The sequence below is a fragment of the Callithrix jacchus genome, chromosome 15 (assembly GCF_049354715.1).
Source record: "Callithrix jacchus isolate 240 chromosome 15, calJac240_pri, whole genome shotgun sequence".
Lineage (NCBI taxonomy): Eukaryota > Metazoa > Chordata > Mammalia > Primates > Cebidae > Callithrix > Callithrix jacchus.
This window is the reverse complement of record NC_133516.1, coordinates 102,765,656-103,242,970: the sequence shown is the minus strand read 5'-3', so window position 1 is coordinate 103,242,970 and position 477,315 is coordinate 102,765,656. Positions and strand designations below refer to the sequence as shown.

Here is a 477,315-nt window from a genome sequence, read left to right as displayed (position 1 = left end):
AACGTAATAGTAAATGTTAGAAATCCTGTACTTGAAAGAAGCCTCATTTGTTAGTGGCTTTTTGAAACAAAGTTTAAAACAAACACGGAAATTGTAAAAATATCTGTGTTTGTTTTGTCTGAATAGCTTGCTGCTAATTAAGTTCTCCTTAGGTGTGTGAAACTTATTTGATGTTTTGTCATCTTACATCTTGGTAAATAGCCATCACTTTTGAAAATCAAAGGGTATCTTCGTTTAAGAATTGTGTCAACATTTTTTCAACAATTTATATTATTTGCATAGTATAACAAATTAACTAGAGTACCACCTCGATTAGTCTGAATGCCTTCAGGCTTTGAAATAAATCTTGACCAAGTGATACAAAACCAAAGATAGAAAGAAATGATCTACTCTAAGTGGGCAGCTACATGATAAAGCAAGCAGAGCAAACTGTGAATGGTAGAATCTAGGCGTGGGTATCTGCATTTACACTATAAAGGTATTTCAACTGCTTGTTTGAAGTTTTTGTTAATAAAATGTTGAGGGGAAAATGATCATCTCAGAGTCAAATACACTAGATAAGTCACTGGTTTTGAGTGATGGTGGCGAAGAAAGCTGGGATTTAAGGTAAGTGAGCTTGCAAGAAGCTCGGGGAACGAGTGTGTATGGCTCTCCTTGTTGCTTTTCCTGCTATGGAAGTTCTGGGACAGAGTCCCTTCAATCCCAGGGCATGTGACCAAAGACAATTGCAATGGCCAGGAACATGTTGACGTTTTCTATCATAAGCAGTTCAGAAGGCAGTGGAGAGATTTCTATTTCTTCCCAGGAGCAAGAAGAAGGGAAGTAGGGTAGGTGTCTGAAAGCTGGCCTTCCAAGAAGACCGTGTACAGTGATCTAGATCAAAGCAGAAATATTTCCCCATTGCGTTTAGCAGTGATTATTGGGAGCAAACGCATAATCGATTCATGAATTCAACACACGAAAACACTTTAGACGTTTCAGCCTTCCATTCCTGTGCTGAGACTGGCACATTGCGAAGACAGGATGTAGGTCCAAATCATCCATCTGATTGTGAACAAGGTTCTGCACTCCTGGCGTGGAAGGCACTTAGCAGCAGAGGTGACACTTTCATCTTTGCCTGACCAGAGGAGAGGTCAGCTCTTCAGAAACTGATAAATGTCTTTCTGCTACTTAGGACCCACTTCTCCCTATTATGATAAGTGGCTGTGTGCAAAGCTGCCATCTGATCACCACTCTCCACCAAGCTATCTGCAGAGGGGGAGTAAATCCTGAGGAATTTCAAGGTTGCGCAGGATGCCGGGACGTCAGGCAGCCACTTAACATGATTACCCTCAGTGTCTGTAATAGGCTTGTATGACAACGATCCTGGCTTCCTCTCCCTGAGGACTTGCAGGGAGCATGAGTCTAATCTTTGGGGTCACATCACGTGGATCTTTTTTAAAAGTGAAATTATAGTGTGGCATCTCAAATCTGGGCTACTGCACGGTCCCCTTAGCCGCTTTTCCTTAAGCTCATCTGTGACACTCTGACCCGTGAGTACATCACTGCTGATAAATCCTCCTAAAGTGACACTTAATGTCCCTCCCACTTTAACAAATGGCAGCCCTTTTGTGCAGTTTCTGTAGCCTGGCATTCAAGGTTTCCTCAGCATGGCACCAGGCTGCCTTTCTAACTGTGTACTCCTGTCACATATACTAACCCTGCTCTGCCACATCATGCATTTTCCATCCTTATTCCTCCATTTATTCACCCCTGTTAACTCAATATTTATTTCATGCCTACTATATGAAATATCAAATTTTTCTAAAAACTGAATACAATGTATCACTGCTCTTAAAAAGCTCTCATCGCAGGGGGCGGATATGCAAATGACTGATTATAATATTACTTAATAAATATTATAACAGAAATGAGAACAAATGCCCTAGAAACATAGAGGAAGCTGATATTAACAGCCCTCTTCCCTGAATGTCATGCCCCAGCACATGCTGCAATTCAAATCCTACCCACTTCCCACACCCCACCTGTAGCTGTCCTACAGGTAGGTGTGATTTTCACCCCACCCCATGACACTCTCTTCTTCCTAACTCAAAACCTTTATGATACATACTAACTAGTTCTTTAGACTTTAAATAATGTAATAATTCATCAAACACTACTTTGTAGCATCTATCATCAGTCTTGATGGCTATTTAATTTGTCATATGGATATCCTGCCTCCAGCTAAACTCCAAGCCCCTTGAGGATAAGGTCTCTGCATTATATCCTTCAATGTAGTAACCTTGGGAAGGGGCGATGGCCGATGGCTCCTTCAGGAATTAGTTGGGCCTGGGATTTGTTTGCACCTTATTTACAAGCCAATAAGTTAGCATGTTAACTATTTTATGGATGGTAGCAAAAGATACAAGATTCATGGCTCAGCAAACAGCATGAGCGTCAGTGGGTGTCCCAGAAGGGTGACACAATATGGTCCAGATGGATGCTGCACACGCAGTGGGTTTCCTCTGCTGCTGAGGAGTGCAGAGTGGGCAAATTCACCGTTTTTACAGCAAACAATAAGCAACCCTGCTCATTGTTCAGGATGGAGATATTACCTCCTCCCACAGGGCCTGAAAGCACCCTGAGAAACGGCCAGGATGGAGAGCAGTCTGAGCCTTGTATTCTTGGCACACACAGCGTATTCGTTTCCCAGGGCTGCCACAAATTGGAAGGCTAAAATCGCAGAACTTTATCGTCTCACAGTTTTAGAGGCTTAAAGTCCAAAATCAAGGTGTTGTCAGGGCCGTGTGCCCTCTGAGAACTGTAGAATTTCTCCTTCTGTTTTCCTAGCTTCCTGGGGTTTGCCAGCAACCCTTGGTGCCCCTTGGTTCGTAGCTGCTGCCCTTCAGTCTCTGTGTTTGTCATAACATGGCATTCTCCCCTTGTGTGCCCCTGTGTCTCTTTTAAGGACCCCAACCCTGTTGGATGAAGGGTCCATTCTACTCTGCCATAACCTCATCTTAACCAGTTACATCTGGAACAACCTTACTTCCAAATAAGATTACATTCTAAGGTAGCGGGAGTTAGAGTTCAACATGTGTTTTTTTGGGAGACATATTCAATTCGTAACACCCAATAAGACCTATAGGATATTGAGAGACTTGGAGAGTGAACTTGCTCCTAAGAGACAGCACTGCAAGCATTCTGGAGCCAGGTCGTATTCTGAAACACCTGCAGGTGGCATTCTCACCATTTCCTCCAGACGTTATCCTGGAACCTACTCTACTCTTCTGACTCTCCCTCTATGGTGGAGAGAGGGAGGATGGTGCAGTGTGATTTATTTATTGTCAGGAAGCAATCATGATCCATTGGTACATGATCCATGGTCAGCCATATTCAAAGAAGTGTATGTTCAGACAAGATTGTGTAGGGTCCAGCCCTACAGGGTTCTGTGGCCTCCTCCAGGCTGGTGCAGAGACGAGAAACTGCAGAAATAAAAGGCACAAGACACGGAAATCAAGAAAAGAGAATTTGGGCTCAGGGTTCCACTGCTTCCCAAATCGTGGAGACCAGCAGTGGCCCCGAAAGCTTGGACGCTCTCACTTTTATTGAGTTGCAAATCGGGGAGGCAGAGTGGGTAGGACGTGGTCTCGGTGGTCAGAGACTGGGGGCGGGGTAGATAGGGCATGGCAGTGATAGGGTTAAGTACATCACGGGTCATCAGGTAGGGGCTCAGGAATTTCTGGCACCCGAAGTAAGGTAAGGAGCATGATACATCAGCACTTTTTTCATACTTATCAGGAAAGAACAAAAGCATGAAGATTTATGTTACTATTACTGATTATCTTTTCTAAGAAAAAAGGAACCGGGTGCAGAAGCACAGCATGAGAGTAGACGTGGAACGTGACCAGTGAAGCACAGCATCACACAGAGACAGGTAAGCCCCCAGATGTCTGCGGGCCTCCTGACAGCCGTCAGGCCTACCACAAGAGCTTGGAGAAGCGGAGTTTTCTCCTAACTCCTCGGGGAAGGAGACGTGTCAGCTCTTTTGGACGGCTCCTTCCCTAGCTGGCTAAACAGCGGGCACTTTCCCAGTGCTTGGCACGGCTGCACAGCCAAGGTGCCTCCAGCAGCCTTTGTGAGGGCGTGACAGAGGCTTGGAGCACCTTGCCTTAGTGTCATTCATTTCGCAATGTCACCCCAGGTTCACACTTCCAACCCGAGAGGCGTTAGTAAAAGAATTAAGATCGCCTGTGAATAACTAAGATCACATGTGAATAACGAATAACGACCACAGGTATATTTCTAGTTACTTTCCTCTTCATTCTTTCTATGGAAATAGTCTGAGGCTTTTTGCTCCCGCCTCGGCGCTTATGGGATCTCCCCGCTACAAGATTGTCAAATAGACAAGTGAGGGAGAGTTCGTGCCTGAAAAGCCTCTTTTCCTTGCGGTTCAACGGGTCCCCAGAAAAGATCTCTTTTCCTTTTGACTGCCTACCGCGAGAAGTGCTTAACTTAGTATGAGCATGCAACCGGGCTAAGGGACACTGAGGTAAAGGAGTCCAGCAGCCATTCTGCCTCACATACCTGACCAGACAAACCCTAGGAGGCCCGCATCGGTCCCAGTGGTAGACAGCACTCTCACAGAAAGCCGCCATCTCACTGAGACAGTGTAGCATCTGGCCCGCAGCAGGAGCTGAATCTGATTTATGTTTGATGAAGGAATGAGCCTTCTGTACTAAAAAGTACTGACTTTGGAAATAATACAAAGGTCATTAGATCAAAAAGGGATACTTAAAAAAACTACCAATTAGAATAACAGGATAGGATTGGGAAATGGACAAAATGATGGAAAATGAGAAAAATTATGATGGAAATAAATGAAACAAATAAATCAACATGAATGTGGTATAAAGACGTGTGGAGAAAAAATGAGGAGTAAAAATAAGTGGAGGAGAAAACAAAGGGAGCAGAACAACCGAATCATTTAACATGTGTGTTCCCTGGAGCTTGGCCTGGAGAACACCTCACGTCTTGGCATCCGAGGGTTGAGTTTTGCACTGCTGTCCGGAGTTAGCTTCTCCACTAGCTTCACCTCAGTAATGCCGTTCAGAGCTCCCAGGTTCTCCGCTGTTGAGCACTGGGTCATATCAACTTTTTCATAAACTACGCACACTCTGGAATCTGAAACAACACCACTCAACTATTTGCTCATTACTCTAAATCATTCCCAATTAGAGGCCCCGATGGCCTTGATATAATGTAACAATGGCAAATAAGAGAAATGACTGAGTGTAAGCTCAGGTGCTCAAAAGCACAGTTAAATCTAAATAAAAACAGTGGTTCCACCTGCCTCAACCTCCCAAGGTGCTGGGATTATAGGCGTGAGAAAAACAAAACAAAACAGTGCTGATGTGATAAAACAAAAATCCTATGTCCCCTGCCCGGAAAAAAGAAGTATTTAAGAATTAAATTAGATGGTACATTAGGCCATTTTGTGCCGCTTTAAAGAAACTGAGACTGGGTAATTTATGAGGAAAAGAGGTTTAATTGGTTCGTGGGTTTGTAGGCAGCACAGCAAGCACGGTGCCAGCATCTGCTTCGTGAGAACCTCAGGGAATGTATAATCGTGGTATATTAGTTCATTCTCACACTGCCATAAAGAACTGCCTGACACTGGGTAATTTATAAAGGAAAGAGGTTTGACTGACTCACAGTTCTGCATGGCTGGAAAGGCCTCAGGAAACTTACAGTTATGGCAGAAGGCAAAGGAGAAGCAAGGTACATCTTCACAAGGCAGCAGGAAGGAGGGCGAGCGTGAAGGAGGAACTGTCAGACACTTATAAACCATCAGATCTGTGAGAACTCACTCACTCTCACAAGAACAGCATGGGGGAAACTGTCCCCATGATTCAGTGACCTCCCACCAGGGCCCTCCCTCAATACCTGGAGATTATAAGGACTACAATTCGAGATGAGATTTGGATGGAGACACAGCCAAACCGTATCACATGGTGAAAGACACAGGGGAATCAGCACATCATGTGGCGAGAGGGAGTGGGAAAGAGAGAGTAGGAATATAGGTACCACACGCTTTCAAACAACCAGATCTTCCAAGAACTCACTCCTCATCACCAAGGGGATAGCACAAAGATACGCTCCCATGATCAAACACCTCCCACCGGGCCCCACCTCCAACTCCAATACTGGGGATTACATTTCAACATGAGATTTGTGGGGGATACAAATTCAAACCACATCATTCTGCCCCTGGCCGCACAAATTTCATGTTCATCTCACATCACAAAATACAGTCATCCCCTACCAATAATCCCCCAAAGTCTTAACTCATTCTAGCCCTAACTCAAAAGTCCCAAGTCCCAAATCCCAAGTCTCATCTGCAGATAAGTTCCTGATACCCATGAGCCTGCAAAATCAAAGTCAGTTAGGTAATTCCAAGATGCAGCAGTGGTCCAGGCATGGAATAAACATTTCCTTTCCAAAAGGGAGAGATCAGCCAAAATAAAGGGCTACAGGTTTCAAGTAAGTCCGAAACCCAGTAGGGTAGTCATTAAATCTTAAAGCTCAAAAATAATCTCCTTTGACTCCATGTCCCACATCCAAAGCACACTGAGATGAGGGGTGGGCTTCCAAGACCTTAGGCAGCTTCTTTCCTTCGGCTTTGCAGGGGACAGCCCCTGTGGCTGCTCTCATGAGCTAATGTTGAGTGTCTATCCTATCGCTTTTCCAGATGCAGGGCATAAGCTGACAATCATTCTGGGGTCTGGAGGACAGTGGCCCCTTCCCACAGCTCCACTAGGAAGTGCCTGGTGGGGACTTTGCCAAGGAAGCTTGGCAGTTTTCTTCACTCTTGAACTCTGTGCACATTCAGGCTTAACACCATGTGGAAGCCACCAAGACTTAAAGACTGCACTCTCTAGAATGTACTTTGACCCCTTTGAGCCGTGGCTAGAGCTAAAGAGGAAGGGGTGCAGTGAGCAGTGTCCTGAGGCTGCTCAGGGCAACGGGGACCCAGGGCCTGGCCCACCAGAACCATTCTTTCCTCCTAGGCTTCTGGGCCTGTCATGGAAGGGACTGCCACAGAGATCTCAGAAGTGCCTTGAACTTTCTCTTATTCTCTTGGCTATTAGTATGTGGCTCTTTTTTAGTAGCAGAAATCTCTTTAGCAAGTGAGTTGCTCTGAAGCACTCCTGGATTCCTCTCCCCAAAAAGCTTTTCCTTTCTCTGCCACATGGTCAGGCTGTAAATTTTCTAAACTTTTACACTCTGCTTCCCTTTTAAATATAAGTTCCAGCTCTGGTCATTTCTTTGCTCCCATATCAGAGTGTAGGTCGTTAGAAGCAACCACATCACTTTCTGAACACTTTGCTGCTTAAAAACTTCCTCCATCTTGGCCGGGCACGGTGGCTCATGCCTGTAACCCCAGCACTTTGGGAGGCCGAGGTGGGTGGGTCACGAAGTCAAGAGATCAAGACCGACCATTCTGGTCAACAAGGTGAAACTCCGTCTCTACTAAAAATACAAAAAATTAGCTGGGCATGGTGGCACGTGCCTGTGATCCCAGCTACTCAGGAGGCTGAGGCAGGAGAATTGCCTGAACCCAGGAGGCGGAGGTTGCGGTGAGCAGAGATGGCGCCATTGCACTCCAGCCTGGGTAACAAGAGTGAAACTCCGTCTCAAAAAAAAAAAAATTTCTCCGTCTGAGACCCTAGGTTGTCGCTCTTAAGTTCAAACTTCCACAGATCCCTAGGGCATAAACACAATACAGCCAAGTTCTTTGCAAAGTCGCAGCAAGGGTGACCTTTCCTCCAGTTCCCAGTAAGTTCCTCATTTCCACTGGAGACCTCATCATTCTAGATGATGTCCATATCACTATCGGCATTTCGGTCACAACCATTTAACCAGTCTCTAAGAAGTTCCAAACTTTTCCTCGTCCTCCTGCCTTCTTCTAAACCTCCAAACTCTTCCAATCTCTGCCCCTTACCCAGTTCCGAAGTATCTTTATAGCAACACCCCACTCCTTGGCACCAATTTATATGTTAGGCCATTTTTGTGTTGCTATGAAGAAATACCTGAAACTGGGTAATTTATAAGGAAAAGAGGGTTAATTGACTGCCGGATCTGCAGGCGGTACAGAAAGCACAGCGCCAGCATCTGCTTCTGGCGAGGGCCTCAGGAATATTACAGTCATGGCGGAAGGCAATAGAGAGCTAGTGCATGACATGGCAGAGGGAGCGGGAGGAAGAGACGCTGCACACTTCCAAACAACTAGGTCTTGTGAGAATTCACCACTCATCGCCCAGGGGATGGCACTAAGCCAGTCATGAAGAATACGTTCCCACGATCCAAATGCCTCCCAGCAGGTCCAGCCTCCAACTTTAACACTAGGGATTACATTTCAGCATGGGATTTGGGGGGGGACAAACATCCAAACCGTATCAGACCGTTTCTACTAAGGATGGCTTTGGCTTCCCAACCTTTCCTACCCTACCTGAGGAGCCATGTAGCGCTGGAGCAGTTGTTTTTTTGTTTTTGTGTTTTCCACTTTTTTTTTGTTTTGTTTTCAGTTTACAACCATAGGTTCAGTTTGTTCCAGGCAACATATGCAATGTTTTGTGTCTGTCTGTGTAACACTAGCCACTAAATTGACTTTTACTCATTTCCACCAACGTCTCTATTTGATTAGGCTTACCTAAAACCTCAGGTATCTGATACAGGTGTTTATTTAGCGGAGGGTCCCCTGGCTGTTGCATTCTAACGGATCTCCTTGGAGAATTCTAAAATATGGTTGATTAAGTTCCTGGACCTAGCAACAGGGTACAGGAGCCTCCAGTGGAATTTTACTACTTCCCCAGCAGGCTAAGCGCCTCTGACTTACTGAGGGTACTTGCTGGCAGCCTCTCACGGTCTCCTCAAGCATAAAGGACAGACGAGTGGTTGTCTCTGCCACATACTATTCAGCACATCAGTTTGCTCCAATGGGCTGGAAATAGTTTTATCTTACATGATATTTATTCACTTCTTTCATAAGTTTAATTCCACTAGAAGTCCTTGACAGCATTCGCCTACAGTTAGCCACAGCTGCCAAATCCCCCTACTCAGAGCCGCTGGCTCTTCAGATTCACTGATAAAATGCCTCAGTGTTCCGGCAATTCAGTGGAGGATGCAATCTGGCTACAGGGCTGGCATCACACTGTGAGAATCACTGTCCTCCACAGTGATCCAAAGTCGTGAGCCAGGACTTCACAGTTAGAAGGGCTGCGCTTCTGACTCTTCTTATTTTTATTTTTATTTGAGACAGTGGCTCACTCTTCTGTTGCACAGGCTGGAGTGCTGTGATCTCAGCTCACTGCAATCTCTGCCTCCCAGAGTCAAGAGATTCTCCTGCCTCAGCCTCCCGAGTAGCTGGGAGTACAGGCACCCAGCACCATGCCAGGTTAGTTTTTGTATTTTTAGTAGAGACAGGCTTTTACCACGTTGGCCAGGCTGGTCTCAAACTCGAACTCCTGGCCTCAAGTGATCCACTTGCCTCGGCCTCCCAAAGTGCTGGGATTACAGGTGTGAGTCACTGCGCCCAGCTCTGACTTTTCTTATGAGCGACCTACATGAGCTGAGGAAGAGTCTGTTCCTTAAATATGCTGACATATAGCAGGTGCTCAGTAAGTCTTGGCTGTTGTATTAATTAAATTCATAACATCTATTAATTAGATTAAGAAATAACATCTATTAATTACTATGAAGTAATGAATACAACATTACCAAAGACCTAGTTTTACCATCTTTATTCGTTTTACTACGGAGAGGAGTGTTGTGACTCTTCTCCTTTTCAAAATTAAATTTTGTGTCTAAGGAGAATAACTCACTCATTTTACCCTCATCCTGGCCCTAATTAAAAGATTCTAAAGAACACAGTTACATAACATCTGCACAGCTATGCAAGAATCATTCCGATCAAGAAACATGTTAAACTCTCAAACGTAAAACAAGTTATTTGAATATTGGTTATTTATATACACAAGGCTGCTCTGAACTCAGGAAAGAAATACATCCTTTGAATTCAGTCCAGAGAGCCGCACATCTGTGCTTTCCTGATTTATAGACTGGTAAGCTCTTCCCTACTGGGGAAAGAGCAGGTGTGAATTAAGTGCGGGGACCATGTCTTCATTCGTGTATCCACTAGAGCCCAGCACTGTGTCTCGCATGAGGAAGGGGGCACAGTCGAGCAGAACTCGGAAGGCTTTGGAATCAATGCTCAGAGTTCAAATCTCAGTTCTTCCTTTTACTATCTGTGGAACCGTGGACAATTCCTCAGCATCCCTACACCTCACTTTCCTTATGTGGGAAATTATGTAAATACTCATCGTACAGTGCGGTTGTCAGTATTAAAGGGTATGAATTTTACAGAGTGCCTGACACTCAGTACGTGTTAAATAAATACCTGCTATAGTTTGAATGCACATGTTCCTCCAAAATGTATGTGTTGGAACTCAAATCCCCAAAGTGATGGCATTAAAATATGGGCATGTGGGGTGATCAGGCCATGAGGGTTCTGTGCTCATCGGGGGGATTAATGCCCTTATAAAAGGGGCTTCCAAGGGCTGCTGGGCCTTTCATTTCTTCTGCCACGTGAGGACACATCCTTTGTCCCCACTGAAGGACACAGCAACACCGTGTCATCTTGCACAACTACTGGAAATACATTTAAAAAAATTTTTTAGCTTTTTTTTTAATTGTTCTTTAGGTTCTGGGGTACATGTGCGGATCATGCAGGGTTGTTGCATAAACTTACATGGCAAGGTGGTTTGCTGCCTTCATCCTTTAGCATTTATAAATTACCCAGCCTAAGGTATTTGTTACAGTAGCCCCTATGGACTAAGACAATTTCTATCAAGTGAAATTCCCATAGGTCATTATTTTTTTTCCCTTTAGTTTGTTCTGAAATGGAATTTCTTCCCAGGCAGAGTTCCTTATTTTGCAATCTATGTGTGCGAAACTCATCCCATCACAACAATGTTCTCCCAGAGAATTATTGATTCAAGAATGTGGAACCAGGTGGGGCAAGGTGGCTCACTCCTGTAATCCCAACACTCTGGGAGGAAGAGGCAGGCGGATCACTGAAGGTTAGGGGTTTAAGACCAGCCTGGCCAACATGGTGAAACCCTGTCTCTACTAAAAATACAAAAAATCAGTTGGGTGTGGTGGTGCGTGCCTGTGGTCCCAGCTACTTGGGAGGCTGAGGCAGGAGAATCACTTGAGCCCAGAAGGTGGAGGTTGCAGTGAGTTGAGATTGTGCCACAGCACTCCAGCCTGGGTAACAGAGTGAGTGAGACACTATCTCAAAAAAAAAAAGAACGTGGAACCAGAATGGACTTTTAACTTTATCCTCCATAAGGCCATTCAATAGCTGTCTCATTAAAATAAAGGTCAGTAGGATAGTATTGACCCTCAACTCACTTTAACCATAGTGAGATTTATTCTTGCCCTTCAACATAGCTTTGCCTTTTCGACTCAGGGCTATAAAAGTTGACGTGTTTATTCTGAGAATATATTATAGACTCACAGCCACATCAGGTCTTTGACTTCACTGAGTAGTAAATCCACTAATTACGTTTCCCATTAGCTTTCTGGTCTAAGACATTCACATTGAATTCTGGAAACAATAGTTTCTGTTCTGGTATCCTATTTCTCGGTAATTTGTTACCAGCCAACCCTTCTGTTTTTAGCAATCCTACTTACTTCATACAGTCATTAACAAGCATGGGTCTGGGCGCAGTGGCTCATGCTTGTAATCCCAGCACTTTGGGAGGTCGAGGTGGGAGATCACCTGAGGTCAGGGGTTCGGGACCAGCCTGACCAACATGGGGAAACCCCGTCTGTACTAAAAAATACAAAATTAGCCAGGAGTGGTAGCACGTGCCTGTAATCCCAGCTACTCGGGAGGCTGAGGCAGGAGAATCGCTTGAACCCAGGAGGCGGAGGTTGCGGTGAGCCGAGATCGCGCCATTGCACTCCAGCCTGGGTAACAAGAGCGAAACTCGGTCTCAAAAATAAATAAAAATAAAACAAGCATGAATTGCTCACAGATTCAATGTGCTCTGTGGCAGAAATATAAAACGCTGAAATCTGTGGCCAGGTATCCAGCCATCATGAAATTTCTCTGCAGCTGCCCAGGAAAGACACAAAATTCCACTAATGTCCTAGCATTCAGATGGTGTCTTTCAAATTCGTCACGGTTTTTAAAAAGTGTTAGTCCTGATGAGAGTACATGAAAATGGCCACATATACTTTGCAGGTGAAGCTCTAAGCTGGTAGTGTGGATGGTAACTCGACAATATTAATAAAAAATGGATATTTATCACTAGGAAATCATCCCAAGGTAATTATTACAAATATATTCTGGTACCATATTTTTCAATAATTTTCTTTACCAGCCAACTCTTCTATTTTTAGCAAATCTATTTACTTCATACAGTTTTACTTCATACAGTCATTAACGAGCACGTGGCTGGGCGTGGTGGCTCACGCCTATAATCCCAGCCCTTTGGGAGGCCGAGGTGGGCGGTGGCCGTGAACCGAGATCAGGCCACACTGTGATGCAGCTATAAACATGTTTCTTAGAGCATTAATTTTACTGATGAAATTTGAGAACATTCTAAAATCCAACAATAAAGGGTTAATTAAATAAAATAAGATTCATCTGTTCAACAGGTTTTCAAGGAAAAATTATTGTCATTTCCATGTAGAACCTTCCATGTAGAAAGGACCAGCTTCCTCGTCTCATCTCGTTGGGACACCCCCTTGAGTCAGAGCTTCCTATTTCCTGAGATGATATCTGCCATCCTCTTTTATCTGGTAGGTTGTAGCTGTGAGAAACTGGTTTGTTACCCAAGGGTTACAGAGGTGAAGATATTCTCAGTATGTTATGTGGATTACGTGTGCATTTTATCTTTATTTTTGTTTTTTTTCTGAGACGGAGTTTCGCTCTTGTTACCCAGGCTGGAGTGCAATGGCGCGATCTCGGCTCACCGCAACCTCCGCCTCCTGGGTTCAGGCAATTCTCCTGCCTCAGCCTCCTGAGTAGCTGGGATTACAGACACACGCCACCATGCCCAGCTAATTTTTTGTATTTTTAGTAGAGACGGGGTTTCACCATGTTGACCAGGATGGTCTCGATCTCTTGACCTCGGGATCCACCCGCCTCGGCCTCCCAAAGTGCTGGGATTACATGCTTGAGCCACCGCGCCCGGCTACGTGGCATTTTCACATGCTGGGATGAGATGCACTGAATCGTGGATTGAGGTTGTCCTGGGGGATGGAATTAAAGCAGGTCTCTACATTCCCTGAGTTGTTTGAATATTTTACAAAGTTTTACCAAGGGAAAAATCTATTTTGAAATTTGATAAAAGGCAATAATTATCTTACTGGTCCATTGTACAAATACCTGGAAGCTATAGTGACTGTGAATAAAATTAATTAACATCTGTGTTGTTGATACAGCAGTAGCTAAATAATAAAGCAGGTACAAACTAACATCTAGAATCACCCTATCGGCCAAGGAGCTTTGCCTCAGAGACCCATCTGCTACGGATTACGTCACAACCGTTTACGCAATACAAAGCAACTTTGACTTAATATAGTGAAGAAAGAATTACTGTTTAAAAATACACAATTATCTTTCTTTTGTTTGCTGGGTGCCCATTTGGCAAACAACTGTTTTGGCATGAAAATTCCCATTTCTAGGTATAAGCTGAGAGGAATGAAAAAAAAAGAAAATTTTTATTTCTACAATTTGCAGCATGTTATCGTCACAGGGAGAAAAACTGAGTGCCAGAGGCCCAGAAGACTCCTACACATTTGGCCCCCTAGCCTGCGGTTTTAACAGCACAGTACGGTGCTACGTTACTAACACAGGGTTTGTGTAATGACTATTCAGAGTTTACTCTCACTCAGTCACCACTGCCTGCAATTAGAAAAAAGTACATAGCATGCTAAGTGCGTCTATCAATTAGGAAAGATTGCTCTTTTAGGGCCGGGCGTGGTGGCTCACGCCTGTAATCCCAGCACTTTGGGAGGCCGAGGCGGGTGGATCACGAGGTCAAGAGATCGAGACCATCCTGGTCAACATGGTGAAACCCCGTCTCTACTAAAAATACAAAAATTATCTGGGCATGGTGGCACGTGCCTGTAATCCCAGCTACTCAGGAGGCTGAGGCAGGAGAATTGCCTGAACCCAGGAGGCGGAGGTTGCGGTGAGCCGAGATCGCGCCATTGCACTCCAGCCTGGGTAACAAGAGCGAGACTCTGTCTCAAAAAGAAAGAAAGAAAGAAAGATTGCTCTTTTAAAAAATGGACTTGACTATACTTTGGATCCAATCAAACGATTGCATTATTTCCTGTAGCTGAAATGCATAAACAAACTATCAAGAATTGGTACCTACCATTTGAAATGGTTCTCAAACAATGCTTGGGAGCAGAGATTCTGATCTTACCAGTCGGGGCGGGGTGTGGTGACCTTAAGCTGGTTTATCATATGCACAGTGTGAGGGCATTACCAAGCCCATGTGAAAGATAGCTGGAGTCTACATTATTCAAGAAGCTGACCTTGGCCTGTTTAATGTGGAAAGTTCACTTTTAAAATGTCCAAGGGAAATGGGCTTTGAAAGCACTCACAAGAAAGATGCACTCTTTTCTGCCAATGAAGCTACTACAATTCAAAATGTTATCTCTGTGCTTTACGTTACCACAGCAGTGAGAGATTCACAGTCAACAGAATTATTTCAATTATGATTCAACTAGCAGTTTTGCCCATTTGAGGCCATGCCAATTAAATTTATTATCTACAATAGTGCTTCAGTCTATTATTCCATTAAAGCTTTCTGCGGGTAACTAAAATGGCAGGATGCCGCAGGTGAAAAAAAGAACAAGCTCCTACTACCTGACTGCAAATGCAAAGTGGGAAAGAGGGAGAAACAATCTCAGCCTTTAGCTTCGTTCGCTTCTGGTGACTTTTGGGAAAATAAAATGAAACAGATATTCTTTGGAAGTACACACTAGGCTCTCATCTCTGCCGTAATCACCACCACTCAGGCTAAACCTCTGCCCTAGGGCTTCACATTTTTTCAAGAGCCTCATCTCTAGGTTGCAGTTATTAGATACGACTGAAGGGATGGGCGTGTCCATGGGTGGGTGGCATCGTATTGGGAGGAGAAAAATGCCCAGGTGCTGTCAATCTACCAGCGATTTTTTTCTGTTTGTTTTTGATGGAGTCTCGCTCTGTCACCCAGGCTGGAGCCTAGTGGTGCGATCTCAGCTCACTGCAACCTCCGCCTCCTGGGTTCAAGTGATTATTCGATTCTACTGCCTCGGCCTCCTGAGTAGCTGGGACTATAGGTGCACGCCACCAGGCCTGGCTACGTTTTGTGTGTGTGTATTTTTAGTAGAGACAGGGTTTCACCATATTGGTCAGGCTGGTCTCAAACTCCTGACCTTGTCATCCACCCACCTTGGCCTCCCAAAGTGCTGGGATTACAGGCGTGAGGCACCGTACCCGACCTACTGGTGCTCTTTTTACCTGCTCTTCACTCCAGCTGTGCTCCAGCACACCCCTGAACTTAACAAGCTGCTTCCTGCTGGCTCTGAACTAATTTTGCTGTTTTCTTGCCTCTCTGTGTCACTGGTACAGCTAGGGCAATGTGGAAGCCAGAATGCTGCACCTCCCATCCCCTTCCTGATGGAGGCTGTTTCCCCAGGCACCTTTCTCCAATCCCCAACGGGAATCTGGACATCTTCTGTTTGCCCAGACTTGCCTTCCATCGACCTCCCTCTCTTGCTTTTGTGGCAACTCCTAGGTAAGGTTTTAGGAAATAACTCAGCTGCCATGTCTGGGAGACATTTTTCCGGGAACAGGCAGTTCACAGTGGCTGTCGAAGGATCACGGGAACTTCTAGCAGGTACAGTAAACTGTTTAGGTGCCCCACATGCCAATTTTCTTTAGCATAATGGTTTTTCCTTTTTTCTTTTACATTGAAGTTCTTTTAAAAATATTACATTGAATCCTAATATGTAAAATAGATATATCGGAGGTGCTGTGGTTGCAGCAGGAGCAGAGGCCCAGGGTTCTGCCTCCTTAGCAGCCCTGCCCCCAGGCAGATCCCAAAGGAACCTCTGGGAAAACCTAGAACTGCAGAGAACACAGTCCAAAAAACTACCACCCAGACATTGAGAGTGTGGCAGTGTCTATCATTTCATCTATTTTACCTTTTCTTTGTTACCCATTACATGTATAAAATACCTTCTTTCTTTCCTTACTAGATGTATCACCTGCCTTTTTTTCTTCTTGTTTCTACAGGTAAGAAAGAATAAGATGAATGGATAATCTTCAGGCTTTTTTTGCCCTTTTAATGTTTTCAACCCATGGGAAAATAAAATCTCAAAAACTTATTCATCTTAGGCAAATCCCAATCTCAGGAAATATCCTCGGGTTTTAGGGGTTTAGACCCTTTAAGTGACTTTGGGAGAACAAGCTACATTGTCTACACCTGCTGGATGGTGAAAAAGCTGCATAAATGTCAGCATCAGACCTAGGGTGTGAGATGAATGCCGGAGAAGTGAAAACTGCTCATTCATTCAGCCACCAATCCACCTCCACTCCGCAAAACCATCCACCCATTCATTCTTCCTTCCATCCACTCGACAGATACTTCCTGGGACTGACACAAGAGCTTCTCAAGAACCAGCGCTTCGTCTCACTCTTTCCTGCGCCCTCTGCAGTCTAGCACAGCAAGCACAAAGTACACCCTCAAAAACCTGTGGGGGTCAAAGACTTTTGTTCTAGGCTCTCAGAGTGGGCGAAATGACTCCTAAACTTTCTACTCCGATTGCCAAGATAGACGCAATAATCGTGCAAGAGCGTCCTCCTAGCTAACCTATACTTCTCAGTGGCAGCTTAAGCCTGGCTCCATCTTTCGGGCCTTTCAATGGAGGAGAAGCCAGTCTGGACTGCGGAGTCCCTAAGACAAAGAATGAACTTTACACTGTAAGACACAAGACTAATTGCTTTATTAGGTGCATTCTATAAGTTGAAGATGAGAATTTTTGGCAAATAAATAAATAAATAATCAAACAGAGACTTTGGGGCCGAGGAGCTCGGGAAAAGGGAAGCGGAGTCTTTGCATAGTTCTAAATGAACAGGAGGTGGCAGCGGTAGGCAACGTGGATTCTCGGCAGAAATGCAGCACTTGCAAAAACCAGGGGCAGGAGGCTTTGAGAAAGAGGAGAAGGTCAGAAGGTGGCTAACTATTTCTTTTTCACAGCGACCGTGGTGGGGAACATCCGTCCTCTCCAGCGGGGGCAGGATGCGGCGTCCTACATGATCTGCCTGGGCATCCCGTACCCTGTCATGCCCGCTTGGGAGGCTCCCTTGTTGCTGCCCATCTGCAGGCCTATGACGTTCTGTCCCTGGCGAAGCTGCTCCTCGGAAAAGCCTCTCCGGTTCTGCTGAGCTTTCCTGAACAAGGAAAGTGAGAGGGAATAACGTTATGATGACAGCTGTCCAATCCTTTTCAAGACATGCAATTAGACAGGCTCTGCTGGGGGTTCCCAAGCAGGTCAGCAGGCCCTACCCTGAGCGGTGGTTATGCGCTGTGGCCCTACTCTGAGCTATCTCTGGCCTTACCCTAGCCTGAGCCGTGGCCCTATTCTGAGCTATCTCTGGCCCTAGCCTGAGCCGTGGCCCTACTCTGAGCTATCTCTGGCCCTACCCTGAGCCGTGGCCCTATTCTGAGCTATCTCTGGCCCTACCCTGAGCCGTGGTCCTATTCTATCTCTGGCCCTAGCCTGAGCCGTGGCCCTATTCTGAGCTATCTCTGGCCCTACCCTGAGCCGTGGCCCTATTCTGAGCTATCTCTGGCCCTAGCCTGAGCCGTGGTCCTATTCTATCTCTGGCCCTAGCCTGAGCCGTGGCCCTATTCTGAGCTATCTCTGGCCCTACCCTGAGCCGTGGCCCTATTCTGAGCTATCTCTGGCCCTAGCCTGAGCCGTGGTCCTATTCTATCTCTGGCCCTAGCCTGAGCCGTGGCCCTATTCTGAGCTATCTCTGGCCCTACCCTGAGCCGTGGCCCTATTCTGAGCTATCTCTGGCCCTAGCCTGAGCCGTGGTCCTATTCTATCTCTGGCCCTAGCCTGAGCCGTGGCCCTATTCTGAGCTATCTCTGGCCCTACCCTGAGCCGTGGCCCTATTCTGAGCTATCTCTGGCCCTACCCTGAGCCGTGGTCCTATTCTATCTCTGGCCCTAGCCTGAGCCGTGGCCCTATTCTGAGCTATCTCTGGCCCTACCCTGAGCCGTGGCCCTATTCTGAGCTATCTCTGGCCCTACCCTGACCTGTGGCCCTAGCATGATGCATGAGCTCCCTATCTTTTAGAAGCCCAGGTATTTTCCAGAATTTCCAGCAAAGAGGAGGGAGACTCAGTGGCTACCTCTCTGGGGAATTCACTCTCAGCTTTTCTTGTTTCCCTTTCTCCCCCCTCTCCCTTCTTCCCCCACCACTTTAGGCCATCTCAGCCTTCTGAGAAGTCTGCTTCTTCTTACCCTTTCTCTCACAGCTACCTCAAGCCTTTGTGAAAATTAAAATCAGCTCTTCTTTTTTTTTTTTTTTGAGATAGAGTCTGGCTCTGTCGCCCAGGCTGAAGTGCAGTGGTGCGATCTCAGGTCCCTGCAACCTCTGCTTCCCGGGTTCAGGTGATTCTCCTGCCTTAGCCTCCTGAGTAGCTGGGACTGCAGGCACATACCACCACACCCAGCTAATTTTTGTATTTTTAGTAAAGACAGCATTTCACCATATTGACCAGGCTGGTCTTGAACTCCTGATCTTGTGATCCGCCCGCCTTGGCCTCCCAAAGTGCTGGGATTATAGGCGTGAGGCACTTCGCCCAGCCAAAATCAGCTCTTCTCACAAAGCATGTCATTAATCCTATTCCCCCTTTCCCTGTATAGGGCCAAGATGAATCTACCACTTTAGAGCTGAGGGACTAAGTGTTAATGAGGGGAAATGTCTCACTCTAGATTAGAGGTCTGCAAACTTTGGTTAAGAGCCAGATAGTACATGATTGTGGTTGTGTAGCCACATGGAACATGGTAGTTTACCAATAATACAGGTACTAAAACCAGGGTTTCAAATGGCCAATATCTCAGAGGTTTCAGGGCAAGCATTCTTTAAAATGACATAAGCTGGTAACTTTTTAAAATACCTGTCAAGGAGAAGAAAAGAGGATCATGGAAATGAATCACCAATTATTTGCCACAGAGCTCTCTTCTACAATAAGTTATCCAGTTTAAGCTTCCTGCCCACCCACCCCCTGAAGAAAAAACTGCTTTAAGAAAAGGCCCGAGAGATAACCATATAATTTATTAACCAGACTAGGACATTGTTGAGAGTGAAAGAAGCTTCTATTAATAAATATACTGGGACAGCATAGATATTAACCATGATGGTGCCGCACAGACAGGACATATTACCCCTTCATTAGGTACACAAACAAAAAGGGAGGGAAGGAAGGAAGGAGGGAGGGAGGGAGGGAAGGAAGGGAAGGAAGGAGGGAGGGAGGGAGGGAAGGAAGGAAGGAAGGGAAGGAGGGAGGGAGGAAGGAAGGAAGGGAAGGAGGGAGGGAGGGAGGGAGGGAAGGAAGGAAGGGAAGGAGGGAGGGAGGAAAGGGAAGGAAGGAGGGAGGGAGGAAGGAAGGAAGGGAAGGAGGGAGGGAGGGAGGGAGGGAAGGAAGGAAGGGAAGGAGGGAGGGAGGAAAGGGAAGGAAGGAGGGAGGGAAGGAAAGGAAGGAAGGAAGGGAAGGAGGGAGGGAGGGAGGGAAGGAAAGGAAGGAAGGGAAGGAGGGAAGGAAGGGAAGGGAAGGAGGGAGGGAGGGATGGAAAGGAAGGAAGGGAAGGAGGGAGGGAGGGAAGGAAGGAAAGGAAGGAAGGGAAGGAGGGAAGGAAGGGAAGGGAAGGAGGGAGGGAAGGACGGAGGGAAGGAAAGGAAGGGAAGGAGGGAGGAAGGGAAGGAGGGAGGAAGAGAAGGAGGGAGGGAGGGAAGGAAGGAAAGGAAAGAAGGGAAGGAGGGAGGGAGGGAAAGGAAGGAAGGAAGGGAAGGAGGGAGGGAGGGAAGGAAAGGAAGGAAGGGAAGGAGGGAGGGAGGGAAAGAAAGGAAGGAAGGGAAGGAGGGAGGGAGGGAAGGAAAGGAAGGTAGGGAAGGAGGGAGGGAGGAAGGGAAGGGAAGGAGGGAGGGATGGAGGGAGGGAAGGAAGGAGGGGAGGAGGCAAGCAAGAAGGCTCAGAGCTGGCTTAAGTCATAATAAAACCAAGTTCAGACGTGAAGGCACCTTCAAGAAAGGCCATCCAGTCCTGCTGAGCCTCAGAAGAGGCGGAACCTGGTGGAGATGGAGGATGCAGGTGTCTGGTAGAAAAGGCCCAGCCACTTCTGCTCTGGATAGGTTATTGGCCTGGACGGCAGCATCGGTCTTTCACTGCTTTGGAGAACTCAGCTGTGGCGCCAGCAGTGCTGGGTCCTGAGGGCTTTGTACATAAACCTTCTGTGGGGTTCCAAGGCTTCAGACCCTCCCTCTCGTTCAAATCACTTTGTGGTCCAGGGCACAAGGAAGAGACTTTTACCTGTGAAACCAGGAAGGCTCTCCCCGATAGCAGCCATCATCCTTGGTGACTGCGACACTGCCTAAAGCCATCAGGGTCCTCTGCACAGCCGCCATGTCCTTCCCTGGAAGCCAACGAAGAGATTAAAGCCAAGGAATGCCGCAGGGTGCGGCTGGGCACCCAGGAGGGAAGTTCTGGTGGAAGGCTGCGGATGACCATATTCAAGGGCGAAGTGCTATCAAACACCTCCCAAAGTGGCCCTAAGACAACCATACCCAAACTTCTCTGAGAAGAACAAGAGATAACCTGGTTAACTATTCTCTAGACGGTACATAGCGGAGATACCAAGTTTCTAATCCATTCACAGTGGCTGTATCAATAAAACATTCCAAACATTTGGCAGCTGAGACATAAAGGACTTGGCCCTGGCGGGTTCTGTAGTTTGTGGTAAGGGGAGGTTATGGGGGTGGGCTCGTGTCTCGGTCTGCAGAAGAGAGAAAAGGATACTGGAGAGAAGTTGGTTGGATGGAATAATTCTGGGCCAAACCCCAGGTAGCTTCTCCCTTTCACTCTATCTGGGTTAAAGAGGCTAAAATCATCCATGTGCCTCAAACTGAGCGTTCGCTTTGCTCTTTGGGCCAGAGGCCGGGCAAACGAGCGGCAGAGCAACACAGAAAGCACTCAATACGACACAGCGATAGGCCCTTTCTTTTGTGCTGCTTGAAAAGAGCAAAATGGAGACAGCAAATGACTGGCTTGTGTGTGACAGAGAGGAGAGCACGGGAGAGGGGTGTGTGGTGCGGCCCCTGCACAGCGGGATGGGGGCACCGTTACCTAAGAAGCCCAGTGACCGTTAACGCGTGGAGAAAGCAGCTGTTCCTCCCATCCTTTCTCCTTTCTTCCCTTCCAGTTGACTGCCACGTCCTGGACTGAGCAGACGCTGCTGTGGGTGCAGCCTACAATTTAGGGTCATATCGAAAGTCCAGGCAAGGCACCAGGGTGGAAAACAAAAGCTGGAAAGCAGAGGGTTAACAGACAAGGCGGCATCTAACCTGGCGGGAACTGTGAGGGTTAAGGGCAAGTATTAAGGCTCTCTTTAGACCCGGGGAACCATCTGCGGCTTTCTGGCCCGGCTGCCGCTGCGGAGTCTCTGGGGAATACAGAATTACAGGGGAAAGGCAGATGGAGAGTGAGAACCAGCACGAACTGCAGTAAGATCAACAATGAGGCCTTCAGAGGAAGTCCAGGCCGGGATCTGCGTCTACTCCAAGAGGAGAGAGAGAAGCTGTCCTCGCTCCCCTCCACCCCCACCTCACTCATGAACCGCAGGGTGATTGCCTGGATCCTGAGGCCCTGTGGGACTGATCGGTGAACACGAGGATAAACTGCTGGCAATGGATAGTCCCCCAGACTCTAGGAGTATCTGGGGTGGTGGAGAATGAAGTACTGGAGCAGCAGACAGAAGGGAGAGGGCACAAGGAATTTTAAGAACTAAGGGCCGGGCGCGGTGGCTCAGGCCTGTAATCCCAACACTTTGGGAGGCTGAGGTGGGCGGATCACGAGGTCAAGAGATCGAGACCATCCTGGCCAACATGGTGAAACCCCATCTCTACTAAAAAATACAAAAATTAGCTGGGCGTGGTGGCGCATGCCTGTAGTCCCAGCTATTCGGGAAGCTGAGGTGGAGGAAGAATCGCTTGAACCCGGGAGGCGGAGGTTGCAGTGAGCTGAGACTGCGCGACTGCGCGACTGCACTCCAGCCTGGCGACAGAGCAAGACTCCGTCTCAAAAAAAGAAGAAACAGGGAGATGGTTGTTAGAATGACTCCTCCACAGGTGAAAGCATTTCTGTAATTGTCACCATGTAACAGGATACTTTTTAAAAGATATTAGTGTAGTAATGATATTCTGAAGGCTCATTCTGTGACGAGATAAAGAGGGCTTGTCCTTAAGCAGTGAGTTATTAAAGGGAACCTAGAGAAATGATTGAGCACAGGAAGGCTTAGGTTAGGGTCTATCACTCATCTCTACTCTGCAAAGAGCACCCTGGATACCTGTTTCTGGTAGTTGGAAAGAGCTGTTCTGGTATGTCCAGGATCTGGGAAAACGTGGGGCCGGACACCCAACAGCTCAGCCACAGATACTACCCTGGAGCAAGGGGTGAAGAAGCAAAGTTTGTTGAATCATAGACCCAGACTCCGTCACAAGCAGCTCGCTCATCCCTGCTATCCCTGCGCCTAGAAGATTCCCAACACTTAGTGGTCCTTCTTGTATAGACTACCCCATGAACCCAGAAAGGACAAGGGAACGAAGCTGCAGGCTCGGATACGATATCCAGGAAGCTCGAACTGTCAGCACAACTCCACCGTCATCCAGGAGAGTGGGAAAGGAAGCAACTCCGCTGGAGGAAGAAGCCCCTAGGGAAGAAGGCATTATTTGACAGGAAGAAATTGGAATGTTTTCTTTAAGAAACTTTCCAAAGCGAGATATTGGATATAAATTATAGGATAGACACTGTATATGTCATCTCAACCTCATGGAACTGGGGTTATTCCTCCTCATACGTGGATGAGAAAACTAATTCAAAGAGGTTAATTATCATGCCCAGAGTCACCAAATCAGTTAACAGAGCCCAGCTCTAGATCAGACCTGTCCGAATCCAAAGCCCTTGAACAATCCACCATGCCACACTGCCATGTCCCATGGCGACTCGCTGTGGGCTGGATGGGGAAGCACGTTCTTCAGCAGGAGCCAGTGACCAGGGATGATGGGAAAGGCTCACAGTGGTTGTTTTGTGCCAGGCCAGAGGGGACCCACTGAGGGGGACAAACCTGGAGCACAGATTTTGGGCCCTGTAGAATCAAGGGCACCAACTCCAATGTCCATAAACCTTGGAGTGTTTTTGTCTGGAATAATCTCTCCATGTCTTCATCCAAACAAGAATGAAGCAAAGAAAAGCAGTTAGGGCCTCACTACTGATGTTCTGACCAAGTGACATCATTTGGATGTTTTGTCCCCACCATATCACGTGTTGAAACGTGACCTCCAGTGTGGGAGGTGGGTTCAGTAGGAGGTGTTTGGGTCATGAGGGCAGATCCCCCATGAATGGCTTGGTGCTGACCTCGTGGCACTGAGCGAGTTCTTACGGATGCATTCACACACGGTCTGGCTGTTTAAGAGCCTGGCACCTTTACCTTCTGTCCCTGGCTCCCTGTCTCCCCACGTGACATGCTGGCTTCACTTTCCACCGTGATTATAAGCAAGTGCCAGCACCACACTTCCTGTACAGTCTGCAGAACCATGAGCCAAAAAAAAACCTCTTATAAATTGCCCAGCCTCTCAAACATGATTTTAAAGCAACAAAAATGGACTAGTACATAAAGTTAATGATTGCCAAGATTCTAAATGATGTTATGAGCAGAAATCTGCCTCATGTAACCAGTTCACATCTGGCTTGTTTTCTGGTTATGTTTCCTAATAGAGGTTTTTTTGTGAGGAATTCCAGCACTCTTGCACTGACAAGATGGGAAGACGGCCTTTTTCCAGCCTTCCCTCTCTTGCCTTGCCGCTTCAGAAGCCCAGATCAAGTGCCATTGGATGAGAGCCGCACACGGAAGGAGTAAGGGCCACTTGTGGAAGCTGATTTCTGCACCTGGGGGTCAAACATTTCAGTGCATAAAGGAGCACTTTTTTTTTTTTTTAATTGAGACGGAGTTTCGCTCTTGTTACCCAGCCTGGAGTGCAATGGTGCGATCTCGGCTCACCGCAACCTCCGCCTCCTGGGTTCAGGCAATTCTCCTGCCTCAGCCTCCTGAGTAGCTGGGATTACAGGCACGCGCCTCCGTGCCCAGCTAATTTTTTGTATTTTTAGTAGAGACGGGGTTTCACCATGTTGACCATGATGGTCTCGATCTCTTGACCTCGTGATCCACCCGCCTCGGCCTCCCAAAGTGCTGGGATTACAGGCGTGAGCCACCGCGCCCGGCCAAAGGAGCACTTTTTTAAAAGCTGTGATGTGCACTGAGTCTCAAGCAACAAAAGGGTGGGCACAGCGGCTCACAGCCGTCATTTCAACGTTTTGGGAGGCTGAGGCAAGAGGACTGCTTGAACTCAGTAATTTCAGACTGCAGTGACCCGTGATTGCACCACGGCATTCCAGCCTGAGCAACAGAGGGAACCGCTGTCTCTAAAGAACAATAGGATAAATGAAATAAATTTAAAGATCAGAAAGCTAAACTAGTCATATCACTACCCAGCATCATATCTGCCTGGTGAGGAAGCCTTCAAAATTGTGCAAGTATAAAAAATAGCCATGCATAGCCTGCTTCGGAGTAGGGTTTCCCAAGCTTCTTGGATTATTTATGGGAGTTGGGAGTATCTCTTTTAAAATATGCATTTTGAGGTCATTCTCCTGAGAGAATGATTTGGCAAGTTCTGGGAGTCCATATTTTTAATAAGCTTCCCAGGTGATTCATATCTTCAGGCAAGTTTGAGAGGCATGGGCGTCGCCTGGTGATTTGCAAACTAAACTGATCCTAAGAATTACCCAAGAATCTTAATATTCAGATTCTGGGGCAGTCTCCTGAGACAATTCTGAGGCAGCCCGATGGACAGTTAGGTCCTACTCTGAAGCTCTGGTTTTCAGTGTTTAAAAACATCCCCATGTCTGCCGTGTGGTAAGTACTAAATGATATTTGTTAAGTAATAACTCCTTTCGTCAGCGATATCTTCCACAGAGTCAGAAGTAAAACCAGTAATTAGAAGAGCTCTGCTCCAAGTTGGAAGTCAGCCCAGAGCCCTGCAGCTTGGAATGGCCTTGCTCCCTGACAGCCACCCTGATGCTTTGGGAGATTGCGGGGCTCCTCAAGTGAGCTTGAAAGCCACTGCTCCAGGCCATTCTTCCAAGAAAGAAAAACGTTCCTCAAAGAACCATCAAGTAAATGTCTGGAATTTTCTGGATGCAGGGACAGCAGAAATGAGACAGAGTCTGGTGATCTAAGAGCTGGTGGATTCCGAAAAGCACACATACTGTAGGATTCCCACTTTATGACATACTGGAAAAGGCAAAACTCTTGAGACAGTGAAAGATCAGTGGTTGCCAGGGAGGAATGAAAAGGCAAAGCACAGAGGATTTTCAGGAAAATACTTGATGTGATACTGCCGTGATGAATATGTGTCATTATACCTTTGCCCAAATGCATAGAATGTGTAACAGCAAGAGTGAACTGTGGACTTTGGGTGATAATGATGTGCCAATATCGGTTCATTACCTGCAACATGAACCACTCTCGTAGGGGACGCTGACAATAGGGAAGGCATGGCCGGGCGCGGTGGCTCAAGCCTCTAATCCCAGCACTTTGGGAGGCCGAGGCAGGTGGATCATGAGGTCAAGAGATCGAGACCATCCTGGTCAACATGGTGAAACCTGTCTCCACTAAAAATACAAAAAATTAGCTGGGCACGGTGGTGCGTGCCTGTAATCCCAGCTACTCAGGAGGCTGAGGCAGGAGAATTGCCTGAACCCAGGAGGCGGAGGTTGCAATGAGCCGAGATCGTGCCATTGCACTCCAGCCTGGTAACAAGAGTGAAAACTCCGTCTCAAAATAAATAAGTAAATAAATAAACAAATTCGGAAGGCTGTGCATTTGTGGGGAGAGAGAGCGGGCATATGGAAAATATCTGCACCTTCCTCTCAATTTTGCTATGGCCCTGAAACTGCTTGAAAATATTCGTCTTAAACAAAAAGAGAGCTGATGGCGGCTTCCTGTCTCACCTGGCCATCCTTTTCAGCCAGAGTCTCAACTAGCAACCGGCAGCTGTACTTGACAAAACAGCAATCCCGATTTCCTGCATTACCACAAAGCAATGTGATCCCAAGTGTGATCCTGCACCCCACATTCCTAAGTTACAACTCCTGGGGGTGGGACTGGAGGTTCTGCACGGCGGAAGGCCCCAACCCAGGAATTTTTAATGCTAACAAAGTTTAAGTGCTATTACCACAAAGATACTTTAACAAGGATTTTGTTCTCTTAAATTCTTCATTACTTCCAGGATATCTTATGTATGTCTTTGCAAAGAAAAAAATAAATGAAAAAAATGAAGAGAAAGACAAAACGGTAAAAGAGAAGTCATCTGGGTGTGTGAACTTGGACTGGACAATCTACCTTCTATTTCCACTTTTAATACAAAAAATCAGTCTTGCAGTCAGTTCCCGGTCTCAGAGCTATTATAGTTCTATTGTAAGTATATATAATATGTATACTTGTAATATGTAGGTACATATATATACTTAGGCATATAATATATGTAAGTCAAGTCTTGCCTCAGCCTTGTAACTCGTGGAGCACTGGCTTTTCCCGTCTTTCTTGGACTTACAGAGAAAGTAAGTATGAAGCCATGTCTTACTTCCTTGAATAGTAACTTGGGCCTAGCTTCCAATTCTGCACTGAAGGTAGATGAAAATATTGAGAAGTATCAGATCAGAGGGGAGGCCGAGTTTGCTCCGTGGATTTTATAACTGTTGGTTGCGTGCCTCCCTGGCTCCCACTGCTGTGGGTGTTGATTCTTAAAGTGGGGTTCCCAGACCAGCAAAATTAGTATGGCCTGTGAACTGGTAAGAAATACAAATTCTTGGCCTCTCCTCACACCTAATACCTCAGGAACTCTGCTGCTGGGGCCTAGCAGTGCGCGCTTTAATGAGCCTACCTAGTGATTCTGATGCGTGCTGGCGTTGGAGAGCCATTGCTAAGGAAAAACCCACCAAATACGATCGTCAGCAGCCACTTGAGATAAATGCAGTGAAGGCTGTTCTGGTAGGAAATGAGGCTTCAAGCAGCAGACATTGGTGACGTCTCAAGTCATCACAGCCGCCTGACTTATCCCAAGATACCGCTCGTGCTGTGTGAAATCTCTCTTCACTCTTGCTGCTGAGGAATGGCACATAAAGTGACGCCTTCCCAGAGAATATACGTGAACCTCCAGGCATTTTCGGTGTAAACCACACCTCCCTAACTCCCAGTCATCAAGAGAGGGGAACAGGCACGTCATCACCATGTGTGTCACCGGGATCCTTATCAGTAGGATTACTAAGGACAGCAGTGAGACTGATCAATCTGTGAGCCTTGCCTGCTCCGGCATTCTAGAATTCTACAGGTTTCATGCTCATCAAGTGCTTGTACGAATGAACCAAAAAGATCAGTCGCTGAATGACTAACAGTGTGGGGGAAAAGCCAACATGTATTAGTTGTCTAGGCACTGTGCTAGCTTCTTAGTTAATCCTTACAAAAATTCTACAAAAGAGAGGCATTAGAATTTTTTACCAAGAAGGGAGCTGAGGCTCCGAGAAACTAAGCCACGTAAACAAGGTCACACAGTGTGTAGCGAAAGAGATTCCAGCCCATCTACCTGACTCCAAAACTCACGCTCTTTCCAGTGCAGCAGGGTCTTCTGGGCCTGGAACTGGCAAAGCAATAAATTCTGGGGAACGACAAGAGGTGAGGACCACAAAGGGGAGAAAAGTCAATGAAGTGACCCCTAAGGCCTGGCCGCTCCTATCAGAGAACAGCTGACGTGGTAAAGCTCCTGGGCTGTCAGGGAGGGCAAAGGTCATCCAGGCACCCTTACCAGCTCCTACATGCGGCCACTAAGTCCATCTGTTCCAAGACAGAATGTGTGTCTTCCCAGACTTACTTCCCCTCCCTCATTTTCTGTTAACCTTAGAAAAGATAAGCCAATGGCAATAATAATTTCCACATTTCCAACTTTTATCATCCTCTACCACTGTCGTGAACCATGCTAAGCACTTCCAATGAACCATCTCATATACCCCCCACATCAACCCTAGGAGATAAATATGATTATCCCCACTTCACAACCCAGAATACCGAGGCTTAGGGAAGCGAGCTGATGAGGGGTGGAGCACGGGTCTGGCCAGGCAGTGTAACTTCTGCCTCGGGAGCCTGAGCTCCACGGTGTCTCGCAACACCGCCCAGGACACGCTTGCCTGGCAGTCTTTCTGCCCGATACCAGATCAGCATGCACACTTGCTGTGACGTGTCCCCTCTCACGCGTGCACACTTGCCGTGATGTGTCCCCTCTCACGCGTGCACACTTGCCGTGACATGTCCCCTCTCACGCGTGCACACTTGCCGTGACGTGTCCCCTCTCACGCGTGCACACTTGCCGTGACGTGTCCCCTCTCACGCGTGCACACTTGCCGTGACGTGTCCCCTCTCACGCGTGCACACTTGCCGTGACGTGTCCCCTCTCACGCGTGCACACTTGCCGTGACGTGTTCCCTCTCACGCGTGCACACTTGCTGTGACGTGTTCTCTCTCACGCGTACACACACCCCTCCCTTTCTTGCTCCACCTTTTCTTCCCTTCCCACTTTCTTTCCACAGAAAAGGTGCTGAAGTCCCACCTGCAGTGTCTTTTCTCCCCACCCACAAACAGGGAGATGGCCTCACCCTGCCCTTTCCGGGGCACCCAGGGCAAATCCAAAAGCATCTGCCAGGCCATTCACCTTCTGTTATCCAAAAGGGACTTCCCAGGTCCCTTCCATTCCTCTAAGCCACCCTACTTCTTCCCTGTCACTGAAAGCAAGTGGTGACCCCAGCTCCGCTCTATGGGGCCTTCGGTAGCTTTGTCTACAGTGTCCCTGTGATTGTTTTTCTGGCCCATTTAGCTTTGAGTGACGCCTTCCCAGAGAATATACTTGAACTTCCAGGCACTTCCAGTGTAAACCGCCCCTCCCTAACTCCCAGTGTGACTGAGTTTCTTTTTAACACCTTGAATCTTGTATTCCAATTACCCTGAAGTCTATCTGGAGTATTTCACCTAGAGGGGGTTAAGGATAATGCTACAGCTGGGGCCCAGTCTATTGATGTGATTGAAGCCGAAACAAGAAGCCATTTGGCAAGCCTGGGCTCCCTCAGATTTATTGGTCTGCAGCTGGAAGCCTGGAAAGCCACAGCAGCTGTGGGCAAGCAGAGCCCCACCTGGGAGAAGACACTGAGGGGGGAAACTGAGAGCGTAAAGTATCTGCAGAGGAGGAAAAGAAGCTCCCAGATAAAGAGGAGCCACAGTGGCCACAGACGCCACAGCCAAGCTGCAGAGAGTCTGGAATTAATCTAAGTTGATATGTGAGGACAGCATTGAAACCGCAGTCGAGGTGGAGAATAGTAGGGTGAATGTGAGATGAAGCGAAGCAAGCAGCTGGTCCGATAGCTGTGTGCACAGACATGTACCCCGTCACGTGCACACAGACACAAAAACACGAGCCAACCCTGCCCCGCAGCCTCCCTTTGAGTCCGGCTTATTTATGCCAAAACACACGAACGACAACCAGCTCTTGCAGAAAGGAGCCCAGCCGCGCTTGCTCAGACTGCTCTGCAATGCCGCCAGCCTTCCCCTCCCTCTTCCTGCTTCTCTGCTCAAAGCAACCCACGTTTCCACCTCCTGCCCTGTTGTATGCCGGCCAGAACTGGCTTAAGCCTCAGTGATCCTAGGGAATATGAGATGTCGCCTCCAACCTGTAACAAATCTCCCTGGGCTTCAGTCCTCAGTTGGAGGGGGCCACCAGGCCCTGGGGCCTCTAGGGGGCATTTGGAAACTCCTAAGCACCTGCTTTCCTGTGGGCAGCCCTCCTGCTCATCCCTTCCTATTTCATAGCCGACCTACAGTTCTTCCTGCCTGCTACCTGTCAGTCCCAGTGCTCTTGGAGTGGACCTCCTTCCTGATTTCCTTTAAAGCCCCGTTTCTGTACCCTAGGGTTGGGGCTCTCAGAGTCTGTCTTGTTCCCCTGGAGCTGAGTGGTCCATGGCCCTGGCTTAGGTGACTGCAGTCACACTCATCCCTCCAGGCCTCCCTCTTCCTTTCGAGGAGTCTAACACACACGTCTGGGGCAGGTGGTGTAGACCTCCTCCCACTCTGTACAACAGGGAACATTTCTCCCTGCACTCCTCCACACTTGCTGTGAGCACCTCTGAGGAGTAAGGTTTACCTTTGTATTCTTTATAAAAAGAGGGAGAGGCAAGTAAAGCATCTCAGTAGCACAAAGACAGGAAAGCTCAGAATCCTCACCTCCCACAGACCTCCTGGCTGCTTCCTCCTCCTACATACTTCCTGCACTTAGTGGGGTGGGGAGAGTCACCCAGGTCCCTTCCATTCACACTGACTCTCCTATCCCTCTGTGCCACACAGCCCTGAATCATCCTCCTCCTCCTCCTCACCTCCTCCCCACCTCCTCTTCATCCTCACCAGCTAGTCACCATCATGACTCAACAGCACACTCACGGTGCAGGTGAAGGAAACTAAGCGTTTTGGCCCAAGAACGGGTTGGCAAACAAGTGAAGGCGCTATTCTTTGCGGTCAGAGAGCCCAGGTTTGAGTTCTAGCTCTGCCATCTCATGGACACAAGTAACCATGGGCGAGCTTCAATGTCATCATCTGTGAAACGGGGAAATTAAAAAACATTTACCTCATAGGACTGTTAGCAGAATTGATTGCATAAAGCAGGAAGGCATTTGTACAGTGCCTAGTGCGTAGGAAAGCATCAATAAGCAGTAGCTACGAGTATTAGCCAGAGAAAATCATCACAGTTCTGATCCAGGAAGCAGGGATCAAATCTCAACTGTGAAATTACATTAGAATTTGGAGGGTCAGCAGCAAGTTCCATAGCCTGGCCTGGAATACCTGAGTTTCTAAATAATGGCAAACCACCACGAAACTCACTGGCATCTCAGGATTTTAACTCACCTATGAGGGAGGCATGCAATGCCAGCTCTTTGCACGACGCGGAGCATTCAGGAGGCAACTGTTTCTTTATAAATCATAGTGTGGTGAGTAGTAGAATGGGTCTCTGCTAGAAATCTATTTCAGCCATCATCTGAATACCCATTAAAATACCATGTCTCTTCATTGGGGGAAGCTATCCCTCTCTCACTGTCAGCAGAGCCATTTGGGTCACTGCCCTGGGGATCCTGTTGGTTGGGCCGCTAATGACATCCAGTGACAAAGGGCTTGTGAGAGCAGAGTCAATCTGACAGTCCTGCTCTGACTAGTTGGTGCCTCAGGCAGGCCTAGTGGAGAAGGAACACAGTCACATGGTTGGGTATGCACATTTTCGCTAAAGGGGACACTAACTGCACCATGACCATAGGTCCCAAATTCCCTCCATTCACATCATCTCCCCCATAACGGCGGATTATTAAATAAGTCCAGGAGTGTGATTTGATTTTTATGCTTTTGTAAGATTTCCTCACCAAGTCAATTCACAAATGTGAAGAAAAAAAGCACCTATCGCACTGTGAGCAGAACGCATATCCAGAAGGCACAGTCACCAAGCACCCAGACACTGGGTTAATAAAAGGTTGGAGTGCTGTCTGCTTCTCAGATTGACAAAATAGATGGCTTTGTCTATAAGCCGCAGTTGAGTGAGAAGCACCCTGGCCCCTGCCTCCCTCCTCTTCCGGTAGCTAGGGCATTAACAGGAATAAAAGGCGTGTATGTCACCATTAGCTTCCTCTGGCTTGAGGCTTCTGTTTGCATTAGTTTGCTGAGATCCCTGGTGTGTCCTCAGGGTGTGTGTTCCCTGAGAAGAGAGTACCTCCGTTTACTAGGACATAACAATGGGGAAGGCTAACGTGCCGCCAGGAAAACAGCTGAGAACATCTTACACACGCATCAGCAGGCACACGGAAGAACACGGCGAGCGGTTTTTACCAGGAGATGGGGCAAAGGAGAGAAGAAGAAAAGAACAATCCCAAAGGCAGGGGGGCTGTTTACCTTCCCATAGATCCACCGTCTGAAAAATGTCAGTGGTTCGGACACCATAGGTCTCTGCAGCTTTTAGAAACTGGGAGATTTGCTCCATCTGCTTAAAAGCCATCTTTGACTCTGAGATCTTGGGTATGGGCTCTTGTCCTGGTGGGTATAAACTGTTTATCAGCTTGCACAGGACCTGAAGCGGGAGGGGAGAGACAATCAATGTTTCCCTTTATATTTACAAGCCAAGAATGAGACGTGAACCCTGCTCAAACGCCGCACTGCTCATCCAGTTTGGGCAGGAGCAAGCCCCAAAGACCCAGATGACCCCATTCCTAGGGCTGCCCCTTACCACAGAGATTCCTGTAGCCCAGGAACTCCCTTCCTTCCCTGTTCCTCCCTTCCCTTTTCGGAGTGAGGGAAAGAATGTTTACAGATAGGGATGGGGTGACCTGAGGAGGACAGGATTCCGGACGTTCAAAGGAGGAATGACTTGGTAGCTCCTGAGGGTGGCACAGCTCAATGATGGAGTCTATTATCTCTTCTATCGAAAGGCAAATCAGAAGCAGGCTTCAATTTACTCATCCCATATATTTTAATAATGTGAAAATAAGTGAACGTGGTACCTTTTCCCTAGGCATACATAACCCAAGCTCTGGGCAACCCAGCAGCAGCACTGGATAGCAGTTATGTAACAGTAAGTCACAGGCTGCAGGAGAGGACGGGCTTGTTTGAATCAGCAGAGCCTGTGGCCCTCAAACCCTCAAACATACATGAGCATCAGTTATCAAATAAGAACTCACTTCAGTTTCGGGAGAGCCCATCCATTGAATAAACAGACACTGAGCACCTCCACGGTGCAAGGCTCCCACAAGAATGTGAAGGTGGCTAGTCCCCCTCCTCCCTCCTTTGTTTTACTGTGTAACCAAGCCGCTCCCCTGAGGAAGGAAATGGACCCAGAAGGGCTGATGCACCAGGAAGGCTGGGGAAATCACAGGGACGTATTTATCTCTATTCTCATTAGAAAAATCGAAAAGGCTTCGAATTTGCCGACAACTCAGAGAGGAGATGTGGTGTTGGGGGGTGTTGGGGTGGATGGAGAACCCTCAAGCTAGCTAGGGAATTGTGCCTGGAGCCCAAATCTTCCGGCCCTGAAGAAATGAAGGCATTCCCATCCCCTCCCGGTGAGGCACAGAGCTCGGCAACAGCGGCTCTTCCCGCAGCCTTACGTTAAAGCATCCTCAGTAGCGCGAAGGAAAGAAAGGCCCCTTGGAGGGTCTCCCTGCTCACCACCCCAGCCACCGAGACCGCTGCCGGCCTTACCGTCCCGTCCATCAACCATTTCTGAAAATGGGCCCTGCCGGGGGGCGGGTGCTCGATGTCCTCGGCGCACTGCAGGATGATCCAGTCCACCAGCTTGTTCTCCAGGTCCGCATCGTACTTCTGCTCGATCTTCTCCTGCACCTCTCGGCTTAAGCCGTAGCTAGGGCCCCTGTTAGCCATCTCTGGAAAGAAGAGAGGACACGCGCGGCATCCACACAATAGCAGCAGCAGCCTCCGGCTCCCTGCAGACGGGGCTGGGATGTGGCTGGGGAGCCTGGCCCAGCAGCAGCAAAGCCGGCAGAAAGCCGGGCGTGGTTTAAATCAAGGAGCCAATGAAGCCAATGGGGTTTCACCTACAAACGGGAAAGAAAAGCGCAGCCACGCGCCAGTAACTCTAGAATAAAGCTCCGACCGGTCCCGGGGGGCTGGAATCCACCCCTCCTCGCCCCGATCCCGCCTGTCAATAAGACGAGATGATATAACACGGACTCACAATCAAGTCTGGACCCCCAGGCTGCAAGGGGGGTGGGTGAAGGTGGTTTCCTCCCCCTTCTCGGTGGCACTTTGCAAGGGCAGAAACCGGGAGATCGGGAAGAGCAGGTAATGAGCAGGCAGGGAGGAAGCCTCCTCTCACGTTCAGCGGCCTGGGAAGACGGGCACACTGATTTGATTTTCTCATGGCCGACGTGGGTCAAACCAGGGCCGTTGCTAAGAGCCCTCCAAAAAGCCAGCCCTCTCCGGTGTCAGTCAAGCCCGCCTGCCTCCCTCCCGCTGAGAGCCTCTTTCTAGTCCGCACAATTCTCTCCCCCCTCTGGGGAGACAGCTGATTGTCTTCGAGGCCAGCAGCTGCACCAGGGGATGAGGGCCCGTGGGAGGGTCCGTTCCACCGACTGTCCATCTGTCGGGAATAGCCAAGCCACTTTCCCCCTGCCCTGAGGTGACAACTGGCTGGCAGGACGGGAGGGGAGGGACTGAGAGCTGCTGTCAATTACCTGTTCAGCTGCCCCCACTACTTCACCCAGAAACTTACATCCTAGCGGGAAACTGTTATGCCTCAGTTTGACTTACTCAAGGGAGGTATTTTTTTTTTTTCATGCTACTCTTAACCAAAAGTCATTACGAGCAAGTTTTATAAAATAGTATTATAATTATTACGATTTTTTTTTTTTTTTTTTTTTTTTTAGATAGTCTTGCTCTGTTGCCCAGGCTGGAGTGCAGCAGCGCGATGTCGGCTCCCTGCAACCTCCACCTCCCTGCGACCTCCGCCTCCCGAGTTCAAGAGATTCTCCTGCCTCAGCCCCCCGAGTAGCTGGGGTCATAGGCACGCACCACCACGCCTGGCTAATTTTTGTACCTTTAGTAGAGACGTGGTTTTGCTGTGTTGGTCAAGCTGGTCTTGAACTCCGGACCTCAGGTGATCCACCAAAGTTTTGGGATTACAGGCGTGAGCCACCGCGACGGCAAGTTTTATAAACTAGACAAAACTCAATGACTAAGACTTCTTAGAGTAAAAGGTTTTGATAGAATGTAGACTTCGTCTGAAGTTAGGACCCCAAAGGCACAACGGGCATATTGTCAGCGGTAACTGAATATCTCCCATGAGCAAACAAGCACTCGGGAGAAATCATTAGATGTAAGTTGGACCCAAATTCTTATAACAGCTAAAGGGCTTGGCAGTTTGTCCCCTAAACTGTAAGCCACTTTTGGGTAAAGGTCGAGTGTCCTTGTTGTGTAAGTCTCTGGGTGTTTTTCATGAGAAAAATCCCACATTTTTTTTTCCTTTGGTTCCTTTCTTCATTCAACAGATTTTACGGAGTGTTTATGCCAACTACTGGACTGAGGAGGAATAAAATACAATTTTTGCATTGAAAACACATTGATAAGTTGCCTGCAGCATATTAAATAAAGCAATTCTGGGTACATGGGATGGTGAAATTTGTCCTTGCGGGAAATTGATTAGAAGCTATACAGGAAATGACTCCTCAAATAATACACGTATTGAGAAAGAGCTCTTACCGGCTGGTGCCTGGACTAAAGAAAATTTAATTACTTAGGAGATATGTGGGTGGTTTGCCTGAATAAGACGTAGCTGTCAGTCATTGAAGGCCTGGGAGAGAGTACTCAGAAAGACAGAAAACCAGGAGCTTCAGGAGCGCAGTAGGTTGAAGACAAGGGAAGGGCTAAGGCAGGTCTTGTTGCTGCGTGGAATTATCAGGTCTGAAGAAGCCCAGAAGACAGCAGCACAATCCTCAGACCCCTGGAGCTTAGGGGAAGAGTTTAGAGCTGCAAAACTGACAGCAGAACTGTGGAAGTCACCATTTGCATCTAGAGGAGCAGCCACAAGGCTAGTTCTAACCTTAGTCTAAGGGAACAGAGGCGCAAATAGAAAGCATGTAACTTTTTCCGTGGCCAGAAACGCTCTAAGGAAGATGTTGGTTTGATATACAAAGGTTGAAACAATTCTAAAGATGTGCCATTGCCTGTCTTTTTTAAAACACTGTGTTTTACAGATTTTTCATACCCAAAGATTGCCTCATATTATAGCAGAGTAACTGGTATGCTTTAAGTGAATAATAGGGCCCATGGTTCTAGAGAGGATACAATGGCAAAGAGAGGGGCCACAGCAGGTTATAGAAGTGTCCAGAAATCCAGAGGAAGTCTTCAGAGAAAAAAATGCTTGATCCCCTCAGGGGTGACAGTGGAAATCAGCTCAACCCTGCATTTACTAAGTGCCTGCTAGTATTGCAGTGAATTCTTTCAACAACTTTTTAAGAGCCTATGTGTGTACCTGAGACACAAAAATAAATGATACATGGCAATTTGGTTTAGTAACAAAGTTAAACTCGTAAACAATAAATGTCAGATGCCATGCTAAAATTATCCACAAAGTCCTCAGGTTGGTACAATAATATCTGGAGGAGGGTGTCAAGAAATCAGGGGAAAGGTTTATAAACGAGATTATTTTATGTCTTAAAAGATGAGTAGGTAGGGCCGGGCACGGTGGCTCACGCCTGTAATCCCAGCACTTTGGGAGGCCGAGGCGGGTGGATCACGAGGTCAAGAGATCGAGACCATCCTGGTCAACATGGTGAAACCCCGTCTCTACTAAAAATACAAAAAATTAGCTGGGCATGGTGGCGCATGCCTGTAGTCCCAGCTACTCGGGAGGCTGAGGCAGGAGAACTGCCTGAACCCAGGAGGCGGAGTTGCCGTGAGCCGAGATCACGCCATTGCACTCCAGCCTGGGTAAAAGAGTGAAAAACTCTGTCTCAAAAAAAAAAAAAAAAAAAGATGAGTAGGTGTTTGCCAGGTGGATGTAGTGAGGCAAGACTGGTAAGGAATGCTGCTGTTAAAAGAAGTGTATTTAAGGTAAAAATCTTCCAGTATTAATAAAACACAGGGTTAAAGAGAAGAGAAACATAGAAAGAAAAGTGAGGCTGGCATGTCAGGCAGGCTCCAGATCATAAAACGGTGCGTTTGCAAGTGCCCCTGGTTAAATTTTCAGGAACTTCAAGAGGCAGATATTAAACTCAGTCATTCTTAGCAAGTAGGTTATGTTAACTTACTCTTAAATAAACTAGTACAAAGAAAGCTTACTCCATGTGGACCACTTCCTGACTTATTTTGCTGCATTTACTGTTACCGATGTTGAGAATAGTTGCTGTATTGTGTCTATGGCATAAATACTATGCGATGGTGTGTTACTGGGCATTTCCTCCCAGCTTTGCATTCAGAGATGTCGTGAAGTGGCATAAAACCAGCCAGGGCAGGAATATTTATGCTGTGAATCTTAGCAAACGCCACAAGTCAGGGCTCCACCTTACCACCAAAAGCCCATTTTTAAACTGGCTTTCTGAACTGGCTTTTGATTGTGAAACCAGCGTTGCATGAACTCATGTAAGATTTTCGGCTTTTTCATAAAAAGAATGACCAATCTGATTTGGGTGAAGGAAAAGGAGACAGAATGACTCACAAGTTTGACCTGGATAACAGAAGCAATGGTGGCGCCATTTATTTTAAGAGGACTCGAAGGTGGGAAGATACATAAAGTGGAGAAGATAATAAGGTTTGGATTTACTGCATTTGGGAAGCCCATGTTCCATCCCAGTTCATTAGGCAGTTGGTTTTATGGGTCTTGAGCTCGAGAGTCTAGACTGTATGTACGTACTTGAGTCACCTGCATGCAGGTCGTAGTTTAAACCACGGACATGCTGATGCTGCTCAAGGTGCATAAGCAGCAAGTGAAGACTGCCAAGGCCAGAACTCAAGGACTATTCACAAGGTGGGCAAGGAGAATGAGCCAGCCAAGGAGTTGATAGAGCATGTCAGAGATGTCTGAGGGCAAACAATCTCACAATACAGCTCCTGAGCTCAGTCGTCCTTTGAGAGAAGGAAGCTAGGATATGAACTGAGAACTTCAAAGCAGTAAGTAGTACCAAAACGGCATGCATAGATTACTGTTCACAAGAGTCCAGGGGACCTGGCAACAAGCTTCCTCAGAAAGAGAGATGGGGATGAGTAAGGAAAGGCTTCAAGGAGAAGCTGACCTTTGAGCTTCTTCTTCGGTAGATGTTTATCTAGCTGCAAAACCCTGAAAGCCCAGGAAGAAGGGAAGACAAAATGGGAAAGTATATTTTCCCCAAAGGATACATTGGTTAAAAAAAAATTGCCTGAAATTTTGTAGATATATTCTCCAAATACACCAAAGCATTACGTTTTTTTATCCGACCATTACACGTACTACACGATTGTTTCTAAACTAAAAATTTACTGGAGATCTGCATTCAGAGAGGATCTTAAAAAGGTATATGGAATTCCGCCCACTTTTTCCTCAACCCCAGAACATAAGAATGCTTTAGATTTTTTTTTTAACTATTCCATATTTAATGAGTATTTGACATATTTGCTTTGGGGACTATCCTGGGAATAGTTACATGGCAAGTAACTCAGCTTCCTACCTCCGTACTTTATAAACTCAGCATTGCCCAGAGCGTTTTTCTTCTACTCCTCCAGATATTTTTCTGTTGGCTGTTTGGAGAATGGTATACTGTTTAGATTTGTATCTGGAAATGCCTCGAATCTCAACAGATGTAGCAAAAGCAAAATATATTATATGGCTTCACTTAGACTTCCTTTCAAATGGTATTTGCCTCATCCCTTTCTGTTGTGGATGCTGAGATTTAGAGGGGTCTATTGTCACTTTTTAAATAATGACCGAGTTCCAGAGGCTAAGGCACTGAAGGGCTGCCAGCTATTCATGCATTTTACCCATCACTGAATACATGGCGTGAAATGGTTTCAGAAAGGAGCTTTGGGAAAAACTAGAAAAAACAATAGTGCACTAAAAGACACTAAATCTCATGGATGCAAACTCATTTGGAATTTGTGATGTTAACTTCTGCAAAGCTAGATTAACTCTTAAAAGATTTTCCTATCTTTGGATCACAAAGCTTCCCTCTTTGTTTTCAACTATTAGCATTTGAAAGAACACCATCCAACATTCCTATTTAAGATCTTGAGGTCAGGATGGTCAAATCCAGAGTTACCCACTTCCCTTCCTGTGCCTTGATGGATTGTGTCCTTGTCTCTGGGCCGTGTGCAAAAAGATAGTTCCTCCTGTGTCATTGCTCCCAACGTGTTGTGCTTATTTAGACCTTACACCCTATTATCTAGGTTTACATCATTTTACAGAAGAGACTAAGACTCAGTGAAGTCAGTTGCTTCAGTCACAGAACTAGTAAATGGTGAGCCAGAATTATGCCATACTGCCTCTACACAGGCATTATGAATCTCTAATCCCATTTATTACATTTTATGTTTAAATGCAGACAACCATCATCGGCAAGGACCCCTGCCTTCATGTTCATAACAGGCCTCACACGTAGCGACATCTAGGCAAAATAAGTCCTTGAAAAGCCAGTGCCATCTTCGATCAACCCACTCCAGCACCAGGCACTGCGGCACAGAGATGGTTTATCTTTGTGGTTTGCGATTTTTGTCCAGTGTAAAAGATAACCCATGGATTGTAGTTTAATTGCTCTGTGGAACATAAACCAGTTTTCTATCTGTGGAGAGCCCTCAACATCGTCCCCAAATTCGAAGATTTGCTAGGAAGACTCATAAGACTGCATACAGTTCTGCTCATTGCCATGATTTATTACAGTGACAAGATACAAAACAGAATCAGCAAAGGAAAAAAGACACATGGGGTGAAGTCAGGGGAAGCTAAGTGCAAGCTTCCAAGAATCCTCTGCCAGTGGAGTCACAGAGGATGAGCTTAATTCTCCCAGCAACCAGTGGTAACCGCACTTGTGAAACGTTGTCAACCAGAAAAGCTTGTTAGAGACTGAGTGCCAGGGGTTTTCACTGGGAGCTAGTCATAAAGGGCAGTCTCTGCCTGGCACATACCAAACTTCCAGACTCCCAGAAGGAAAGCAGGTGTTCAGCAGAAACTACATTGTTCTACAGTTTAGCTATAGTAAGGAACTCTGATCTGTTCTGGGAACGGTGGAAGCCCCCTGAACTCCAAGTTCCCAGAAGCCAAGCAAGGGCCAACCTTGCAAATCAGGTCTCTAAGGATAAGTAATCAGGTCTGCTTCATTAACACTTTTTTCTGCACAGCAATTTTATCTCAACATTCTTCTTCAATGCCAATAAATACTCAGTTTCTTGAATTGTACTTGGAACCAGCTTTACTATCTGCTGGGCTCCTCATTAATGAGCTGAGTAAGTCTCTGACACATGCTCATTTCATATACATGTATATATGAGTCACGTCAACTTAATAAAAGGTTTGACAGATAATGACCTAATCAAGCTAAATAAAGTCCAGCCGAAATTAATGGTTAAAAAACATTAACTTAGCAATGTCCAAATTCACTCTGTACCTCGTGTTAGTTATTTAGGGGAAAAACAACCTTCATCCTTGCATTTCACACTTTCCTACTGACTTTAGCAAGCCGCCTGATTTAGGTGGCAATCACCTGCCTAGTTGTACTTAGGGCAGTATTAATGAAATAATCAATGTCACTGCAAGTAAGCAATAATATATAAAGATCAATTTCCTCTTTAGTTTTACCAATCAGTATTAAAATGCTACATCATTTCAGATGAAATTCCCTATTTAAATATACGACACATAAGCCAAAATTTAGAAATAGCTCCTTTTGTCACTGTAGTTTTTGAGTCTTTAAAAGCCTTAATTTTGGTCGGGCGCGGCGGCTCACGCCTGTAATCCCAGCACTGTGGGAGGCCGAGGAGGGTGGACCATGAGGTCAAGAGATCGAGACCATCCTGGTCAACATGGTGAAACCCCGTCTCTACTAAAGATACAGAAAATTAGCTGGGCACGGTGGCGCGTGCCTGTAATCCCAGCTACTCGGGAGGCTGAGGCAGGAGAATTGCCTGGACCCAGGAGGCGGAGGTTGCGGTGAGCCGAGATTGTGCCATTGCACTCCAGCCTTGGTAACAAGAGCGAAACTCCGTCTCAAAAAAAAAAAAAAAAAAAAGCCTTAATTTCAAGTTTAAATATAATGTGCAGCTTATATAACCTATATATATAATACTTTATGTATTATAAAGTAACATCCTTATTGTGAACTTTATTATGCTTCTGAAATTTTTCCAATCATTTCAAATTTACTTCAATAAAAATTTCCCTATATTTTGTGAATTGCATTTTAAAATCAGAATGTTACAAATTTCCATCTATAATAAAAACAAAATATTCATGCTTTATTAATAATCCTAATTAGAAAAGGATGCAATTAAGAGCTGACATAGCTAACAGAAACATAAGAAAGGTAAACTTTTCTTGAATAAAAAAATAGGAAATACTTTAATGAAAAAAAAAATCAAGGACAAAAGGAAGGAGAAATTTTTCTACACAGTACCTGGTCCTTCTTCACAATTTGCATTACTTGTGCAAATACATCATTAAATAAATACTCATCTGCTATTTACAAAAGAGAGGTAAGAGAAAAACCTAACGCATCAGGATCTTTCATTGGCTATCCCTCTTCCAAGCTTCTGGATACATGACGTACCAACTCAACATGTGATACTAGTTAACTATACTTGAAAGCTTATCAATTAAATCATCAATAGTGTAAACAAGAAGCTGAATGTCTGCTTTCTCCTTCATTCGGTGGTCACTATGTTTTCGGAGGATGACATCCACGTCTGTGCTGAGCACTCGGTCGGCCACCTGCATCGATGTATGCCAGGGTACAACATCATCCTTCATGCCGTGGAGCAATCTCACAGGGCAGCTCACGGGAATCGGGCTGTGTAACAGGCAGTGGTGCTCAGCCTCTTTAATGAAACTGTACTGAATATGATAAACTCCTTCTTCATGGTATTTTGACGGCATGCTCCACACACCTTTCGTTTCGACTTCCTTTTTTACCTATTGAAAAAAGAAAAATAAAAGTATTTGTGACTTTATGCAACACTAACACATGCGATAGCTTTAAGTAATCTAACGAAGGCAGTTCTTGAATGAGAAGACAGAAATAACAAAAGCATAATAATCATTTTCAATAATTAATTACTATATGCAAGGTACTATGATGGGTATTATATACATATTATTCATAAAATTCTGATAATTCTGTTATTATCCCATTTTTATAAAGAGGACATTAAGGTTTAGATGAAGGAAATATTGTGCTGGCTACTAACTGCTATGACTGAGACTCAAACTTGAATTTAAATTTATCTAACTTTATCATACACTATGTTAAATCAGGTGTTGCTTCAACCCAACTGAAAAGAAAAATGAAGTGGGAGAAAAGTATTACAATTTCTTGTAATCAGTCCAGGTATCATTCATATTTATATAAAATCAAATCATACACATAGTTATGTAATTTTAGGCTGAATATAAACAAATAGTTTTCCTTCCAAAGTCCTAAAAAAGAAAAGTAATCTGATTTTTGTTTTGGATGACAAAGAAGACTTCCACATACTTCCTGAAAATCAAACAATAATATGTGTACATTTTTTCCCATAAAATGAAACATGCATGTCCTTGACTTTCTGAGAACTTATTTTTTATATTATAATTTATCTTAATTTTTCTAATTAAAAAATTAGAATTTTGTATGAGTAACATACAGAAATTATAGAAAACATAATAATAATTTTTAAAAAAGAAATAAACCACCCGTAATTCTATCTTATGGATAGAAAAACCATTAATATTCTAGCTTATTTCTTTCCAGTATTTGTCTATATGTGTTTTGGTTTTTATATAAGTATAATGCAAAATACATACATATTACATACTCATATACAGCTTTCTATGCTGCTTTATTTAATACATATATTTCTGGGTTTAAAAAATTCTATGAAACGGTTTTAAATGCCGCACTTAATTAGCTTGACCATCCCATACTGTTGGATACTTTCATCTACACTTCTGAGCATAAAAGTTTATTTATATATAATATATTCTTAGACACTCAGAGCTTAAAACTAAAAAAAAAAAAAAAAAAGCTATGAATAGTTTTAAGACTTTTGCAATTATATGATATGAAGGGCATTTCTAGAAAAATGGAATGGACATCTTATTAAAAATTTTTTAAAAATAAGGAAAGAAAAGCTATATGTAACATATTTGAAAAATTTAAAGTTTCACAAATATACTATGATTTTTCCATGTTTAAAACTGTTTATTGCAAATGTAAAAAGGAAAACAAATACTTAAAATATATAATATAATCTACATGTACTTTATAGTCTTTTAATGTATTTTTTTGATTCCAGAAAGATTTGATAATTCAGTTAAAAAAAACCATACTTCTAAATATGTCTTCAAATGATTTAAAATTAAGGAAATTCTATAAAATTATAAAATGCATAAATCTATATTAATATCATGGCGTTTTCTGTATTAAAACAACATATGAACCGAATATTTAAAGTAAAGATGACATTCAGTTATCCTCAAGTTACTCAGGATTGTTCCTGAAATTTGTCAATATTTCAGTAGCTAAACTTAGTTCCACTGGCTATTAGCTGAAGTGGAGGCTTTGCTAATTAATGGGACACTCAATTAATAATAGTTTCATTTTAAGCATCCCTAGCCCCCAACTAGCTCTGTTACCAGCCACTGAATTGAATGAAAATGGTCTATTTGAAGAACAAAGTTAACTTTATAAAATGTTTTATGTCTCAAATTCTCAAGAAGAAAAAGTGTGGAAACAGCAAAAACATTACCCAAAGAAAATGTACAATATATTAGGCTCTACACTAAGGAAACTTATCAAAGCAATACGGTTCAGAAGCTTACATTCCAAACAGCTGTGCATCATGTCTGAGGCCCTCTAGTGTCCAAAGAAGGAAATAATGATTAGAGTCAGTTAAAGAGGAAGGTAACTGAGAAGGGCGGGGCTTAATATTCGCTGGCTCATGAGAGATGGCAAGAATCTCCGCATCTGCTCTGTTGACATTGGTTAGGGCTAGCTGTTTATGTGGAGAAGAGACAGTGGGCTTAGTGTTCCTGCTCTTTCTTTATACATGATTTTAAGTTAACCAAGGGCTCAACATGCTTCTGTTAACAACTGCTTACCTGATCAAGTATTAGCAAAACTATACCGATTTGCAGATTATAAATCTTCTCAGTCACTTAGAAGTATCTACTCTATCCTCACTCTGAATGATGTGAACACAGACACACACACACACACACACACACAGACACACACACAGACACACACACACAGAAATGTACATGGCTGAGCACAGTGGCTCATGTCTGTTTTCTCAGCACTTTAGGGGGCCACGGCAGGAGAATCCCTCGAGCCTATGAGTTCAAGATCAGCCTGAACAACACAGCGAGACCCCGTTTCTGAAAAAAAAAAAAAAACCACAAAAATTAGCCAGGCATAGTGGTGTGCACCTGTGGCCCCTGCTACTCAGGAGGCTGAGGTGGGAGGATCTCTTGACTCTGGGAGTTCAAGGCTGTAGTAAGTGACGATTGCACCACTGCACTCCGGCCTTAGCAATAGAGAGATACCCTGTCTTAAACCCCCCCAAAATAAAAACAAAACCAAAACAAATGTAGTGAGGTTTTGTCATTTACCAATAATGAAAAAATACAATCAACTCCTTTTCAATCTGCCATGTCCTTGAGATAATTTCCTACCCCAGGAACTGCTGAATTATTGAGTTAAGAGGATGGAGCAAGGAGTCCACGTTTAGATCCACAAAATGGCAATGGTGGGAAACATGAAGACACTGAGCAACTATGTATGAGAAACCACCAAGAAAGTGAATACAATTCAGAAACAGGAGATAAGTTCAAGGAAGACCAGCTTTATAATTTTAGCCCTGATAGGAAATAATATGAGAAATCTGAATACACACACAATGCTGTTTCTTAAGGAGCTGAGAAGAACATGAACTAGGAAAGAACTCAAATACATGGCACAGGTATTAATGCAGAACTTGAGGTAAATCAATGACATTCTACTATTCAACACTAAATAGGTTTTTCTTTCTTTCTTTCTTTTTTTTTTCTGAACTTCCTTCACCTCTTCCTCCATTTTCTAAAGCATTGTTCTCAAACTTTATAGGAGATTTATTAAAACATAGACTGCTGGGCCGTATCCCTAGTTTTTGATTCAGGGTAAAACCCAAGAATTCGGGTTTCTAACAAGTTCTCAGGTGCTACTGCTGCTGGCCTAGAAATCATATTTTTTAAACTACTGCTCTGTTTTAATATCTGTGTCTCTGTGACTCTGACTGACAATATCTGTCTGGAGAGTTCTGTTGAGAGGATCTGAGGCTGCTTTTAGGCTAAAACAGAGAGCCAGCTCTTCATATTCATGGTTTCTGCATCCATGTACTCAACTAATTTTGGATCAAAAATATCCAGAAAAGAAGATTACATCTGTATTGAACATGTACAGACTTTTTTTCTTGTCCCTATTCCCTAAACAATATAGTATAACAATTTACATAGCACTTATGTTGTACTAGGTATTTTAAGTAATCTAGAGATGATTGAGATTATACAAGATTTTGTGCAAATACTACACCATTGCTTTAATGAGAGACTTGGCCATCTATGGATTCTGGTATCATGGGAGGTCTTGGGAGCAATCCCCTTCAGATACTAAGCGATGACTAGTTTCAGTTGATGAGCCCAATCTAACAGTCGTAAGAACGGGCACCACTTCCCAGATGCCACAAAGTAAGAGGAACAAAAGGAGTTCACGACGTATGATCCAAATAAATAAATGTAATTAATAAAGAAAATGTTGCTAAAAAAATAAACTTCAAAGTGAGATTTTGTTAATGTCTCGAATATTTGACAGAATGATTTGAAGCGACTGTGAAGAAAGGAAATCTTAAAGAAAACAATGCCAAATAATTAGAGGCAGAAAAGAGGCAGCTAAGACAAACGACGGGCCAGCAGAGTAAGTCAAAGGACTCACTATGCTCCTGTCCCTCCTTCCTTCAAAGACAGAGGGAGCAGCATAGGAGGTAAACAAATTGAGGTGGCCAAGTGACTTCTGACTTACCTCAACAGGAAGCTGATTAAACCGTGTCACTAAGCCATCTGCAGCTGCAGCTACACCAATAAGGGCCATGACCTTTTCTGGCCGTGCAATTGCAGCATGAAGCATAAGCCACCCCCCGAGGCTAGATCCAACAAGAATCTAAAAATAAAAAATAAAGTATTAGGTCTTTAGGATAGTATAGGGTATACATATAAAATAAAATATGTACAATAAAAAGTAAAATAATATATACTATTGGAAAGTAAAAATAATAGAATCATTTTAAATCAAATATCAAAACTGATTAAACATTCAAATTAAATTTAAGACAGAATTTCCCTCTTTTTGCCCAGGCTGGAGTGCAATGGCACAATCTCAGCTCACTGCAACCTCTGCCTCCTGGGTTCAAGCAATTCTTCTGCCTCAGCCTCTTGAGTATCTGCGATTATAGGCGCACACCACCACACCTGGCTAAATTCTGTATTTTTAGTAGAGATGGGGTTTCACATGTTGGTCAGGATGGTCTTGAACTCCTGACCTCCAGTAATCCACTTGCCTCAGCCTCCCAAAGTGCTGGGATTCCAGGCATGAACCACCACGCCCAACCAAATATTTTCATATCTAAAGAAAGACCTTAAATATGAGGTTATAGTCAGTAACTATCATCATACTTAACAAAAAGTCACCTGTGGCCCTTCAGCTAAGTCATCAATTATAGAAAGAACATCTTTTCTCCATTTCCCCACTGTGCTTTCCTCAAGGTTACCATCTGAACTTCCAACTCCTGAGTAATCAAACCTGGAAAAGAAGAAAAAAAATTATATTTGCTTCTTTAATTTTTAAGAAAGACAGCACCTTCCTCATTACTATAATGCTTATAGTAAAACATCACAGTCGGTATGTATTTTAGCAAATTCTATTGGCTTATTAACTTTCAAATATCTCCTATGTCCAATCGCTTTTCTCACCTTCTCCACTGCTACCAGCCTGCTCCAAGTCACACTGCCTCTCCACTGAACTAATCCAACAGTCTCCTAAAGTCTCCTGTTCGCATTTTCACACTCACAGTCTTCTATGTAGTAGAGTGAACCCTTCCAAACAAAACCATGTCTTGCACACCCTCCAAAGGCTAGCTATGATCTTTAAATCTGGAGTCCTTATCATACTTTGGTGCCTGATCACCTCTCTGATCCCATTTCTCATTGTCCCCCCCCCACCACTGCCAACTGAAGCCTCACTTTCCTTCTTGAAGTTTGTTTCATCACCTTTTCCTTCCACATGGCACACTCTCCTCCAGATATCCATGCAGATTGTTCCCTCACTTCACTCAGGCCTTCGGCTCAAATATTTCATCCTCAGCACAGCCTCCCATGACCACTCAACTATGAAAGCTGTGCTTCTTTCATCTCTGATTCTTCACTCTGCTTCCTTTTCCTCATAGCACTTATTATTGCTTGGGATACGTTTGATTATGTATGGTCTGTCTCCCACATTCGAATGAAAGCGCCGCATGGGCACAAGCTTAGTTTCAATGTATTCCTAGTGTCTACATCAGTTCCTTGCAATGGCAGGTGCTTGGTGTATATTTACTGTATTAACGGATGGGAAGGAGACCAGAATAAAATTCATCATCACCAACCCATCCATTTCTCCTTCCAACTTCCTGGTTATCTAGGCTCAAAGTCTTCCTGGTCTATGAATTTTACCTCTCCTTAAGGGTATCAAATCAATAAAAAATCACAGTGATATAAAGTATCACACCACACCCACAGGTTACCTAAACCCTAGTCAAACTGAACTACTCCTAATTCCCAATGACCCCTTTCGTAACTTAGAGCCTTGGCATGCGGTTCTGCTGCCAAGAATGGCTTCCTCCCCAACCCAAATTCGTAGTCATCCTTTGAGGAACCTTACTTGACATTTATGCCCCATTTAGTACCAGTTTCTTTGTATGTACTCAACACTTTTCATATTGTATTAAAGTCAAGTCTGTTTTTAGACATTCATCTCCCTCTGACTAGAATGTCAGTTCATTGAGGGCAGACTTGTTCCATTCAAGTTTGTTTTCCCAGGCTCCAGAATACTGCCTGCCCTACACCATCACCATTCATTCTCCTTTCTTCTTATGTTCGTCCCTTTCTTTGCACTTTGGTTAAGTCCGGAATCTTGGGGCAGGTGTTTGTCATCTTAGACCTAGACTATCGCAGTAACCTTCTATCTCGTGTCTCTATGACCCTGTCTTTAAACAGAATCACTATATACATGTCAGGTTTTTTCTTTAACATTATATTGATGGAGCATGACCTTCAGTGCTCCCTGCAACATACAACATAGTGCTAGAGAACCTATTTCCAATCTTCAGAATAAGAACAGATTTTCAAAGGGTTTTGAGCATGAAAATAAAATCCAGTTAATTTGGTAAAAGAAATGATTAAATCCATATAATTGACCAAATTTCTGCTAATATACAGGTAGTCCAGAAGTTTTATATATAGTTGTATTTTCTAGAATTACTGAATGAACGTTAGTGAGTCACTCTTCTAAAAATTTAGATGGATAGAGTTTTAGGCTGTTAGTGCTAGAAAATAACTCAGAAGTTATCTCTAGACCAAGCTCCTTCTTTTGATGACAAACTTAGGTCCAATGTTTATTAACTTACTTGTCTTGTAATAGAAATTGCTGGAATTTATTGTAGAACCCATGCTTCTTGAATTCCAGGCTAATCTTTTTATGAAATCATACCATCTCTTCTGGAAAGTAGATACTGAATATATGACTGTTATAGGTAGACCTTATAAAAATATAAAGTTATTTACTAAAATAACTGTATGAAAAATTAGGAATTATAAAATCAAGCTTTAGTGAAATACCACCTATCCCTATTTATGCTTATACAAAATCAAATTACAGGAGAGGGAAGAGAAAATTCAGCAGAAATTTGTGTTATATAATTCTTTTAAACACATGGATTACTTTTAGATAAACAGTGATCAAATAAGTCCTTAAGTCCCCCGTGGAAAATGATAATATAAGAGACTGTATGAAAGCAACTAGTGTACCTGTTTGTCGTGAGCTTAGTTACCACTACTTCTCTTAAGACGTCCCTTCGTGCCAGGGTTGTCAGCGTGGCACAAAGGCCTTTAGAAAAAGGTCTATTAAAGGTTGTTTTAAAAATTACTCTAAATCACAAGATGCAAGTTTACAGGCCATTAAAATAATGTATAAAAATGCTGGCATCTACTTCAACTGGTTAGAACAGAAGTGATTCTCCACGGTTGTGCTAACGGTAGCAATTATTTTCTCAGTAATGTGTTGTTCCTACCTTATGTAGGCGTGACCTAGAGATTTGCAAAACTCCTCAATCGCCAATGCTTTTGTACCATTCATATTAGAAATATAGCCAGGGATGAAGATAATTCCTGGACTTTTGCCTTTTAGCCTCTTATAAGCCAGTTTTGGAAGATCTGGTCGATTAAGGAAAGAGAGTGACGTCTTTTGTCTGCAAGCTAAACAAAGTACACAAAACGTAAACTATGGTTTGCAAATTCGGTCGTTGAAAAACCATATATATTTTCAATCCTAACTTTCTTATCTTAATGAATTGATGTAAAATGCTATTTCCATTTAATAGGAAAAACAAAAAGTCAAAGTACTAAAGTAATAAGTCTATGCATGAGATTTCTAGTTTTAAAATCGCGCCACATCAGTACCTTCTTTGAGCAAGATCCAACCTTGATTCTTCCAAAATACACAATGAGGTAGCAATTTCAAGGCAACAAAAGACAGAGACTAATCAGAAAACATCCTGTCACTACTTTATCATCTATCCTAAACAGCAGCAATCAACATTCAGATTTATCCGCAATAGTTTCAGCCCTCTCTTGTGAGATTTTTGGCCTCATTTTAAAATTTATTTTTTGTTTGATTAGTTTCACATCCCCTATTTTCTTTTCTTTTCTTTTCTTTTTTTTTTTTTGAGCAGAGTCTCACCTTGTCACTCAGGCTGGAGTGTGATGCAATCCTACCTTATGGCAGCCTGGACCGCCTCGACTTCCCGGCTCAAGCCATCTTCCTGCCTCAGCCTCCCCAGTAGCTGCACTACATGCATGTACCAGCGCACCTGGCTAATTTTTATATTTTTTTGTAGAGACAAGGTCTCTCTATGTTGCCCAGGATGATCTCAAACTTCTGGGCTCAAGTGATCCTCCCACCTTGGCCTCTTAGTGCTGAAATTACAGGTGTGAGTCACTATGCCTAGCCTTGCATCCCCGACTTTCTTGGGGATCAGGGAAGATACAGGTTTGGTCCGCCCTTGGAAAATTGTTTCAAAGGAAGAGGTGCTGTGCCCTTTTTATTACTGACTCCCATCCACCCACCTCAACCGAGAAATCATGAGCCATAGTAAGAACTCATAATTTCATAACAGCTGAGGTGGGATCAATGAGCAGTTTCTTTAAAAATAACATATTAATAGTACATTTTTGGAAAGAGATTTCTTATAGGCCTATGCAATCACTTTGCATTTTATTTGTTGGTTTGGTTTTCTGTAAATGGAACACACAGACTTTAGTGTAATTTAAGTATAACAGTACAACTGATGAACTTTATGAGTATTCCATTTCATCATTTTTCAAATTTCCCCCATTATAAAATCCATACTTGCTCTTAAGAAACAAGAAGATTTTTTTTTTTAAAGGGTCGTTTATAATCCCACCTCTTTTTTCCAAAGACACTAGGTTTGTATACTACCTTAGGGTCTTTGGACTAACAAATTTTCTTTTTTTATATTAAATGAAGCCGTTGTCCACTTGAAAACTTCTGTCTTGAGAAGAGACTCTATGTGTGCTGCTAAAGTTTTCCCCATTTTGTAATTAAGAAGCTGATTTTTAAAAAACTTAACTGAAGGCCTTAAAGCTAACCTTTTTACATGTAAGCTTGTTTCAAAGTATAGAGAAAAACGCCAAACTTAACTTTCGGTAAGGGCGAGTTATGTTGACCCACTGATTGTGTCAGCAAAATTGTTCATTTCCCATCATCTCACCTGAGCACGAAAAAAAATCCTTACTATTCTTTTCCAGAAATCACCTCCCAAAACAGTAATTTCCCCAAGATAATTATAATTTATTTAATGTACGTTCTAAGTAGGCAGATTCATATAATTATATCCATAAATCATCTTTGAGCATAAGCATTAGTTCACAGCCTGGTGCATGGGTGCTCAATGAATGTTTGCTAAATAGATGAAATAATATTATACTCTGGTTAATGAACTGACATACTATGCTTTGCAGGAGTATGTGCATGTGTAACATGCCCTGTGGTTGTGTACAATTAAATGCAAGTTAAACTGATTATACAAGTTTAAACATTGTAACTCCACACAAAACATCTCTGCCATGACATTAATTACCACTCCAAGCACCATGCATCTGACAGCTGCGTGGCAACGGCGTGAACAACACACAAAGCCAAAAAACAAAAGCGTGTAATTTAAGTACTATATATACATATACGAGGCTCTCTGATTTTTGGCCCAAATTCTAGTATCCTCTGTGCAGTAATGTTTACGGTTCTGTCACCGAGTGGGTGCAGCAAGAAGGCTGCACTAGAAACTGAAGTTACGGGGCGTCTACACTTTTTACAAAGGACACGCCTCACATCGTTAGGTTCCTCGACTCAAAGGAGAGTCTAAGCATTCGAGGAGTCGCCATCTACAGACTCCTCGAAGTAACTAAGAATCAAGTGCATTAAACGCTCATTTTAATTTTTCCTAGTGTTGGCGTTTAATGCAGGGGAGGCAGGCAGGGAGCAGGAGTTCTTTCTTTCTTTATTTATTTTTTGAGACGGGAGTTTCGCTCTTGTTACCCAGGCTGGAGTGCAATGGCGCGATCTCGGCTCACCGCAACCTCCGCCTCCTGGGTTCAGGCAATTCTCCTGCCTCAGCCTCCCGAGTAGCTGGGATTACAGGCATGCGCCACCGTGCCCAGCTAATTTTTGTATTTTTAGTAGAGACGGGGTTTCACCATGTTGACCAGGATGGTCTCGATCTCTTGACCTCGTGATCCACCCGCCTCGGCCTCCCAAAGTGCTGGGACTACAGGCGTGAGCCACCGCGCCCGGCCAGGAGTTCTTTAAACTGCACGGCGTCCAATGCCAGCGAGGGCCCGGGATGCCCAGAACGCCGCAGGGCGCGGGAGCGCTCCCCCCACAGCCTGCGCTGGAACTGTACACCGCGCCTAGAACTGGGGTGCCGAGAAACGGGGAAGAGCGTTTTTGAACCGGGCGCCAAAGACGCACTGCACAGATACAGGAACTGACGGAACCCGGGGCGTTCGGAGGTACGTATCCTCCTCCCGCCTTTCGGACACTGACCTGGGAGCCACCGTGGCGCCCGCCGAGGCATCGGTGCAAGCAGCGTGTTGAGGCCACGGTGGGGACCGAAGGCGACAGCTGCCCAGCCCCAGCTCCGACAGGGTACCCAGGCTGCCACAGCGGCCGTGCGCGCAACCGCCATCTTCCCAGCTGTCCCGGCGAGCCGCAGTGTCCCACAGAAGCGACCCCTACGCACCGGAACTGAGACTGCGCATGTGCCGAAGGCTGGAAGGCGGAACTTCCTGACGAGCGCCCCGCACGGGTTTCAGCTGGCGAAGAGCGCGCATGCGCAGAGCGTCGTGGCGCGTGCCCTTCCTTTGGACTGTTGGTTCCACCTGCGGCAAGGTTTGGCTTAGGGCCTTTGGGACGTTTCGAGTGGCGCCGGGAGGCTGCCCTATCAGCGGGCTGATAGATTATAATAAAGAGCTGCAAGCTTGGAAAGGAACCCCATCCAGCGGTCCTAGATCGGAAGCCGCAGTCCCGCGACCGGATGGCAGTTTTAGCCAGTACCAGAAATGCTCCCGGTATCTGACATTAATCTCACCTGTATTACCTGGAATGGAATCGGACACTCCCTGCTCCAGACCCGTATGACTGATTAATGAAATACTGAATTATCTCGGTCCCTTCTTTGTGCTATATGCAAAAGTAAATTTCAGTTAAAAAAAATGATTTCAACGGAAGAATACAACTGAGAGGGTTAAATAAATTTTAGGAGAATATTTTATAGTCCGGAGATAGAAGGGACTTTCTTAACCAAGATTTCAAACCCCAAGAGCATAAATAAAAAAAAAATTTGTATACGAATTTAAACGTTTTGAATGGCAAAAGACACCTTAAGAGCCCAGAAAAATGGATTTTGTAGCATAGCTACATTAATATTTCTAGTTCAGCCTGCTCCTAGAAATAAAAAATATAATTCCAATAAAACTGGCCAACAACTATGAATAGGCTCCTCATACAAGGAAACATGATGCTCAAACTCACTAAGTGAAAAACTAGAATTTAAAAAAGAAAACCATTTTCCCCCATTCAGCTGGCAAAAAAGAAAAAGAATTGGTAATGAGACACAGACACTTAGGTACGATTGCTAAGAAGGCGAATTGCAAAACTCTGTTGTCAAGTAATATGGCCACATCTATTACAATTTTAAAATGTGCATCATTTCCAATGCCTTTTAACACAGTGGCACGAGTTTGTGACTATCCTATAGAAAACAACACTAGTTCTTAAGACTGCATATTATCTACTATAGCGCCATTTTTAGAGGCAGAGAGAAGAAAAAAAAACTGGGAATGGCTCACAGTAGAAAAATAGTGGAATAAATATGTAGTGACAGGGTTTCCAGACTCCAGCTTTCAAACAAATTCCTGGGGCCTCAAGCATTAACCAGGAAGGTTTTATTTAGTGTTTCCTATTTAAAAGTTATGATGGCTTGTGTAATGCTTTGAGTAAATGTAAGATAGTAAAGTAACTTTTACTATCCTGGTTATAAATTTGTGGGGCAGTAATTGGTACCAGAGTTAAAGGCAAAGTTTCGATATAGTGAATCCAGCATGTGTTTGCCATCTGGAGAACCTGGACTGTTGGAACAGTCTGGAACAGTTAGAGAAATAAAGACTGAATAGATCTCTCTTGAGAGGTGGGATGCCTCTCATCTACTAATGACATTAGTAAGGACAGCAACAGCCGGGCGCGGTGGCTCAAGCCTGTAATCCCAGCACTTTGGGAGGCCGAGACGGGTGGATCATGAGGTCGAGAGATCGAGACCATCCTGGTCAACATGGGGAAACCCCGTCTCTACTGAAAATACAAAAAAATTAGTTGGGCACGGTGGTGCATGCCTGTGATCCCAGCTACTCAGGAGGCTGAGGCAGGAGAATTGCCTGAATCCAGGAGGCGGAGGTTGCGGTGAGCCGAGATCGCGCCATTGCACTCCAGCCTGGGTAACAAGAGGGAAACTCCGTCTCAAAAAAAAAAAAAAAAAAGTAAGGACAGCAACTTAAATTCAGGACATACTCCAAAAGATGCTGAGCTATGTTGCCCATTCTCCATTACACCTGTTGTAGACTCTAAGGGACAAAATCACTATGGTGATGCCTGATGCATGTCATTTTATCATCCCTTACATCTTCTTTCTTTTTTTCCGAGGTGGAGTCTCATTCTTGTTGCACAGACTGGAATGCAATGGTGTGATCTCAGCTCACTGCAACCTCCACAGCAGCCTCCTGCCTCAGCCTCCTGAATAGCTGGGATTACAGGCACCCTTCACCATGCCAGGCTAAGTTTTGTATTTTTAGTACAGACGGAAGTTTCACCATGTTAGCCAGGCTGTTCTTGAACTTGTAATCTCAGGTGATCCACCCACCTTGACCTCCCCTGTGCTGGAATTACAGATGTGAGCCACCATGCCTGGCCCATCCCTTTAAGAAAACAGGATAAGTAAACAGTCCTAGCAATCCCCAGCAATAAATGTTATCTGTGTAAACAGACAACAATAAGACATCAGATTTTTTCAGGGTTCATTTCATTTTGAAAGCAATCAGATGTAACCAGGGATACTTCTATTGAAATTCTTCAATTTATAGACGACAAACCCTAACGTTAGCACACAACCATTTTTACGTAGTTCCTACGACTGTCGTCTGCAATTAATTCATACTCCATCATACCACAGATGGGTAACTTCAAAATAAGAGATGAGTTGATTTTCAAATGTGAAATCAGGTCAACATTTTAATCTAAACTCAATGTATTTAACACACACATTTAAGAGGCCTACTACATCATGCAATTTGATTAGAACACCTTTGCCGTCCTATGAAGAGATTACAGGGCAGGGATTACATTAACCAACAAAATCTTAACAATTACAGTCTTATATCACTACAGGGTTTCAAAGTGATCACTGCAAAATCAGATTTTAGAAATGTCTTCCACAGTTACGATTTTTGTCCTTCACTGTTCAAGTAAAACACTGTGTCATCCAGTTGCAAAATATTATTGACAACATGTATATGTGTATACGAACCACACTGCAAATTAACAAAAGAATTGTACCCAAAGTTTAATGAAGAGACACTTCTATCTAATCATTTAATCTTGTAAGTAGTATCACTATTCTCTACATCTATTTATTTGCGGTGTTTTAGGAAAGAGCACATTCGTACTTTCAAACATGCCAAACATGATGAACTAGAATAAATGCGCTTGAAAAACCATTATGAAAGAGACTTGCCTGAAGTCATTTCATCTGACAAAAATCGACTCAAATAAAACAAAGGCTAATTGTAAAAAAATACATAATATAATAATGCATTCTAGAGAATGTTAAGTTGAACTTCATTTGCCGTTTTGTAGAACTCACCACTTCTGCAGATAAGTATTTTAATTGGTCTGTTCTTTGGTGAAAACAGAGCTGTGATTTCATACTTATGTCAAGGGAGCAGTTAGCAGGTGTGCCCCACAACGAAAAGAAATCAGACAATCTAAAGGACACTGGCTACTGGTTGCCCTTATCCTCAGCACCAGGAATGGAGAAATCTTCAGCAAAACAAGCTCCTAACATCAGATATTCTCTTTATTTAAAGTTGTTCAACATGACAGAATGCCTGTTGCATAACATGGCTTTTTTTTCTAAAACAAACAGCTTTTTGCTTTCTTCTACAAAAAGTGGTTTACTAAATACATAGTAGCTTATACCAGTGGTGACAGTGCAAAGTCAATTTCCTGGGCATTTGATGGCACTGACATACCACTGTGAGATATTTGGAGCAATACTAAATGCACTTCCTGACTTGCAGTCAGCCCAGGTCTTTGGTTTTGGTGCAGTACTTAAAAATTAAGGCAAAACTCCTCCCAAAATATATTTCCCTCCAAGCCCTTATTTGCTTGCTTACAAAATAACTGTCAGCAAAATGCTACCTTTTTTGAAAAGCCAGTTGATTACCAATAATGTCAATGCCAGTGGTTTGGGTGCTAAAGGTATTCCGTATTTCCAAGTACATATAGATATTTTCTAACCTGTTTAGTTTATTTCACTGAAACCAAAAGTTGATTAAGAACAGTTGATATGAAATGCTCGTTTATCAAAATGGTGTTTTCTTTCTCATGGGAGCTTCAATTCTTTTGCTATTTATTGTCAAGGTTTGTATTAAAACCCTTTCTTTGTTACAAACAACTTCTCTTGATATGTAAGGAGTTCTGAGTATATACAGCTCAAGCGCTGGATCTGTTGGGTTTTCTCTTCTGGGATTGAATATGGCTTCATTCTTGTAGGAGATTATTGCAGTCTGCCCTGAAGTGGACCGTCGCCTCAGTTCACTACAACAAGAAGTGAGTGTAACCTTCTGCCCCGGTAACTATGACATCCATCCAGATCCGCATGGCTTCCGGCGATGGAGCTACCATGTAATAGATTCTGTCATGAGTCTTGACGCTAAAGGTGAGTAACGGATTTGGACTCTAAAATTCAAAAAAGAAAAAAAGAATATAAAACAAACATCTTAAAATACAACATTAAATAACACAGACATGTGCAGTCTTCTTCAAAATTTCCAATTTATTCAATTTACAAAGGCATTACTTTTGCTCTAATATAACTTGCACCCCCACCCCAGAGCCTTTTTCAGGACTGACCATTTTTCTGGCCTTTCTGCACAAGAAATCTCAGACAGAGCTCATGAATTATTTCAGCAGCTGATTTGTACAGCTCTAGCAGGGTACCCAGCTGAGAGTAGGGGCTTAATAAATAGTAGCTGTTATTCTTAGCCCTACTAGGCCCCCTCTTAACTATATGGTAGCTTCTTTTTAGAACCCTGGCAGAGTAACTCTTCAGGGCTTCCCAAGCCATTCCGTCCAGGATATTTCCTCAATTTGCTATGACATTTTTTTCCCTTAAAAAGATCAGCCACCCACTTACTTCACGTTTACCTTTCCAGCACCATCCTGATCATATCTGTCTGTTAAATCAGAACATCAACTTCAAACTGCTTAGACTCCAAAAATATTTTTTCCTTCTTAATTATGCATTCAAATTGTAGGAATTTAGCAAACTGATATTTACCTTATTAGCATTCTTGAGGTGATCATAATACACTTCTTCAATGGCTTGAAAGTATATGACTCCTTTCAATTTAGTTTCATGCTTGTCTGCAAAGACAGATGAGTGTTAAATACTTTATCACCACTGAGGAACAGAAAAAATAATCTCATTACAATTATAATCATTAAAATATTTACAAAGTATTTAATTATCTAAGATTAACTCAGAGAACTTGGGCTAGTGCCTTAGGCCTCTTCTGTCTATATTGGAAAAATTAAAAAAGCAATAAAATTACTAGCTGCAAACCAAAGAGACTAGATGACTTTGCCCAAGGCTGTCCAGCAGATCAGCAGTCAAAAGAAAACCTAACATGCTGACTCTCAAGTTGGCACGGAAAGTATAACCACGAATGGCACCAAGACAAATGACTTCTCCACATTTTCCAAGACTATCTTTGTCATGAAAATATTAATATGCAGATCTGTTGTAATAAAACTTTTACAAAGTGCTTTTTGACTTGTTATTCAAAATAATTTTCTACCTATATTTATTTCCTATCAAATTTCTTATTCAGGGTGCTTGATTTTTCCTCATTTTCAGCAAAGCTTTAGGCAAATAATTTATTGTCCTTTCCATGTAACAATTTCCAAACTGTTTTCAAAGACTTCATCAGATTTACCATAAAAACAAAGAAAACCAAAAACAACGAGAACATGAATCAAACATATAGCACCACTCCGTGATAGTTCTTGACATATTTTGTAATTTAAACTCTGCAAGGATCACAGTTCATGTCAGCATAGTAAAGAATTTTAACAGCATGAATGAGGAGGCAGGGAAAGAGACTCTATTATACCCTAGCAGTGGAAGTGCACATAGCCTCTTTTGGAAGACAGTTGGTGAAGCAAACACAATTTAAAATGCAAAAATCCTCTTACTAAGCAATTGCACTTCCAAAACGTTACTGTATGTAAGATCTCACGCATGTGCAAATAAATGTACATGGATGTGTGTTTGTTGCGACACAAGGTTGCAGAAGATCTGCTTGAGCTCTAATAGAAGACTGACTCAATTACAGACCAGCCATACAGTAAAATCTACAAAGCTACTGAAATGATGGAGGCAGATATGTATCTGCTCCTAAGAAAAAAACCCTTGAAATACTATTATATGAAATAGGATATGACTAGAATGAATAATTCCGTCCCAAGTATATAAAAGAAAAAATATATATACATTTTAAACATATATAAAAATGAATAGAGAAAATCTGAAACAGTATTTCAGGCTTAACTGTGAGAGATCAGAACTTTTATGATGGTAAAGAGATTAATTTCATCATAAAAATGTTTTGTTATATTTTGTATTTTTTACCAGTTTAATGTCCCTTTTTCTAAAAACAACTACAAAATGCTAGTCTAAAAAATAATGGCCCTGAAAAATTCAGCAGGGAGTAAAACTATTTAATTGCATTTCATCCGGAATATCCTAACCTATTTGCCAATGGAGCATATTTTTTGTTTTTCCTCTTCCTTGGGAAACGCTGTTCTAACTGATACCATGTTCAGTAAGTCTCAGTCAGTTTCTGTGAAAGAACAAGGTCAACGTGTCTCTCAAACATTTGCTGGAAATGATACTGTAGTAATTCATGAGAATACAGTAATACTTTGTTTTCTGAAAGCAAATGTAAAACAAAATCTGGAGATAAAAGTAAATCTTGTCAGTGTTTCAAGCAAGCAGAAGGAAACTTTAGTTTGTAGGGCACTTCATAGGAGAAAGAACTCTGAAAAATATAAGCCTCACAGCCACTTTATGAGCTAAGAGAAGCAATAACACTATTGTAAATCAATGAGATGACTCTACCCATTCTGCCTCTCTCGGTATTATCCCACCAGTTTGCAGACATATTTTCTTGGACTCAGTTTTCTTTAGAGACTCTCCTAAAGATCCCAGTGAATAAGCAGGAGGCCAAGGACAGAGGCCAGGGCCATGAACAACAGAGTCTTGGGACTTTACCACTCAGTGTTCACATTTGCAGCTCCTGCACAAGCACATGGCCTTTTCCCTCGCTGACAAGCAGAAGGGACGCGGCTCCTGTGGGGTCAAGTCCAGCCTGAACTGCAGTCTGGATGACTGCCTCGGGACTGATCTATTCCTGTGCCTGTTGTGTATGGGAAAGGCGGGGTGGGGTGGGAGGGGACAAAGCTGATGGGTGATAGCTATAAACAGAGTTGAATGGCAGCATTTGCCCAACTAGGTCTCACTAGCCAGTTATGTCATAAATACATATTAAAAAGCTGAATGAAATATAATTTCCGTCTTTTTTTAAAAATTAGGGTTCTGGGTAATTTTTCATATACCAAGAAGGTTTTGGTATTTTTTAAAAAATCGAAAATCAGTCACCAGAAGTTTCGATTTGGAAAGACACATTTACATGGGTCTGAAGCTTGGAGCTCAGGTTTGAAGCAGTTGGCCAGGACATTCAACCACTCACCTGGCTGATAGATAAGGGAATGAAATAAGGCTCACAGAGAACAGGAGCACGGAAGAGTGAAACAGTTTTGTCTGAAGTTCTTTTAAAGCTGTATTTTTGGAACATTCTGGGTGAGGTTTTCTGAAGGGACTACCACATCGTACAGTTTTGTTTATGCAGGGTGCAGACACCAAATTATATTAACTGAAGAAAGTTGCTCTAGATGTTTATAAAACCCAAGGTCAAAAAGTCGTAGAGAGGCAAATCAGGGGACCTGGGAGGGCCGGCCATGAGCTTCAGGCACTGACTTCTGCCGTAACTGGAAGCTCACTCAAAGAGCTCCTCAGTGAAAGGCAGGCATTCCCCTACTGGCTCCTCACCCAAATCCTGGGGCTCCTGAGCCACGCTTTCCTTTCCTCCACAGGCTGCTTGGTTTCTCACACTTCCCCTTATAAATAAACTGACCTCACTGGATCGATTAAATGATTAGACTATTATTCATAGTTATTACATAGATACATTTTATAACTCCTGGTGATGCTCATGAATACCGACAGTCACCCCAAAGCAGGTTTTTCCCGTAACATTTTGTACAGCACCACTTTTTTAGCAGCTGAAAAGAAAGCAGAGCTTATACTGCACTAAAAATGGACATGTTTCATGTGTGATCCAAGAGGAAATAGGTTCTTAATAAGTATGCCAGTTACATTCATAGTCCTGCATTTGTTTAAGATCCAGTAGGGTATGTTTCTTGTCAGCCAGTATTTAAGAATCCAAAAATATTTCAGGCACTTAATAAATACTACTGATCACTAGTTTGCCAATGAGCTTTACTCTCTGTGCTTAAAAGATCATTCTAGTTTATGAATTATAGTTGACTGATGTTTACGGCTACGTGTGTGTGACTAAAATGGGACACATGACAATCCATCACTCAGAAACCCCTTTTCTTTTCCTGTACGGTGGTTTAAAAGGTACTATCTTTTCTGATCCCACCCTATAGTGATAGTACTTCCAGTATAATATTGTGATGTCTCATAAAATGCAGGGAACATAAGCAACCGGTTACCCAAAGAACTGATAAAAAACAGAAAATAGCAAATAAAAGGCAATATTTTGATCTAAAGAATAAATTTTACTTAACATTTATTGAGACCTAAGTTTACTTCAGAAGTAACATAGACTTCATGCTTTTTAAAGTAACATGTAATGTGTATCATTTCTAGAAAGGAAATTCATATCATATGAACTACACAATCTAAATATAAGATAATGTATACACATCCGATATTGCCACTAATTCTGCTACGTATCAGCCTACCTATTTACACTGCATTCCAATTGCCTCCACTCTTTAACAGAGGGTTCCTCATTTGAGTACATGGCCTACATTTTTTTTATCACCCACCTGCATAATAAGAGAATGTTCGCTTGTTCCGATCAAAAACAAACCAGCGTTTCTTCCACGTTTTAATTTTCCCTCCCATTTTGATGAGGAATCCTCGGCAAGCCTTCTCTGTGATTGACACGTGGTAACAGGTGTCGATGTTGTGACCGGCAGTCTCCACATGGCTCCGCAAGTCGAAGTCTTCCTTCCGGACAGGCAGGTAGCGTGTCAAAGGGCGAGCCTGGGAAGTGCAAAACCCACTGCATCTATAGCTGATCATTGGTTTTGTTTTAGGTCACACACGTTGAGAAGCAGAAATTAACTGTGAAAGCTAAGCTTTAAAATATCCACATAGTTAAAAGAGCTTAAGACAAAGCACTTATCATTTGGAGTCTAAAAAGTGGATAGTATTTTCAGAAAGATGCTGTACTATGTAGGGGAAGAGACAGATACACCCAGGACCATCGGTTCTGTCCCTTAAGATGGGCATTTATCTTAGCTTAGAAGACGTAGTGCAATCTTAACAAACACAGAGTAAGGTCTGTGCTGCTCCCTGCAGATGAGGGACCCTCCACTGTAAAGTTTCCGGAAGTCATCCCTGCCACAACATAACGATCATTCTCCGTAAGTGATCTCCAGCACGACATGATCGACTGAACACTATTTAGTCAGTACAGCCCCACATGATCCCCCAAAACCATACTTGTCAGTTTACATACAGAAACTGACAACAGAAATTGTCTAAATAGACATTGAAGGCAGAGATCTATGTTTTGAAAAGTCAAGCTAAAATAAAGAAAGGAGAATCAGAACTGGACCTAATGTAATGAACTGTCTGGGACCAGATGCCAAAGGGAAGTAGTTAGGTGTCTTTTTTGTAATGTTGCTCAGGTTGGCTGTGAACTCATGGCCTCACCTCCTCAAGCGCCAGGACACTGGCCGGAGCCACCTTGGCCCCCCGAGGTGTCTTTTTTGTTACTGACGGCCGGTATATAAGTTCGTCCGATTTGGAAGCATCTATCACCGTGGGTGATGGTTCTAAAACCGTGTCTTATTTTACGCTGTTAAATAATCCCACCTCTTTGCCTTGGGAAATGACCTAATCATAAACTTAGAGGCAAAACTTACATCAGGATTAAAATAGAATTGTGTTTTTTCGTTTGGCTTCAGATAGTAAACAAGCATGGATGACTTTCGCTGCAAGTCAAAATTTGGTAGAACGTTGGGCACAATGAAATAAAATAGACAAATTTTACTTTCTACTTTTCCTTCAATACTTAACCTTTGATTGTGTGATACTTTGGTTGTGACAGACGCTACAGGCTTACTGATTCCTCAAAACACACAAAGTCTTAAAGACAGTCTGCTGCGGTGGCTCACGCCTGTAATCCCAGCACTTTGGGAGGCCGAGGCAGGTGGATCACGAGGTCAGGAGATTGAGACCATCCTGGTCAACACGGTGAAACCCCGTCTCTACTAAAAATACAAAAAGTTAGCTGGGCATGGTGGCACGTGCCTGTAATCCCAGCTACTCGGGAGGCTGAGGCAGGAGAATTGCCTGAACCCAGGATGTGGAGGTTGCGGTGAGCTGAGATCGCACCATTGCATTCCAGCCTGGGTAAGAAGAGCGAAACTCTGTCTCAAAAAAAAAAAAAAGACAGTTCTAACTGCTATGCCATCAAACTGCCAGCAACCACAAAGAATAACGATATTTTTTGCCTTTGAGTCCAGTGAGCCTTGATAAAATGGATTTGAGCTTTAAATTACATAGTACTTAACAAAACTTTATGTTAGTTCCTCAGAAAACATATTGTGTAAGCAGCTATAGTGACAAGAACAGAGATTCAAATGCTGTGATGACCAAGATAAGACATTAAACAAAATGTGTGGTTTCTCCAAATTTTGCTTGAGTACAACAAGCTTGTGCACAGGAGTTGAGGACTAGCGTAGCAAAGGGAACACACGTGGCGATACAGTGTTTAGAAGCAAACCACCACCACCACCACCAAGACACTGGGCTTAGTGAAAAACTACCCTGCTCCAGAGTATTTGCTTGTAAAGATGGCTTAATAGAACCTCTTCCCTTCCCCAAGCAAAGGTTTCAGTTCAGATATTGTATTTGTTTTCCCCAACAAATCCAGCTGCATTTTTAAAAGCTGCTCAAAAAAGATTCTGTTTGTAAAATGTGCTCCAAAGGACGGGTGGAAGAAGAGTTGCTGCTCCTGGAAAAATATTCCATGCATGACTAAAGAAAAGTGTCATTTGCTTGGTGCTTCCCTAAGAGTTTTGAAATGAACTCAAATTTTTTTTTTTGCACAGAAACACACACTCTTCTCTCCTTTTTTGAGACAGAGTCATGCTCTGTCACCCAGGCTGGAGTGCAATGGCACGGTCTCGGCTCACTGCAACCTCCGCCTCCCGGTTTCAAATGATTCTCCTGCCTCAGTCTCCTGAGTAGCTGGGACTACAGGCACGTGCCACCGTAGCAGGCTAAGTTTTATATTTTTAGTAGAGATGGGTTTCACTGTGTTGGCTAGGCTGATCTTGAACTCCTGACCTCGTGATCTGCACACCTCGGCCTCCCAAAGTGCTAGGATTACAGGCATGAGCCACTGCACTTCGCCGCACACTCTTCTCTTAAACCTTAAGTGTCAAGTGCTAAATGCTCAGTGCCCAGGAAAGCATCCTGACGCAGGATAGCTGTCTCCTAGGAACTGCCACCAGGGGGCAACCTGCCCTTATCCATTCAGATCGACCGACCAACCTGCGCCCTTTGTTTCTCCCTTATTTTTACTTCCTTTTCTATTAACTTCTGCCTCTGGCTAGTTTCTTCCAGTAATCGTTTTTCCAGGATTTCTCGGCGTCGTTTTTCTTCTTCCAGGGCTCGTTTTTTGGCTTCCATTTCCCGTTCCTAAACGTTATGCATAAGAATGATTATTTTAATATATACTAGACAATTCTTGGTTTGTAGACTAGTCTCTTATAATATGTAACTTACAAGAAAACAACTCATAATCATGCCTGGTATAGCTTCCAAAATCATCGTCTCCAGAAGTGCAACTACTAAATTTAATTAACAATTAGATTTTGGTCTTCAGTGAAAATCCAGCTTGTGAATATATTCAGTCATTTCATCATTTCATATTAACCAGCAACTCTCCCATTTTAAATAAAAAGCCTCACAAGCTGTCCTCGGCACTTAGCACGTGACTTAGCCTGTCTTTCACCTGCTGTCTCCTAACCGAAGGCCATGCTCCCTCTAATTCCTGTTGTTGTGCTGAGGTTCCCGGCTGAAGGTCACAGAGGAAGCACATGGGGGAGTGTGTTCTTTAGGGCAGGATGCAAAGGCATTTTGGGGGGATTCCTAAGGAAGTGAGACTCTGGCTTGAAATACAGTCATAGTAATGTGGGATTTTAAATATTACAATAGTGCGGTTAGCACAAGCTGGGAAGGAAGAAATAATGCATAAAGACGTAGCATTCCTCCCTGCTCCTTGGCAGGAACATAAAGCAGCCATCAAAAAGAAAAAAAATACAACACAAAGTGTTCATTTTGGTCTATGTCAATATATATATTTCAAGTTATGGAAAATCCACTCCAGCAGAGAGCCTTAGAAATTCTCTCCCTAACATTTTATTTTTCAGATAAGAAAATGAAAGGCTGAATGATTATTCCAAGATCACACAGCCCCTTGAGGAGTATTGTCTGATGCCACATGCAGGGCTCCTGCACCAGCATATCACAGACCCCCGGCATGAAAAGATGAAGCTTACCCTGGATTCAAGCAGCCGCGTCTTTTCTGCATGAGCCTGCTTCAAAAGTCTCTCCATTTCTTCTATTCTAGCAATATTTGAAGTGCTGGCACTGAATCAAACACCAAAGCCTTTTAAGAATATTGGTTTAGACTAAGAAGTCTCACTGATACACACACACGCACGCGCGCGCACACACACACACACACACACACGGTCAAGGGAGGTGCATGACAAAATCCAAGCATTTATAATTTAAAGAATGTTACTTACAGGTCATTGGACTGGAGAGGCAAATCAACTCAACTCTGAAAACTGTAGGTGACACTGACTTACCTCCGGTTCAGGAGACAAAATATAGGCAAGCAAAATAATGCTAACGCTTTACTCATAGGTATATGAACCAAAACCAAATCTTACATAAGTGTGACTTCTAAACGCTTCCTCCAAAGTCTAAAAATAATGGCCCCATGAGAGTCCTTGCCATTAGTTTAATGACTTAAAGGAATCAGACCACCAAGACTATCACCAATGTTCTATATAAATGACACCTAATGTTGGGAGTCATTTTATTCCGCTGGGGAATATGTATTACGAGCTGCTTTGCTGCTTTTTGTTGTCCCTTTATATGGGTGGACACTTTATTTCTTAAATCATGATGCCAATTAAAACATGACTTCTCCTAGAGGTGCGATGGATGGATGGCAGCCAGTTTTGGAAAGAGTACCCCTCATGAACCAATGAGAAAACTGTATAAAGAGATTTGAGAGCTTCAAAAGAAATGATGGGAAAGAGTGTCGCTCAAGTGGTAAAAGGATGAAACCAAAGGGTGTGAAAGATGCAAGGACAGTCCGGGTAAGAAAAAGAAGAGGGAAAACTTGAAAGTGTTTAACGCAAAACAGGAACTCTTATTTTTCCCTTGCTTACATTCTATTTGACTGTTCTGGAAAAGAGAGACTGTAGCTCAGATCAAAGTGTATTTACTCTGCTGATTCCGCTGTGGGGACCATATGCTGTTTCTAATGCATGTGTCCCTGTATACTCATCTAAGTGCCTGTCTTCTTTACAAGACTCCTGTGAGGACAGACAGACTTTTGTGCCTGTGTCTCTGTAGCATAAAACCTGGCACAGAGTAGGGATACATGTTTGTTAGACACGTTCATATAAAAATAAATTCATTAAAAATTCACATAAAAATGAAGAACCAGAGCCCTCTTGGTTATAGATAATTATTAATATAGTATTCTCAAATTACATTTTGGAAATCAAACCTAGGACAGTTTAAACCTAGGGCTAAGAGTTCTACTGAAGAGAACACAGGGCGTACAGTTTATCCTAAAATCAGTACCGACAGCCCCATTACAAATCATATTGACTGAGGAGAGAACTGTCCTAGGAATATCAGATCCTTGGCTGGACACAGTGGCTCACACCTGTAATCCCAGCACTTTGGGAGGCTGAGGCGGGCAGACCATGAGGTCAGGAGATCGAGACCATCCTGGCTAACATAGTAAAACCCCTCTTCACTAAAAATATAAAAAATTAGCCAGGCGTGGTGGCACGCACCCATAGTCCTAGCTACTCTGGAGGCTGAGGCTGGAGAATTGCTTGAACCCAGGAGGTGCAGGTTGCAGTGAGCCATGATTGTGCCACTGCACTCGAGACTATGTCTCCAAAAAAAAAAAAAGCAACACCGGATCCTTACAAGCTTAACAATTAGGTTGCACTTTGCAGAGTATCCCCGAACCACTTTTTAGCCAGGATGGTCTCCTATGAAAGAGAAGAACATAACAGTGTCTTCTCATTATTTCCATTAGCCAGTTGGGAGATCCCAAAGAGTAAGTGTTGTTTCCTTCAGCAAGAATCCAAGGGAACAGAATCTTTCGCTTTTGTACATGAATTCTTATTCTCCTTCATTGTGAATACCTGACTTCATGGATGGAAAGGGACAAACTGCATTGGCCCAACTGAGAAAGCCAGAGACACAAATGTAGGACACGTAGGGGCACAAAACTGTATTTATATTCCATAGTGCTGTTTGTGACATCAAATATGTATGTTTCATATCTCCCATTAATTTGAAAATAATTTGAATTTCACTAAGTTTCAGATCTTGAAAACTCACCAGTTAGTAAAAACAAACTCACCGGTAGCCTAATCCCCATTTATCCCTTTGTTCAGATAGTCAACGTTTATTTAGATTTCACTGTTTACCATTTTCTTTGCTTAAATGTCTTCCCTTCTCCCCCCACCACGAGCTTTACTGAGCATACATATAATGGATAAATAAAAACTGTATATATTTACAGTATATAACATGATGTTTTGGCATGTGTACACTGTGAAACAATGACTACAATCAAGCTAATTACCGTGGCTGATGCCTGTAATCCCAGCACTTTGAGAGGCCGAGGCAGGCAGATCACCTGAGGTCAGGAGTTCAAGACCAGCCTGGCCAACATGGTGTAACCCTGTCTCTACTAAAACAAAACAAAAACTAACCTGTGTGTAGTGGTAGGCGCGTGTCATCTTAGCTATTTGGGAGGCTGAGACTAAAGAATTGCTTGAACCCGTGAGCCAGAGGTTGCAGTGAGCCAAGATTGCGCCACTGCACTCCAGCCTGGGAAACACCAGAGCGAGACTCTGTCTCAAAAAAAATAACAATACATTTATCACCTCACTTGGTTACCTTTTGTGTATGTGTGTGCTTGTGTGTGGTGCGACACATCTGTCCCTTAATTCTTTCCATGACAGCACTACTGCAGACTGGTAATTCCTGGCGAATAGTTATGTGTGGCCATGATCCTTTTCCATAGCTGTTTTACATAAGACTGACTCAGTGGTGTGGCAACTGCAGATAACTAATCCCCACGGTCAGAAACTACTAAGAGTATTTAATGTCATTGTCTTACGAGATTTTCTGAATGTCAAAAAATTGAAGCCAAAATAGAAGAGGTTAGAAGGTCACGTGCAAAGGGGAGATAAAAACAGGCATTTCTCTTCTGTACCACCATCAACTTAAAAAAAAAATCATGATCCTGTAAGAGAAGCTCTTACCCATTGTTATGACAGAACATCAGTGATAAACAGCAGGGAAGCAGGTGATGAGAAAGTCATGTTTGGAATGTGTATTCTGATAAATTTCCTTAACTGGAAATTTTTTGAGGATTGGTGGAAGGAAGAGTAAAAAAGTAAAAAATCTTCTCTGCTTAAGACTTTTTTTAACCTACCACTAAAATATCCCTAAATTATAAGCCAATTAAGGAGGTAATTCCATGCTGAAATTCTGGCTGGACAAACTTGGTCTTGTGGTTTATTAAGTCACAAAAAGCATTTGCAGAATGACAGCGTCACTCAGAGATGTGGGCGTGTTGGCCCTTCACTCTTTGTTGAGGTATCACTTTGTAACTACCAGAAAGTTACATGAGTCAGACAATGTTTCTGCTTTTTCCTTATCATTATTTACAGTGTGAACAAACATACTGCTCAGAAAATAGGCCCTGGGTCATAAAGAAGAGACAATTGTCTAATGGAGAGTCAATTCTGCATAAAATCTCCATTCTGCTAAAATCATTAAACTGGCTTATTGAAGAATATTCTGAATACTACCTACACTGATACTTATTATTAACTTACTAAGCCCTGATTTTGTGCTTATCCTTTGAGAAAATGTTCAGAACGAATACAGATCAAAGGCACAGAGATCTGAAAGGTCTTGATCCTCTCACTCATTAAGCTCTGTGAGGTGTATTGGGAGAATGAATGGGAGTTGGGCTGGACCTAGAGTGCCCATTCATTGGGACCTAGGATCCCAAATCCTAGGTTTTGGGATCGGCCAGTAGGTAGTGGGACATCAAAGCTTTAGAAAAGGGGGAGTACCATGGCCAGATTTATGTTTTTTTTTTTTGAGACAGAGTCTCACTCCGTCACCAGGCGCCAGGCTGGATGAAGTGCAATGGCGGGACATCAGCTCACTGCTCCTCCGCCTCCCAGGTTCAAGCAATTCTTGTGCCTCAGCCTCCCGAGTAGCTGGGACTACAGGCACATGCCACCACACCCAGCTAATTTTTTGTATTTTTAGTACAGACAGTGTTTCACCATGTTGGCCAGGATGGTCTCAATCTCTTGACCTCGTGATCCACCCACCTCAGCCTCCCAAAGTGCTGGGATTACAGGTGTGAGCCACTGCGCCAGGCCCAGATTTATATGTTAAGACCACCTTTGCTTGCCTCAAAGTATAAATACAAATGTGAACACTTAAATCCTTACAAAAATTTTAACATACAGAATAGCAAAAAGCTTCCTTTTAACAAATATAGGAGTAAGAAATCCTTCAAAGTTTTGACTATTGTTGGAAATTATTTATTTTTTTAATCAAAAGCAGTGTAAGTGATGCTTAGAGCTAACCAGCAGAGGCAAATCCATTTTGAGGCAAATCCATTTTAAAGCACAGTGGAGAAAGACAGGGTAAGGGCAGAAACAGACTATATGATGGCTGACTAGGTAAGTCACACAAGACAAGAGAAACTACTTCCAAAGGCCATCGCGATAGCAGCCTCTTCTGCATTACAGACCCTTTATGTCTCAAACATTTGGGTTTGTGCATATACAGTGTCCCAAATTGATGGCTTTACTTTTGTAACCAGTTGGTTCTTTTCCAAACCAGAAGGCTTTCCCAAAACTGAATCTTACCTGGAGATGTTGTCAGGTGAGCAAGCAGAGATGCTGGTCTCCATGCTGTCCGAGCTGTCCAGGCTCAGCGTGTCACAGGCCTGGTCCTTGTAGCTGTGATCTGGGTAATGGAAACTATGCAAGTAGACATTTGACTCCGACGCTGTGCGGTTGTAAAATTCTTGTTTCTGCCTGTGTCCTTCACTCATCTGTTGGTGGTTATAGCCTAAGGAAAGAGCCATAAATATATTAGCGGGCCTCATTTTTCAGTCTTTGAATCTTAAACGTCTACAGACACAAGCCGGCAACCAGAAACATCTGCCTATGAAGCTTGGGCCTTGGTCTAATTTGTCTCGAAGACCAAAGAAAGAGCACCAGGCTCAGTGCAGGCGACAGTCTCAAAGACTGGCACTTTCCTATGGCATTCCTACATCTCAGCACAACCCAGCGTAATAAAGTGACACAGAAACACAAAAGAAACCAAACAGAAACACAGTCAAAGGCCCCGACTCCGCTAGAAATAGCGTGTTCGAATGAAAGTAAGATGCCTCCTAATGACAAGCAACACCAGGATTTAGGGCAGGTGCTTCTTCAACAATATTCAATTTAAGGAGCACTCAGTCTGGTCATCAAACAGCAGAATCTTTCATGTGCAGGATTTGAGAAACCCATGTCTCATATCATCGCTGACACTTTTAGTCTGGTTAAGATTCAAACTACACATTTTTCTTACTTTCTCTTTCTCTCTTTCTCAATTGTTCTTGCCTGTCAATTACTTATTTAATTCAGAGTCAACAATCCTTCCAATGATTGTGGTCCTCCTAATTACCTTAGCTCTCTTCCTTTCCCACCATAACAATCAGCCTTCCACAAGCTGCGGATAACAACCATTTGAAAATGTGGGCATCAGTAGGACAAAAAGCACCATAAATAAGAAGGCTTTTCTTTACCTTGGCGCTCGGTCGGCTGGCACATTAGGTTACTGCTTTACCTTGTGTTATTGCTATGGCTTGCTCTCTGATTGGTGATTTAGGGAACTACAAATTTTCTTCTTCTCAATTCTCTATTTATTATATACTCAGGAGCAGGCATCATATTGATTAAAATTTCCTCAATACATTAAAAAACCTTTCTTTAGCCAGAACTAGTGTTTGTAATCTCTCTATCTCTGGTAAGAGAAATGTCTACTCGAATAGTTTCCGTTACCTAGGGAGGTATTACCAGAGCTTTTAAGAGTTCACAGCTGGACCCTTGGAATTTCCTTTCTTTTTTCGTGCTCTACCTACCTTTCAATAAAAGCTTTAGTAGTAAAGAAATGGTCAGTAGTAGACAAGAGGATGAAAGAAGGGAAGTCATTCTCAATGGCTTTCTCAGTGATTGATTAAACATTTCCATTTAAAAATAGAAGCCACATCCATGATGCCTTAAGAGAGCATTATATGTCAAAATTTCTGCAAAATAGTTTTAGTTTCATGCAGAGTGTTCATGCCATTAGTATTCGGAGTGGTTTTAGATATTTAAGTGAAAATAGTTTATTTTGGATTAAGACATTTCTGGGAAAATAAATTACCTTAATATAATCTGCCATTATAAATTATAAATACATACATGTTTTTGAAAGCCACATAGCATTTTGCTAAGGGAAGATGAAAGCATAAAAGCACACCACAGACTGCATAGAATATCATGAATGGCAATGACCCATGCACACAGCATTAAATGAAGCTGTGCCTTTCTTTAAGGAAGGCAAAATAATTCATTACTCAAATATTTACCTTTGATACTTGAACTTTTGGAATTACTAATTGCTCCTTTTGTTTCCAATTATTATGCAAATGACAAAAAAACAGAAATTAGTTGAAAGGTCACACATGTATATTTTCTTATGATTTCAAAAAAAAGGCTTGTGGCATAGAAAACTTTCACACTGGCACCAACTACATGGAAGATATTTCCTTGTAGTATGAAAAACAAATCCCTAAATGACAGCCATGTGATTGAAAACATACAAGAATTATCTCTCTGGCAATGAATAACATTGGCACAACCTCTTCCTCTCCTTGAGTTTTCCATATCGAGGCGAAACCAACCCATATGGAGCAACTCCCACTCTCTTGGGAAAGCAGGAAAGAAGGTGAGCCCTCTCCTCACAGCAACTATATGCCTTGCTCCTCAGATCTTCCAGGGTTGTGTTTTTTCTCTTTGTTTTTTAGTTGCTTCTCCAAAAGCATCATAGAATAACAAAATAGAACTTATGAGTGAAGGAGAGAGTAAGCCAGAATGACTCAAATGTTTCAGGTGAACGTGGAAGGGGCAGCGACATTGCCATTTGTACTGTGCTAGGGCTGCGAACATTAATTCCCCAGACCGACTCACAGGTTGTTGAGGTTTGACTCTGGGACTGAATCTCCCAGTCATTCTGGAGGTAGGATAGGCATTTTACATTTTCATGGCAACTTAAATGAAAAAGCATGAGGTCAACAATAAACATCTCTTTCCCAACCCAGGATTTTTATTCCCCATGAATCCAATGTGAGTGGAGAAGTTCACCTCATGGAGCTACTCATTTGTGCCTACAGGCAACACTTTACTGAGGACAGTGAACCCCACTGTGACCTGACCTAGCTTCCTCCCTGCTGAACAAATCCCCCCAAAACAGGTTACTCCTCCAATGATCAATAAGGGCATGGGCCCCTCTCCTGTGATCCTGTAGTTGAATGAGTGCGATTCCAAAGAGCTCATTTTAAGATTCAGGCTCTGGCCTGGCCATCCAAAGGCGCAGATATTTTCAACACACAAAACATGATGGAAAGTCCGGGGATGGGGCTGGGTAACCTGGTAGGAGACCCAAGAAGAGACGCCGTCTCGGTGAATGAACACCAAAACGGTGGTAAACTGGCCGGGCCTCCACTCCCACGGAAGCTGTATGAGGAAGGGGGACACACATCCTGTGTACCACAGTTTACCCCCTTTTATTTAGCATGTGGATTTCATAAAATAAACAGTCACTGAATAAGTTTATCTTTTCATCTGTAGATTCCAACTATATCAATGGTCAAATAAAAAAGTGGACCTCATCTGCTTTTTGAGAAGGAGCAAAGAAACGAGATTGGGAAAAATGAGACTTTCCCAACCCCTGAGACTATTTGGTTTCTGTTTTTTAATTATGTAACAAGAATAACATTCAGCAGTAGGAAAGCAACTAAAAAAGTAAAAGCATCCTAGAAAATGCCCTAAATCCTTCCTATCCAGACAGAAATAGCAGTTTGAAGGGGTGGTTTAGCAGGTGCATAAAGCAAGGCCTAACTGAGGCTTGCTGCTAATCACAGCCACCCAAGGAGCCCAGCCCAGCCCAGCTCTCACTGCCTGGGTGAGCCAAGAGACCAAACGTGCAAGGCCCATCATCATCATCATCATCATCATTTTTAAGCTGGATTCTGGCTAACTGGACCTAAAACATCTTCTGTGAGTTAATGATTACAGAATGTGTAGAGTCCTGCCAGTACACTCCCAATATGTGGTGTACACCTTTACGTGGCTCTCCGGGCTGTAATATAGAAAGTAAGATGACTACAAGTACACCCTGGGGCGAAGAGGGTAAAATGAACCAGTACTTCTGTCAATTCAGCCGGTCATAGCTCACCTGCTGAGGAATTCATTCTTCCTAACCACAGTCCACAGCCAGAAGAAGAGGGCACAGGACAAGTCAGGAATGAAGGCGAGTGATGGAGAAAGGGAAAAAGACACAAGATCAAAAAGGATGACAAGGAGGCAGAACAAAGCATACAGCACTTCTGACATGCACTCGCTGACGGTGTTAGTTACGACACCAAATTAGCAAGGCATGATGCTCACAGCCTCAGACTAAATCTAAGTTGACAGAGAAAAACTCAAGAAAATTAAAAAAAAAAAAAACTTGTTACATGCATAGTCAAATGCTACAAGAAAAAAAAACCTTTCACGCAAATTCATCAACCAGAAAACAGGAAGAATAAAACAGGTTACAACTATCAAACAATTCTTTTTCCAAACAGACGGTAGCAAATAGTTTTTAGGAGCTCAGGTTTGTAAAACGCCATTCAGTTATTTGAAGCAGAGTCCATTAAATTTTATAACACATCATCTAACATCCGAATCTCCACCATCTCACCACAGGAAACAGCTATCGTACTTATTCAAGCCAATCACTTAAACTACTTCACTCTCCACTAAGCCTTTCTTAGAAAACAGGCTCCAATGGAATGAGTAAGTAGGAGCTTCCTAAATCCTTTCATCCTTTCACTGTAGCCTGCCTTACTTATACCTGTCCTTGATAAAGCAGAGTCATGGTTTATACTTAGCTCATATACATCACAATGCCCACTATTCTCTTTATACCGATCCTGAATCCTACAGGACCACGCTTCCACAGCACTCATGTTTCCTGCAGGAAATGCAAAACAAAGAGGGTCGCCCAGCTGCCTGTGAATGACGAGCAGCTGCACCCAGCATTGTGATGCCTGCAAATGTACAATTTTTCTCTATTGTGTAAAAGAAAGGATCACTAGACTTAACATCCACCATAGTACAGTGTTAAATGTGATCATGTCTTAAACACGACTCGACAATGACCTTTTAACATGTGCTGGAAACAAAAACACCACACAAGGAGGTTGTTGTACCTTTCTTGGACTTTCCTGCATTTAACAAAAACAAAAGGACAAAGATTTCATTCATTCTAAAGCTGACAAAGGAATAGTTCACAAGTTGTTCAAACGCCAATAACCACTCCAACTTCAGAAGCTGGTTCTCCGCTCTCTGTTTTAAACTCCCCCCTCGTTCTGTTTGCCCGACTCACGCTGTCAGTTCCATTAACAGTGCTGACTGAGTAAGGCTTATACTTACACCATCATCCTTGATGTATCCGTTACGAATAGCAGCAAAAAAAAGGCATATTTAAGTTAATCCTGTAACTCTAAAAGATGATTAAGTTTACTAAAGGTGAGTTAATGAGCATATGCTAGGTATAATTTTTTCAAAACCATGGAATTTTACTTGTATTTGCTATTTTAATGAAGTTAACAAGTACTAGTCAAACGATTCTAAATGAAACTATGATCCGTCCCTCCTGGTTTTTGTGAGCCACTGGTCTGGGCTGTGTAGAAAATCCTGCCAATTTTACAGTCTGCTGAGAACTATAGTCCCTAACTTCTCCTCTGGGTAGGGGAGCCAAAGGCAGTAGGCTGCCCTTACACGGCACATGTCCTTAGACCAACAGGCATGTGATGGTTCTCTGTTTCCTCAGAAGATGCCCCATCAGCGTTATATGAAACTCTTCCAGAGGAACAGCACTTTGCAGTTGCAGCAGAGAAGGACTGAGGCTGCAGTCTTCTCAGCTGCATAAAGGACGTATCAATGAAGAACAAGAGCACAAAAGAAAAATCAAAGACAGGTTTGATTTTGCAGCAGAAAAACAGTAATGTGGCCTAAGGGGATTAGCTCAGCTTTCCTGTATGAGACTGGCGTGGGATTCCCATTACTTGAGGGAAAAGTGGATTAGAATGATTGAGATCAAACCTTCCCTCTGTTTCACCGTATTCTCACAAGAATCCTCTAAAACGATAATGGCTCTTGACTTTTGTAAATCTATTCATTTATTATAAAGGTCTAATTTTTCTTAGTCTTGTTTGTTTCTTTGGTTTTTTTGAGATGGAGTCTCACTCTGTCGCCCAGGCTGGATCTCCGCTGACTACGAGCTCTACCTACTGGGTTCAAGCAATTCTCCTGCCTCAGCTTCCTAAGTAGCTGGGATTACAGGCCCCTGCCGCCATGCCCGGCTAATTTTTGTATATTTAGTAGAGACAGGATTTCACCATGTTGGCCAGGCTGGTCTCAAACTCTTGACTTTGTGATCCGCGTGCCTCAGCCTCCCAAAGTGCTGGGATTACAGGCATTGAGCCACCACGCCCGGCCTTCTTACTCTTTGAGAAAATACTTTTATTTATTAATTTATTTTTTGAGACAGGGTCTTGCTCTGTTGCCTAGGCTACAGTGCGGTGGCATGATCACAGCTCATTGCAGCCTTGATTCCCAGGTTCAAGCGACCCTCCCACCTCAGCCTCCTGAGTGGTTAGGACCACAGGTGCAGGCCACCTCGCCTGGCTAATTTTTAAATTACTTGTAGAGATGGGATCTCACTGTGTGGCCCAGGCTGCTCAAACTCAAGCAATCCTCCCTCCTCAGCCTCCCAAAGTGCTGAGATTACAGGTGTGAGCCACCAAACCTGGCAAGAAAATACTTTTAACATGGAGTATAATAACTTGTGATCCTACCCTCTTTCCCAAATGCTTGCTCTTTCTCTTAAACACCTGAAGTACATGAAAATGCTTAATGGTCCTCGTTGGTATTGTGGCCAAGCTAAGTTTTGACGTCTTCCGTCTGTGGGAAAAACATATTTGAAAAGAAGTCTAATACACACTTGTAATCCCAGCACTTTGGGAGGCCAAGGTGGGAGGTCACCGGAGCCCAGGAGGTCGAGACCAGGTTGGGTAACATGACAAAGCCCTATCTCTGCCAAAAAAAAGTACAAAAATTAGCCAGGTGTGATAGCACATGCCTATAGTCCCAGCTTACTCAGGAGGCTGAGGTGGGAGGATCACTTGAACCCAGGAGGCAGAGGTTGCAGTGAGCTATGATCACACACATTCCAGCCTGGACAAGAGTGAGACCTGCTCTCAGATATAGTATGTGTGCGTGTATATACATGTATTTACATGTAAATATTACAGAAAAACATTTAAACAGCAAACAGACTTGACCCACAACTTAATAGTGATAAGTGAGAGCCAAAATAGACCAATTGATGTTTATTATTTATAAATATTAAAAGAATATTTTGAGCTTAAGAAATTATGGCAAAGAAAATAAAGTTCAGTGTATTTGATTCAAATATCACCATTGCAAGTCTTTTCCACACTATAAACCTATTATGAATACTGCTATATCCTCTACTTTTTGTAATGATTTGAAAACCTCACTCCAGTTGCTATATCATATATACATATGCATACACATTATGTACACATATATAAACTTATATATGTATATGTAGTACATATGTATTGTGTGTGTGTGTGTGTGTGTGTATATATATATACACACATATATATATTCCCTCTCCCAAGGGAAAACCAGTGTTATCTCTCAGCACCACTGGCAGAGAGGCCAGACAGCTAGATTTAAATTCCAGCCTGCTTAGAGGGTTTCAATCCCATCAATGCATAAATGTATTTGGAGGCCAAATGCCTGTCATCCCCAAAGCATTTCCATTTATATCCTGGGCACACCACCATTATTTCATTTACCACATTTTATTGAAATCATCTGTTCTGTGTCTTGCTTCCTCACTGATTATAAGTATTTGAAAGGCAAGCTTCCTGTCATTCATTTGCATTGTTGGTACCTAGCATCATGCTGCTCAAAAGTTAGGGCAATGTAACTTGCTGACTTAAAACTATTGTGTAAACATGAGAAATCTAATCCTCTAAGTGAGAAGCTCAGCCCTGGAACTCCGTTACAGTAATTTCTTCTAGCCCTAAGAAGACTATCTGAGATCCCCATTATACACGCAATGCATTATTACCAAAAAAATGCTGACAGTCAAAGTCCACATGAAACATAAAAACTGTGAAGTAGAAAAGCTCAAATCTGCATTAAAAGGCCTACAGAATTCGAAAAGAGAACACATTAAGAGTAAAATTCTCTCCTCTAACCATCCCCACCCTTGCTCTCACTTCCCTCCCCTGAAGAATACTAATGCTTAACAAAAGACAGTGGTATTTGATTTAAAAGGTACGTACCTCTGAGCATCCTCCGGGATTCTGAGTCTTTGGCCATGGCTGCCAGTGAGGGAGGGAGCACACTCCCACAGCTGTTACTCTGTCCTAGGGGCAGGTGAGCCTGCGGGAAGCAGGAGGGAGTACTTCAGGCAAGCTACAGGCTGAATGGACCTTTAGGGAACGGCCATATCCCTGTTTCCAAAGCTCTTATCTAAGTGTACAGGGCAGAGAAAGTAGGTCTTTGCGTTTCATTTGTTGATGCCAGGTTGTACAGGCCAGTCACTGGCCCTCCCAAGAAGCTCCAGGGTAGTCGCAATATCACAGCACTCCCTCCAGCAGCAGCAATTCCAATAGTGAAGACGGCTGGGGAACACACTGTGCAAAACCACCTGGAAGAATGGCTGAAAGTCCTTCATGCATAAGGAGCAGAGGGCAGAGGCAGGGCCAAGAATGCATGCGCACCATGCAAAAGAACAGGGATCAGCTACTCTTGCTATAAACGCATCCACTCTTACCTACCCTCAGTTTTGTGAGAGGCTGAAACTGAAGAAACCTGTTGACACCCTAATGGTTTTAGCATTTTCAAAAAATAGCAAAATTCTTCATGTAGATAAAATACATTACTAAGTAAATACAAAGTTACTCTGACTAAGTGCTGGGGAAGCACAAAAGCCGGTCTCATTCAGAACCTCCTTTACACCTGCCTCTTCTCTGTCCCCAGTGATCCCCTCAGGCATGTCAGCAGACCGGGAGGGAGAGCTGCTGGGCTCAGATCACATGGGTTCACATTCCACTCCACTCCACAGCAGCTGAGGGCACCTCGGTTACTCACTTAGCCTCATGACACCTCAGTTTATCCATACATACAACTGGGATGATAATCGATACTCTACTGCATAATGCTGCAGGGTTTTCAAATAAGGCAATCCATATAAAAGGCTCAACCCAGAGTCAGCCACATGGAAATGTCTGAATAAATACTCATTGCTGTCATTCCTGGAACAGAGAGGCTACATTCTATCTCATCTCCAGATGTGGGACGCAGCCACGAGGAGTCTGTCATGTAAGCGAATTCCATTCATCGCCTGGGTCCTGCTGGTAGAAAATACCCTGAAGTATGTTCTTTGGCCCCAGAGCATACAATTTCAGGTGTCCTCTGAACAGGTAGAAAATGCAATTTAGTCCTGATGTCTAACAAGTACATTTAATGAGTTATTATTTAGCACTTTTCTTAAAAGGCCTTTGCACGTCAATGAATATAATGACAAGAAGACTCATGGAATGGGAAGCCCGTGGTTTCTCCCGTGTCCTACCTTTGGGGTGATGCTTCTCCCCATAGTAGCACTGTTGAAATGTGGGGAGATGGAAGATGTGGTTTTCTTTCGAGGCAAAGTATCACTCAGATAGAGGCCTTCTTTATGCTGTTTTTTCCTTTCTTCCAGACTTCTAAAGTGCTTTAAATGCAAATGTAAGGCAAAATAGCAAAACTTGACTAGCTGTAATAGGTGACTAAAGAAATGAAGAATTATGCATTTACGAAAAAAAATTTGGAATTTTAACAGAATTTTTCTTATTCAACACTGTTTGCTGTTAGACTTGAGCTAGTATGTGATTAGATAACTAAACACTGTAAAAATTTAGAGTGAACCTAGAAATCTTTAAAATTCCACCTTTCACGTCTGTAGAGCCTGCCGCCTTGGGGCCTCAGGGCAGCTTACAACTTATTATGATGGTTGCCATGTGGATGGCAGAACAGCCCGTGGACAAAGCACATAAGCACCTTCTCCCCTTCTCTGTCTGGGCAGTTCTGTGTGATGGCACAGATACCAGTGTGAGGAGGACAAGAAAGGGGAGGAAGGAGAAGATGAAGAGAAAAAGCCAGTAAACAGGGAGGTTGTTTGAAAGCTGTGATAATATTTCAGTCACATAAACACACTCAAAATCCACAGAAAGTTTCCACAAAAGGTATCTTTTTAGGTTATTTTTGATGTAAAAAGACCTTGGCTAAGGAGCCCTACAGTTCCCTAATGGATTATTTATTTTATTTTTCAGATTTTTAAGGCAAGATTTTGTCCACTTGAAACTTACTCAAATTTTTCTTGGCCTCCACCTAGAAATGTCTTTAATAGTGAGATGATTTCTTGTTTGAGTGATGGGTGTACCAAAATCCCAGAAAACATTACTAAAGAACTTATCCATGTAACCAAACACTACCTGTTCTCCCTAGAACTATGCAAATAAAAAAAAAAAGAAAGAAAAAACACAAAAATGAGCTCAAAAAATTGCTGAAATATATTTGAAACATATAGATAGGAATAGAGGATAATTCAAGAAATATTCATATTCCCACCACTCAGCTTCACTAAATCTTAACATTGCTTTATTTTTTAAAGAAATACAACATATATACATATATATATATCAAAGTGATTTCTAAATTAAAGGTTCTTCAGGTCTGATCCTTTTAAAGTCATTTTGAAAGCTCATGCTTTTGAAATGCACAAAAATTAATGCAAATTTGAGTTACCAAACTTATAAACAGTCTTCAAATATGCCAATCATAAAAAATCTGCATTTTAACTTTGTAATTAGCTGTTTATACTAGTTAATACATTTATTAAGAGCTATGTGCCAGGTATGATGCTTTATATATATTATCTCATTAAATTTTTATAATAATCCTGTGAGGTAGGAACTATTACTATCTCTATATTATAGATGAGGAATCTGGGTGGCCAGGATCATTCAGCTGGAATTCATGGCCAGGTAGTCCATACTAAAATGATAATAATACTTAACAGTTTGGCTGATTAATGCTCTTTATAGATAGAAAAATGACATCAGAACACTTCAATCTAGCTCCCACTATGACCAAATATTACAAATTCTGAAATTTATAACTTTCCAACCTTCCAAAATGGCAGCTTAATAAAATAGAAAAGAACCCCAAGGAAAACACAATCTAACTGAAATTTGGCAGAAAACAGCGGGTTTGTCGACTGTGATTGTTTTGTTACTAGAGATTTCTCGAATGAAGTTGGTAAAGAGATATAGCTAACATCAAAACTGAAGACATTTAGGTCTCCCATTCTCCTTGTTCCTTCCTTGTATACATAACTTAATTCATCCTCCTTTCACCAATATCCTTTCATGTCAGCCCAGAGGGCAGTAACCTCAGGCAGCAAGAGACAGAGTCCTTTAACAAATGGTAATTGATGGTACAGGTACCCTCAGGCAACACAGAGCTAAGCATGACCAACCAGAGCTCACCTCCATGGGGGCAATGACTCTTTAGGATCTTTTGGCACCAAATTCCTGTAGGTATCTGATTATTGTTGAAAGGAAGCCTCAAAACAGATTTTATTTTCGAATACCTGAGCATTAATGTATACTGTGTGCTCTAAAAGGAAGGCAACATTTAGAGTAAAAAAAAAAATTTATTTAAAAATCTGGTGAAGAAAAAGTGGATTGATGGACGAAATGCACTACTTGTGGTGTGACCTTCGACAAGCTACTTAACCTCACTGAACCTCAGTTCCCGAAACTTCAATATACAGATGGTTTTTACTTCATAGGACTGTTAGAAGAATATAGAGAGATACTTGTAAAGTGTTTAGCAAATTCTGACACAGTAACACGGAATGATGTCTATTATGGTTTCAATCATGTATAATAGAAATATTTCATGTTGATGTCATAGCTCTTTATAACATAGATTTTATGGAAACGCTCATGAGTATGTTGAGACATATCTGAGAGAAGTTGCAATGTTTTGGTTGAAAGGTAACTGAAGCATGAGGGTATAAAAAGTGTTCAAGAATATATATCAAAGCCAGTAAGGGACACTCAAGCTATCAAAACTTTACAACGACTTTAACACCCTTAGAACACACTAAACGTTCTTAAGAGAAAAGAAAATCAGGGAAGTATGCAACTTGCCTTTTTAAAAATGCCTTTGGAAAAGAAGAAGCAAAGAGTCCACATAAGTAACTCTGGTGTGAAGATAACATTCCCAAATTCTAAATACCAGCTCCCAATTACCTGTTGCTCCTGCTGCTGCGCCTGCTGCCTTCTGTGTTTCTTAGCTGGTAGAGGAGGAGGTGTGTCATTTAAAGGTAAAGGATCGACAGATGCAGCCATGAATTCAGGCCATGGGGCTGATGTATGTTGAGTGATAGGATGAGGAGAAAGGGTGGAAGAAAACACAAATCCAGAATAGACAGATGATCTTTGCTTTATAGGAGAAAGAAAAGGTATATATGTGTCCACACGAAATGAAAGAATAAGACATAGAAATGAAATTGACAGTTTGTTTTGTTTGATTTTACTTTAAGAAGTCACAAGTGATAAGTGAAGTACCTTTCAACTTAGTCTCTTATTAAAATCCCACGCGGTAAGCGATTTGGATCACCAAAGGTATTTAATATACCATTGTTGGCCCCTCCTCAAGAAGGCTTTTAAAAGGCCTTATATTTAAAAGCATCCATGTTACAAAACAAAATAGAAAACAAAGTCAAACTGAAAAGTCAATTCAAATCGACAATTTTAGAAAGGCTTTTTAATTTATAAGAAAACTGAGTTAGAGTGCTAAGACACAGAACTCATTTCTTTGAACTTACTTCCCTAGAACTCCACTCTGTAGCATAAATTTCATGGTTTCTAGGATTTTTATTAGTTGACCTATATCCCCAAGTTGGTATGCTTTATAAACTCAGCCTTACCCTGCTCCCCTGGCCAAAGAGAAACGTGTCACGCACACTCTCATGGACCTCATTTTCAGCTGGCTGTGGGTTAATTTCTGACACGAAGAAAAGCAGTGAACGAATGAAACGTCATGCCTACACACCTCTTTACTCTGTGGCTGGCTCGCCAGCACAGCTGTGGCAGGCTCAGTGGCGACAGCATCAGCAGGAAACTGAGTGGAAGGGGATAGGTGCGTGGAATTGCCACATGGCTCATTAATCTCATGTACACTGATATAGCCCTAAAAGAGGAATTCAGAAATTAACACGAAGAAAGCAAAAGCTGAGGCATGCGAGAGCATTAATGTTCCCAGGACGATGGCGTTAGCTTGGAGCGGCACAGCCAGATATCTGTGGTATTATCAGATGTTTCATTAAGAGAATAATCAGCAATTAAAATGGATTTACATTGCTTGATCTTGAAAATTGGCATTCTAAATATTAAACATAATTCTTCTGATGAAATCAAGATAATTGTATTATAAATAACTCAACACCTTCTATTTTAAAATATCCAGAAGTATCAGCATTCATTCTGTTGATGGATTAAGGTTGTCACAACATATATATTTAAAGTAATAGCACATCAAAAAATCCAAAATGTAAAATTGACAAGGCAATCACTTACTCCCTAATTCAAGAGCCTTTTCCACAAATCTTCATTCTTAAGTTTTCACCTTGTTTGTTTCCTGATGAATTAGAGTGTGGAGAAAAGTGGACTGAGGGCTACTGAGGGTTTTACACCAGGAAAACATTTATAAAACAGTAATTTATTTGTAATGGGTTCTAGCTTTTGGGTATCTCAACCAAATGAGAATAAAAAGAACACCGTCCTCTCATGCAGGTGAGCCTTCCCTAGCAAAACAAATGTGTGCATGCACAGACACACACAGACACACACACAAGGAGTCCTAAGGTGGAGTTGCAACCATGGTATGTCTCAATTAAGGCAGCCTCCCTAACCCCCATCTCTACCCATAGGACAGAGAATTTCCAGTTACTTTTGAACTCAATAATTCAGTTCTGGCTTCAGCTTGGAGAAAATATCCACGGATCAAAATATCTGAGAAACAGAACTCCTGAATATATATCTGTGGAAAAGGCACTTGTCAATTTTCATGGAAAGTCATTATACAGACCATTCATGATTTTCACCACACCAGTAAGACAGTGAGAAAAAATACGTAAAATAACATCTCTCTTTTAAAGGTGAAACTGAGTTAAATTGTACACATAGATTCTTCTGTAAGTCCATCAATCCTTTTACAAATTTCAGGCTGAAATCAAGGTGCTTTTTAGTAAGAATTTTCTAAGTAAGAAAAGCCTTGGTTTTGGTAAAAGCCTTGAGAGGATGGATAACAAAGTCGAGAATGCTAGAGTTGATCGTTTATGAATTGGATGCATCAGAGAGTTGCACTTCAGACAGTGGGACAGATGTCACGTAAAGCTTTGCAAGGCTGAACTGAGGAAAAGTAGTCAACCACGTCAAGTTCCCTGAGTACGTAATACTGAATCAGAAGGAAAATGACAATTTGGGGTTTTTCTTTTGCTCGTTAATAGCAGACTATTTCGAAGCCAAGTTTTCATTATTTATAACAGTCATAAACCATATAACTTAATTAACTGCTTCAAAAACGTAGACTTTTAGTAAAACCTGGGAGCTCTTTAAAACAGGTTATAAATTAATCACCCCTTTAAAAAAGAAAGAGAAGAGAGAATGAAAGAGAGAGCAGAAGAAAAAAATAAGAAACACATCTTGTGAGCCAAGTCTGCTTGGTACATGAAAGTGAACAGATAGCACAAGAACTGCTGCGTGTTCTCATAGAAACTCACTGTTGTGTTTAACAAGCAGAAGAGCTGCAGATACACAGCAACAGTAAAAAAACCAAATGTGCTTTTGACATCAGGATGCCTGCAGGAAATAAAGTACCAGCTCATTAACTGAAAAGGAAAGACTTCATTCTTCTATTAAGAGAGGAAGGAACTTTAGAGCCCGTCTAATTCATCTGGATACCACAAGCTCTTCCAACTCTTTAGTCCAGAGTCAACTCCAAATCTTCCCTCTTAAATGATTCCTTCCCCAGTCTTCCCTATCTCAGGAAAAGGTACTTACCATCTACCTCATTATTCAAACTAGAATAATGGCCTGATTCCAGACATTTTCCTTTATTTCATCCCAACATCCAATGTATCAGCAAGAACTGTCAACTCTACCTCCAAAATACCTCCCAGTCCAGCAAATTCCCTCCGTCTCTCTGCCATCCTCCAATTGAAGCCCCCAGCATCTCTACTGCAACCATCTCCACACTAATTTCCCTGCATCTCCTTCTCTTACTCTTTATGATCCAGTAGTCACAGAGCAGCCCAGAGTGATCTTTAACAAGTGGATAGCAAATGTCACCTCCCTGCTTAAAATCACTTAAAGGCCTCCCATCACGCATCAAGTAGATCACATTTCTTTAACAAGACTCATAAGACCTGCCCCTACCCACCGTGCTAACATTAACTTAGGCCACAACATTCCATTCACAACCAGGCTTTGTTCATTCAACCTGAAAGGTCCATGTTCTGAAAAATGAAAAGAAGCTATGAAACTGAATGATCTAATAAAGCTTTGGAAGAAATATTTCACAAAATGCTTCTGAGGTACATGCAGTCACGCTTATGTGATGAGCATTTCACTTCATACACTTATACACACAAAAATATTTTCTATGTAAGAGTCTTAACTCCACTGTCTAAATGGGTTTTTTTGATTATGCAAACACTTATGCAGAAGCAAGATTTTCTTTTAGCTTTTTAGGAAAATAGTAAATATAAAGAATATAAACTGTTTTTTCTCAGTTATAATTTTCCAAATTAGAGTTAAAATATTCTCCCAATGTAGCAATGAAGCTGCCGAAGACACCTGGGTGTGGGGGAAGTGGTGACGGGAATTGGGGAAAGGCAGGTATTGGGGATAGAGTGTGGACAGTTTTCTGCGAACAGGACTTTCCAGTTCAGAGGTCAAAAAGCAGAAACAACAGTGGGGCGGGGGTGCAGATGGAGAAAAGAAAGAAACCCAACCACATTCTCAAGTGTTTGCAGGAATTTTCATGTTCTACGAGATTTGGGACAAGGAGAAGTAAAATAAGAGAGGGGAGAGAAAAAGGAGACTCAGGAAGGAAAAAGCAGAATTTAAGACTCATCTTAGTCTGGATCTTAAATTTTTTGAAATGCCAAATTAAGCTACGATGTTGCCACCCAGCAAAGTAGACACAAACACACACACACACACACACCACATACACACACACACCACACATACACACCCACACCCACACCACACACACACACACACATACACACATACACACACACACCACACACACACCACACACACAACACCACACACACACACCACACATACACACACACCACACACATACACACACACCACACATACACACACACACCACACACACACACCACATACACACACACCACACACACACACACACACACACACACACACAGTACATCTGCGTTAGATACAAGATAATCTCTGAAATCCTAAAAGCAACATAATGAATGGCAAGAAAACCATGCAGGCATTGGGTGCTTTCAAGGTCCCATGAGTTAATATTTTAATTATTCAGCTAATCACATAAAGCTGAGATACATCTCCTGATTTCTAAGGCAACATAAAGTGACATGTAAAATCATAGCTTACCTCCTTTAAAGTATTGGGGTTAATGGGAAACCCTTTCCCCCCAGAGAGGCTGGAGTATTTCTTTTCCAAATTACAAAGATTCTCCTTTTCCTGAAGGAATACAAAATCTGTTAAACTTAGGCAACCTTGGATACAACCGAGAAGCACAGTGACTTTGCATCAGAGACCAACGTCAGAATCTGACACAGTTCCCCCATTTCTATTTCCTCTCCTCACACTCAGTCAAAACTTCAAATCTGTATACTGGAGGTCATCTTCTGCTCACTGATATGATGCATGAGTTGTTTTCAAATATAATTAGCTCTATAACCTAATAAATGTGGGTCACAGCTTGTTTTTTAAAAAAGAATGAGCTGCTCTATTTGAGGCAAGGATGGAAGAAGAGCCCTTAGAGTCCTTCTCACCCCTGTCTTTCACTTGTTTCTCTTCCTGTCTTTCTAGGTTGTTTCTAGTTTTGTTTTGTTTTATTGCTATTATGGAAGAAGCTACTTTAAACAGTCTTGAACAAGTTTCTTATAAAGACACCTTTTCCTTTATATTGTGTAAATATCTAGAAGTGAAGGTGCTAGGTCACAGATGAATGGATGTTAAAAAATCTTCCACAAAGTTCTCTGAAAGGACTGTACATTTGGCACTAGTTCCTTCAGATTCTTGTCAGTGTCTGAGCTCTTCACTTCTGTAGTCATTTTAGTTTATGAGGTGGAATTACACTGTTGTTTGAATTCCTATTTCCTTGATGACTAATGATGTGTATTTTCCCATATAACTTTTTGGTTCTTCATATATGTTCTTTATACAATGTCTATTCAAGACTTCGGTCTGTTTTTAACATGTTCTGGATACCAGTCTTTTGTCATTTCTTTTAAGAAATTTTTGCTTACTCAAGGTGATAAAAGTGTACTTTCACTCTTATATTTTCTTCTGGAAGCTTTATCATTTTAATTTCTATGTTGAGGTCTCTGATATGTCTTAATGAATTTACGTATATCATATCATGATATTGAGGTTTATTTTTTTTCATGTTGACCCAGTTGATCTAGCCCAATTTCTTTGAAAGACTTGTTTTGGTGCCTCTGTCGAAAATCAAAAGACAGTATAAATGTATGGGCCCCTTTCTGGACTCTCAGTTCAGTTTCATTGATGTATTTAATATATGCCTATTAGTACGGCAGCACCAACCTGTCTTTTTTTTTTTTTGAGATGGAGTTTCGCTGTCGTTACCCAGGCTGGAGTGCAATGGCACGATCTCGGCTCACAGCAACCTCTGCCTCCTGGGTTCAAGCAATTCTCCTGCCTCAGCCTCCCAAGAAGCTGGGACTACAGGCGCGCAGCACCAGGTCCAGCTAATTTTTGTATTTTTAGTAGAGACGGGGTTTCACCATGTTGACCAGGATGGTCTCGATCTCTTGACCTCATGATCCACCCGCCTCGGCCTCCCAAAGTGCTGGGATGACAGGCTTGAGCCACCGCACCCGGCATCAACCTGTCTTAAATGGCTCCAGAGTAAACCTTGAAATAAAAATACAAATTCTCCAACTTTGTTCTTGTTCAAAGTTGTTTTGTCTGTTCTAGGCCCTTTGCATTTTCATATGCAGTTGATTCCTATTATTTGTAGTAGCTACGTTCTACAATGTTACCACAAACACTGAGTTAGTGAATGCTGAACCACTGCTCCAGAAAAAACAGGCTTGGGTTCCTGCAAGCTTCTAGTCACAATATTTTCATCAACTAATCCATATTCAACTTTAACGTGCGCTTCTGTTTGAAGACACCTTACTTAATATTGGACACCGTTATGTCACATATTATGCTACACATTAAGATGGATATTGCTGATTCGTTAACAGTGAATGGACAGTCAGCAACACTGTAACAGCATGAGTGACATTCATCTAACACGGGTAATTTCTCCACTAGGCACATCACGACCTTCTGGAATTTAGGAGCATTTATTCACATGTAATCACCAGGCTTAGGAGGCATTTTACATGGCAAATCACCAACAAAAAATGAAAAAACATGGCATTGAAGAATCCACAAAAATGACACCAGTTTAATTATGAGCAATGAAACAAGAGGGCAGGATGCCGCCTTGCCCAGCCTCAGCTGGGAATGTGCATATTGGCCCGCTCAAACTTTTCACCACTCCGTGCATTTCTGTGAATGTCTACCAACGGGCCACAAATACTGATGTAGGGGTTACAAACACATTTTAGCAAGTAGACATAATCACAAATGCTGAATCCCTGAAGATCAACTGTAAATTTTAGTATCAGCTTGTCAATTTCTAGAAAAGTCTACTGGGATTTTGATTGGGATTAAACAGTATCTGTAGATCAGTTTAGAAAAATAAATATATTAATACTTACAGACTATAATTTTTATAATCAAATTGTATTTTATATATTTTTTCTGGTAAAATATTGTATCTGTGATGTGCTTATCCATTTTATAAAATCTATCACTAAGTGTTTTTCTCTTTTTTTTGGTTAAAATTTTAAATATTAAATACTACATATTATACTACCTAATTTAAGCTGTGCCTTTGAATATGGTGTTCAAAAGGTAAAACGGCAGTGAGGACGCTAATGGAAACAGAGTTCACCCCTGGAACAGGGGATAGATAGAGAGGGAAAATAAAACTCCATTTAAAGCTTTCTAGCTGGGAAAAGGAGGAAGATCGAAGCTGTCAGAAATATGTGCAGAGTGCAGAGGCACCTCAAGTGGGCTCATAATTCTATGCAAAAGACCTATGTCCTCTCTCTTTTTTTTTTTTTTTTGAGACACGGTCTTGCTCTGTTGCCCAGGCTGGAATGCAGTGGTGTGACTGATCTTGGCTTACTGCAACCTCTGCCTCCCATGTTCAAGCAATTCTCCTGCCTCAGCCTTCCGAGTCTACTCAGAAGTAGGGATGACAGGTATGTGCCACCATGCCCAACTAATTTTTTTGTATTTTTAGTAGAGATGGAGTTTCACCACGTTGGCCAGGCTGCTCTTGAACTCCCGACCTCAAGTGATCTGCCCGCCTCAACCTCCCAAAATGCTGGGATTACAGGCGTGAGCCACAGTGTCAGGCCTTCCTCCTTCTTAACCTAAAATAGCTAAGGGAATGAACTCATTTATTTTAGGTGGGACCATGGTACAGCTTCATCCTTTAATACTTTCTTCTGGATTTGGTCCTTCTCTGCATCCCATTCTGAGTCTATCACACCTTTTCCTGATCCCAAGTGTCATATTCCTAATGGAGTTGCTCGAATGCAGGGATCGGATCTGAGACTAGCCCCATCCACTTTACCGTTTGGTGTCTTACTGCTAAAATGAAACTATAGACCATGTCGGAAAGTCAGGCTACAGCTTGTACTCCGCTGTCTTTGGGCGCAGACATCCCTTTACAGGTAGTCGCTTTAGGTGCTGGGCCAGAAGATGACACATTCTCTCTGGTGAGGATAATCTTGCCGTCCCTCTGACCATACCACATGGAGTGTCTACCTACCCAATTAATTCAAACTAAATGCAATGTGACATTTGCTAGAAAGACCCACACACAAATAACTGGATTTCAAAACACCAGATCAGCTGTGCCAAAATATTTGACAGTAGTAAAAAGGACATTTTTCCTTAAGGGCACCTTAAACTGATGTTAGAATGCATTTTAACTGTTCGAAGAATAACTTTTTAAAAGAGGAAAATATTAATTTAAAAATACAGATTTTCCATAGTTTAGATTTTTACGATGTGAAAAAAGCATGAAGAAAACATCCTTGCTTATTCTAAATGGTAGTTAAGAGTTCAAGTATCAGATTATTAATGTGGAGGATTAAAGAAAACAGGATATAAAAATCTCACTTAAACTGCACAGCATTCACGATTAGAAGGTATTCACTTTTTAAAAGGGAAAGGAGGCAGCTTCCCTAAAGTTGGAAGCTACGTTTCACTGCGGTCAGTGCTGAAAGGGAAATACTTACTCTTTGCAACATCATTATTAAATTATTCTTTTCTTTCACAAAATGATCTTGTTCTCTCTGAGCCTGCTGAACAATGTGATTGGCTTGCTTTTTCAATGCAGAAATTTTTTCCTGGAGAAAAAGAGATGATCATAGGAAGACAAATGAGACAAATGTTAAACATTCAAAGGTTTGCCAGTCTGTCCTAGAAAAGGGAGAAAAATATTTTCACAACTGGAATAACGGTGACTACCTTTATTTGCTGGTGGGCAGTGATTATTACCAAGAGACTGTAAGGCATTTCTTTGATCTGTCAGCCTCAATACTCTCTTTACTTAAGGCTAATATATAATATAGTTCAAGTGATTGAAAACCTATCTTGAAGAACGCAGAAGTCAACAGGAAATCTTGTTTTAGACTATCAGTGATTTTTTTACAACTTGGGTATGCCTCATGAGAAAAAACAATGGAATTTCTCATTTAAGCTGAGAGTTTAAGAAAACACTTTCTCTTGTCTTTCCTTTCCTCAGTTTTATTGGTTTAGTACAGAGCCCTGGGTGTGATTCTAAATTCTGGAACAAAGTTGAATTCTGGGCTGGATATCTGAGTGCTAGGGGGTTGGGTGGAGTCAGCAGTCATCTGCAGGACATTCTCCTAATGGTAATAAGCTATCAGCCAGTTTTTTTTTTTTTTTTTTAGATGGAGTTTCGCTCTTGTTACCCAGGCTGGAGTGCAATGGCGCGATCTTGGCTCACCGCAACCTCCGCCTCCCGGGTTCAGGCAATTCTCCTGCCTCAGCCTCCGGAGTAGCTGGGATTACAGGCACACGCCATGCCCAGCTAATTTTTGTATTTTTAATAGAGACGGGGTTTCACCATGTTGACCAGGATGGTCTTGATCTCTTGACCTCGTGATCCACCCACCTCTGCCTCCCAAAGTGCTAGGATTACAGGCGTGAGCCACCGCACCCAGCCCATCCAGTTTTGAGAACTACTGAGCAATGAAAACAGAGGAAACTCCAAAATAGACTTTGTTCATAGAATTATTCTGAACCCAGTTACTATAATTGCGAAAGAAAATAATTTAAAACAAATATCTGAATTCCCGATTTTCTATGCCTTGGATTTCACATGAATGAAAACATTAGGTATTATTCATTAATGCATCTACAGCATTGTGTAACAATGACTCTGATGTGTCCCAAGTTGTCTATTTTTGGAACACCATTTGCCTCATACATAGCAGGCTCCGTCATCTGCCAAATGTGATATTCAGACAGACATATGTCATAGCTACGTTAAACAGAAGGATTTTTTGATTTTTCACATTGAATGACACCTGGCAGAAGTACCTTTCTAGAAACGATGTTCCGCTGATATTCAGCCACTTCACGCAGGAGCTGCTGAGTCAAGTTCTCCTTTTCTTCATCTAGGCGGCTCTCACGTTCTAGCTGCTGGAACTCCAGGTCTTCAAAGTGTTTGCTTTCAACATCCAACAGGTCAGCATCCTTTGGAGAAAAGGAGATGAAAACAAGACACACCGAGATAACTATCGTCTCCTTAATGTGAAGAAGCAGTTATTAAAAGCAGTTGGTACAAGACATCTTTCCAATTACAATACTGACCAGGGTTAGAACATAACACTGTTTTGGAGTTAAGTCCCACAGGGTGGGACTGTTAGAGGGAACTGAAAGGGGTGTGGTGGGGTGGGCAGCATTTATTTCACCCTCAGTTTGAGACTTCTCCGTGGAGGTGAGAATTCTTGCTTTAAACCCAATGGGTGGTTTTAAAATGGAGAGAGAAGTATAAAAACAACTCAGTAAATAACCTAAACATAATCTACAGTCCAAAGGTGTAACACAGTGTCTTAAGAAAATTCTTCTTGTCCAGGTGCAGTGGCTCAAACATGTAATCCGAGCACTTTGGGAGGCTGAGGCAGGTGGATCACCTGAGGTCTGGGGTTTGAGACTAGCCTGGCCAGCATGGTGAAACGCCATCTCTACTGAAAATACAAAAATTAGCCAGGCGTGGTGGTGGCGCCTGTAATCCCAGCTATGCAGGAGGCTGAGGCAGGAGAATCGCTTGAACCTGGGAGGCAGAGGTGGCAGTGAGCTGAGATCGGGCCACTGTACTTCAGGCTGGGTGACAAGAGCGAAATTCTGTCTCAAAAAAATAAAAAGAAAATTTTTCTTTTCCACAATTTTTCGTAGAAAATAAGACTAATGTGGAGATTCAAGAGTCAAAAGTGGTACATGTACAGACCAGAGGAACCTAAGAGGGATACATGTATTCCAGATGGCACACAACACAATCTGCTGGACTGTGCAGAACACAGTTAGATCTCCTTCACACTTGTTTTTAATTATTTCTTTTTCGGTTTCTCAACAAATGCTTTCTAATGTAAACACAAGTAGCAGAGTATGTATACATGATTTTAAATATATACATCCTTTAGGCATGCACTATATATATATATATTTATAATAATATGGATTATAATTTTATTAAAGGGATTGGCAATCAAAAACTTTTGGGCATGGCTCTAGGTGAGGATAATGTGTCGGTGAAGATTTCGCGATTGTAACAGTTGCACTGCTGTGGTGGAGAAGGTTGACAACGACATGCATGTGTGGGGCAGAAGGAATATGGGAAATCTCTGTAACTTCTACTTGGTTTTGCTAAAATTCTAAAACTGCTGTAAAAAAATAAAGTATATATTTTTTAAATCAGAAATTCAGGTTTTAAAGCCACGTATCTATGAACCCATTAAAATTATCTACACACCTTTTTACTGAGGAGTGTACGCAAAGCTTTTATGAGGCACAAAGGGAGACTCAAAAGGTTAAACACCATCACTCTCAGAATAAACTTGAAGACATTTAAGGAAGATCAGACATCACGAAAATCAGATGGTCTAGAAAAGGCATTCTCCAACCTATGAGATACTTCAACATAGGAACAGACTTATGCATCTACGTTAATGCAGGGCTTGACGCATGCTATCCAGATTCTTCTCCAATCTACTTTTTTTATTTTTAAACCCTCTGATTTTTGGAGCCATTAATATTGTTTATAAGTGGGGTATGTTCAGGAGGTCGCTTTTTTGTCGTTCAGGCTGGAGTGCGGTGGCACAACACAGCTCAGCTGCAGCCTTGAACCCCCAAACTCACGCAGTCTTCCTGCCTCGATCTCCCAAGTAGCTGGGACTACAGGTGCAAACCACCATGTCCAGCTAATTTATTTATTTATTTATTTTTGTAGAGGGGGCGGTTTTGCCATATTGCCCAGCCTGGTCTCAAACTCAAGTGATCCACTCACCTCAGCCTCTACTCACCTGGGATTACAGGTATAAGCCACCACACCCAGCCAGATTTTTTATCAATATAAATTTATAAATAACCTATGTCCTAAAGAAGAGGCAGCCGGGCTCTGTGGCTCACAGCTCTACACAGCTAACACAGCCAGAACATTTTTTGGTTGTTTTTCAATCAAATCATCAAAGAGAGCTGAATAAATAATCATACGCTAAGTTATCTCTATATCAATGTCCAACCCCACCCCCACTCTAGGTTTTGTATTAGTGATAAAGCAAACCTTCTGATAAAATGAAACGCATTTCTAACTTCTCCAGTGACTTCTACTCCAGGGATGACCCATAGAGGAGCCAGCGGCTACGGTGTAATTACAACCACATAGAAACAAGACTGTCATGTCAGCACAGGCTGAATTCTCAAAGCTTAAGAGCAGGAGAAACACAATTTGAAAAACATATTCAACATTTCTTTTTTTTTTTGAGACGGAGTTTCGCTCTTGTTACCCAGGCTGGAGTGCAATGGCGCGATCTTGGCTCACCGCTACCTCCACCTCCTGGGTTCAAGCAGTTCTCCTGCCTCAGCCTCTCGAGTAGCTGGGATTACAGGCACGCACCACCATGCCCAGCTAATTTTTTGTATTTTTAGTAGAGACGGGGTTTCACCATGTTGACCAGGATGGTCTCGATCTCTTGACCTCATGATCCACCCACCTCGGCCTCCCAAAGTGCTGGGATTACAGGCTTGAGCCACCGCGCCCGGCCTAACATTTCTTAACACTTCTTTACATTTTATTTGGCCTGAGAAAAATATGTGCTCAATTTCAAGTTTTTGGTTGACATTTCAAGTTTATCAGACATTTCAAATGTATAACTTCTAAAAGAATTAATGAATTAAGAAATAACTCAAGTGTTATGTCTTAAAACAACATCCGAAGTTTTGAAATAATACTCTGGTTGACATACAGGTACATACACTCAAGTTTATAAGGTCTTCCAATTAAGCTTGATTTGTGGCCAAAAATTACTGAGATTTTAAAAAAAGGAATAAGCAAACCCTTTTTCTGGCTTATAAGTCATCTTCAAAGTGGGCATATGTCTCACAACATACACACTTTGCTAGTCAATTGCTTACTCCACAACTGGTTAATTATGCAACATGTGTTATTTTAACCCTGCATGAAAGTCAAAGAATCATTCATTTGTAGTAAACACTTAAACCACTGCATGAACATAATGGCACACTAGGTAAGAAAGCTGAAAATTAGGCTCAGCTCAGCACTCAGACTGTTGATGTAATCATCTGATCAAGTTATCTAAACCATCAAAACGTGTGCATATAAGTGTACATCTTAAATGAAAAACTATTTGGGAGGGGAATAAAAACTTGTACTAGATTTCTGTATGAATAAGAAGTCAGGGAATGGAATTTGGCGGCGGGAATAGTTTAATTGAGCACAGAATAATATATACAGGAAGTCCAAAGTGAAGAACGTATATAACTGATTGAATGAAAATTTTAACTACACTTCACTCACTAAAAGAGCATTACAAGTCTCTAACTGGCTAGCAAGCTCAAAGGCCAGCCTGAAGGAACCTAAGACAGCTGCACTAAAGGAAATTCCGTGCAATTTCTTTTTTCTTTCCAGGAACTTAAAAAATAATGTATATGGCAGAAGTTTACATGCAGTTCTTTATGTTTTCTTTGCCTGATGAAGGGACAGGAAGAAGAGAATACGGCATGACCAGGAGAAATTGCAGTAATAAGAGCTCAAGGCCAACTCCAGAAGCAACTTTAAATGGGGCTCAGGGTTTTCTTAACTTTCACACTTTCTACATACTTTTGGGATATGGAAAAAGAGGGTGGAAATAATCTAGTCCAACCTCCTCGAGGTAGTTAATAGTGTCAACCTGACTGGATTGAAGGAAGCAAAGTACTGATCCTGGGTTTGTCTGTGAGGATTTGCCAAAGAGTCACATTTGGGTCAGTGGGCGAGAAAAAGCAGGCCCACCCTTAATCTGGGCAGGCACCATCTAATCAGCTGCCAGAGCGGTTAGAATATAAAGCAGGCAGAAAATAAAAAAAAAACCACGAAAAGACTAGACTGGCCTAGTCTCCCAGCCTACATCCTTCCCCTGTGCTGGATGCCTCCTGCCCTTAAACATCAGACTCCAGGTTCTTCCGATCTGGGACTTGCACTGGCTCTCCTTGCTCCTCAGCCTGTGGACAACCTGCTGTGGGATCCTGTGATTGTGCGAGTTTACACTTAATACACTCCCCTCTCCATATCTATCTATCTATCTGATCAGTTCTGTCCCTCTAGAGAACACTAATACACTCCTCATTTCATATATGAGGATATTGTGACCCACAGAATGTGAATGACTTGTCCAAACTAATGGATAAACTGATTTTAGAGCCAGTGATAGTAAAAGGTCTTCAAACTGTAGATTGTTGAATAAAATTTAAAAAAAATACCAAGACAGCAAAATCAACCATTCATTTGAGTATCAAAAGCACAAGAAGGGCCAGGCGCGGTGGCTCAAGCCTGTAATCCCAGCACTTTGGGAGGCCAAGGCGGGTCGATCATGGGGTCAAGAGATCGAGACCATCCTGGTCAACATGGGGAAACCCCGTCTCTACTAAAAATACAAAAAATTAGCTGGGCATGGTGGCGCGTGCCTGTAATCCCAGCCACTCGGGAGGCTGAGGCAGGAGAATTGCCTGAACCCAGGAGGTGGAGGTTGCGGTGAGCCGAGATCGCGCCATTGCACTCCAGCCTGCCTCACAAGAGCGAAACTCCGTCTCAAAAAAAAAAAAAAAAGCATAAGAAGACAGTTACCTAGCTGGGACAGTTTTCTTGCGCTTTTGATCTTTACTGAAATAAGTGTTTGATTTTGATCTCAATTTAAAAAAATGATCTCATGGTACCTACAATTAGTAGATCTTTTTTCTATCACTGGCTCTAAAATCATTTTATCCATTAGTCTTGGACAAGTCATTCAAACTTTATGGGCCTGAATATTCTCCTATGTGAAATGAGAAGGTAGGATGAGATTATTTCTATTGTCTTTTTCCATATGAGATGAGTTAAATGACCGATTCTCATTTAACGGCAGCTTTCTTTCTCACACTCTTAGTAGCCCAGGGATTGCCGAGCCCTTATCAGTTTCTAGATTGGTGAGGCCATGTCAACACTATACCAACCAGAGGCCAGAAAACCAGCATCAGATGAAAATTATCCTTGGACTCTAACACAACGACTTAAAGCTAAGAAGGCCGGCCGTAAGTCATCATGCTGCATGCACAGAACCATTCTACAACTTCAGCTTAAGTATTCCAGGCAATGTGCAGGTTCATAAAATGAGCTTCTTCTTTTTCATTTAGCTTTTACTTCGTGCGACTTGCCACCTAATGAAGCTAGTTACAATAAAATAAACTTTATCGAATCTCGTTTAAACATCCAAGGGAAAGCTCTGTAGTGAAGTCATACTCTGCAGTGTTTGAAGTCTAAAGGGAGGTAAGTTGTGATAACACGGAAAGTTCCTAGAGTGAACGGACTTCTCATGAAGTCAGAGAACTTGTTACTGATTAAGCCAAGGCACTGGTGAAGCGTTTATACTGGCCGTCAGTCCTGAAAAATACAATGCGTAGACCTCTTAATATCGAGGGAACAGTAGTCACCACAAGCCAGTCATCTCTCCTAAGGAAAGAGGTTTCATGATAAGAATTTCACACTGTTTGATAGAGGAAACGGAAGAAGTCTCTGCCTTCAATTAATGGAAGACACGGCATCATTTCCTTTCCTCTTCTGTAGTCAAAATCTTTAGAACACATACAAATTCATGAGTTATCCTAAAAAAAAATCTAGATTAGGCTAAACAGTATTTATATTAAGCGTAAGCCAAATTTTGAAAAGAACCTATCAATTTTTATGTGAAGCAATGTTTATGAAGAATACAAACAATAAATGGATAACCAGTGGAAGGGAAGGGCAGAAGACTGCTCAGATGCTGCTGACTGCACGTAAAGAATTACAACAACTGTGTAAAATCCTTAGTGAATTGGGAGGCCGAGGCGGGTGGATCACGAGGTCAAGAGATCGAGACCATCCTGGTCAACATGGGGAAACCCCGTCTCTACTAAAAATACAAAAAATTAGCTGGGCGTGGTGGCACGTGCCTGTAATCCCAGCTACTCGGGAGGCTGAGGCAGGAGAATTGCCTGAACCCAGGAGGCGGAGGTTGCGGTGAGCCGAGATCGTGCCATTGCACTCCAGCCTGGGTAACAAGAGCGAAACTCTGTCTCAAAAAAAACAAACTGTAAGCAAATATGAGAAATAAAGCAGTTTTCCCACCTCTTTTGTTAACTAGCATAAACACCAACAAATTACAAACCAAAATTACTTTACAAATACTAGTTTTCTTCCAATCATTTTTATCACAAAATTTTCAGAGAATTGTGACTAAGAGGCAGGAAGTTTTATCTTCTTACAACAATTTCAGCTTTACACAATAAAAGGAGTGAAGGGGAGAAACACCGTTAAAATGTTCTCTGCTCCAACGTTGCAGGAAGTAAATACTAAAACTGTCATGTTGCAGTTCAAATGGCTGCCCTGGATACTCACTGTTAAGATGCTCTCAGTTTCTGCAATACATTGAAAAGTTTTAACTGTGATTTTTCTTCACCTAGTGATGTTCTCAGAGGTAGCAAATATTTTTGTATTAAAGGTCATCTTAAGAATTGTCAAGGATGTGCTATGTCAATAGCTTTTTCGACCTGCCCATTCCCAAGAAGGTACAGACATAATAACATGGATGAAACTAGCTTGTTATATTCAGGTAGAATCATAAATTGTTACTCACTTAGGACAAATTACTATTATGTGACTCTTTCAGATGTCCAAGACTGTTAATGACTGCTTCCCCAGAGGGAAGCAGTTTATTGGGGCTGCTGTTTAAAGGATATGACCCAGCTGGCAAGAGGCTATGAAATATTAAGCAGCTGTGCCAGTGTTTGTGAAACTATCCACCTAGGAAGTCTTGCTTTCGGAAGATAACCAGCGTGCCTGTGTTAAACACTGCCAACTTTAAGGATCAGGGAATAACTTGACAAAGCTTAACTAGAAAGTCTCTGCTGCCTTAGGTTCTCTAAAATCCTGAAGCTCACACGAGATGCTGAGGGCATCAGTAATATCTTGCAACTTGGGTCTTGGTGTTTAACTGTTGTGATTGGACTAATTAGTTAAATGTCACTAAGCAGCAGGAAGAAAAGGAAAAATAAAACCACACCTGCTGGTGGGGAGCAAATCAGAAAATGGAATAATTTTGGAACAAGGGTATAAAATCAAGCTAAAGAAAAAAATATTCCAGGTAAATAGGACTCATGATGCAGCAGAGAACGCAGGGGAGGATGCCAGTTGATATAAATGCTATGACGTTGATGTTGATCACGTATCAGAAATAGCTTCTTCTGTCACAAAAAAAGACTCCAGAATGGTTTTGCACTACAAATTAGGTGAAGGACTCTAACGAGCAATTGTAAAAACTGATTAGCATAGATTAACATATACTGTTAGCATGCATTTTTCCATTTAAAAGTATCTAATGACTAGAACTTACGCAAACTTACGCTATATGAAGTAGTAAGTCACAGGTAAGTGGCACTTAAGTGAAAAACAAACGAAAAGCAAAATAACTGGTGCATTCCTGTTTGCTACTGACCCTCTTCAGTTGTTGTTGTAACTGTTCCCTCATGGACTCAGGACAATTGTCCAGCTGGGTCTTCTGCTCGGAGTAAAGCTCCTGGAGCCTCTCTAGTTTTTCCCTTTCAGCATCAAGCTTTACCTTCTCCTGAAGTTCAGAAACCAGAAAATAGAATAGAAATTACCTTCACACCCCAAGCAGGTGCTAGTGAACATTTCTCAAGGATAACACAAACAAACATACACAAACCCTGGACATTCTATGAACGTGGAAACGTATCTTGTTAGTGGCTAGGATAAAAGGATGTAAGTGGAAGTGAAGACAAGGGGATTGGGAGTTTCTGCATTCTCCAAACAGAGTCCACTTCATGGCAATGACTCCCGCCTTCCTTCCCTCCCTCCTTCCTGCCACCGTGTTACAAAAGCAGGGAAAGCGACGGTCACATTGAGTGTTGGTCATTGGCTCACAACAAAAGAAATTCCAATCAAGTTCATAAGCAAGCCTTACCAAGAGTCACCCGTCAGAGATCCAGACAAAGGAAAGGGGCATTTATCCCAATTACTGACATAGCCTAACTCGCCCAAGGCATTTGCACAGCAAGTTTTGGAATTTACTGGTTTTGTTCTCAGGTTAGAGGAATTCTAGGTATATTAGTTGACATCCCCAATACCTGCAACAGGTCTAGCTATTTGGAAAATCTCAGAACTTATATAATTAGCCAAATCTTAATCCAGAAAGATTATTCAAGGACTGAGAGAGCTAGGAAAAACGCAACACAGACACAGCAGCAAGCGGGGAGGCATATCAGGCAGCTCAGACACACCAAAAATGTGACGGGGACTGCGGAAATACAGACTGTCCCACAACGACTGACACAAAAACTTGAACACAAACTGCGAAAAAAAGAAAAGAATCAGAGAAGAAAGGAGAAAGAAGATGATCCTCAATCCCTTCCAAGTCACGCGTGCCAGTGAGACCCTGGGCATTCTCTAGGATGTAATAGGCAAATACTCTAACATAGTGATAACGTGGCCTTACAATGCTACCTCTTAAATGAAGAAACAGGCCAGGCATGGTGGCTCATGCCTGTAATCTCAGCACTTCGGGAGGCCCGAGGCGGGCAGATCATGAGGTCAGGAGTTCAAGACCAGCCTGGCCAATGTGGTGAAACCCCGTCTCTACTTAAAATACAAAAATTCGCCAGGTGTGGTGACACACGCCTGTGGTCCTAGCTACTCAGGAGGCTGAGGCAGAAAAATCACTTAAACCCGGGAGGCAGAGGTTGCAGCCAGCCAAGATCGTGCCACTGCACTCCAGTTTGGGCGACAGAGTGAGACTCCTTCTCAAGAACGAAAAAACAAAATTAAGAGACAAAACTTCAGTTTGTTTTGTGCCAGTCTTCCCAATGTGTGTTCTTTTTATGATGCTCTGAACACTTGAAACGCATTTTGGACATGTTTTCTCCTCATTTAGCACGCTTGGCCTAAACGAAAGCACTTTGTGAATGGCCTTGACAACGTGACCTTCAGGAAGCAAAATGACCACCACCTTCCCCTCCTTATATGCCCTCTACATAAACTGGTAGAAACAAAGCTAGCTTCTGAACATATCACAGAAGGACTCTTTTTAAGGATTTTTCTCTGAAATAGTCCTATGAAATTATACTTACTACTTAAAAAAAAAATCAAAATGGCCATGATTTCCTAAGTAAACACACAGATCCCATATAAAAGATGTTATGGTTCACATCTAAAACTACATGACTTCAATACCAGTTCACCCGAGTCTCCAATTTTGACTTAAATCTAGAAAGGTGTATTTGGCTTTAGACAGTTAAAGGCTGCAGTGAGCTGTGATCACACCACTGCACTCCAGCCTGGAGGACAGAGTGAGTCACTGTTTACAATTTTTTTTTAATTCATTTTTTTCCTGAAAGTACATTTATGAATCTTTTTAAAAAAGTTATATTATTTCCCAATTCCATGTTTGGAAAATATTATTATACCCATTGTAGCTAGAATAGATGAGTTTGCCAATTTAAATATTGAGGAAAGGAATAACCTTTTATACCCTTTTTATATGAAAAACTTTTAATTTTCATAAAAGTTTGGAAGTCATAAACCTGAGATCCCTGCTTCATATATCAATATCTAAAATGGTTCCACAACAACTTAAAACTTTAACGGACTACAAAGAAGGTTTCTTCAGTCTTCAGCAGTCAGCTTACTCGCTGTACACACCAACTGTGCCAGGGCTGGAGAAAGCAATGGCATGGCTGACGGAAGAAAGGATGCTCACCCGTGCTAATCCACAGTAAAACTGAATATACTAGTACTGGTTCGTCTTTTGATTCAGAATTGTCTTTTGCTTTAATAAAACCAGCAATAGAGAATACCTGTTGTTCTTTGGCTAAGAAAATGTGTTCTTTCCTATGTGTGTGCATCAAAGGTTGCCCTATTTACACAGCAAAATAATTTTATCCCACAAGAGTTCTATTTCTAGGCACTGCATCACCAGACTCTGCAGCAAGTGTGCCTCCAAATGGAAAGCTAAAAAGTAACTGAAAAAGAAAACTCCTTATTATAATTTAATAGCACATGTATAAAGCCCTAAAATTTAAAGGTACCTTTGATAGAAAACACTGACACAATATTTGATAATACAGAAAGCCACTGGCCTAAAATAGAGTAGTAAATTCAAACCAACAACTAATAATAATTTTTAAAAACCTATGTTTTACTTCTGAGGTGATGAAAATATTTCATGATTCATACAAGAGGGCATTTAGGAGAATTACGGAAGCAGCACCTTAGAACTTCTTGCAGCTTCTCTGTCTATCAGTAACGCTGTGACCACTACCTGGGTCCCAGAGTAAAAGCTCAGAGGGACCAAAGCTACAGCCAAGGAAGTGAAGGGAAAGGATGAAACAAGACCAGTGACAGGTGGGCCCAGCCGTAAATCACAGGGGACCGCAGAGGTGATACCCTCCTGCGAGAGCCAGAATAGACCAACTTTCAGCCAGAAAGAAATTAGTGTTCTTCTATTCTATTTATTGCCCAGAAAGTTTTTAAAGGAAAATTAGCTCCAGGCAAGCAGTTAATCAGAGCTCAAAGTTTCACCTTCTACAGTGAATGTAAACTAGATGGCATTTGAGGGTTTAGGGAATCTTGGTTTTTGAATGTAAAATATTAAAATTGAGGTTATTTCCTTCCTCCATATTTAAATTGGCAAACTCACCTATTCTAGCTACAATGGGTAAAATAATATTTTCCAAACACCAAATTGGGAGAAAATATAACTTTTTAAAAAAGATTCATAAATGTACTTTCAGGAAAAAAATGAATTAAAAAAAGTTTTTAAACAGTGACTGACTCTGTCCTCCAGGCTGGAGCGCAGTGGTGTGATCACAGCTCACTGCAGCCTTTAACTCCCGAGTTCAAGTGATTCTCCCATCTCAGCCTCCCAAGCAGCTGGGACTATAGGTGTGCACAACCATACCAGATTAATTTTTTATTTTTTATTTGTAGAGATGGGGTCTCATTACATCTCCCAGGGTGGTCTTGAACTCCTGGGCCCAAGTGTTTCTCCCACCTCAACCTCCTAAAGTGCTGGGATTATAGGCATGAGCCACCGCACCCAGCCTAAAATGCATCTTTATGAAATTTAACACAATTTCACTTTATTGGGAAAAAAAATAAGATTAGTAGGAATGAAAACACTCCAAGAAAATCCAGATGTACAAGAGGGCATTTATAAAACCACGAACAGAAAAGGACTTTAAGAGACAGCACTGTTCTCACTTTGACTTGCCTTCTCTCGATGTACCAGCCAAATCCAGCCGAGTCACAAATTCATGCCAGTTTTGACCTACTTTGTCTATCAAGACTGACGTGCCTAGAGCTCCACATTCACATCTAGACAAATGTCAGTGATTCATGGGTAAATTAAGGTAGCGATCCGTTTATAAAATCGGGCCTATATTTGCTTCCACAGGGAGTTGTTTGGTCACTTGCCCAATAACGACTGAAAGAGAACTAGAGGAGAGGGCAGAAAAGAGGGAAATACATCCTGTCCTCATGTAGCACAGTCCAGTTAGTCCATTAGAACAATGTGGAGGAGCTTTTAAATATACTGTTTCCTAGGACCCGATTTAGTTACAAATCCAGGGACATAAGGCTTAGTAACAGGCGTTTTAAAATCTCTCCAGGTTTTCTGATATGCAGCCAGGTTGAGACCCACTGACTTAGCCACCCAGGGTTACATGAGAGGCAAAAGCAATCAACTACAATTTGATTTTTCTTTTTTTTTCTTTTGAGACGGAGTTTTGCTCTTGTTGCCCAGGCTGGAGTGCAATGGCGCGATCTCGGCTCACCGCAACCTCCGCCTCCTGGGTTCAGGCAATTCTCCTGCCTCAGCCTCCTGGGTAGCTGGGATTACAGGCACATGCCACCATGCCCAGCTAATTTTTTATATTTTTAGTAGAGACGAGGTTTCACCATGTTGACCAGGATGGTCTGGATCTCTTGACCTCGTGATCCACCCGCCTCTGCCTCCCAAAGTGCTGGGATTACAGGCGTGAACCACAGCGCCGGGCTGATTTTTCTAATGAATACACAGAACATTAATACAGGATCCACCAAAACTAAGTGTTAAAATATGTGGTCCTAGTGCCTTTACTTCATAGTATAAAAGGCCTCTCTTACAAATAATATCCCAATTTTAAGTTTTTTACATTTAAATTAAATGCCTCAAGTAAACCAAACAAAAACTCTGACAGATTCCAATATGCAATATACATATAGACAGGGATGATCATTTCAAATTCAGAGGCAAAATATTTATCATCTAACCATACAAATGATCAGGAGTATTACAAAGCTTACACTAAGAATTTGAACTGGCACACGAGTTACCAATCATCTTGAATGGTCTTAAAAATGCAAGGCTCTCACATTTGTAATCCCAGCACTTTGGGAGGCCGAGGCGGGTGGATCACGAGGTCAAGATATCAAGACCATCCTGGCCAACATGGTGAAATTCCATCTCTACTAAAAATATAAACATTAGCTGGGCATGGTGGCGTGTGCCTGTAGTTCCAGCTACTCGGGAGGCTGATGCAGGAGAATCACTTGAACCCAAGAGGCGGAGGTTGCATTGAGCCAAGATCACACCATTGCACCCTAGCCTGGGCAACAAGAGCAAACTCTGTCTCAAAAAAAAAAAAAAATTTAAGGCTCATCAAAGGACTACTTATTCTGCTAGATCTCAAGGTTAGAAGACAATAACATAAATTGTCTCTCTTCTAAGTTGTATTATTGTAGGAATAAACAAATTTAATTTGCTAATCCTTTGGAGTTTCAATACTACACAGAATATTCCAGAATACCAATTAAAAAATCATTTAATCATGTTTAAGTGTGTAATACTTGATAAACAGATGGCTCAAGGTTATAAATTTATTGATTTGTAAGGCTGCCAGATAAAACAGAAGACATTCACCTGAATTGGAATTTCAGGTGAACAACAAATGAGTTTAATGTTAAGTATGTCCCAATTATTGCATGGGACATAATTACACTACAAAATAATTCTCTGTCTGAAATTCAAATGTACCTGAGGTTCTTGTATTTTTATTTTCTAATTCTGGCAACCTCGTTAGCATGATAAAGATTTTCCTAAAAATTAAAATCTACTTTTGTAATTTCCAAAGTGTTTAACACAGAACCCAGCACAGTCTAGGCACTCAGGCCACATTTCACTAGACATGGGGTCAGGTTTGGAATTGATGCAATGATATGTTAAAAGTTAAAGTCTCTAAGCCTTCATGTATTTATTTATTTATTTATTTGACAGAGATGAGGTCTCACTGTGTTGCCTACACTGGTCTTGAACTCCTGAGCTCAAGTGTTCCTCTTGCCTCAGCCTCCGAAACTGTTGGGATTACAGGTGTGTGCCTCCATGCCTGGCCAGCTGCCACTTTTAAGGGAGGTCCATTCAAAGTCCTATCTGTATATCCTGAACCCCCTTTCCTTCCAGTTCCTAAACCCTGTGGTTTTGTTTGGGAGGCAGGCATTCTTATAGGTTCATAGATTAGGCAACTATTTTAGGCCCATAATCATTTATGTGAAATTCATCTTTCTTTCTTTCTTTTTTTTAATTTTTTTGAGACGGAGTTTCGCTCTTGTTACCCAGGCTGGAGTGCAATGTCGCGATCTCAGATCACCGCAACCTCCGCCTCCTGGGTTCAGGCAATTCTCCTGCCTCAGCCTCCTGAGTAGCTGGGATTACAGGCATGCACCACCATGCCCAGGCTAATTTTTTGTATCTTTAGTAGAGACGGGGTTTCACCATGTTGACCAGGATGGTCTCAATCTCTTGACCTCGTGATCCACCCGCCTCGGCCTCCCAAAGTGCCACCCGCCTCGGCCTCCCAAAGTGTCATCTTTCTTTCAACAGCTTTATTGATGCAGAATTCACATGCAAAAGCATGGCCTGTGTTTAAGTATTCCTTTTGATAAGTGCGGACATATACATCCATCCATGATACTATGTAAGGCGGGAAGTGTTTCAGTATTGGAATATTCTAAAGTTGATAGAGGTAACACAGATTACATAGCATATATTATATGACATTTCCAGTAAGGTTTGGGGCAGTACCCTCTAATGAAACATGTCACCATTTCTGTAGCTACATTTATGAATATCCAACCTTACAAAATGACTTTTCTCTCCCATAAAACTTTTCAGATTTTGGAATTGCAGAGGAAAGGTTCTAGCCCTGTGTCAACAAATAATGATTGTTGAGTACTCGTTCTCTGCCTCTAAAGAGGCACTCCTGTATTTCTTTCTTTCTTAGATTTTCTTCCCTTTGGCTTTGACATTTTGATTATACAACTGATGGATATTTAGTAAAGAAAAAACTGAGAAAATCAGAAACTCAGCACGTAGGTAATCAAACAACTACCAGAAAAAAATAGCCTCAACCTGGAATCCTGTTGACTTAATCCCCAAATCCCATTATACAATTGCACTTCCTCCGGCCAGGGAGCTCACTTTGAAATGGAAGAAAGAGGCACGGGAAGGGCTGGGTCCCTTCTGCACACTGACTGTGACTTGGCACCTGTTCTGCACTCAAGAGGCATTAACACTTTGCTGAAGAATTCTGGGCTAGGCTCAGTTTCTTTCCCTGGCTCCAAAGGAAGGATTGAGAGGAAGTAACAGGTACTTGGGCAAGAAAATCACGGGAAAAAAGATTTAACCATTTAACATACAATGGCATATGCTTACTGTAGAAACACAGGAAGTCAAAGATTTAAGATTTCACTCAGGAACATGTTGTACGGCACAGAGTGCTTTAAGCTTCAAACCTCCAAGTGTGTTTTTTGTGTTGAAGTGTGCAGGCTACAAAATGTAACAATGCATCTGTGTGAAGACACACGATATCTGTCCTCAAACAAAAGGATGGTTCTAGATTTATGATTGCCATCTGGGTCATGGAAAGACCCTTCAGCAAGTCTACTGAATCAGAGCCTGTTTTTAACCATTTTATTTAATTTTGGTACAACGGACTTGATTTTTGTATGCTAAAAAGAAGCAGAGATAGAAACAGATAATCCAGAAATAGAGGAAACTGAAAAACTATTTTTGGTTTCAAGTGTTTAATGTTGCCAGAAATAGACGAAGACAGAAACCTACACAAACAGATGCACACATCCATATCTTTTTAGCCATTGCCTGAAATCAGGCTTTGTCTTGGAATGGGGATGGGGAGTGAAAGGGAAGGAAGCCAGTTCCCCAGTCAGGCCTTTGCCCAAGCTGGGCTTCATGGTGCTAGTGATTCCCCTACTGCCACCAGGCCCATTAAACAAAAACAGTCCACTAGACCACAGGACCCCATCTTCTTCTTTCACTAGACCAGAGGACCCCATCTTCTTCTTTCACTTGCAATCAGAAAATGAGATGGGCGCTTTGCTTACTGCTTCACCAAATAAATATACCCTCCAGGTTTATGTTCGAGTTAGACCCTGGTTTCAGGTTTATCAGTGTTCACAGTGGCTGAGAACACAATGGGCAGGTGGCAGGTATCTCAAGGTCAGATGGAAACAGGCTTATTGATGCTCTTAACAGGAGTACCCCCATGGGTAATAAAAGGCCAGTGCAGGAAACTGTTGCAAAAATGTTCAATAAATACACAGCAGAATAAACTGTCTATATTTTATGTTTTCTATATAAGGATGCCTACAGTTTATATTTTATTTGGTAACATAAATAAATACCAATCATGTATAATACATATTAACTTATACTAAATATGCAAAACAAAATACATTTCTAAATCAGCTAAAAGAAGTACTGTTAAAGACCAATCTTCAGAGCCAAGAAAATAACAGTAATTTCATATCAAGATTTGAATGCTGATGGGCGGGCGTGGTGGCTCACACTTGTAATCCCAGCACTTTGGGAGGCCAAGACAGGCAGATGACCCCTGACATGACACATTCGAGACCAGCCTGGACAACATGACAAATCCCCGTCCCTACTAAAACTATAAAAATTAGCTGGGTCTGCTGGTGGGTGCCTGGAATCCCAACTACTCGGGAGGTTGAGGCAAGAGAATCACTTAAACCTGGGAGGAGGAGGTTGCAATGAGCCAAGATTGTGCCACTGCACTATAGCCTGGGCAACAGAAAGAGATTCCATCCCCCCAAAAAAATGAAAAATAAAAGATCTGAAGGTTGAGGTATTCCGAGGCATTACACATTTTTCCTATGGCTCCGGCCTTGTCTCCAAAATGCTAGAGCCAGGCTTACAGGATGTACTATCCACATCTGATGCGGAGCTTGCCCAACAGAGATATCTTTTCAGGTTTTGCTTTTCTCATTCCAGGGATTATATCTGAGCACAGCAACAGGTGTATGGAAGAGGAAATGCGATCCCTAAGGGCAAAGGCCACTTCCTCCTTCTGTCTTACGCTCTGGCATGATGGGCCATGTGACTACAGGGCTCCTGGCATGTGCACGCGGGCAGCCCAGCCCAGCTGTCCTGAAACTTGGCTGCACATAGCTCTTTGGCTGGTGTTTGCCTCAGTGTTTTGCTAAGGCCCAGTGTGGACCAGCCATTAGCAGGAAAATCCAACAACAATATTCCCAGGCACACTGGTCAGTAACTTGACACATGCTATGGGCTGGATAAACCGTGTATCACAGTGCCCTAGTGCTCTCCTCTATTTCACAGGCTAGAGTGGGAAATAAATGTCTCGTAACCCCCCAAACAAACATAAATTAGAAAATGTTTATCTGTAAAAAGAACAACATGGAAAATCTAATCTGAACTGGAAAGGTCTAGGAGGACTTTCTGAAAAACTAACACTGATCTTGAACCCTGAAAGACAGACCAATGAGGCATGGAATATGGGGAAGAGAATGCCAGGTAGGGGAAAACAGTATCTGCAAAGGACTGGGGTTGGGGGAGGATGAATCTTAACAAACAGAAAGAAAGGAAGGCGACCATGAGAGTGATGTGAAGAATGGGAGGGTGGTGACAGGCTGGTGACAGATCACACTAAGGAATTTGGATGTATAATCAAGCACAGTGTGACACAAACCACAGCAATACGATCTAATTTCTTCTTTTTAATCACATTGGCTGTTGTGAAGAGAATGAACTGAAGGAAAGCAAGTGGAAGTAGACTCAATAAGAGATTTTCATCATAGAGAAGAGAATGCTGTTAGTGGAGATGCAGAGATGTTGAAGTCATTGGAAAATAAGTTGGAAATCAACTGGATGTAGGGGCGATAGGAAAGACGTGTCAAGATCAATTTCCAGATTTCTGCTGAACATTTAGGTGAATAGAGACACAATTTCCTGGTTGGTAAAACTGGAGGATTGAGGGTGGAAGGTGGAAGGCAGGGAACAGATAAGATCAAGAGTTCAGTTATGGGTGTGTCCAGTTGGAAATACTCATGAAATATCTGAGTGGAGATGTCAGGTAGGCTACAGGATATGAGTCAGTGTTCCAAAAATGGTCTAGACTAGCGAAATCCCTATGATAGTCACCAGCATATACAAGTTATTTGAAGCCATAGCAACAGAAGGACATGAGGGTACAAGAGAAATGAGTTCAGATCAGACATAAAGAGTGAGAAAGAAGTCAGAGAAATGGACAGAAAACCAGAAGACTGGTACACAGAGGCAAAGAGGGAGACAGTGAAGAAGGACCAAGAAAAAGAGCTGTCCCCTGTACCGGATGCTGCTCCAGAGTCTGATCATGAGGGGGCTGGAAAGCACCCAGCAGGCTGGGTGGCACTGAGGTCTTTAGTAGTCTCAACAGGAGAAAATCTGATGCAGGAGTAGAGATCTAAGCCAACTGGAGGGAGAAGAATGTTTAACTGGAAAATGAAGAAAAGGAGACACAGTATACTCAGAAAATTGTTTGATAAGTTTAGCTACAATGAAAATAAGAGATAAGGTAGTTGCTTATTGTTAATGAAGAAAGTAGTAACTTATTTTAAAAATAATAATGTTGGTATGCTGACAGCAAAGAGGGAGAAACTGATCCCAGGGGGCGAGGGTGCAGAAAGACTTTAGTCTTTAAGAAGGTGAGATGGGATGACACACAGAGCACATCCAGTGGGACTAGTCTTTGATGGAAGGAGGGAATCCCGGCTTCATTGTGAGAAGATGGGACGCTTTTAATTTCTCTGCAGAGCAGGTGGTAAGATGATCTCTGAGCCAGAGGGATGATGGTGGGCCAGGAGTATGAACAGAGTGTATGAAATAGCTGTGGCGTTAAATGGTGGAATACATTTATTTGAGAAACGTAATAATGTTTTCACCAAGCTGTGCTGAGTCTCTATTTGAGTTTAGTTGTCAAAAATACATAGTAACATCATCTAGACCAGTCTTTGTTTCCACTTCCCTCATCCTCTTCTGGAGTTCCTCACCCAAAGCCAGTTTCTGCCATTTTTCACATGATGTGATGACAGACAATAATCCTACCTTCTAAGACCAACTAATCCCCTCACAGCTGTTGGAGCTGGTCCCATGCGTCAAGTCCCTGGAGTCCCCTCACCGGGGCATAGCCTCTGTCAGGCCATCAAAACAATATTAGGAAGGATGGAGGCGGCTTCCTTGCTTGTTTCTGCCCATGTTCCTAGAATTCTACCTGCACCTCTTGAGAATATAACATAACTTTTCCTGGGAAGTGAGATCTAACATTGGCTCGATTCGCTCCACTTTAGTGTAGAATCTGATACCAATGAGACATAGAGAAATAGGGTTTGTAGGCCATGCCATATGTGAGATACACAAAATAAATAACTACGCAGATTAGGACGGCAGGAGGGTTCACAGGGAACATGATACCCAATTCCTATGTTGAATGAGTTTTCCAGTATGACATGAATAGCAATAAAACTACTGTACTATTACTTAATTAGTATTTACGTGATAGTAAAACATTGGTAAATATCAACACAAGACATCTGGTTCCTCCAATGAAGGCTTCTTGCAGAATCTTTGAGAAGCACAGCCATTAGCTGAATCCTTCTGGACTGCAGACTTGACAGTCAATTCTCTGACTTGCTTTTGGCTTTTTGAGAAAAATACACCCGCTACCCAAATACTGCTTAAATGTTTGGGGGCAGAATGAATACGCATAAAATTTAATATGAAAAGTCTCTGCAGTTTAATTCTGACATGCTGGCCACCAAGAATTGACGGGTAGCATTTAATCTGACTTTTATTTCTGATTGTCATTTTGAGCTCATTCTCTGGCACCAAGATCAAGTGCCCTTATTTATAGGTCTTAAACAAATAAGAGCCTAAAAAGGAAGTCGCATTCAGCAGAAATTCCTTCCACATATTACCACTAGAACTTACTCAAACTAAAAAATTCTTCTTTTTCTCAGCTTAGTGGAGAACATGGTGAGTAAGGAAAAATGTGTTAAAGCTTATTTGCTTTTTTCTTTCTCAAATTGCACTTGGATTTTCAGTTTTATTGGCATGTTTTTAGTTCAGCTCTAACTAATTCAGAATGGGAGAGGAGAGTAATGTACATTTCCCAGAGGAAAAAAACTCATGCACAGACAAATCAAAAACCCAATTACCATACTGAATTCTAAAACCTGTAAGTGATTTTTCATACTTTCCCTAATAGACATCAGCCAACATTCAGGTTGTGATCCAAAATGTAAATGCAGGACCTTTTCCCCACAGATAACTTTCCTTTGGCAGCGTGGGAGGACTCCCCCCGGAAGAAAATATAGAAACTTCATTTGTCAAAAAGCAGTGCACTTGCATTGTGAACAATAGCAAGGCGAAGCAGGTGAGATGAATGAGAAGAATGGTTCTCATTCATCTGTTTAATAAACAGAAAAATAAAAAGAAATGAGGCAACCCTATTTGAATATGCTTAAGCCATCCCTATAGGGCAGCAGTGGTAAAGTAAAGAACTTCAGCATACTAAAAAAATGACTTAAAAAACACAATGGAATCAGGAAAGCAGAAAGGCCAATGGAAAAAAAGCAAACAAACAACTCACTCATGTCAAATAGAATAAAGCCGTCAGGAATATCAGCTCACAAATTATATGAGATCTGCTTTCTCAGCATCAGCTGCCCGGTACCTGGCAGTTCTTAGTTTCTGGCAATGTATGATCTTAGGATTTTTCTCTAGTGCCACTGTCTCCAGGAACATGACACAAAAATCCAAAACCACAGTAATCCATTCAACATTTAAATTCAATCAGCTGGGACCACCACTTTGCCCATAAAAATTGCATCAAAATATAACTTTCTTTTACCTTGGTCTTTTCGCCAACAATGTTCTTTTCCAGTTCAGCTATTTTCCGGTTTAGATGATCCAAAATCTCCTTCTCCTTCATAAGTTCAGTTGTTTCAGACTGCTGTTCTCCATCCAAGAGAGCACATTCCATATCCAACTAAGGACACAGACCAAAGCTCTGAAGTGTTTCACCTTCAGGGGTATTCTCAACTGCCCACCCTAGAGATACATTTGCAACAGCTACAGACTTCCAAAAGTAATACTGTATCAGCCAGACTGGGGGTCTGAGAACACTCCAGAGAGCCCATGTGAAATCAGGATTCCCATATAAGAAAGCTAGAGAGCTTAGAATATATTCACTAAAAAAACTAGTTATCTTATCACGTAACTTTTCTACTCTAAGCCCTCTTCTGCTCACGTCTCAAGGATATTTTGCCTATTTGCTTAGGTTCAAACTCAAGCACAAACCACCATGGGAGCAGCCACGTCTTTCTTTCTTTGTCCCTAGAGCATGGTTACCCGAGCCCAGCATGTGAGCTCTGCATTCCTAGCAATGCCAGCAGGAGGGGCTTCCAGCGTCTCTATACAAGACAACAGGTGAGCAGTCCCCTACCCACTTAAGGGCCTACTGGCATCATCTGTAAGGACAGACACACAGATCTTCCCTGGGCAGAATTACATGCCCCTTCTCATGCGATGGAGATAACATAAAAATTGCCACTGTCTTCTATTATAGTTATGCAGTATGTGTCTGTCTGCTCCCTAGTTTGCAAACCTCTAGAAAGGTGGATCTATTTCTGAGCCGTGTATGAATTTCATCATGGTGCCAATGTGATATCCAACTCACAATAAAGCATGCTCAGAAAACATTTGCTGGATTTGACCTTGAAATCTAAATACAGGGCACCTCAGCTGATAGATCCTATGTTAGGTCAGAAAGCACATAGTGGGTAAGACAAAGTTGGTTGAAGATTCATAAGTACATTAAAGAGAGTGTAGTACATTTATGTCATCTGGTTAAAAAAAAACACAGAAGGCCGGGCACGGTGGCTCAAGCCTGTAATCCCAGCACTTTGGGAGGCCAAGGCGGGTGGATCACGAGGTCAAGAGATCAAGACCATCCTGGTCAACATGGTGAAACCCCGTCTCTGCTAAAAATACAAAAAATTAGCTGGGCACGGTGGTGCGTGCCTGTAATCCCAGCTACTCGGGAGGCTGAGGCAGGAGAATTGCCTGAACCCAGGAGGCGGAGGTTGCGGTGAGCTGAGATCGCGCCATTGCACTCCAGCCTGGGTAACAAGAGCGAAACTCCATCTCAAAAAAAAAAAAAACACAGAAAAAGAAAATGGAGAAAAAGGGCATTTTTACCCTACGCACAGAGCCCCTTGAATAAATGTTTGCTTATGTTGACTTCCATGTATCAGGCCTCCAAAGCCTGTACCTGAATGAGCAGCAATATTTTTAAGCTAAAGGAAAGCAAGAAAAGAGGGGAGAGGGTAAAAAGTTTACCTCTCTGGAAGATTCATCCATCTGATCATTTATGTCTTTGATTTTTTGTTTAAGTTCCTCGAGGTTGTTCAGAACAACTATCCGGGTTTCTTCGATTGCAGCCAACTCCTGAGATCTCTGTTCTTCACTTATATCCTCTGGGGTCTACGATTAATCAATACAGAAATGGATTATTCACACTTCAGTTCGAGAATTTCCCACCTTGACTTGTAAACCATTCACAGGTCTAGCGTCTCCTAGTCTCCATGCCCATGTAGATTTTAAAAGCACCCCTGCGATTGCACGCTTAGAGCTCTGGTGTGTTTTTTCCCCATTATGCCATCCTCACCAATTAGGCTCTCAAGAGACTTCAGACAAAACAACTTCAGTTCACCAATTCATATCCTTTCTAAGCTAAAAGAACTAAGACATTATACAGATAAGAAAGATGTGGAACGTAGAGATTGAGTTGACTTTCCACGGTTATAGAGAAAGTGCAGCACAACAGAGAACGAGAACTGACAGAAGACTTGTGACATCTTCCGCAGGGATCTCTTGAGCATGCTGCTAGGTCATTACAAGCACGATATTCTCTGCCATCTTCAAGGTGAGGACAACTCCTATAAAAGCCTCTTGAACCTCTTAGGCATACTGTTGGATGTCACTGCTAGGGTTATCTGCAAAGGGGCTTATGTATTTCCTTCTCAACACACGTTAGAAGGGCAAAAGCACATCACTCTGGGGAGGCATAAAACGACTTAAAACTACACTCGGTGTTAAGTTAACGGAAGCTACACTTTTGTGTTAGTCCACTATTTCCCGTCTTTGCCCTACAGACCTTGCTATACAGCATCTAAGACGCCCTAAAACAGGACACTGGCCACCATTTGTAAAAATACTTCATGGAAAAACTGGTTCGTTGGCAAGAAATAAGAAAGTCGAGAAACAACTTAAGCAACGGAGTGCACGGTTACACCCCTGAACGGAGCTACTGGCAGATGCCCAGGGAAGAAAGAAATGTCGTAGGTCACACACACAGTCAAAATGGGACTGTTTATTGTTCAAGAGAATGGAGTGAACACAAAGAGCCTCCTCCTTCTAGAATTTCAGGTTAGTTACCTTGGCTATCACCGGGTAGAGACCAATCTTTCTATATATAATATATGTCAGAATAAATATATTGTTTATTCAAATTATCCCTTTTTGAAAAAGAAGTAATTTTTTGAATCAGGAAGTCATAATTGTACTGTCTTACAAATGAAAACTGAAAACAGCAGCCCAGTTGAGTAAATTATTGAATGTATGTCACTAATCGTTAAAAAAAAACCTTGAAATTAAACCCCGAAAAAATCCCTTTAGCATACTTCACTAGGTTCACTTGATTTGACAGTCTGGATAATACCTTTAAGAAGCCATCCATCGTGCCATATTTTATACTCTTTATTCATATTTATATTCTTTATTCTTTACTTTGTAGCTTTTTGTTTTTTTAATTTTGAGACAGAGTCTTGCTCTGCCCCCCAGGCTGTAGTACAATGGTATGATCTCGGCTCACTGTAACCTCCGCCTCCAGGGTTCTAGTGATTTTCCTGCCTCAGCCTCCCCTCCTGAGTGGCTGGGATTACAGGCACCCACCACCACGCCCAGCTAATTTTTGTATTTTTAGTAGAGGCAAGCTTTCAGCATGTTGGTCAGTCTGGTCTCGAACTCTGGACCTCAGGTGATCCCCCTGGCTTCAGCCTCCCAAAGTGCTGGGATTACAGGCCTGAGTCACCAGGTCTGACTACTTTGTAGCCTCTTAAGTGATTCAATTATTCAGAATTTAGTACCGCAGGTTTATTAGGATGAAGGTAAGCAGCTCTTCCAAGCTGTGACATTAAGCTCTTTGTCATCTTACATCCAATATCTTATCAACTAGTAAAACAAGTGTTGACCTTTTTATCACAGACAATAAAGCTCATTGTCCAATGCAAAGGTGCCTGTTTTAAGCCATGAGGAATGCTTGTAACAGTGAAATAGCATTCCAGAATCACTGTGAATAATCCTAGCAGGAAAGCCTCACCAAGGCCAGTATCCTGTCGGGTCAAGACTACATATTAGGTTTCTACTTCCAACATGGCTTAAAAATATCTCTCTCACAGGTGGACGCAAGGCCTTAAGAAAAATACAAAACAACAGAACAATCTGCAAAACTCTAAACTTTAAAGATGGTTAAGAGTGGGAATCATCTGCATAATTCAAAGTTTTTTTTTTTTTTTTTTTTAAATTTCAAGGCACATTTAATTTAATATCAAGAGTGCAATACAAAAGGCCCAAATACAATGAAGGAACACATTCCCCCATTAACACCAATGACAATGCTCTTTTAAACATGTGCCTGTTGAATGGAGTGCAGATTTCATAAAACTCACTAAAAAAATAATGCAGTGAGTCTCATCACAGCTAACACCCTCATACAATCTAGTTGTGAAATGAATGTTTATAATGAAGCAGTTTAAACCTGAAGTCTGATACCACACCTTCACGTTTGTACAGTCCTCAGTAAGATCATGCACAGTTTTTGCAACCATTCAAAGAACAAACCACTGAATAAAACCACATCGATTTAAGGCTCAAGCCAAGTACTACAGAGCCCCACACGAAATGGTTAAATATATGCGCTACTTGTACGGGCATCTACTGATCCTGTCATGACTATTAAAAGTTGGTTCTCAGCAAACAAACCCTTTGAAGGCAAAATTCACCGCATTTGAGTTTTGACCCAGAAGTTCAACAACAGTCATGAAGTCCACAGTCTTATCGGCAAAACGGATACACAGTGTCTCTAAGTCACCGTGCTCAAGGTTAAGAGCGATGCATGTTCCATTTTCACATTTTACTGGAATTTTACGTGTTCAACTCATGACTTAAAATGTCTAGGTTTTCATTCCTTCAAACTGTCTGAAGACACAGTGTGCCGCGGACTTAAGACTTCTGTTCCTCCCTCTCTTTTCTTCAAACAGAAGCACTTCTCAAGTGTCCACATGTTCCAGAAGGGGAATTTTTCGGAGGTGGCCGCTTCTTCGGAAGAGTCCGACGCCATCAGGCCTCTGAAGCGAGGGGAGGGGGAAGAGAACAAGCTGAAACACAGGGTTCATCTGGTAAGTTTTCCATTAAGCATTACAGGCCGGACAGGGTAAGGACGTGGCTTTTTTTTTTGGTAAAAAGTCTGAGTCTTGGTGTGGAAACGAGTACTTGGCTGTCCCACCACAGCTTCCTCGTAGAGGGACTGTCAGGGACGTCTGGACTGGGGAGTGTGACTTTGTTTACCTGCCGCGGCGTGAGTTTCCCTTCACTCTCAGGCCAGTTCCATCGTTAGAGGTAAGGCCCGTGGACTTGCCCTCCGAGGCTTGTCCACATGCCTCATATCGTCCAGCTTAGAATTAACTCATCCCCGGCCATAACGTTGAAGTCTGATTCACTCAGGCGAACCTTGTCGGGCAGAGGTTCCTCGCCGGTCACCCTGACTCCTCTCCCGCGGGCCGCTGCGCTCCTAGTCCCCCCTTCAAAGTTCTTAGAAAGTGTATCACAGTCGATGCGTCTGGGAACAGGCAGCTGAGGATACGTTTACGGCGATACAGTCACAAACGCCGTCTAGGAAACGTTCGTGGGTTTTTCCCCTAAGTTATTTATAAGAAACAAAATCTCCAGGAAGCGTTCTAAAACCGAGCGCTTTATGATAGAATGCGGTGCGGTCACTGTAATCGCATTTATTAAACAAATTAAGAAAACCAATAGAAAGCCAAGGCATGGCAGCCAGTGAGCAGCTTTACATTTTATAGTGACAGAGACATTGTAATTCTAAACATATGCCCTTCATTTTAATTTCTCTGGAATTTTTTTTTTTTTTTTGCAGTAATGGACAAGAATCTACTAACAGTGACACGTTTTAATAAGCACATCACACATGTATGTGCATCCTCTAATATGTTATCTTCAGGGAAACTTGATCCACACAGGAAAGGGGAGAGATGATAGAGGAAAAGACATTCTACCTGACCCCTTTCCACAGATTTCTTCCTAGCACCCTTCTGCAGCCAAAGGAGACAGGGGTGCAAGGGACTCAAAAGGAGAATGATGAGCCAGCTTTCCAGACAACTTTTATCTCAGGAGGTGGTTCACGAAAGCCAACTAAAATTAGCATATTTCCAAGGTCACCTGCATCTGTAAGTGCCACATAAAGCAGGTTCTTGACTGGTAACTCAGGTTTCCTAAATATCATTAAGATCGCTGTTTTGTATAGTTAAGTCCACTTACAGTGTTTTTCACATTCCTCTCATCTCCATTTATCCCTAAATCGAGTATTAACACTGTACTTGGTTAGGCAAATAATCCAGTGTGCAAATTAGTTGAGGAAGAGCATCCAAAACAAATGGTATGAGTTTTTTTTTTCTATCTCCTATCTAAAGGTAATATATTTCTATCTTCAGAAAGTAACAAGTAAAAAAATGTGTTTCTTGAAACCCATCAGCTTCCCTCACTTGCACTCTTTCTACACTGCTGTGTGGTAGCCTGGGTATCCCTGATCTTTCCTGCCTCTAAGGGTGCACAGTCTTACCTCTCTCGTTACAACAGATGCTGCACTAAGCTTCAGAGGCCTCCTATTCCACAGTTACACGCTTGAGCAATTAAAAACATCTGCCAGGATCTGCCCGTGTACATACCAACAGCATTCTTGTCATAGCCCTCTCCAGGGGGAAACCTGTCTCCCAAAAGATAGTCTTTTTTTTTTTTTTGAGACGGAGTTTCGCTGTTGTTACCCAGGCTGGAGTGCAATGGCATGATCTTGGCTCACCGCAACCTCTGCCTCCTGGGTTCAAGCAATTCTCCTGCCTCAGCCTCCCAAGTAGCTTGTACTACAGGCACGCACCACCATGCCCAGCTACTTTTTGTATTTTTAGTAGAGACGGGGTTTCACCTTGTTGACTAGGATGGTCTTGATCTCTTGACCTCATGATCCACCCACCTCGGCCTCCCAAAGTGCTGGGATTATAGGCGTGAGCCACTGCGCCCAGCCAAAGATAGTCTTTAGAGAGAGCACACAGCTTAATGTTTTTAACAAAAAAATCGCAGATCTCCATGAAGGAAGAAATGTGAAAAGATTTAAAATCAAAAGGAAGCCACTGGCTGACGACAAGTCCTTGTCAGCTGATGGGTCATTTACTGTGCCTGAACACAAACAACTTTTGATTCCTCCCTGCGCCAACTTTCTTCCCCATCCTGGTTTCTAATCATTGCGATTCTCTGCCCATAGAAACAGATGTCCTGTTCAGAATTACTCTCCATTGAGAATTAGTAAGGTAAACATGGTCACTAGCAAAAAGAAGGGATGAGTCAGGCGCAGTGGCTCACTTTTGTAATCTCAGCACTATGGGAGGCTGAGGCAGGCGGATCACTTGAGGTCAGGAGTTCCAGACTGGCCTGGCTAACATGGTGAAACCTCGTCTCTACTAAAAATAAAAAAATTAGCCAGGTGTGGTGGCGTGCAACTGCAGTCCCAGCTACTCAGGAGGCTGAGGCAGGAGAATCACTTGAACCCGGGAGGTGGAGGTTGCAGTGAGCTGAGATCGCACCACTGCACTCCAGCCTGGGTGACAGAGCCAGACTGTATGTCAAAGAAAAAAAAAAGAAGAGATTGATGTCCAACATGTATTCAGCAGTCTAAAGTCGTGATGTCTATGATGGAAAATCTCAGAAGGTAGGTAAGGATTTCTGACTAAGAACATTCAGTGCAAAAGCCTTGCTATAGTTAAACAAATGCACAAACCCCCGGATAAATGTGATAAATTACTGCCGGGATTCAGTACCGCGACAACGTCTTTCTCTTAAAGAATCAATGTGTCCTTTTCTTACAACAAAAATTACAGAATCTCACAGTTGAGCTTAATAGTAAGCATTAATTAAGCAAATCAACACATGAACCCTACTTATTCCTAAATAAGTAAACCCACCTTGTGAATACGGTATCTGCTTTTTACTCTTTTTGTTATTCTAATTTTAGTCCAATGTAATTTTTATCTTTTCTTGCAAGCTCCTTCAAATCATTTTTAGAAGAAAAGTAGAGAAACTTAAAAACTAAACTGTGGTAGAAAACAATTATTAACCTGTGTGAAAAACGTCGTAACGAAAGATTTGGGGTTCTCGGTATTGTACAAAAAGAAAGAATATTTTTAAAAAGATTTTTCCTCAAACTCCATTTAACAAACCCTCAAAAGGAGGACATTTTAAACCAACACGTACCCAGAAGACTAAACAGTACTCACGACTACAAATAAACCTTAAGCTGCTATATGTCCAGAAAATACAAAGTCAAAATAAAGGCTACCTTCGATAAAAGGCTAATCCGCTTAACCAGAAACAGCTCTTACTACTCAGTAAAATACAAGACAAATAAAACAATTTAAAAATGGGGGAATAACAAGAATAAGTAAAAAACACAAATTATAACTAAAAATATCAAAAGATCCCCAGCTTTATTCATAATTAAAGAAAAGCAAATTAAAACTTCTATCAATTTGGCTAATTGAAAAATGTCGACAATATGCAAACTTGGCAAGTGTATGGAGAACAAGGTGGTCACATAAACTTAGTGAAAGTGTCACCTGGAAATACAGACTTTTTTTTAATATGGTCTTTTGAAAGTACAATTTGGAAATATTGAGTAAAATACACAGACTCTTTGACCCAGCAATTCCACTTTTAGTAAGTCATATCACAGGCACATTTGCAGAATTGTGCAAATATATATATGCTACAATATTTGCTGCATATGGATTTTATTAGCCAAAAAACCCTGAAAATAAAGGGTAGCTACAAACAAAAGAAAACCAATTGTTCATTTAAAAGAATGACGTAGAGCTGTGTATACTAGTATGTAAAGATCTGAAGGCATTTACTGAGGGGAAAAAAGTGCAGAGTACTGTGTGTGTGTATCTGCCTGTCTATGCCTGTAACAGATAGCCACATATACACAAAAAATGTTACAAAGGCAGAAGACAATTTTAGCACCAGTTTAACGCCTGCTTATCACTCAGGTATATAACTGAAAGGGGGCAGGGAGAAGAGAAGTGTTCTTTCTTTCTACTCTTTTGTGCTGCTACACTTTTACAGTGCAAATTTGTTACTTTAAACACCCGAGTTTGCTGCAGTTTGCTCAGCTAATAACCTTTTAATAATAAGTAGCATAAAAACATCACCAGTTTCCAGGTCAAAGCATATGCACAGCCCTAGACCCTAAATCCTAGTATCTTTGCTCGACCAGCATTACCTTTGGTAGGATACTTAGATAAGAGGACTCGCTGGAAGCCTTCGGAAAGGTGGAGGATGGCGGTGGGGGAGTCCTGGTGAGGTCGCTGAGTACTTCATCATTCCTGCTGCTTCTGGGGGTAAGGAAGCTGGCACTGCTCTGACTGAGAATCCCACAGCTTGCCAAGTCTGCATCGTGGAGGGAATCTTGCCGGTGGCACCTGTATCTTGTGTCTGGGCTGATGAGGGCTTCTTCAAACACAGACTCCTCATCAGAGAGTTGCAGCTTCTCAAGCTCCTTGTTGATTTTCTGCACATCTGCCACGGTGGTCCCAGTGGATAAGCAACTGTCAGGCTTTGTGTATTCAGCACAGAGATTGAGGATGGTCTCCAGACGCTGTCTCTCCTACAGCACAGAGAGGAGGAGAAGGTCAGTGGGTTTGTGAGAATGAACACAACTCCAAATAAAAAGACCAAAAAGGCTGGGATGACTGCTGCTTGCATTCTGCACGTGAACCCAGGAACACGTGGCTGGTGATGATTTTGATAATCTTTTATTGATATATTTAAGGATCCAGGTGAAAGGGGGTTGAACAACACCGAACTTCCTCCCAAACTCGGTTCTGGCTTTTACTCTGTCGCCTTTATTATATCACAGGGCTGGCCCTAGCACACATCAGCACTCAGTAAGCCTTTTCATGACTTAGCAATGCTCCAAGGTTTCTGAAGGGTGGGGTTAGGGAGACAGACAAGGTCTCACTCTGTTCTAAAGGCTGGAGTGCAGTGGTACAATCATAGCTCACTTGAACTCCTGGGCTCAAGTGATCTTCCTACCTCAGCCTCCCAAAAGTCGCTGAGATTATAGGCCATGCCATTGCACCAAACACAGTTATTTTTATTTTTATTTTTTTTTGAGATGGAGTTTCTCTCTTGTTACCCAGGCTGGAGTGCAATGGCGCCATCTCGGCTCACCGCAACCTCCGCCTCCTGGGTTCAGGCAATTCTCCTGCCTCAGCCTCCTGAGTAGCTGGGATTACAGGCATGCGCCACCACGCCCAGGTAATTTTTTGTATTTTTAGTAGAGACGGGGTTTCACCATGTTGACCAGGATGTTCTCCATCTCTTGACCTCGTGATCCACCCGCCTCGGCCTCCTAAAGTGCTGTGATTACAGGCTTGAGCCACCGTGCCCAGCCCAGTTATTTTTTTTTTAAATCTCCATTTCCTATCTCACCTCCTTCCCACCCTTGACTGCTATTCCTTTAACAACATCTAGCCTTTGCATCGCTACTGACCTGTGCTTAAAATTAATTCTCTAACTTCCTAAATATTATCCCACTGTTAGACTGTGCGTTAGACACACAAAGAGAAAAACAGCTACTTACAGAATCTTAATTTAAAAGACCTAGCTATGTCTTTAATTTTTTTTTTCTTGAAATGCTTCAAAATTTTCAAAACTTTTTAATGCCTGGTCACCATATAAAGGTCTTTTTCTACTCATTTCTTGCATAAAGAATTAGAATTATAAAAAAGAATCTTGCAGTAAAAGGGAGAATATTTCACATCAAGTCCAGATAGACACCAATGTAACTTAAATTCGTAGGTCATTAAATGTTTGATTAATTTACCTAGAAAATAAAATTTGTTTTTTAAAAATCAATGTACAGGCCATTGATGTTTCTAACAGTACTGAAATCTTACCAGACTCCCTGTGCAACAGGTAGATATTTAGGATTTTGAACTTTAAGTAAGTTAACTATATAGTTTGTGAGCAATAGGATATAATTTACAAAATGCTTCTCTGCTTCTCATAAGCCTGGACAGCATTCTTTGAGGAAATCTCAACAATTTGTAGGAAATCTCCACATCTTTACCTTTCACATTAATTCGAGGGCCAAAGTGAAAAAAGAACTAAAAACAAAAACCATTTGTTGTGACCACCTTGACCACATGGAGAAGAGACTTCAAACGCTCTACATAGAAAAACATTTCCCAAACTGCTTATGAGCAAAAAAGCAGAAAAATATTAAGCATCCCGGGACTGCTGTTTTCATTTCAATTGCAACTAATTTGTAAAGACAAACTTTAGAAGACAATTAGCTATCAGGTGACACTCTCAACAAGTGGACTTTCAAACAGGACCAGACCAACATAACTCGTTAGGTTCCATCAAATGCATTACTTAAATGACAAGACAGATACTTAAGGCATATCTGACTTATATTTGCCCTCTAAACTAACCCCCCAGCAAAAAGAAATAAAAGAGCAATGGCTTGATCAAAAGGACTCTTGAACTAGTTAGTTCCTACAAGCTCGCACCTCCCTCTCACTGCCTGAACTTCTGGACTCCAGCTGCAGCTCCGTCCTCGTGGCCTCTTCCCACGGCAGGCACTCATAGCTACACATCCTCATCTCGGGCTCTTCTGCACCCTGTCCATCCAGGAGCCCTGGCCCTTATTTATCTCTGCAGTTTCCACCAGCTGCCAAGCCCTGCCCACCTCAGCTTTATGGGGAGGAAGCAGGGGGCACATAGCCTTCACTGCCTTATTTTAAACTTCTCCAACAATCTGGAAAAGTCTACATGGGCATATGCAAAAAGAACCTGCAAGAACATATGTGAGGAGAGGGGGAGGGATCAGATGTTACATTTTACTTCTTAACAGCATCGTATTAGAGGCTAATCTCTAAAGAAAAGTTCTTCTTCTGCTCCTTAGATAATTAAGTTGAAGCATCTAAACTCAGTCTTTCCTAATCTTTGTAGTATAACATGTATATATCAGCTTTGGCATAAATATTTGGGATTATCTGAAAGTTGTCAATTTCCAATTACCTGGGCTTTAAGGTGCGGTCTGCAGAAGCATAACAGATACTTCCATCTAGCCTGGAATACACAGAAAAATTCCTCCCACATGGCCTTCCCAAAATAGTTTCTTTTGCTGCCAGTGGTATTGCTTAATTCCAAAGGGAGTAAATGATCCCAGCGTTGAGATGAATGCTATTTCAGACAGTGAAACGCAGTATTCAAAGCTTGTGCACAGGAAGTTTGGTCTACTGGTATGTGTTTCTCTCTATTCTTATCACCCCATTCACAGCCTATCTGTCCAAGTTTGAATCACAGACACATGCAGCACTGCTGCCCACGAGTTTAAAAGAAATCCAGGCTGCGCTGAGACACACTGGCCGTATAAAAGCTGCACCAAAGAAAAATAAACTGATGTCGAAAGTGCGTCAGAAGAAAGTCTGCAAGGCATTTCAGAAAGCACTACGAGAAGCCTTTTAAGGAAAACTCTGAACAGAAGTTACTCTCATAAGATAATTTTCCCTTCAGCTCTCTGCACTCTGGAGTCTTCTTCCTTCCCATTCATCATAGCCTCCAACTGCATGACCCAAAGCCAGAATGACCATTTCAGACCAGAGCCTTTCAAGAATCAAAGGGGGCACTGTTAATAATTCTGCTGGAACCTCAAATGCAAACTGGCAAACTGTGATGTTTGGCCCCCACTTAAAACTCGATTTTCTTTGAAGCTTCACCCAACAACCTGCTATTTATTAAGTCAAGAGGCTGGCTGCTCTGAGATTTCTAAATCCTACCCACCTTTCCAAACCGGCCATCTACTGTTCATGCTCTGGAAAAGTCACACGTACATTAATTGTCCAGAATATCAGTGCTAAGAATTTAGAAACCAGGTCATCTTGAATCAAATGACTTTACATACATTTTTATTTTTTGCCCGTCCCATTTCTCCTTTTCTTTATCTCTGCCTCCCACATATATCAAAGGAAGTGTTGAAGGAGGCACAAGATCTTAGAAGGTATAGCTGAAGGAAAATGTGTGTAATTTTTCACCTAGAGTTTAAAGGAAAAGAAAAGGTTGTGGGCTAGGGGTATGTTTTTCCATCTCTGAGCTTTTTTCCATCTCAGAGGAATGTGTCTGACATTGCTCCCACTGCAGATTCACAGCCCTCAGGAGCAGGTACCATCCATCTCCTAAACCCATCCAGGCGCTTTGTAACTAACACCAACCGGTCTAGGCCACAGCATGGTACACATACTGCATACATACATACATACATTATGCAGAAAACCAACTGTGGACTCTTAAGCACAGGTGAAACTTTGCTAAAATCCTTCTGTTATAATTAAGTATGTTGGGTCATTTATTACTTAAAAGGTTGACCTTTAATTGCTAGATATAATTTAGTTGAAGTGAATTTTTTCTTTTTAGGAGGACCTGTTATAACTGGTAAATGTGAACTCATTGTCTAGTAATATGCTGGGAATCCATAAATGAGAAAAGAGGGCAAGATGAAATTTTTTTTTCTTTTTTTTTTTGAGACACATTCTGTCAGTGTCATCCAGGCTGGAGCACAGTAGCGCACTCACAGCTCCCTGCAAGCCTCGACCTCCTGGGCTCAAGGGATCCTCCCACCTCAGTCTCCAGAGTAGCTGGGACGACAGGCACACAACCTTGCCCAGCTAATTTTTTAATTTTTTGGAAGAAAGACAGGGTCTTGCTATGTTGCACAGGCTGGTCTCAAGCTCCTGGACTCAAGCAATCCTCATCTCACCTCGGCCTCTAGCATGAGACACCGCACACAGCAAAACACAGCGTTTCTACCCTCAAATCATTAACAGGAGGCACAAATAGGTGACCAGTTATAACAGAAGTTTATAAACAACCTATGAGTTCATAAATGGGGAAACAGCACACAAGATTACAGAAAAACAAATTTGGGTCCTCAAGGATAAATATGAGTTTGTCTGGTCTATTGGGACAGTGGGGTGCGCAGGGCATTTTCCATAAAAGCACCACAGAAGCAAAGGCATAGAGCTGTGGCATATCATGGTATGGTCAGAAATCAGCAACAAGTACATGGCTAGAGAGATGGGGTTCTTTGGAGGAAGAGGGATGAGGTACCTGCATAGAAATGGGCCACATTTCTTCCTCTTATGGATTACAACAGCAACTTCTGGAAAAAGTTCAGAAGTGCACCAACAAGAGTCAGGAACCCTGGTCTAAAAATGAGTGGCAGGATGAGAAAAGTCTGTGCTGACAACAAGTACGCAGAATTTCCAGAATTCCATGTACAAATCCTAATGTCTCAATTAGGTAATGACAGGGGAAAAAAGGGGGAAACAGAAGCAATGTCTCAGTCGGTTATATGGGTCCGTTTGTTTTAGAGATAAATTGTTGAAGGGTAGTAACTGGGCTATTATGATCAATTGACCTCTTTCTGGACACAGGGTAAGATGGCTCCTCTCTTCCTCACCCTCAAACTAGGTACAACCCTCAGACTTCTACCAGCCAGTGAAGTGTGGAAAGCAACGCGTATCACTTCCGCATGAACAGCCAGGGCGTGATTCATCACATGCCTTGATCTAGCATGGCAGAGCGGCTCTCCAGATGGTGTTGGCTCCATCAGGCTGGGCCCCAAGTGAGAAACGTGGAGCAGAGGCCTCTTTTAACCCACACTAGTCCTAGAGCATAGAAAGAAATAGACCTGTGTTTAAGCCTTGGAGATAACTTTTTCTTTTTCTCCAGCTACCTGAGAGGCTGAGGAAGATCACTTGAGCCCAGGAGGTGGAGGTTGCACTGAACCAAGATAGCACCACTGTACTCCAGCCTTAGAGACAGAGGGAGACCCGGTCAAGGAAAAAAAAAAAAATGCCTGACCACAGTGGCTCATGCCTGTAATCCCAGAACTTTGGAAGGTTGAGGCAGGTGGATCACCTGAGGTCAGGAGTTCGAGATCAGCCTGACCACTATGGTTAAACCCTGTCTCTACTAAAAATACAAAAATTAGTTAGGCATGGTGGCAGGCACCTGTAGTCCCAGGTACTTGGGAGGCTGAGATAGGAGAATTGCTTGAACCCAGAAGGTGGCGGTTACAGTGAGCCAAGATCATGCCTGCATTCCAGCTTGGGCAACAGAGCAAGACTCAGTCTCAAAAAACAAACAAACAAACAAACAGAAACGTGTGGGCACTACAGCTTGGGCAAGCCTCCCTGTCATGTGCACACTGTCAGCTACTGATGCTTAATGCTGGTAGAGTAACACATTCTGACCTAGAGGGAAAGGACATGGAAGTGTTGCCTTAGAAACTCTTTGGACTCTGCCCTGTGTATCTGTTTCTTTGGCTAATCTTTATCTGTATCCTCTCCCTATGATGAATCATAACTGTGCTTATGTGTTTGTTTTTTGTTTTTGAGATGGAGTTTCACTCTTGTTGCCCAGGCTGTAGTGCAGTGTTGCAATCTCGGCTCACTGCGACCTCTGCCTCCTGGGTTCAAGTGATTCTCCCACCTCAGCCTCCTGAGTAGCTGGGATTACTGGTGCTCACCACCACACCTGACTAATTTTTGTATTTTTAGTAGAAATGGTGTTTTGCCATGTTGTCCAGGCTGGTCTTGAGCTCCTGACCTCAAGTGGCCTGGCTGCCTTGGCCTCCCCAAAGTGCTGGGCTTGCTGGTGTAGGCCACTATGTCCAGCTGGACTTTAAGAGCAGAATCTGTATTTCAGCTTAAACAGAAAGAACATAAAGTTGGATTTGTAGTTCTGGCACTTACCAGAGGGGTATAATACAGTATTATTATTATTTTAATCAGTCTCAACCTTTCAAGCCTCAATTACATGGTCTGTAAAACAGAGATGAGAAGATGGGTACCTCTTCCCCTGGGATCCTGGAAGAATTCAATAAAGAACTGTGTGTGAGAACATGTTATGTACTATGTGCCATCAAGTCTAAAGGTAGTGCCAGTCTTATAGCAGGTGCTCAGTGTTTGTCATTCTTGGTTAGGATGGTTTCTGTCAAAAGCGTGAAGTAAAATCGATAAGGAACCACCTCTAATACTGATTAACAAGCACACCTAGAAACTAAACCCAATTATTTTCAGGGAAAGGAAATGCAGGCAAAGTACGTTGTTATGCAGCCAGATGTCTCCCTGAAAAATCTATGGGGTTTCTTTGGCTATCTAGAAGGAGAGGGAATTTCCTCAAGGCTGCCAACTCCCTGCCCAGTGATCCACCTGCCTCTGCCTCTGCCCCTGGCAACAGAGAACTGCCCAGTTGCCATCGTAACCTGGGGAGAAAGGCCTCTTGTCATTTGGTCCCCTCCCACACTCACGACTACAGAGCCACATATATTCCCTCCAGCACATTAAGTCCAGTGGAGTAGCTTCTAGAAAGAACTATCCTCCAAAAACTCCATCGTTTTATTCAGTCCAACTACTTCACCCTGGACCTAAAACCCAGGCTTCTATTCACATTGCCCCTGGCCCCACCTTAAACTTCAGAGACATGAGCATCCCTACCTTACTGAGGGCACACATCATTCAAATACCTGAGGAACTTCTCATATCCTGCTTACTCATACTTAGAAAAAGAAATTAGTTCTTTTAATCTTACAAACCAATTCGTCACATGCATTTTTAAAAATTATTATCACAAAAAAATAAGTACAAATAAAAATTATGATTACTCAGAAGCCTTTCTAAACCTAATGTGGTTTGGCAGATTTCCAATTAAAAATTAAAAAAACATTGAATAAATGGACAGGCCTGGTGGCTCACACCTATAATCCCAGCACTTTGGGAGACCAGGAGTTAGAGGCTAGCCCGGGCAACATGGTGAAATGCTACCACTACAGAAAATGAAAAAAAATTAGCTGGGCATGGTGGCTCATGCCTGTAGTCCCAGCTACTCAGGAGGCCGAGACAGGAAGTCCACCTGAGCTGGGGAGGCAAAGGTTGCACTGAACTGTGACCACACCACTGCACTCCAGCCTTGCTGACAGAGGGAGACCCTGCCTTAAAAACAAAAAAAAAAGAAAGAAAGAAAGAAAAGAAAAAAAAAATTGAATAAATGTTTACTCTTACTCACCCGTGTCAACATTTCCCTCAAACACACTTGCCTCTACTGCTATTTCTGGCTATGTACCTATTTTATTTGTACTTTAAAAATAGATATAAAGTAAGTATTTAATTACTAATATATGCTAAAGTAATTTTTTTTTCTTTTTTGAGACAAGGTCTTGCAGTGTCACCCAGGCTCGAGTGCAATGATGTGACCGTGGCTGACTGCAGCCTCAATCTCCTGGGCTCGGGTGATCCTCCCCCCTTGGCCTCCCAAAGTGCTGGGATTACAGGCGTGAGCTACCGTAGCCAGCCTATTTTGATTTTCAGTGACATGAAACATGTTCTGAAGTAATATAACTTGGTTTAATTAGTCCTGTTAACTTTTTGTCCAGTGATGTTTTCTTGAGTTGCTTTTTCCACCTCTACATTTTGTTAGGCAGATACGAACAAACCTCTGACCACAATTACCATTTAGCTAAAATCCTCTACATTTTAGTCCTTTTCCTGATGATTTTTTTGCACAATTTTTCTACTTAAAATAAACCAGCAGATGTGTGGCTTATGAAATGTTTTACCTTTAAAAAATATTAAGGTTGAAGTTTAACTCTTCTTAAAAGACAAAAATATATCATCTGAAAGAAGATGCCCATTATGAATGACAAAAACATTCAAAGGAGAAAAAAAATGTGTTTCTCCCTATTGACTGAAAAAAACTGGCCGTAAGAAAAAGAAATTCATGTAATCGGTATTATCATAATTTCCATACAGCAGCTACGAAAACATGCAGATGTTTTTTCTTACATAGACACTATTCCAGAAGGAAGTCTGAACAGTGCCTGAGCCCATTCTGTTAAGGAAATTATGCTATTGCTCCACACCATTAAAGAAAACACAACAAAAGCTAATCTTACTGCCATCTGTTTACATTTTCAGTTTAGCTGGATCGAGTTCCAGATCTTGTTTGCTTCTTCTGAAAGACTACAGTCTATAAAATACAATCCATTAAACTGTTGTTCAATCAAAATAAGTGTATGAGAGGTATAAAGACCTTTAAATCTTCATGTTTGAAAACATATCCTATCCTTTAAAAAATAGGATTTTTTTTTTCATACATAAAGAAGGCCGCGGGGTAAGAAACTAGGAAAGTCTACATGTAAAAAAAGGGGGGTAGTCTGTAACATATCATCTGAAAGTACTGCAATAAAACTATTTTTGAGACATATCACATAAAAATGTTGTGTGTTAAAATGTTAAAAGCATGCCACAAAGTTTTATCTAGAGAAATGCGAAAGAGGGCTGGGCACAGTGGCTCACGCCTGTGGTCCCAACACATCGAAAGGCTGAGGCAGGATTGCTGGAAGTCAGCCTTGTCAACGTAGTGAGACCCCATCTCTATAAAAAAGAAAGAAAATGCAAAACAAATGATGGCACGTCCTCTTTCTAAATTTGAGAATAATGTTAAGAAAGTAACTACGGGCATATCTCATTTTACTGCATGTTGCTTTATTACCCTCTGCAGATCTTGCATTTTTTACAAATTCATTTGTGGAAACGCTGCAAGTCTATTAGCACATTTTTCCAACAGTATGTGCTCACTTCATGTCTCTGTGTCACATTCTGGTGATTCTTGTTTTTTTTTTTTTGAGATGGATTCTTGCTCTGTCGCCCAGGCTGGAGTGCAGTGGCATGATCTCAGCTCACTGCAGCCTCTGCCTCCTGGGTTCAAGCTATTCTCCTGCCTCTGCCTCCTGGGTAGCTGGGATTACAGGGCACATGCCACCATGCCCAGCTAATTTTTGTCTTTTTAGTAGAGACGAGGTTTCACCATGTTGGCCTGAACTGAGGTGATCCTTTCGCCTTGGGCTCCCAAAGTGCTGGGATTACAGGCGAGAGCCACCACACCCATCCGACATTCTGGTAATTCTTACAGCATTTCACACTTTTTCATTATTACCATATTTGTTATGGTGATCTGATCAGTGATCTTTGTTGTTACTATTGTAAACTTTTTGGACACCACAAACCATGCCCATATAAGACGGCAATTCATTAATAAATGTACACGTTCTCACTGCTCCACAAACAGCCATTTCCCTGTGTCTCTCCTTCTCTTCAGGCCTCCTATTCCCTAAGACACAATATTGAAATTAGGCCAATTAATAACCTTATGAGAGTCTCTAAGTGTTCCACTGACAGAGTTACACATCTCACACTTTAAAGCAAAAGCTAGAAATGATGAAGCTTTGAGGGAAAGGCATGCCAAAAATGAGAGGGGCCAAAAGATGTCTCTTACACCCATTAGCCAAGTTGTAAACGCAAAGGAGAAGTTCTTGAAGGAAATTAAAGGTGACTTTTCAGTGAACACACAAATGATAAGTGAAATAACCTTATCACTGATGTCAAGAAAGTTTTAGTGGTTGAAATAGATCAAACACTTCCTTAAGCCGCAACACAATCCAGAGCAAGGCCCTAAATCTCTTCAATTCTATGAAGGCGAAATGAAGTGAAGAAGCTGCAGAAGAAAAGTTTGTAATAAGCAGAGGTTGGCTCATGAGGTCAAGAAAGACATTGTCTCCATAACGTGAAAGAGCAAGGTGAGACAGAGTGTGCTGATGTAGAAGGCGCAGCAAACCAATTCGGAGGATCTAAGATAACCGAAGAAGGTGCTACATGGAACGACAAGTTTTCAGCTGGACCGGTAGTTCATTCCTGTATTCCCAGCACTCTGGGAGTCCGAGGCAGAAGGATCCCTTGAGGTCAGGAGCTCAAGACCAGCCTGACCCACAATTAATCAATAAACAAACCACAAACAAACAATGTAGGTGAAACAGCCTTATATTGGAAGAAGATGCCATCTGGGACTTTCATAGCTGGAGAGAAGGCAATAGCTGGCTTCAAAGCTTCAAAGGATAGGTTAACTCTGTTTTTAGGGGCCAGTGCAGCTGCCAACCTCAAGTTAAAACCAATGCTCATTGACCATTTCAAAAATGCCAATGCTTTTACAAATTATGCTAAATCTACTTTGCCTGTGCTCTGTAAGTGGAACAACAAAGCCTAGAGGACATCACATCTGTTTATACCATGGTTACTGAATATTTTAAGCCCGCTGTTGAGATCTACTGCTCAGGAAAAAAAAAAATCCTTTAAAAATGTTACTACTTTTTTTAAAGGAGTGGAGAAGTGGGAGAGAACATCAGGAAAAATAGCTAATGCATGCCAGGCTTAATACCTAGGTGATGGGTTGATAGGTGCAGCAAACCACCATGGAATGTCTTTATGTAATAATCCTGCATATCATACACATGTATCCCAGAACTTAAAATACATTTAAAAACATATAAATAAATATTACTGCTCCCTGAAAACACACCTAGTCATCCAAGAGCCCTAATAAAGATGTACAAGGAAATAAATGTTGTTTTCATGCCTGATAACACAATATCCATTCTACATCCCATGGGGTAATTTTGGCTCCCAAGTGTTTATCTTAAACATACACTCTGTAACGCTGTGGATGTCATAGGTAAAGATTCCTCTGATAGACCTGGGCAAAGTCAATCACAAACCCATCTGGAAAGAATTCACCATTTTAGATGTCATTAAGAACATTTTGGTTCAGAGGAGGAGGTACTGATACTTTTATCAACATGAACAAGAGTTTGGAAGAAGTTGATTCCAGTCCTTATGGATGGCTTTGAGGGGTTTAAGACCTCGTGATAGAAACAGCAAGAGAACTATAACTAGAAGTAGAACCTGGAGATGTGAATGAATTGCTGAACTCTCATGATAAAACATAAACTGATGAGGAATGGCCTCCTATGGATAAGCAAAGAAAGTGGTTTCTTGAGACTAAATCTACTCCTGGTAAAGGCGCTGCTAACATTTTTGAAATGACAACGAAGCATTTAGAATATTACATTCAACTTAATTGATGAAGCAGTGGCAGAGTTTGAGAGGACTGACTCCAGTTGTGAAAAAAGTTCTACTGTGGGTAAAACGCAATGAAACAGCATTGCACGCTGTAGAGATATCTTCTGTGAAAGGAAGAGTTGAACTGATGTGGCAGACTTCATTGTTATTTTAAGAAAATGCTGGCTGGACGTGGTGGCTCACACCTGTCATCCCAGCACCCCGAGGTGGGCAGATCACTTGAGGTCAGGAGTTCGAGACCAGCCTGGCCAACATGGTGAAACCCTGTCTCTACCAAAAATATAAAAAATTAGCTGGGTGTGGTGACATCTGCCTGTAATCCCAGCTACTCAGGAGGCTTAGGCAGGAGAATCGCTTGAAGCCGGGAGGCAGAGGTGCAGCAGTGAGCCAAGATCGTGCCACTGCACTCCAGCAAGACTCACAGAAAAAAGAAAAGAAAAAAGAAAAGAAATTGCCACAGCCACCCCAGCCTTCAATAACCAACAGCTCGTTCCATCAGCAGCCAGCAACATCAAGGTAAAACCCTGCACCAGCAAAAAGATGACAACTCATTGAAGGCTCAGATAACTGTTAGCATTTTTTAAAGCCATAAAGTATTTTTAAATTACGGTAGGTACATTTTTATACATAATGCTGTTGCACTCAGTAGCTTACAGTATAGTGTAAACATAACTTTAATATGCACTGGGAAACCAGAAACTTTGCGTCACTTGCTTTATTACGATGTTTGCCTTATTGCGGTGGTCTGGAAGCAAACCCACAATATCTCAGAGGTATGCCTGGATATTCTCCCTCCTCCAAAGACAATTTGTAAATTGCAATCTCTGCCTAAGATGATGGAGGCCTTGGTCTTCATGATCTGATGGAAAAGATGACCGTTCAAAGCTTGAGCTTTGTTCTATAATCAGAATGAAATAATAATCACCATATGAGAAATTTGTTCCTTGTAATTTTGCTCAGCATTTTCTTGAAATTCTGTCTTTTCTCAAAAATCCGAATTGCATTCCCAGAGCGGGGACATGGTCTTAGCAATACTGAATAAGAAACGTCAATTTATCCAAACTAAAATTTTTCAACCTGCAGTCATTAGACTTCACCGGAGCAAAGTTTCTGGCTACTTTCAACTTTAGAAAACTAATCTCACCGACTTCAGCTTCAGGGAAAGACTTGGACATACTTTCCCCTATTTCTCCCACCAAGTATAACTCAGAACCCTGTATATTATATGGAGGAAAAACAGAGAAGGATTCTGAAAGGTGGAAAGAAGGCCGACTGGAGACCCAAGGAAACACGCAGAAGTGTGTGTCTCTGGGATTTCCCTTTGCCTCGTGTATCCTGAGTCTTAGACCTGACGGAGCAGTGACTTCCATTCTCCACAGAACTCTGCTGAGTGGAAAAGCCAAACCCACACGTTACATGCTATATGGTTATATCTTGAAATGACAAAATTATAGAAATGGAGAAGAAATCAGTAGTTGTCAGGGGTTAAGGAGAAGGGAAGCTTGGCGTGGCTGTAAAAGGCCAACGTGAGAGACCCTTGTGGTGTTAGAAGCGTTCTGTATCTTCACTGCACCAACGTCCATATCGTAGCTCTGATTTGGTACTACAGTTTGGCAACATGTTACCATTGGAAGAAACTGAGTAAAGGATACACAGGATCCCTCTGAATTATGTCCTACGACTGCATGTAAATCTCCCAATTATTCAACACAAAGATATTATTTAAGTGACTTCTACTATGCACCTTTATAACTGGCACATTGAGATGGCTGAAACAAAACAGAAAGTGCTGGATGTGCTACTCTTGTAATACTTGTTTCGGATTCTTTTTTTTAAATCAATCTCCAACTTTAAAAATATTCTCTACAGCAAATATTCCCATCATCTTTTCTCAAGCTGGGGAAGAGAAATTCACATTATAACAATTAGCCAGCACAGGACAGGCACGGTGACTTACGCCTGTAATCCTAGCACTTTGGGAGGTCAAGGCAGACAGATCACGAGGTCAGGAGGTTCAGACCAGCCTGGTCAACATGGCGAAAACCCATCTCTACTAAAAATACAAAAATTAGATGGGCATGGTGGCTTGTGCCTGTAATCCCAGCTACTCAGGAGGCTGAGGCAGGAGAATCACCCGAACCCAGGAGGCGGAGGTTGCATTGAACCGAGATCCCGCCACTGCACTCCAGCCTGAGCGATAGAGATGGACTCCGTCTCAGGAAGAAAAAAAAAAAAAGAATTCACCAGCACAATCACTAAACCTATTAGCTGATGACAAATTTTTTTAAATTGTAGCTCTATAAATAGTCAGCTTTTAAATTTAGATATACTAGGCCAAGCATGTTGGCTCATGCCTATAATCCCAATACTTTCAAAGGCCAAAGCGAACAGATCACTTGAGGTCAGAGTTCAAGAACAGTCTGGCCAACATGGCAAAACCCTGTGTCTACTAAAATTACAAAAATTAGCTGGGCATGGTGGCAAGATTCTGCTCAAAAAGAATAGTCCTCCTTCACTTCATATATCTCCACTCATATAGATACATATATATACACACATATATACATACACACACACATACATATATATATATATATTTTTTTTTTTTGGGACAGAGTTTCACTCTTTTGCTCAGGTGGGAGGGCAATGGCTTGATCTCAGATCACTGCAACCTTCACCTCCCGGATTCAAGCGATTCTCCTGCTCAGCCTCTGAAGTAGCTGGGATTACAGGCATGCGCCACCACGCCAGGCTAATTTTGTGATTTTTTTAGTAAAGACAAGATTTCACCATGTTGGCCAGGCTGGTCTCAAACTCCTGATCTCATCTGCCTCAGCCTCCCAAAGTGCCAGGATTACAGGTGTGAGCCACCATACTCGGCCTCCACTCCTATATATTTTTTGGTCTTAATATATTTTTGGTTTTTGTTTAGTTTGTATTTTTCTACAAATTTTATTTATGAGCTTTATTTCTTATTTACAAACAAGTGTTCATATATTTGCCATTTTAAAAAAGAATGAGACTTCTTCTGTAACTGACATAGTGGCATATAGGGCCTCTTTTCAGTCCCAGTTGCTTTCTGTATTTAAGCATTTAGTCTGAGAAAGCTGAACTATGTGAAGAGTCAGAACATAGATCTCTCAAATTCTAAGAATAATTCTTTAATGGATGGCACCATCAAGAGGCAATAGTTTGTACTGCCACTGTAAGAACAGGGTTTGCTCTCAAGAATAGACTACTGCAATACAGAATTTCATGAAGATTTTAGCTGTTTCCCCAATGTGAAGCCATTAGATTTTTGCCAAATGCTAATTTTCCCTTCCCACTCCTTTTCTGCCCATCTGTTTCTCCAAGTGAAGAAGAAAGAAGATATGACAAGTTTTTTTTTTTCGCTCTCATTTAATGAGTACAATTGGCAGCCCAAATTTGCTAATGATTAATAATGATTAATTCTTTCAATATTTAATCAACATACACACACACCTAGGCACACACACACTTGCATACACACATACACCCTAGCATTTTGTAGAAAGTCTTTGCTTTATTCTCTAATGACTCAAGGTGATCTGATGACAGATAACATTATTCTTTATATGACCCAGTGACTAAAAATGTACTTACTTCATTTAGAAATAATGCTGTTTTCTTAGAGAATGGATTGCTTATTTAGGAGTAGGCAGCACTGTTAATCTAATCCTAGGCTGTCAAATACATTATACCTAATTTTACCTGCGGTTTTTTTTTGGCTTAACATAAAAAAATTTTAAATGACATTCACGGTTCACATTTGTGGCTTACATCTTATTTCTGAGCTAAATCCCATAAACCCTCCAAACCAGTTAGGAAACTTAAAAAAAAAAGGCAGAGAATTGATGGCTATTTTAAACATGAGAGAAATTAAGAAAAGGCTCCACAGCCGCAATTCGGTTTAAGCCTTAGGCTGAGTCTGAAGATTAAGCCTCTGTCCCTACCAAACGGCCATTCTAGCAGAATACAGGGAGAGAGCCATTTCCGGCTCTCAAATCTGAAAGGTTTCTCAAGATGCTTTCAGAAGCCCTGAGTCACTGAGTTTCCTGGGTTAGTAAATAAACCTCTTACCCTATCTGCAGTTAAACTGGCTTTTTCCAACGAGTGCAGCCACTTTTTTGAATAAATTAAAATTATACTCAGGATGTAGTAAACGGAAGGGCCACGTCAGGAAGGAGATTCAAGTGAAACTGGAGGACAGAATCAATCTCAAATGCTTAAGCTTGCCTTCACATTTCAGACGATGCTAAAAAATGATTAATACTGTGACTAAGCAACAATAAGCATTCCCTTAACATCGTTCATCCTGCTATCCAAACAAAAAGTATTATCAAACGGCTAATATGGCTCAGCACAGCCAAAATGGTCTGAATGCCCAACTTATTTTGGGGGATCAGGAATCACCAGGAAATTGAGACATCAAGAAGCAAACAGAGAAGCAAAATCTACAGGGAGTCCCTTTCACCTGACGATGTTCACTGGCACTGGGTTCCTGAATAATTTTTTCTAATTACAACATGACATAATACCAACCTGTTTACTTTCTGGTCTTTAAAATAGGGTCTGCATCTGACCAACTTTCAGAGATTAGAGAATACACACATTTATTTTATAAAATACCAAAAGTCCTAAAACAAATATGCTCAATTACTTTGTTATTTAATTTTAGAAACATGAGATCTACGATCCGCTCAGAAGTACACAAGCAAGACTCCTGGATCTATAGCCTTGGTTTCTGTATGACCTTGGAGAGCACCAAGTCTTACAAAGAATGCTGGAAATTTTTCAAAGTAAAGAAAAATAACTCTTTCACATTTCTGTTTTTAATTGGAAGTTGGAAAATAATTTCCCCTTTCTGGAAGTAAAAAAAATGCATTTATACTGAGCTATCTTCATTTTTTTGGTAGAGAGCTTCAATGTTACCTAGAACTAAACGTATATCATCTGGGAACCAGGGATGCGACCTACAGTCACAGATGAAGGAAACCCAGAATGCATGCCATGAATGGATATCGAAAATACTCAAGTACTCTTTTCAAAACATGTAAAGAATGCTTCCTATACTCTAGACATCTGGCTGGGAGGTGCATCTATACTGGTAAGCAAGATAGGTATGGCCCCAGCCTCTTACAAATTAAAATCATTTCGTTATAAAGTGCTTTCGAAGGAGCTATAAGGACAAAACACCTTCAATGGGAGAGAATTGCTGACCCAGACATTTCACCTATTCACATAACTACCATAGAAATATTAATATGTACCTCAGAAGAAAGCCAATCTTATTTTCAAGGAATCCATATGTAATGTAAAAAATTCATATGTATGTAAAAAAATCAGAAAACCTTACTCCATGATGCTTCATGAGACCTGGCATCACATTACAAAATGTTTGAGAAATAAGTATCGGTGTAGCCCTGCATCGTTCTAAACGGTGACAATGCTCCTTACCGAGGCACCACAGATGACCATCACCAGCCAGAAAGAAAATACTGGATGGCTACAATGCAATTCGTGGGAATCCACTGGTTCTCCGCAAAAGAACACAGATGCTTTTGGCAATGCAACCAAATGAATACTCTTAAAAGCAGCAGGGTTTGCTTTCATTCCTTTTCCCCTTTTCTTCTTAAAATGACTTTCACTGCCTTGGACCATAAAAAGCTCTAGATGGCCATCACTACGTCTGGACTATTTAGAGGAAGGCAGGTGTCAAATAGGACAATTACAAGAATATCCTACTAAACCTCTAGAACAGCACTCTGCAAACTTTTTGGCAACAGGGATTGGTTTCATGGAAGACACTTTTTCCATGGATGTGGAGGAAGGATGGTTTCAGGATGATTCAAGCACGTTACATTTATTGTGCACTTTATTTCTATTACGATTACACTGTAATGTGTAATGAAATAATTATATAACTCATCATAATGCAGAACCAGTGGGAGCCCTGAGCTTGTTTTTCTGAAACTAGACAGTCCTATCTAGGGGTGATGGGAGACAGTGACAGATCATCAGGCATTAGATTCGTGAGGAGCACGCAAACTAGATCCTTCGCATGTGCAATTCACTATAGTGTTCACTCTTTTGAAAATCTAATGCCACCACTGATCTGAGAAGAGTTGGAGCTCAGGCAGTAATGTGAGTGATGGGGAGTGGCTGGAAATACAGACGAACCTTTGCTGGCTCACCGCTCACCTCCTGCTGTGCAGCCCCATTCCTAACAGGGCAGAAACTGCCACTGGCCTGGGGGTTGGGGACTCCTGCTCTAGAACATGTAATCTGTCAAAGAATGAGCATCCCAGCCCTCGAGCAACATCTTACTCATTAATGTCCCCTAGTTGAAACACAGCTCAGAGTGAGGAAGTTAAAATGACACCAGCCAGTCCAAACAGATGTCACAAGGTCTATGAACTGAAGTGCACACACTTCGTGTGCTCAGGGACCCCTCGAGACCTCACTTGTCCTTAGTAACTCTTAGTTCAGAACACTTCAAATTAAGACTTGATAACTGGTTTCTAAGATCATGAAAAATGAAAAGGCTGGCAAAATGACCAAAGCATGAATTGGCAGCTGAGAGCAGAAACCAAGAAGAAAGAAAAATTATTTTTAAGAAAACAACAAACTAAACATCTCAAATAGCACAGCAGCTGGAGGTTATTTAATACACACTAGAAGTGGATTGTTTACCTCAGTAATAGGTCCTTGGAGGTACATGATTACCGTTTAATCTTTAATAATAAAATTACCTTGAGTTTTCAAATAAAGACTGAACACATTAAAAGAAATCCAGGTGGAACACTAGTATAATCACAGGTGAGCTAAAAATACCATAGATATTATGCTTGGTGAACCAGCTTTGCCCCACCTGGTTTCCTCATTAATAAGTTAAAGAAATCTTTGGCATCTATTCATTCTTCATTTACATAAAGAGTTGCATTTACTTTTTGAAAATCGTGCTTTGACAATTTGGAGGTCCTAATAAAATGTGCAAGTGACTCACTCTACACAGTCAGTTAAATTGTACAGCCCAGGAACTGTATCTCACGGGCTGCATGCCCAGTCACATGTCTCCTTGGCTTTGGAGGCAAATCCCAAATGGCAACAGAACGTTACCTGAACTGACTAGCTATCCTCTCTAGCTTTTGTTCCTAATCCTTGGCCAAGTTTCACTGGGGTTTGGGTTTGCATACAACTGATAGTTACCTCCCTCGCTGGCAGCCATGACCAGGAATCTGGTTTCACAATCTGACCATGTGGTGATTTGACAGGTACAACTGGAATCCAGTCGGTCAGGTGAGAGGTGACAGACCGTTGCTGTTCACGATTTGTTTTTCTATTTACGTACTCAGATCAGGAATATACTTCGTGCCTGATGGAAAAGCAGCCAGTCTTTTGAGATCTGGAAAAGTGAGATTTTGCAGTCCAGTGTTCACTTTTGATCAGTAATTGGAGCTGTGGGTCTTATGCCATAAACCTTTCATCTGTGCCTCTACCTAAGGAGGAGCAGGGAAAACACTGTGTGTAGGTGAAATATTTTTCTACCTCCCGAGGATAGTAATAAATAATAGAGGAGGCCTGCTATTCTCATTGGTTTATAGACTAACAAATAGATAAATCTAACATTCCCAGAATTTTAAGACTTTATTTTCTTGAAATGAATTTTATGAAATTCTAATGCTTTAAATGTGCTCTTTTTTTAAATGACAGGGTCTCACTCTGCCACCTGGGCTGGCATTCAGTGGTGTGATCATGGCTTACTGTAGCCTCAATCTCCTCGGCCCAGTCAACACTCCCACCTCAGCCTCCCAGGTAGCTGGTAGTACAGGCAGGCACCACCCCACCTGGCTAATTTTTGTATTTTTTGTAGAGACAGAGTTTTGCCATGTTGCCCAGGATGGTCTCAAATTCCTGGGCTCAAGTGATCCTCCCACCTTGGCCTCCCAAAGTGCTGGGATTACAAGTGTAAGCCACCTCACCTGGCCTGACTCTGCTCTCTTAAAAAAAAAAAAAAGACCTGATTTGATAATTTGGTTATAAAAACTGCTTTAGAGACGCATGTTCTCAGGATCTCCTGGGGCTGTGTCTGGATAAATAGAATTTTTAAGAAAACAAACACATTTTAAAATCAACAACAAAACAGCTATATATCTCTTCCTTGTTTTATCAGTGTATAGTATAATACAACCATAATTTTATTTTTTTAAAAATTTGAATTTGTTTTATGATAAAGTGATTAGTTTGCCTGAATTTTTAAATTGTCTCATATCAGTTTGCTAAAAACATAAGCTAATATTATTTCCATAATATGAAAAAAGATAAAAACATTGTACTCACCTAAACTGAATTATAACTGTGACAAATCTGTTCACATTATCAGTAATTATGTTCTGTGATGTGTTAGTGTGAACATAATTTCCAACACCTTTAAGTATTTTTGTCTTAGTGTCTGGTTGTTCCAGAATGTGGGAGAGAATAATGAAGGACAGAAGTTGATGGAAACGGAAAATTGAAGATTTGAGCAAAGGGAGTTTGATTTAACTTGGTTTATAAAACCTGCAAATAAAACGGCTATAAAGAAGGAATAGCATGTTAAGTATGTTTAATGTAATGCATTAAAAAATGTAATATATGACAAGCACCCTGTTAATGGAAAACTAAAATGCAGTTATCTGTATTGAAATGACAGACTCATCTTGGAGAAATCAGCCTACGCTTGCAAAAGGCAATGAAAGGTACTTGTACCTAATCTGCCCCAAAGAGCAGAGACTAGCATCTCACAGGAGCAACCTTCTGAGCTGTGTGCTAACTGGAATATATTCTTCGTATTTAAAATAACAAAAAGGGTTTTCTTCATTTTTGAATGATTTAAGGCTACTTGCTCATCATAAAATAATCTATTGCCAAACCACAAACATTCGCTACTCTCAGGTACACACAATTCTGCTCTACTCAAGTGACAAAAGCTCTGATTTTGCCTTCAAATCAGACAGACCCTAAATAAAGAAAAAAAATAAAATTTCTATGATACCTATTACTGAACTACTTTTAGGATGTCCCAGAGAACCTCCGGGCAATCACAAAGATTTGCTCGTTAGTTTTACAAAAAGCAAGAGGCTAGAAATAATTCGGTTTGTTGACTGGGCCCCTAAAAATTTTTCATATCGAATGAGAAAGTCACCCTTCCTTAAGATAATTTTGTACAGGGAAAATATTATTTTTAATAATAGAGATAAGGTTCAAAGACTGGGTACTTTACAGAAAGGCCTTGATTACATGTCAGTGCCCTCGCTCTCTGTAATATATTCTTACAAAACTGCTTGAAAGGATTTTAACTCTCCTTCATGCTGATATTGTTTGTTAAATTAACCATAACCTAACTATCGCCACTTAACTCTTACATTCACCAAGTGTTCTCTACTTTTCCTGTGAGCTTGCCTACAAAACACAGTACCTCCTTAATGAAGAAAAGACAGCGTTAGAACTGTGGATAAGACGTTACCAGGTATTCTTAACGCCTGATATTCCAAAGAGTTGCACAGGCAAAAATGAGACAGTACTGAGTAGCTAAGTCAGATTTTCAGGACTCTTTTCAGTTCATAAATAGACGACTTCATGAAACCAAATTAACAGCCCAAGATGCAGAGGAATAAGAATTAATTACATAGAACTGACTGACTTGATAATAAAAATCGAATTTCTAAATGTGGATATCTGCTTTGGAATATTATTAGTATTATTTTTAATGATCTACTTTTTCAAGGGGAAAACCCCTCGGCATTCATGCCACTCTGTCGCTCATCCTCCATTCAGCTGACTCTGATTTCGCAAACTAAATGAAACATTATGCTCACGGTGACTTGTTCTCACTGATCTCTCAGAATTCAGGAGGCAACTTTTTTGAGCCACTTTGCTTTTTAATGGCAATACCATCATTTGCACAGGCTGGACAAGAATCCGTCATCCCTTTGACCACCGTGTAGTCAAACAAATAGACTCTGCCACCGAGATCAAGCCTAGAGTGTCAAATTTAAAAATAAGCCTCATTTCAACAGATATGACAAGACCACTGATAATGAAAAATTTACCACTTCATACTTGGAGCGATATCCACAAAGCTCTTTCAAGAGGTGAAAACTGTCTGTGACTTAACGGGCCCAACCTTACAGGCAGTGCAGAAGGTCACGTCCTGGATTGTCAAGATCCATACCAGATTTGGAAAATCTGGAGGAGAGAGAAACTCTCCAGGACTTAACAGGTGTTGAAGATGAAACCTAGCCGAGAAGCGTGGCTTGAGTTTGGTTGTCTATCCTTGGAACAGAAGTGGAAATAGACGTCTGGAGTCATGGAAGCCATGAAAAATGCTCTCCCAGATTCCTTGGTAAGCTATTCAGATATAATAGTCGCTCGGCATGGTTTTGTATGCTAATTAAGTCTTCGGAATTTCTGTCAATGAAGCAAACCCAAACACAAACCCATTTTAGTCCACAAATAGAGATTATTTATGATAATAAAGACATTTCTCTTTATTATCATAAATGATAAAGTCCCGTATAACTGACCCACCCGAGCACTATCTAAATTCTCTAAGGGGATGCACATTTATTCTCATTCGCTAATGTCAGTTAGGATATTTGAAAACTGTGTAAGAACAGACATCAACTTAACAAAAACTATGAGGATTGCAAATGATTCCTGCCCTAAAATGTCCAACATATTTCCTTCTGGACGGATACAAACGGTTTCTGTCCATTATAATCTGAAGATTACAGCGGGGCGTCCAATCTTGAGCCACACATAAAATACACTAAGATAGCTAATAAGCAAAAACAAAGGCAAAAAACAAATTTCATAATGTTTTAAGAAAGCTTAAGTTTGTACTGGGCGTCACTCAAAGTCGTCATGGGCCACACAGCCCACAGGCCCCGTTAGACAAGCCTGGGTTACAATTTTATTCCTACAGGGTATTAACTAGTTTTGGATGTGATTCAAAAATCATACTCTAGTATATTTTGGTAACTAAGTACTTCTGATAATCCTATAGTGTTGTTGTCAGATTTACTACCCTGCGGCTTCTCTCATTTAGGAAATCATGAAATGAAAACGAATCAAAGTAATCTCTGACAGGCAGTCATTCTAAAAGAGAAATACTTGTGTTTAAAAGAGAATGGGAAAATGCAGTTGTCCGTTCTCATTCATTAGTGAGACTTCACGGGATATTTCCTCCCGTCTTGTTATTTTCAGTGTTTCGACAAGAAGTAAAAATTCATTTTAAATGGAAAAAGACAACTCAATAGATCTTGTGAGTATGGATAGTTTGGAGTCACTGTCCAAGCTGAGTCAGAGCTGAAGACAGTAAGGGTGTGCGCGAGCAGTGTGCAAAAACCTGAGCACCACTGAGGCAACTCCAACTTTCTAGACAACCTGCTGTAAAGACAAATTTACTACCTAATTCTCGCTGAGTCACGATTTCACTGACTGCTTCTCTCATAACCACACACATGCAGATTTAATGCTATAATCAAAGTCAGCATTTCCTCATAGTCTTAAAGAGAAGCTTGTAAGATTCGGAAATTTCATAAAAGTCTCAACCCCTCTGTCATGTTTTTCAAGAGTTTATACTTGTGAGGAGTTCACAGATCAACTAAATTAACTGCTGTAGGCCTTCAGGATAGCCAAACATGCCTATGAATAGTGATCTGGGAAGAGGAAGGACAGCAGGAGAGAAGAGAACCATAGCAGCTATGACTAGTGAGCACGAAAATCCTGCATTCCCACGTATCCTGGAGTTGGTCTACAAGGCTGCCCTGTAGATACTGGTTAATGAAACAGTGAGGTCAATCATTGCTGGGGTGAACATTACCAATCGCTCCATCTCCTGCTCCCTGAGTCTTTCCTCCCTCTGCCGCCGGTGATAATCCATCAGGTCCTCACGCCCTGAAATGGAGCTAATGCTGCTTTTCCGTTCCCGAAGGACAGGCTGGGGGGTTCCTAAGGCCTGTCTGAGGCTTTCCAAATCAGCCTCATCAGACTCCACAGATCCACAAGAGAAGTTCCGCCTGGTCACAAACACTCTGTCTGATTCTTCAGCTAAAAGTGAATGACTTGAGTTTGTCCCGGCGTATGAAGCCCGATCAAAGTCATCAGAGACGCAGGAGGAGGTGGAGGCCAGAAGCATCTTCCGAGCTACTCGAGGACTGGCAGGGACACTGAGGGTAGAACTTACATAAGGATTGCCGTCAGAAGCAGAGGTTTTATAGGGTAAAGCCCCTGAGCTCAAAGAAGAAAAATTAAGGTAATTGTCGTTGTCTATTATGCTATGAGGTAGATCCTTTTCCCCAAGTTTTGTTCGTTTGGAATTGCCCAGAGAGTTTCTCGGAGGCAAGCTGAGGGGTGTCAGCTGGTTCTCTGTGGCTTTGTACAACCTGGGAAGTGACCGGCTGTAGGCTCCCATGTGACTCAGGCTGCTGCTGGGGTACTTCCTGGTTCTCAGATTGATGTTTTCAGATGCCAGCTCCTTGTGTCTGGTTAACTTGGGTTGGAGCAGCAGGCTGTCCTGAATGCTCATTTTCCTGCCTTGCTTTGGGCTTGAAGGTGTGCTTGCAGCTCCCGATCTGCTGAGAGGAGGGGGGCCGGCATCACTCAGGGAACTTCCATTCCACATGGCTAGGAGCGAGCCAGATGCCTGCCGACCTTCCAGGCCTCCCAGAAAGCAGACATTGTCATGCGATTTATTCCTGGAGCTATGTTTGGAATAGGGAGGCTTCTCTGAGAGCCTCCAGGCCCTTTCGCTGTCCCGGCCAGAATAAGGGTCAAAGTCTGCTCTTCCAAGTGGATATCCACTGAGGGAGGATGTAATGCTGAGTGAAGGAGTTGGAGGTTTCATGGAAATAGTTTTGTCAGTTCCATCATACGAGAACTGCTTGCTTCCCTGGATTTTGGCTAAGGAGGAGCTGCTTCTGACACTGGTTGCCACAGGAGAAGGGCTTCTCTTTGCAGGCACAGGTTGTGAGAGGGTTAAATAGGAGCCAGAATAGTCCCCATTGGCCTTAAATCTCAGACTGGAAGAGTACTTCTTTGGGCTAAGGCTCTCCATCACGTTTTGGAAATCGTTCTCAGTCGAATGCACCACAGAGTCTCCCTTTAAGCTCCCATTTTGTAAATCTAGCTCCTTTTGGCTATGCTCTTCCATAATCTTGCTGGAATCTGTAAAGAAATAAAAGAGAACACTTTTATTTTATTTCTGTAAAGAAATAAAAGAGAACACTTATTTAAAAAAAGATTTTAAAAGAACTGTTCCCTGTTAGGCCTACATCTCAACAAATAATCTTTCAGTCTGACCTAATGCAACTAACAAGCACATACTCAGTTTTACTAGTAATCCTGTTAAAACTGTACAGCAAATCGAAGAAGAATAAAGACCTTTTTATTGCTGTCCTTTTAAGTTACTTTTCTTTTGTACATAAGATATTCCAGAAGTTTGGGATATCCAGAAGATACCTTCTGGGATATCTTATGTACAAAAGAAAAATAAAAGGACAGCAATGACATTTGAGGGAAACAAATCTCTAACCAAGGAAAGGTGCAGGATTAAGCTGGTACATAAAAAAGACAATTTCTCCTTGATGTTCTGGCTCCTAGTGGAAAACCTGCTTCCCTAGTGACTAGCTAATGCTCAAAGGCATAATGCAATGGACCTTCCTACAGACGTCTCTGCTAGAAACATTAACTGCTCAGAAATAAAGTCTCAAGGAAACAAAATTCACACTTGGGAAGAGAAAGAAAAGTTTATGTTAGACACTGTTCAATAACATGAGGGTTAGAAGACGGTTCTTTAAATGTGGGCTCTGGGAGTTACCTTCTCAACAAGAAGAGTTAAAGGTCCTTTAGTCGTCAGAGGCAGGTGACAACAAAGAAAAAGGTATTCCACAAACTACTGACACGTGGTCAGGACGGTCTATTTAAAAAGCTGACACTGTTATAGCCTTCAAATTTTCTAGTACCCCAAATGCACTCCGCTATTCCTTGCAAATCCTCTCTTCTAGCAGAAACACCTATCAGGACCAACCTACTCTTCCAGGGACAGATCAGGTTTCTACCTTCCAGGATTACAATTTTTAAGAAAATGGGTTTGAACAGCGTTCACTTAAGAAACTAAAGCTTTAGCCTATGGAAATGTCTTTGAGTTACAAACTATTACCGCAAACGGAAAGGCTTATATTTCTAACTGATAAAAAAGGAGTTTCTTAGATTATCAGCAATGGGAAAATACAACTTAAACATTGTCATTGAACCTATGAGCCACTAAAACTGTCCTCCAGGCCTTGGGCACATCAGACACTAACTATGACCTCTCTGGTGATATAGAAACAGTATCACATATGGTTAGTAATGGTTTCACAATGTGGTGGTCTCTGTAACTAAGCCACAAGTTTAAGGAAGAGGTTCTGTCTAGCATTTTTACCTTACTGCCACCCCTCTAGCTCTCGTTGCCCCATAGGTGAGAAACTCAATGAACCCAAGCTTTTTGTTTTTTTTTTGAGACGGAGTTTCGTTCTTGTTACCCAGGCTGGAGTGCAATGGTGCGATCTCAGCTCACCGCAACCTCCGCCTCCTGGGTTCAGGCAATTCTCCTGCCTCAGTCTCCCGAGTAGCTGGGATTACAGGAGAGTGCCACCATGCCCAGCTAATTTTTTGTATTTTTAGTAGAGACGGGGTTTCACCATGTTGACCAGGATGGTCTCGATCTCTTGACCTTGGGATCCACCCGCCTCGGCCTCCCAAAGTGCTGGGATTACAGGCTTGAGCCACCGCGCCCGGCCCCAAGCTTTTCATTTTAACTAAAGCCTTCCTCACTCCCTCCCAGCCATGGACTAATGACCTTCACCCTGCTGCTCAGCTTCATATACTTTCTGAGCAAATTCAGGCAGCCTAGTAAAGACCTGCTTCTTTATCCACAAGGCCAAGAAACAGTCTGGCTGCCTAAATGCTGGTGACGGGCCACTGACTCAGCTGCCCCTAGAGGTGAAGCCTTCCCCAACAAACTCTGCCTCGGGCTCCTTATCCTCTAACCCAAAGCCCTTTCCCGAGACTTACAAACATAATTCATCTTTTTAAATGTACCTCAAAAAAAAATCAAGTTTTCTCATTCTATTTGCCTCCCAGCTGGGATCCAGTCCTGCCATCTAGTTCTCGGGAAGTCTTTCATTCCTGAGGGACAGGGCCCTTTCCGCCCCCAAGACAAACGTTCCTCTCGGCATGTGTCTACCACTATCGGTTCTGGTTTTAAAGGCAACACCAGCCTGGTATGAGGCATATCTCACCCGCTCAGAGGACTGAAACTGAGACTCTTCTATTCTGAACTGGCATCCCCTCTCATTGGTTTGCCATGCTGAAATTCCAGCAAGCTTTGGACAACTGTCTCAAGTTAAACACTCTGGAACTGAAAAAATAAGGAAATAGATGGATCCTGAGGACATTAAGGACAACTTAATAGAGAAAAAATTTCTAAACCACTGCCAGATGATGAAGAAGATGCAGAAGAAGCAGTACGAGAAAACACACCGACATTACGCATCCTGGCAGAAGGGTTCTGATTATTCAAGACTGCTGTTGGCTTCTCTTACAACGCGGACCCTTCCATGATACAGGTACTGAACCACAGCAAACGGCTGAAGGAGGATTGGTCCCATAAAAAACATTTTTAGGGGGTGTAGGGGAGAGACAGCGGGGGATGGGGAGGGATAACATGGGGAGAAATGCCAGATACAGTATGCACCTGAAGTGAAATCAATACATTTTAAAAATTAAAAACAAATAAATAACATTTTTAGAGAAATTTAAAAAGTAAAAAGTTTACTTTTTGTAAAATTACACTTTACAAAAAAGCATAAAGTTACACTGATTGTGCCTACCTGTTCTGCCTCCCCTTTGCTACCCCAGAGGCATCAAAACCAGCTTCTCCGCTTCCTCTGAAGACCTTCAAGATGATCCACTTCCACTTAATAAATAAATATATTTTCTCTTCCTTATGAACAACTTAATAACCTCTTTTCTCTAAATTACTTTATTATGATAGTACAGTAGATCATACATATATTAAAATATGTGTTAATTGGCTTTATTAGCAAGGTTTCCGGTCAATGGCAGGCTAACAGTAGTTAAGCTCTGGGGGAGTAAAAAGCTATCTGCAGATTTCCAATTCAGCGGAGTTGTTCAAGAGTCAGCTGTACATACACACAACCATACACACAGGTGGGGATCAAGCCAAAATCCTGGGAATCAGCACTGGCCTCCTCTGTCACTAGCACCCCCTTCCTCATTTTATCCATCTCTAAATTCTACCAACACTGTCCTTAAAACATTCTGAATGTGATCACTTCTTAGCATTTCCACCGCAGCCTCTCTAGTATGAGGCAGAATCTTCTCTGGGCTCCCCCATGTGCCTGTTCTTCCACAACAATAATAACAATTACAATGGACTGGAAGAAATTACACCAAAAAAAAAATTAGTAGTGGTTTTATTTGGATGGTAGTTTTACCAGCGATTTTTAACACCTCTCTCATACTAGTTTATATTTTCTACATTTTATGTAGTATGTTTGGACTGTTTTGACAACCAGAAAAAAAAAATACTCACTTAGCATAAAATACTAGAATATGTAGCGACACTTCATTTTAAAGTCGTTCAGACTGTTTTTTTGTTTTTTTTTTGAGACCGAGTCTTGCTGTGTTGCCCAGGCTGGAGTGCAGTGGCACAATCTCAACTCACTGCAACCTCCGCCTCCTGGGTTCAAGCGATTCTCCTGCCTCCGCCTCCCACCTAGTTAGGGTTACAGGCGTGCGCCACCACACCTGGCCAGTTTTTGTATTTTTGGTAGAGGCGGTGTTTCACCATGTTGGCCAGGCTGGTCTCGAACTCCTGACATCAAGTGATCTGCCTGCCTCGGCCTCCCAAAGTGCTGGGATTACAGGTGTGAGCCTCCTGCACAATTAGATATTTTAAGTTAATTTTTCCTTACCGCTTGCCAATTTTCAAGTCAGATATTAACTTTTCCAAAAAAGATTTCTTTAAAGAACTTCTTGATCAGACTAATTTAATATATAAATATTGAAGACTGCAACATTTTTTTCAACTCTTCTAAATGACTCTGGCAAAAACATTCATCATGAATTTACCTGTTCCATCCTTTATGCATCTGAAACATTAAAAAAATCAAACATAACACTTCCCTGATATGAATAAAGCCAACAGAATTGTTATTTAAAAAGTCTGTAGATATTGATTGAATAGCTTCGATAATATTAATATTTGTGTTTTTTAGGATGTAGCTACATTACTTCCATGTTTGAGTAGTTCTGTTTATTGTATAGGGAAAAAAATAAAAAAATCTCAATGGGTCGTTTCAGGTACTTCGTTCTTAAATCCATGCCTACTGTTCATCAGACATTTATTTAGCAGGCATTAGTGTTACTCACTAATATTCCAGTTCTGTTCCTTTCAGGAACATAGTGAGGTTGCTCTTCCTCATCTCTGTGAGGTTAGGTGTGGCTCGGTACCGTGCTTTGATCAATGAAATACGAGAGAAAGTAACTTGCCAGTTCCAAGCTGAAGCATCATGAGTCAGAGCATGATTCAGCATTTCCCACTCCCTTGCTAAGAACTAGCCTCCATCCAGGCTTAGGGAGGCTTTGTTAGCCCGCACTCCTGAATGACGGACGACAACATGGAACGAGGTCCTTGTCAACCCAAGATTGTCTACGGCCACTGAGATTTGGGGGTGCTTTGCTAATCTTCATTAAGTGCCAAGTGTAAATCAGGCTCTGAGCTAGGCACCGGGAGACTTGCAGTAAGAGATACCGTTCCCTGCCTTTCCCTAGCTTAGAGTGTAAAGGGGAAAAGGTGCTTAGAAACAAGGAATTGCTATGCATGCCTTAGTAGAAACAATTGGTGGAAGGAAATGGAACATGGAGTGGGGTGAGTCCAGTGAGAATGGTAGTTTTGAGGAGGTTATAGAATAAAGAAATGATGAAGAAGCCCACCAAAGGGAAGGGAATCTGCTAGGTATTACTCAATAGCAGCATAAAGCCACTTGCACACCTAAAATTCTGTGAGTTTAAGGGTGTAAACAAACTTCCAAGCCGAATTAGGTCAGACCACTGGTACCTCCAATGAACATCCTCTCTGTAATAGAATTAAAAACAAAATCCATGTAGGAAAAATCATTTTCTCTAACACTGTTTTTTAAAATCTAGGACTATAAGTCTCCTGGGATGAACTATATTTAATAATCATGTATTTCTCCCTCATAGTTCCCTAAATCTTTTTCTATCTCCACCACCAAGTAAGATACACCCTGCGGGGTCCAAGTAGCATGCCTCCCCTAAAAGTGATTTAACTTGGTCAGTAATCCTTCAAGTGTTTAGGATCTTCTACATTTTGGTAGCTATTTGGAATAGCTACCAAGAAAGAAAAATCTCTGAGATGTTAGAATAGACAAAAATGAGTGCCAGGTAGTAAGAAAGATTTCCCTTTGAAAGTAATATACACGAAATGGGAAACAGAACTAAGAGTCTTCCCATAGTATGCGGACACAGCAACCCAGAAAGCAAGCCACAGCAGATGTCGCTAAGTGTAACACAAAGCTAAGCACTTCCACCCGAACTGCATTTGAAATACTTACTCCAACAGTAAAGAATTGAAGAGTTTAATACCTCACGTCAAAATGAATACTCAGAGGTTTGGCTCTTGACCACTGGACATTCAACAAACATCTTATCTGTAGCATAAGATACTGATGTTATTTTTCAGATGATAAAATATATCAATATACTCCAACCTGTTTGTCGTTGGAAATGCTACTTAATCACGTGACTAAAATATTACCAAGCTCTGTCACCTATTTATTTGGGCTAAAGAAAATAAAGAGTCTTAAACTACAGTACAGATTCCCTACTACCCCAGAAAGTACCACTACTTTTCCCCCTCTCCAACATACACTTTTTCTGAAAATCAAAAACTATGATTACCAAAGCAGACTGGGTGGCCAAACAAAATGTAACAGCAGAATTTTCCAAAGTAGAGTTGGCTGAAAGATCAGCTTTATAAACTCCAGGGAAAAAACAGGCAGGATATTTGCAAATAACAAACCACATGTGAGAAACAGCCACGCACCACTTCTTGGCCATGTGTATCTGTAGAGGAAGTTACGGATGACTGCGATGGCGGGGCATTCCAGAGAAAAGGGATATTCGAGCCTGATACTCCATTGTTTTTTCAGTTCAAGCTTATCGGTCCTGTTTAGGAAGTGTCAAGCGTTGTGCATTTAAAGATTTACCATCAAGTGATACCACAAATGTGGAATCCACTCGTTTTCCTGAAACTTAGTTTATCTGCCACAGCTGGATGCGTAGGTGTATTTGTTTCAACTTGGAATCTCTTGGCCTTACAGATCAATTCAACTCAAAAGGTACAGAATCATTTAGATGGTTGACTTTTCTGACCCCATGAGTGACAACAATGGCTACTGACAGCTCTTGCCTTCTCTTCTTCCAGAGTGCCCTTTTCACTTCAAGGAAACGTGGACCAGTCATCGGTCGCGTACTTTGAATGAGGATTAGAGAGTAGAGGCCGGAGGATGAAAAACACGGTGAAAGAGTTTGGGTTTAATTCCCCAGGCAATGAGAGCGGGAGGGATGTGACTGCAGACACCAGAAACCGCAGCTGAGTTGAGAGGAAGAAAGCAGAGTTAGAATGAGGATAGCGGGAGGTGAAGGAGAGCACACCACAGACACTGCCAAGGTGACGAGAGGAGGGAGGGAAGAGGGGAAGGGAGGTCTGTGTAAACTCGCGTAAGAGAGGAGGCAAGGAAGATGCCAAGGTTTACAGCCTGTCTTCTTGATGTATGCTGATGTGTTTATTATGGGTTTCCTGTATATTTCACATAAAGAAAAAGAGGTCTCAGTGAAACTGTACGATTCCCGCATTATGTTACCTTGGAAGGAAAACAATCCCGAAGGCCTCAGTGGCTACATGCCTTATTACATGCGTATCCACAGAATGGGCTCGGAGAAGCCACTGCATCTGGTGCCCATCGGAGAGAAAAGGCAGCACCCAGAAGTCTAAACAGGAAAGACGTTAATGTGTGTTGAAACGTCTGTGTTTACTTTCCAATCCATAAATGTAATGCCCCCAGTGATCTTGCTATTTATCGCTTGAAACCTACTATACCACCTCATTAGAAAGCGAATTCTCCAGCTCCATTTATATCAGATAGCACCATAACAAAGCCAATCCCCTTCAAACTATGAATCATCAACAGTGAGTTTAGGATACTGTGAACTGTAGGGATCTCAGTTTCAAGATAATGAAAACACACCAAAAAAACAAAGGGTTTTTTTTTGTTTTTGAGACAGGGTCTTTCTCCCAACTGGAGTGCAGTGACAATCTTGCCTCAATGAAACATCTGCCCCTCACACTCACGCTGACCTCCCACCTCAGCACCCCCAGTAGCTGGGGCTACAGGCATGAGCCACCACACCTGGCTAATTTTTAAAAAAAATACTTTTTGTAGAAACAGGTTTTCACCATTTTGCCCAGGTTGGTCTTAAAACTCCTGGGCTCAAGTCATCCACCTGCCTTGGCTCCCCAAAAGTGCCAGGATTACAGGGGTAAGCAACTGCACCCAGCCAAGAGCAAAGCTTTAAAAAGCAAAGAGGTAGATTTAAATGTTGGTTGTGTTGTATTGTGCCGTGTTGTGTTACAGAAGAGGTACTTCAAATCTGGCCTATATAAACGCAATAAGCCAGGTAATTTATACCAAGTGAGTATGGAGAATTCCCGTTACATAACATGTTACTTGTCATTTCACACTGTCATATACAGACACTGCTTAGGATCATCCAATCAGTATTGGAGGAATTAAGCAAAGAGGACCTGACTGTAAGAACAAGTGACAGAACACTGTAAATCATTTCACATTGTTGGGGAAATGCAGAGGGATTTAGATTACAGAAGCAAATTCAGGAAAACCTGTTTCAAAAAAAAAATTAGGGTGTGGGTCAAAATTTCCACTTTATAATAAAGTTTGTGTCTACACCCATGCCCTGCAAGAGCCACAGAGCTGGGACGCTGACTCGGAGTGCACATTAGGGCCACAGAGCTGGGACGCTGACTCGGAGTGCACATTAGGGCCATGGACCTGGGGCGCTGACTCGGAGTGCACACTAGGGCCACGGAGCTGGGACGTTGACTCGGAGTGCACACTAGGGCCATGGAGCTGGGACGCTGACTCGGAGTGCACACTAGGGCCACGGAGCTGGGACGCTGACTCGGAGTGCACACTAGGGCCACGGAGCTGGGACGCTGACTCGGAGTGCACACTAGGGCCACGGAGCTGGGACGCTGACTCTGAGTGCACATTTTGTGGCAGACAGCGGTTGACGCCTGGTGGTCAAAGCTCTTCCCAAACCCTGGTGGTCCACAGGCTGGTCTCTTTCCGCACTGATGTTTACAGTAAGAAGAGGTTATGGATAAAGCATGCGCTGATGACATGTAATTGAATTCAGGCGTCAGCTGAGAGCAGTCCTTCAGAAGCGGTGCCATTCTTTACATGAATTCTGTGGGGGTATTTCTGTGGTGACCAATGGCAGCAGTTGGGGCCTGAGGGGAAGCTTTAGAGGATTGAAAAGAAAAACAAATCTACTTCAACCTGAAACGCCAAGCTTTACGACAGACAACAATGGACACAAAATCTCTTTTTCCACTAATCCCAACATCAAAACACAAGGAAGAGGGAGCTAATTATTAGAAGCTGCAGGCATAACCACTTGCCAGCAATATTCTCACTTCACAAATCCAAAAGCAGCCTATTCTCCTCATCCTCTGCTCTCTAAACACTAAACCCTTAGTCCCTCAATTCCCCCTCTGCAAACAGACCTTCCTACTTCACAAATACTTCCCTTCATTCTTAAATCCTCCTCAACCTCCTCTATCTCTGCAAACAAGCCTCACCTGTCCACACATCCCCAAACCCAACTGCAAACACCCACCTCTAAGCAAACAGCCCAGATCCTCTCTTCTCCCAATACCATTCCCTACCTCCCGTTTCTGCAACTATCTGCAACCCTGCACCTTCCCACTGTCTCAGTATCTGTCTCCTTAGAAGTTCCTCTTCTCGCACTCACTCATCCTGGCTTTCTAACCTCTGTTCCTTTAAACTCTTCCTCCACACACAGGATTTCATATCCCACGGCAGAGAGAGAAAAAAGCCTGTTTGTTAGTGGACATAGTCCCCTTATTGTTCTTTTTTGCAAATAAACACAGCAGCAAATGGATTCTTACTCCTCTTCCTTTGCACAATGTTCTTTGTCACTCAAAGCCCTGCCTGTTTGAACAAAATAATTATTACCTACTAGATACATGTAGGTAGGTGGATAATCTCCAAGGAGGATGTTTACAATTCTCAAAAAGATCCAAGAAAGCAGTTCCATGGGAAGAAATGTATTTTAATAGCAAAATAAGGAGGCTTGTTTATTCTTTCAGATTGAGCCTATTACAGCTGGCAGCTGTAAACCCTAATGTGTATAGACACGCACATGCACACACACACTCACAGAGACAGACCCACATGCTGTCCACATGCCTACAGTGACCTAAAACACACAAAGGCTTTTTGTGACTGCCAATGGGGGCGCTTCAGTATTCAGACAACAAGGCGCATCCTCAGAATTCACCAGGTGTTGGGAGTGATATGTGGCAGGGCTGGAGAGAAAGGTTGTGTTGTGTTTATTGTGCTGTGTCGTGTTAGAGAAGAGGAACTTCAAGTCTGGCCTATATAATTGCAATTATCCAGGTAATTTATCCCAAGTGAGTATGGAGAATTCCCAAATTACACAACACGTTACTTATCATTTCACGCTGTCATATACAGACACTGCTTAGGGTCATCCAGCCAACATAGCAAGAATTAATCGAAGAAGGACTGACTGCAGGAGCAAGTGACAGAACACTGTAAATCATTTCATACTGTTGGGGAAATGCAGAGGGATTTAGATTACAGAAGAGAATTCAGGAAAACCTGTTTCAAAGAAAATTAGGGTGTGGGTCAAAATTTCCACTTTATAATAAAGTTTGAGTCGACACCCATGCCCTGCAAGAGCCATGGGACCAGAATGTGGATGTGACGTGTCAGACAACCAACTACACCGTTGCTTTCTTGGTTTTCTTGTTTTTTTCTCTTGAACTTTTTCTGTATCATATTCTAAAGATATCTAAAAGAAGAAGGAAGGAAGACCATGAAGGAAAGAACAAAAGATTCAAATGGGAAAGGGGGCCCAGGAGGAAGTGGAGAGTGACAGGGGGATAATGAGAACATTAAGTGCAGATGGAAGAAGTGGGGGCACAAAATAAAAGTTCCAGCTTTTTCCTGTCACAATAAAACAGTGTAACCCCAGGCTACCATTCCCTTCTGTTATCCCTAGCTGTACTGAAGTCTGAGCTCTGTCCAAAAAAAAAAAAAAATGCCAGATGGTATTCAAAGGTTCCTAAAGGAATCACAATCAACAGCAACAACCATATTTCAAACAAGGATCTTCATCTCCTGTGAGCAGAGGCTGCTTTTAAATCAGTCTACATTGTTTTATATTAGGAATTCTTACAAATCGTATAGGTCTCTTAGCAAAGAGGGTAAACCATCAATCATAGGGATTTTTTGAAAAGTTTTGTGCTAGTCCCCTGAGTAAGACTAATCTGTAGGAACTTTAAAATATGCTTTAGACTCTGCAAGTAATTTGGCTGCATGTTCCGTGCGATAACTCCCTTCAGCCAGTGAGGAGGACAAGTTTAGGGGAGGACAGAAAGCAGAAGCAACCACAACACACTTCTGCATCATTCGTTTCCTCACACTTGCAAAAGTCCTTACTTTTATATACATCATCAAGATGTGCTTTGTATTCATTAGACTCACGTTTGTGTTAAAGCAGCGTTAGCAATATTTAAAAAAGAGACAATGTCACACACACACACACACACATTTATAAATTCAGCTCAACACAACTTAAAAGTATGCTATCTCTGATTACAAAAAATACAAGGCAGAAAATAATGTTTAAAAAAAAAAACAGATGTAATTACCTAATTCTAAAATATGGGAAAGTCCCCGGGGAGGCAGGGAAGGAAGACCCATGTTTTCAATAAGCAAATGAAACGGGAAAAAAAAACCAAGAGGAAGAGAAAAGTATTCTCAATTAGAGATTGAGGGGACATATCAATTAAATGTAATGCATGAACATGGTTTGGGATCCTGTCTTGAACAATCCATCCATTTTTTTAAATGTATGAAGCTAGGCCAGCTGGCTCAGGCTTGTAATCCCAGCACTTCAGGAGGCCAAGGCATGAGGACTGTTTGAACACGGGAGTTTGGACCAGCCTGACCAACATAGTGAGAACGCCATCTCTACAGAAATTAAAAAAATTAGCCAGGTATGGTGGTGCACACCTATAGTCCCAGCTACTCGGAGGTAGAAGCAGGGGCAGAGGGATCAGTTGCACCCAGGAGGTCAAGGCTGCAGTGAGCCATGATCACGCCACTGCGCCGCACCTGGGTGACACACCAAGACTCTGTCATTTTTTTTTTTTTTTAAGTATGAGCTTGGAGCAGGGAGCAGTAGCTCTGGCCTGTAGTTCCAGAACTTTTCGAGGCCGAGGCGGGCAGATCACTTGAGCCCAGGACTTCGTGACCAGATGGGGCAATATGGTAAGACCCCATCTCTAAAAAATATATAAAAATTACCAAGGTGTGGTGGCATAACCCTGGGGTTATGCCAGCTCCTGGGGAGGCTGAGGTGGGAGGATTGCTTGAGCCCAGGAGGCCAAGGCTGCAGTCAGCCAAGATTGTGCCACTCTACTCTAGCCTGGGTAACACAGTGAAACCCTGTGTCGAAAAAATAAAACTTTAAATTAAAAAAAGATGTATAAGACAATCAGAGAATTTGAGACTGGAAAATAGGTGATAATGCTGCGGTTTTTTAAAAGTGTGATGACGATATATCGTAAAAATACTCTTAGAGTTATACTGTAAATTACTTATGAATGAAACACGCTGATGTTTGGAATTTACTTTATAACAATCTATGTTTTGGGGGAAAGTGAGGTTTACAAATGAAACAAGATCAGCACATGAAAATGATTGTTGAAGCTGGGTGATAGGTACATAAATCTTCGTTTATTATTTTATTATTCTTTTAGTATATGTTTAAATTTTTGTGTAGTTTAATACTTTTATAATATCTTTTTAAAAAACTACATGCATTCTGCAAGTCAACACCAACAAAATCCATATACTGCCTTAAACATTATAGTAGCCGATTTTACAAAGAAGGTTGGAGTCATACCACTGGCTCCTAGCTGATTTTTTTTTTAAAGCATAAAATACTAACCCTTTGTCATACTGAATTAAGTTCCTAAAGGTGATATATATATTTTTAAGTACCTGGAAGAAGTTTGAAAGCAGCCATCACATTTAGGATATTTGCAAGATAACATTAGATGGGGTAGCTAAGTTTCACCACTGTGTGCCCAAATAATGATTTCTTCATAAAGTGGACATGTAAAAGCATTCAAAAAAACTGTCAAACTCTCCACACCAAGAATTTCGGCCTCAATTAAAAAGTTAAAATACACGCATACACATACATATGGACACACAAACATACAAACCCCTTAAAAATTTATGCTAAGGAAGAGACTACGTACTTTGTGGAGTTTACAGCTCTGTTACTGCTTCTCTGCACATGGAGGAGCTCCTTAGGTTAGAAGTTATAAACCCATATTGTAGAGTTCTTCAGAAAATCCTAACCAAGGATCCTGACCAAGTCGACCGTAAAGCTGAAAGGGTCTTCCTTTATTACGTGATCACCCAGTGAAGTGGAGAATCATAAGATCACTAACTTGGAGGTCCTGAATATCTGTGTGTACTGTATTTCAGATACAGCACAGGAATGCTACAGGGAAAAGCACCTTCTGATCTTTTGATCTCAAAGCTAATTTCAAGCAAGATAATTATCAACCTGGGATCACATGTGGATAAAGACGCTCTCTATGGACCCTGAAATCACCTCCGTGGACTTGAATTCAGTGCATGGGAGGGAAACTCTCCAATCTTCCCACCATCCTGCCGTGTCCCACACTACTGATCAAAATACACTCCTTCGAGAGTAATAGTTTATTTTTCCAAAGTAGCATTCCCCAGACCTAAATACTTGCTGGAATTCCCATTCTCCAACCCAAGGTTGATGAACTGGGAATAGTCAGAGTACAAGCAGGCTCACAAGAGGTGGAACGAACACAGGTCATTCATGTCTTCCATGTTTGTAATGCTTTTCTCTTTAAATTAAAAATTGAGTGGGTACAGCTGGGCATGGTGGTCCATGCCTATAATTCCAATACTCTGGGAAGCTGAGGTGGGCAGATCACCTGAGGTCAGGAGTTTTGAGACCAGCCTGGCCAACATGGCAAAACTCCATTGCTACTAAAGGTACAAAAATTAGCTGGGCGTGGTGGCCTCAGCACTACTCAGGAGGCTGAGGCAGGAGAATCACTTGAACCTGGGAGGCAGACATTGCAGTGAGCCAAGATTGTGCCACTGCACTCCAGTCTGGGTGACAGAGCAAGAATCTCTCTCCCCCCACCAAAAAAAATTGAGTGGGTGCATTTCTAAAATGCTGTAAAGTGAAAATAATAATGATATAATATCACATATCATTACTTAGCATCTGATTATGCAGAATGAGTATTACATGACACAGTTTTTCCTTCCTATGCTATCTACCTTTTGACCACTTACTGCTCAGAAGAAGGGAAAGAACTTGAAGAAGTAGAGACAACTAATCAATTAAGTTTAATTTAATTTTAATCAATGCTGTTTTTTTTAATACCTCTGGTCAAAAGATCTAATAAAGGACATGGTTACATTAGGATGTTATTTTTATTATAATAGTAGAAAGAACACTGGATTGGCTGCCTGGGAAGTGAGTCAGAAGATCCACCCTAGCTCTGGTTCTGCTAACAGAACTAAGATCTGGAGAACATCAATTCGCCTATCTTCATCCCGTTTTAGCAGAAGTTTCCCCGCGTTTAAAACGGTGAGGGTGCACTACATGTTCTTTCTGTTCCAACTTTCTAGACTCCCACAGATACTGGTTAAATAACACAGGAGTGCTCATTATATGATGCAGGAAACGGAAATGACCACAGAACAGAAACAGATTTAGTGATACGGTGGCAGCTACCTAATTGGGAAAGATTTCACCGGCACCGTTGCCCATGACGTTCCAAAGGCATGGGAAATTGTGAACATAGTGGGAAAAGGCCTGGTCAGAGGTACGTGAATGCAATATAATACGGGCATTTGATTTAGCACGATGTGTCAGAAAGGTTAACACAATATAATACGGGCATTTGATTCAGCACGATGTGTAAGAAAGGTTGTGTCTGCTTCCCCATGGCTTGTAGTTTCCTTAATAAATCTTAAACTGTTTTTGAAAAGCTACTTCTGCAATGACGTAAGCAGTGAGGCAGCCAGACATCACTTCTCAGTCCCCTCTGAATATCTTTTGGCTGTGAAGCCCTATTCACACTGGGTCTGCACTGGTCAAAAGAATGTAGGAACCGGGTTTCCTCTGCTTTCATCTTTCTTTGTTTTAGCAGCAGGGTGGTCAAGAAAGAAATCTTGGAAAACTCTTGTAATCTTAACCTTTTTGCTGTTCACAGGCTAATTCCATGAGCATACTGCCATCTAGGGCAGTCACATGCAAAGTGCAAACAAAACATTCCAAGACGATCAACACCAATGCCCACTGAATTAGCAGCAAGACTCAGAGAAAGCTGACCTGGCTTAAAGCCAACAATAAATACTGGCATACACAATACTTTTCTTCCTTTTAATTTGTAAAGCAAGGAAAAGTACTTCATCTAATAAAATCGACCTAGCACACTAAAAAAGTATCGCCTGTAAAAATCCTCTCAAAAACTTTCTGACATAACGAACCCCATCCCTCTGTATCTTATTCATCTGTTTCTTTATACAGCAAGTTATCGGCGACCTGTAGCTTTCACACATCAATAAAATGATTTTTACACTTGGGATTCTCTCACTGACCACTAGCTGCTACAGACAACCCTGCCTTTAAAGCAGATAAAGCACAAAGCTTCTTTTCTGCAACGTCTGAGAAACCTCCTCAGACATCACGAAAACAACTGCATGCAAATTAACTCCTGGAAGGCTCAAATTCCTGGATGAACGAGGAGATAAGTCCTGCCTTTACTAAATGTTTACTTTGAAGGGATTTTAAAACCTGAGCTGCAATTTTGGTTTTATTTATTTTCAAAAGACAAGTTACAATAATCAAGTCCCAATAAGTATTTCTAGCCAACAATTATTTTTTTTTAAAGTTATTCATGTCTCCTCTCCCATCATCTGAAAAACAGCAACAAGAATGGCCAGATGAAAGGTGATAATGAAAAGACTGCTACCCCCCTTTCACGTAGTACCTGCAGGAGGGCAGATCCCTTAAAAGGGCCGTCCATCACTCCTGAGTCATTTCTAAATATGTTACTATGTACTTGGCTTTGAGGTGCACCCTTTGGCTGGCTGTCAAAGTGATAAGAAACTATCTTAACACTTTTTAGAGGTTTTACGTCTCCCAGCAAAGGCATACTAAAAACTTCCCTATATGGCCAGAACCTGTCAGATTTGACTATTAGATAAAATGACTACCAGGAGCACTTGGCACACAGAACCAGAACCCATAATGATGAGCGTCATGGCTAACCACAGCAGTGTAATCCGGAGAGTACACGTTTGTAATTAAGCAGGCTATGGCATACGGCTTTTCCGATCATCTCATTGAGATCACTCCTTTCTATAAACAGATCCATTCACAAATACCATGCTTTTTAAACCCTCCCAGGCAATTCACAGTAACTTTCTTTACCATCATTTTCTTTCCCATTAGGTAAACAGACGGAATGGTGGAGACTGTGGGTGCAGGCGAAGGGCAACAGAACAGGTGGTTTGCAGATTCCGCCACTACCTAACCCCGTGAGTTGGCTGGAGGAAAAAGATTCATATAAGACAATTTCTAAGGTGCCTTTTACCTCCAAAATGATTTTGTCCTACCTGCTCAAAGAATAGTTACATCTGAATTGTCTTCTGATTCTTAATCCTCGTTCTATGCAATTGAATTTATATTAGCTATCCCCTCATCAGCTCATTAATTTCTCCCACAATTTCCCCAACACTAGCTCATTTCCACATATGCCAGGTATCTTCTTTTCTTCCATACTCAGGAGGCCTCTCTCCTTCTCCCTTCTGTCCAAGCCAGCCGTATCCATTCATGTACTTACTCTACTCTTAACAGATAAGGCAGGGAGGGACAGAAAATCTCAAACATTCTGTTTTGTACCTGGATTCAAAAGCAACATCTGCTATGTCTGTAGAACCATCTGTTGCCCACTTTGCCATGGAAAGGATGGTGCAGGCATCACAAGTGGGGTGTCACAGTCATATAATGGAATTACCCCTTTCTGGGAGTGGGGCACCCAGGCGTGTGCTCCGCAGTCCCCATGGCTAAGGCCGTCCCTCCCCCATTGAAGTATTCATTTATTTTCTCACAGGGAATGGTGCTTTTAAACTCTCACAAAGGGTCAGGTCCAGTGTTTTTTGTTTTTGGTTCCCATTCTCCTGAATCTCTATTTAAACATGTTAACTTCGGGTTGTACCTAGAACTCTGCCCGCCCTTAGCTCACTTGAGACCTTATGAGTCCTAAAGCTCTGAGCGTCTCCGTTTTTACATTTATACAATGAAGGGGTAGAAATCAGTGATCTCTGAGGCTCCCTTGTGCTCTAATGCTCCAAACTCCCATGACTTTAATCCAACTCAAAGTTGCCGATGAACACAAGTTCCTAGACCTCTATGGTATATTAAGGCTCTTAATATGGCAAGGACAAAAGAATCTGCTGCATACAAAACTGCGTCTGTGATAAAGGCCTCTGGTCTAACACAGTTAAACACGCTTCTTGAGGATCCGAATTAGATTAAGATCCCTGACCTTGTTAACATACTCCCCCAGGCATCATTGTTTTTGTGTCCTGCGTGTGGCAGGACGCTTCACCGCAACCCAGGCCTCTACCCACTCTGTGCCAGTAGCAACCTCCTCCTGCCAGTTGTTACAACAAAAAACACATTACCAAGATCTCCCAGGGGCCAAAATCCCCGCTCCCATTGAGAACCGCAGCGCTAATGTATGTCAGGACTTTCAAGATAAAACACATCACTTAGGTGTTTCTGTTTCAAAAGAGTGACATTTACACAGTTAACAATTAAGTACACCAAGACTTAACAGATTTATATGGTACAGGTACTCCACCTAGAAGATGTACAGAGCCACTGTCACTCTATGCCATCCATAGCCCCATAGCGCTGCCTCCAGGCTGAGGGTTGAAAATTAGCTTATAAAACCATAATCTTAATTACTCTTTTAAAAATATTTAGAAGGAGGACTAGTGTGGTGGCTCACGCCTGTAATTTCAGCACTTTGGGAGACCAAGGCAGGTGGATCACCTGCAGCCAAGAGTTTGAGACCAGCCTGACCAACATGGTGAAACCATACCACTACTAAAAATACAAAAATGAGCCAGGCATGGTGGCAGGCGCCTGTAATCCCAGCTACTCGGGAGGCTGAGGCAGGAGAATGGCTTGAACCAAGGAGGCAGAAGTTGCAGTGAGCTGAGGTACTTTTCCAATACACTCCACAGTCAACGCTTCCTCATACAGCTCAAAATGCAGCTTTGAAGAAAACAGTGAAAACTGGGGGTTGGTCAATCACTTTGGCTTACTTTTCCCTCTCTGGCACACACACAAACACACGCGGCAAGTAAAATGTTTCTGGAAAGGTAGCTAACCAATTTCAGCTTGGTCAAAGTTCTTGAAGATAGGAGTGAGCAAGTTCTGAGTCTAATTTCCTAAGTATCTTTTCCTCCCCATTTCAAACAGGGATCCAGGCGACATCCGTGACAGTCGATCTCTACAGCAGAACAGCAGCAGCTGCCAGCTGCATGAAACACATTGCGGCCTGCAAACTGACTGAAATGATGACTACTCTTAACCAGACATCTCATTTTTCCATTTGTGAGAGGCTGAGATCTGCAAACCTCTGGGTCTCAAGAGGTGAAAGAAGGCTACATTAGCCACTGCATTAGCCAACTAAGAGCAAAAACTCAACTCTTCTTTGCTATTAAAGGATTTGCCGGTTATAAACGGCTAGGAGACTTCACAGAGTTTCTTAAGTGTATGTAATGTTTAAATTTCCCCATTAAGTGTAAGGAGGCAAAAAAAAAAAAAAATCCTTTTAAATAACTAAGCAGAGGGTATGAAAGGGGAGCGAAGAATAGACACAACTGTTACTTTTCAAAGAACTTCAGCTCTTTATTCCAACAAATATTTACACAATTGAAGGCCACAGCAAGAGGGATATAGCCATTCTGTTAAAATAGTGGGCAACTCTAACGGTTTATTTATCCCAAATCCGACTGTCCTGTTGCTATCCTACCAGGAACCAAGAATTCACGTGTTCACAGGGCCAGAGTTTAGCTTTCTGAAACTGTGGACTTCATTTAGACCTCTCGCAGCCGGATTCAGACGTCAGAATCGCAGAGATAACATCTCGAACGCCCGAATTAAACCAAACAAGGAAGCTTAAAATTACACGTCCAATACTTGAAAATCTACATCTGTAACTTACACGTTCATATTACGAAGGAAAATGTGGCTGACAAATATTTACACTGAAAGACTGCACATTTTTACGCCTCGTCTAGTCCACTCCCAGCTGTGCCTGCCCATGACGAGCTGTGCACTCCAGAGCTGTTGAGTTGCTGCGGGATCAAGGTTTCTAGGGAAGAGGGCAGGGCCGGGCGCCCAGAGGATTTCCAGGCACCGGACACTTTACCACCAGAAAAAGCTGCAGGCGTCGCTCCCTCTTTTACATAAGAAAGGTAAACGAGCAACTGCGAAGCGGTTCGACTTCCCAGGCTCTTTCAAACAGGAAACCCCAAGCCTGGGAGGGACAGCCCGTCAGCCTTTTAATTTCCTGGTGGTGGCGGGAGTCAGCCAGGTCCTCGGCACTTTATTAAGCGATGACTGCGAGGGCTTAGTTATTAAATGAACCAGCAAACAGTTCAGCTGCGCCTCCGCCGCCAGGGCGCTTGCGGAACAGGGGGTTAAAATACTCCCCAAGCCTTCCAGCTGCTATGTCTAGGGGTGCCGAGACGGCCACACTATAAAGTTGCGGGGGGGGGCGCGGGGGGGGCGCGGGGGGGGGGTCGGGTCAAAGGCCGAATCGGGATCAGGCTCTTGGCGGGTAAAGCTCGTGGGGTTCACTCTTGAAAGAAAGCGAACTAGAAGCGCAGCTAGGCAGAGATTTGCGGGGAGGGGTCTTGTCTGAATCCCGCGCCCCACACCAGCCAGCAGCGCACCTTCTCTTTCTCGGGGAGCTATGCAAGGGTCCCCATCCCTCTCCCCATGTGCGTTCCAGAGTTGCTGGATCAAGTTGGCCCCAGTTTCCCCCACATCCTGCCTGTTTCCTACAATCACTCTGGAAGCATCTCCCCTGCCCAGACACTCCCTCCCCGGATCCCCTCAACCAGCCCGGCGAGAGTCACGCACAATGGGGTTCGGGCCCCCACACAGCTGCGCAGCCCGGGCACCACCGACCCCAGTCCGGGCTTTTGTCCCTACAGCCGGTAAAGCAGCAAAGAAACTGCCCCCCGGAGCCCACTCACCGTCTCATCTTCCCTCCGAGCCGCCGCTCCCCGCTGGCGCCGCCGCCCCAGCGCCCGGCCCCCGCCCCCGCCCAGCCTTTCTCCTCCCGGCGCCCGCCGGCCACTCCAGGCTCGCGGTGCGCAGTCAGCGCGCCCCTCCTCGGCCCGTGCAGCTACCGCCTCCTCTCCGCCCCCAACCCTCCGCCGCGCAACCGGCGGCGACCAACTCGGCCGCGGGGGAGGCAGCGTCCCTGGGGCGCCCTCCTGGCGCACGGAGTGGGCGCCACCCTCTCCTCCTGGGCGACCGCCGCCGCCTCCTCACCTGGCCATCCGTGCGGCCCGCGTTCGGCGGCGAGAGAAGGCAGGCGCGCTCCTGCGCCGCGCCACACCGTCGGGCCCCCCTCGGGCTGCAGTGGTGGGCTCCGCGCGGCTGGGTCCCGCACCCCGAACCGCTTTGAAACCACCGCGGAGGACACGCAGGGAGTTAGAGCAACGGAGGTGGCGACCTACCCCGCTCCCAGGCGGGTTGCTGTTGCAGCTTTCAGGGCTGCTGGAAGGGCCTGGCTGTTTGCCCCATCACTGGGCACCGCTTCTCAAAGCTACGTTCACAGCCGCGCAGCAGGGACTTCAGTGCCAGGCTTTTTTTTTATGAGCCGAAAGAAGGGCGGGAGGGTTTACGTCCTCGGGTGATGATTTCCTCCCGGGACAGCAGAGCATCTACTGGGAAACTCCAGGTGACCGCACCTCCTTCTGACGGTTCGCCCCGGGCAAGTTTACCAGATGCGTCAGAAAGAAGGTTTCCAGAACCCTTGGAGAACGGCTTCAGCTGAGGACTGGGGTCGGAGGCGTTTTAAACTCGTTTATTCTGATTTCCTTGCAATCATACTCTTGAAAGTTTTGATATTTTTCCACATATTTTTCTGAGTTGCTATAACCAACGAAAACCATGCTGATAAAGACCCCCAGCCAATGCTTTATTGGAAGTCAACGAATGAGACCGAGGGTGGCTCATAATCCATCTCGGCAGGCGGGAATGTGAACCTCTTCCAAGGTCTGGGTGAGTCTCTAGAGTTACAGAGATAAAGGACATTGGCCCTTGAGGATCTCACACCAGCAAAGAAGAGCACCACGAAGTGGAAACTACTTATAATCGTTGTGGCTTCGGGCAAGTTGTTGTAGCTCCCAGCAACAATTTCTTCACCTAGAGTGCAGGAATAAATGATACTGATGCTTCATGGCAGTTATAAGCTTCTGAATAATATATGCAAAGTACCTGGCATCATGAGCAGAACTCAGCAGTCACTGAAGAAATTGCTTAGTTAATGCACTTTTCATATGTGCAAGTAAAAGTTTGACTTCTAATTTTAGGGAGGGAGAGTCTCACCTACGAACGCCCTTTTTAAAAAAAAAAAATTTTTTTTTCATTATACTTTAAGTTGTGGGATACATGTGCAGAACATGCAGGTTAGTTACACAGGTATACATGTGCCATGGTGGTTTGCTGCACCCATCAACCTGTCATCTAGGTTTTAAGCCCCACATGCATTAGGTATTTGTCCTAATGCTCTCTCTTCCTTTGCCCCCCATTCCCTGACGGGCCCCTGTGTATGATGTTCCTCTCCCTGTGTCCATGTGTTCTCATTGTTCAGCTCCCACTTATGAGAGAGAACATGCGGAGTTTGGTTTTCTGTTCCTGTTTAGTTTGCTGAGAATGATGGTTTCCAGCTTCATCCATGTCCCTGCAAAAGACATGAACTCACTCCTTTTTATGGCTGCATAGTATTCCACAGTGTATTTGTAACACATTTTCTTTATCCTGTCAATCATTGATGGGCATTTGGGTTGGTTCCAAGTCTTCGCTCTTGTAAATAGTGCTGCAATAAACATTCATGTGCATGTGTCTTTATAGTAGAATGATTTATAATCCTTCGGGTATATACCCAGTAATGGGATTGTTGGGTCAAATGGTGTTTCTGGTTCTAGGACCTTGAGGAATTGCCACACTGTCTTCCACAATGGTTGGACTAAATTACATTCCCACCAACAGTGTAAAAGCATTCCTGTTTCTCCAGCATCTGTTGTTTCCTGACTTTCTTTTTTTTTAGACGGAGTTTTGCTCCTTACCCAGGCTGGAGTGCAATGGCGCGATCTCGGCTCACCGCAACCTCCGCCTCCTGGGTTCAGGCAATTCTCCTGCCTCAGCCTCCTGAGTAGCTGGGATTACAGGCATGCGCCACCATGCCCAGCTAATTTTTTGTATTTTTAGTAGAGACGGGGTTTCACCATGTTGACCAGGATGGTCTTGATCTCTTGACCTCGCGATCTACCCGCCTCAGCCTCCCAAAGTGCTGGGATTATAGGCGTGAGCCACTGCGCCGGCCGTTTCCTGACTTTTTAATGATCACCATTCTAACTGGCATGAGTGTTTTTCCTACGGAAGTCTACACTGACCAGTCCAACAGTTAAACAGTTACATGATCCAGCAATTTTCTTTTCTCACCCACATCATCCATTTCTTCCTTTTTTTTGGAATATCCCCATGAATATAAAATCATCTTATTTCCTTCACCTTGGAATTTTTTTTTTTTTTTTGAGACAGATCCTCGCTTTGTCACCCAGGCTTGGGTGCAGTGGTGCAATCACAGCTCACTTCAGCCTCGACCTCCTGGGCTCAAGCAATCCTCCCACTTCAGCCTCCTGAATAGCTGGGACTATAGATGCAGACCCATGCCTAGCTAATTTTTACTTTTATTTTTTTGCAGAGGTAGGGTTTCACCACATTGCCCAGACTGTTCTCGAACTCCTGGACTCCAGCCATCTGTCCACCTCAGCCTCCCCAAGTGTTGGAGTGACAGGTGTGAGCTACTGTGCCTGACCTCCTACTTCCCTTTTATCACTCACTTAGCTCCTGCCACAGTGGCCTCCTCAATATTCCTAGACTAGATTCCTGGGTAAATATGTTCTATCTCAGGGCCTTTGTCCTAATTGCCCTCTCTGCCTAGAATTCCCTCCTCCCAAGTATCTGCGTGGCTCACTCTTTCACTTCCTTCAAGACACTGCTCAATGCCACCGGGATGCTCAGGCCTGGTCTGACCACTCTACTTATAAAATGTATTTTCCATACCACTAAAATTTATTTTTTGACAAAGTCACTACATTCTATCATATCGAAAAATGTACTTTTAAAATTGTTTATTGTCTGTCTGTCCTCACTAGAATGTAAATGCCAGGCAGGCAGGCAGAGAATTTTGCCTGTTCTCTCCAGTGCTATATCCCTAGTGTGCCTAGAAGGATGCCTGGCATGTAGTTGGTGCTCAAGAATAAATGATGGCTTTGACCCAAAGCACTGTGGCTGCAAACATCTCCTTGCCTAGAGCAATGCCAGAAATACACTTGAGTATATAGACATCTTAGAGACAAGTGTTCTCCCTTTAGAAGGTCTAGGGAGAATGTGCACTAGCACAGCACATTTAGAATGGCTTAATTAGATTGCTAATATTTATGTCTAAGAAAAAATTCGCTAACATTTATTGAGAGCAACAATTACTATTATATACGTATCTGGCATTCTTCCAAATATAGGACAGTATTAGTTGATGCAACAGCCCTCTGAAATAAGTACTGTTACATCTCCCATTTTATAAGTGAAAAGAAAAGCACAGAGATGTCAGTTGTCACTCAGGTAATAAGTTGGTAGAGGCAGCATTGGAGCACTTGTTCTAGAGTTCATTGTCTTTAATGCTACCTTCTACCTCTTTTCTAAGTATAAATGTTACTAAGGACATTTCTGTATAATGAATAATTCCTAATTACTAGACAAAAAGTAATCCTCACTGGCCTCCCTTCACTGCCCTGTTTTATCTGCTGGCATCTCTGTCTCTTACTGTAGCCAAGCTCCTAGAAGACAAAGGGGGTCATTTTATTTATATCTGTATGAATCATACTCCAAGACTTAATACATGGAAGGAACTCAGAAAGCATTCATTGAATGTGATTTTTCAAGTGGCTAAACCCAGCAAAGCCTCCCACTCCTGATGAGTTAGAGTGGTTTTCAATAGCTTTTGTAGTGCCATAGAAGCCTGAAGATAGACAAGACCACCCTGAGGGTTCAAGCGCTAAGTTAGATCAGTGCAGTCCAGGCTCAGTGGCTCACACCTGTAATCCCAGCACCTTGGGAGGCTGAGATGGCAGGATGGCTTGAGACCAGAAGTTCCAAACCCGCCTGGCCAACATGGCAAAACCCTGTCTCTACTAAAAATACAAAAATATTAGCCTGGTGTGGTGGTGCGCCGTCTGTAGTCCCAGCTACTCAGGAGGCTGAGGTGGGAGAATCACCTGAGAATTCGAGGCTGCAGTGAGCCACGATCACTGCACTCCAGCCTGGGTGACAGAGACCTTGTCTCAAAAAAAAAAAAAAAAAAAAAAGGATAAATGCAGACCCCAACATCTAAAAATATATAGAAGGCCGGCTGGGCGTGGTGGCTCACACCTGTAATCCCAGCACTTTGGGAGGCAGAGGCAGGCGGATCACCTTAGGTGGGGAGTTCAAGACAAGCCTGACCAACATGGAGTAATCCCGTGTCTACTAAAAATACAGAATTAGCTGGTCTTGGTGGGATGAACCTGTAGTCCCAGCTATTTGGGAGGCTGAGGCAGGAGAATCGCTTGAACCCAGGCAGCAGAGGATGCGGTGAGCCAAGAATGCGCCATTGCACTCCTGCCTGGGCAACAAGAGCGAAAGTCCATTTCAAAAAAAAAATGTATATATGTATATCTATCTATCTAAGGCACTTAATAAAGTACAACTGTTAAAAAAATAGAATACAAAGAAACAAAAATAAAAATAAAGTACAACTGTTACCGTTATTATTATTATTACCAGACTTTCTTTTGGTTATGGTGATTTTTTAAAAAATAGAAAGCAAGAAGTCTTTCTGCTTTTTCTATTTCCTGGGTTCTTTACAATGAAGTTTTCTATTTCACAGACCAGAGTCCTGCCTGCCTCTCCGCCTTCCCTCGTTACTGGGGATATTGTGTAAACTAAACAGCAGACCTTTCCTGTTTGCCTCTCCAGTATCTACAGCGGTTACGCTGCCTGGTCTTACTTTTCTATATCCTTCACCCTCTCAGCTGGGGAGCTGTAAAGTGTGGCACAGTATGGAGGCTAAAGCAACTCGGTCTTGGATGCCAATCTGCCATGCTGACTTTTTTTTTTTTTTTCTGTTTACTCTAATTTCATGGAAGATTACATGCTGACTTCTGATTAACCCGAATTCTGGGAATTACTTTAAGATTTGTATTTTATCTACTGTTACCTTAAATCCTGCCCTTGGGTCAAAACAACCTTGACCATAAATCCTGCCCATAGGGAGATTCACATGGCGTCCTTGCCTCTACCTGGGGGGGTCAACTTCAATTCTACACGTTCTTTTCCTTTATGTTTCTTCACGCTGAGGGTGACAGCATGGAGATGCACCATCTTTTCTCCCAGCCACTGGAGACAAGGCTTCTGTTCATAAGTCTCTGTTAAATGTTTCCTTCTGAGAAAGTAGGTTTGTGAGCCTCTTTCTTTGGCCTTTCAGCTTCTGTGATCTCTGTGAGTAGCTTTATTCACACCTGCTCCACTTGAAACATGTGCAGTGATATTTTGAATTATTTCTGTCATTCCATTTGGAATTATTTTTGCTATTGTTCCCTTTTATTAGAAAAGATTGGTTGGATTTGATTAACTTTTTATGTCCTGAATCTGGATGTTTGTTCCTTTTCTCTGCAATGATAGCCTAACAAATCTTTATAGCTATTAACTCATTTCAGTCTCACTGCGGTTTAACTCATGGAACAATTGTTTGTATTGAAGTTCTCTTTAATATTATGATGATTTAATGAATCACGAAGTTTCTACTTGCAGAATGCAGTGGAAAAATCATTGACTGTGAAGTCAGGCAACACTGGGTTTTAAGCCCTGACTGAGTCCCTTTATTAGTTGATATGGTTTGGCTCTGTGTCCTGACCCAGATCTCACCTGGGATTGTAATTTCCATAATACCCAAGTGTTAAGGGTGGGACCAGGTGGAGGTCATTGGATCTTGGGGGCAGTTTCCTTCATGGTGTTCTCGGGATAGTGAGTTCTCACGAGATCTGAGGGTTTTATAAACGCCTGGCCTTTCCCCTGCTTGCTTTCAGTCCATCCTGCTGCCTTGCGAAGGTGTCTGCTTCTCCTTTACCTCTTGCCACGATTCTGTTTCCTGAGGCCTCCCCAGCAATGTGGAACTGTGAGTCAGTCAATTAAATCTCTTTCCTTTGTAAATTACCCAGCCACAGGTATTTCTTTATAACAGTGTGAGAACAGACTAATACACTAGCACATAATTTGAGTGCACTATTTACCTTCATTGAGAAACAAACTTGTATTGTGAAAAGTAAAAACTCATGTATTATGAACCCGTGTGTTAATGTAGGTACCATTCCTTGTACGGGAGAGATAGCACAAAGAAAAGGCTCAGCAGAGTAGTTTCCAACCACATTTGCCCTTCTGGAAATATTGATGATGATGTTGACCGTTGTGTTGTACACTGATTGTCCTATGTAAGTTCAGTTCCACATTGCACACTGTTTTTAGAATTTAGTACCTGGATACATTTTCTCTCTAAAAAAAATGAATGTACTTTCGTTTCTTAGAAAAGCCATCTTCATCTATTTACACGTTGGATTTGCAACTGTTGTTGGGGAAAACTATGTAACCCAGTGTTTCTATCCTCGTTGCGGGAAGCCCAGCATCAAGCTTACCATTAAATTTTTGTACAAGGGTACTAAAGGCTTTGCTTCCCTCTCCCCTTTAAAATGTTGCTGGTGTATTTTTATTCCGATAACCTTTTTGAATATTTAGTTTTTACTATACACTCTCTAATATATATTTAAATATATAAAGTATAAATAATACATTATTCAAGTTAACACTAGAAAATTAAACAAAACTAAAGTGGAAATCATTTTAACCTCCTAGGGGCACAACATGGCAAATACCTCATTTTTGTCTCCTCAGTAAGTTTGATGATCATCCCCATGTGCGCTTTATCTTTAAACAATTGCAAGGTAGGTTCTCTAATTATGAGAAAAATCTAAATCTGTTTGGAACATCTGATTAATTTCTGCATCAAATGTCCTCTTTCTGCTCTCCTCGCCCCTCCCCCCCGCAGGCTTTTCTGTGAGTTTGTATTGTAATCAGGCAGGAAAAGGATGCACTCGTGTGTGTGTGTGTGTGTGTGTGTGTGTGTGTATGTGTGTGTGTGTGTGTGTCTTTCAGATCAGCCTATCCCCACTGTGTTCATCTGGCTCACTTTTCTTATCACTTGAGGACCCTGAATTGGTCTACTTTGCCTGCGTAGTGAGCTTAAAACAGAGTTTCTCTGTATCTTATCTGCTTATCAAGGAAAAGAAATAGGTTGTCAGCAGTACCCTGGATGTTGAGGAGAGCTCAGCTTCTCTTCTCTCTGTTGCTTTTGTTTCTCCTTTGGTCTGACTTTCATTATCCCTGCAGTTATCTCAAACTTTGATTTCAAATTTGTCCTTAATATTATGCATAAAGATTATTATGTATAAGGATAATTATATATAAAGATTATTATAATTATATATAATCTTTACATTTAACATAATTACATATATATATGGAGAGAGAGAGAGAGAGAGAGAGAGAGAGAGAGAGAGAATGCCATGTTGGGCAGGGACAGATGTCCAAATTGATGTGTCAGATATACACAGACTTCAGCACAAGAGAGAATTCTGACAACTCAGAGCAGGGGCCAGGCTTCAGAACGTTTGGAATGTTAGAACAAAGGCAAATGTACCAAGCATTTACTCTGTTCTATACTGCCTAGTATATAACTGTAATGTAATGATGTAATATATACTAAAAAACAATGATACAGAAGAGTTCAGGTGAAGGGGTATCTGTGCTCAGTGAGTCCACCAGGGAAGACAGCATACGTGAGTTTCATACCAGAAAAAAAAGAAGGCTGGGGAGCCTTCTAGGCAAAGGAAAGAGCATGAGCAAGGCAGGAGGACTGTAAAGCCCTGGCAGGTTTGGGAAAGAGCCAGTGATGCAGCCGCCTGGGCTGCGGAGGAGGAGGAGGGGATAAGACATGGGTGCTGGGGCCAGATTTGAAGAAAGGGGAAAGATGAGGCTTCAAATTTTAGACCTCACATCGAATACCATTTTAATTATGTCACTTCCTTGCTCCAAACTGGACCGGCTCCTTGTTGCCGGACAAATACAGGAAGAGCCCGCGGCTGTGTAGGAAGTGGAAGAACATGATGATATAGGGATAGGGTAAAAAAGCAATACGAGCCCCAGCCACGACGTTGAAAGACTCCAATGAAGCCCTCCTCTACTTCCTGTGTGAAAAAGGTGTCAGTCCCAAGTCAAGGCTGCTCGACTGAGTAGTCATTAGGGCCACAGTGAAGGTATTAAACCTCCCCATCCACTCCTGACTGCGCTTTTCCTTTTGCAGAGTTAAGCTAAATCTGTAGCCACGGATCCTAAAGCGTTCACAGAAATAGACATGGACAGGCCCCTCTTGGCTGCTGGGTCACTGATGGACTAGAAATTCAGTGACGATATTCTGATTAACTGACTGTGTCTGCAGGGGCTCAGAGCTAGCTGCCGGCCCATTTTTAATGTTTCACTTGATGGGGCCAATTTGATTGCTTCTCTCAGGAGAATCGCAGAGAACACTAATAAAAACAGGATGATATGGCACTCAGCTCTGGAGACCTGGTGTTAGTGCTCAATAAATTCTAGATGGTTGTTTGAAGCATTTATTCCTGAGATACAGATGGTAATGTTAGGACTAGTATAGTTTCTTTATGTATTTAAAGATGAGATCCTGTACTGTTTCCCGGGCTGGAGTGCAGTGACGTAACCACAGATCATTGTAATTTGAAACCTGGACTCAAGCCATCCTCGTGCCTCAGCTTCCCAAGTAACTAGGACTGCAAGTGCATGTCACCACACCCAGACTTTACAACTTTTTGTAAAAATGGGGTTTTGCTACATTGCCCAGGCTGGTCTTAAGCTCCTGGGCTCAAGCTTCATCTTAGGTTATTTTAGTCTCATTTGAATTTATGACTATCGTCAACCAAGAATTTATTTTAAAATTTTTAAAAATTTCAATAACTTTTTGGGTAGTTTTTTTTTTACATGAATGAATTGTATAGTGCTGAATTCTGATATGCACCCATCATCCGAGCAGTGTACGTTTTACCTAATGTGTAGTTTTTAACCTCTAGCCTCACTCCCACCTTCTCCCTTCGAGTCTCCGAAGTGCATTATGTCGCGCTGTATGCCTTTGTGTACCCATAGCTTAGCTCCTACTTATAAGTGAGAACATACAGCTTTTGGTTTTCCACTCCTGTTATTTCACTTAGAATAGTGAAATAACTCCAGCTCCACCTGAGTTGCTGCAAAAGACGTTATTTCCTGCCTTTTAATGGCTGAATAGTATTCCATGGTGTGTATATGCCATATTTTCTTTATCCACTCATTGGCTGATAGGCACTTCGGTTGGTTTCACGTCTTTGCCATTGTGAATTTCTCTGCAATCAAATACATGTGTGTCTATTTTGTACAATGAGAAGAACCAAGAATTTCTGAGTTATGAGTATTTCTAAAAAAGATAATCAAAATTCATTTGTTGTGCTGTTCAAATGGAAAACGAAAGCAGCTCTATTTAAAAGGCCATTCTCTTATTGATGATTTCCAGAGGTTGATTCCTAAGGTATTAGTATTATGTTTATGGGATTGACATAAAAAATTTTCAGAACTTTGGCCTTGCACAGTGGCTCATGCCTAGAATCCCAGCACTTGGGGAGGTCAAGATGGAAGGATCGTTTGAGACCAGGATAGGCAATATAGCAAAACCCCTTCTCTAAAAAATATGTTTTCAGTTAGCCAGGGATGGTGTCATGGGCCTGTAGTCCTACCTACTCTGGAGACTGAGGCAGGAGGAGCACTTGAGCCCAGGAATTCAAGGCTGCAGTGAGCTATGATTGCATCACTGCATTCCAGCCTAGGCAAAAGAGTGAGACTCTAACTAAAAATAAAAAAAAAAAAAAATCTCCAGAATTTTAACATGGGCATATGGATTCACTGTATCTTTAATGTTAATATTGAAGTTCGCTTTATAAAAGGCTTAGCAACGCATCAGCTCGCAAGAGGAAAGTTTCATACACAGTTGTATATTGCTTGAGGCTAGGGCCATGTTCTGGGAAATGCGTTGTTAGGTGATTTTGTCATTGTGCAAACATCACAGAGTCCACTTACACAAACCTAGGTGGCACAGTCTACTCTACACCCAGGCTACATGGCATAGCCTATTCCTGGACTACACGCCTAAATAGCATGTTACTGGACTGAATACTGTAGGCAACTGTAACATAATGATAAATATTTGTGTATCTAAACTTCTCAACACGGAAAAGGTTGTGCTGCTGTACGGATGTCACCAGATCACAAGATGTTTTCCAGCTCCATTATGATCTTAAAGGGCCACATGTACTGTTGTACATGTGGTCCATCACTGATTGAAGCATTATGTAGCGCGTGACTGTATTGAAATAAGTTTAGTAGTCATTCAACAAATATAAATATGTCTAAGGGGTATATTTTCCTCCCCACATCCCAAGCCTGGTGGCAGAGATTTCTGGGGCTCTTCCTCTGTTTTCTTTTTTTTCCTACAAAAATCCCAGATAAGGTCTGAGACCTCTCAACAATTGGAGTGCTGGTTGTGGGGTAAGAGCACCAGAGCACTTAGCTTTTCACTCCTCTGGTCTGTTGAGCATGGATGAGCAATGTACTCGAGACAAGCTGTCATATGGTTTATTGTTTTCCTGTTGGAAAAGCTACTTTTGTCCTGCAGAAGTTATCAAAGTGACCATCCAGGTGGAAAATTCCCTACACAGGCAATCTGAAGGATCGCTAGTGGCAGGGGGCAACATTACCCTTGATGAATAATTCACTAGTAATTAGTTCTCAAAGAAAGCTTTTATCTCTCATGGGCTGTTAGCATTTCAACATCAATTCTCAGTTACTCTGTTGAATGCTTTGATCCTACTATAAATATCAGTGCCTCGTTTTTCATTCCAGCTTCCACAATCCTCAGTACAGGAAAGAAGGAAGGTTTAGGAATGCACACGGCGGAAGGTGAGGATCACACCCCGTCTACCTAGGTAGGGTTATCCTTTGGGCAAGGCAGACTCAACATGTCCTAATCATTTACATCATTATCACCTTGTCTCATGTGCACCCCTGAGCCCTCCTTCTTAATCCTAGTTACAATTAAGTAAAGGACACCCTCCTAAATCCAGTCATCCAGCTCCCCTATATAGAAAACTGCTTCAGTCCCTCAATGCTTCCTCAAACCCCATTACCAATCCATTGCCAAATCATATAATTTCTACCTCTAAAACAGCTGTCAGTAGAATTCTTCATCCCCTTGCATTCATTTATTACCTGGTGTTTTCCCACTTTAGAGAGGGCCAGGAACAAGTCAAGGGGAGACAGAACCTCATTAGGCCCAGGGCTAAAGGGATACTGGGTGTGCAGGAAATAAGGCTCTCCCAAGGAAATGGAAGATGCCTAAAGAAAAAGCCAAGATCCACATTTTGGAAAGAGAGTCTGGAAGCATCAAATCCAAGACTGCATTTGGCCATGAGAGGAGAATGGGGTATAGGGCAGTCGCTGAGTAATACCCGGTATTTAAAGCTCCCACTTATGGCAGGATATCATGGCCAGGTGAGATGGGACAGGAGGGTATTGGAATTGTAATAATCTCCTAAATCAAGCCTCAACAACAGTACTTACAATTTAAATTCTTTTATTAGTCTTTTCTCCCCTGAACTGCCACACACAATTCTAAGCTGCATGAGGACCGGGATCTTTCTGTTCATTGTCACAGCTCCAGTGCCTCTCACAGAACTTCATATATGACAGGACACTATTAAATATTTATTAAATCATTACGCAGATTCTCTTGAAGCTGAAACTCTAATCTCATCACTCCAATGCTTAGGATTCTTCAAGTAACTTCTCAAAGACTTTAGGATAAAATAAATCTGGAAACCTCAGATTAGCACAAAAACAAATAAAAAAGAGTCATCTGGGCCAGGCGCAGCGGCTCACGCCTGTAATCCCAGCACTTTGGGAGGCCGAGGCGGGTGGATCACGAGGTCAGGAGATCGAGACCATCCTGGTCAACATGGTGAAACCCCGTCTCTACTAAAGACACAAAAAATTAGCTGGGCACGGTGGCGCATGCCTGTAATCCCAGCTACTCAGGAGGCTGAGGCAGGAGAATTGCCTGAACCCAGGAGGCGGAGGTTGCAGTGAGCCGAGATCGCGCCATTGCCCTCCAGCCTGGGTAACAGGAGTGAAACTCAGTCTCAAAAAAAAAAAAGAAAGAGTAATCTGGGTTCTGCAGGTTATTTTCCCACCTAATAGTTTGCCATTTTCTTCCTCCGCTTCCTGCAAGGAGGGAACATTCCAGTCACAGTAAACTGCTTACAGTTATTCACATGTGTCACATTCATTTATCTCTTTCCTCATAACCACAGTTCACGCAGCAATAATCGCTTCAGAAATCACCCTCTCCAGAAAGCTTTCTCCAACTCCATGACGGGTTTTAGTTAGATGTCAAAATATTTCACATCATCATATTGCAATGTTTCAGTTTTATGTTCCATGTCTGCTCAAGATATATACTCGCTACAGATGGTAGAATTGCCAGCCAGTCCCCACATTAGAGCAACTGAGTAAGACTATTTCTTAAAATCTCTGTGTGTGCGTGTGTGTGTGTGCACGTGCATGCATGTGTATATGCGTGTTTTATTGGTTGTTTCTCTGGAGAGCCCTAACACAGGTTTTTCTATTTTAACTCTGTGTCTAGAACTTAGAATAATGAGTAAATGAAAAATTAAATCTGGGTTGGAATTGCCCTCTCTTAATACAAGGGCACTCTGCAGTACAGAGCTGTTGAGCTGTTCAGAAGGAAATACTTATGAGATTGGCTTGAACTAGGTACCCAAGCTTATCCCTCATTCCTCTGGTTACTTGATCACCTGAGGCATAATAAAAAGTAATGAAGAATATGTACATTTTATAAACCTATTTATTCTGTTTGAGTGCCAGGGCAACCCTTTGCAAAGATTTCAACCAGCACCACAAACCCTGTGAATTGGGAGTAGTCCTGTTGGAGCCTCCTCCCTCCTCAGAGATGTCAATATCAGCTACTCCGCTGGAGCCTAATGGCTTGATGTCTTTATGCATACCATCCCACCCTTTCTTGAGTAGCCTTTGATTTCTGAATGACTGATGAGTCACTGGGAAAGACCTCCACACCAGCTGCTTGGGTCTTCCCATCATCCAACATCTGGACTAAATAAAACCTCAACATATGTCTTTAGTGAGGTAAGAATCAGTGATGTGTGAACAAGCAGGTGACCAGAGTTCTGGCCAAGGACTGCCAGCCTCAGGCTCTCTTCCCCAGTGATTGCTGGACTCCTGGGTTTATACTTGAAAATGACAGCTCATTCTCAATATGTATGATGAAAACCTCTGACAATATAGTTCTCACCAAAATGTTGCACATCACCAACTCCATCTTCCTTGGGCATGTCTCTCTGGGCATCATCCTTCTCCATCAAGATCTTCTGCTGAATCTCGAAGGAGAAACTGGGATCAGTGCCAGCCTGCACACAGCAAGGAGAGAGAGGTACCGTGATTGGAAATCTGAACTGACCTCTGAAAACTCAAGGTCAACATAACCTCTGAGTTGAACACAGATGTTTAACATCTGGGGAAACTGCTTCCGAAGTTGAAAAACAGATGTCCAGCCCACGTGGTGGCTCACGCCTGTAATCCCAGCACTTTGGGAGACTGAGGCGTGCAGATCACAAGGTCAAGAGATTGAGGCCATCCTGGCCAACAAGGTGAAACTCCGTTTCTACTAAAAATACAAAAATTAGCTGGGTGTGGTGGCACACACCTGTAGTCCCAGCTATGCAGGAGGCTGAGGCAGGAGAATCACTTGTTCCCAGGAGGCAGAGGTGCAGTGAGCCAAGATTGCACCACTGCACTCCAGCCTGGCAACAGAGCGAGACTCTGTCTCAAAAAAGAAAAAAAGAAAAACAGATGTCTTGGATCACCCTGTTATTCCACTGCTATCTACCCTTTAAAACAACAAAACTTCACCACTACCAGCACCACTAATAACAAAAGCACACTTTTATAAGGAATAAACAGATTCTGGCAAACAAGTAATAGACAATGCTTAGACCGAAAGAGGAACCAGTTTCTTAGCATAGTTATTTCTTGGGCATGTTGCTGCTTATTTTCTATTTTTCATCCCATGCTTATTATTTACCAGCCACCCTGTTAGGTATTTTGTCTTTATTATTTCTTCTAATTTTTACAAATCCCATGTTATATGGAAAGAAACTAGTGTCCTTGTTCTCAAGAGCTTCCCAAAGAGTTCCTGACTTTAAGTCTGGCTTTCTGCAGCTGTCCTATCTAATATTCTCTATAGACACAGGGGAGCCCAGGAGATGACCTCACCCCATTATCATGTAAGTAAGGGCTCCCATTTGTTATAAACCCAGTATGCCAAATATTGTCCTACTTGATCTCACTACGTCTCTAAGACTAAGTGCTGTCATTTTTTATTTAACAAATGAGGGGCCAGAGACTGACAAAGAATAAAGGACTTATCAAAAGTCACATAACCAGTGATGGACATTTTCTAATAAGGTAACAATCAGTATCTCCTATTCAAATGCTGAAACACACCAGGTTTTGCTTATATTGCTCTTGTGTACTGAAGAGAATGAACTTTAATGGTGGCAGAACCGGAGGCAGAAAACAAGTTAGAGACAAGTTATGCAACCATTCAGGGAAAAGATGAGGAGAAACTAAACTAAAGGCATTTGTGTAAGACAGCGAGATGCAGACTCTATGATATATATAGGAAGTAAATTCATCAGGCCAACATGATTTACTGATTGTGAAAGGTGTGTACAAGGGAGAGAGAATTTGATGTGGGAAAGTGATGGAGGATAGCATGTCATCACCTGCACATGGCAGTACTGGAAGTGGAGCAGATGTGGGCGAGGAGAAGAATTTAATTCTGGACATGTTGAATTGAAATACATCTGTAGGGCACCTAAGTGAAGTGCAGGGTGGAGAGCAAGACTAGAGATATATATTTGGAAGATGCAAATCATGACAAGTTTTGTTTTTCCTCAAAATGGGAGGGAGCAAGGCAAACTGTCTCCTAGGCTGAGGGAGATGTTGAAGATCTGGGAAACAGATTAAGTGACAGAGCAATGTCTTGAGAGAAGAGAGAGAGGGTGAGGTCAAGAACCCAGCTGCAGTGTTGGTCTTGACTGGAATGAGCTCTCTCTATCGCAAAAGAACGGGTAGTGAAAGCAGGTAAGAGGAGTTGTCAATATAGGTCGACAGCTATTGGTGGAAGGTTAAAATCAGAGGATTTTTATATACCGAGGGCCTCATTTTTGCCTGTGAAGAACAAGGCAGAGTCTTCCATTAAAAGTCTACCAGCGTGAATATTATTGTAGGAAATAACCGCTGAAATATAAACTTCCATAAGTTACATTTAAAAGAAGCTTTACAAACTTTTGTGCTGTGAGCAGCACCATCAAAAAGGTGAAATGGCAGCCCACAAAGCAGGAGAAAATGTTTGCAAATTATATATCTAATAAGGGACTCTCAGCTAGAGTATGCGTGAAACTCTTAACATTCAAAATACTTGGCAAAGCGTGGTGGCTCACTCCTGTAATCCCAGCACTTTGGGAGGCCGAAGGAGGAGAATCACTTGAGCATAGGATTTCGAGAATAGTCTGGAAAGCAGTAAGCGATCCTGACCCTACCAAAAATTTTAAAAAGTTAGCCAGGCATGGTGCCATATATCTGTGTTTCCAGCTATTTGGAGGCTGAGACAGGAGGATGGCTTGAGCCCCGGAGTTAGGAGCTGCAGTGAGTCATCATCATGCTACTGAGCCCCAGCCTGGGTAACAGAACAAGACACTGCCTCATAAAAAAAAAAAGAAAATACTCCAAGAACTTGAGTAGATATCGCTCCAAAGAAGATATACAAGTGGCTAATAGATATTGAACATCTTCAGCCATCTGGGAAGGGCACATCAATACCACAATATGGCACCATTCCATACCCACTAGGATGGCTGTAATAAAAACGACAGATTGTAGCAAGTATTGAGGAGGATGGAGAAATTGGAACACACATAGGGTGTTTGTGGAAATATAAAATGACTCTCTGGATCACAATCTTCCAGTTCCTCTAAAGGTTAACAGGGCTGCCATAAAACCCAGAAATTCCACTGCTACGGATATACCCCAAAGAATTGAAAACACATTCTCACAAAATCTTGTTTGTAAATGTTCATGGTTTAATTATTTGTAATATCAAAAAATGGAAACAACTCAGATATCTTTCAAAAGGTGGATAAAGTGTGATATATCTATACAATGGAATATTATTCAGCAATACGAATATGTGCTTCAACATGAATGACCTTTGCTAGTCACAAAAAAATCACGTATTACATCATTACATTTATGTAAACTGTCCGGAATAGGCAAATCTATAGAGACAGAAAATAGATTTGTGGTTACCCAGAAGCGAATGTGGGGAAGAGATAAAAGAGGAACAGGGAGTGACCGCTAATGGGTCTGGATTTTCTTTTGAGAGTGAGAAAAATATTGTAAAGTTAGATTGCAAATGACTCTTTGAATGTATTAAAAACCATTGAATTGTAAAGTTTAGGTGAATTATATCATATATGAATTACACCTCAGTAAAAGCTGTTTTTTTAAAGCTTCACAGAAGATTTTTAGGGCAGTGAAAATACTCTAAGATACTGTAATAGTGAATACATATTATTATATATTTGCCTAAACCCATAGAATGTAAACCCATTATGGTCTTTGCATGATGGCAATGCATCAATGTAGGTTCATCAGTTCACTGGTTGTAACACACATACCCCCCTAGTGGGGTTGTTAATAAAAGGAAAGGCCGTGTTTGTGTGAGGATGGGAGTATATGAGAAGTCTGTGTACCTTCCTCTCAATTTTACTGTGAACCAAAAAATAGTCTTTAAACAAAAATATAGTCTTAAACTAAAAAATTTTGCTGTGAACTAAAAAAAAGTCTTTAAATAAAAATAGAGTCTTAAACTAAAAAATTTTGATGGGAGTATATGAGAAATCTGTGTACCTTCCTCTCAATTTTACTGTGAACCAAAAAATAGTCGTTAAATGAAAATATAGTCTTAAACTAAAAAATTTTGCTGTGAACTAAAAAAATATAGTCTTTAAATAAAAATATAGTCTTAAACTAAAAAATTTTGCTGTGAACTAAAAAAAAGTCTTTAAATAAAAATATAGTCTTAAACTAAAAATTTTGCTGTGAACTAAAAAAAAGTCTTTAAATAAAAATATAGTCTTAAACTAAAAAATTTTGCCGTGAACTAAAAAAAAAGTCTTTAAATAAAAATATAGTCTTAAACTAAAAAATTTTGCTGTGAGCTAAAAAAAAGTCTTAAAAAAAAAGCAGAAGCTTAAAGTCTAAGGAAAAGATTGTTTATGGAGGCAAGAAGGGAACACTGCCAAAGACTAGGTAATAATAACGGCCATTATATTTGAGGGCTTATAAGCCAGGCACTGTGCTAAGTGTTTTACCCACATTATCTGCTTGAGCCTCCACCATAACCCCATATATATTCCGTGCTTTTCCCTCAATTTACAGACAATACAATTAAAGCTCAGAAACGCAAAGAACTTGTCGAAAGTCAGCAGTGAGAAAGACAGGAAGACAAAATGCAGACCTCCATCTGTTTGAGCCTGTTCCTTAACACATGTACTGTGCTGTCTCCCTCAAGCTTTGCTCTCAACTCCAACTTTCTAGGTTCCACAGAAATGCCAGCATCTTTAGGCCCCTTCTTTTTCAAGGGCATTCCTACAATGTTCTAGGTCTGTCAGTCTTAGAGTGGTAGATAGCATTTCCACCTCTGCAGTCTTAATAAAGAGTTGCAGGATAAACACATTTATAATACAAATGTTGTGGAATAAATGTCTTGATAAATGATCACTCTACTTAACTCCTCCACATGGAGGAGTCCTAGAAGCCCAGCTGACACCCTGTACAGAGTGATTTCCTGATGTTCAGAGCACTTAGAGCTAGAGTAACTAAGAGCCCAACCCAAAGAAAAAGTATCTCTTTATTCTATTTGAAGGGGATATGAATGAGAAGGAAAGAACAAACGTTGATCTCACCCGTTAGGGAGACAATGCCCGTACCCATTCCCTGCCGAGGTGGTTCTCGAGTTCTACGATCCTGATGCAACCTTCCAGCTTTCCCCACGTGATAACTGCAGATACACCTACATTACTTCCTGGCATGTGGGAGGGCTTCAAGAAGTTTCTTCTTCCTTTTTCATTCCTTTACTGTCCCCCCTCCTCCTCCTACTTGATAACCATGAAGAGCTCACTGTTTCAATTCAAACCTCTGCTGGGCGCAGTGACTCACACCTGTAATCCCAGCACTTTGGGAGACTGGGGCATGCGGATCACCTGAGGTCAGGAGTTTTAGACCAGCCTGGCCAACTTGGCAAAACCCCATCTCTAATAAAAATATGAAAATTAGCTGGGCGTTGTGGTGGGCACCTGTAGTCCCAGCTACTCGGGAGGCTGAAGCAGGAGAATCGCTTTAACCTGGGAGGCGGAGGTTACAATGAGCCAGGATCACACCATTGCACTCCAGCCTGGGCAAAAGAGTGAGACTCCATCTCAAAAATAAATAAAATAAAATAAATTAATTACATAAAATTATGAATTCAAACCTCTAGTCTGGAATGCAGTAACTGTAAAGGAAGAGACAGAAGTCAAACCTAGTTCCCCAGATCACCTGCCTAAACTCCATGGCCTGGTGATTATGACAAAATGGTGTTGGAGACTAACCGCCTCCTGATGAAATGATGACACCTGTCCACATGTGTCTAATCCCACATTATTATGAGGAGAAAAGCAGAAGAAAAATAGTGCCTTCTAATAAAGTGCAGTATTCCAGTGTTTACGTGAGCTTACATTGTGTCAGACATTGTACTAAAGTCTGTACACACATCTTGTCATTTATTCTCACACAGTCTTTTGAGGTGGGTTCTCTAACTGACAGGCAAGAAAACCGAGGGCAGAAGAAGAGGAACAACTTCTCTAAGGTCACTGAGTCTGTAGGTGAGGGGCTGGTAATCTCCTCCTAATCCGTGTGGCCCTAAGTCAGCTCCCCATTTCTGCATTAGATTGTCTCCTTATCCCTTCCACGGAAACTGTTCTCCTAAGAGTGGTATCGTGGAAAATGATTCTAATGTGTGAATAAGATTAAAAGCAATTCTCCAGTATCAACGGAAACATGCTACAGTGAATATCAGAAAACAATCTAATATCGCATTAAGAAAATACACCATGCCCAAGTAGGATTTGTTTCTGGAATGCAAGGATGATTCAATGTGAGGAAATCTATTAATATAAAAACCATATTAGTAAATGTAAGAAGAATAATTATATATTATCCCAGTCAGGGAAAAAGCTTTCTAAAGTTCTTTAAATTTTATTTTATTAAACAGATTTTTTTGGAGACAGGGTCTCACTGTCGCCCAGGCTGGAGTGGTGCAATCACCACTTACTGTAGCCTCACCCTCCTGGGCTCAAGGATTCTTCTGCCTCGGCCTTCTAAGCAGCTAGGACTCCAGGCGTGTATCACTCTATCTGGCTAATACTTTTATTTTTTAGAAATCTTGCCCAGATTGGTTTTAGAGTCCTAGTCTCAAGCGATTCTCCTGCCTCAGCCTCCTGAAGTGCTGGGATTGCAGGCATGAGCCACCACACTTGGCCTCCCCAACCCCCAAAAAAAGGCTTTTAACAAAACTCAATTCCTATTCCTAATAAAAACATGAAGAAAATAGAAATGGGTGCATATTTTCTATACTTGATCTTAGCCATAGGGCCAAGAAATGATGATGCGTGTTTTCCTATATTTTGATCCTAAGGATGTTTACTCTCTGCATCTATTGAATGTTGTTTTTAACCAACGCAATTAAAAAAGAAAAAAAATCAATTCATAGAAAAGGGAAAAGAACAAAGAAAACTATTTACAGATGATATGGTTTACCCAGAGAACCCGAGAAAATCAATGATGGACTCACAGACCACAAAATAAACTTAATCTTTTAAAAACGCTAAAGATAATGTTAATTTTATTCAAATGTCAGAAAAGCTGTAACAATAGCACAAAGAACAGTTTTTTCTGGAACTATTTGAGAGTAAATTGTGAACAGAGCGCCATCACTCTTGAATAATGTGTAACCCTTCAAAGAAGGGCATTTTTCAGATAACCAATACACCAGAATCAAAATCAGGAAATTGTCATTGACACTACCATAAAATTCACAAACTGCATTCAGGCTAGTTAATTATCCCAGTAATAATCTAAGAACATGTGTTATATTTAGCGTTTCTGAGTCTTTAGTTGTTTTTTTCAGTCTGGAAGAGCTCAGTGTGGGTGGCCTCTCACAGGCTAATTTATCCTCAGAGCAAGGGGTAATGGAACAGACAAACAGAGTGACCACAGTAAAAACCCATATAAAATGAATAATTGCTTGAGTATGTAGAGAAATCTGGAAGTGATGCTATACTTTTATCTTATTTTTACTCAAAAAATTTTGAAGCACACTATAAAATAGGAATATGTTAAATGATGAATATTCATTCTGTTGAATTCTTCCTAGACAGAATGTTCACAAGAAAAAAAAATTGTCTTATTTCCGAAATGGTTCTCCTAAATTAGATTTCGCAGTATATCTAGTCTTAGATCAGCATATGCTCAGCTCGAACTGGTCTTCAAGAAAATCTCAGAGTCTGTTCTTAGATTACATTTTAAACAGAGACACTGAGAACACAACTCTCCTCGTTTTGTTAGGTATTACTTCTAAGCAAGTTTTAAAAGATATTCTAATCTGACTCTGCCTGAAAATCCTGCCCAGATTATCATGAATTCTTTGGGCTGTGGTTCAAATTCCTCTACATGTAAAGCCTACAAGCAGTTTTCCTAGTTATATTTTTATGGTGATCGGATCACTGGCTTTCACCCATACTGACTGTCTGAAGGTTTCCGAACGTGTAGTAGGTATAGAAGTCACTTCCATGCTGTGCTTATTGGATGAATTTCTGAAACACCCACACAGATAGGTTACTGGATTTGCTATCATTCTTGTGGAGCTGCTTTTCTGAAAACAGATTGGAAAGGGAAAGAGGGCATTGTGGGTAGGGTCAAATTCCTCTTCTAGGTTGCCAGAGGCAAGAGCATACTGAGGAACTTCTTAAACATACAGACTCCTGGCTAGGAGTGGTAGCACGTGCCTGTAGTCCCAGCTGCTCAGGAGGTAAAGGCGGGAAGATCACTTGTGCCCATGAGTTTGAGACCAGCCTGGGCAACATAGTTAGACCCTGTCTCTAAAACAAACGTGCAAACAAACAAATGAATAAAAACAAAAATGCAGGTACCTTAACCTCACTCCAGACTTTTTGAATCAGAATCTGTATTGGTAGGTTCAGTTATGTGTGTTTTTTTTTTGTTGTTGTTGCTGTTATTTATTTATTTTTGTTTTTGAGACGGAGTTTCGCTCTTGTTACCCAGGCTGGAGTGCGATGGCGCGATCTCGGCTCACCGCAACCTCCGCCTCCTGGGTTCAGGCAATTCTCCTGCCTCAGCCTCCTGAGTAGCTGAGATTACAGGCACGCGCCACCATGCCCAGCTAATTTTTTGTATTTTTAGCAGAGACGGGGTCTCACCATGTTGACCAGGATGGTCTCGATCTCCTGACCTCATTATCCACCTGCCTCGGCCTCCCAAAGTGCTGGGATTACAGGCGTGAGCCACCGCGCCCGGCCTATTGCTGTTATTTTTGAGAGTCTCCCTTTGTCATTCAGGCTGGAGTGCAGTGGGACGATCTCAGCTTACTGCAAGCTCCACCTCCTGGTTCAAGAGATTCTTGTGCCGCAGCTTCCTGAGTAGTTGAGATTACAGGAGTGTATCATCACGCCAGACTAATTTTTTGTATTTGTAATAGAGACGAGATTTTGCCATGTTGACCAGGCTGGTCTTGAGCTCCTGGCTTCAAGTATTGTGACCGCGTTGGCCTTCTGAAGTCCCGAAATTACAGGTGTGAGCTACTGCACCTGGCCAGGTTTGGTAATGAGTGTTTCTAAGAAGATTCCCAGGAGAGTCTTCTGCAGTAAGCTTAACACATACTTCGACTAGCTTTGAGAACTTGTGTTCCACAGAATGTCAGTTTAACAGAATAATCCCATAAACAACCAAGAGGAGTTTTGGAAATGATGCACTCTATAGCCCCTCCTTAGCCAGCCATGGGACATATTAGTATGTGCATTTAGTATAGACTCTAAGGAAATATCTACTTAATTTTGTTTCATCCAGCATTTTCAAATTTATTTGAGTATACCACACACTTTTGTTGAGTCAACACATACTACTGTGCACCCCAACGAGCATGACTTTCAGAGACATTGACACAGAGCACGGTCCTCTCCGTGCCTCTCCTTCTTTTTTTAACAGACCAGCAACTGTCTGATGTCAGTCAGCTCAGCAGCGGACGTAACTTCACACTTTCGTAAGGAATATTGGACAGGTCGCTAAGAACTTCGTGCCTAGCGTTATTCTCCAGCTCTTCCTCGGTTCCTTCCTAAACGTTAGATAGTTTTTAAAAACTGTTAACAGTTATGAAAACTGATGCGCACTGATTTCTTACTCTGTACAGACTGTTTTCTAAGCATGTTGCAGGCATATCACTTAAGACACAGCCCTCTGAGGTAGTCTCATTACTGTAACAATGTTATAACAGGATACTGAGGTACAGAGATATTAAACAACTTGACCTAAGAGAACGCATAGTAGGTGGTGAAGCAGGTATAGACATTAAATCCAGGTTCTCAGGTTCAAAGCCAATAATATTAACCACTTCATTATTCTACCTGAATAGTAGATTTGATATGGTTTGGCTCTGTGTCCCACCTAAATCTCATCTTAAATTGTCATCCCCACATGTCAAGGGAGGGACCTGGTGGAAGGTGATTGTATCACGAGAGTGGTTTCCCCCATGCTGTTCTCCTGAGAGCGAGTGAGTTTTCACAAGATCTGATGGTTTAAAAGTGTTTGGCAGGCTGGGCGCGGTGGCTCAAGCCTGTAATTCCAGCACTTTGGGAGGCAGAGGCGGGTGGATCACGAGGTCAAGAGATCGAGACCATCCTGGTCAACATGGTGAAACCCCATCTCTACTAAAAATACAAAAACTTAGCTGGGTATGTTGGTGCACACCTGTAGTCCCAGCTACTCAGGAGGCTGAGGCAGGAGAATTGCCTGAACCCAGGAGGCGGAGGTTGCGGTGAGCCAAGATCACGCCATTGCACTCCAGCCTGGGTAACAAGAGCGAAACTCAGTCTCAAAAAAAAAAAAAAAGTGTTTGGCAGTCCTCTTCACCTCCTATTGCCATGTAAGACATGCCTTGCTTCCCCTTCACTTTCTGCCATGATTATAAGGTCCCTGAGGCCTCCTCAGCCAAATGGAACTGTGAGTCAATTAAATATTTTTCCTTTATAAATTGCCCAGTCTCCAGTTGTTCTTTACAGTGTGTGAAAATGGACTAATTCGAGATTCTTTGGCAATCTCATTCAAAACTAAAGCTTCCCTTGTCCATGGCTTCCCAAGCCCTGTTCCTAACGCTTGCTATCTCTTCTGAGCTAAGATCAACACCCCTAACTGCTTGATAGACGTCAGTGAGGAGGTATAACTGGATTCTCAAACTCAGCATGTCTCTGTAGAATCTCATCCTCCCTTTCCAATCTTACCCTTCCTTTGGTTTTCTCTCTTTCCAGCGTTCATGAATTTCTTCATATGACAACTGTGAGCTCTTACCATGCATTTGGCACTGTGCTCTGTTGGGAAGTTAAAGGCCAACAGGACTTCTTATTCCTGAATCCTGTTTGCCTCATAACTTCAGTGAACACATGCTTTGTCATGGCCACTTTCTTCTGCTCCTGCATTCTGTCCTTCCAGATTAGTCTCCAGCAGCTGTTTTATTCTCTAAGTTATTCTTAAGTCAGATCACTTGAAAAAGAATTTGGTTGTTCGATTGTCTTTCCCTGAAAGGTCACTGGCATGTCCGTAGGTGCAGGAAGAGTGTATTCCAAAAATGGCCCCACTGACTCACGTGCTCATCCTACCCTGTGACACTGGCAGCCCTCCATCATGAGGTGGGGTCTACATTTCTCCCCTGGGATCTGGATGGGCCTATCAGTACTAGTGGAAGTGATGCTGGGCTATGTGCTTTTCAAAGCTAAGCTCTAAAGGCAAACAGCTTCTTCCTTGCCCTTCAGTGAACCTAGACCCTGAGTCAGGAGGAAGAGGAAAGACTACATGGGGTCACTATCTAAGGTGTTCTTGGTGACAGCCCCTGCTGATGACCCAGCTGACAGCCAGCACCAACCTCCAGACAAGTGAGTAAGATTTCAGGTGAGTCCCAGTCCTAGCCTTTGCGGGTCGTCAGCTGATGCTGAGTGAAGAAGAGACAAGATGTTCTCTCTGAGCCTTACCTAGATTGTAGTGTTGGAGCAGCATAAGTACTGTCATTGCTTTAGGCCACTGAATTTTGGGGTGTGTGTTACACTGCAGTCGACGATGAGAACCAGTGCCTACCTCTGCACCAGCTTTCAGAGGGGCAGAGTCCTAAAGTACAGCTACCTAGAAGGAGCTGCTGCTGGGGAAGCAGGCACCATTATTAAATGTCAACTGTGTGCCATCCTTTTCACATTTTTACTCCTCTGTAGCACTTAATAAAGTACTTTGCATGTAGTATATATTGAATAAATATTTGCTAAATTGAGTTGAAATATGGCGTGATAGTTAAGTACGTGACCTTAGCAGTCGGATACTATACAAACCAGAGCTCTAAATGCTGCAGCTGTGTGATAGGAAGCAAGTGTCCTCCCCAGTCCATCAGTGTCTATATTTTTATGGTAATAAAACTACAACACTCTGAAATTGATGTAAGAATTAAATGTTTAACGCATGTGCAAGTGCCTAAGAATGTGAGACTCATGGTAAATCTCTCTCTCTCATTCTCTCTTAAATTTTAGGGCAAAATGAGGATTGTAGCCTGATTGTGAGGGATCTTGAATGCATAGTTAAGGTTCATTTTTTTAGGCCTTAGGGACCAAGGGAAAATTACAGAGGTGTGATATGCGTAAGGCAGAGTTTGAGATTACTATGGCAATAATGTGTAGAAAGGATATATAAAAACCAGAGCTGAAGTGTCTAAGAATGTTAGGGTTTAAAAAAGACTTAAAAATGTAGCCAGGGGGGTATCAGGTCGGCAGCAAATGGCAAGATAATATTACCAGGGAAATTTCCATAGATTTTCATTGACTGGGGTTGAGTCTACCTCGGAAAAAGTTAAACTAAGAAAAGCGAAGTCCAAAATTGGTTTCAGTAATTTCGTGGCATTTATTAAGAATTGTTCACACAGGATGCCCTATGATTCCACAATTCACCTCTAAAAGTCTATCTTATAAAGAAATGAGGGCAAGACTGCTTGAAGTCGTATATCAGAGATATGTACCGCAGCCTCGTTGGTGATAACAGTGTTGAAAACCTGTAATGTCATCAGTGAGGTCACGGTGAAGTAGACTGCTGTGTGTTCATGCAATCAGGTAACCTAAGAATGAGATAGGGCCGGGCGCGGTGGCTCACGCCTGTGATCCCAGCACTTTGGGAGGCCGAGGCGGGCGGATCACAAGGTCAAGAAATCGAGACCATCCTGGTCAACATGGTGAAACCCCGTCTCTACTAAAAATACAAAAAATTAGCTGGGCATGGTGGCGCATGCCTGTAATCCCAGCTACTCGGGAGGCTGAGGCAGGAGAATTGCCTGAACCCAGGAGGCGGAGGTTGCGGTGAGCTGAGATGGCACCATTGCACTCCAGCCTGGGTAACAAGAGCGAAACTCCATCTCAAAAAAAAAAAAAAAAAAAAAAAAGAATGAGATAAATCTATATAAACTGACCTGAAGAAGTTGTAGGCAAAAAGAGCAAGTTGTAAAGCTATACGTGTACACACGCGGACACACACACGCGGACACACACACGCGGACACACACACGCGGACACACACACGCGGACACACACACGCGGACACACACACGCACACATACACATCAGATGGCTCTGTATATAATGCCATTTGATTTTTGTTAACAGGAAAAAGCTGAAGTGTCAGAAAAGAACATCACTGAAGGATGTGCGAGTGGAGTGGGTCTTACAAGATTTACTTTGATTAATTGGTACAGTTTTGCCTTTCAGTGTTTTTTTTTTATAAAAACATAAGAACATACTATATTTGCAAATCTCATACCATTACAAGCAAACGGTGCCGTTAACAGAAGCGGTAAAGTTGAAAGATTGTTGGATTCCAGAGAAAGTAGCTGAGTAGATAGAGATTAGCTTGCAGAAAGAAAAAAAAGATGCAGATTCACTTGTATCTGGCATGAAGGGGTGCTGTACCAAGGGGTGGATTGTGGTGAGAGTTGTGGTAGTTGTTGGCAGCAGTCAAGGGTGTGTCTGGGCAGGCTTTCCGGGTTGCGGTTCTTGTAGGGCTCAGACAAGCTGTGGTCGATATGACTAGAGCTTGCTGCTAAGACTAGAGGGTCACAGGCAAAATTCATGATCCAGTGTCAGGGGAAGCAGCACCACAGATCATTTTTACTGCTGCTGTCCTTGGATTGGAGAAAATAATTCTCTATGACACAGCCATGTTCACCTAAAGGCTGGCTGGGGAAAACGATCTCACTGACCGATAATTAACTCCGGATCCAACATAAGAGGAGGGTCAGAAGATAGTACAACATCCTCAGTATGAAACGAATCTTCATTAATTTGCCTACCCCCACATTAAACTTATTTACATTTTCAAGTTGGTATGTATCCATATCTATATCATCTGTCTAGATACATACAGATAGATATCCCTGTCTACCTCTTCTCGTATGAAACAATTAGCATTTATTCACATTTGGTCTTGAACAATACTATGTATTGAGACATATTAAATATAAGGTAAGCCCATTATAAAAATGGATCCCACATGGGGGATTACAGTGGTATGCGGTAGGGCCAGTGTTTTATTACAGAATTACTGATTGCTTCTCCAGGTGGGTTAAATTGACGACTCTAAGGACATTTTTGCAAACTCCCTTCTTCTAGCTTACTGTCTCTACAAATGTGCTCATGGGAAGACCCACTTTCTCTTCGTGACTTTAAAATGCTTCGAGCAAAGAAACACTTGGATGTTTTAATAAATAAACGTTATCTCCAAAGCCCAATGATGAATTTTTTTAATACATGAAAGTCTCTTTTTAAATCCTTTTCAATATTTCATACACATTGTATTAGATAAGTATAAATAATATATTTGAAAATTTTAAAACATGCATATGCAAAGTGATTTGAAAAGTCCCTAAAATATTTATGATTTTACTGTCTACAATTTTCTTTTATTTATCCTGTCTCCTGTAGATTCTATTAGATATAGGTAGGGATTTTTAAAAAGTGTCATGCCTTTCTCCCTTCCTTTCTTTCTTTCTCTTTTTTCTTTTATTCTTTTTTCTTTCTCTCTCTCCCTCCCTCCCTCCTTTCCTCTCTCCCTCTCTCCCTCCCTCCCTCCTTCTTTTCTTTCTTTCCCTCCCTCCCTCCCTCCTTCCCTTTCTTTCTTCCTTCCTTCTCTCTTTCCAAACCTAGAAGATAAGCTGTGGAAATAAAGTCAGTTGCCTAAGATCCCACCGCCTCTCATGCTCACAATGATATGCTTAGACTCTGAAATGTGTTGCCTGCTTCTGCCATGTTCCTTATTCATGATATTTCAGAACAAAGGATTTATACATACCCGTGAAGCTACATATATCCTTTTTTTTAAAAAAATACTGTTATCAAGCCATATGATATCTCATAGCTTAATAGGAAAATATTCATGTAAGATAAAGAATGTTAGACTGCTTTAATTTTGTCAGTCTCTTTTATTTCTCAGCAGAAATTCCAGCCTCAGTTTCCCTGCTTATCAAGCAATATATGCTTCCAAGCAATTGAAAAGTAAAAATGGAAGTACTTTTAGAAATTACTTTATGCTCCTGCCACTAATCCGATAGAGACCTGGAAGCAGGAGGAATAAGAGAAGCTGGTTTTCTGGCAGTGAGGAACGATGCAGAGAACGTGGAGGGCTGCTCCAAATTTTAGTAGGTTTATATGCATCATTTAATATAGTTGGTGAGTGCATGGGTGAAACAAAATTACAGATTTCTCTTTAGTGGCTTGGCTAAGAAGTTGAAGTTGGGAGTAGACTCTGACTCTAAATCTTTTAGGAGTTGGATACATATCTAATTCCTAGTTTTTCTGTGTGTGTGTGTGCGTGTGTATGTGTGTGTTGGGGGAGGTTTGAATAGTTCTGTCAGTTTGGTGATAAGAAAATGTAAGGTGATATAAAATTTAAAAAAACAAAAAAAGGTATACTGAGTTTAAAATCGAGTGAAAAACTGGGTCGTCTTCTAGAACCTAGTTAAATAACACACAAAACAGACTTCTTAGAAATATCAATGTTAGGATTTTTTTTTTAACCAAAGAATAATGGAAGAACCAGGAATCCAGGACGGGAGAATTGAGTGAGCAAGAGAAACAATCCACAGGATAGTTTGTTTTTCATTCGTAGTGATGGATTTGAACAGTCCATTCAACCCTTTCACCCGGTGCTTCTCTTACTAATTGCATGCCTTTGCGAGATGGGGCAATATGGGAGCGATGTGGGAAGACAAATGGCCCTTCAGAGGTTTCCATGATCGTTTAGAATTGGTGTGTTGGCTCTACTGAATGCTGTTGATAGAACGGAAATGTCTAAAACTCTGAGTGAACAGTCAATTAGCTACTCAGAAAAATATCCAGAAATTAGGAAAAACATCGTAAGCATTTGTATTTGTTCCTTTTCATCTCACGAGCGACTCTATTCCCTTTTATCTAACAGAGAAGGTCCAGTTGGTTTGGCTGGTTGGCTAACACCACACACCCACTGTGAGGTCTTCATATTTATGCTGTACGGCGTGCAGCATTTGGCAGGGACTCCGCAGAGACTTTCCAGGTTTCAGGATATTGATTGAGTCAAGTGGAAGGTATAATGCTTCTTTTTCTTTGTTTGTTTGTTTTGTTTTGTTTTGGGGACAGATCTCACTCTGTCCCCCAGGCTGGAGTGCTGTGGCGCAATCTTGGCTCACTGCAACCTCTGCCTCCAGCGCTCAAGCGGTTCTTCCACATTCCCCTCCTGAGCAACTGTAACCACGGGCACATGCCACCACACCCAGCTAATTTTTGTAGAGACAGGGTCTCCCTCTGTTGCCCATCTGGTCTCAAACTCCTGGACTCAAGCGATCCGCCAGCCTCAACTTCCCAAAGTGCTGGGGTTACAGGCGTGAACCACTGTGCCTGGCCACTGTCTGTTAGAAACCAAAACTCTTTAAAAATCTTGATAAGATGTTTATTAAGTATGTCATTCAATATGTGTTCATAGATTACCTGAGCAGGGGAAATTAGGGGAAATCGAAAGATAATCCATTGACAGATAGACTGGGAGTAACTGTGATTCAGTTTCCCTGTCACTGGTGGGAAGCATCTCCAGCATCTCAATCAATCAGTGCACGGGAGGATACTGGCAGCCTCAGCTGCCGCTGTGTATATGAAGCAGTTGGACTGCAGTGGCTGTAACTCTTTCGGCCTTTCACCCCCAGCTGGCTCACTCCTCCAGAAGAGAAGGGGCCACCGGGAGCATTTGGGAAATACACTGGTTCTGTGTGGTTGGGAGCTCGCTGGCCTCGGAAGCTCCAGCGGCTGAGCTACTGTGCAGTCTGGCAGCCGCCTGTGGGGAGGTGCGTTGTGGATGGTGGTAAGTCTACCTAATTTTGGAATGCAGCTCCAGGAAGTCCTCTGTTGCACTGCACCTAACTCTGCTCCTTTGTCAGCTTTATAGTAACGAAGGTGACATTTTTATCTCCTTCTGCCAGACTTCCATGTCTATCTTTCCATGGTTTTCAAACTTGGTGGAGAAATGAATGCTATTTTTTGCCCCTGTCCTCAAGCCTCATAAAAGGTACTCGGCTCCATCAGCTCTATGTATCTATGTACTTTGCATCTAGTTATGTGAGATGTATTCATTCATTTAGCCATTCATTTGGATATACAGATCGGGCCCTTAGCCTGTGCTAAATACTCTGGTAAGTCCTGAGACTACTCACGGAAGCTCACGGTATAGAGTATTTATAACGCATTGAACAAGTGGGTGAGCATCAAGCTTCCTGGGAAGAAACACGGTCTGAATGAAGTTGCTCAGTTTTTTTTGGTCTTGCCTTAACGGAGTCTTAGCAGAGTGGGATTTGGCCTGAGGTAGTCCAGGGTGACAGGAGCTCAGGCTGCAGAGGCAGCAGTGGCTCCATTCTGAAAGGCTCTCCTCAAAAGCCATACAAAGGGCCCTGGATGTTGCCTGGTAGGCAACAAACAGCTGGTTAAAAGGTCAGAGGAAGGATGTGGTCGATTTCTGTCTTAAATAAGTCACTTTGATAGTTCGGAGGATCAATTTGAGCAGGACCAGCCTAAATAGACTAGTTTGCGGGTTGTTCTAGGTGAGAAATTATAAGAATGTGATTTAGTAGAACCTCTTTTCTTTTTTTTCTCCTTTTTTCTCTTGGACATTGTGAAATGAGCTAAGGCACAGAACCATTTAACTGCAGTTCATAGCAAGAACTCAATAAACGTCGGCCATCATCATTTTCTTTTCCTAAATCATCATGTCATTTCCATCATCATCATCACCAGAAATGGTAATTTCTTCCTTACTGCTCATCCTAAAAAATGAGCAGCCTCCCAGAGGCAGGCCGCTCCCAGATGAAGAGAGCAGTAGTACCTTCTCTCACAGGGCTCTGGTTCAGCTGATAAAACCACTCCCTGCCCCTACTCCCACCCCACCACCACATGACTACACCTCCCCTGGCAGAATTGCTAAGTAACATGGGATGGCAAAGATGATGCATTCCTACCCTGGCCATGGAGCAAAACTGTGGTATTACTCTTGGGTGTTAAAAATTTCCTCTTTGTTTTACTGTATCATGCTTCCTTCTGGCCAGAACTCTACTTATCTGATAGAAAATATAGTGTTCAATTCTTTGTTTAGCTGCCAAGATTCTTTGGTGCCTTGGCAAAGAAAGGAAATCTGGCACGAGTGTTTAGGATCACCCACTTACCTTAGAAAACTACACTTTCTAGATTGAGAGAGTATGTGGGTGGTCTTCTCCCCAGCGTGCCAGCTTTATCCCTTTGAATTATTGGAAATCTCAGCAAGTACCCTATTGAAGGAATTTTACTTGACTTATATATTTTTGAGGTCTTATTTAAAATTATATTTGATTAAAAAAATTTTTTTGAGACAGAGTCTTGCTGTGTTGCCCAAGCTGGAATACAGTGGCATGCTCTTAGCTCTTTGCAACCTCTGCCTCCCAGGTTCAAGAAATTGTCTTGCCTCAGCTTCCCTAGTAGCTGGGACTACAAGCACCACCACCATGCCCAGCTAATTTATTTTTATTGTTATTTTTAGTAGACATGAGATTTTTCCCATGTTGGCTAGGCAAGTCTCGAACTCCTGACCTCAGGTGATCCTCCCACCTCAGCCTCTCAAAGTGCTGGCATTACAGGTGTGAGCCACCATGCCCAGCCTAATAATAATATTATTAATAATAAATCTAAGAAAAAATGAAAAAAATAATCCAAATTTTTTAACAGAAAACTCAAATTAAACTTTTAAAAATAACCACAGAACAACCAATTGATTTTATTTCAATCTTTTATTTTCTAACTCTCTTATAAAGATCTGTGAACCAAAAATTAAGAAGATTCAAATGAAGAAAACCTTCATAGAAATGCAGCACTTAAAGGGTTATTTAAAAGAGGAAGTGTGGACCAGGCACTATGGATGGGGTGGCTCACACCTGCAATCTCAGCACTTTGGGAGGCCAACATGAGCAGATCACTTGAGACCAGGAGTTCCAGACCAGCCTGGCCAACATGGCAAAATCTCGTCTCTACTAAAAATACAAAAATTAGCTAGGCCTGGTGGTGCACACCTGTAATCCCAGCTACTCAGGAGGCTGAGGCATGAAAATCGCTTGAACCTGGGAGGCAGAGGCTCCCATGAGCCAAGATGGCACACCTGCACTGTAATCTGGGTGACAGAGGGAGATTGTGTCACAAAAAAAGAGGAAGTGTGGTTTGTATGTTCTTTCAATATAGAATGGCTTTTATTTTAACTCTACTGCAAGCATAGTCAATATGATTTTCCTGTACGTCTGTCTTCAAGAAGATGAGAGTCCTTTGAAACGAACAGCATACAGTCTTCCCAAGGACGTCTCTTTCTGATAGTGCAATAATCTTCGTAGACCGCCAAAGCAGAATTGTACTGGCAAAGTTGGGAGTCTGGATCTGGCTTGTCTGAGTCACAGCCTTTTGTATGTTTGTTCATTCGTCCTATGGCGATTTGTACTTGTGACGGTTACCTGGATTTTGCAAATTTGGGGGCTTGAGCAAGTGTTTTTCTTCTCAGTATTTCTGTCTTCTTACCTATCAAGAGCGAGAATGCTAAAAGCTATAAAAGCTTCTTCCCAGGAGTTTACCAAGAAATAGTCATCCTTCAAATGTAGAGAGTAAATTTTAAGTTCTTTATGTGAGCAGATGAGGCCATTAAGAGATAGTATAGAAAGGTAAAGGCTTACAAGAGCAAATATAAGAAACAGTTTTTCCACATTTTCAAGAACACTCAGAGTGAACAGTCTGCGCCTGTAAGTAAACAAGGTAATTATCAGTTGCCTTTCCACATAGTACCTACTTTAAAATGTCCAGCAAAGTTTGCATCTGTTAGAATACTTTCAGCCACAGGTCTGTTAAATTAACTTAAGCCATGTCGAAAACCACTGGCTCGTGTAACTATACGTCGTAGATTCCCGGGGCTTCAGGTTCGTGGACCCAGATGCTTTTCCTCTCCAGACTCCGCTGAACACAGGCTCTGTTTAGTCTAAGGACAGTTTTCCACAGCCGCCAGCTGCAATCAGGGCTACAAGCTTTTACTTCCACTTCTGGTGTAGGAGAAACTTGCTTCCTGAAAGGTCCCTCAAATGTAAGAAGACTTTTCCCCTGGACACCTCTACTTGATTTGGGTCACACGTCCACTGCAGAACCAAAAGTGGGAAAAGTTATGCCGTAACTCTTTGGCCAGTCAGGCTGTTGAGGATATGGGCTGAGTCAGGAAGAAGTGGATACCTGGCCAGAAAGGAGTGGATATCTTCCATTCTGTTGAAGAGGCAGAAAGGGCAATGAGTAACAGCCACTCCAGAGTTCCTGGGAGGAGTAAGCCTGTACAGTAAGGACAGAAGCCACTGTGAACATTAATGCAGAGTAGGATTTGGCAGCCGAAGCTACCTAATGAGGCAGATAAAAATCCTATTTAGAGGGAGAGGACAGAGAGCAAAGAACTGACCGGTGAGTGGGTTGGAAGATCAGAGGCTCTGGCTAAGAATTTTACTGCTTTTCAAGGCATGAAAAGAGGATGGTTTAAATTGCTCTGCAGACAGGGAGGTAGAAGAGCAATGATATGACTGACTGCCCTGCTCTTAAGCATACCTGGTGTCAGACCTTCTTGCTCACTGTTACTAGGGGAAATGAGGCTCTGAAAGACAGCACTTTTGTGAGTAATCCAAGATGAGACTAAATTACCTAACGACACAGCTAGGACAAAATCTGTCATAGTGGTGGGGCATATATTTCTTTGGGTTTCGTCTTGGGAGAATTGCTGAAACTGAATCTCCACCCGCTCCACCATCTCCCCACACATGCACACATACTGCAGCGCTAGGCAGGCAGGGAGGCTGGTGAGGAACATCAGGCCAGTCACAGGGAAAACAAGACACATTTTCTCCATACGTCTCAGTGGTGTGTGAACCTAGCATGTATTTCTTCATTATGTAATGACCAAGTTATTTGAAAGATCAAAAAATGTGACTGTACAACTGTCTGTAATTTAAGTCTGTTGTGAATTTTCCTATACGTAGATGTGAACAGACAAGACTTGGCTCGATTTGTGAAAATCTGGTAAACATTTGGTCAGTGTAGAAACCTACAGACTAGTGAGAGGAACTTTCTGCAGTCTCTCCTCCACAGAGGACACTTGAGATCAGTGATTAGGGGCATTATTTTCCTTAAACACTTGTCATCTACAAATATGAATCCATAATTCAGTGATAAATACCTTTCTACAAGCACCATGGTATGGTGCAACTTGGTTTGAAACCTCTAAGGTGAGTTCATTGAAATGGGATGTTATCGGGAAGTCTCTGAATGTGACAGAATTAGCATTTCCTCAGGCATGCTAGTCTGGGGCATATGTAAATTCTTTAACAGCTACTCCATATCCCAGCTCTCATTAGGGGGAACTGTTGAAATTACAGCTCCATTAAGTCAAGAACTTTGGTTCAAAGTGGAGGAGATGATCAAGGTATTTCCCAACTCCCACTTCTTCCTGGTCCCCTAGGCCCCCAGGCTTGCAGCTCCGGGGAAGCTGCCCTGGCTGAGTCCCCCAGCATCGCCTGGTGGTACCATGTGCTGTTGATGGCACTGCTGCTGCTCCTCTGACCATGTGACGCAGATGTTGTCTCTGAAGTTCCTTCTGGGAAAGCACATGGCCTAGTGCCTCCAATGCCCTTTTTCTGTCCCCATGCTATTGCTGCATAAATCTGTCACTTAATCAGATACGTTATAATTATGCGCATGTTTGTTTGTTTTTTTCCCCAGGGCTAAATCTCTTCCAAGGCAGAGAGTTTCATGATTTATGGTGCTGTATTAATTATACATGTGTGATCAGTAAATAAAGAAAAGTTCTGGTGGCTTTTGGTATCGGTCCCAAGGAGGGAATTTGGGCCAAGGAGGGAAGGTAGGAGGAAGAGAAGAGATCAAATCTTCAGCTTAATTTCCTTCGAAGTCAGGCTTTCTCTTCCTTTCTCTTCTGCAACTTGCCAGTGTCTCCTGGAGCTTGTAGGAAAGTGCTGTACTCTGGCTTTGTTTTTAGACATTGAATTTTCACTGTCATAGAGAAAATTCCCATCCTTTAAAATGGAGCTAGCAAATTCTAGAAATTCGTGCTGGTGTAAAGACTGCTCACGGACATTTTCGATCCTGACAGTTGAGGCTACTTTATATGTTCACTGAAAGTTCCTGAGTTTCCTTGACGTTTCTGGAATTGGGAGGAGTCTAAGAGGTATCTCTTCTACATCTGCCTTTCATTTTTCACAAGGAAAACAGCTTTGTGAGTGTTGGCAGAAAAAGTTGCTCTCAGTGTACCCGTATGTGTATACATACAGACAGATAGATAAGGCAGAGAGACAGAAGGAAACTTTTTTTTTTTTTTGATGCAAAGTACGAAGGAAATAGAGGAGAGCACCATGTACTACCATCGCTTTGCGATGCCAGAAAGGTAATCAGTATAATTGTATGGAACCTGGTCTGCTTTTATTTATGGGGCTTGACATATCACCCGAATTTGCCAAATATAGGTTTCCTGAAAACTGAAATTCAGACTCTTCCTGGAGAAGTGTGGTCGTGCCCGGTAAGGCTGCTGCCCCACAGAGTTTTATATGTTTCCAGTGCTAAACCTTCTTGCCTGCCAGCAGCCTGGAATGAAAATCAAGCCTGAGGTTTCTGACGGTTAGACAGCCTGCTGGGCCTCCCCTAGGTTACTGGTATTTTCCTAGGTAGAGTAGTAAGAGGAACGTGTTTGAATAGATACAAAATGGAACAGCACTTGGCAAGCCGCGGCTTACTTTTAGTAGTGTTACCTGCTGCTGTGTTCAAGAACAGATTAACTGTCGCGGAGCTGGTGATGGTTAAGTCTGTGTATCAGCTTGGCTACACCATGGTACCCAGCTATTAGGTCAAATGCTAGTCTAGATGTGGCTGTGAAGGCATTTTTTTTTAAAGCTGAGATTAATATTTAAATGGGTGCCTTTAAATAAAGCGTATTACCTCCATATCGTGGGTTAGTCTCATCCAATCAGTTGGGGCCTTAAGAGAAAAAAGACTAATTTCTCCTCAAAAAGAAAAGATTTTTATCAGCATATTCCCTTTGGTCCCAAGCTACAGCTTCAGATCTTTCCTGGTATCCAGGCTGCTGGCCTACCCTGCAGATTTTGAGTTTGCTTCTGTAATCATGCGAGCCAGATTCTTAAAATAAGTCTCCCTCTGTCTGTGTCTCCCAGTTCTGTGTCTCATCCATTGGTTGTGCTTCTCTGGAGAACCCTGACTAATACAGACCCATCACATACTCTCCATGGATTCAGACTCCCTGGCACAGTGTCTTGGGTCTTAAAAGAACAATGAGCCTCATCTGACCAGAAAAGACTTTCAGAATCTGTCATGGTGGTGAGACACATATTTCTTTGGGTCTCATCTCGGGGGAATTGCTGAAAGCAGGCCTGATCCAGCTCAGACTCACAGCGGGCGCTCAGAATCACCGGGGACCCTGACATGGAACCCGTGTAAGACCTAAAAGGACACTTCCTGAAGTCTCAGGATAGGAGAACTTCAGGGGCTCTTGGAACTAAACCTTGATTCTGGAATTGTACTCTCCCAACTGGCACATTTTGGTTGTTGAAATCTGAAGGCAAAGTCTTGCTTGACTCTGGAATTTGTTGTAGTGATACGCCGCTATTTTTATTCTCAAGTGTGTTAACATCCTGACAACTCCTGGTGTTGATAAACTATGGTACTGTCCTTATACTTGGGCTAAGGGACCTCTGCCCTGGGTCTCACAGTTTAGAGAGCCCATTCTGGCCGTGGCCCTCTGGCCCTGTCTTCTCTGCTTTTCTCCTCTTTTTCCCCTTCCTTCTTGACTACAAACTTGAGAATCCAGGTCTGGAAATTCCATGGCCAACTCCCCTCTTCAGGGCCTGTGAAGATCTGTTTTCCCAAAGATACATATGTTTAGATCTGAGAGGTGACCATGGGACCACTGGTTGTGATAATGTGGGTTGAACTTACAGGTGTGGGCTAGTGTGAGACACAACAAATATGAGACATATGAGATAAAATAAATACAGAGTGAAATGGATCACAAAAGAGATTGAAAAGAGAGGACGTCCAGACAGAGCCAGGACTAGCTATAGTGGAAACTGCAGTGTTTCCACTACAGTTCATAGCTCCCCTAGAGTAGAATGCCAAGGGGTCTGTGGATTCTAAACTTCAACTTTGTTTTCCAAGAGGTTATCAAGGTATTTTTTAAAATCAAGGTTGGAAGAAAAAATACATCTTTAACCACTTAGTTTTTAACTTTGAAATTTTAGACTCAGAGTGTGTGGACATTCATTCGTGCGCTAGATCATTTCTGTCAATCATTACAACAGTGGAGCAATTCGTGACTCGAATAAAGGTTTAGATTAGCTGACCACCAAGTCCCCTGCCAATGCGTGATTCTACATGTGGGAGTTAGAGGCAGAAGAATTGGTCACACCCTCTCTAGAGAGCTCAAGAAAAACAAAGAGGAACAACCTCAAGCCACTAGGGCAAGGGTGGTTTGACCTTAGTCCAAGTTTCCTTTTGGTTAGACTTTCTATGTGAACACCACTTTTCCTCAAAGCTTCATGACCCCGAAAGCCTGCAAGACATTTCAAACCGTGCCAGATGCGGTCACTAAATGAGGACTTGCCAACCTTGCTTGGTTTCCAGCTCAATATTTTATTTGGTAAATGTGGATGCATCTCGACAATTAAACTCTCAGATTCCATTGGTATTTGTTTGTCTTTGGGGTAAACAGATAAAAGAAAATTAGAATAAGCCATTGTATATTCTAAAGGACAAATAAGTGAGGTATCTTCTGAAGGAGAAACAACACTGGGGTTGAGATAATAGTGGGTTTGTTTTCTGAGAGGAAGCATAGTATATCCATAGAGAATGTACTCATGATATTTCTAGGACACCCACTTTGGTATTTTGGGCATTTTATCCAGCTTCTCAAAATTGTCTGTTGTACAAATTCTCTCAAAAAGAAAAAAATGCCTAGAACTTGAAATGAAGCTCTCCTGTACTCACTGTCCCCCATGTGGAAGCCAATCAGTGTAGTCGGATATCTCTAGCTCTGCCATGCATGAAGAAGTCTTCCATTTCAGATGATTAATATGCATTAATGCATATTATGCATTAGTCTTCCATTTCAGATGATTACACTTGAAAAAGACTAAATGGCATTGAATTCAGATGGGTTATCTACCTTGGGTTTTTATGGATTCCCTTCCCAAAATATCGGTTGTAATTCTACACGTCTGAAGTCTGGAAGATTTGTCACTGTATACTAGGATGGTGCTATGGACTGAATTTTGCACCATAGCCACCCTCCCTCCCCATTTATGTGTGGAAGCCCTAACCCCTACTCACAGGTGGGGCCTTTGGGAGATAAGGAGGTTTAAATGAAGCCACGAGGGTGGACCTCATGATGAAAAGAATGCCTTCATAAGAATAGACACCTGAGAGCTCGCACATATACTCTGTCTCTGCATGTGAGAACACAGTGAAGGCAGCTGTCTACTAGTCAGGAAGAGAGTCCTTACCAGATCCTGACCATGCACATTCTAATCTCAGATTTCTAGGCTCCAGAACTGTGTGAAAATACATTTCTGTTGTTGAAGCCACCCAGTTGATGACATTTTGTTTTGATGACCTAGCCTAAATTGACTAGGACAGATGGACATGAACTTTGGAAGGTACATTGGAAGGGAAAAGCAACGAAATCCATGGAGCGAAACCAACCTTGAGAAAAGGAAGCATCTAGTATAGTGACCATTTAATAAATACATGGCTTCTAAGAGGATTCCACCTCTTTCACCTCAATCAAGGGCCATCATCTCTCCATTTCCAAGGCCTGTACATTTCTTTTTGATACTTTACTAAATGGAAAACATGCAGACACACAGACACACACACACACAGTTTTTTAAAAATTTCTTTTTAAGAAAAACTGCTTTCTCAAAACCTATCCCTGTGAGTCAGCTTATATATAATAGAAACCATAACCTTATATAAAAGGCTTTTTTTCAAAATAGATCAATCTCAGAGATGAACATTACTGTATAAAAATGAGAAAAGCATAAACAAGTAAAAATAAAGCACCATAGCTCATCAAAGAACAAATAAAGACCAAGTGAGCTCCAAATGTTAGCTTATCTTGTACTCACTGACTTAAAAAATGTGTTAATATTACCAGCCTATCCTTTTCCACAAGAGACATATTGCCAGTAAAGTAAACAAAACTCACTTTCGTTTCTATTCAGTCTGAATCTTTGCCTATAACATAGTCAGCTAAACTGTGGTATTATTAGTGTGTTTGCAGAATCAGAGGAGCTGTGGGCCCCGGCACTCTAGATATTCTGAGCCTATTTTCATATGCTGGGCTATGTCCACCTGGGGAACCATGGTCCTAAGTACAATTGGCTATGAGATAAGAGTTTGGAAAGGTATAATAGAAATGCTGGAAAATATGGGAAAATAATTTTGGTTAAGGGATACAAGTTGTCCTTGTGCCCTAATTTGAAGAGTAAAGAATAAAAAGATGGTAGTATAAAGGATTTAAATGTGACATCCTCAGAAAACAACCTTTGTAATGATTTTCTTCTATTACCAAGAAATGATAAAGACCACACTGTGCTATCCTATTTTTTACCCTTTATACTTTTAAGTCAACTGGTATGGATCCTCATTCACATCTTATATCCATAAAACATTAGATAAACTTCTTTTCTTTTCTTTTGAGACGGAGTTTCGCTCTTGTTACCCAGGCTGGAGTGCAATGGCGCAATCTCGGCTCACTGCAACCTCCGCCTCCCGGGTTCAGGCAATTCTCCTGCCTCAGCCTCCTGAGTAGCTGGGATTACAGGCACGCACCACCATGCCCAGCTAATTTTTTGTATTTTTAGTAGAGACGGGGTTTCACCATGTTGACCAGGATGGTCTTGATCTGTTGACCTCGTGATCCACCTGCCTCGGCCTCCCAAAGTGCTGGGATAACAGGCTTGAGCCACCACGCCTGGCCTAGATAAACTTCTTTTCTTGTGCATGAAGAAATACAGGTTGTTGCTATGGGTTTGGATACTGTTTGTTTATTCTCACCAAAGTGCATGTTGAAATTTGATCCCAGAGTGGTGGTATTGGGAGGTGGGGCCTAGTGAGAGGTGTTCGAGTGGATCTCTCATGAATAGCTTGGTGCTGTTTTCCTGGTAGTGGCTTGTATTAGTCTGTTTACATGCTGCTGATAAAGACATACCTGAGACTGGGCAGTTTACAAAAGAAAGAGGTTTGTTGGACTTACAATTCCACAGGGCTGGGGATGCCTCACAATCATGGTGGAAGGTGAAAGACAGGGAGGAGCACATCAGGTCTTACATGGATGGCAGCAGGCAAAGAGAGAGCTTGTGCAGGGAAACTCCCATTTTTAAAACCATCACCTCTCATGAGACTCATTCACTATCACAAGAACAGCACAGGAAAGACTCACCCCCATAATTCAGTCACCTCCCACAACACATGGGAACTGTGGCAATTACAATTCAAGATGAGATTTGGGTGGGGACACAGCCAAATCATATCATTCCACCCCCAGCCCCTCCCACATCTCATGTCCTCACATTTCACAATGAATCCTGCATTCCCAACAGTCCCCCAAAGTCTTAACTCATTTCAACATTAACTCGAAAGTCCACAGTCTGACATCTCATCTGAGACAAGGCAAGGCCCTTCTGCCTATGAGGCTGTAAAATCAAAAGCAAGTTATTTACTTCCTAGATATAATGCAGGTACAGGCATTGGGTAAATGCAGCCATTCCAAATGGGAAAAATTGGCCAAAACTAAGGGGTTTATAGGGTCCATGGAAGTCTGAAATCCAGTGGGGCACTTGAACCTTAAAGCTCCAAAATAATCTCCTTTGACTTAGTGCCTCATGTCCACGTCATGTTGATGCAAGAATTTCCCAGCATTTCTATTATACCTTTCCAAACTCTTATCTCATAGCCAATTGTACTTAGGATGATGGTTCCCCAGGTGGACATAGCCCAGCATATGAAAATAGGCTCAGAATATCTAGAGTGCTGGGGCCCACAGCTCCTCTGATTCTGCAAACACACTAATAATACCACAGTTTAGCTGACTATGTTATAGGCATTGATTCAGACTGAATAGTCTTGGGAAGCTTCCCATAGTCTTGGGAAGCTCCACCTCTATGGCTTTGCAAGGTACAGCCTCCCTCCCAGGTGCCTTCACAGGCTGGTGTTGAGTTCTGTGGCTTTTCCAGGTGAAGGAATCAAACTGCCAGTGGATCTACCATTCTGGGGTCTGGAAGATGGTGGCACTCTTCTCACAGATCCACTAGGCTGTGCCTTAGTAGGGACCCTGTGCAGGGGAGGGGGGCTCTGATCCCAAATTTTCCCTTCTGCACTGCCCTAGTGGAGGTTCTCCATGAGAGCCCCACCCCTGGAGCAAACTTCTGCCTGGGCATCCAGGTGTTTCCATACATCTGATATCTAAGCAGAGGTTCCCAAATCCTAACTCTTGACTTTTGTGCACTAGCAGGCTCAACACCACGTGGAAGCTGCCAAGGCTTGGGGCTTACACCCTCTGAAGTCATGGCCAAGCTCTATGTTGGCCCCTTGCAGGCACAGCTGGAGCAGCTCAGTTGCAGGGTACTAAGTTCCTAGGCTGCACACAGCACGAGGACCCTGGGCTCAACCCACAAAACCACTTTTTTCTCCTAGGTCTTTGGGAGGTTGTTGTAAAGACCTTTGACATGCCCTGGAGACATTGTCCCCATTGTCTTGGGGATTAACCTTGGACTCCTCATTATCTATGCACATTTCTGCAACCGGCCTGAATTTCTTCTCAGAAAATGAGATTTTCTTTTTTATAGTGTTGTCAAGCTGCAGATTTTCTGAACTTTTATGCTATTCTTCTCTTATGAAACTGAATGCCTTAAACAGCACCCAAGTCACCTCTTGAATGCTTTGCTGCTTAGAAATTCCTTCCATCAGATGCCCTAAATCATCTCTCTCAAGTTGAAAGTTTCACAAATCTCTAGGACAGGGGCAAAATGCCATCAGTCTCCTTGTTAAAACATAACAAGAGTCACTTTTGCTCCAGTTCTCTACAAGTTCCTCATCTCCTTCTGAGCCAATCTCCGCCTGGACCTCATTGTCCACATCATTATCAGCATTTTGTCAAAGTGATTCAACAAGTCTCTAGGGAGTTCCAACCTTTCCCACATTTTCCTGTTTTCTTCTGAGCCCTCCAAACTATTCCACTTCTACCTGTTACCCAATTCGAAAATCACTTCTATATTTCCAGGTATCTTAGCAGCAGCACTCCACTGTACTGGTACCAATATACCGTATTAGTTCATTTTTATGCTGCTGAGACTGGGCAATTTTAAAAAGAAAGAGGTTTATTGGACTTACAGGTTTACGTGGCTGGAGAGGCCTCATAATCATGGTGGAAGGTGAAAGGCAAAGAGGACCAAACATGGATGGCAGCAGGCAGAGAAAGCATGTGCAGGGAAACACCCATTTTTAAAAACATCAGCTCTCATGAGACTCATTCACTATCACAAAAGATCTGCCCCCATAATTCAATCACCTCCCACCAGGTTCCTCCCACAACACATGGGAATTGTGGGAGTTACAATTCAAGATGAGATTTGAGTGAGGATACAGCCAAACAGAATCACTGCTTTTGTGAGACTGGACTAGTTCTCTAAAAATGGTTTTGTTTCTGAGATAGTGGGTTATTTTAAAGCCAGGATGCTCCTCAGGTTGCTCCCTGTTTGTGTCTGTAAGCCACCCCTTTTGTTTTCTGCCATGAGGGCAGCCTGAATCCCTCACCAGATACAAATGCCCACTCTTGAACTTTCCAGGCACCAGAATCATGAGGCAACCCTCACCACTTCATTTTTATAAATACCTCATTTAGTTATAACATTAAACGAAGCACACAGATATCTATGTATAAAAGTTAACATCATGGGGTTCAATAAAATCTGTTTTCCAATCATATTTTAAGAACTGCTCATATATAAAGGGGAGTTTATTAATACTAACTTACATGATCACAAGGTCTCACAATAGGCTGTCTGCAAGCTCAGGAGTAAGGAGAACCAGTCTGAGGCCCAAACTGAAGAACCTGGAGTCTGATGTTTGAGGGCAGGAAACAGCATGGGAGAAAGAGGTAGCCTGGGAGGCTAAGTCAGTCTCTCTTTTCCACATTTTTCTGCCTGCTTATATTCTAGCTGCTCTGGCAGCTGATTAGATTGCTCCCACCCACATTAAGGGTGGGTCTGCCTTCCTAGCCCACTGACTCAAATGTTAATCTCTTTTGGCAACACCGCCACAGACACACCCAGGATCAATACTTTGTATCCTTCAGTCCCTCACTATTAACCATCACAGTGGCTTATTCCACATTTTGGACCAAGACCTTGCAGCTCAGCTCCAACTGGGTATTTGAAACACTTATGTTTACCTCAGCCTGGCACATTGTGAGACTTGAAGTAAGATCTCCCTTTGAGCAAATATTGAGCATTTTGAACAAATGACATAGAATAAAAAGAAGCCCTTTAAGTGGATGAAGAGCACAGCAACCACATATCTTGGGTGGTTTGAAACGGGCCTGGTTTAGTGCCCCTTTCACTCACAAAAGCATCTCCAGTTTTTTTTTTTAAATAAAACGACGTGTTCGTTCTAATTAAGTGGCTTAAATATCACACAATGAATCGTGTGCATCAGAATACATTACCTCTTCACGCAGCTCAAGAACGGGTGGCAAAGAAGAGAAAGTCTGAATCAGATTGCGGCCTTAAAAATACTTTGTAGTTTTTCCAATTGGTTTATTATTATTAGCAATTTTTGGCATTATTCCATTTTCCTTTTCTTTTAGTCCTTATTTCCGCTAAGAATTCCAAAGATCTGTATAATTCTGAATTTTGTGTACCATGCTATGTTTTAGACGTTCAGTCTTAACATTTCTGTTCTGATAGAAGGGAAAATTTGTCATAAAAGCCCAAAGCCTGGTAGGCTGCTTTGGCCTTAAGCCATGCCATTTTCAACTCTCAATTATTTTACATATTAAGGGTTAACTAAAGATCAAAAGAGGAGCAAGCTAACTATACTAAAAATATCCTTTCCGTTCCCTTTTCTGAAAATTTCTAAGCCTCCAAAATGCCAAAATATGTCGTACATGGATTGATTTACTTATTTATTTTAACGGACAAATAAAAATGGCGTATGTATTACACGAGAACGCAGTACGTTGCTATTAATCGTAGTGATCACACTGCACACAGACCTGTGGAACTTGCTTCTCCAAGCTGAAACTGTGGATCCTTTTACAGCCGCCCAACTCCGCCTACCGTTTTTTATGCTTGAATGGAAAGCGTCCATTCAGCAGGAGTCCGTTAAGTTAAACATGCTACAAACCTCCATGATGTGCTAAAGCATTCTGCTAGCTTAGGTTATTGAAGCCTTGGTCTCTTCTTCTTCTTCTTTTTTTTTTTTTTGAGACGGAGTTTCGCTCTTGTTACCCAGGCTGGAGTGCAATGGCGCGATCTCAGCTCACGGCAACCTTCGCCTCCTGGGTTCAGGCAATTCTCCTGCCTCAGCCTCCCGAGTAGCTGGGATTACAGGCAAGCGCCACCATGCCCAGCTAATTTTTTGTATATTTTTTTAGTAGAGATGGGGTTTCACCATGTTGACCAGGATGGTCTCGATCTCCTGACCTCGTGATCCACCCCCCTCGGCCTCCCAAGGTGCTGGGGTTACAGGCTTGAGCCACAGCGCCCGGCCTGGTCTCTTCTTTAGGGAAGCTCCTGGTCTGACAAAGGATAGCTATTAGATACCTGGCACAAAGCAATGTGATAAGGCTGTGGGAGAAGCATCCCTCCAGTGTCTGTAATGCTTTCTCCACACTTCCTTTCTAGGCCCACTTTACCTTAACCCTGGATTCTGACTGTGAAAGCCTGATTGTTCTGTCTCCAATCTCGCTACACTTTTGGAACAAGAGTCAAAAATAAACAGAAAAGGTAAAAAATTAATTTGTCTGGCTCCAAGTTATATTCATTAACTTTCTCTGTGGAAAGTCAAAGGCTAGTGGTGTGTGATGAAGCTTCAATCTGAGTTCTCTCAGGGAAAAAAACCTTCATGAAGCTGATTTGAACAGTGGGGAAAAAACAAGGCAGCAAAGGGACTGTCCTAAGATGATCATTTTAAGTGAACTCATCCTAAGCCTGGAGGTGATCTCATAGAGTAGAAGCCAACTGAAAGTGTCGTAATGAGGTCATTCATTCCTCCTCCTTTACTGATTCCTTCCAAGTTGAGAAACTCCATGAAAACATTCAGTTACCTGGTCCTTCCATTGTAGCATCACATAAACTTGTGTTTCATTTGCTGATTCAGATATGGTACGTTTCTGCTGTCCTCTCCATTTCCCCTTGCAGGGCACTGTTCTTACAAAGTGTTGCATTCACTCTAACTTTTCACAGAGGCACAATTCATGCACAGCATTCCTGCCATCAAGGAAACTGTCTTAAGCTCCATTCATATCAACTGAAAACAAATGGTGGTCACAGAAAGAAGCCCTGGACATATGGATGATGTTCTGAGTGGCTGGGAACATCCTAGAAAAAGTTCTGTCTGCCCGAAATGTATCAATAACCTTGGAAATGAATCACATAAGAGAAAGTAGAGAAGCCCCTTTTCTTTAATCTGAAAGCTGGAATTCAGGTTCTGAGATTTCACAGAGACAGGATTGGTGGCAGGGCTAGAAGAAAAAGAGCGGGCAGTGATGAAGGAACATTCCAAGCAATTTTCTCTCGCCTTGGGGGATTGTTTTGGATCATACGAAGTTAAGGTGGAAAGCAGCTTATATAGGAGGAAGGTCACAAGAGTGAATATAGCTCAGACATCATGATTTCATCTCTCTCTCCTTATCACAATGGCATCGTCCAGTGTGCTTAGAGTTAGCAAAAGAAGTTTGTTTTTAGTAAGTCTGCTGCAGATAGGTCAGAATACAGGTCTAATAAATATCCTGCTTTGCTCGTAGGAACCTTAAAAACATAAATTATAAGATCTGAAAAGCAGAAGGAGTTTAAAGATCATCTGTTTCAATGTGTGTGTGTGTGTGTGTGTGTGTGCGCGCGCGCGTGTGTGTGTGTGTAGTGAGGAATCTATTGATTACCTGTATCACAATCAATACGGTGCCAGTAAATAATGAAGGTTCCTGGATCTTGGAGCGGAACAAGTAAATCAAAATTTTTGTGGGAGCTACAGGTTAAAAAACCTGTGTATTATTAATAAACAAACTGCCTAGCAATTTATTTCGGACATTACAGCTTGAGACTCACTGGCCTAATCCACTCTTTCATTTGCTAATGAGAAAACTGGGCCATTTCTTCACCAAGACTAATTGGTAGCAAAATACGCATGAGACAAGAGCTGTCCTGACCCCAGTTGAATACATTTTTTAAAGTGATTTCATGAAGAGACTTGGACTCTCCTATAGCAATGATTACTTTCTGTTTCCTGCAAACACCAAGTCCTGAAAGGTTCCTTAATGGGATAAAGCTTCTAGTTTTGTAGGTACTTAGTTTTATCAGTTAAATGCTAAATGGAGTACATTTTTACAAGAGGCTTTAACCAGTTACTTAAATCCTCAGAGAAACAGCCTGGGGACTCAGGATGAGACATCCCCTGGTCTCTACTTGCATCCAAAGTCATGTTTGGCTCCATTTACAGATTATCCTGTTTGATAGCAAAGATGTTTCCCCTAGGGGTTTTGCGGGGCATGTATCTGGGTCATTTACCTGAGATGCCAGCTCTGTGAAATCCCCTATGTATCCTCTTGCAGGCTAGTTTGGGGCAGGTACAACTGTGCATCCCCATATAGGTCAAACGCATTTCCGAACCTTACTGTCCAGTGTATTTATTTATTGTATTGCATATTGAGTGTCTTTGTAAAGTTTATTTTGGACATAGGATTCTGTTGTCAAAAATAAGGCATATATATATTATATATATATATATAATATAATATATATAGAGGTTTTCCTTGTTGTTTGTTTTGTTTTTTAGATGGAGTCTCACTCTGTCACCCAGGTAGGAGTGGCGATTTTGACTCACTGTAACCTCAACCTCCTGGGTTCAAGCAATTCTCCTGCCTCAGCCTCCTGAGTAGCTGGGATTACAGATATGCACCTCCACACCTAGCTACATTTTATATTTTTAGTAGAGACAGGGTTTCACCATGTTGGTCAGGCTGGTCTCAACCTCCTGACCCCCTGACTCCCACCTCAGCCTCCCAAAGTGCTGGGATTACAGGTGTGGGCCACCACGTCTGGCTGGAAGATAGAGTTAAAAAAATGTGTTGCTTTGAAGAGTAACACTGATTTCTGCATTTAGGGATAGTCTGTGTGGGTTGCTATATAATGGTATATATATATATATATATATGGACCGAATAGTGTCCTTGCTAAATTTATATGTTGAAGCCCTAACCCTCAATACAACTGTATTTGAAGAGAGATTTTAGGAGTTAATTAAGGTTAGCTGAGGTCATAAGAGTGGGACCCTAACCTGATAGGATTGGTGTTCTCATAAGAAGAAGAAGACAGAGAAAGCCCTCTTCACATAAACGCACCGAGGAGACATCATGTGAGCACACAACAAAGTGGGGGCTGCCTGCAAGCCAAGAGGAGGGCCCCCACCAGAAAACGAGCATGCTGGCGCCCTGTGCTTGAACTTTCCGGCTTCTAGAGTGGGAGAAATAAACTTCTCCCAGGTGTTTAAGCCACCCACTCTATACCATCTGTTATGGCAGCCTGAGCAGATTAAGACAGTCATGAAGCGAAGGGAAGGCCTGGTTTCAGAAGCGCACGTGAAAACACACAGTAGTATGGTCCCAGATAGGCCCCTTCCTGGAGCACATATTTCCCATCTCAGAGGCTCTCAGGTTTTGGTTCGTGTGTGTGGCCTGTTTGAGGAACCTTGCTTGGCTCTTTAGCCTCTAGCTTCTTTCAGATAGCTCCATGGCAGTGTTAGAGTGATGTCCTACTGGTGTTCCTTGGGATTGTTAACCATAACATGATGCGCCAACCCTCTTAAACCAGCCTGGATAGCATAATGAGAGCCCGTCTCTACAAAAAAGTTTAAACAATTATCTGGGTGCCATGTTGTGTGCCTGTAGTCCCAGCTACTCGGGAGGCTAAGGCAGGAGGATTGCTAATTACAGGCTGTACCACAGAACTCTAGAACGTTCGGTTTCATCTTGCGTAACTGGAATTTGTTACGCTCTTATATTCTTGAGATGTATCTAAACTCTTGAGTTCGTATGCTCTTCTATTAATCACATCATGACGATGGTCTTCGAACCTTTACAAGTGACTGGGCTGATGAACTTAATTTAAAGTGATTCTTACTTCAGATAAGTTATTTCATTCATTCATGTTGCTTCTAACCTTAGCACCACCAGAAATCAGAGCTTCCTGATGGTGGGTAGATCTGCCAGGGCTTGCCTTAGGAATAAAGAAAAGCAATCTTATTAGATATATATATATATAGAGAGAGAGATATATATACCCTATATATATATACCACTATATATAGTGGTATGTTAGCATTAGAGAAAGAGAATCCATTTTAAGAAATGAGGGAGCTAAGAAGTATGTGGGTGTTTGTGGAGGAAAGAAGAGGAAATGGGGTCTGTGAGGCCGGGCAGTGGCCCATTACTGGACTTCAGATAGACTTTCCAGATGACTGACATGCCACAAAACCACAGGCTTGGAGACAGCATTCTCTTAAGGGATGGGGTTGAGCATAAGGGCACCCAAAGGCAGAAGGAAATATTTATTTTGCTATATAGAGTTGTTTTCCTTTCTTTACACAAACTCTCCATCAATTCCACAGCAAGAGCTTTCTTCTGGCACATCTGGTTTATGTGACTTTATTAGTGACTTTCCCAGAAAGCCACAGTATCACACGAAGGCCCGTGATCATTTCACCAGGTCATGAGTCACGTCATGTTACAATTTCACAATATTGTAGTTGAATAACTAATCAATTAACTAAGGTTTTGTGAGTACCTTATGTGTGGAGAACAATAATTTACTTAAGTGACTATTCCTTGATGACAGCAGTCGGTTCCTTCTGGAAAGTATAAATTAAGCCATTGTATTTCTTGGTAAATAAATATACTAGTCAAAGACCAAGATATTATGTATGTGTATATACTAATGACTTTAACAGAGGTATAAGCCCTTATTTTAGGAATTGTTTAGTACTAGTAGTAGAGTTCTAAATTGATGCTATGTAAAGAATTTGCTCTTTATTATATTAGTCTTGAGAATTACCACCAGTGAATCCCAGTAACTGGAAAATACCTTAGGGTTTATAAAAGGAAATCCATTAATTCTACAAATTAAATATTTGAAGACCAAGGAGGGTAGGAGACTTGTCCGGGCCTCCTGAGTCTTTAGAGTTTTAATTAGAGGACTAGTCCATGCAGATTACATTTGTCTTCTTCAGGTTGTGACTCATGGATGCATTGCTTAAGAATGCACATTTAAAGAAGCAGCTTCTCCGCTCCTTCTGGAATCTCTCCCTAGTTCAGCCCACCTGCCTCCACTCCTGCCTCCACCATGTCCACCAGGGTGACCCATAAGTCCTACAAGGTATCCACCTCTGGCCCCGGGGCCTTCAGCAGCCGCTCCTTAACGAGTGGGCCCAGTGCCTGCTTGAGCTTCTCCCGAGTGAGCAGTAGTGGCTTCCGGGGTGGCTTGGGTGCAGGCTATTTTGGGGCCAGCGGCATAGGCATGGGAGGCATCACCGCCGTCACCATCAACTAGAGCCTGCTGAACCCCATTAAGGTGGATGTGGACCCCAACATCCAGGCCGTGCATACCCAGGAGAAGGAGCAGATCAAGACCCTCAACAACAAGTTTGCTTCCTTCATCGACAAGGTGCGGTTCCTGGAGCAGCAGAACAAGATGCTGGAGACCAAGTGGAGCCTCCTGCAGCCGGAGAAAACGGCTAGGAGCAACATGGACAACATGTTTGAGAACTACATCAACAACCTGAGGCGGCAGCTGGAGACTCTGGGCCAGGAGAAGCTGAAGCTGGAGGCGGAGCTTGGCAACATGCAGGGGCTGGTGGAGGACTTCAAGAACAAGTATGAGGAAGAGATCAATAAGCGTACAGAGATGGAGAATGAATTTGTCCTCATCAAGAAGGATGTGGATGAAGCTTACATGAACAAGGTAGAGCTGGGGTCTCGCCTGGAAGGACTGACTGACGAGATCAACTTCCTCAGGCACCTGTATGAAGAGGAGACCCGGGAGCTGCAGTCCCAGATCTCCGACATGTCTGTGGTGCTGTCCACGGACAACAGCCGCTCCTGGACATGGATGGCATCATTGCCGAGGTCAAGGCGCAGTACGAGGAGATCGCCAACCGCAGCCAGGCTGAGGCGGAGAGCATATACCAGATCAAGTATGAGGAGTTGCAGATGCTGGCTGGGAAGCACGGGGATGACCTGCGGCATGCGAAGACTGAGATCTCCGAGATGAACCGGAACATCAGCCGGCTCGAGGCTGAGATCGAGGGCCTCAAAGGCCAGAGGGCTTCCCTGGACGCCGCAATTGTAGATGCTCAGCAGCGCGGGGATCAGGCACTCAAGGATGCTCATGACAAGCAGAAGGAGCTGGAGGCTGCCCTGCAGCGGGCCAAGCAGGACATGGCAAAGCAGCTGCATGAGTATCAAGAGCTGATGAACGTCAAACGGGCCCTGGACATCGAGATCGCCACCTACCGCAAGCTACTACTGGAGGGCGAGGAGAGCCGGCTGGAGTCCGGGATGCAGAACATGAGTATCCACACGAAGACCACCAGCGGCTATGCAGGTGGTCTGAGCTCTGCCTATGGGGGCCTCACAAGCCCCGGCCTCAGCTACGGCCTGGGCTCCAGCTTTGGCTCTGTCATGGGCTCCAGCTCCATCAGCCGCACCAGCTCCACCGAGGCTGTGGTTGTGAAGAAGATTGAGACCCGCGATGGGAGGCTGGTGTCCGAGTCCTCTGACGTCCTGCCCAAGTGAACAGCTGCAACAGCCCCTCCCAGCCTGCCCCTCCTGAGGCTGCCCCAGAGCCCAGGAGGGAGGTTGCTGTGCAGGGGAGCTCAGGGAACAGGAGACCCACCTGATGCTCAGCCCTAGCCCTCAGCCCACTGGTGGGGAGTTTACTGCCTGGGGACCCCCCTTGCCCACGCCTCCAGCTGCAAAACAATTCAATTGCTTTTTTTTTTTTGGTCCAAAATAAAATCTCAGCTAGCTCGGACAATTGTCAAAAAAAAAAAAAAAAAAAAAAAAGAATGCACATTTACTGTTTCTGAACTACCCGAGTGACAGGATCATCCATGTCCCAGACCCCAGCACCAGGCAGTATCCCCATGTATCAAACTTGCACATGCATCCTCTGAATCCAAAATAAGATTAAAAAAAAAAGAATACATGTTTAAACACCCAGCTCTGACTGAGTGTTCAAAAGAAAAGTGGCAGCACAGGATGTGGAGATGGTGAAGGACAACCTCCTTTTTCTGAGCCGACGGAAGTAGCTGACGTCATTCATGCAAAGCCCTTATGCTTCATTGCATAAACATCCAACACCATGTAGAAAAATAAAAGGTCATCTGTGGCTGGCACATCTGGATGGGTACGGCCAGTCTCTGTGGTTTGCCTCTTTCTAAGATGTCAGAAGTGGCATACTCTAAAGATAGTTCAGTGTACGATTTTCAACACGTTCCCTGAAACCCAGAGAATCAAATTGTTAATGCTGCCATGAGTTCTTTATGACGATTTTACATTCATATTGCCAGGAGAAACTTTAAAATCACCAATACACCAGGCCGCTTCCCAGACCCATGAAATCAGAATTTCTTGGCTGCAACCCAGGCATTGGTAATTTTTAACACTCCCCAGGTGGCTCTAATGTGCAGCCAGGCCTGAGACCTATTGAGTTACTCATATCATCTGGCAAAAAACCCAAAACAAAACAAAACAAAAAACACACCCAGATTATTTATAAAATGTGCTTCTTATCAAGGAAATAAAGCAATGTTCAGTTAACTACATTTAGCAAATAATTCCCAATTTAGCTGGCACTGTCTTTAATCTGTGAGATCCTCCTCCTCATCCTCATCCTCCTCCTCTTCCTCCTCATCCTCCTCATCCTCCTCCTCCATGTCCTCCTCCTCATCTGCCTTCCTCCCCCTCCCCCTCCTCCTCTTCCTCCTTCCTCCTCCTCCTTCCTCTTCCTCCTCCCCCCTCCTCCCGCTCTTCCTCCTTCCTCCTCCTCCTCCTACTCTTCCTCCTTCCTCCTTCTCCTCTTCCTCCTCCTCTTCCCCCTCTTCCTCCTTCCTCTTCCTCCTTCCTCCTCCTCCTCCTTCCTCTTCCTCCTTACTCCTCCTCCTCCTCTTCTTCGTCCTTCTTCTTCTTCCTTCTTTCCTCTTTTTTGAGACAGGGTCTCACTCTGTTGTCCAGGCTGGAGTGCAGTGGCTCCATCACAGCTGACCGCAGCCTTGAATTCCTGGACTTGAGCAGTTTTTCAGCCTCAGCCACCTGAGTAGTCAGGACTATAAGTGGGACCACAGGACTATGGGTGTGTAAATTTAAAAATCACAGTCCTGGCTATTTTTTTTTTTTTTTTGGTAGAGATGGCATCTTCCTATGTGGCCAGGCCCTCTGGGCAAACTGGCCCCAAGCAATCCTCCCAACTCAGCTTCCCAGAGGTGCTGGGATTTCAGGTATGCGCCATTGTGTCCGGCAGGGATTCATCCTTCTTTTGAGATTTAAAGATACAGATGATGGGGATGGAGGCAGCAAACCACATTGCCATGTATGTACCTATGCGACAACCCTGCATGATCCGCACATGTACCCCAGAACCTAAAGTACAATAAAAAATAAGTCAATGTGTAAACCCCAATCTTCAATTTCTGACATTTATGACTTCCCCTTCTTATCTTCTTCATCTCAAGGTAAACACTTGTACTTTAACCAATTTTCTAGTCAATAATGATCGTTTATTAAATTCCTAATGTTTGCCTGTCTCTGTGTTAGATACTTTGTACACTCGATTCATTCCTCACAACAGAGCTATGCATTAGACATGATTATCCTCATTTTGTATAAAGGAAAATGGAACCTCAGAGAAGCTGAGCTGGATGGCAGAAACAGCCATTCCGGTCCCCTCAGCCAGTTTTTTTCTTTTTTCCTGTTCTAGTATGCTGTATCCTGACAATAGCATGGTGTCACAGCTAAGTCCCAGACTGAGAATCTGCAAATGTGTGCTCTTGCCAGGATCTGCTACTAATGTCTCTTACAAGTCCCATAACTTGAACTTCTTTGTCTTAAGAAAACAAGAAGGGGCTGGGGCATGGTAGCTTATGCTTGTAATCCCAGCGCTTTGGGAGGCTGAGGCAGGAGGATTGCTTGAGCCTAGGAAGGAGTTAAAAACCACTGAAACCCTGTTTCAGAAAGAAGTTAGTAAAAAAAGAAAAAAAGGGGGCTGGGGGCAGTGGCTCACGCCTGTAATCCTACCACTCTGGGAGGCCAAGGTAGGCAGATCCCTGAGGTCAGCAGTTCGAGACCAGCCTGGCCAACATGGTGAAACCCTGTCTCTACTAAAAATACAAAAATAGCTCAGCATGGTTGCTCATGCCTGTCGTCTCAGCTACTTGGGAGGCTGAGGTGTGAGAATCTCTTGAACAGGGAAGGCAGAGGTTGCAGTGAGCCAAGATCAAGCCACTGCACTTCAGCCTGGGTGACAGAGTGAGACTCTGTCTCAAAAAAAAAAAAAAAAACCAAGAAGAAAAAAGATTCAAGAAGGCAAGAAAGAAATCAGCCACAGAAGATTACATTTTGTATTATATAAAATTTCATTCATATGAAATTTCTAGAAAAGGCAAAACTATAGAGATAGAGAATTCGTTCAGCGGTTGGCTGGGGTGGGAGAGGGAATTGTCTGCCACAGGTTTGAGGAAACTTTGTGGAGTAATGGGTATGTTTTAAACGGGACTGTGGTGCTAGTTGCATAATCATACATAGTCACCAGAAGTTCTAGAACTGTACCCTTACAATGGGAGAATTTTGTGATAGGCAAACTATTCCTCAGTCGGGCTGGTAAAAATGGTATTAGGACTTGCACTAGAAGATGACTGCCCTAATGATTCTAGAAACACTATTTATGGCCTTTTCACGGTAGATAAATTGTTATCTCTTTAACAACATGTTGAACCTTTTTTATGTGCCCATTTTAAGTATACAGTTGGTAACTCTTGAAAAGTATATACATTTATGCAACTACCATCATGATGAAGATATAAACATTTCCATCACCCCAGGACATCCCTGTGTCCTTCCCAGTCGACACATTTCTATCACCCCAGGACGTCCCTGTGTCCTTCCCAGTTGACACATTTCCATCACCCCAGGACGTCCCTGTGTCCTTCCCAGTCGACACTCCGCCCACCACCCCGGGCCCAGGCACCGCGACCTGCCTTCTGTCGCTGTAGATTAGATTTATCTTTACCAGCATTCCATAAACATGGACACAGACCGTATGTACTCTTCTGTGTCTGGCTTCCTTCACCAAGCTGCCGTGGTGAGACTCATCTGTTGTTGCATTTATCCAGTAACTTTTTCCTATTGTTGATAGTATTAGATGGTGTGGATATATCATAATTTGTTCTTGGCTATAATGAATGAAGCTGCTATAAACATTTATGTACCAGTCTTTTGTAGACTTACGTTTCATTTCTCTTGGGTCAGTTCCTATACCTAGGAGACTTGTTGGGTTATAAGGCATGTGCATATTTAATGTGTTAAGAAATTGCCAAACTGTTCTCCAAAGTGATGGTATCATTCTACGTTCTCAGCAGCAGAGTGTAAAACTTCTGGCTGCTCCACACCCTCCCCAGCACCTGGTGTTGTTCTATTATTTTGTTTTTCACATGAGTTAACTTTTCATTTCACCAAACACTTGATACTGTTCTATTGTTATCTATTTCAATATTTCATTTCTCAATGAAATGTATTATATAATTTTGAAGTTTTCCTCAAAATAATAAGTGGCCCACTTTTTAGAAGCCCTGTGTGCAAATTAATTCTGATGTTCATCATCACAGTTATTTAAAAATTCAAATAAACACTGCAGTTTAGCAAAGGTTTTCCTCCAAAATTTCAATTATAAGTACTGGTTGTAATTTTAAATAAGAAATGAGAATTTAAGGAAGAACGATCCAAGATGGCCGATCGCTAACATCCCGGGATTGCAGCTCTCAGGGAAGGCGCGGAGAACTAGAGGACGCCACACTTTCAGACAAATTCTGGTCGCTCACGGGGCAGAAGATCCCCCAGTGGAGGAAACACACGGGTGGCCAGCGCGAAGCTCGTGGCCGGTGCAGCGGTTCCGCCTGCACCTCGGCACCGCAGCTCTCGGAGCAGAGTAAACAGGTTCAGAGGACCCGCATGAGTCCCCAGCAGGACACCAGAGCCCGGTGCAGCGGCTGTGACAGCACCTCAGTGCGGCAGCGCTCGGCGCAGAGTAAACGGGACCGGTTCCCCTTCTGACTGAGGTTTGGAGTCCCGGGAAGGCAGAGTCGCCTACTACGGACACAAGAAGGAAGCCAGACAGGAGAACCCTGGGCAGAAGAGCACCATCAGTTTTAACGCCGCTGCTCTGGCCCTGGGAACTAACAACCTGGATGTCCACTCAAGAGACCTAATCTGAAAGTTGGTAAATTCAAAGACAGCAGGAGGATAAATTTATAATGACGGGAAGAAACCAGCGTAAAAAAGCTGAGAATACTCAAAGTCAGAACGCCTCTCCCTCTAAAGATGATCACAGTTCCACATCAACAATGGAACAAGGCTTGATGGAGAACGAGCGCCTCCTGATGACAGAATCACTCTTCAAGGAATGGATAATAACAAACTTCGGTATTAAAAGAACACGTTGTAGCCCAATGTAAAGAAACTAGGAACTTTGAAAAAAGGTTTGATGAAATCCTATTGAGAATAGACAACTTAGAGAGGAGTATGAGTGAATTAATGGAACTGAAGAATACAATACAGGAACTCCGAGAAGTATGCACACGTTTAAACACTCGAATTGTTCAAGCAGAAGAAAGGATATCAGAGGTCAAAGTCCAACTTAATGAAATAAAACGTGAAGAAAAGATTAGAGAAAAAAGGATAAAAAGGAATGAGCAAAGTCTCCAAGAAATGTGGGACTATGTGAAAAGACCAAATTTACGTTTGATAGGTGTACCTGAATGCGACGGAGAGAATGAATCCAAGCTGGAAAATACACTTCAGGATATTATTCAGGAAAATTTTCCTAAACTAGCAAAGCAGGTCAACATTCAACCCCAGGTAATAGAGAGAACACCACAAAGATATTCCTCAAGAAGAACAACCCCAAGGCACATAATCGTTAGATTCACCAGGGTTGAAATGAAGGAGAAAACACTAAGGGCAGCCAGAGAGAAAGGTCAGGTTACCCACAAAGGCAAGCCTATCAGACTTACAGCAGATCTCCAGCAGAAACTCTACAAGCCAGAAGAGAGTGGGGGCCAATATTCAACATCCTCAAAGAACAGAACCTTCAGCCCAGAATTTCATATCCAGCCAAACTAAGCTTCACAACTGAAGGAAAAATAAAATCTTTTATGAACAAGCAAGAACTCAGCGATTTTATTACCACCAGGCCTACTTTACAAGAGCTTCTGAAAGAAGCATTACACACAGAAAGAAACAACCAGTATTAGCCTTTCTAAAAATACACCAAAAAGTAAAGAGCACCAACATAAAGAAGAATTTACACCAACGAATGGATAAAACAGCCGGTCAACATCAAATGGCAGTAACCCTAAATTTAAATTGACTAAATCCCCCAATCAAAAGACACAGCCAAAACCCAATGGCATGTTACATCCAGACGTGTTTCACATGCAAGGATACACAAAGACTCAAAACAAAGGGATGGAGAAAGATTTACCAACCAAATGGAGAGCAAAAATAAATAATAAATAAATAAAAAGCAGGAGTTGCAATTCTCGTATCGGATAAAATAGATTTTAAAGCAACAAAGATATAGTGGTAAAAGGATCAATGCAACAACAAGAGCTAACAATCCTAACACCAAGATACACAGTGACTTAGACTCAATGAGACAGAAAATTAATAAGGATATCAAGGACTTGAACTCAGATCCGGAACAAGTAAACTTAATAAATATTTATAGAGCTCTCCACTTCAAATACACAAAATATACATTCTTGTCAATACCACATCACACCTACCCGTAAGTTTAAATGAAACATTGATTGGCCATTATTAATACCCAATTTTCTTCAAAATAAAGCAATATTTCCATTTACTCTTCCTCTTTCTCTTCCTCTTTCTTTCTCTCCTTTACTTATTTTTTTTTTCTTTCCTTCTCTCAAAAAAAAAAAAGAAATCAACTTGTAAACCTCTAGATCCAGGTCGGCAATGTCTCTCTCATTGCTTGATTTCCTTCCTTCCCTTCCCTCCCTCCCTCCCTCCCTCCCGGCTTCCTCCCTTCCTTCCTTCCTTCATCCCTTCCTTCCTCCCTACTGTCCTTCTTCCCTTTTTTCCTGCCTTCCTCCCCCCACCAAAAAAAAAAAAAAAAAAGAAATGAGAATTTAATTGGGTAAAATCTGGACGTCCACAGACAGTAAAGTAGAAACCTGTTAGTCAGGTGTTGTGGAACTAATTTTTGGAGTTTAGCTGCATGATTACTGTACTTTTGCTATAGATAGTATATCACGTATTCTGAGCAGAAAACAACGCATCAGTAGGTTGAGGCCTCGTGTCCTCATTTACTTTCTTGCATCCGAGGCTGCTTTCTTTATTTCTAAATAGGTTGACTTGAACGTCATTGGCTAAGCATAGAAAATCAAGAAATTGTTAAAACGTGGCCAAAGTTTTCTGCCTCTAATAGTTATGAGGTGATGAGCGGGAGGAAGGCTGTTCTGAAAAGAATTCAGTAGCATCTTCTTTCACAAGCTTTAAAACATTCTCTCTTCACAAATCCTTCTAACGTTTTGTTTTTAGACTATGTGTTCTCAGTAGGGTCAATATTGCCCCCCAAAGGGTGAAAACTGCTTCTTGAGGGGTTTAATATTTTCTTACTATTTTAATGTATAAAGCACAGATATACCTGTATACAGTTCATAGACAAAAATAATAGTGTCTCAGTGGCATTAATTTTATGGAGGAGAGGACGATCAGAAAAAATGTTTAAAAAGGCTTCTTCAGGGATGTGATACTGAGCACAAGTTTAGAAACTATTTGAAATAGAGGACAGAAAGGCCACATGAAGAATTTAAGGCGACTAATCAAACAGGACATTTTCAACGGATTACATGAATTTGGTCTGAGACTGATCCCTCAGAATCTCACCGCTCTCAAGATACTGTTTGGTTTAAAGTCATTGGCCTTGGAATAGAAAGAAATCTAAACTTTGTTAAGAAGTGTTTGTAAACAGGAAATTTTCATTCTTTATCTCACTTTGTTTTAAAGCAACGCTTGAGAAAAAAATACTGTTATAGCCATTGTTTTATAGCTGAAGGAACTAAGGCTCAATGAGGTTGGTTAGCACTTTCGAATTCTACAAAGAACACCCAGTTTCTGAGTGTCATTAGTGAATGTAAGAACCTGAGTTTGTTTGATTTAAAGGCCCAGGATTTCCTCCCCGTCAATGCTAGCCAGGGACTGCTGCTGGGTGAGATGGTGTTTCATTCAATTATCCCGAGTTCACTGAAAATGGACTCAAATGCCTGAGTCAGGAATTGATGTGTTCTCACAGCTCCAGTTCTGGAAAGGCTAGTGGTGGGGGTGGGGCCGTCACTAAGATGTCCAGGAGTTCTGCATGGGGCGGGGAGGGCACAGTGTCCCCGGAAGTCTCCGTTGGACTGGAGCTTACAGGAATTCAAGAGCTTTGGCTAGAACAGAACCAATCTCAGGCTTGCAGAAAACCCCGTGAGAGCAGCAGCGTTACATTCCATTCCATATTTGTCAGTGAGGGAGAGGCACTCTGATCCCATCAGAAGTTTGAAGAACCACATAAGTTTTGGCTGGCTTCCTGTTCTCTCTGCTTCATAGCTTAAAGATGAAACTTCTGTTTTCTGTGCCCTTCCATCCTCTGCTCCCAAGTAGCACATGTCAGCCGAGGAATGACTGCGGATTTCACAATTAGAGAGGTGGCCATATAGACTGTGAACATACAGATCATTTCTGCTTTTTCTTTGATTTCTGGAGATTCGTATACAACTTTTTGTACAACAGCCCCTGTATTCTTTAAATCTGTGACGTCCTTTATGCTACCTGAGATCATATATCCATTTTATTTTATATTTCTGCTTTTCTTTTCCAGTGACAGGTTGCCATTTTAATGATGATTGATTATCATTTGGGAGCAGGAGCTTAACCTTTAACTTTTCCTGACAGGACAAAAACGACAACATGTATTCACACCACCCACCTTTACTGATCCTCTCGGTAAGGAATAAGAGGGGACCCTAAACTAGAAGTAAGAAAATGGAGGCTTTAGTGCAATAGCCATTTCTTTTTCTTTCAAAGAGAGTGCACGATGCTCACCTCACTCTGCTGTACCAAATGAATGTATGTTAAAACTAAAATACAGTTTAGAAAACTTGCACATGTTACAAGAACAAGCTAGGAGTGTTGTTATTTTACTATCAGTAAAATTCATAGTCCTAATGTCTGTCCTAAGGGAAAAACATCCTTTTAGAAGAGGTTACATGTCATCATCTTGCTCTGTGCTAGCATGGAAATAAATGAGAGCTGGAAAAACAGGAAATAAATATTCTAAGTTATCAGGGAATACTGCTGAGGCATCACGGGAGTGTCGCTGGTTATTTTGGTTTCTCAACCAGGACCTGAGGTGCAAGGCCAGCGGGTAGTGTCTGGGACAGCAGAGAGAAAATGAGGAACCTCTTGGAAAGTGCTCCCCTCTTGCTCCGCCTCCCTTTATTCTTCACTCTTTAGGCCAGATTCTCTGCAGGCAGAGTTCAGCCACTACTGTGTCTACACTTTGGTACAAGAGAGGTTTCTTGTATGTAAGCACCGTGCTCCATGGAGCCATAGGGAGAGCTGGTGGCACTTTGCAGTTTTCTGGGCAGTAGCTTGATAGACTGGAGAAAGCCCCAACTAGGAGCCAAAAGTTCTGATGTTCAATGCATAATCACCACAAGTAACAGCAAATCAATTTCTAGCAAGTTACTTAAATCTCTCTATCATGGTTTATTTATTGTTTTACATTCTAAAGTTGAGATATGATTCATATACTGTAGTATCCACCCTTTATAAAGTTAGAATTTGATGACGTTTAGTACATTCACGAAGTTGAGCGACCATCACCACTGCCCCATTGCAGAACTCTGTCATCATTTCAGAACAATGAAACAAACAAAAGACCCACGTCCGTGAGCAGCCACTCCTTCCCCTTCCCTCCTCCCAGTCCTCAGCAACCACCAATGTGTGTTCTGTCTCCATAGACTTGACTGTTCCTCACGTTTCAGATGAATGTCGTTATATGACATGTGATCTCTTGTGTCTGTCTCCTTTCACTCACATGGTGTTTTCAAGGTTCATTCATGGTGTTACATGTATCAGAATTTGGTTTCTTTTTATGGGCACTGGTACTCAGTGGTAGCTAATTGTTCATCACTCATTCACCTACTCTGCACTGAGTACCTGTTGTGAACCAGCCTTGTACTAGGCTCTTAGGACACATTTATTCATATTTGTGTCATGAATGAAGGCACAAATTAATTAATTAATATAGAGAGATAAATAAGAGATCGTCACATCCCCTCAGTTAAAAATATTAGGTGAACAGATTGTTTATGAGCTTTTTAAATGTTGAGGTCTTTGTGTCCATGTAAGTAAAGAAAAGCTGATTATGTAGTAGCCCTGTTAAAAGCATGCTCTGACCAGGCGCAGTGGCTCGCACCCGTAATTCCAGCACTTTGGGAGGCAGACGCGGATGGGTAGCTTGAGCCCAGGAGTTCGTGAAGACCAGAAAAAAAAGTTACCTGGGTGTGGCAATGTGTGCCTGTAGTCCCAGCTCCTCAGGAGGCTGAGGCGGGAGGATCACTTGAGCCAGAGAAATCAAGGCTGCAATAAGCTGTGACTGTGCCACTGCATTCCACCCTGGACAACAGAGTGAGACCCTGGCTCAAAAAAAAAAAAAAAAAAAGCATGCTTTTCTTCAGAGTTTTTACTTATCCTATTAATTTTTTAAAATAAAGAAATTGGCTGGGTGCGGTGGCTCACGCCTGTAATCCCAGCACTTTGGGAGGCCGAGGAGGGTGGATCATGAGGTCAAGAGATCGAGACCATCTTGGTCAACATGGTGAAACCCCGTCTCTACTACAAATACAAAAATTAGCTGGGCATGGTGGTGCATGCCTGTAATCCCAGCTACTCGGGAGGCTGAGGCAGGGGAATTGCCTGAACCCAGGAGGCGGAGGTTGCGGTGAGCCAAGATGGCGCCATTGCACTCCAGCCTGGGTAACAAGAGCGAAACTCTGTCTCAAAAAAAATAAAAATAATAATAAAGAAATTATAAGTTGATCTTTTAAAAATTAATATGGACAAATAAAAAAGAGAGAGACAGAATTTATGACCTGGTCCATTGCTCAAAGGCCTGGCTAATTTAGCTATTTGAGCATTTGAGCAACTGGTACAATGCAGTTTCACATGTTTCTTAAGGAAGCATAATTACATGATAGCGTGTGGAAAAAACTAGACATTCGCCTGCATACACGGCATCCGAACAGGACATACAGGGCGTAAGGAGACCTGAGATCTTGCTTAGGTTCTGCCTCTACTTAACCCTTGGAAGTTAGGTTAGAGGAGGGAGGGAGGCCTGCTTCATGGACCCCAGAACTGTGGGTTATTTACATGCTGCCCTGTGCTCAGAAGGGGCTATGCTTGTTTTAACACTCGGTTGTGACTGTCTGGAAATTCTTAATAACTTTTGAACAAGGGGCCTCGTATTTCGTTTTCCCCTGGGTCCTGTAATTTACGTAGCCAGTTCCGAAGGGAACAAATATTTACTAAGTGTCTACTCTGTATTGGCCATTTAATTTGGTTCCACAGCTCGTGTTGTTTAACAAGTCACGTTTCTCTATTAGTAAAACGAGAATATTACATTTAATATTATTTAAGTTCTCTTCTATGTCAAAATTTCACTAATTCTGAGTCATGCAAAACGATTTATGAAGGCAATGTCTTATACTTGTCCCAGCTGATTCATCTTTTCAAGATTTATCTTAATTGTTGTAACTTCCTGGAAATCTTGATTTCTTTCCCCAGCCAAATTTAGTAAGCTTTCTTTGTGTTACCATACCCTTTCAATGTTCTTATCAGAGCTTTTTATAAAACTGGATTTTACGGAGTAAAAATAGTTTCTGTCTCTCCCACTGTTTTTTTATGCCCTCTTTAAATCAGGTACTGTGTCTTAATTAACTTGTAACTTGCAAAATGCTTCTTAAAACAAGCAGAATTAAAGAGTTCAACAGTAAAAATGAAAATTCAAAAATGCCAGTTCGGGACTTATTAGAGATGGGAAAAGCTAAGGCAAACACATAGCCCACGACAGAGTCGCTGGAATATAGAAACTAAAGACATACAATGAGAAAAGAAATTAGGAGGCTGGGTGCAGTGGCTCACGCCTGTAATCCCAGCACTTTGGGAGGCCGAGGCAGGTGGATCACAAGGTCAACAAATCGAGACCATCCTAGTTAACATGGTGAAACCCCATCTCTACTAAAAATACAAAAAACTAGCTGGGCATGGTGGCGCGTGCCTGTAATCCCAGCTACTCGGGAGGCTGAGGCAGGAGAAGTGCCTGAACCCAGGAGGCAGAGGTGAACCGAGATTGCGCCCTTGCACTCCAGCCTGGGTAACAAGAGCGAAACTCGGTCTCAAAGAAAAAAAAAAAAAAAAATTAGGGCATTTTCCTAAGTAACTTTAACTTAAAAAAACTATATTTTAAAATGATATATGCGTAATAATATAGGAATTTAATAAACGAAAAGTAATACCTCTCCTTGATTTTAAAATAATTAAAAGGCACAGAGGGTATAAAATAAAAATTTCTTTTCTCCTAATTTCCCAGTCTCATTTTCCAAAGATATACTCAATAAGAGTTTCCTGGCCAGGCACGGTGGCTCACATCTGTAACCCCAGCACTTCGGGAAGCTGAGGCTGGCAGAAACTTGAGCCCAGGAATTTGATACTAGCCTGGGACACGAGGCAAACCCCATATCTATAAAAAATTGCAAAAACTAAGTGGGCATGGTGGTGCATCCCGTTAGTCCCAGCTACTCAGGGAGTCGAAGTGGGAGGGTCACCTGTGCCTGGGGAGGTCGAGGCTGCAGTGAGCTGTGATTGTGCCACTGTACTCCAGAGTAAGACCCTGTTTCAAAAACAAAAAAAAAAAAAAGAAGTTTCTTGAGTATCCTTCTAGAAATGCTTTATGAGGAATATATTTGTATAATCTTGTTATCACACAAATAGGATTATAGGATTCGATTTCTATTTCTATATAGTTTGCATTTTCTTTGCCTTTTACTTAGTGATATTTCCTAGACCTCCTCCCATATTGGAAGCTATGGATCCCCCTCATTCATTTTCAGGAGGGCAGAGGACTCTATGACATGTACTTTCATTTAACTTGAACACAGTTAATTACACCAGTCCTTTCTGATGAATACTTAACATTGTTTTCAGTTTCTCCAAATTACGGAAAAGCACAATAGATATCTTCATATAGGAATCTATTCACAGTATGAATTCCCAGCAGTGAAATGCTGGAAGTCTGTTGAATTTGATTTTAAGAAAAGCTTAATTAAGTACTCAACCTGATGTCTTTGAGACAATTTTACATTTACTGTTTATTCTTGTCCTTCGCCTTCTTTTAGAATTTTTTTTCTGATTGGTATGACTAATTCTAGAGTATATCTAGCTTTCACTAAATAGTTTATAAAAAATCAGTCTACATTTTTAAAGACCAATTAAAGCTGTCTACCTCACCAATGTGAAGAATTGAAGTAGAATTTAATTTTCTTTCCGAATACTTTTTTCTAGTATTAAATTCTAACGATTACTCTTTTATTTACAGCAGTCTGTGTTCAAATTGTATGATGATAGATTTTAGGGTAATATTTTTGGCTGTGTGAGCTTCTCCCATTATAACAGAGTCCCAGCTTCTTAATGCCTCTGCTGCAGTGTGGCTGTGTCTCCAACCAGATCTCACCTTGAATTGTAATTCCCATCGTCCCCATGTGTCACGGGAGGGACATAGTGATTGAATCACAGGAGTGGTTTCCCCCATGCTATTCTTGTGATAGTGAGTTCTCACAAGGTCTGATGGTTTTAAAAGGGGCTTCCTGCTTCACTTGGCTTGCATTTTTCTCCTTGCTGCTGCCATGTGAAGAAGGATGTGTTTCCTTCCCCTTCTGCCATGATTGTAAGTTTCCTGGGGCCTCCATAGCCATACTGAGCTTTGAGTCAATTAAAGCTCTTTGTTTTATGAATTACCCAGTCTAGAGAGTGGACTCAGATAGCCTGTCTCCATGCGAGCTCACATTCCTGGCCCTCAGATAGTCCCAAACAACACTCCTTTGCATAGTAGAAATTCAGCACGTGTTTTGAAATTGATTGTGTAGGAAGCATCAAAGATGCCAGATCCTAGAATTGTTCAGATGAAAGAGAAAATAACATTTTATTTTGTTTTTATTAAAGACACGCTTTGGCTCTGTCACCCAGGCTTGGGCACAGTGGCATGATCACAGCTTACTGCAGCCTTGACCTCCTGGGCTCCAAGTAATCCTCCTTCTTTGAGCTTCCAAAGTGTTGGGATTACAGGTATGAGCCACTGCACCTGCCTGAAATGTTTTAAATTAATTCTTTAATAATTTCATTGCAGTTTCGTGGCCCAGGTAATTTTTACTTAATCTTACTTAACTACAAAAAGCAGTATGAAAAGTAACACAAGGAAGCCTAGAATGTACCAGAATTTTCCTGTATAGAACGATTTGATTTTTAAATATTTTAAGGTCTTATTTCCTTGCTTTCTTTATAATGATAATAAAAATGGCTTTTTCAACATCTTTTGAAAAATTAGAACGATTTAGAATGTTCCCTGATTCTTCTTCCTTTTTTTTAAGACAGAAAATTTGGGAGTAAATCTTTAGGGCCAAGGTCTTAGAGATTCAGCTTGCTTTCTATTCCTCTACAGTTGTTTTTCAAATTTTTCCAATTTTAATTTTTTGAGACAGGGTCTCATTGTTTCACCAGGATGGAGTACAGTGGCATGATCTTGGCTCACTGCAGCCTCAACCTCCTGGGCTTAAGGGATCCTCCCACCTTAGCTTCCCAGGTAGCTGGGATTACTGGCGTGCACCATGACACTTAGCTAATGTTTTCATGTTTCTGTAGAGATTGGTGTCTCATTATATTGCCAAGGCTGGTCTCAAACTCTTGAGCTCAAGCGATCCTTCCACACTGGCTTCCCAAAGGGCTGTGATTACTGTCGCAAACCACTGCAACCTGCCTATACAATTGAGTAATCACAACTGAGCAGTTTCGCCAAATCATTTCATTTCTCGGAGACTCGGGTGTTCTGATGTCTGCCAAGTTAAGAGAATCTTAATTATGTATCTAGTTCTAAAATGATACAACATCAAAGTAAGAGTGACGGTGGAGAAGGGTTGTGGAAATTGCTTGTAAGCATATTTAGCGGATTTACAGAAGTCAAATAAAGCAACGAAAAAGTGCCACATATAGAAAGAATTTAAAAAGTCACAGATGGTAGCAAAAATAGAACCAAGGCATTTTTGCCTTTGTCTCATGACAGACTGTCTTAGGGAATCCTTCCACATGGATTGAATTGCTTTCAAGTATGGCAGTCAATAATAATATGAAGCAAAAATTCTGTGACAATGGCTGGGCCTCTAGTTAGTGTCTGAGGTGAGAATTAGGAAAGTGAGAAGTTCTATAACCCATAATACTGTGTATGTGTGTGTGTCTGTGTGTCTCTGTGTGTGTGTGTCTGTGTGTCTGTGTGTGTGTCTGTTTATGTGTGTGTCTGTGTGTATGTGTGTGTGTGTGTGTGTCTGTGTGCCTGCGTGTCTGTGTGTCTCTGTGTGTGTGTGTGTGTGTATGCCTGTGTGTGTGTATGCCTGTATGTCCATGTGTGTGTGTCTGTGTGTGTGTGTCTGTGTGTGTGCCTGAGTGTGTGCGTGTCTGTGTATGTGTGTCTGTGTGTATATGCCTGTGTGTCTGTGTGTGTGTCTGTCTGTGTGCGTGTGCGTGTATGACTGTGTCCGTGTGTGTGTCTCTGTGTGTGTGTGTCTGTGTGTCTGTGTGTGTGTCTGTTTATGTGTGTGTCTGTGTGTATGTGTGTGTGTGTGTGTGTCTGTGTGCCTGCGTGTCTGTGTGTCTCTGTGTGTGTGTGTGTGTGTATGCCTGTGTGTGTGTATGCCTGTGTGTCCATGTGTGTGTGTCTGTGTGTCTGTGTGTGTGCCTGAGTGTGTGCGTGTCTGTGTATGTGTGTCTGTGTGTATATGCCTGTGTGTCTGTGTGTGTGTCTGTCTGTGTGCGTGTGTGTGTATGACTGTGTCCGTGTGTGTGTCTGTGTGTGTGCCTGAGTGTGTGTGTCTGTGTGTGTGTGTCTGTGTGTGCCTGTCTGTGTGTGCCTGAGTGTGTGTGTCTGTGTCTGTGTGTGTGTGTATATGCCTGTGTGTCCGTGTGTGTGTGTGCGCGCGTGTGCATGTGCGTGTATGTGTGTGTGTCTGAAATAGAACTTAAACCATTCAGTGTTCTACATCTTCCTTTTTCATTTGTTAATTTCTTGAGCATCCACTGTTCATTAGGCACTGGTAATGCGTGGTCAGTGAGGGAAACAGATACTGAGTGAATAATCGCGTCAACACAGGGATAATGACGTACTGTGGCACTGCTAGGAATGACAATAAATGTAATGAGAAAGGAAAGCGGGGTCACTTATTGAGATTATGGAATCAGTGAACGTCTTCTTTGAGGAAATCACATTTAGCCGACATAAGGCATGGCCAGAATGTAGTCAGGAAAAGAAGGTTTTAGATAAAGGAGGAGGCTAAGCCTGGGGTAGAAAGAGTTAGGGGAACTTTCAAAACCAACAGAGCGGGTTGTGTCTTAGCCTAGAGAAGAGCAGTACGGAATGATGCTAGAAGGCTCAGGGGCCTTGGAGATCTTGATAAGGATTGTACATTTTATTATTGTATATCTGGCTAGTGAGGATGTCACACAATCTGATTTGTGTTTTTAAAGTTTCCTGCTTGGGCCAGGCACAGTGCTTCATGCCTGTAATCCCAGCACTTTGAGGGGTTGATGCGGGCGGATTACTTGAGGTCAGGAGTTTGAGACCAGTCTTGCTAACAGGGCGAGACCGTATCGCTGCTAAAAATACAAAAAAATTTAACCAGATGCATGCCTGTAATCCCAGCTACCCAGGTGGCTGAGGCACAAGAATCACTCGAACCCCGGAGGCAGAGGTTGCAGTGAGCCAAGATCACACCACTGCACTTCAGTGTGGACAACAGAGCGGGACTGTCTCAAAAACAATAAAAATTAAAATGAAATGAAATAAAATAAAATCTCCACTGGCTATTCTGTGGAGAATCCATGAGAAGTGACAAACGTGGATTCAGAGATTGGTTTAAGGAGATACAGAGAATTACCAGAATTAGGAAACGGATAATATCAGGATGATAGTGGCTTGAACTAGGTAATAGCAAAGGAGCGGGAGAGAAGTGGATGGATTTTGGACATATTTTGAGGGCAGAGTCAACAAGACAGTGTCTGAACACTTCTGGAATTTTGTTTGCTTGTCTCATTTTAGGTTTTATGTACTTTGTCTTCACTATGTCTAGTAAAAATGAAAAGGCATTTTTCTCTCCCTCTAAAGAAAACAGGTCTTGACTGAGGGTGGTAGCTCATACCTGTAATCCCAGCACTTTGGGAAGCTGAGTCAGGCGGATCACCTGAGGTGAGGAGTTTGAGACCAGCCTGGCCAACATGGTGAAACCCCATCTCTACTAAAAATACAAAAATTAGCTGTGTGGGGTTGGTGCACACCTATAATCCCAGCTGCTGGGGAGGCTGAGGCAGGAGACTCACTTGAACCCAGGAGGCGGAGGTTGCAGTGAGCCGAGATCATGCCATTGTACTCCAGCCTGGGTGACAGAGAAAGACTGTCTCAAAAACAAAAAACAAACCAACCAACCCACCCAGGTCTTTACTTAATGAAAACTAGGTAAACTGACGCATGCTGAATGATTATCTAAAAGGAGAAGGAGGAGGCAGTGTGGGTGAGAGAGTGGGATTTCCCACCACTTGAAGATGTATGGAAGTGAGATTTTTTTTTTTTTTTTAATCAAATGCGTATTCTACTTACTTTCAAATAAATACTGTAGGGACCTAGGTCTGCTCCCATGTGACTCATTGCAGGTGGCAAGATTGTTGATGGAGGCAGCATTGTGGAGGACGGTGTGAAGACTCTTAATGAAAGATCCTCGCCAGGTGCGGCGGCTCACGCCTGTAATCCCAGCACTTTGGGAGTCCGAGGCGGGTAGATCACGAGGTCAAGAGATCAAGACCATCCTGGTTAACAAGGTGAAACCCCGTCTTTACTAAAAATACAAAAAATTAGCTGGGCATAGTGGCATGTGCCTGTAATCCCAGCTACTCAGGAGGCTGAGGCAGGAGAATTGCCTGAACCCAGGAGGCGGAGGTTGCAGTGAGCCGAGATGGCGCCATTGCACTCCAGCCTGGGTAACAAGAGCGAAACTCCATCTCGGTGGGGAGGCGGGGGAGAAAAAAGAAAGATCCTCAGCTCAGGCTTACCACAGACAGAACATAAGCAGCTGCATTCAATTGGACTATGGGGCTTGGACAATATGCACTTTGGTGATGTCTGAAATTTCTGCTTAGGGCACATGGCAGTGGGTTCCCTTCTGTCCCAGGGTAGGAACCCACTCTTCTCGGCCATCTCCACTCTCAGAGCATTTTTGGGAGGAAAAGCAGCTCTTAAACATTGCTGAAATGCAGTTTCCCATGACTGAAGGGTAGAGACCTAAGCGTACCTAACTGATTTCTGAAAGAAATATAAGTGAGGGTTGAGGAACTTCTTTTATTTACATACCTTTTAATTATGGCACCTTAAACAAAAGCTGGTAGATTTTAGACTATTTTGCAGTCAGACGCTCTACCACTGAGCTATACCCCTGGCTTTAGAATATTTTGGAAATTTTGAGACAATGCTACTGGAGTGAACACAGAAACAGAGAGCATGTGATCCTCTTCACATCTGAAAGCCATTTAAGACAACAGTGGCAGAGGCATTTCAGATGGTTCCACCCCTCAGCCAAATGCTGTAGCCCGGCTTTGCATGCTAGCTCCAATGCCACACCAAAGGGAGCAGCCCTCGGGCAAAGATGAGAATGCTAAGGGTCGATCAGATGCCTTACCATTCATGAATCAGGGACCGAAGTTCCACAGCCCAGGTGTGTATCATGGCCCAGCTGGATCCAATCCAGTCCGATCACTTTAGCCTTTTCAAGCAATTTAGGACACAGTGAAATCTTCACTCTTACAGATTTTTGTGAGAATATGACTTGTTTACCATTTCTTGAGGGCAGCTCTAGTGCTATCTATAAATAACCTTCAGGAAGCAAGATGGCCAGACAGAACCCTCTAGCAATTGTCCCCCCTGTAGGAACACCAAATTTGAACAACTATCCACATAAGAAGGCATTGATAAGACGCCCAAATCAGGTGAGTGATCACAGTACATGGTTTTAACTTCATGTAACTGAAAGAGGCACTGAAGAAGATAGGAAAGACTGTCTTGAGTTGTCACCACCACCCCTCCGCCATGCCACAGCAGCGGCCACATGGTCCAGAGAAGGAATCTGTGTGTTGCGGGAGGGAGAGCGCAGTGACTGTGGAACTTTGCACTGGAACTCAGTGCTGCCTTACCAGTGGAAAGTAAAGCAGGGCAGCAATCGGCAAGTGTCCATGTAGAGAGCATTTAGATCAGCCCGAGTCAGAGGGGAACCACCCATCCCAGTGATTGGAGCCTGGGTTCTGGAAAGCATTGCTCCTTCAGGCTAGAGTGGTCTGGAGTGGCAATGCTTGCGTAATAAACTTGAAAGGCAGTCTAGGCCACAAGGACTTCAATTCCTGGGCAAGTCCCAGGGCTGTCCTTGCCAGAAGACTTGGGGTGCACCTAGTGAGACACCAGCTGGGATGTCAAGGGAGTGCTTCAGTCACCCCTCCCCCAATTCCAGGCAGCACAGCTCACAGCTCTGAGGGAGATTCCTTTCTTCTGCTTGAGGAAGGAGAGGGGAGACTAAAGAGGACTTCATCTTGAAACTTGGATACCAGCCCAGCCACCGCAGGATAGAGTACCAGGCAGAGTCTGGAGCCTCCATTCCAGGTTCTAGCTTCCAGATGCCATATCTAGACATACCCTGGGACAGAAGGGAACCCACCGTCTTGAGGGAGGGATCCAGTTCTGGAAGCCTTAATCACCTGCTGCATATAGAGCCCTTGGATCTTGAATAAACACCAGTGGGAGCCAGGGAGTAATTGCTGCAGGCCCTGGACGAGTCCTAGTGCTATGTGACTTCAGGTGAGACCCAGCACATGCCCAGCTGTGGGGCCTATGGGGAGGGACTCTTTCTGCTTGAGAAAAGGAGAGGAGAGTGTAAATGGAACTTGGTCTGCACTTGGTTAGCAGCTCAGCCACAGTGGGTAGAGCACCAAGTGGGCTCGTAGGGTCACTAATTCCAGGCCTTGGCTCCCTGGACCAGAGGGGAGCCCACTGCTCTGAAGGGAGGGACCCAGGTCTGACAGTGTTCACCATAAGCTGACTAAGAGCTCCTGGGCCTTGAGTGGACACGGCAGTAGCCAGGCAGTGTTTGCAGCCTGGGGCAGTGACGGCCACGGGGAGAGTCTCCTCTGCTTGGGGAAAGGGGAGGGAAGAGTAGGAAGGACTTTGTCTTGTGGCTTTGGAGCCAGCTTAGCTGCAGTAGAATAGAGTACCAGGTAGATTCCTAAGGTTCCTGATCTTGGGCCCTTGCTCAAAGACAGCATTTCTGGACCTGCCCTGGGTGGGGCAGGGGAAGCTTTCCCCCGAAGGCAAGGCCACAAGCCCAGCTGGATTCCACAGCTGCCGATTATAGAGCCCTTGGCCTTTGAGGGAATATACTAGGCAGTGGTCGCCATGGGTCTTGGGCAAGACCCAGCGCTCTGCTGGCTTTTGATCTGACTCAGTGCAGTCCCATGTTGGTGGCCACAGGGGTGCTTGTGTCACCCTACCCTCAGCCATAAATAACCTTCAAATATTCACATCCTTCCTTCTTTTCATTGGATTTCTGGCACACAGAAATAAATTAATCACTATCTGGGTTCACTGCATACCCATGGCATGCATTTGTTTGCTTACTTCTTTTTGATAAATCCTTAGGAAATACCAACCAAAGTGAGCGCTCAGATCTTTTTGTTTATTTGTTTTTTTCTTTTTCTTTGTTTTTAAATTTGAGACAGAGTCTTCTGGTCACCCAGGATGGAGTGTAGTGGTGCAATCACGGCTCACTGAAATCTCAGATTCCTGGGCTCAAGCGATCCTTCCACCTTAGCCTCCTGATTAGTTGGGACCACACAAATGTGTGCCACCACGGTCGGCTAATTAAAAAAAAATTTTTTTTTTGAAGGGATGGAGGTCCCCTTATGTTGCCCAGGCTGGTCTTGAACTCCTGGGCTCAAGCGATCCTCCCACCTTGGCCTCCCAAAGTGCTGGAGTTACAGACATGAGCCACCATGCCTGGTGCTCAGCTCTTGCTGATAACTGATATCTAACTGTGAGTTCTCCACATTTCAGCCCTATGCCTCCCTCCTATCTGAGCTAATGTGAATCTCATATTCATTATCACATGCTTTCCCTTTTATATAAGAAAGGATATATATATTCATATCAGAATTATGAAATGATTCTTTCAGAAATGAGGGAGAAGTAAGGTATTTATAAGACAAGCAAATACTGAAGATATTTGTCACCACTAGACTGGTCTTACTGGACATACTGAGGGGAGCCCTGCATCTAGAAGCAGAAAGACAATCATCATCATCATGAAAACATGTAAAAGTATAAAAAGCATTAGTAGAGCATATACACAAACATTATATGTTTACTCATAAGTGAAAGCGAAACCAGTTGATCTCACGGAATTAGAGAGGAGAATGATGGTTACCAGAGGCTGGGAAGGCTGGTTATGGGGTGGGAGGGATGAAGCGGGTTGGTTAATGTTACAAAAATAGAGTTAGATAGAAAGAATACATGGTACTGTTTGAGAACACAGCAGGGTGACTATAGTGAACAAGAACTTACTGAATATTTCCAAGTAGCTAGAACACAGAGAAATGGCAAATCTTTGAGGTGACGAATATCCTGATGACCACAATTTGATCATTACCGTGGTATGCATGTATCGAAATATCGCATGTACCCCATCAATATGTACAATTATAATGTGTCCTTGATGAAGCTTAGAATGTAAAACAAGATGAAGTATATTTAACATATGGTTGTAAAATAGCATTTTAGAAGTGTTTCATTCAAAGCAAAAAGTCTGACAACAGATCCGTGGCATTGCTTGTACACTCGTGGGGGGATTTGAGTTGGTACAACTACTCTAGAAACAGTTTTTCTTTATCTCTTAAAGGTAAGCATTCATCTACCCGGGAGGAGGTGCCTATCCTAACGCTGCCTCAACCAGGATGCTTCTGAGAGTAAAACGGGGGCACTATTTTATCCAGGGTGAGGCCTTAGAAAGCAAAGTCCTAGTAAACTGGGACTGAAATGGGAAAACAGAATCATCCGGTCATTTACCTAAGACCCAGAAAAGCCACTCACAGGAGGCAAACCATTGCATCTGCTCACAGGAGTCCTGTGTAGGAATGTTCATAGCATGTGAACGCAGGCCTGCACGAAGCCTTTCACCCGGCAGGTATCATATCTAGGCGTTTATTATAACAAAGGGATATTGGTTAAGAACAAACATTTACCTACAGTGTAATGCAAACTATTTTTATAATTCTGAAAATCTGGACATTATCTAGATACTGACAATTCATCCTTGGTGAAATCATTGTGACACAATAATAAAACATTGCCAAAAGTTAGTAAAGATAATATTTTGAGAAATATTTATGGAAAATGTTCACAGTATACTAGGTAAAAAGCAGATTACATATCAGAATGCTTACCATGGCATCATTTTTATAAAGGGAATATGTACATTGAAAAGAGACTAGGAGGATCTGTTTTACAGCATTAATAATAGATAGTGATGTTTTTCTGGGAAATGTTTAATTTTTAAATTTACTTCTCTCTCTCTCTCTCTCTCTCTATATATATATATATTTTTTTTTTTTTTTTTTTGAGACAGAGTTTCACTCTCGTTACCCAGGCTGGAGTGCAATGGTACGATCTCCGCTCAACGCAACCTCTGCCTCCTGGGTTCAGGCAATTCTCCTGCCTCAGCCTCCCGAGTAGCTGGGACTACAGGCATGCGCCACCATGCCCAGCTAATTTTTGTATTTTTAGTAGAGATGGGTTTCACCATGTTGACCAGGATGGTCTCGATCTCTTGACCTCGTGATCCACCCGCCTCAGCCTCCCAAAGTGCTGGGATTACAGGCTTGAGCCACCGCGCCCGGCCATGATATTTTTCTTTAATAACCATGTTATTTAAAAAAAGTTTTAGAAGTGAAAAATAAATCCTATTGCACCAGAACACTGTTTAGGTCGGAGGCTGTTCTGTCATGATCGCCCTCATTATATGTCATTTTATGTCCAGAGTGTCCTCAACAGGCAGCTTCCCTCACACTGCGCTCGCCTCATCGAACACAAGTCCCGGCTGCGTCTGTGAAAGGTTCCTTTCCTTCATCAAAACACAGTGTTTAGGGGGCGACAGCGCAAGTCAGTTCACTGTCATAGTCTGGCTCCCAATAGTAGTTGCAAGAACTCCGCAACCTACTGAGACTCCAGATGCCTCAAGTTCTGTGAAGGGAGTATGAAGAGACCACTAGTTGTGAGGACAAAGACTTCTGAAAGGTGAATATTAAACCTTTTAAGATCTTTGGAGCTTGGTTCCTTATCAGAAGAGAGACATTTACCTGAGGAGTTGCAGTCAATCTTTTGTGGTCAGAAGGGAGGCGCAGTGAACTTCCTGGGGTCAAAGGGCAGCCATATTGGTACAACAGCAGGAGTCTCTTTCTTGGCCAGTCTCTAAATTCTTTATCTAAATTCTTTACTTCTGATCAGGGAAGCTGAGTATCAGGGCTATGCTATGAGATTTTCGGGGTTATGAGCACTCAGAGGTTGCCTGTTTCCTGGCATGAACAGATTTAAGAGGCTAGACTTCCACTTCCTGGTAGCTGACACTGGCTGCAACGTTTCTGAGGTGCTCATAAGATCCAGGCCAATGTGAATCCCCTGCTTCCAGTCAGGCTCCCCACGTCCATGGAGTCACTATAAATTCCATTCCGAAGTTCTGAGGGGTCTTTGGTTGGATAGAATCTGACATGTGAAGATCAGGGACTTCACAGTATGGTGGTGCTGAGAACCAAAGAATCATTGTTTCCAAGATTTTTCAGAAACTCAGTTTTGTATTACTCAGTGAAAGATAAGGCCAATTGAAAATCCTGAGGGCCTCACATGGCCTCAGTGATGATAGTGTGTCCGACTTTGACACGGCAGTGACCGCTGTTTACTGCAGTTATTCTTCATAGGTTTAGGCACCATCCGAACTAAGCACATAATATGTATTGTAATCTCATGTAATTCCGTACAACCCTGCAAGGCCAGCTCTTACACTACTGTTTTACAGGCGGGAAAATGGCATTGCAGGAAAGTGAAAGAACTTTCCTAGGTCCACAAACTTAGTAAAAAAATTTGAACTGAGGACCATTTATGAATCCAAAGGCTGCACTCTCATTCACTACATATATGTATGTGTTCGAGCTTTTAAATCTTTCTTCTTTTTTTTAATGGAGAATGTACTGAGAGCAAAACCATTTTGTTCTTATGGCCTCTAAAATAATACTGACTGGAACATATCTGCCAATTATGTAACTATGAGTGGGGCTTCCTTAATTGCTGGTTGAACAAATCACTACGTAGTTCCCACAGAAAGCATATCATTACACCTTCTCAGAAATCAGACTACTGAGGCGTTCTATTGGAGTCTGGAGTCTTTTCTTCAAAGGGACCCCTAATCTGATGCCAGGAATCTGAGAGAACCTCGAGCTACGGCACAGTTTATTTAGCAGAGGCCTCTTTGACCAGGAGTGGGGAGCACTGTTTTTTCCATTGCCTTGATAAAAAAACAAAACAAAAGAAAACCTGCAGTGATGACTGGGAAAGGTAAAACTCAGGGATCTGATGTGTGAACTGGCATTCCTTTCTCACCAATAGGATTCCAGTAAGGAGAAGAACATGACATAGCACTTAGCATTTCACTTCCCTGCCCGTGATCTTGCAATGTTTTCCCGCTGCCAACGAGGAAAGAAGGTGGAGCTACTGCTTTACCGAGCACCCACCTTGTGTCTGAAGGATACTCTCCCACAAGTTATTCTTTTACTCTTTAGAGCGGGTGGGCAATCTTTTGTCTTCCCTAGGCCGTATTGGAAGAAGGAGAATTGTCTTGGGGCACACATAAAATATACTAATACTAACGAAAGCTGATTAACTAAAAAATTGCAAAGAAAATCTCATAATGTTTTAAGAAAGTTTGTGGATTGTGTTGGGCTGCATTCCAAGCTGTCCGGGGCCTCGTGTGGCCTGCAGGCTGCAGGTTGGACGAGCTTGCTAAAGCATCCCTGTGCGGTAGATTTAGCTCTTCCAATCTTACATCACCTCAGGCTCTTTTCAGAGAGAAAGAAAAAGGCAGATAGAAGAAGCAAACAGGAGAATCAACAGGTCTTTATAAGGGTCTTCTTTTCATTTAGGAAATATCAAATTAATGTCATTTAAAATAATACTGATGCATGCTTTCTCCCCTTGGACTTTTCCACCTTTAGAGGACAAAGGCCTTGGTGTTAAATAGCAGAGGGACACACACAGGTTCCAGACTCTACTTCTGACTTGGGTGAATCTATCACTATGTGACTCTTAGTTTTTGGTCACAGGAAGGTAATCATGCAGGTATACACCCATAGCATTCACAGGAAACAACATGACAGCTATCCATGCGACTGCTTTGAAATGACATTGAAAAGAAGATAGCATAATGGTTTGTTTCCATCCACTAGTTTCTGTGACTGAGTTTCTTTCCTTTGTCCTTTAAGCACATTGAGGGCTGAAAATTCCCACCAATTCTCCTCCTGGAAACTAGTGACCCTATTGGGTCAGAATGTATGAGGAAATCATCTTGGTGAAAGTGAGGAGACTATTTATAGCCAGGAGTCTCCAGTTCATGCTCCCATTCCAGTCTTTGCCAGATTGGAGGATTTCTTACCATCTATTTCCAATATATTTACTGAAAAATTCACTGCTTTATTCTTAAAGGTTTCTTCTGGGGGACTACAAAGTCTATGTTTATATAAAAACTGTAGAAAATAAATTGGTGTATCTTCAACTTGGTGTTCTATTTTAGGGAAACATGTAATCGGGTTGGATTTACCCCAGAATAGACTGGGCAGGCTGCCATAGACTCGACCCTGAAGTGGTCCTTTCTTCTTGGCTGTGGCTGTGGAATGCCTGCCCTATCTCCCATGTGTCCTCTTTGAGGTGAGGTGGACCAGAAGGAAAAAGAGGAAAAAGGCAGGTCAGAAGCAGAGCCTCAGAGAACACAGAAGAGAAAGCTGAGAGTAGCCCCAGCTACCAGCCATGTCTTTGAAAATGGCTAGAAGCCAATTGAGTCCTTCAATTCTGGCTTGAAGGCGTTCTCGTCTGTAGCAAGTGTCAGGCCACAGTCATATACCCTGAAAAGTCAGGAAAAGCATCTGTGAATGTCATGATGGAGAGAGCATCATTTTCAGCATTTGAAACCCAAGTACAAAAAAATCCAAAGAGAAATGAGAATCTCTCACTTAAAAGTTCCATTTGATTTAAAGTTAACTGCTCTCTAAAGAAATTCTGATCGAATAGCATGCTATAGAGCATACAGAAAATACTCCCAAATGGTGAATGATTAAACTTTTTAAACAGGGAACACATTCACCTTCAGTAACTTGAAAGCATAGGATAGAAATTACAAACTAGAGTCTCTTGGGGTATATTTGAGATATCTAAAGGCCAAGTAGGCTATCGGTCTCTGACACGATGGCAGTTACAGACGCCCAACGCGATTGTTATGTAGTAACATGATTGTTGGTCTACTGGGCTGTCATCATTGCTGACTGTGAGATCTTTGAGAGTACAGGCTTTACCCTAATTGCCCTTGAATCTGTCAGTGGTACCCAGCATTGCACCTCGTGCAAAATAAGTTTTTAAACTTTTTTTAGATGAGTGATGAATGTGTGAACCTTGGATATAACCTCTTTTTTTGCAACTGAGGCTCTCAGTAGAACAAGGCACTGAGACAGCCAGAGTTTATTAAAATAGGCCTAAGAATTTCTATTTGAAAACCTGATGATATCACTTTTTACACCTATTTATGAGACAGCTTTGAGGGGACCCTTAGGTCATCTAGTAATGATATTTTAGTTCAACTCTCTCATTTTAGAATGACAAACTGTGGCCCAGGTGAGATACGTGATCTGCCTAAGCTTCTACTGCTTACTGCTGTGTGGGAGGACCTGGGCTGGCACACCAGTCCCCTAATTTCATGTTCCTTTCCGTATGCTGATGCTCTGTCTCAGATAAAGTGAGAAGATTCCCACTATAAGCATTTTTCAGAACTCAGACCTGAATTTTTTAAAGTAACAATAGTTATTTACTAGATTAGTTTCTTCTGCTAAGTCAAACAATCCAGAATCATAAAATCTTAGATTTTGGAAGAGGCCTTAGGGGTCATCAGTTAACATCCCAATCCAACCAAAGGTCTCTATACAAACTTCCTGATGCAATGGCGTTTAGTAATTGTTTGAATTCTGCCAGCTGTAGGGTGTCAGTACAGTCAGCCCTCTGTGTCTGTGGGTTCTGCATCACTGGAGTCAACCAACCACGAATGAAAAATATTTGAGGAAGAAACTGCGTATGTACTAAACATGTATGGACTTCTTGTCATTATCCTTAAACAGTACAGCATAAAAACTACTTTTTGTGTGTGTGTGTGAGATGGAGTCTTGCTCTGTCACCAGGCTGGAGTGCAGTGGCACCATCTCGGCTCACTGCAACCTCCATCTCCTGGGCTCAAGCGATTTGCCTGCCTCAACCTCCCGAGTAGCTGGGACTACAGACATACGCTACCACGCCCAGCCAATTTTTGTATTTTTAGTAGTGTCGGGGTTTCACCATCTTGGCCAGGATGGTCTCAATCTCTTGACCTCATGATCCGCCTGCCTATGCCTCCCAAAGTGCTGGGGTTACAGGTGTGAGCCACCCGCCCAGCTGCGTAACAACTATTTACATTGCATTGGGTTTAGAAGTAACCTGGAGGTTGTTTGAAGGAGAAAGCCTAGGGTGCAGTGCAAATACTATACCATTTTACAGCAGAGACTTGAGCATCTGCAGATCTTGGTATCCATGGGAGGTCCTAGAACCAATCCTCTATAGATACTGAGGGATAACTGTACTTATTTTTGAACAGCTCTAATTGACATACGATTCTTCCTTTTATTGAAATATGATTGGCTATAAATTTTAATGTGTCAAATGCTAATATCTAGAACTACAGAACTACACAGAATGAATCTACCACTTTTTCATGCCAATTCTTCCTAATTCTGAATACAATTTTCATTGTCAAGGTAAATATCTTCTCCAAGCAAACCATGTCTTTTTTTTTTTTGAGACAGAGTCTTACTCTGTTGCTCAGGCTGGAGTGCAGTGGTGCGATCTCGGCTCACTGCAACCTCCGCCTCCTGTGTTCAAGCCATTCTCCTGCTTTAGTCTCCTGAGTAGCTGGGATTACAGGCACATTCTACCATGCCCAGCTAAGTTTTGTATTTTTAGTAAGGACAGGGTTTTGCCATGTTGGTCAGGCTGGTCTCGAACTCCTGACCTTGTGATCCGTCCACCTTGGCTTCCCAAAGTTCTGGGATTATGGGCATAAGCCACCACGCCTGGCCGCAAAATATTTCTTGACTTGTTCTTCAAAAGTTATTGTTTTCTGAACCACCACCATTCTGGTTGCCCGTCTCTGACTAGCTTCCTATATCAATGTCGTAAGTGAATTTTAGAAGTGGTCTAACAGATGGAGAATTATGACTTCCTTCTTTGTGTGTCTTAGACTTTTGTTAAAAGTTTAACATTGCATTCATGTGTTTGCCTCACTAATGCTTCTTGTTGAGTTTAAGATCAGTTAAAAACACCAGCTATTTTTTAGGGGAGGGGAAAAATCCTGTTATATTTAATATTCAGAAATAAATCCTAGATGGATTAAAAATATATTTGTAAAAATAAAATAAAGAACTAGAGGAAGACATTATATTTGAAAATGTTCATTTCACTTGGGTATTTGAGAATTCTAAGTGTATCCTTCAAAGACATAAGCCACAGAAGACAGACTGCTGTATTTTGCCAACTAAAATTTAAAGCTCTACTGTAGAAGAATAATAAAAATATCAAAAAGTAAACTGAACACAGAAATATGGTAGCAAAATATATGGTAGGGGTTAACAGACTTAATATCTCAAGATCCCTTTAGAATCAACCGAAATAAACTCGTATCAGTAGAGCAATGGGTAAAGAACATGAACAAGTGAGTCGGAAATGAAGAAATGAAATGGCCCACAAACATGTGCTGAAATATTCAAACAAGCTAGACGCCAACGGCGCTGGTGAAATTAAACAGCTAACGATGAAATTAGTAGCTAATATTCCGTGGAGACAAGTAACTTGAAAAACAGACTTTCTCACACACAGCTCATGGAGCTATTTTCACTCCTTATTTTGTATAATTTGGAAATATATGATAAAAGCTTAGGAAAACAATTAATTTTGTTCTCAAAATATCACTTTTCCTAATTCTAAGTGAAATACTAAAGATGTGTGCAGAGTCTTATCATAGCGTTACTTATAAAAATGGAAAAAATAAGTTGTCACAATAGGGAATTGTTTGGGTGATATGTGACATGTTCAAGTAATGGACCATTATTATTATTTAGTTAAAAAAATGGATGTAGAAATATACTTACTTCAAAACATAATGAAGTAAACCAGTATGTTACAAAATAGTTGACATTTTTATAATTTATGTGTATATTACATATGTGTGCTAAAAATTTTGGAATTAACACACCACAAACACACTTTTTCTTATCTTTATGCTCTGAAATACTAGTTTCATCGCCCAGAATACACTGGATTATACTGCAGTAAGAAATAATCCCCAAATCTCAGTGACTTAACCCCACAAAACATTAGTTCTTGCTTATGCTGTTTACCAGCATGGTTCATGAGAGAGGGGCCTACTGATTACACCCACTCAGAGACACAGACAGATGGCTCCAGAAGCTTCCTTTACCACTGAGGCAGGAAAAAAGGATGGATGAGGCGACTTGCACACGCTGCATGACGCTTCTGGTGTTTTGTTATTTAAGGAAAATCTCACGTTTCACTTCGAAGGGGCAAAGAAATGCAAACTTCCAGTAAGCTCGGAAGGACACGTTTTGCAGACCGTGCTGATGACTATCACAGTGACAGCTTTTCCTCCTATTTGCTTGTTTGTGTTTTCTGATTTTTCTAACACAACGTATGTAATACTTGATTAAGAGAAATTCCTGTTCAGACATATGTCCTTAATCATGGGTTTGTGGAATTCTGGCACTGATATTTATTGTCTATTATAATATTTCTCAATCTTGATCCTGATCATATTAACGAACGTATTTTCCCTCCCAGTTTGGTTATTTGGCAGTTCTGAAAATATCTTTTAAATCATCATCGACGTGACACCAGGAAGGGTGATCATTCTGGAGAGACTGTTTCTCTCAAAGGACATGGGTCCTCTAAACAATTGCCCTTAGTATGCTTGTTCAGTTGACTCTGAATTCACCCAACTGTATTTTTAAATAGCCCTCAGTTTACCCTCTGGTTTTTAAAGATAACAAACTCTGTCGAGACCCTTACCGTAACTGAATTTCTCTTTGGTATCATCTGATGTAGTGTTTGCAGTTTGGCATAACTTGATCTTAAAAAACTCCTTTAGGATTGAGGTAAGATTTTCTGGCCCACATGTTCACAAATTGGCTATTTAATATTTATTCTAGAATTTTGCTGGTGATCAACAGCAAGCTGATCAATCTCTAAATCAGAAGGTAATTTTTCTGTCTCTGGAATACAAGTACCTTTACAGTTATTAATGTTTATCTTAAACCTGTTTCTCTCCCTTATTGATTTGCAAGTTTGTTCTGAATAATCTGACCTGGAGGCTTGAATACATTTAAAGGAGATGAGTTTTTTCTTTTGTCTTGTTTTCCTTACCTTGCTGATGTTTCCCTTTCTTCCTAGTAATGCTTATTCAATTATTTTATTTTTTTCTCCAAGCCTCAGTCTTGCAAAATAATTCTTTCATGTTAAAGAACTTGTCACTATGAAGGTAAATAGAAGTTAATTCTAAGACAAAGTGGATATTTTGGATGTAAATTGCCAGTTGAGGCTACCCACTTTGGAAAGAACATTATAAGCAAAGGTAATTACGTGGTGGTGCTTCTGCTATTGCCCAAGAGAAGATTTGTACATATTCATTGGAGGGCTCTAAAAATCTCCCTCCGAGCAGTGAAGACCTTCCCATGACCTTGATGCTGAAGCCATGGACTTGGGAACTCCTGCAAGCACAGTTTCTATAAATAGTCACGTTGAGCAAGAATTCTCAACATTCTGAAGCACAGAGAGGTTTAGAAAATTAGAAGATGCTGCCTGGAATAGCAACTGGGGGCCAAGGAGGGAAAAACTGATAGGAACTAAGATGAAACAGCTAGGAAAACAGATAGGAAGACACAACTGTATGTGACACAAAGTTCATACGTAAGGCTAATTCGAGCCATGCAAGAATATAAAAATTTACATATAGATAATCCTAAAAAATAAGATAACATGTCTAAAAATATTTCAAAACTTTTTTCTCTTTGAATATCCTGAGAACAAAAATAAAGCTCTATTTATCACCCTATATATGCTAAGAACTTGTTCAAAATAATGAGAAAAGTAGAGCGGGTTGTTGCCTTCATGGAGTTTATTGTTGAGAAGAAAGACAGTTCCTACGCTGTGCATCATAAGTACCCAGCAGGGTTAGTACTTGGCACTACAGAAAGAAGCTCTAGCGGGAGTCTCATCTAGTTTAAAGGAAAATAGGAAGGGCCAGGGAACGCTCTCTGACATAAGTGATGTTGAAACTGAAACCAAAACAGATAAGAAAGAATTTGCCAAGCTGATGGGGAGAGTGGAGAGCATTCTGGACCAAGGGAATCGTAAGAACAAAAACTCAATAAATTGAGTGTAAATGGCTCAAGTGTGAGCCCTTGAGCTCAAAGAGTGGTCATTTTGAGGCGCCCATAGTAGGCACAGAGCATTTTTCCTTTTTTTACTATCCTTGCTTTATATTTTGCAACTGAGAGCACTGAGCTCCCATAAGACTAGCTTAAGGTTTGGCATAATTGCCCGGAACCTAGTGTCATCTTCAAGACTGACCATTGGACTCAAAATAGGAAGTTCTGTGTATAACTTAGTTTGTTCCCAGTAGAAACCTGAACATTTGCTACCAATTTTAAGGGCAGTCATTATGCATCTCTAGATTCTATTATTTTTTTTATCATTTGGATGCAAATAATGAAGTTGAGCTTCGCACTTCGTCTTTCTCCATTACATCCTGTCTCCATATCTTGATCCTGTCTTATTCCTGAGGTGGTACATGAGTAAACAGAGTTTTGCCTGAGGGAAATAGAAGTAATGCATTCCTTCCGTGCTTAATCAAATTCAAAATAGGCAGGTTGCACTCTGGCCCTGTGACTGAGAAGTTCTGTGCCATAGCGATACTGCCTTTTTACAGCTTGCCTGCCGTCATTGAAACGGCTGTATTTAATCTGCGCCAAAGGGACTGTGAGAACCGCTTGAGAAAATCTTCCTAAGTTCTCTGGATTCTTTTCTAGATTCTTTTACTCAAACTGTACTTATTATGCTTAAGAATTTGAGAGTTGAGAGTGTGGGGAGAAAGGAATGTATCTGCATAGCAGAAGGCGGAAGAAAATTCTTGCTCTTCAATGGAATCGTATTTGAAAAGCGAAAGATCATTTCTGTTGCCTGTGTGAGCCTGTTCTTGTTGTGGATATCCACAGAGGAGAAATTAATTGTACTTTGACACAAATATTTAGAAGGTAGAACAAAGAATCCTGGAGGACTAAGGCTCTTGTGCTAAAGCCGTTGTTACTGGGGAGAGGCTGATAAAAGCCCTCACATGAAGTTTGGTATTGGTAGTGGGGCATTACATGAGTAATCCAAGCTTTCCTGGCAATCCTGACTTAGGAAGACTCTGGATACAGAACATGATACAGAATTTGGGGAAAAGGGAGAGGGATAAAGAAGGATGAGAGTTTAAAAATAGGCTTGGGAGCAGCTCCAGAGCATGAGGAAAGCAGGTGGAGAGAGATAAGAAGATTTTAAAGAGTCACCGTGGTCGATTGAGTTCATTAGACATAAGTGAAGAAGTTACGTTGTTAAAAGTTATTCCTCATTATGAGTCACTCCATGACTGGCCCGTAATGATGCCAGTTTGAAACATAAAAGCTAAAAAATGACTTTAGAGAAAAGTCCATACATTTTAATGTTGAGGACAATAATGCAAAAGAAATATTCTAAGTAAATACACAAACATAACAGATGATAATCATTTACTCAATGATCAAATATTTATTAATCTTCTACTATATATGTAGTGCTACGCTTGATTTTGGGGGAAAGCCAAGATTCAGTGTGCTGTAGAGGGACAGGCAATCTACTTGTGAAGACACGCAGAGAGTCCTTCACAAATATTCAATTAATGCACTCACACAGGAAAACACCTATGAACATCTGTTATAAGCTCCTGTTTCCTTCTGCTGGTATTGATGCATACGGGTCCATGCATCAGGCCATCGAAGCTGCAAGTCTGCCATAGCCCTTCCTAATTTTGCCTGAATAATCTCTGACACGAGAGTTCCAGAAAACATGAGTTAGAATTCTAAATGTGCTTTTCTATTAGCATAAAACTCGTATGGTTCTGAGATGCTGTCTTAGCCTTGGTGGGTTTCTGCCACTGTAACAGAATCCCACAGGCTCCGTCATTTATAAAGACAGCAGATTTATTTTGGGTCATGGTTCTGGAGGCTGAGAAATCTAAGAGCATGTCACTGGCACCAGTGAGGGTCTTATTGCTATGTTATTTCATAGCGGACAATAAAGCTAGCATGTGGGGCAGAGAGAAAGTGGGGCCAAACTCATTTTTTTTGTTTTTAATCAGGAGCTCACTCCTGTGATAGCTAATCCCCTCCTTCAATGACAAGTCCACTCTTATTGCTGAATCTTCTCTTTGAGGTCACCTCTCAACACAGTTGCAATGGCAATTAAATTCCAGCATGAGTTTTGGTCGGAGCATTCCAAAACCCAGAATAGTGATGCTTCAGTCTTTCTAATAACGGACCAAATGAAGCCAACATCTGAGAACTTACTGTGACAAATAACGGACTTGTAAATGAATGTTTGGCTCACATTTTGTGAATAGACACGTCAGAGCTTGACTGTCCTCTCCCTAAAAATCTGAATGTGTGGGGTGATAAATAGCCAAGTGTTGAGGTATATGACCCAACCCTTCATTGGCCACAGCTGATTGGCTACTTACTCCAAGTTTTTCAATATATAGTCCTTCATAAATGGATGGCCATTTATGAAGGATGGCCAGAGACCTGTGTAGTACAGGCAAACAGAGGATGTAGGTCAGAGTCCTCTTAAGAGTATAGATTTTTGTATTCTGCCCAAAGAACATATGTACCTGTAGGTTCATCTTAACACCATATACAATAGCAAAAACATGGAATGAACGCAGGTGTCCATCAAGGGCCCAGCGCCCAATCCACTGTGGGTTCTCAGACACGCACAGTGGATTGGATTAAGAAAATGTAGTACATATACACCATGGAATATACTATGCAGCCATGAAAAAGAATGAAATGTCTTTTGCCACAACATGGAGGTTGGAGGCCATTATCCTAAGAGAGCAGGAGAAACAATACAGAAACAGAAACCCAAATATAGTGATATTCTCACAAGTGAGAGCTCAACATTGGGTACACATAAACATAAAGATGGGAGCAATAGATACTGGGGATTACTAGAGGGAGGAGGGGGTAAGGGCTGGAAAACTACCCATTGGGTACTATGCTTAGTACCTGGGTGACGGGTTTCATCATACCCCAAACCTCAGCATCACACAATATATCCTTGCAACAAACCTGCACACGTACCCCTATTCTGTAATAAAAGTTGAAAAAGTATATAATAGATTTTAGGAACCTGAAAGTTTATAATAAGTAATCAATGAAAACGGAGGCAGAAATGTCATACGACAGAACAGTGATTCTTAGTGTGGTCCCTGGACCAGCAGCAGCAGCCCCTGGGAACTTGTTGGTTTTTCCCCAGACCTACTGAGTCAGAAACTCTGAGGGTAGGGCCCAGAAACCTGAGTTTCACCTATCCTCCAGGTGATTCTGATGCCGCAAAAATGTTGAGAGCTTCTATTGAAAAAGGAGCCAAAGAAAGGCTGCAGGAGTGGCCTAATGGAGCACGCAGAAGCTGAAGCGAGGCAGTAAGCTCTGTGAGCAGCGGAAAAGTTTAGGTGGAAGGGAGTGGATCAGACGACAGAAGAGAACTGGGGAGAAGGTGTGATCTTGCAGTTTCAGTTTCTGTTGAGCTAAGTCCACGCAACAATTGCCATGTTTTCTTTAGAGATTCACATTTGATGGTGTTTTCCTGGGACCAAATTGTCCTGACTTGAGTGCTGGATAGAAGCTGGACATGTTCGGAGAAGGGTACTCTAAGGCTATGGACTCTGTAATGAGAGCCGAAGCACATTTTGCCTCAGAGCATGAATTGCCTTCCAAGCTCACTAAACTATGGTCAGGTACATTTTTCTAGAAAGGGCAGTTATAGCCCAAGGTTGGGTTGGACATTTTATGTATTTTATTTTTTTGCAATCCTTAATGCAGCCTAATGAGGGGGATTCATAATAGTGTCTTGTTAGTTGGCTAGGGCTCCTGTGACAAAGTCCTACCAGCGGGGTGACTTAAACAACAGAAAATTATCGTCTCATCGTTTGGAGGCTAGATCTAAATTAAGGTGTTGGCAGACTTGGTTTCTTCTGAAGGCTCTGAGGGGAGCATCCATTCCATGCTCCTCTCCTTGGCTCATAGACGGCCATCTTTATGTTCACGTGGTGTTCTCTCTGTGTGCCTGTGTCCACATTTCTCCATTATAAGGACACAAGTCATACTAAAGTAGATCTACCCAGTGACCTCACGTTCACTTGATTATCTCTGTAAAAACCTCCCTCCAAGTACGGTCACATGTTCTGAGGTCTTGGCAATTAGGACTTTACATATGAATTTTGGGGGACATAACCCGTAATAGTTTCCCTGTTTTCAAAATGAAGACCTTCAGAGAGGTTATATGAGTGTCCCAGAGGCAGTAGGTTGATTGTGTGATAAGATGTAAATCTGGAGCTCTCATGCTTGTAAAACATCTGCTGGAGTTTGTTATATGGTCTAGATTTGCCAGAAGCTAGTCCATTTAGCTTAAAAAAAAAAAGGCGGGGTGGGGGAGGGCAATGATGTAGAAAAACATGAAACGTCTATACCAGGCTAAAACATGTGTTTTACATCTAAACCTAGTTGAAGGATTTAGTACCCATGATTGTTGCCCATTAGAATAGTGCCTCGTACTTCTTTGAAGAGGAATCACATGAAATTCAGCTCATGTGATGGGACTGCTAATTCTTTTTTATGGTGTTAAACAGATGGCATCAAACAATACGTTGTGAATATGATGCGTACGGGTTACCACAGTGAGTATCTTTTGGAAGAAAAAAATGTGGCACGTAATTGAAAGAAATCACGTAAAGATGAACAGAGAATGGAAGAGCCGTTTTGTTATGTGGAACCAAACTGCCTTTAGTCTTTTTGTTCTTCTAAATATTCGTATTTGAGACTGGACTGGTTTGATTCAAGAGACTGTACTAAATGCCCCTTTGTTAGAAAATAAGATAAAAAAATACCATAAATTCTGAGCCTAAATTTTGGAGCTGAGTATTAACTTCAAACTATATTAGGTGGTGTTTTGGATTATCTTATGAGGAAAAAAATGAGAGAAAGAAGCATAATCTTTATTTAGAAAATCATACTGGTTCAACGTTAACAATTAACTCCTACTACTGTTATAGAATGGACATAGATACCTGTTTCATGAATTAAAAATTAGTCCTCTATGTTTTGACATTTTTGAGAGAAACAAATATATTTCACTTGGTCCTTGAGAAGATGCCTCGATTCCTACTCATATTTTGGGGGGTAAGAATCACTTTCTTTGCAGAGGACCCATTTTCACAGAACTTCCTGTAGCAAATCATACTGCCTCCTCATCAAAGCCCTTCTGTCTGGGCCTCCTGTGTCACTGCTGTGACTGGCTCTCAGCTTTCTGGCTCCTCGTTTTTATGCTGTTTGGCGGCCTTTATTCCTTCAGCCCCTTAATCATACACACTTTCCAAATTTTCTTGGCTTGACTCTAAGCTCCTGAAGGATAAGAATCTATCTTCTGTTTCCTTGGAAATAGACTTAAGTGTCTGTAGCTTACGCATGGTTGAATAGAATGTATTTCTATCTTTACCTGAGAAAGACTGGAATGGAGCAAGCATGATAAATACCACTGGGCTGATTGCCAAAGGAAATGCATGTTATTGAACTACCTGATGACTAAGGGAAGGAAGGTTATATGCAGCATCAGGGGGACCTATGACTCCTCAGCACTCCTACGCTGGCCTACATTCCTTGAGTTCTACGTCTAGGCATGTGAGTCGTTGCAAATCCCTTCCTTCCCATTTTCCAGTTTTCTAGAATACGAGGTAGTTGATTGAGTATTATGGCAGGAAAAGATTTGCCCTCAGGAAGCTGAGCTTTCTGTGATGCCACAGGGAGATTCCAACGGGATCCGTCTGGAGTGAGAGGTGCAAGTGTAGGAATGTGCACACAGGTAGTAAATTAATATTTGAGGGAAAATAGGTATCAAATCCCATAAATTGTAAATACTTTGAAAATAGGTTACAAGAATAGAAAGGAAATTTCTCATATTAAAATGTCACCATATACACAGTTCTAAGGAAAGAGGTTTTGCTTTTCTATCTTCTCTTTCTATCCCCTTTCCTTCCCCTAGTGCCACTTGACTGACAAATAGATGTGGAATGGGACTCAAGAAGAGCTTATATAATAAAGGGGATTATTTCCCTGATCCGCTTATACCCTAATCCTATAGGCAATTCCCCTAAAGGTCTACATTTAAATAAGACCTATTCTTATACAACTGCCTTCCTAAATAGCAGTTATGAGGGATTCTCATTCTAATTATTCATAAGCATCAGCCCAGGAGCTTGCTCTGTATTGTCCCGCTAGGCTTAAGAATCTCTTGCCTTTGAAATTGCTGTGAGGAGGTCAGTATGTATGAAAAAGAGCTAAATATGCTCCAAAGCTTGGACCAGAAGCTGTCAGAATACTTCAGGGCCAGTTTTATAGCAAAGTAGTGAAGCATACTTTAAAAACTTATTTTAGAAATAAATGCCTATTTCCATACTCACTGCAAATTCTGAGCTCTCCCTAATTTAGCAGTAGGATATAAATGGGTTCCCAGGCGTTCAATTGTGGAAAACTGAAAATTCTATGACTTTATTTACTAGGGAAAAGCATATCTAAAATAATTATTCTCTGGGTCAAACTTCAAGCCAAACTTTTGTCTCTAGTTTTATAATTACATTTCTTGAGTATTGTACTCTAGTTTCCTTTATATTAGCCTATGGAACAAACCAGATTCTATGCACGTGACTTGGATGACATTACAAAATGAAACAATTAGGAAAAGGTCAAGGAAAGGCCACCAAAAATCGGAATTAATTATCATCTCGTTACTTCCCAACTCCTTTCTGAACACCCTTTCTGCTAGAAGAGTGCTTTGGGCTATATCAAATTCAGCATCACACCCGCAGCACACACCTCTCCATCCTTCCACACCTCTTGACTAACCAGTTTTTCTAAAGTGTCGTCTACATGCTCTTCTGTGTGATGTTTTCCCCATGATTACTCATCTGTTTAATCGGTGGGGGAAGTAATCTCGACTGCGTAGATTCGACTGGGCTTCTCAAGGTTCGTTTTCTAAGGGCGTGGACCAACCCTCGATCTAGCAAAATCATAGTCCGAGTCAGCTGTCTTTGATCTCTCTACTCTTTGGTTCCATGTTTAAATGACGGTAATGATGATGGTGATAGTATCTACTCATAAGGTTGTTTGGAGGGAGACATGGGAAACCTGTAGAGCCACGAGAGGAATGCTCTGCAACTGAGTCTGCGTTCAAAGATTGACAGCTATGCTTATTACCTCGTTATTAGGAATTCCTATGATAAGACCCCCGTATTTCCTTTATATCACACGTTACGCTATTAAATATAAATCTTAATTTGGTTCCCCTGTTTCTCTAACTCATTCCTTTGGCACATCCTTCCCATGAGACTCAGGCAGAGGCAGGCAGGGACTCAGGCAGAGACAGGTAGAGACAGGCAGAGACTCAGGCAGAGACTCAGGCAGAGACTCAGGCCAGAGGCAGGTAGAGACTCAGGCAGAGACAGGCAGAGACTCAGGCAGAGGCAGGGAGGGACTCAGGCAGAGACAGGCAGAGACTCAGGCAGAGACAGGCAGAGACTCAGGCAGAGACAGGCAGAGACTCAGGCAGAGACAGGCAGAGACTCAGGCAGAGGCAGGCAGGGACTCAGGCAGAGGCAGGGAGGGACTCAGGCAGAGACAGGCAGAGACTCAGGCAGAGACAGGCAGAGACTCAGGCAAAGACAGGCAGAGACTCAGGCAGAGACTCGGGCAGAGACTCAGGCAGAGACTCAGGCAGAGGCAGGCAGAGACTCAGGCAGAGACTCAGGCAGAGACAGGCAGAGGCAGGCAGAGACTCAGGCAGAGGCAGGCAGAGACTCAGGCAGGGACTCAGACAGAGGCAGGTAGAGATTCAGGCAGAGGCAGGTAGAGACTCAGGCAGAGGCAGGCAGAGACTCAGGCAGGGACTCAGACAGAGGCAGGTAGAGACTCAGGCAGAGGCAGGTAGAGACTCAGGCAGAGGCAGGTAGAGACTCAGGCAGAGACAGGCAGAGACTCAGGCAGAGTCAGGCAGAGACTCAGGCAGAGACAGGCAGAGACTCAGGCAGGGACTCAGACAGAGACAGGCAGAGACTCAGGCAGAGACAGGCAGAGACTCAGGCAGGGACTCAGACAGAGGCAGGTAGAGACTCAGGCAGAGGCAGGTAGAGACTCAGGCAGAGACAGGCAGAGACTCAGGCAGAGACAGGCAGAGACTCAGGCAGAGACAGGCAGAGACTCAGGCAGAGGCAGGCAGGGACTCAGGCAGAGACAGGCAGAGACTCAGGCAGAGACAGGCAGAGACTCAGGCAGAGGCAGGCAGGGACTCAGGCAGAGACAGGCAGAGACTCAGGCAGAGACAGGCAGAGACTCAGGCAGAGGCAGGCAGGGACTCAGGCAGAGACAGGCAGAGACTCAGGCAGAGGCAGGCAGGGACTCAGGCAGAGACAGGCAGAGACTCAGGCAGAGACAGGCAGAGACTCAGGCAGGGACTCAGGCAGAGTCAGGCAGAGACTCAGGCAGAGTCAGGCAGAGACTCAGGCAGAGGCAGGGAGGGACTCAGGCAGAGGCAATCCATCGAGAGTACGTTCATGTTTCCTGGACACTGTACTGGATTTCTCAACAGCACAGAGGGATGCTGACTGCGAAATGAAACCACACCCGAGCTGTGGAGTTGATAAAAGAGCTGGATCATGAAAATATTTCTCTTAGGCCTAGGTTTGGCAACCCTCTGTTTAAATTAAAAACACCACGAATTTGGGGCCTAGCAAATTGACAGTGTTCTTTGAAATCAAAAGAAGTTAACATGACAAAGAATGTGCCAGAGTCAGAATACACACATGCCTGAAAGAATGTGCCAGAGTCAGGATACACACATGCCTGAAATTGTTTCAAGTCAGCTTTATTTCAGCATCTTTTCTCTTTGAAAGATGAAAACAGAAAAAAGCCATGAAAACCACCCAAAGCCCCAGTGCCGCCCTTTCCCAGGACTCCGCATATCTTACATTTCTAGCAGTGATGCTTCAGCCAGTGCTTCGAAAGGCAGATGTGCCGAGCCACTCAGGGCTTGCATCCCCAGAATTTTGCTGTCTGATCTCCATCAACTTCCAGGAGATAGGACACACATTAGCACTGGGACTTATGATCAATTTTTTTCTTTCTGACTTTATTAATTTCCTGAGCCACTGAACCCTCCCTGAAGGAGGAAACTGCAGCCTCACAGCAAGTCTGGAGAAACACCTGCTGCGAAATTGCGTTCCTGCTGCACATCTGTCACCCAGGTACCTCTCACAGACTTGCTTGGGTGAGACCCCTACCTAGAGCTCCCAAGAGCACTCAACAGACGTGGGAAGGTGAGGTCTTAACAACCAAGGAGCTCTCTCTGGTACTGGCTTTTTCTTCCCTACGGTCCCCTGTGTGAATGAAGCAGCAATATTCCAAGGGCTGTATCTCATAGTACCACTGACAGGTGTTTGCAGAGCTCAGCTAAGTGAAAAAGACATGTTAGTGCTGAACAGATATATGAATTAAATGTCATTTGAAAATTTCTCCCTACTTAGGCCTTCTTTCTTCTGGTACCTGTTGTTAGTGTCGCTTTTCTAGTAAGTGGTGGGAAGACAGTGCATAAGCAAGTTTTCAACTCAAGATGCGACGTGGCAGTATTTGAGAAGAAACTAATGTTTTCCGATGTTAGAAAGAAAGATCCAATCAGACCTGGCCTCATATGAAACCTGCATTATAATACATCTTAATAGTTTGCTGAGAATAACCATAAACTGTTTCCTTGCTAAGTTCCTGGCGGGTAAAGCAGCTATGTTTATTTATTTAATCCACAAAAGTTTATTAAGCGCCTCCTCATACGGGCATTTTGCCAGGAAAGGGGTGTATAAAGTCAGAAAGATATGAAGGTGTTATCTCTGTCTCAAGAGAAATTCTCTGTCTCAAGGTAAGTAGATTTAGGTAACTCAAATCAAGGATGCATGTGAGGCACTTAAGAGAGCATCAGATTATAGAAACACATTTTGCTACGGATATTAAAGTCAGAAAAAACCTTATCTAAAATTCAACTGTTTCTAAAGCTTGTGTGACAAATCGCTGACTATCAGTCTTTAAGGGAACCCCTCAAGTGTATGCTGGGACCTATATTCACAACCCTTGGCTCTCTCCTCGTACAGTTGAGTCATGCATGACGCCCGTAATTTACTGTGAATTGAAGGCACCTGGGAAATTGTTAAAAATGAGATTCATGAGTTCCCACTCCAAAAACTTCTGCTCCAGGTTTGCAGCAGAGCCTGGGAAACCTTGATAATTTTAATGAATAAGCTTTTCTGATAATTCTGCTAAAAGTGGTTCTCAGACTGCACTTTGTGTCATGCTGTCGGAGCGCTGAAATTCCTGTCTGTCTGATTCACTAAGGACTGCTCTAGACCTTTACAATGTCAATCCTTAGACCATAAAACTTGTTACCTATCTGCTTTCTGAAGTTGTTTGCTTCTATACTCAAATCCAAGACAGATGTGCTGAGAATCAGAAGTATCTGATTTGCACATGAGTGGGAATGGATAGATAAGGAGTTCTTGGCCTCAACTTAAGAATTCTCATATCTCCAGGAAGAAAATCCAAATTGCATTCCTCATATATGCCAACCCTCCTTCAGAGTTGATAAAACAAAGTGTGCAGGGATGGGCTCTATGAAGTGTTTATGACATCATGTCTTTTCCTGAGGTCTATGGACGGTCAAGGCAAACAGATAAGCTCTCCAGGTATAGATAAGACCTTCAGTAAAGAAAGCAACCCTAGATATTCTCTGTGGGAACCTTTGCTTGTGCATTTGAATCAAGGAAAATGCTAACACAAACCTGAAAAGATCATTTAGACTTGGATAGGTCCCTGGTACAATTCGCTCTACAAGAAAAATGTTATTCTTGTTGTCTACCTAGGCAGGGCTAATCTAGGCATTTCTGAGTTCAGGGACCAGAAGGTGGACAGAGATTTCAGAAGCCCCCCAGCTCTGGGATTAACCCAAACAGAAACCTGTAGCCTTAGCCATGTATATGGCTACTCCCATTCATAGGTTCACCCTTCTTCCTCTTCTCTTCCTTTTTACACTTCCCTTCTCTCCAACCCCACTTTAAAAGTCTTTCTCTTCCTCTAAAAGGTGTAAATATAATTTATTTAAAAAATAAATTAGAAATATTAAATTAAGTCCTTTTGAAAATACTACTTGTAGAACTTTTCCAGGGGCACATTGGAAAATAACTTTCTCAGAACAGGGTCTCCTCTGAAAGAATAATAACAGAAAGAAAAAGATCATAGGTTTTGAGCCATTTTAAGTACATACCTTGTTCTCAGTGATGTGAATGAATGGAAGTTCGCAGTTCAAATAAGTGGGAGTAATAAATTCTAATAATGATTGCAGCCTTCCATTTTAGTGCATTTATATTTTTATGAGGAGTAGAAAGTATTTTATATTAAATTCAAAGGGCTAATTGTCAAAATATTAGAAAGTTTAAAAACCTAACAAGAAAAAAATTGAACTTTATAAAAAAGAGTTATTCCTTATGTTTTGAGGGGAGTAACACTTAAAATACGCATGTGAAGAATGTCTCTTTTTGAATTAGGAGATTCCTTTTAAGAAGAAACAATTTTTTTTTTATATTGGGTGAACTGTGTTTCCCCCAAAAGATGTTGACGTCCTAACCCCCGGTACCTGTGAATATTATGTTTTTTGGGAACAGGGTCTTTGTAGTTGATCGAGTTAATGTCACGAGGGTGGGCTCTAAGCCAGTATAACTGGCATCCTTATATAAAGGAGAACTTTGGACACAGGCACATATGTGCATATCGAAGAATGCCATATAAAGACGAAGGCAGTGGCTGGATGTGGTGGCTCATGCCTGTAATCCCAGCACTTTGGGAGGCCAACATGGACGGATTACTTGAGGCCAGAAGTTTGAGACCTGCCTGGCCCACATGATGAAACCCCATCTCTACTAAAAATACAAAAAATTAGTCAGATGTGGTGGCACACGCCTATTATAAGGAGGCTGAGGCATGGGAATCACTTGTACCCAGAAGGCAAAGGTTGCATGAACTCAGATTGTGCCATTGCACTCCAGCCTGGGTGACAGAGCAAGAAACCCCTGCGTGCCATGAGGCTAGTGGGCTCCACATCTCTCCTCACCCTCACCCTCCTCAGCTGCCTCACCCTGGCTGCTTTTCTACATCTCATTGGCCTCACACCAGTCACTGTTTAGTTCTGGGGTCATTCTTCTCTGCAGATGGCCAGATCCTTGACCAGCCCTCTGGGACTAGGACTTTTATTCTTGTCTCCCTTAGTTCATCTTCCAACAGGAATTTGGTATTTTTTTTTGAGATGAATGCTCATCTTCCAAGAGGAGGGTTTGTTGTTGTTGCTGTTTTTTTTGAGATGGAGCCTTGCTTTGTCACCCAGGCTAGAGTGCAATGGCATGATGTCGGCTCACTGCAACCTCCACCTCCCGAATTCAAGCCATTCTCCTGCCTCAGCCTCCAGAGTAGCTGGAACTACAGGTGGGTGCCACCATGCCCAGCTAATTTTTCTTTCTTTTGTATTTTTAGTACAGACAGGGTTTCATGGTGTTGGCCAGGATGGTCTTGATCACCTGACCTTGTGATCCACCCACCTCAGCCTCCCAAAGTGCTGGGATTACAGGCATGAGCCATCGAGCCTGGCTGAGGAGTCTTACAGCATATCCTTGCAAAATCTTGAATTGAGAAGTAAGATTTCTACTTTCAGTGACCAGTTCTACCTCTGTGAGGTGGGAACCATGTAACATTGGAGAAGTCCTTTTGTGACTCTGAGTAAGTTTTTCTATTTATGAAAAGGATACAGTGATATAAATTCTCTCATAGTATTCCAGTAATAACACCAGTTATGGTAATTTATACACTACATGGCATTTTCCCAGGTGTGTGTCTATAGTCTTAGAACCTGGCATAGTTTGTGTTTGTGTTGCACTAACTTAGACAAGAGAATTGTTGTGTCTGGGGAATAATCACATAAAAATCATAGATTCTCAGAGGATAGCCACTTAACAGTTGTATTAAAAAGAGTAACAAATAAATTAATGCCAAATTAAATCTGTAGTCTTACTAATTGGTAGTCTCTAAGGAAAGGTAAATGCACACACCAGAAAAGTAGGAGAAAAAGTAATGAGGTTTCTCACAAAGATCTAAGTACTTGCTTAGGGATAGTAAACGTTTCTCCAGGCTGAGTTCCCATACGCCAAAAAAGAGCCTGGTGTCTGGAAAAATACACTGATGTTGTAATAAGCACCCGTCCCCGAGGAAGCACCTTCTGCAAGGGAGACATGGGCTTCTAGATGCAGACCACTCTCTGCTGTGTGGCTCTGCCCTGTTTTCCACATTACATTAGTTTTCCATTCATGAGTTGAAGATTCTGCTTTTTCTCTAAAATATTTTACAGAAATACTGGAAAGTGACATAAATTTTATAAAATTATCTGAGACGCTAAAAAGTAAAGAAACTAAAATTCAACAATGGATTCTGTGGGTTAATTTATCTGTATTGTCTAAACAGCTAAGATACTTGTGGCAATCACTACACAGATCTATTTAACCCAGCAGGGTTCTTAATCCCTGTCTTAACCATATGTGTTTAATCAATTTGCATCCATCTGCCCAAATACTTCCTGACTAGAGCAGTTAGAGATTGTACAGTTTAGAGATGGAACAAAGCATAACGAGTTGAAAGGAAAACTTTCTAAGGCTGCAGGTTGCTGATGATACAGCACATCCAGACAGCTAAGAATATATGTACGTTTTTTTTCTACGAAGTGCGCTTGTAGAGCTGAGAAGCCTTGGAAATGAGGAACTCCTCTTCCCTAACATCGCTCTCCCCTTAGGCTGAACCTTCTTAAACTTGCCGTCAGCACTTTAGTCCTATGCTGTGTTATTTTAGAAGAGATTAATCAGACTCCAAAAAACACCCGATCTGAGCTACAAAAATGTTCCGCTTAGGGAAAGACAGATAAGGAACGTTTGGTTGGCTGGGGTGTGTGCGGTAAGAGTCTGTCTTTTCCTCTCTAGGATGGTAGAATATGGGGAAAAGGTAGTGTCTGACAGCTGCCAAGCGAGGGTTTGGACCCAAGTGAGGATGTTTACTTGGGCTTTCGGCTGCCTCTCAGAACATTATTACCTAATGATTTGGATTGGTTTTTCCATACTCCTCACGGTCCTGGTGCTGGGTCAGGGATCTTGGAGAGGACAAACTTTTTCATAGAGCAATCCTCATCCAAAATCCTCATCCAAACAGTGTTTCACATACAAGATTGAGGTCTCTCATATATTAAACACAGCTCAAGCCCACAGGATAACTGATGAGTGCTCCTCTCAGTTGATGAATAGAAGTTCTGTTAAATGTGGTTCTTCACTAACAGTTTCCATCTGGCAACGTTCATGGCCACATGTCTGACCACGGGTCAGAGGTGAAAGGTAGGCAGCAGTTCACCAAAGGCATTGTTGTCATTGGTCCATAATTAAAGACTCTAGAAATTGCTCATTGGCAACCAGAGGGCTTCTTGGGTACTTGTGAATCTCTTCCCCAGGCAATGGTGAAGGAGTGGGTTCAGTGGCATGCTGAAGCATTCCAGACATGAATCCAAGCCTTGTCTCTGGGGACCTCTGCCTGTAGGCCCAGCCAGACGATGCAAAAGAAACTGGCAGTGGGGGAGCAAACTCCAAGTACGTTGGTGGACTTGGGTGATGAGATTGCACAGGAAGACATTTAAATCCCAGGCAGCCATACGGACCTTTGTTTGGCATGGGTCCATGAACATTGCCATGGCAGTGATTCAAATGTTTGTGGCAGGATTGAGGGTGTGAGTGAGGGACTGGCTGGCTGGCTGATGGGTGGACATATAGCTCTCCAGAGCGTCCCTAAACTCCCTGAAATCATATAGCAGATCACTTCTGTTGTTTTCATTCATGGGTTGGGGCTAGGTCTGCAAATAGAAAAGGGGTTCTCTGTAGATGATGGTTACAGCGTTGCGCCTCTCACCAACTGTCCGCTACATGCCCATCATAATAGTAGTCTGCTGTTTGCAGAGAATAGTATTCTCACTTAATTTAGAAAAGCGTTTGTTACAAACTGCAGGTAGGTAACCCCACCACTGAATCCAGGTGGACTCAACAGGGTGTTGTGTTTGAATTCCCCAGCTCTCCTCTGAGTATACCACCACCTCCTATTCCGGTTCATGAAGATATTTTATCTTGTTCCTGCAATTCAGTTCCTATCAAAGTCACCTAAAACCAAATTGGGTAGTTTGCCTGAATATCAGTGGCCAGTAGCAAAAACCAGCTTTCCTGGGTACTTTCTAATAGGAGAAAGTCCCCTACTTGTTGCTATCAACTGTAGCCTTTTCTTCATTTTCTTCCAGACAGTCCTAATTAGGACCAATCATCCCTCTCTCTGATTCTGCTTTTTTCTTTTCTTTTTCCAAATTTAACTTCCAAATCTCAACCTTTTTTCACATCCCACCAGCTCTTTAAGAATTTCGACCTGCTTCCTCTAGATAACCTAATTCATACCCAACCCAAGTGGGAGCTTGGAAAATCAAGCCAAAACAACAACAAAAAAATCAAATCAAAACAAAAATCAGCACCTCCAGAGACACATTTAGTAGCCACATTAAAAAAAATCGTAGTACTTTAGGAAATAGCATCTACAACAAAATATCTTTTCCATTGCAAGTGAAACCAGTGGGCTTCCTACAAGGGTAAGGAGCGAGCTGTTGAGGATGAGAACGACGGTTATAATAATTATGATTTATCGAGCTTTCACTATATGCCAATTACAGTTTTAAGTACTTCAGATGAATTATTTCATTTAATTTCATAGCTAAATGTGGAAGTCATGATTATCATCCTTATTTTCAGATAATAAAAATACATTTTTTATGTGTGTGCTTCCCAAAGTCAAAAAGTGGTGAAATGATTTGAACCCTAGATGGCAGGAATTTTTTTAGAAACTTCTGTTCATAGTGAAAATGCCTGTTTCCAATTCTGAGTTATGTCATCAGAGATTTGATTCACTAGTTTGGTGCCGACAATCTACAAGAAGCATGCTTAGTGGGACATGGAAGAACGACAGATGTTTACAGACATCTCCTCACTGACAGGAAGGGCTCAAGACAGGAGGTTATGAGAAGCAGAGCTTCTCTCTGCTCGTCTGCACCCAGATCCTTCTGTGTACCAGGTTCTATGGAAAAGTCCCTTGACTTTTCTGTTTGTAGCTTATCTGTCTTAAATCAGAGACAGCCAGACTACCCTCTATCTGAACAGAAAAGCCAGACACAGGAGCTCTGGGGCCAGATGCCATAGCAAGGTGACCTTCTCAGTTGATACAATGCATGTAAAGAGACTCCTTTGCTTTAATTCTCTTTTTGGATTGCTAACTTTTTTCTTTCTTTAAGATGAAGTCTTGCTCTGCTGCCCAGGCTGGGCTGGAGTGCAATGGTGCAGTCTTGGCTCACTGCAACCTTCACTTCTCGGGTTCAAGCGATTCTTTTGCCTTAGCCTCCCAAGTAGCTGGGATTATAGGCACGTGCCACCACACCTGGCTAATTCTGTATTTTTAGTAGAGACGGGGTTTCACTATGTTGGCCAGGCTGGTCTCGAACTCCTGACCTCAGGTGATTCGCCTGCCTTGGCCTCCTAACATGCTGGGATTACTACAAATGTGAGCCACCGCACCCAGCCTGGGTTGCTGACTCTTGAACACAAGGATATCAGTGCCCCGCAGCACACACTACCTAGTAAGGGTCCAGTAAAGGTTTATCAAATAAATAAGTGACTCATCTTAATTTATCCCATGTCAGAAAAATACTGTGTTGTCCAGGCTGGAATATTCCACATTTGGTAAGCACTTTTCAAGCAGGTGTTAATTGGTGCCTTCAGAAGGTCTGAAAACCCTATGAAATTACCTGCAAAGCTTTTTTGAATTCTGGTGGAGTTCTTTAGCTTTCATCAGATTCTTTTTTTTTTTTTTTTTTTTTTTTTTTTTTTTTGAGAAAGAATCTCACCTGTTGCACAGAATGGAGTGCAGTGGCATGACCTGGGCTCACCACAACCTCTGTCTTCTGGGTTCAAACAATTCTCGTGCCTCAGCCTCCTGAGAAGGTGGGATTACATGCATGTACCAACATGCCAAGCTAATATATATGTATTTTTTATATTTTTTGTAGAGACAGAGTTTTACCATGTTACCCAAGCTGGTCTTGAACTCCTGGCCTCAAGTGATCCACCTGCCTTGGCCTCTCAGACTGCTGAGATCACAGGTATGAGCTATTGCACCTAGCCTTTCATCAGATTCTTAAAAAGTTTCTTGAAAAAAAAAAACTATTAGAAAATTACTGTTCATGATTCACAAAGCAGTTACACTTTATTATCTTATTTGATGTATACAACAAAGCTATGAGAGAGACACTGTAACAATTCTTAATTTATGGAAGAGACAATGTGAAACTGCGAAAGACGACACAGGGAGTAAATGAAAAATCCCGGTGTTTTGACTCCAGATTTCTGTGCTTCTTATTTGCAGTATGTATGTGTGTATGCATGTGTGTGTGTGTGTGCATATTAAAAAATGAAAAGAAATGGCAACAATGAAATGCTAACGTAAGTGCTACATTATTGATCAGAGGTTGGCTTCTTTTCCACCTTAAGTTTCAAAGAATGGGATCACATTTTTTCACTTGCCCCTCAGCCTCCCTTCGCAGAGAGCTTCTGGGTATACCCTGGTTCTGGTCTTCGCCTCAAGCCCTGATGTCCCCATAGATTGTCTAACCCAGCAGAGAACTGAGTTTAGGAACCAAGTTTACATCACCATTTTATTTTGAGCCTTAGCTTCTATATTTTGATAATGGAGTTAAAAATGCCACTTGCTCTGACCTGAATACATTTCTCTCTCCTTTGAGGCAGTCAAAAACGTCAGTGATTTTTGGATGGATTATTTTTCCTGGATGCTTTGGTACTCCCTGACATCTGAGACTCATTTTCTCATCTGAAAACTGAGTGCCTTAGGACAAGATAATTTTGTGGGTGGCTTTTAACTTTAACATGCTATATGATACTATTGTGTAAGAAGCCTGTGGTGGCAGAAAGGGAAAGTAGAAAAGCAAAAAGCATTAGTCAGAACTGAGGATCTGTAAACACAAGTGCTGGTGGAGTAAGCCAAGGGTTAAGGGTGCTGCACGCCTGCCGGTGGAGAATGAGAAGCTGTTGAACTCTAATACTCCTTGGACGCCAAGCCTCAGACTGTTTCTCCCTACTGACAGAAGGCACACTGGAACTGCACTGGCACGTTTCCCTAGGACACTGGAGGGGGTGGGCCTGATGACCTGTGCTGGCCTTTCAACTCTCAGATCTGTGACCCTACAGTTCCTTTCCATGGTGATGTCACGGGGTGTTAGCCAGTTCTCACTCAGCAACGATAAATTAACTTCTGGAAGACAGAGTCTGACTCATCAAAAAGAAGAGAGGTTCACGTCCAAGTCTGACTCAGTGGACCGTGTTTCCCGCACTTCCCTGCACTTTCAGATCCGACTCAGTGGACCGTGTTTCCCGCACTTCCCTGCACTTTCAGATCCGACTCCGTGGACCGTGTTTCCCGCACTTCCCTGCACTTTCAGATCAGACTCGGTGGGCCGTGTTTCCCGCACTTCCCTGCACTTTCAGATCCGACTCCGTGGACCCATCCTCTTGTGTTGTCCATTAAAGACCCCCCTTGGAGCCTAGCTTTAATACAACACAATGGAAACAGTGCCCCCTAAAATTGAGTGATGCTGGTGCCCGGTGATGCCTCAAGAACCTTTATTTCATGACACAAATTTCATATCATCTAAAAATTGAAACGTGAAGACCAGTGAGGTATTTTCATCGTAGTTTCCTTTATGAAATCTGGCAAAACGTCACCATATCGACATGTATATGCTGGGACAAAAGTGTGACTGATAAAGAAGGATAGGTTGGGAATAGGGGTGACAGGCAATTTATAAATCTAACAACAATCCACATTTAACACAAGAGACAGAAAAATACACAAAGGACCATGCTATTTTGCTATGCATTCTGTCTGTGCACATTTGGGGAGAATCTCAGATGTCGCAATTATTTTAGTCAGTTGTATGAAGTAGGGTGGTTGTAAGTGCTTTCAGGAGAAACCCACTTACTGGGCTTCTTTGTTCATGTGGCCAGTTCGTCACACAATAACTGCCATTCCTGGGCTGCTGACCAACTGTTGAGAACTTCCAAAACATCACTTCATTAGATCCTCCCTGTAGCCCTGTGAGGTAATGTTATCATATCTCCATTTTATAAACAGAAGAGTGGATTTCAAAAAGTTTCATAACTTGTCAAAGGTCATACAACTTAAGTAGCGGTGCCAAAGGTCACGTGCAGCTCTGTCAGAATGCAGACTTGTGCCGTTACCAGAAGGCCAAACTGCTTCCTTTCTATTTTGGCATGATATTTTCTTGAGCAAATATAGCCATAATGGCTTGTCTTCATCTGTTTGGGCTGCTTTAGTAATTTATCGTAGACTGGGTAGCTTAGAAACAATAGAATTCATTTCTCACAGGTCTAGGGACTGGGAAGTCTAAGATCAAGGCGTCGGCAGATTCAGTGTCTGGCGAGAGACTGTTTCCTGCTTCACGAATGGTGCCTACTCACTCTGCCATCATGTGGTAGAAGGGCTGGCCTGCCCTGGGGTCTCTTTTATAAGGGTACTAATCCTAATCACGAGGGCTTTGTCCTCGTGACCGAATCACCTCCTAACACCACAACCTACTACCAGCACCTAGGATCCTAAAACATGAATTTCTGGAGGATACAAACATTCAAATACAGCACTGCTCCTTTCCTTGCAGTACATACTAGTAGTAGTAGGAATAATAATAAAAATAAATAATAATAGCAAGACATATGGAGCTTACTATGTATCAGGAATGGCCCTAAGCGCTTGATAAGTTATTAAATAATTTATTCCTAGGAAAATCTCCCAATGTACGGTTGATGACAAGTCCCACTTACAGGTGAGCGAACTAAAACAGGAAGAGTTTGAGTAACTTGCCCTAGGTCACCCAGCTAGAAAGTGATAGAGCTGGAAATGAAAGTCAGACAATTGAGCTCCAAAGCCCTGTGCAGTTACAGGTCACCATCATGTTAGAGTAACTTGTCATAGAAATAACTCACTCAAGGGAAACCCACTGTCTTGTTCAGACAGCATAAACAGTGTGTGAGGAGTTGACTCTCTAGGAGAGAAGAATGCTAGGGAGCCAATGAATCTAACACCTAAAATCCTTGAGTAGCATGGCCCAATTGCCTAACACCCTCACTTTTAGGCAGGGTCATAAAGCTCAGAGCAGCTACAGCCCCCTGCCTTTCCTTGGAGCTGCCTGTGGACATGCTGGAACACATGGCAGGCCTCTTGCAGGTGCAGGACAGGAGGGTGGGCTCAGGGCTATGTATCCCACACCAAACAGGCAGCTAGTTTTAATCTTTCCACTTCTCACTTCTTAGTCCCTGCTCTCCTTTTCAAAAAAGGAGAATTAATTCTTTGGAATTCTTAGGAACCAGAGGGCTGTGAGTCTGCAATGTTTATGAATCTGCTGAGAGTGCTGGGAAATGAGGCTTCTTTTTTGCACATGAAGTCATATTTTAACCCAAACCAAAAGAAAAAAAAAAAGAAAGAAAAATTATTTGAGAGTCTGTGGGGATCAGAGCTGGGTATTGTGTTACAGAAATTTTCCATTTCAGACACAAACTACATACAGCAGTATGTGGGCCAAAAAGGGCCAAGAGAGACTCCAGGAGGGCTTGGAGAAATGATACCTCCTCCTTTAATCCTGAGGAGGGTGGCCAGGTTCCTGGAAGGGCTGGGTGGAAGGGCTGGATCAGACCCTACTTAGTGGCCTGGGATTAGATTAGAATGATGATAATTCACAAGGCACAACTTCAGACAGCTCCCTAGGATGCTTGGGCAAGGTACTTAACCCGTCCATGCCTCAGTTTCCAATATCTGAAAATGGGATAAACACCTCAAAATTTATTAAGAGTGTAAAAACGTTAGACATGGTTAGGAAGAATTAATATCGTAAAAATGGCTATACTGCCCAAAGTAATTTACAGAATCAATGCTATGCCCATCAAGCTACCATCGACTTTCTTCACAGAACTGGAGAAAACCACCACGGACTTCATATGGAACCAAAAGAGAGCCCGCATAGCCAAGTCAATTCTAAGCAAAAAGAACACAGCGGGGGGCATCACACTACCGGATTTCAAACTATACTACAAGGCTACAGTAATCAAAACAGCATGGTACTGGTACCAAAACAGAGATATAGACCAATGGAACAGAACAGAGACAACAGAGGCAACACAACATATCTACAACCACACAATCTTTGATAAACCTGTCAAAAACAAGCAATGGGGAAATGATTCCCTGTTCAACAAATGGTGTTGGGAAAACTGGCTAGCCATGTGCAGAAAGCAGAAACTGGACCCCTTCCTGACACCTTACACTAAAATGAACTCCAGATGGATTAAAGACTTAAACATAAGACCCGGCACAATAAAAACCCTAGAAGGAAATCTAGGCAAAACTATCCAGGACATAGGAATAGGCAAGGACTTCATGAACAAAACACCAAAAGCATTGGCAACAAAAGCCAAAATAGACAAATGGGACCTAATGAAACCCCACAGTTTCTGCATGGCAAAAGAAACAGTCAATAGAGTGAATCGGCAACCAACAGAATGGGAAAACATTTTTGCAGTTTACCCATCTGACAAACGGCTGATATCCAGAATTTACAAATAACTCAAACAGATTTACAGGAAAAAAACAAACAAGCCCATTCAAAAGTGGGCAAAGGATATGAACAGACACTTTACGAAAGAAGATATATATGAGGCCAACAATCATATGAAAAAATGCTCATCATCACTGGTCATCAGAGAGATGCAAATCAAAACCACATTGAGATACCATCTCACGCCAGTTAGAATGGCGATCATTAAAAAATCTGGAGACAACAGATGCTGGAGAGGATGTGGAGAAAAAGGAACACTTTTACACTGTTGGTGGGAGTGTAAATTAGTTCAACCATTGTGGAAGACAGTGTGGCGATTCCTCAAGGCCTTAGAAATAGAAATTCCATTTGACCCAGCAATCCCATTACTGGGTATATATCCAAAAGGCTATAAGTCGTTCTACTATAAGGACACATGTACACGAATGTTTATTGCAGCACTGTTTACAATAGCAAAGACTTGGAATCAACCCAAATGCCCATTGATGATAGACTGGATTGGAAAAATGTGGCACATATACACCATGGAATATTATGCAGCAATCAGAAATGATGAGTTTGTGTCGTTTGTAGGGACATGGATGAATCTGGAGAACATCATCCTCAGCAAACTGACACAAGAACAGAAAACAAAACACCGCATATTCTCACTCATAGGTGGGTGATGAAAAATGAGAACTCATGGACACAGAGAGAAGAGTACTAAACACTGGGGTCTATTGGGGGGAAATGGGGAGGGCCAGTGGGAGGGGGAGGTGGGGAGGGATAGCCTGGGGAGAAATGCCAAATGTGGGTGAAGGGGAGAAAGAAAGCAAAACACACTGCCATGTGTGTACCTATGCAACTGTCTTGCATGTTCTGCACATGTACCCCCAAACCTAAAATGCAATAAAAAATTTAAAAAAAATTATTTTGAAAAGAAAAAAAAAAGTTAGACATATTGGCTATATAATAATTATATGGTAATGCTAGTTTTATCATTAAATAATATATAGTTAACATTTATTTATACATGAGCTATTGTGTTAAAGCTTCCTAAACACTGTCTTTTTTTTTTTTTTTGAGACGGAGTTTCGCTCTTGTTACCCAGGCTGGAGTGCAATGGCGCGATCTCGGCTCACCACAACCTCCACCTCCTGGGTTCAGGCAATTCTCCTGCCTCAGCCTCCTGAGTTGCTGGGATTACGGGCACGCGCCACCATGTCCAGCTAATTTTTTTGTATTTTTAGTAGAGACGGGGTTTCACCATGTTAACCAGGATGGTCTCGATCTCTTGACCTCGTGATCCACCCGCCTCAGCCTCCCAAAGTGCTGGGATTACAGGCGTGAGCCGCCGCGCCCGGCCAACACTGTCTTATTTAACTTCACAGCAGTCCTGTGAGATCCATTGTATCGTTCTTCCAATACTGCAGTTTAGAAAAGTAAGGGACTGACTGAAGTTTATCACCTTAGTTAGTAGACTTGGATCTCAAATCTAAGTCTAGTCTGGCACCAAAACCCACACAACGAACGGATAGCTAAGCCTCTGGTCTGGTTCTCGCCGAATGTGGCGGATGGGATTAGGGGGCATCTCTGGTTGGATAAAATGTGTTCCCCTGACCCCTCATCCTCTCTTTTCGCAGTGCCCCTTTCAGGTTAACATAGAAGCACCTATTTTAAGGAAATGTTGGGCTGGGGGTAATTCCTCTGTAATTTCTTCTCATGTATACATAGTAAATAAATTTGTATGCTTTTACTCCTATTAAAAAAAATGTTGGGCTGGTTTTCCAGGTAAATAAACTGGTGACTCTGACTCAATTCTGAAACTAGTATTGCCTAAAGCAATAGCTTATGGTGTGGTATCCATGACCAGCATCACCTGGGAACTTTTAGAAAGCGAAAACTCTCTCGCCCCACCCACAAGTACTGAATCAGAAATTGTGGGTGTGCCGATCAGCAATCCTGTTTTAACAAGCCCTTGAGGTGATTTGGATGCTGCGAAAGTCTGAGAACCACTGGCCTCTGGGGGTAAAGGAGAGAGTTAAATCAGGAATAGAGGTCTAACCATGATTCTTAACAGCTGCCAGTGACTCATTCTCCATAGTCATTCCCTTCTGAGTTTCTGTCCTTTTTAGGATGAAGGATTTGTTCACGTCCCATCTTGTGTGATAAACTTCATCAACAGTGTCAGCTCCTTTCTGAATCAATGCCCTGTGTAAGCAGACTTTGAGATTTATAGTCTCCCGTGTGTACCCATACCCACTTCTGCTTTTGGAACCACGTGCTCATTTCCCAGTGTCGGTGATCAGCTTCAAATTACCTTCATGCCAGAGGAAAAAACAGTGGAATAATACTGTAGTTCTAGGTGGAATGGGAGAATCACAAAGCCGGGATTCGTATCCAAATGTGCTTAGTTCTAAAGGTTCCAGGCAGGGCTGTGAATGAGCCCGTGGCATCCTCTCTCCCCAACTTCTCACCTACAATTTAGCACAAAGGAGGAAACAACTAAAACTGAAAATGGAGAAAATTATTGCTTCAGTTTTTTAATCTAAGCCCGGACTCAAATTTTGCTTCTCAGCCTCACCACTCCCACGTGGCTCTAGGGGAAGACAAAAACTGTATGCACATAGCAAAAGCACGAAAACAGAAAACGTTTCTGCCTTCTAGTTCATTCCCCAGAGGCCAGTGTGAGCTGAGTCCCGCGGTCCAACACAAATCTGCGTTTTAATAACCATGTAAACATAACTTTCAATAAATGTACTCCAACTTTGCTGGTTTGTTACAGAAGCCTTGTTTATTATCTGAAGTGCTGCTTTTCCTAACTGAAAAATAGTAAAAAAAAAAATTTTATTCAACTTTGGCAAAAAATGGAAGCTATGGTTATTGAGGCAACCTGTATTTAGCATCTGTGGAATACGGCAATTTCTTTTATCTCAACAAAAATGCATTGACATTAAGTTCTGGTTTGAGGGGTCTTTGGATTCCATCTTACAGCTCCACAGAAGGTAAAATAGGAATTCTAAAACTGTAAACATGATTTCTGCTGATGTTTGTGAATTTCAAGAGTTTTGCTCACGGCTTTGTGTTGCTCTCTGGTCTTATTTTAATTCACTGCAGATACACTGAAAGAATATCAGTCACAAACATGGGTTAGTCACATGCACATGAAGCAAGCTGCATTATGTGCATTAAACCTGAGCTGGTGGAAGTGGAGATTGCCTGGCAAGTCTCCCCTGAAATGCTTTTGCACAAGTGTTGTGGCTACAGCCTGAATCCAATACAGAAGCATGAAGACACAGAGATTTTATACTGCTTTCTCTATTTGAAAGATACACTTAGATCTCTACCCTTAACGCCCCTTGTCTTACAAGCCCCATATTGTTGCTATTACAAACCAACAATATTCCTAACAAACCCTTGATAGTCACTCAGTTATAGCCTATTGATTAAGAATAAAAAATTGGGAGAGAAACTCAAATACAACATCTCACTTTATCTGTTATAACCTGTGCTTGCTCCCTCAAATTACTTAATCTGAGATTTGTTTGCTCACTTATTAATTGGGGATAAAAATTTCCACCTCATAGGGTTGCATGATGACTGATTTGGATAATGTCCAATTACCTGGCATTTAGTAGGTGTTATATTATTTTGCTATCTTGAAACCATTTGGTACAAAGAGTAACTTTACATGCTAAACATATATTCTCCACTATGCATGCATGCACACTCACACACAGGATATTCATACACACACACATATGTGTGTGTATATATATTCATGTAAATATGTATAAAATCTCAATGTTGTGGTCTAAATGTTGGTGTCTCCCCAAAATTCATAAGTTGAAATCTAATCACCAATATGATAGCATTAGGAGAAGGAGCCTTTGGGTAAGGATGAAATTCTCACGAATAGGATTGGCACCCTTACAAAAAGAGACCTCAGAGAGCTATTTGTCATTCTACCATGTGGGGACACAGCGAGAAGGCACCATCTATGAACCAGAAAGTGGATCCCCACTCGATGCCGAATCTGCTGGTGTCTTAATTATGGCCTTCCCAGCCTCCAGAATGGTGAGGACTGAATTTCTGTTGTTTATAAGCTACCTGGTTTATGGTATTTTGTTACAGCAGCCTGAGTGGACTAAGACAATCCTTGAAAAAAGATACGTCACTAGGATATTTATGTACATATCCAATCAGCTCCGAAGAGCAGTCATTTTTCTCCTTTCTTCCTCAAAATACTGCAGTAAACCCTACGGACTGACTCCTGCTTCCAGGATGATACTTATAGGCTAAAGGCGGCCTGGACCCCGCATTGATGGGACCTATTAGCAAAATATAGCTTGTTGCCTCTGTCTGTACAGCATCTAGTAGATTCTAAAACCATCTTCATGGATTTACCGTGGTTGTTGACCCTCCCCTCCCATGGCTTCAATCCTATGAAAAACATCAAGTGACGGGTTCTTCAAGCTATACTAACAGCAGAATAGACGCATTTGAAATATTTTTGTTAGAAAATAATCGATGACAACTTGATGTTTCTAGTAAACTCTGATTCTGATATTTAAACTATGTGTACTAAACATGTCAAGTAATAAAATATTAACGACAAAGCATTATTTCTATTTAAGTTTTATAAATCAACTTGTTATTAAGGTGCTTTGCAAATTCCATTAAAAAAGTAGAGAGCCGGCCGGTCGCGGTGGCTCACGCCTGTAATCCCAGCACTTTGGGAGGCCAAGACGGGTGGATCACGAGGTCAAGAGATCAAGACCATTCTGGTCAACATGGTGAAACCCCGTCTCTACTAAAAATACAAAAAATTAGCTGGGCATGGTGGCGCGTGCCTGTAATCCCAGCTACTCAGGAGGCTGAGGCAGGAGAATTGCCTGAACCCAGGAGGCGGAGGTTGTGGTGAGCCGAGATTGCGCCATTGCACTCCAGCCTGGGTAACAAGAGCGAAACTCTGTCTCAAAAAAAAAAAAAAAAGTAGAGAGCCTATGAGAAAAGAGAATGATAGAATTTTAGAATTTCATAGGCTATGAGTACAGGCATTCCTGTCTTAAAATGCACACACACACACACACACACACACACGAACATGCACACACATTTAGAAACTCCCACTGACTAGAAAAATGTGAAGAGAAGCATTAAGAACCAGAGCTCTGATGATGGGGGATGGTGAAAAAAATGCATGAAGTCATTTGCTCCACCCTGCCACAGTGAGATTATCCCCCATATGCTACTTTATGTTTCTGTGGTATGCTCAGGGCTAGAGTTGGTTTTGAGCAATTTTCTTCAGGGTGTTTGAAGCCAGTTTAAAATTATTTTGTGAGCTATCCATTCTATCACATGCCTTAGCAAAATCTACCACAATTTAATAAGCATCTGAATAGGTTCTCTGAGATGCAGCTCAGAGTCTCCTTTTCTTGAATTTGAACTTTCTAGTTCACTGCAGCAAAATCTCTTTACCTCCTTAGGATTTAAATTTTTCCTGGGCACAAAGAGGTTTGACTCAGTCTTGCTACACAATCCACAATTGACCAAGATTAACGGGCCGTGTTTCCAAGTAGAGGTTTTACAAAATGAGTGGAATATAGGTGGGAATAAGAAATAGGTCATCAAATGCCTGAAAGTTATGACTTGTTTCGTTCTTTGCATCACTTTTATGGAGTCAGTGCAAGATATTTCTTGAGTGTTCACTGTGTGAAAGACATTGGGCCATAGCTCATTGGCCCTGGCTCCTGTGCAAATATCCTTCCTCTCTACTGGACTCCCTGCTGGTTACTGTCTACACACACATACACACACATGCAGACATACACACACATCATTGTCTCATATCTGCTTTTTTCTTTTTTACATTTGGTATTTGTTTAATCTTTTATTGCTGAGATCACAGATTGGCTTAGAACAATTTTCCCCAAACTTCCAGATGAAAATGATTACCTGCAGCAGTTAAAAAATACAGTCTGGGCCAGGCACGGTGGCTGATGCCTATAATCCTAGCACTTTGGGAGGCTGAGGTGGGCGGATCACGAGGTCAAGAAATCGAGACCATCCTGGCCAACACGGTGAAACTCCGTCTCTACTAAAAATACGAAAAAATTTGCTGGGTGTGGTGGTGAGCGCCTGTGGTCCCAGCTACTCGGGAGGCTGAGGCAGAAGAATCGCTTGAACCCAGGAGGCGGAGGTTGCAGTGAGCTGAGATTGCAGCACTGCGCTCCAGCCTGGTGACAGAGCAAGACTCCATCTAAAAAAAAAAAAAAAAAAATACAGTTTGGGGCTCTTTCTCTGGCATATGTAGTTCAACAGGGCAGAGAAAAGAACCAGAGAATTTTTTTTTTTTTTGAGACAGAGTCTCACACTCTGTCACCGAGGCTGGAGTGCAGTGGTGCAATCTTGGCTCCCTGCAACCTACACCTCACAGGTTCAAGTGATTCTTGTGCCTCAGCCTCTTGAATAGCTGGGATTACAGGCACATACCACCATGTCCAGCTGATTTTTGTATTTTTAGTAGAGACAAGGTTTTACCATGTTGCCCAGGCTGATCTCAAACTCCTGTCTTCAAGAGATCTGCCCACCTTGGCCTCCCAAAGGTTGTGATTACAGGCGTAAGCCATTGCATCTGGCCCCTGGGCAATTTTATTTTTAGCTTTCTCCTAAGAGTCTTTTCAACAGGTAAGTTTAGGAAATATTGAAGTAGAAGATGATCTCTCAAATTACTTCCAACTTTCATACACACACTTCAGACCAATCTTTAAGGTCTTGATTGAGAAAGTAACCAACTTTCTTCTTGCGCCTCCGGCCCTGAAATGTTCTCACTTCCTGAACCTCCATTGCAGCCTGCCTATTGTTCAGCAGTTACTCATGAACTGACTTGTAGAATTTCTTCAGTGACTCAGGCTTTTATTGAAATCTTTAATTTTATTTAATTTTTTGAACTTTGAAATCATACCTACTGAGACTCTGGTAGACTTCTCAAGAGAAGGGGCAATGTTTTATATTTCTTTATAAATTTCTTCATTTGTGTTCACACAATGCTTTGCATTTCAAGGAACGAATGAGGTTTTATTTCTAGTTTAATTTTCTTTTTAAATATGAATATCCTACTGCATGGATAAAGAATGTATCATTTCATTCCATATACTAATAGGCATAGCATTTGGGAACCCTTGTTTTATCCTAGCTGGTGCAGCTGCTGGGTACTCATATAACCCCTTAATCCTTTGTAAAAACCTAATGGGACAGCTGCCTTGATAATATGCACTTTCAATGACTACCTCTGTTGAGGAAAATAATATGCTATTGTAGTATCACAGATTAATGATATTTCTCTGCAAGGAAACGTCACATGGACAGGAGTTCCCAAACTGGGACTCATGCTACATACCAGAAAAAAATTACCTTCCACATCTACCATGAGAGGGAAGTGCGTTCTATGAATTTAGCAACTGTTGGCCTCATTGTTACATTCATGGTTTAATTAGACTGTTGCAATGTAGTACAACAGTTCCTTAAAGGACTTTTAACAAGGATACTATTGTTAAAGGGAAAAAGCTCTTTCGTTTGAGCCATTCAAATTACAAGGGGGAAAATGAAAACGTAATGCTGGCAGCTTAGTTTGTAGTTCAGCTGTGATTTCTCCAGCCTAGTCACCAAGAAGGTCCTGCAATGCAATTCTTGTTTATATAGTAGTTTGGTCTGGATTCTTGTAAAATTAAACATAGGTTGGCAAGTTAAAGTTACCACCACCACCCTCCAGGACGCTGTAAACGTAATGGAGACTAAAACAAACATGAGAAACATTGAAAAAGGGTAGTGAAAAGTCAGATCCAACACAACGTAAAAATCTTGCTTAGGATATAATTTAGTGCAAAGAGTATCCACCAACAGTTGATATTTTTTACTTATGCTTACACAATCTTTCATATGCTACTAAAATGGATGTCTTTGTTTCCTTACAGATTTTTTTTTTTGGTACCAATTTACCAGAGACATTTATTTAACTCTTGAGTGAAGCAATTCGGTGATTTTTGCACTATCATAGTTTAAGAACTCTTTCAAGAATTCATGAAATAGGCATCTTACATTGTTGGTGGTTACTTACACTGGAACATTTGAACTTATCCTCAAAATAGATTTTTGTTTTTATTTTTAATTTTTATTCTTCTTATTTTTTTAGCCTTCTTGTTCTGGAAGGATTTTTGTTTTTCAATGAAAAAGGCTCATAGGTAATGTGAAACTCATGTCCCAGTAGGATGTAACAGGAAAGACTTCTCCACCTCATCGGTGTTTATTCAGAAGTACACATAACAAGACTCTACAAATGTAAATGAGAAACTCATGTTTAGAGTGCGACTTGGAAATAAGCAAAAAATATATATTATACAAATACAACTAATGTAGCAAAAGTGCCCTGACTTGGAAACTGCTGAATTTAACAAGAAAAAACAGGTGACAGCCGGACACAGTGGCTCACACCTGTAATCCCAGCACTTCGGGAGGCTGAGGCAGGTGGGTCACCTGAGGTCAGGAGTTCAAGACCAGCCTGGCCAACATGGTGACGCCCTGTCTCTAGTAAAAATACAAAAAATTAGCCAGGAGTGGTGGTGTGCGCCTGTAATCATAGCTATTAGGGAGGCTGAAGCAGGAGAATCACTTGAACCCAGGAGATGAAGGTTGCAGTGAGTTGAGATCTCACCATTGACCCCAGCCTGGGCAGCAAGTGTCTTGAAGGAAAAAGAGGTGAAATAAAGAGGGACATGAGTTGGCTACTCTGGTAGGGTCTTGCAGGGTCACCAAGTGAGATAGACTTTTGACAATTTTGCCTGCTCTGCCCTCGTATTTCGGGAAATACCAATAAAGAAGCCCAAGCCCAAAGGGTTAGATGTTTCCTTCCCCAGTTCCCTGGAAGCTCAGGCCACTAGGTGTGTCTGGCTAGGATTGAGTCTTCACTGAGCAATGCAAATTTCCAGTGAACCTTTAGAGATTGAGGTTGGTGCCTCTGATGAAGGAAAGAGTCAGGTGTGGCTGGCGAAACCACAGCTAGAGTTTGTGGTAATAATGCCAGTGGCAGCCTCTTAAACAGACTTCACATGCCATCTTGGGTCCATTTTGCTTTCTGTGTTTTTTCCATACACCAGGCCTCATTCAGTAGCCTTCTTAGCCCTCTTATAAACTATTTGACCTTCTTGCAATAAATTTTGTTTTCTGCTCACAGCTGAAGTTAGTCTGTTAGTGGAACCACGAACCCCTGAGTACCATGCCAAAAGAGCCTGGTTAATCTCAGCTCTGTAGGACCAGAAACTCCAGTGCATCCGTGTGCCCACAGGGAATCAGGCTCGTTACCACATCTCACAGGACAGTGAAGTTAGGATCATTAGTGCTATTTAGTTATACTCTTTCTCACTCCAAATAAGATTTCTGTTTACTTATACAGAAAGACACAACCCAACAGGATAAAAGAATAAGAGAGAAAATGGGAGGAAGTAAAAATGAAGATATTAATGCATGAGTCAGATTACAAAACACTGCTTTATGATGAGAAGTGGAACTTGCAGGCAATCACACAGCTCACCGTCTCCTCATGTTCCCTTCCCTGCGGGAGAGGCTTCTAGGGAAACACAGTCAGAGGCTACTGGGGATTGGGAGTTGGGGGAAGAATAATGAATATGTGTCTAAGTCAAGGAAGCTGGGCCAACTTCCTGAGCGAGCCTCTGAATCACAGTCTTTGGACTCCTTTGTCCTGGTGTCACTGCAGTTAATGAGTTTCTGCTTTTGGCTCTGTAGTGTCCTTTGAGTCCCTTCTTTTACATCAAAGTCCCTTCTCCTACAAATATTTTTGTAAATACATTTGGAGGAAATAATACCTTAAGGCATATACTTTAGCAAGGTATTGCCCAAATTTCAGTCATTCCTGTGCTGTCTTCACAATGTTGCCATAGTCACCTACTCGCTATTCCATTATGTATTTTTAATACCTAAATACATCTAATACTTTCCTTCTAAATAATATTCGTAGCTATAGAAGCTTACTATGCTACATATTTTTAATACTCATGAATAAATCTATAATATTAAAATGATTATATATCCTCTTGTATTCTGCTGAAAGTTTATCAAGTGAACTAGAATTTCATCCTTGTTCAAAATATTTTGCACAGAAGTTTAAATTTTGGTCTTTACTACCAGATAAGGTGTATATTCTTCTCTAAGTCTTGATTTACAGTTTGGCTGGGTATAGAATTCTGGGTGGAAATGTTCCCTAACTTTGAAGGCATTTCTCCAGTATCTTCTAGGATCATACGGTGATGATGAGATGTGAGAACCAGTTAATTTGCATTTTTGTAGGTTACTTTATTCTAGTCTCTGAAATATATGTTCTTTTAGTCTTCAAAATTCTAAAATACCATAAAGTTGCCTAGGTATTTGTTTTCCTTTTTTAGAATTAAAAAAATTTTTTTTAGAGACAGGATCTCACTCTGTCACCAGAGTGTAGTGGTGAGATCATAGCTCACTGTAAACTTGAACCCCTGAAATAACTCAGGTGATCTTCCCTTCTCAGCCTCTCAAGTAGCTAGGACTACATATGTAGACCACCACACCCAGCTAATTTTAAAAATGTTTTGTAGAGGTGGGGTCTTTCTATGTTGCCCAGGTTGATCTTAAATCCTTGGCCTCAAGTGATCCTCTGGACTTGGCCTCCCAAAGTACTGGGATTACAGGTGTGAGCCACTGTACCCAGGTGGCCTGTTTCACTTTCTGATTCATTGTGCTGGACATGAACCCTATTCATATAAGATTTGTATCTTTTGAGCACTAAGATTCTACTTTTTGATAATTTCTTCCCTTCAGTTTTCTATTTATTTCTGAAACACCTGTCAGTTAGATATTGGACTTCCAGGATTAGGCCTCAGCATTTGGAACCTGTATCAGAGTTGATCAGGGAAATGAAAGTGTTTCTGTGTTCTCAGTAGGAAGTGTCTTAACACAAGGAATAGCATTGGAAGGGCTGGAGGAGTAAAGGTGTCTTGAATTGTCACTGACTTGCTCAGTCCACAGCCCCAGAGTTCTTGATTCTAGATGCTCAATGTTAAGCTGCTTCAAACCCCACATCCAACTTTTGCTCATGCATCTGTCTGAAACTGCCTTTAGAGAATTATGGTCTCTTATTTTCTATTTAATACCTTCCCAGTCACTGATACTGGCTGGAGGCTGTAATCTGAACCCATTTGGGGCAAGCACTGAAAAATGTAGTTCCTGCTTCTTTATGATGTAGAGATGCTCTTGCGAGTTTGGAGGTGCCCTGGTGACAGAGACAATTCAGCACAGGGCTACACTGGCCATGTGCATACCCCAAGTACTAGCCATGTGGCCTGGGACAAATTTCTTTCTTTTCTTTTTTTTTCTTTTGTTCTTTTCTTTCTTGTTTTTTGAGACGTGGTCTTGCTCTGTTGCCCAGGCTGGAGGGCAGTGGTATGAACATAGCTCACTGCAGCCTCAAACTCCTGAGCTCAAACAACTCTCCAACCTTATCCTCCTGAGTAGCTGGGACTACTGGTGTGTGATATTATGCCCAGCTAATTAAAAAAAATTCTAGGGATGGTATCATGCCAGTTTTCTCAAGTTGATCTCAAACTTCTGGCCTCAAGTAATCCTCCCACCTTGGCCTTCCAGAGTGCTGGGATCACACATGCGAGCCACCACACCTGGTCTTTTTAATTTTTTAATGCTTCAACCTCTCCAACTATTAAGGGAGAATAATATCATTATTCTTACATAGGGTTGCTGGTAAGACTGACTGAAATAAGACATGCAATAAATATAATTCAGTGTCTGGAAAATATTCTAGTCCTTTTGCTATAGGTTTGTGATCTTAATTTTAACCATTATTATTTAATATCTGTTTTTTTCACATTTCTACCTATATCATTTTGCTCTAAATTTTAAGAAGCTCAACATAATTTTCCAGTCTATTGATTTTTATGACTAATACTTGTAATCACTAAAAGAACTTTCTTATTTAGATTTTTAAATAGTATCTTCAATGCTTTACAGATGCAATTATTTTGGCTCTGTGTCTTGTTCTTCTGACCCATCTGTTTTCTGTCTTCCAGCAATTTACTGATAGCCCTCTTTCTTCTCTGTTGTAAACTTACTCTTTTGGTTTTAAATTTATTTTAATAAGGTCTCGGGAGGATCAAAAGCCATGGAGCTAGTTTACCATGTTGCACAGAAACTGACAGTGCTATTTTTATCTTAATTTTCCTCATTTGGCAGGATTGAATCCACAGGCTGTCACTAAGAGTAGTTCACAGTTATTCTGCCCTTACCGTGTGTCAAGAGCCTTTCATTCATCCTCTCATCTAGTTCACTTCGATGTTAAGACATAGGTAATTGTGTTATCCTGATTTCTTTAAGATGAGATTAGTGAGGCTTATGGAGGTCAAATGACTTCACACAGCTAGTGATGAGTAGAGCTAAAATTTAAACACAGATCTAATGGCCACTGAACCACTAATGGCAGCTCTGAGCTCCTGCTGCGACGTGGATCTCCTCATTTTCAATGGCTGCATTGCACTGGTGTATATTTGTGTTTATATCTAAGCCCTGTCTGACGAACACTTCAGCTGTTTTTAAAATTTGCTGTTCTAAACAAACTTTACGTAAATATTTAAGTACTGTAGGAAATGTTTTATGCACTGTGCTATTATTATTTTCTAAAAATAAGTCCTGGAAGTGGATTCTGATCAATCAAAAACTATCTGTGTTAAAACATTTTAAAATCTGTTTTGACAAACTGTCCTTAAGAAAGCAGTTGTAGCGATTGACACTTCCACAGGCAACAATGGGCCTACTCCACACACGCTCACATCTAATATGACTCAGTTATTCCAGTCTCATAAAAATGAAATGCCACCTTACTGTTTCAGCTTGCCTTTATTTCATCGTGAGTGTGGCTGAACATGTCTTCATATCATTATAGATCATAAGCCTTTCTTCTTGTGGGAGTTGCCAGTTCATTTTCTGCCCACCTTTTTAAGGGGCTGTTGCCTCTGTAAGGATGTCTAAGTGCTCTTCAGGCACAGTAAGCTTTGCCTGTTCTTTCTGTTTCAAATGTACTTTCTCAGTTCATTGTGTCTATTTTTTCCTGTGTCTAAGCATTTGCAAAATAAGTTTTAAATATTTAGGTAGCCAAATCTATCCCGATTAAGTTTTATCGCTATTTTTTCTTTCAATGGATGAAAAAATGAAACCAACATGAAAATTGGTCCATTGAGAGTGTAATTTATGATCTGAGTTTCTCAAAGAATCAGAAAATTCAACAATCTGTCAGCCCCACCTCAGGAAACAGGCAAGTTGTTTAAAATGATGAAAGTTTTCACTTACATACTAAATGTTTGCCTAAAGTAACTTAAGAAGGATTTATAGCCAGGCTAGGTTGGGAGCTCCTAAGCTTACCCTTCTGACTCATATTCTGCTTATAATGTGTACTAACAAAGTCGGAGTTGGATTTGGATGCTAACGTAGGTTGTTGGGATGCGGGCTGGGTCAGCCATGTTTATTCTTTAACCTTGAGCTTCCTACCTCGTGCCAGTAGCTGACATCAGAAGACTTCACTGCTACTTCTCCAGACATTTCCTTTGTTCACTATTCCTGTTTAAAGTTGCTCCCAGGAAAAATGAAGTTCAATTCATAACTGAGTAGAAATCAGATTTATAACAAGCTTGTCCACCAGCCAAAAGTCTCTAGCGTTTGGGAGAGTGTGTGAGCCCTGCACTGTACAGAATGTTTCTAAAGTAAGTCTCCAAAGGATATGAATTAGCCAGAGACTGTGACTCAGAGCAAAGTTCAAAAGTTTGAATTCTTCTTTTTCCTGCCTTTTAGTTAGAAGAATCTCTCCAGACTCTCCTCTTATCCTCTTTCTCCAGGGATCAAAACTTCCATAGCCGGCCAGGCGCGGTGGCTCACGCATGTAATCCCAGCACTTTGGGAGGCCGAGGTGAGTGGATCACAAGGTCAAGAGATTGAGACCATCCTGGTCAACATGGTGACACCCCGTCTCTACTCAAAATACAAAAAATAAGTTGGGCATGGTGGCGCGTGCCTGTAATCCCAGCTACTCAGGAGGCTGAGGCAGGAGAATTGCCTGAACCCAGGAGGCGGAGGTTGCGGTGAGCCGAGATGGTGCCATTGCACTCCAGCCTGGGTAACAAAAGCGAAACTCCGTCTCAACAAAACAGGAAAAAAAAAACTTCAATAGCCATGGCTACCACAACTGTTTCTACTCTTGTAATTTTACCTCCTTAGGATATTCAGACAAATTCCTACAAGGAAGTAACTTTTTCTTCATAACTTGGATTTTTAGAAAGGAAGAATGTGAATCCAGATTTTTTTTTTTCTTGAAAATACCACTTGGACCCCAACTCCTCTGATAGTTGGGGAGCATCCATCTGAAACTTTTCTGCTTTGCGTTCAGTTATTACTGCATATGATCCTGTGCTGGCTCCTTTCTTGGTTCATTTTCTCTATGAGATGTTGGTCTTCCTTTGGGCAGAACTGTGAACTACTCATCTCTGAATCTGTATCCCTTAGCAAGGTATCAAACGCGTTAGGCACTCTGTAAATATTTTCTTACTGGATATAAGTTAGAAAAATGGAAAGTATTTGATTCCAACATGCTGTTATGACTTTGGCCTGGGGGAAGTATAAGTAAACAGCTTTTGATATAAATGCATGTGAAGAAGAGTAGTATCTCAGTTAGTGTTTTATCAGATACTGGTTAAAAGAGAAAATATGGTGACCCTGAACCAGTCCCATTAGGGGAACAGCCAAATATTAAGCCAAACCAGACGTGCGTAGAGTATGTGTCTGCAGAACAGGAGAATAAATACATTTGGGGAGTAGGCTAAGCATACACTCTAACCAAATGATGTGCAGGTTGCTCTATCCTGTGAGGAGTTTACCTGAATTTTATTGGTTAATCTTACCCATACCATCATCTAAAATAAGATGCATTGGCAGTGGAATATAAAATTCAGCATGCCAAGAGTTACTTGAAGACTTGTGAAGTTCAGTATAATTAACCGACCCTGAGATTTCTTTAGACATCACAAAAGAATTTTTTACATGCCGAAGGATCTTGTAGTGTGCCTTTTCTAAAAATGATCAAAATGTGTTGTAGTAATTTTAGAGAAAATAATATGCTATCAATAGAAATCTTTTGTGCTAATTAATTCCAGAAATTAAACAACTATTTAGGTTTTGTGTAACCAACACCCAGAAATAGTCCAGACAAAGGATTTTTCTTGTTGCAAAATTGATTTAATGCCCTTCTCGTATTAAAATTCTTTCCATGTAACACACACACACACACACACACACACACACACACACACACACACACACGTAAATTATTTTAGTTTCATCTCAATCACAGCAAGACACTTGGTGCCCGCAAATGCCTGAAGATTTATGTCATGAAACTCTCCTCTGTTCAAAACGCTCCCTCCCTCCCTTTCTGCCTAGTGAGCAGTGAGGCATGGGATTATCAGAAAACAGTCCTGCGTCTTCTGGAAAACCTCTGCTGGCTACGCTCCCTCTTCTCTTTTTCACTGTGGGGCAGGTGCTCGGGCACAGATGGGAGACCCGTGGACTCTGGCTTCCTTGACGATCAGTGGGCTGAGGGAGGGCTGTGGGTAGGTGCATGAGACGACCTTTTGAAAGTAGGAAAACAGAGTTCTGTTTCACCTCATGCTCTGAAACGTTTTCTCCTGCTAGAAGGCTGGCAGTGCTGGACAATCCAGTCTGATAATGGAATTCAGTTCAATTCAAGAAGCAATGGTGCCCACTGACTGGAGAACTGGTAAAGGTGCCAGCTGGTACTTGGTCGTTGGCATCAGGACTGTGTGAGATGGTCTCCGTGTTCCAGCACCTTGTCTAAATTCTTTTTTTCATCGTTGTTATTTCTTTGCTTTTGTTTTTAGCGTTTCCCGCCCCCCCCCGCTCCTGTTCCCACTGTTTTTATTTTTCTTTTTAACTTGATGGGCACAAATCGAGGCCTGTATCTGAGTGAAGTTGACATTGATGATGGTTGTTGAATCATGGGCTGTTCCAATTCCCTGACTTCTTTAAGAGACACTATACTAATCATAAGCCTGTCCTTTTCCTATCCTACCGTAATTGAATGTATATGGGAGCAAGCCAAGGGCAACTTTTGTGATTGTTAGTTTTGTGGCTTCTAAGAAAGTGAGCGTAGTCAATATGGTTGTGACGTCAACTAAGATTCTATGTTGTGTCGCTTGTTGTCTTCCCTATTCCCGAGAGACCACCCAAGAGGATGTTAGTTTGACACTAGGAATAGAGTAGAAACAGAAGTGGGTATACCCGGTAAGATTTTTGTTGAGTACAACACAAAGTCACCTGAAGACTCTGCCAAGAAACCAGTCTGTTCTAACTGAATTTATGGCACTGTCTGCCCCCTTCATATGCCTCTGGAAAATTACCAGATATCCCTTGGGGATGATAATTAATGCTGTCTCTCTCTCTCATATGTAACAAGGACAATGATATGCAGCAAAGTGACGCAGCCTCTAAATGCTGCTGAGACATCAAACCATTGATACCCAATTTCTTTCAGCGTTTTTCTGTTTTACCAGCAGTTCTTTTGCCATTACTTGTGATTGTCGTTCTTCAGGGTCTTAGTGCTCCCTGGGCATGGGTTTGGGTGATAAAGTAAACCAGAACGAGGCACGACAACACCACACTTTACTTACAGAAATGTCTAGCTATTCCTTGCTGTTTGGTGCGATTAGTAGGTTCCTTTGAGCTGTACTGCCCGGGCTGCCTTCTCTCATACAGTGTCCCAGTGAGCAAGCATTATTCTTTCCTTTTTATGTGGAGAAGAAGAGCAAAGAGAAGTAAAATAACCTCAGGAAAAAAAATTTTTTAAATGCTTGAAATAGAATGTCACGATTCTGCTAGTCATCTTGAGGACCATTCATTTCTATAGATTTTAATAGGGAAACCAGACTTCCTCTTTTAAAAAAACTGCCTTTTCAGTTCAGGGCCTCAAGGATGCAGTCTCCCTTCCTTGATATGCCCTCTCTTCATTTCAAATGGCCTTTTGTAATGCTCACAAGAAGGGACATGAGCACAAGCACACAGTTAGCAACATCCTGGGTGAGTAACCCTGGGCAGGGTGCCTGGGGTGGCTCAGGGAGAGACAGGCAGACAGGGGTGACCTCAGGATCCAGAGCAGAGTTATAGCTCCTCCGCAGCCTGTGACCATTGTGTTTTCTTAACTTCAGAAGAGGTGTGGATCCGTCCCTCACTCTGCCTTGGTTTATAATGTCATCTGCTCCTCCTCCTCCAAACACGCACAGTTCCATCTGACTCACTGCCATGTTTCTGTAACCTTGGGCAAGTCTGTCACCTTTGAGGGCTTCTGTGTATTTATAAAGAGAGAATGATTGTCATGACTGCCTGCTTGCTGGAGCCTGCATTAGCGGTACACAGGCATGGCAAAGCTGAGTGCTGGACGAGGGAACTCAGATGTGGTTCCGTGTACTCTCCTAGCCAAGTGGGCTTCTTCTCTAGTAAAGATCAATGCCGGGACTCACCAATTTATAACATCTTCACGGTGGCATAGCTGGGATCTCCTGAGCAATCTTTTCATTCTCCCTATTTACCAAAGAGATAGGAATGATCTCCCTAGAGAAATTAAATTTTTTTCTGTGTTTTCCTTAAAGAACTTTTTGAAGTAAACTTTTCTAGTTTTTCATAGAACACAGAGTATGAAAACTAGAGAAGACATTAGAGACTTTATACTCTCAATGTCCTGCCTCATTCTTAAAATGAGAAAACTGAGGCCAAGAGAGCTGAAGTGACTTGCCCAGAGCTGCCTTGTCGGTGTGTGTGGTGGCAGAATCAAACACAACCACGGTCTCCTATGTGCTGTTCCATTCCGTTGGAGGTTGGCAGAAGAGCAAGGAGACCCTCCATGCCCAATTCCCTCTACAACAATGTTTAACACTTCTGATTCTTCCTTTAGTTTTCCCTAGCAATTCCAGTTTTCTTTTTATAAATCAATTTCTTGATTAAATTCCCAGTTGATTACCAATTTAGAATCAGGAACAAATATTTACTAAAAACCCATTATCTTTTTGTAACTGAATAATGATTAAAAGTGCAGATGTACACACACAGGCAGACACACACACTCACACACACATGCACAGACACAAATATAGAGGACTCTAAAGAAGCTGTGGTTTGGCCTATTGGATAAATTTAAAACCTCCTCATCTCTGATGAGTGGCAAGATAATTATTATTATTACTATTATTTTTTGAGATGGAGTTTCGCTCTTGTTACCCAGGCTGGAGTGCAATGGCGCGATCTCGGCTCACCGCAACCTCTGCCTCCTGGGTTCAGGCAATTCTCCTGCCTCAGCCTCCCGAGTGGCTGGGATTACAGGCACGCGCCACCATGCCCAGCTAATTTTTTGTATTTTTAGTAGAGACGGGGTTTCACCATGGTGACCAGGATGGTCCCGATCTCTTGACCTTGTGATCCACCCGCCTTGGCCTCCCAAAGTGCTGGGATTACAGGCTTGAGCCACCACGCCCAGCCGAATGGAAGATTATTTAATCCTATGTCAGAAACAGCGTCTGACACACTCATGGTAAAGAGCAGATGACTGCTGCAGACCTGAGTGGATAACGCATCGATAAATGTTTGTGATCATTCATCGTGAGGACACAGAGGAGTACAGACGTGAAACTCAGCCGCCACCAAGATGTCTAAAATTGGCATAAGGCCACAGAGAGAGACAACAGTGAGGTCAGGCCCAGGATGCCTCTGTTGGGCTGTTTTGTGTTTAATTTGTTGGACTACAATTTATCAACACAGCTGTATTCTATAATAGTACTCTTCTTGTGGAAAATGGAGAATTTTCATTTTGCAAAGAAAAGCAAAATGAGATAAATTTGGGTAGAGAACAGTTACGTTCCAGGAAGTCTAGCCATTAGCTCTTCCTGTGATTAGGATTCCTATCTGGGAAGCAGAGCTACATTTTGTGAGACACATGTGTTTGCAATCGAAGGTCCATATCCTTGGAATTTGTAGGGGTGCTGGCTTTCTTCGGGTCATAGAGAAGAAAGAATTGCCACCTCCCAATTCCCTGCAACATCTTCTGGCTGACCTCTCCTGGGTTTTCTTTTCTCTTGAAGCCTGCTCACATACTAACCACACCTTTTCAGCTGTTTACCTTGTGAAATCTAATGAAGTCACCACAAAGTAGGCCCCATGGATGAAAGCCATCGTTCCACAGAAACACACATGAGCTCCAGCCAAATGCACTATATAAGGCTTATCTTGAGAAATGAATCCTTGAGAACATCAGGCCAGTGATGACAAAAAAGAATTCTGCCTAGAGTTCTCTGCAGGACGTATTTTTGATATTATTTTGGCTTTTGAAAAACAACAACAAAAAAAGACTTTGTGGGGGTTACCTCAGTGCACAGTGAAATCGCACATTCAAACTGTTTGAATCCTGTCCTCCAAATACAGAGGTCTTATGGGAAAACAATCTCATTTTCATTTTACTTTCTGGGAACCCCTCCAAGGCAAGGTGAACTGCCAGCATTTTGTGACCTTCAGTTCCTTTACTGCTGTCATGGGAAACTTGACCTTGGAACTGCAGAGAGGAGGGGAACAAGTTTTGGGTGGGTCAGGGGCAGAAGTTTCATTCACTCTGCTTGCTCATTGCCAAAAACTATGGGTTCTCCTGCACCAAGATCCTTAGAACCTCAGAGGTCACAGAAACGTATGATGAGGACACACATTACCAGCAAAGCAAGGATATGGACAACGACACCGTCGCCTGGTATGGAGGCTCCGGCAGCCAGCCAGGGGCACTTCCCAGTGAAGCATCAGGGATAAGAAAACACTTGATCCCTTCCAGATTCGGGGCTCCCTGACCCTTCAGAACATCTTAGGACTGAAATGGAATTCCTACGGTGTCAGGTTTCCTCCCGTAACTCTAGCTGGTTTCTGTAGGGTTGAAACTACAATAATGGATTCTCTCCTTAGGTTCCATACCATTTGGCAACTGTTTGCCTCGTGAGGCGTCATCTGACTACAGGGTTAGGGAAGGCTTGTGCATCTCCAGACAGCGTGGGTCCTGTAGCCCCCACTCATGGACACTGTTCTCCAGGCCCACAACACATTAGAGGACAGTGGTGGCTTCTCCTTCTCCTAGCATGAACCCCTTCGATTTCTTATTTTGCTCATGGGCACATGGGCTTGAAAGATTTTTTGCCTTTAAGGCAGATTTTATTAAGTAACAATTAGTGTCTTTATTTTCATTACTCTATGAAAATCTAATTAGAATAACAGCATTACCACACTGACCTGATAGAATTCTAGCCCAAAGCAAAGCCATCAATATTTGAGTGGGTCTCTGCAGCCTGAGAACAGGCTGTGTAGTCATTCGGCATTTTTAATTTCTGAAAATTTAAATAAAAAGCTTGTAGGCCCCATTCCTACCACTTGTAAGACTTAGGGATCCAGGGAACTGCATGAGTATTTGATATGAAAAAGAAAAAAGAATTTGGAGTCCCAAGACCTAAGGGCCTTGAGTGAGACTGAGAAGGTTATGCACCTGTATTGAGCCTCTTTCTTATCTGAAAGGATACCATCAACACCGTACTCATCTTACAGGGCCATGGTGAAGATGAAATAAAACTACTGACATACGGGACAGTTTTGAAAAATGTAGCTGATTTCAAAGACTGAAATCTTACAGCAGAAGTAAACTTGAAAAAAAATCTTGGTATAATAAATGACAAATTTGTCTTGTACATCATATTGAAGTCGATCAAACAAACCAAACACTGTTTGTAAACTCGGAGGTAAGAACAGTTTTCCCTCTCAGCTTAAGGAATAAAAGCACTGACTCTTGGGCAATTGCTGTTGTGTGTGTGCCTGTGTGTACGTGGGTTTTGTGGTTCCTTTTCCAGAGGAGAGGAAAACCACTGTCATATTGAGGCTTATGCTTAAACTTAAGAACATCAACAGCCTCTGGTATGAGTGGGAAGGGGAATAAATATATACTCTGAGGGTCTGACCAAATAATTTAGAGAGAACTTTTACGCTGTTTACACTGAGAACGTGAACAGTGAGACGCTGTTGGGTCTGTTTTCCAGAACAGAATGCTGAAGAATGTCGGATTTGGAGTCAGATCCCAGTGGAAATTTCACCTCATCTCATTAGCTCTGTGACTTGGGCAAGTTGCATAGGTCTGTTATGAAAATTAAATGTAAAAAGTGTAGATAAAAAGGCGGCCGTTCATGTTTTGGTGATGAGAAGTGCTTGGTACAGGTGAAATGTCGTGATGAGTCTGTTTTAGCTCCGACTTCTTTCTCTTCGTGTTTTAGTTCAGGAAAATGATGGCATGTGAATACAGTTCACGCAGGGACAGTTGATTAGTAAAGGGTGCTGGTGGACGTGGTGATGCAATCGTCCCTATCTACAATGCCTTTGCTATCACACACTTGAGATACGTGTGAGGCGAGTCAGTATAAAGCCTTTGTTCAAAGACGTTTAGTCGTCCGTGTTTCATGATGGCATTTCTTTATCTTGATCTTGTAAATGCTCAGGAATTGTGGCTACTTTGGAATTTATGACAGACCGCTAATGGAATCCTTAGGACATACATGAACAGAAGTGCAACTAGGGGTGGGGTGGATGGAGCCTTCGTACATTACTCATTCACTGCTCAAATGACACCAGCAAGCCACTTAGACTCCAACCTGACATAGGTCTCTTTGGGTTGCTGATGGTGAGATCCCTTGATAGCTGGGACTGTCGATGGTTTCTCTGGCTTTAAGCCTCTTCGCGCCCAAGTCTCTTAGATTTAAATGAGCGGATATTAGCTGAGACGAGATAGTAAGTAAATCCTTGAGTTCCTCGAGAAAGATTGGGGTAGGGTCATTTCTTCTCTGGAAATAGTTCAGAGGTTGTACTTTAGTTGGGGCTCATGGATTTGAGTCTGTAGTATAAAAAGGGGCAAAGACCTAGTCTGAGGATTAGCTGGGTTATTTAGGAAATATACAGGACAGGGAAGACTCCAGTTACGGCCACGACTGAAAATACTTCCTTTTGCTCCTGCCTGTTTCATCGTTTTCAGAAGGCCGATACTGGCCTTTTGGTTACAGCGGCTCGGGCCTGGCACATCGAGAGCCAGTGGAGAACCTCTGACTGTGTTAGTCAGCCTTGCTTACCCCAGTGCCTCCCTCCCCAGTTTATGCTTATCCATATGGTCAACTCCATGACCTTATGGGAAAAGCACTGGGTTGGGAACAAGGCAGAACTGCGTAGGATCCTGGCTCAGACGCCTTGCACGATTTTGGGCAAATCAATTGACTTCTATATTCTAACTAGCTAACGTTTAAAAACAATGACAATGCCTATTCCAATCTAGTCAATCCGAAGAAGAGTCTCCCTCTACTTACTATACAATATTCAGGACATGGAAAGAAAAAGCTGGATACACCCTTAGGGGCTTCCAGCATGTTTTAGGCCCTGCCAGAAGCTTCAAAAAAAGGACAGGTCAGACCTGTGTGTCTGCCCCTAAGGCAGCCTTCAGTAATGTGGGGAAATATGGCTAATGCGTTAAAAATTAAAAAAAAATTTTTGTAGGGACAGAGTCTCACTTTGTTGCTCAGGCTGTTCTTGAACTCCTGGCTTCAAGCAATCCTCTGCCTTGGCCTTCCAAAGTGCTGGGATAATAGGCATGAGTCGTTATGCCTGACCTAGCCAATGCATTTAATCATCCCAAGATTGCTTTTCCTCTTCAAAACCACCTCCATCAGTTGCATTATCTACAGACATACTCTGGACACCAGCCAGATTCACACTTAACATTTTGCAGGCCTTAGTGTCTTCGCAGAAATGCGTCGGTTTTCCATGATTCTCCACAACGTTCTTGGGAGGTAGCCACAGACTTAACCAAAATCACACACGGGTTTGTGTCTACAATGGCCTCAACTCTTGCATCTAGTTAACTGCCTCAGAAGCTAAATATGCAGCCACAAACCTTGCCTGAGGGGAGTCACTCCAGTTCCACAAATGACTGACAAAAGCAATGTCAAACATTACCTTGTGCCACATGACCCAACTCCTTCCCTAAAGGGAGTTCAGGAAAATAGGGCCTCTGCATCACCAGGCTTCTAACTAATGACCACAGGAGCCAGGAACCACTGCACAGGCCTGGAAGTTGTATGTGGTGACAATGTGACAACATGTCTGCAATTAGAGGAGTTATGTTCAGGCCTAAAGAAGAGTGAATCACATTCAATAAAAATAACGTATTTCTAGAACATATAGATTTGAAGGGGAAAGTTTCATGTTTTCTTTGCTGATGACTTTATATTATACTTCCTCAAGAATCACTTAACAACTCTTTTCCTAGTTATCATCTCCTTCTTCCCCATACAGACCTCCAGTGACAAGGGAAGTTCCCCGCAAAGCCACAAGCTCTGTACCTAAAGTGGCATTGGTATCAGGTTTGCGTTTCAGTTCTGCTCATGTTTGGGGGGAACCTTGGGATATCTACTATTCTGGGAAGGAGAAAAGCTCACTCTGATCAGAAAAGAATCTGGACTATAGCTTCAGAGCAGCATTTCTTCTACGTTGCCCATGTCTTTTCTACAGAGGGACTCAGGCCAGCAAAGGCTTTGGTGGTCCTCCACTCAGGCTAAGAAACAGCCTGGCCTCAGTAAATAATTGACCCAGCTGCTGATGTGATAAGCTTAGGTAAATAGGCTTCATTCTGCTCCAGTAATTTCCGTACTTTTAACTCTCTAGGGTCCAAAGCAGAAAAATATAGGTGACTTCCTGGGAGAGCCCATGATATGAGGTTGACAGCTCTGTGGGTGAACGGTGTATTTCTCAGACTAGTATTTACTATTCTACACCATATACTACAATATACATACAGTGTCCTCCCTGGTATGTCTTGAAAATGGAAAAAAATTATGCAAGCAAAATTCTGGAACAGAACCATGCTTATGAGCTACCACGAATGAAACAGGTATAATAAATCACACATATAATTTGTTATAATGAAAGATTTTTAAAAATCCTTCCAAGTTTCTGAAGTATGTACAGGAGCAACAACAATTTTCAGAACAGATAGAAGACAGAAGGAAAATACAGCCTGTTTTCCAGAACAGGCTGACGGACAAATGACTGAATCCAGACACACACCAGGTCCACCACATCTCCGTCAGCAGGCCATCCTCAGGGCACTCTGTTGACAAGCCTGTGTACAGTGCTCGCTTTGTGATTGAGAGAGAAGGGCCATGACCCCGGAGATCACCTACCTTGTCTGCCGCTTTTCAATCGCGACTCTTCCCTCAGCTTCTTTACGGACTCAGCAGGGATGTCCCACGACTGTTCCAGCCCTTGCCGAAGAGGGTGGGATGTTGAGAATGAATGCAGGCTTCTCCTTTTCCCCAAGCCTGAAGGCGAGGCGTTCCTTTCCCCTTCCTCTCCTGCCCTCCCTGGCCTCTGCAGACAGTGGTCACAGGCAGCAACTTGCTTGCAACCAGGTATGTTGACAGATGTGAAGGAGGGAGTCTGCCCTGGCCTCGGCCGTCTGGTCTAGCCAATCATTACACACTAGGACAGGCTCCAGGTCCTGTTTAAATCCAACCAGAGCTGTGTGGCAAAATCAGATGGCCACAAATACAATAAAATAAAATCCCTTGTAACTGCATCTGGGAAGTGGACAAGAGGCTCTGAGAATAGTTTACAGAGAAAACAAAATGTTTATTCCTTTAGATTCTAGCAATCTCAGAGGGAAACCTGGAGGTCACTTTATCAAATCTCCCATTTAATAATGAACTTTCTTCTACTAAATTCTTGGATGGTGAGAATGATCTGGCAGGTTTTTGAATACATATAGATACCATTCATTGAAAGAGTGTTATATGCTATGCATTTCATGAATATTACCACAAATCCTCATGGTAATGTTGAGATTTTATTCCTATTTTATGGCTGTGGGAACAAAGCCTTGTAATATTGGGGTTCAGGGGGCCCTCAGCTCCCCTGAGAGGACATTTCTCCAGGTTCTTGGTCTCCTGCCCTCTCAAGAATGAGAGAGGGGACCACGGAGCAGTGGGCAGTAAATGCCGGACTCAAAAGTGTTTGTAGAAAGTGATTTATTTAGAGAGAGAAAAAGAAGGAGAGAGAAAGAAACAGCTGACTCTCGCACTGAGTGAGAGAATCCAGAAAGATGGGATCCAGGAGAGGAAAGCAGCTTCCACCCTGAGTGGAAGGGAACAGAGAAAGATGGAGTTTAGGAGGGGAAGACAGGCTTCCACGAGAGAGCGTGGAAGGGGATCCCAGAGGTGAAATCCAGGAGAGAGAAGGATGGCTTCCACAAAGGGAGTGTTCCTGGAAGGGGACCCAAACATGGAGTCCGAAGGGGTGTGGAAGAAGGGGGCTTTTAACCTGGGAGGAACCCCCGCCTTCTCTAAGACCCCAGGCCAATGAAAGGAGTTCCTTAGAACTTCCACTGGAGTGACTGACTCTTAGTTTCTTCCCACACCTGCGAATTTAAACATAAACCATTGAATCTCCCAGATGGAGAGAGATGGGAGGGGGCGTGGTGCTGGGAAGTTCTTCCCCTTAAAACTACACCGCCTTGTGGACCCAGAAAGAGAACAGATTCCCTCAGGCTCAAAAGGGTAATGGACATGCAACTAGTAGGTGCTGAAGCCAAGATCTGAATCCAGATCTGCTCTAAGACCTGCACGAGCACGAGTAAACCTTTCCACGCTATGTTCTGTGGCAGACTGAATTATAGCTCCACAAAACATCCACATCCTTACCTCCAGAACCTATGAATATGTTATGTTACCCACCTGCACGAGCACGAGTAAACCTTTCCACGCTATGTTCTGTGGCAGACTGAATTATAGCCCCACCAAACATCCACATCCTTACCTCCAGAACCTATGAATATGTTATGTTACCCACCTGCACGAGCACGAGTAAACCTTTCCACGCTATGTTCTGTGGCAGACTGAATTATAGCCCCACCAAACATCCACATCCTTACCTCCAGAACCTATGAATATGTTATGTTACATAGTAACATAACATAGTTTGCAGACATGGTCAAGTTAAGGATCTTCAGATGGGAGATTATCCTGGCTTATCCAGGTGGCCCCAATGTAGTCACAGGGGTCCTTATGAAAGATCAGAATCAGAGAAAGAGGTGTGATGACAGAAGCAGGGTCAGCGATTGCTATGCGGCTAGCTTTAAAGGTGGAGGAAGGGGCCATGAGCCAAGGAATGCAGGCTGCTTCTAGAAGCTGAAAAGGCAAGGAAGTAGATTCTCCTCTAGGGCCTCCAAGAAGGAGCATGGCCCCACTGACCATTTTAGACTTCTTACTCTAGACCTGCAAGGTAATGCATTTGTACTGTTGTAAGCTACCAAGTTTGTGGTAAATTTTTTCTAGGAACTATAGGGAATGAGTACACATTCCCTCGGAAATGCTCTTTATGATGGTGAGCTCTCTGTCTCACTTAGCTTCCTGTTCTACAAAGGAATACTCTTTATGAAGCTAAGCTCGACCTTCTTGAAATGGTCATTCATTGGCACTCAGGGAGGCAGCTGGAAATGGTGGCAGACAGCCCTGGGAAGGGAATCAGAATCTGGATTCTAGTCCCACGTCTGCCTTAGCCAGTCACTTCTCTCTGGCTTTCAGTTTTCTCTTCTATAACGTTAATGCCTTGCACAAATGTTCTTTATACAAAGCCGTAAGATTCTAAACTCAAGTCATGTGACAATTTAAAACTACTTGACGAGATCGCTGTTACATCGCTCCCAATGTTTCCTGTTCCAGCTACCCTAGTTTTCCATGTGACATGACTTCTGGATCCTTCCCTCTCCAAGTTACTCTTCTCTAAGAAGGCTCCATTTTACCCATTTCCCTCTGAAATGAGGTGCCCAAGTCTGCACATAGTGCCCCTGCCACTTCTTATCTGCCAGTGTGCCTGGTTCTGCTGGCTCTCCCGACCACGCTGTCTTGCTGGGTGCCATCTGACTATACCTCAGGATCCTCTGAACTTGGCTTAGTCTGTTCTTTTCATGCTGTTGGATTTGACCTTACCTCTTGAAACAGAGCACCTGCAGTGAACAGTTCTACGAGAATCTTAATTTAGATTTGTTTTAATAGGAAGGACCAAGACTTTCGAGTGCTAGCCTAGTTAGCTTGCTTAACAACATTTAAATGATAATGCATTCTCATAGGTGCTTGAAAGGCAGTGGCTTGTAACATTTCAAGATCATAAATTCTTTGAGAATTTGATGCAAGTTATGGGTCCTTTACCAGAAAAAGAGTGCACATACATCTAAGATTGTGCGTGTCGTCTTGGGAGTCCAGCCCCCCTGAAGTAGTCCGCTGGTCCCTCTGATGTGTGGTAAGTCACTTCTACACTCACAAGTGGTTGGTGGGGGAAGCTTTTGCTAAAGGCAGCCTAATGTTTTCTTCCAGATCTCCTTATACTTCATGGAGGTCCTAGAAATACCTCCAGCAACTGGATTGTGCAATGCCCAGTGAGGATCAAGGTAGGAAAGCCTGCAGGCTAAAAAGCACTCCGTTCTCAGGTTAAACAAAAAACAGCATTCAGTGGCTGCCTTGAACAAGAACCTTGCTCCTTATAGCCTTTCTCTACAGGATAAATCCTATTCTTTAGATGCTTAGCTCCTTAGATGAAAGTCATCTGCGCGTCGAAGACTCCTCTCAATTGCCTGATGCTACTGGACAGAGGCTGACACTGCTGTGGCCTCCTCCCCACCCATGCTGTCCACAAACACTGGCCAGCTGTGAAAACAGCCTGGTCTGACTGGTGCTTTTGTCTCGCTGGCACTTGTCCAGGCCATCCTGGGTGAGGTTTGAGGCACATGGGCTTTGGCCACACTGTCCCTCCCTTGCAGCCTCCCACCCTCTCTGAGAATGAACAGTTTCAAGTCTTAAAAATAATAACACTGCTTTGGTCATACTGAGCAGATTTGCAGAGGGGTAAACACAATCACTTCTTGCTGATCAGGAAGAATTCCTTTGCAAAAAAACATAACAAAAATCCAGGACATTCAGGCACCCTGACCTGGAGGATTAACAGAGAAGGAATCAGTTTCAAAGTTGAAGAAATGGAGTTTGCTCTGCGTTTCTTGTTTGCCAAGCTCAGCCATAGGTAGGACTCAGTGACTTCTTTCCCTAGTTTAAATGCTGTACCGGACAACATAGAAAGAGATTATCTGAGCATGGACTTCCAAAGGAAACATGAAGGAAGTTCCCTTATGAAAAGCAGAGATAATTTTCTGTTTCAAATAGCAGTTTCTTTATGTAGTTAGTTAGTAAGTAATATTTAGAAAGAGCAAGTCAAACCCAATTCTAGGCAAAAATGAGTGGTAGAATCACTGTATTTCTTTTTCAACCTGGAAAGGATCATAAACTTGGGTCATTCTCATAGCTCTTCACAGTGGGGTCTTTGAAAAACTTAGATAGATTTACTTTGAAAGGGGACTTTATTCACTATTGAAAACCTAGGACTACCTGCTACAAAGAGAAGGTAACCACAACATAAACACAATACAAACAAAATGAGATGACATGTTAGCTACACACTGTTGCCTTTTTGGTTCTGGTTGATAGCAAAGGACAGAGAGGTTTCACTACCAAACCGAGACTTCCCTCTTGACTAATCAGGCCTGATTAAGTGATGGATGATGTTAATGCTACTTAAGGATATGGCCATCTTCCACCCCACATACCTGCATACCACCGTGGCATAAATGCCGCTCTCTGAGTAATGCATTTCTGATTCAACAATTCTCCAACTGGTTATACACCAAAACACATATAAAGAATCATAATCTTCAGGGATCAGGTCCAGAAATACATATTAATGTGAGTACCTCCAGATTAGGAAGCAGCCAGAGGTGTAAAACACCAACAGCCAAAGCCCAGGGCTTTGTCTCTAGTGTCTTCCTCACACCGTTCTTCTCTTTGCTCCTAACAACTATCGCCCTCTAACCTACACACACAGACACACACACACACACACACACAGAGATAGAGAGAGAAACGAAGGACCAAGTCTAATCACTCAGCACCATCCAGCTGCCTTGACCTTCCACGGCAAACCCCCAAGAATTTGCCACACAAAGAGCTTTCACATCTTCTTTCACTGTCCACATTTACATCGACTTACTTTTCATTAGTTAGTTCCTGCTAAATCCTCTACGAATCAACACAAAGGTTAGCAATCATGTCGAAGGGATTGTGTTGGGTGCCATTTGAAGGAGGGTGCAAAATCCCTGCCCTCATTACTAATAGCTATTATTGAGTATTTCCTATGTGCCATGCTATGTGCTAAAATACTTTCTATGCATGTTCTTATTTTGTCTTCTCAATATCCTTCATGGTAGGTGTTTTTAGCTGTATCTTCTATGTGAGTAGAGATGTTAATTTGCCTAAGGTTACTCAGCCAGGATATGGAGTTGGGAGAGAAACTCAGGTCCATGCACTTCTGAAACGCCTACTTTTGTGCTAAATAGAAGTTTATAACCTTGTTGTAATATGATACATTACTATGATTGATGTAAAGAGTTCATACATAATGTGAGCGCTCCATTGTTATAGAAAAGTAGATGTTTAGAGATTGAGGCAGACCAGTAGCATCCTTGCAATTGTACCACACAGGTTATACATGCTTTGCTCACGTTTGGACCCAGCTCTACCTACATCATGCAATTTACTATTAAAAACTGAACAGGAATGACTACAGTTAAAAATTCTGAATATGATTATGTTGTTAAATTGCTATGGTAACTTCAACAGGCTTATAATTATTCTTAATTACCTGTTTTAACCTTTGACTACAAGAAATTGATGGTTAGAATTAATTTGATCTCTGCTAAATTCATACCAAAAAACCTTACCTCAACCCATTATTTTTGTCACGTATAGGGGAAACACAGAATCCACTAAAATTAAGTGGGCTTGGATATTCTATTAAAAAGAATTAGAAATGAGGAAGATACTGGAATCTTCATTGCAGTGGAAATGCAGTCCACCCTTATTTAATCTTTGTATGCACAAGTACATTATGTCTGCATTGCTTTATTTCTGGGCATTTTAGCAATCACTGAAATTAGGGTGGGTAGAGATGGTGGTCAGGTGAGTGTGGGTGTCAGTACGGATGTCAAAAGAGCAGGTCTGAGCTTAGGGGAGATAACTCAGGTGCCAAAGATGAAGCTTGGCAAAGCTTGGGGTCAAGGGTGTGTACACATTTCACACACTGCTCAATCTTGAGGACTGCAAGCACGTTTAGTTAATCCAGATACATGTTTGACATGCCCAAGAGGGTTTTTGTCTAATATTACATAACAAGATATTTTATTGACACCGAGTTTATAACTCTTTAAAACAAAATTAGAAGTGGACAGACAACAAAATATTCATCCAAACAAAGGAAAAGTGCCCGCCAAAATTGTATATTTATTATTAGGTTTAACCCTATTTAGGCAGTTCAAATCAAATACAAGAGACCACATCATGTCATCATATCTATTTTTTTTCACTGTTAGAATGAGGTATTCTGGCTTTACAATGTTGTAAGTTGAAGAAAGCAGTTTAATGAAAGTTACAAGAAAGAAGAGGAGAGATAGACGTGAACAATTATTTCCTACGGGTAAAAAGCCAAGTGAAATGTATATGAACAAGGTAACGAAGCCACAGAATACATTTCGGAGTATCAAGCAGCATATATGCAAAATTTTAATTCTAACTTTAAAATTGGTATACTTTATTATCATTTTACTAAGCAAACAACATGCACCACAGTGTAAAACAAGCAATACAAGACAAAATAGCATATCTATTAGAGCATTTATCAGGTTCACATATCACCTGAATCGACCAAGACTTATTTTCACTTTGACAATTTCTGTATTTCACTAATTGCTAATCAGTAAGGTTAAGTAGTACAGTTGGCATATACACACAAATAATGCATCCATGATCTGTATTGATACGTATTATTATATTGGAGTATAAATCGCTAAGTGTAATAGCAGCAAGGTACCACTATATCTAGAATATGTTCTAAGACTTATACTGAGCCTATAGATTCATGACTGATGTGTTATTAGTGCTATAAACTAATAACAAATGTAAAATTGCAAATGTACAGCGCTACCGAAGGCTTGTTTGACTTTTCAAAGTGCTGTGCTTCTTTTTGGGCTTAGCATTTGTGAGCAAGCCCCTGCTATTTGAATTAAGTATTGGTCCCAAGTTTTGGGCTCTAACCAGGTATAGTTCTAATGGTTGGATTAGGTTGAGGGGTAGAAGAATGCATTTGAAAAGGCTAAGAAGCAATAACCACAGAGACAAGAGTGCACTGGACATCACTGAACACCTTGCCTTTCACCGTGAGCTTTGCCAGCATCCTGTGGTCAGCTAGGAGACAAGAGGAGAGAGTACTCTGTGAAGGAGACGGGAAGGAATGACACTGCTGATAGGCTTGCTTCGGCATACTGTGAGCCTGAATTCCCCCAAAATATAAGGGGAATATTTATCTAAACGATTTGGCTTAGAAATGAGTTTGAAAAATCCTAAGAAGTTGTGTGGGAGAACATAGTAGAATACCACATCCACTGCAGGGGAGAAAGAGTTCTCTTGAACTATTTGTACAGTGTCTAAGACGGTGACAGTTTGGGAAAATCAATCACAGTTTGCAGTGTGTTCTTCTGGGTGAGGGCCTGTTCAGGGTCATAGTGCTACCAGTGTCCCTGTTTCTAGAAGGATGTGGGGAATCCAGAGCGATGGAGATAATGCGCTCCTTGGGGTAGTAACGAGTTGTGTGGTATCATTTGAAACTAAGGGTAAAGTTTCTAGCTAAATGACGTACCACTCCAACAGTCCACGTCTGTGTGTTCCAATGCGGTGGTTGTGAGTGACGAAGCTATGGGGCTGAACCCCAGGCAGCAGCCTGAGGCGCAGGGCCGGGATGTCCCGGAACGTCAGTGGAGCTCAGAAGACAACTGTGTGCTAGTCCGGGCAAAACAGACTTCCTGTCAGTTTGGATGTTTGATGCTTTCATTTCTATTCGCTTCCTCTTGGCATAACAAGCCTACTTAGTGTGTATTGGGAAAACCCACCTCTCAAGGGCCCACACACATATTGACAGATTTCTTTGCACTCTACACATTTCATTATATAGATCATCAAAGATGCCGTTCCCAGATAAGTTCTGTCACCCACATCACAGCGTTAGGAAACAAGCCACAGAGGGAAGAATCCCACCTCTGCACACCCCCTGAGTAGAAGGCATTCAATCTAATCATTAGGGACCTTATGTTTTGGGAAGCTGGTCAGCCAAGATTTGCAAAACAGCACTAAAGTAGCAGACAGCATCTTTATTAAAGATGAGAGAACCAAGAACGATGTAGCAGGGGATCACTTGCTCAGGTAACAGAGCAGGGTCTCAGGGCTGTGCCCCATTCATTAGCCCACTCTGTTTCTTAGAATCTAACAGTAAAAATTTGAAATTAGCTAATAAGGAACACCACACAAACTTCAACTGTGGCATAACTAACTCTGTAAGATGCACTGGTTTCATGCAGCCCTTTTACTTCCCAGGAAGAAGTGGTTTCATTTCCATCTGAATTTCTTCTGTTGCTCCACCTTTGGCTTTGTGCTAAGCCTGCTAGCTGGGAGGTAATAATGTCTCATTGGGAAGCACTTTCTCAAGGCAAGATTCGGAAAACCAGAGCTAGAACATCCCGACATGCCATAAAACTGCATTTAATTTCAGAATAGTCTCCTGTATTGTCTTCTTGAGAAGAAACATATTTTTCTTGGATGAATATGAGGTCATGTAAAAAGAACTAGGATTCTTAGGATGGATCGTTACTGGGCTCAGATCTTGTGCTTTCCTTTGAGTTTATAATAAAATCCTGGAACTGTGGCTTAAATGCTCCCAGTAATTCAGGGTTTAGATTCAGTGCTAAGGAAAATGACTAAACCTAATTACTATTGAGTTTAATATAAAAACTTTAGTTTTTGGCATCACCCTCTTGGAGATCTGCCACTAATTTAAAGTTTAATCTTCAATAACTTCTCCTTCCCTTCCATTAAGTCCATCCTGACCTCTCTCTCCAATGCTTCTGTACCCGTGAAATCATAGTGTTATCTGTACAAGCTTCCAAGTTCAACCCTAACGTAACTAAACCCCTTGACGGTCCCCTCTGCCGCAAAGCCATGGAAATGTGGCTTTGTGGGAAGTGGTCCGGGGAGCTCAAGAACAACTCAGTTACATTTCAGAATAAATATGACCTCAAAACTCTGTGAAATCGAAGTCCTCTTTGGCTCAGTCAAGTAGCTTCTTGGCTGATCTTGAAGTTAGTTCTAAGCAAGCACGAGAGCTGAGAATAAGTGATGTGGTCGGTCACTATTTTATTGTTGGTAGTTGTAGAATGAGTCAGGAACCTAAAATCTATTTTCCTCTGTCCCATGTGCCTGAGTTCTCCTGTCTGGAGAACTTCTCCTCGTGGTCAAGGAGAAGGCACACACATCCTTTACAAAATGCTAAACAACTTTTTCCTGAGGCAGAGGTTCTGCCAATGCGAGGGTGTTTATCAAGGGAAAATTGTAACTGATCCTCCTTCTATCCCCCAGAACTCTTGTGCAGACTTTCAGTCGCAAACAAGGCTGGCAGCTCCAAGCAGCGTGAAGGAGCGAGCACCTGCAGGTACCACACAGAGCAGGACTCCGTGCATGCAACCTTGGTACAGTTTTCTGGGCTTTTGTGTCAGCCTGATGACACTTAGCATGCAAACACTGAGGGGCACTTACGTGTTACAGCCCAAGTGAAGTGCAACCATATATTTAAGAACAAAAGGACAAAATCATGTAAACGTTTCATGGAACAGTCAGCAGCCCTAGCGTGTTACTGGCGTCCTGTGTAGATACTTCTCAAAACACCTGGCCTCATAGCACCAACACCGGGACAAAGCTGAGGCTCAAATAAAACAGAGAACAGTAATTCTCCTCTTGCCTCCTCATCTCTTTGCCAAGTAACAAAGGGTAAAATGTGGGTAAATGATCTAGCCCCTAGCAGTTGACCCAGAATTACAAACAAAAGCAAAATGAAATGACAACAACCAAAATAAACCCCTGAGGGTAGACCGGGGATTTCGGAGCTTGTCATTAGGGTACAGCATCATGGAAGGAAATTTTAGAGACGACGAAACACACTTTCTTATTCTTACCCAGAGGAGGCCAGCAGAACCTGACGTTATCCCAGAAAACCAGATTTTCACAGACGCATTTCTGTAATGACTTCCTCAAGGCGTGGAAGCTAAAAGCCAGGGCTTACATGACTTTACAGGAAGTATAGGCTGGAAGACTAAGTTGGGCGTGTGCATGTGCTTTGAGCAGGTCATCTAGGACGCCGCTCTCTGCAACGCAACATGTGAAATCCATGTATGGGCATCAAAGGACAGAAAGAGGAAAGTGGGAAGAAGAGGCTGACGGTCTCTATAAATGCATACATCCATTCGGGACTCCATGTTTTTATTTCCTCCTTAAGAATCCAGAAGCTGTCACTTCCTTAGGGATTCTCAGATGGTGCAGAGGAGCATCAGAGTGCACACACTTCCATGCCTAGTTTTGTTTCTAGGTCCTTCCTTATGGACACTCTTCCCGGGGTCTACCTATGAACTAACAGGGGTCTTCATGACCCATTTCATCTTCCTTCACGGGCATGGCTTGGTAGTGGCTTCTCAGATCTGGGCAACATCCACACATGTACACTGTCCCCAGGAGGACTGGGGAGCCAGGATATGGTCACTCACAGCCCTGAGATGCGTGTTCCTATTGAGGAGAGGACTGTAGCAGCATCTGTCCTGGGTGAGAGGAGTCCGGCAAGCTCCTGTGTGAGTGCCCCTGATGTAAGCAGCACGGGAGATACTTGATGGATTAATAAATAAATAAATAAGCCGATCAAAACACAAGAGGGCTCTTTATAGATAAGCACCTCTTATCAATTAAAAAAAAAATACCCTCTTGAGTTTCAAAGCCCTCACGCCGTGGTGACTGGTAGGCTCAAAACAACCTGCAGAGTAGAACCGTCGACAGAAGGACCGGAAATGTTCCAACACTAGGTATTTCTCACTTGGTGACACACGAGTCATCCCAAATGTCCCCGAGGTAGTCTTGTTTTCAAGGAGGTACAGAATGGCTCCAAACCCGCTTGGAGCTTCCTCCTTCAATGCCATTGCACTTGCCCATGCATCCCGTGCCTGCTTCCATGGTACCATGGATAAGGTGCCTTCCACTTAGCGTTGTGTCCCACAGCGCAGACCTGAGTCCTAGGCAGACAATAATAAAACGCAATTCCAAGATCAGGCTTGAAGTCCCCACTCCAAAGAGGACTTTGTCAGGATGATGCAGGTGCTCTACCTGGCAGCCATTCTGGAAAAAGGCGTAGAATCAAATAAAGATACCTGGCATGCGACAAACATGCACGTCTATCTCTTGGGCCCCACGCTGAAAAGATCTATCATTGTTCCTTTCACCTTTAAGAAGGGGCCAAAAGAAATAGGAATCCAAGTTTCAAAACTAGGAAGCGTATTTCTGATACTAAGGGCAGTATGCACGATTCATCTCAAGGATGAAGGTGACCAGTTACCAGCACATGCTACACAAGAACAGCTTGTGTTGGAAACATCTTAGTGACAAATGAGTCCTACTCTCTCAGAAAAGGGATGACATCCAACAATCCTAGAGAGGGGTGCTTGGCTCTTTCCCCCCGCAGAGACCCAGGTTGATGTTGGATCCACCCCAGAGGGTGGGCCACACCTGCAGTGAGCCAGTCTTTTTCACCAGGAATGTGTTTCTGGTTCAGCTTTCTCACTGGCTCAAACACAACCCGCCAGAAGACAACAGGGAGCTGGGCAAATAAATGATGGGGACACTCAGTACCCGAATAGGTTCTAGAGACCCTATTTCTAAACTCCTTTCACCACCATAAACCACTGGGGAGGTCCTGACCTCGGTCACATGAAACATGCTTTCTTCCCTTAGACTTAAGTTTTTTTAAAAGTCTCATTTGGGAAAAATGCAATTAATAGCCCTATATTTTATCTAAATGGCCCTGTGAAGAAGGGAGAAAAAGCCATCTTCCTCTTCATCGTCACTGCCAGGGGCCATCCTAACAGGACACCCTTCAGAACTCGACCCTGGATTAACAAATCAACATTAAGGTTAAATGTAAAATTAACTCAGCATTTAGCCAGAGCTGTGTCCTCCTGTAAGAGGTCATTCAACTTGATGACAGTCGCAGCGAAGTCCACCAGGTCCACGAAGTCAGACGTGATGATGTTGACACCCGTGGCTCCAGGCTTCTGAGTTTTCACCCAGTCCAGGATGGCGGGAAGATTCCTATACGGAGGGAAGTGTTGGAGGAAGAGAGTGACACAGCACAGCTTAGAAGGACTTCTCCAGACACGGACACAACACATTTCCCTTAATATAACAAAAGGGCAGGCTTTTAGAGGCATTTCCGTTTAAGTTATACAACTCCTTCAGGGATGAAGGGGTCTCTATTCCCTTAGAAAATTACACTTTCAGGGTTTCTTTGCTGGAAGGAGAGATTAGTTGCTTCAAGCATCAAAGACATACCATGTCAGCAGGACCTTGCTAAGATCAGCCCGAGGGCGGTGGCTTACGCCTGTGATCCCGGAACTTTGGGAGGCTAAGGTGGATGGATCACTTGAGATCAGCCTGGGAAACATGGTGAAACCCTGTCTCTACTAAAAAATTAGCTGGGTGGGGTGGCATATGCCTGTGCTTTGAGGAGTTTGAGATCAGCCTGGGAAGCTGAAACCCTGTCTCTACTAAAAGTACAAAAAATTAGCTGGGTGTGGTGGTGCATGCCTATAGTTCCAGCTACTCAGGGGCTGAGGTGGGGGAATCACTTGAGTCTGGGAGGTCGAGGCTGTGGTTAGCCCAGATGTGCACTCCAGTTTGGGTGACAGAGTGAGACTCTGTCTAAAAGGAAGGAAGGAAGGAAGGGAGGGAGGGAGGGAAAGAAAGAAAAGAAAGAGAAAGAGAAAGGAAGAGAGGAAGGAAAAGAAAAGAAAAACTAAGATCAAGAGCCTCAGCTTTGATAGGTTCTTTGATTTTTTTATCATGAAAATATTCAAACATATGGCAACGTTCCAGGTAGAACATATCTACCATCTAGATTCTGCCATTAACTATACTAATTTACCACGTATCTATCCATCAATCTGTCACCATCCTTCCATCAATCCTTCTTGTATTTTTGACATATTCCAACTGCAAGCATCTATATGCATTCCATAAGTACTTCAGCATGTATATGATTGACTGGACTTCAATATCTGTTTTTAATCTGCTCTTCTTTTAACATAAATTTACACTCAATAAAACGCACAAATCTTAAGGGTACACTTGCTGAGTTTTGACAAATACACACACATAATTCAAACTCATATCGAGGTCTCGAACATAACCGGTACCCCAGAAACTTCCGGCAAGCCCTTTCTCATCACTGACTGTCCCATCCTCCCAGAGGCAATAACTATACTGACTTTTTTCCACTGTAGGTTAGATTTGTCTGTTCTAAAACTTAATATAAGCCATGAAAAATGTATTCTTTCATGTGACTTTTCTTCCACTTGGCATAATTGTTCTGAAATTCATCTGTGTTCCTGCATGTATCAGTGGTTTGTTGCCTTTTCAAATCAATGCATAGTATTCCATTGTATGGATATACTAGTTGGTTTATCCATTTTCCTCCACTGGCTGGAGGGACACGTGGGCTATCGCCAGTTTTTTGGATATTATGAGTAAAACTGTTATCTGTTCAATTCTTTTACTCATTTTCTTATTTTCATTAAAAAAAATCGTTGAGTTGTAGGAATTGTTGAGAGTAGAAGTATTCATATGTTCCGGATACTGTCTTTCGTCAGATGCATTTTGCAAATATTTTCTCCTAGCATATAGCGTGTCTATCCGTTTTCTCAGTGATATATTTTTGTGAGTTGAATTCCTTAATTTTTAAGGATTCTAATTTGTCCATTTTTTTCTTTTATGGCTTCTGTGATCTAAAAGCCACTTCAGGCCACTCCTAATTTACAAACATGGCCACCTATGTTTTCTTCTAAGAGCTTTAGGGTTTTTAGCTTTTAGGTTTAGCTCTGAGAACCATCTCAAATTAATTTTTGTATATGGTATAAAGTAGGAGGTCAAGGCTCACTTTTTTCATATGGATACACAGTTATTCAATCACTAAGTGTGGCTTCTTAATAGACCAATACTTAATCAGTTGATTGTTTTTATTAATCAAAGGCTTCCCAGGTGATAGCCAGTTGTTCAGGGACATAAATGAATAGTGACAGTTCAGTGTGATAATTTCTGCGTTGGTAATAAGTACAAATTGCCCCAGGTAGCATAGAGAAGAAAGCAATAAAGTATACTCACAGTTTACGTCATAGTAAAAACGGCTCGCTACATACTCTATAGGCTGAGAATGCTTTCAGGAAGACAGAAGAAACTGGGCTTAAAGAACTAGAGATTTTTTAGGAAGGATCTGGTCTAGGCCAAAAATGAGAATATGCAAAGTTAATTATCCTAATTGGCCTCTGTCTCTTCTTCGGGTACCACTCCCTTTGGCTGTCATCCTTCTCTTGCCTCGCTCCTTCCACGCTGCCGGCTCCTCCTTAGCACACATCTGCACTTCTCGGTTTTCCAGACAACCTGTTCAGGCCTTGGTCGCATTTGGTCCTTCTCCTCTTTCTTTTTCTCTTACCATGACAACCACAATCAGTCCGAGGTCTCCTCCCTCTCTCAGTGGACTCTGTAATCAGCCATGGGCTAAAACACGTATCATAAATCGATTTTTTTTTAATATTAATAGCTTCTGATGATTTAATAGACCACTCTCCCAGGAGTACTTCCATTTTGAATAGGGACTGCTGAAGACCTAGTCATCTCAGTATGACTTTAGCTTACTGAATTTCACGGTCCCTCTGCCTCTCTCTCTGTAAAATGGCGATAGTAATGTTTCATAAAGAATTTTTCTGAATTAAACAAAATAATACATCTAAAGTGTTTAGAAGAGTTCCTGTGATATAGTAAGTCAACATGGTGAAACCCCGTCTCTACTGAAAATACAAAAAATTAGCTGGGCACGGTGGCGCATCCCTGTAATCCCAGCTACTCAGGAGGCTGAGGCAGGAGAATTGCCTGAACCCAGGAGGCGGAGGTTGTGGTGAGCCGAGATCACGCCCTTGCACTCCAGCCTGGGTAACAAGAGTGAAACTCCGTCTCAAAAAAAAGGGGGAAGGAATCATAACTGGAAGACTGTGAGGTAGAAATATTTGGTGGCTGGGAGTAAGAACCTATACCTTAAAGAGGACACATCCTGCTGCTTAGGTGACAAAATGTTGTGGTCTGGAAATGAGAAGCTGGAAATACAGACTTCCTTAAACACAGACCAAGGATACACAGTGACCCACACCAAGGACACAGTAGTCCTGAGCTGATGGATACAGGATTTCATTTTAAAAGCCCGAGTCGGTGTTGAAGCATGAGGGGCAGGTGCCCTCTGCTGGTCATCACAGGGAAATGAGCCTCGAAGGCTTGGGCAACTCCAGCCACTGCAGCCAGAGCCTCATCTTGGAGGATCCCTGGAGCCTGAGCAGAGAACAGTTGGGAAAGGTATGTACCTGTGGTTTCTGGTGACAAAGAGCTCTGTGTCAGCTTCGGGTAGCATGTGTCAACTTCTCCAAGGCAAGGATCAAATAAGCACAAAGAAGCGGAAATGTAGAACACACTGCAAACAGGAGCTCCTTGGTTTTCTCAACTCTTAGTATTTACCAGGACAAGGGATCTGTGCAAAAAGTGCTGACAGGCGCCTGAGTTCCCATGGATGGAAGGGCAGGAGGTTCAAAACTTATCCTTGACTTTGGAGCCCAGCTGGGAACAAGGCTGGTCTATGGCGTCTCTGGGTGTCTTTACGAATAGGGATGGCATGTATATTGTGCACCAGCCACCGTGGCTGGCATTTTCAAGACTGCTATCTGATGTGGTATTAATAATCCTATTTAACTGATGAGAAAACCACAGCCCAGACACTTCAGAAAACTTGTCCGAGGCCACCCTGTTGCTCAGGGACGGCACGGGTTTTCTAGGGCCACCGTAAGAAAGGACCACATATTGGTTGCTTAACCCACAGAAATGTATTTTCTCGTTTTAGAAGCTGGGCATCCTGGATCAAAGCGTTGTCACATTTCGTTTCTCCCGAGGCCCCTGTCCTTGGCTTGCAGACGGCCGCCTGCTCACTGCATCCTCATATGGCCTTTGCTCTGTGCACACCTGTCCGTGATATCTCTTTGTGTGTCTAAATTTCCTTTTCTTTTAAGGATACCAGGTAGACTGGATGAGGGCCCACCCTAACATCCTGGTTTGACTCAACTACCTCTTTAAAGGCCCCACCTGCAAATACAGCCACATTCTGAGGTAACTGGGAGTTGGGACTTCCATATGTGAACTTGCGGATGGTGGGGGTGGGACGGGGCACGATACAACGCACCCTGTAACAGGGAGTATGTCAGACTGCACTCTCAGGCCTGCTGATTTCAGCCCTTGCTCCTGTCTAGAGTTCATGGTTGCTAGAACTCTGGACAGGAACTAGAATTGCTCAGGCTTTGGCAAAGTGTTTTCATTTGATTTCAGTGGGAATGCCACGAACCTGAATTTCAGGTTTCTACAAGGCTGGGGGAACCAGCATGGAGATTAAGTCAAATGGGTGTATTTCTTGTGGCTGCCTTCTAGGATGCTGAATCAAGATGAACAAGATCTTAGATCCAAAATTTATCTAAGAGTTAGGGGGTTAAATCCCTGCCAAGAAACCACCTCTACATTTGTAAGAAAATATACCCTGTCTTTTTCTTCTTGGTTTGAGCTGACAACCAGTGCCCGTAACCAGTTAGGACAGACCCTCTGGGTGTTGGTACTCAGGGGAAGGTCCTATGTTTGTTCCACAGCCCAGAGGAAATGATAGCCACACTCTGCACTGGCCTTTTGGAGCAAACTCAACCAGAGCAGCATTTTCCTCCTTCAGTTGATGTGCAGGAATAGGAATCCACGACGCATACCTGTAATATTCTTGTGGCCAGCAGGGGGCGAGATGCCAAGGAAAGTATCTTCCTTAGCTTGGGGAGATGGGCTTGCAAGGGCTCTGGCATAGTGGGGTCCCTTGGCTTTGGGTGCATGCCGACACCATCATCTTTCATCACAAAGGAAAGAGCCAGTGTTTCACTTGCATCCAGATTAAATTTTTAGGAAAGTACAGGTATGAAAAGCTTTGTGACAGTTGTAACCTGTACCAGACATTACCAGATTCAGGTACTAATAAACAATTGCAGGCCTGTGGAGCAGAAAAGAATAAGCTTGAGGCTGGGCACAGTGGCTCACGTCTGTAATCCCAGCACTTTGAGAGGCCGAGGCGGGTGGATCACCTGAGGTCGGGAGTCTGAGACCAGCTTGACCAATATGGAGAAACCCCGTCTCTACTAAAAATACAAAATTAGCTGTGTGTGGTGGCACATGCTTGTAATCCCAGCTACTTGGGAGGCTGAGGCAGGAGAATCGCTTGAACCTGGGAGGTAGAGGTTGTGGTGAGCTGAGATTGCGCCATTGCACTCCAGCCTGGGCAACAAGAGCAAAACTCCATCAAGAAAGAAAGGAAGGAAGGACAGAAGGGAGGAAGGGAGGAAGGGAGAAGGTGAGGAAGGGACAAAAGAAGGAAGGAAGGAAAGAAGGGAGAGAGGGAGGGAGGAAGGAAGGAAGGAAGGAAGGAGGGAGAGAGGGAGGGAAGGAAGGAAGGAAGGAAGGAAGGAAGGAAGGAAGGAAGGAAGGAAGGAAGGAGAGCACGAAAATATGCAGTATCCAAGTCACTGTCCGGTGCTGAAAAGGTCAGTGGTCTAACGATCAGAAGGCTGGAGTCTGAGAGGTATCAATGACTTTTATTAGCTGTATGGATTGGGGTCACTTAAGTTCCTTGAGTCCCATCTAAAGAGGAGATGATAATATGCTCTAGACAATGTGCCATCCTAGAGGCTGACTTAAGAATCAAATGAAATCATCTGCAAAAAGGTATTTTATGTTCAGAATATGGTATACAGACACAACTTGGCCTTAGTTTTAAATATCCCTTTCCCTTATTAGCGCTGCTCTCTGCACAGACTTCCTTAGAGCGATGTTTCACATTGCTTGATAGAGATTTTCATGCTGCTAGACTATGAGTTTCTTGACAGCAGACAGTGTATTATTCATCTTGAATCTCTGTACCTAGCTCCTCCTAGGTACTCAATGTTTGTTGAATGAATATATAAGTGATGCTGACCTACAAACATACCAGGGAATGAGGAACACAGTGTGGATACACAAACACATATGTTTTTAAATATAATTGAAAAAGAAAGCATCAGTTCTGGGTCTTTGGAAGAGATAGTGTACTGGTTTATAAGATTCGCTTTTCCAAGTTCAGCATAACTAAGTCAGTCAAGACTTAGAGCCACACAGAAAGGACTTTCTGGTTTTGTCCATGGTTGACATCACCAGGAAAGAAAAATGCAGTCCTGCCATCTGAACTCCTGTTATCTGAACTCATGTTACCCAAACTCAGGACCAAATACAGAGAAACATGTTTTCGGATGAATCTTTCATTACCTGAACTCTACTCATCAACCTGGAACTCGGGAACAAACTGATTCTTGTAAATATCTTTTGCTACCCAAACATATTAGCTTCCTCAGCTTGGATTGCAAGGGATGCCCTGTTATCCAAATGCATATGACATTCCTTTTATACATATGCATATACACATATGTGTGTACAGGTAGATAGACACATATATACACATACCCACATATATGTGCACACACACACACACACACACACACACACAAACTATCCTTTTTCTTGAGAGCATCTATCATTCATTGGTGTCCAGGATAAAGAACACCATCTGATACAAAATTTCTGAAGCTTGTCCTCCCTCATTGTATGGTCAGGCTTGATTCTGCCCTGAGAATGTATTTGAAACTACGGCATGGGCATGGTGGTGGCATGTGAAGCTGCTTCTTCAGTGACTCATGGTCACTGTGGACAGCAGAACAAATTCTCGAAGGGCCATTTCTGAATCCTTAGCACCTAGGACAGTGGTCTATATTTAATGCTTCTTAAATGAGTGCCTGGGCCAGCTGCGAGGCACAGGCAGGAGCACATGTGGCAGGTGCCAGGAGTGAACAGACATGGTGCTGGCTCACTGTGCTTTGCCTTATAGCAAAAAATCATCTACCGCCTTATGGAGAGCGCAGTATTTATGGTGTAATGTGTACTTACGAACAAAGTGTTTAGAGACCCTTTGAATATAATGCACCTCAACTGCACAGTTTTCTCAAACATGAAGGGTTTTTTTTGCTTATTTTGTTGTTTTTCGAAATGGTTTTATTGCTATTTACTCCGAATAGAATCAATATAAATGCTTTTTAAAAAGCTTTCCTTGTGGTGTGGAAGCAAATTCTTACCTATGAACCAGCGTGTTCTTGAGGCCCCCAACTAAGCCCCGGGCGATGGTCTTCACTCTGGGGGTGAGGATTGCTTGGGAGACGTGGAAGGAGCCGCGTGGGACCCGCTCGCTCAGAGTGGTCTCCAAGAAGAGGATGAGTTTGTGCACACTTGTGGTGTTTGCCCAGGGCGCTGGGATCTTCTTTCCTGGCCACAGGAAGGGGTATTGCTTGTAGAAGGGACAGTGGTAGAAAATAAGAACCTGAAATGTTCAAAGTAGAAAAAGAAGAGCAATCCATAAAAACTCCAATGTCAACCCCTTTGTTTTACACGGACTGCTGGGAAAAAGGCAAGCAAATACAGTCGTGAGGAAAGTCAAGAACTGTTTATATTAATATGTATTTTTAGGAAATCAGCAGAGATTTATAAAGCACTTGCCGTATGTCTGACTCGAAAATTCTTAACTTTTTTTTGGCATAAATACCTTTGGAAGTATATTAAAATCATGGACCCCTTCTCAGAATTATATTTTAAATGAATGCATAAAATAACATATACAGGGTGACAAAGCAAGTCTAGGGCATGTAACCGCAGCAATGAATTATTAAATAAGTTTGTGATCAGTGAATGTATGTGCTGCATGATAAATGCATTCCATAAAAATATTTTGTTATAAACCTAGTAAGTCCCATAACTATGAGTTAGTGACGAGCAGATCTCTGCAGTAACTGAGATGTGAGATGGACGCATCTAGGGAGACGAACAACAGGCAGGATTGCTGTGGGCCACCGCCTGCCCTCATAATCAATAGGCGTACTAATTTTCAGATCCATTTTAGTACAAATGAATATGTGATTTTTTCCCATCCAAATTTAAAGACTTCTTCAATTCTACCCACACATCCCCCTGGAGAAGCTTTGGACCTCAGGCTGAGAAATCTCCGGCTGAGCAGCAAGGGCTGTCTGGAAGTTATGTCTCCGATAATTACAAAATTGACAGCTTTTGGAGTTAAACAAAAACACTGAACTAATTTGTGGGTAAACAGACTTTCAATCGTGTGTGCTGGCTCTGCCTGGAGCTGCCCTTCCCAGGAGAGGGGGGAATGTGCCACTTGAGTCAGGGGAGACCTCGCAGAGGTGGCTGGACTCCACAGGGACTGCTCAGGATGGTGGTGATTTTGAAAATAATTAGCAAGCTGCATCTGTAGCATTAATTAGTTTCTGGGAGGCAGCTGTGGGATAGGAAACTGCTATTTCAGTCATCCCAATTCAGAGCTCTGCTGTGAAGCTTTCTAAAGGAATATACATTTCCCTGCCCCAGGCAGTAGCAGGAATGGCCTGCACAGGCTCATGAGGCCTGGACTGCCATCCTCGGACAGTGGGCCACAGAGGGGAACCCTCCCAGCACCCAAGAACAAGACCTCTGGATGTCAGCCTCATTTCCGGTGTGCATTTAACTTGCGACTAAAGTGCCTAACTGCTCCCCAAGGCCCAGAGCTGGGGAGCACCAGGCTGGTTGCACTGAACTGGGTCATGGCTGTTCTTGTGGTTTTTAATGTTTCTGAGTAATGTCTGACCGACTGCTAATGACGTCTGTGGTAAACACATGTGTTAATGAGGTTAATCACAGGCTCACGGTAAGCAGATTGCTTGGGGAAGGGGCAGGATTTCCTCATAGCAGTGTCATTGGCCAGGTGATAAGGCTGGGTGCTGTGAGGAAACGCATCCTGCGCCATGGACCGTGGGAGAGGTGGGAGGCGGGGCAGCCCTGCGACGGGACCTGCCAGACATGCCCTGTGCCTGCTGCCTGCCCCTGGCTGCATGTCAGGGAACCAGAGGACTGTGCCGTTCTTTACCCTGCCATGGAGAAAGTGCATAAAGCACAAATTACACAAAAGGGTCTTTATGCCTTTATTCAAGAGGCTTCTTGAGCACAAGCTGACCCTAACAGTTACAGGGAGAATTTCTGCTTAGAGAGAGAGGCTGGCCTTGCACCCAGCTCCTACTCTGCAGGGATCTAGGTGCAGCGACTCTCACTCAGGGCCTGTGTTTTGTATCTGCCCCCGCCCCCACCTCTGTCTGCTGTGTTTTTCTCTGAAATACTCTCCCCTCTAGCTCAGTGGTTCATGCTGAGTTTTTTCTTGAGACTCAGATTAAAAGTCTCATTTCCTTTAAGAATGATTCCTTGACGGTCCTCCTAATTCTGATCATCCTTTTACTTGGAGCCTCTGGGATCCAGACTTAATGCTACGTTCTACTTTTCAGCTGCTTTATACAAACCCCTCTTCTTCACACAGTACAGAACATTTGGGGCACTTTCATCTTGAGATGGGCTATCAGTTGTTTTGTATTCCCTAGCGTTATGTACTCTCGCCGTTTCATTCATTTCCTAAATACTTTAAGACGGAGATCACAACTTCTAACTCATTGTACCCTCAAACCCATAGCCACTAATGGGCAAATAAATAGACACCTATGGCTATGATGTAATTGCATGTTAAGTAAATGAAATTGGACTGAATGGCCATGTGCTTCTTTCTACTAAATCGTGGTAATAAAATACGTGGGGTGGGGGTGACATGTGAGGCAGCTCATTACATGAAGAATATTTAAAGTTTAACCCTCTCCTGGAAGTAGTGCAGATGACTAGTGCCTCTGTTTGAAATCTCTGTTTAGCTTTTTTCTTTTTTCGAGACCCAGTTTCACTCTTGTCGCCCAGCCTGGAGTGCAATGGCAGGATCTCAGCTCCCTGTAACCTCCGCCTCCTGGGTTCAAGCAATTCTCTTGTCTCAGCCTCCCAAGTTGTTGGGATTACAGGAACATGCCACCATGCCCAGGTAATTTTTGTATTTTAGTAGAGATGGGGTTTCGCCATGTTGGCCAGGCTGCTTTTGAACTCCTGACCTCAGGATGATCTGCCTTGGCCTCCCAAAGTGTTTGGATTACAGGTGTGAGCCACTGTGCCCGGCGTGTTTAGCCTTTAAGAAGAGACGCAGTGGGAAAAACACAGGAAAGAAAAGAGCACGGGGGGATCTGAGGATTTAACTGATAACGCTCTCCCTCTCCTGACATGTCATCACAGTCTCTTTCCTCCATAACTTTAGAAGTAATTGTAGTTGGATGATACAGATAAATTAGCAAATGCTTTAAAAACTGTGATAGATCATTACTGTTAGAAATTCACTGCCCACGTTATTCTTTATTCCTGAAGATCCCTTTTACTCCTGCAGATTTGTAAGCAGTTTAGTACGTGATATGTCGACCCATCCCAATACTAGCTGTGTATAAAATTATGTCTGTCTCAAATTTAACCTTCCTGAATCCCAAAATTCAAAAGCTCTCCATCCCTTTCTCCCGTTCTGCTAATTCTCTGAGATCTGATAATAGGGGCTCATTAATAAAAGCAAAATATTTCATTAGCCGAATATAAAACACCAACTTTGAAAAACACCGACGTGCCTAAATAGCCCTCAGAGAGGATGAGATGCTGTAGGAACTCCGGAAAGCCAGAAACCCTGTGACTGGATCCTGCTTCTCACTATCCAGGATTTAAAAATTTGCCCAGTGTTCTCTTGGGCAAGTTGCTTAGTGTCTCCATGCCTCAGTTTCCTCATTCGTAAAATGGAGACGATAACAAAGTACCCATCTCCTGGTGTCACTGAGAGTGTCAAATGAGTTACTGCACGTACCTAGCTCATTGCAAAGGTCCAATAAACGTTAGCTGTTGTTACTATTCTCTCATATTATAAAAGAGAAACTCTGCTGGGAAAAAGTCTCTCCAAGTTAGACATGAACAGATATACACTTACTTTTATGGGATAGAGGTGTGATAAATATTTAGCAAAATATCACTTACAAAAGTCTCAGTGAATAAAATGGCTTAGGCAGACTTTAACAGATACTACGAGTTAACTCATGAAGCCTCTATGGTATCAAGACATTCAGAACTTCTCAGGGTGTGCAAAAACAACTTGGCATTGCCAGTTGTGTAGGCCAAGCCCGGGAGTCATCCCTGAATCCTCACCTTCTTTCAGACCCCAAATTGTATCCATGAGGAAACCTTGTTGGCTCTACCCTCTGACAGATGCAAAATCTGACCGCTAACAGTCTCGCTGGGTTCCTTACTTCTGCCTGATCCTCCTGCCCTGGTCTCTTCCCAGCACTGCAACCAGAGATCTCCTTAAGACCGAAGTCAGGCCACAGCATCCTGTGCCAGAACTCTGCTCACTTTGAGTGAAGGCTCGCTTCTTGACGGTGCCTTCTAGGCTCACATGATCACCAGTCCCCGCTACTCTGTTGTCACCTGCCCTCCAGCCACACCGGATGCTCCTTTTCCACAAAGATGGCCAGGGACATTCCTGCTTTTGGGCCTCGGCACTGGCTGCTGCTTCTGCCCGCAGACAGCCATGTGATTAATCCCTTCAAATGACATTTTTTCTATGAAGGCTCTCCTGATCAACCTTTTCAACATTTCAATCAACCCTCCAACCCACAGGATCCTGGTTCCCTATTACCATGCTTAACCTTCTCTTTTTCCATAGCTCTTATCAGTTTCCAACACTTTATGTATGTGTGTGTACATATATATGGAGAGAGAGAATAAATATACATATATGGATATAGGTGTGTGTCAGAATATGCATGTGTGTGATACACAAACACATACACACATATATTTTTTTTATTAGCTCTATTATCTACATCTATCTCCCTCCACCAGAACGACAGCTCCATCACGGCAATGTATCTTTGTCTGTTTTATTTATTTACTGATTTATCCCTATTCCTTAGAAGGTTACTTGGCACATATCTCGTGTTTAATAAACATTTTCAAGTGAAAAACCTTTAACCTATTTTTAATCAAAAGCTCCTCCTTAAGTTAAAAAAAATCTGCCTCTTAAAGATGTTTTGGTTAATGTATCTGCTTAGCAAGTGGGTAACTCTGAATGAAAGGTACTTGCCTTTTTTTTTTTTTTTTTAGAGCATAAACTAAACCCTTTCCTGAAGCTCTTTTTTTTTTTTTTTGAGACGGAGTTTCGCTCTTGTTACCCAGGCTGGAGTGCAATGGCGTGATCTTGGCTCACCGCAACCTCCGCCTCCTGGGTTCAGGCAATTCTCCTGCCTCAGCCTCCTGAGTAGATGGGATTACAGGCACGCGCCACGATGCCCAGCTAATTTTTTTGTATTTTTAGTAGAGACGGGGTTTCACCATGTTGACCAGGATGGTCTCGATCTCTTGACCTCATGATCCACCCGCCTCCGCCTCCCAAAGTGCTGGGATTACAAGCGTGAGCTACTGCGCCCGGCCTCCTAAAGCTCTTTTCTCCTACTGACATTCCTCTTCCTGAGCATGTCCCTCATGGCCCTAGGCTGGGAGGTTCTTCTCACCTTAAGCAGACTAAGGAATGCTCTCCCAGGTTGGAGCCCCTTCAACAGGCTCTTCCTTCCTTAACTCTCTCTCCTTCTATGACTCACATTCTTGTATAATATTAACACTCCTGAGATGAATCACTATGTTTCAGTCAGCGACTACTTTTCCTCATCAGTCAATACCTTGGCCAGGATTATCTGACACGGATTTGAAAGCAAGATGGAATAGACTACCCCTGAGGGGATCTAGAAGGGTAAAAGTGGACCTCAGAAAACAGAGAAAACGGCATGACCTACTGGCCCAAATTGACAACTTTGCCTTGACTGGTTCTGGCCAGGCCACTAGAAGTCAGTTAGATGTCAAACAGGTTGCTGGACAAGCTTTAAGTATTTGGCAGGTGTTAGCCCTAGCCCTTGAAGCTCTTCTAGAGCCCAGGAACTAGTTTGCATATGTTCAATATCTCAAACAATCCACACCCTCTAGCCTAAGAGCCCTGGACTTAGTGATTTTACAGACGGCAATACGGGAAAAGCAGGAAGAGTTAAGTTCTTGCCCTTGGAAGCTTCTCTCTCCTTCCCGCCTACCTGGCACTTTTTCTCCCACAGAGTTCGCAGCGTCAAACTTTCCACACTGCAGGCAGAACACAGCTTGTTTCCAAAGGCCTCCTGGATCCGGAGAACCAGGCATTTGTGATGGGTCTCGTCCATGGCGTAGAAGTGGTTGAAATCCAGAAACACAATCTCTTGGGGGTGCTGTGTAAGAAACGAGTCCATTTCCATCAGCCCATCCCAGACCTTGATGCCGAAAAGCCCGTGGATGAAGTAGATCTCCTGGTCAGCATCCCCAGGTTTGGAGGACACACGCAGGTCAAAGTAGCGGATCCCAGCTTCCAGCTGTTCCCGAAATGTCAGGTTCTGAGTTACAGACCACTTCTTCATTAGCTTCTTCACCAAGGAGATCCTGGCGAGGCGTTTGATAGCTAGGCTTTGGTCGGGCCCCACTGGGGACTTTTCATCCACCCAGTAGCTGAATGAATCATGTGAGCCTGTACAAAGGAATAAAGGTGAGGAAAGCAGATGAGGCAGAAGCTGGGAAAAATAAGTCAATTGATAAGAAAACAAAAATAAGGAGCAGTTATACACACAAAACTGCAACTGAATAGTAGCAAAACTTGCCAAGCTAGCAAGGAATAGAATAAACACACAAAAAAGTAATGTAACAGCTTGTTAAACCTGGGATAAAACTATCGTTTCCATAGATTTTTGCTGATGTAAGGCAAATTAATAAATATCCTTTTGCAAAGCTATTTAGAAATGTGCTGAAAATAGGGGATTTAAAATATTCATACCATTTGATCTAGTAGTTTCATTTCAGGAAAGCTATTCTGAGGAAATAAAGTCTAACATTCAGGAAAACAAAGATGTCTATCAAAGAATATTCAGAATAGAGACAAACTGGAGATAACGCTTAAGTGTCTCTCATAGAAGAATGCTTCACGTGGCATATCCACTTTATTCACGCCATCATTGAAACAAAGGATATGGAAACACTGTGTCTATCTCAACAATGCTGAGAAAGGCATTTAAATTCTAGGAAAGGCAGAATTTCAGGAAACCATGTTTTCTTTCCTTTTATGGTTTTTAAAATATAAAAAAACTGTATCTATTATTTTAATATTGTAAAATTCTCAGTAGGAATCATTTATTGACAAATCAGCTAACCATTTTGATGGGCTCAACACAGTTTAGTTAATATGTCCCTCTTTTCGAATTCATACCTTAATAATCCAAAACTGTGATTAAATGGTCCAAATGCACATTCTGTTCCTCTGTCTTAACAAAGGGGTAGGATGAAATGTTTTGTAAATGTCTATTATGCCTGTTTGGTCTGTAGTGAAGATTATGTCTGATGTTTCTTTGTTGATTTTCTTTCTAGATAATCTATCTGTCCAATGCTGAAAAAGTCTGCTACCATTATTGTATTGGAGTCTACCTATTTAATTTGCACACTTTTCGTTCCCATTTGTGTGGAATACTTTTTTCCATCCCTCACTTTCAGTCTATATGTGCTTTTACAGGTGAAGTGAATGTTTTTGTGGGCAGTATAAAGTCGTGTCTTGTTTTTTTATTTTTTAATTCATTCAGCCAGTCCATATCTTTTAATTGGGGAATTTAAACCATTTACATTTAAGGCTATAAATGAGTATTTAACTCCTGGTCATTTTGTTAATTATTTTCTAATGACTTTGTATATTCTTTGTTCCTTTCTTCTTTTATTGTTTAACTTTACTATAAGAAAACAGGGGAAATGCTTCAAGACACTGGTCTAGGCAAAGGTTTCATGGCTAAGACTTCAAAAACACAGGCATCAAAAACAAAAATAGACAAATGGAACTATATTAAACTGGAAAGTGTCCATACTCGCAAAGGAAACAATCAAGCGTGAAAAGACAACTTGTAGAATGAGAGAAAATATTTGCAAATTATTCATCTTACAAAGGACTGATATCCAGAATATACAAGGAATTCAAACAACTCACCACCAAAATAAATAAATAAATAAATAATCCAATTAAAAAGAGGATGAGAGAATTAAATAGGCATTTCTCAAAAAAGAAAACACGCAGGTGGGCATGGTAGCTCATGTTTGTGATCCCAGTACTTTTGAGAGTACTGGAGGCTGAGGCCAGTGGATCACTTGAGTCCAGAAGTTTGAGACCAGCCTAGGCAACATGGTGAAACCCTATCTCTATAAAAAACACAAAGAAAGTAGCCAGGAGTGGTGGTGCACACCTGCAGTCCCAGCTACTCAGGAGGCTGAGGTGGGAGGATTGCCTGAGCCCAGGAGGTTGAGGCTGAAATGAACAATCACTGGACCACTACACTCCAGCCTGGGTCAGAGTAAGACCCTGTCTCAAAAAAAAAAAAAAAAAAAAAAAAAAAACATAAATAGCCAACAAACATAAGAAGCAATGCTCCATGTCACTAATGATCAAGAAAATGCAAATACAAACCACAACGAGGTATCATCCCTGCCTAGTTAGAATGGCAGTTATTAAAAACAAAACAAAAAATAATAAACGCTGGTGAAGATGTGGAGATGTATGTGACTGTTGGTGGAAATATCAGTTAGTACAGTCACTATGGAGGACAGTATGGAGGTTGCTAAAAGACTAAAGGTAGACCTACCATATAATCCAGCAACCCCAGTAATAGGTATTTAAACAGAGGAAAGAAAATCTGCACATCAAAAGGATACCTGCGCCCCCATGTTTCCTGAAGCTATTCACAATAGTGAAGATATGAAATAACCTAAATAACCCTTAACCAATGAATGGATTAAAAACATGGCATAAACACACACTGGGATACTATTCATCCATAACAAAGAATGATATCCTGCCATTCAGGCTGATGACATTATGTCCAGCAAAACAAGTCAGGCACAGAAAGATAAATATTACATATTGTCACTCATATGTTCGAACTCAAAAAACCTTTGGAGTTCATGGAAATAGAGAGTAGAACTGTGAGTATTAGTGACTGGGAAGAGTAGCAGAGAGGGTAGGATAGAGAGGTTGGTTAGCAGATACAAAATTAGGCTAGGACCAGGCGTGGTGGTTCATGCCTGTAATCCCAGAACTTTGGGAGGCTGAGGCGGGCAGATCACTTCAGGTCAGGAGTTCAAGACTAGCCTGGCCAATATGATGAAACCCTGTCTCTACCTTAAAAAAATAAAAATAAAAAAATTAGCCAGGTGTGGTGGTATATGCCTGTGGTCCCAGCTACTTTGAGGCTGAGGAGTGGAGCATTACTTGAACCCAGGAGGTGGAGGTTACAGTGAGCTGAGATCGCACTACTGCACTCCAGCCTGGGTGACAGCTAGACTTTGTCTCAACAAAAAAGAAAACACTAGATAGGAGGAATGAAGTCTGCCGTTTTGCAGCACTGTAGGATGAAGATGGTTAACTATAATTTATTGTATAATTTCAATTCTCCTGCCTCAGCCTCCCGAGTAGCTGGGATTACAGGCGTGCGCCACCATGCCCAGCTAATTTTTTGTATTTTTAATAGAGACGGGGTTTCACCATGTTGACCAGGATGGTCTCGATCTCTTGACCTCGTGATCCACCCGCCTCGGCCTCCCAAAGTGCTGGGATTACAGACTTGAGCCACCGCGCCCGGCCTAGAAGAGAAGATTTTGAGTGTTCATAACACAAAGAAATGATAAATGTTTGAGGTTATGCCAATTACACTAATTTGATCATTATACATTGTATACACATATTGAAATATCACCCTGTATCTCATAAGTATGTGCAATTATCACTGTCAACTAAAAATAAAAGGGCCGGGGGTGAGGGATGAGGAAGAAAGCATGAATCCTCCTAGACACAGATAGCTTTTTATGACATATGAGTGACCACCATAGGCACATTTTAATTATAGTGAGAAAATATTTCAATAGTAACTATTTCTAGATGAAAATCGTCTTTAGCAAATGTCTTTCATTTTGGTTATTGGCTCTATCCAGTGTCAACCATTCTTAATGTCTATTATCCACCAACTCATGCAGAAGCTAATTTGGTTGCTGCTGTGACCGGCTCTGAGGTGAGGGACTCCACAGAGGTGGCTTCACTTTGCAAGTAAAATCTAGAAGGAAAATGCCTTTGCTTTGGCACTGCTAACCTTGTTCTTAACTACCCTCCATATTACAATCAAAATGCTTCTATTCATACTAGTTCTTTGTCATCTCTTTTCCATTTTACTAAATTTTAGAGGAGGTATTTCACACATAATATAAAATTGTATAAGACACTACCATTTTATGTTATATTATTTCAATTTTCTTGCAAACAAATCATTCTGTGATGACTTCTGTGTTTTGTTTCCTAAGAAATAAAGTTTAAAAAAAAAAGACAAACAATGCTTTACTTTTATGTAGCATCTGGAACATAGAGGCTAACCAGTAAGTATTAAGAAAGGACCTATTAATTCATCCTGAGGCAAATTGAATTCTGAAAGTGAGAAAATTACCATCATATTTCAGGTAAGAAAAATTGCCATTACTAATAGCAATGTGGAACAAGTCCCCCTGGATTTTCCACATTGGTTATGTCTGTTAATGAGGCTCCCTGGATGCCTGCCTAATGCTCTGCTTCCTTTGGCTATAGAGAAACAGGAAATTTTTATACCTCCTCATTGAGAGACTTATTATGAATACATTAGATATAGATGGTGAATAGTCCTCTCTTCTTTTCAAATTGCATTAACAGCCCAGCTGTTCAGGATTGAGTGTATAATATAGTGTGAGGCACATACTGAACTGAATTCTTCCCTGGGCATTAGGGAATAGCCATTATCCAAGCATGGAGGAGAGACAAATCCCCTCTGGTGTTCTCTTGTTGGTGCTGAGCCCAGTTTCATCTCCAGAGGGAGATGTGCTAACAACCTCCAACACTCTTCTCTGTGTCTGAGAACTGTGCACAAATGTGACAGCAGTGGGACCCCAGGGATAATTTTGAATACACAGGGACATACACGGTACCCAGCCCATCCCATAGAAGAGGGAGAGCATGTATATTCCCTAGGAAAAGAGTCTGTTTTTACCTCTTTGTTCTCTTTTAATTTCTCCAGTCCCACCTTACGCTCTCTGACATCCCCAGCACCATCCCTGCATCCCTGCAAACCCCTTTACAGGACAGGACAGAACAATGAAGCAGACGGCTGAATGTTTTATAGCACTTGCCCTATATAGGCCTATAGCAGTCAAAGCCAACCGTCACGTATTAACCACTATCGATATATTTCCTGTTCTACTTATTTCTTTTCCAGAAAGCCTTTGTGTCATATGGGGTGGGTGAAATAATATTTAAGTGCCTACATGCATTAAATTATTTCTTTTTTGAAAAACAGGCTAAAAATGTCCCCCTTTCCTGCACATACAATATTTATAAACCATGTAATCTGCAAATAGTGCTTACAAAGAGAAAATCCAAGTATTTTATAATCCAAATTCACTATCAAAGTTTGTTCACCTATTACTCCCCTACAACTCATAGAAAACATTTTATTCTTTAAAGGCAGTGATTCTTCCCCTTCTGTCCTGGAATGTCTGAATAAAATTTAAGCATTTCTTCAGAAGAGGAAGAAAATACCTGGTGCCACTGGTCCTTGCCTTATTTATTCTCTAAGAGAATTGCTGCCTGGGAATTGGTAGGAATAGCAGTTCCATGCATTCTAGTTTGTTGTGTGAAAGGTCAGCAAACAGCTTAGGACCTCATCCCACTGTAATTTCTGCTGCTAAAATCATCTTTGCTGCTACTCCCTGGGATTATCTATGCACCTTCACTCACCTCTCTCGGTGGCTTCTTTATCTCTGTCTAAATTATATTTAAGTGGTATCCCTTTGTCTTAAAGTACTTTTACTTACATGCCTTATTCTACACACTACTGTCTTCTCTTTCCTCCTTGCTGTCAACTTCTTGAAAGTGTGAGCCAGTCCCGCTGCGACATACTCCTTTCCATCTGAGTCCACCTTCTGTCCTTCTGTTGCTACTCTTGATCCTAACAGCTCTCTAGTTCAAATGGCTGTATTCCTCTTGATTTCTACGAGGGTTCACCAAGTCAGCTTGTTTCTGGAACCTTCCATTCCTTTGTGCTCAGCGTATATTTCTGCACATTTCTGGGTGTTCCTATCCTTCCGTTACCTTCTGTCTGCTTTTCTGGCTCCTCTTTCTCCTTCTTGTCCCCAAATTTAAATGTTTTCCAAGAATCTGTTCTGTATTTTCTTCCTTTGTCCACCTTCAGAGACTTCACCCCCTCCCCATTTTACCACAGTAGCATTAGGCAGATGACACCAAAAGCTTCCTTTGTAGCCCAGACTCTTGTAAGTTGCAAACTTAGGTTCCCACCTTCCTGCTGTGGCCTGCCTGCAATGGCCTGCTGGCGCCACAAAGCGCGTATTTTCAAAGTCTAGCTTCTCCCGCTGGCCCTGTCATCCCCACCAAGTGCCTCTGATGCGTTTCTGCCAATAGTTGCCCAGTCACTCAGACTTGAAATTTGCATTCTATTCAAACTCTTCCCTCTCTGTCATCCTCTTCATTTAACCAATTACCAAAACTTTACATTTGGCCTTTGCAGCGTACATCAAAGCTGTTTCTTTCAACTGCCACTGTCCTCACGGATACACTCATCAGCTGTCAAATAGTACCGAAAACCAGCCAACCAGAAACCCTAATTTGGGTCCTTTCAAATTTGTTCTAATTCGTTCTAATTCCTTCTTTCTAATTTGTACATACTCAAAAGGTAGTTTTCTTAAGATACAGCTTTGATTATGACACATTCCCCCCGCTTCCTGCCTTCGAAATAAAGCCCTAACTCAACTCTGGGGTTTCGAACTGTCTTCAATACGGTACCAGTGCATTATTTCAGGCTCATCTCTTACCAGCCCCCTTCACAGAGCCTGGAAACTGTTGATATGCAACATGCACAGTTAGGCCTCTTTCTGGACTCTGTTCACTTTTGCTGATACCTTCTGTGAAATATTTTCTCACCCCAAATATGTCTCTATCTTCTCCCCAGCATTTATGACCCATATTGAGTAAGTTGCTTATTCTATGTCTCAGTTTACTCATCCGTCAAATGGGCACAATAATACCTATTGCCACAAAATTATTGTGAACATTACAATGTAAGCAAAGTGCTCAGAACAATACTGACCCTTAGTAGGTGCTGAATGTAAATATTAGCCATTCTTAATTAGCCAGAAGTCAGAGGGTGAAGGGCTGATTAACTGAAGCTTCTTGACGTAAGTACTGATGGCCTAGAAGACTTTATTTTCTGTGCCTGATTCGTTGTTCCTCTCTATCTTATTAGCTGACATGGAGGTGACACTTTAGCCTCTCCTCTGTTGACCGTAGCCACCACCACTCTTTTGGTCACAGCCTGAGTTTGTCATCAGCCACACTGAAAGTCTGAAAATGTATTTTCCGACTTCTCAATCACAAGTTCCTTTACTTCTGCCACACTGCAAGCTGGCCTTCATACTCCCCATTCCCACCCTGCCCGCCCCCGCCGATCTGAGAGGCCAGCATTGGCTTGGCTTCATCCTTTACCTGTATCCGAGATCTTTCACTCGCCACCTTTCACCTGCAGAATTACTCATTCTAACTATATGAGAGCTGTTAGGAGCCTGCTGAGGTACATTGTCTGTCCATACAGTCCCAAAACACACATAGGAATATTAGTATGACATTTTCTAACCTATCTTCTGACTAACAACAAATGGTGTTCTCCTCTTCTTCAATATATTTTGTTTATAGAGGAGAAGGAATATGATCTTGGGAAGTAATTAGCATCAAATACTAAATAATTGTTTTCAGGCTTCTCTGGGCAGAGAATTTTGCTGTCATCTTTTTCTTTTCTGTATGCATACGAAACCCAAAATAATGTATGTGAAAGCAGTGATTCTCAATCTTAGATGCACATCAGAATCACTGGGAGGTGGCAGAGCAGGGGGCTGTTTTAAAAAATACCGTGTCCACGATCTCACTCCAAACCTTCTAAGTCAAAATCTCTCTGGGATGGGAGCCGATAAGCTCCTTACTGATTCTAATGTATACTCAGGCTTGATACTTACAGCCACAAATGTAAGATTATAGTTTCCCCATAAGTTGTGTGACTTCTGGGCATAGTCTTCTCTGGCTGGTCTCCTGGTACTTTCAAATCTCCCAGTAGTAACCTGGTGAACGCCTTTCCCGTATTTCAGCTGATGCTTTCATCATCACTCCTTTTAGTCTAAGGCCCTGCCCTTTGGCCATGTAAATCACCACAGCTTGTGAAGAACAAAAATACGGGGAGGCCTTGGTTTCCTTATGCTGCCTTCTAGTATGTGATTAGATTAGATTACTCAAGGTTTATTAGGGTCCTTGGGATGTGCACTGGGTTGCAGAGCTCAGAATAAAGCCCCCGTGGTGGCAATGTCACGTGGAAGAGAGAGATTTGAATGGGAAAAGGTGAGCAAGGTTCTTACTCAGTGTTGCTGTTATTGCCTCCCACGCAGTGTTAGGTGATTTGAGAGCTAAGGTATGGGAAAACGAGCCAGCTGACCCTGTGAAGACCAGGGACAATCCATTTGCTCTTATCTAGAACACAAATTACTGCTTCTTTCTGAGGGTTGCCCTTTGGGGATTGGAGATCTCAAATGAGTGCATACTAGTTTTTAGTTAAAGCACTTTTATTGCCCGTTTCTTGCAAATCGGAGTAGTTGCCATTGTCTGAACTCAAACAAAAGGAATTTAAAGCAAGCTTCTTGGGAACCTGGTTTCTAAATAAAACAGAAAGAATTCAAACCACACACTATGAAATGATACATTTCATTACAATCCAATGGCATTTCGGATGACATGATGACCACACTTACAGCCATGGAGGGAAAAATGACACAGGAGTTAGGTCAGGCATATGAGGATACAAACTCCCCATCTGGGGAGGTGAGGATGGTGACCCCGAGTCAAAGAGCTCCTGACTTCACACATTTAAGAGAACCTCCTGTCTTCACCACCCATAGGTCCTCCTGTCTCTACGTCCTTCTAACTTGGAAGCCCATTAGCTCCTCCAGGTGATTCCCTGATCCCACTCTCCCCACCCCTGTGTATTCACACCATTCAGTGTATCTGTGCCTCTAGAGACTGACATCACAAAAACTTGTTCTTAGGGGGTGAAGAATCTTACTCTTCTATGTACAAAGCACAGATATATCTGAGTATTACAATTTTGCAGGGGAAGAGGGAGGGGAAATAAGGAACAGAAATGCCTACGAAGACTCCTTAGGGGAGTGATTATAAACGAAAGAACGAAACAGCACTGCCCTAGATTGAGGTTCCTGGCTTGTCTGGGTTAGACCTCTGACCCTGTCTCTTTTTATCCTTAATTGGGCTGCCCCTCAATGCCTCCAGCAATGTTTCCCTCCCATCCGTAAGGTGACCCAGTACTGGACAGTTCTATTCCCACCCCCTGTCCCAAAACACGAATGGGTTGGGAACTACTGAATTCCTTCTTTTCCAGTAATCTTTTAAGCATTCTCACTTGCAATTTCTAGGACCACCACCAAGTCATTTCTCAGTCTACTCAGTCCCAAAGGACCCAGACTTGCAGTTTGTAAAATACTAGTTAAGAAGGAAGAACTTTACAAATGGTGAGTCCTGACATCTAACTTAGTGAATCACCAGAGCTCTGAATAAGGTAATGGAGTGTCCCACAGAGGATAGGAGCACACAGTCTGTGGCCAGGCTGGCCGAGTTCATAATCCTGGCTCTACTGCCTACCAGTCATACGAATAAAATGCTGGGCCTCGGTTTCCTCATCTACACCATGTGTATAACGTCAGTACTGATTTTCTTGGTTTGTTGTGAACACTAAGTGAGCTAACTCAGGCAGGGACTTAGAAGAGTCCGTAGCCAACAGAATGAGCTTAAACATGTTATTATTAATTATTAAGAAATTTGTGTCATCTTTTATTTGCATGATACTATCTGAGAAACAAATAATTCTGGTTTTTCAATAAAGCCATGAAATCTCAGTAAACATTTATATTTGAGGATCTGCCATGGCAGTTAACATTCAGGGCTAGGAAAAATGAAAATCAACATCACAAAGAGTAAATTCGGATCATAGCATTATACGGTTGAAGTTCAAATTGGCACTAAAACTAAAATTATAAATTATGAACATCTCTGACCTGCTCCTATGCCAGTACTTGGAAATAAATAAACACAGTGACTACACAATTTGAAGGTATAAGAGAGAAAATTCCGAGGATGTTGTTAAAATTTTTAGCATCACAGAATTAGATGTCATCAAGTGATTTTTATGGAAAAACAAATCCAACGTTTTTCCAGCTAAAAATCCAGCTAAAAATATGTTGAATGACAGCTTTTTGGAGTGTGGGAGCCTATATAATCCATTATTTGAAATGAAAAAAACAGTAATGACTTCTCAACCCGTCAAAAAAACCCTATCAGTTTTCACAAATATCAAATATCATTAAAACACTCAAAACCAATAGAAACATCCACAGATAATCCTTCCCTAATATAAACAGCAGAACCAGTAATATTTTCAAAAGCTTTTCTGTATTTTTTCTACAGATTGAAAATATTAATGCACAGTTAGTTCTTAGACATGTAGGCATGGCCAAATATATGTTAGTTCGTCTCTCTCAAAATGCTTTATCACCCAATTTTTCTTTTTAGGCCTCTCAAGTGTGCTTGTTTTATTCACAGGGTTTTTGCTTTTTTTAGAAGACATTTTCACTCAATAATGTGGTAAGCTGAGAGCAATAATGCACAGCTTGAGCCTACTGAGAGGGTAGCTGAACTATGGATGCAACACATTCTCCATTTTTTTAGCAAGATGTACCTGCAACTTAAACGTTTTTGCTAGCTCACACAATGGGATTTTTTTCCTTAGGTAGTGAATTCTGGATAAAATAAATCTTATAAGTTGTTACAGAAGATATTTGGACAGCAAGAATTTGGATGAAATATCCAAAGAGGTGTTCGGAGCTAAGGTCCTCTCAGTTACCAAAGTATTTATGTGCATGTCTATGTGGATATATTGGCACTAAAACTGGCCCATCTGATGTCAAATGCAGAAAATTCTCACATTCAGTGGAGAAAAAGCCCACCTTTCGTTTATTTGGAAATATTTTTACTAGTATCAATAGAGAACTTCTAATAGATATTGATAATTAGTTTCCAACATTTTTTAAAGACAAACATTATTTTGAACTCATTTTTGAAAGAGTCATTGAAACTCCATGTAAACTCCAAATTTTTATCAAGACTTAAATCATATTATTGCTATCAAAACTAAGATGGTCTGGTCCACTGTAAACTTGGGCTGAAAACATATACCGAATGTGCATGTATTTTCTATAAAGAATAGTCAGAGTGTTCAATTAAAGCTTGTCTATTTTATCTCAGTCCGAATTTTAGGTCACATGTTTGTAATGTGCATATTCCTTCTCTGACTATTAGGCTATAGTTTGAAAGTGAGGTCAGAGTGATGCAGGTGCTTGCAGAAAAACCAGGTGCGGCTATTTTCCTAGTTACCCCCAGAGCTGATGCTGCATAAAGTTGCGTTGAATGTCAAATTTATTTTTCTAAATTAATATAAAATATGTAAACTAAAAAGATATTCTAGGCATATTAATAAGATCTCAGCTGCAAAGACTATTCCCTGCCCACCAACAGCAAAAGGATATTAAAGGTTCCCAAACACAAAAGAACCCCCCAAAACACCTTTGTTTTACTTTATCTTAATAAAGCTAGGTAATTCACATGATGGTAGCTACCAGACGGATCTGTGCAGCAGCAAATGCTCAACTAGGTCAGAAGACAATCTGTGCACACAGCAGAAGAGAAAGCAGGATCATGCTCAGAAAAAGATAAAAGATGTAAGTGTTCAAGCCAAGAAAGAGTCATTTGCTCCCATCTCTTAAGGAGGAAAGGAAGAGAGAACAGCTGCCCCCATCCAGTGGAACTGGAGTCAGAGAGGTCCGGCTGAACAGTGGCTCCTCCTCATCACTGCCAGTCCATCCTTGAGGGTTTCAGAGATGTCAACCTGGTGACTTATTAATCAGTTTTAAAGAGCTGAATGTTTCTGAGAAAATATAGTCGTTCCCTTTTGTTTGCAGTTTCAATTTCAATGGTTTAGGTTAGCCACGGTCATATGTGGTCCAAAACTATTAAATGGAAAATTTCAAAAATAAACAATGCGTAAGTTTTAAATTGTGCCCATTCTAAGGAGTGTGACGAAATGTTGCGCCTTCCTGCAGGCCTTGCAGCCGGGGATGTGAATCATCCGTTTGTCCAGCTATCTACGTGGTAATGCTACCCAACCATCTCAGTCATCATGAAAACACTCAAACACCACTATAACCATCAACGGATAATCTTCCCCTAATATAAACAGCAGAAGACGTAATAGTTTCAGAAGTTTTTCCGTATGCTTTCTACAAACTGAAATACGAATGCATAGTTCTTAGAGACATAAGCATGCCAAGCATGACCGTCACAGTATCACGGTGTTGGTATTCCAGGAACCCAAACTCTACTTAAGAATGACCCCAAAATGTGACAGCAGTGATGCTGGCATATTGTTACAATTGTTTTATTTTATTACTGGTCATTGTTATTATTCTCTTGTTGTGCCCAATTGATAAATTAAACTTGATTATAGGTGTGTATGTACAGGAAAAAATCACAGGATGTATAGGGTTTGGCTCTATCATGGTTTCAGCCTCCACTGGGAGTCTTGGAACATACCATTGCAGATGAAGAGACTCCTATAAGATTTTATGATTTGATTTAACAGAGAGCCAGAAGACGCTGTCTTCACAGAATTTCCATTAAAAAATATTTCAACAGGATTTTTTTTAAGAAAATGGGCTAAAAAAATGAGATTTATGGCCTCATACACATTCTAAAAGCGCTTGCATTTTAATGACCTATGATTTTTAAGAATTTCAATGTTTTTTTCAAATGTACTAAAACGAAGGCAGTCAAAACATTCCTACTGAAGCTCATCTGATTAAAAACTCTAGTTTCCTGAGGTCTGGAGAAACCACTGCTTCATTTTACAAATGGCTGAAAACATGTCTCAATATGCATACAGGCCATACAGGTAAAAGCAGCAAGGCCAAGTTTCTGGAAAAAGAGCCATTTAGGAGCTGCTGCTCCTTCAGCATGAATGTCCGCTCTCGGACTTAGATGGTGATGAGGCTATGCCTCTCTGGCCCTTCAGAGAGCCTGGGCCCAGCTGACTCCGGACCCCCTAGAGTCCAGGTCTGACTTCCCACAGAGCCCTTCACCAGCTCACTTCCCTGTCAAACATCCTTCCAACACAAGACAGCAGCCAGCTCTGAGAGCACTAGGCTTCCAGTAGAGCCCTGTTGAGGGGCACGCCCCCAGAGCAGGGACCAAAGGAACCAGCCTACAAAGGATGTTAAGATATCGCTCGGATAGACTGCAAATTTGGTGCCAGTTGCTGCAGATTTTCCCCAGTGACTCCTTACAAAATGGACACGATGTTAAAAAAAAAAAAAAAGCTCTCTTCAAGGCACATAGTAAATTCTTAATCTTGAATATGAACATGTGACAAGAAAAAAATGCCATTTTTAATCACCGCTCTCCTCTCAGCAGAGTGAGTCCTGGTAGCTGGAGTATCTTCTGTTTGCTGAGCACAACCGCAATATTCATCCCTGGCATTAATAGCTTTTGACATACTGGAAGCAGTATTAAGCCGTGGGAGCGGGGAATGCCAGTTTAGAGACACACTTGGAAAGACCTCAGTTGATCTGCTGGCAAAGGGAGAGAGGCTGAGGAGCTGGGAGTGAAGGCTGAGAAGGCTGAGAATCAAAAGTGGAAGGGAGAGGGGTCAGCGGGGGCTGCAGGACTCAGAAGAGAGACTCGGGAAAGAGGGCAAACCTAATAGAAAATGTTCAGAGCTACAGTATGCTTTCACTTCTACATTTCTCACCAAATGAGGAGTAAATATTTTTAAAGGGACAACTTGAAGGGGTAGCCTATTACTAAGCCTTAGTGCAGCCCTGTTTTGAGCTCCATCCCTCGAGGGACTCTGCTCTGTGGACCTTGCCTCCTGGCTTCATCTCACCTGGTGCCTGGACCAGAGTCCCCAGGTATGGGTAGACGTAGATGGGGAGTAGGGTGGCACCACACAAAGGGGGGAAGTAGGCGGGAAAGTACAAGAGAAAGCTTTCTCTCTGATTGAGATGAACCCCTTAAAAAAGACCCCTTTATAAATGAATTTTTTTTCTTGGTAACTTGAATTAAAACCCTACCAAAAGGGCTGGCAACATAAGCATTGAGAAGCAAGATCTAATTTGGGGGCATTCGAAGGGGGATGATGTATAAAGTCACAAAAGCATGAAGCAGAAGATGAGACAAACCCCAGGAATAAAGCTTTTCACAGATACTATCGAAGTAACCACAATAGCCAGAAAACGTGTTGTTCAGATAATCCGCACAAACAGGCGACTTTCAAGTATGAGACAGGGAATATCTTTTCATTAGCTGACTAAAAATTTACGACCACGAAGAGTCCAGCTTAAGCTTCACATTGCCCAGAATAGCACTGCACTAGGGTAGAATGCAGCAGGTCATCACTGCAGAGGCTCAGGGGCTCCGACTCTGCTCCTCCACAGCCACAGATAAGTCTGATGAGGAACTTTCTATAAATAATAAATGCCTCAGCCTTGTGCTGCATTTGCCTTATTTAAAGGTAACAGATTACTGGAAAGGGTAAGCAAGCCCCTGGGGCTCAGGGGTAAGCCTCACAAACTCCGAGCAGCCTTTTATGAGCTCTTGCAGTACAACAATCTATATAAACCGTCTGGTGACTGTCCTATCTAGAATAAGCATTTAGATAACGGAGGCCAGCCTGATTCTCCCTTTGCTTTCCCCCGGTTATGTAACAACAAGATGGTGGCATAAATGATGTGTTCCTTCTCCCCTTCCCTCTTCCCCATTTGCACGCTGCTGGACTATTTCCCTTAATTCTGTAAGCTGGTGGAAGATACAGACAGAATGGCCAGACTCTACAGTTCCACTGACATTTAAAGGGCAAGCCTCCTTGTATCATAAATAATGACATCTCCCTTCCACACACAGGGAAAGGATAACTGAAAATTACTCGGGGCCAGAGCGGGAGGGAACCTTTGAAAGTTCCCTGGCCTAAAGGACTAGATTTGCTGCGATTTTGCTGAACACTTTGGCTGGGATAGCTTGTTTCATGAAGGGTTGAAGGAAATTAAAATCAAAGGAATTCATCCAGCTGTTGTTTTTCACCTCTGTTCTTGATTTTAATATGGTTACCCTCTCAATAAATACAGACTCCTAAGACCGGGTCAATGACATCAATAGGATCTGGTTTTCAAATATTTTCTTTCATAAAGAGGCTTTTTTTTTTTTTTTAAATTGCTGGATCCTTAGTGCCCGGTGTTAACTCTGAGAGAGCTTCTATCTGTGGTCAAGCCACATGGCTTAGGTCCATTTAAATTTCTCCATCTGAAGGAGAAATTCATTTTTCAGGAATCACATATTCAGTACATATATCTTTAACAATTCTCTCTTCTTTTCCTCTGCTCTGAAACTCTTGGAAACCTTTTCATCCAATAACTAAGAGCACCCTGGAGACAAGACATTCAGTTTATCTCCCCAGTGTTTGTACCTCAGCTCCTTCATCATTAACTTTTTGGTGACCCTGGTGGGGGCTCTTGTCTGAAAATAACTTCAATCTACTGAGTGCTTATCACGTACCTAACGCCAGGCTGGGCATTTTACTTACATGATCTCATTTGATCTCTGCTACAATCCTACAGGACAGTCATTACCTGCATTTTACAGATGAAGAAACTGAGGCTCAGACTAGTTTTGCAACTCATTCAGGGTTGCAAAGATCGCGTGTGGCTGCCTGGGACAGAGACCCAGGTTTGTCAGACCTCAGTGGACACAAAGATACCCTAGGGATGATATTATTGGTTCTACGTCCTTACTGATTTAACAAGTCGAGGCATTGCTCATTTACTTTCAATAACATAGTGATTGCAGAATTTGTCTTTAGAGCTACATGCCTGCCCCCACCCCCCCATGCGGGAAGATTGATGAAGAGATTAAAGCTATTTTAAATTTTGTGAAGACCTGCAGAATTTCTACACAGGGACACAGGAGGGCACTCTAACCTTCTCTCAATTGAAAAAACAGTCTGCAATTCCACAGCTGAGCCCGAATCCCAGTGCTGGTACTGACATGACTTCTGTGAACCTGGGCTTCCAGATTTGTACTTGGAGCTCTGTTTCTTCATTTGCAAACTTAGGAAAGTGAGTGAAATGGGACTTAGAGTCTCTTCTATCTTAAGAATTGGATAATTCCACTTATTAACAGCTTATTAAAGGCATTTGTGACTATTAAGGAAGGACTATTAATCACTGCAAAGAAGTAACATTTTTCTTTCACGCTTACCGTACTTACACAGAAAATATGCCTGTAAATTCAACCCATCAAACTTGCTAAAAGCAAATCATTCCCAAGGCTGAAGTGATGTGTATTGTTTTTTGGCTCATCTGAGAATTTCATCAAATTGCTGGGGACATTCTTTCTGCTCACACAGATTTATAGGGCCCCTCTTCCTGCTGGGCCTTGGGTCTGTCCTACGGTGATTAAATGCATTGGCTAATAGTTCGCTTATTGCTTAGCATTTATGGGATAGTGCCTTTCACTTTAAAGGCTGGTGTTTCATTATTTTGTGGGTCATTTTAATGGAATTTGTCACTGGAGCTTTGAAAAAAAATATTCATAGTTACCTAGCTTGGCTGGAATTTTTCACAGGGCAGGGTTATTTTAAGATTTACTTGAAAAATTGAAGAATGGCTCAGATGCAGAGAAGCTTCTTAGCTAGTTCCCCTCGAGAACAAGAAGGGGTCTTCTCTCTTTCCTGTAAATGAAGGCCTAAGCTAGGTGTTCTGAGAGAGGAGAGGGAAAAAGGAGGAGAGAAAATCCAGGAAGTAGCAGTCTAAATTACATGAAATGGGAATTTGTACATCACACCCAACGCGGAAAGTGAATGAAAACACACCCACCCTGAAGACCAGGGTTCTGAGAGCTTACACACCTGCTAAAGCCTCATGCTGGTCTTTCTGTGTAGAGGCAGAATAGAAGCCAGAAAGACTTTTTTCTGTACCGGAGCCTTGCTGGGTGATTACTACACAGACCACTTCAACCACTGGGCTGCTTTTGTTCTGAGTTAATAAAAAGCCTCCTAGATGTCTAGTCTTGAAAAAAAAAAAAGTAACTTGTTCAGCCAGCACAGGTCAGCATGTTGTGGTAGTCCTTCAAACATAACCATCCTTCTGGGTCCTCATGCATTAGAGTCCCAACATGGGAGCAGATGGCCTCAGATGAAAAGAAAATTACCCTTTATTACAACGAACAAAAGCAACTGAAGTTACAACCCAACACTGGGTCAATCTCCAACTCTATCAGTGTCTTTTATTCAAATGCAATTAAATGAATTTGCCACGACCTAATTTTTTACAATTCTAGCATTGTTGTCTGGATTTCCTCTTTGTACCTGAATTTCTTCATCTGTAGAATGGGAATAACAGGAGTACCTTCATCATTCATTTGTTATAAGAATTAACTGACTTGATATAAATCAAACAGAGCAATATTGAGCTCCTAGAAAGTGCATGTGTTAAACAAACAAGCCATTCTTCTTCTGCTTCTTATTCGTAAAGCCTTGGGGCATCTTGAGAAGACTTTGCAATGCAGTTATAAGATTTTATCTTACCTTAGGCATTATTACTTGCTTCCAGCCTGTCCTAGTTTCTCCTTAACTAGAAATACAGATTTTTAAATATCTGTTTTTTTATACTTAAATTCTTTGTAGATATATTTCAAGATTCCATGTCTCTCCCCTCCTCTTTCCCTCCACTTTTATCATAAAGTGCTTATTCTGAACTGGACAGCAAGTATACAGAAATGACAAAACAGGTGTATACAGCAGAGAGAAACAGTCCCAACGGGATATATCGTGTCCTATAATGGAAATGTGCACAGAGGTCATACGTGAGCTGAATTGTAATTGGCCAGGCAAAGTGAAGGTGGGTTATTGGAAGGGAGGGTGTTCAAAGACTGGAATTACAACAGGGACAGTATATTTCTTTCACGGTTTTCTTGAAGCCCAATATTGTCACTGGTTCCCTAAAGTCTCCAACACAAAGCACAAAGTGCTTAGTATAATGCTGAAAATCTCTCTCCATCTGGCTTGTCTGTCTTTCCCTACCTTTTCCATTTCCTTCTCCTGTTACTTCTACAGGTAACCATGGCAGCCCTCCTCTGTTTCCTGAAGGTGCCTTTGTTTTCTCGTCTTTAATTTTGGGCATTTGCTCCCCTGTCCCTGGAATGTCCTTCCTCCTCATGCTGAAATCCTACCTGTCTCTCACAGCCCAGCTCACAGGTGCTCTTCTCTTGAAGCGGTTCCTTAACCCCCATCTAGAAGTAACATCTCCCTCTCCAGTTCCCAGCACAGTTTGCTTGTTTCTGTATCATGGTACTCACCTCACATGCTTTTATTGACTTGTTCAATTTCTTATAAATCTTGTTCATTTTTTGTAAATTTCCTACAGTCGCTATTATGATATTAGGTACATATTAGGTAATCAAAAGATGTTTAACAATAATAGCTGTATATATATATATCATTTATTTTACAATAGGCAATATTCTAATTACATTGTATATGTTATCTTGTTTAATTCTTAAGTAACTTTGTTGTATAGTACAAAATTTAACCTCACCCAAAAAAGAGGTATGGACTTTGCCCTCAGTCCTTGGGAGGTAATTGCTTAAGTCCTTGGATGTCCTGCCTGATAAACATATCTTTATTTACCTGAGAGCTTTGGGCCATAAGATAGAAAGTCTAAGGATGTAATTTGTGGCAGAGGATTTGAGTCACATAGGTATGGGCTTAACCTCTGAAGGGCTGGATACTAAGGTCAGCCATGTGGAAGCCCAGAAGATTCTGGACACCAAAGCTCAGGAGAGCTTCCCCGGTTAGCAGTACTCTGTGTGGTACCGTCACACCTCAATACCAGGAAAGAAACACTGTCCTGGGGAGGGGACAACAGGAACCCCCACATATGGAACTTTCCTGAACTTCGCCCCATGTGCCTCTTGCTTCAGTTGGTTTTGATCTATGTCCTTTCACAGCAATAAACATTAATTATAACAACTTTCAATGAGTTCTGTCAATCTTCCTAGCAAATGATCAAACGTAAGGCTGGTCTTACGGCTCCCAAACCTGTAACTGGTGTCTGAGTGAGGGTGGTCTTTGGGCTTATGCTGCCCCTAACTTTGCACTTGTGAAAGGGCTATTATAATTATCCCCATTTTACAGATGAAAAAGCTAAGAGACGGAGGGGTAAATCTTTTTTTTTTTTTTTTTTGGAGACGGAGTTTCTCTCTTGTTACCCAGGCTGGAGTGCAATGGCGCGATCTCGGCTCACCGCAACCTCCGCCTCCTGGGTTCAAGCATTTCTCCTGCCTCAGCCTCCTGAGTAGCTGGGATTACAGGCACGTGCCACCGGGCCCAGCTAATTTTTTGTATTTTTAGTAGAGACGGGGTTTCACTATGTTGACCAGGATGGTCTCGATCTCTTGACCTCGTGATCCACCTGCCTCGGCCTCCCAAAGTTCTGGGATTACAGGCGTGAGCCACTGCGCCTGGCCGGGGTAAAGCTTTTTACTCAAGGTCATGCAAGAATGAATGGTGGGATTTGAGCCTACAACTTACACTCTGGACTACTTCTTCATAGTTCCTCCTGTGTGAATAACAAAGATAGAGGTAAGATAAAAGATAGAAGAACAGGACGGGCACAGTGGCTGATGCCTGTCATCCCAGCACTTTGGGAGGCCGAGGCTGGAGGATCACTTGAGCTTGGGAGTTTGAGACCAGCCTGACCTGGTCTCTACTAGAAATAAAAAAAATAGCCAGGTGTGATGACACACCCCACTAGTCTCAGCTACTCAGAGGCTGAGATGGAGAACTGCTTGAGCCCAGGAGGGCAAGGCTTCAGCGAGGCGTGATCATGCCACTGCACTCCAGCCTGGGTGACAGAGCATGACCCTGTCTCAAAAAAAAAAAAGCTATAAAGAACAGACATTACAATAAACACACGTTCTTAAGTGCTGAAGATGTTTAGGGTGGCTTTCATAGAAAAACATCTTGTATTCCAACTCAGGTATTTAATCTATACAAATATTGCAATAAATTTGATGTGAACAGATAATTTTGCATGTTAAAATATTTGGGACCTGAGCTAAGAATATATTAATTTACAAAGTTATTAATATATATGAGAAATATGCCTTATGGTTATTGAATATAGCAAAAGATTTATCTAAGAAAACAAAAAACCCTCACAGTCCTTGGGGACAATCTTACAGTCCCTTGCCTTTCCATTTTAATTACCATCATTAGTCTGTGAGCTCACCTGACTCCACCAGGCGGACTGACCTGCCCTTTCCTGTGTGATTCCATGGCAGTTAGTTGATACTTGATGAACCTAGGACATTGAGTGCTATTTATCTCCACATCTGTCTCTGCCACCTAACTGTAAACCTTTGAGGGCAGAATCATGTCTAATTCATGCCTATATCTCCATACTTAGTTTCTGGAATTTAGTAGGTACTGAATACGTCTATGCAGAATAAATGTAAGCATGAATGCCAGAATTAACAGATGCTTAGAGAGTTGCCTAAGGCTGGTAGGCCTAGATCTCCCTATTCTTTCAAACCTCTATTTGCTCCATCCAACATTACACAGGTAGAGTTCACTCTCTGCTCCCTTTCACCCCTTGCACCTGTTTACCCCTAGCTCCATTTGTCTCCCTGTGTCCTTCTAGCTTGAGTTATCTGGGTCAGTGAAGAAGAATGTGTCAGAAAACAGAGAAACAAAATTAACCTGAAATGATGACTAAAGGAACAATGGTAATAAAATGTTACTGAACAATTTTAAAGGAAAAGTACCAGAGAGGAGATTTCTTGCAACTTACACCTGCATATTTATCTTCTAATAATATCTCTGTGGAGCCACCAATCTCACACGTCTGATTAGGTCCTTGAGAAAAATGCAACATTTATAGAGAACTTGACTTCATATTAACAAGTGCAGAAAGGCCGAGGCACCTCTAGGGCATACACATTTAGTCATTATGAGTCCAAGGTTCCAGATCGGGAGGCCATTTGCTAGTCCCTTGAACCAAAGATAACATCTTTAAATCTTCTTCTGAACCTGTCAGACTTGCTTATTTTCCATGAGGCGTGTGGGAGACTATTAATAATAACCATCAAACTGCCTGCAAAATCTGAGAGAGCCACGTGGCCAATGTAATTTTTAATCGGTCGCCTATTGAATTCGTAATTATCCACAAGGCAACAAAGCAACTGTTTAAGGCAGAACACTTGGAAGCAGAGGATGTTGATCAACTTACTCTCTTTTTATGTGCTGAGAAGCCAAGGGGCATCTCACTGGTTGAGGAGAGAGAGCCCGGGAATTAAAGTCAGTCTGGGTCTACCCTGCAACGGGCCGGATGAGGCTGGAGGTAACTGGAGTCCACCGAGGTTTTCAGGGCACTTCATAGACCTGCAACTCTTTCAGATGAAGTGACTACGTGTGAAACAGATGCAACCAGACCCGCTCTAGTTGAAGTCTCTCCCCAGCAGTCTCCACCCCTTTCCCTGAGGTGACCAGAGGGGCAGCAAGGAGGTACAAAATCTTCCCTGCTCTGCAAGGCACAGTGAGCATTCCATTGCCTTAGGTGTCCCCAAGCCAGCGCCAGCACCCTATGATTTATGTGAGTCAATCCCATGTGTGGGGGCATTTTAAAGCCCTCTACATGAGGAGGGGTTCCTATTCTCTTTTGAAAGATTTTTCTCTTCTTCAATTGTCCAATAGACCCCAATCCCTACTCCAAATAAGATACTGTAGATAATTCATTTGTGAGAAATTCTTCTTCTGTTTTGCTGATGTGTATACTGCTTTGTCTCCAAATAGATGGCATCATCTTTTTGTGAAGTAACTCCTCGCAGGGGCCCTTGGTCATTCCCTAAGGAGCCTTCTCAGCTCTGAGATTTTTTTTTAAACAGCGTTTTTGTAAACACTAAAGAAAGAATAATAACAAGCTTTAGGAGAAACCAGAAAAATGTTTAGTTAGGGTAGGAGAGGCAGTTAACATTAAATGAATGTTTAGTTAGGGTAGGAGAGGCAGTTACATTAAATGAACTATTCTACTATAAAATTCTCGTGCTTTTATTGAGCCTATTGGTGCCACCCGAGATATCTGTGCATGAAATAAAGCGTGTTTGATGCTTGTGGTGAAGCAACTGAAAGCTTCCATTTCACAGCTGGTTTACGGTATAGTAGACACAAGCTAATGCCTGTGCTCACACCTGAGCTGCCAAGGGACAACTCAGACAGAACCGGCAGAACACTAGACGCTAGACGAACACGAGGGGGCACCTCTCTGGGACTAGAACTCCCAGGACAAATTTTCTAAAAGAAACTCAGGACAAATTTTCTAAAAGAAGCACAATCCTAGTTAAAATCTAAAAGACGTAATCTAAAAAATGAGGATATCAGCTTTAAATTCAAACCATCTGATATTGGATATAATAGTATCTGTGGGTGAGGGTAGAAGGGTGGGCAAATTGTGAAATGTGAAGATTTAGCTCTGAAACTGTCTCCACTGTGTGCCACCTGTGCCCTTCTCCCAAGTCTGAAACGTGCCACAGGTGCCTCAAACAAAGCACCTCTGCTTCCTTCCACCACCTCTACACCTGCTCCTTCTTCTTCTTCTTCTTCTTCTTTTTTTTTTTTATGAGACAGAGTTTCGCTCTTGTTACCCAGGCTGGAGTGCAGTGGCACAGTCTCGGCTCACCGCAACCTCCGCCTCCTGGGTTCAGGCAATTCTCCTGCCTCAGCCTCCCGAGTAGCTGGGATTACAGGCACGCGCCACCATGCCCAGCTAATTTTCTGTAATTTTTAGTAGAGATGGGGTTTCACCATGTTGACCAGGATGGTCTCGATCTGTTGACCTCGTGATCCACCCGCCTCGGCCTCCCAAAGTGCTGGGATTACAGGCGTGAGCCACCGCGCAGCCGCTCCACCTTCTTTATCCATACTTCTGGGAATGCCATCAACTTTCTCTCACTCACCCAAGCCAGGTGCACCTTCTCTTTTGCCCTCCAGGTAATCACCAAGTCCTGCTGACACTTCCTCCCTTTCTCTTCATCCAAGCTGTCACGCTCCTCGCAGGTCAGCCTCACCACCCATTTGAATGACCTCAGAGCAACCTAATCGGTTCCCTTGATTACAGTACTTCCTGGTTCCCATATATTTTAAGATGCAACGAGAGTGATCTTTCCAAAACACAAAATTGATCTTGTGGTTTGCATGCTTAAAACCCTTCCCACTCCTGTTCAGGTAAAGTTAGATAACTTTTTTTTTTTAAGATGGAGTCTTGTTCTGTTGCCCAGGCTGGAGTGCAGAGGTGTGATGTTGGCTCACTGCAACCTCTGCCTCCTGGGTTCAAGTGATTCTCCTGCCTCAGACTCCCAGGTAGCTGGGATTACAGGCACCCGCCATCATGTCTGGCTAATTTTTGTATTTTTATTAGAGATGGGGTTTCACCATGTTGGCCAGGCTAGTCTCAAACTCCTCACCTCAAGTGATCCACCCGCCTCAGCTTTCCAAAGTGCTGGGATTACAGGCATGAGCCACCGTGCCCAGCCTGAAGTTGGATAACTTTAAAATAGCTTTTAAGACCTCTAAATATGTTGTCACTTTACTCCCTGGCTTTCTCCTCCTTGCAAGCCATAGTACAACCATAATGAAATATTTAGGTTTGTTAAATGGGCCGTTCCCTCTCTTCAAGATCCTCACCCATTTTATTTCCCCTCCTAGAGCGTGCTTACTCTGCTCGTCTTATCCTGGGGCTAACGTCTGTGTATTCTTAGAGTTTAATTACTCATAACTTCCTCTAGGAGGCCTCCCTGGACTCCCAAGCCTTGTTAAGATGCCCTTGCTGGCCAGGCGTGGTGGCTCACACCTTCAATCCCAGCACTTTGGGAGGCCGAGGTGGGTGGATCACGAGGTCAAGAGATCGAGACCATCCTGGTCAACATGGTGAAACCCCGTCTCTACTAAAAATACAAAAATTAGTTGGGCACGGTGGCGTGTGCCTGTAATCCCAGCTACTCAGGAGGCTGAGACAGGAGAATTGCCTGAACCCAGGAGGCGGAGGTTGTGGTGAGCCAAGATCGCGCCATTGCACTCCAGCCTGGGTAACAAGAGCGAAACTCCGTCTCAAAAAAAAAAAAAAAAAAAGATGCCCTTGCTATATGCTTTTTCCAGCAGTGATGTATACCTCTCTGGTCATCCTACATAGCTATGGTGTTACAACTGCTTGATTAAATGTGCATTTCTCCAACTAGACTGTCAGCTCTTTGAAGGCAAGGACCATGTCTGTACCGATCACCACTGAATCACTAGTGCCTCGGAGAGAGCCCAGTACATGGGAAAAATTAACATACATGTGATGAGTAGAGGGGAGGAAACAATGAGTTTCTCATGTTCACCCACAGTATCCCTAATAGCTGCTGGGTCGTTTTGTTTTGGCTCACTCTCACGCAGTCATCTCAGGGGCTTTACCACCCATTTCTGACCAACTCTTTCAATGGCTGCTTTTTGCCATTAAGCAGACATTCAATCTTGGCATGGCACATATGGCTTATTAGGATCTAGTTCTTGCCTACTTTTCCAGCCTCATATTTATTCCTTTATTTAAATAAAATCCATGCTGTAACCACACCAGACTGCCTGGCCTTCCTCAAGGTCACCATGCTCTCTGACTCCTCAGTCCCTCTGCACTGGGACACCTGGCTTTCTATTCCTCACTCTTTATATTTCAACCCAAGGGCACTCTTGGAAGTCCAATCCACCAAGCTTTCCTTCAGTAACAGAATTGGGTATTGGTTTTCTGAGTGTTACGGACCCTATGCATTTTCTCTATCATGTTTGAATTTTGGCTTCCTTCCAAGGTCATATTTTCATGAAGAACAGGGAGAATAATCTTACTGATCTGTATCATCACCTGATTTAACACAGTACCTGGCACAAAAGGGCATTCGGTAAATGCCTTTTGAGTTAATAACTTTCCTTTAAATGAATACAATTTTTTTTTTTTTTTTTTGAGATGGAGTCTCACTCTGTTACCCAGGCTGGAGTGCAATGGCTCGATCTCAGCTCACTGCAATCTCCGCCTCCCAGGTTCAAGTGGTTCTCTTGCCTCAGCCTCCTGAGTAGCTGGGATTACAGGTACATGCCACTGTGCCCAGCTAATTTTTTTTGTTATTTTTAGTAGAGATGGGGTTTCAACATCCTGGCCAGGCTGGTCTCGAACTCCTGACCTTGTGATCCACCGTGCCTGGCCTACAAATTTTTAAATATAGGCAATGAGAACCAAAAGAAGCAAAAGGAGTAAGCAGGCACTAATGTATATTTTAAGCCAAATGAACACAATACGCTCATATATTCCTTGTGAGGGTCTGAGGGTCCATATGGACACCTGCTGCCAAGATGATGACCTAAACTGAAACCTGGCGAGGATGGATGAGAACGCTGTTTCCACCTTTCTCTGCTTGACATTTATCTGGGGAGTGGTGTATCTGGATTCAATTGCACTTTAAAAATAACGCTTTTCATATATAAGCCTTCAAATCATACATGTTCATAAAATATTCATCTCAGTCTGACAGGGCCTAGGAATTTTTCAGTTCCACCATAACTGCAGATTGCTGCTACACTCGAACACATTCGCATTATAGCACACAAATGGGTCCTATTTTTTCTTTATTTTCATCTTGTCAGGTCTCAACAGAAATAAAGATACTGATACAAATTATCTAAGAAGAAATGATACTTTACAGCTGACAGATCTAGAGTAATTGGACATTAACAAAAAAACCCCAACCTGTTATTTTCTTATTTAGCTGCTTAGTAAAGACTGCCTGTGTTTCAAAGATGAAATAACCTAGACATCCCCCTTAGAGCAAGGCAGGTCTGTGTAGTTCAACCTGTTTTATCTTGAAGTTACCTAGAGACCTACTAACGTAATCTTTGATCCTCACAGTGTTCAGCAATATAATCCAAATTCCTACTGATGTTTACCAACACAAGAGAGAAGGTGGAAGGACTCCTGCTTAACCACAAATGTAAATACTAAAACAAATTTAGGCCCAGATCTCCTCCACCTAAATTTGGTTCTCGATGCATGTTCAAATTCTTTTCATACGCACAAACACACCCACCTATTACAATGTCTACAAATAATCCCTCCTCTGCAGGCCTAGTTTGAAACTCTAATTGGGGTTAGTCAGCATTGGCAAAGTGGTTTGTGACTTTCCCAGAGGCAAAGTTGCAAGACGGGAAAGCACTTCGCTAGCATTACCTTTGGTGCGCCCGTGCTTCTAAGTTCCTAGAGGCAGGAGAGAGATGGAGAAGCTACCTGTCACATCTAGCGGAGGTCAGGTCAGATCACGTGTTAGAAACCAACTCAGCAGCTTCAGAAGCACGTCTGAGAGAGGAGCTTGCAGGTGGGAGCAGCATGCTCCAAGGGTCTGAAATGTCAGCAGGCATGTTTCGCAAGATGTTTATGACCGGTAAACAATAGCAGGCATTGAAATTTGGGCCCAGTGCGGGTCGAAGCTGAGGCTAAGGTCACAGCTAAGCATCTGTGCATGTGAGTGTATTTGGGTGTGTATATGTGTTGCATGTGTGGGTGGTGCATGTATTTGGAGGGATGATGAAGCTATTCTTCCAATAGCTGGGGAAGGAATTATAAAATATGTATAAGCATTTGTTCAAAGGAAAGCGTTTTGTTACATTCCCACTCTTGAGCTAGGAACAAAATGGCTGGGCTAGGAGGGCAAGTGATGAGGAAATGAACAGAGCAGAACAGAGTTAACAACATGCTTCTGTCACAGAGGGCTGAGTTTTCCCCAAAGGCTCTGGATATCTGGGGATGACAAAGTCTGACCGCTGAATTTGGGATGGGACGGGACAGAGTAAATAAAGAAAGTGTTCTGGCTCTCTTGATCAGCCATCCTCATAGTGCATCTAAGACTCCCTTGGCAACCCTATGTGTATCCTTCCCTTAATTCTAGAGCCTCTTTTGCAGGGTAACCATTCAAGTTACCCTAATATGATCGGACAGAGAACACCGCGTCAGATAGTTTATTTGAACAGTCAGCTCCTTCACTAGACTGGAAATTACCTGAGGGTATGAACTGCACCTTATACCTCTTTTTTGTTGTCCATTCCAGGCACAGGCTTTCAATAAATGAATGTAATAATTGACTCTTTAAAAAGATATATCATAACAATCATTATTACTTTATAGTGCTTATTTTGTGATAGAAAGCATACTACATGAATTAATTTATTTCTCACACTAAAAGAATGAGGTGGTGCACAGATTACCTCTGTGTTACAGAGAAGGACACTGAGGCACAGAAAGGTTAAGTGATTTGTCCAAAGTCAAAGGGCAGAGTCAGTATTTAAATCCAGACAGTCTGGCTGTAGCGTTCATATTCTTAATCAATCTATGATCTTTCTTTTTTAGACATGTGTGATTCTAGAATTCTTTGTGGCTTTTGTGATTTGTGGGAGGAGAGAGGGCTAGCTGAGCCTTCTTAGGAGTGAAACCTACCAATGGGACCACGACAGTCACCGCCTGTTTTTACTCTTCACCATGGCCACCCCGAGGGAAAGAAAGAGAAACAAAACAAAAATAAACTAGTCCCATTTAAGAGACTATTTTGGTCTCATGTGATTTTTTTTTTTCATCGAGTCAGCCTTGCTTGGTAGATTCAGCTTGGTCCTTGGTTTCCCACAACCTACAGGTCTCCCGAATCCTGTAGGAGAATGGATTTGTTTTAGGGCCATGGTTCATGCATTCCTCAAAGTAGAGCCAACCAAAACTTCTTGTTACACAATTTATTTTGTGCCATTCTGGGGAGGTCCCAAAATCTCTTTTAGATGTGCCAGATCTGGTTCAACTTTCAGAAGCAAGATCAGAGTAATGACCCCATCCTGCTCCACTAAGTGATTTTGTCTCCATGTCACACATGTGGGAAGTGGGTGTTGGGGCCGCAGGAACAAGACCTGTAGAAATCTCCAAGTGCTCAAGGGCAAAACTGCTAGAAAAGGATAGGATTCCAGAAGGGTAGAAAAAAAGAGAAGGGAAGGGAATGATCACTAGCAACATGAGAACAGAGAATCATCTGGGAATTCGAGAGCAGTGAGGAGCACCTGTGGAAGGTTGACCCTTGCAAGGGAAGGCTGGGGACCAGGTCAGGTCAGTGGAAAGAAGGCAAAGAGGAGAACAGGAAATGGGATCTGGGAGAGGCAGCAGCCAGCAGCAAAGATGAAAAGTTCTAATTTGACATGGGAAAGAGGAAGGCAGGAGCAATGGTGGGTGAAAGAACTGTTCCTAGAGAAGAAGTTACACCAGAGCTCTGCTTCTGACTCCTGTGACCATTTCACTTGGCCTCAAAATTTTCATTTCTAATGAGGGCTTAGTGATGAGGCTTGTCAAGCTTAATCCTCAGGAATATTATGTGCAGTAACAAGAAATGGACTGGAAAATCTTCATATGGTTTCACGCGGCTATTGTGAAAGTTGAATTTACCCAATCTACTCAGTTCGGCTCTGATCACAGTGAAACATGATGGGGGCTGCAGACCATGTTTCTAGCGTTCTTATTCCAGACTTTCCATACTTTCAAGTATTCCCTCAACTGCCACCAATGACGGCCCTGCTACCTTCTACTGGGATTGAGAATTGTAAAGAAAAATAAGATACTTTCCGTTGACAAGTTGTTCACATGGGAAAAACATACGCTTAAAAATAACAATGTGTTGAGAAGTACTACGACAAAGATACTATAACAGGGATATAGAGGGACCAGAGAGGGCGTCCTCCAGCCAGTTCCCTCATATACCCCCATTTACTAACTCAGTTGGTTAATTCCCCCTGGAAATCCCCCTCCCCAACCCTGACCCTCAAGCCATATCCCTTGAAGTCCTGACCACTCCTCAAATTCTAGATCAAATGTTATTTTCTCAACAAGGTAGTTCCTAATTAATTCCAAATTCCAGAAGTTGGAATTAATCTTTCCCTTCTGGGTGCTTCTGTAACATGTTATTTGTGTTTCTGGTTTAAAATTTATTCTAATTAGTTTGTTTTTTAATAAAACTGTATGATGAAGGTACATACACACACACACACATATATATATATATATGTTTCTTAAAGTGCACCTAGGGTCTGGTGAGGTAAAAGTTCATTTACATCAAGTAATCTACAGCCCCTTTTAAGAGGCTAAAGTGAATGGACCCTGCTTCCTTCTGGCAATTGTGAATCCTTGTTTGTACATTTTCTTTTTTTGAAGAGGCATATAACAAATAGCTTTTAGACCTAAAATGACCCAATAATTCCTTCCAGCTCTTTCTACATTGGACAAAGAACAGGCAACAAAATAAAACAAAAAACTCAAATTAATCATATCATTTTTAATCTGGAAGGGACTCTACATTTAATTTAACCCAATATCTTAATTACAAATGAAGAAACTATGTCCTGAGAAATTTGGATACTTCTTCAATATTACATGGCAAGAATCAACAATACATTTCACAACCCTTAGGTTCAAGGCTCTTCCCAAGAGAAACTTCCCCAAATGTAAACCAACTAGTTTACCTTTAATAAGAAAGAAAGAGTGCATTTAAAAAAATGGAATAGCATTAAAATGTACAGAGAAAACAATTCATTGAAAAGCAGTATACATTGTAGAGAAATGTTTTTCCATTAGTCCATCTGTCCATAGAGAATATCATGCTTTCACAAACACAGTGAAACTGTAGAGTTTAGAGCTTTAACTAAAAAATCAGACTTTCGTGATGTCTGGATCCTTTATCCTTCAGACATCAAATGATTCTATACAGATAGCAATGAGAATTATTTTGAGGTTCTTCTCCAAGATATTTTAATATGTTTGGTGGTCCTGGTCATTAACAGGTGTTCTTAACAGTTGCGGAAGTAAAATAATACATCAAGGCTCTGTTGAGAGGTGCACATTCACACATGTTCTTTCCCATCATGACAGGCAAATGCGGCAGGTGCACTCAAATGTGACATATTCTACTCCATCTCAGTTCTGCTGTTATTGCCAGAAGGCTTGCCTTTTCCCTCCGCTTTCCCATGTCCTCACTGCCCTATCACCATCCGGATAGATCTGACTCTGTCCTACAGATGCCCCAGACTGGGCATGTGGGCGCATGCACACGCACACACACACGCACACACACACACACTCTGACACACACACATTCACACACACACACACACACACACGCAAAACAGGTTGAAGCACCAAAATTGAATTTAAAAGTTACTGCATTCCAATTCTAAACAGGCATATGTATATATAATATGTGCATATGTATGATATATAATATGTATATGTCTACATATATCACAATTCACAACTATATGTATATATAATATGTATATATCTACATATATGTACATATAATACGTATATATCCATCTATACATTCGAAGTGATAATCACTTAGATTAATACCACCTGCTTTGAAAACCTCTTTCATTCACTGCAGAGGATGGTCTGAAGAAACTGGCTTTCAGTTAGGGCTACTCCCACTGCTCTGCCACTGCCAAGGACCCTTCAGGGCACAGAGACAGTGCCCGGGTTTTGCAGCTCCACAGGGGCTTAAATACAACTTCTACCACTTACTATTTGTGTGATCTTGAGAAAATGACTTAACTTCTTTGAACAGTAATTTCCTTAATTCTAAACTGAGGATGTTAATACCCACTTGAGGGAGTCATGAGGATTGGAGGTAATGTACAATGGGTGCTGCGTGCGAGTGCCCGGCAAATAATGGCAATTCGGATGCAGAAGACGATAGGAGGGAACAGTTAGAGAGGAAGTGGGAGCACGATGATGGCCCCATTTCTCACATGCCTTCTATATTTCAGGATTTCTCAGCAAGGATTGGCAGAACTTGACTGCTAGTATCTATCCAGTGAGTATTAAGCTCAAGGTAGAGGAAAGAGAACAGTAGGGCAAGTCCGTGAATGGCTAGCATTTAATATGTGATTTTCCTGTCTTGAGCCTACACATACACACCCTTCATGTCCCTTCCACTGCTGAGAAAATAGCATTTCACAGTAGTGAATTTTGCATCTTTTGAGGAGTTAAGGCCATTGTTTTTTCCCTTTTGCTTAGCACAATCAGACTTCACAAAGCAGGGTAAAAGGATTCCTGTGACCCCATGGCGGCTAATCACATCATTTCCCGTTTCAGCGGTAGGCCCCAGCTACTGCTCCCTGGCTACCCCAGCAATTTTGGTAACTGCAAGATATCCTATCGATCACAGAACACATGCCCAGCTCCTTTCTCCAGTCACAGAGTCAGAACACACAGCCACTAGCAGAGCTGCTGTTATGGTTTGAGCTGTCCAAAGTACAACAGGGAAGGAGGAAGCCCCAGCCTACCCGGACATGCCCCGAATGACACAGCCATTTAGGGCCTGCATAACATGCCATTCTATTTGCAAACACATACTACCTGCTGGATCACTCAACAAAGTCATTCCATCAGAAGCCTGAAGGCAAATGACTAATGTTAAAAGTGGCCCATGCCTAATTTCAGTGACAACTCCACAGGCGCCAATGAAACACGGAAGAGACCCGTTCTGAAGCATGCCCAGCTGGCATCCCCAGGGAGCTGTAGTCAGTGGCTGATAAAACATACTAACATAACTATAAAGAAATTTTGCAGCCCTCTCCTTGCTCAAAAGCAACCTGGGTCCATGAGGACAATGAACCTCGAAGACATCCAAAAGAAGAGGTGAGTAAAGAAAAGCCTGCATTTGAAGCCAGCATTGCTCTTTCTCATGCACAGAAAGCAAAGATCGGGAGTTGCATGAGGTCATCTTTTCAGCCACCAAAAACAAACAAACAGAAAACCGAACCAAACCTCAAACACAAAAAACAAAAAACAAAAACCCAGACGGGTGTAGGGAATGCTTGGGAGTTTGTGTGGTAGTCTAGGGGTGAAATTCAATTGTTATGTCTCCAAGTGAAAGAAAGGACTGGCAGTAGTCCATCCCCTGCTTCTAGGAGTGCTTTCCAGTATCAGCACTGTAGGACACGCTCAGCACACCAGACCGAACTCACTGTCCAAATAGCCTTCCCTAGAAATCATACATTAACCACCTTCTGAGCGGAAGGAAGAGGACGCATTTAACAAATGATGTCAAGGCATAAATCCTCCAGCAGGGAGACAGTGGCTGGAGCAGAAGTGCAGTTCTAAACCAGTCAGGCAGACACCTGTATACATACATAGAGAGAGAGACAAAGCTTCAACCACCACCACCTCATCACGCCTAACAACTGCCGGTGGGGAGAGTTGGTATTCTCTATTCTGGCTTTTCTAACAACAAAAATGTGTCTTTATGCTCAGTTCTGATTCTGAACGTGTTCTCTAATGCTTATGCATTTTTTGTTTCTCCAATACACAAGGTCAGATAAATGAGAAAGAAAATATTGATCCAGATCTAAAATTGTTCTTGACTTTTAATTCATTATGTCTCCTTCAAATGATTTAAGTTAATGCAGCCCTCACATACACATAACGACAGTGAAAAGGATAATATTCTTAGAATGAGGCTAGCAAATAGAAGCAAAAAACAAACAAACAAAAAACCCCAAGCAAAAACAATGATGCTTCCATTCTCATTAGTCCTGTTACCAATGATGCAGCCTACGGAAATCTCTTGAAAGCAGCTGCTTCGGTGTTAAGTTTTTGGCTTGGAAATAAAAAGGGGTCACTGACAATTAATTTCTTAGCACAAAAGAAAAGCAACCCAGCCCCTTAACAACACTAAAATGGCAGAAGTAAACACGGTGGGAACAAGTAGGAATACCTGGGATTGCCAGATTGGAAATGGGGAGGTTGTGGAGGTGAGGGGGGAGCGAGGCCATCCAGTCGGCATTGCAGACCTCCGATGATGTCTTTGTCCCGCTGGGGTTGGGGGAGCAGATGGTCCCCATCCTGAGTTTCCTCCTAGCCTTCCTAACTGCTAGCATCCCTGTCGTTAAGAAACCGGCCAGTCTCTGCCCAGTGCCACTCACTCAGCGATCATCGCTTCTCGGGCTCTGTGGACGTTTCAGGGCGACGCTTGCCACGCCAGTCTTTCCAAAATGCCTTTCTCGCCGGGAGACGGGGCAAACAGATGGATCCCTACCCACTAGCACCCGCAGTCCCCACTCTCTCCGGCCCAGCCTCGGCTCCGCTGCCTTAATCTGCTCAGTCCCAGCTCTGTTAAACTTCTTCCGTTCCCCTCTGGAGACGGGAGAAGGTAGGGCCCTGGAGATGAATCTCACAAAAACTGAAAGTCCGAGGAGCAGCCCCGCCCGGAGCCCCTCACAAGACAGGTGCCCACCCAGTGTTCAGCCGTGCCTGCGGGTCCATACACGTGTGCGCGCCCGGGCGCGCCGGCTCCAGCCTGATTTCCGTTTCTATCTATGTCACCGGGCCGGGACACAAGCCGGGCCTGCCTGCTACTCACCACCCCCGCCTCTCCGCACAGACGCCCCCTGTCCTGTGGCTTCCCGAAAGACACACACAAGTGCAGCCGGCGGCAGCCCGACTCCCGGCAGCCCCGCCCCTCACTGCCGGGCAGATTTGCCGGGATAGGCGGCCCGTGATTGGTCGCTGGCGGAGCGCGCTCCGATTGGCCGGGGGCCTCCGGGCCGCCCCTCGGTCCGGCTCCCACGCCTCCCCTGCTTCCCAGACTCCGCCCTCCGGTGCTCTCGTCTTCCTGTGTGTGAGTGTAGAGGCGCGTGGAGACGCCTCGGCAGCGACTGCGTTCGTGGGAACTTGCAGGCTTCGGTCAGTCGGTCCTCAGATAAGTCCTCTTTCCTCCAGCCCCTCACACAGTGGGCACTCAGATGTTCAGCGCGACCACAAACGTTTCCTTCTTTCTTACACACGCACGCGCGCACACACGCACATACACACGCACACACACATGCACACACACACGCACATACACACACGCGCACGCACACACGCACGCACACACGCACATACACACACGCGCACGCACACACGCGCACACACGCACGCACACACGCACACACACATGCACACACACATGCACACACACGCACATACACACACGCGCACGCACACACGCACGCACACACGCACACACACGCACATACACACACGCGCACGCACACACGCACACACACATGCACACACACGCACGCACACACACGCACATACACGCACACACACGCACACACGCACACACACGCGCGCGCACACACACACACGGAAAGCGTTACGTTTTCCTAAACCACAGAAGCAGCAGAAATGTAATAGTAAGAGGCCGAGAAAGGTGCTGTATTGTACCAGAGCGAGCAAAGAAAAAAAAAAAATCAAGACAAACGTATGCCAAATTGCAGGCTCTTTATTGCCGGCAGCCACGGAGGACTCACGTCTCTCCAACCCGTGGCCCCGAACTCGGTGGGAGCAAGGTGTTTAAGCTGTGAAACCATATCCTTGTTCCCTGGGGGCTCGGGGGTTGGGCAAGCAAGCTGTTTGTACAGACGCAAAAGTCAGCGGTTTGTTGCAAGGGGATGGGCAATAGGGGGAAAATCTTAACCTTAGAAAATAACATATCTGAGAACTACACCTCTGCTCAGGGCCCAGGTGGCTTTTCTATAAGATGGCAGTGCTTAAGCTTTTTTTTTTTTTTGGTGCCTATGTCATTCTCCCCTGTTATTTAGTGCATGAGTCAAATAATGTATTCTTCCATTAAAACTGTTTGGTCAGTTTGGTTTAAGGGTTCATACGGGGATCTTAGGATCATTAGTTTTACAGAATTAATTCTTGAGTGGATTATCTTGAGCAACTCAAGGGCCAAACACAAGTCCTAGTAACAGTAGGACCTTGCTGTCCATTGTAGGTATTTACACGGGGCAAGATGTATGCGGGTGTGCAGGGTACGGGGTCAGAGAAATTGTTAAACTAAGTGAAATGCAGTTAAAGCTGAAAAGTGCAGGCTAGCTAAGATGATTTTGGGGCAGTAAAGAGTTGTTGTGTTACAGCTTAAGGGAAGGTTTTATTACACCATACGGGGGTTAGTGAGGGTATAATTAGGGGAATGATAGCATTCACCTTTTCCTTCTAGATCTCCCAGGGTCAGGTGGAACTTGGTTTCAGAGCAGGGGACGTTGGAGGCGGTAATGGGCAGCAGTGCTTCTCAGCCTGTGTAAAAAGGTGGCTGCAAGTTTAAATATAACCAACAGTCTGCACCCAAGTTCGGGTTGGACTGGTTAAATATGCGGTGTGTTGAGGACAGCCTACCTAGGAGGTTAAAGTCTTCTACGGTTAAAGTTGCCACTGATGGGGATGTGGTGGGAAGGGTGAGGTTAGGAGAAGGAAGGGTAGGAGAATGGAATTTGCGGGTTTTTGGGAGAGGTTTTGGGGGCCGTATGACTTCGGCAATTTGTCCTAGAGGGCGGTTGGGTCATGGTGGGGCCATGCGCTGGAAGGTAAAAATATTTTCCCAGTCCCATCCTGACACATATGGTTTGATACCCCAGGTGCATCCTGTGTTCCATCTACTGTCAGGGTTGAGGATAGTTATTTTGAGTGGGTTACAAGTGCCAGCGGCAGAGCATGGGTTTGGGGAGGACACTCGTTGGAAAGAAATGAAGGCATCTATGTTTTTGATGTATCCTGATAAAGTGGAGATGGTCTTACATCCCCTCATTGGGGATTTAAGTTTTTACAGTTCCGTCTCTGTTGGCTAGTAGAGCCTGGGCGTAGGTAAAGAGCCTTTCCCTGGAGAACTTCTTCCTGCTCTGTACTACCGCAGCCCCAACTATTTTTCTTTATTTTATGTGAAATTATAGCTCCTGCATGAGGCATGGTAGGGAGTGACTCAGATGGAGGTTTTTTAAGCTTGGGGCCTACGATATCACAAAGATCTAGGAAGAAGGTTACGGGGCTTTGTGGGGAGCGCTCAAGGGTAGAGTTGACTAGGGTGGATCCGTGCCTGTTCGAGCACTAACATATTCTCCAGTGGAGCCTTCAATTAGTACATGTTGAAAGTAAGTAGGATCTGTGGGGGGGAGGGTCTGCCATGGGAGTTTACGACATGGGTTAGGGAGGCCAGGGTGGTGACCGCGAAGAGAAGAGCGTACAAGTATTAGCTTTAGCAGATCTGGGGATGAGTGGTCAACACTCCGTTGTTCTTCTGGTGGGGCAGTCTTGGCGTGGGGTGGTGAATCCAAGCTGTTAGTACGTCCACTTTGAGTGCAGTGGGGGTAGTCAGGATAACCCTGTAGGGTCCTCTCCAACGGGGGGTGAGGCCGGAGGTGACATGAGGTGGTGAATCCTTTAACTAGGAGCGAGTCTCCAGGCTGGAAGGAATGTGTTGGTTGGTCCGTGAGGCCTACTGCTGTGGGACGAGTGTCTCTGATGAGCTGGTGCACCTGGGATTGAATAAACTGGAGCACCTGTAAGGACTTAAGGAGCGAATGGTTAAGGATTTCTGCCTGGACGGGATCTGCGGGTTTGGGGAGTAGGGGAGGAGGCCTGCCATACATGATTTCAAAGGGGGAGAAACCTTTCTGATAGGGGTGCATCGGATGCGGAGGAGGACAAAAGGAGGCAGGCTGACCCAGTTTTCACCGGTCTCTAGGATAAACTTTGTTAGGGTTTCTTTTAAGGTCTGGTTCATCCACTCGACCTGTCCTGAACTCTGGGGATGATAGGCACAGTGTAATTTCCAGGATATACCCAGAGCCTTGGCTAGGCTCTGAGAAATCTGTGCAGCGAAGGCGGGCCCAGAGTCCCATCCCAGCGTTAAGGGCAGGCCGAATCGAGGGACCAAGTCCTGTAGGAGTTTTTTGTGATCACAAAGCGGTCTCAGACCGAGTGGGGAAGGCCTCAACCTATCCAGAGAACGTGTCTGCAAACACAAGGAGGTATCTGTAGCTGTTTACCGGGGGCTTTACTTCAGTAAAGTCTGTTTCCCAGTGTTCTCCAGGGCTGGCTCCCAGGCATTCCATAATTAAACTTCAGGTACACATCACTGTGCAGCAGTTCCGTCGCATTTTTCCCGTTTTACAGAGGAGGCAGTAATGAAACATATTTGTATTGTCCTGTTGTTTGGACCCTTCTTTCAAATTCCTTGTCCCATTTGCTCTTCACAGTACTCCCACCAGGAAGGGAGGGTTGCTGATATAATTCCCTTGAATAGATGAAAATCTGGAAGCATTCAGGGAGCTGAATGTGGTGGCACTATTGGAAACCCCATTTTGGAACGAGGCCTGCTAGTACGGAGGCTCGAAGGCACACAAACCCATCTCCCTGCTGTCTGCAGTGTCCCCTACTCCTTCCAACGGTACTTTTCTGTAATACGAGGGAAATATGAGGTCTCTGTCGATGTGAGGACTTTGCACAGGAAAATCACAGGGACACCTTGGCAAACAGACAAATCAGGAAAAGCACCCCGGGCTTGATGGTGGGGTCCCAGAGGGGCTTCAGGCCAGGCAGGTCCTCAGTAACTCAGGAGGACCTTATGGGAAAAGAAAGCGGTCGCCTGAGCTAAGACAAGACTCATATCCAGATCTTAGGTCAGCTCGCATTGAACCAGCACATGGCCTCCCCTCATCTGCCGGCCCCAGACCACCTTTCTATACACATAACTCCTGCTGCGTAGTGCCGCTTTTGACATCTCATTAAAATGTCCTCTTCCAGGCTATTCTTAACATTCATTTAAACCTAGATGCTGCAGAATATTGCCGTTTCCTTCGTTCCTTCGTTTGTTTGGTCTGGAGGAACTTACTTGTACCTTGTACCTTAAGAAACGTGTATGTAATATTGTTCGTGTGTCTTCTTATGCTTGAAAGGGTTCTTTGGTATAAACATAGTATTCTTTGTTTTCAAGTAGCCACAGGATATTGGGAGTAGTCACCTAGCTGTTTGCATCAACCTTTTTGTTTTGTTTTTTTCTTCCCACCCACTCCCCTGGAAAAATGACTCTGTGAAGTAATATCTTAAGATTTATTTTTAAGGTGTCAACTTTCAAGGCTTCCCTTTAGCCCCAAATTTCCAAACATAAAACTGTATGGAAGATGCCTAAGGCAGACACAATGTATTCTTTAGGCTTTACTGTGAAATGTTAACTTTAGTGCCTTTTTCCCCTTTATTTTTCAGCTGTTAACGAAAGGAATGAGCAGTATTTAGGAAGCATCAAACTTTAGAGACTTAGCAACATCGCTGAGAACTTGAAAGCAAGTAGCACCACTTCAGAATGAGATGATTTGCACCTATCTGAAATTGGCAGCTTTTAAATTTACAGTTACTTGATTTGCCTAAGGAAACAATTCAAAAAGAGGGCAACACTTTTTCCATGTAGTCCTGAGTCAGTGCTGGAAAATATGCAGCAGATAAAAACACAGTATCTAGTACAGAACTTGGCATATAGCAGGTGCTCAATATTTGTTGGAAGGAGGTAGATGCCTGGTAAATGCTCTTGGTTAATGTCATGCTCTGCTGGGCTGTAAGTAGTGTCTTAGAGCAATGCTTTTCAGAAATTAATATGTAAATCAATCATATTCTGATTAAATCAGTTTGAGATGGACCTGATGTTTTACATATTCAACAAGCTTCTAGCTGATGCAGATACTTCTGGCCCAGATACTTTGAGTAGCAAGGCCTTAGAGAATGGGCTCATGTTTGATAGGTGGGATATGCGGTGCTTTTCTCTCTTTTCCAAGATGTTATAATGTTTTTACATCTCTTTTATAATCGTAAAATAAATTTGCTTAAAAAATCTTAGCCAACAGTATCTAAGAGAATAATTTTTTTGTGATATTATGTCATGGAAACCAAATTACCAGTGGGATTTTTCTATGCTGTAGGTATTTAGGGAAAAATATTTTTAAAATAAAAGTTAATACTTAGAGTTTGGATAGTTAATATTTTTATACATACTTATTCTGATAGCAAAAGAAGAGAAAATGTGTGGAGGTTTTGGCGTGGGAGAGGCACGTGTAGCTGGGAAAATAGAGGCAAAACTATGGCAATGAATGACAGATGTGAGAAACTGAGGTGTGCTAGAGTGGCACGTGAGAGAAGTTGGAAATTTCGTTCATTTGCTCTCATTTCACCTTTACATCAGCCCAGTAAGTTAGATACTGTTACTGTTCCCGTTTTACAAAGGATACTGAGGCTCAGAGGCTGCAGAACCTGTCCAAGATCTCATAGCTAGTAAGTGGCATAGCTGTGACTCCAAGTCTTGGTCACTGTGTCAAGGGCTTCCCATGACATGTCACCTATTACCATAGACCTGGTCAAGGCTGTTTATGACCTAAGCGTATTAAAGAGTTTGACTTTTTTTTTCTCTTGACAAAAATGGCCATTGAAGGTTTTTGGGAAAGGGAGTAAAATGATTCACATGGTACTTTAGGAAGGTAGCTATGGCAGAATGGGGAATGCTTGGAGAAGTGAGAGTCTTTAGATAAATCACTGAAATCAATTATGTAAGCAGTGAAAAGGGAAAAAAATGCAAAGATCTGGCACATGGAGACTAAACGCATGGCCTTTCTTAACTCCGATGCTTGCCTTCCCATCCCCACTTCTCACCCTAAGGACCTGTAATTCAAAGCCCAAGTGGGTAGCTTCCCTACCTCTTAAATTATTTTTTATTACTTGAACACCTCATCAAACTGTTCATCCACTTTTATTCAATACAACCAATATCATTTATGTAAATTCACATGCAAAGTTGATTTCTGGAAATTTTTTTCTCCATTATACTCTTGTTCCGCCAACCATTCCCCGTTCTGTCATAGTTATCTTCCTAAAACACAACGTGAATCATTGTATTTCCCTTCTCAAACACCTGCAGTGGCCTCTCTTACCAATATAAACATTTTCCTAAGCTGGTTAATATGCTTTGTTCATAAACAGCCTTTATCAGGGTTACCCTAATCATGGTGACACATAACGGTAAAGACCCTGCTGGATTCCTGAAGAGCTGACCATAGCCTTTGCCCTTTATTTGGAGACTCCATTATTGTTTGAAATGTTTGTACTTTACGAGTGGTTTGTTTTGTTTGGATTCATGTGATAAATGAGTAGTGAGGATCCCGGAGAAAGCACCGAAACAGCTCGCCCTTCAGGCATGTGTATTTTGCAGGATCGGCTGGCTTATTTTACTTACTTAAAGGCACCCAAACAGCCTGGGAGGAAGCATATTGATTTAATGATATCGGGACCAGGGCTGTCCCTGGCCTCCAGAGCTAAGCCCCAGGCTGTGGACTAGCTGGGGAAGGAACAGACCCCAAGCAGAATCAGCATGCAGGTATGTATTTGGTTCAGGGATTTTGCCTAGAGGGGAGGGAGGTTATATGGTGCTTTGAGTTCCACAGTGATGTCTCATACACAACTTTTTTTTTTCTGGCTTGAGAAGTAGGTGGGTAGAAAAGGAGTAAGGGACTGAAGGGAGGAGCCAAGTAAATGAAGGACGGCTGGAGAATAAGCTGCTTTGTTCTGTGGCCTACAACCGGTGGAGTTTATTCCTAGTCATTTCCAACCTTCTTCACCCAGCTCAAGGCAAAAGATTGTATGCTAAGGGTCAGAGTAGAATGAGGAGATGCCAGCAGCATGGGTGGTGCTGGGGACATGATGACAGAAGAGCAATTACCTTAGGAAGAGTAACACCATTGCAGCAACTGGGTATCTTGAGGAGCCTCCAAGGAAATGGAGACACTGAGGCACACACTTGTGGACACATGATACCTCCCACATTCCTGACATCAGAAGAGAGTCAGAGGATCGGGATCCAGTTATTTTATTGATTGGGGTAGAGCCAGAAACCATTGTTTTGTCATTGTCACTGTGACTCATTCCCAGATTATACCCAGGTGATGTGGCCTGGGTAGGGTTAGGGTTAGGATTAGAAGAGAAGCAGAAGCTTAACTAGGGAGTAGCGCTTTCTATATTATCTCACGCCCACTTTGTATTTACGGCCCACAGCTGGGATTCTGTAAATGAGACAAGAGTGAATGGCAGCAGTGGCCAGCCATGATTGTTTCTCCCAGATTTGAAAGTTAGTGTTCGGGAAGACCCGAAGAGCCTCTGTGCCTTTTCCATTTCTCGGACATTAAGTTTTCTGGTATGCTTTAGAGAAAACTTCATTTGACTGTAGTGGTTACTAGGCTGCTAGAATACTTTTGAGAGGAGCTACTAACAAGTGATGATTGTAATATTCATGTTAATTTTCATTAATTTTTGTATACCACACCATATTCCAGCATCCTCTTCCATTCTTCTTCCCATGCCACCTGCAATCGCTGAGAAGGTAACTCAGAGGAAATAAAGGCCTCAGAGCCTTTATTTTCTAACTAGTTAGCTGCAAAGTCCTGATTTAAGATGTTGTAGAGCCACCTGCTGGTGTTCAAGGCTCACTTCAGGCACACACACTATTTTCTTTCCTTGTCAATTATCCTGAAAGGGTCAAGATCACCAGCAACAGGAACACCTAGGAGTTTATGCAGTGTACAGATTTCTGGATCAAATGCCAACCCTCCTGTATCAGATCCTCTGGGGATGGCACCTTTCATTCCTGTCTTTAAAATAAGTTCTTCAGGGGGTTTTTATGTCTCAAATGTTTGACATCAAGGTTTTGAAATGTCAACAAATTTCTCTTTTTAAAAAAAGTTAGAATAGGTAGAAAGGCACAGTAAACAATTCTTATCCATGCGGCATATAATTTTATGCAATTCGAGAATATTTTGGCAGAGATAGTTGATCTCAACTAGCAGGAAAACCAATTGATCTGCTACCCTTACCTTTTTTTTCCCCCTCCAGGCTACCCGACTCCAAGGTTCCTAGAATTTTAAGAATTATATCATTATTAGGAGATGTTGTTGTATTAATGTATATATTAGTAATCACCTGAGCTTCAGTCACAGCAGAATGACCTCTGCGCGTTTGTTATCATTTAACAAATCTAATCTTAAAAAGCAATGCATTCTTTATTTTATTTTATTTTTTATTGCATTTTAGATTTTGGGGTACATGTGCAGAACATGCAAGATAGTTGCATAGGTACACACGTGGCAGTGTGATTTGCTGTCTTCCTCCCATTCACCCACATCTGGCATTTCTCCCCATGCTATCCCTCCCCAGCTCCCCCCCCACCGCTGTCCCTCCCCTATTCCCCCAATAGACCCCAGTGTGTAGTGCTCCCCTCCCAGTGTCCATGTGTTCTCATTGTTCATCACCCACCTATGAGTGAGAATATGAGGTATTTCATTTTCTGTTCTTGTGTCAGTTTGCTGAGAATGATGTTCTCCAGATTCATCCATGTCCCTACAAAGGACACGAACTCATCGTTTTTGATGGCTGCATAATATTCCATGGTGTATATGTGCCACATTTTTCCAATCCAGTCTATTATCAATGGGCATTTGGGTTGATTCCAGGTCTTTGCTATTGTAAACAGTGCTGCAATGAACATTTGTGTGCATGTGTCCTTATAGTAGAAAGATTTATAATCCATTGGATATATACCCAGTAATGGGATTGCTGGGTCAAATGGAATTTCTATTTCTAGGTCCTTGAGGAATCGCCACACTGTCTTCCACAATGGTTGAACTAATTTACACTCCCACCAACAGTGTAAAAGTGTTCCTTTTTCTCCACATCCTCTCCAGTATCTGTTGTCTCCATATTTTTTAATGATCGCCATTCTAACTGGCGTGAGATAGTATCTCAATGTAGTTTTGATTTGCATTTCTCTGATGACCAGTGATGATGAGCATTTTTCCATATGTTTGTTGGTCTCATGTGTGTCTTCTTTCGTAAAGTGTCTGTTCATATCCTTTGCCCATTTTTGAATGGGCTTGTTTGTTTTTTTCTTGTAAATCTGTTTGAGTTCTTTGTAAATTCTGGATATCAGCCCTTTGTCAGATGGGTAAACTGCAAAAATGTTTTCCCATTCTGTTGGTTGCCGATTCACACTAGAGACTGTTTCTTTTGCTGTGCAGAAGCTGTGGCGTTTGATTAGGTCCCATTTGCCTATTTTGGCTTTTGTTGCCAATGCTTTTGGTGTTTTGTTCATGAAGTCCTTGCCTCCTCCTATGTCCTGAATGGTTTTGCCTAGATTTTCTTCTAGGGTTTTTATGGTGCCAGGTCTATGTTTAAGTCTTTAAGCCATCTGGAGTTAATTTTAGTGTAAGGTGTCAGGAAGGGGTCCAGTTTCTGCTTTCTGCACATGGCTAGCCAGTTTTCCCAACACCATTTATTAAACAGAGAATCCTTTCCCCATTGCTTGTTTTTGTCAGGTTTATCAAGGATTGTATGGTTGTAGATATGTTGTGTTGCCTCCGATGCCTCTGTTTTGTTCCATTGGTCTATATCTCTGTTTGGTACCAGTACCATGCTGTTTTGATTATTGTAGCCTTGTAGTATAGTTTGAAATCTGGTAGTGTGATGCCCCCCACTGTGTTCTTTTTGCCTAGAATTGACTTGGCTATGCGGGCTCTCTTTTGGTTCCATATGAAGTTCATGGTAGTTTTTTCCAGTTCTGTGAAGAAAGTCAATGGTAGCTTGATGGGGATAGCGTTGATTCTGTAAATTACTTTGGGCAGTATAGCCATTTTCACGATATTAATTCTTCCTAACCATGAACATGGAATGTTTCTCCATGAGCAGTGGTTTGTAGTTTTCCTTGAAGAGGTCCCTTATGTTCCTTGTGAGTTGTATTCCAAGGTATTTTATCCTTTCTGTAGCAATTGTGAATGGCAGTTCGCTCTTGATTTGGCTTTCTTTAAGTCTGTTATTGGTGTAGACGAATGCTTGTGATTTTTGCACATTGATTTTGTATCCTGAGACTTTGCTGAAGTTGCTTATCAGTTTCAGGAGTTTTTGGGCTGAGGCGATGGGGTCTTCTAGGTATAATATCATGTCGTCTGCAAATAGAGACAATTTGGCTTCCACCTTTCCTATTTGAATACCCTTTATTTCTTTTTCTTGCCTGATTGCTCTGGCTAGAACTTCCAGTACTATATTGAATAGGAGTGGTGAAAGAGGGCATCCTTGTCTAGTGCCAGATTTCAAAGGGAATGCTTCCAGTTTTTGCCCATTCAGTATGATATTGGCTGTTGGTTTGTCATAAATAGCTTTTATTACTTTGAGATACGTTCCATCGATACCGAGTTTATTGAGGGTTTTTAGCATAAAGGGCTGTTGAATTTTGTCAAATGCCTTCTCTGCGTCAATTGAGATAATCATGTGGTTTTTGTTTTTGGTTCTGTTTATGTGGTGAATTACATTTATAGACTTGCATATGTTGAACCAGCCTTGCATCCCCGGGTTGAATCCTACTTGATCATGATGAATAAGTTTTTTGATTTGCTGTTGCAATCGGCTTGCCAATATTTTATTGAAGATTTTTGCATCTATGTTCATCATGGATATTGGCCTGAAGTTTTCTTTTCTTGTTGGGTCTCTGCTGGGTTTTGGTATCAGGATGATGTTGGTCTCCTAAAATGATTTGGGAAGGATTCCCTCTTTTTGGATTATTTGGAATAGTTTCAGAAGGAATGGTAACAGTTCCTCTTTGTGTGTCTGGTAGAATTCGGCTGTGAACCCATCCGGACCTGGGCTTTTGTGTGGTAGGCTCTTAATTGCTGCCTCAACTTCAGACCTTGTTATTGGTCTATTCATAGTTTTGGCTTCCTCTTGGTTTAGGCTTGGGAGGACACAAGTGTCCAGGAATTTATCCATTTCTTCCAGGTTTACTAGTTTATGTGCATAGAGTGGTTTGTAATATTCTCTGATGATGGTTTGAATTTCTGTGGAATCTGTGGTGATTTCCCCTTTATCGTTTTTTATTGCATCTATTTGGTTATTCTCTCTTTTCTTTTTTATCAATCTGGCTAGTGGTCTGTCTATTTTGTTGATCTTTTCAAAAAACCAGCTCTTGGATTTATTGATTTTTAAAAGGGTTTTTCATGTCTCTGTCTCCTTCAGTTCTGCTCTGATCTTAGTTATTTCTTGTCTTATGCTAGGTTTTGAGTTTTTTTGTTCTTTCTCCTCCAGCTCTTTCAATTTTGACATTAGGGTTTCAATTTTGGATCTCTCCACTCTTCTCATGTGGGCACTTATTGCTATATATTTTCCTCTAGAGACTGCTTTAAATGTGTCCCAGAGATTCTGGTATGTTGTGTCTTCGTTCTCATTGGTTTTGAAGAACTTCTTTATTTCTGCCTTCATTTCATTGTTTATCCAGACAACATTCAAGAGCCAGTTCAGTTTCCATGAAGCTGTGCAGTTCTGAGTTAGTTTCTGAATTCTGAGTTCTAACTTGATTGCACTATGGTCTGAGAGGCTGTTTGTTATGATTTCAGTTGTTTTGCATTTGCTGAGGAGTGATTCACTTCCAATTATGTGGTCAATTTTAGAGTAGGTGTGATGTGGTGCTGAGAACAATGTATATTCTATGGATTTTGGGTGGAGAGTTCTGTAAATGTCTATCAGGTTTGCTTGCTCCAGGTCTGGGTTCAAGTCCGGGATATCCTTGTTAATTTTCTGTCTGGTTGATCTGTCTAATACTGACAGTGGAGTGTTAAAGTCTCCCACTATTATTGTGTGGGAGTCTAAGTCTCTTTGTAAATCATTAAGAACTTGCCTTATATATCTGGGTGCTCCTGTATTGGGTCCATATATATTTAGGATCGTTAGCTCTTCTTGTTGTATTGATCCTTTTACCATTATGTAATGTTCCTCTTTGTCTCTTTTGATCTTTGTTGCTCTAAAGTCTATTTTATCAGAGATGAGAATTGCAACTCCTGCTTTTTTTTTGCTCTCCATTTGCTTGGTAAATCTTCCACCATCCCTTTATTTTGAGCCTTCGTGTATCCTTGCATGTGCGATGGGTTTCCTGGATACAGCACACCGATGGGTTTTGGCTTTTTATCCTATTTTCCAGTCTGTGTCTTTTGATTGGTGCATTTAGTCCTTTTACATTTAGGGTTAATACTGTTATGTGTGAATTTGATACTGCCATTTTGATGCTAGCTGACTGTTTTGCCCATTAGTTGTTGCAGATTCTTCATTTTGTTGATGCTCTTTAGCATTTAGTGTGATTTTGGAATGGTCGGTACTGGTTGTTCCTTTCTATGTGTAGAGCCTCTTTCAGGGGCTCTTGTAAAGCAGGCCTGGTGGTGACAAAATCTCTGAGTACTTGCTTGTTCGCAAAGGATTTTATTTTTCCTTCACTTATGAAGCTCAGTTTGTCTGGATATGAAATTCTGGGTTGAAAGTTCTTTTCCTTAAGGATGTTGAATATTGGCCCCCACTGTCTTCTGGCTTGTAGTGTTTCTGCCAAGAGATCTGCTGTGAGTCTTCCCCTTTGTGGGTGACCCGATCTTTCTCTCTGGCTGCCCTTAGCATTTTCTCCTTCATTTCAACCCTGGTGAATCTGAAGATTATGTGCCTTTGGGTTGCTCTTCTTGCGGAGTATCTTTGAGGTGTTCTCTGTATCTCCTGGACTTCACTATTGGCCTGACTTGCTAGGTTGGGGAAGTTTTCCTGGATGATGTCCTGAAGAGTATTTTTCAGCTTGGATTCATTCTCTTCGTCACATTCTGGTACACCTAGCAAATGTAGGTTAGGTCTTTTCACATAGTCCCACATTTCTTGGAGACTTTGTTCATTCCTTTTTGTGCTTTTTTCTCTGATCTTGGTTTCTCGTTTTATTTCATTGAGTTGATCTTTGACTTCTGATATCCTTTCTTCTGCTTGGTCAATTCGGCTGTTGAAACTTGTTCATGCTTCGTGAAGTTCTCATGTTGTGTTTTTCAGCTCCTTCAATTCACTCATATTCCTCTCTAAGTTGTCCATTCTTGTTATCATTTCGTCAAATCTTTTTTTCAAGGTTCTTAGTTTCTTTGCATTGATTTAGAACATGTTCTTTTAGCTTGCGGAAGTTTCTCATTACCCACCTTCTGAAGTCTGATTCCAGCATTTCATCACACTCATTCTCTTTCCAGTTTTGTTCCCTTGCTGGTGAGGAGTTGTGATCCCTTGTAGGAGGTGAGGTGTTCTGGTTTCGGGTCTTTTCCTCCTTTTTGCACTGGTTTCTTCCCATCTTTGTGGATTTATCCACCTGTCATCTGAGTAGTTGCTGATTTTCTGATTGGGTCTCTGAATGGACGCCCAGATTGTTGATGATATAGTATTTCTGTTACTTAGTTTTCCTTCTAACAGTCTGGCCCCTCTGCTGTACGACTGCTGAGGTCTACTCCAGGCCCTGCTTGCCTGGGGAACTCCTATAGCAGCTGCGGAACCGTGAGGGTTGCTACCCGTTTCTTCTTTGAATGATGCCCACCAAATGTCAGTCTGATCAGTCCTTTGTGAGGTGACTCTTTGGATATAGGTGGGTCAGGGAGCTGCTTGAGGAGACAGTCTCTTCTTTATAGGAGCTCAAGTGCTGAGCTGTGAGCTCTGTTGTTCATTCAGGGCTGCTAGGCATGTATGTTTAAGTCTGCTGCAGCAGAACTCAAAGCCCCTTTTTTTTCCTCAGGTGCTTTGTCCCGGGGAGTTGGGCTTTATTTATGAGTATCCATTGCACTGTCCTGCCCAGCAAGGAGGCAGTCTAATCACTGCCTGCCTGTAGTGGCTATGCTGTGCTGCCATGGGCTCTGCCCTGTTGCTGTGGGCTTCACCCTGTTGCCGTGGGCTCCACCCTGTTGCCGTGGGCTCCACCCTGCTGCCATGTGTAATTCCCTGTAGTCCTGTTTATATGGGTGTGGTTAGAACTGCAGTGGCGATGGTGGCCGCCTCTATAGTGGCGGACTCTCTCTGTTATGGTGGCTTGCCTCGGCAACAGCAGGCTGCATCAGCAATGGCTGAGTCCCTCCGTAGAGGTCGTATGCCTCAGTAATGGTGGATGCCCCTCCCCCTTCGAGCTGCACTGTCCTGGTTTCAGCTGTGCTTGCTGTGAAACTCTCAACCCTGAGCTTTTCCAATTGCTGTTTTGTTTGTTTTTGTGGGGGTGGGACCTGCCTAGCCTGATCACCTGGCTCCCTGCCTCTGAGCTTTTTTTTTTTTTTTTTTTTAAGTTGAACGGTTGACTGTCTCCCAGGTGTTCCAGTTGCCCGCTGAAAGGGCGCTGGGATCTGTGTGATTTCCCATGCAGCGACCCACTGCACCGGCTAGAACCACATTGCCGCCCAGGAATCTCCTGGCCTGGCTTTCTGTTTAAGTCCCGTTTAATCAGATGAATGTGCTAATCTGCCTTCTGAAATCTCCAATTGCTGGTTTAACAGGGCAACCAAACCAGTGTATTTTGTATGGAGTGTCGCTGCACTGCGGCCCCGGCCCAAACAGCCGCGCTGGCAGCCCGTGGGTCTCCTACACCTGGGAATCTCCTGGTCTGTGGGCAATAAAGATCCATCTGGAAATGCAGCATCCACTCACCATCTGCAGTTTCACTGGGAGCTGCAATCCTGAGTTGGTCCTACGGCACCATCTTCTCTCTCCCCAGTCAAGCAATGCATTCTTTTAACAACATGACTCTGCGTTTTGGGTTGCCACTGTCAGTTGGAAATGGCATTGTGCCACATCATCCATGGAGTAAATATCAGGTGATTGAGAACAGACATTATCATTCTCCTCCAACTTTTTAAATATTGAGATTACAAGTTTATACAAACAATGTTGACCAACAAAACTTTTTTGATAAATACATTTAAATGTAAAGAAAATTGATGAATTTTTAGTGTCAACAGCTCTCTCTGAATGTTAGCTTGTAGTCAAAGGCCCTCTATGCTTGTTGGCCTTTCGATGATTTTGTTTCAGAGGATTCTGATTTGCTTAAGTGTCTGTGGTTAACTCCCCATCTCAGCCACATGTCCGGCTCTGCCCTTCCTAAACTGTAGAAACTGGTCATGGAGGAAGTCATAGTTTATTTTAGCAACATCTGCACCCACAGCTTCCTCTTCCTTTGAGTAGCAGAAGTAAAACAGAAAGTAAAATTTATGCCATACATCTTTCTGTTTCAGCCAAGTATAAAGAGAATATTCTAGAAGTCAGAGTTAGGCAATGTAATGAAGTAGAGGAGGAGGTGAGTTCCTGTAACCGGAAGCATCCAAGCCAAGCTTGGCACAAATAAGACAGTAACGGGATAGAATTGAAGCACTTGATGCATGACTGAACTACATGGACTTCATGGTCTTTCCAACTATAGTCTGTTTTTTCCCCTCTGTCAGCTGTAGATACCTTTTATCTCTGTCCAGTTAAGCCTTTCTTGCTTCTCTTTATTACCTTTCCTCATTCAAATCTTTGACTTCATTTGCTGTAGTCAGGACTAACAGAACTTCTTCGATTTAAATATGGACCTGATATTCTAAAATCATGCTGTTACCAGCAAAAGCTTGAGATTGGGGTTTGGGGAGTACCTTTATATTGGCAACACATTCTAGTCCCTGGGGACACCTCAACATTTCTCTACCCTCTCCCTGCATTCAGCACCCCGGATGAGTTGCTCTTACCTCAGGAAGCCAGCCTCAGAAAACACATAATGAAGCTCTCAGAGTGGGAAATATGACCTGGATGGAAGTCACCTTTAGTGTTTGCATCACGTCCACAGCGGTAGGATTGGAGTGTGTGCGGCCCGAGGGCAAAGCTTCTCAACTCTTGCACCAGAGGTGCCCTAACCATGGAGCTGAGTAAATGCACACTCTGCAGAGTGCTGTGTGGCCAGCATGACAAGCATGGATCCTGGCATTTCTTTCAAACTGCATAGTTTGTTTTTGTGAATTCATTCACGTTTTGTTACACACACACAAATTGATGTTCTGAATGTGCTATGTTTGCCCAGTGGCTTTGAGTCCCTCCTGGCACGCACCTGTATTCTTGGGTACTTGTGACCTCTAATGGGAAGTCCTAGGACTGGAAGAAAAGCAGCAACAAGTCAATTAGGTACAAGAAAGCTCTGTTCACTGATGGCCCAGCCCAGTTTAGCAAAATAAAAGACTATGAGTGGATTTGAAACCAAAACTTGAAACAGTGTCCATATGCCGAAACCTTAGGCAACCTGGGACAAAAGCAGGTGAAGAATCAGGATTTTGAGCCATTAGAGACATGACTGTCACCTTAAAGACAGTGGGGTAGTGCAGGCTTCCCACCTAAGCTTAACTCTCTGCTCTTGAGCTGACCAGGAGAAGGTTTCACCTGTAGGGCTCATTCTGCCCTTCCGTTACTGAATGTACAATATTAAAGCCTGGTGAATTTACAAAGAAGAAATAGAAGACAAGAGGCCTCTGACTCAGGTCTCAAACTCCTGTGACTCCTTAGCCTGCTGAGGTATGTTCTTGCCTCAAGAGTTTTAGACCAAGTTTCCTCCCCTGGTGTTCTGTGTCTACTTACATGAGTCTTGACTGATTGCTTGCATCTGTTTTTTTTTTTTTTTTTCCTCTGCACCTATGATGCCTGCCTGATTCTACCAATCTGGGCTAAACTTTGAAACTGACTCAGTGCCTTATTCAGCCTAAAGCATCTGCCAAGCCACCCAGATCTAAGTCCTGACCTCTCCCGGCCTGACTGACATGCAGCAATAAAGACCCATGAGAAGAGGAGCACTGATTTAAAGTGGACACGTTAGTCTGACGTAGAGTGAGTCAAAAGGAAAGCTCAACTCACCGGACTTGAGTGACCATCACCCCTTTTAGCAAATTCTCTATTCCACAAGGCATTTTCCTTTCCCCTACTCATTCATTTGCCATTTCCTTTCCTTCATTCACACAGTACTGAATCGAACTCTGCGTTGTGCCTGGCCTCATCTTCACAGCAGGGGTGTGGAGGAGCGAAGGCAACTTCCCACCTTTGACGACATTTGGGTCCAACAGAGTTCACAGCCTGCATTCCCTCATCTTGGAGTGACATTGCACATTTTGACTGAAAGCAGCAATAGCCAACCGAAAAGTTTCATCTCAGTAGGACAGAGACTATCTTCAAATAGTATTTATTGAATAAATAAATATTACTCAAGCTGTGTACCCAAAATTTGGGGTGATGGGTAAAAGTTCTGTAGGAGGAGGTTCTGTAGAAGTGATTGCTGAGCCTTCCTGCCCCTGCCCCTGCGCGGGGAGGCCCCAGTAGGCATGCTGAGTGGGAGTCTGCCCAGTCCTGCCACATGTGTGGGATCTTGCTGCAGGGACTGCTGTAAACTGTGAACCTGTGAACTGTTTCTGTAGTTCCTACTATAGTGGTAACAGAAAACACTGCCCAAGGGGTTGAGGGAGGAATGAAAGTCTCTCTCTTGGGTAAAGTCTGGAGAAACATAGCTTAGTCTCCTTTGATATGAAATGGTTTAATGGTGAGAGGCTAAGTTTGCCCTGGAGTTTTGGGAAAATCAAAGGGCTCCATTTATCTCCTTAAGAAAGAAAAATTGATTGAAGTTTTGGTGGATCCCAGCCAATACCTAGGGCAGAATAAGACCCAGAAATGAAATAAAACCAGTGAACTTATGAGATGAATGCTTGCTTATTTTTTTTCCTGAACTTTCAGATTAAACAATGCTCAGAAAAAAGAGAAAGAATCCTGCCCCCCGCAACGAAACAGCATTTTGAATTTTGTCACACTATAAAGACTGCAGTCTTGGAAAAATAGGCTGGTTTTGAGTCGAATTAAGCATCTTTTATTAGGGTCTTGCTCAATATTTTTTATTTAAACTTTCTACTTGGAAATAATTTCAAACTTCAAAAAAGTTACAAAAATAAAAATATTAAAAAATGTGTAAAAATTTTAAAAGACGTTTTTCTCCTCTCTCACACACGTCTGTCTCTCTCTCTCTCTCTCTCTCACACACACACACACACACACACACACTCTTATTCCATCTACCTAGATTCATCTATGTTTAACAGTTTACCCCTTTAGTTTGTCATTTGCTTCCATCTCTCTCCCTATGCATAGACTTGTACGTATGTACGTGTGTATGAATATACATATGCATGGACACATGAACATATATCCTTCGAGGCTAAGTTATTCCTATCATGGTCCTTTGACTGCTAAATAATAACTATTTTCTAAGAACAAAAATCTCTTACATAGCAACATCGGAATTATAAATACTTTAGTCATCTGTCCATATTCTAATTTTGTCAGATGATCTAATAAATGTCTTATGTAGCAATTCCCCCATCTAGTACAGGATTCAATCTAGAGTTAGGTATTGCAATCAGTTGTTATGTCTCTTTAGCCTCCTTTAATCTAGAATATTTTTAAAGCCTTTCTTTATATTGACATTTTTGAAAAATACAATCTCCTCTCCCTTTTTAATGAAACATTTCTTTTTGTTTAAAATTTCAACTTTTATTTTAGATACAGGGGGCACATGTACAAGTTGGTTGCATGAGGATATTGTGTGATGCTGAAGTTTGGGACACAGATCTTTTCACCCAGGTAGTGAGCATAGTACTTGAAAGGTAATTTTTCAACCCATGCCTTACTCCTTCGCTTTATTCCCTAGTAATCCACATTGTCCATTGTTCCCATATTTATGTCCAGATGTACTGAATGTTTAGCTCCCACTTATAAGTGAAAACATGTGTTTTGCTTTCTGTTCCTGCATTTCTTCACTTAGGATTTTCGCCTCCAACTGCATCCACTTTGCTGCAAAGGACATGATTTCATTCTTTTTAAGGGCTGCATAGTATTCCACATTGTAAATGTACAACATTTTCTTTATCCAATCCACTAATGTTGGACAACTGGGTTGATTCTACGTTTTTGATACTGTGACAGGCATGGTGATGAACATACATGTACACATGTCTTTTTGATAGTATAATTTATTTTCCTTTGGGTATATACTCAGTAATGTGATTGCTGGGTCAAATGGTAACACTGTTTTAAGTTCTTTGAGAAATCTCCAGCCTGCTTTCCACAATGGCTGGACTAACTCATATTCCCACCAACAGTGGATAAGTCTTTCTTTTCTTTGCAGCCTTGCCAGCATCTGTTTTTTGGCTTTTTAATAATGGTCATTCTGGCTGGTGGGAGATGATCTTGATTTGTGTTTCTCTGATGATTAGTGGTGTTGAGCATTTTTTCACATGTTTGTCAGCCACTTGTATCTCTTCTTTTGAGAAATGTCTGTTCATGTCCTTTGCCCATTTATTTTAATGGAGTTTTTTTTTTTTGCTTATTCATTTGTTTAAGTTCCCTATAAATTCTGGATATTAGGCCTTCGTTGATTGCATTGTTTGCAAATAGCTTCTCCTATTCAGTAGGTTGTCTGTTTACTCTGTTCATTGTTTCTTTTGCTATGCAGAAACTTTTTAGTTTATTTAAGTCCCACGTGTCTACTTTTGTTTTTGTTATAATCGCTTTTGGGAACTTAACCAAAAATTCTTTGCCAAGGCTGTTATAGTTTGGCTTTGTGTCCTCACCCAAATCTCATGTTGAATTGTAATTCCCATGATAGGAGAGAGACATGGTGGGAGATGATTGAATCTTGGGGGCAGATTTCCCCCTTGCTGCTCTTGTGAAAGTGAGTTCTCATGAGATCTCATGGATTTGTTTAAATGTGTGTAGCAAAAACGTGCTACTCACTTGTTTGTTTAAAAGTGTATAGCACTTCTTCCTTTGCTCTCTCTCTCTCCTGCTGCCATGTGAAGACATGCTTACTTCCCCTTTGCCCTTCCACATGCCATGCCTCCTGTCTAGCCTGTGGAACTGTGAGCCAGTTAAACCTCTTTTCTCCATAAATTACCCAGTCTCAGGTATGTCTTCATCGCGGTGAAAGAATGGACTCAGAAAGAAAATTGGTACCAGACAAGTGGGGCATTGCTGTAAAGATACCTGAAAATGTGGAAGCAATATTGAAACTGGGTAATGTGCAGAAGTTGGAACAGTTTGGAGGGATCAGAAGAAGGCAGGAAGATGAGAGAAAGTTTGGAACTTCCTAGAGACTTGTTGAATGGTTATGACCAAAATGTGGATAGTAGTGGGGACAGTGGAGCCCAGGCTGTGGTGGTTTCAGATGGAGATGTGGAACTTATTGGAAATTAGAATAAAGGTAACTTTTGCTATGCTTTAGCAAAGATACTGGTGGCATTTTGCTCCTGCTGTAGAAAACGATGGAACTTTGAACTTAAGAGAAATGATTTAGAGTATCTGGCAGAAGAAATTTCTAAGTGCAAAGCAGGCAACTTGGCTGCTTTAAAAAGCCTCATTTGTATAAACAAAGAAATAACCTGAAACTAGAACTTATATTTAAAAGGGAAGCAGAGAAATAAAAGGTTGGAAAATTTGTAGCCCAACCATGTGGTAGAAAAGAAAAATCCATTTTCTAGGGTTAGGGGGACATTCAAGCCTGCTGCATAAGTTTGCATAAATAAGGAAGAGCTGAATGCTAATAGCCAAGACAATGGGGATAATGCCTCCAAGGCATTTCAGAGACCTTCAAGGCAGCCCCTCCCATCACAGGCCTGGAGGTATAGGAGGGAAAAATTGTTTCCTGTGTCAGGCCCAGGACTCCACTCCTCTGTGCAGCCATGGGACATGGTGCCCTGCATTCCAGCCACTCTAGCTTCCAGCTGTGTCTAAAAGGGGCTAAGGTACAGCTCAGGCTGTTGCTTCAGAGGGTGCAAGCATCAAGCCTTGGAAGCTTCTATGTGGTGTTGGACCTGTGGGTGCATAGAAGGCAAGAGTTAAGGTTTGAGAACCTCTGCCTAGATTTCAAAGGATGTATGAAAATGTCTGGATGTCCAGGTAGAAGTCTGCTGCAGGGGCAGAGCCCTCATGGAGAACCTCTTCTATGGTAAGGCAAAGGGAAACTGTGGGGGCTTGGAGCCCCCACACAGACTCCCCACTGGGGCACTGCATAGTGGAGCTATGAGAAGCAGGCTACTGTCCTTCAGACCCCAGAATTTTAGATCCACCCAGAATGGTAGGTCCACTGACAGACTGCACCTTGCATCTGTAAAAATGCAGGCACTCAGTGACAGCTTGTGAAAGCAGTGAAAAGGACTGCCCTGCAGAACCACAGAGGTCGAGCTTTTCAGGTTTGGGAGCCCACCCTTTGCATCAGTGTGACCTGGATGTGAGACATGTTAAAGGACATTATTTCGGAGCTTTAAGGTTTAATGATGGCCCTGCTGGCTTTCAGACTTGCATGGGGCCTGTTGCCCCTCTGTTTTGGCCAATTTCTTCCTTTTGGAATGGGGGCATTTGCCCAATACCTGTACTCTCATTGTATGTTGAAAGTAACTAACCTGTTTTTTTATTTTATAGGCTCATAGGCAGAAGGGATATGCCTTGTCTCAGATGAGACTTTGGACTTGGACTTTGAGTTAATGTTGGAATGAGTTAAAACTTTTGGGAACTATTGGGAAGGCATGATTGTATTTGGAAATGTGAGAAGGATATGATATTTGTCAAGGGCCGGGGTGGAATGATGGTTTGGCTCTGTGTCGCCATCTAAATCTTATGTTGAATTATTATTCCCAATGTTGGGAGAGGGGCTTGGTAGGAGGTGACTGCTCATGGAAGTGAATGGCCCCCATGCTGTTCCGAAGACAGTGATTGAGTTCTCATGAGATCTTGTTGTTTAAAAGTATGTAGAACTTTCCCTTTACTCGCTCTCTCCTGCTGCCATGTGAAGACATGCTTACTTCCCCTTCACCCTTCTGCCATGATTGTTAAGTTTCCTGAGGTTTCCCTAGCCATTCCTCCATAAAGCCTTTGGAAATCTAAGTCCATTAAACCTCTTTTCTCCATGAATTACCCAGCCTCAGGTATGTCTCTACAGCAGTGTGAGAATGGACTAGTAGAAAGGCCAGTGTTGTCAATAGTATTTCCTGGATTTTCGTCTAGGATTTGTATAGTTTAAGGTACATTTAAATCTTTGATCCATTTTGAGTTAATTTTTCTATATGGTGAAAGATAGGGAACCATCTTCAATGTTGTGCATATAGCTAGCCAGTTATCCCAGCACAATTTATTGATGTAGTTCTTTCCCAGTTGCTTGTTTGTATCACCCTTGTTGAAGATCAGATAGTTGTATATTTGTGGGTTTATTTCTGAGTCTTCTATTCTGTTTCGTTGGTCTGTGCATCTGTCTTTATACCAGAACCAGGTTGCTTTGCTTTACAGTATAGTTTGAAGTTGGGTAGTGTGATGCCTCCAGCTTTTTGATGCCTCCAGTTCTTTTTGTTTAGGATTGCTTTGGATATTCAGGCTTGTGTCTGCTTCCATATAAATGGTAGAATAGCTTTTTTCCAATTCTGTGGATAACTTTGGTAGTTTGATAGAAATAGCATTGAATATGCAAATTTCTCAGGCCAGCATGGCCATTTTTACTGTATTGATTTTTCTAGTCTATGAGCATGGCATGTTTTTCCATTTATTTTTGTCATCTCTGATTTTTTTCAGCAGTGTTTTGTAGTTTTCCTTGTAGAGACTGTTTACGTCTTTGGTTAGCAGTATTCCTAGGTAGTTCCTTTTCTTCTATTGTAAGTGGGATTGTGTTGTTAATTTCACTCTCAGCCTGTGTTGTTGGTGCATAGAAATGCTGCTGATTTGTACATTCATTTTGTGTTCTGAAATTATAATAAAGTTGTTTATGAACTGTAGGAGCCTTCTGGCAGAATCTTTAGGATCTTCTAGATATAGACTTGTACCATAAGTAAAGAGAGATAGTTAAATTTCTTCTCTTCCTGTTGAGATGCCTTTTCTTTCTTTCTCTTGCCGGATTGCTTTGGCTAGGACTTGCAGCCCTATGTTGAACCTATGAACTAAATGAACATTCCACTATGTTCTTATTTTCTGACGTAATGAAGTATTCCAGGTTCACTTATGTCTGCTTTGTCCTTAGACATTTCTCTGAGTTCAGTTCCTTTCAGCAGGTAATTATATTGAAAACCAAGATGTGGATGCTAGGTATGCTCATTGCTACTGGGATATCTTTGCTTCTTAGTCCTTTCAAAAGACACATCTAGGAAATATAGGCACATATACATATTTGCAATGCAACACACACATGCATGCTCAAGCATGTTTACACACAGATGTGATTAAGATTACCAGTGAAAGACAGGTGGACATCATGGGTCTCCAGATGTGATACTTGGGAAGGACACTATCCTTCATGTTCATAGGCATGCGCGCACACACACACACACCACACACACACACACACACACACACACACATTGTGGAAATCACAAATTTGCCTTGATACTGCCAATTTGAATTCATCCCTGCATATACACAGGGTTCTTTCCAGTCTTTCCTTATTCCATATTTATATGTTCCTTTTCCCTCAGTGAGAACCTGGGGACACCCAATGACAACATTTTTTAATGTATTATAAGATTACATAAATGTATCAAATGTGTAATCTTATAATACATAAAAAAAGTTTCAAAATTGCTTTGCTCATATAATTACAATAAAAAAACCAATCTTACTACAAAGCCTTCCAGATTTGCTTACAATTCTCGCCCTCTGCCCACCACCCCCACCCTACCCGACACAAGACTGGGGTATACAGTCAAATTTTGTGTTCCTAGCTACTTGGATTAGTTTTCTTTTGTCTTTTTTCTCTTTCAGTGTGCTTATGGTATTTATTTAAAGTACAAATGTTTTACTTTCAGTTTATTTTTTCCTGTTCTTATTTAATTTTATTATTTTAATATGTAGAATACTAATATTCTTTTTTTCAGACAAAATTATACAGAAAGGTATGTACAAGAAATGTCACTTTTCCCTATATCCCTCCCACTCTGTTCCTTCTTTACCCCTCAACTCCACCATTTCTTGATTTATCTCTCCTGTTCTTTTTGTAAAAATTGTCATATAAATACTTCACAAAATTTTTTTTCCTTCTTTCTTACACAAAGGTAGCATATTCCGTGCTCCTTGTACTTCACCTTTTTCACTTAACAGTATACCTGGAAATCACTCCATATCAGTTGATAGAAATTTTCTTTCTTCTTATTTTTACAACTGTACATTAACTCTATTTTGGGTATTTACCAAAGTTTACTCAACCAATCTCCTGTATTTGGACTTTTAGATAATTTCTAATACTTTGCAAATACAAATAATGATGCCAAAATAACCTTGTGCATACATATTTTTATACTGTTGGAGGCTGAGCTTCAAGGTGAATTCCTGAAGCTGAATTATAATGCCAAGGAATAAATTAATGTGTGATTTTGTTAGATATCATCACATTCTTGTCAATAGTGGTGGCACTAGTTTGTGCTCCCTTCAGCCCTATATGAGTGTGCATGTTTCCCCAAAGCCTTGGTAACAGAGAATATTGTCAAACCTGAAATTCACGACAATTAAATGGAGAAGAACTGATATCTGAATATATTGTTCAATTTGCATTTATTGTGTATAAATTTCATGTTTTTCCAGTGATTAAGAGTCATTTTAATTTTTTTGTGTGAATTTTTTGTTTGTGGCTTTAGCCCATTTTTCCATAGGATTTTTCAGTTTTTCATTCTCAATATTTGTAAGTTCTTTATCAGTTAGATATATTAATAAAGGTATATATATTGATATATCATCTATGACATGTTGTAAATATTTTTGCTTACTTTATTATTTGCCTTTTGACTTTGCTTTCTTTCTCATGCATATTGTTTTTATTTTTAAGTAGCTAAATTTATTCATCTTTTCTTTCATTACATATATATTTGTACAATTGTAGTTACATATATGTGACCGTATAGTATATGTATATATGCATATGCACATATAACTATATATAGTATTTATAGACTATAACTGTACATATATGTATCTACAAATATAGCTATAGATAGATATGCATGCACATGTTATATATACATTTAGTTAAGAAAATATGCCTTTTTCCTCAAGAGTTTTTAGTAGGAATGGGTGTTGAATTTTGCCAAAGATTTTTTTAAACAGCTGTGGAGATTATTCTTATCCTTTTTCTTCTTAGTTCTATTTATGTGGTAAATTATATTAAGCATTTTTCTATCATCAAATGCTTCTTGCATCCTTGGTATAACCCGCAGGTAATCTTTTCAGTTCCCATCACTGTGTCTCAGATATCAGGGTCTCTACTGCAGAGGCCTCGACTCCATTGACAGCCTCCTTTCAGAAGCCGTTAAAAATACTTCTCACATGTTGTCCCTGAGATCATACTTACTTCTTTATTATTTTCTCTTCTTTGTGCATAATTTAATTTTTACATGTATCACACTGTACTGTATTTATTTGCTTAAATGTCTGACTCTTCCTTTAAATTTTACATTCACTGAAGGCAATAAGTAGTTCTTATATTTTACATTAATTTCATGAGTGTGGAATCTACAAACCCTAAACTGGCCATCCAAAAGAGGTACTCACGAATGGTGCTTGTCATACTTTTCTAGTAACTAGCCACAAAATTAAAATCGATTCTTATTTATAGTTGTGTTAGATTTCAGATCTGTTAGTCATCAAAGCATGTCCCTTCGAATCAGTGCAATGGCTTTATGTATAAGAAAAATCCAATGCAACCCAGTTATCTATAGGAGTGGAATTAGGCTTATCTCAAACCAGTGATGCAAAAATGATTCTACCATAGATGGAATTCTCAGATCCCTGTTCATCTTCCCATTTGGCATTAACAGATACTTATGTTTTGAAGAGAGAAAATGCAGAATAAAGAGGCTAACTCTAAGACGTGCCTCTCAGGGTATCAGGACCACTGTCAAACTTCTCTGAAGGATTCATGTAACTGTTGTTCTGTACCCTCCAGCATACCTTCTTGGCACTTTTAAGTATTTTCTGGTGACAATTGAATAGCATAATGCTGTAGTCAGTTTTATTTGGTGATAGGTCTTCTTTGGACAGTAAATAGGAAACAGTCTGACAAAACTCAGGGCAAAGGTGCGTGTGTTTCTGGCACTTACTGAGGGTAGCTGGAAGTGGCCCCATGCTGTCTTCTTTATGTTGTGATATTGAGTTTGTTGCTGTTCCCCACTATTCCACCCAGCGTCCCTCCCACAATCACAGTGCCACGGAGCCTTGGAACAAACGCGAGGAGTCTGAGTGGGCAGAACAGGAAGGACTGTAACAGAGACTGCAGGCTACGAAGATGCTGTCTGAGGAGAAAAGTTTGATTCTACGGTTCCCATTTCTGTTATTTGACCCACATAATATCAAGACCCATCACAGATACCCTATTCCAGCTTTAAGAATAATTCCAGGCTTGTCCGATGGTGGTGGGTTATCAGAACTTATTATAACATTAGGGTCACTAAAGTTGGTATACAACCCCCCACTGCTAAATTAGACTGGCTTAAAAACAAAAGAATAATTCCAAAAGTATTCCCTGGCCCTGACCTAGCTTAAGGTCATAGTGTCCTGCTCTCTGGTCATGTCTTCCTGGCTGCAGCGCGACGCCTTTGTTAGTAATCTGGGAAACCCGGGAGGAAGGCACCTTTGCAGGAACTGGGAGATAAACTGCTTCGCCTCCATGACTCTCACCACATATTTCTGCCATTCACGTGGACACCATCCTTGAGCGGGTTGACACAGCTATGATTGCTGTTCTCAGTCAGTCAGTTACGCTGTGCACTTCATCCCCGTCTCAGAGAGAACAAACTGTATTTCTGAAGAGTCAACCTTCAGGTTCAAAGCCACCCTCCTAAGTCTGGATGCCAGGAGGGCTGCCTTCAAGAACCTCTTCCCCTGTTCAGAGCCTCTGAGACATTTTTCAATATCTCTGGCCTCAGTTTCTCTAAACGTTCTTTCCAGCTTCTGACCTTGATGACTCTCCTTTCTCTTTTCATTTCCTCATTTTCTCTGATACCTTCTAGAGCATCTCACCTCCCAGGGTAAAGAAGATACCAAAGAAATTAAAGATTGATTATACACTAGGCTACAAATCAGAGAACTGGGTCATCATTTTGGCTTCATCATTTCCAATTGTGTGACCTTGGGCAAGTCAATTTCATAGAACCCTTAACTCATTATTTGTAAAATAACCTCTAATACGCATCCTGGTCACATGTTCTATGATTTTAAAGACCTATAAATGCAAAGTTAATTTGGTGAAATCAACCATATCTTCTTTAGTTAAAACAAAACTCATGCTGAACCAAAGAAAATTGAAAATACTCTTTTTTTAAACTAAAGCATGCATTAGGCACTTACATATGAGCTAAAATATGCCTGCCTCTGGATCTATAGGTATAGGTTAACTATTGCTACAATATTACGTAATAATCACACAATTTCAGTGGCATGAGACAATATTTAACTATGTGCCTGTTGAGGTAGGCTGTGGGTTTTGCTGATCGAGATGGGCCAGCCTTGAGGGGTTCTGCTCCACGATGCTTTCTTCTTCTTCTTGGCACTAGTAGGCTAGTTTGAAAATCATCTTCTCATGGTGATGGTAGAAAAGAAGAGAGTGAATCCAATCATAGAAGTAGTTTTCAAACCTTGGGTTGGTCATGCCCATGATACTCCATTGCAAAACAAATCATGTAGTCAATTTGAGGCGTGCTCCTGGTGCAGGTGGGTAAGGAAATGAATATCTAAATAACAACAGTAACTAACACACAGTGTTTTGGAAATAAGCAGCAAACATACTTACATGTGGCTTTTTCTCAGTGAAAATTAAACCTTAGGGATTAGAGTCTAGTGTTGCTATTTCTCCTGTGAGACAGAGCTGAATTCACTTCTAGAGACAGGAGTTGCTGGTTGAGACAGACTCTATGAATTTGCTTTTACACGCCTTAAGGCTCAAATGAAACTGTTGTGTCAGTCAAATAAGGGATGTCAAGCTCACAGTACTACCTAAAAGGCATCTGGGGCCCCTCTAATTTGCAGGTTTGTGAAAAGTTCCTCTGAACTGCTCGCCGAGGACCCCTCTATGGATAAGGAACTGCTCACTCTATTCAAGTTGTAATGAATATGGAAATGATGACCAGAACTTAATTATGAGACTAAAAGAGTGTCCTTCAAAGAAGAGCTAATATAAAAACAGTGAGACACCTGTCATGTGATAGATTGATAAATTACATGGATTTATGTTTTACTGTAAAACTCTCTCCCTTTACTGAAACGATCTACGTACCTCCAACCCTGCCACTTTCTACCCCCATGTTCTACTTGTATTCATATACCTAATAAAACAGTAAAATAAAGCCACAATGCTTTGCACACAAAGTACTGATGATTAAGTCGTATTATATACCAATATCTATACACATGAAGCAACAGCCATGCATATAAAGTTAGAATTTGTTTCTTGAGAACTAACAAGGAATTAATTAAGGCAGGTAGTAGTTTATTTTTTTAGTTATTGAGCTGTATATTTATCTATCGCTATGTAACAAATTATACTCAAACTTAGGTGTTAAAAGATAAGCACTTATCTCCTATGTTAGAGGTCCAGAAACTGAGAAAAGGCTTAGCTGGGTCGTTTTGGCTCTCTTGAGGTCTTGGTCAAAAGATGACTGAAGTTGCAGTTATCTGAAGACTTGACTGGTGGCTGGAGGATCTGCTTCCAAGATGGCTCCCTTACATGGCTGGCAGCTTAATGCTTGTTGGCAGAATACCTCAGTTCCTTGACGGGTGGGTTTCTCAGTAGGGCTGCCTGGGTATCTTCACGGCATGGAATAGGCTTTCCCAGTGTCAATGGTCAGAGAGAGATCAAAGTGGAAGCCACAGTGTGTTTTATGACCTGTCCTTGGTCAGTTCTAAGCTTTTTTGGCTATACCAAGGATGACACTGGTACTGACTCTCAATGTTGTGCAAGTGCGTGACCCCCAGTGTGAATGCCTCCTTACGTTTTTTCCCCAGGTACATTGATTGCCTCACCTTAATCCTGGCCCCAGGTTACATGAATCATGTGTATTCAGTGTTGAAGGGGACTGTTGAAGGATGTGAATCCTAGGAGGCAGGAACACTGGGCTCATCTTAGGGGTGGCCACCATAAGGTAAGCACCTACCTCAGATTCTTAATGAGAAAGAACTTCCACTGGCTCAGCAGTTCACAACTTTGAACATGCAAATCATCTGAGAGTGCGGACGCCTGTGCCTCACTCCTCAGACGTTCTGATTTAATTGAACTGGAGTGTGTCAGCTATAGTATTTAAGAAAGACATACTCTCCAAATAAGCCTGCACAAGATATTCTCATGTGCAGCCAGGGATAAGTACACTGCAGATGAGCTAAAGTTTCCTTTGGGGATTAAAGTCCACGCAGAATTTGCCCAACACTGTATCTGTCAACAACATCTGTTTTTCCCTCCTGGAGCAGAGAGTGTGGGAAGGTCTCAGGAGACAAGGAGGATTGGAATTTATTCACTCACAAACTGTTGCCAAATACAGAGCATGTCTGGCTCACTAGGTTTCTTCTCTGACACCTCTACATTCTGCTTCAACTATTTTGTAAAAGATTGGTAGGAGCAAGGTTAATTAATCAGTGCTGATGTGATTTGAGGCTCTTTACCTTTTTCAAAACAGATCAAAACAGGCAGCTTAGATGAACAGGAAACTCCCCAGATGAAAAAGAGAGTAACAGGAATTAGATGAGTAGGGTTGGGCCTAGGCTGCCTGTTTACTTACAAAACAGTTTGGTACCAGTTTGATGGACACACCCACGAAGGCACACAAATGAAACCACTCTTGGCTCATGTAATTTTGGAGGCCAGTGGAGTTTTGTATCTTCCAGCCAACTTGGTTGTTGGCTAGTTATCTCCTTGATCCCTCTTCCTCCTGGTCCGTGTGGCAGGAGTCTGGGCTGAACGTGGTAGGAAGACAGTGAAGGAGGACTGAAAATGTGGTTCTTGTGGCTCTTTTCCTGGTTTTCCTTCCAGGAAAATAAGCAACAGAATTTCAATATGAAGACTAACCATACTTCTCCATTACTTGGCAGTCTTGTTAGGACTTTTACATTGACTTTTTCTTATACTTATCTTAGGGAATGCAACAAAGCCCCAGGATTTTGGCAAATAGCTTACAATGTTAATAGACGTTCAGATAAGAGGATGAGGCATGGGTGTGCACTTGAAACCAGTGTCGTCCTTCCATCAGAGAATTTAAATAAAAATACTGTATTTTTTTAAATGATGGCAGACTATTGTACAGTTCTTACATAAGCAAGAAAACCTCTATCAGTTACATTGAGTGTGAGCATGGCATATCCTCTCACTCTTAGTTAAGTTTCAGGCATTTGGAGATGAAAGAGGGTGAGTTGCTGGGAAACAGATTACTCACTTCTGACTTCCATTTCAGCTGCAGCAGAGGGGTGGCTGAAGAGTGACTATATTAATAAAGCACAGCGTCTACCTTCTCAATAGGATTCCAGCAGAGTTCTGCTGTGGGGCAAAGTCTCATGAGAGTAGAGGGTCTCCATCTCATGACAAGGCAGATCACTTTCGTTGGGCTCTTGAATGCAAGTGTACTTGATGGGAGGTGGCGGTGGCTTGAAAGGGGGAGGTCTTTCCATGCTAGAAACAAAACATTGGTCTTTTAGTGCTAAGAATGTGAGGGAGTCTTACGCACAGACACATAGACATGCATTGTTCTTTTTTAAAGGAGAACACAGATTGACGAGAAAGAGATATCACTCCCAGTTCTTTCAGCGTTTTTGTTGGCACAGCCCTCTGCTTGTTAGCCCTATTAGCCATTTGAATGTCACGATCATACCATTAATTAATATTTATAGTTTTGTAGTGTGCAGAGCATTTTTATCGTAACATACTTTGCAGAAACTGAGTGTTATTGTCCCCATTCTACAGACAAAACTGAGGCTCAGAGGTTTTAAACAGCTTGCACGAGAGAACCAGACCAGCAATTCAAGTCTTCTCCCCAGAGCTGATGTTCTCCATGACGACTGTCTCCTCATAGAAAAAACGTTTCTCTTATGAGGATTAAAATGTTTCTTCAGAGACTAAATCTTAAAATTCTAGGACTTCAGAACGAAGCTTTTCAAACAGCCTCTGTGCTAACCCTGGCCCCATCCTTCACCCGACACTCACTATGTACTGTGGGGATATGACAGAGAAGGGAAGTAAAGCTCTTCTCAGTCCCTGAGTACTGGGTAGAAAAAGCCTAAATCCCTTTTGTTCGAATCAGTGAACATTCTTAAAGTCATCTTTGTACAAAGCACTATTTTATGTTAGTACAAGTCATCTTTTTTTCCGAAATGCATTAAAGAGCTAGATTAGTGTGGAATTCAGCCATGTGAATGCTCTGGCTATCTTGGTATCAGGAAACAGAAATATATCCCTGTTTATAATCTTTATGTCCATCACTCAAACACCTCTGTGCCTTGGCAATCCATAGTATCTTAAGAGAGACAAAGAGTGGGCAGTGGAGGGGGAGGGAGGAGGGAGACATTGATTCTCATCTCTATATAACACAAACATTTGAATACAGAACAATTTAAAAAATCAATTCAAATTTTCAGATTTCATTTGTTCATTTAATAAAAAGCTCTCTAATCCCTATTACCCAATTTTCAACTACTTTAATAGAGACTTCATGTATATTATTAAGTGGATATAGTTCTATGAAAATTGCACTTTTGTTTTTTGCAGGAATTATGAGTTTCTCAAGGTCATGTGGTGGCCAAATTGTAGCCCTTGGAAAGAATTCAGAATTTCTAACGACTGATTTAGTGTTTTTTTCACCACTCCCTGTATGTGGTTATAGAGTCTGGCACATCGAGCACATGGCATGATGGTTAATGGTATCTGAGAGCAGTAGTAAGACAAGTGCAAGATCAGCTCTGGGTACTAAGGTCTCTTTCAATTATGGCCCAATCCAGACTGACTGAAAATAGCAAGTCAGAAAAATGACGCTTAACCTTATGTACCATTTCAGGCTTTTGATTGGAGAGGGGTTTTGGAAAATACTTCAATAAGACAAAAAAGGGGTAACCCAATGCTTACTTTGTTTTCTTCTCAGGGAAAAAAGGAAAAGGGCAGTAGAAGCCCCTTCTAGTTAAAAAACAAAAACAGAAACAAAACCAAAAAAACAGCTGGAAACCTCTTAAAATTACCTTTCTCACTCAATTTCACACTCGAGCATCTATGGCCAGCTGAGCCCGGGCAGTTCAAAGATGCATGAAAAGAAAAAAAACAATGAAGATTAAAAGAAAACTCAGTTTTAGTTTTGAGGGGAGGTGAGGCTCCGTTCTCATTGCATGCCCATGGACTTGCTGTATCTGGTGAGTGTTACTGTCTCACTAGGCCAAGGCAGAGAGGAATCCTGTGCCAGGAGCTGGGTATTTAATCCCAAGTCTGCGGTTGCTGGGAAAACTAGATAATCTCTCCGAGCTTCTGTGAGCCGTATTTACTCACTAAAACATGAGAGGACCGTCATAGAGTAATGATATATTGTACTGATGACTATTTCATAATGAGAAATGATCAGTTCCTACATATCTTAGTATTATACTCACATTTCTTTTTGATACTGACACCATTTTCTCACTCCAAGGCCAAACAACACCATGCAGCAAAAGAGTAAGGCTGCTATGATCACTGGCCAGGACATTCCATCTTTGGGCTTATTGACCACAATACCTGAAAAGGGCATAAAGAAAAATAAACTTTAATCCCAAAGTTTGGCATTTGGAAAACAGGATTAGTTAAACGATTTCTCCTATGCGAAACATATTTTACTAAAGAGCCATGGGGATGCCCACTGGCCATGATCATACTCTAGGGGTGGGCATGTCTATCCCTTGATACTTCCACAAGGTGATAACTCTTAAAAGTTAATTATGTGTCCTACCAGAAATTTTCTGTGGATATATATATATAAGCATACATATGTACCTTGAATATATACCCCCCCCTTTTTTTTTTTAACAATTGGGGCCATATTATCCACACTCTACTGTCCATGGCTGCTTTTTCTTTTTTCTTGTTTTTCACTACCTTAGGTTCAGAGGTAATGTGCAAGTTTGTTATATAGTTAAATTGTGTGTTGTAGGGATCTGGTGTGCAGATTGATTTGTCACCCAGGTAATCGACATAGTACCTATAGGTAGTTTTTAAAATTCTTACCCTCCTCTCAACTTTCAGCCTCAAGCAGGCTTCAGTGTTTGTCGTTGCCTTCTTTGTGTCCATATGAAGTCAATGTTGAGCTCTCATGTAGACGTGAGAACATGCAGTAGTTGGTTTTCTATTTCTGCATTAGCTTGCGTAGAGTCATAGTCTCCAGTTCCATCCACATGGCTGCAAAGAATATGATCTCATTCTTCTTTATGGCCTCATAGTACTCCATGTTATATGTACCACGTTTTCTTTAGCCAGTGACTGTGGATGGGCATTCATGTTAGTTCCGTGTCTTTACTATTGTAGATAGTGCTGTGATGAACATACATGTCCGTGTGTCTTTACGGGAGAGCAATTTATATTCCTTTGGGTACATATCCAATATAATGACGCTGCCTGTTCGAATAGTAATTTTGTTTTGAGTTCTTTGAGAAATAGCCAAACTGCTTCGCACAATGGCTGAGCTAACTGACATTCCCACCGGCAGTGTGTAAGCATTCCCTTTCTCCACAACCTCACCTGCATCAGTGTTTTTTTTTTTTTCTTTCTATTAATAGCCATTCTGACTGGTGTGAGATGGTATCTCACTGTGGCTTTACCTTGCATTTCTCTAGCGATTAGTGATTTTGAGCATTTTAAGTATTCTAAGACTATAGAAACCATTTTACTGTTTTTGACATTTGAAATTTTTGACATTTTACATTTTACATGTTTTTAAGAGAAAGAGGCCAAAAGACATACACCTGGCCTCTTTTTCTTAAAAGACATTCTTGGAACGCTTTCCACAGCAGTGCATATTTACCTCATTCTGTTAAATGACTGGTTGTTCAATGGATATGCCAGGTTATTTAATTTATCTCATGATGTTAGATGGTTGAAGTGTTTGCCGACTTTGCTCTTGCTAACGACACCCCAGCGGAATTCCTTGGACATGATAGGGAGATCTTCAGATCATTTTGGACAAAAAGCCATCTGGCTTGGTTTCCTTTCCTAGACAGTAAACTGCTTGTAAGTAAAGACAAGGATTGAAATTTCCTTCATTGTCTAGTTTTTATTATACTGCTTTTCATGTATCGAAATCTCAAAAAAAAATGCAGGTCAAAGACCTAGATTTAATCTTGGTTATCACGTCTTTTCTGTGTTTTACGTAGCAAGGACTGCAACCACGTGTTATCATGTTAGCACTGGTTAGAAATGTTGAAGAGTTTTCCCTTTCATACAACATACATCCAGGAATTTGAGGCCTTCCTGATTCTCACCCCTATCAAAGTCGAAACTGTGGGTTCCCTGGAGACCCATGTAGTCCTATAATACATAATCACATGATACATTGTACATACAGATGCCTAGAAAGTTCACATAGTTCAAACCACTAGAGTAGCATGATTGTGAAAGAGACAATTGGTCAACTCAGGACTAGACTACGTTCCGTTTCACACAAGTCAAAATTTACTAAGCTCTACCCTGGTAATATGGTGGGATATAATATTTTATCTCCAAAGTTTTAGATAAAGGAAAGAACAAAACGTTTTGTTTTATTTTTTCCATATGTTATTGGGGTACAGGTAGTATTTGGTTAAATGAGTAAGTTCTTCAGTGGTGAATTGGAAGATATGGTGCGCCCATTACCCAAGCAGTATACACGGCACCATATTTGTAGTTTGTCATCCCTTGACACCCTCCCACTCTTCCCCCCAAGTCCCAAAGTCCAGTGTGTTCTTCTTATGTTTTTGCATCCTCGTAGCTTACCTTTCCCACATATCAGTGAGAACATACGATGTTTGGGTTTTCATTCCTGAGTTATGTCTCTTAGATGGTAGTCTCCAATCTCATCCGGGTCACTGCAAATGCTGTTGATTCATTCCTTTTTATGGCTGTGTAGTATGTAGCATTCCTGTGTGTGTGTGTGTGTGTGTGTGTGTGGTGTGTGTGTGTGTGTATGTGCCACAGTTTCTTTATCCACTCGTTGATTGGTAGACATTTGGTTGGTTCCATGATTTTGCAATTGTGAATTGTGCTGTTATGAACGTGCATGTGCAGGTATCTTTTTTGAGTAATGACTTCTTTTCCTCTGAGTAGATATCCAGTAGTGGGATTGCTGGATCAAATAGTAGTTCTACTTTTAGCCCTGTAAGGAATCTCCACACTGTTTTTCATAGTGGCTGTGCTAGTTTATGTTCCCACTAGCAGTATAGAAGCATTCCTTGTTCACTGCATCCATGCCAACATCTACTGTTTTTTGATTTTTTTATTATGGCCATTCTTGCAGGATTAAGGTGGTGTCGCATTGTGGCTTTAATTTGCATTTTCCTGATCATTAGCGATGTTGAACATTTTTTTAATATATATGTTTGTTAACCATTTGTATATCTTCTTTTGAGAAGGTTTATTCATGTCCTTAGCTCACTTTTTTTTATAGGGTTGTTTGTTTTTTTCTTACTAATTTGTTCAAGTTAGTTGCAGATTCTGGATATAAGTCCTTTGTCAGACATATAGATTTTGAAGGTTTTCTCCCACTCTGTGGGTTGTCTCTTTACTTTGATGACTGTTCCTTATGCTGTGCAAAAGTGCTTTAGTTTAATTAGGTCCCAGCTATTTATCTTTGTTTTTATTGCATTTGCTTTGGGTTCTTGGTCATGAAATCCTTTTCTAACCAATGTCTAGAAGGATTTTCCAGTGTTATCTTCTAGAATTTTTATAGTTTCAGGTCTTAGGTTTAAGTCCTTAATCCATCTTGTGTTGATTTTTGTATAAAGTGAGGATCCATTTTAATTCTACTACATGTCTTTGCTTCCCACATATCAGTGAGAACATAGCCAGTTACCCCAGCACCATTTATTAAAAATGATGGCCTTTCCCCACTTTATGTTTTTGTTTGCTTTGTTGAAAATCAGTTGGCTGTAAGTATTTGGGTTTATTTCTGGGTTCTCTATTCTGTTCCATTGGTCTGTGTGCCCATTTTTATAATAGTATCGTGCTGTTTTGATAATTATGGCTTTATAGTATAGTTTGAAATCAGATATGTGTTACCTCCAGATTTGTTCTTTTTGCTTAGTCTTGCCTTGGGTATGTGTGCTCTTTTTTTGTTCCATATGAATTTTAGAATTGATTTTTTCTAATTTTGCAAAATATGATGGTGGTATTCTATTGGGGATTACATTGAATTTGTAGATTGCTTTTGGCAGTATGGTCATTTTTACAGTATTAATTCTACCCATCCGTGAGCATGGGATATGTTTCCATTTGTTTGTGTCATCTATGAGTTCTCTCAGCAGTGTTTTGTAGTTTCCTTTTAGAGTTCTTTTGACGTTAGGTATATTCCTAAGTATTTTATTTTATTTTATTGCAGCTGTAAAAGGGGTTCGTTTTTGATTTCATTCTCTGCTTGGTCAAACGTATCATCAGCAAACAGGGACAGTTTAACTCCCTGTTTACCAATTTGGTTTTGTCATATTACCAGGATTGGTTTTCTGTTTTCTTCCAATTTGGGCAGGCTCTGTCAGAGGGAAGGTTTAGGGCTGGAAGCTGTTGTTCAGATTCTTTTGTCTCACTGGGTGTTACCTTGATGTAGACTCTACCCCTTTTCCTATGGACGTGGCTTCCTGTGAGCCACACTGCAGTGATTGTTGTCTCTCCTCTGGGTCTAGCCACCCACTGAGTCTGCCTGGCTCCAGGCTGGTACTGGAAGTTGTCTGCACAGAGTCCTGTGATGTGAACCATCTATGGGTCTCTCAGCTGTGGATACCAGTGTCTGTTCTGGTGGAAGTGGCAGAGGGTGCAACGGACTCCATGAGGGTCCTTACCTTGGTTTAATGCTTTATTTTTGTTCTGGTTGGTCTCCTGCCAGGAGGTGGAGCTTTCCAGAAAGCATCAGCTGTAGTAGTCTGGAGAGGGACTGGTGGTGGGTGGTGCCCTAGAACTCCAAGATTCCTTGCCTTTTGTCTTTCACTACCAAGTTGGATAGGGAAGGATCATCAGGTGACGGCAGGGCTAGGCATGTCTGAGCTGACTCTTCCTGGGCGGGTCTTGCTGTAGCTGCTGTGGGGGGTAGGAATGAGATTCCCAGGTCACTGGGGTTGTGAACCTAGGAGAATTATGGCTGCCTTTGTTGATTATGCAGGTTGTCAGGAAAGTGGGGAAAGCCAGCAGTCACAGGCCTCAACCAGCTCCCACGCAAACCGAAGGGCCAGTCTCACTCCCACCATGCCCCCTAGCCAACAGCTCCGAGTCTGTTTCCAGGCAAAGGGCAAGATGGGCGTTGTTTGAGGCTATCTACCTCTCAGAGTGTTTGGGGTGTCTTCTGGGTGCTGCAGGAGCAGTCTGCTTCCTTCAGAGGGTCTGTGGGTCCTCTCAAGATTGCTGGTTTGTTCTTGCATTTGATCTGGAGCTGAAATTCACAATGCAAGCCTCCACATGCTGCTCTGTCTAGAGTTGTAAGCTAGTCCTGCCTCCCATCTGCAATGATTCCTTACTTCTACCAAACAAAAGGTTTTAAAGAGGTCTTACATTAATGCCTACAATTTTCTTTCTAATCAAATGTAGAAAATGAGAACCCTGCCTTCATGATGGAATTAGAAAAGCAGAACTCCACTCTTGACCCATCTCTAAACTAGACAGCTGTTTAAGCCGCCAATATCTTAAATCTCGGTAGTGCCTCAGTTTGCAGATGTACTGCCGTGACGTGCAGGATTATGCCCCAGTGATCAGAAGACTGTGTGACCTTCGAGACAAAGTGAGCTCAGTACCTAGGTGTGGTGCTCACGAGTCCAATGAACACCCCTGAAGTCGATTATGCCTGTGAACTCAGAATCATGACCTTCATTAGGAGGGTCCTAACTTTACTGAATCTTTTGCTCTCTTATGTTATAAAAGAAGGGATTACATTTTGCAAGAGAAAATTATCTTAGTTGAATTAAAGGAGCACTCTTTGTCCCAGCGATTTCCTTCTCAGACTTCTCAACTTTCCTTCTCAGGTTTTCATGGACTTGAAATATTTTTTTGCTACTTTTCACCTGAATAATTCTCATTTATTTTTCTCAGATTTTAATTTAAGTATCACATCCTCAGAGAGTCCTCTCCTATCGTCCAATTAAAATCAGGACTTCCTGTTTGACAACACCTTATCATGGTACTTATCTAAAACAAATTTAGTTGTATGATTATTTAGTTACAATACATGACCTCTAATAGAGTATAATCTTCAAAAAGCCAGCATTTTCGCTGCATATCCAACAACTGTCATAGCGCCTGGCAAATGGTAGATACTTGGTAAGTATTTGTTGGTGAATAAAACATAAAATTCCCCCACATATGACAAATGGCTTACCAGTGATATGGATGTGATTAGTTTTCGTAGATCCATTGGCAGTTGTGGGGACTTCGGAAAATGCTCTGGCTGAGCTGGTAAAGACCTTGTCTAGAGATATAAAGGGGCTATCTGGGCAAGACAGCTCAACTTGATCAAGTGGTATAAAATCATGACTGGGTATCATGTGCTATTTGAAAGAGCTCGATTTAAATTGTCTAAGTATCCCTTAAATGTTCTGTGTAAAGTTTATTAAGAACCAATTTACAGCAAGGCTGGGATGCTGAGATTTGTCTAACAATTGCCAAAGGCATACAATTTCCTATTGGTTGAAAAAAAAAAAAAAAGAAGCTCCACACTTTCAAACAACAAGATGATGTCTGCTAAGGTACTCTGTGAGAAATTTAAATGGTACAGAAAAAGGCCAGAATTGGGGGTCATGGAAGGGTGAGGCCCTATCCCTATTCTTTTGGTATGAGAGGTTCCGCTGATCAAAATATGCATTTCTCCCAATGCCAATGTGTTTGATAAGGTTACTAAAAATTCCTTTCCAACATTAGACTAGACAAACCCATGTTGACTAATTACTTTGTTTTCCAATGAAAAAAATTGAAATGCATTTTTCATAGATATAACTGGTAAGAAAAATGCTATTATGCAGATTTTTTGAAATAAAATGTATAAAAATCTAAGGCTTGGTGTCCAAATATCTTCTTTGAATGTCTGGGAAGAATTTTGGTTCCATTCCTTGCAATTTTCACCATCAAGATGTACTTTTACGTATCTACCTGAGGCTGAGTTCTTGTTTTTACACCTTGTACCCAAACAAAGCTGACCACTACCTTCAATGTCCCTGAATCTTCCCCAGCTACTCACCATGAAGTGTTGAGCCTGCACCTGAGGGAGATGAACTGTGTGTTTCATGGGGTATCCGCGAAACAAGGAAGAAGATACCAGAAGAGTTAACCTGTATAAGACTATAAGACTAGTTATCCTGTTAGCTCTTCTTGACTGCTAATTGAATATAATAATTATAAAAAGGATATTAATGAATACTTAAAGCAAAATCATTAAACTGTTCCGTAGCATACACTAGAAAGTGGGAGTTGAAGGGATTCTTGGGGTTCAGATGTCTATGATAAGAAAAGTTGTAATTACGGCCACTTAGAAGCAGGAAGAGATACGGAGAGAAACCACTAGGAGATGTTCTTTTAGCCAGAGAGTGTGTCACACTCATTCCATAGATGAGCCACAAAAAAAGAAAAAAAAGTGGAAGAGAATGAAAGTCCAGGTGTGTTATGGTGGCCTTTAGTCAAGAAGAGCTGTCAGTAGGACTTTGAAGACCTTGCTAGAACATGCATAAGGGAAGAAAGACTTTGTGCTTGTGGGTCAGCTCACATTCTTGCTGAACCGTGAAAACCAAACGTGTCGGCAGTGAATTATCAGACCCCTGTGGTCACAGGCCTCATCAGCAGCTGAGTGAGTCCTTTTGAAGCATTTAGAAGCAGATCTTTCCCTTGAGTGGATGGCAGCAAACTCAGGCAGCACATATGGCTTTTGAAATAGATCTAACAACTCGTTTTGTTTATTGCCCCATATCTGGCAGGAAGGATTCACTCCTTGGCAGGCACCACATATCTGTATCTGCTAAAAGGCCTGCAGTGTAATGTAAAGCAAAATAACTATAGTAGTACCTGGTTGTGATCAGTACAAAGATATTACGGCCATTCACTATAAATATTAGCATACATGCTGTTCCCAGCGAAAAGCTTTCTTGTGTGTCAAGACCAAATCAAATGAGCAAAACTAAAACAAAACAAACCATATTCTTAGCCCTCTCTATTCTTTGTTTCTTCTTAGGTACCAACAGGAGTTGCAGCTGCTGACAAAGGTGTGTGATCAGGCCCTCCAGAAGAGGTGAGTCCATTCTTTACGGCTTGATTAGAGGACAGTTTGTCATAGCTATTTCCATATGGGGTCACCTCACAAGTAAGAGTGGTTTCATACACAACCTTTTTGCAATCTGAGTTCAGGGAGATGTTCTTATTTTCAGTATAATTCTCTGATCCTGCATATGTGATCTTTATTTATTTTTGTCTAGACAGAATACCAAGGCCTATAGATGATGATGGACTAAGCATTTTTTTTTTAATTTTTTTATTTTTTTAAAGAAGGGAAAAAAAAGAAAAAGAGGGAAAAAGGAATATTACTTCATTCCTAAAATAGGTTTCAATAATGGCCGATCAATATTTTGAGTGTTTAAAGTGGTTAATGCATATTTTATGTGTTTAAAATGGAGACCTCTATTGTGTTTATTTGTTCTGGCTCTGAGTTCAAGTCCTGGATATCGTTATCAATTTGTTGTCTCATTGAATCTAAATCTCATTATGTGTCTTATGTATCTGGGTGTTAAGATCTCTTACTGTTGCATTAATCCTTTTACCCTTGCATCCTTGTAGCTTTGAAATCTATTTTATTAAATGTGAGAATTGCAACTCCTGCTTTTTATTTATTTATTTTTGCTCTTCATTTGGTTGGTGAGTTTTTTTTTTTTCCATCCCCTTGTTTTGAGTCTTTGTATATCTTTAGATATATCATTAGATTTTGTGGATAATATATATTTTGTGTGTTTAAAATGGAGAGCTCTATTGAGTTTATTTGTTCTGGATCTTAGTTCCAGTCCCGGATATCGTTATCAATTTTCTGTCTCGTTGAATCTAAATCTCATTATGGGTCTTATGTATCTGGGTGTTAAGATCTCTTATTATTACATTAATCCTTTTACCCTTGTATCCTTGTAGCTTTGAAATCTATTTTGTCAAATGTGAAAATTGCAACTCCTGCTTTTTATTTATTTATTTTTGCTCTCCATTTGGTTGGTACATTTTTTTTTCCAACCCTTTATTTTGAGTCTATGTATATCTTTGGATATACCGTTAGATTTTGTCTGTATCTTTTAATTGGGAGATTTGGTCAATTTAAATTTAGGGTTGCTGCCATTTGATATTAACTGGCTATTTTGTCCTTTCGTTTATAAAAATTCTTCTTTATGTTAATGCTCTTTACTTTTTGGTGTATTTTTAGAAAGGGTCATACTGGTTGTTCCTTTCTGTGTATAATGCTTCTTTTAGAAGTTCTTGTAGAGCAGGCCTGGTGGTAATAAAATCTCTGAGTACTTGCTTGTTCCTGAAAGATTTTATTTTTCCTTCAAATGTAAAGCTTAAATTGGCAGGATATGATATTCTGGGCTGAAGGACTAAGCATTTTTTAATGATTATGTCATTAGCCAGAATTTGATTTCCAAAGAAAAATAACTAATTGAAAAACAACTGGTACCGGGCCTAGCTTTAGGTAAAATTATAAAGAAGGCAGTTTGTTCTGAATAACCTTGTATTTTTTTTGCTCAGTATGGTATAGTGTCTTCTTTAATTTCTTACTTTCTAACCTTGATGCCTTTATTTGTATCTCATCAAAATATGTTTGCAAGAAGAAATGAGATAAATTAATTTATGCTAAAGTCTAAATGGCTGAATGAGTGCTTTCCATTTAAGGAAAATGGGCATTTAAAAATATTTCCCATTTCATGTTTATTATCAGTGAATCAGTATAGAACATTTTGTAATGGTTAGTGATGTGTGGACATTAATAGTTTTCACCAAGTGTGCAGAGCCAGGCTTTTCTGATCAATATTGATTTTCCCCAAGCAAAATAACTTAACATAACATAATTTTAGGAGATGGCGATACCATCAGCATGATTACAAATTACAAACATTCCAACACTTAAAAGTATGCAATTTTCTGTTTGTAATTTCATAAAACTTCTTTCTGGACTGCTACTAATATTCCCAATCTTAAAAGACTCCTAAAAATAATGCCTGATAAAATTAAAAAACATAAACCATTTTGGAAAAGTAGGGAGTCATTTTTCTAATTTTTACTTCGAGGTTTGTTTGTTTTTGTTTTAATCTGTTAACAACATGTAGTGGGAAGTATGGTGAGAGAGGTGAAGGAAACCGAGTTTCCTGTTGATGGATTCCACATGTCTGAGAATACTTAAATATTTGAAGGTAAACTTTCAGGACCAGAATTATGTTATAAGAAATAGTCTTTCAGCAAGATGAAGAGATGAGCAATTCCGGTCTCACCTGCTCCCGCAGGAGGGAACATCCTCAAGAATGCTTGTCTACTGAATCCTCTGTAAGACAGAGTTGGCTACTTCTAGTGATCATCTTTTGATGAAACAATGCTTTCCTGAATGCTTTTCCACTCTATCATTTAGAGATCTAATTTTCAGGATGTGAAAATCTGGCTATTCTCTATGCCCTTTTAAAACCTTGGGAGTCTCAGCACCATTATGTTGCTACTGTCTTTTAATTGACTGAAGTGTTCTGTGTACTTCAAGGCAACATGATGTCCATTAGCCGCATGAGTCAATTCTTTAAATCCTTTGAGTACACATTTTCACAAATCCACAAGTGAACACTACTTTGACATTTGAATGATAAACACCAGCTTGACCGATAAACTTCTCTACAGCGCCAATATCTGCTGAAAATACGAACATGGATACTGTGTTATTGAAACTTCTCAAGTAAATTATTACATCAGATTCTTCCACAGTTTCTTTAAATTTCGCTTTTGGAAAAGCTCCTTCAACAAAGACACTATGTTGGATGGCATACTCTTCTACCATAAACGGGTACTTCTCTTAAAGGTAACAGGTGTAACTGCAATAATAAAATGCTTTTCTTTTAGTTACTTCTTTGACATTCACCTGGGACAAGTTTATAGTCGTCAATCATATTATAACACATTATGCCTCTTTTCCCTTCGTTGGAAAATCTACTTAGTGTCATAGCAAAGTCCATTATTATCTGAAGTTTGGCATCTTCCTTTAATAAAACCTCAGGTAATTTGTTATCTTTGCAGGGTTCTTGATGCAAACTGAACTTTTCTAGAGTTCTTGCATAATTTGTACATGCACAGCAGACTTTTGATGAGTCATTCCTTAGCTATCTAATATTCCTAAGGAATTCTGAGTTCTTCCGTTTTCCATTTTGTTCTCGGACAACGGTACAGGTGACAAACAATATCCAGATACACGAGGCCTGTCCATGGGAATCTTGATGATTTTGATTTTTTGTCTCATCTTCCTTTTCAAGGTGAATATGTATTAGGCCAGCACCACCTCTGCCACCCGGATGCACACACTGGTGCGAGCTTCTGTGACCACTTTTGCCATGTCCACCTGGTTCACAAATGCAGCTCTCATGCTCTTGCTGACAGTGATAACACTCACAAGCTTTGCAAGTGTGGAGCTTGTGCCTTAACCATGCGGAAAACCATGAAGCCCCAGAAACTGGTGCAGGCCTGACTTCATTTCACTTCACGGATGTTGCCTTTTTTTTTTTTTTTTTTTTTTTTTTACAAATTGAAGGTTTGTGGCAACGCTTTGTCAAGCAAGTCTGTAGGTGCCACTTTTCCAACAGCATGTGCTCAACTCACGTCTTTGTGCCACATTTTGGTAATTCTTCAAATATTTCAAACTTTCATATTATTGTTATATCTATTATGGTGATCTGTGATCAGGGATCTTAGATATTACCATTGAAATAGTTTTAGAGCACACAAACTGCACTCCTAGGAGATTGAGAACTTGATTGATAAATGCCGTGTGTGTTCTGACTGCTTCACTTACTGGTGGTTTCCCCATCTCTCCTCCTCTCTTTAGGCCTCTTCTTTTTTTATCTGAGATACAACAATATTGAAATTAGGCCAATTAATAATCCTAAAACAGCCTCTGAGAGTTCAAAGGAAAGGAAGAGAAGCATATTTCTCACTTTAAATCAAATGCTGGAAATAATTAAGTTTACTGAGGAAAGTATGTCAAAAGCTGAGACAGGCTCAAAGCTAGGCCTTTTGGGTCAAATGATTAGCTAAGTTGTGACTGCAAGGGAAAAGTTCTTGAAGGCAACTAAAAGTGCCACCTCAGTGAACATATGGATGGTAACACTGCTGACATGGAGAAGATTTGAGAACATGTGGTGTTGAGTTATTTTGTTCCTGCATTAGTTTGCTGAAGATAACAGCTTTCAGCTCCATCCATGTCCCTGCAAAGGACGTTATCTCATTCCTTTTTATGACTGTATAGTATTCCACAGTGTATACGTATTCCTTTTTCTTTATCCGGTTGATTATTGATGGGCATTTAGGTTGATTCCACATCCTTGCTATTGTGAGTAGTGCTGCGATGAACATATCCGTGCATGCGTCTTAATAATAGTGATTTATATTCCTTTGGCTCTACACTCGGTAATGGGATTGCTGGTTCAAATGATATTTCTGCCTCTAGGTCTTTGAGGAATCACCACACTGTCTTCTACAATGGTTGAACTAATTTACACTTCCACCAACAGTGTAAAAGCATTCTTTTTTCTCCACGAGCTCACTAGCATCTGTTGTTTTTTTACCTTTTTAGTAATAGCCATTCTGACTGGTGTGAGATGGTATCTCATTGTGGTTTCGATATGCATTTCTTTAATGATCAGTGATGTTGAATTTTTTTTTCATATTTCTGCCACATGTATGTCTTCTTTTGAGAATTGTCTGTTCATGTCCTTTGTCCACTTTTTAATGGGGTTGTTTTTTGCTTGTAAATTAAAGTTATTTATAGATGCTGGCTATTACACCTTTTTCAGATGGATAGATGGCAAAAATTTTGTCCCATTCTGTGGGCTGTCTGTTTACTCTGTTGATAGTTTCTTTTGCTGTGCTAAGCTTTTTAGTTTAATAGATTCCATTTATCAATGTCTGCTTTTGTTGCAATAGCTTTGGCATCTTCATCTTGAAATCTTTGCTTGTCCTATATCCTGAATGGTATAGCCTAGGTTTTCTTCTACGGTTTCTATGGTTTTAGTTTTTAATGTTTAAATCTTTAATCCATCTTGAGTTGATTTTTTTTTATATGGTATAAGGAAGGGATCCAGTTTCAATTTTCTGCATATGGCTAGCCATTTCTCCCAGCAAAATTTATTAAATAGGGAATCCTTTTCCCATTGCTTGTTTTGTAAGGTTTGTCAAAGATCAGATAGTTGTAGGTGTGTGGTCTTATTTCTGGATTCTCTATTCTGTTTCATTTGTCTATGTGTCTTTTCTTGTACCAGTACCATGCTGTTTTGGTTACTGTAGCCCTGCAGTATAGTCTGAAGTCAGGTAGCATGGTGCCTCCTTTGTTCTTTTTATTTAGGGTTGCCTTGGCTATTGAGGCTCTTTTTTTGGTTCCATATGAATTTTAAAAGTTTTTTTTTTCCAATTCTGTGAAGAATATCAATGGTAGTTTAATGGGAATAGCATTGAATCCATAAATAACTTTGTGTTATGGGCATTGTCATGTTATTGAGTCTTCCTATCCATGTGCATGGAATGTTTTTCCATTTGTGTAATATTGATTTCTTTGAGAAGGCTTGTAGTTCTCCTCGTAGAGGTTCTTCACTTCCCTTGTTAGCTGTATTCCCAGGTATTTTATTTTTGTGTGTGGCAATTGTGAATGGGAGTTCATTTGTAATTTGGCTCTCAGCTTTCCTGTAGTTGGTGTATAGGATTGCTGGCAATTTTTACATACAGAATACATCCATTTTATATTCTGAGCCTTTTCTGAAGTTGCTTATCAGTTTAAGATTTTGGGCGGAGACAATGAGATTTCCTAGACATAGAATCATGTTATCTGTGAAGAAAGATAGTTTGACTTCCTTTATTCCTATTTGAATATACTTTATTTCTTTCTCTTGCCTGCCTGCCCTGGCCAGAGCTTCCGATACTATGTTGAAGAGGAATGCTGAGAGAGAGCATTCCTCTTCAACATAGTATTGGAACCGCCTTGTCTTGTGGCAGTTTTCAAGGGGAATGCTTCCAGCTTTTACCCATTCAGTATGATATTGGCCTGTGGGTTTGTCATATATGGTTCTTATTATTTTGAGGTATGTTCCTTCAATTCTTAGTTTATTGAGAGTTTTTAACATGAAGGGATGTTACATTTTAATGAATTTTTTCTGCTTTTTTGAGATAACATGTGGTTTCTGTCTTTAGTTCTGTTTATGCGATGAATCACATTTATTAATTAGTGGAGGTAGAACCAGGCTTGCATCCTGGGAATGAAGCCAACTTGATCATGATGGATAAGCTTTTTATGTGCTGCTGGGTTTGGTTTGCTAATATTTTGTTGAGGATTTTTGCATCGATGTTTATCAAGGATATTGGTCTGAAGTTTTCTTTTTTTGTTGTATCCCTGCCAGATTTTGGATGAGGATGATGCTGACTTCGTGGAACAAGTTAGGAAGAGTTTCCTTCTTTTCAGTTTTTTAGAATGGTTTCAGTAGGAATAGTACCAGTTCTTCTTTGTTCCTCTGGTAGCATTCAGCTGTGAATCCATATAATCCTGAACTTTTTTAGTTGGTAGGTTATTATGTACTGCCTCAATTTCAGAACTTGTTATTGGTCTATTCAGGAATTCAGTTTCTGATTGTCTTGGGAGGGTGTATGTGTCTAGGAATTTATCCATTTCTTGTAGATTTTTTAGTTTATTTGCAGAGAGGTGTTTATAGCATTCTCTAATGATTGTGTGTATTTCTGTGGGGTCGGTGGTAATATTCCTTTTATCATTTCCAATAGTGTTTATTTGATTCTTCTCTCTTTTCTTCTTTATTAGTCTAGCTAGTAGTAAATCTATTTTATTAATCTTTTTCAGAAAACTAGCTCCTAGATTGGCTGATTTATTGAAAGTTTTTTTTTGTATGTCTCCATCTTGTTCATTTCAGCTCTGCTCTTGGTTATTTCTCGTCTTCTGCTAGCCTTGGGGTTTGCTACTGGTTCTCTAGTTCTTTTAGTTGTAATGCTATTTTTTTAACTTGAGCTCTTTGTAGCTTTTTGATGTGAGCATTTAGTACTATCAGTTTCCTTCTTAGAACTGCTTTAGCTGTGTCCTAGAGATTCTGGTACGTTGTATTGTTGTTCTCATAAGTTTCAAAGAACTTCTTGATTTCTGCTTTAATTTCTTTATTAATCCAAAAGTCATTCGGGAACAGGCTGTTTGATTTTTATGTAGTTATGGTTTTGAGTGAATTTCTTAATCTTGAGTTCTCATTTGATTGTGCTGTGGTCTGAGAGACTTTATCATTATTTCAGTTCTTTTGCATTTGCTGAATTGTGTTTTATTTCTGGTTATGTGATCAATTTTAGAGGAAGTACCATGAGGTGATGAGAAGAATGTATATATTCTGTTGTTTTGGGGTAGAGAGTTCTGTAGATATCTATAAGGTCCACTAGATCTAGAGCTGAGTTCAAGTCCTGAAGGTCTCTGTTGATGTTTTTCTTGATGATCTGCCTAATGTTGTCACTGGGGTGTTAAAGTCTCCTACTATTACTGTGTGAGAGTTTAAGTCTCTTTAAGGACTTGCTTTATGAATCTGAGTGCTCCTGTGTTGGGTGCATATATATTTAGTTTAGTTAGGTCTTCTTGATGAATTGAGCCATTTACCATTATGTAATGCTCTTTTTTTGTATTTTCTTTTCTTTTTTTTTTAGGAAGGGAAGAAGGCAGGAAGGGAGGGAAGGAGGAAGGGAGGGAGAAAGGAAAGGATGAAGGAAGGAAGCAAGGGAGGGAGGGAGGGAGGGAGGGAGGGAAGGGAAGGAAGGAATTTAAGCAATGAGAGAGACATTGCCGACCTGGATCTAGAGGTTTACAAGTTGATTTCTTTTTTTGAGAGAAGGAAAAATAAATGAGTAAAGGAGAGAAAGAAAGAGGAAGAGAGAGAGGGAGGGTGAACGGAAATATTGCTTTATTCTGAAAAATAAAAAAGGGTATTAATAATGGCCAATCAATGTTTCATTTAAACCTGTGAGTAGGTGTGATGTGGTATTGACAAGAACGTATATTTTATGTATTTGAAGTGGAGAGCTCTATAAATATTTATTAAGTCTACTTGTTCCGGATCTGAGTTCAAGTCCTTGATATCCTTATTAATTTTCTGTCTCATTGAATCTAAGTCTCTATGTATCTGGGTGTTAGGATCATTAGCTCTTGTTGTTGCATTGATCCTTTTACCACTATATCTTTGTTGCTTTAAAATCTATTTTATCCGATGTGAGAATTGCAACTCCTGCTTTTTATTTATTTATTTATTTATTTTTGCTCTCCATTTGGTTGGTAAATCTTTCTCCACCCCTTTGTTTTGAGTCTTTGTGTATCCTTGCATGTGAAACAGGTCTGGATGTAACATGCCGTTGTGTTTTGGCTGTGTCTTTTGATTGGGCGCTTTAGTTGATTTAAATTTAGGGTTACTGCCATTTGATGTTAACTGGCTGTTTGATCCATTCGTTGATGTAAATTCTTCTTTATGTTGATGCCCTTTACTTTTTGGTATATTTTTAGAAAGGCTAATACTGGTTGTTTCTTTCTGTGTGTAATGCCTCTTTCAGAAGCTCTTGTAAAGCAGGCCTGGTGGTAATAAAATCTCTGAGTACTTGCTTGTTCATAAAAGATTTTATTTTTCCTTCAGTTGTGAAGCTTAGTTTGGCTGGATATAAAATTCTGGGCTGAAGGTTCTGTTCTTTGAGGATGTTGAATATTGGCCCCCACTCTCTTCTGGCTTGTAGAGTTTCTGCTGAGAGATCTGCTGTAAGTCTGATAGGCTTGCCTTTGTGGGTAACCTGACCTTTCTCTCTGGCTGCCCTTAGTATTTTCTCCTTCATTTCTTATCTTTGTTTAAAGTATGTTTTGTCAGAGACTAAGATTGTAACCTTTGCTTTCTTCTGTTTTCCATTTGTTTGGTAAATTTTTCTCCATCCATTTATTTTAAGCCTGTGTGTCTTTGCAAGTGAGATGGGTCTCTTGAAGACAGCATACTGATGGGTCTTGGTTCTTTATCCAGCTTGCCTTTCTGTGTCTTTTAATTGGGACATTTAGCCCATTTATATTTAAGATTAGTATTGTTATATGTGGATTTGATCCTGTAATCATGACGCTAGCTGGTTATATTTCATACTTGTTTATATGGTTGCTTCACAATGTCACTGGTCTGTGTACTTCAGTGTGTTTTTGTAGTGGCTGGTAATGGTCTTTCCTTTCCATTTTTAGTGCGTCCTTCAGGACCTCTTGTAAAGCAGTTCCGGTGGTAATGAATTCTCTCAACATTTGTGTGTCTGAGAAGGATCTTATTTCTCCTTCATATATAAAGCTTAGTTTGGCCAGAGATGAAATTCTGAGTTGAAAATTCTTTTCTTTATGAATGTTGAATATAGAGTCCCAGTCTCTGATAGCTTGCTGAGATGTCCACTGTTGTCTGATGAGCTTCGCCTTTGTGGGTGACTGGGCTGTTCTCTCTGGCTGCCCTTACCATTTTTTTCTTTCATTTTGGCCTTGGAGAATCTGATGATTATGTGTCTTGGGGATGTTCTTCTCATGGAGTATCTTACTGGGTTCTCTGTATTTCTTGAATTTGAATGTTGGCTTGTCTTGCTAGGTTGGTGAAGTTCTCCAGGATGATATTCTGAAGTATGTTTTTCAAATTTGTTTCATTCTCATCTCTTTCAGGTACCCCAATCAGTCATAGATTCAGTCTCTTTACATAATCCCATATTTCTCAGAGGTTTTGTTCATTTCTTTTCGTTCTTTTTTTCTGTTTTAGTCTGCCTGTCTTATTTTAGAAAGACAGTCTTCAGCTCTGAGATTCTTGGTTCCACTTGGTCTATTCTGCTATTAAAGGTTGTGATTGCATTGTGAAGTTTTTGCAGTGTGTTTTTCAGCTCTATCAGGTCAGTTATGTTCCTTTCAATACTACTGTTTTGGCTGTCAACTCCTGCATTGTTTTATCATGATTTTTGGCTTCTTTGCATTGGGTTACAACGTGCCTCTTTAGCTCAGTGAAGTTCATTTTTATCCAGGTTCTGATGTCTACTTCTGTTACATTAGTGATCTCCACCTCAGCTCAGGTCTGAACCATTGCTGGGGAGATGTTGTGGTCATTTGGAGGAATGGGAGCACTCCTTTTTTTTTTTTTTTTTAAACAGTGTTTTAAAGTTTTTTTTTTTTTAATGCTAATTCTTTCTCATTTTTGTGGGCTTACCTACCCATATTTGAGTGCTCATCTTTGGATGGGTTTTTTGTGTGTGTTTGTTGTTGCTTTGTGTTCTGTATTTTGTTTCTTTGTTTTTCTTTGAACAGTCTGAGCAGTCTTCTGTCGGGCTGCTGCGGTTTGCTATGGGTCTGCCCCAGACCCTAGTCACATTGGTTTTTCCAGTACCTGCAGGTATCGTCAATGAAGGTTGTGACAGAGCAAATATGGCTGACTGCCCCTTCCTCTGAAAGCTCTGTCCCAGCGGGGTACTGACCTGTTGCTGGCCTGAGTGTGCCTGTAGGAGGTGGCTGGAGATTCCAGTTGAATGATCTCACCCAGCAAGAGGAATGGAATCGGGGACCTGCTTGAAGATGCAGTCTGGCTGCATTTTGGTAGAGCGGTGGTGCTGTGTTGGGGATCCCTCAGCCCCCAGTTGATTTGGGCTTTTCAGTTCCAAAGCCTGGACCAGCTGAGATGCCCAAAAAGCAATTGTCTGCCGCACCCACTGGGCACTCTGACATAGGAAGAAACTCTATTGGCCATAGAGCATGGGTGGGCTGGCCGGAGGCCCTGGGTGGAAGGACCCACCCAGTGAGGAGGAATGGATCTGGGTCTATTTAAAGAAGCAGTCTGGTCATGCCTCAACAAAGCAGCTGTGCTGGGGAACTGCCTCTGCTCTATTCAGCTAGGAGTCTTCAATGCCTGCAGGCTGGAGGGGCTGAGTCATCCAAACAACCAAGGTGGTGGCCTTGTGGGACACCCTCCCACAAGACAGTGTCCCAGGGAGACTCCAGAGTTCTGTCTGTAGATGCATCTGGGTGGGTGTGGCTGGAGGCCCTGACTCCGAGGTCCCCCACAGTGAGGAGCAATGGATCAGGGTTATGACTATTGTTTTGACTGGCTTCATAGTATCTCACTGAGTTATCTCTTCATATTCACATTTTCTTATAATCGAACATATTTTTCACCCTGTTAATTCCCTCTCACTCCTATTCATGTACACAGATTTTGGGTTACTATAAATAACACCATAAATGTTTTCTTCCTGTCTCATCCCTTATATCTCCATCAAAAGCAAATGCTATCCTGAATGTTTATATTTATTATCCACTTATACAGCTTACAATTTTATATCCTGTAGTATGTCTAAGGCATATGCTGTTTATTATACTTGCTTTAAAATCTCATTAGAAAATATTATGCCATAGGTTGTTATTTGGTATTTGCTTTTCAATTCAGCATGTTAAGATTATTTGTGCTGTTGTATATGGTTGCCATTCACTTATTTTTCATTGCTTTCTAATATATTTTATTAGTATACTACAATTTATCTGCCCTCCCGACTATACCCACTTAGAGTATTTAAAGTTTTTGCTATATGAACAGTGTTCCCTCCCAACATTTGTGTGCATATCTTCTGTATACATGTCCTAATTTTGGAGGGGTTTTTAATATCTAGGAATAGAACTGTTGGATTGTAGGTATGCACATGTTCAGATTTAAAACCCAATGCCAAAGGATGGTGGAAAGTGATGGTACCACCAGTAACATAAAATAAATTACATTGATAAGATGTTGGATGAACCCTATTCAACACTTGGCAATACAGGATTTCTTTCTTTTTGAGATGGAGTTTAGCTCTTGTTACCCAGGCTGGAGTGCAATGGCGCGATCTCAGCTCACCGCAACCTCCGCCTCCTGGGTTCAGGCAATTCTCCTGCCTCAGCCTCCCGAGTAGCTGGGACTACAGGCACGCGCCACCATGCCCAGCTAATTTTTTTTGTATTTTTAGTAGAGACGGGGTTTCACCGTGTTGACCAGGATGGTCTTGATCTCTTGACCTCGTGATCCACCCGCCTCGGCCTCCCAAAGTGCTGGGATTACAGGCGTGAGCCATCGTGCCTGGCCCGCAATACAGGATTTCTTAATTTTTATGAATTGATTACATGTAAAATGATTTTCTAATTCTAGTCTTCATTTATGTTTCCCGATTTCCAGAGAGACTAAAACTTTAGATGTTTCTGGCCGCGTGTTTTTCATGTTTTGTGATGTGACTTTTTGTTCATTTTCTATTACTTTTTGTCATATTTGTTATTATGTAGGCATTCTTTGCAATCTTTTGATATAAAATTTTAATCAATTATATATTCCTGATTCATTTTAAATTATATTTGTGGCAAGTGTCTTCTGCAGATTATAGCTTGTCTTTTGTTTTTCTTTTTTAAAGAAGTCTTTTGATGAACATAAGTTTCTTGATTTTATTCTAATTTTTACATCTTTTTTATGGTTAGGGCTTAATGTCTCTTTGTTAAGCCCTTCCCTACTCCAAAACAGGAAGAAATCCACATTTTATTACATGTTTTAATGTTTTGCTTTTGATGTAAAGATCTTAAACTATATAGAGTTTATTTTTGTGTAATGTGCATGGCAGTGGTACATTTTAATTTTTTTCTTATCAATAATCACTATTTCTAGGTTCCTTTCCTGAACAGTCTCCTCTTTTCACAGTAATCTGCCATGCCATTTCGATAGACACTTAAGTTCCGTTTATTTTCAGATGTCTTTCTATGCTCCCCCTTCTGAATACTGTCTTTTCAGTTCTTGTATTTGGGTACTGGGTTCACAGGTGTCTATTACATTATTAACATATTTATTAAAAGAAATATGTTAAATTACAGAGGGTCATGCATTGACCAATCATGAAAGTGTCTCATGAATTAAATATTATGATTGATTCAAATCTGTGAGCCTGAGCTCCATCAAAGGGATAAAATAAATAAATGATGCTACGAAGATCAGTCCTGTTCATGTTCTTTTTCTGTCTTTCTTGCCTAATGACAAGTTCCCAGAAATGAGGGAGCAAGTGGATATAAAATACTTTTAAAGGTTTTAACTGTGCAGCTTAGATGTTTTCCAAAGGGACATACACATTGCTGTTTGTGGCAGAGTCTAGCATTTGAATTCAGAGTTCTGCCCCGTGGCATCCATTGCCTCACGCCTTTTGTTCCCGGCTCCTTCCTTGCCACTTCCCCACCACGCTGATCGCTGTTTTATACCACTAAGAGGCAATATATTTCTTCTTCAACCCCTGTCCATACCTCCTAAAGCAGCACCCACAGACCCTACTGCTGGTTGACCAGATTAAAAATACAATGAAATGATTTCTGGCCTCACATGTGTCTCCCTCTTTTCATTTTTATTAGTGATGTGAATTTTCTAGCTGGTTTGCTCTGTTCCCAGCTCGCTCTTTCAGCTTCATTGCTTATATTATCACTCAGATGTCACCTTCCTCAGTAAGACCTTTCAAGACTACCCATTTAAAACGGCAGCCCTTCACTCTTGATTCCCACTGTCTCCCTCCTGTGCTTTTTGTTCATACAACTTATCACCAGCTGTCTGCCTCCCCTTCATCAGAATTTGGAGCTTAGATGGTTTTTGTCCACGGGTGTATTGTCAGCATCTACAACGATACTTTAAACACGATAGACGCTTTGTGAACATTTTGTGAATATTATTACAAACAAAGCGCATGGATGTTGTTCAGTATGTGTGTCAGATGAGTGACTGAGGTTCAGAGGACTCAAGGGACCCACGATCATACTTAACATTTTTTGGCATCTGTCCCACTGGAGGTCTGGGGGTAGCTGAAGCCTCGGGTTGTCACAATGGAAGTGCTGGCTGAAAGACAAAATTATTTTCAGAATACAGCTTTTTTAGAAAGCTGTAATTTAACTTTGCTTTGATGCACAGAAATTTTAATCTATGTGACTTTTGGGAAATCTGAAATTGAAAATGTGCTTCCCTTTGCAGGAACCGTAGCTGGCATATTAAGCAAACGCTCTGTAGTTTATATTTAATGCCAGCTTGTCGCTGATCTGTGTTCTTTTTCTGTTCTTGTCACTGACTCAGATCACTGAGACTATTGTGAAGACTACTTTAATATTGCCTTAAATCCCGTGACAAATTAAAGGTACAATATTATAACAAGTCACCAACCCTTATTTTTTAAGAGTATAGAAATTATTATATTAATATGTAGTCACTGTAGAGTAACTGAAAACCAAGATATTAACATCAAATGAAAATACAGCTGGTTGCTGCAACGTCAGCCTTGTAGAAGCAGTAGCAAAACCTGTGCTGTCTCTTCCCAATCATGAGGAAAACCTTGCCGAACTCACAGTGAGGAGCGCTGTTTGGCTTCGAGGCTCTCGCATCTCCAAGAGTCACTGAAGATGTAGCCGGATATCCTATTTTGAAGACAAAATTCCAAATTATTATATGTATTTACATTCATATGTTTACCCGTGCCTGGAATATTAGGGGTAGAAAGAATCTTAGTGAATAGCCTCATTTTGTAAATGATGAGACAGAATCTAAAAAGAATATGCTTGCGGTTAAATAACCAACATCCAATATCATTTCTTTGCTATTAACCCAGTTCTCCTAATTCCGAATGCATTACATTCACACTTGCAAAATATATTATTTTAGTGTCTACCGTGTGTCAGACTCTATTCTGCACGCTGGGGTTACAGCAATAAACAGTGAAGACAGGGTCCCGGCTCTCATGAGACTTACCTTATAGTGAATTTTCACAAATACTCTTGTGAAAATTGTATCTTCACATACTAAATGTGGTTTCGTGTTTACTTCAGTTGTTAGTTTGCAAAGTCATTTCCCCATCTTTATACTCCATAATCGTACATTCTCTTCCTTCCCCCTTACTCCCCCCAAATGAAAGAATGATTCATATTCATTCATAGCTCTATATTTTACAGCTACTATATAAAGCAAGGTAGATTAAAGAAGAAAAATATCCAACCACAGTTCACTGAAATCATGTTTATATCTCTTGGAAGGAAAAATTTTAAATACATTTTGCATATATTTCTCCTTTGTTCCAAAATGTGTTCACAGTGGTTTACATCAATGTGCAGTATAAGAAGATAAAGGCAAAAAGGGAAAATACGAACGAGGAAAACATAGTAGAAAAAATATGTTGAGTCCTGCTGAAACCTAAATGGGGAGAGTGCACAAAGAGCATTTTGTGATGTCCTCTGCTTTTAGTAATGTGCGCCCCACATTGGGTCCAACCTTTCTGGTAGCAGATGCTAAGAAATAAAGAGTTCAGATTATGTGATTGATGGATATAATAAGACAAAGCAGCATTATTATTAATACAGTTATTAAAAGAGTTATTCTTCAGAAAAGAGTGCTGTATAATGTGTAAAGTATCCTGTAAAATGTCTTCACAGTATGATAGCCTGTATGTTCATGCATCCTCAAGCTTTAGTTAGGAGTGAATGGCACCAGCTTTCCTGGTACCTCGAGTCTGTGAAAGGGCATGCCTTAAATCGGGAACATGGGCAATCAAATAAACAAGTTGACATTGTGGATTATGCATTTATAAACCAGAGCTTCACATCCAGAGGTAATCAATGATAATCGTTTTATTTATTTATTTATTTATTTTTTGCAATGAAGCCCATCAGTGAACTACAAAGAGATTCTTACTACACTGTGACTTCGTGATTAAAAGAGTCATACATATAAAATACTTAGAAGTGTGCCTGGAATACAGTAAATGCTAAAAAGTATATATACGAAGCCATAAAACAGATAACTTGCAGTTTAGTTCAGATGTTGGTAATAAAAGCATATTCTAACTATAGGCCACTTGAATCTCCTGAGGAGTTCCACAATTGTCCCAGTTTCCCTGGTCTTGATGGAAGAAAGTTGATCTAAGGTAACTAATCCCTGCTTCCTCAGCCTGGCCCAAGTTCAAGAACTACATTCCAAAGTGTTGTACCAGAAAAGGCTAATTGTCAGAAGTGAAGAGTGTGATAGTAGGCTGGGGGCATTAGCTTTATGGTAGGGTAGTAACTTCTCTGCCATCCCGCTGAGCCATCAGTACCAGATTCTTGTGCAGTAATTGTAACTTCTAGCCTACTGCCTCCCAGCATTCACCAAAGGCTGGGTGAATAAAAACAAGTGCACAGGATTGCTTACCTAAAGGATATGTGATGCTTTTGTAGATTGCTCTGAACTGGTATTGGAACCACATTCCTAGTCACTGTGGAATTGCTTTTAGTACTGAGGATTTTCCCATTATCTGACACTAGATGGCAGTCTAATAGTTGGGACATGGGGAGGGGTCGCCCTTGTTCACTTGCGGCGATCAAGTTCCTGGGACTGTGCTCCACTACGCCCTCTAGAGGAGGGCCCGGTCTGCCTCTGCATTAAGTGCAGCTGTGTTTCCGGATGATAGTCTTACGATACAATTTTACTAATCTATGGGTCACCAAGTGATTTATAATTTTATTTCGCTCATTGAGAAGACGTTGCTTTTGTTCTCTCTAAAGCAATTCCTTCAGTTACCTCGTTTCAAAATTCTGTATTGTTATGTAATTTTAAAGTTACTTCATGTTCCTTTTGGGATAAGACAAGGTAAAAATATATAGAAAAAGATTAATTAGCTATAAGTAATTTGAACACTGCGTGAGATGCTGAGATATGATAAGTTCTTCCTAATGAATAAAGATGGTTTTCTCCACCTTCGTTCCCTCCCTTCTCTTTCTCATGCTGAGAATTAACCTCCGAAAGTATTTGCTGAGAGACTTAGTAAGTAAATTCAAAAGCATTGTTTTTAAAAGTGGTGCTATGATAACAATAGTTATAATGAGAATGTTAAAAAAGATCTAGGAAATAAACGTCAAAGAACTTCATATTTATTTGTAAACTACATGACCACTCCCTAGAAATCTCAGCCTAATAAGCAACGGCTAGCAGCCTTTACAAAGGTGTTATCTGCAAGCAACGGACACTTTTCTGTGCCAGCCTGGTTGTCCACACTGGGTGCGGGCACTGATCAGGACACGTGATTTAATTCTGGCAGGAAATCACAGGAATCCTGATGAAGTGTAACTTGATTGGCAATTTCATTTACATTAAAATGACTAATTAAGTGTTCTCTTCTGGAGGTCAGAAAATAATGTGACATAAATCGTTTCTCAAAGTTCACTGCAGGAGAAGAACTCATTCATTTGATTCTACCTGTTATGTTATTTTGGGACCTTGTTGGGAGAGAAACATGCCTCAGGGATGTATGCTGCCTTAATCCTTGTGTGACTGTATCTCTGCCCTGACTTAGACATCCACGTTGCTTTGCCCTCCTCACATTCAGGGCTGTGGAGTACACTGCGGGCTGAATACATGTCCAGGGTGGGGAACAAAAGGATCAGTGATACTTAGTCTCTTAGGGAGCACCAAGCTGGAGCTTGGTCTCCAGCTGAATTTTCCTTAGGGTTTGACCTGAGGGTCTGAATCTGCTTGCACAGATTAGTGAGAGATTGATCCCTTTACTGTGGGACCTCACTTATTATGTAGAAGCCAGAGTTAAAGCCATTTAGAGAACTATGTAGTTCCTAGATGAATTAAATCTACCCCTGTCTCTCCCACTTTATACCATGGTTCAAAGTTAAGGCCCCTTCACATTCCATGATCTGATCTCTGACAATCTTCACACAGTCCTTTCTTTCTACTCCCTGCAGACATTCTTTTATTTGTTCAACCAACATTTGGGAGTGTCTATATTTCAGGCATTGTGCTTGGCACTGGGAATACTGCTCTCCTGGAGTTTAAGTCCATGGAGGAGATGCACATCAACCAGAGGATCACATAAGCCAATTCAAATACCAGAATATATTAAAGGGGGGATGGCACAGTCAGAGTCTCAGGAAAGTTTTCCCAAGGAATTTAGTGGGAGATTGTGGCCAGTGGACGGAGGGTAGGAGCCTTCGGGCAGAGGGCATAGCCAGTACAAAGGCCCCGTGCGCGGTCTCACATGCCATGGATTAGTGATAGTCATGTCTGGCACTTGTCCATTCCATTGCTGGGCTTTTACAAGTCCTCAGGAGTGTTTGTTCTGTGTGCCGAGTTGAACTGGATGTGAGAACTAGCTGGGGTGTGACCTGCCGCAGGGCACCTCTGAGACATCAGCAGCAACAGGAGAATAGTGATCAAACTGTGGCACGCAGGTGCAGAAACGCTGCTTATTTCTTAGGAGTTTTGTTTTGTTTTTAAGAATCCCTTCGTAGAACCTGACGTGGAGGTCCTGTAACTATATAAGAACATGTCTGACTGTCTCTTGATATCATGTACAGCGTTTTAAAAATTTTATTTGTATTTCTTGTAGCCGTGTTTTTGAAGGATTTATATCGATCACATATTTCTGGGTGTGGGACAGCCTGCTTTGTGCCTTTTGTTTTAAGGCTCAATTTATACTTCATAACGTAGCAAAATCTCTTCAGTATTCGATAGTGTTTTCTATTACTGTGTAGGCAAGTAATATGCCAAACTCAGTGACAGGGAGTTGATGGCTTTGTTTGCTGACTGTTTATTTCTTCTTCAGTGTGAATGTTTATTATTGTCAAACATTGCAAGTATCCAAGAGATACACTATAATGACCCATATTTCCAGGAAATATGAAATTTAGAGGTAAACACTACTTCACACAAAATGTTTTGTTTATACTAGTTCAGAAATGGCCATGAGGAGGTTTGAAACCTTCTTGGCCCATTTCTATTTTAACTCTTTCTTTTTTTTTTTGAGACGGAGTTTCTCTCTTGTTACCCAGGCTGGAGTGCAATGGCGCGATCTCGGCTCACCGCAACCTCCGCCTCCTGGGTTCAGGCAATTCTCCTGCCTCAGCCTCCCGAGTAGCTGGGATTACAGGCACACGCCACCATGCCCAGCTAATTTTTTTGTATTTTCAGTAGAGACGGGGTTTCACCATGTTGACCAGGATGGTCTCCATCTTTTGACCTCGTGATCCACCCACCTCGGCCTCCCAAAGTGCTGGGATTACAGGCGTGAGCCACTGCGCCCGGCCTATTTTAACTCTTTTTAAAAATTTTCTCATGAAAATAAAAAGCCCGACGCTATGCTATCACTTGAAATTCAGTTAAGTTAGAGGACAGCTTCAGTCAGTGCTGAGCTGAGTGGGCAGCCAGAAACATGTTCCGAAAAAGCTGCTTCTGGTCGTCTCCACGTGACATCATTAAGCAGAACAGAATCTTCCAACCTGCACTCTAGCCAGCCTTCCTGGTGACCTCACTGCTAGAGAAGGGAAAGGTAAAGGAAGGCTAGAAGATCTGTGGTTGCTTAACTTTTGGGAAATACTAATATATTTTCCAAACAACGTAGATTTTAAAGATAATTTAATATGGACCTACTATATGCCAAATAAAAGAGGCAAGTGAGCAGCTGCAAAGTAGCTGAAGAGGAGGATAAAGGAGAAACTGGTAACTTAAAAACAGAGAAATAGTGATTTGGTCATTGTTTCCTCTTTCAAGGAATTAAAAATTACAAATAACGGTCTTGATTTATGTTGAGATGGGTTTTGCTTACTGGGCTCTTAATCATGGCATTCCTTCTCAGACTGGACAGTGTGAGTCTCAGCTTCATTGCTGATTTTTATGCACTTTCACATTTGATTCTCAAAATAATCACATGAACTAGATACTGTTACTCTCATTTGTTAAGACAAGGAAACTACTGTAGAGGTGAAATTGTCATGGGATCCTTGGGGTGTTGCTTTGCCAGCCAGAAATTCTGTGGCCCGCGGTGCCTTCTGCCTGAGTATTGCTCACTTCTGCTGGGCTCATTCCACCCAGTTGGCCCACCGGGCTGTGCTTGGTCTGTGCTACCAGCCTGGATCCCACACCTGTCAAACAAGGGAGAGCCACGTGCAGAGCAGCAAGGAGTGTGTGAACTAGTGAGCGTGGGATCTGGCCACTGTGCACAGCCAGGCATACTGGCTGCTGTGTCAGGGTCGGAAACTCCAGGCACCAGCATGGGTGCTGGCTCTGTGTGAGGCTGCTGCTGGACTAGATGTCCTGCAGGCGGCTTCTGCTGCAGGCACTGGTATGTGGACAAAGGGAACACTGTGGCACCTGAAAGCCTGGAGATGCCAAGAACTGTATTGCCCCAAACAGGGTGTTACAGCCCTGGCCCAGGAGGCCCTTAGGTCTGGGCTCCCTGAAAGGGTACAGGTCTTCTCTCCTTCCCATTGCTTGCAATGTGGTGAGCAGGTGGGAGGTGTGATTCAGCCCTGCTGTGTTACAGCTCTTTCAGTCCCGCCATTCAGTAGGTCCCAAGTTCTTCTCTTGCATCCAAGAAGAATGAGGTGTGCAGACAACTGGAGGGTGAGCAAGGTGAAGAGGAGTTTCACTGAGCAACAGAACAGCTGTCAGGAGACCTGAAGTGGGTGGTTCCCTTCCACAGGCAGGCTGCCCCAGCGAGTGTCCAGCTCTCAGGAGACCTGAAGTGGGTGGTTCCCTTCCACAGGCAGGCTGCCCCAGCGAGTGTCCAGCTCTCAGGAGACCTGAAGTGGGTAGTTCCTTTCCACAGGCAGGCTGCCCCAGCGAGTGTCCAGCTCTCAGTGGAGAGGAGACCTGTAGTGGGTAGTTCCTTTCCAGAGGCAGGCTGCCCCAGCGAGTGTCCAGCTCTCAGTGGAGAGGAGACCTGTAGTGGGTAGTTCCTTTCCAGAGGCAGGCTGCCCCAGCGAGTGTCCAGCTCTCAGTGGAGAGGAGACCCGTAGTGGGTAGTTCCTTTCCACAGGCAGGCTGCCCCAGCGAGTGTCCAGCTCTCAGTGGAGAGGAGACCTGTAGTGGGTAGCTCCTTTCTCTAGACAAGTCCTCTGGACGAGGAGACCCATGGTGGGTGGCTCCCTTCCATAGCTGGTTGTCCTGACTTCTCTCTGAGTCTGGCTGAGTCCTTGTTTTTTCATGGGCTCAGAAGGGAGAAGGCACATGGTGATTGGTTCATGGCAGGCCCTGGGGCGGGGGACCTGGAAAAAGCACTATCTGATTGGCCCAATGGTCATCAATGAAGTTCTCACTCCAGCCATGACCTTCACCTGGAACTGGCAGCCTGGCTCCCTAGCTTCAGGCTATCCCTGGCCCAAAGGTGAGGTTTTACTGGGGACCTATGCCTGTCCTGCAGCCAGCTGCCCTCAGCTGAACCCCAGCCACTGCCTCCCTCCTGTGCTTGTTGGTGCCCAAAGTCCAGAGGCAGCAAGGTGGGGGATTGGTGTGTCAGTACTGCCCTAAGCATGCACACACCTGGCCGGATTATGACAATGCCTGGGTTCAGCCACAACTTTGCTTGAAAATTGGAGCAGGTGCCAGGAGTGGGGAGAGTCCAGGGAGTTGGGGACAGGCCCTTCTGAGCCTGCAGGAGTGGGGGTGTTCCCAGGCTTCTGAGAGCACAGGGATGCCTGGGTCCAGAGTCAAAGCTGGGTGGTGGCAGCTTCCCTGAGTCTGGGGCTCCTGCCCCACCAAGTCAGTATGGGGCAGGCTCCCGCCTGTTCCCAGCCTCCGTGAGCTCCAAAGTCCCAGCTATGCCTCCCCCACTGCAGCTGGCATTCTCCCAGCAGCTAGTCCACTCAGGCAGCTGCTGCCATCAAAATGACTTGCTCTAGGCTACAGAGCTGGTAGGTGTCAGAGATAAGAACTGAGCCCAAGCCTGACACTAAAGAGTGTTACATTCTGGTAGCCTTATCAGTGTGGTTAGCCTTGCTGTAGTGCGCGTCATCAGAACCAGGGCCTAGCCACGGAAGAGCTCACTCATGATGTAGACACACAGCCTCCCAGAACAGCAAGCCTTTCACAGCTTCTCTTCCTGTCCCACCATCACTTTTCAGCTTCCTGTCATGACTGCCCAGACTTCAGCACTAACCAGATGCCTTAGGAAGCCTTCCTCTGCATTCCCTACAGCCTTCCTTTGTTAATCTCTGCTTTTTTTATACTTTAAAAAATTTCTCCATTTAGAAAAAATTTACTGAATTATCAATACTTATTGATATCCATGTGTTATTGTTCTAGGTAATAGAGCTGTCTCAGTTGACAAATCAGACAGAAAACACTGCCCTCATCAGATTTACTTTGATTTTTGTGGAGAGGAGCCAAACAGGTAACTTACAGAGGATGTTAAAATGTGCTATGGAGAAAATACAGCCAAAAAGGGGGACAGGAAGTGGGGTGGGAGGCAGCTGCAGTTTCAAATAGGATGGCCATGAAGTACCTCACTGAGAAGGTGATATTTGAACAAACATTTCAAGAAGATGAGGGTGCGATCCATCTAGATATTTGGGGGAGGAGTTTTTCAGGCACGGGAAGTGAGGGAAAATGCCCCAGACGAGAGCAGCCCTGGCATGTTGGAGAAACAGCTTGGAGTCCAAGTTGGCTGAGCAAAGCAAGACCCGGGGAGAGTGCAGTTGTGGGGATGTGACAAGCAGGTATCATGTGGCTGTTCATGCCAGCTGTAGGTTTCTGCTGCTCTTCACTGCCTGCTTCCCTCCTCCCTCACTAGGCCTTGGTCCTCGTGAGCTTGGTCTTGTTTATGTCAGCATTCATCTCACGTAGATACGTAATTCCAAGCTTGGATTGTTTATTTTTGTTAAAACACACACACGCATACACGCACACACACCCTTTACACAAAGACAGACTGGTTAATCAGCCACTCTGTGCTTTTACCTTGTGTTGTTTCTGTATTTCCAAATGGATCTGCAGGGTCTAATAATAGAATACAACACGTCGACACTTACTGTGAACCAAGCGCTGTAGTAGGTATTTTGTTTGCTTAGTTTCTTCTGTTGTTTTAATCACCCTTAGAGGAAGGAACCACCCATGCGAAAGCTTTCTCCATTCTTCTGTCTCCCTTCATGCCCCTGAAGCATCCTCACCTTTGGCCAATGCTTTTAGAACTCAAGTGTTTGTTTTCCATCCATCACACTATTGCTAAGAACTACAGCTTTCTGAGGAGCCTGTCAGTGCATAAACCATCACCTCATCATGTTGCTTCATTTTCACTTTCTTTCCTTTAACTCTTCAAAGGATTTAAATGGAATCCTTGTACCTTCGTGTCAGATGAGGTCCCAAAGGTTAACACCCGTAGTACAGGGCATGAGCAGTCTCACGTGGAAAGCAGAGTTCTAGCCCACTTATGCAGGACATGCGAGGCATGTGGAGTGGGGGCTGTCAGTGCTGGTCCATGATCAGCCTCAAAGCTGTGTGGCAGGGTGGGAGCAGTCTGGCTAAGAGTTTCTTTGAAGGGTCCTGTGCATTAGGACCCTCGTGGAGGAGATGAAGAAGAATCCGCTCCTTCACTTTAGCCCAGGGGAAGTGCAGATCTGAGAGAATGACTCAGATCTCTTGACCTGTGTGTCCTGGAATTTAGGACAAAGGGGCATGTGCTTTACTTAGGCTGGAGAAACTGCATTAGAGCCATTAAAGGCTCTGAACGGGCATGGAGAAGAGAGACAGGGCCACACTGAACGGGCATGGAGAAGAGAGACAGGGCCACACTGAACGGGCATGGAGAAGAGAGACAGGGCCACACTGAACGGGCATGGAGAAGAGAGACAGGGCCACACTGAACGGGCATGGAGAAGAGAGACAGGGCCACACTGAACGGGCGTGGAGAAGAGAGACAGGGCCACACTGAACGGGCGTGGAGAAGAGAGACAGGGCCACACTGAACGGGCGTGGAGAAGAGAGACAGGGCCACACTGAACGGGCGTGGAGAAGAGAGACAGGGCCACACTGAACGGGCGTGGAGAAGAGAGACAGGGCCACACTGAACGGGCGTGGAGAAGAGAGACAGGGCCACACTGAACGGGCGTGGAGAAGAGAGACAGGGCCACACTGAACGGGCGTGGAGAAGAGAGACAGGGCCACACTGAACGGGCGTGGAGAAGAGAGACAGGGCCACACTGAACGGGCGTGGAGAAGAGAGACAGGGCCACACTGGTGAAGAGGCCCACTTCTGCCGTAGAGCAGGCAAAGGTGCATATTTTTCCAGACAAAATAGGGTGCCATGAAAAGAATCTCACTTGGGAGGAACACCTAGAGGAGCAAATAAGCCCCCAAGAGGAGCTGACCTTCAGAAGTTTAGAGGCTGCAGAGAGAAGTAAGCAGAAGACCAGAAGAGAGGCACGGCCTGCACTAAGGGGCAGCAGCAATAGGACAGTCAGGGATTTCTGAAAAATCTGCCCAAGTGCCCCATGAAGTCAATATGGGGATTTTTATTCTACTTATCCAGAGGGTACCAGATTACAGCCAGCAAGGAAGGTCCTTCCTTCCCTGTCTCTCTCCTCTTCTCCTTACCCCATTCCTCATAAAGGGGGCCCAAGCCAGTGGCTAGGAGTGGAGGAGAGGATGGAGCCAGGCCAGGAAATCAGAGACATCCCCTGTCTCTTCCCTACCCCCACCTTGCATATCCCAGCCTTTCCAAGCTGACCTAGACCCACTCTTGGGGGAAGGGAGAGAAAAGAAGTTCTGGGCACAATTAACTTTTTTGAGTTTTGACACTACGTTTGACAAGAGCTTTTAATTATTGACACAAGTCTACATTTGACGAGAGTTTTTAATTATTGACACAAGTCTGCTCTTGTGGCTGAAAGGGACCAGATGACATTTATTATATGAAAATCACCAAAAAAGCCAAGGAATCTGTCTGAAATTTCTTTTAGAGGCCAGGAAAAAATTATTCAACATAGCTCATTTGAACAGAAAAGAATGGAAAAAGTTAAAATTATTTTTTGCTAACTTATCCAGTCTAGCTTATTTAATCAACCAAGTATAAAGGTAAAAGTTATTTGAAAATTTCAAGCAGCTGGTTAACTTATCTGGTTAGTCAGACTCTGTTATCTAAGATTTTGCCTTATTCTAATGGAAAACTGAACCTGCAAATTTAGCTTATTTTCTCAAATAGAAATATTTCCATTTGGCCTTTCATCTTATCGCTATAGAACCTACTAGCATAGCACAGACTTACCCATCTAGTCTCTGGACAAATGTGTAATTGCTCTCCATCAATTTGCCTGCAGCACAAAGAGCTCTTAAACACAGTAGTGACACTAACTAGACAATACAGGCCTTCAACTACATCTAAACACATTTCAATCAGCCTCATCAATCTGCACAGGCAGGAGAAGGTGGGCACTGACCTTCAGCAGCATAAAGGAGACATGTGGTGTGAAATCCTAAACTCTGCGTAACATTGTTGCCATGTGGGAGGCAGATTGTTTAGGCCGCGTGCTGACTAAATGGGGGATAATAATGTGTATTGCTGGATTACTGGTCCAGAAAGGGTTTCGGGACTCCCTTGGGGAGATGACAGTGAGCAGGACACAGATCATCCCGCATCATGTGGGGAGCCTGTAGATGCTCAATAATTATGAAATAAACTGAAAAACAGGTCATCTGATAGCTTTTACCCCAAGGAACCTCACCCCAAAGGGAATAACCGAACAGATGAATACCCACAGTAAACTAGCCACCAGGAAGGCTAACCTTGACTTATGGGTGACAGATATGGAAAAAAGAAATTCTTTTAACAGTCTGTAATGTGTGCCCCAGGTGGAAAGTGAAAAAGATACAATGAGCATAATTTTTAGGATTCAAGGAGAAACACTGGAGTTTTGTGTGGATTCTCTAGATTTGTATCTACAGTGAGAATAATATAATAGTGTTGATGGGGCTGTCTACAAACGGAGGAGGGGGTTTCTCTCATTTATTTCCAACTGAGGAAATGTTAGCTTCACTCTCAGATGCTGCACGTCTTAGGAAAACATTGGTCTAAAAAAGGGAGAGATTAATATAAGCATAGCTGTCATGTTTGACCTTTTCCTAAGACCAATAACAGCTTCACACTACAAGGGATTTATTCAGTGTCTAAAGACATTTATTGAGCACCAACCATGTACTCTCTGAGGCAGCAGGACTGAAGGTCTGAAGTCTGTCTGGGCTCAATCCTGGCTCATCTACTTTCTGCATGACTTTGGGAGTTACTTAACCTCTTGGTGCCTTAGTATCTTCATCTGTAAAGTGGGATAATAGTACCTAAGTAGTTGTGTTGGGAGGGTTCAGTGGGAAAATACACTTACTAGTTTAGAACAGTCCATGCACGTTGGAGGCAATCAACAAATATTAATATTATTGCTTAATATTATTATTATTTATTTTGAGACGGAGTTTCGCTCTTGTTACCCAGGCTGGAGTGCAATGGCGCGATCTCGGCTCACCGCAACCTCCGCCTTTTGGGTTCAGGCAATTCTCCTGCCTCAGCCTCCCGAGTAGCTGGGACTACAGGCACGCGCCACCATGCCCAGCTAATTTTTGTATTTTTAGTAGAGACGGGGTTTCACCATGTTGACCAGGATGGTCTTGATCTCTTGACCTCGTGATCCACCCGCCTCGGCCTCCCTAAGTGCTGGGATTACAGGCGTGAGCCGCGGCGCCCGGCTGCTTAGTATTATTGAACAGTCATGGCGGTTGGTAAACATTTTTGTGTAATTGCTAGGAAAAAAATGGAAAGGTTCTTGTATGATTGTTCTCTGCCAACCTTTCATTTTGCCCTGTGTTAGGCAGGCAGTCCTGCTGAGGCTCCTCTTGTAGCACTCTCCATTTCTGCAAATGCCCTTTCCAGTTCAGACCATATCATTTTCTTAACCACCTTCGTGATCATGGAAAATACACCATTTTAAATCTCTATCACTGAGTCTTCTTGCTCTCGCATCTGTCACCTGCCTTCTACACAGCGCCCGTTTTCCTCATTTTCCCACATACTAAAAAGCCACCGTGGCTGTTCGTTGTTCAGATCATAGCCCGGACGCACAGCCCGTTAATTGCGGCTCATCTTACCTTGTTCCACCTCACCTAACCAACCCTTAGCCCTCTCCCGACAGGCAGTGGCAGAACTCCTGCTTGTCTTCTCATGTCCTGCACTCACTTTGTTTTATGCCTTTGCTGTGATGAGAATGTGAAGATCCATTTCTCATCCTTCTTCCACCTAAGTCAATATGTTTTTCCAGACCCTGCGTGCAGACTTCCCTGATCCTCCTTCCTTCCACCTGGCACTCACGGACTTTTCTGTAGCAGATACATGTTGATAAAGGCAGAAACTACTGGACAGCAACTGAGGTGCCCTGTTGGCACCCGAAGACAGGCATGGCATGACTAGCAAAGGGGTCAGAACTTGCTGTCACAAACAAATCACTGGAGTCTTCTCCCTGCCTGGTAGACTCTCTGGTATTCCCCTGTTAACATTAGAATCCAATACCCCTATCAGCTGCTGAACTTCTGCTTTACTTTCTTCTAATCTCATCTAAAGGCATGTCTTCCAGCTTGATCCCCCACCATTTCTGACATGTTCGCTCATAAATCAGTAGTTTTGTTGCATTCCCTGGGCTTCCTTTAGACTGTGCTCCTTAGTGACTGATCATCCACTTGCTAAATATCAGTTGTGTCTACCTGAGGTGCTGGCTGAGGGTTAGAGTCAGACTGGACCTAGTATTTTACTCTAAGCACTCAGTAGTAGAAAGACCTAGCTGGTAAGAACCAGCTAAGTCATTAGAAAGGACTTAATATTAAAATCAACATCATCATGGGTCATGTGCAAACAGAACAATCGGAGGCAGAGCCAAAGGGACTGGTGGACACGAAAATAAGAGTCACAGCAAGTGGGTCACACAGGACTGTAAGCTCTGTAAGCAGCAGGAGCCCTGCCTGTCTTGTTCATCACTGTAACCTAGCACCTCAAAAGTTCCTGACACATTGTAGGCACTCCATACTTACGAGTTGAATGAATAAATGTCTTGGATAATTGCCATACCTGTTGGCATTTCTGAGGCCTGTTCTCTTAGGCTTCGTAACTCTTAGCCAAGTGAGAGCCAGCGAATTGAAAGGCACAGGGCTCTCTCCTCAGAGTGACAGGAGCTCCTGAATTGTGTCTGTATGGCCCCACCCTGGATTCATCAGGTGTCTCTCATTATTCCACATGGACTTGTCTCATCTTGCCACTTTGTCAGCCTGTCTTTTCCTAGAACTGCACTGAGAATGCAGTTGGGACTCAGCAAACACTAATTGGTTCCGGCTGAATTGAGCTGGGCTTCCCTGGGTAACTCTTACAGTTTGTTATGGGTTATTAAGCTCTCCTCCCCTCGTTAAAGAATATTGCTTTCATGACCTCCAACATTTGTTTAAAAAATATCCTTTCATTGAGGAAAAATTAAGAACTGGATGCCTGCAGCCAAGCATGCAGCTTTGTAATGATGACTGGATTATAAAGCTCATTACATCTTAGAATTTGGAATGAAACCATCGTCTTTGAAGTTGGCTTCCAGGACATGCTTCATCTCACTTCCTTTCTTCAAAGAACATGCAAAGGTGAATCCTACCAGCTTCTGAGGTAGGAAGTCATTGTGTGAGTTCACAATTACCCTCCAGTCTACCAAGTCAAAATCTGGATTTTCAGTATTAATTCAGTGATTATTCCAAGAAGATAAGTTTATTTAGACATAATCTGCCACTGGTTTAACATGAGTTTTTTTGACATACAAAGTCAAACAGAAAATGATTCCAAACATAATCTATTGTTGCCATCTTGACAGAAATCCAGATCTGATTTTGTAAAGTAAGGGACTCCTACTGTCATCACACCTAAACCTTGATCTAAAAACCAGGGTTTCTTGGCCTCGGCACTATTGACATTTTGAACCGAATAATTCTTTGTTGTGAGGGCTTCTCTGTCCTGTGTTATACAATGTGTAGCAGCACCCCGGGCCTCTACACACTAGATGCCAGTAGCACCCTCCCACCCTCACTGTGACAACCAAAAATGTCTCCAGGCACTGTCAAAGGTCCTCTGGATGGCAAAGTTACCCTGGTAGACAACCGCTCATCTAACAGAATCCTCAGGGCCAATGTGGTGGGACTTTATTTTACAGAGGCCTTTTGATTCTGCATAGACTTCCCAACTGTGACAGTAGACCAGGTGGCATTCCCCACCCTGCTTTTAAACAAGTATGTTACTTGACTGTGCTGTCTTTCCTTCATTAATGCCAAACCTGTATTAAATTGTAGGCTTCCTAACTGTAACAACTGCTTTCTCTTGCTCTAAATTTTGTCACAGAAGTAAGAATTGTGTTTGGTCTGATATAAGCACTTAGTGTATGTAGACTAACCTTATAAAAATTCAACCAGAAGAAATTCATGCCTGCTTTTAACTAGCAGAATATAAATGCCATGAGGACTTTTTTTTTTTTTCAGTTTTGTTCATTGCTGTATTCCCAGCACCTAGAAGGGTACCCTGATACATAGTGGGTGCTCAACAAATATCTGATGATTAAATTATATCACTTTCTTTCTAAAATAAAGTTGAATGAGGTCCTTCCCCCGTGTCATAAAGGACAGCACTCGGAGCCCTTCAGCTGGGGCTCAAGGCTTTGTTTAGTCTGCATTTTCCTATCTGCATCCCTGCTTGTTGGTCACTATGTCACCTCTTCGATCCAAGCTTATCTACAGCTGCTTTCTCAAATGCCCATAGACATCTTTGTCACTGTACAACTGCTCACTTTGTTTTCTCTGTTTAGAATGTTCTTTCAAGCTCTCCACTGAGGCAAATATATGCAATACATACTTCAAAGGTCAAGTTATTTCATTTCTCCTAGGTAACATTTTCTGAGCCCATGAACTCATAAAGAACTTTCAAAGCCTAATACTTACTGGTTTGTACCTCTCCCTGGGCATTTTAATTCTGTAAGGTATACCACTTTTCACCTTGTTATTTTGAATTATTGTCTTTATGTGTTTATACTTTCCAAGTAGACTGCAACCTTTCTGAAGGCAGAAATATATTTTTATCTTTTTCCATTAGCATTAAATAGTCTATTAAATGACATCTGCATAGTGAAAGAACCTTATTCTTATTAATTCTTTCATTCTTTTCATTAATTATTCAACTAGTAGTTTTTGACTGCCTACTCTGTGCTAAGAATTTTCTAGAAGGCAAAACAAATATGGTTCCTGTTCTTATGGTGTGTTCAGACCAACTGGAGAAAAAATGGTATCTGATGTGGTGAGAACTAGATTTAGTCATAAGACTGTGGTGTGAATGCAAAGCACTGTCACTTAGTAGGTATTGATCACTTAAGCTGTCAGTGTCTCAGTGTCCTCATCCGGCAAGTGGGAACAGTAGTGTCGGCTCTGTCTAACACTCATAGTAAAGAATATCAAACCACACTGCATTTTATGTGCAGACACTTCTAAATGACAGAGTATGGTAGCTTTAATTTTTTTCACAGATTCTTGATACGCTTTCCTTCAATAAGTGGAGCCTAAGTCTCCTTCCCTTGAGTATAAGAGGGACCTGGAGACTTACTTCTAGTAGATAAAATAAAGCAGAAGTAATGACATGCAGTTTTGGAGACGGAGCCATAAAAAGGCAGTATGGCTTTTGACTTAGTCACTCTGTTTCTTGAATTACTTGGTCTGGAGGAAGCCAAGTGTGATATTGTAAGCAGACCTATAGCGAAGACCATGTGGTGAGGAACTGAGATCTCCCATGTATATGCTAGAGCTTAGAAGCAGATTCTTTAGTTCCCATCAGGCCTTCAGATGACTGAAGCCCCAGCCAGCAGTGTGACTGCACCTCATGAAAGAACCCAGGTTAGCACCCTCCAGCTAGGCTGCTCCTGAATTTCTGACCCCCAGAAACCATATGAGACAATATATGTTTTGTAAATTGCTAAAATTTGAGGGTTTTTTAATGGATAAGTAATATACAAGATACTAGAAAGACTTAAGGTTTTATTATTATTGAATATGCTAATACTCATTGAATGAAAAATTCCATAATTAACTGTGGTTTATTACTGGTGGTGAGTTAAAAGTAGAAGAAAAAGAGGCTCCAAAAAAGCAGAAAAGAAAAATCACAAAACATTAAGAACATGAAAAATTCAGATGGGTGTGAAACTTTTGATGGGTAGTTTGCAAGCTTTTCTGCCACTTCTTTTACTTGTGACAGTGACTGCAGGCTATATGCCAAAGGTTACCAGGTAGAGGAATTGTTCATTCCTGCTGGCTGCTTTTGTTTTACTCCATTTTCAATTCTCATTTTGAACTAAAATTGATAGTTTTAATTAAATGAGAAATGAGAGCCATACTTCTAATTCACATAGAATATAAGCTTTTTTTGTATTAGAGAGTCACCATGGTTCTTTGTTAGACACAAAAGCCGGAGACATGGGAATTCATAATTTGTTGCATCAGTGACAGCTTTTGAGAGTCACTGCCGTTCCTTTGTCACAGTAATGCTGACCCAGGCTGACCTCCATTAATGATGCTTCAGATGGGAGGAGCTCATAACCCTCACCAGTCCACTTTGTCAACATTAATTTGAGCCAGACAGATTTAATGTTAAAAGGATTGAACCTCCTTTGGCCTATCTCCATTTACAACCGATCTCTTAAATTCCTCACTGAGAACGTTGTTTTGGAGGATGCCTGTCAGTTTATTAACCTATTTAATAATACATGCAGAATTTAAATTCCTCACTGAATATTTCTGGACCTCGATTTTCCCAGGGCTTCAAGTAAAGGATTTTGGAAGCTATGTTAACTCCTTGAAGCCATGAGCATAATCCTTTAACATGTTTAGGAGTTTCTTTATTGGCTGATGAAAATGTTCTGAAATTGACTGCGGTAATGGTTGCACAACTCTGTGAACATACTAAAAACCATTAGATTGTTCATTTTAAATGGGCGAATTATGTGATATGAATTACATCTTATACAGCTGTTAAAAAATAAAAACCTAATTTCAGCCAAAAAAAAGTTATAGCCGAGAAACAGGCATGAATCAGGCAACTTAGCTGAAAATTTTTCTGTATCAATCGCTTGGTTAAGTTAATAGCTCAGTATGAAGACATTCTTACTTGTAGGTGAGGCACTGCTGGCTGGAGAAGGTAAGGTGTCAAGGGTAGATTCTGTAACACTCAATGGAGGGTCTGTTGGGGAATTTTCAGAGCCTGAAAGGATTAGAAAGATATTTATAATGAACAGAATATTATGATAGAAAGATGAAATATTGATAGTTCCTAAATCCACTTTCCTTTATTTATCCATCATGTAACATATCAATACTGGGGGCTGTCATGTTCAAGGCTGTGATATAATGATGCATGAGAAAGACATGGGAGTGTCCTTACAGGTGGCCTGAAGTAGGCAGCCAAGCATTGTGTTGAGTACCGGGACAGTGGAAGTATAGGTGGCCACAGGAATGCAATGAAGGATCACTGGGAAAGATTGGGAGGTCGGCCAGGCGTGGTGGCTCACGCCTGTAATCCCAGCACTTTGGGAGGCCGAGGCGGGTGGATCACGAGGTCAACAGATCGAGACCATCCTGGTCAACATGGTGAAACCCCATCTCTACTAAAAATACAAAAAAATTAGCTGGGCATGGTGGCGCATGCCTGTAATCCCAGCTACTCAGGAGGCTGAGGCAGGAGAATTGCCTGAACCCAGGAGGCGGAGGTTGCGGTGAGCCAAGATCGCGCCATTGCACTCCAGCCTGGGTAACAAGAGCAAAACTCCGTCTCAAAAAAAAAAAAAAGATTGGGAGGTCTGAGAAGGCTTCCTGGAAAAAGTTAACACTTAACCAAGACCTAGTAAAACTATTATAGCACTTAATATTTTGGAGTGTTTGAAAAGTAGTCATGCAGTTTACAAAATCCATAAACCCACAAAAATTTTTATATCAGTAAGAGTAGAAACAATGATAAAACCATCCACTTGGATGTAACTTGTAATATTAGTAAACTTGTAATATTATTCTGCTTTCTAAAATGTCAGCTTTTGTCATATTTTTGTTTGGCTACAACTTTGTGTGTGTGTGTGTGTGTGTGTGTTGGGGGAGTTGAAATAGAGGCTAGAATGTTGTTTTACTGATATTTTATATTGATGTCAATTCCTTAAATCTCCATTACCGTATTTAAAAAACAGTTGTATTGGAAGGCAATTTACAAATGCCAGAAGGCTGTATTGACTTCAGGAACATGTGGGTCAAATGTGCTGAGATGATTTTAAAGTTAGAAGATTTTATGATTTTTGTAGATAAAATGTCACTGGATACAGTGTTTGTAGATAAAATGTCACTGGATACAGTCTGATGAACTATATCCATTATTTGGATATTTAATTACTAATTATACTATTGGTTCTATTCTGTAATGCACTTTAAGGGACAAGTATATTTTACTTACGTTATATCACTTGCTAGCACATAGCCCGGTGTGCTTGATAGCACATTCTTCCCAGTGGGAGGAATCTGTTTTTTTAAGCTAGATGCACGTGTGTTCTATTCTCACTGTCGGTAGCATTGCTATTGCCATTGACTGTGGGTGCTGCTCATAGCTGGCTCTGATCCACTACTATATGAATGCTTTGGTGCAGATCATCTCTGAGGAGGTAGAGGACAGTCACATGGGAAGTGTATGAATAGGTTAACAAAATGACCATCCTTCTACTTCGTGCATCCAAGATAAGTTTAAACTCTTCAGCATGACACACAAGTCTAATGACGGGCTCTCATCACACTCCCAATTTCATTTCCTGATTTTGCTTATCATTTCTTCCATCTCTCTCAAATCATACCCTCTATCCAATAGGCATTATTTCAACCTGATTTCTCAAGCGTAGTAGTCTCTCTGTGACTTCTAGGACCTCTTGGTCTTAGTTTATATGGTTTCCTGACACTTTCTTATCCGCAGACTTCCCTGAATGTACCTTCTCAAGCTGAGGAAGCCTGGGCATCTTCGCCATGTGCTCATTCCTCTGTGTTTACTCTAGTGAGAGCCTCATCACTCTGTGTCATTGTGTATGCCCCTCAAGAGAAGTCACTGTTTTGCTCTGCGTCGTATTTATGGATTCTGGCAAATGGAAGTGGATGAATCAGTGCATGCAAATTTATTCTTAACACCGAAAAAAAATCCACCAGCATAAAGTATGTGTCTGACAGCTGGTGGATCATAAGCATTATCTTCCAAAGTGATACCTTAATAGGACAGGGCATTGGCTTAAAAATAAATGTCTAGATGTTTTTCTCCATATATTGATGAAAACAGAGGTTGGCAAACAATGGTCTACAGTGAAATCATGTTTATAAAAATTTTATTGCGACACAGTTTTTCCCTTTTTTTTCACATTGTCCATAGCTGCTTTTGTGCTAAGGCGACAGAGTTGAGTAATTGTGTTTGAAATTAATCAGCCTACAAAGCCTAAAATATATTTACTATCTGACCCTTTACAGAAAAAGGTTGCCAATTTGCCAATTCCTGGAACAGAAGATATTGCTAGGTTATGCTCAGTTTTCACAGTGGGAAACATGTATTTTTCATTGATTGAACATTTTGGTTTTAGGATGCTTTTCTGCCATATTTCATCACCAGGTTACTTTGCCATGTAACAAAGGTGAAACACAGCTTTCAACATAAAATGTGGGGCCTAAAAAATCTGTCTAGTTTTAGATTACACTGTAATGTAGAAACTCTGCCTTGGTCAAAACAAAACTCAGGGGCTATGAAGAGAGTGATTAAATCTAAAAAGAAGAAACAATTTCCCAAAACTCAAATGCAGAATTTACCAGAAACACCTCTGCCAGATTCCAGATCACTGCATTTACCATAATGTCAGAAGAGGGTTAGCTGCTGCCTAAAACCACTTCATCCATTCCTGGTGTGTCCACTCGAGGAGGCCTGAAGGGCTCCCAGAACGTCCTCATGGGCAGCAGCAGCCGTGGGTCTGTCCCACAGGGCAACTGGCTTAATGCTGGGGCTTCCTCAGAGCTTATATCAGCCCTTATCTTGTCCACCTGAAATAAGCCAAATCCAAGGGCTTGCTAAGTCCCTTCTTGTCAAAATATAGTCCATAGACCAGCAGAATAGGTTTCTTTTAGGATCTTGCCAGAAATGCAGAATTTCAGGTCCCACCTAGACTTACTGAATCAGAAATTTTGCATTTTAGCCAGGTCCCTGGGTGATTTATATGCATATTAAAGCTCTCAGTTGATATTCTCAGGGAGGGTCCGTCATGGGTATGAGGCCAGCTCCACTGAGGGGAGTCATGAAACAAGAAGTATTTGCCAGTGGTCCTCCTATTCCACTATTAAGATATCTTTTTATTACTCCTCTTTCCCTATGCTAAGATACATATACATATTTGCACACACATACACCTATACGACCTGTCAGTGTTTAACTCTCTTTCTATCCCAAAGGTCTCGATCTCAACAGCTACAGTCAGAAATTCATTTAATACACAAATCTCTGTCAAAGCTGATGACAGCGAAAACATTATCCACCCCAGGAGGTATTGCACTCAACTTTCAGATTAAAACAAGACACACTGTCTCCCATCCACTCCCCAAAACAAACCCCACAAAACCCAGCTCTTTAAATCTGCCAAAAATAGAATTAGTATCCTTCCTGTTACCTAAAAAGCTATTCATTATTTTCTGATACTGAAATCAAGCACTGTTTTAACATCAGAAAAGATTAGTTTTACAGACATGTTTCTGCCTATGATGGGACTAGGGTTCTCTTTAGGGATTTGAACTTTAGTCCTTAGATTCCGCCAAAGCTACTGACAAATCGATGTGAGAATCAGCCACCTCCACATGGTTCCAAGACTGCAGCCCTATCATGTCCAGCTCTCCTGGAAGGAGCTGTCTTACTCCTGAGGGAATTAGGTGAAGTTGAGTAAGGCTATTCGAGTGTAAATACATCACAGTTTCTGAATGATTGACTCAAAGTACACAGCATGACGTGTTCACAGATCTTCACATACACAGACACACAGGCAGAGCTTCGGGAGCAAAGCCACTGCCCCAGCATCAGAATCACGCCTGCTTCTGAGTAGTGGGGATAGATTTGTGCTGGGTACACACTCTTCTTCATGACCAACCACTGCGCTCGTGAAGGAGCTGGGCAGAACCCAAGATGCGGAAGGTGCCCTTGGAAGAAAGAGAAACTGTTTCTTTCTTAAATGATTCTGTTTTTATGAGTATGTTATAGATTGTGATATCTCCGAAAATAGGATGTGGTTCAAGAGGTTAATGCTTCTATAGAGTTGTAATGATGATTTGCAAACCTATTTGCATTTTATAAGGTTACTCTTAAACATGAATATTTGACAGTTGTCCTTACTTCTGTTTTTCTTTCGGCGTATCTGTTGTCAATGTATTTATTGAGGTATGAGTTCATCAGTTATGTAGGAAAATCTCCATTATTTCACCTGGTTCAGGGTAGTAAATGTTCTGGTTAGTCAAATGATGAAATAACTAGAGTAATCCTATATGTCAATTTTCAAGTTATAAAAGGCTTCTATGTGCTAAATACTGTGATTGAACCTAGGGATACAACAATTATTAAGATACAATCCCTATTTTTATGGTATTTTTATTGCACATGTCTTATCCATTCCTAACTATTAAAACTATATATGTTATATACAATGGAATGTTTTTAATGGCAGAGAAGGAATTTTAGGGTCTTTTAAATCTTTCTCAATCATCAGTATTAGTATTAATTTTCATTATCTTATGGATTAACAAAAATTCTAGCTATTTAAGAGTTATGATGAATAAAATTTGAACAGAAAATTTGCTGTATTCAGCAGAAATGCTTTGTGAAAACAGGAATCAACTAGTTTCTTTTTATCTGAAGAATTCTTTTCATTGGAGTCCTACTTGTCAAAAATGTTTGATAACTTAAAATAGTTTTGATTTATGTAGAAAGTTTTATGAGATTAAAACATGATAGAAGCGATAAGTATTCTACTTGTTCCCATTAAAGATGTTCTGGATTTAGGCCGGGTGCGGTGGCTCACGCCTATAATCCCAGCACTTTGGGAGGCTGAGGCAGGTGGATCACGAGGTCAAGAGATCGAGACCATCCTGGTCAACATGGTGAAACCCCGTCTCTACTAAAAATACAAAAAATTAGCTGGGCATGGTGGCGCATGCCTGTAATCCCAGCTACTCGGGAGGCTGAGGCAGGAGAATTGCCTGAACCCAGGAGGCGGAGGTTGCGGTGAGCCGAGATTGCGCCATTGCACTCCAGCCTGGGTAACAAGAGCAAAACTCCGTCTCAAAAAAAGAAAAAGATGTTCTGGATTTATGGCAGTCTTGGCCAGTCCTTCATGATCTTATTAGACAACTCACCTAAGGAAAAAGTGATCTTTTCTGATGAGATGTTCCACACTTTATTTCCTGGAACTGGAAACAAAGCCATACACCAAATGGTCAAGTTGTCTGATTGGGCTGGCTGATTACTATGCACCCTTGTTAAAACAGACTTCAGCTCCAAAAATCCATCTCTGCCTTTTCTGTCTTCATTAGTAATATATATTCCTATGAGACAGATAAGAACATGGTTAGTAACGTTTTATGTATGAGCCATACCATAATGCCAAGCCATGGCACAATCAATTTATGGTAATGTAAAGTCTAAAGTGGTCAGTGACAGCCTCTCTGATGTGAGGGTCAGTTTCAGCAGCTCTGGAAATAACTTGAGCTGTTTGCTCAAGTTCCTGCATGTAATTGATCCACGGTCAGGGTATAAACATATTAATTAATAGTCTTGGTTTATTTGTGACTATGTTTCCAAAATGTTTTGGGACAGATTATCCAAGCTCATCAGCATTGTTTGTTGACAACTGTGAGACTGGTAATTCACACCTAGTCTAAGGTAGACCTTGGAGAGCTCTGCTGTGGAGTCTGATTATGTTGCAGGAATATACCTAAGTGATCAGTAAAATAGAAAGCAATCTCAGTTGGGATTCTGTTTTGGACTTCCCACTGCTGAGCTGTTCTGTGTATGTATCAGCGGTCCCTGATCTGAGAGAGGACGTGTGTCTCGCTGTGGCCCTTAGAGAGGGAGGACGAAGGAGCTCATATCTGACTTCTCTGGACTCCTCACTGTAAGTGTAGGATAGAATATGATGCATGTTGTAATCTTTTTGATATGTTGTCTTCTCGAAATAAGCTGTAGATGTGTAAGAATTGCCATTTTGGGTCCTGTGAGTCTTCTTTAGGAATCAAACTCTATTTTAAACTGTTATGACAACCTCCAAATTGCATACCAAGCAGCAGAAATTTAATGTAAAACCAACTATCAGTTATGTCATCATTTTTTGGATACTCACAGCTTTTCACATTAAAGATTCTTAACACCAATTCTGACATAATTACTTACCAAAGTAATAGCTAAATGCTGTTGTGTGCCTGTTCAATTCTGACCACACATCTAGCCTCTTGTTTGGGATTAATGGGCACACCAAATCTGGGTGCTTTCTTTCGCAGGGCTTGTTTAACAGGATAATATATTTATAATAACTTCTTTTTGAGACAGGGTTTTGCTCTTGTTGCCCAGGCTGGAGTGCAGTGGCACAATCTTTGCTCACTGCAACCTCTGCCTCCTGGGTTCAAGCGATTCTCCTGCCTCAGCCTCCCAAGTAGCTGGGCTTACAAGTGCCCACCACCATACTTGGCTAATTTTTTGTATTTAGTAGAGACGGGGTTTCACCATATTAGTCAGGCTGGTCTCAAACTCCTGACCTCAGGTGATCTGCCTGCCTCTGCTTGTCAAAGTGCTGGAATTACAGGCATGCACCACTGCGCCTGGCCTATAATAACTTTTAACATGTATTTTTTGAATTGCATTCTGTCATTGTTATGGGTGAAGTGTTGTTTTAAATGAATACAACCAGTAATAGTCTCAAAATGCATTAAGTGATCAATACATTCATCAATATAAGCTTTCAATTGTATCACTTAAAAAATAATTCAGAGAGTTGTGTGACTTCGTTTATTGAAGACAGATTGAACTTTGAGGAATAATGACTCGGAAGAAAGAAGAATGGCTGTTGTTCAGGCAGGGGCAGCTGAGGGAATTCTGGTAGAAGCTGTGATGGTCACTACCTATAAAAATATGGCTTTGGGGCTGGGCGCTGTTGCTCACGCCTGCAATCCCAGTACATTGCGAGGCCAGAGCGGGTGGATCACGATATCGGGAGATTGAGACCATCCTGGCTAACATGGTTAAAACCTTTCTCTACTAAAAGTTCAAAAAATTAGCTGGGTGTGATGGCATGCATCTGTGGTCCCAGCTACTCAGGGGGCTGAGGCAGGGGAATCGCTTGAAATGGAAAACGGAGGTTGTAGTGAGCTGAGATCATGCCACTGTACTCCAGCCTGGATGACAGAGCGAGACTCCATCTAAAAAAAGGGTTTGTGAATTATAACCTGAGCTTGTCTTGATGTGTGTTCCTTCTCCAGGAACTTTTAATCCTCCTGGGGAACATGTGCCTTGTCAAGGAGCCAACTCTTTTACGTACGCTTCCTCTAGTGCTCCGCTAACACCTGCCCCAGATCCTCCATGGAAAGGTAGAAATTATTTATTGATTGATTTAAAGCAGTGGTGCTAAGTTAACTGAACACATTGTATTGAAATAAGAAAGACATGGAAAAACAGGTAGCTATGTTATAAAGACAGAAAATGTTTTAATAAACGTGTGTAGATTTAAACTTTTTGTCCTCATGTATTTCTTTTACTAACAGTTAAATAAAATGTTTGGATGTTATTTGTCTAAATCAATTGTATTTCTTTCTTTCTGGAAAATGTTGTACTCCACCCCCTTGGAAGAGCCAGATGAAGCATCAGAAAATGACATTTGGTAGGCAGAATAATGTTTTTCTTGGAATGAGAGTTATTCTGAAATGCCAAGATCAGCTTGGGCAGTGACATGTCTAATGTTCTTTGTTTTCTTTCTTTTTGTGCTTAACTTATTTCAATTGATTAATTTCCTTACCTTCTTTTTCGTTATGAAGGAAACTTCCATCTATAAACCATGTGATATTTGCTTTGGGAAATACATTCTTTAGTGAGCAGGTAAATGTTCTCTAGGGTAAAGACAGAAAAAGGGTCATTTGCAAATGCTGAAGAAACTGATACTCCTTACATCTTACTAACATTCATATAACATAAGTTGAAAACTAATTTCTCCACTTTTAACTGCATCAATAGAAGGCAGTGTCTACTTTTAACATAGGTTGTGTTGGAATGTGCACTCTAAATGGGTTATCTCCTGTAGAGATGGTATAAACTTCTGGCTGCACTTCTAGGTCAACTTAAGGATCTAGGACTATGCTAATGTTCCCAGTCTGGATTCCGGGTTCTGTAAAACAGAAATCTTAACTCTGTATAGGCACAATAAAATAATGCAGCAAAGAATAGAAGGAAGAAGCTATAACAGAGGCCAGATAAGAATAGTCCGTAGACGAAACACTCAAGGGGGTCTACACGGTGTTTCTGTTCCCCAAACAACGTAAGACACCATTTGTAACGGCCACAGAAACCATTTAATATAAATATCCTGCTTTTTACTTACAAAGAGTTTTCTTAATTTTTTAAAAAAATTTATTGGCTTAATCTTACGAATGGGTAGGGCATGCCTTATTTTCGCCATTTGACAGATGGAAAAATCAAGCACTCGGTGGTTCAAGAAAGTGGAAAATAGTTAATGGCACAATTAGAAATAATGTCTCCTTAATCTCAGTCCAACACATTTTTAAATAAAAATTGTATTGAAATAAAAAATGACACAAGTGGCTGTATTATGAAAGCAAAGAACTTAGATGCAGCGCTATTTACATTTTATTTTCAATACTGTGTTTGTTCTTTGGAGGATGATACTTTCTTTAACAGCCTGGTGAAAATATCCAGTGAGAATTATTGGTTTCCCATTGTTTTATTTGAGACTCTTCAAAGTTATAATTCCATTTCTAAGTACTTGTTTTCTCATCAAGAGTTGTGAATATTTTACATATGACCATCCATACTTCTTAGTTCCCAGATATTTTCCACAATTAATGAATATACCAGTTAACATGTAAAGAACAATTACATGTATGTGATGATCTGTGTGCCTATCCACAGACTAGTTGCTCCCAAGAAGTCTGGACCTACAGAGCTGAGAAACCAAACTCACGAATGCTAAATAACATTTTCCTGGTCAGATGCTACTGAGGTTTACCATTCCTCAGTACATTGCTGCAGAAATCCCAAAGAAACAAGAGAATTTCAGAGGGGGTTGTCCAGCATGTCCAAGATGCTGGGTGACAAACACCATAGCTCCAGTATTCCCATTTGTTCAACACCTGCTTTTCCAGATAATGGGAATACATATACAGGCAAGGGATGCTATTCTCTCCACTAAAAAATTAAAAGTAAAACCAGATCCTCTAAAATATATTCTTATTAAGTAAAGGTGAGTGTTCAGTTTATTTAATTCAGTAGATGCCAAAGAATGATTTTTATTTCCAGTTGGCCAAGAAAAGATTAAAAGGTATAGGAGGTAAAATGTTTAAAAAAAAAAAAAAAGGAAAGAAAGAAAAAGAAAAAGATACAAAGGGTTGCATTAATCCAGTGACATTAACAGTTCCCATGATTCATTTCCTTTATCTTTAGTTAACTGACCAAAAGCTGACAATATAGTCATATCAGGAGTAAGTGAGACTGTTATTATTTTACAAGGGTAGCTGGCTCAGAGAAGAACACTCTTGTTAACTTCTAAAAATGTCGAAAAGTTTTGACTTTCATGAATTCTCTAAGGAAGATTTTCTGAAATGATTCAAATATTCTATACTATATCTACACTCTGTGTTCCAAGATTTGGTTTAGAAATGTAATTCATGTTCTAAACTCCTTGCAGTCTCACTCCTATTTTGAATCTTCCCCCATATTTTTTTCTTTCATTTTAATTTAACTGTCAACCTCTACCTCTACATGTTTTCTGCTATGCATTTCTTTTTCTTTTTTTCTTTTTTTTGACAGAGTCTCTCTGTCACCCAGGCTGCTCACTGCAACTTCTGCCTCTTGTGTTCAAACAATTCTTTTGTCTTAGCCTCTTGAGTAGCTGGGATTACAGGCGTGCATTACCACACTTGGATAATTTGTGTAGTTTTTAGAAGAGACAGGGTCTCACCATGTTGGCCAACTGGCCACAAACTCTTAACCTCAAACAATCTATCTGCCTCGGCCTCCCACAGTGATGGGATTATAGGCATGAGCCACTGCGGCTGGTCGGCTATGCCATTTCTATCTTTTTTTTTTTACAACAGGGAAGTTTTTTTTTTTTCTTCTATTGATACCTTCTTTAGAGTCTTCCTATCTCCTCTTGGTAGGTATTCCTTCTCAACCTAAATATGTATACACATACATATTATGTATATTATATATAACATACAGTATACATATATATATGTATGTGTATATACACATATACATATACATACAGTATATATATGTAATATATATATTATACTGTATATATACATTTTCCTAAACTTTCAGTATAGGGTATATAATAACTTATTCATAAATTCTTAAAATATAATCTAATTGCATATTAAGGTTCATCAAAGGAAAAGAAGTTAGTGAGGAAGAGCTGAAAGAAACTCAGAATGATAAGGCAGAGCTGTAGAAGAAGTAAGAAATAAAGAACAGGGGAAGGAAATTTAAAAAGAAATGGGATCGAGAAGAAATGCAAAGATGGGGAATAGAGTGCTCTAGGGAAAATTCATCATGAAAATAGAAGAGAACATAGACATAGAAGTGATTCCAGGTTTTAAATAATTTGTAAGGGTTCAGTTTTTACACAACTTTATCATCCGCTAAGAATTTAAAAATCACATTCTCTGTTCAGCTGTTAATGCTGGGATCCATATTTAGTTTTATAAGCTTTTCCCTGATTTTAGTTTTGTTTTGGGTTTTTTGGCTCATGAATTTTATTTCTTGTTTGTCGATAAGAAATGTAAGAGTGGAATGTTAATAAATTTCAGTTTAGTTCTGTAATGTCAAGAATTTAAGAATTAAAAAATGGATTGGTTAAAAAAAAAGATGATGGCTGATCGCTAACAACTTGGGATTGTAGCTCCCAGTGAAAGCTCAGAGAATGAGAGGACGCCACACTTTCAGACTAATTTTTGTTGCTCACGGACCAGGAGATTCCCAGAGGTCGCCAGCGTGACTCTTGTGGCTGGGGTGGCAATTTTGCCGGCACATTGGCGCGGCGGTTCTTGGTGCAGAATAAATGGGACCCTTTTGACCAACGTTTGGAGCTCAGGGAAGGCAGAGTCACCTATTCAGCTGATTGAAGGACAGACTCAAGAAGGAAGCCAGACTGGAGATTCCCCGGCAGAAAAGCACCATCAATCTTAGCGCCGCTGTTTTAGCTGGCGCAGTGGGTTGCTCAGATTCCGGCGCTGGGAATCAATAAATTGGACGTCCACTCAGAAACCTAATTAGAAAGGCGGTAATTACAAAGATGACAGATGGATAAATTTATAATGAAGGGAAGAAACCAGCCTAAAAAGGCTGAGAATACCCAAAATCAGAACCCCTCTCCCTCTACAGGGGATTACAGTTCCTTGTTAGCATCAGAACAAGGCCTGATGGAGAAGGACTGTGTTCCATTCAGAAGGTGGATGATAAGAAACTTCTGGGAGTTAAAAGAACTTGTTCTAACCCAATCCAAAGAAACTAAGAACTTTGAAAAAAGGTTTGACAAAATGCTGAAAAGAATAGACAATATAGAGAGGAATATAAGTGAATTAACAGAGTTGAAAAACACACCACGAAAACTTCACGAAATATGCACAAGTTTTAACAGCCGAATTGATCATGCAGAAAAAAGGAAATCAGAGGTTGAAGACCTACTTAATGAAATAAAACGAGAAGACAAGAATAGAGAAAAAAAGGATAAAAAGGAATGAGCAAAGTCTCCAAGAAATATGGGACTATGTGAAAAGACCTAATTTACGTTTGATAGGTGTACCTGAATATGACGGAGAGAATGAATCCAAGCTGGAAAATACTCTTCAGGATATTATTTAGGAAAACTTTCCCAATCTAGCAAAGCAGGACAATATTCAACTCCAGGCAATACAGAGAACACCACAAAGATATTCCTCAAGAAGAGCAACCCCAAGGCACATAATCGTTAGATTCACCAGGGTTGAAATGAAGGAGATAATACTAAGGGCAGCCAGAGAGAAAGGTCAGGTTACCCATAAAGGGAAGCCTATCAGACTCACAACAGATCTCTCAGCAGAAACCCTACAAGCCAGAAGAGAGTGGGGGCCAATATTCAACATCCTTAAAGAAAAGAACTTTCAACCCAGAATTTCATATCCAGCCAAACTAAGCTTCACAAGTGAAGGAAAAATAAAATCTTTTATGAACAAGCAAGTACTCAGAGATTTCATTACCACCAGGCCTGCCTTACAAGGCTTCTGAAAGAAGCGTTACACATAGAAAGGAACAATCAGTATTAGCCTTTCCAAAAATATACCAAAAAGTAAAGAGCATCAACATAATGAAGAATTTACATCAACTAATGGGCAAAACAGCCAGCTAACATCAAATGGCAGTAATCCTAAATTTAAATCGACTAATCCCCCAATCAAAAGATACAGCCAAACCCATCAGTATGCTGCATCCAGACCCATCTCATATGCAAGGATACACAAAGACTCAAAACAAAGGGATGGAGAAAGATTTACCAACCAAATGGAGAGCAAAAATAAATAAATAAATAAAAAGCAGGAGTTGCAATTCTCACCTCTGATAAAATAGACTTTAAAGCAACAAAGATATAATGGTAAAAGGATCAATGCAACAAAAAGAGCTAACGATCCTAAATATATACGCACCCAATACAGGAACACACAGATACATAAGACCTATAAAGAGACTTAGCCTCCCTAGACTCCCACACAAGAATAGTGGAAGACTTCAACATCAATATTAGATCAACAAGACAGAAAATTAACAAGGATACCCAGGACTTGAACTCAGATCCGGAACAAGTAAACTTAATGAACATTTATAGAGCTCTCCACTTTAAATACACAGAATATACACTCTTATCAGTACCACATCACACCTACTCACAGGTTTAAATGAAATATTGGTTGGCCATTATTAAGCACAATTATTGGCATAAAAGAGGTTTTCAAAACCCATTTTTAGAATAAAACAACACTCCCATTCTCTCTCCCTTTCTCTTCCTAAAAAAAAAAAAAAAAAGACGCAATGGAGGAGAGGGTCCAAGAGGTACAGAGGAAGGTCTCCTTCCTCTCGAGCTTGTGGTCCATTAAGACCTTCAGATCTTATTCAAGGACATAAAAAAAAATTAGAAGAGAACATGACTGTCTGAATGAGGGAAGGATAGAGTACATTTTCTTAGATCCTGAGGTCAATTTTAATGAGTTAACTTGTTTTCGTTTTGTGGCCACAGACCAGTTATTTATTTTCCATTCATTTCCCATTCTTCCCCCTTTAAATCTCTTTCTTTATTTGAGAGGCTAGATAATCTAGTCATCAGAAAAGAGAACGAAGTCGTAGGTGCTTGACTTCCTGTTTTGCTGCATGACATATGCCAGGAACATCCTTTTCTTGCTTGTGGAGGGGGTGGAGAAAAGGTTTGCATCTGTGTCTAAGTGTTGCAGAAAAACCTGACAGGCACAGACACACCTACTTGGAAACAATGCTTCCCTAGAAGTGGGAGGAAACCAGAACTGGAGGTGCCCTCCTTTTCTGGGTAGGAGTCAGCTAATAGCCACCTGAGGTGTGCAGGAGTTCATTCACTCTGCACAAGAAAGATCAGAGAAGTCCAGAGCCTTGCCTGCTTGTAAGTACCCACTTGTGGCTAGGGGGAAGTTTCCTAACTGTTTAGGATTGCAAAGTTTGATTATGTAATACTCTCATTCATTTAAGAAATGACTCAAGAAAGGAGAGAGGTCAGCCTTTTAAAAAATGCAATATGATTTTCCATTTACGTATTTATCTTTAAAATGAGATAAAGAACAAAACATCTGCAGTAACGTGCTTCAGGAAGGTCTTACTGGTGTTGGCTTTGCAGGTGATCCTGCTGGAGAAGGTGGAGTATGGTGAGCTGCTTGCTAAGGACAGCCAGGCAACACCATGTCTGTGAAGAGGTGCTCCACCTTCTCCCCTGAGCATTCCTGCTCCTTCTGCTGAAAGAGCTGAGCTTGCTGTTTGGATTTCTTAGACTTCTGGCCCCCGAGAGACGCCTCTAAGGACAAGCTGACCTTGAATTGGGAACTTTCTTATCCAGATCCTCATAGGCTTTGTCTACTCTGGATTGCTCATTGCAACAATTCTTAGGAAGCAAGATTGTCTTCTGTATCAGCATCTGCCTGTGTTGGCTTTTAGCTACTCTGAATGAGACCCAGTGAGGGCCCAGCCCCGTTGGTCCTGAAAACCCGGAACCCTGAGGCTGTTTCTCCTGTCTCCAAAACGCATTTATAGAAAATAAGAGGCATAGAAACAGTGAAAACAACCAAAAGGAGAAACAAGAAAACCTAAAATGTTCAATATTTAAAAATACCTGTTGTGGTTGATGCAGAGAACACTGAGTTCGTCAGAGAACTTTTTAATTTTTGGCCAGAGAATTCCTTTGCTACAGGAACTGATGTGTTTTGTCTTCCTGGCCTAGTCAAGGGAGGATAAGGAAGTATCTTGGGCATGGAAGGAATGCACTCAGGCCGTGGTGCTTGTATCTGACTCAGTCCTGACTCTCCAGTGAAGCAGAAAGAAAGAAACATCACACCACCCAGGTGTGGCCAGACTTTGGCCATGACTGAGAATCCCCAAGCGTTACTGTAGTCTCTTCCCAAATATACATTTAATCTTGCGGTTCAAATAAACTTTGGCTCACATCTACACTGTAGAAGAAAAGACATGATGAGGCGGGAAGAGGAGGAAGAGGAGGGAACCATGATGAAGGCAAAAGGAGACTTAGAGATGAAGGAAGAGGAAGAGATTAGTGAGACAGGAGAAGTGGTTGGCCCTTTTGTGAGTGCTATGCCCACTCCAGTGCCCCACAACAAGGGCACCCGGTTTTCTGAGGCATGGGAGTATTTCCACCTGGCTCCTGCTCGTGCTGGGCACCATCCCAACCAATATGCCACCTGCCGCCTGTGTGGCAGGCAGGTGAGCCGGGGCCCTGGGGTCAACGTGGGCACCACAGCCCTGTGGAAGCATCTGAAAAGCATGCACAGAGAGGAGCTGGAGAAGAGTGGCCATGGTCAGGCTGGGCAGCGCCCGGATCCAAGGCCCCACAGGCCCCAGCTCCTCACAGGCATTGAAGGTGCCTGGGGCAGGCTCCTGGAGCAGGTGGGTGCCATGGCTTTGTGGGCCAGCCAAAGGGAAAAGGAGGTGCTTAGGAGAGAAAGGGCAGTAGAGTGGAGGGAGAGGGCTGTGGAAAGAAGGGAGCGAGCCCTGGAGGAGGTGGAAAGGGCCATCCTGGAGATGAAGTGGAAGGTGAGGGCTGAGAAGGAGGCATGCCAGCAGGATGAAGAGCCACCTGCAGCAGTACATCCCTTCCCTTTTGTTTAAATTGGGCTTGGAGCATCAATTCTGCACACATTGGCTGTAGAGTTCTAGAAAGAGCCATTTTAGTTTCAACTCAAATGTAAAGCAAAGTAGTTTAGTGACATTTTGCTTTTATGTGAAATAATGCACAGTCCGAATTAATCTGAGCAGGTCTGAATTCACCAAATGCTTATCTACAGGCTTCCTAGAGCTGTGCTAACCCTTTGCCGAAACTCTAAAATGTACCTGCTGAAGATAAAGGCTTTTACCAAAATAAAACTCTGAGTTGTTTCAGGGCAGAATATACCAGGCAGTCAGCATTGTTTAACAAAATAATCAGATTTTTGCCTAGCACTCAGTTTTGGTGGAGCTGAAGATTTTGATGGGCTGAGGCTGGTTAGGTAGCTGGAATGTGCCTATGTGACCAGCTCACTTGCAGATATCCTGCCAGAAGCACAGCTTAATCCTCCTTGGACTGAGGTCATAACACATATCCTGGTGGTGCTTCCAGACCACCAGTGTGAATACAAAACTTGTTCTGTGTGACCCAGCAAGTAGAAGGACGATTGTGAGCCTGAGATCTTTGGACCCTTCCAATGCATATCTTTCTCCTGTTTCTGCTGTGATGTGCCGTCTTGCTCATATTAAACGTGTTTCATCAGTGTAATCTGTCTGAGTCCTGTGAGTCTTTTCAACAATCTAATGCTTAAACTAATTAATGTGTAATTAGCACAGAGAAAATAAAAAACCTTTCAGCTCATTGGGTTCAGACATTCAGTATAGGGTATATAAAAACTTATTCATAAATTCTTAAAATATAATCTAATTCATATTAAGGCTTGTCAAAGGAAAAGAAGTTAGTGAGGAAGAGCTGAAAGAAACTCAGAATGATAAGGCAGAGCTATAGAAGAAGTAAGAAATAAAGAACAGAGGAAGGAAATTTAGAAAGAACTGGGAGAGAGAAGAAATGCAAAGATGGGGAAGAGAGTGCTCTAGGGAAAATTCATCATGAAAATAGAAGAGCACATGACTGACTGAATGAGGGAAGGATGGAGTACATTTTCTTAGATCCTGAGGTCAATTTTAATGAGTTAACTTGGTTTTGTTTTGTGGCCACAGACCAGTTATTTATTTGAACAGTAGTTTTAGATTTTACTCATACCTCTGAAATGCTGACTGCATGTCAATCCACTGTTCTTGGATTTTTTTGAACTGTTTAACTGTTGAGAGATGCTTGGAGAAAAGAGATCCTAACAGTCTGTAGGGAGAGGATAGTTTCCTGGGCTGCTGAGAGTATGCCTAAAACATTAATTTAGAATAGAATGAAATCAAACTGGAAACTGCTCTGGCCTTTGCACTGGAGCTGACATTTGACATTTGTTATGGAAGATACATTCCTCTAGAAACCAAACACACACATTAAAAAAACCAAAAAACAAAAAACAAACCGGAGTTGGGAATGGGGATGGAGTGGCGAAAGAGCTCGGGAAGACAGGAATAGATAAAGAAGCATCCCGTTGTCGCATAGATAGCCCAGGTGCTTTGTGGGCACCAACCTCTCTGAAAGCAGAGGGTGTCCTTGTGTAAACAATGGTGTCTTGCCTCCTTTGGTCCTGGCCTATGTGGTTCACTCATATTCCTCCTAGACTTGCTAGGCAGCCCTAACTGCCAGAACTGTCTTCCCTAAGAGCTGTTTGTGGAACCAGCTAAAGTCCAAACACCAGGCTTGTGAAATACCCAGGCTACACTGAAGGCCTGTAATGTTCTTTCTTTAAATGTAGAGATCTACTCTAGATTAGGAAAGATTCCCTTGTCATATGGTCTCCTCACAGAGGGGTGGTACCGTTTTAGAACCTTCTCTATCTGTGGTGCAAGCGACGATGCCTGGACATTTGGACTCAGAACCTTATTGTGTTGCCAAAGATGCTAGGAAAAACAGGAGCCATAATACCTAATCATTTAAAACACAAAAACCAAAACACATATGTTTGGAGTGGGGCTTAAGACGATTGAGGAAACCGCAGGGTTCAAGCTTCGTAAAACCCAAACCAAATAAACACAATTAACCAAATTCCACACACAGCTGCTGGAGCTCTGCTGATGCCAGTCGGTGTGGTTTTTAGATTCTGGGTCTGTTTTGCATTGTTGTTATTATTGTAGCTCCTCTTCCTTCGTGGGCCTCTTAACTTTAAGCTGTTTTTGTTTCCCACATTTCATGGTAGGTAGTTTTCTTGAGATTTTTTTTTCCCCTGAATTTCTTTCAAACATAACAAAGGTAGCGAGTGATACAGACAAGACCCCTGGAGATGACGGGGCTAAAGAATAAAGCACAAGCATAAGAGAGACACGTGCGGCTTGTGGAAAGCGTGAACTGTTGAGCACATGCTGGGTTTCCTATGCATCCCTCTTGTGCCTTCTTATGCTGCATCATCAGCTGTGAGTTGAGGGGCTCTTCGGCTTGACATCTTTTGCTCTAATACAAAAACGTGCCAAATGGAAGGGCCCTGAAATTTACCTTAAAGACTCTTCTCGTTGTAGTGCAGGAGTGAAGCTGTGTGCCATGCTGGAGCCCTGGCAAAATCTCGGCTTTGGGAATGCACAAGACACAACATTCACAGGTGGGAGACCCTCCGTAGACATCTATGGCATGTCCACACCTGAGGGGCATCCTACTTTTGGGTCTTTTGTATTTTACAGGAATACTAACATTAGCCATAAATGTTGTGAGTTTAGTAACACTGACAGACACAGCTCAAAACTGACCAAGTCCCTGAAGTATTTCCACACTGCAGGCAGCTAGTGTAGTGAATAGGTAGCATGTGCATGTTGACTTCAAGAATTTCTAAGGAATGAAGGAAGGGTAGGAAATTGCCAAGACCAAACACTTTTGGTTGCTCGTTCAACTTGTGGTTGAACTTGAAACACTACCAAACACTTGTGGTAGGTATTTTGCATACATTCTCTCGTATGATCCTTATTTCACCCTTGTCAGGTTGGAGCCATTGCCCTCATTTACTGTTGAGGAAGTTAAGGAACTGAGTTCCTAGGGGCCAGAGTTAATAAGCACTGGAAGAGAATTCAAACCTAGTTCTATCAGATTCCCCAGTCTGAATTCTGGGTTTAAAACAATTATTCCACAGTGTCTGCTAGAATCAGTCACACAGCCGATTTGTGAACATAAGAGAGTGGGTAAAGGATAGATAGTGGTTAGGGAAGAAATATTCCTGAAATGTCTGCTATGTGACATGTACTCCATTAGTGCATGAATTTAATCTTCCTGAGAACCCTGTGAGGTATTTGTTGTTATCCCAGTTTTAGAAATGAGTTAGCTGAGGCTCGTGGGGGTTAACTAGTTGATGAATGTATGTAACCAGCTAAGTAGTTGAATTAGGACTTGACGCTTGTGCTCTCTGAAGCTGAAGCATGATATCCTTCCATCATAACAACACTCTTCTGCCTGGATACAGGCACACTAACTATGCATCCCAGCTCTGCCCCTTGTCAGTGACTCAGTTAGTTGTTGAGACTTCTCAGGCCCATTCTGTAAATGACAGATGCCCTATCTACTTCAGAGGTTCTTGGGGAGCACCACAAGATAAAAGTATATGAAAGGATTTTGAAGAGTTAATAAATTATTAAAGATGCAGCAGGGATTGTAAGAATATTAGAGCAAGGAATTGCTAATGTTTGGCAAGATCTGAAAAGTTTCATAGACAAGTCATGTCCTGTAGCTGGTTGTGTGGGATTGGAGAAAGATTATTCACTAATTCTCTAGGGAGTAGAATTCTCTGGTTTTTTTAGTCAGCAGTGAAGCAAGCAAGGGCAAAGAAGAGAAAATTTTATGGTGCATTAGGCAAAGTTTCTCTTTTTTTTATTTTAATTTTTTTTTAACTGGGATTCTTGGATCCAGTGTACGGTTCTATATCCGGATTGAGCCCATATTACCTGTAAACAGTGGCACCAGGAATCTATTAGAGATCCTTACAAAAATCAAAAACACCTATGAAAAGCTGTATAATTAGATTATTTTTGAAATGTAAACTATTGAAGTTCACTAATAAACTTAGAAATTAAGTTATGACACAACAAAAATGATTAAATCTTTTGCTGTATAATCAGGATTATAATAATCAGCAGTGATGTAGTTTGACTGTGTCCCCACCCAAATCTCATCTTGAATTCTCACGTGTTGTGGGAGGGACACAGTGGGAGAAGTTGAATCATGGGGGCAGGTCTTCCCCATGCTGTTCTTGTGAGAGTAAGTCTCATGACATCTGATGGTTATTATAAGGGGGAATTTTTCTGCACATTCCCTTTTTGCCTGCTGTCATCCATGTAAGATGTGGTATATACCACCTTGCCTTCCACCATGGTTGTGAGGATTCCCCAGCCACATGGACCTGTAAGTCCAATTAAGCCCTTTTTCCTGTATAAATTACCTAGTCTTGGACATGTCTTTATCAGTAGCATAAAAATGAACTAATATAGTAAATTGGTATCAGGAGAGTGGGGTGTAGCTGAGAAAATACCCAAAAATGTGGATGCGACTTTGGAACTTGGTAATGGGGAGAGGTTAGAACAGTTTGGAGGGCTCAGAGGAAGACAGCAAAATATGGGAATATTAGGAACTTCCTAGAGACTTGTTGAATGGCCTTAACAAAAATGCTGATAGTAATAAACAATAAGGTCGAGTGAGGTGGTCTTAGATAGAACTTATTAGGAACTGGAGCAAAGGTGACTTGTTATGTTTTGGCAAGGAGACTGGTGGCATTTTACCACTACCCTAGAGATCTGTGGAACTTTGAACTTGAGAGAGATAATTTAGGATATCTGGCAGAAAAAAATTTCTAAGCAGGAAAGTACTCAGGAGGTAACTTGGGTGCTGTTAAAGACATTCAGTTTCAAAAGAGAAACAGAGAATAAAAATTTGGAAAATTTGCAGCCTGACAAAGTGATAGAAAAGAAAATCCCATTTTCTGAGGAGAATTCAAGCTGGTTGCAGAAATTTGCATAAGTAATGATAGGCTGAATGTTAATCACCAAGTCAATGGCGAAAACATTTCCAGGGCATGTCAGAGACTTTGCAGGAGCTTCTCCATCTCAGGCCCAGAGATTTAAGAGGAAAAATGGTTTTGTGGATAGTGCCCAGGGTTCCCATGCTGTGTGCAGTGTAGGGATTTGGTGCCCTGCATCGCAGCCACTCCAGTCATGACTAAAAAGGGCCAAGGTGCAGCTTGGGCTGTTGCTTGATAGGGTGGAAGCCTCAAGCCTTGGCAGCTTCCACCGTGGTGTTGAGCCTCCTGGTGCACAGCAGTGAAGAATTGAGGTTTGGGCACCTCTGCCTACATTTTAGAAGATTTATGCAAACACCTGAATGCTCAGGCAAAAGTTTGCTGCAGGGGTGGGGCCCTCATGGAGGACCTCTGCTAGGGCAGTACAAAAGGGAGATGTGGGGTTGGAGTCCCTACCAGGCCACTGCCCAGTTTAGCTGTGAGAAGGCCACCATCCTTCAGACTCCAGAATGGTAGACCCAACGACAGCTTTCATGTGTGCCTGGAACAGCTGCAGATACTCATCACCAGCCTATGACAGCAGCCAGAAGGGAGGCTGTATCCTGCAAAAGTCACAGGGCCAGGGCTTGTGTCCCTAATGGGACACCACCTAGTGGAGATGTTAGAAGAGGACCACCATCTTTCAGGCCACAGAATGGTAGATCCACCGACAGCTTGCACCATGTGCCTGGAAAAGCTGCAGATGCTCAATGCCAGCCTGTGAAAACAGCCAGAAGGGAGCTATACCCTGCAAAGCCATAGGGGCAGAGCTGCCCAAGACCATGGGAACCCACATCTTGCATCTGCGTGACCTGGATGGGAGCCATGAAGTCAAAGGAGATCATTTTGGGACTTTAAGATTTGACTGCCCTACTGAATTTCGGACTTGCACAGGGCCTGTAGCCTCTTTGTTTTGGCCAATATCTTCCATTTGGAAAGGCTGTATTTATCCAATACCTGTTCCTCCATTGTATCTAGGAAGTAACTAAGCTTTTGACTTTTTTAAAGGTTCATAGACTGAAGGGACTTGCCTTGTCTCAGATGAGACTTTGGACTGTGGACTTTTGATTTAATGCTGAAATGAATTAAGACTTTGAGGGACTGTTGTGAAGGAATAATTGGTTTTTAAATGTGAGGACATGAGATTTGGGAGGGTCCAGGGGTGGACTGATATGGTTTGGCTGTGTCACCACCCAAACCTCATTTCGAATTCCCATGTGTTGTGGGAGGAACCTGGTGGGAGGTAATTGAATCGTGGGGGCAGGTCTTTCTTGTGCTGTTCTTGTGTTAGTAAATCTCATGGAATCTGATGGGGAAGTTTTCCTGCACATTATCTTTTTGCCTGCTGCCATCCATGTAAGATGTGAAGTGTTCCTCCTTGCCTTCTGCCATGATCACGCGGCTTTCCCAGCTATGTGATACCGTAAGTCCAATTAAACCTCTTTTCCTGCATAAATTACCCAGTCTTGGGCATGTCTTTATTAGCAGCATGCAAATGGACTAATACAAGCAGTTATCTAAGAGACGAATATATGAAACTGGCAGAAGACACAAATACTTGGAGGATATATATATACACACGTGCATATATATATGTGTGTATATATATATATATACACACACACAAACACACATACACATGACTATATATGGAGTCATGCAAAACCATCTCAATGAATCTAAGCTATGATTTGTATGCAACTATCAAATTAAGTGACTGGTATTTGGTGAGACCAGAGATTGTAAGTTATTTAATGTTATTGATGTGAGAAGAAACTAGAATATGAGTATAATTTTCTCTCATCACATGTAATAGAAAATGTTAGAGAATTAATGAGAATAGTTTTATATAGGGTTTTGAAAAGCTTGGTTGAAGTCACAAAACCACCAGAAAGTTGATTAACACAGATGATAGTAATAACAAGAAAAACAAGAACAATAACGTCTATTAAACAATATATGGCACACATTGTTCTTAGATTTTTTCATATGTTAGTTAATTTTTTAAAAACAGCACACACACAAAAAATAAAAACAGCAACAAGGTAAAGATACTGTTATTATTCACTTCATATATATGGAGAAACTGTATGCAAAGGCATGAGGTAATTTGCCCAAGATCACAGCCCACAAGAGGAAGAGTGAGCAATTGAGTCCAGATCCTAGTGACTAGAGGCTGGTAACTACTACCCAGAAGAAGTTAAGTCAGAGGTCCCTGTTCATCTTTCTTTTTTCTCCTGCCCTTCCTCTTTACCACCAGAGACATAGCCAGGGTTCTGCAGGAGTACAGGAGGGCACATTTCCCCATGGCATTTTGAAATAAAAACAATGGAAAAATGGGTAAAGGAAATGGATTAGAACAAATTAAGCATCAGCTGAGCAAAAACCTCATTCTTACACCAGGATTCACACAGCTTTCTGCCCTACCTTGTCCTCACTATCCACATCAATTTTTATTAAAGAGAAGTTTAAACAATTACAACTATTTTTTTTCTGAGAAATTTAAGGACTAAAAGTGCAGATCAAACATTCTGAGAGCCCTTAGTCTAAAAGTAAAAATACCCATTCACTTTCTAGAAACAACTCAGCTTCCCTTCATCCCTATTAGCAGTTAATTGGTCAAGGGCCAAGGAGTAAAGTCCTTTGAGAGAACATTCCTGGCAACTATGCAACCCGACACACCTTGCACTTAATGCTATAGATTTTCAAAGGCTTTAATGTGACTAACCTCTACCAAGACATCCATGGAGTTATTTTCCACAATCACAGGGATTTCTGGTTTAGCTTAAAGGCAAATAAAACATAGTTAGTGACACTGAATGCCATCCTACCTGGCTACGTTTGTGTGTGTGTGTGTGTGTGTGTGTGTGTGTGTGTGTCTATGAGAAGTCATCTTCATTCCTCAAATAGTAATATTTATTAAACACCCACTGTGTGTCTGGCAGTATGCTAGATACCGAGGAAACAACAGTGAACAAGTAATATTCACTGTCCTTAAGAAATTTATAGTTTCATTGGAATACAGATAAACAAACTAAATGTTATAATAAACTGATGTAAGTATAATGATTGAGGACATGTAGGATTTGAAGAGAGCTTTTAAATAAATTTTCTAACCTAACCTTGGAAGATAGGAGGAGGCTTTTGGAAGATGTGATATGGTTATCAGTGATAAGTAAAGTAAAACTGGGAATGTGGAAGACTGGTGGGGCAAGTGGAGGATGGGTTGTTGGGAGGGAGAGAAAAGAGGAACATTCTACATGTCCAAAGGCTTATGATATGGTTTGGCTGTGTCCCCCACCCAAATCTCAACTTGAATTATATCTCCCAGAATTCCCACGTGTTGTGGGAGGGACCTGGGAAAGGTGGGGCTCATTTTTCCCATACTATTCTTGTGACAGTGAATAAGTTTCATGAGATCTCATGGGTTTATCAGGGGTTTCTGCTTTTGCTTCTCCTCATTTTTCTCTTGCCACTGCCATGTAAGAAGTGCCTTTCACCTCCCACCATGATTCTGAGGCCTCCCTAGATGTGTGAAAATAAGTCCAATGAAACCTCTTTTTCTTCCCAGTCTTGGGTTATGTCTTTATTAACAGCATGAAAACAGACTAATACAGTAAACTGGTACCAGTACAGAGGGGCATTTCTGAAAAGATACCCGAAAATGTGAAAGCAACTTTGGAACTGGGTAACATTCAGAGGTGTGAACAATTTGGAGGGCTCAGGAGAAGAAAATGCTGGAAAGTTTGGAACCGTCTAGAGATTAGTTGAATGGCTTTGACAAAAATGCTGATAGTGATATGAACAATAAGGTCCAGGCTGAGGTGGTCTCAGATGGAGATGAGGAACTTGTTGGGAACTGGAGCAAAGATGACTCTTGTTATATTTTAGCAAAGAGACTGGGTAGGATTTTGCCCCTGCCCTAGAGATTTGTAAAACTTTGAACTTAAGAGAGATGATTTAGGGTATCTGGCAGAAGACACTTCTAAGCAACAAAGCATTCAAGAGGTGTCTTGGGTGCTGTTAAAGGCATTCAGTTTTATAAGGAAAGCAGAGCATAAAAGTTTGGAAATTTTGCAGACTATATGATAGAAAAGAAAAACTGACTCTCTGAGAAGAAATTCAAGCTTGCAGCAGAAAATTGCATGAGTAGCAAGGACCCTAATGTTAATTCCCAAGACCATGGAGAAAATGTCTCCTGGCCACGTCGGAGACTTTCACAGCAGCCCTGCCCATCACAGGCCAGAGGGCCAGGAGGAAAAAGTGATTTTGTGGGCCAGACCCAGGGTCCCCATGCTATGTGCAGCCCACAGACTTGGTGCCCTATGTCTCAGGTGCTCCAGCCATGGCTGAAAGGGGCCACAGTACAGCTTGGGCTGTTGCTTCAGAGGGTGGAAGCCCCAAACCTTGGCAGCTTCCACGTGGTCTTAAGCCTGTGGGTGTACAGAAGTCAAAAATAGAGGTTTGGGAACCTCTGCCTAGATTTCAGAAGATGTATGGAAATGTCTGAATGCCCAGTCAAAAGTCTGCTGCAGAGGCAGAGCCCTCATGAAGAACCCCTGCTGGCACAGATTGGACTGCCCTGCTGGGTTCTGGGCTTGCATGGGGCCTTTGTTTTGGACAATTTCTCCCATTTGGAATGGTTGTATTTACCCAATACTTGTACCCCCATTGTATCTAGGAAGTAACAAGCTTGCTTTTGATTTTACATAGGCAGAAGGGACTTACCTTGTCTCAGATGGGACTTTGGACTTGGACTTTGGGTTAATGCTGAAATGGGTTGAGACTTTCGGGGACTGTTGGGATGGTATGATTGGTTTTGAAATGTGAGGACGTGAGATTTGGGAGGGGCCGGGGTGAAATGATATGGTTTGGCTGTGTCCCCACCCAAATCTGAACTTGAATTGTATCTCTCAGAATTCCTATATGTTGTGGAAGGGACCTCGTGGGAGATAATTGAATCATGGGGACTGGTCTTTCCCATGCTATTTTCATAACAGTGAATCAGTCTCATGAGATCTGATGGGTTTATCAGGCATTTCTGCTTTTGCTTTTCCTCATTTTTCTGTTGCTGCTGCCATGTAAGATGTGTATTTCTCCTCCTGCCATGTAAGATGTGCATTTCTCCTCCTGCCATGATTCTGAGGCCTCCCCAGCCACATGGAACTGTAAGTCCAATTAAACCTCTTTTTCTTCCCAGTCTTGGTATGTCTTTATCAGCCACATGAGAATGGATTAAGTAGCTTAGAAATAAAGTCTCACTGTGAAGGCCCCTGAAGTGGAGCAGAGAAATATTTGACTCTTGTTTGGTTGCTTGGCACTAGGAAAAATCAGGAAATATTTCAGTGATTTTGTTGTTTTACTGGATTTTAAATGCCTCGAAGCCAGTATTTTATCCATGTCTTCTTCTCCAGCACTTAACAATGCCCAGCACCAACTAGACATTAAGGACATCATGTTGAACACAGGGGCTTCTAGTAAATGATTGAGCATAGCAGAACAGCCTCCTGTGACTCGGTGGTAAAAATGCTAAACCTGTAGTCATGGACGCTGGCACTGCCTGCTACAGCCACTTGGCATTCATCTGTGCACACTGAAGACCTGTTTCTGGGGTAACTATGACACTTTGCATCACGATTTATTGAGATTATGGGAGCACACTTGGTGCACAGGTAGTAAAACCTGGGAGTCCCAGAGAGTTCATAGTGATAACAGAAGAACCCAGTTTTCTTGCCCTGCATGTGGAATAACTCTGATGTGTGTCCTATGCTGTCTTCCAGTGAAATTGAGCTCTAAGTCTATCATGGTAACTGACATACTAGTGTACATTTTATTACGTTCCTTCCCTTTCCTGACTCACTTTCTCCTTTTCTATTGTTTTCCAGGATGGCCTTTCAAACAAATTAACTCAAATCCTTATCTCAATGTTTTACTTAAGGGGAACCCAAAACCAGCGGGGAGGGGTTTTGTGTTTTCTTCAAAATACTAAATTGTATGACTGCCAATAATAAGGCAATACAATTCTAAGTAAAAACCATTTTTTTTTGCATGCTAGTCCTTTAGAGAATTGATGAACAATCTAGCAGCTTGTGTCCGTAGGTTTGTGAAGTTATTTTCTCTTTATCTTATTTTCAGAAATAATTAATTGCCTGTCTGCCTCACTGCTTTTCCGTTTGCTTTCCTTTAAAATGGACTTTATAAAAAATACAGATCTTTGTCACGAAAAAAAGGAAAAAACATCCAAAGCCAGGGGCTTCTGTTTATTAACAATGTTTATTAATTAGTGGTACTTCCTTGTACCACTGGGGAAAATGGAATTTTAACCTTTCCTCCTTAAATTTGCACCCGCATGGACTCTGCGTTTTGAGTGAGGCCACAGTGGATTTCACAGCTCGGCTCCACTCTCCTGAGAATGCAGGTTCCGAAGGCCATTCCTGAAGGCTCCTTTGCTGGAAGGGCTGACCTGAATGGTCTCCCCGCAGCTGGCCTTGGCAGGGGAGGAACTTTTGCAGTTTCCCTGGGGCTCTATTTATCACTTTCCTCTTCTCACTGCCCTTGCTCCACCTTGCTCAAGCAAGCAGCTAAGACAATTAGACAACTCTGGCAGTTAGAATTAAAGAGATTTCCAGCATTCCGAGAAACAGTAAAGTTGGAAATAAGACAGAGGTCACCAGGATATTGATCTGTCTGCTATGGTTTGAATGTCCACTCCAAAACTTATATTGAAACTTAATCCCCAGTATGGCAATATTGAGAGCTGGGGCATTTGAGAGGTTATTGAATCATGAGGTCTCTGCCCTTATGAATAAGATTAGTCCATTCATGGAATAATGGGTTGTTGGATTCATGAATTATGATGGGAGGGAGATTCATGACCTTGTAAGAAGAGGAAGAGAGGCATGAAGTAGCACATTAGCATACTCTGCCCTTTTGCCATGCAATACCCTGTGCCACCTTTGCGTTCTTCAGAGAGTCCCCATCAGCAAGAAAGCTCTCACCAGATGCCTCCCCTCGACCTTGGACTTAGCCTCCACAACTGTTTGTAATAAGTTCCTTTTCTTTATAAATTACGCAGTTTCAGGTATTCTGTTGTAAGCAACAGAAAACTGACAAACACAGAAAATTATTGCTTTCTGTACAATTTTATTCTGTTAGTGGAATCATCATTCTTTAGCATCCTACCCTTGTCTCCTCCTCATCCCCAAAGAGCATGACAAGTATCCAGGGAAACAGACTCCAGCATTGTTACCCTTGGGTGGCTGCTCTACAGCATAAAAGAGTGCTTCCTCCTCAGGGAAGAGCGTGGTGGGAGACAGGAGGAGGTCAGGAAGTCCGTAGTAAAAAAGGCCTTACCAAAAACCTTGACAGTGGTGGAGCTCCTCAAGATTTTGTCAGCACTGACTCTGATGCGGCAAGAGATCTTCTGCCCGTCATCAAAGATTCGGACTGGAGAGAGGTGGAGTCTGTGGTCTGTACCAAGCTTGACTCTATCTTTAAATAATGTGGAATTGCTGATGAGAAGTGTTTCCTGAGTTCTATTATGTTCCTGGTGAGAAAAAATTGTTACTGGTTATTGAGCCCTGAACTGTGCCAGCTCTAGACTAGGCATTTCACAAGCATTGATTCATTTATTTTTGGTAAAACAGGAAGAATGAAGGATTGAAATTAAGAGATATTCAGTATATTACTAGAGAAGGTATCATATACTTGACTTTCAGTTAAAAACTATTGTGACCCTATCCTAACCAACGGAAACGTTCTGCTCTTCTGAAGAGAACTTCTCCTTCATAATCTTCTATAAACGGTATATCTGGAGTAGGATTTCGGGGCTGGAATGGGGGGCACTAATGGCAGATTTTAATTTTCACTTAAGACGTTCTAACACCTCACTCCTAAGTGTGCTGAGAAGACTGTATCAGTGTGAAGATTTTATAAAATCTTCATTTAAACTGAATGATTACAGCTACCCCTGAAGTCCTTTAGAAAATGGCTCTTTTCAGCTCCTCCCCAAGACTAGGATAATGTAAAGTGGGGTTCTTAAAGTCATGCAAGTGAAATGCTGGCACCGACAGTGAGCACCTCCTTCAGTTTTGTTCTCTGGGCACCTCCTTGCCTCCTTAACCACAGGCTCGTTCTGGTCCTAACCCTATTCCTGTTCTTCTGTGTTTTTATTAGCTTCAAAGCAGATGCATGAAGAGTAGGCTGAAAATGTTAATCTGAATTTTGGATATTTGAGGTACTTGGTTCTTCTATCTTATATCGTTTCTTTGGTCTGTGATGAAAAGCCCTATTATTCTCTCCAGGCCTGGAGTTTCCTTGGACAAACTCTCTGGCGTGTCACAGTGTTGGTTGATGTCAGTAAATGGGCTCACTGGGGCCCAGTGAGGAGGGGATTCTTGAGGAGCCTAAGGGAAGAGGATGGGTTAGGTCTTCATTGTAATTCAATATCCTCAGTTGAGCTGCTTTTAAAACACTGATGCACAAGCTTCTCTTCTAGAGATTCTAAATCAGTCTGTCTAGGATAAGGCCATGGCTGGAGCAAGTGCTTTTAAGGTCCTCAGGGTATCCAGGGCTGACATCTACTGGCCTAACTCTAAACAGCAGATGAATCCTTCTGCACAGGCATCAGGGGAAATGGAGGGAATTAAGATGGAGAAGGGCAAACAGAAATGCATTCAGTGGGCGGAAATGTTACAAAATAACGATGAGGTCTATGAATTGGAATCTCTGGTTTTAAAAATGAGACAGATCAGGCTACAAGAAATGGAAACCTCATGAGTGAATGAATTCAAGAATGGGCAGAAACAGAGGAACCACTCAGGCAGACTTCTTAATTAGTTTAGTTACATAGATAATTCCAGAATATACTTAGGAGAAACTCTTATGTAAGCCATGATTCTTCAGCTGAATCCGGCTAGAATTCGTGTCAGTCTTACATACAGACAGTATTGTGTTATTGCCTGCAAATAATCACACTCTGCTGAAGTATTTCTCCTGAAGCAGTGTACATACCTTTATGCCCTTATAAAGAAGGACTCAAGAGTCTGTGCTGCTGTTTTCCTGATGAAGAAGAGCATGAGAAAAAGGGAGAAAGACTGTGTTACAGAGACAGGATCCTCCAAAGGAGCTCTCAGTACTGGGTGGGCACAGAAGAAGAAAGTGGAGAGCATGTCACTCAGCCACTGGCTGCTCTGGGGGTCCGTGTTTAAGAAGGCAGGTGCAGATCTGTTGGCACAGGTGTGTTTGGCAGCCTCTCGCTTTTTTGTATGTGTGGGGATTTTAGAGTTGAAAATGCTGTTTGGTCATTTAGTATATGATGCCATTCGGAACAGTTTTATCCACTGTCACTTTGTTGTGGGATAAAACGCAGTTACATGCTGAAGGTGGAGACTGGTGAGAAAAAAATGCATTTTTCTTTATTATGTACCACACTGTGACTGGGTGGTTTAGTTCATAGAGAAAAAATACAAAACCTTCCAACTTATCCAAAGTTCCTGGGCAGTTAACTTTTGCAGAAAGAAGGGTTTATTCTTTCATCGGGAAAGATGGGATTCAGTTGCAAAGAGTGCCCTGTAACCTAAAAGATAAGGAGATCCTGAGAGATTCCAAAGTCGTCAGTTACAAAGGGGGCTGTAGCAAGAACTTACATATGAATGGCTGCCTTCACAGAGCAAATGGGAGGAGATGTGAAAAAATCAGCACAGGCAAACAACAAAATGCCTAGGGCTGCGAGGGAGAAATCATGCTCCTGTTAGCGGTGACCCTATTAAAATTGTAGATTCTTATTAGTCGTAGTTTAAATTTATTTAGCACCTAATATATTCTAAGAATTCTGCAAAGTCCTTTCACGTCGGATCTTATTTGTTTCTTGCAACTATGTAGAATAAATCGAGCTTAAAAACTCTCAAAGATCACCAAGGTAAGAGGTATTTAAGTCATAGCCTCAAAAAGCGAGTATGCCCAGAACCAGGGACAAATCAGTCTCACAGACAACGTGTGCTGATGAGAACCAAACTATGAAATAATGACAAATAAAATGCCTTTCTGAAGTATCTAGAATGAGAAATTTAATAGAAATTTTAGAAAGCTAGAACCTTTCATATGAGTTGTAGATTACAGGGGTATGGGCAATTTGCTGACATATTAACCCAGTTTTGGCAATAGGTGTTTAGAGCACACCTCGACTCCTGTTTGATAATAATGCTCTTAGCTAACCCAGTCTTCAAGGTACAGGCTGGTAGAGGCAAGAACCTGCATGTGAGACCCTTATTTCTGCCAGTTTCTTCTTTTCCTGTTCTTCAAAGAAAAAAATTGCCCACTTAAAAAAATATTAATAAGTATTTTCTAAAACTTGATGGATTCACACCTTGGTAGACTCCCATTTTAATGGGAAACAACATATATGAGCTACTCTAGTCCTGACACTTAACAGATGTTCAATAATATAAGCTTATTCCAACTTATGATCGACCTGCTGTCTCATGAGTATTCACTATGTGCCTGGCTAAATTCAGGAATTATGAAGATCATTGCTGTGGTTTGAATGTTTTTGTCCCTTCCAAAATTCATATTGAAACTTTTTTTTTTTTTTTGAGACAGAGTTTTGCTCTTTTTACCCAGGCTGGAGTGCAATGGTGCAATCTTGGCTCACTGCAACCTCCGCCTCCTGGGTTCAGGCAATTCTCCTGCCTCAGCCTCCTGAGTAGCTGGGACTACAGGCACGTGCCACCATGCCCAGCTAATTTTTTGTATTTTTAGTAGAGACGGGGTTTCACCATGTTGAGCAGGATGGTCTCGATCTCTTGACTTCGTGATACACCTGCCTCGGCCTCCTAAAGTGCTGGGATCATAGGCGTGAGCCACCGCGCCCGGCCTCATATTGAAACTTAATTCCCAATGGCACAGTGTTGGGAGGTGAAGCCTAATGGGAAATCAAAGGTCTCTGCCTTCACAAATGGATTCATGCCACCATACAAGGTACTTGTAGTAGTGAGTTCTTTCTTTTCTGCTCTTCTGCCATGTGAGGACACAATTATTTTGTCCTCTCTGGATAACACAGCATTCAAGTGCCTTCTTGGAAGCACAGAGACCAGGCTCTAGCCTGCTAGCACCTTGATTTTGGACTTCCCAGCCTCCAGAACTGTGAGAGAATAAATTTCTCAGTTAGACATTCTGTTATACCTAGCAGCACAAAAGAGATTAAGGCAGTTATAAAGTCATGAATAGCTCAATCTGTTCTCTCGCCATGGTCAACCCTTATACATTAGCCCTTGGGGGATGCAATGGCCACGAAGCCCAGGAAGAACAGGCTGATTGGAGAATACTGTTTCTTGAACAATACGTAGCAAGGTCTCAAAACACACAAGCAACAGTCTGCCTTTATTTATAGATTTGATATTTCGTTCATCATGTACTTTCCCAAATTTTGATTTTTAAAAATAAAATTATCTCGATTACTAATTGTTTTGTGCTCCCTTAAATTTTGCTCCCAAGGTTCAGGGCCTTACTTCCTCACTCTCATGGCAGCCCTTAGGTTGCATAGGTAATAAGTAGTGGAAATCCAGGTCTTCAAAACAGCAGTTTCCTCCAAAGTCCTACTGTTAATGGCTTTGCTACATACAGTCTCCCAAAAGTAGTAGAAGAAACAGTCCTTGCCTTTCCTACATACAATCTACTAAAGGGCTGTATTTGGTGACTCATGCCTATAATCCCAGCACTTTGGGAGGCCAACGATGGTGGATCGCCTGAGCCCAGGAGTTCGAGGCCAACCTGGGCAACATGGTGAAACCCTGTCGTTACTAAAAATACAAAAAAATTCGCCAGACGTGGTGTCACATGCCTGTGGTCCCAGTTACTTGGGAAGCTGAGGTGGGAGGATCACTTGAGCCTGAGGAGGTCAAGGCTGCAGTGAGCCAAGATTGTGTCACTGCACTCCAGCCTGGGCAACAGAGTGGGACCCTGCCTCAAAATAAAATCTAAAAAAAATAGATTTTTAAATCTAATTTTAAATTAGATTTTTTTGTACTAAAAAATCTACTTAAGGAGAATAACACACACACACACACACACACACACACACACACACACACACAAACAAATATGAAAATCGGGAGCCATAGAAGAGAAACAAATGCATATATAAATTATGTATAGGAGCTTAATAAAATAATTAGCATGCTAAGGGCTGGAAGGGACATATTGAATCATTAAACTGCTGTTGTATGTCCCTTAAAGACTTGACAAATCCTAAAATATGTCATTGAGACTTTTTTTGTTTTTGTACTAGAATTAAAATTTTCAGTTTAGAAGAGGAACCTTTGCACTACAAGTTGAGTATCCCTTATCTGAAGCTCTTGGTACCAGAAGTGTTTCAGGCTTCAGATTGTTTTGGATTTTGGAATATTTACATTATGCCAGTTGCACATCTTAAATGTGAAAATTTGAAATCCGAAATTATCCATTGAACATTGATTTTGAGCATCATGTGTGCGCTAAAAACGTTTCAGATTTGGAGCATTTTGAATTTCACGTTTTCAGATTTGGGATGCTCAACCTCCTTGATTTCGTGATGGTATTTCATCTCTGAGCTCCTTGAAAGCAGCTCCACGTGAGAGCTGCACTGACCACAGCGTGCGGCAGGGGCTGACTGTACAGAGCTCATTCGATAACTGCTGTGAACTGTATTGATGGCTACTCCTTTTTTCTCCAAACTGTTTCCTTTCTTCACATTTCCTCCATTTATTCTCCATCCAGTCAGGACTGTCAAGGCGAGCTGCTTGCAGAGCTCCCCAGGTCCATGTTCTAGAGCACCAGAACACTATTTTTCTAATCGTTGTCACTATCAACTTTTGTAGTTTGCCTAGCAACTAAACTAATTTTTTTATTAAAGGCAATTAGAATCAGCGGCCATCAGGTAAGAGGTTACAGTTTTGTTTTCTGAATAGTGAGGCATCCATAAGCATAACGAACACTGTCTGTAGTACCATTTTACCTTTTAACATAAGTAGCACAAATATTAAAGAAGAGCATATTGAAGATGCATTTGTTGATGAAAATTTTAAGATGTATGAGCATCTACAGTTACATGATTTTGTTGCTAACATTGAATTGTTTGAATTGGAAATATTCTTGTCCTTCTCTTCATAATTATAAAGAGAAAAATCATGAATTTCTTTATTTTCACTGACTTTGGGAACAAATATTCCCTCTTTTGCCTTTTCCCATCCGCACTACCAATTTGTACTTAGAGGTCCCAGGGTCTTGGTGTAGTACACATCTGTCTTTTGCCAGCCAACTATTTAATTATCCAGCTCAAATATAACCTTTTTAAGAGGCTTCCCAGTTACATGTAGTCAGAATTGAATGATTTTCCCCATGCTGCCATTTTTTACATTTTTATTAAAGGTGTATATCATGGTAGGAAATACGTCCAATATAGTTTTGTATCCCTGAAGGACTTAGTGCTCAAAACAGATTCACATATGTTTATTGGACTGAAGTGAAATTTATATTGTGGGAAATAAGGATGATAGTTTCCTATGAAAACAGAATATTAGAGTATATTTAGAAACTTCCAGAATAAGCCTGAAGAATTTTCCTGATAAGTATATGCTTATATCCCAATGCATAAAATGGGAAAAATATCACTTATCTTTTAGCTTCCAACTGCATCTTGTCTAAACACACATTTGTAGGATTTCTTATATATTACCCCTCCATTCACATAGATTATTAGTTTCCATTAAAGGGTGAACCCTTTGTGTTTACTTATTTACCCCCCATGCTGGATGAATGTTAGCTACGCCGTCCATTTGCACCTGCTGCCCGTCCACTTCAATGTATTCCCAGTTCTGCAATGTAACTTCTTCCCACAATGCAGAGTCTGTCCAATTAACACATTTAGCACTCTTAGCATGATTGCAGGCACATGTAGCAAAGGAGTTTGTTTTATGAGACAGAATTCCATTAATAACCTATCCCATGAGGGTCATAATTGAATTAACTTTTATAAAATTTCATGTACAGAAATTTTATTTTTCAGTGACCTAGATAATTTTAGTTTGTAAACTGTTTCCAGGACTTCATGAATCACTCAGGGTAGAAGGCCTTTGAAGCTTCCCAGAGTTACTGAGCTCAGTATAGCAAGTTTCTGCTCTCCTCAGCTCATCTTCATCCTTTCCATTTTTTGATCTCTTTCTAAAGAGATTATATAATGTTTGTGAGAACAGTTGGCTTATCATTGTGATTATTATCGTTAGTTTAAGAAGAGATTAAAGACCAATAATATAGATTGGCTGGAATATTTGTGTCCTTTGCAGGCACGTAACAATTGTGACACTAAGAGTTGTAGTTTATTCCCTAATATAAGTGTTGCCAGTGGCACCAGCTTGGGTTTTTGACTTTACTGCACAAAAGAATTTGAGAGCAAGTTCAAAGTGAAAGGAGGTAAGAGAGCTTTCTGCAAAGCAAAAGTACACTCACAGCTGATCACAGCAGGCTACTCAAAGGTGAGACAGTGCTGACTGATACTAGGGAAGCTCCCTTTATGAGAGTCTCAGATGATTATTCATGAAGGGCTGGGGCTGGGAAGGCATGATGCTATGAAGCATGTTCTGGGTGGTCCTCTGGATGTGCATGTGCTATTGTTGTACATGCCAGTAGATAACATGGCATGTCTCATTAGCATCTGAAATCTCTACTCATGGGTGCGTTTTTTACTATTATAATAAGCACAGATCAGTCCAAAGACACCGATCTTGGGTTTCTGCACTTGCATGAATTTAGGGATTTCTCCTTTCTGCTCCTTTACCTCTTGCTGTAGGGTGCTCTCACCACCGGCCACTGTCAGGCAGTTTGTTCTCCTTTAAGGGAAACTATAACCACCCTATGTAACCCACTTCATAAGGACACAAGATGCTTTAATGGACTGGCTGAATCCCACAGCCATCAACAGTGTAGGACATAGATGTAAATGAGAGAAGCAAATAGATTTTGACATTTAGGAAGGAAATGCATGGTAGCATTTTAATCAGTACATTTGCCAACACCAGGTTCCCTTTGAAGAAAGGTTTCTTCAGAAGGATTCTTCAGGTTGTCTGTATCATGATGCATTCTTTACGGTGGCAGCGTGACTTGAGGTTCTAGTGGATGTTTAAGACTCACCCTCTCACTGTGTGACCTTACCTGCACTCTCTCTGGCCTTCATTTATTTTAAATGCCCTGGCCGAACACAAAGGTATGTTGATATGGCCTTCTTAGTTTCTTTAAAGGAAGCTACTTGATAAAGCATGCTTTTTCAGTTGTCAAGTCTTTGATACTTCATGAGCTGCCACTCATTAAACAATCAAACAGCATGAATTTAGTGATCATCAATTTAATATGAGAATAATGAATAAGACTGGGGGGGAAAGGGACAAATACAAATTTGTTAAATTATTTATTAAGTATTTATGAGCACCTATGTTTTGGACTCTATTCTAGATGGTAGATATTTTTGAAATGAGCCATACAACTTTTTGTCCAGAAGCTCAGAGTCACAGAAAAGACACACACCAAAGACTTTACATTTGCTTACAAAAACAGATTACACACCATGAGGCAAGAACACTCCAGTAAAAATATCGACAGTAAAGCTTTATTAAACCAGTTGCCATTCTTAGTGAATTTGTGATAACTGGGATAGGAACTTTCTGCCCTCTTGGGGGAAAATATTGGTAACACAAGCAGGGCATGCATTTCATCACTAAAAGGTTTAGTGTAGTACATTTCTGCCCCCCTGAGGTGATCCCACTTCTTAAGCTTTTTCTCAGAACTGTGTTGTGTCATGTTTGTTAAGAACAGTGGACCTATACTCGTCCTAATGATAATGTCCAGGAAGCCTTGCATTTTGGAAAGCAAATCCTATATGGGGCATACATGTCTTGTGACAAATGACAAAGAGACACTGTAGGGTTTTAAGCCATTTGTGAAAGTTATTTTAAAATATAATTCTTTTTATTACTATTTGAAAAATACCTAGACAGTGAAAAGTTATCAGTAGGTTGTATTTAAAATCCTTTGCACAAGTCAATTATTTTGGGTATGGCACAAACCCAAAGAAATGTTTTTACATATAAGGTCTAGCTTCTGAGACTGTCCACAAGAATCTAGGTAGCTTGTAATGTGAATAATAAACCACCCCAATCACAGTATTTTCCAAATTGTGCCAGCTGTTACATTCAGGAGGTTCTTCTGTGAGTTTTATAAGAATTTTTAAATTCTCTGTTTTCATTTTGATAAACATATAAAAATTAACATACAGTAATTGAATCATATTCTGTATCACCTAAATGAATGCCCTGTTCTATGATTCTTGAAATCATGTTTATCATCATCTCTGTAATTGTGTTTGTCTCTCTTATCATTTGTTTCTAACAGTTTTGGGGTTTACGGTATACAGTGATTAGTAGCTGGCTGCCATTTGGTTGGCTAAAGTTCCAGTGACACAGTTCTTTCATATTTATTATTATACTCCTGATGATTTTGTTTATGAGAAAAAAACTCAGAAAATTTTAGTTTTTACGATTAAATTTAGATTTTAAACTAAACTGATACGTTAGGCAGAATAATGTAGACTAAGGATAAAATATCGAAGGCAGACAAAGTAAACAAATGATATAGTTACGTGAAGGGTTAGGCCAAATTACATCATACATCTGAATAGATGAAGATCTGCATAGATGAACTCTGCAGTATTTCAAGTGAGAAAAGCAGTGGGAGAATTTAGTCATCACACAGGACATGGGAAGCAACTTCATAGTTGGCCCACCATAACTGCCAAAGTGAAATTTTTAAAATTTACAATAGGGTTATAGTTTAGAGTGTTTTAGCAAAATAATAGACCAGTATTTATTTTTGATCTACACATCAAAATAATAGCCCAATATTTATTTTTGCTCTACACCTCATTTTTCATTTTTTGAGATGGAGTCTTGCTCTGTCGCCCAGGCTGGAGTGCAGTGGCGCAATCTCGGCTCACTGCAACCTCTGCCTCACAGATTCAAGTGATTCTCCTGCCTCAGACTCCTGAGTAGCTGGGATTACAGGGTGTGCACCACCACACCTGGCTAATTTTTATATTTTTAGTAGAGATGGGGTTTCACCATGTTAGTCCAGCTGGTCTTGAACACCTGACCTTGTGATCCACCTGCCTCGGCCTCCTAAAGTGCTGATATTACAGGTGTGAGCCACCATGTCTGGCCTACATCATTTTTAAATTGGAAAATTTTTCATAAAAATACAGATTTCTGGCTTTTTTTTTTAATGAGAAGGCATGGCAATTATAGGCCTGCAGCCCCTTGTGGCATTAATAGAGCTGGGCAGTGGCTGTTTCTTATACAAGTCCTGCATGTCTCATATACACTTCCTGCTTATATTTCACAAGCACTAGAATTTGTGCTTCTCAGCCTAAGCCAACGTTGTGTATTTCCCAGGGTGCAGTAGTAAGTGTTTTTGGAAAAGGGAGTCTGTAGCTCTGCATATGTTGTTTGTAAAACAAGTATTTGTAAGTCGGGGCTTCTGCTGAATATGGCTCCTCTCTGGGGCACTATCACACTTCGTTCTTTCTGTAATCATAGTTTGTTGTATAGCTAGAAATAAAAATCAACCTTTAGAAGCAAATTTATAAATTAATTTACTGCATTCATAGACTCAGAGGCTTGCTGTGAGAAGGAATCTGAATGTCCTCTCCTTCCTTCCCCACCCCTCCTCCCACCCCTGGCATAATGCCTGCCTGTCATCTAGTGTGCTTCCTTCCCTATTATTACTGCTTATTCATTTTACTTCATTAATGTTTAAAGACCATTGCAGTTATTCTCTGAAAAGGGCAACACTTACCACCAACCATGCATAGGTGAGCTCAGATGAAATTTCTGAGGAGCTATTTTGAAAGCATGGTATTTCCAGAGTCCGATTTATCTCTATTTCTATTGTATGGTTGATTTTCCACTCATCTGGTGTAACTGTAACAAACATAAGGTAGAAAATACATGAATCTCCGATTGGTTTGTAAAGTGCTTTTTGTCAAAGAGACAAAGACAGTTTTAGTATAGAGATTCAGCTATCCTCAGAGTGCACGTATAAAGCAGAGAGGCAAACCCCCACTATAGTCATTGTATAAGAGTCACTGAGGAGCACAGAATTGTTGCTAAACACTGAAAAATTACAAGGAAACAACTGAACAGAATCGAACTCATCATTTGCCACGTTCCTCTGCGTTAGCCCCAAGTTGGTGCTTTAATCGTGAGTTTCCATTTCCTTGATCACATAGAATATAAAACTTCATAACCTGGCCTTAATTGTCTTCTTATTTTGATGGACTTTATTTTTTAGAGTAGTTTTAGGTTCACAGCAAAATTGAGCAGAAAGTATAAAGCTCCCAGTACATCTACTGCCTCGACTCCCCCACAGCCTCCACCACTGTGGACATCCTGTTCCAGCGGCACATTTGTTACAATTAATGAACCCACACTGGCACGAAGTTCATAGTTTACATTAGGGTTTACTCTGAATTTTGTATATTCTATGAGTTTGGACAATGTGTAATGACATGTATCCACCATTATAGTATCATACGTCATAGTTTTGCTGCCCTAAAATCTGATCTTTTGACAGTCTTTATATCTAATAATCTTCCTAGAACTTATAAAAAAACGTTCCTTCAACAAAGGAATGACACAAAAATAGATAAGGGAGCTTTGAGGAAGCAGTGTTAATTATTTTCATTTTTAAGGTAGTAGAAGATAAATATCCATTTTGTAGTCTTTCCCATTGGGAAAGTTGTATATACATATGTGCAAATTGTGAGTAAACTCTAACACCAAAAGAAAGGTATAAATAAAGGCAACTCTATCATCCAAATATCCTAAAAATCTTATATTCTTTTTTCTATATTTATTCAAATCTTGTTTGCATACATGCATGTTTTCTTGTAGTCTGCAATCCTATTTACCAATGAATGTTATATATACTGTTACTTTAAATGTTTTGTGTGATTCTTGAACTATTTTTGATTTACCTTTATGGGGAGTTTGTGTCACTTTATCATATGTACCAACCATCATCCATTTAGTCATTTCCAATTATTGAATCATTGTGCTCTTGCAGCCTGGGTTTTTTAACTTTTAAACCATTACATGCTATACAGCAAGGATCATCCTTATGCTAATAGCTTTACTCTGACCATTCAGCTACTTAAGGTAAACTCTCAGAAGTGTAATTAATGGATCACTGAGTATGAGCATTCTTATTGCTACTAACATTGTGTGTATATATAAATATGTTATATAACAGTATAACTGTTATACAGTATTAGTCCAGCAAAATAAAAAGACAAAGCCTAGGCTATGAAACTTTATATTCTATCTGATCAAGGAAATGAAACCTGAAGATTAAAGCACCACTTAAGGTCTAAAAATTATATATATGTATAATTATACACACACACACATAAAATACATGCTATACAACAGTACACATATTTTAATGGAGTATTTCTCAGTTTATAAATTTTATATCTAGCCTTTAGACATTTGTTATGCTTTAATCTCTCACCAATAGCAGCTATACTATCTACTGATAACCCCTTTCTCCTCCTTTTCCTAATTAAAGCCAGAACTTCTCATAGAGTACATCTTCCCCATAGCATTTCCAAATAGTAGTCATATATTTTCTTGCACTCTTAATTCATCAAGTTCTGGAGGTAGGATCAGTACTTTCCTTGCTCTCTGCTGCTGTTTCCAAATACTACTCCAAATTCATAATGGAAAATAAGAGCCTTGTCCCTTAAGGTAAAGCAGTACTTAGTGATCACACTTCAAAATGGAGCTGTTTGTACACTACCTCTGCTATCATAATTTTTTGACTTATTTGCATACCACCATTACTACTATTTAATTTTATTCTTGAAATGATTGTAGTTGTTTTACTTATATATATATTTCTTTAAAATATACTGATTTGGGCACTAATATCTGTGAAGTCCATGCAATACAACTGTTAGTTATATTTTAATGAATATCAGTAAATATGTAAGTATTACATTTTTGTAAACTTTGTCCAGATTCCAGGAAGCTGGCAGGATAAGTGGCATTACTTTTTGAATATTCCTGAAACCCTGTATAAAAACAAAGGTGATAACTAGGATAACCAAACTAAAAATACATAGGCAATTTCTACAAGAACACTAGCTACCCACACATCCCTGGTAACTGTTGGGGGAAATTCACTGAGCCACTGTGTTATCAGCAACTGTGCAGAAAGGAACATAGGAAGATCGACTTCTTCTGATGGATCTTAGAACTTGAGAACCCACACTACCTGTCTCTGCCTAGTAACAGGTAATTGCTGGAAAGACAGGCAGATTAGTCCAAGAATAGTAGCTGAAATGGAAAAGAGAGTTTGCAGACACCAAATGACCAGTGTCTTCAACAAAAATAAGAAATGGGTTGTCAGTGCTGGAGCAAAAATGTCTTCTCAGGACACATGCCATGGGGAGAAAAAACTGCTGGATGTAGAATCCAATAAAACAGGACAGGTCCAATAAGAGAAATCAAAGAGGCAATTTAGACAAAAGTGAGGGATAGAAGCAAAGGAAATCCACTCAGAAAGTACAATGGCAAATTTCTTACCTTGAAAATAACAGAAGAGGGATTCCAGGGATACTGAACACTCTAGAAAAGCTAGCCTGGCCCACTCTTCTGTGATAGGAATGCATTTAACTTAAACATGAGCAATAGAAAGGGAATGAGATAGAATAACCTATAAGGATAACAGAAGCGAAAAGAGAATAAAGAAAAAAACAACATTCCTACAACAACAAGAGCATATTATCACAAAATGACAGCAAAGTAAATGATAACTACAGCCAAATTATCCAAAATAAGCTAAAAGAAAGAAAATAATGTAAACTGTGAACAACTTTGGAAAGTTCCCAATGAGTCCAGTGGAAGAAAAAAGCTTACAAAATATAGGTAAGAAAATTCACAAAAGGGTTAGAAATAATAATTTTTAAAAAATCACTCCAGAAATTAAGACAAAATTATAACAAAAGCAGAAACCTAGAAACACAAAAGCTAATTCATTAAAATACATTTTAAAAATAGTATGAGGGAAATTTTGAAATAAATTAATATGTAATTATAAAATACAAGAAAAAACTGACAAAAGAGATTCAAAAAATGATATGCAAAGAAGATAAAATATATGTACAATAGAAGACGTTAAAAAAGATCACTAAACAGAACAAATATCAAAAACTGTAATTCAAGAAAAATATAAAATTTAACACAACTAGAAAATACACATTAAGTGATTACAAAATAGGAAAACAGACCCAGAATGGACAACATTAAGTATGTTCATATAAAAGTACTGAGCAAAGACAAACATGGGGAAAATTTAGATTGTTATTAGCTTTGTGAGAGCAGTCCTTTGCCAGAAAACAGTACAGTAACATAGTTAATATACTCAAGGAAAGAAAATGTGAACCAAAGATTTTATATTCAGCAAAATTAACCTTTTAATATAAAGACTACAGAAAAATGCTAGAGTTATGCAAGAACTCAGAGAATATTGCTGCTATGAGCATTTCCTGAGGATTCTCCAGTAGAATACATTTCAGGCTGGAGATGCATTTACATGAAGGTTAGTGGTAAATGTTGATTATGTGTTTACCTTTAGCACTAAGAATATATAATTGTTATAAGAAAGGGAATAGTAATGAATACATGTTTTTAAATAAAGATACAATTGAAATATCAAAATATGAGGAGTAGGAATGAGGGACTTCTGGTTATGGGGACATGAGGAGGTCAGTAAAAACAGACAAGTACAAAACTGGGCAAACGTGCTTAAAAAGCAACAATTTTAGGTCCTTGGAAATTGACTCAAGGTAATTATTAAATTGTGAAGCATTTCTTCTTGAAAAATCACCAGAGCTTTAGTAAAAACAGCAGGAGTCTTCAGTCTTTTTGCCTACAGCTCCTTCCATTCCCTTCTCTAACTTGGTCATTAAGAAATGTAGTTTTAGCCACATGGAGCAGGTTGCAAAAACCAGCAGTTTTTTTTCCACAACGTGCAGACTTAAATTAGGTCTAAGGGTGGAAACCTTTCACCTTTTCCCATAATAGGGACACACTTGGTAGGTTCCAAAAACCTGAAGCTTGGTTAGTTTGACTTCGTATTCCCATTGGGAGTGCTTGTCTCTCTGAAATGCATGTTGAAATTTGGTTTCCACTGTGACAGTATTAGGAGGTAGAATCTTTGGGAGGGGATAGGGAAGAGCTCTCATAAGTGGCATTAATGCTGTTATAAAAGGGAGAGTTGATTCCCCTTTTGTCTCTTGCCTTCTGCCTTACCACCATGTGAAGACATGGCATTTCTCCCCTCCAGAGGATTTAGCAAGCAGGCCCTCACCAGATGTCAATAGCTTGATCTTGGACATTCTCAACCTCCAGAACTGTGAGAAAACAAATATCTATCATTTCTTTTTTTAAATTTATTTTATTTTTTATTTTTGAGACGGAGTTTCGCTCTTTTTACCCAGGCTGGAGTGCAATGGTGCAATCTCGGCTCACCGCAACCTCCGCCTCCTGGGTTCAGGCAATTCTCCTGCCTCAGCCTCCTGTAGCTGGGATTACAGGCACGCGCCATCGTGCCCAGCTAATTTTTTGTATTTTTAGTAGAGACGGGGTTTCACCATGTTGACCAGGATGGTCTCGATCTGTTGACCTTGTGATCCACCCGCCTCGGCCTCCCAAAGTACTGGGATTACAGGCTTGAGCCACCATGCCCAGCCAATATCTATCATTTCTAAAGTATCCAGTCTGTGGTATTCTGTTAGAGCAGCACAAAACAAAGACAGTGACAGACCAGAGAGACCTTTAACATGGAGGTCCTTCATGGAATGGCTAAGATAAGGACTTCACATATTATACCCTGGCTAGGAAACTACACACTGAGTGGGGGAGATCTGAAAGAGCTTAGCAAAAAGTAAAAGCCAAGGAAGTCTGGCAACTTGGAATGCAGTCCCTGATTGACACACAAATCTATGTATAAACAGTGGAAGCCTAATGGGGTTAACGTGTTTGAGCGTGACTTTTGCCAAAATCACTGGTGGACCAGGAAAGTGGTTTTGCCAATGCAGGGGCAACTTCTTGCAAGCCAAATTTAAAAATAACTATTTGTATTAAAATCTGAGCAGAGAGATCAATGGCTTTGAGCTGCAAAGGAGGCATTCAATTTAAGCACAGATAAGTTACTAAAATAAAATGAACCTAAATAAGACAGAATATAGAGTTGCAACATATATATATATTCTATACTCCGTCTATAAATATATATGTATATATATTAAAATGTCCAGTTTTCAACAAAAAATTATGAGACATTGAGAAAACAGGAATGTGTGACCCATAATCAGGAAAAAAGCAGTTGCAGCTGACTCTGGGCAGACCCAGGTGTTGAATTTAAAGACTCCAAAGAAGCTATTATTAGTCTATTAAAAGGATTAAATCAAGAGATGACAATGACTCAATAAAGAGAAAATGTTAGTGGAGAAATAGAAAACTATAAAATGAAGCAAATGCATATTTTAGAGTTGAAATGTTAATAAAAATGAAAAATTTGCTAGATGTTCTCAATAGCAAATTTGAGATGGCTGAAGAAAGAATTAGTGTATTTGAACATTGTTCAATATAAAGTATCTAATTTTTTAAATTTTCACTTTAACTTTAGATGCATAATGTATCTGGCATTTCTTCCCATGTTCTCTCTCCCCACCCTCCCCACCCCCCACTGTCTCTCTCCATCCCCCACAACTGTCCCCAGTATGTGATGCTCCTCTCCCTAAGTCCACATGTTCTCATTGTTCAACACCCACCTATGAGTGAGAACATGAGGTGTTTGATTTTCTGTTCTTTTGTCAGCTTGCTGAGAATGATGGTTTCCAGATTCATCCAAGTCCCTACAAAGGACATGAACTCATCGTTTTTTATGGCTGCATAGTATTCCATGGTGTATATGTACTGCAATTTCTTTGTCCATTCTGTCATTGATGGGCATTTGGGTTGGTTCCAGGTCTTTCCTATTGTATACAGGGCTGTAGTCAACATATGTGTGCTTGTGTCTTTATAGTAGAATGATTTATAGTTCTTTGGGTTTATACCTAGTAATGGGATTGCTGGGTCAAATGGAATTTCTATTTCTAGATCCTTGAGAAATTGCCACACACTGTCTTCCACAATGGTTGAACTAATTTACACTCCCACCAACTGTGTTAGACTGTTCCTATTTCTCCACATCCTCTCCAACATCTGTTGTCTCCAGATTTTTTAATGATTGCCATTCTAACTGGTGTGAGATGATATCTCAATGTGGTTTTGATTTGCATTTCCCTAATGACCAGTGACGATGAGCATTTTTTCATATGTTTGTTGGCCTCATGTATGTCTTCTTTTAAAAAGTGTCTGCTCATATCCTTCGCCCACTTTTGAATGGGCTTCTTTTTTTCTTGTATATCTGTTTTAGTTCTTTGTAGATTCTGGATATTAGCCCTTTGTTAGATGGGTAGATTGCAAAAATATTTTCCCATTCTGTTGGTTGCTGATTTGCTCGTATGATGGTTTCTTTTGCTGTACAGAAGCTCTGACTTTTCATGAGATCCCATTTGTCTATCTTGGCTTTTATTGCCATTGCTTTTGGTGTTTTAGTCATGAAGTACTTGCCTATGCCTATGTCCTGTATGGTTTTGCCTATGTTTTCTTATAGTGTTTTTATGATGTTAGGTTCTATGTTTAAATCTTTAATTCATCTGGAGTTAATTTTAGTGTAAGGAGACAGGTAGGGGTCCAGTTTCTACTTTCTGCATATTGCTAGCCAGTTTTCCCCACACCATTTATTAAACATGGAGTCCTTTCCCCATTGTTTGTTTTTGTCATGTTTATCAAAGATGAGATGGTTGCAGATGTGTGGTGTTGCTTCTGGGGCCTCTGTTCTGTTCCATTGGTCTATGTCTCTGTTTTGGTACCAGTACCATGCTGTTTTGATGACTGTAGCCTTATAGTATAGTTTGAAGTTCAGCAGTGTGACTGCCAGCTTTGTTCTTTTTGCTTAGGATTGTCTTGGCTATGCGGGCTCTCTTGTGGTTCCATATGAAGTTTAAAGTAGTTTTTTCCAAAGTATCTAATCTTAAGGGAGAAAAAGGATGGGAAGAAATGAAAACAGCTTCAGAGCCAGATAGGACAGTATCAAGTATGCTAACATACATGAAACAGGAGTAATAGAAGAAGAAGTGAAAGAGTAAAGGGATGGACCAAATATTTGATGAAAGAATGGGCAAAACCTTCACCTATTTGATTATTTAAAAATTTTCTTAAAATTAATCTACACATCCAAGAACTTTAACAAAACGGGACTAGGACAAACACAGTCAGTCATGTGGACACAATGTAATCAAACTTCTGAAAACCAAAAAGAAAGAATAAATTATATAAGTAGCAATTGAAAGGAGCAGAAAACAAGGAAACAAAAACAAAAAGTCATCCCATGCAGCAGACTAATAACATCACTAGTGGCTCATTTTAATCAGAAAGAATGGAGATCTGAATATGTATTCCAAGTACTAAGAGAGTCACAATCCACTCAGAATTCTACATCCAGTGAAATTATCCTTTAAAATTAAAAATGAAAAAATCTGAAAGAATTCATTGCAAATAGATTTGTCTTACAGGAAATACTAAAGTCCTGTATCTGCACCAAGATGCCTATCTTCTGTGTTTGGCAGGTCAGGTTGACATCAGAGCCAAGTGGAGCATAAATGTCTTCTTCTGTATTGAAAGTTTGTTCCCAAACTCCTGAAAAGGAAGAACATGAGCCATGAGTTTAAATAATTCACATAGAATGACTCTATTAAAAACCCTAAGTCATTTCAGTAAGGTGAGGAAGCAACTGAGGAAATTTCTCCCTGGCTGCTTTAGGGGTGGAAGAGAGCTTGTGTCTGACTCAGATAGTGATGCATGAGACAATATAAATGAGGAGGGAGTGACGTAAAGAAGCTAGAGGAAATTACTGACTTCTAAAATTTTTCTATGTGTTTGACCAAAACATAATTGAAGGTTTCTGACTACCTGTGAATAAAATTAAGCCTATTTGAAAATTGAAGCACACCAGCAAACTTAGCATGACAGTTCTTTTTATGTTTAATAAAATTGGCTTTTTGGGTTATAAAACAACAGCTGAATATGATACACGTGATGCTTTCTGAAACTGCAAAAAAACTAATAGGTTTATAGCAATTTTTTTTAAAGATACATATTTACAAAGGCCTTTCATATGTTATCTTGTTTAATCCCCTTCACATGCCACAGGTGATGTTGTTAACCCCTTTTTAATCAAGGCAGAAACTGGGGCACAGAGAGATTTAAGGGTTTGCTCAAGGCATACCTCCAGGCCAGGCAAGGTGGCTCATGCTTGTAATCCCAGCACTTTCGAAGGTCAAGGCAGGTGAATCATGAGGTCAAGGGATTGAGACCATCCTGGCCAACATGGTGAAACTCCGTCCCTACTAAAAATACAAGAATTAGCTGGGCATGGTGGCATACACCTGTAGTCCCAGCTACTTGGGAGGCTGAGGCGGGAGAATTGCTTGAACCTGGGAGGTGGAGGTTGCAGTGAACTGAGATTGTGCCACTGCACTCCAGCCTGGTGACAGAGCCAGACTCCGTCTCAAAAAAAAAAAAAAAAAAACAAGTCACACCTCCAGTAAAAGATCGAATTCAGTTGCCAAGAGTCTGTAGTCTTTCTACAACCCTTATAGCCACAAACTGCCTCCCCAGTTCAGTCTCGTTGATTAGAGTAAGAAATGTGGCTTTCAGTATATCACGGTTGAAAAGACCTCATCTAACCTTAGGTAGAGGTTCCACTCAGTATCACCTCTAATAATCCATAGTCCTGAAATACTAGACATACGTAGAGCCTGTTTCCCATCAGCAGTCTGATCAAGTGATACAGGACACTTAAAATGTGTTAGGCATTAAGACCGTGACATGCCTTCAGTTATGTTGGCCTCAGTTTTAGAATTAACATGGAATCCTGTTACAGAAATGATATATTACTGTGACAAGTACCACTGCAGTTCACAAAAGGAAAAGATAAAAAGATGACAAGCAACTGAGAAGAAACAAGCCTCTTAAAAGTAAAAGTACTTGACAAATGGGAATTATCATATTTTTGTGGATGCAAAAGTCTGGTAGGTAGAGGTTAGTACAGTTTCATGTAACTTGCTTTGAGCTATCCTTTGCCTGAAAATATGGCTCTGATCCCATCTACAGCATTATGTTCCAAAATCTCCTTTGATTTAGAAATTCTCCTTAATATTTTCATAGCTACATCTGAAAAGCACAGTTAATTCTTAAGACACTCAGGTTTACTATAATACTCTCATGCTGTGGAATACAGAGCTAATCTTCCTTCTCTTTTTAAATGGGCCCTGTAGGCTCTTGTTCGCACTGTCATAGGATTCCACTTTGTCTCCCAGGTTCATATCTACACATGCCTCGTTAAAATTCAACGTGTATTCAACTCCCAAAGACCTTAGTATTTGGAGGAGAAATACTTGTTATATCCATAAGAAGAAGAGTACTTGAGAGAGAAAAAAGTTAAGTAAGGATCTCTGAGCGTTGATGGCTTTGTGATTTTTAATTTTTCCGCATTCATTTTGACAACCGTTTGGAGAGCATTTCATTTCCAAGAAACACAATTTCTCAATTACTCCAGAGATCCTGTGAGAAAGGAAATGGGTGAAAATGCCTCAGAGCAGTGGCACAAATGACCCATTCCCTTCTTATTTTTAGTGTTCATTAGTAATCGTTTCTATATTCTAGCATCTCTTCTACATCTGCCACTTAAATAGGTAACTGAAATCCTTGGTAACAATTTGCCCTTTGGTGATCAATTTCAGCAGCAGTAACGAGGCATTTTAAATGAACACAGGCCCCATCCACCCCTAAACAGCCCAGCTGACAAGAAGGGACAATTGGAAGTCTTACCCTTGATAAAATGTATCTGGATGATACAGACAGCACAGTATTTCCATTTTTTCTCCATTGTCTTTTGAAGACCGTGGGCCAGCATTTCCATAATGATCACAAAGTCAATTGATATTTTAAAGCAAACTCCAGCCTCCCACTTCGTGCTAAAAAACCTCAAATCTACCACACATGCCTGGGTCTGTTTATCGCTTGGCAAGCCCCCAGGAAATGAAACTTAGACAGGAAAGTAATGTGGTTCAGGGCTGAGTGTAACCTTCAACAGAACAGTGTTGAAATTCTTCTCTGAAATCAGTATATCACCTTCTTTAAAAGACTTTTCAGCATCCAAAGAGTCTCTTATTCAGGATCTCTGTTGTCAGTCAAGCTGTGTCTAAAATCCAAACAAAGGATATCATGCAGAGCAGTTGGCAATGTGCTTTTCATACATTTCTTTTCAAGAGCACAAAGTCATTTAACAAATGTGAGCTTGGTGTCTTTCATAATAGTTTTTCTGTTCAATCTTAAGATATGTTTTCTTTCCAGAATTGCCCTGGGGTGAAAGAACAAAGAATTAGCACATTTAATTTTAATAAAGTAACAGAGAATAGTGTCAGCTATCAAACCAAATTTTATTGTCTCTCCTTTGCAGGGAAATGCACATTTCCTGGGAGTGAAGAAGTGAGGGCTACTTTTCTACCCCTCCTCTGGGAAGGTTGGAGGTCAGATAGAGAAGTCTCCCACCAGGTTGGCTGGAGCCCTTTTTTACTGACTGCAGAAGAGCTTATCCATGCCTAAGCCAAAGCAGGGCAGTCACAATCAGAATCCAAAGGCAGAGAATTCCCACCTCAGCGAGGTATTGGGCTTATTACATCTGCCTAGTTACTCCTATTTACACAGAACCGCAACCAGGTTTCAGTAAAGTGACCCCTTGGTGAAATGTCTGGCTATTCGTAGAAGATGATGATGACTATTCCCTGCTATGATTCTCTGATTTAATTGTATTAGTTTTTCAGGCTGGGATAAAATAGGCTGTCATGACCCTCCAACATCAAGAAAACAAGCATTAGGCTGTGGACTACCGTATAAGTTTGATGGACAAAGAATAGCAACAAATAAACGTGTGTCTTTATGCAACCATATGAATGGTTAAAATATCCTGTGACTCTAATCTCATTACTAGAATATAGGCACCACCTAGCAAGAAAAAGACAAATGAAAAGGCCAGTTGTAATCCTGAGATGGGATTCTTTTCAGGTCAGGTGGAGATAATTTTGGCCAGGTTGTGGTCATGTATACACCAATCTCTCCTATGCAAGAACTTGCAGGGAATATGGACAGTGCTAAGACAGAAGAAAATGCTTTCGGCCTTCAGGAGATTAAAGTTTAGATGGGAAAAGAGAGGTTTTCATGTAAATAGATAAGGGCTACTGTCTTCCTGGGTGTCCAGACCACCCCCTCTACCACCACTGCATGTACTTGCCATGATAATTACCATATTATTCCTCAGCTAGTCGTTTCCTGCAGAATTGAGAAGATGTACTTACTGCTTGCCTAGTCTAGTGCTCCCCAAGCCTTTCTTATCACCCCTTCCCATCATCCCACGAGTTTCAGGTCACTGGGGATATTGGGTCAGGCGGTGCTGACAGTGATTTTCCAGGGAAGGCTGGGGAACTCAAAGTCCTTGAGACATAACTGCTCTGGGTAGCTTCATTCTTCCCATTGCCCCTGGAGATTCTAGTCAATCAACGTTATGAAGCGTAGCAGCAAAAATAGTCCTGGGGATGCACTATGAAGAGCCTGATTTGCACACTGGCATCCCTCTTAATTCGGGACGCATTATAAGCCTAGAAAAGGGATTCTATGATCCCACTCCATTTTTCCTATTAAGAGGAGTTTACCTAAGTAGAAACCAATACAAATCTAATTTATTGAATTCTCTAAGAACAATACCCTCTTTGGGGTAGTTAGAATGCTCCTATTTCTTACAGTATTGAAGTGAAGCAATTGTTCCAAAAAGTCCTTGAACTCAGAAACAGAGAAATAGTCATTTATCTCCAGTGTTACACACTTATTTTCAGTAGAATTCTTGCCTCTCATTGGGGTTGGGCTGCCTGAGCCACCCATTTAGTGACGATACGGCAAATCTGTCCTCTGGGTATGGTTCAGGGCTTAGTTCATGATTCTTCCATCTAGAAATTTCTATGGCCTGAAGCCATCATATTTGACTAATTTTCCTTTGGGACCCACCCAGGTTCTGCGAGAATAACAATTTCAGATGTGTGACCACAGAATATTAACTGAATGCTTACATATCGGGTATCCTGCAGCTGCGAGACCCAGGTGACAGCC

At 41.9% G+C, this 477,315-nt stretch overlaps 7 protein-coding genes and 1 long non-coding RNA gene across 60 annotated transcripts; 3 read left to right on the top strand and 5 right to left on the bottom strand.

The window, feature by feature from the left end:
• Nucleotides 1-17,039: 17,039 nt before the first annotated feature.
• On the bottom strand, nucleotides 17,040-34,385 carry TAGLN3 (transgelin 3). Of its 2 annotated transcripts, XM_035274452.3 has the most exons (5): nucleotides 34,216-34,385; nucleotides 33,723-33,904; nucleotides 32,421-32,595; nucleotides 20,657-20,759; nucleotides 17,040-17,506 (listed from the first exon to the last, which is right to left on the bottom strand). In XM_035274452.3, exons 2-5 carry the CDS (start codon nucleotides 33,900-33,902, stop codon nucleotides 17,365-17,367), a joined length of 600 nt encoding a protein of 199 aa, XP_035130343.1. In that variant the 5' UTR covers nucleotides 33,903-33,904; nucleotides 34,216-34,385; the 3' UTR covers nucleotides 17,040-17,364. The 2 variants fall into 2 exon arrangements, with proteins under 2 accessions (XP_035130343.1, XP_035130341.1); XM_035274450.3 differs by lacking the exon at nucleotides 34,216-34,385 and having other exon boundaries at nucleotides 33,723-33,989.
• A 5,472-nt stretch (nucleotides 34,386-39,857) lies between these two features.
• On the bottom strand, nucleotides 39,858-52,760 carry ABHD10 (abhydrolase domain containing 10, depalmitoylase). 3 transcript variants are annotated; one of them, XM_078352331.1, is made up of 5 exons: nucleotides 52,604-52,760; nucleotides 49,942-49,969; nucleotides 46,918-47,029; nucleotides 46,253-46,390; nucleotides 39,858-42,129 (listed from the first exon to the last, which is right to left on the bottom strand). In XM_078352331.1, exons 1-5 carry the CDS (start codon nucleotides 52,743-52,745, stop codon nucleotides 41,785-41,787), a joined length of 765 nt encoding a protein of 254 aa, XP_078208457.1. In that variant the 5' UTR covers nucleotides 52,746-52,760; the 3' UTR covers nucleotides 39,858-41,784. The 3 variants fall into 3 exon arrangements, with proteins under 3 accessions (XP_078208457.1, XP_035130339.3, XP_078208458.1); XM_035274448.3 differs by lacking the exon at nucleotides 49,942-49,969 and adding an exon at nucleotides 49,554-49,737; XM_078352332.1 differs by lacking the exon at nucleotides 49,942-49,969.
• Nucleotides 52,761-52,894: 134 nt separating this feature from the next.
• Nucleotides 52,895-66,802, top strand: LOC108588527 (uncharacterized). Its single transcript, XR_001907455.4, has 3 exons — nucleotides 52,895-53,127; nucleotides 54,755-57,047; nucleotides 65,153-66,802. It is a non-coding gene; the product is annotated as an uncharacterized LOC108588527 (long non-coding RNA).
• On the bottom strand, nucleotides 55,312-294,866 carry PHLDB2 (pleckstrin homology like domain family B member 2). Of its 50 annotated transcripts, XM_008982473.5 has the most exons (22): nucleotides 294,635-294,866; nucleotides 178,971-179,085; nucleotides 144,387-145,729; nucleotides 120,739-121,122; nucleotides 113,454-113,597; nucleotides 111,964-112,101; nucleotides 99,180-99,308; nucleotides 91,498-91,653; nucleotides 90,168-90,278; nucleotides 86,203-86,292; nucleotides 82,595-82,732; nucleotides 81,790-81,981; nucleotides 79,062-79,202; nucleotides 77,770-77,869; nucleotides 73,575-73,595; nucleotides 71,707-71,742; nucleotides 69,953-70,157; nucleotides 65,282-65,372; nucleotides 64,272-64,418; nucleotides 61,529-61,748; nucleotides 57,669-57,754; nucleotides 55,312-57,067 (listed from the first exon to the last, which is right to left on the bottom strand). In XM_008982473.5, exons 2-22 carry the CDS (start codon nucleotides 179,035-179,037, stop codon nucleotides 56,927-56,929), a joined length of 4,080 nt encoding a protein of 1,359 aa, XP_008980721.4. In that variant the 5' UTR covers nucleotides 179,038-179,085; nucleotides 294,635-294,866; the 3' UTR covers nucleotides 55,312-56,926. The 50 variants fall into 50 exon arrangements, with proteins under 50 accessions (XP_008980721.4, XP_008980723.3, XP_054102116.2 ...); XM_008982475.5 differs by lacking the exon at nucleotides 71,707-71,742; XM_054246141.2 differs by lacking the exon at nucleotides 81,790-81,981.
• On the top strand, nucleotides 215,261-216,940 carry LOC100394201 (keratin, type II cytoskeletal 8). The gene is given in 2 exon segments (XM_035274447.3): nucleotides 215,261-216,084; nucleotides 216,087-216,940. Coding segments are annotated over 2 exon segments (1,449 nt in total). The 5' UTR covers nucleotides 215,261-215,333; the 3' UTR covers nucleotides 216,785-216,940.
• A 5,943-nt stretch (nucleotides 294,867-300,809) lies between the features above and the next one.
• On the bottom strand, nucleotides 300,810-353,699 carry PLCXD2 (phosphatidylinositol specific phospholipase C X domain containing 2). Its single transcript, XM_035274438.3, has 5 exons — nucleotides 352,962-353,699; nucleotides 319,891-320,351; nucleotides 313,957-314,198; nucleotides 306,616-306,775; nucleotides 300,810-305,806 (listed from the first exon to the last, which is right to left on the bottom strand). Exons 1-4 carry the CDS (start codon nucleotides 353,122-353,124, stop codon nucleotides 306,616-306,618), a joined length of 1,026 nt encoding a protein of 341 aa, XP_035130329.1. The 5' UTR covers nucleotides 353,125-353,699; the 3' UTR covers nucleotides 300,810-305,806.
• Nucleotides 353,700-384,373: 30,674 nt separating this feature from the next.
• On the bottom strand, nucleotides 384,374-475,151 carry CD96 (CD96 molecule). The gene is given in 16 exon segments (XM_078352416.1): nucleotides 384,374-384,575; nucleotides 386,534-386,657; nucleotides 392,461-392,550; nucleotides 393,316-393,380; nucleotides 408,157-408,229; nucleotides 408,730-408,798; nucleotides 426,333-426,425; nucleotides 431,615-431,803; nucleotides 434,263-434,353; nucleotides 449,631-449,686; nucleotides 454,256-454,448; nucleotides 455,915-455,962; nucleotides 464,777-464,960; nucleotides 469,054-469,199; nucleotides 472,643-472,791; nucleotides 474,985-475,151. Coding segments are annotated over 16 exon segments (1,818 nt in total). The 5' UTR covers nucleotides 475,076-475,151; the 3' UTR covers nucleotides 384,374-384,418.
• ZBED2 (zinc finger BED-type containing 2) lies at nucleotides 441,086-442,001 on the top strand. Its single transcript, XM_078352333.1, has one exon. The coding sequence runs from the start codon at nucleotides 441,219-441,221 to the stop codon at nucleotides 441,873-441,875; it is 657 nt and encodes a 218-aa protein (XP_078208459.1). The 5' UTR covers nucleotides 441,086-441,218; the 3' UTR covers nucleotides 441,876-442,001.
• Nucleotides 475,152-477,315: the final 2,164 nt, after the last annotated feature.

Excerpts from the sequence above, each read along its gene's own strand:
- TAGLN3 (XM_035274452.3), bottom strand. The coding sequence starts at position 33,902 with ATGGCTAACAGGGGCCCTAGCTACGGCTTAAGCCGAGAGGTGCAGGAG. Across the intron at positions 20,760-32,420 it reads GACGGTGGATCTATGGGAAG|GGAAGGACATGGCGGCTGTG; the intron begins GTAAACAGCCCC and ends GTTGGCTTCCAG. Across the intron at positions 17,507-20,656 it reads GAGCCTTCCTGGTTTCACAG|GAAAGCTCAGCAGAACCGGA; the intron begins GTAAAAGTCTCT and ends TTCCTTGTTCAG.
- ABHD10 (XM_035274448.3), bottom strand. The coding sequence starts at position 52,745 with ATGGCGGTTGCGCGCACGGCCGCTGTGGCAGCCTGGGTACCCTGTCGG. Across the intron at positions 46,391-46,917 it reads ACTTAGCTGAAGGGCCACAG|ATTCTTGTTGGATCTAGCCT; the intron begins GTGACTTTTTGT and ends TTTTATTTTTAG. Across the intron at positions 42,130-46,252 it reads TTAATCAGCTTCCTGTTGAG|GTAAAAAAGGAAGTCGAAAC; the intron begins GTAAGTCAGAAG and ends TTTTTTCAATAG.
- PHLDB2 (XM_008982473.5), bottom strand. The coding sequence starts at position 179,037 with ATGGAGAAGGATGATGCCCAGAGAGACATGCCCAAGGAAGATGGAGTT. Across the intron at positions 99,309-111,963 it reads TTGTTGGCGAAAAGACCAAG|GAGAAGGTAAAGCTTGATGC; the intron begins GTAAAAGAAAGT and ends TCTGAACTTCAG. Across the intron at positions 82,733-86,202 it reads ACCCCAATACTTTAAAGGAG|GGCTATATCAGTGTACATGA; the intron begins GTAAGCTATGAT and ends TTCCTCTTTTAG.
- PLCXD2 (XM_035274438.3), bottom strand. The coding sequence starts at position 353,124 with ATGCTAGCAGTTAGGAAGGCTAGGAGGAAACTCAGGATGGGGACCATC. Across the intron at positions 314,199-319,890 it reads TGTGGGAGAAAAAGTGCCAG|GTTCTTATTTTCTACCACTG; the intron begins GTAGGCGGGAAG and ends TGAACATTTCAG. Across the intron at positions 306,776-313,956 it reads AAGAACACGCTGGTTCATAG|GAATCTTCCCGCCATCCTGG; the intron begins GTAAGAATTTGC and ends CCCTCCGTATAG.
- ZBED2 (XM_078352333.1), top strand. The coding sequence starts at position 441,219 with ATGATGAGGCGGGAAGAGGAGGAAGAGGAGGGAACCATGATGAAGGCA.